At 44.3% G+C, this 507,913-nt stretch overlaps 3 protein-coding genes and 1 long non-coding RNA gene across 12 annotated transcripts in view; all 4 read left to right on the forward strand.

The window, feature by feature from the left end:
• Nucleotides 1-3,155, forward strand: part of VDAC1 (voltage dependent anion channel 1) — a 14,726-nt gene extending 11,571 nt beyond the window's left edge. For both annotated transcript variants that reach the window (XM_062638098.1, XM_062638099.1), the window contains exons 7-9: nucleotides 603-753; nucleotides 1,351-1,408; nucleotides 2,177-3,155. In XM_062638098.1, coding sequence (XP_062494082.1) covers nucleotides 603-753; nucleotides 1,351-1,408; nucleotides 2,177-2,268 — 301 coding nt within the window. In that variant the 3' untranslated portion in view covers nucleotides 2,269-3,155. The remainder of the gene's footprint in view (nucleotides 1-602; nucleotides 754-1,350; nucleotides 1,409-2,176) is intronic.
• Nucleotides 3,156-4,853: 1,698 nt separating this feature from the next.
• On the forward strand, nucleotides 4,854-11,292 carry CUNH5orf15 (chromosome unknown C5orf15 homolog). Its single transcript, XM_062638101.1, has 3 exons — nucleotides 4,854-4,993; nucleotides 7,933-8,552; nucleotides 9,727-11,292. The coding sequence occupies exons 1-3, from the start codon at nucleotides 4,882-4,884 to the stop codon at nucleotides 9,856-9,858; spliced, it is 864 nt and encodes a 287-aa protein (XP_062494085.1). The 5' UTR covers nucleotides 4,854-4,881; the 3' UTR covers nucleotides 9,859-11,292.
• A 26,954-nt stretch (nucleotides 11,293-38,246) lies between these two features.
• Nucleotides 38,247-38,920, forward strand: LOC134173801 (uncharacterized). Its single transcript, XR_009968404.1, has 3 exons — nucleotides 38,247-38,372; nucleotides 38,485-38,527; nucleotides 38,626-38,920. It is a non-coding gene; the product is annotated as an uncharacterized LOC134173801 (long non-coding RNA).
• A 4,918-nt stretch (nucleotides 38,921-43,838) lies between these two features.
• On the forward strand, nucleotides 43,839-435,279 carry FSTL4 (follistatin like 4). Of its 8 annotated transcripts, none has more exons than XM_062638106.1 (17): nucleotides 43,839-44,006; nucleotides 92,740-92,904; nucleotides 237,445-237,580; nucleotides 249,345-249,378; nucleotides 298,525-298,773; nucleotides 338,827-339,017; nucleotides 342,319-342,439; nucleotides 399,525-399,691; nucleotides 410,925-411,045; nucleotides 417,467-417,628; nucleotides 418,607-418,741; nucleotides 420,150-420,176; nucleotides 425,309-425,427; nucleotides 428,178-428,327; nucleotides 428,918-429,025; nucleotides 431,306-431,415; nucleotides 434,449-435,279. In XM_062638106.1, the coding sequence occupies exons 3-17, from the start codon at nucleotides 237,452-237,454 to the stop codon at nucleotides 435,149-435,151; spliced, it is 2,526 nt and encodes an 841-aa protein (XP_062494090.1). In that variant the 5' UTR covers nucleotides 43,839-44,006; nucleotides 92,740-92,904; nucleotides 237,445-237,451; the 3' UTR covers nucleotides 435,152-435,279. The 8 variants fall into 8 exon arrangements, with proteins under 8 accessions (XP_062494090.1, XP_062494087.1, XP_062494093.1 ...); XM_062638103.1 differs by lacking the exon at nucleotides 43,839-44,006 and adding an exon at nucleotides 51,955-52,040; XM_062638109.1 differs by lacking the exons at nucleotides 43,839-44,006; nucleotides 420,150-420,176 and adding an exon at nucleotides 51,955-52,040.
• Nucleotides 435,280-507,913: the final 72,634 nt, after the last annotated feature.

Raw genomic sequence — 507,913 nt, forward strand, 5'->3', positions numbered from 1 at the left:
TCCAACGATTTGCATTTTATTTACCACACTTTATTCCCTGGGTGCCGTTGGTGGCAGTAGTAACTGGTAGTTGTGCTACTCCACAGCAGTGCTGAAAGCTATTGTGTTCCCTGCAAAGTAATAATAGTTTCATTTCTAGGGATATCTATAGTACAGATGTACCATAAGGACTATTGCAAGTGGTATTAATTTGCCTTGGACATTAAATGGGCATCTTCTGCTACAGTCCCTCTGTGTCTGGTGGCAGAGGCAGTTGTAGGATGATTGCTCAGGCTCTGGGACTGGGGCATGGCCTCTCTTTACTACAGAGACTTCCACTTAGAGAAGGGAAAACTGGAAGCTGGCATCACTTGTCTGTTTTTGATAGTTTGTCATGGCTTTTCTTCAGTGCTATAAGTTGTTTGTTGAAGGGGAGTAGCCATCAATGAATTTAAGCCTCTAAAAAAAACTTCAGAACCAATCTGGCCTAATGTCTGTATCTTAGTTGTTCCAGGGATATTAAATGAGATGTGAGTGTTCTGCAAATATAGATCTTACTGGGAAAAGAAAAAGAGGATTGTTTTGGGATGCAGTTTAAAACTGGGCTAATGCATTCCTTCCAGGAATGATGGAACGGAATTTGGTGGCTCCATTTACCAGAAGGTGAATGATAAACTGGAAACTGCTGTGAATCTTGCTTGGACAGCCGGGAATAGCAACACTCGCTTTGGAATTGCAGCCAAGTACCAGATCGACCCAGATGCCTCTTTTTCTGTGAGTGCTGTGCATGTACATTTATAAGCATTTGAAAATAGGCTCTCAAAATGGAAACACAAACAGCCTTTACGTCGGGGAATCCCAGAATCCCAGACTGGTTTGGATTGGAAGGGACCTTAAAGCTCATCCAGTTCCAACCCTCTTCCTTCTACCTTCCATTAGAGCAGGTTGCTCCAAGCCTGGTCCAGCCTGGTCCTTGAACACTGCCAGGGATGGAAGTAGGAGTTTGATGGAAGTCTGTGATGTACAGTTGGCACATAAATGTATTTGCCTTGCTTTTGGGAGCATGAGAGCACAAGTACAGGATTTGCCTTGAAAGTGACACAGAATGTTTAATCGTATTTGAGGGGGTTTTGTGTCACTCTTGAAAAAAGTCAAAACCTATGTTAGTAAAAATTGTTTTCCCATAGTGACTGTAGACTTGTTGAAATTTTGGCTTTAAGTTATGCCAGAAATAACTGTAGATATATTTACTTTTGTGATTTAACACATGAAATCCTGCGCCTGCCTTAAAGGTGTTTCTTAATCTTCGAGCAGGAAGGACTCTGAAGCAAGACACCAAATCATTTACATATGGTATTTTTTCCTTTTAAGGCTAAAGTGAACAACTCCAGCCTGATCGGATTAGGATACACTCAGACTTTAAAGCCAGGTGAGTCTATGCAGGAGAAATGGAGAATATTCAAGTGATATTTTAATCTTGAAATATCTGAGGGGTTTTGTCACAAAATGTTACCGACTCCTCTGTTAATGTTGAATGTCTGTTGCCAGCAGAATTATTAGAGACCACTTACCAGTCACACGCTCCTTGATGTTGATGCAAAACGTATTTACAATTAGGTATTTCACAGATAAGTAAATGCATTTTTAATACTTTCAGAGGCTTCCTATTACAGAGTTTATTTTGCTTGAAAATGTGACTTTCTCAAGGTCCCCTGGTGCAGGAAGAGGACAATCTTACTGCTGTGAAATTGGTTTAATGTAGTCTAATAAATCTGCTGCCACAATACCGAGCAGATGGACATGAGATATTACAGTAGACAGAGCTTGGGCCTTTTCCTCCCTAGATTTTAAAGTGGTTCAGAAAGGTGGGTATGTATCAAGGTCTCAATTTTTCATAGTCCTGGACTCTAAAATTAGATTAATCAGACCAGCAGCAAACTGCCTTCGAGCTTTAATTACCTGGAGTGATAAAAAGCAGAATCTATCACCGTGGTTTATTATAACTTTCATAATTCATAAAGATTTCTTATCTGCAAATTGCTTCAAAATGCTGGTCCTTACAAGGCTAGCTGCCAAATTACCTTAACCCAGCTGCCCAGTAAGTTAAAGCAGTAATGCAGACCCTGCACTTATGGAATATAAAGCTCATTCTAAGTTGTAAAACTTGTCTTTTTCACTCTTTTTCTCTATTTTGCAGGTATCAAACTGACATTGTCAGCTTTGTTGGATGGCAAGAACGTCAGCGCTGGTGGACACAAACTTGGTCTAGGATTGGAATTTGAAGCGTAAGGAGTGATTCTACAATCAAAACTACAGCATAGCTACCTTCAGAATATAGTGTACCTTTCAATGTTTGTCTGGGATGCAAGTATTGCTCAGTATCAGTCCTGCTAGTCCTGGTTAAAGACAGCTAAGCTTTAAAAATGATGTTGTTAAAGACATGGAGACAAAAGCATAAAAAAACAATCCTAATTCCAGGCTTTTTCTTTCGAATATTCCTGCCCATCATGTCTGTCAGCTGCCACACGATAGGAAGTAGGAACGGATTGATTACCTTTACTAACGTATTGACTGCACAAAGGATATGTTAATAGTATAAAAGGATATAAAACCTGAGATGTGAAGAATCTCAGACCACTATATTGTACTGTTCATTCTGTAAGCAAAATGTCCCATCACTTGAGGTTTCAATTCACGATGGAATGTGCAAACGTGTCTGAAAAAGGGATTTTTTTTGGTTGTAATTATTACTTTTTTAGCTGGGTGTTTCAGGAATTGTTTGTCTTATTTGGCCATCTCACACCTGCAGCTGTCTCCAGAGTGCTTTAGGTTGTCCACCTTGTGTAAGTCCGTCACGGAGGAGGTTTGATGTGACTCAGCCAGTACTCCCTGTCCTGTGTTGTGGTTCCTTTCCCTTGCACAGACTAGCAAGCTTGTAAGACAGGGACGTAATCAGGGAAGAGTCTTTGTAACTGCAATCACGTAGCTGTTGCATCACGGAATTTCAAATGGAGCTTTGTTTTATTACCACTTTTTTTTAGCAACTAAATGGGTACATTTTTAGAGAGTCTTCCATTTTGTGTGGAACTAGACCCCAAAATGCTGTACTTGACACTACTAAAAATGGATATCAAACCCAAACCCAACTTGAATAAATATTGAAATGTCACCTTTTACTTTGTCTTTGTATTAATGGTGAAAACACTTTTAATTCTTGGCTCCAGAAGCAGACTGGCACCATCTTAGTGTGTATTTTGCACCACACACACACAAAATAGTTAGTAGGTTTAAGTTCTAGATAGAGCCACGTTCTTAGTGCTTGTTGAGTGCTGGCAACTGCATACATGCGTTTAGCTAATGAGGAAAACAAGATAACGTGACTTATCTTTCACTGCAGAATGCACCAAGTTGCATTACTCATCTATGTAGAAATAGGTGTGAGCAACGAACAGCTGTCAGTTGGGGTAAAGTTCAGTGGCTTTTCATTAAGGCTTTATTTCATGTGCTTTATTTCATGGGCTGCATCAAAAGGAGCGTGACCAGCAGGTCGAAGGAGGTGATCCTGCCCCTCTACTCTGCTTTCGTGAGACCTCACCTGGAGCATTGTGTGCAGTTCTGGTGTCCTCAACATAAAAAGGACATGGAACTGTTGGAACAAGTCCAGAGGAGGCCACGAGGATGATCAGGGGCTGGAGCACCTCCTGTATGAAGACAGGCTGAGAAAGTTGGGGTTGTTCAAGCTGGAGAAGAGAAGGCTGCGTGGAGACTTCATAGCAGCCTTCCAGTATCTGAAGGGGGCCTATAGGGATGCTGGGGAGGGACTCTTCATTAGGGACTGTAGTGACAGGACAAGGGGTAACGGGTTAAAACTGAAACAGGGGAAGTTTAGATTGGATCTAAGGAAGAAATTCTTTCCTGTGAGGGTGCTGAGGCACTGGAATGGGTTGCCCAGGGAGGTTGTGAATGCTCCATCCCTGGCAGTGCTCAAGGCCAGGTTGGACAGAGCCTTGGGTGCCATGGTTTAGTGTGAGGTGTCCCTGCCCATGGCAGGGGGGTTGGAACTGGATGATCTTAAGGTCCTTTCCAATCCTATTCTACATGTAAGCAGTCTTAGATGGCGAGGGGCTGTGGTACAGGAGGATGTGCCTCGTGAGGCAATGGCGTTAGGGCACCGTGAGGCTGGATCTGCCAGTAACAGCCACGCATTGCACAACGCTGTTTCCCCCCTTACCGCAAGTACTGCCGAGCACATCCTATGGGCCTCACCTCAGATACGGAACCTAATGCTGCAGGGGGAAGTCTTCCTCTTCAGACTTCACCCATTTAAACAACCCCCTTGCAACCAGCTCACAGAATGTGGCAACTGCTCAAGATCAGCTTATGTCCCTGCACGCTCTGTGTCTGGTGTGCTCTTGGGGGTCCCTGTAAGCCCTTGGGATCCTTGCTCTTGGCTCTCTCACCTCTGAATCGGCTGTTGTGGACTTCTCCCTGCTGTGATCAGCCCCAAGGCTCCCCTCAGGGCTTGGGCCGCCTCACCTGGGGTGAAATCAGGAAAACTTGGACAGAAACCTACATAACTCCGCCAAAAGCCTTGCACGGGCACTACAGCGTGAAGCCCAGCCGTGCGTGTGGGGCAGTGGCTTTGTGGGGACGGCCCAACCCCGAACATCAACCTCCGCCTGAAGGAGGCAGGAGACAACAGAGGCAAGAGGAGGAAACAACGGGAAACACAAGCAAAATGCACCGCTTTCTGTCACGGCTTCCCGTCCCCTCAGCCCCCTCACGCCGCCTTCCCGCTCAGCCCTCGGCGCATGCGCGGCCGTTCCTGCTCAGGGCTCCGCCCCTCCCGCTCCGGGGGGGGGGGCGGTGCCATCGCCACGTCGGTGCAGGCTCCCCGGCAAGATGGCGGCGGCCGCCGGCGGTCGGCGCGTCCCGGCGGGCTGCGCCCTCTGCCTCCTCCTCCTGCTGCCGCTGTGCGGATGGACCCTGGCGGTGCAAGGCCAGGCCTCCACCGGTGAGCGCGGGCCGGGGCCCGGGGGGTGGCTGGGGCCGGGGGTGTGCGCGGCCGGTCTTTCACCGGAGACCTTTTCAGCGCTCTTAGGCCCGTGCGGCCGCCGATGGGCCTGCCCCGCCGGTGCGCCGCCCTCCTCAGCCACGGGGCGCCGGTGCGGCCGGCTCCGGCTGGGTTGGTTCTCGGTTGTCGCGGGTAGGGAGCCGTTTAGGGCTCGTTCGCTCGGCCGAAGCGTGGTTAGGGTCCGGGTGGGCGAGAGGCGGCTGGGCTGGTGGTCACCGTGTGGTGGTGCTGTGAAGGTCGGCGTAGTTAATATCTCGTTCCGGTTATTCTAGTGGGATGCCTGTGTTTAGGCCCCTTCACCCTATATAAGCTTGTTACTGTGCAAGATGACTCCGAGTTAAGCCGTAGAATCACAGAGTGGTTTGGGTTGGAAGAGACCTTAAAACTTGACCCAGTTCCAACCCGCTGTTGTGGGGCAGGGACACTTTCCATTGGAGCAGGTTGCTCCAAGCCCCGTCCAGCTTGGCCGTTTTCTTTCTCCCACTTCCCTTCAACCATGCTAATAAGAAATGTGTATTTCAGATGCAGTGATTTTGTTGTTTTTAGTTGGGGCATCATTTGGGCAGTGAAGAGGAAGGGAATGACTGAAGGAAAGAAGGGTGGCAGTTCTGAGCTGTTCCTTTCTTCCCTGGCAGTCAGTATATCCAAACCCATTCTCTTTGTTGCCCCTCAACTGGTGTGATGGGTAGGCAGTAAGGACGGAAGAGATTCAGATGTGGGACACAAACCTATAGGAAACCAAGGCTTTTTAATGTAAAAAAACCCATGGAACAACTTGATTTCTAATAACCAAGTTCTGGAAGTGAAATTTGACCCTGTCCGGTGTTGTTCTGCTCATTGTTTGCTAAGAGGGCTGTGGTGTTAGTTTTGTCATTGTGATTGAACATTAGTATCTCATTTGTGAAGCTGAAGCATCTCTGGAGCCCGGGCACTACATGTAACATCATCTGACCCTGTTGTGTAACTGCACACAGTGCAGCCCCCCTTTCAAACGCCAAACAGCTTTGGGTAGATAGCATAAGTCAATTGTGGTGTGGTTGCTAAACTTGCTATTCTTAGTAAAACAAAAAATAACCTCTTTTAGGAATAACAGGAAGCTGCAGCATTACCTGGTGGGAGTCCAGTGCATTTAGGTGTATATCCTCCTAAAGCCTTCACACTAAAATGAGTTTAAGAATAATGTGAAGTGTAAGGATACACACAGTGTAGTTCTGTAGGCAGAACATGCGCGTTGGTATTTCAGACAATTTAGCTATTACGTTCTAATACTTTTGGTGAGGGTAGCAGTAAGCCTTACCCATCTTACCCACATGCCAACTAGCTATAAATATGAAACTCTCTTGCATAAATTGCCCTCCTGTTTATTTCCGTGTATGCAATTAGCCAGCTTGGTTGCTGAGGGAGGGGGAGAATTCCCTAAACTGTGCAAGAACTGAACAAGTTAATGTTGGTGTGATAATTCAAGCTAGTAGTTCCTTCAACAGCAATCATGTTAAATGTCAGGTAGTTGACTTAAACTTCAGTAGAGAGGCTCCATAATGCCTCGTTCATATGGGATTAGTTGAGTCTCCCGTTTTCTTTGGTTGCAGAGTAGTTCCCAGTGGAAGAGTGTACCATGTGAACAAGAAGTCTGTTGTAACTGACCCTGTGTAAATACCCCATTCATGAATAACACGATTCAGTGTCCCCGGTGTAATATTTTACTTATGGGTTATTCGACACAAGCAGTTGGTTGAATGCTGCTTTTCTAGAACCTGTAACCTTCCAGAGAACTCCTTGGGAATGCTTAATGGAAGTGGTGTTACTTTCTTAAATAAAAGAGTAAGAATGAGTTTGGTTTGCCAAAACGCAAGGCAAAGATGGCTCTGCTATTTAAATGATGATGTATGTCTCAAATGATGCTGATGTCTCAAATGTGCTCTTCATTTTTAAGGGGCCTCCTGATTTGAGTCTGGAAGTGATATGCTACAAATGGGAATAGTTTGCTCTTTTGTCTTAGGGTTAAAGCCCATTGGCTATTTAGAAACTCCGTCTGCATCTGTTTTTACCTTCCTTTGGGTGCAGAAGCAGGATGAAGGGTCCTGCATGGGGTTTTAATGCTCACCTTGGTTTTTATGTGGTTATGCAAAGGTGTCCTGGCTTTGCAGTGATTATGAATGTGCCTGAGGGTGCATTGCTGTGTAGCACTGTCACTGACTTACTTGGTTATAATAATTTGCTGCTGACGAAAGGCTTTCCTACAGGAGCCTATGCAGTCACATTGTCCTTTCTTCAGCTTGTTTTATAAGCTGTGCTTCAGTACTTCCATCTGAGTTAACATAAGGTTGGAAATCGTTCTGTGTTTTACCAATTCAATACAAATAAGTGCCTGCGAAGAGCTGCCAGGATCTTGTGTCCTGCCTGAAGGAGACATCACAATGGGGTCTCTCTTTTTGTTGGTAAAATAGGCAGTGGTGAAAGAGTAAAAACTGTGGAAGAGCTTTACTGAGAGCTTCTTCTGCAGACCTCAGCAAATTCTGTGGGAGAAAGAGTTTGATGATGGAGAAAATGCAATTCTGCAGGACACCCTAAATCCACAGAGGGAGGGGAGGACACGTCTCTGAAGTTCTGAGGGTGGAAAATGTGCATGCTCAGGGACGCTTTGGCATACTGGTGCTTCCAAGCTTTAATTCCTGCCCCACTCAAGACTTCTCTTTTGAAGCTGCCAACGTACAGGCGTGTGTATTTCTGCATGGGATTCCTCCAAGGTTTGCAGTGTGAAATATGCCCTGTTCATAATATGATTTATTGTCTATAAAGTGAATGCCTTGCAATAAGTTTTGAGTGTCACAGGTTAGTGCCTTATGCTTAATACTGACTGTTTCTCATCCTTTTCTCAGAGTCTCTGGGAGCAGAGGTGCTCCAGGAGAACATTTCCTCTAGAAGTGAGAATGAAACAGTGAGTAGATCCCAGAATGTGACAGACAGCTTGCAGGGTATAACCCCAACCGAAAAAGAAGCAAGCCCAACAAAGAACGAGGAGCTCCCAACAACAGCTAGAATCAATTCGGTGACTGCAGTAAAACCATCTACAGTGAAAGGGGGTTCTCCACCCCTGTCTCGTGCGGTGACTGCTAGCTCAGTATCTCAGATTGACGTTGATGCTTCTGAAGATACTAAAATTGAGGAAGAAGATCTTCTAACAGATTTGAAAGACACACTAAATAGTTCACCACCCATCATAAAAGAAACTATGGAGTCAGATGGAGATGATTATGATCCTTATGAAGTGACCTCGAATTCTAGGTACAACCCAGACCTTCTAGAGATGCCAGAAGATGATGACTCTGACACCATTAGTAACTACAATGAGGAAATCAAGAGCCTTGATGAGAAGATAAAAGATGTTTCTGTCACGGGGTTGGAAGAAGAAGAAGAAGATGGGCATTTCTTTTTTCATCTGGTTGTAGTTGCCTTCCTAGTAGCTGTTGTTTATGTCACCTATCACAATAAGAGGAAGGTAGGTATGCTGTGAAAGGCTGAGAGAAACAGCTATAGTGATTGAAATAGAGTTGCATTGCCTTGTACACTCTTAGTAAAAGGAGCTTGGCTGTTGGGAGAATGATATCTTTGACTGCTTATTCTTGGGATACTAATATGCAGATCATTACTGACAGTTTATCTGCACAATGAAAATGAACTTGAGTAAAACATTCTAGATTAGAAAATCAGTTGATTGATACCATCAGTAATCAGTCAGTTCAGTAATGGACTCTGGCAGTGTACAACATGACTTCTATAAATGAGACCAGAGCCAAGTTAAGTGAGCATGATTGATTAATTCTGTTTCTGCACAGGATTATAAACAGCAAATTAAGGGAGGTTTAATCCCAAATAGCGTGGGAATGTTCCTGTTACAACTGTGATAATCCTTATAATAAGTATTCACTTCAAGGTGGTCTTTCTATCGTACATACTCCGGGGGCTTAACTACAGACTTTAAGGAAATGTTTAACACTCCAGTTTCACACAGAGAAGCTCAAAGTTAAGTGTTTTCAGGTAGCCATTTCTTTAGAGCAAAGCAGTTCTCTGTTGCATGCACAGATTTGCAATTAAATCATAAATTGATCTTTAGAAATGAGGCAAACTGAGGTTTTATTTGCATAGAGAACACTGATTTGGTCAAGGACTTGGGGGAGTCTGAAAAGAACGCAGCTGTAACAAACCCCAGACTTCTGCTTTACAGTGCAGTGGTGTATCTGGAATGTGCATTGCCAAGTCTTTACGGGGGAAAATGTTAAACAAGGTGTTACATCTGGAAATGTAACTTTGAGGGAAGGTTACATAAGTGATAAAAACGCCTTGTCTTTGCTGTGTAATAAGCTAACAAGTGTCACCATGTGGGGATAGTTTAATAGTCTGAAGATGCAGTACTTGTGAAGCTGCACACGTTACTGGAAGAGTTCTGGGTTGAATGACATGTTTTTGCCAAGCTCCAGCTGAGGTTGCTGGGAGGTGAATTGATGGCAAGGACAGTGTGGAAGTGACTATCAGCGCCGTGTTCTATAGCAACAGTAACACCATTGCCAGGATCGAGGAGTTAGAACTGTGATGTCAATGGAACCATTAATGTGTTTCTCAAACCCAGAATGTTTCTCCATAGCATTCTGTAAGTTGTCTGCTTTTTCTTGCAGATCTTCCTACTGGTCCAGAGCCGAAGATGGAGGGATGGGCTGTGCTCTAGGACAGTGGAATACCATCGGCTAGATCAGAATGTTAATGAAGCAATGCCTTCCCTCAAGATAACTAATGACTATGTCTTTTGAAAGCACTGTGATTTGAGTTTGCTGAACTTACCACTCTTTGCCTGCCTAGTCATGTAATGATATTCAGGTATTCTAAATATGCTGCTTGTACTGAAATGAGATGCACCCTTTTTGACCTGGATGTTTTTGAGATTAAATCTCATGGAAGATCAAGGGCATGATACACTTGTTTGCTACTTTGGTCAGGTTTTATATCAACTATAAAGATACAGACTTTAGTACTTAGTGCTCTTTCCATTCACTAAGCATCATCCCTTCTGTCTGGAGCAGTCTTAATAGTGGTAATACAAGAAAATAAGCATAAAATATCTTAGGTCTAATAAATTAATGACTTTGGCATCACTAAATCAAACTAATGGTCTCTCTGCTAATCACTTACATGGCTCATAAATCCCCCTATATTGCAAACTTAAAATATAATTACATTTTTCTATGCTTAAATCCTGATGCTGCAAATCGTCTTGGTTTTTTTTTTTTCTGGTTTCTGTTTTCTTGTTGCATAATTTGAGCCTGTTTTAGGCAGAATTGCTGGCATGGCAATTTCATAACTTCTGTATGTGGTCATGCAGTAAATAATTTCATGGTACATAACCCATTTTAGTTCAGAAGTTACATATTTCCTGAAAACATTCAAGACCTTTGTGAAGGTATGCAGCTTCTTGACTGTCCAGTTCTTTCCTCTCATGGTATTTATGGCTATTTCATTGTCTTTGTAATTAATGAATGGAAAAGAAGCCTTGTGGAATAATCTAACTAAAATATAGTCAACGGGCTTTTGATACATCAGAGCTTCCTGTTGAATTTTAAGACAGTTGGGGAACAGTTCCATGGTTTACTGTATTATAAAAGGGAGAGGCCTGAAAAATGGAAGAGTGATTGATGTTGTTATTCTGACCCAGGTAACAGGCAGATGAAAGTGCTGGTGTGTGGGGCTGCGACAGCACACTGATTTTGGACAGACATTTATGCATTAGTGTCAGTTGCATTAGTGGTACAGTAGTTTTGGGTTTGGCTTTTTTTTTTTTTTACTTTGTCTTTTGTACTTCCATTATTTATGTTTTCCTGAGTTGTAAAATATAAAATCTTGTTTTTTCTGTACATTCTGTTTGTGATTGAGTTTTCAAACGGAGAAATGTGTAAATAGTGGTGGAGCGGGAGCCCATAATTAAGAACTTGGTATTCAAGTCACTCTGTAACATTATGAGGAAATCACCTTTCCAGCGGTTGGTATGAGGATGCTGAAGGCATGATACTATACAAATGAAGTGCTAAAAGTTCTAAATCCTACTGTTAAATGCGTTCTTTCCGTAACCACAAGAAGTAAAGCACAACCAAAATAGCCCTCAACTCTTTTCTTGCAGTAATTTTTATCCTATTTGGACTTGTATCACTTAATATTTTGAATAAGGTTTTTAAAATAAAGGACAACAGTAAGTTTGTGGTGTTTTATCTGAACTGCTTCACTGCTTCTGTACAGCACCTGGTGAGAAAGAGCTTGTATAAAAGATGGTTCTAAACCATCTTTTCCATTACTGATTAAATTCACTCTGGGTAGGGGTGCATGGAGTTTTGTGTCTCTCAGGTGGTATATAGGGCAGATAGCAAGGCTGAAATGAAATCTTTTAAGCTGTAGGAATCAGTAAGTTCTGTCACTTCTAAGTAACTTTTAACCTGATTTCTGTAGTTACTAATGCTTATGGAAGACATTTGAAACTCTTGCCTGAACATACCTGCATTAAAGCTGAACACTGCTATGGTTGGGATCCAAAGGGAAAGGTTACTTTGCAGAGCTCCTTTAGCATGTTTAAGTATTGGAATTGGAGGAAGTGGCTCATGTTTTCACACCCAGGAAATTCAGTGGCTTTCTCCTTAAATAACATTCATAAAGTGTGGTCATTTTGACAGTAGAGACTGGTATGGTCACACTTGGCACGTTTCCTTTCAGCTTGGTATCACAGGCCTTACAGAAAGCCCTGAATCGAGGCACTGGGGTGCTCCAGTGAACACAACTACAGTGATACCCATGTTAAAGGTTTCATCTCAGATGTCATTTTCTCTTCTCCCCCATCCAGTGAATTAGACCATCAAGGCACGGGTTGCGTTTTCAGCCTGAAAATGCTGATCTGACTGTAACACCTAAAAAAAGTAGAGACAATTGGCATGGACCTGAATTAGTAGAAAATCACAGAATAGTTAGGGTTGGAAAGGACCTTAAGATCATCTAGTTCCAACCCCCCTGCCATGGGCAGGGACGCCAGTATAGGCATAGTTGGTTGGTTTCTGGAGTTCATAGCCATGTTACCTTATTCCATCTTGGAGGCCTTCCAGAGCTCTTGAGGCACAGTTCAACTGGCTGAATGAAACCAACATAAATGTTTTTTCTTCCAGGCTTTCTGAATGAGTAACAATGCCCTCTTTAAGACTCTGTGTTAATATGGTGATGGAAGAATCTTGCGTTTCCTTGCCCTCCCTCCGTCCAATTGTTTCTCCTTGTGGAAAGACTGTGTGTAAGGAAAGAAATCTATTGGCTTCCCAGTTTTTGAGCTGTTCCTTCCAACAATCCCACTCTTTTAAAGCCCCATAACTGTTGCTGGAGGAGGACAGCACACAGCTAATGGCAAGATAGGTTTTTGTGAGCTTTTTAGGGAAAACTGTCCAAGGCCTGATGTAAACTCAGTTACTAAACAGTTTGGTTTGCAGTCATCACGTTTTAAAATGCTCTTATGCTCTGGCAGTACTTGTCCCACAGATTTAATACTCATTAGGTGCACCTAACAGGGTTTAGGCCTAATGGACTGCAGCTCACTTTGGTTCTAATGCAAAAGTTAATACATTCTCTTCTGCTATGTCCTTTTAGCTGTCTGCTCGGAGGGTGTATGAGGTTACCTTAGAGGAGAAAACCAAATCTTGAGTGTTAAATAGCTGATATTTGAGGTCATGAAACCATGGCTTGCATGTGTGTTGTCTTTAGCAGGGTGCAGCTTTTGTCTCACTCCAGGTACTTCAAGCACTTAAGGTGAGCAGGTATCTGTTGTGCACAGCATCTTTCGCTCACAAATAACACAAATCTGTTAAATATTCATACAAACAGGTTTTTAATGAGGCTCTTTACTAATGGTGCTAAGGGCGGCTTATCCAGATGGTTTTGAGTTCCCAGGGAATTCATGTGAATTTGAAATCCTTGGAGTTCCTTGAATTTCATTTGGGGAATTGCCTGAACAGATTCACTCCTAAGATGCTGATGTGTTTAAGAACTTCAAGCAAGATTCACCCCATCAGGTTGATAGTTGCCCCAGGAGGTAGGTTTGGTTGTGCCAAAGCAGGAAGTCTGTGGATACATCTATGCTGTAATGCCAGCACAACCTAGAGGCTGCAGTGCTGGTTAACGCTGGTCGTTTGTGTCCTCAAAAGATGAAGGCTAAATAATTAGCCTGTTGTCAATGACATCCCACCATCCAGTCTCTGCATTTATACTTTATACTTGCTCACCTTCACTTGTAGCAAGGTAATACTGGAAACAAAGGTAAGAAATGGTGAACTATCACTCCACTCTGGCTAATGGTTGTGCTGGGTTGTATCATCCCAATCATCTTGGTACTGCAGAGGAGGGACTGCACCCTTGTAAACCAGGAGGTGTTAAATGCACACAGTGACTTCAGCAGTTTAATTCAAGGGTACCTTTTCATTCCCAATAGCCCTTGGGTTGGTGCCTGGGCAGGGGAAGCGCCCTGCTGAATGGACACATGGTTTCCTAATGGTACCAATAGAGAGGGAAAGGTTTCTCATGCTCCAGTTCTCCGCAGGCTCCAGGAGAGCGGGGCGCGTGTCGTTCCGTGTGCAATGGAAGAGCCATTTGCTGCTGAGGTAATGGGGATTGAGCTACTGGGTTCTCATTTCTTTAACTGAATTTGCTCGTGGAGAATTAAAAGCAGGCAATCAGAAATTCATCAAGCGCTGGGATCAAATAGAGGCAAAAGCAAGCCGCTCGATACCGCGTCTTACCAACGGGGAACGTCTGCACACCTTTCGTTACTGAAGAAAGGCAACTTTCTCCCATGAAGGTGAGTTACGACTTCCATCAATATTCTGATAAAAGGAATAAACCATTCCTGAAGAGCTTTCCGATTAAACTTCCCAGGATGAAAGCTGAAGCTTTATTTAGGGAGGTCCTCGCAGGTGCTTGGGCTCTGCAATGTGCGCAGGCAGAACGAAGAGGATGGTTTAACCAAATGAAACGTTTCACTTTACTAGCCAGGACATCAGGTGATTTACACTATTTATAGTTTCACTCTCATTTAGCACCAGTGCATAGTACTCAGTGGAGCAGAGGAAGGTTTATCTGAGCGGGCTGGGATGAGGAACGGGAAATTAACCTGCAATGAGGAGAGGAAGGATGCGACCTCTCTTAAACACATTTAAATGCTACAAAGATCACACAAAGGGATGGTTCTGTGGCTCTAACACAGATGACTTAATATTAGCAGGAGGGGGATGTTTGTACAGCTTTAACTCAACGTTTGGGCAGTCTTTGCTGAGCTTCCAAGCAGGGAGCAGCTGCAGGCCAAGATGGACCCAACATTGGTGTGGGTATTCGGGGGTGTGGGCGGTTTAGGAGCGTGGTGATGATCCAGGTGGGTGAGATGCTGTTTGCTTTTGTTGGCTATGGAAAGCTGCTCTGCTGGGCAATGAGATCTGCCCCAGCTGGTGCTTGTTTGGGCCTCAAGTTTCTGCCTTAATTGGACACAGCTGAGAGGGAAGGAGCCACTGCCTCAGTGAGGAAGGAAGGAGAGGGGTGGTTGGAAGCCCTGTGGGTGTCACCAGCCATGGGGTTGCGTTGCTGGGAGTCCCTAAGGTGCGGAGAGCAGGCTCTGGACTTCTCCTTGTTGCACCACGCTCCTCTCCTCTCCCAGGTGAGTTCTGAACCAGTAAAACAATTCCTCTTTCTTTTCAATGTTCCTTGCTTGATTTTTCAGTCATTCTGGGGCACTGAGCTCATCTACTGTGCTGCCAAGCCAGTGCCTTAAGAGGTGGCTTAAGGCAAACACTTGGATTGTATAGGACAGAGATGGGGATGTCCCCATTCAGTAGCAGTAAGCCGTTAAATCTGGGTCTTTGTAAAGCCCTTCTAAGCTCGCTCATAAACCCAAGCCCAAACAAGAGTGGTTTACACTGCAGAGCCCAGGTGAGCGGTCGCTGCAGTATCAACGTGCTGGTTGTTGTTGCTGAGTGGCTGGGCCACCTCAGGATTTGAGGTTTCTTTGGTTTGCATTGGTTTTTCGTGGTACATGGAGGATAAATCTCTGGGTGGGTTCACTGGGGAGGCGAAGGTGATGGTGTCTGCATGGTCCCCTAACCCCACGGCACCTGCTCGGCCATGCAGCTTCCCTCTCCTGCCCTAAATCCAACCCGAAGCTGCATTTTGTGCTCTTGCGAGGCTGAGTAGCTTTTTGGGAGTGCTAAATCCTCATGTAGGGCTGATAGAGCAGTGATCTTCAAGGCCATATATCCCAGCCACCACAAAGCAGCAGAGCTAATAACATCCTTCTCACACCTTTTCTTTTACAATCAAGTGGCATTTAATGAAGAGTTCCTATAATGGTTTCTGTTAAAGTTTTCTGATATGGGGCATATGAGTGTAATGAATGGTTAATATCGGAGCTCTCAGCTTCACTGTTTCCAGTATATCTAACTAGAAAGAGATGAATGCCGTATTTTCTGTAATTGGTCCTTAAATCACCATCAGAATCATTCAGCAGCCTCCTTAAGCTTATTTTTAATTACAAGGTCTCCTGCCTTGTTATTAACACTGAAAAGCACCAATCCTGGCAATTTCCTCTCTTTGTTAAAACGCACACCCGAAGGTCAGGCTCTCCTTATGGAGGTGCATTCACTGTATTAAAGGTGAAGTGAAACCGGATTTCATCGCTCTGTAAGCACTGTTGAAAGGGATGTGATCAAGCTTTAAGGAAGCTGCTGGGGTTAAGGACTGAAGTTCAGGTTCGCAGATGTACCAAGGATGCTGAAGTAGCTCAGGATCGGATTGGATGGGCTGGGATACTGTTGCATTGTTGATTGCAGCGCTGGTGCTCCCTGTCAAGGTACCTCTGCAAGGCAAACGTTGTGTTAGCACCTTCCTGCCTTTCATCCGCCACTGGCTTATGAGTGATGGTGACTTGTGATGATTGATGGAAGTCCTTGTCCCTGTCTTTATTTAGTGTCTGTCAGAGAGGGAGAGCATTGTGCTCGATGTGTAACTGCTCCCCCCATGCCAGTTGGGGGCAGTGAATAACCCTTTCAGAAGCACCTATACGCATAGGTTTTGCATTACAACAAGCGAGGACGACTCGCTTTAGGATACATCTTTTAAGGTGAACTCGTGCTTATTGTTAATAGTTCCGTTAAGCTTCCAAAGGAAACTGTAGCTGGTGGCTGGTGCTGAGCTGCAGTCACTGGGGTGAGGAGCTGCCGATCGTCCTTTCTAAAGGTGCAAAGGGTTTTCATGGTCTAAACCTTGTTCCTTCAGTATCATCTACCAAGGGGACGTGCTGTGCTGCTGGGAGAACAAGAGGGTCCTGTTGCCATCCATGGCACTTGCCTGGAGCGCTGCCTGCTCCCAGGAGAGCAGATAAAGCCCTAAAGGAAAGCTGTGTTGGAGAAGGGATTGAGTGGGGAGGCACAGGAAGGTGTTTGAACAAGCAGGCAAGTTTACCTTGCTGGTGCTGCAACCACCATTGCTGAGGAACGGGGCTCTCCCAGCTTCCCTAAGTAATATCCAAGGGAAAAGCGACCAGTTTAGGTATGGAGCCCATTTCTTGTCCCTGCTTTTCCTTTCGGAGAAGCAGCCAGCAGGTGGGAGTGTGGCTGCACCGTGGAACGCGGCATTCCAGCCAGCAAAGAGCTGCGAGTGCAAAGCGAGTCCTCTGGGATCCCTCCGGACCAGTGGGGACGGTCACATTGATCCCGCTTCCAGCTGCTCGTGTGGGGAATGAGGAGGGATGGGGCTGCGCTGCGGCGTGTGCTGGATGTGCCCCGATGCCACGGTGATGGGATGAGGATGGAAGGGCTCCAAAGCCCCTCTCTCTCTCTCTGCTCAGGGAGGTGAGCGCTGGTATTGAGGACAAGCTGAACTGGGGCGCTGACCCAGAGCGTGTCTTCCACTGGGGCAATAGAGATTTGAACTCTTTTAACCAAAACCCCTCAAAACATGGAGTTTTTCTTCCTTTGAGTGTGTTTACTCAATGATCTTCTGGGTCTTTTCCAACCTAAATGTTCCTGTGTTCTAACACTGCATCCCCAGGCCTTTATTTCTTCTTGTCCTGTAAAATGCGGGTCTCTTACATCAGGAGCTCTTGCATCTCAATCCATCTGAGCTGCAAGAATATGTTTATATGCTTAAAAACAACCTTCACCCTTGTAGGGCTCAGCAAAGCCACCTCCAACTTTAAAGTCACATTGATCTCCAGCCCTGGGGAAAACAAATCTGTTTCCTCCACCCAGCATCCATTCCTGTTATTGTACAATAGGAAAACACTGGTAAACAAGGACACCCATCTCCTAAATGTTACTGCATGGCAACAGAAATAAATACAAAGAAACAAATGTTGCTAATTATGGGACTATAATATGATGAATTTTGCCTGACAGCATCTAACCTTTTCCAGAGCAATATACAAATGAGCACTACGTGCTCGAGTAAATGCAGATAGAGAAATACATCACCAGAGCACCAGTTAACAGGTTAATGGCACACAGGCTGCTAATACCTGTCTCTCTGTTGAACCTGGTGGCTGGAAAGTGGTTATTTTATACCTGTAAATAGTTTCTTTGCCTAATTACTTGGTTTAGCCACTTCTCCTTCCAATTACACATGTATGCAGCCAGTATATGGGGATTGCTAACGCCTGCAGAGCTGTAATGATGGGTAAGAAAGGGTCTTGGAAGAGGTGGGAGAAAGGGAAGAAGATTGCTCATGCTTCTTTTCCCAACAGGAGGGTGATGGATTTCCTAACAGAGGTTGGTCAGAACTACTAAAGGAAAAGGAAAATCACCACCATAGCACCCAGCACTCCCCCCGGTTGAATTCCCACTTGATTTCTCTGTAGCATGGCAGTCCTAGGACATAAAGCAGGATCCAGAGGTAGGAACAGCAGCAGCGGATAGGGGTTCTCATTAAAAACATGCTGGTGGCACTTTGGGATGGTTGGAGATGGTGGTGTTTAAGTGGTGCTTCAGCAGCATCACAAGGGTGGCACCGGATGGCGACTTGTGATTATCCTGGTGCTCGTCTTAAACATTTGAATCTGTGTAAGCTGAGAAGTTTTGGGCTGAACTTAATGAATTTAATTACTTTCTATCACTCATTTAATGGAAGTGCTGTAGCTCTGTCCAGCTTCCCTGGTTTCCACCCAGCGGTGGATGCAGGAGTGATGGGGTGCTCCTTCCTTGCGGTAAGGTTGGTAGTGGTTTAGGTAGTCCTGTGAGGAGCAGGGAGTTGGACTTTGATCCTTGTGGGTCCCTTCCTGCTTGAGACACTCCGTGATTCTAAGGTTGTGTAAAGCTTCCCAGGCCCTGATATTAACAGTGGTAATGAGGAAGAGTCCTTCTAAAGGTGATGGTCTGGATGTGGGGCTAACCACTGACCTGAGACAGACTAATGCAGGGCAAGAGTGTGAGGGGTTCACTCAGTGTGAGTGTGCAGGAAGGGTTCAGCTCTGTGAACACAGCAAGACTGAATGAGTCTACCCATTCCTGTCCAGTTCCTTGTTGCTTTGAGGGTTGTTAAGTTCTCTCTCTACACTGAATTGCAGACAGATGCTTGGGTAATTGAGAGCTGAGGCTTTAGAGATGATGGTGCAGGCTCCGCTGCTGTTACTCAAGCTGGATTATACCTTACTTTGTAAGCAATCTCACCAGCTTTGGTACAATAAACCAAATGATATTGAAGGAAGGGGGGGGGGAGCCTCAATTAAACTGAGCACTGTAAATGCAACCTGTTCTGATTGAGATGCCTCTGACAGCTTGTGCTGGAGTTGCAGGAAGGACAAAGTGAGCTTTGAACAGGCTTTGGTGCTTCTCACCAGATGGACTCATTCTTGTCTGGGTTTACAGAGCTCTTCCCCCCCCCCCCCCATTGCTTTTGGATTAATGGCAGTGGGTTCTGCAGGAGGCTCCACTGAGAGCGAGGAGCAAAGGGGAGATGTGGTCTGTGTGAGAAAGGACAAGAAAATGCAATAACAGGGGGTGTTTGGGTGCTTGGCCCTGCTTTGAGAGCAGGGGGACGTGGTTTCCTCCTGTCTCTCCAGGGCTCATGGCTGCATCACCTCGCCAAGAGCTGGGGTGCTCTGATAGGGGTAGGGGTGGGAGATGCTCGCTGTGAAAGGGGGAAGATTCCATTACTCTGAAAGGAAACAACCCTTGTGCCCATGGCTCAAAGTGGCCTTTTGGCTTAGGGAAGGGGTTGCCTCCCTTCCCCTTCCCATTAGGGAAGGTGGAGCCAGCTCAGTGTTGAGGGCAGGAGCTGGGCACGTAGCTCATGCGTAAGCATTCAACAGGCACCTGGGTTTGGGAGTGCTTATGTAGTACCAGCAAACCTCCCAGGCTGACATCACCCTCCTAAGCCTGGCCCCACTCTCCCCCAGCCCCAGGGTTACACAGCTCAACCCACTTTATCATGCTCACCCTTAGTTTGCTGTTAGGAACCCAGCAGCGATGGAGGCATCAAAACAAAGCAGTTTTCCTACCCCAGGATAAGATTATCTTGAACTATTTCCTATGGAGGTGATGCTGGAACCAGCACGTTCAGGACAAACCGCCTGGCTGAATGGTGGCTTTCAAACCACCCTTTGCTCTTGAGGTTCTTAAAAGCTTTTCCAAACACATGCTCCCATTCCTAGGGCTGTAATTTGCTTGTTTCATTTCTGGGCTGCTAAAGGCTGCCTTCTTCCTTTGGGATGAGAGTATTGGAATGTCACAGTTTCTTCCATTTGGCCAGTAGGACGTTTACAGGTCTTCATACAAGCATTTACCATTTATTGTAAGAGAGGTCCTCGGTACAAAACTGATGTATGGAATATCCACCTATTGCCATCAAACCTCTTAAACAAAGCAAAAGGCAAACCCTCAGCTATTTTCCTTTCTTGAGGATACATAAAAGCCTGTTGCTTCCAGCAGAGTTTTAACCCTAAAAGTGCAGGAGCCAGCAGTTTTCCAAGTTACTGTAGTTGCTATAATCACTCTGTTGCATGTGGAATAGCAGGAAATGAGAACCTTTGCCCCACTGAATTGAGGTTTTGGGGGCTTTTAATGCTGCAAAGTGACCCAAAGAGTGGGGATCGTAGCGCTTGGCTTTAGGCAATCCCAGCTGAAGTGTGTTTAAGTTGCAGTCTAAAGCCAGGTCCTCCTCTTCTGCAGTGCTGCAGCTCAGAGATGATTTTAGGCTCCATGTGGTGGGTGCTATTGCCACAGAACTCAGGATTTCGGGAGCATGTGGCATTTAAAAGTCACTGCATCATTGAGTTGATTCCCTTTTCCTCTCCAGTTACAGCTTCCTTCATTTTGCCACATTTTAGGGTTTACATTTGCCCTTTTGTCTTTCCCTTTTCCAGGCAGATTAAAACTTAATACATGAAGATAGGAGAATTGTGGGAATCCTAGAGAAAGATGGGATTTGTGGTGATACGTTGTGCAGCTGCACTAGTGGTGATGTGTGTGCTCATTAACAGCCTGGTGCCACACGGGTTTCACTTGACGGCAATCCTTGTCTGTGCAGCTCCTCACGGAGCAGGGGGATGTTAACCCTGCGCATCGCATAGCGCAGAGTGGTTTGGGATCACAGCTTGATCCCGGCAGCGCCGTTGCCTTCAGGGGTTATTCCCGACTTCTGTGCCTGATTTCTGGCCATCTGGGCCGGGGTGTGCCGTCATGTACTTAGATCTGCTTACAGCAACACCGCGAGGAGGTTGCAAGATGCCTGCAGTCTGTCTGTAACCTTCTCCAGTATATCCCCACCTGCATCCTGCGACTAAAACATGTCAATACTTCTATGTGGAACAGCTAAAACACCCCCAAGGCTCAACAATGGGTTTAGTTTTGCAGATGTAAAGCCTTTTTTTCTTTCATTTCTTCCAAAAATGCAGCTTTTTTTACCCTTTTTTCCACCTTTTCCCATGATTCTCTTTCCAAGGAGCCTGTTGTTCAAAGCTCAGCCCAAGGACTCACAAAGCCTTGGGAGATGCTGGAGGCTCCAGAGCAGGTGAAATGCTCTGCAGCAGAATTGGGCCCAACACCTGACTTATTCTGTATCACAGTCTGTTAGGTGAGGCCTGTGTGTTCCAGTCCACGCAGGGGTCTGCTTTGGCTGTAACACTGCCTGAATTGGAGGTAGGGAACCGGCACAAGCGATGAATACATTTACAGCAATGGGATGTATAGAATGTGCAGGCAATAAAAACATGGAGAGCTTCCAACTGCTGTTGGCAAAACGGTTGGTTTGGTTGAGATTTATCAGAACAAATCATCTCTGCTAGAGGTGGGCTCTCAAATACAAACACCAAGGTGTTCTTGGGGGTATAGAGGCATTCGCTCCTCAAGAGCAGCACTCACAGCAGTGGGGCTGAACTTGTGACAAAGTGCAGAAGAGCTTGTCCTCTATGACAACTGCAACATGCCAATGTGCCTTCCCTTGCGGTAATGTGATTTCCTGCCATCCAAAAGCCTAACCCCAGAGCTTTCACACCATAACCCCCCCTGAAATTTATGCTGATGCATCGCAGTGCACCGATGTGATGTATCTCAAGGGGTTACAAGTGCATGCAGAGCAGTGCAGCACTTCACCCTCCCTGCCTTCGGTTATGATCTTTGCGTGGCAGTTTGTATTTTGAGGTGGGTTGCAGCATCTGATTCATACCCAGGCAGCTTGATCTTAACACTCCTGTGGCAGTGGTGTTTACAAGGAATAGCACATCCCTCCTCTAGCAGATCAGCCTTGCTGTAGCTAATTAACACAGCATGCTTAATTGCCTTGTGCAGTCGAGGGTGGAGTTCCATTTACCCCCAGTTAGAGGCAGGGGGGAGGCTGTGAGCCCCCTCTGTGCAGAGGGAGAGCAGCTCCATGGCTCGGCAGCATCACCCTGGGGCTGCGCTGGACCCTTTGGTGGAGGCAGATGTGCAGCAGGGAGTCTGGCACCTGTAATTATCTCCATTAAGAGCACTCCCAGGGCTCAGCTTAATTAGCTGAAAGCCTGATACCTGTCAATCACGTGTTGCATGGGATGTGGGGTCGAAAGGGCAGAGTTACTCCTGAAGCCTTATTATTAAAGGAAATTACTGGTATGGTCGGCTGGGATCTCGGAAGAAACAAGATTATAGATGGGTGATGTTACCATGGAAAGCCAAACGCTTTAATCACACCCCAGCACGTCGTAATAGAGCTTCAAAAGCAATGCTACCAGCAAACTTAACAAAACCCAGGGGTTAGATGGATACTTGGATATTGGTGAGAACTAAAGGGAATGTTTGATGGCTGAATTCATCACAGGGCTTCGCAACAGCAGCATCACAGCCTCACGTCTGGTTTGCATGTGTTTGACATGTATGCAAACGGTTGCACAGGTTCACAGGGCAATAAAGAATTAAATCCTACAGGGAAAAACCCAACCAAGTGATCAGATTTCCAGAAGTTAGGAAGCCTGGGGCCGTGCAGAAGCTGCTGTGTTGGCTGCTGGTTCCAGTATTTTACTGGCTTGGTGCTGTTCCTTGAAGAGCAGAACTCCAGTGTGTTCTCACACTGACCTAAATCCAGGCTAGACAAGACTTGCAGTGTGATGGAAACCCTGGGCACATCTTCTACTCACTTACTCATGGTTGGGGATTAGGAGATGCAGGTGCCAGTGCTCAGCCATGGACATGTCAGAAGTTCTGGCTCCGCTTTGCAGCAAGAAGCCAGCCCAGTGAGGTACCAGCCAAAAGGATGGGCTCGAAATCTCTCTTATGCTAGTGAAAAACGTCCAATACCCATGATCTGAACAGCCACAAAGGAACAATAACCTGCAGTCCCCAATCTGTTTAGAACAAACCAGTCTCAAGTGCCCAAGTATCTGATGTAGCCAGAAGTTGGCTTTTACTTGTCCTCTGTAGCTCAAGGCTGAGTGAAGAAGAAATCACATCATTTGGGGCTTCCTCATGTTGTGGCGAGACAATGGGAATGACTCACTTGGATGTTTTCCTGTAGCCACTGGGAACCAAAAGTAAATGCTAGCCTTAAAAAGTGAAGCCAATGGAAAGCAGGGAGCTTTAAATGAGGAAATGGCCATGGCAGTCGGGTTGAAAGCCAGTGGAATGGCAGTGAGATTAGGAAAGCCAAAGTGAAAGCCCTGGGACATAACAGAGCTGATCTGTTTGGGGTACGTAGATGAAATAATAATGATGATGATGATGATGATGATAAATTCTATTATGCTATGCTCTTCCCTTCATCTCATAACATTAATAAGATCATAATGAAATGCTGGCAAGTTTTGGTCTCAATCATAAAACTTGAAGGGCATGCTGTGGTCTTCTCCTCCTGAATGTCATAGGACAATGCCTCTCAACGCTGCAGGCTGATAATAGTTTCTTCTCATGCAGTCAAGTTATGAATATTTTGATGCATGTTCTCTTAGGCAGGATTTAGTGCCTGAACTGTGATCAGTGTCAGTAATGAGATAATACCTTTCTTTCCCCTTCTCCTGCCTGTGCATAAAGAACAGGTATTATCAAACACAGCAAAGGACTGAGTTTGATGTGAGCCAGGAGGGCTTTCTGATTGTATTCCTCTGAGGAAGCCCTGATGCTCAGACCTGTCTGTGGATGCATGCTGATAACTTATGGATATGTGCTGGTAATTTCCATAATGGAAAAAGATAATCTGTTACCTGGGAAAGCCTTTCTTGGTCCACGTGCATTGGGTTTGCGTGTTTCCTGAGCTCCAGTTTCTGATCCTCAGGACCACAGACTGGTTTGCTTTGGAAAGCTGTGCTGCTGCAGGCAGGGGTGATGGTTGCTGGTTACCTCCACCTGCTTCAGGAGAGGCTTTGTTAGGCACCAGGATCTAATAGGAGTTCCTGCCTTGCTGGTACCAACAATGTTTTCATCAGATGCTCTTGCAGCCTCGCACTGTCACACTGCCCATATTGAGTGGTGCTGTAGAAACTCCAGCTGTGGAAGCTGATGCTCTTACACCTGCTAAAGGTTCCTATGTTCATAACATGTTGGCTTCAGAAGCAGCTCAAACACTTCTCCTGCTGCTTTTCCCTTGATTTTCTTTGCAACTTTCTGCACCTTTTTTATCCCTTTTCCCCTCCTTTTCCCCACTTCTCAGCCCTCTCTGTCTCAGTTACTGAAGTGTGGATTTACTGTTAGGCAAAGCATGGGGTCTTCCCAGGCAAAGGCCTCCGTCCCCTCTCCTCCTTTCTTTTACAGCCAGCTAGCACACAGTGAGTTTGTTGGTTTAACCAAAAGGTCCAGAAATTGCATCTTAGTGTGCTGTGTGAGCACTTAGCAGCTAATCAGTGTTACTGATTCCTTAGTAGGTAAATGAAGGGGGTAAGTTTTCCTTTTGACCCCTGAAGATAAGAGTAAATATTATCTTGTTACTCAATTAGACACATGTACAGTTCTAATGATGTGTTGTGCCTGGGGCATGGCAAAGAAAACCTGTGGCTGGGGAATAACGAAGCCAAAAGCTGGAGCTTGGCTAACGCAGAGCTTGTCCTTCTTGGACCCAGCTTTTTGGTTTTAATTATCTCTGCAGCGCTATCTCCAGAAGATCTTATTCTTGGCTAATTAGTTAATCCCTGTCTGGTGCTAATGGAACGCTGTGTTTCAGGGAGGTTTGTTGTTGCGCAGCTGAGGAGGAAGGCAATTAGTAGTAACACAGCTAAAGCTGAGCCTCCAAACTTACACAAAACGTTTAACGAGACAACTGGGATACATCCGGTTGGGAGCCAAATGTGTTGCAAGCTGCTGACTGTTATCAAAGTGCAAGCATGTGGTTTGGAAACTCTCCCCCTGATCTGCCCACTTCCTCCCCGTGCCTGCTGGCTGGGCAGCGGATGCTGGAAGTGGGGTGCTGTGAGCAGCGCTCCCCATCCAGATGTTCCATAGAGCCACTGAGCGTGTTCTCTCGCTGCCAGGTCTCCAGCAAGGGGCACAGCTTTGTTGTAAGCACCGGATTGCAACATCAATAATTGATTCTTTCCAATTCCTGCCGAGATCTTGGCAATCAGATCCCTGCAGCCTGGGGAACCCCAGCAGTGCGGCAGAACTTTAGTCTTGGCAGCTTGTGTTTTCTGAAGATGTATGTTTAGCTGACATGGCTGCTACTGCAGTTGGAAGAAGCGTTAGCAAATAAGCCCCCTATCTGCTGCTTTAGTCAGGAGCCTCACGAACCCCTGTAATTCCAGTCTTGCATGAATCAACAGAAACACGACCCATGTGGGTGTTTCTACAGCCATTTAGGTGAGCCCCAACCACGCATTTGGAGGGGTGTTTCTCTGCGGACCAGCTACCTACATGCATGCAGGCTTTGGGCTGGGAAGAGCCAGGTTAGGCAGTGCTGTTGGACACCACTAGCTTTGGGTACAGCTTCTTCAAACAGGAGCTTCTTCTGGTGCTGGAGGGAAGCTATTGCCCAAAGAGTGTGTGGTGGAGGGGAGAGCTGCATTTCCTTCTGCTCATGGTGGTGATGTCCATTAACTCCTGTCCGTCAGTATCATAGCGGATAGGAACCTGGACTGTTATGGGCTATCAGATGGTGTCTTGGAGGGAGCCCACCTCTTCTTCCCCTTGATGGTAGGAGGAGGCTCAGGTGGCTGCTTGAGTGGAGGCTTATGGGGTTTTTACTTCACTTTGGGGAAGCTGAGCAGGACTTGGAGGCACAGCAGGCTCCACGTGCGTGTCCAGTTCAGCTCATGAGTGTTACAGGTTCTCAGCAGAAAGAAAACACCCTTATTTTGGATGTCTCCATCACACACATCTGTGAGGTCAGAATTAGCCCCTCATTTCTGACTGCTTGTGTGTAACGGTCTCAAACAACTTAAAACTATTGATTTCTTTCTCATATGCAACTTCCACAGTGGAATAGTTGGTGATAGAGCTGGGGTTAAGAAAGAGGCCAGTCCTTACAGTCACTATGATCCTTCTGCTGCAGTTCCCCCAGCAGCATCATTGGGAAACTCAAATAACTCATTTCCTTGAAAGAAATGACATGCCAGAATGAGCTCCCAGTGTGTCTGGAAGAGGAACTGGCTCCCAAGCAGGAAATCACACCGGTGAACTCACGAGCAGTTCATAACTTCAAAATTGATCCTTTTTTGAACACGTTAACCTATCCAAAGGGAATTCCGTGATCCAAGTGTGCCCATGCAAGCGCTGAGGCAAAGAGTCAGTCAAGACATGGTTTTGTAATCATGTCATTCAGAAAGGCTGGGTGTTCTTTCAGACGCACTGATTTCTTATTGCTGCTGCTCTATGATGGATAGATGTAGAACGCTGTCCATGCCCATTCATTGGGTCTCTTGATCCTTATTGAAGATACAGGGTTTTTGCAATACATTTGAAGCTGACAATGTGTCACACTCTGTAGGCAGTAACAGTGTTCATAGGAGAACCCCGGAGCTGCAGGTGCTCTCGGCGCATTCCGCATCAGCTGCTAATAGAACTTGGAGAAATTGCTGTAATATCTTATGGACGTTGGGTCTGATCCACCACAGCGTTCCTCTGGATCTGTGTCAGTGCTATCACTTGCCCGACATCTGGTCCCTTTCCCATCCCTTAAGCCCAGAATAGCCTCCATAGAGCTGGGATTTGCAGAGCCTGCAATTAAAAACTGGCCAAAAGTTGACAGCAGTGATACAGGTCACAGTGTGGACCAAGTTAATCTTCCAGCTTGTCAATGACACTTGTGTTATCAGGCTTGCATGAGGGGGTAGCCTTTCTTCTCACAATTTCTGGATGTGTTAACACACTTTAACCCTGTTTTCCAATGGTACAGGCTTTGAAGCATTGATATTCCTACAAATTCAATGCAACCAGACAGTGGAGAAAAGCCTTTTCAGAGCTTTAGAGAATGGGAGAGGCTGAAATGCTGCCTCAAGTCCTTGCTAAGCACTGGAGCATCAGCAGAGGAAAGGGATCCCCTCGCAGGGATGCTCGCCTAAGGCTTGGGCTTCTGAAGGTGAGCAGGAGCTGCACTGGCTCATGCAGAGCTGCCTGTTTGGATGAAAAGCAGGAGAAGAACTGGATGTTTTGACCAAGTCACAAGCCCTGTTGTTTTACTTGATTGCTCTAAGACATCTTTCACACTGTATTGCATCTTTGGATCCTTTGCCTTGGAGTAAAACCAGAGATAAAGCAGTCTGAAAGCTGTGTGTGTGCATGTTTGTAATATCACTGGTCTGATGTGCAAGGTTCTATTCCCAGCTGCAATAATGTATTTGATGTGTATATATGTATATATACATATACATATGTGTTTTTCAACAATCCATCTCTGCAGCACCCTTGCAAGGGCAGTGCCTGGCAGTAGCTTGTGGTCCTGCTCATCTGTTGGGTTCATTGTTACTGATAACGCCCTCAGAAGGCTTCTGGTTGCTTTCATCTTGCCTTTTTACTGCCTTGCTTGTTTTTATCTCCATCCTGTTGCGTCTAAAGAGGTCTTTATAAAGCGTTGTCTCTCTGCTGTGCTCGTCTCTCGTTTATTAATAATTCATTAATCAATTTAGAGGAAAAAAAAGGCACCAAACCCAACAGCGAGAAGTGATCACAGCTCCGGAGCTGCGCTGCGCATACTCTGCACCTCAGGCTGCATCAGTCGTGAGCGCTCCCTGCAATACCCCTGCCAGAGATATGAGACATCTGGAGCTCTTTCTTTTGTAGATCTGCTTTAAAAAGAGAGAAAATGTTCTTTTTTTCTGTTACATGGAAAAAAGGTCCCTGGGAAATCGCTTGATATTGAGGAAAACGGTGGTTTCTGAAGCTGAGGTTTGATTTTTGCAGGAAGCAGACGTCTGCGTGTGCTTGTACCAGAGCCCAGTGGGCAAAGCCATTACAGGTTCATCAAGAATTAAAATTCACCAGTGACTGCACAGTCATTGCACTGAAGTTCCTGGTAATAAAGCCAAAATTGTCCCAGTGATGTGGAGGAATTGATGCCTGGTTCTGAGCAGGCAGCTTGGTTTTACAGCCAGTATCATTTGCAGGTTACTTGTAATACATCATAGAAAGGGAGATCTTTGTCTGTGTGTGGGTCTGAGGACTTCCTTGGTCTGGCTCACTCTGAAGAAGCCCTATCCTGTGGCAGGGCAGGACCTGGGCACAAATCCCTGTTGCTGCCTTCTAGGTTCCATGGCTGGTGGTGGGAGCAGCCGATGGATGGCAGCTGGAGAAGAGAGCGTGAACGCTGCTCTGTGCTAACTGCTCCCATATAAGTGCTGGCTAAGGCCTGATGCTGCCTCTGGTGCTCCTTGAGCAGCTCATATGGGGCAATTGGATGATGCTGCTTCCTTCAGCTGTGCACAGAATCCTCCTCCCTGGTGTTGGCCACTGAATTGTTTCCAACCCTGGTATTTACAGTAACCAGGCTTGCTTTACCTGCATCAAAGCATCATGTTAAATTCACCTTTACTTCTGCCCTCCAGGCGATGAGTATAAAGATTTTCTCATTTTGCCTATAATCTTCAGTGGGTTCAGTGCTAATCCTGCAGCATTAAGGCAGTTTAATGCTCCATTTGTTATTTTGGAGGTGGTCTGGGCACTGTGCATGGTTAACAACCACACTGCTTGTTCAACGGGAAGTAACTTCTCAGCACAATGCTAACCTCTGTTAATAAACGCTATCGGTCACCAAGGAGAGACTTTTCCCCCTAAGGAAAGTTAAACCCTTTTGTTAGCCTGCTTCTGACCCACAGTTTACCTCCTATAATCCTCCTTTCAGTAGGCACAAAGCAGCACGCTGTGAATTAACGGAGCTTGAGCCACCCTCCAGAGGCAGATGAATCCCCACGCGTGTAAGATGTTAAACAAGTTCTCATACTTCATGCGAGCGCCTGTCACCGTGACACAGGAAGGGATAACATTAGGAGTTTGTAATTTATTTCCATATTCTTTAATCATATTTCAGTGGCTGTTTGGTTTACGACCTTTAAAACCACCTGAGACTTAGATTGATAAATGGGTAGCAAATAAATTTAGCAAAATAAGCAATTTCAGCCTATGGAAGGTCAGCAGAGGGCTGTGCAGTCACGGCTCCCATTAATACGTTACATTTCAGTCAAAAACTTTTAAATGCTGAAGGTTTTCGGAGGGAAAACCTATAGCTTTGATGAATGGGTTTCTTCTAATAGCTGAATGGGAAATGGGAATCAAAGTAAGGGAAAATCCACCTGTTTCTGAAGCAGTGATGAAATTTTCCTTGGCTATAAGGGCAGGACAGTTGGATAGGCTTGGGAATGAGCAAATTACATTACAGCACAGAATGCCATTTGAATAGTCTTGTAAATCAGTTAATTGGCAGAGATTACTCATAATAACTATTATTATTACTGACATGGGGCTCGAGCAGAGGAGAGCCACACAGGACAGGTAAAGTAAATGGGCATCTTTATTAGCAGATCTTAACAGGGAGAGAGGAGAGACCTCAATGATGTTATCTCTCCATGTGCCATTGGCAGCTCTTCTGGCAGCATCAGCCAGGGTCTGAGCTGGCCAGGCAAGGATCAGGCCTCTTTGAAGTTAATTACTTGCTGCATGTAAGTTCAGCTACGTTCAGAATCATGTGCAGGGCTCCGTTTTGTGCTGGGGTAGAAGTCAAATTAATGGAGAGAGCGATGCAAAAGCTTTGGGTTGGTTTGGAAGGGACTTTAAAGCTTCTCCAGCTCCAACCCCTGCCACAGGCAGGGACCCCTTCCACTAGAGCAGCTTGCTCCAAGCCCCTGTGTCCAACCTGGCCTTGAACACTGCCAGGGATGGGGCAGCCACAGCTTCTCTGGGCACCCTGTGCCAGCGCCTCAGCACCCTCCCAGGGAAGAGTTTCTGCCCAAGAGCTCATCTCAGTCTCCCCTCGAGCAGGTTAAACCCTTTAACATGAAATGCATGTGACAACTGAAGCAAAGACTTGTCTGTGGGACTGATGCAGCAGTGATGTGGGACAAGGTGGCAGGAGCTGGGCTGGGGCTGGCTTCACGGGAAGCTGTGAGGTTTATGCTGGCAGAGGACCTATTGTCTCCTGGAGCAGGGAACTGGTTATTAATGCTTACATTGCCAGTGGTGTTTGCGCCTGATTTAGTATCACTTAAGTAAGTGATGTATGTTTTCAATTAGGAAGCAAAGATGCTTACTGCATCTCCGGGATATGTTTGGATAGAGAAAAGTGCTTTGCACAGTCTTTCTGTTTCGGGGGAGGTAACTGGAGCACGGGCTCTCTGTGTGTTTGCTTGCTGCAAAGTTATTTCAATGTCAGCTGGGGAAGGAAACTGCATCAAGTTCATCCTGCATGTGCCAGAGTCGATGCGAAGTCACTAAGGTGGACTCGAGGTCTCTGTCTGGCTCTGGAGCAGGCTGGTGAGTGCCATAGGGGGATGCTTTCCTCGGGGCTGGTGCTCTCTGCCAGCTGGAAGAGCAGCTCCTCCATGTGCTGTTGGCCCTGTGCTGCTGACATGCAGTAGATGTGCTTTTAGGGTCATAAGAACTTGTGGTCTTGGAGGAAAAGGAGAGTTTCCCTCGTTGCTAATGTCAAGTTTCATCCCTGTTGCTAACGTGAAGTTCACGGACGCCTGTACGTCACAGATTGCAGTTGGGCCAAGCAGCCCCTGGATTTCTTAAAATGCTAAAGCTTTGCCCTGCAATGTGGAGCTGGAATTAGTGCCCAAACAAACCCAAGGCTGAGCTGGAGCAGGCAGAGAACTGAGGGAGGGCAACATCAAAAGTCTTTTAACCAAGACCAGCCCTGTGATGCTCGAGTCGCAAACACCTGAAAGGGCTTTGTGATACACACCTATTTCTGGCTGGCAGTGCAACAGTCACAAAGAGAGATGGATTGAATGCTGGTGAGGAGGGAACACCTCCTCCTCCACCTGCACTCTCTGCTCAGCTCCCCTCTGAGCCCAAACCGAGATGCCAGTGCCACAAACCCACCCCAGGCTCTCAGCCTCTGCTGCTGGTGTTTGCCTTCATCTCCTGCTCTGTGCTTTAGTAGGAAGCAGCAGGAGATGAACTGTGGTTTGGGCAGCCCTGCAGCTGCAGGGGCATGGGTTTGGGAGCGGCAGGTATGTGGTACATAGGAGATCCCTGGACCCACTTCCATTTATTAGGCCTCCACTAACTCTTCTTCCAGGTCTTGCACTTTGCCGCTCTTCAGGCAAGTTAAGCCATTGCTTTTATTGCCTTCTTTGTGGTTGGAGTCACATTGGACATTGGAGTCCCTGGCACTGTCTGAGCCTCGGGGACCATCAGCCTGACACTGCAGACAGTTTTGCTTCCACAGTAGCACTCTAGAGCCACGGCATGAGCTAGTTAGGTTAAGTGCATCAAGGGGCTGAGATAAGGGATGCCCAAGAATTACAGGCTCCATCCCTGGAACCTGCTGGCATTTTCATGATGGTTTCTAAGGTCTTGCCTGTCTTCACAGATCACTGACTGAGAACAGAAGGGGGCAGGAATCAGGCTGTATTTAGGTATAGGTAGCAAAGCATCTCTAACACAATGAAATACACAATTACAGGTGAGAAAATGCCCAGTGCCAAGAGCAGCCAAAGCAAAAACCTGTGACTGGGTTCTTTCCACACACTGCCCAGCATCCCAGCATCCTTGCTTGGGTCACCTGCATTCTCCAGCTAGTTGGGCTTTAGATGTAAAAGACACCAGGTACTGAGTGTGGGTAGGTGTGAGTTTGGGTCCTAGAGCTATGCTGGAGCTGGTGGAAAGTGAGGTTAAATGACTGACCTATGGGTCTCCTCACCCTCTCCATGCAAACGTTGCAATAACAAAGTGTTTCCTAGCAAATTAGCTGATATCAGTACTATTATCCTTATAAATTAAATACCAATGGTGATTCACATTTATAAATCTCTATTGTATAAATATCTCTCTATATTGCTACTATCTCTCCTGGTGAGAGATGTTCCCATGTTTCAGCTGTATGAACTTTCACGCTGCTGAGCTAAACAAAGAGATATGGTTTTCCTTTAGAATACCATAATGAAGTGCTTACAACCAAGTGAGTTACCTTGCACTGATTAGAGGAGCGGTTGGAAAGCCCTGTAAAGCAGTAACCCTTCATTGCTCAGTGATGCACCACCAATTGCAGCAGCAGTTGCCATCAGATCCCATTCTATCCTTGTTTCCTAGGAGAGGAAAACCCCAACCTCGGTGCTTTCCTCTGGTACCTGAGAGCCTTTCTTTCTTACTTGGAAGATAAATGACATCCTTTATGGGTGCTGGGTGACTGGAGATGTTGGATGCGGCTGCCTTGCTATTTACCGAAGTACCCTCTAGAAAGCAGCATCCTTTCTCTCCCACCACCTTGTGTGTGACCATCCCTGCTTTACCTGCACAGTCCATCTTCTGCACTACATTACGTTGACCTTAACTTCAGGAAGGGTTTCCCTCTTAGTTAAATGCGATTTATCTGCATTGCCCTAAACTCCAGAGGGATGTGAGGGCCCAGCTCCCTCCCAGTGGATGGGGTCCATTCCCAGGCGTGTGGTCCATCCTCAGCCAAGGGATCTTGCAGGTCTGCGTTCCTATGAGCCATGTTTTCAAGCTGAAGGTGAGGATGACAGCAAGCTCTTCAGATTCATGCACTATTCATGCAGTCCAGTGAAGCCCTTATAAGATAATAAGAAGTCAGTGAGACGTGGCAGAATCCAGCTCCACTGCAGTTTTCATCCAGGGATCTCTGCCTTTCACTAATATTTATTAACTGAGTCTTGCAATAGTCTGGCAGGGTCTGAGGTTCAGTTTAGATCCGAGAGGCTCTCTCTGTGCAGGGAGTGAAAGGAAAGATTTGGATCCAGTACCAAAGCTGAATGAAGACAAGAGGGCTCAGCAATATTAAACACAGCTGCGAGTAGGGATGGGTATGGTGGAAGAGTAAACTGGGTGCTGAAATGGAGGACAAGGTCACAAAACGATGTCCCACTTCTCAGCTCTCCTGGGGCAGATGAAGGGAACTAAAGTATCTTGAGACAGAAGTTTATGGATGAGAAAGGGGTGGGAGAACAAGCAGGAGAATTTAGGGAAGGACAGACCTGAGTGAGAAGAGAATGACAAAGGCAGGAGCTGGAAGGTAGCGAGGAACAGGGGCAGGAAAATGGCATTCAAAGGACAAAAATGATGGGCTGGGGAAATGAGAGTTACCAGGGAGGACTGGAAAGTGTCCATGTGCCCCTCTGTCTGCAGGATGCCTGCGGCTGAGTCAATCCCTTGCACATCTCCTGTTATTACAGAGGTATATGTGTTTTTCCCAGCTAGGTTAGGTGTGCTGTTGGCTTTTATTTCCATTGATGGGGATCTCCCAGCACCGGGGGGGGGGCCCACACTGCCCTGATTCAGCACTTGGAGCTGCAGCACACTGACCCCAGCAATGCCCCTCGCTGGGAAAGCAGACCTTGTACTGCCCACTTGGGAAGAGCTGCTGAAGAAAATCACTGCTGTGACTGATGCCAGTGCCCCGGTGCCACGTGCTGTGTGCAGCAATGGACCTGAAGGGAAAAGCCCATCATTTTCCAGGTTATCGAATCTGTCTGTGTAGCCAACGGATACGAGGCAGTTGACATCCGGTGTTTGCTTCAGAAATCAGAATAATCCCAGCCCACGGGCTGTCTCCCTTTCACAGGGGTTTCGTATCCTTTGTTGCTTTAAAAGAACAAGAAATTGGACAACTAGACTGAAAAATGCCTTTTTATTCCCTATGCTTCCTAAGCAGTATTTGAAAGTCAGCTCCTTCTGTACTTGCACCAGTCTAATTTAAAGCTGCTTCTTTAGATCTGTGATATTGAGGAGCTCCACATCTTTCACCCACAGGTAGTGGCATCCATGCAGCGGCAAGGCTGTTAAGAATTGCCTGCATGACTCCACTCCAGCCCTTGCTGAGTCTCATGCCTGTGTTTCACATGGTGGTGGACACCAGATGCTGTAAGAGCCCCAGCACAGGCAGATGTGAGATAATCTGATTCTGCCTCTCACTGTCTGATCCTAATCCCTCACAGTGTTTCAGTCCCAGAAACTCCAAGGTTTCATATTCCTCACAATGTTACTGGTAAACCCTCAGTCTATTTGTTAATATTCAGTTAAATATTTGCACCTCCAGTTACAATCCTTGGGGAAAAAAGACCTCTTACCAGCAATTTAAACCAGAACTATTATTGCCATTTCTCTGCCTTCTAAAATTAGATTCCCTATATATTATTTACCGCTGTTTACTGCCATCCTGCTGTGGTGAAGACAGCAGCCTCGTGGCTTGTCAGCAAAGCTCTGTGTGTCAGCACATGGGTGGGTCTGTCACAGTGGGTTGAGAGCCAGACGTGATTTGCATGCGTGGACTGCTGCACTGGGGTTACCTTTATGAGAACCAGTGCTTACAACAGCTCCTTCACATGGGCTGTTTGTGCTCTGGGGTGGGTTTTTGCAGTATTGCATCCTCTTCTGTTGGTTGTCTGATGAGAGGAGGCTGAGCCTCATAGGAATGTGGGGTTACACCGAGCTGCTCATCTTGCCTAGAGCAAGGCGAGTCCCTGTGGTCAAAGCAAGTGGTGACAGTGGTAAAAGACTGCCTGGCCCTACCTCTCCTTTCGCAGCCCCAGGGCGCTGGCAGCACACCTCACTGCTGAGCAAGGATGCAGAAGGGAGAATCTTGAAGCATCGAATGGGATCTTGCAGTGAGGAGCCTCAGGGCTCCATACACCTGAGTTACTGTAGAATTGCTCTTTCAAAGGAGTGAAGCAAGTGAGAGAAGAAGGTGTTTGGCTTCTGTAAAGGAAATCAGGTGTCTGGGCAAGAACCGATGGCTCCTGAGGGACAGGACCAAGCCAAGCCTCTCCGTCTTTGGGGTCTCAAACTCAAATCTGCTCATCATTCACCTTGGGACATTTGTGACACTGAAATCTCATGGCTGCACATGTCTGAGATGCACCCTGGCATGGCAGCAGGGCTGGTGGCTGGGGCTGGCTTCCCTTTTCCCTGCTGCAGATCAGAGAAGGGCTCTTTAGGGCACGCTTCCATGCAGGTTTGAGTCGCTAGGTACCATTTGTGTTACCTAAGATGCAGGGATGTGTATCTCACCTGACAGAGTGCTCTGCCTTTGCACCTCCATGGGTGAGAAAAGGGTAATTTATTTAAATTTATGATGGCTAACAGGCTTATCTAACCACAGTTAAAATAACTTGCTAAATTATTCGTGTGATATTTGGAATCATGATTGTGGGAACAAATTAGCCGCCTGAAAACGGGAGACTGATTTAGCTCATTAATAATGGATTAAGGGAGGCCGGGTGCTGGGCGAGCGGCCAGGCTGGCTCTGAGCATACAAATGGGGTGTTTCCACGTGAGAAATGTGCTTTCTGAGCAGTGCTTGTGTGGAAAAGCATCACAGGATGTGGCCACAGAAGCAGGAGTCTGCATTATAGAATCCCAGCCTGGTTTGTGTTGGAAGGGACCTTAAAGCTCATCCAGCTCCAACCCCTGCCACGGGCAGGGACACCTTCCACTAGAGCAGCTTGCTCCAAGGCCCGTCCAACCTGGCTTTGAGCACTGCCAGGGATGTATTCTTTGCCTGGTGCTCAGGGTACTTCTGAGCTGCAGGACCATGTCCCAGGCAAATGCATGGCCACCCAATGGAGGGTTTATACTTGCTTTAAAATGTCTCCAACATCAGTCCAAATGTTGCCAGCTTCACTTGTGTAAGTGATCCCAGCAAAGACCTGACTCTAGAGAGTTTTCTTTTAGAGGTGAAGTGGTACCCAAGGTCACCCAGTATTTAGCAGAGTGATGCTTTCCTTCTGTTCTCACTTCCAAAGTCAGATAATGTGGTGGACATGTAAAGAAAGCCACCTCATCGCCTGGAGATCCCTTAATGGGCATTGCTCTGCATAGAAATCCATTCTTGCAGTGCCAAAGGACTGGAAGACATTTAAGGAACTTTGAGGATTTGACAGATGATTTGGTGCGCCATCAGATAAGGATGATATAATACAAACAGGGCACGACTTGGGTAATGAGGGACTATACGTGAAGTGACGCGATTGCTTGATTAAGATAATAGTTGAAGCATGTGGAGAAGGAAATTATAATTTATATATTGCTGATTGTGAGGTTTATTTTAAGGACATAATTTAAGGATTGTCAAAAGCAGAAAGATCTTGAGCAAAAGTCAGTCACCTCGGGGAAAAAAAGAGAAATTGCTACTGAACAATTAATGTCTGAGGCAAAGCAGGAGGCAGGCAGCAAAGGGTGGAGGTGCTGGAGAAGACAAAGGCAAGAGCTCATGTTCCTAGCAAAGAACTGAACCAGGAGCCAAACACCCACCAGGGCCAGGAAGGGCAATGGGTCCATCTATCTGTACCTTATCCTTCCAGGATAGATGCTGCTTGAGTTGAGCAGGATGCATGGAAGCGCCTCCCACCGGCTTTCTGCATCCCTGCTGCTGGGGATGCTGGTGTGTGAGTTTGAGCTAACCAGTCCTGCTGCATGTCTTAAACCACCTGCACCATGCCACCCGTCTTTAGCTGTTGACAGATACCTGGAAATATCAATTGCTGCATGATCTAGGGGAAATAATGGTGTTTTAAATCAGGCGTGTGGGAGGAACTGTGAGCAGCCTCTAGCAACTGAGCGCTGCTTTGGTGATGATGAGTTATTGGTGATGGTGGGTGTGAGACTGGGGAAAGGGGATGGGGATGGTGGGCGAGGTGCTAGCATGGCCAGAGCCATCTGCAGCAGCAGATAGACATCTCTGCATCTCCAGTGTTAGAGCATGTGAGGACTTTCCCCAGGGCAGCCAGCTTTCTGCCTGCCTTGCTGAGTTGTTCATCTGCAGTGTCTTTTATTTGATTAACGTGGAGGGTTTTGCAAACTGATCAAGACAGAGCCGGCCTGCCTGTAATTTCAGCTAAATTACAGTGATGCTCAATTTCAAACATACCTTTGATATGGTAATAGAAAAAAGCTAATTTAGCATATTGCACAGACCCCAGGTACAGTGGAGGCGATACTGAATATTGATGGAACACATACACGGGTACCAGCAGTGGGAGGTAGTGATAAATACTCCTGTAGACGCTGAGTAGATTTATATTGTTATCCCTCTGCAAGCTTGTACCTGAACTCCTAATACCTTTAATTAGAGCTGTTCAGAGCAGGTTTTCAGCTTGCTTCCATTGTGTTCCTATTATGAATCAAAAGTTTATTTGCTTCTCTGATGGGTGGGAAATAATGGCATGGCATGGAAGCTCCCAACTGGCACAGCCTCCATCGAGATGCCACGGTGAATGAAGCTGCCCGTGTGTGTTATGACCTTGATGCATGATTTAAATGGGTGATTTTTCAAGCCAGATAAAACCTTTCACATTAGCCACTGGTTTGTGCTACGGATGCAGCTCCCCCCTTCTCCTAATTAATAATAAACAGTAGTGCTGGAATAGATTTATGGTTGTCAGCAGAGCAGTTAACTGTCATGCCACTGATGAGTCAATGGCTTGTTGTATCCTAAGTGCTGATAACACCCAGCTCTGGGCTGGGCACTAAGCTGTGAGATGGCAATTTAGTTTTCACACACCATTTAGTTGTGCTTTTATTTCAGATTAGTCTCTGGGTTTTTTTTCCCCTCTTTTTATTTCAGTTCTAATGCATGAGGCTCAACAGTGACCCAGGTCACAGTGGGAGAACTCACTGTCACAGCCTGAACTCCAGCTGCGACTGTCACTGTGGGTTTCAGAGAGGAGCATGCCTGGCAGAGACAGGGGAGCAAGCAGCTCATTGGCACACCAGTGCCTGGTGATAACTATGGACCAAAGTCCATGCTCACAGGGATCCGACAAGCAATAGGGAAACACCACTACAGTTAACAGACTGCATATGCCTTTCCATAGCAGAGTCAAATTCAAAGCTTATTATGAATTCCAAAAGGAGGAGATATCCTGTTCCCAATAATGTGTTTTTTAGAGGAAAGTTAATGCAAGGACTCTTGGGCTGATACTGCATCAGCAGACGGTGATGTGATTCAAGGTGCGATTTAAGATGAGTTTAGGTAGCACAGAAAAGGCATGGGTCAAAGCGTGGTGGGGATGATGCTGTATTTGATTGCAAAGGGCTGCAAGTCTCTTTGTTAACCCACAGGCTGTCTCCAAAACAGGGCCTTGCAACAGGAGCTTGGTGACCTGTGTTGTTTTGAGGCTCCTCAGCAGATACACTCCTTTAGCACAATATATGACCGTAAATGATCCAAGATCATCTTTGGGCACCCCCAGCTGTAGTTGGGATTCCAGGTACTTGGTTCTGGGCTTTGTGGTTCCTCTGTGGTACTTTGCCTTCCCTTGAGGGTTGGCACGCTGGGAATTCCCTCTTGGTTGATAACATCATCACCTCTGTGCTTCTCAGCAAGGTTCACCTGGATTCCCAATGAACCCAGGTTGTTTTACAGGTGAGCACAGTGTTGGGGTTTAGAGAGCAAGATGGGTTTAGGCGATGATGGGGTCTGCTTCTTCACAAAGCTCTTACCCCACCTTCCTGCACCTGCAGACACCCCTTGGTGAAATGGTCCTTGCAAAGTGAATTTCAAAGCCTTTTGTGGAGCAAAAGACTTTTCCCTGCAGACATGGAGATGCTCAGTACTATGGAGGCCAGGTCTGAACCTGTTTAGAGCAAAGCTGTATTGAATGAATTCATCTGGGGAAGGAAGCCTTGTAACCCTGCATGCATCCTCACATACGGGCTTCTCAGTATTAACAGGAAAATGCCATTTGTGTGTATGTAGCTAAGAAAGTAAAATGTTATTTTATTCAGGAAGTGAAACGGCCAGCAGAAAAAAAGGAAAATCAGCCTATAAATAATAATGCATCTTTTATATTCAACTTTTTCCCAGTGAAACGACATCTGCTATATTCAATTCCTGTGTATTTTCTCACATCGACTGAACAGCTCTCTTGGTGCTAGCTTGAAGCTCTGTCAGACTGCCTCCAAAAGGTAGAGGAAGACCCCATGTGAGATGGAGATGCCTGCAGCAGAACAGTGGAGGGCTCTCTGTCCAACAGCTCTTCTCTGTGTTTTAGCAGTCATTGTGATATTATACAGAATTCACAGGGGGGCTTTATTTCTGCTGCCCCAAATCTCAAAGCCATTTTCCATCTGGCTGCTCTTTGTGAACAAACTTCCCTATGGAAAGGTTTGAGTCCATCTGGAGCAGGGCCTGGAAGTTCATTAAAACATAAGACTTAGTAAAATTAAAATGCATAAGGATCATCACTCCAGCTTGGTGATGGGAAATCAAAGGTAGTGCCTGCTTTCTGAAAAGAGAAGGATGTATCTGACACCCGGTGTTTGATGGGGGTCCCACACTGTTCCTTTCATTTCCTAGTTGGTCACTGTGATGCTCGCAGTGTTTTCGAAGCAGCATTTCCACACATTTGACTTTTAAATTGCAGTGGGATTATAGCGACAGCACAGGCTTACATGCTTCAATGTGTGAAATACATTGTATTTGATATTCTTTAACCCGATAATAATGGGCTGTGGGTGAAAACTGCCATCAGCAATCACAGCTCCTGATTTTGCACTTGGATTTGCACTGCTCATCCTACCCACCCGGCTGCTGCCGGTGGCTTCAACATGACTTGATGTGGCTGTAGGGATGCATCACTGGCAGCAGAGCCTGTGTGTCCGGGGTTAGTGGCCTCTATGATCAGCTCAGTGAATATCTCCCCATAAACACTTGGTTTTTGTCAAACATCTCAATTCTGAGTCCCTGTTTTCAGTGCAGTGTAAATCAGGCTGCATGTTCCCCAGTGCTGGGAAGTCTGTGCTTCTGAAAGCAGGCTTTAACACCACCATGATTACAGCCTAATGCAAGTTTCTCTTAGGGCATGGCCTCAATATAAGGATTTAATTTTGAGGAGGAAACTAAGTGGGTGGAACTGAAAGCGATCCAAGTGCTCAAATGTCGATGTGCTGCGGCATTTTAATCGCAAGGAGCCAGTCAGTAGCTTTTGAGCTACGTTACTTGGGCAGAGGAAGTCAAAGGCTCCTCATAGTTGTTTCGGTGCTTTTCCATGTTGAAAGTTTTGGACATCTGTCTGCATGATTCCTGTTGAATTTCATGAGTTATGGCCCTGATGAATTTGGGAGCATGCCACCAAATGGACAGACAACCCCAAATACATAGAATCATAGAATAGTTAAGGTTGGAAAGGACCTGAAGATCATCCAGTTCCAACCCCCCTGCCATGGGCAGGGACACCTCACACTAAACCATGGCACCCAAGGCTCTGTCCAACCTGGCCTTGAACACTGTCAGGGATGGAGCATTCATGACCTCCCTGGGCAACCCATTCCAGTGCCTCACCACCCTAACAGGAAAGAATTTCCTCCTTATATCCAATCTAAACTTCCCCTGTTTCAGTTTTAACCTGTTACCCCTTGTCCTGTCACTACAGTCCTTAATGAAGAGTCCCTCCCCAGCATCCCTATAGGCCCCTTTCAGATACTGGAAGGCTGCTCTGAGGTCTCCACGCAGCCTTCTCTTCTCCAGGCTGAACAGCTCCAACTTTCTCAGCCTGTCTTCATACAGGAGGTGCTCCAATCCCTGATCATCCTCGTGGCCTCCTCTGGACTTGTTCCAACAGTTCCATGTCCTTTCACTGGCTGTCCTGCTGAATTTGGAATATTTAAAAGTTTCTGTTCATGTGTCTAAAAGCAACAGAAATGACATATAAATTCTGAAATTGAAGGGGCAGCAAAGCATCTAGAGCTAACTGCAGAGTGGATGGACGGAGGTGATGCAGGAAAAGCAAATACTGGAAGAGGGAATCGTGTGTATGCGCAGGTGACTGCACTGCGAGACTTTGCTCCTCTGAAATATTGATGATTTATTCTATGTACAGAGCTGGCAGGTGTCACTGGTGATGGTTCTGACCATTTCTTTACCTGGTGCTGGAGCAGACAGCCTGTTCAGGGCAGACATCCTGCACCCTGCTGTTTCCTCTGCTGTGAACAGCTCTCGGCAGAGGGCCCTGCAATCTCTGCAGCAATAAGGAACTGGGTGCGTTCTCACCTCCCAGTCCTGTTGGGCAGCATCAGCTCTGGAGTATGGAGCCCCCAGGAAAGGGGAGAGGTGCAGTGTTTGTGTTCAGGTGTGCTCCAGAACCAGGATGTGAAAACATGGATGCTTTGCCTCAATGACATCAGTAATGTCCACTTGAGCAAGAAAAGCAGCTCCCAGAGGCCCTGAGCTTGGTCTCGGCAGCACAGCACCAATATTGTCCTTGTTTCATGGCTGGAGAGCTGAGGTGCTGGAAACAGCATGTAGGTATCTGAAGGAGCCAGCACAGAGGTCCTGCTTTGTTTTAAGCATCAGGTTGTCCTTCCCTTGGGCACTGCACTAAAACCGTGCCATATCCTCAATACGCCTCATGCGGAGCCTGCTCCATTTGAGCTGAGCTTGCCTTGTCTGTGGCCAGTTAGGGCTGGTTTATATTTCCACTACCTGTCACCCTTTTATATTCTTTGTTCATATACAGAAGATAATAAGTCTGAAAGCCGAAAATGGGTATGGTGATAGAGAATATCTAAAGAGAGCACATGATGTTAAGTAATGACCGTTAAGCTCCATAATAAATCCTTGGTGATGGTACAAAACCTTTGCATCTGCTCGCAAGGTAGAATTATTTCATGGCTTCCAGGCCCCGTACGTGGATATATGTCAGTGCATCAGCATCTTCAGGGACACATCCATAATAAAGATAATACTAATTTTCATAGCAATGTGTTTTCCTGTCAGCCAAAGGTAATCAAGTGGTTAAAGGAGAACTCAGTTTGCTACCTAATGTGAAAAATAACTCATGCGTTTTATGTCTCGTCTTCTTCTAACTTCCACCAGTGTCAGGCCACATTGGTTTTGCATTTACTGTAACAACCTTCCCATAGATACGAGGCAGAGTGTGCTAAGTGTGGGGTTTCTAATCGCTTTCCTTGTGTGTCCAACGTCCCAGCTACCCACGGACCTTGGGCAGGATCAGATCATGGCTCCCAGCTAAACAGATTTAATGTGGAAATAAAAGAATGGATCCAAAATGAGGTGGAACTAACAGATGAAAATAATAAGGAGATTAAATGACAGTAATTGAAAGGGTTTCTAATGTCTTAGATGCAGTACAATAACACTCCTTTAGTATTTATCCAGCCTTGAAACCAGCTATTTCCTTGAGGAAGGCATAGACATTGATATAAGTGCTGTATTTTCTGTATCTGTTCTACCCAGGCTAATTGAAAAGCTATCATGGAGAGGAAATCGGGTTGGTGCTGGGAGCTTGTGCTTGCGCTCTCATCTTCAGGAAGGTATAGGAAATCTCCAGAAAATTAATTGTTTGGACTTGAAAGTGCTCCATTAGCTGAGGTGATGGGTGAATTCGGCGTTCCTCAGCAGCGATCCCGGGATCCAGATCTCACTACTCATCAGTTCTGCACCATTCAGTCCCGTATTTTCTAAGCCTGCATAAAATACAGTGGTGAATTACCACTGTAGCCCATGAGGCATCATGGCAGAGGCAAGCACGCTCACAGCACCTGGTTTAAGAGATAAGATCATCCCAGGGCAGCAGAATTACCACTCCCAAGCACTAATAAGGTTGTTAAACGTCCCTATAAAGACAAACACTCCTGTTGAACACACACACATTGTCTATCTGTGTGTATAAAAGCGAAATATAAACCCTGTTTTCTGGCCAGGTCCCCATCAAGTCCATTGCTCTGAGGACCACAACCCTTCCATGCTGCAGGAGCGGCCCCATTGCCATCAGGGACTCGCAGCTCCTCATCACTGGGGACATGTCCCATGGTTTCATATCCCTTCCAACCTGCAGTGCCTTCCGAGTGCAGGAAATGCTTTATTTTCTTCTCTTCGTTTGCTTTTCATGTTCCTCCTTTTAATGGTGTGTTAGTGGCAGGGAAACCTGTAGAAATAAAAGCACACTGCAAAAAGGCTACAAGAAAACACTTGATACCAGGGAGGGATGAATGAGACCTTGAAATTACAGCCTGCGATATATGAGCCAGTGCTGCTCGCAGGTACTCGAGGCATTAATTCCTGAATACTGTCTGCTTTAGTAGGTAATTTTTGTGACATGCCTGGAGAGGCTGGTGCCTTTCCCCATCTACTGTAATGAAGTATGGCAGGTTTGAGAGAGATGAAGGACTTTGCAAAGGTGCAGCAGCCTGACGCCGGGATTCATTTTGAGCATGAGCTGGTTCCTATTTTATCTAAGCCTGATTCCGTCATCCTTGGAAAGGATGGTGCTTGCTTTTGATGGTGAATCTTGTTATAAGTACTTCTTTGGCATGCCAGTGAAGAAGAAAAGCTATCACGATTTGACACGTGAAACGTGAAGTCTCAATTACTTTTATGTTGTTTTTCCTTCTGTGCATCGGGAGTGAAAAATACATTTTAATTAAAAAGAGAAAGATGATATCCAGATCTCGGCATGCCTCGTGCAGAACAGCCTGGATCTGGGAGTGCTTCCCAAGGCTCGGAGCACAGCTTGTGCTGCGCTTCGCAGGCATGGGCAGCAGCCGTGGCTGATAATGCCGACTGATTGATTTGGCCATTATCTGACACTTTCTTTACTTAAGGGAAAAGGAGGCTGTGGATGATGTCCTGCACATTCAGATAGCTGCTACTGTGATGTTCTTGATGCATTTTATGTTCTAATCCTTCTTTTTCTTTGCAGGCCTGTTCTTTTTAAGGAAATGAGGGTTATGAGAGTGTGCTTTTGCCTTCCATCATCACCTCCTGCCCCAGCCACTTCTGAATCCCTTGACCAGCCTGAATTTGCTCATGAGAAGAAGGCTCAGAGATAATGAATCTCTGCAAGTGTTGCTCCAGTCAGCGGTGAAGCAAAGATACTACTCAGGTAATAATTACAAGTAAAAATACATACAAAATACGCTCCCAGGTAAAAAACAGGTAGATTATTATGCTCTTTTGTTGATACTGTATGGATTATTAGCCAGCATCTAAGCTGGACTGGCTGCAGCACGTGCTCCTGACCATGCAGCAAGCCAGAACAAAGCCAAAAGCCACTGAAAATGCAAGGGCATTTCCGAACATGCTGTGGAGCTAAGGTGTTGGGAGAATGGTGGCCTCCGCGTTAAGGAGCTGAGCCTCTGATCCCCATGTTACTACAATCTCACACTGCATTTTCCACTGACCAGAAAGAAGGTCAAATTAGCTCTTTTGCTCAAATTAATGCCTACTTTGAAATAAAAAGGGTAATTGTTGGTGTGTTGGGTCAAATTGTCTCCTAATGCATTTTGGAGAGCCACGTCTGAAAATGGAGAGGGTGTTTTCCTTGCCTGTGTTGCCTGATGGTCCTTAAAGGCATCTCAATAGTAATAAGTAACAGTATATGCCTTCAATCAGTCTATTTAGGATAAAGGCCTTGGTTCTTCCTCCATTACAGTAAGTGGACTAAGAAGAAAGCTTTCTCTGGAGCATCCTCTAATTCCCAGCTGCACTGCACCACTTCACTAATAAAGCACTATTTTTTTCATCACAGACAATTCTGTTTACCCATCACTGTGCTTAGCAAAGTGCGTTGAAAGCCAACCAACTTCAACATCTAGCCCATAATGATGCTTTGCACTTCCCTTTGAATGCTCCAGCTGCTGGGAGCTGAGATCACTGATCCCGATGGGTACTTCAGCTGGTCTTTCCTCAAGGCAACCTCACTAAACAAGCTTAAATTTAGTCCATGCCTTCCTGAATGACACTGGAATCGTAACATGCTGTGCTATGAGACTGGCAATCCCTCTGCTTGGTGGTGCGTGGCTGCAGCAGTGCTCTGTGTATCTGAGATCGTCAACAACTTAAAAGGGATCAAACGCAGCCATGACAAGCATGTAGCTGGGTAATTATGCAGTATTTGAATGGAATCATCAAAAATTCATTACATTGTCTGCATGTCTTGTGCTCATAAAGAAAAAAAAGGCATAAAATGGAAAAAAAATTGAAATCCCACTTTTGTTAAATGAGGAAGTGCTGCTGAATTGGTCGTGCTTTGCTCCAGAAATGACCCAATGGAAGTTCATGGCATAATGACCTCAAATCCCAGTGGCTTTAGGACTGTGGCAGGTGGGAAGCTGAGGAGGGGGGCAATGGGATCTCCTTACAGCCCCTCTGGTATGCCCCAGCAGAAGCTCACATTGGGGTATCAGCACCCTTCCCATGGAGGTGGATGGGTTTGTCCCACCCCTGTCAATGCTGGAACTGGTGGAAGATGTGGTGGAAGACTCGTGCTTCCACCCCATGTCCCACTGTGATAGGTACGGCCACCCCATCCTCTTCTCCAGGCACATGGGAATGGGCAGGGCTCGCAGAGATCAGGGGTTGCTGCTTGCAAGCTCTCTGCTGAACGTAGTTACATGGATTTGGTGCATGTAGCACACGCCTTTAATTGGGTTAAAGGGTCCATGAATAAACAGGGTCTTTCTACATGAGCCCTTTTGGCACCCTAAGTCAGGCTAGAGCTCATAATAACTGTTTGTTTAATACTTGGTGTATGTCACTAATCATCTTTACTTCAAAGGAACTGATTACATTTAAACCCCAGGAAGTCAATGAGTATTTTATTACCAATTTCATTAAGGTCAGCATTTTAATTCTTGCCACCTAAATCTCTACGTTTGAGTAAAAATTTCTCTACAGCTCGTTACTTTAAATGTGAAAGCAGTGGGTGAACCTTACCAATCACATCATCTATTACTATATTTACTACCGGGGTAGCTGCAACGCTAGAAGGACTCTTCAAATAAACAGTCATTAAGGATGACAGTGATAATGGAATGTGTGCTGTGAAATCATCTAATTACTGACACTTCGAGTCTGGATCAACAGTTTGCTTGGAAATAGAATACAATTAAATCCTTTTGCTCCGAGTACAACCCAAAGAGCAATAAACTCTCAGAATTCATACAGTAAAACGTGAATAAAAGGTGCCTTGTAAAGAAGATTTGGCACATTTGGAGGATAATATTCTTGTAGAAAATACAAGTCATGACTACCATTCTTGGACCCGTTTGCTGGGGTCTATTAAAACTTGTTATGGAAGCAAAAAGGAGGTTCCCAAAGGAAAGCGAGAAGATAAGAATAGTAACAGATGCTACAGCACCCCAGAATGCTTTCCGGTTGGCTGTAGAGGATATCTAGAACCTGATAGGAACAGTAATTGCTTTAGTGGGTCAAGGCTTTGAAAAGGAATGTAGCAAAACGAACAGATGCATCTAATCTGTTATTCAGAATTAGAATGATCAGAGATGCTTCTGAGTGTGGAAGGTCACCATCGCAGTTTGTTGATGCGGGCTGTGAAACAGAAATGCGAGTCAGTGTGCTAAGTAGTTATTAGAGTTAACTGGACACCTGGAAAGGTGTCTGCAAACATGTTTGATCTGAATGCGTTCATTTTCCGTAAGTCGGAGTGCGTGAGGATTGCAGGGAGCAGCTTGTCTTTCGCAGCTGTGGAAGTGTGATAGGAGCGTGCCTGAGCTGCTGGCAATGAATAGCAATGCAGGGACAGAAAATCTGTCCTACAGGAAACCTGGAGAGGGGCTTCGGACAAGGGCCTGTAGGGACAGGCCAAGGGGAATGGCTTTAACCTGCCAGAGGGGAGACTGAGATGAGCTCTTAGGCAGAAGCTCTTCCCTGTGAGGGTGCTGAGGCGCTGGCACAGGGTGCCCAGAGAAGCTGTGGCTGCCCCATCCCTGGCAGTGTTCAAGGCCAGGCTGGACACAGGGGCTTGGAGCAAGCTGCTCTAGTGGAAGGTGTTCCTGCCTGTGGCAGGGGTTGGAGCTGGAGGAGCTTTGAGGTCCCTTCCAACCCAAACCACTCTGTGATTCCATGATATGCCAGAAGGGGACCCAAGAGGAGCTCTGGAGCTGTGAACCCATCCCTTGCTTGGTGTCCCTCATGGATGCTGCACTTACTGGGACTCTGTGCCAGGCAAGAGGCATCTCGCTGTCTGCACAGGCTGTGGCAGGTACAAGGTGCTGTGATCTCTTCTGTCTCTTGATGCATGGGAAAGCATTACAGCACCTTTGCCAGACATCTCCAGTGGTGTAGGAGACTCCAGAAACATTCTGAGTGGCCCTTTCTAGCACTAACCCATGTACCCCTTGTCAAGAGCAAACTTCAGGCATGAAAAGATGGCAAAGGAAAGATGAATGTTTTCCAGGTTACATTGCTCGTAGCTGGCCAGAGCTCCTTCCTCTTTGTGTCTCTAACAAGAAATCTGGGTTGCATGTATTTAAAAAGAAAGGTTTTTCAGCTATTAGTGAGAAAACACAGGAGCAGCTTTCTCATCAGTTTTTGCTATTAATTAAAACCTGTATAACCCAGCAGCATGAAAGAGCCAAGAATGTCATTGCTCAAGGATCACAGCCTTTAATAGAAGTCAGGGTGGCACCATTTGTGACCATCTGATGTTTACAACTGCCGCCTTTAAAGCACATCCACCTTGGCTCGTCTCCATTCTTGCTTTAACCTCAATGACTTTGGCATAAGTGATTTCAGTGCTCAACTTTGCCCGTTTTGTCTTCCATGGAATATGAAATCTGCTGCTTGCTTATCAAATATGAAACTGTGTACAACTGGGCAGCCTCGTGCTAATGGAATCGATACAGCAAAAGAGATCTCACAACCTCCCTGTACTTTTTACCATTTACTTTGTTCGTCACCCATTAATTCTTATATTGATTTAGCTATAAAACACAAACTGCATTCCTATCACAGCCCGAGGAAAAAAAGCACATTGATTATATTGGAACCAGGTATGTTGTAAAAATGAAATGCCTGAAACATTTAAATGTTGTAAGCTCCGCTAAAGTACATAAATCACATTTTTTAATGTTGTAAATGAGTGGTGCTGCCTTAAGCAAGGGAAAAATATGGTGCCATAAACCAACTCTGACACAACAGAACGGTCTCTGTTTCTCTGTACCTGCCGTTTCAGAAATGCTATCAATAATGGTTACGGTTGTTTGCAAGAGGGAGGGGGGAAACGTTCTCAGTATCCCCTTTAAAAAGTTCCCTCAAAGTCACTTTGCAAAATTGACACCAGCCCTGGTTTACCTGGCTATAAATAAAGCCTGATTATTTCTCTGTCCTGTTTACTTATATCACCTACTCATCAAAAGCTTTTTGATGCATCATTACTAATGATTGGTTCAGGAGCCAAAGTTGAACCTTGCTCTTTGACTGTTATTGATGGGGAGGAAGCTGCAGCTGCTTCCTACCACCTCGGTGACCACATTGTCCGCTGGACACTGGTCTACCAGCTCAAAGGGAAGGGAATTCATCTTTCTGCACCACTTAAGAGTTTAACCCTGAGGAGAGAAGACAACGGATGGGGTACAGTTCTACGCTGGGAGAGTGCCATGGCAAGGAAAAAGAGTAAAAAAGAATTCCATCATGAGTATAAACTAGTTGATTTTGTCAGCCAAGTTATGATTGCAGAAATCACTTCTGGCTGAGATTCCCAAAGTGCTTTGGAGTCCTGGTCATGATCCAGGACTCTGCTAAGCCCAGTACAAGCCAGGCAAGTGATTTTGGAGAGCCTGCAGTGAGCAAAACGACAAGTGGCAACAGCCAGGCAGGGATGGATTTTGGTCCAGCAGGAAAGAAAGGGAGGATGAGGGTAAGAAGGATTGGGTGGGAGTGGTCTCAAGAACTTAAAACCCTAAAATGTTTGCAAGGCTTTCAGGGTCCAGGGAAAGTGATTTGATGGGGAGTTAAAACGGGAGGATGGCAGGAAGAAAGGAAAAATGAGGGTGATTAAGGTGGGTATTGTGCATTTGCCGAAGATTTAAGCCGGTCAGAATGGGGTCTTAGCTTCCTGCTCAGCGCTGTGTCTGTGCATGATGCTACCCAATCATCCCTTGTGCCAGATTTTCTTGAATGAGCCTGGGAAAAGGAATTAACTCATCTTGGATTAAAGATCATAAAGCAGGATGGGGGAGCTGTCTGCAGCCTAAGCCTTGGGTGGTGTTTCTGGTGTTTTAGTTCTTGCTCCATCTTTTCCAATTCAAGGTTTCTTTGTGTGTTTTTCTCACCCATGAGTCAGAGCAGATGCTGCAGAATCTGGGACTGCTCTGCCAAACTTTGCTTATCTGACAGCTAAAGCCTCCCTGCTTCAATCTAAACCCCAGCAAAACTCCAGTGACTGTAAAGACGTTGCTATGGACCTTACCTACTGAAAGCAGAATTTGGCTTGTTCCTCTGTAAAGGAGAGAAGCAAAGGATTTACTAGAGGGGATGTGAAAATTCACTAATGCTGCTGGGGCTCTTTCCACATGTGGTATCCCATAGGATAAGGCTGGTGGAAATGAAGCTGTGTGCAGTCTGTAGCACTAAACAACAAGCATTGCACCTAAAATGTGATGTGTATAGGTCCTTTTACCGGGGAAGGGAATATTATCCATAGGGAGGTGGCAGATGTGAGACTGACTTTTCCCAGCAGGAAATCTGCAGCTGCAAAATTCCAGTTGATTCCTGGGTGCTTTGTTGTTGGAGTTCATCAACACCAGTTTTCCCTGTGGGGCTGGCAATCATTCCCTCTTTAAAGTTAAAACGGGAGGTTGCTCTTGCCCCAGTTGGGTCAGCACTGTTGCAGGTCTGTTCTCCATGGGTTTGCATGGCAGCAGCGCTTCCTCCTTGCCTATCTCCACCTTCTGTCTTCCTCCCAGGTATGGGGGGAGAAACCCCATGGAACAACTTCAATATTGAAAACCCTGTTGTTATCAACACTGTAGCCAATTTTGGTTTAAAATATAAAGTTTATTAAACTGAGTAAGCGATAGCAGATAAAACAGCGCTGGGTGCACAGGGACCCCTCCACTCCGCCCAAGACGCGCACACGTGGTCCCTGGGAGGCGGTCCTTTATCTTTTTCGGTTCAAGGCCCCAGCCAATCCTGCCGCCCCTCCTCACTCGGACGTTGACGTGGCTCTTCCCCATTGGTTCCCTTTGTTGCAGGGGTCTCATTACCGAGAACTTTCGAGAAGCGCCCACTGCCAGCCTCCAGCCTCCTCACCGCCGCAGCCCCCTCCCCTCAAGCGTTGCAACAAGACACCACTTCGAGCCACCCAGCCCCCCTTTTCTCTCTCACAATCCCGCGCAACAATACAACTGATCTCCCCTCCATTACCTACAGAGTACAACAGTTACAGTCAAAAGGAGAATTGTTTCACATAAGGACAGCCCCAGAGAGCTTCCCTCCCCCCAAACTTCTCGATGAACAAACCCCACACATTACACTGTGAAATGATTCCTGTTCCTGCAAGAGAGAGCTCGGTGAGTGTTATCACCAATTTTGGTGTAGCCAATTTTGGTTTAAAGTATGAAGTTTATTAAACTGAGTAAGTGATAGCAGATAAAACAGCGCTGGGTGCACTGAGGAGTCCTCTGCTCCGCCCAAGACGCGCACACGTGGTCCGTGCGAGGCGGTCCTTTATCTTCTCCGGTTCAAGGCCCCGGCCAATCCTGTCGCCCCTCCTCACTCGGATGTTGACATGGCTCTTCCCCATTGGTTCCCTTTGTTGCAGGGGGTCTCATTACCGAGAAGTTTCGGGAAGTTTCCAGAAGCTCCCAGAAGCGCCCACTGCCAGCCTCCTCACGCCGCAGCCCCCTCCCCTCAAGCGTTGCAACAAGGCACCACTTCTCTCACAATCCCGCACAACAATACAACTGACCTCCCCCCATTACCTACAGAGTACAAGAGTTACAGAGTCAAAAGGAGAATTGTTTCACATAAGGACAGCCCCAGAGAGCCTCCCTCCCCCCAGACTTCTTGATGAACAAACCCCACACATTACAGTGAGGACTGATCTAAAGGTGAGCTCCAAGGCTTTTCCAAGTTGATGATTCAAGTAAATTGTTTCAAATAAAGACTCTTGTTTTCCCAGCTCTCAATTTTTAATGGCAAGGATCAAACCTGCACGATCATCACACGTTTGCTCAGGGTATTTTTGTCTTAATCACAGCTCCTTTGGTCACCTGTGGCAAATGAAAGCAGCTGTGGAGAGTGCCCCCAGGCCTGGGTGGGTGATGGAGGGCTGCTCCCTATCAGATCCGTTGTGAAAACATAGGGAAGCTGAGGAACTGGAGAACAATAAAGCAAAGAACCTGATTTATTTTTATGGGTGTTGAGCCCATAGAGCTGTCATGCAGCACATCTTGGAAGGACAGGTTGCTGTGATAGATGAACAGGAGCTGTGGCTGCTCCGAGAAGAAGCTTTAGATGGGCGATTTGGTTCAAGTTGTTGGAGCTTTCACAAATGCACAAGAGCGAGGAATCAGAGGCAGTCCTTGCAAACTCTGTGAAGCTGAATGGCTGCTCTTACAGGCTCTGCTTAAAACCCAGCTATCACCAGTGCATGCAACTCTTTTCGATACCATAGCCATGTGTTGGGGACATGTAATAACAACCAAGCCAGGAAATACGGTTGATGGAGTTAAAGTGAGATAAAACAGGGACTTTTTCTGAGGCCGACGAGTTACAAAGGGGCCAGTTCAAACTCCGATCCCCAAGGTTCCCTTCTCTCTTTCGTGGAGGCTTTCTAAAGAGCAGCTCCTGCAGCCCCTTCTCTTACAGCTCCCCCCAGCACATCGTGCCCTGCAGGAGGTTAATGAGGGAGCCAGCAAAGCTGGGGCTCTTCACCACGTGTTTTAAGTTGCTAAGTGCTCTCTTCTGTTAAAACTAAGGTGCATTTGCAAACCTGCCTTAACGAGGGTCATTATCCACCTCCAAGCAACGGGATCCAGTTAAACTAAGGCAGCTGGGGAAGACGGTTTACTGCTGGTTCCTTTTTACCCGCCCTTGCAGAGCAGCCTGGGGGTGAGTCGTCGTGGGTCAGCACAAGCAAAGTTCGCAACTTGCAGTCATGGTCCAGCTCTAGGTAAGGTGAAAGGTTTTTCTTTGTTTAAACAGGGCTCCCTAAGTCTTTTCCGAGCGCTAAACTTGCTGTGGTGCAGCGCTAGGAGCCAGGGAGCTGATGGTAACGGTGGTGTGTGTGGAGGGGAAAACCTGATTTATTGTTTTTTGTGGTGCAGGATGTTGGATTTAGTTTGGTTTATTGTTTTCCAGTTGCGGTCATGGTATTAGTTAAGCATTTGCTTGCACTTAAAAGATGCTGTGGTGAGGATAAAGTAACCAAACTCCTGATGGGCTTTAGGCATCTAGTTACCAAACAGGTCTTGCTCTTTCTCCAGGCAGTTTCTCTTTAAAGCAAGTTGTTATGATAAGCGCTGTTTGTGATGTCCCACTCTGCGCTTCTAAGAACGTTCTGTGTCCTCAGCTTGAGGTGTTTTGTCTCTAACTACTTGAATTGCTCTTTTCTGCCTCAGACACAGGTAATTGTTATTGCTGCAAAACGCTCTCTTGGATGATTATCGGTTGACTTGCATTAATATTTACAATAACTTTTTTTGTTAGCAAGTTTCGCTACAACAGGAAATGAAATGCAAATTAACAACTGTAAAGATTAAAACATAATGAAATAGGACACGAACTCCGGAGAGCTAATGAATAAAGTGGCTCGAAGGCACAAAAAGGTGTCCTTCAAAAAACAAACAGAGAGATAAATAATAAGATAAATAATTTTGAGGCATTAAACTGTCAAAGAGAAAGAAATCCCATGTACGGGAGAAATTGTTTCATGGCCAAGTTATAATTGCATTCCTTTTTCTTACTGGAAAGCTGAAGGTTCTCTGTGAATTTAACCAAGTGTGTAATTGCTGCACGGTGGGTCCTTTCCTAACTTACAAATCAGCGCATCCACATGCCTCTCTGTTTAACTTTACTCTTCTTATCTGGCTGTTTAACAAATACATTGGTCTAATGGGCACATACATTAGTTTTTAAGGAGTATTTGTCTCTGCTTTCTGTTCCCTAAAGCAGAGATGCTGGGTTGCTTTTATAAGGGGTTTGGAGTTTGTCTGCTTCAGCAAAGCTCCCAAGCCCTGATGCCTTTTATCGTTCATGAGACTCTCTTTTGTCCCTAAGATTCCCTAAGATAGCCCATTGCTTTTTTGTTTAATGAATGGCTGCGGACAAAACCTGTGCATAGGTGCTGCTGGCTGCTTTCTGGGGCAAACCCCTCCCTGACTACATCTGACCCTGCCGAGTTCATTTGTATTGTTGTTTAGGCTTTGTTGTTTTAAGTCGCTTGGATGTTGTGAAATCACGAGGTGTATCTGATTCAGTCTAATATTCTCTCATATTCTATTTAGTATTTTATAGCAGTAGCAAGGTGCAAACTTTTTTTTTTTTTTTTTAGGTATGAGTCTAAAATATCTCCCCTTAAAATCAAGGGAGAGGTTCCCAGGGCATTGCTCAGAGTGGGATTAAACCCTTAAACGTTAGGGCTGGGATTCTTCCTTCTGCTCATGGTTAATCCATGTACAGCTCTGGCATTGCAGAGGAGATGGAAAGGAGCCTTCAGGGAGTTGCTGCTCCCTTGCTGCTAAGAGGCAGCACTAGCTGCCCAGGAGGATACAAACCTCTGTAATCCCAGGTCATTTGGATTACCCAGTTGTAGCCTGAAACGCTTCTCTTCTTGGCCTGCCTTCCATCACTACTGGTTTAATTAAGGATGAAGGCTTGGACTTCTGAACTATTGGCATGCTCCTGGGTGATGAGATTTGCCTGGCTGGATTTTCAGGTGGGTTTGAGCCTCCCCGGAAACAAATTGAAATGAACTGCTGAAGTTCTAGGTGTGTTTGTTAAATAAACACCGATCTTTTTCTCTAATTTCACCCATTTCTGGTGAATTTTCATGGCACTCTTTGAAGACCCAGGTGGGACCTCGCAGTAGTTACTTGCCCTAATGAAGCTCGTTTGCATATGTGAGTCGAGGCAGTCAGGCGCTCCAGTGGGTCACTGATCATAAAACACAAAGAAAACCCCAGGCACCCAGGAATTTTGGAAGTCATCATAGACTGGCCAGAAGGGAAAGACTTCGAGTATCAGAGGAGGAGGTGACGTACGCTGGAAACGGGAATGGTGGCAGTGATCAGGATGTGTGGGACCTGGGAATTATGTAAATGGTACAGAATTAGGGGGTGGATTGTCCTCGTTTTGGCTGGCATGGTGTTAGTTTTCTTCCTGGTAGCTGCTGTAGGTCTGTGTTTGGGTTTTAGGATGAGAAGAATGTTGAAAATGCATTGATGTTTTACTTGTTGCTCAGTCAAGGCCTTTCCAGCTTCTCAGCCCACCCCATCAGTGAGGAGGCTGTGGTGGGGGACAAGAAGCTGGGATGGGACACAGCCAGGACAGCTGGCCCCAACTGACTAAAGGGGTATTCCATAGCATAGGATGTCATGATCAGTATATAAACTAGGGGGAAATCTGGCTTGGTGCCACTGCTCAGGACCTGGCTGGGTATCAGTTGATGGGTGGTGAGCAACTGCGTTGTACATCACTTGTATGTTATAATTTTATTATTATTATTTCCCTTTCTGTTTCTTAGTAGATGGTTTTTACCTCAACCCACAAATTCTGCTTTTGTTTTCAAGGCCACTGGGGAGGAATTGGGGGGAGTGAGGGGCTGCGTGGTGTTTGACTGCCAGTTGGGTTAAACCATAACAGACTCTGATTTTTTTTTTATAAGAGAATTCATGCAAACACCACTTCTGTTTATTCTCAGCCTGATGTCAGACTAATTCTGTGTATGATATCGCATTCATTATCATACATCAAGCTGTGATGGCAAACAGAGGGCTTCACCCAAAGAGCAAAGAGGAGGAATGAACTCTCAGAAACACATCAAACCTCACAAGTTAATTTTAAACTAGAACCAGCTGTACAAACCAATGTCTTTTCTCTTTGTCATTTGCACTTCACATTCACAAGGATGGCCAAGCCCTGGCACAGTTGATGCAGTAAAAAAAAAATCCCCTCTCCTGATGGAAATGCTTGCAGCTTTTTATCATGGAGTCTTCTTGTCTCTTAAACCTCATCTTTACTCTCTAGTACCAGCTCTGTATTGTCTCTTGGTGGCCTCAAGGTTGCAGCTTGATTGGCCAGAGTTAGTGCTTTCCAACTTGGTAGCACCTCGTGATGCCTGAGCAATTAGACCAAGCATAAAAATAATGTCTTCTACTCTATTACCTGTAGATGAGGATCTGCCCTAGTAAATACATAAGGGGAAAGAAATTCTATCGCCACTGATGTACATTCTCCTCCACCTTTCCATAACCTTGTTGTCAAGTTATACAAGTATTTCACTGGCTGCATGCAGACCTGGCTTTAGCAAGGGTGTATTTCAGCTCTCCATAAATAAAAATAATGGGCCTAATTTTCATCTTTGCTAAGGACCACTTGTATCTGTTCAGGGATAGATCCTCAGCTGCCTCAGCATCACTGCAGCCGGTGGAGTCTGGATGCTTTGTGCCTACCAGTGGTTTGTTCCTGGGTGTTTCATGGCCCCATCGAGTAAGTGCAAATTTACACCAGAGCCTTGCACAGGGCCTGAGCTGGAATGAGGAACAGGTCTAATTAAATGTTGTAACTGAAATCATTATCAAGGTCTCGCTCATTTTCATTGTACAGATATTCCAGCTGAAAGGATTGTATTTACAAGTGCTATTTATAATTAAGCATTTCACTCGATTTGCCTGCAAACGGAATGTAAATCATATTTTGCTCTGCTAAAAGGCAAGGAAAAGGGGAAAGTATCTCTGAGTAATTTATGTTGTGTTTTGTGGTTAGCAGAACCACAGGTTTATGCAAATAGGGGTTGGTTGAAGTCTCTGTGTGTTTTACTTGTAGGGACACTTTATTTTAGTCAGGCTCTGCTGGGCAAAGGAGAAGGGAAACAAGATTGTCCTGCTCCCCCTCTGCACTGCAGCTCAGCAACTCCTGGGGATGCCTGGGCTCTGCACGCCAGGATGGAGGGGGAATGTGTCCCGCCCATCAGTGGCTGTTACATCCAGCCTGTGCCTCACTACAGTTTGCGGTGGTCCTGGGAGTTTAATGGGTACCTGAAGCTCTCATGGGGTGGGAAAGGTGCTGGTGCATCAGTAAGGAGGCTTCCTGGCACGCAGGGGATTACCTGTTCAATGCAGTCTGAGATGTAAGGGAAGATTAAACCCCTGCTTTGGGCTGCTCAGGTAGAGGAAAGCTGTCTGGAGCAGGATACCTGGATATGCAGGGAATCCTTTTGTGCAGGGGTGATACAAAGCTTGTCAGAGCACTGAAAGATGAGGGTAACTAACTCCTTTGGTGCCTCATGGCTCAGGTATGGATCGGATTTTCTTGCAGCAAGTGAGCTCCTAATGTTGCTTGAAGGCTTCTGGGGTTTAATCCTCAAGATGGAAGGAGACTTAAAACCTTAATGCACAGAGGAACTTCTTTACCACCTTGGGAAGCCCTCTGACCCCTTGGCTATGACAGCAGGATGCTGTGCAAGAGCCACTGGGTGATTTCATGTTGTTAATGGTGCAGCCTTGTTTCCCTGCCATAGTGCAGCTTCACTCCTTGGTCACGTCAGGGTGGATCTTGCATTTCTATAGACACCAACTCATGTGCTTTGTGAAAGTGTGGCTTCATTTGGTACTTTAATTTTACACATAAGCTCTACAAGCGTATTGTGTCGAGTTTAAGTTCTAGGCCTTTTTAACCCTGGTTTTGCCATACTTTAGGTGTTTATCCTTTGGCTATCCCCTTTAATTGAGAAGTGACTCTTCAATTCACCACTGAAAATGAAGCATTTTCATTACCATGGTGATCAGGAGCTCCAGCCAAGGGTTAGACTCTGGTTGTGCTAGACACTGTGCATCATAGCCCAGAAAGGTGATACCTGCCTTAAACACCTTGTAATCCAATAGGAAGACAAAGAAAATCTATGTATCTAATAACAAGGGAAGGGGCTGATGAGTGGGGGCCAGGGAAGGCAATAACCAGTGATGGCTCACTGGGCTCTCATCAAACCCTTCCCTGCGGGGGGATGCAAGTTGTGCTGCCAGTTCTGCCTGAGCAGACCTCCAAAATTAGGCAAATTTAAAGGCCATCTGCTGGTAGATCAGCTAAATAAAAATATAATGTAATTGGATTGGGTGCTCATTGCAGCCTCCTGGGTTATAAATGAGAGGGAAAGGTCCCATTTCTTCAGGCTATCTGAAGCCGAGTGGATTTATTGCCTCGGCTTTTCATAACCTGTGCTTTAAGATGTAATATCAATTTCTCTGATGTCTTTTTAGCTGTGGAGAATCTCTTGCAATGCTCTGTGTGTGACACAGCATCACCGATACTTGGCTGGACCTGTGCCAAAGGCTTCCGTGTTTATATCGCTCCTGACTGTGTTGGGAAACAAGTAGATTGTGAAATGACAGGACAAATCAGTTGGGTTGGAAGCTTCCAGCTCCAGTAATTACAGCTCTGTAATCTCCTGCTTCACAATTCAGTGCTGCAGATACCAGTCTCCAGGGGTTATGGGAATAGCAAGAGCTAAGTTAGCACAGCTGGATCGTAACTGACATAATCCTATGGTAGCTCTGCAGTGGGGTGAGCAGGACAGGAGGGGAGGGAACATGGGGAGAATATCCCAGGCAGGAGGTACATGAGGATGAGATGCAAGCATAACACCATGGAGACTAGAGGGGTTTATGACTTCACTTCAGCTAACTGGGAAGCCCTGGAGATGTGTGATGTGACTGATGCGTAGATGAGGGATGCCATGAGTTATTGTTACATATAAGACCTCCAACCTGGAATATTTATTAGTACTTATCAGTGACACCAGCAGGATATCTGGATGAAGGAAACACAACTGATGGTTAAATCAGTCCCATTCAGCTTAAAGAAAGTGTCAGGCCTGGCAAATGAAAGAACTGCTCATGAGCTGGTGTCTGTAGTTTAAGACAGAGCAGTTCAGCAGCCAAGAGAGCATTCCAAGCAGGAGAGAGAGGTTGCATTATCCTATCAACAGATGCTCAGTCAAACGAGAACATGTCTGTGTGGAAAACAAAGAACACTGAGGATGCACCTTTAGTTCTTTAAGTAATTTCTTTGGAGCTTTTTCTCTAGAAGCACTTTTTTTGTTTGAAATAGCACTTAGAAAATATATGTGATTGTGATTACAGGAACCAAGTTCATATTTCAGTGTGAAACAACCTTGCTATTAAAACTTTCACGTTGATTTCTCATGGGTAGATGTTTCCTCAATACAGGCTTCCTTCCCTCTAAACAGCTCTCTTTCATATACATGCTTGCATTTCTTCTCCATCCCACCTCCTGCTCACTGCGTGGGTTCCCACAGGCTAGAAGTGAACTGTTTGCACTCTGACAGGGCTGGTTTCATTCCAGCACTGTTAAACAGTGGGACTCACTGTTCAGTTTCAATTTCTGATGCTTTAAAAGGTGTCCAAACCGTTAATTTTAGGCCAGCTTTCTATAGATGTAGCCTCCACAACACGCACCCAAGTTACCCTGCTTGGACCAGCACAAACACGCTTAAAGGGGAAGCAAAGCTGAGGCTCTTCCTCTATGCTCTGAAACAAATCAATGTGAATTGAGTCTGTGTGCAAGGAAACAAAGCCCATGAAGCTAAATAGGGCTAATCCCCCCGCAGCCTGCAAACACACGCCACTGCTCAAACCTGAGCCAGATAACACAAACCACCCTGGGAAAAGCAGTTTGGAGAGTGTCAAACCCCATGGCAAAGCCAATCCATTGCTCTGTGACTTCCAATTAGGGACTTGCTGTTGTATAATTAAGTTTCTGACGACACTGTGTTTAAAGTCATGTCAGGCGCTTTCATTTATAAATACAGCTCTGCAGGTGCCTTAGCTCCCAGCTGCAGTCTGGTTTTCAGCATCTAATCCTGGAAGTGATTTTTATTGTGTTTTAATTTCAGTTTTGAGTGGGGGAAAAAACATCCCTCTGAGCAGGTGAGGTGCACAGGAGGGAGAAGAATTAAGTCTTTTCAGTATGGTTTAGTCCTGCTTTAGGGCCCAGCTGTGGTGTATGTGTGTTCCTATTGGCACTGGTGTGTGTGTACCCATGTTTGCACATTGCTGCGAATTAGCAGTAATCAGACCTGGAACCTGTGCTCTTTGGCGTATTTTATATTTTACATAAGTTGCAAATGACATCAGTTCAAGTGGGTTTTTTCCTTCTTTATTTATACTTCTTCCTTACAAATTGTCCTTGCTTTTCCTGCATTGTTTGTAGGATCCCAGAGTCCTGTAAGAGAGAGCTCAGGCAGTGTTTGGTGTGGAGATGGCCCCTTTCTGCTGTGTGCCTCTTGGATGTATTTAAGCAGGGTCACAGGATGGGATGGGCTGAGAGTCAGGGCTGGTGTGTGCCTGGCTGCCTCATGGCAGACAGAGGTAGTTTGTGTATTGCAGTGTGTGATAATAAATCTCTTATGTCTCAGGACTAAGTTGAGGGGACTGGGAAGCAGTAATACCCCTGGGCACCAGTTCATAGCCTCATCTTCTAATGTGCCCAGAGGTGAGAATATCCTGACTGGCAGTCACTCCCGGACAGAAAGACCATGGCTGTGCCCTCATTTTAACTTTTGAGTTTGAAAGAAGAAATAACACTTGTGGGGTAAGTCTATTGTAATAGAAAGATGAGCATCACCTTTGGGCTCCTTAGCTCAGCAGTGGCTCTGCAGGCATGGGAGGTGGTGGCATGGCATGGACACTGTCCCTCCACCTCCTCCTGGGCAGCTACTGTCCATGGCAGGGGAAAGCAGTCTAATGGGTTGGTTTTCTTCTGTATATCTTAAAGCCATTCAAGCTTGGTCATTACAGTGCATTTAGAGCCAGATGTGGCTGCCTGCTGGTTCTTTTGGTTATGAGTGTTTCTGTGCTGATTAAAATGATGTGGAGCCCTGAAGAATGGGTGTCTGCAGAGTTCCTTGAGTGACGACAGCTGTCAGTACCTTTCTGCCAAAGGGGATGGTGGATGCAGGTTCTCCTCTGCTCCAAAAGACATTTGCTCCATCAAATTCAGCAGACATAAATAATGATACCCACAGAGCTGTGAAACCATTTGTGTGCTTCCCGAGGACTAAACCATTTGATTTGGTCTCACTTAAAGGTCTGGAATTTCTGAATGGATAACTGAATTCCGGAGTCCATTAAACAAGGCAATTCACACTGTTCTTGAGCTTTGCCCATGGAAACTCATTAACACCGCTCCCCATTTGGCTTGTTGAAAAGCTATTATTCTAAATATAAGAAGGGGAAGAAAAACCATTTTGCTTTTTCAGAGCTTATTTGTTGTGTTTGTACCAGCACAGCAGTGTCGAGTGATGCCTTTGGCCATAAAGGAGGGAAGCGGGAAGGAACGCTGTGTTCCTGCATTAGGAGTGCTCTCACCAGTCTGGGTGTATCCAGGTAGCACCTGCTGCTGCCATGGAAATGTGCGTTTTTCTCTCTTAGACATGATGTAGCAAATGAAGAATGAAGGCAATCCTTGGAGCGGACCAGAGAGATGTCCTTTGGCATACCTCACCGCTCCTGAAATTGCCCGAATGTGCATAAGGAGAGCTGGTAAATTGTCCCTGGTGCTAGCTCTGAAATGTTTGTACCTCCAAAGAGGTCCTTAAGATGATGGATTGCTTGTGAGCAGATCAGTTGTGTTTCAGGGTGTTGATTTTGTTAGGTTTGGGGTTTTTGACTTGATATTCTGTTTCCTTCCTCCCCCCCCCCCCCTTTTTTTTTTACACTGAGAGTGTATTTCTCTTATAGGTGTGAGAAAAGGAATGGATCTGAGGGAAATGGGTGAGGTTCTTTTTGGCTGGATTGGGAGTGCTTTGTCTCCCCAAGTCCCTGCTTCCCCTTTGTAAGTCAAAAAGCTGCTCATGACATCTAGTTTCTTGCTCGTGGCTTTGGCTCTCAATGGCATCTGTGGACAAAGCACAGGTCCTGGGTAGCTCTAAGGATGTGATTTGTCTTCTGCAGGTATTGGCTAGTGAGTTCTTAATTCTAATTTTGAAGAGAGGTGGAATTCATCAGTAGTTAATGCACTTTGCCTCAGAGAGGCAGCCCCTGTGATCTTGATGTTCAATTTAATGCATTAACACTATTTTCCTATCTGTCAGTGTGATGCTGCCAAAGGCAGGGGCAGTTGTGGAAGAGGATACCAAAGTAAACAGTGCACATTATTCAAGTAGATGGGTAACTTTAGCCTTACCCTTTTCCTTTGTATTTCAAGCAGAAAACACTTTCAGCACATCAATATTGGGAATTATCAGCAAATCTTGCTTATTTGTCTTATGCTAGCTAGGTAAACACCATGCATTATCTCAGGCCACCTATGGAAAATGCACTTGAGGATAACAAAGCGAGTAGGAGCTTCCTTTTAGCAGTGACAGTATCTCAAGGCTGATCCATCTGAAGTCAGTGTTGTATAAAAACAGCTAAGTAAAGGGTCTCCTTTAGATGGAGTTAATTGCTGCTAATCTTGGAATTCCTTATGCTGGTCTTTCTTGTGCACTTTAAATCATTAGACTAATAAACCTTTATATCAGTAAGGGGAAAATACAGTTTTAGCTGAATAAATCTGTTCTGTTGTTGACTGAGGAAGATGTTAAATGCCCAGACCAGGTGTTTGATCATGACTAGTAAAGGGTCAGTGTGTGGGCATGTGGGCACTCATGTTCATCTTCATGTGCTTCTCATGCTGATAGGGACGTTATAAGCAGAAGTACCTGGGTGCATGTTTTTAGCTTGCTTTTCATTCTTTCTTTCCTGCTTTTTCAACTTAAATATAACTTTCAGGAAGGTGGCAATTGGAGGTTTCTCATGTTCTTTTCCTTGCTGTTATGTGGTCTCTCAGAATAGTCAATGTGGTGCTTCAGGCTTAATCTGGATCTTGGTAGACTTGCAAACCTGGTAGGATTGTCCATTTTTACCCGTCAGTGAAAGGGTAGAAATGACGAAAAGCTCTTGCTCCCAGGGTACCTCACTATGCAGAGACCTCATCGGAGTCCTTCTTTGGAGCTGTCTGAACTTCTCCCTGCTTCCTGGTGAGATTTAGGGTACATGTGCCCCTCTCAAGGCTTGCAATCCGTCACGAGCTTAATGGTGCTTTCAGGCTTGCAGTGCAAGGTGAAGCTTGCAAGATCACCCTCTCTGGAGGTCACAGTTTGAAGGTCTGGCAAGCTCCTTGCTTTACCATGCTTTAAATGAAGCAGGATGCTATTTCCTACGTTATCTTGTGAGGCTCAAACTGGGCTGTGGAGTTTGTTCATCGCTGCAGCATGCTGGAACTCGTGTGATATGAAGGCTCTACAATTCCAGCTGATGATTCACAGCAGATCATTTGATATTTAGGGCTCTGTTCATTAATAAATTATGCTCCATTTACCTTGTTTTCTGTGGAATTTATGAGTCAAAAGTGCAGAGTGCACCAAAAACGATCCATTCATCAAGTTCCTCTTCTCTCTGTGTAATTGGCTAACCCATCATTGCGGCCCCCAGGGGCACGTTGCACAAAAAGGTGTATCCCGCATGAGCGAGCACAGCAGCCTCAGGAGGGGAAACGGGGATTTAGCTTTTGAGTCTGCAGATCGCCCCAGTTGGTGCCTTTGAGCTTTGTAAGCAAGAAACTTCCCAAGCCGATTTGTTTTCTTGCTTGCTGTCTGCATACCCCAGGCGTTGCGATAGCAAAGGAGATGTCCCGCTTGTCCGTGGTCCCAACAAGGGCTTGTATGCCAACATTGTAACTGCAGGTGCTGAGAGATGGAGGGAGGAAAAGGCTGCTGTGATAATCTAGATCCTTATGCAGTTTGCTTTATCCACATTAGCGTAACCAAGCCTGTGACACAGAATAAAAGTGAATTTATTGAGTGATGGAAAAGCCCTAAGGTGCCAGAACCCATGGCACTGAAGGCTGTGGGTGTGCAGGGGATTGGTGAGGGGTGCAGGCTGCCTAAAAAGCAGAAGAAATTAGATGCCTCTTTGCTTATAAATCACAGGAGAATGCCTGCAGACCACAGTGTCTCTAGTTTAAACAAGCAATGTTGTTCCTTTGTGCTTAAATAAAAAGAACATTAAAACACAAATACTTACATGTTGGCACAATTACTTATGCATTGACATAAACTAGAGAAGCAATTTAATAGCAATGAAGAGGAAAGAGTAACTATTGCATATATCCTTTTGATTTTCCACCACTTTAATGGGTAAAGCCCTAAACAGAAGACAAAGCAAATAATAATTAGGAAGTGCTTCTTTACAGGATGAATTGTGAATGTGTCTCTGCTGCTGTCTGCAATGTAGTGTAAAGATACTTGCAACAGCTTTAAGCGACCTGTCTAGCTGGTAAAACGGGGAGACTAACGTAGATTAATTCCCCCTTTTTAGCACTTGGTATCTTTGTTTAAACCTGCTTTGGATAACTACAGCATCCTAAAATATGGATACATTGCTTGACTGCTTTCTTTCCCTGCGTTACTTGGTGAATAACCATTCAGCGTTGGGGCGTGTGGAACACGGTCTTGGGTGATTTGGGGAGAATGGAGGTTGGGGAAGGTGAGATTTAGAAATCAAAAAATATAACTTCAATTCATATGCCTAGAACTGAATTCTGCATTGCTGGGGAGCTGACTTTCATTCTTTTGTAGATCTCATTTTCTTAGAATGAGTTGAATATAAACTCAGTAACAGAATAAAGGGTTTGTTTCATGGTAAAAGGAGATAGAGGAGCTCGGCAGGGGGCTAGGAGTCACCTACTAGTAATAATCCATGAGGAAAACTCATATACTTCACCAAAAACTGCTGGCTCCCTACTGTGAGCTGGATGGGTTGGTACTTCCCCAGGCAGCATCAGAGAGACAGAGACAGTTCTGGCAGATCCCGTTCATGGTTCCTGGCTTCCTTTGTTGGATAGACCTCAATTAAAAACATTTTAAATTCTTTCAGCTTCGAACCTCAGTCAGGAGAGGTTACACATGCTCCTTGGGATCCCAAAGGCTATGCATGATTGGTTTCAACAGTCTGAGAGGTTTCTTATGCTGAAGCAGAGGTGGCTTAGACTGAAGTTAGTGTAGATCACCATTGCCTTGGGCAAGTCCTAGCTGCTGAGTGAAACATGGGTGAACTTGTGTGGTCGGTATGATACAGAAGTTTGCATTGATTTATAGGATACAATCAATGTTTGATAGAGCTCTGGTGTTGGGCACTGGGTCAGGAAAGGGAAATCCAGTTTTCCTGGCACGCAGGCAAAAACTGCAGTATGATGTATTATGCGCTTCAGTTCTATGCACAAAGCATGCTTCTTAGTGCTTTCCTTGAAGCAGGAGCTAACTGCACTTGATATCATGCCAGTTGATGATGTGCTCAGCTGCTTTCAAGAAGGGAGGCTCCAGGCTGAACCTGACCTCTCCAGAGTGGTTATGGGACTGCTGGGCTCACATGTCCATGCACCAAGGCTTGTGCCTGTATGTGCCAAGTTTGGAAAGATTAAGGCTTTGCTTTTAAAATAGACCTTGAAGAAGAAAAATTGATCTTGGTAATTTGTCTTAATTGCTATGAACCTTAAAGAGGAAAAAAAACCCCTATGCATGGGAAGGGAAGCAAGGAGCAAATACTTGGAAGTGCTTTGGAGGTCATGAGTATTGGATTGGAGCTTGTATGGATGTGATTTCTGTTGGGAGTCAAGTCTAATAGCAATGTAATTTATATGAAATATATAGCCGGAGACTATGTCTCAGTTCCAGGGAAGTTAATGGTAAAACTCCAGTGTCCTCAGTGGGGAATTTGATGCCTGGAGAAATGTTTTATTATTAAAACTTTATTAACACTTCATATGGAAGGGCCGTCTCCCCATGCTGCGTTGTTCTGCCTGTGTAGGCACAGGAGCTGAGGAAATGAACAACAGATGTAATGCACCAAGTCTTCCTTTCAGTCCGAAATCCTCCACACAGTGTTGTTTTAAAGGACTGCATTGAAAACATCTGGCAAATAGATTAAAATAAGGTACTTTTAGGCACTGAATCCTTGGCAAAGGGTAGATGGAAGTGCTGTAAGAGATTTTTATCCTCAAATTTTGCAGTAAATAACTCAGACTGAATTGCAACCTGCAACCCATGCAAGCAGTGCGCAATTTAACTTGTTAATTTCGCATCCCTCTGTTGCTGCTCCTGTAGGATTAGCTCTTAACTCACTTGATGAGTCCTTGCCTTCCCTTGGCGCTGCCTGTTTGGGATTAATCTCACTCTGCTTCTTTTGTGCATGTTTTGAAATCTCTCTTACATTTCAGAAGGTAAAAGGCACTTTTGGGGCTATCCAAACGTACCCTGTGCCCGTTCCAGGAGTGTCACAAGTCATTTTCTTTTCAGTCACATGTACTTCAATAGCACTGTCTTTATGATCTTACAGTCCTGTCAGACCTGTGCTGCAGTTATGGGTATTGCTCTGTCATATCACAGCAAGAGATTGTTCATCTTATAATTAATTCCCCCCATAATCTCAATTAAATGTGCAGACACCTCAGCTTTGCACTCATGTCTATGGAAAATGGATGGTCTCTATTATTGTATGCTGATGACTGAAGGTGCGTCGCCTGCATATGGAGCTTTCAACTGCTTTTTTAACCTTGAGGAAAGGTGCCCTGCAGTAAAAGGGAGCACTCTGCACAAGCAGAAATGTTCTGGTTTTCTTGGGTTTGAATCGGTTCTGGTGCCCGATGAACAGGAATCGTGTGGGGCTGATGCATGCAGAAGAGAGAGTAATTTGGAGTTACTTGAAGGATTGCAGCAGCTCTCCCTGGATGCTTTTCTGCATCTTTAGGCAGCTAACTACATTTATCAACCTGGCTGCTTGTCTCTTTGAGAAGTGGCTGACTGCTTAAACACAAAGCTAGGCTATCCTTGGAGACTGGGATGGTGAATGTCTGAGTAGTGATGGCTGAAGGACTGTCCTGGTGCTCCTATTGCCTGCGGTGGGTCAGTGCCCTTGTGCTGCTGGCTTGTGGGATGCTGTTACCAACCAACATCCCAGTGTCCTGCCAAGGCTGAAAAGAGAGCTTCAGTTTTGCTGTACAGCTCTTCATCTGTGTTAGAGCCTGCAAAGAGACAAATTTATTAGTACTTCAGAGCATTTTCCCTGTTAATATTTCATACAAGTAAGTTCCTGCAAGGCTTGAAAGGAGTTCTGAGAAATTACCAATTATTAGTTGTTAGCACTATTGATAGCACTGGAAAACCCAAACTAACGAGCGCTTGGCTGGGACCTGTCAAGATAAAAAGGCTGTGATTATGGGGGTGGATTTCTTGATGTATCTCTGGAGCTAGCCAAAGGGTTATGAGGCTGCATGGCTTGTGAGGAAGCTTTTCTTGTTCGAAGCATTTGCAGAAACAAAGCCTGTTCCTGATGGGTTTTGAAGTCTGCCTAATTCAAAAGCAGACATTAGGAAATGGGATCCAAAATGACAGCTGTGTCCACAGCTGCCACGCAGCAGGTTGGAACCTTTGCTGATGTCTTGCACAAAACCAGAGCAAGGGTTGATTCTTTGCTGTCAGTTCTGCTTTCCTCCTTTTGACTGCACTTTGAGGTTTCCATTGACTTCACCCTTTCCTTTCAAAACAGCTTCTTACTCTGCTGTTCATTGAGTTTCTACTATTGTGTTATCAGGCCGAGCAATGTAGCTCTGTGGAAGTAATTGGAAACCATATTTGTTAATATGATATATGGTACAGAGTGCAGGAACAGGCTGCGGAAGGGGATTTACCTTCTTGGGCTGTGTGGACTACCACAAGAGTGAAGATGAGGAGCAAATGGGGCTGGTTCTCAGTGATGCTCCCAGCCTGAGCATCATTTATCCTTAAGAAGAGCAAGCTGGAGCTGCTAAATCAGCTGCCACCTGAAAGGCACAAGCATTTAGGAAATGGGATTTGAGGAGAGAAGGTTTGAAGCAACAGAAAGTACTTGAGGTCTGCTTCATGCATAGTTACACGCCTTTGATATTTGCATGAGAAAAAGCAGCCACCCCAGGTAAGGCCTTTACCCAGAGCTGGTTTTGAGCAGCTTTGAAGTCCAGTTCGTATTTTCTTTTGCAGTTTTTCTTTGTTTTTCTTTTTCCTTCCTAAAGGCTCCATTGTGAGGGCCTGGAAGCAAACAAATAGGATCCACAGTGTTGCATTTGAATTCAAATGAATCCAAGAGCATTCATGCTTCAAGAGCTACAGACTTAGTGGCATGTTTAATAAGTAAACAGTGCAAGGGAAACCCAGTGGTTGGGTTTTGAAAGGCAAACCCCAAACACCCTCAAATCCAAACCCAAAGCCCAACAACAACCCTGTGAACCTTGTAGCTTCACCCAGCATTTCATGAGCTTGGCTGCAACAATAAATTGTGGCTTAGGAGATGCGATGAATTCAAGCTGTTTTCCTTATTTTGATCCTTTTCTTCCTCTGTGACTGCTTAAGAAGGAGCATTACTCAATGGCAAGAGAATTGCATAGAAATGGCGAGGCTTAAAGTGGCAGCAGTAGATAGCTATTTATTAATCAAGCATTAGTTATGGCAGTTAAGCATTTAGGGGTAATAAAATGTAAATGTGCTTTCAGCACAAGTTGTGGTTCTTGAGAAAAGAAGTTATTTAAGAGAAATTGTTGCAGGAAGGCTATGGCTTATATTAATTGCAGAATTTACTTGCTGTACCAGACGCTCCTTACACTAAACAGCAACTTAAGGAATTGCTTTGGTTAACATATGCAATGTGACTTACACTGTCTGCAAGGTAAAATGTGAAGTCTTTCCTGGAAGAGTCCAATTTCAGCCTCCTTGCTTTGTGCATCTGCTTTAAAAGGGGATCCACAAGTTGACCCTGTTCTTCATCTAGAGAACATAGGAGCACGGAATCTGGTTTGCTGGGCTCTAAGGATTGCCCTGCTGTGACATAGGAAGTCAGACTACAAATGTGGCCCTTCCCGTGGGGATTTGGTGTCTGTCTTTCAGCAGGATCTATATGCCTTCTGTTAATACTAGCAGGTTTTGTGGATGTAGATGATGATTTGCAGAATGGGTGAGCTGTTCTCTCACCTATCTTGCATGTATAATGTGATGTTGGCATCGTAAACACACCTAGTTAAGGCAAAACTGTGATTATGTTTTTGTAGGTAAACTTGAGTAAATAACATTTAATCAGGAAATATTGTAAGTAGGAATATCAGACATGGCACTTAATCAGGAAGTACTTCTATAAAAAGCAGAAAAATAGCATATGGAATTTCTATTGGTTAAGTAGGCACAGCCATTTAGGAACAGAGTTGCTTCTGTATCCAAGTGATGGAGACACTGGAGGGAGCTGTGTATCCGTAACTGTTGCCTGCCCCATACACACCTCAGGAAGGGCTCCCTATGGTGGTGCCAGGCTGTGCTGGTGGGTCCCAAAACAGGACCGAGGTGCTGAGACTGGGATTGGCAGGGCGGCTGTGCTGGATTTGGCCTTTCTGGGAGCCTGTGGCTGGAATATAGCTGTGATTGACAGCTACACTCCTCCTTGTGGAGGACCACAATGTGAAACATTGCAGTGATAACATAATGGTGGAAGAAGACCTCTAAAGTGGAGATGCTGAAAGCCCAGCGTTGCTCCCAAGTGCATGCGTTTGCTGACTGGTGTTGCTCTTCCTACGTACCAGAATAGAAGAGATTTTATAAGCTAATCTATACTTTTGATTGGCTTTAATGAGCTTTGCAGTCTGTTATTTATACATACCATTATTACGCAGCGAGCTTTGCAATGCATTAGGTCAGTAATGCGTTTGCTTTGCAGCCTGTTGGTTTTGCTGCTGAGCTAACCTGTTGTGAGTGTTCCTGGATATGTGCCTTGCTTCTGGATGGGTCTGCTTTATTGAGAAAGGCCAAGAAAAGAGAAGTAATTAAATTTAAGATGGACCTGCTGGGATCCCATCTTGTTTGTCCAAGTCCTGGTGAAGCTGGACCTTTATTGAGTTGTTCCTGGAGAAGATCGATTCGCTTACGAGGACCAGACAAAAGGCATTTCTCAGTTTTCCTTCTAATTCCTAGCTAATGTAATGTAAAATCCCTCAGGTGATTTGGTTTGTATAAAGCCTTCAGCCTCTTTCCATGTCCCCTTCTGGACTTTCACTATAATTCTGAGGATGGGAGGAAAGCATGTGAGCACGTGATGCTGCTTTCCACAGCCAGGCTTTGCACCACTCATCAAATCTTGCTGGAGGTGGTGTCTGCGCCAGGGACCCCTTAGCTGTGAGGTACCAGGTGTGCTTCAGAAGGATGCAGAGCACAGAAGGAATGCTGACCTCCCCTTTGCACCACCTTTCTCCTCTGCTCTCTTCTTTGTGACTGTTCCCATGCATTTTTCCTTTGCTACCTTGTGCTTTGGTACTTTTGGACTGGGACTTGTCCTATTAATGCATATAGCAAAAAATGGTCTGAATTATGGTCTATCATTAATTCTTACTTTTTTTCCTATAAGAAAGGTACAGTTCAGAGGCTCCTGCTCTGATTTGTGCTGCAGAACTTGGTCCCGCACTGCCAAGTGTGGGTTTCTATCACCGAAATAAAACCACTTGGTGTGTGAGAAGGTCCTGGTTAATGACTCATGCACAAGCTGGAGTAAAAGGCATTTCAGCTGCAAAACATTTTAGCAGGGCAGACAAGGCTGAGTGACTGAGAAGTGGAGATTTTTATGGCAGAGGAAGGTGTGTAAGTGCAAAGATGTAGCGTTTCTGCGAGCTGACTCATAAAACACATGCTTCAGGCATTGAGGCAAATCAGTCTCGGACAAGAGCCCTCAGTGATGTTCAGATGTTTGGCACCAGGATTTGGTTCTGTGGATGCTGGAGTGCTGGGAAGTGTTCAGGAAAGCCAGAAGCAGGGTCCTGCCTGTTTGAGAATCTGGTTTTAAATGGGGAGTGCATCTTCCCACCCAAGGTGCTGATGCTGAGCTTGCTGCCAGTGGGTGCAAAGCAATGCTGGGGTTCTGCTTGTGCCATTGGGGTAGTTTTCATGCACTCCAGCTAACTTCTGATGAAAGGACTGGAACCAGTCACAAGCTGAAAGCTGTTTGTGGGGAATCCTGTCATTTCAAGGCTTTGCATCTAGAATTTGAATTAAAAGATAAAATTATGTGAAAGAAAATTATTAAAGTGTGTGAATTATTCACCACTTTTTTATTATTTCAGTAAGACCAAATTATTGCTTTCCTATGATTCTGAAGTTTTAATATGATAAAATACTTTATTTCAATTACTTGAACACATAGGATATTGAACATATATAAGTGGAGCAAAGTTTATATTTCGGCATGATATAAAATTTGAAATCAAATTGATTGAAATAACAGGTAAAATACAAGTTTTTTCATTTCAGAACATGAGAGATGTCCACATTTTTCTTTGGCCAGATGGATGTATGGGTACAGACATGGCTATTTTCGAGGAAAACAGCTCCACCAAAGTGCGTTCAGCACCTTACTTGTCCTATACAACATGGAGTTGGAAACCAGTGTCTAAAGAGATGCCCATTCCTACACCCAGTTGCTCTAGCTGGTGTGTTACAACCCTGAATATACCAGGTATAAGCAACTCGCAGTCCAGAAATAGCTGGGAATCCTGTAGGAGGGTTCTGGGTTATTAGCTGTGTGTCGTTGTGTCCACAGGATCGCAGGGAGGTTTTTGCACCATTTAATAGTAATTCACAGTATTCACAGAACCTATGGCTGTGTTCTGAGTTGCAGTGATTTATGTGGTACCCAAGCTTTGTCTGAGGGTGCACATAGTGGAAAAGTGTTTCTTCATCATGGTCTATAGTGAAAGGACAAAGGGGAATGTGTTTAAATGTAAGTAGGGAAGATCCATATTGGATCTTAGGCAGAAGCTCTTCCCTGTGAGGGTGCTGAGGCGCTGGCACAGGGTGCCCAGAGAAGCTGTGGCTGCCCCATCCCTGGCAGTGCTCAAGGCCAGGTTGGACACAGGGGCTTGGAGCAAGCTGCTCTAGTGGAAGGGGTCCCTGCCCATGGCAGGGGTTGGAGCTGGAGGAGCTTTAAGGTCTCTTCTAACCCAAACCATTCTGTGATTCATTTTATGATGCTATGACCCCAGTCGAGACAGGATGCCCACCACTGCAGCATTTTCCTGGACAAAATGGACTTTATTCTGCTGAAGTAGTAGGCCAGAACAGGCAATAATTTGGGAGGTGGGGTAAAGAAGGGTATTTACTGCTTTTTGCATCGATTCTCATTTGATTAAACCATAAACAGAAGATACAGACATAGGGGAAAGTTTTCCTGTTCTGAAACAAAATGATAACAGCATCCAGGGATTGATTTCATGACCTCTGCTTAGAGAGGTGCTCTACCTTCTTTGTGTGAAGCTGAAAGCAGATGTAACAGCTCTCTGCCATCTCTGGCAGTTGTGCATTGCTCAGCAGCTGCTGGGGGTCCCTGAGGCTGGACCCTCCCCACCAGTACTGAGAGCTGAGCGCCAGTGCTCACAGATACGACGGAGACACTGGGAGAGGCAGGCACAGCTTCGCTGCTTGGGTGTGAAGTGAGGAGGGGAGATAGCTGGCTTTTGACCGGCAGGTAAAGCCTCAGAAAAGCCAGGTGATTTACAGAACCTTGTGGCAGGCATTTGGCTTAGCTGGTGCTGGGTTTGTTGTCCTGTCAATAAGCCTCTTGCCTGGGCTCCCTAATTCTTGCTGAGACAGGCAAATCCAGAACACCGCGTCTATTGATTGTAATGCTGTTGAGCATCTTTCTGCAGAAAGTTATTTACAAGCCCCTTGTGAACAGATAATGAAATGTTAATAAGGTGCACATGGAGTTGTGCACATTTCTTTGTTCAGGTCTTTGGTAACAGAGACTGCATCCTCACATTTGCTGTGCTGGTGTTAGTCAAGGAGATCCCGTGGTGGGATTATTGCTGGGGTCTTCAGTTGTTCTGCAAAGAGATCATTAAACTGTATGCTGTCTGTGTTTGGGATAATGCTGGCCCTGCAGGGATGAAGGATATGTGAAGCTGGTACAGGTGAGAGGTTGGCCTGACTTCTGTGGGGTGATGCTACATCCATCTCTGCAGGGCTGTGGACCTCTGTGCCTTGCTTCTCAGTGAGGGATGGCAACGATGCACCATCTGTGGAACGAGAGATTTGTAAGGTTTACATTTATTAAGGTTTGTAAAGCACTCTGCGCTGCCTCAGATGGATGCTGGTACTGTACATGCCATCATTTTACTTCTGCACCGCTTGGGAGAGCTGCTGTGATTTGCTGTTCTCTTGGCTCCTGGGGAATCTGCGAGGACTCTTGGCTGCTTTGCAGTCCCAAATGAGATTTTTCTGCATCCTTAATGTATTAAATTTACTGTAATATAAAGAACATCATGACACCCAGGAGGTTTCATATCAGATTTCATATGAATAGCATTATGGCCAAGCTCAACTTTTGATAAGGAAATGCAGCCCTCTACTCTTGGCTCTGTCACTGTTTGCTTTTTATTGTTTTTGTAATGAAGGGAAATAGGTTGATATAAATGCACATTGAGCAGGAAAAATACTGCCCTGTGTTTTCAAGTTCCAAGACAGAGTTTTCTCATCTGAAGAGGGATTAATTCAGCTTTTGGTTCCTAAATAGGAAGGAAGAGAAGCCTGAAGCTTGACTGACTGTAGGTCCAGGACCAAGCATTTACAGCAGGCCTGGGGTGTGTTTGAAGCTGCAGCAAGCACAGGATGGGCATTGCTGCTGTTTGTGGATGTTGCTAATGCTTTGAGTATAGAGAGTGGAGTCAGATCAGGAAATTCAGCATCCCTAATGATGGATTTCCACTCACTGGTTGTTTCTAGGAAACCTCCCTCGTCTTTGTTTCCTCAAGAACTATCCCATGGAGCTTGTGGAACACTTGTCTTTTCTGTTTTAGATACAGGGAGTTAACATGAAATGTTGAACAGGATTGCGCTGAGTGTAGGGGGGAGTGATTTAAAACAAACCGCAGTGGTTTAAAACAAGAAGAAACAAAGACTAAACAGGACTGAGCCAGTATCTATCGAGCCGGAGGAGAAGTCCCGCTTAGCACACTGTTAATGACTTGTGGCAATTCAGAGTGATTTGGCCGTGTGTGACTGAGAGCAGAATAAAGCCCAGATGTAATGCGCTCAGTTCGGGCCGGAAGGGTTGCAGGATGTTCTCTTCAGAGCAAAGCTTTCATCTCCGCTTTCCTTTGGATGCGTGTGCACGGCAGCTTTGATGTTGCATGGAGAGCCCAGGCTGTTTAGCAGAGACTGCTCGTGCTGGGCAGCAGACGGGGTGGTCCCGAGCCCCCCTCCTCTGGGCTGGCAAGGGGAACTCGTGTTATTTATTTATGGGTTTTGCAGAATCTGCATCTTCTATGGAAATGAGCTGAAATCTGCTGAGATAATTCTGTGCTTGGCTATTGATTAAGCCCATCCTGTTCCTCAGCAGGCATTTGTTGTCCGAATGCTCTTTTTCTTTTCTCCTTGCTGATTATAATAGTGGGAATGTAATCTGTGCCCTTAACAGAAAAGAAAGCGCACTGCTTTATCCAGCCATTGATTCGAGACACCACGCTCTTGTCCAGCTGTGCCCTTCCTCTAACAGCTGTTGGTGGGTGCCCAAGATGGGCACTGCAGGCAGACACAGGGCCTCTAGCAGCTGAGCAACGATTTGGGGTTGTCTGTGGCTAATGAGCATTTCTGGGTCGATGGAAATGGGTGTTAATAATGAAAGAGGTGCTGTAATGCTGAGCTGTGTGCGCAGACAGGTTGGATAGATCTCTGCCATGCTGTTCCAGAGTGAAGCTGGTCTGGGATGAAATGACGAATGAATGCCAAAGTGAGGAGTGTTAAAATATTTAACACATCATTTATAATATATGTGTCATTATAATAATATACATCTCATTTTGACGTTTCCAAAGCAAAGTGTTTCTCTTTTTGCCTCCAGAAGTACGATTTGAGAGTCAAGTTTGTCACTATATAGGCTTTTCTTTTAAATCAGATGAACTTTGCAGACATTCTGATTGCAAATCACTTTTTTGTTTGTTCTTTAACAGAAAATAAACCCGGTTATATTATCATGATGAAAATAAACATTACTTTTTCAAGCTATTTTGGGTTTTCTTGCCTCAAAGCCGACATTTCTCACTGCTCCACTTGGTCCCTGTTTCCTGAGTGTCCATGGAAAGGCTCTGCAGCCAAAGAGGGGGTGGGAAAGGATGGAAAGGGAAGGGCTTATCATTTTCTGGGATGCAGCAGCAGAATCAAGAGGTCCCTGTGACTTAACCAGGCTGCTTTTAACGCTGTCAAATTCATTTTCTCCCTGTTGTTAAACTGACAACCTCTGGCGATGGGTTTGAATTGAAAGGCAATAAACAAGAAATTGCATATTCTATTGCCAGGGTATTAATTTCATCGTTTGAAACAAGAACTCATTTGCTGCTCTTGCCCTGAGTAGTGTCTCTGTGTGCACGTGTGCAGGCACCAGGAGCTCGGGAAGATCCATTCCTCTCCCCTGCAGAGGGGAGGACCCAACCAAGAGATGTGTTCAATGGCATTTTGGCTGGAGACCATCCTGGACCACCTTAGGCAGCCCAGGAGATGCTCAGCTCATGCAGCAGGGTCCCACATTGGACCCTGCAGTCACATTACTTATCTAAACCATTTATCCAAAGTTGCTGACCTTAAATTACAGCCTACTTTCCCATTTACAACTCGGAATTGTATTGCAAGTAGTTGGTTGAAAATGTCCTTTTCAGAATGATAATCACACCCAGGTGCAGGATTGTTTTTGCCCTGTTATCTCACTGAATTATCATTCAGGGAAGAGATTAGAGATGGTTTTCAGGCTGAAATTTCAAAGTGCCTGAATCCGAATGGAGGTTAAAAAAGTATTTCTTTTAATAGATGTTTAGTTTTACTGGACAGCAGATTTCCTTTGGGGTTTTATCAAGGTCATTAGAGCTACACTGGGGCTGAATTTATTCCTACTTTTGTGTCTCTGGAAGCAAAAATTGCTGCAAGGTTCTTCATTCAGATATGCAGCATAGGCTGAATATCTGGGCTGGCAGGTTGACTGACTTAATACAGTATAAGAAGGAAGTAACTTTCAGTAAGGGCCTGGAAAACTGGGGCTTTGAGCTGTAGCTGTGTTGTGGTCAAGGTGACTATTTTGGTGCAAATGGATCTATTAGTGAATGTACTTCTTTTTCTTCCTCTTTTATTTTTTATGTTATTTTTTTCCTGTTTTTTTTTTTTTAATTTTCTAGACTCACTTATCATTTTTACCTTGTTTCCTGGCTGTGGCTCATTGATGCGCAACTATTTCTGTGCTGGGGAAGGAATGCTACTTAGATCCTGATCTAATGCATGCTTTAGAATTATCTAGAAACTAGATTCTTGGTTGTGTGTAGGAGTGTGTCTCCACTGAGGTTCACGGAGAATGGAGAGATGCTGCTCATGAAAGAGTGATGAAGAAATGGTCATTTCACAAGCAGCTGAATCAGTCCTATTTGTTTAAATGCTATTTACCAACTCAGCAGTTGGGCTGCAGTGATACTGAAATGGGGGGTAGGCAAAATGCTCCCCATTTTGATGTCCAAGAAGCCAGAAGACAATTTCAAGTGCTCCAGAAACTGAAGCTCTTCCAGGTTACATTTAGAACTGATGATTAAGCTGCCTTTAACTTTTTAATCTTGAACTGATATTGAGAAGTCTTTAAAAAAATGTTAGAGTAAAACAACGGACTTTCTAATCAATCACACAAAATTATAATATATTGGAAACTTATCATTAAATAATGAACTATTATTCTTTATGCATCATGTCTTACTATCTAATCCATCTATATTAGTTACTTTTAAAAGGAATCTGGTGATAAATTACTCCATTAAACCAGGACAAAGTGAGTTAAGCTCTTCATGAGGAGTATTACAAAGGGGATTTTTACAGTGACTCGTGGTTTTGCCAAGCACATTACATGCTGTTGACTTCAGTGATGAGTGCTGCAGAGGATATGAACCCAAGGTGTGGGCATTCATTTAAACCCCGTGTCACAGTGGAGGGGTGGGCAATGTGAAGGCCACCTCAGCTTGGTGCAGCGTGTCCATACAGACTGTGAGTTACGGAAACTTCTATGTAGGAGCTGATAAAAGGAGCAGAAAGCAACAGCCCTTTCCTCCAGCTCTTCTGAGGCTGTAGAGAAAATACATAGAATCATAGAATAGTTAGGGTTGGAAAGGACCTTAAGATCATCCAGTTCCAACTCCCCTGCCATGGGCAGGGACACCTTGCACTAAGGCACCCAAGGCTTTGTCCAACCTGGCCTTGAACACTGCCAGGGATGGAGCATTCACAGCCTCCCTGGGCAACCCATTCCAGTGCCTCACCACCCTCACAGGAAAGAATTTCCTCCTTATATCCAATCTAAACTTCCTCTGTTTCAGTTTGACCCCATTGCCCCTTGTCCTGTCACTACAGTCCCTAATGAAGAGTCCCTCCCCAGTATCCCTTTAGCCCCCCTTCAAACACTGGAAGGCTGCTCTGAGGTCTCCATGCAGCCTTCTCTTCTCCAGGAGGGTTTGGTCATCAGAACATTTACGTTCCAGCTTTTACTTTGTAATTTGCCCATTTCTGCCTCATTTTCTGTCGTTTTGGAGCGAATTCCACACAACTGACAGAAGCAGCCAATTCGTGTGCAATTCTTTTCTGTGGGCATCATTCTGTGACAGGTGTGGATTTATTACACTGTTTACTTAATACACTTCTTTTTCCCCTCCAGTGTGCCATGAGAGTCTCTCTCCTCATGGTCCCTTGGGTACATGCGAGCCCTGGGGAGATGGAAGTAGAGAGATGAGCATGTATGTGTTTGCATTTGCAATGGGTGGGGAAAAAGCCTGCAGAACAGCACCTTGTTATTTTCCTGCAGGCCAATAAAGAGCAGGTTCTGTGGGCTTTAGGGAGAAAACCTTTCAGCTTTTGGGGCAGGTTCAAACCAAGATGGGGTGAACCGGTCTGGGGACATTGGCTGCATGGAGCTGTTTGAATGCTTTGGGCACCCCAGGGCTGATGGAGTTGTAATATTGGCACTGTTGTGTGCAGACTTCAGTTCATCCACCTTCTGTATTGCTACAACTTACTGCTATTGGAATGGCACCTAACAGATTGGGTTGGCATTGCATGGCACTGGGCAAACCGGTGCATTGGGAAGTGCTGCAGAAGAGCTGGGTGCAAGGAGGGGATTTGGAAACTCATCCGAATGGGGAGAGAAAATCAAATGAATGAGCAGGCTGGGATTTGTCTATTTGAACGTTTGGGCTGTGCAGTGGACATAGAAGGGAAAAATCAATTTACTGAAATCCTAAATAAATAACTGATAAAAGAACCAATTCCTCTCGAACTGAAAACAAAATGGAAATGGTAAATGAATGATTGTCTGACTGGGTAAAAGTGTTAAAAGCAACAGTAGCAGAGTTGGCTCAAGGCACTACATTTCCATATAAAACAAAGTATAAAAGCAGCATAAATTGAGGATAAAGGCCTACTGATAAAAGGCCTTTGTTTGCTGATGCTTTAAACAGCTCATTTTTCTCCTTATTTTGATTCAAAATAATCTCGAGCGGTGGGGAGGGATTTGCTGGGAAGAGGCACAGTGTGCAGTCTAATCTTCCGTCCTGCAGACTCACCAGCATTATCATAAGAATGCTGGAGGTTTGCTTGGGTTTTGAGCTCATTTTCAGGGAATTCTTGACAAATGGCCCCAAGTGCGTTAATAATGGAAGTGGAATGGTTTTCACGTGCATAGGGAAACGGGCAGTCTGTTTGGGTTTTGTATTTTCATTGTCTTTGACAGCCTTTGTACTGCCCCACCAGCAATAACAAACCCTTCAGCTGCGATGGGATTTCCCAGTGCACAGCATCATTCCGGTTCCAGCTGGTCCTCTTTTGAACTTCAGTATTGATGGCTGGACACCTTCCCATTGACCATTGCGAGGAGTAAGCTGGGAAGAAATGGCAGCACAGCTGCTATTTGTATGACCATATACAAATATGATATCCCATCTGATTCCTAAATACAGTGTATCTGATTCAGCTGTGTTAGGCATAACTGGCAGTAGTAAATCCATTGATTTGGAGTGTGCTGATGGATTTACCTACTGCCACTGCTGAATAACAATGTGAGCATGTGATTGCCTTGAGTTAAGCTGGGTCTCCAGAGCCACATCCCAAATGCCAAGGATGCTGCAGCTGTAAGAGGCAGGAGTTTGGTACTGTGAGTGCTCCCATGCCAATGTTTGTGCAGCCCCAACATCACTGTAATCAGTACCAGGCTAGGTAGGTTAAAGGAAGACCTATTGTGCCTACCCCTGCTGTCCTCCTCCAGTGGTCACATAGGTGTGTAGATGGGCTGGGGTTGTACTTGGATGTTGTACCAATAAAGCTACAGTTGGTAGATGAAACCCTTGATATGGCTAAAGTTAACCTGCCACAGAGGTGGTTTATTCCATTACTGTTATTGCTCATATTGCAGTGTCTGAGTGCAAACACATTTGGAGGTGTGGCAGGAAGTAAATTCATGTCTTTTGTTGCCTATTAAATGTGTTCTTGTGTGTCTTGTGGCTAAGTTAGTTGTGGTTTTCACTGCAATGCTTTTCATAGGGGAAAAAAATAAAGAAAAGAAAATAGCGGCGGACAAAATGCTGTTTGAGCAGTGGTTTTGAATGTCATCCTAATCTTAAATATCAAAGCAGTGCTAGTAGTAGCTGTAGAGATGATTAGATGCTGCAGTTGTTGTGGGTTGTGGCTGTGCAGAGGGTACAGAGCAGCCCAGCTTTCACCCCTCCTCTGTAGTGGAGGTGCCCAAATCTATCTTCCTGGGGTGATGCCACCATCAGCAGTGCCGTTTTCAGTGCTGCAGGTGGTATTTTGGTATTTGACTGTATGTAGCTGTGGCTTAGGTAGCTTTTTGCTAGTGCTAGGTGCACTCAGTCCATTTCCCTTATTTTTGTCCGATGCAGCTGCATCAAGAGATTGTATGCACCATGTCTGGTTTTTAAGGGTTGCTGAGCTGTCAGAAGTGGTAGTCGCCCAAAGGCTGTTCCTAAACAGGACAAGGAGGCTTTTTATTACTGCCTTTTATCACAAACACCTTTTACCAGCAACTTTGCTCCATCCAGTGCCCCCTGCTGTATATCTGCTGAGGTGTTATGGTGCTTTTGGGGTGCTGCAGAGCAGGAAAATGATGACGTTCACAACCTCTCTTTGCCTGTGTGCCAGTGCCTTTGGTGCTGTGCTGCGTGCTCCCATTTGTGCTGCTGGATCCCTTTGAGGCAGAGTGCAAACATGCGAGTACCCCAGTGAAAAGGCATGAATTTGGAGCATCAGCACCTGCCTGATCTCTTCCCATCTCCAGCAAATGCTTGATGTCGTGGGGTTTTATGTAGACTACCTAAAAAGCAAATTAGTGCTGGTGTGGAAATTAATGGGTTTTACAGCTCACAGTAACAGGCTCATTCTTTCTGAAACAGTGCCTAAAAGCTAATACATTCTGAGGTCTAAATAACATATTTAAGAGTTAGTGCACTATGACCTAGCCTGCTTTTGAACCATGTTTCCCAGCCCAGTATTAAGAGCACAGTACTTAATTACTTGCACAGTACAGACGTTAGAAGCCTGAAACCTTTATATTGTGTTTTGCCCTGCAAATGGATGGGAGGCTATGGCTGTGGGTCTGGTGATTCCAAGTTGTCAATGGTATTGTCTGTTATTAGGACAAAATCTGTTGTATTCAGTCTTCCTGCTGCCCTAGTTTCCAGTTAAATAGGGCATTTAAGAGCCATAGACAAGTTAATCCTACATCTTTTTAACTGGGTAGTTTGGCATCATTAGGGGAGCTCCAGGTGGAATCCATGCCTGGTCAAGGACACTGGGAAAGAAGCTGTTCTGTCCAGAGGCAATGATAGAAAATGTAATCTAAAGAAAATGTGATTTTTAGGTCAGGTGAGTTCATTTCAACACTGTGTAATACTCACCCTCTCTAAATCCCACATTCAGTTCTACAGGAAGCCACCACTTCTACCTCTTTTGCTAGTTAAAGCAGAGTCTCTTTCTCATTGTGGCTTTTAACAATAACTGTGTGTTGCAATGGATTTCACCCTCTAGAACCATAAATATCTTGCAGGGCAGGTGGAATTTTAAGACCTTATTTTGCTGCTGCTGCATGTTTGAAACGTCCATTGAAATTAATGGCAACTGCACTCTTGTAACCGTGTTAGGAGAGAACCCTGCGACCTTATAAATGCAGGCAATATTGTGAAGTGGCTAGCTGCCTTCAGGTGGTGAAGAGCAAACAAAACTGCACTTTATATTAGCCATCACTCATTTGTCCTTTCTCTTCTATTGCACTCCAGGCCCTGATCCTATTAGCCACTGTGTCCTTTTGTAATTTACAAAAGTAATGCTTCATGCTGGGATCCGGGAGGTGATTTCCTGCATTACCTCCATCAGCATCACTCTTTTAACAGAGCCAGTGTCTGCAAATAGTCAAGCTAGGGCAAGTTCTTGCAGTTCCAGTGGATGCCAGAGAGTGTGGTTTATTTGCTGGCTCAGATATAAATCTGTTTTCACGGGTCAATCTCTCTTTTTCCAGCCCTGCAAAGGCAAACTGATGATGTTTGAGGAAGACTGAAATGCTGGGGGTGGGCAGGGGCTGGGGAGCGGGGTAAATGGTCAGGTAATTTATCTCTGGTTCTTACCAGCTATTCTCCTCTTACCTGTTGCTGCGGTTAATGGAGTTCTTGCACAAATACGATCTTTCCTTCTAATTCCTGCATCTGTAATCTCCAGAATGACCATGTAACTTCATTCTCTGTAGTCATAGAATCATAGAATAGTTAGGGTTGGAAAGGACCTGAAGATCATCCAGTTCCAACCCCCTGCCATGGGCAGGCACACCTCACACTAAACCATCTCACCCAAGGCTCTGTCCAACCTGGTCTTGAACACTGCCAGGGATGGAGCATTCACAACCTCCCTGGGCAACCCATTCCAGTGCCTCACCACCCTCACAGGAAAGAATTTCCTCCTTATATCCAATCTAAACTTCCCCTGTTTCAGTTTTAACCTGTTACCCCTTGTCCTGTCACTGCAGTCCCTAATGAAGAGTCCCTCCCCAGCATCCCTATAGGCCCCCTTCAGATACTGGAAGGCTGCTCTGAGGTCTCCACGCAGCCTTCTCTTCTCCAGGCTGAACAGCCCCAACTTTCTCAGCCACGTGTCAGCCTAGTTGCTGCTACGTGGCTAAGCTCAAAGGTGTTAGGGCAGGATGGTGAGCGTTCAGTGTTGCCTGAAGGCATCCCATCAGCAGCCACTCATTTTGGCAGGTTTGTCACAAACCCAGATTTTCTTTGTTACTTTTGCTGAAGGATCTGCTTTGATTTTTCTCAAGTTCAAGTGAGTCCGTGCTCATCAGAGCGCTCTGACTCAGGACCTGCTCTTGAGCACATCTCCGTGACTGTGTTACAATGCAGCTTTGTAGCATGCTCAGATTTCTGTAAGACTTAAAGCCCCGGTGCTCTGTATTCCTGTTAGCAGAGGAAAACTTTGCATCTCTGTAAATGGATTTGGAGACTGTCTCTTTTCCTAAGGCAGATCAAGGAGCCTGCATTTCCTTCCAGTAAGTTCTTTAAAATGCGTTTGATTCTTAGTTATTTTTCCCCTTAAATGCATTCGAATCCAAACGTTAGAGCACAGTACGTGCCTCCTAAAAATCATAGGAATTTTGGGTTGCTTTAGAAAGATTTGAGCATCAAAAGTGCTCAAGATCTGCTTTGTTTTAGTGGAGAAATCAGAGGATGTATGTGGTTTGTTGACCTTCCCCATTCAATCAGAGGCTTCCAGGCCCTGCCTTCATCCCAGGCAGTATTTCTGGCAACCGAAGCAGTCAATGTGTTTATAGCTTGGGTTCAAAACACTTGGGAAAAGGAGAACTCGGATTCTGCTTTGTTTCCCCTCCCCATGCCCCTCCAGTCACCACGTGTCAAAGATGGTGATGCTGGAGTAGCTCTTCTCTTCCCGGCTACTGAGAAGGGAATTTCGCTCTAGCGCTAATTACTTGAAAATGTCCTGGTGTCGTTTATCTGACTCCTCAAAGGGTGAAACTATTATTACAGAGAAATATCATATCACATGAAATATCGCAACTGAGTGTGCCGGGCCATGGATCAGAAAGATTGCCTGAATTAACTTGACTCGGTGATGAATAGGCAGGGTAATAACTTCTCAGAGGAGCCATAGGAGGCAGGCAGCAGCTTGATTAGCAGTGATACATCATGGGTGAGGATGGAGGGAAACACAGATCCAGAAGGGAACATCAAAATGGGACTCCTTCATGAGGCTGTGCTCTGGGGAAGGAACTGGCAGTGAAGGTGGGGGAGTTGGAGCATCATGGAAAGCAAACGAAGGTTTGCTGGATGCCAGGGTCAGCAGAATGTGGTTGCGGGGACAGCGTGCCCCTGGAAAAGGGGAATGATTTCCTGTTCTCTGCAGATCACACCAAAATCTCCATCCTGGGGGTACTTTATTACAGATTACAAGGCAGCGATAATCCCTCTGGTAGAGAATTCCTGGCTTTCCTCTAGCTTACCCAAAGGTGGGTCAGCGACCCCACAGAAATCAGTGCAGTTCATTTTGATTTACTCAGTTTGAATGAAGGGATTATGCCAAAGAGTCCAGAGGCTTTAAGCTGCTGTACTTCATTGAAATCAATGAGACCGCATCCCATTTTACCAGCTGAGGACAGGGCCTGATAGATGTTGTTCCTGGAATGTAAACACAAAATCTCTTTCTGAGGACAGATATTCTGAGGTCCTTCTCCATTTGCTCTAAGCCGTATCTCTTTCCTAATGACCTAGTTTTAAATAATAAAGAAGAAGTTCAGCTCTTGATTGCTGTGTTTGGATTTATTGATATTAATTTCTATTTATTATCTAGTTTCAAACACTTGGGATTCTGAAGATACTGGGATAGATTAACATTTCATAATCTGATAACAATATTTAATAGACCAGTTATTAATTCATTGCTTCCTTTTCCTGTTCTTCCTTAAAATACAGCTTTATCTTTTCTTTTTAAATCTAGTGAAGCCTCAAGGCCCTCAGGGCCGTTTGTATTTTCTTATAGGACCACATAAGTTTGATTAAAGCCCACTGAAGTCAACAGGAAGCTTTTGATAGCTGTTGGGTGTCTCAGTGGCACATCTGCTGTTCCCTGCCTACAGAGGCTGCTGAGCAGGGGTGCCCAGGCGGAAGGATCACATTTATCCATATGCTTGGGAATGTCAAACTTCAATTGCAGTGAAAAATAAGTAGTTCTCCCTTCCTTCCCCAGTGTGTGTTAATGGTCTTTTCACTTTACATTGGGATGCTTCATCTCTAGGGCAGGAATAACCATGGGGCTGCAGGGGACATGGTGTGAAAACCTAAGTGTCCCTATCCCCTGGAGCAGAGGGGTTTGCAGGGTGGTCCCCCCAAGATCCCTTTGAGTTAGGAGGGAGTTGCAGCCTCCAAGGGTCTCTGATCTGTGCCTGTGGCTTTCCTGGTGCTCCTGCCTCATCTCAGTGCTGCTTTTTCCCCATTACCTGACTGGACTCAGAAAAACCACATGGCTCTTCAATAACTGAGAAGCGAGGGGGGGAATAAAGCAAGTCTCTGGATAAAGTGCTTATAAATACAGGCAACCCACAGAGGGAAGTCAATGGGTCCCTTCAGTGCTGGAAGCACTTGTATTTCCTGCAGTGGGGTGAGAGTTCCTTCTCTTAAATGTTGAGCAGGTTCAGTGCTTCCCCTATTGTGCATTTCCAGCTGATGCATCTCTAACAGCCAGCTTCTGATCAGGCAGGAGGTTACAAACTCTTACTTGGTGATTTCTTCTTAACGCATTAACCACTTCACTGACACAAGATTATCACTGACAAAAGGACAATTTGGCTCTGTTCTGTGACCATAAAACTGCCAGATTAATACAAATCCTGCTGCTTCCTTATGCAAAATCTTTGTACTCTGGAAAGCCACTGTACGATGGTGGTTTTTACAAACGCAGCCCTGCTGATTGCACATAATATGTGTGGGGTTTGGGTTATCTTTGGTTTTAACCATGAAGCATTCAGAAGACCACTTGGTGTATATAAGCACTGCTCTTCAAGATCACTTTAGGTGCTTTGGAATTCAGCTGCTGGAGAAGAGTGGGAATAGTCTGGTATAAAGGGACTTAGTCTTGAAGAGCTGTATGAGCTTGTAGGGTGGGTGGCTGTATGAAGCCTTCCCAAGAGGCAGATGTAGGGAGAAGCCGGGCATGATGCACTGTGTCTGAGAGCACACATCCAGTGATTCCAGCCCAGTAAAGAGCAGAAGGGGAATAACCTGTGTCCTCTGCTGCAAAGGGAGGCTGAAGATCTGCTCCAAAGGGGTTATTTTATTGTGAAATAGATCAGTGACTAATTCCATGTTAAAGTTCTTTCTAGAAATGGACCTTGAATGAATGCCCAAAGTTAACTACCAATGTTGTTCTGTTCTCTCACTGTCCCTCCCAGATAAACTCTGCTAGTACAGCCCTAACCTGCTATAAATCCTTGAGTATATGTGGGCTGGATGTGCTGAATGCCAGCTTTTCACAGTATCACAGTATGCTAGAGATTGGAAGGGACCTCGAAAGATCATCTAGTTCAATCCCCCTGCCGGAGCAGGAACACCTAGATAATGTTACACAGGAATGTGTCCAGGCGGGTTTTGAATGTCTCCAGGGAAGGAGACTCCACAACCTCCCTGGGCAGCCTGTTCCAGTGTTCTGTCACCCTCACTGAGAAGAAGTTCCTTCTCAAGTTTAAGTGGAACCTCTTGTGTTCCAGTTTGCACCCATTACCCCTTGTCCTATCATTGTTTGCCACTGAGTAGAGCCTGGCTCCATCCTCGTGACACTCCCCCTTTATATATTTATAGACACTTATAAGGTCACCCCTCAGTCTCCTCTTCTCTAAACTATAGAGACACAGCTCCCTCAGTCTTTCCTCAAAAGGGAGATGCTCCACTCCCTTAATCATCTTTGTTGCCCTGCGCTGGACTCTCTCCAGCAGGTCCCTGTCCTTGAACTGGACACAATATTCCAGATGGGGTCTCACCAGGGCAGAGTAGAGGGGAAGGAGGACCTCTCTCGACCTACTAACCACCCCCCTTCTAATACACCCCAGGATGCCATTGGCCTTCTTGGCCACAAGGGCACAGTGTTGGCTTATGGTCATCCTGTTGTCCACTAGGACCCCCAGGTCCCTCTCCCCTACACTGCTCTCTAACAGGTCCTTTTCCTGTCCTGTCTGTTTGCAACACTAGAAGTGTATACAGCTCTGATAATGTGCTCCTTGTGCTGCTGGGTATCGGGTCTACATGTGATGGAGTTACTGGAAACAATTGCTGTAGTAGGAATTGCTCCGAGATGCTGCTTTGCTTTATCTCATTTGAGATCTGTAAGTACTCTGCAATTAAAAGACAGAAGATGGATCAGGTGTCAGCAGCTCAGGGCACCAGCCTTTTGTAAGGTGCTTTGGGCTTAAGAAACTAAAGAAACCTCTATCCAGAGTTTAACTTCCAAAATGAGAGGGGCTTTGGGAAGGTTATGCATGAAGAAGCAGGTACCTAGCTGAGCGTGCGTAGATTCAAGAAGAAAAAAGTAACACCATTGTAACTATTGCTTTGAGGATTTCAGGCATACCTAGCAAAAAATGGACAAATATTAAGGAATGGTTTACATTTAGCAGAACAACACTTTTTCCACCACACAGAAGGCTTTTAGGTCCAAAAGATTCCTTATGGTAGAGTCCTGAACCTTAGCCTTGCCACGATTAAGTTCTTATTTCTTGAGTTCTTATAAAATGCTGTGAAGTTAAAAAATCACCATTTTTAGATCCTTTTCCAGTTTATAGATAAAATGCCATCCTAAATGTAAGTAGTATTATGTTTCATTATGCAGTTCTGGGTAGCTCTCAACTTGAAGATGAATCAAAGTAGGCTAAAGAGGAGTACTTTTTTGTGATGTAGATTTATAGCAGTGCACAATAAAGCTCTGCTGCTCAGTTGCAGGTATTTTTGGCATTCCAGTTAAAAGTGTCAAAATAAATGATTAAATTTAAATTACCCAGTAGCAGCTCTGCTCCCCCCATACCGATGTAATAAAGCAAATACTAAAACCGTAAGAGACAAATCCAGCAGCATCCTCCTGCTGTGTCATTAACTTTCTCCCAATTGCTGAGATATTTGCAAGTCTTTCTCCGTGTCCACAATACAGAGTAGGAAAAGCAAGGATGCTTTTAGGCTGAGGGCAGCAGCAGAAGATGACAGGGGAATTGCAAGGTAAGGATTTAACTGTGTCTGTGTTGCTCCCAAACCCCAGACCCTGATGGGTGAGAGGCAGAGCCCCGTGTCCCGTGTGCTGCTCTTGAATGCAATTCTTAGCAATTACAAAGGAAAGAGGACCTGGAACAGCTCAGTGAGTTGTGTCTGTGTTGAATTTGGGTCTCTGTTTTGAATTATATGCTTGGCTATGCTTCTGTGCCCGAGTTGGGAGCTTTGAGCAGTGAGAAGAGGGGTAGAATGGCAGTGCCCATCTCAGGAAGCCATCACTGGGATGTGCTTAGAATCGGTGGTCTTTGTGGGCAGAGTCTGGCCCTATGGCTTTGGTTTGATACGTAGATCCTGGGTTTGAGGGTAGGAGCTTGTGGTTTATTTGTATTTATAGTCTTTTGAACAGAGGAGGAAGAGAACCAGATACATTTCGGAACAAGCAAGAGGACAATAAGTTGAATTTTAGTCCTGTAACATCATTTGAAGGCCCTGACTTGTAATTATATTTCTTTGTTTTATATATTTCCTCCTTCCTATTAATCCAAAACCATTGGCAATAGTTTCTACTTGGTCCAGGTGAGGCACAGGTGATCTTCTCCCCATTACACGCTTGACACCAGAGGAAAAACCCGTTCGTCTGGGGTTTCAGTTCCACACGTGGAATGTACAAGTTGATGGTATTCTATGAAAATTCAGTAAACGTTGAGAAGAGCAGCAAGGCTGAGATCTGTAATTTAAAATAATGGATATCAAGAAATTGTTTCTCATTTGTCTTTACTGCCGAGTTTCAGAGGCACCAAAGAGACTTCATTAGGCTTTTTTCCTCTAAATAGCTTCATTTATCTCAATCAGTGATGGGTTCTAGAGGTGCCTGTCTATTATGTTTAATAATACACAGGGTAAAAAAACCCTCATCCTTTCACCATTTGTGACATACATGGAAAGGATGTAGGAAATCTTTTCTCAGTGGGAGATAGGAAAAAAGCCTTCATCATGCCAGATAAATGCATTTTTTGTTGCACAATGTGATCTGCAGGCAGGATATTTAAATCTTTGATTTATATGGATTGAAGTTGCAGTTAAAGAAATGACTTTGGAAACTCGGGTTTAAGTAAATACTATCACCTAAACATGATGTGATTTAATCCTGTGAATGTTACACCCCCTAAGGAAACAGTCTGGTCCTTTGAATAGAAATTTTATGGGAAAACTGAAAATTGGGAAAAGCTGGGTTTAATCCCTCCCACTCGGAATCACAGAATGATTGGGGTTGGAAGGGACCACTGCAGATCATCTAGTCCCACCCTCCTGCTAAAGCAGGTGCATCACCATCAGGTTGCACAGGATCACATCCTGCTGGTGGGTTTTCAATGTCTCCAGAGAGGGAGAGTCCACAACCTCCTGGGCAGCCTGTGCCAGTGCTCTGCTACCTTCATAGTAAAGAATTGTTTCCTGCTATTCAGATGGACTTTCTGTGTTTCAGTCTGTGCCTGTTGCCCCTTATCCTGTGCCTGGGCACCACTGAAAAGAGCCTGGCTCCATCTTCTTGACAGCCGGCCTTAAAATACTTGTACGCATAGATTTGTCTGTTCTGGACTTAGCAATCAGCCTGTGTGCTAGGTTGGACACAAACCAGTAGCAGCAACAAGAGCATCTGAATTTATGCCTGACGCAGCACTACTCGAACCACAGGCCTAATTCTGAGCAATGTTCTGCTCCATCCCTCTCTGAGCGCAGCTTCTGGTTTTCCTCCTCTCCCACATAACGTGGGTATGGGTTTGGCACAGCTGAAGAAGCGCTTCCGAGGAACTAAACTTACTTTTGATCATTGGTGCCCTTCAAAAGAGTGTGCAAATGGTTGAGAAGTGATTTTTCTCCATAGGTTACCCAAGGCAGGTTGCTTGCAGTGTCTGCCCAAAGGAGTGTTGCGTTTGGGAGTGAGGTGAGGTGCAAACAGAGGGTTCATCTAATAGAAAGGAGTAAAGAAAGATTAGGTCCAGGAAATTAAAACCCCAATAGATCTTCTTGTTATGGGCTCCAGGCCAATGCTCCCATCCAAAGTGCTGCTCCCTGGGCTTGGAGGGAATAAAGGAGATGAGATTAATATATAAATAGATAAATAAAAGGTGAATTCTAAAGCAAAAGTAGCAAACCTGATGGCAAACATGGGTGGGAAGCTCGCAAATCGCATGTCACCATGTGGTGATTCAGATTGAGCAGGTACCCTGCCTAAACAGGGTTTTCTCTCCCTAAATAAAATGCTAGCCTGCTCTTGCATATGGTTTGCTTTGAATCCCAAAGGCCAGTGTATGAGCAGGCTAAAAACCAAGAGTTTCTGTAAAAGGGGTTTCTAAAAGGAGTTGTTTTTCATGGTTGTTAGAAAGGAAGCTTTACCTGGCACATCTGAATACTGAAGTCTACCAAATGAAACACCAAATGAAATGTTCATGAGTACAAGAAACTTGGGAAGCTCCATTTGTGCCCTAAACTTATTTTGTCATTATTTGGCAGGAAGAAAGGCTTGTTCTGGATATATGGTGCCTCTAGAGAATGGCTTAGTGGTATAAGAGCTGCTTTGAAGTAACTCGGATGGCACGACATTGATGTGTAACTAGTTCTGTACATCAGCACCAGGTGCAAAGTATGCCTTTGTTTAACTTTGACAAGTTGCAGGTGAAATATAGAGGAGCTGTGTAATTGCCAAGAGAGAAAAATGGATTTCTGAAGAGAACTTTTGGAATCACTTATCCTAGGAAGGGTTGGATTGGCAGTTTCCATGCTCCAGAAGGGTTTTTTTTCCCATTGCTGCAAAATCTGCATGTCCGAGAGCCCACATTTGAACCCAGGAACATCAGTTTGTTAATTCAAGCCTTGTGGGTGATTTCTATGCAATTTGCTGGTTGAGTAGTCCTGTTTCCAATGGGTAAAGGCCGGGGGGGATGAATTCGAAAACATAAATGGAAATAAGGCCTTTGAATTCCATTGACATACGGGGGAATGAGGACATTTGGTCTATAGCTGTATGGCTGCAGTGATCCCATCCTTTGTATCAACAGAGGATGCATTTGGGAAATACGAACCTATACCCATAGCCCTGCGTCATCTGGGTATGCCAAGGAGGTTGCAGAAGTAGGTAAGCGGATGGAGTGGGTGGGTGGCAGTGAGTTTGTGGCATGTAACACATTGGTTAGGATAAATACAAGTGTGATGATTATTCAGACACTCAGGGTAAAAATATCCAGATCAAAAATAGGTCTGTACTTTCAGAGATAGCTATGTGTCTTGAGGCTTCCTGCGTGGCATCCTTAAGGATCAGCAAAATCAATTCAATGAGGGCAAGAGGTTTAAGCTAGTGCGTAAAAAAGATTTAATGAGACAGGAAATGTGTTAAAATGGGGGTCCTTGGAGGTTTTGCTGTATCATGTGGTGCAAATATTAAGGCTGGCGATGTATCTATGCATTAAGAGACCACTGACTAATTTACACATCCTGGCAAGCTTTCTGTGAAGCTGCAGAAGTGGGGAGAGAGTGGTTAATGTGACGGCAATTACTGAGTTAACCGGAGTGCGGAATCGAGGCAGATGTGCTCTGGTTTGCTGGTCCTGTTGAGCATTAGCACAGTTAGCATCTGATGATTAAGTTCTCCAGATAAGTGCAAAGGATTAGACCTTTTCTCTCCAACAGTTTACCTGAAATGGGATAATCAGACATGATCTTTCTTTGCAAGCCACAGCTTATGGAAATCAAGCGTGATATATCTAAGTTGTGTCATTCTTAACACAAATACATAATAAATCCCCAGGGATCTGTTTTGAAGGGATCTAAGATCCAGCATTTTCTATCAGAGCTTATTTCCTCCAGTTCACTCCTAAAAAAAGCATCCCATCACTTTGGGTTATGTAGTTTTATTTCATCATCTTATTGCAGCTTGCACATGGATCTGCCTCGACAAGTATGTTTTCAGCACACCGTGTGGAGTGTCATGCACAGCTAGAGGCTCTCCCAGCATGTACTGTGGAACTGTCTTAATTTAACATCCCAGGTTTAAAATACATCATCCATTCTTGTGGCTTGTTAAAGATGGAAGAGGTCTTCAGGTGGGTGGTTCAAGAGCCCTCGAAGCATTAGAAAGTCAGTGCCAAGCTCTGTTTCCAGAAGCAAAGCTTCCATTGATGCATTGAGAGGGCTGTCTAGGGCAAAAGGAGGTCATTAGTTTTGAAGGCAATGCATGTAAAACCAGACTCTACATGCATGCTGGATTTTCAGGCTTCTGGTCCTTTAATATCCTATTCACTCTCTTTGTTGAGTGCTGTGGAGAAATATGGTTTCCAAAGGTTACAGCCACTCCTGGGATCAATAATTCAGGCACAGCTGCGTACAAGGAATAAGTCAATATCAGTTTTCCAACACATTGGAATGTAGGTTTCTCTGCATGAGCAGGATGTCTGTGGTCTCTGGATTGGTGGGAGAAGGTGGTGGGCTTGTTCCAAGGTTACTTCCAGGCCACTGCCACTGGTGTTTGATTTCATTATGAGCAACAAGTAGGTGGGAGGTTAATTTTGTTGCCTGGGGGAAATACGGGCTCTCAGCTCCATGTAGTGTGTGATTGAGCCCATATGGCTGCTGGTCAGAGGGACTTGGGTTGAGGGTAGCAAATGTAGGCAAAATGATGATAGAGACCTGGTAGAGCAAAGCTTTCCCTTGGGCTGCTGGTCCCAAGTGGGTCCTAGAAGGCTGTAGAGATGCCCTGCAAGTGGAGTGCTTTCAAGGGCATGAAGCTGGGCAGCATGCAGTTATGTTTCCTTATGTTTGCAGTGAAATGACAATGTTTGGAGTAGTGGGTGAGCTTAGAGACACTATGTTAGCTGCTGTCACATCTGATAAACTGATCATTAATCACCAGTCATTGTCTTTCTTCAGAAACATGTTCACTGTGTATTTGTACATATTTCTAAGCTAATGGTTCTTGATACAGTTGTATCAGAGATCTAAGCTTGTCACTTAAACTTGTAAAATGCCCCTTATGAAATTCAGCTTTCCATGTTAGGGTTTTCAAGGACTGTTCTGGAATTTTCTATGAAAATATTGATCAAAACGTTATTTTTCTAAACCCCAAACCTGCTGAACTGAATCAACCACCTGACGGTTCAGCAGAGCATCTCACCAGGCTCCTGCACGGATGTGGTCTTTCAAATGCTCTTCCATCCTTCCTAGGGAGGAAACCCATCCCACATTGCCTTGTAGCCTTACCAGAACTGGTGCGGTGGCTTCATACCAAGGTTTGCCCCATTCTGGAGGACTGTCTCCAGAATAATTCTCAAGCATTTCTTTCATTTGAAAGAAGTGGCCTGTTACAGATTACCTTTTCCCTGTCAAGGACGTTTAGGACACAGTGACTTGTGACCATGTGTGGGTTTTCAGCAAGGTATTATGCCTGGTACCCACTGTGCTTGAACTTGCTTAATAAAGTGTTCTGATGAAAAACTTAGTTTTACGTGATTCTTTCTACCTAATTCATGTTAAAATATTATGCATTTATGCGATATTCATGATTCTGAAAATGAAATTCAGAGAGGAGCAGTCAGGGCTCTCCTGTTCCCCACCCCAGTGCCGTCACTCAGTGTTTTGGGTCCAGGAACAGACTATTACAAGGAAACAGGACATCAAAAGTCCTGGTTCAAGAACATCTGGGTGATCCTGGTTTTCAAGGGGTCATGGTTTGCAGTTGGATGGAGTCATATTTAGTGAGGCTCATTGAACTCTTCCAGAATTGAAAGGAAAGGATAACAGAAGAGGGAGGAAAAAGCAACATTAAAACCTAAAAATGGTAACTTTAACAGGGTAGGAGTTCTTAAACTACTGCTTCAGTGTGGGGTGGCATAAAGAGAAGGTAAAAAGCCAGAAGAGCTTGCAGGCTTGTTATCAGTCTTTGGAATGGGGTAAGAACAGTTGCTGTCCTCCATGTGTACTCCTGTAGACACTTGCTCAAGCTTTACTTGGCTGTCTAATTGTTTTATTCTCCTATTTCACTTCAGGCTCCCTAGGAAACCTCAGTTCTCTATCCCCTAAAGGTCACAAAGGCTGGTTTTGTTACGTGGACTCCTGCTCCATTACTGCAGTCCATAGGTTCTTTCTAATCCCCAGAATTGATTTATGTAATCCTTGCAGATGCCATTTGTTACACGTTATTCTCAGCATTCATTCACAGCACAAGCAGATGGTCAACGAAACCAATTAACCTTTCGTGGTCTCCCTTGCAGGCTTTCCACGTGGTTTTGAGTCTATGGGCAAATGAACAAAAACTATCAGGAGACCTCATGCCAGAGCGTGATGAATAGGAGAGCTGACTGGCATGTGTGCTGTGCTCAAATAAACCTCACCCCCCGGGCTGGAGCACTGGAGGAGGACTATTGCTGACAAAACAGGTAGGAGAAAAGAGCTGCCAAGAGATGAAGTGACCTAGGTCTGCCTTGTCTGCTTGTTTAATGGTGTGGAGGTTAGGGAGAGATGACAGTTTAACTTCATTCCTTGGTTGGGTTTTGTTGGTTTTAATGGGGTTTTCAAGGCATGAGGAATGTGTGTTTTGAGGTTAAATGACAGGTTTTGTTATAAATGGTTTTCAGTCATCAAAGCTCTCGCTAAGTGCAAGTGAAATAAAACCCCCTGTTTTAAGAGCAATAAATGTAATATATGTGTAATTAAAAATCGCATCCCTGCTCTTCACTGATAAACTGGAAGACAGACCATGTAAATTTAAAGCAGTATTCATTGTTAACTTTTATGATAGAACTATAAATAAGTATTGAGGTGGATCCTATCTCAATCCCTCTGTGTAATAAAAACACAGCCGTGTTTGTGCTGCGCTATGCATCCTTTGATTGCTTTGTGGTCCATTATCTTATTATTGGAGCATGTGGCCTGTTGGATGGATGCATCTATGGTGGCCTTTTGTGCAACCCTGAAGAAAGCAGACTGAAAGACCTTGGCAGGGTGTGGTAGGGCTGTGTTGGGGTTCATAGTGGGGTTTTTGGGAGTGTCTTTAGTCTCCACAGGGATCCTGGTCCTACCCAGCAGATACTGCCTTGTGTGCGGAGCTGTAGTTATTCTACCTGTAGGATCTATGTCTGTCTGTGGTGTTTCTAGCATGCCTAATGCTACCTGTGTATCAGACTGTATGCGTTAAGCAGAGCTAGGAGTTGACAAACCTACCAAGAAACCTCCCTCTGCCTATAACTCTACTGCTTTTAGTGAAGACAGCGTAGTCTGTCCCAGCTGGAGAAACATCCCACACCTGTCCCTTGCCACTGAATAGCCTTGGCTTGCTGGAAAGGTTTACTCAGGGTCTGAGGTGATGATTTACTGCCAGTAATAGCCATGTGCTTGTCTATATAGAGATACTTGCCATTTATCTTTCCTTTTGTTTGGGCTGTCAGGGCTGTTTGAGCTAGGAAGTAGAGAGCCGAAGGTGTTTCTCTTTCATTACTCCGAGAGTGCCCAAATGACTCTAGGAAACTTCTCCAAAGAGCACAGACTTTGATCCCATCCACGGGTTGTTCAGATTGTGCTCTGGTATCAGGTGAGGGCCTATGGGCTGTAATTACTCATTCGGGTTAATCCTTGTCTCAGCTTTGTACTGAGACAAGAGCCAGGCCTGGGGCTGTACCTGCTCTGCACCATGATGGGCACCAAAGATCAACCCAGGCTGCCTCTTCCTGGGGGAATCTCTAGGTTCTTTTCCCTTTGTTTCCTCCCTGTGTTACCAAAGCTGGGGCTGCACAGGGACAGCTGATATTTCCTTCTCCCTCCAGCCCTGTACTTTGATGCCTGGGAGCGCATGGTGCTCTGTGGCTTGGGCTCCATCTGAACAGGTCTGAGCCAGGAGGCTGAAGCTCACTCTGCTTCAACCATCCAGGTGAAACCTCTGCATCCCTCTCTACTTATAGCAGGAAAGAGGTTCAGATAAAAGTAGAAGTGACTGTGCTCTGAAAGCCTGAGTCTGATCTCTTCTGTTTTGCATATTCCACTCTTAATATAAGCCAAATAAAATCCTAGATTTTCAGGTGGAATTGGGGCTCTTTTACGTCAGGCTGGGTTTTAACATTGCAACATGGAAAGAATCTGTATAATAGAAGTAAATGATTGAGGACTTCTTGCAATGAACTTTGGAACCCCTTAATGCTGTGCACCTCTTATGGGTGGGCAGCCTCGCCAAGCAGAGCTGAATTCAGTGTGGGGAAGCTTGTGCCGCTCCAGGGAAGACACTTTCAGAAGTGAAGGTTATTCCAATTTTAATACCTGTGCTCTGCTTTAATGTTCAATCACAGCCAGGTCTGCGCTTCTTCACAAGTGTGAAAATTATTGTTGGAGAAGGAATTCTTAAAATGCCATTATCATACGCAGTAAAACAGATGAAGAAATCTTACCTGGGGCAGCAGTGGCTAATGGTACTTATAAACCAGGCTATAAACCTATGCAGCTCTTGTGACCAGGGAAGCATAGCAGGTTTGAAGCCTCCATCCTCATCTTCTCATAAGCATGGGAGTGCCATGTGAGGACGTCAGGAGAAGTGTTGGTCTCATCAGCATCTGCCCATTGCTGTAACTGCAGCACCCAAAATCACTGCATCCTCAGGACACACTGGGATTGGCTTGGGATCTGCTCTTATCCCAGCCTGTAATTGTGTTGCAGTGGTTGGAGGGTCAAGACTGGCATGAAATGGGAGAGGCACTGGGGCTCTGGTGGTCTCATGGGGTGAGGGTCTGAGTAGGGTGCCTCTCTGGTCTTGCATTATTGAGAGCTCTTCAGCATTTATGGCACAGTCTTGTCAGCAGCAGAAAGGCTGTTTTGAGTGATGCTTACAATTAAGGTTTTGCATATAAAAACCTTAGGTATGGCAGTTATTTAGTGTTAATTGTATTTGATTTCTTAAAATCATCAAGTTGGTCTGGTTCTGCGATACCCTGCTTGAAGTCTTCCACATGAGAACCCTCTGTTTTGTGAGGGATAGAAGGGAAATGACTTGCCCATACACCTGCTTTCAAAAGCAGGAACGACACTCCCTCTCCTTCCTCAAAATTGGAGTCTAATTTTGAACTTGATATTCTCTGATTAAAATATAAGGGCTCTGCATGTGTCCAGTTATAGAAAGTAGCATCTAACTTCCAGCTGGCTGCTCCATCTGTTAAAACATCCCTGTGTAACTGCTGCGGCTGTTTGTAAGCTAACACTGAAAATGATGGCACTGGGGTTTCTTTGCGGAAGGGGGTACCAAGACGTTCCCTGCTGGGACGGTTTCCCTTTGGCCATTGCACGTAGTGGAAACCCAAGCTGCTGCTCTTTGCCTGGAACTTGTCGTGGGCATCATCCTGTCCGTGCTCAACCCCATCTGGGCAAAAGAGAGCCATAAAAGCTTTCAGAGAGCTGCTGCTTTGACAGAAACACTTGAAGGCAAAGGTATTTTTTCCTGCCTCTGGTTCAGAGGTAGCCAAAAGGCAGTGATGTTTATCTGCCATCCCTCTGCTGACGCTCTCCCTTTTGTTACTTGTGTGGTAAATGCCACAGTTCAGGCAGCTGCAGAGCAAGCCCTGTTTAAAGTGTAAGTCAAGGGTATTTTTAAGACTTCCTTAATAACATCAAGTAACTGGTGACTATCTTTTAACTCCCTATTAAGTCGTATGTCAGGGCTTAATGGAAGCTGATGAGGATGCTGGCTTGTTGTAACTTCTTGTTATGGTTTAGGTACCTGATTTGTCGTGGCTTTTATTTTCCTGAATAAATAGATCAGTAAAGACTGAACTGGGCCTCCACACTGGGTTTAGGAATCTTTGTATTTTGAATTTGATGAAGAATTAAGGTTGTAGTCCATCTGTAGGTGGATAGATGATACTTATTGCAACTAGCTCAGCTGGCTTGGTATTTTATCCCCACGGACGGCAAATGACTCCCAGTTCTTCAATTGGGAGCTGTAGGTGACACAGGCAGAGGCCGTGTCTGTCAGGGCTTGGTGGGCAGCATGTGTAAGTACTGAGCCTCAAACCATGCTCCTGTATTAAGCAGGAATCTGCCTCTTCATGAGCAGCTTCATTACCAAGTTAAATTTAATCCCTTCTTTTCCTTTTAGAGGGTCTTTGCAGAATATATACCGTGAACAGCATTAAAAGCTGCAGAGAATGCAATCTGCCTTCATCCTTCTCTCTACCACCCAGCCCTCAACCTCCCCCAAAATGTCCTTCCTTCTGCCCCATGTCTTCTGTTAAGGGGTCCAGTTCTCCCCATCCCTAACGGATACACAACCTGAGCAGCACTCGTGGAGCTAGAAGATGACGTGCCAGCACCAGGCTCTATAACCCCAAACTTGGCTTCAGACAATAAATTTCTTAATTCCCTTCATGAACAGTTTCTTGCAGGAGTTAATTACATTTTAAAGTGATGATTGATTCTCCTGATGTGGTTGAAACCACTGCAATTAAACGTAAGAGCAGCAAGAACAGTAAAAGAAGTATTAATATGCAAAATGCTCAAATAACCCTTTTTTTTTCCCCCAGCTCCCTCTTGAAACGTTTCCACACCTACGTGTGCTTTGCTCCTCTTATTTTTTTATAGCGGGTAATTAGGAAGCAAGTTAACTTGACAAATGCAGTCGCTGTTGTATATGATGGGAGTTGTGAGGTATTTCAGGATCGACATATTTCTGCTTGCATTTAATGTTTTTGGATTAAATCTAAGCTGCACAACTCCAGTATTTTAGTGGCTCAAAAGCAAACTGCTTCTCCCTCTATGGTTTTACCCGTTTGGATTTGTAGCTATTGATTTGTTGGGAAAAGAAATGTTTCAGGAAGCGACTCCTTAAATCGAGAGTGAGGCAGCTTGGTTCTCCCTGTTTTCAGTCAGGCTTTGGTAGCTCTGTGGGAATTTCTCCCACTCATTCCTCCTGATGCACAACTGAAGGAGACTTCAACTCTTCCAAGTGTGAAACCAGCTCATCTTTAAGCACAAGGGATCTGTAGATAAATATTGTTTGTAGCATTAAAGATGATGAGCTGGGAAAAATCATCCCTGTTCCACTGAGCTCCATCAGCATATTCCAGCTGGGAATGTAGCTGACATGTTCAGCCAAATCCTACATAAGACTCAATTCAGAGACACGCGTGCGAGGTAAAATCCAGCAGTGTGACCACAAGCTCCTCTATGTTTATCTGCTGAAGGATTTGCTAATTGTTCTGCCTAATGGGGTCTTGTAGAGCCTGGAGAAGTTGTCTCATTTTCTGCTTCACACAGGTTTTCTGGTTGTTTTTTTTTTTCTTTGCTGTCAAAAACTCCCCAAACATCCATTAGTTTCATTTGCTACACAGACAATGAATTAATTTCCTATTTTTCCTGTCATTGTGCTCACTGCAGATTTAATTAACAATAGCTAATCTCAGTTTCTCACTGCCTGTTACTTCTGCCTTTGATTTTCTTTATTATTATTATTACTGTTATTTTTCTCCTAGAGGATTCAACCCCTCAATCCTTTCCTGGGTCCTAAAATGACCTTTGGGAAGGACAGACCTTGCCATCTGTTTCCTTGTCCCTTTGGGAAAAGGCCGTAAACACAGGATTGAGACACTGCAGTCAAATCCATCGCCGCTGCTCCTACTGACTGGAGACTAAAGAGCACCAATGCCAAACGTGCGCTTCCATTAGTTAACAGCTACTCCCATAAGCACTACCTCACAAGAAAACTATATAACTGCCAGGATGATTTATGGGTTTCTATTGCTAAGCTCCGACTCAGATAATTTTTCAGTGTCCACTTTACTGCAGCACTGCGTAAAATAGAATTAAAACTTGGACTTTGGGTTGAGCCTTCACGTCAGGAAATGACTTATTTTGGGCAATGTTTTCTTTTGGGGAAGTGGACAGCAAGGATGTGGAGGGCACGAGGAGACCTGTGAGGCTTAGGTGTGAGGGGAGCAGCTTATTTTTGCAGGAAGGCTTTTATGGGAAGTGTGCTGCTATGGCCCTGGGCTGGCAGGATTATCCCATTGGTGACTGGAATACAATAGGCAGACACTTGGGGATGTGGCAGGGAGGAAAGCCCACCTTTAAAATGTGAGCAATTCAAAGGAGCTTCTTGGGTCTTCCTGCCCTGCGTCTGCTAAACGTGAGCTTGTAATTTCTCTGTCCTTATGTCCTGATTGTGCTCTGCCACCAAACTGCAAACACAAAAAGGCACAAATCAAGTAGTGTGGGCATGTTTAACCAGTACCCCATTGTTAACGCAGGGCAGATGTTGGCGCAATGGGGCTCCTCCAGGCTGGCAACTGGGGAGATGCTCCAGGTCTTCTCCTGATGAGGCTCAGTGCTTTTGGAGGCCTGGAAGCATTTGTAGCTACTTCATATCCTCTTAATTGTCCCTAGGTGGGGTTAAATCATTTTTGCAAAAACAAAAGCATCACTTGCAGTGCCTTTTCTGCAGGGGCTGATTGCAAGAGATCAGTGATTTGGAGCTGCACTGTGTACTGCTATGTGCACTGCAACACCTCCTATGCTGTATTTTAGGGGTCCTGCTGTGAGCAGGTAAGGATGTGAGGATGCATTTTACTAGAGAGGGACAGACATTCATTGCTACTGTACTTTATTCGTGATAAAGGTGCAGAGCATCCACCAGTAGCAGGAGCTGGTTGACGGCTGTTCTGAAGTGAAGCGCTGAGATTTTCCCGGTGGAAACCTTTTCAGCATGACCTGTAGTGAAACTCCACCTTGTGCGTTTTTCCTCACACTCTGGTTTCTAAGCTTTTATTGGAATAGGGCACTGACTCTTCTGAATATTTGATTAATGAAAATATGCCTTTTTCATGGGTGCACAGTGCAATATTTTATCTTTTGTATTAGGTGCTGTAGTGAGCCCAGCAATTCTGCAGAGATAGAGATTATGCAGCACAATGATGAAGTATGAAAGGTGATGCGAAGTTCACAAGAGGGGAAGGAAGAGTAGAAACCCTAGGCAAATGAGTCTGGGCTTTTCAGCTTCTTCATATAGCAGCTGCATTGCAATTCTGATATGCAAGTGTGGCAGAAGTGCTGAAACACCAGATTTAATGAGGTAAATTTGCCCTCTAGGATAAACCTCCAATTTACTTATATTTGTATAAGCATGTGGTGATTTACAGGTAACATCATGAAGTTATTGCAGTGGGCAAGCAGAAAGTTCCCAATACAGGCAGCAGCAGCTGGGACAAATAGGCATCCTCTCTTTATCCTTCTCCCTCCTTAGAAAGCAAGAAATGCCTGGCTTAGATAAAATAAGTGTTTAAATCACCCCGTATGTGTGTAATATTTATGGTGCTAATTTGTACTGTTGGATTTATCCCCTGCCTGGTGAGAGAGAGTTTTTTTTTCTGATGCCCTCAATGGCTTCTGCTTCCCAGTTTATATCAGTTGCTGTCATTTTTTATATCACTTGAAAGCCGATGTGTGGAAGTGGAACTTGTACCAACGTGTTACAGCACAGTTAAAAATAACTTTGGTGGTTGTCCAGGTTTCTTCCTGTTTGCTGGAGGAACCAGAGGGCTTTCTCTCGGAGGGCTGGTTAATTGGGGCTCTGTCTAAAGGTGTAAGGTTATTCCAAGATTTAAGGTGGATGTTGTGTAGGACTCAGTGTGGTTTTGAAACGGCGCCCAGCTTCTAAACTGGTTTCTCCCCGGTAAAATGAATAACCTTCCTTTGGGAAATGCGTTTTCCTGTGTGATTTGGAGAGCTGTGGTCAAAGCTCTTCTCATTTAGTTTACCTTTGGCAATTTGCAGCCCAGGTTTTCTCTGCAACGTGATGCCGAGAAGTTGGGCTGGTGCAAGCGTTGCTGGGCAAGGTTGGAGGGCTGGGGTTGAAGGAAACTCATCCGACCGACAGTGCTTGCGCTGCAGGTTTTAGACAACTGGGAGTGAGCTTTGATTTTTAAATACCTCTGGATAAATTAACATCTAGAACCTGGGTTATGTTCACGTCTTGTTCTCTGAGATAATATTCCTGAGGCTAGCAAGGCAGCGCAGCTACTAAGGTATCAGGTTAAACCGTTTTACCTTGAACCCCCAGTATGAATTATTCAACGCTTCCTCATTAGTAGTCATCCATATAACCTCACTTGTCACTCATCAAAGGTTACATTTTCCATCTATGCCCAGTTCTTCTTGTCCCTGTCTAGACCTCCCAAAGCCTTACAGGATTAATAAGCACTGAATTACAGGGATGCAACTGATGGTGCCTCTTCCCCTCTAACTTCTGCCTCCTAAATGCCAAGCCAGCCGCAGCATGAGCATCTGCAGCTAAGCAAACCCATGAAGAACATGGGCAAAGCAGTCTGCTGGAGAGTGCTTGTTTCCTCCCAAGGTTACACTCTGCGTCAGATTCCATCAGAAATCAAAAGGTGCAGGCTGGAAGCGCTTTGGTCCCATCAGGTCTGGAGAGACAAATAACCTGGGGGAAGCAGTGAGGGACAGGCTGGTGGCAAGTGATTGAAGCAGGATGTGATCTGAAAGGTAGGCACAGATGGAGCGTGCAGGTGTTCAGCTGCCAAGGGCTTGGCAGGGAGCTGGAAGACTTGAGGCTGTTTTACTAAGAAGTTGCAAGTGTTCAGACAGCAGATTTGACTAGGTTGGGTTTTTTTTTTCCTCATTATTTGGAAGCTGTGTGTGCCCCATCTGATGCGCAAGAGCCCCTTCTTGCAATGCCATCAAGGGATAAAAAGGATGCTGCTGGGGTCAGTGGGTGCTTCCCTCAGCTCCAGCTTGACTTTTGCTGGTGTTGACAGCGATGGATGATGCCTGTCTGGCTTCTCTGCTCTTGGTTTGGGTGTTAAACAAATGTACAGCCTTCAGGAAGGAGGGACTCCTGCTCAACTGCTCCCCAGAGACTTACTGGGGTCCTTGATGCAGTGGAGGAGGCAGCAGGGATTAGAGTTTCAGGGAGGAGTGGGGAGCTTCAGCAGGGAGCTGGCCAAGGGGAGCAGAGAGGAGTCTGTTCATGGGGGAGCATCCCATATGCTTGACTGTAGCTCAGGCACCCACCCTAGGAACACTTCTGGGCACAGGAGCAGGTTATGAAGGGGAATGGTGCCCCGGGCAGCGGAACTGGGACTTTCAGCTGCCTCTCCTAGGAACCCCAATGGCCTTTAGACCTACAAAAAGCCCTTAGGGAAAGGAGAGACCTAAGAAAAGCGTGCTCAGACTCCTGGCTGCCAGTCTGCCTGCACTTCCCCAGTAACTTCTGAACCTGTTTCATGTGCATCCTGACAGGGAAGTAACTGCAGGGCTTAAAATTGCCAGGAAAACCCATGGGCAGGGAGGGTTGTCTGGAAAAGCGAGATGAGCACCAGGAAATCCGCGCAGGAAAGCATCCCAGGCAGGAGGCAGAAACTTGGATTTTTCCTGGAACAGATTTTCTCTGCCGGCACGAGGAAGTGACAGCCTCGTGCAGATGTTGTGCCCAGCGGTTGTGCCCTTAGCACAGCTGGAAGCGTGTTGTGAGGGAGGGAAGCATTGTTAAGCCAGGTCAGGCCGTGCTCTGGCATTGCAGAAGCAGGAGGACTGCAGGAAGTGAGGAGCTTTTGGCAGCTGCAGGCATCAGGGGAAACCCCTCCTGTCTCCTACAGAAATAACAGGAGAAACTGGCCTTTTCCATCCTTGCTATTTCCTTTCGCACTGCTCATTCTGAATCTGGACTGGATGCATTGAAGTTAATTACAAAATGAAAACATTCCAGGAAATAATGAATTTGCACATGATAACTGCAACTTGTTTAAAGGTCACTGGGTAAGGACCGTTTAAGAAGCTAATAAAGATCTTGCATCCACAAGATTGTCATCGAATTGTTTGCTCATTTAGTAGCAGGCTTCTCTGAGTTACTCAGATTTATTCTTCAGCAAAAGGAGGTGGGAAGTGGCCTTTTCAGTGGCTCTTATTGTAACATTTCATTTCACCTTTAAGGAAAGCTGATGATTCAACCTTGATTGCTATTGCAGGGGTGACAGCGATGATTATGTACCCAGAACATCCAGTGAAATAACTCAATCTGCTCTGCTGCTGGTGATGCTGTGTGTAATGTGGTGTTCAGTATGGTGTGATTCAATACACTGGTGTGTTTGTGCCCTTGGTTGAACCGCAGCAGACCTGTGCAGGGACTTCTCATGTGTTCTGCTGTCAGATCTGCCTCTTCTCTACCTGGGGTCTCTCCTCCCAGCAGAGGGATTCCAGGTGTGATATGGGAGTCCTGTATCTGGTTGTATCCTTCATGTGGAATCTGGACCCGTTCTTGTGGTCATTGAAAGTGACAGTGAAGCTTTCACTGGTGGAATGGAGAGCTGGGGCTGGAGCAGAGAGGGGGAGTTTGTGCCATTTATCTTTAGGACCGGTACCTCTATAGCAGCGAGAGTGGAGAAGGCAGCAGTTGGACACTGTGTGCCAGAACTGGTGATTGCTGGGGTTGATGCCAAGATCATAGAATCACAGAATATTTAGGGTTGGAAAGGACCTTAAGATCATCCAGTTCCAACCCCCCTGCCATGGGCAGGGACACCTCACACTAAACCATGGCATCCAAGGCTTCGTCCAGCCTGGTCTTGAACACTGCCAGGGATGGAGCATTCACAACCTCCCTGGGCAACCCATTCCAGTGCCTCAGCACCCTCACAGGAAAGAATTTCCTCCTTACATCCAATCTAAACTTCCCCTGTTCAAGTTTTAACCCGTTACCCCTTGTCCTGTCACTACACTCCCTAATGAAGAGTCCCTCCACAGCATCCCTGTAGACCCCAAGATGTTGATGCTATATTAAGAGCATCAATACCTAACACCATTACGTATTAGGATGGGGAATTCCTGATAATAAGAACTTGTGAAGAGTTTAATATCCCTGTTGCAATCTACTGTTTAGCTGCATTGCCTCCCTGGGCCGTGTCACTGTGGTTTTCCTCTCTGTCCACCATGGAGCATTGAGTGGAAAGCAGAAAGCAGGGACCAGCTGAAGCCCAGGCACTGCCCTCCCATTACGAGAAGTCTGAACCCATGACATGTGAGTGACTTCCAGTTTTTCCCAGAATTGGCTGCTGTTATCCGTGCTTTTCCGGCTGAATGAAGGGACACAGTTTTATTGAATTAGCCATTTGTTACATGTCTTGTACACCATGGAAAGCAATTTTGGGGACTAATGACTGCAAGGCCCCTCACAATAGCAGGTGTGAACTCTCTGCTGCAGCCAGTCTTGCTGAGGACAGTGTCACCAGCACTGGCATTGAGTGGGCAGAGATGACAGAACCCTGGTGACCATGCAGTGTCTGCTCTCTTCACACAGAAAGCACTTGAACCCAGGTCACACATCAGTGGGAAGATGTCCTTTTGCTCAGATCACATCCTGAAAGAGGTCATGTTATTTCTTCTGTCTCACACCCCAGTGTGGTGTCAATGGGCCAGTTGCCATTTGGAAAAGGCAGCTGCTCCAGATAATGTGTCTGTTCCAGTAGATGGATGCATTAACTTCTGCTAATGTCCCCAGACTGCATCTGATAGAAGGGCAGAACATCTTGGCTTTGAGGAAAGCATTCCCTGCCTCCTCCCATTATGATAAAGATGCCCTTGAAGAAGGTGAGAAGTTAGAGACTGAAAATAGAAAAATACCATTTTATAAAAGCATCCCATGGGAGGAAGGATGGCAAACCTGTGGGAAAGTCGGGAAACATTGTCTTTCTTTGAGGAGGAGGGAGGGAAGTGCCTGCAGGTCTGGAGGAGATGGCAGCAGACAGGCAGCGTTTGTGCTACTGGATCTTACTTGCTTTAACAGGGAGCTTTGCTCCTCCCTGCTGCAGCAGCTGCCTCTGTGCTGCCCAGGTCTCAAAGCGAGAGGTGAAGTGGTGCAAGGCACACTGCTCTGTGCCATCATCTTTTTCCCAACAAGCCACGCGTTGTTGTCCTTCTTCTGCAGCACCTGTGAATCAGCTTTTCTATTCCCAGAAGGTGGTAGCTCTAAAAATGATGTCTTATCCTGGGTCATAGAATCATCTTTGCAAGGAGGTGGGGTTAGGAATTGCACCCCTTCCAGGAGGTCACTGGGTTCCCCATCTATAGAGGCACTGGGATATTTATGGGGCACCTCACAGCGCTCCTGTCCGGATCCTTTCTCCTCATGCATGTGTTAGAGAGTTTGAGCTTGGTGTGCAAGAAAGATGCTGAAGCCTGCACAATAAATCTGCTTGTATTAATTCAACAGCTCTCTTATGCAAAGCCTTTTTACTGCTGGAGGTCCTGAATAAACTCAAAGCACAGCCAGAGCACAGTGATATTTTGGAACAAGCAGTGGGTGATGCAGGAAGCTGAGGAAGCTCATGCAGACAACATCAGCCAAATCATCACACGAGATGTGAAGCCCTAACAAGTGACTGGGCTTTTTTCCTGTGTGTTAGAGGATGTCTAGCAGTGCTTTGGGTGGTCTGGTGAGCTGTTTCCAATAGAGGACAGTGTTGCACAGTCACACTGGCTGCTTGTTAATTAGGATTCAGAATCTAGAGTCGTAATATTATCCAGCGTAAAAATCCTGGCCCAATTCCTTAATGGGCTTAGGTCTCCTGTTCTGTAAATTCTTGCTGTTGTAGTGTTTGTCCCCAAACCTTTCCCGCAGCAGGAAGCACAGTGTGTTGGGCTTTCTGGACTCTGCCCATTACAAGACCGTGTGCGATAGCTAAGGATGGTCTTTGTAAGGGGAAAGGGTCTTCTCCAGTTCTTCCTCTCATAGAATGGACTAAGAAGTTCATAAATTAGCACTGAATTGCTAATTTATGAGCTGAAGTAGGTGTTTGTAACTCTGGGGCGTGAACAGCAGCCTCTGTCCCTGTTTTGCACCTTTTAGGAGCACAGGTTTGTGTCCCTTGGAACATGAGGTGCTCTGAGTTTTAACCTGAAAGTAGTTGGTTTTCCTTCTGGGAATTGGTTCATGCAGCATCCACTCTCTCTTAACCCAGAGAGATGGACACTTGTCTGTGCCATCAGTTGCTGACAGATACCTGTGGGGAAGCTGGTGATGTCATGGGATCAAGTACTGCTTTCTTATCATATCTTAGGTGTTCTTATCATATCAGGTGTCCCTGCCCATGGCAGGAGGGTTGGAACTAGATGATCTTAAGGTCCTTCCCAACCCTAACTATTCTATGGTTCTATGATCTCCATACCGGAGTGGTTTTGGCTATAGTATCAGTAAACTGGGGAAATCCTCTTGACACATTGAGCAAATAGATGCTGCCTATAAACCCCATAAGCAACAAAGCCTTTTTTATTGCATTGTGAGGCCACATTTTATTGGTGAATTAATAGGAATAACCAAACTATTTTAGTGGCTAACTGGGAGTAATATATTAGTAGCAGTGTTAATAAGTGTGGAGTGACAAGAGGCTTGTAAGAGTGGGAAAATGAGATGCAGTATCCCTGGTGCAAAATCTCTTATGTTATTAAAGACATTGGGTTAACTGGGGATAGATTTAATACCTCAGCTCTATTTTTATTGGATAATTAGTAGTGAGCAATCCCAACCCTGGGACAAGGACAAGTCTGAAAATCAAGGAAGTCATGAAAGAAGGGGAAAGAAAGAGAAAATAGGTGGCAGATTTGTTTTTTGTTTGTTTTTTTTGCTGTGTATCTTTTTACACAGCCAACCGCATTGTAAAGCTCCACTGGAGCAGGGCAGCTCTCAACGGGCACGTGAAGAGGAAGGATGTGCGTGCCCCTCTCAGCCCTGCTCTCTGCCTGTCCATGAGATAAAGCCTTGCAGGAAGGTTTGCTGAGCTTCCGCTTAACCTCTCCACCAGTTTGTGTACAGCCAGGTCTGTTACAAGGAAGAATAACACATTGGATGTGTAATGGCAAAGGCTTCCCTTAATTTTAGCTTCCCAGATGGAAGCACGTAGCGAGAACGACACGTGTAAGACATGATTCTCAAAGAATTAGAATGAGGTGTAAAAGCTGGGAGCCCAAAGGCTCTGGAGATGGTGGTTTGATGAAGAGCATGTGGGCTGCCAGTGTTTTTGGGGGGGGGGTTGAAATGTAAACCCCTCTTTCTTTGGCTAATTGCGCAGGAAAAGAGCCTAGTGCTGCAGTTCTCTCCGCAAAGCACTGCGATCGTGCAGCGGTGCTAACATTTACTGACTATGGAGTCTGCTTATTTCCCCCATTTTTTATTATCAGGAAAACTTTAATTACAGCTTACCTACTACCTTCTGCCTACGTTTACAACGCAATAAATTTCCAGTCTCCCTGTGCAATCCGCATCTCAAACTGTGAGGTGCTCTGGCAATGGACGGTATTGATTCCTTGGAGGAATTATAACGGCATTTGTTCCAAGGCAAACAGGGACACAGAGGCGCACGTGAGTGCATGCCAGGTATTAAAATGTCCCTGACCCTCACTAGCACCCACCAGTCTGCTTTATTGAGCAACACAACTCCAGGTTAGGAACCCAGTACAGTTATTTCAAGGTGACTGGTGGGATGGAAAAGCAGAAGCAGGAATTTATACTGAATTTGATTCCTTACTTTCCAAAACCAGAAGTAGCTTTTGCTTCTTTCCTCCTCACCCTGCCTTATAGGACTATTTACACTGGTATACAGGAAAAGATGGTTGCTTAATGATTTAAAAAGTAAATGAAAGGTTACTTTGCAGTGTTTAACTGATTTTTTTTTTTTTTGTTTTTTTTTTTTTCCCCCTGCTTAAATATCAGGAACAGATGTGGCTGTGAACAGTAATTAAAGGTGGAATCAATGGGCTTTTAGCTGTTGGGAAGGAAAAAAATAGCTAGAAATAGAGTAAATTGATATGTTATAAAAGCACTGTCTGTAAGATTACTGCTGGCTTGAAACATATACAACAGAGTTCATTAAAAGTATCTGAAGGTGAAAATTGGCTTCTCCTTTACAGTCTGTGTTAATCTGTCATTAGTATTCAGTGACTTAATGCAGCATCTGGCTGACCTCAGAGGAAGCTCTCTGTGCTCCAGTGCATTTTATGGTGAAGCCTTCCCAAATACTTCCATTTAATAAACGTGATGGCCCCATTCTCATCTGATGTGAATTAAAGTGAAATCAGAGCCGCAGTGATTAACACCCAGTTGTGGTCATTGTGTGTTAGAAGATGCTTAGACCTAAGGTGTAACCCAGTAGGTGCAGTACTGGTGCATGGGAGCTTTCTGTTACTGTGTGTGGGGTGAAGTAGTTGAATTACTACCAACAAGAGAAGTGAACCATAAGGTGGTGGGGGCTCATCCTAAGCAAGAAGAACGTCCCTGTTCTTTCACAGTGCTGTTGAATGCTGGTGTTGATGGTTCATCTCTAGAGTCAAGCTGGAGGATTATGAAAAGGTTGTAATTGTTGAACAAGCTGATTTTACACTTGCTGCATCTTCTCTGTAATGAGGAGAAGATGAGACCTTCCTTCTTTCTGGATCTCCTGTATTTGTGTCAAGCTATAATTTGTCCCATTGCACCATCCTGCAATGTTATCAGGCAAAACAGCAGTTACTGAGAAGAAATAACACCCCTGGGATTTTTCCTTTAACTGAGCTCACAAAGGTGTCTCTGAAGCTGAGGGTAGCATTGGTGCAGGTCAAGGTGCCTCTGCAACTAGAGCATCGCTATGGGTATGGGATCTGTGGGAGGGCTGGCATGATGCTGACACTGGGTATTTCTGCCCTGCCTATGGATGTGCATCGCCTGTGGGCTGTGCCTGCTCCTCCCTGTCAAATGCTGCTTACATGGATGAGAATATTACTGTATATTCACAAATACTCCTGCCTGAAGGAGAAGGCTGAAGGTGATTAAAGTAGGAGCTGGAGGATGGTTTTGGCTGAAGGCAAGCCTCAGTTTGCAAAGACATTAATTCAGTTTCCTTCTTTTTATTCTGTGATTGTTTGGTTTTTTTTATTGTTGGGCTATTTTTTATTTCCTTTTTTCTGTGTTTTGGTTTTGTTTTGTTTGATTTTGGTTCCCCCCCCAATTCATGCAGTATCTTGTTTCACCTCTCAACCTGACACTGCGAGGTTTAAACATAGGGATTTTACAGAATTCTCAGGCATTGCTTGTGTAAGAAAGGGGCTTTGGTTTTGTGGTGCGGTTTCTTCTTTGCTTGGATGTTCTTTTTCTTTGGGGTTTTTTGCCCCTTTGGGTTTTTTGTGTTTAAGATGTGCTTCTTGGCTGTGGCACTAGATGGTGTTTAACCAAGCAGGAGCACGGAGATAAATCCCAAACGGAGCCGGTGGGGTTGAATGAACAAGAACGATGGCTCAGGTGTTCCCGGGGTGAATCGCTGCATTCCACACTGCAGAATTTGTTTGAAAAAGTCAGGTTTCAGCACCCCTTTTGTTTCGAAAATCAATAGCACTGACGTGGAACCTGCGCTTAAAGAATGCAAGAAAAAGGGAAGTTTGGATTCCAGCTCATCCCTGTCTTCAGCCCGTATCTAATCAATAATAATAAAGGAATACATCTAACAGTAAACCTTATGGATTCTGAGAAAATGAAAAATATCCTGCCTGGTTCCCTTGAGGAATTTCAATTTACACTAACTCTTAAGCAGGAGGAAGATGTTTCTCAAAATGAATTACACTGTTCTTGTCCAAAAGGTTCCCCTCAATGGGCATGGTATATATGTGCGCATAAAGCCTGCCATAAACAAGGGCCAGGTGGAGTGCAATTCCACCCTCACTTCCCAGGCTTCCTGCAGCAGGCTCTTCTCGGTGAGGTAGAAATAGGATGCTGTGTCTTTGCAGCAATGATGTGATGCCACCAGGTGAGCAGACTTGGGGAAAACCATACCAAAATTAGCACACAAAACACCCATAAAGCCTTATCTAGGAAAACCATTGACAAAAATAATACAGGAAGTGTTTAGTTTGGCAAGCCAAGTGTTTTCCCATGTGCTGATTACATTTAATACCTTGTGTAACAGTGTAAACCCCAGAAACTCTGGATTTGGTCAATCTCAAATCAAGTTCTGAAGCTTTAATAAGCAAAATAGGCACAACATTAATAAAAGGTTAGAAACAGCTGGATCTTGGTCCTAAAAGACATTTATAGTGATAGAATTAGCAGCTCTTTTATCAAAGCAAACAGGGAAGTGCAAGGATTACCATGTAGGATCATGATCCTTTCTACTGATGTGTGGGTTTTTCCAATAGCTGAACTCTTCTATACTGATGCAAACCGAGTCCCAGCTTCAAAAGGCCCTTTGTTTAATCATCCAACTCCTCTTTTGACATTTCATTATTGGTTTGCCCATTTATGCCTGTTGTTTTGCATTGCTTCTATCAAGCCAGCGTTTCTTCCCCTACAGCGAGGCCAATCAAGTGATGTGTGAGATGTATCATGCTCTTTGATTAATATTAAACGTGGAGAACAAATACATTTGGAAGATCTTTGTTTTGTGATAGGCTTTGTTGTTTGTGATGCTAAGACTGGGGCTTGTGACAACTCCGCGGGAACACGTGAATTGTCCTCTTTGTTTCCCAAGCTGCATTATGCTTGAGAAGAACTTAGACCTTTTCTCAGTATTGCTTTTTTTTGTTGTGTTTCTAATATATTGGATGTTTCTTGGTGTTTTTTTAATATCTCACACTTAGAATACATTTTGTGATTGCTGCTTGTAATTTACTTTCAAGGAAGGCAACAGTTTGCAGGTTATTAACAGAATATTAAGGCTCCATCCACCATTGCTCTCTTCATCCTGATGTAGCAGAAAAAAGGCTCCTTTATGCTTTGGAAGTCAAGGTTTGCTTTCTGTGCAGGATCATATTAAGTGAAATTTTACCCCAAATAGTAAACAGGCATCTATAACAGCTCTGCTTTATTGCATTTTAAATTAATGTAATTTTCTTTGGGGATGACAAATGTTAGGTAGGAAAAAGGTGGTGTTTTTTTTTTTTTTGTGAATAAAAGATGTATTAAGTACCTGTGAAAAGAAATGCAATGCTTGCACAAGGTTCTGCAGATCTGTTATTGCCTGGCCAGAAACAGCTTTCTCCTGCTTACAAATTGCTTTGAACACAATCAGGGGTATTACCATCGGGCCTTCGGTATTTCTGTTCAGTCTCTTCTCTTTCACAGCTTTCCTTGGCATTTTGTGTCCGTTTGCTCAGCGAGATGAGGACAGTGCCAAAGCTCTGAGTAAATATTCCAGACTTCCAGGAAACCCCGAAGAACTGCTGGAAAATGACACTGTGGGGGCTTTGGGATTAGAGCACGCTTCTGCCTGGGTCGGAGGTTATCAGGGAGGAAAGAGGGGACACTTGACAGTGATAAGTACTAATGCTTCCAATATGTTTTGACCTTGGAGACAGTAATGTTGGCTGTGGTGAATTGATAGGATCTCTCTGAGGTGGGACTGACTGTGGACACGTTTGTGTGACATTTGGTGCGTTCCCTCATCCCTAGGCAGGCGGGTGGGTCTGTGCATTGCTGGTTTATGCTCTCATTAAGGTGTGTTAGCAGTTAAAACCAAAGGAAACTAAAGATTGAGGCAAAACCTGGATGTATTGGAGGGACTGGGGCAAAGAAGACACCCCAGTCTGTGCTATAGGGAAGAGCTTAAGGTAAAGACTGAAAGCTGGTGATGCTCCCACTCATCATTTCATCTGCATCCGATGCTGGGCACCAAATTGGTGGAGCTTTCACTCGGGCTCCCTGAGGCGAGTGGTGTTATCTGTTTACAGCAAATCTCTCCTTGTTGCTCACCTTTACAAGTTATTCGTGAATAAAAGAGCTTGCTTTTTGCCTTTATTAGAGTCACATATAAATCAGTGCTTAGCTCTTTCCTTTTGCTGTAGCCTCCTGCAATTTTCTCTGTGAAGTCTTCACACTGGATGGCTTCTCCAGAGGCTTAAAATGAATCAGAGAACAAAATGAAACCTGACCTTATGCCATATGTATTTTTTATGACTGGAGCTTATCTTATCAGACACAGTTGCCTACCTGGCACTGGAAAAAAAAATTCCGGGTGATGTTTCCTAGCAGAAGGAGATGTTGTTTCTTCAGGGCTTGATGATACCATCAACCTTGTCTGTGTGTTTCACCCAAGCATGACCTTGCTTAAGAATAAAGCCATCTCTGAGCTCTGTTTTAAGCATGGCCTAGCAGAAACCCAGTTGCTCGGCAGCAATTGAGTGTGGAGGGATGGGGAGTTGTGATGGGGCTGACGGTGCCGCTGCTGCACTTGGCTTTGATGGTAATCGGCTCGGGCAGATGTCTCCAACAGCTGTGGTTAATGGGCTGCTGTGCTGGGCAGGGACCAGGCCTCAGAACTCTTTTCTGCTCCACAGCAAATGTACAGGCCTGAGTGCATGGAAAAATCAAACTTGTTCTGCATTTGACATCATGGTTACATTCTGCCCTTGCTACTACATCAACACATTGTTGGTGCTTTTTGCTGGGAAGTCGGCTTTTTATGTACAAAGTTAGTTCTCTTTTTGGTCTTCCCCCCCCCCCCCCCCCCCCCCCATTTTATTTGCTTGAAATGGCAATTTAAATTATTGATAAGATCTTAAACCTGCACTAATTCACTTCAATTTATCCGATAGACAAAACTATTTATAATTAACCGAGAAGCAGAGGTCACTTCAGTGTATAATAGCTGCCAAGCCAAATGAATAGCAATTAGGCAGTTTCTTATGCTAAGCTAAAAATTATGCAAGGACTACCTTCCGAACAGCCTTGAAAATGATTAACAAGAGATTCGGGTGTCAGGCTATGGGGAAGGAGGAAGGAGATCCAGGGAGGGGGTCTCGAAAGCTGTGCCCTTGTTTATGTGGTTGGACTAGCTACGTTGGCACTGGAAACAAATGATCTTTTAAAATAAACCTTATCTTTAAATCACAGTGACAGCAGAAGCTATTGTAAGAGCATGACCATACATAATTGAAAAGGACAAAGGGTGAGGGTTTTGCATAAAAAGAATAGGATTTGAGCCGGTGGCTTGCTTCATCTGTCAGCATTTGCCTTGGCAGTTCCTAAGGCTGTTGGTACGTTTAGTTCAGGTGGAGACTACTTCTTGACATTAAGATGGGGAGAAAATGCCCCTAAAATATCCCTGCCACCTTGCTATAGGTTCCTCTGGGGCTTACGTGCTGTTTGAGGAAGCAGGACACAGAGGAATGGCCTTGCTCGTACCCCGCCTGGGTAACGTGTTTTTGTTTGCACAGTGTGTTTTATTACTGGGAAACGATGAATGGTGAAAAGAAGAAGAAAAATGAATGTAGGCTACACCACAGAGTTATTGCACCAGAGCTGAAACAAGTGTAAAAAGTAGCAACAGTTGCATAATAGAACACTAAAAAAAGGGCTTCTTACCTTTGCTTGCAGGACCTAATACTAGATGACAACACAATATAATTAGATTGCCACATGGCTCCTTGTAAAGCTAGAAACAAAAAGAAATGTATGGGTGCATTAAAACTCCTTTCATTTTCTAATGCCTTTAGAGAGCTATTGGACATAAGGGACTTGCTCTGGCAAAATGCTCTAGTGAGCTATTAGGTTTTTAACTGGTTTATAGGGTTTTTTATTGTTGCCAGGCCTAGTTTTTCAGCATAATGACTTTGTCCTCTCTCCCCCTTCCAGCCTGTCGCCCATTTGTCAATCTCACAGATAACATTCACTATAAAGATAAGCCCAGGCTCTTATGAAGCACTGTGTCCTGCTGGCATATCCTTCCCTCAGCTTTTTTTAGCGCGTCTCACATGACTTCTTTGATCTGATGATCTTCTGATACAAATTCCTTGTGTCAGCTCCAGATCTCACAGACAACAGGAACAAAACCCTGTCATGCAAGAAGCGGACACTGTCACCTCTGGGCCAGGTTTAAGTGGAGCACAGAAGAGGAGAGCAGAGATTCATTTGGGTCAGAAGATGACCTTTCCTAAGCAGTTAATTGTGAGCAAAGCCCTCACTCTTATTTCCTGTCAATTTATATATAATCTTTTTCTCCCCATTATAAACGGGGGAAGTTCAGGTTAGATATAACGAAGTTCTTTATTGTGAGGGTGGTGAGGCATTGGCACAGGTTGCCCAAAGAAGTGGTAAATGCTCCATCCCTGGCATTGTTCAAGGTCAGGTTGGACGGAGCCTTGGGCAACATGGTTTAGTGTGCAGTGTCCCTGCCCATGGCAGGGGGTTGGAACTGGATGAACTTAAGGTCCTTTCCAACCCTATGATCCCATCATGAAGACTGTAAGGCTAAAACGCAAGTGGTCAGAAAGGAAGGGCTGAATATTGAGAAGCAACTTCGTTCTCTGATGAAATTTCCTTCTAGAAAAAGACAGCTTTTGCTAAGGACAAATGGATGCAAAAATCACTGTGTCGCCGTGGGTTGATTGGAATTGGGCCTTTTCAAAGGAAACCAATATTGTTTATTAGTGGACCTGCCAGATTTTGTCCTGACTCAAATCTTTTAAAGTCCATGGAAATGTCAGAGCTGCTGCAAGCGTGTGCAGCTGACAGTGATAAGTTGTGTGTATCTCTAACCGGGAGTTTTCCAGTGATGCATAGGGAGAGCGCTTGAGAGAAAACTTGCAAACTGATATGAGCAAGAAAAATGTTCCTGATTAATGCAGAGGGGAAAAAAACAAAGTTGCAACTTCCTGGTGTTGATTGTTTTTATGGCAGTGGGAAATGTAGGCTTAGCTGGGAATTAAGGATTGATCACAATGTCACCGTCACAATGAGCCCTTCAGGGCTTCCCAGGCAGCTTGGGAGTGCGCTGCCGAAACCACACTGAGAACTAGATAGGATGCTGACCTGGTAAGCAAATGTGTCTTAGTTCATCTCTTTCACCTATTTCACTTTTAACCGGCTGTGACTGGTCTCCAGAGCAGCGTTCTTGGATCCATGATAAACAAATTCATGTTGCCGTAGAGAGAGCAGGACAAGCCTGACTGGTTTCCTCCCTGTCCATCCATCCATTCATCCTGAAAGCTGGCCTTTGGGAGAGCAGAAAGGGGTTTGCTTCCAAGCTGCTATGGCAGTTTCTGGGGCTGAGGCTGGCCTGCCATGTCTGCTGGCTTCCAGAAATGCTTCCGTGACGTTTTCCTGGTCATAGTAACACGGTTCACAACATTGTTTTGGCACTAATGGAGACCTCAGCTGAGCATTTCCCTTTAGATCTGTGTTTTGAATTGGAGGTGAAGAGCAATCTGCTCTTTGCTCCCTCTGCTGAATTTCAAACCTGAGTTACTGGACTTTTAGCAGGTTAAGTGTGCTGAGCTGACAGAATAAGGCTGGACCACACAGTTCCAGAGACAAGACATTTCCAGCTGGTGTGATCTGTATATTAAGTTCAATACCACAAATACCTGCCAAGACGGTGTGAGGCACCTCTATCAGACAAGCTTACGCTTGTATAAGTGTATTTGCATGTATGTGGCGTAGGTTTTATATATCCATATGTGTAATATCTATGTTGTTCAAGTATCTCTGCTATTGTTGCATTTTATTCATCCTAGTGTGTTGGCTGTGGCTGCTTGCAGTGCAGCAACTGAACAGCGTGTTTGTAAGCACGTAGAAGATAGCAAGAAGAAAACTAATTAACAAGAAGGCATGTCAAAGCTATTCAGTTTTCATTTATAACAGCAACAAACCCTGTGGGTAGTGAGCCAGTTTCACATCACATTACCATAAGCAAACATTTACAGGGTAAGTACAAAACCAGCTGGAAAATGGTACTCCAACATTAGAATATAGCCTGCAAGTGTAGCCTGCTCCACGCACAGCAGAGTGGATGAGGGGAGGGCCAAGGGGACAGGTTTTGGGCACAAAAAAAAGCCTGTTACAGACAAAACCTGAACAACATGGTCTTAAAGTGGAATATTTTATAGTAATAATAGAATATTTTATATATAATAATAGAATAAAGTCGAAAGTCTTAGAGTAGAATATTTCAGTTGGAAGGGAGCTTCTGACTCAAAAGTCTTCATGTGGTTACAAATAGAAAGAATAAGCTTAAATTGAAATAAGGACAAATCAGGCTGGACAGGTAAGGAAAAAAAAACCCAACCAACAGCAAAGAGAACACCAGAAGAGCAAAAGCTGTGCTGGACATCAGAAGGGTTTGCCCAGGAAGGTGGGAACTGGTGCTGGGGTCAGGTGAAGAAACACGTTCTCTTCATAGAGAAAAATAATGCTATCGCCCAAGGAGGGGCTGGGTCTTACTCCTTTTCTTTCTCTTTACCTCTCCCTTTAGCTAGACAAGGTCACCAAGGTCCCAGAGTAACTGAGCAGTGTGACCTGTGAGTGGCAGTGAGGTGCAGTAGGCAGGAGGCATGGGAATTGCCCTGGCTACCTGCTGCTTTGGTCCAGGCAGCGAGGTGATGCTTTGAGGTGCCAGCCTAATGACCACGTGCACGCCTGGGAATGGAGCCAGTATTTCTACAGCAGCACTTGACACACGAGGAAATACCAGAGACAACCCAATGAAACTTTACAAGGGAAATGTCTCTTAATTGTTCAGGGGTCACAACCTCTCTCCATCAAAGCCCTGGGTAATGAGTTTCCCTTCGCCCTGTTTGGCCTTGTCTTTCTGAGGCACAAACTTGAGCTTTCAAGCATGAGTAACAAAATCACCAGTGTTGTCTAGATCTATGCAAAAGGACATGCTTTTGCTGCATAGAGCAGCTCCTAAGTAGAGGAACTTGCCCCAGTTTGGGGCAATTTCTGTCTATGATGGCAATTTAGCAGAACAGAAAAAGGTGTCGGAACAGGCATGAACATGTTAATTCTTACAGTGTCTCTGCACTAAATCACAGGAGTTTACCCACAACAGCAAGCTTGGTGCTCAAATGCTGCCGGGTGATCAGCTTCCAGCAACAACCAAAGATGACTTTTTAATTTATGTCTGATGGTTCTTGCTAATTTAAATGTCACTGCTCATATCTATGTCTCTGTTACCTCAAGGGTAGGCTACTCAAGTGTGAACTCTAATAGTGCTGTATCTCAAACCCACTTGAAAAGGTGCTTCAATGCAGAATGCCTCTGTTTACATTTAAAATGATATATTATTATTTATTATTTATATTGCAGTAATATCCAGCAGCTCCAGACATCTATCAGGAAGCCTTTACGGTCAGTGCAAACCAGACCATAAAGTAATGTCCCTACCCCTGGTAGCTTTTGTTTGTAAGTAAATCCAGCCATGAATATATCAGCACATCTTCACAGAAACCAGATAGGTCTGTGTTGCGGTGTTGAGGTTTTAGTTTTTAATCGTACAGCTGCCAATGGACTGCGATTTCACTGCACAAAAGGCTTCATCTTCCTTTTTCCACAGCTAAAATCACCTCAGGCATTCAGGCTTGAGGCCACTCAGGTAAATGAGACAAAGTAGTTGAAAGAGTATTTATAGTTTGGCTTTGAAATTGTCCTTGTTTGGTGCAAATAATAACAATTTGATAATGGGTAACTCATGTTGCAGATGTACTACGAGGCTTTTGGGACATGACTGATGGAGGAGCGTTACTCGGGTATTCTCTTTGGCTCCCTCTTTGTTTCCTGGAGCTGAAAGCTTAGAAGCCCACACCACATGGAAACCTTTTAGATCTATTTACTCAGAGATGTTTTTTCCCCTTCAGATGGGTACAGACTGATTGGCTTTGACAGTGCAGCCTCCGCCTCGTCTGATAAGACAGGCCCTTTGCTAATAAGCTAATATTCTCAGTTGCACTCATAAATGATGCAGTGATCCTAACAGGCTTTTCAGCTGCTACCAAAAGTCCCTGATCCATATGTTTAAGTGCACTCATGAATGCTGCAGGAACAGGGAAAGCTTGCTGCTCGTGTCAGGGAGCAGGTAGGGTTGTTCATGTGTTGTTGCCCTTTTCCTTGTTTAGAATCATAGAATAGTTAGGATTGGAAAGGACCAATTGGATCATCCAGTTCCAACCCCCCTGCCATGGGCAGGGACACCTCACACTAAACCATCTCACCCAGGGCTTCGTCCAACCTGGCCTTGAACACTGCCAGGGATGGAGCATTCACAGCCTCCCTGGGCAACCCATTCCAGTGCCTCACCACCCTAACAGGAAAGAATTTCCTCCTTATATCCAATCTGTTCTTCTATACATCTTTTAGATGAGCTGTGCTTAACTTCTGTCCTATGTCATGAAGAAAAAGGCAATAGTACTGAGTGTGGAAAGACATTACACCTGTTTTGTTTCAAATGAGATGGCAATCTGATGTCGTGCTGGTACTTCTTGGTATCTGGTGGCTAGCAGGCAGGTTCTTTAATATCAGGACTCACATGTGAAAGAATGTGACACCCCAATTCAGGCTGTGATGTGTGAGATGTGAGCTGGGGTTGAGGTCTTGGAGACTTTGGGATGGAGCTCAAGACTGAATCATGGTTTTGGAGACCTGTACATGTCTCTGTCATAAGAGATGTTTGACAGGATTCTTTGTATGGAGAAGCCAAAACTGCCACCCCTCCTTGTTAAACTTGCTAAGTGCTTGCTTGCATGGTTAGGCTGTCTGCTGGACCAGATGACCTGCCCAGATGTTCATCTTACACCAAGTCAAGTCTTGTGTGTTCACCTTCCCAGTTGTCAGGAGATAGCTATGCAGAAGATAAAGGAAAGAAAGAGATTCTTTTAATCCACTAACTGTACTGGAAGTATGGGGAGAATGGCATCCTCACATGTATGTTTGACTTGCATACCCAGTGATTCACACCAACACCCACGCTACCATCACAGTCAGACAAAGATAAGCATTTTCCTCACTTTTGCTTCCAAAATTAACTCACCCCTGAGTCTTCCCTTTCTACCTTGAACCCCCCCCCCCCCCCGAACCTCGTGTGCTAACCTGGTGCATTTATTTTTGTGCCTTCTATTTGATAAAAAGTCCTATTTTGCAGGCTAAATTGTTGCTTTGCTGCGCTACTCCAAGAGCAGATCAAGGCACGGTTTGTTCCTCTGTTCCCTTTCTGCTGCTAGAGCGAATTCCCATGTTTAAAAGCATTTGCCTGAATTGAACCCAGTAAATTCACTTGCAATATTCAAGAAGATCTGTCAGCGGTGCTGTGTTCTTGTATTTAATCCAAAAGTGCAGAATGCAACGCGAGATGTCTTTGTGTGCCTGTGGGTGTGCGTCTGCCTATTCATCTTCTGGTTTTCTGACTGCTCTTCAATAACCTGGACATGAACGTGACCCTGCCTGCCACCAAAATCCTGTTGTCACACTGTGCTCATCAGAGTTGGGTTTGATGCAGGGGCTCTGAGTGCCTGCATTGTGCTTGGCACTGGGCTGCGATCAGGGCAGAGAGATGAATTGCTGGAATATAGACCCAGCCATGGCCAATGGTGATAGAGCCTCGAGGTTCCTCCACAGGCTACAATGCTATCTGCAGTGGCCCTGCTTCCAGCACACCATCCTATAAAGGAGGTGTGCAGGGAAGGAGCAGTGGGAACTTACAATGTGATGGATTTGGCTGATTTTTGTGGGGTTTGGAAGGCTGCAGTTGAGGATTTAGTGAAATAAAAGCCCTGCAGCCAGTGCTCCTTCATCAGCAGCAGTACCGAGTCCTTCCCAAGGGTGACAAAATGCTCTTTTGGGAGGACAGGAGTGAAGGCTATGAGTAGTAAATCCATGCTAACATGGGGCTGTATCAATGAGAGTCACACTGAAAAGACTTTAAAATGTCTCTTCTCCCTTTCCTCCCACCCTTCCACTCTTGGAAATGGGAATATGGCTTTGCTCATGATTGTTATTAGGAATGATGGGATGGGGAGGCAGCTTTGTGGATAATGTCAGAACCTTTAGACATAATACATTGTGGAGCCTAATTATTCCTGATGTAATAGCTTCTGGATTTCTTACCCAGCAGTCCTTGAGCCCACAAGAAGTGCTTTCCTACATCTGCATTTCCACGTTTCTCAGAGAAAACAACCTTTAACCAAATGACATCAGTAACTCCATTTAAATTAAAAGGAATAATAAGAAAGATGAAATCTCTAGCTGATATTTTACTTCAGAAAGGCACACCTGAGGAGGTAAGCTGTTGGAGCGAGTAGCTTATGAGAGGGGCCTGGAGCATCTCTGTGCCAGAGGCATAAAACCTGCCTGCCACTGGCATCCTTCCCCTGCATGAAAGACAGTTGTACAGAAGGCTGCAGATGTGCTTATCTTTTCTGTGGATATGCAGGAAACTTGGAAGGAAAAGTGAGACTGATTATGGGCTTGGAGACCTGCAGTGAGGACTGGATGAAACTCACCTGCTAGAAATGTGCAATGAGGAGAAAGATTCTGGCATGGTGTTTGATCACAGGGCGATTATGAACCACTAAACAAGTATATCCATATAAAACCCAAATGTACTGTTAAGATTCAACAGCTGAAGTATTTCCTCCATTTACACAGAGGCATGAATGTCTTTGTGGAAGTTGTCGGCAAGGGTACTGGATACAGCACTGATCCCTCAGTCAAAATAGATGGATTCAAACCGAAAAAGGTGTAGAACAAAGTGTAGAGAGTTTGATAATCATGTGGGAGAAAATATTGTACAGGATGCATCTGAAACAGCCAAACCCATAGCTTATATGGCCCAGTAAAAACGAAACCTTTGAAGGGTGCTCTATATAGAAAGAGTAAGGGAAGAACTTCTTAACCTAAAAGATGATACTGCTGTGACAGCAATTCAGTCTAGATGAGACATAAATTAATGGGAGCTGGGAGCAACGTGGGTCCATGAAGCCCTGGCATGGTAAAAGAGAAAAGTCATTTAAGCTGATGTTTGACCCCAGTGAAGTGGTTATCTGCCTCTTGGGAGGCAAAGTGACCAGAGAGTCCTTCCAGTCTCATGTTTCTGACCTTTCTTTTTCTCACACTTGATCAAATAATGGGTACTTTTCATTCGAATGACTTTGTCACTGTTTGCAAAGTAATTCAATTCAGGTAGCTGTTCAATAGCCACAGAAACATTCAGGGACCCTGATTGTTTCGTGGATTTCAGTGCCATAATCAGTCAAATCAGATGTGTTACACCTTGGTGGCTAGACAGTAAAACACTGGTTCTTTGCTCCATATAAAGTGACAGAGATTTTAATTGCATGCTTGAAAGGTCTGGGGTTGTTTCTGAATGAATGAATGAATCTATTAATGCTATTGTCTTGGACTATAAATGCTCTCCCATAAAGATGAGGCAAAGCTGGTACGTTCACTTTGCATGAAGCCCTCCCACTCCCATGTTGCTCAAATTGGTTTAAGTCAATGGTCAATGCTGTTGAAATCCTGATCTCAAAAAATGAACTGGAAAACTAATATAAAGTACCACTGACCTTTTCCAAATTTAAATGGATTTCATATTATTAGAGACATATTCACCTTCCTCACTCCTTGTTACCTGGCTACAGAGAGTGTCTTGTATGCTTTCAGTGTGAAGCCTTATTTATGTTGGTAGTTTTATTACACTTGTGGGGTTGGTCAGCTTAAGGGATCAAAGCCACTTTTTTCTCCTAAAAACTGAGTATGTTTATTTGGCTATATCTAGCATGATATCTTTGTAAAAACCAATCCCTAACGCCCCAAATACTAGTGGAGAAGACCACTGGGAAGAGTTTTGTATCAAAAGCAGTATTGTATGCTTTATTACTGACAAAATATTATGATGCCTGCTGGCTGCATTGTTCTGAACCTTGCTTTAGCATCTGGAATCTTTTAAGAGATTCCTCTGCAGGTACGAAACATTGTGATACACGGAAATCCTAAGCACTGGCTGTAGGATATTCTGGGTGTGCTGGAAAGCTTTACCAAAATAGGTGGAATAAACAAGAATTTATTTTGGCTGCTAAAAATGGTAAATTTTTCATCTTATGAATGTTTAATAGAAAATAATATGTACGAATGACGCCAACACAAAACTCACCCTGAGGGCTGGACGCATTAATTGCAGTGCCTTGACTAACGCGAGTTTATTTGTGGTAGAACTGAAGTGTTTTGCTGGAGTCTGCAGTGGGTATTTTTAGGCTAAAAAGACATCCTTTTTGCTCAGACATGACAAGTTCCTGCTGTAGCCACAGCTAATGCCAACCAAAGAGTGCTTTGGGCACCGTTGTTATTTATATCGGTTCTCTTCCAGGGTAACTGGATCTTCAGTGGGGTTTTTATTGCTGCAAAATATGGTGCTTGTAATGTTGTGCTTGACCAGAACAATTACCTAGCCAGGAGTTAAGTGTCTCAGATGAAGGATCTACAGACTGGGTGAAACCACCTGGAGTCATGGGTTTACGGAAAGGGTGGTCCTGGATAGTAAAGAAATGGGCAAAATAACTTCAGCAAAGGTGGGTCCCCACTGTCCTGCATCAGAGCTGGATTCTTGCTGCTGAACCCAAATGTTTTCCTCTTCTTTGTACCAGACTCCGTAACACACATAAAACCATCTCTATATGTTACCAGAAAACCCAGCAAGTGACTATTGTAGACCCTAGGTAGAGTGGAGAAAAATGGGAAAAAGGAGGCATTTAAGGACATCTAATTATTTGCATGGCAAATCCTACAGTTGAGAACAAGGGATGGGAGACAGGAGGAGGGAGAGATTTCTATTTAATAATGTTCTGTCTGGGTCAAAGGAACAGACAAAAACTTGGAATCCGTCCTGGACCTCTCTGAGTACTTGTCTGCATATTTAAGAGCCTTAAATATATAGATCCTAAGTTCTGCTCCCATTACCGCAGATTTGTGGGTTTTCTGCTCTCATTTCATCCTTACTGAGTATATATCCTGAGCAATAGCAAGCCTACATCTTTCTTTCCTAACTGCACAAAACCTGTAAGACTAAATGACTGAAATACAGCATTACGGAACAAAAGCTTCCTTCTCCCTCATTTTCTTCCTACATGACACAAGGTAATGACATCTCCTCAGAGTTATTATATAGAAAGATATAATCTATGAAAGAAATCCTGAGCATCACTTCTTTCCTCTGTGACACGGCGAAGTGATAACTCCATGGCACAAAACTGGTGCAACCGGGCACGGAGTCGGATCCCAGATGTGTGATGATGTCTTGGTGTAATAGGAGAAACTAATTCTTGCAAAAGAAAGCAGCACGCTGTTTGTCAAGGGTGTCCATAAATTTCTGCCTGTGTCTCCTTTTGTGAGCAGAGAGCAGACAACAACAGAACAAATGATTCCTCCCCTTCGATGCCTCCAACATCACTATAATGATGGGTAAACAGTGGCAACTCCTATAACCATCACAAAATGAAGAATTTACTGTCATGTTTCTCATGGGCTCTCATTTAAAACTGTGTTCTTGGAGAAACTCAGGTCAAGAGTGAAGACGAGCAAGTTGACAGAGATGTGGTTTGACAGCTGGAATATCACAGAGCGTACCAGGTTAAACTCTAACAGGCTTTATGGAAAAGGACTTCTTAAGGGGAACGCGCTTGAGTCTGTTAGCGTCCATCCTTCACAAGGATTTCTTGCCTCTTGCTAGTTCATAGATCTTGTAGCTAACACGATGTAAGAAGTAATCTGTCTGACCGGTCAAGACGTGCCTTTGGTCACTCAGCAATGTGTATTTATTTAATCCATCTTCTGCACTTCAGCAATTCTCCACTGAAGTCTAAGAAAATGGGGTAAATGAAGCAAAATTTGACATCTTTGTGTTAGGTTTCTGTGGACATTCCTTCCACACTTACTGGAGGACTCAATCTGGCACAAGCATTGGTCAGAGCACCACAGCTAAGTATTTCTTTTCCCTTAACTTCTCTAGAAGGATGGGAAGAGACCAAACCCTTTAGTTTTAGTTTTCCAGACTTCAGAGGAGCAAAGAGATATCCTCAAGCTCTCAGTTCCTTGTAATTTGTTTTAAACTCCTGAATAAGGTCGTGTAAGTGAAGGGTGGGGGGTGCCTGCAGGGAAACGTCTCCTTTTTACAGCCAAAGCAGGAAGCCACAGTTAAGGATATTTCTGTGGGGTTTGTGAACAGAATGGGGTTTTAAACTGCTTTTATATTCTGCATTTTCTTTTCCTTATTGTTAAAGGTAACAGACCACGTTAGCAATGTTAAAGAAAAACCCCATAGTGCCTTTGAATTAAGTGTTCCTCTGGCTTTAAAAGGTTCAAGGCTTTGAAATAATGAATGGTAAGGTTCCTCTCTTTGAGGGCTTTCCTTTTTGCAGCATTGCTTTTGTTTTAGCATCCAAAATGTCCTCTGGGATCCTGAAAACACTTTTACAAAGCATGAGTCCAAAAGTCACTTGTTTATGGCAAAACTGCTCTCCAGAGGAGGGGATTAAGTGAAACAGAAGTAATTCACCTCAAATAAAGATAAAAATAGATGTAAATATTATTGAGCTTGAATAAAAGATTAGATATTGCCTGGCTGGAGAAGGTGAGGAAGAGGATGGGGATTGTTAAAGAGCAAGATCTCATCCTCAGGGAGTGATCCTCCTTTTAGTGATATTCCTCATGTTAAGGGCAAGCAGTGAGAGCTGTACAGGGTGAGCTCTCCCTTCCTCCCATCAGCAGAGGTCCTGCCCAAGGTGACATTAAAGATCACGAGCATTAGAGACGGGAACTTGCTGGTTGTCATTGACCCAGATCCAGGACAAAACCTCAGACAAAGGTGACAGGGATCACCTGGTCATTACAGCATAAACCTCTGCCAAGCATTTAAACAGTAATGTAAAAAAAACAATCCATGTCATGGGGGGGGGGAAAGGGTCAGGACAGAAGTATAAACTAATTGGGAACTGAGAGAGCTTCTTTAGAAAGTTCACAGTTTGCATTCTTTAAAGAGAAGCTGTATAAATGTGGTGCCAGACCTCATCTTTCCCAAGAATAAGGTGTCATTGAGAAATATTTTTGCTTTCCCTTCTGTAGCATATTTGCTTAGAAATATCAGAAGTTTTCATGGGTTATAATCAACACATTCAGGAACTCGTGTATGCTACTGAATTTCCCCACACTCTGGCCATATTGTGTTTTCTCTAAACAAACCTGTGCACAAGAGCTGTCATAAGCTGGTAAAGCTAAAGCAATGTGTCCACAGGAAAGCACGAGTTTGCTGTCTTTATTCTTGCAATTTAAATGGAGTAGCAAAGGCTGCTCTGCCTGACCCAAATTTTCCCTTGCCAAAGTGGGATGACAGGAGATGGTTCTTCTCTATGAAGAAAATAGCTCAAGGCGGGCCAGGAAGAGATGCTCTCAGCCATTAATGAAGCTTCATTGCAGCTTGTCAGGTCTTTGCTTTCAGTTCAGGCTTTGGCATGCACAGCTTAAAAGTAGTCCATTTGGTCTGCACTGGTGGAAGAACATCCAAACCCAGGGATGGAGATAGCCTTGACCACATCGTGTCCTGGAGCGAGACCCTTCTCAGCTCACCAGGTGTCCTTTGGTTTAACTTCCACTGTATGGTTGGGTCTTAGGTCTCACTGCGTATAAAGTGTATTTTTCGCACAAAGAAACCCATGTTGTAAAATAAAAGTATATATTTCCAAAAAGACATTTTTGGTGAGCTGACAAAGGCCATCTGCATGTCAGCTATTCTTTTAAAACCCCAAATTCTCCAGTACAATGATGGTGCTGCTGATATATGTTTTCATGCTTTAGAAACTTGTTAATTGGGTCTTTCAGTTTGGCTGATACAGAATGAAAAAGATTATCTTGAGATTGGTCTAAAGTCTTAGATAAAGTCTCCTTGGATATACAGGTTTCTCAATGTAAGAAGTTTGGAAATCAGATTGCCCAGCAAAGCTGTGGCTGCCCCATCCCTGGCAGCGCCTCACTGTCCTCACAGGGAAGAACATCTTCCTAATCTAAATCCATCCTCTGTCAGTTTAGAGCCATTCTCCTTTGTGCTGTCGCTACCTGCCTTTGTCAAAGTCACTCTTCAGGTATCTTGTCACCTCCTTTAGGTATTTGAAGGCTGGAAATCAGTAGGGTGTTTAACAGCTCTTCCCCCCAAAAGTTCTTTATAAATTAACTTAATTAGCAAATGACCCACCATTAAATCACAATGCTATTTTCCATCCAAAGAATGTCACTGACAGATCTCAAGGTACCAGAACATTTTTATCTACAAATCGATAGCAGAGCTCCCCAACACTTGTACTATCAGACGATCAAAGGTGCGATAGCACGGCAATCAGTCACAGCCATCAAAAGCACAATACGGCCTTCTAATGACACGAGGGTTATCTGAGATTTGCAGGACCTGATCAATTGAATGAGACACCAGTTGACAATCAATAATTTTCTATCATTATAGCAACCCCATTCATAGTGCTGGAGGAAGAGGTTTGTCAGCATTTTCATTTCATGCCTTTTTTTCTGGGGTTTTATCCGCTCAGGTGTCTGAACTTCAACTCGATTTACCAGATGCGTGCTTGGTTTTGCTCATGTCCCAGAGAGCTCAGTGCTTTTTTAACCTTTTATTACTTTATTACCTTTTATTTAAAGCTGTTTTTCTGCATATCTGAAACGGGAAGGCTAAGGAGTAATTGCCTTAGGACAACGCTCTTTTGATGGAGAGCTGCAGAGGGGATAATGCTGCCTGATGGCCACAACTACTGTTGTCATTATGAGCAGCCAGGGCAAGGTGGCCCGTATCCCACAAAACCTCAGTTGCTACTCCATCTGTCTCTCGTGTCCATAGGTGTGCTTAGGTCAGTACTGGAGTACAGAGTTTAAAACCTTGGATTTTGGCATTTGTTTTCTGAATAGGCCTGTGCAAGTAGAGCGTGACGTGAAAGCCTTCTCAGCCAATGCTTCTTGAAAATCAAAGCCAAAATCAGGCTCCTGAATCTGTAGCCAGGCTCTTAAATAGAAGACCTCAGTTCCTCAATGCTAAGCCCCAGCTGGCTCTTACTAATTGGTACTTGTCAGTCTTGAAATCAACTTACTGATGAGCTGAATACTGACTTAGGAGTTTAAGGTCAGGTTTCTCTTTCCAACACCCCATTATTTGTCATACCTGTTTATTAAATCTGTTGTTCCAGTCATGCTGAGCAGTTGAGAGACTCATCCCATCTGCAGCAAACTTTGCAGCTTTACCTTTGAGTTAGCAGCTCTGAGGTTGCTTCTGCCATTCCTCATGGATGCTGGTCTGAGCAAGGGGCTGTTATTTCACCTCCCTGCCCGATAAAGCCTTGAAGTAGAGGCTGGAGAGAGCCTTTGGTGATGACGACAGCTCTGCCAGGAATAGTTTCTCCATCAAATTTAGGGTAAAGTGATTGGATTCAGTGAAGAGGACATAAAACACTCTTGTACCCTGGAACTACTTTTGTGCTTGGTGTTGGCTTGTTACTTGAGGTCTTTTAACATAACCGCTGGCCCAGAGTAACAAAACACTTCAATCTGGAAGAGGAGGAGTGCTTGGGGCTTGCTGTCTGGCAGAAATAATACCTTCAAGCAGAGAAGGAGGCTCAGGAGGGTGATCCTGGGGCCAGCCGGCACCCACAGGGCAGGATGGGCCCCATACGTTACCTTCAGCTCCAAAGTGGCTTTCTGTGCTCAGCACACAAACCATCACCTCTGTTTGATAGGAGCTAAAGTTCACGGTCTGCTTATAAGCCCAATGGAAAAAATGGATCTTATTACATAGGGTCATATACTTGTCCTTGCCCGTTCAGAAAAGTAATGGAGGTTTCGGATCCGATTCCCACCTTTGGCTGGAAGTTAAAGTGCTGGCTGCGTGGAGAGCTCCGTGCCCTGCTTTCATTCATTACTTTGTTGTGTAAATAATTCAGTTTAATATTTCCTCTTGATCCCTTGCCTTTGCTGCACTCTGCTTATCCCCACAGCCATCAGTTAAATCACATATTACAGCTGGATTTGGGTTGCTGGCTGGGTATTATTTTGGGGCTCCCAGACAGGAGCCTATCTCTTCATAAATTCTTTATCATATTTGTAAAGAAAAATATGATCTCATTTGAATGTAATTAACTCAGTCGCTGCACAATTAGTTTATAGGATTTATTAATGCAACTATTAAAGCCAGCTAACAAGCCCTGGCAATCCCTGTGTGGATTTTAAACCACGATACAGACAGGCGTAATAATAAAAGGGGAACTTTTTAATATTCTCCTGTGGGTGGAATCCTGGCTCCCCTCCATGTTTTATGCTGTCTTCATATTAAAGTGCCTGCCAGTGGATCAGACCCTGAGGTCCTCGCTCAGTTTTCGGTTTGGCTGCTTTAGGCAAATTCTTATTGCCTTTCATTGTGTTTTTTGGGGGGGATATTTTCTGTATTTATAAGTAAGGGTGGAATTGGAGACAAGTATTTCTCATGGGACTTTGCCCTTGTTTAAGCTGACACGATTATGGGAATTATGTTGCACAGAAAGATGCTTATTTGCGGAGCTGGGTTTGGCCTTGGCTGCTTGCTTTAGCAGAAATCAGTATACCTCGAAAGGCATATTAGGACTGCACTAATTTAATGAGAATAGACTTGGAGCGTGGAAATGTTTATGGATTTCAGTGCTGTGTTTGAAAGATTTGTTCTTGTTCCCCGTTTAAGTATTCATATCCATTTCTATATAGGATAGATTAAAACCAGAAGAAAAGCCTAAAGCCAAAGTTTCTACTTAGCCCATTTTTTATTTACAGGGAAATTAGAGAATGCGAGCCTTTTGATCTTCAAGATTCCTACTGGAGGTAAAATGGCAAAGATCAGGTTTTCATTGCAAGGTTATTAGATTTGGCTTTATGTGGATTCAGTTTAGAAGAATTAAAGGAACTCTTAAGCCGTGCACCTTGCCTTGCCCCTGTGGCTCTCAGGGCAGGGAAAGACATGCAGTCTCTTCCCCAGGACAAACAGTTCTGCCCTTAAATAAAACACAGAAAGATGTAGTCACAGGGAAGTGCCGTAAAGACTGCAGGGGCACAGTGACCCTGGCCCCATGGCATTATCCCCCTGGCTGCATGGGGGTGTCTCAGTTCAGCAAAACACCACCATGCAGAGCTCCAATCCATTGACTGGAGGAGAGGAAACCTGATTACTGCAATGAAATCATGGAGTGTGTAACGCCTTTGGAAACCATCATGCCTTGGCAAAGTCATAATTCTATGCCTTGGTTTGTCTGTACATTGAAAATAACATGGTTTTATGTTAAAAAGTCTAGGTGATGCTGTGAAATCACTAGATGAGGAATGGGGTTTGGTGTGCAAGTGTGGATGTTGTTTGTTACCAAATGTGGAAAGAATTGGTGGATAAATCTGATTATCCACTAAAAAAATGCCAAGTTTCCTGCTGGCCAAGCACAGACCATGCTCTTCTCATCAGCCTGGTTACTTCTAGCCCTCTGTTTCACACTGGTTAGGCTGCTTTTCTTGCATAGGACCTGCTCTTCTGTTGAACTCGAGGGAGAAGTTGTCCCTGAAGCCCATGGATGTCTCCAATGGGCCCAGGTTTTTCCCCGAGAACAAAGGATAGCTGTAGGGTTACTGAGTTTATGGAGCTTTGTGCCTTGTTTGAGGTCAGGAGCTGTGATTTCCCTGCTTTAGACACACATTTGCTCTCTTTCAAAGCCTGTTATGCAGATTTGTCATGTGAGAACGGGTGCTCCCAGCTGCGTTGGAGGTGCTTTGCCATATGTCACAAAATGGGATTTCTGACTTCACTCCAGGTGAAGCATCAAATTGACTCACATTTTCTGTTGAGAGATGGAAGCTATTTTCACAATAATATTTTTCTTCTGTTTTCTCTTTACGGAATTGTTATTTTCACTAAAAAGATATAGGAGAAACTGACTGGAAATGTAAGTGTGGTCTTTGAATGGAAAAGCAGAGGACTCATTTACATAAATGAACACACATTGAAGAAATGTCTGATTTTATAAGCATGAAAAATAAAAATCAGTAATTGAAGTTTCATAAGCCCAGGTCATTCCCATGTAGTTCAGAGCTTCAGCTTTGGGTATGAAGACTGAAATTCTGGCTGTGCTGAAGTTAAAGTTTAGTGTAGTGACAGGACAAGGGGTAACGGGTTCAAACTTAAACAGGGGAAATTTAGATTGGATATAAGGAGGAAATTCTTTCCTGTTAGGGTGGTGAGGCACTGGAATGGGTTGCCCAGGGAGGTTGTGAATGCTCCATCCCTGGCAGTGTTCAAGCCCAGGTTGGATGAAGCCTTGGGTGAGATGGTTTAGTGTGAGGTGTCCCTGCCCATGGCAGGAGGGTTAGAACTGGATGATCTTCAGGTCCTTTCCAACCTTAACTATTCTATGATTCTATGATTCTAAAGGCAGCTTTGCCATTACCTTCAGTGTGGCCAGGATTTCACCCTGAGGGAAGCTGTTGCGAAAGCACAGGGTGGTTTTCCATGGCAAACTCCAGGTCTTCCTCTCATTAGAGGGTTCAGTTTGGAGCAGAGAAATAGATGGGAATTTCAGCTATTTGTATACCTGAGAAGTGGTGAGAATGATTTCCCTTCTCCCTCTCTGGCCACTTGGAAGGGAAGGCTCAGCTGTATGAGGGGCAGACAGAAAAATCAAGCAGTAAATGCTTACTTGGAAATACTTGTATAAAGCATCAATCATATAGATGTGACAAAACGTCTGATATAAGCACAGTACTTCAGAGTCTGGTTCTTAATAGATAATACAATTAAAATATGTATAATTGTATTTTAGTTTTCCAAAGTTTGTCAAACTTTGATTCAGTAGCAGTGATAGGACAAGGGGCGATGGGTTTAAACTTGAACAAGGGAAGCTCAGATTAGATATAAGGAGGAAATTCTTTCCTGTTAGGGTGGTGAGGCACTGGAATGGGTTGTCCAGGGAGGTTGTGAATGCTCCATCCTTGGCAGTGTTCAAGGCCAGGTTGGATGAGGCCTTGGGTGCCATGGTTTAGTGTGAGGTGCCCCTGCCCATGGCAGGAGGGTTGGAACTGGATGATCTTAAGGTCCTTTCCAACCCTAACTATTCTATGATTCTATGAACAGTGACATCAAAAGCTGATGGTATTGCTTCTTTCTTTTCTTCTTCTACAGAATATTAATATTTGCTCTTTGAGGGAGACTTGTATTTTATATCAGTCATTGCTCCCTGAAAAAGTATTTTTTTTGGAAGTGAGTTAAACTTAATTAAATAGACTGACTTAATTCCAAAGGAAACTGTCCTACTGTTCTAATGCTGTTTAATTTATTCTTTCTTAATGTTGTCCTTTAGTGTCCTGGGTTCAGCAGTAGCAGTCATGTTTCTCCTTCTTGGTAGCTGGTGCAGTGCAGTGTTTTGACTTTTGGCTCGGGAACAGAGTTGATAGCGATGTTTTGGTCTGGCCAAGGACTTTGTGAGCCTCATGCTCTGCCAGGGAGGAGGGGAAGCCAGGAGGAAGCAGAGAGAGGACACCTGACCCGAACTGACCAAAGAGGTATTCCATAGCACAGCACGTCATGCCCAGGATGTAACTGGGGTTAGCTGGAAGGGCTGGGGGACTGCAGGGTTGGAGGAGGTATGGGTCGGTGCTTGGTCGGGCCTGGGGGTGAGCTATCAGTTGGCTGGTGGTGAGGTGTTGTATTCTCTTCCCTTGTTATTTCCTTTATCATTATTATAATTGGTGGTAGCAGTAGTGATTTGTGTTACACCTTAGTTACTAAACTGTTTTTATCTCAACCCATGGGAGTTGCATACTTTTTGACTCTCCTCTCCGTCCCTCCAGGAGCAGGGGGAGGGCAAGAAGAGGGGGGAAGTGAGTGAATGAGTTGCCTGACTGGGTTTAAACCACAACATTTAGTTAACTCAGAGGCTCTTCCTTGAGAATCTCATTCCAGACAAATTGTCATCAGTCATGTTCATGGGAGGTGCTTTTTGACTATCCATCATTTAGAAAGGGAATAAAAGGGTGTATGGAGAATATACCTGGCTTTGCCCCAATGTGCGATACCCAGGACAAGGCAGTCATGTTCCTTGCTGTCTCTTGAACCGTGGCCTCCCAGTTTATGATGTCTGTGACCCCCAAGACATGTTCATGTGGCTCAGTGAAGTGCATAAAGCAGGAGATGAGCCTCAGCAGGGTTGGGAATGACTTGCTCTTAGCCAAGCTGCTTAGGTGTGAAATTAATTTCTTGAGTAATTTGGATGGAGACAAACCCGATGAGGACCTGCCCATCTGCGAGGCGTGGGACTCTTCCACAAGTGAAGAGGTGTAAAAAGAAAGGTAATATCGACGAGGTGGCAAATACCTGGAGAGTTTCCCAACTTCTGGAGCAAGGGCTGTTTTCAGAGTGCTCTCCAGGCTTTGCTCCATAGACCTGGCTTACTGGGGAGGGCCTGGGGCTGGGCTGATCTTCCTTTTAACTCTGTGATCAGTAAGAAATGACTTGCCCAAAATGGAAGTCAAGAAACAAATTCACCAAACAGCACTTCTGTTATGTAGTGTACACAGGGACAGGTTTAAAGAGCAGGGTTGGCACTTCAGCTCACTGGAAACCCAGCGCTTTGGTGTGGTTTATTATTCCAGGAATGTCTCCTGAAGGATCTGATGATCATTGCAGTCTTCCTTCTCGTTTTGTGGGTGATCGTGAGAGGATCTGTAATTTGGGAAAGACGATGTCTCTCGGAAGGCAGGAGCACCTTAATGTTGTCAGCGTGATCTTCCTGATGGCGTCTGGGAGACCTTCCAGCACATCATCAGCCAGGGTGCCTCTGCAAGCTCATCCTGAACCTCCCACTTGTAGCTGCTTCATTCCCCTTTCCATGGCTGTTGGCTTTTACCTGCTCCTTGCATTCCTAAAGCTGCCCATAACAGAAACAGACCTCTAGAGAAAACAGTTGCTTCTCTGAACAGAGCTGTCATCACATCCCTCAATCTGCATTTCCACCCGGGTTACGCTGACAAGCCCAATCTATCACTGTTTTGTCTGGCAAACACTGAGCTCTCTTTTGCAAGCATTGTCTTTGGTCTTAAGTGAGCCTATCAAATTTAAAATGATCTGCATCTATTATGGTTTTGGCAGCATCTGTCTGCATTACGTACGGTGAGTCTATTAACTCGCTCTAAATGCAGCTCTCTTCTCTCTTAATTTCCTGAGCCAAGCATCAGCACAAAATCCAAGACCTGTATGAAGTTAAAAGCCAGAAAAATCAGTATTTGTTTCCACATCAAATGATATTAGGAGAGGTTTGTATTGTGTTTGCACTGACATTTACCTCTACACTTCTGCATCAATGAGCTGTGCTAGTTTGCTTTTTTTTTGTATTGAAACAGAAACTGCTGCAGGCACTAATGCATTGAAAAAACTCTGTTCCTTTCCTTCTTTCCTGCTTATCTGACTTCTTTTTCAAATGGAAATCATCTTATGTAAACTCAAAATCCTGTCCTGCAAATAGCATTTATTATACCCAAATCCAATTTAATGTACACAAGTCAACAGTTCTGTACATGCACATGAAGGAGCTGAGTTGAAGCCCCTTTGGAAAACATCGTGCTACAAGGTAGAGAGGTTTAAAGGTTGGATTTCCATGTTGGTTTCCCCTGCTACATCTTCAGGAATTGAGATTCCATTTCCTCAAACATAGAAGCAATCACGTTTTTCATCCGTGTGATCAGATGAAGATTTTCCAGGCACAAATAAATGGCATTTCCAGCCACTCCCAGCTGGGGATCTTGCGGAAAGCTGGGTGCTGTCAGTGGAACAAAATCTCCCAATTTCAGTATTTGAGGTTATATTTCTTTACCCAGCATTTTATTTCACGTGCCTGTTGCTCAGAAAGGAGATTTTCCACTGTATAATACGGCACAAGTTGCAGTTACATCCAGGTAAGACTCACCTGGGAGAAAAAGATGTTATTGACTCCATCTAACAGAGGAAGAACCAAAGCATAGAGTGAACTGATGCCTTATCTGCAAATAGAGTGGGAGACTACAGTAGAGCTCATCTAAAAGCAAGACATAAGTCTTGACTGCACATCTGTGCTTTCTCCTGCCACTCTTGTGGTGTCAGGGTTGGTTTCTAATAGTTTCCCCATTGATATTTGCAAAGTCATCCTGAAGCACTCAGCTTGGTGCAGCGCAGTTTAACTTTTCTCTCTGGTTTTACACTGAGCATCTCACACTGAGGTCCCTTAACATCTGGGCTTCCAGCTGTAAGGCTTTCACCTCGCTCCCCCTCTCCCATGCTTGCTGTAATGGCTTATATGAGGAGATGACGACAGCCATGCCTGTTTGCAGGTAATGTGTTCTGACTACCAAGATACACACCGAAGATTTAGGTTACCAACACTGGAAATGCCTCTTGGTACCTTTTAAAAGATGCAGTAATGTCTGGTTTCCTTCTAGCTGGCTTTTAGAAGTAGAATTTCTTTCCTAAGTAGCTGGAGCACAAGTGTAGGATTTCTTTTCAACAAGATATTCAGCATGTAACTTCCTTTTGTGTGTCCTTGTATTGCAAACGACCTTGATTAATCACTAGATTAAGTGATATACACTCGTTTTCCTTCCAATCGTCCTCTTTTGCTTTGCCCATATAATTTCCCAGTCTTCTAAGAACAGATTCCTGGATATTCCTTATTTGTCTTTGATTAAACCAGGACTGCATTGAATAAAGAATCATATTTTACATTCTGAACATAAGGGAAATCTGACAGTTCTTGAAAATTAAAACATGAAATTGAAATTAAAATCCAATTTGAGTCTTTAATTAATCAGATACACTGGAAACAACTGAGTTGATGGAGAGGATCCAGATTGCTGTGTGACATCAAGCTGCATGAATGCTGTGCACTACAGTTCTGTGCCTTTGAACTGACCAAAGGAACACTGTCCCCAACATCATGAACTGAAGCATGAGTGTGCTAATGCAGGTGTGATTGGCTGCTCATTAGAACTTGCGTTTTAAAATCTGCTTAATCCCCTTTGAATCTTCTTCTGTACAAGTGCAGCCGCTTTGCAGGTTCTCCCCTCTGAAGGCAGCTAAAAATGTCATGGAGCCTTGCAGGATCAGACGGGGAGATTTGTGAAGTAGTGAGATTTGTTTGGAGCATTGTGTGCAGTTCTGGTGTCCTCAACATAAAAAGGACATGGAACTGCTGGAACAAGTCCAGAGGAGGCCACGAGGATGATCAGGGACTGGAGCACCTCCTGTATGAAGACAGGCTGAGGAAGTTGGGGCTGTTCAGCCTGGAGAAGAGAAGGCTGCGTGGAGACCTCAGAGCAGCTTCCAGTATCTGAAGGGGGCCTATAGGGATGCTGGGGAGGGACTCTTCATTAGGGACTGGAGTGACAGGACAAGGGGTAACGGGTTCAAACTGAAACAGGGGAAGTTTAGATTGGATCTAAGGAGGAAATTCTTTCCTGTGAGGGTGCTGAGGCACTGGAATGGGTTGCCCAGGGAGGTTGTGAATGCTCCATCCCTGGCAGTGTTCAAGGCCAGGTTGGATGAGGCCTTGGGTGCCATGGTTTAGTGTGAGGTGTCCCTGCCCATGGCAGGGGGTTGGAACTGGATGATCTTAAGGTCCTTTCCAACCTTAACTGTTCTAAGATTCTATGATTCTACGAAGCTGTCCAAGCCAGTGCACAGTGGCACTGAGCACATCTAAATCCTTGAAACAGAAGTTCCTTTAGAAGTTCCCTGTAACAAAACCCTGTAGTTTCTTGGGGTAACTCATGCAGCCGAGGACATTCATACTAGCATGGATGCGTTAGCAAGGTGCTGAGCACCTCTGTATGTTGACCTAGAGCGCTTTATACAGTGTCTGTCAATGCTGAGTGGCTCTTGCATTCCTCCCAGAGTCATGGTGAGGATTATTCTAGTTCACACGCTCACAGAAGGATGTGATTTCCAGGTGGACAACCTGTGGAAGCATTTGCCAGCCCATCAGTGGGGCACTCCAAAGCAGGGAGCTGGAGCAGTAACAGAGACTTCACTCTTATCCGCAGTCCAGTGAGGATGGATTAATTCCTTACTTGGGAAGGAATTAGCCTTGGGCCAAAAAGGATTACCAGTGAGAAAGCCAAAGCCACTGTGATGTAGGACTGCATCATTCTCTGCATTTTGACATTCGCTCACACAGATACTATTGACAAAAACTGAAGCCATGGCACAAGTGTTTTTTCCTCTGTGGTTGGATTTGGCTATCTCGGATCTCAGGGAAGAAGGGATTTATTGGTGCTTCCATAACGAAAAGGTTCTCTGCCCAGATTTTCACACCTGCTTTCAAAATAGTTGTTCTTTCTAATGTGTAAAGTGCAGGTTTCCCTTTGCATGCTGGGTTGCTGGCCTGGTTCTTGACCTGACTCTCTGTGCACAGGTAGAAATGCACACTCATGCCTTGTGCACAGTCATCACTGTTGTATTTTACACTCTCTGTGTCTGGGGACACTGCTTACTAACCCCTCGCTGTTCCACACACTGAGAGGTGTTTTGGCCAAGCTTCTGCTACATTAATGTGTTCACTACCTCCCCACCAAGATTCATCCTTAAGGATTGAAATTACTTTATCCATCAACTCTAGGAAGAAATAAGGCAGAATAAGATGGCATTTTGTTGGATTATTTTTCAGTATCTTAAGCAATTTGAGTACTTTTCTCGGTGGAATTAAGGTAAATGAAAGTGGAAAGGAATTGGATGACTATTTCTGTGGGAAAACACCCAGTCCATTTTCTTTACATTATCTCCTCTGAGGTCATGAAAGGATAATGAAATAAGTCCCATGGGATGTGTTTGAAGCAATTATGTTCCCAGGTTATTTAGTGAGTGGGGTCTCCTTTTGCTTACAGCTCTGCTCTTTAGAATGGAATAAATATTTTGCTTTCGTAGTTAGTCTCCAATCATTGTATGAATCATGTTTGCAGCCCCTAATGAGAAAATAGCAGTGTGCAATTTTAATGTGTATGTTAGCATATTTATTGTTGGGCTGGGTTTATGCTCAAAGGGATGAGTAATCCTCGAAAAAAGTGCTAAAATGATATTTGATTAGCTTTTTCATGGCTTAGTGACTAAAACAAGACTCCAACCCCCTTCTCCCTCTGGTAAGTAGAGATGATCTATAGTGGTTTGAGGGGGATGAGGAAGGTGCTGGTATTGACTATTTTTTATCTGCTTATATTAGCCCTGCATGTTTCCGTATGGTTCAGTGCATGACGATGACCTAGAGGGATAGGGAAGGATCTAGAAACACAGGCTTTAGTGATCATGCCCAATGTGGAGAGTAATTAACGTAGCAACAGGGCACTGAGTACTCTGAGCTGGGAACTGGGAATTAGTGTCACTTTAGCACAGCTGCATTCATTTCCTTGCGCTGGGGATAATTCTGTGTATGTGACATGTGATGGTGATAGGGCAAGTGTCTTTGGGAGCTCTGGCTGTGATGCTGCAGCCAGATGCAGCAGGGTATAAGGCATTTCCCTGGGCTGCCAGGTGAGCTTTAAGGAATTCATGGTTCTCTTTATCAAACCAGTTCTTAGTCTGGACCACTCTGACATGGGATGAAATGGGCTGCTTTTTCCCTAAGCCTGTGGCTCCCAGGCTTCAGGTAGAGGAGTTCAGGTCTCCTGTCCTCCTGCTCTAACAGGCAGATGTGCTGCAGTCTGACATCCTGGGTGGTAAGTTTTATTTCCAATAGGGAAGAAAGCATTAAGGTTTAATTTCCATGGGAATGAAATCAGAAGATGCAAATCTAATACAGAACGATCCTCACTTTAAAAATCTCTCCTCTCTGGTGCGTTTGGATAAATGCAGACCTTGCAGGCACATTAAGAAGGGCTTTATTAGCCTAATGGAAATGGCTTATGATGGCTGAAGAGGTCTGAATCAGTGGCAGTCCAATAGAGCGTCACAGAAATGTCTTTTAAGTCCTCAGCAAGCTCTGTAGAGAAGCTGATCTGTTTGCTGGAGTGGGGGCTCTGCCCATCCCATCTGATTCTGGCACAAGGATATAATTCCCTGTTCAGCTCTGCATTACAGGCCAAAAGCTGCTATTTCCTATCAGCTGAACAGCTCTTTAACAGTTGTCACAGAAGTTAATAATTGTACCTCTGGGGATCTAAGGTTGGGGCTGTGATTTTTCTGTCGGTATAATAGAGTCTGCTGAAATTCATGGATTTAGCTCTGCATTGGGATCAGCAGAGAGTATTCCCAAGTGCATAATGAACAATTGTCAGTAGAGATCATATCATTTTCAGCTTATGAAAGACAACTATTTCACTTGGATATGCTTTGCACGACTGTCACTGCTTTCTATGCACACTAAATTTAGATCTGTTTTCATTTTATTACTTTATTTCTATATAAACAAAGTATAAACCTGGTTATTTAAACCATGGGCAGTCCAGCAAGAGCATGTCCCACCCTGAGATAGCGAACAATACGTTAAACCAGTGTGTGTAAGCAGGTGTAATTCTGTGTGCTTGCCATGGCAAATTGAATGAAGAGAAAGGGGTTGTTGTTTTCCAGGATACACTTCCCGTTTTCCTCCTTTAAATGTTGTTAAATGACCCTAGCAGGGATTTTTCCTCATCTAAGCTGATTTAAGGTCACCTGCTGCAAGCTGGGATCTGATGCATCACAGTGCCCATCACATTGATCTCATCCCAGGGCTTAGCAGAGAGGGAAGGTCAGGGGGGTGCAGAGGTTTCCCATCACTCAGGACTCCTCTTGTGCTTGCAAAGCCTCTGCTTACCCACACTCATGTTGCGTGTACCTGGAGCTGTATGTTTGCCTGTACAGGAAGACAAAAATACATGTTAATTTAGTTTTCTCATCCTTGGAACATTGCTTATTTATTGCATTTATGAAATGTCTTCACGCTGGCTATCTGTGCTGACAGATTGATGGGACAAGTTCTGGGCTACCCGGTGGCATGGCTGGGAATTCAGAAGGGCTGAGAAAAGAGATCGAACATGGACAGGGAGGTCAAAGGCACTCTTGGCAAGCCTAGGATAAACTCTTAAGACTGCAACTAATTGCCAGGAGTAAGAGCAGGGTATTAAGGGGGCCTTGGCAATCTCTGCCTGTGAACGTATATTGTGATCAGGCTTCAGAAATGGGCTCGTGGTATTCATGGGCTTATAGAAACTGAGGGGTGATGGAGCAGGCTTTCTTTGGGTGTGCTGTGAACATGGAAAAGTGCCACTGTCCTACTTCATGTGCCTCTGAGCTGTCCAGTAGCCTGGAACAGGAGGAAAATTACTCCTGTGCCTGCCAAAACAGGGAAGGAGCGAAAGCAAAGGGTCATGTACACTAATGTCATGATCTGGCTCATTGAACGTTTCTATTCGTGTGTCCTGTAAGGGACTGAGGAGACGAACTAAGTACATTCTACTGATAAAAGAGGTTTCAGGTTGTGTCTGGAAAAGTGACCTTTTGGACCCAGGGGCTTGGCTATGAAGAATTGTTTGTTGGTCCAGCGTTATCTGTATTTTCAGTGCTGCAGAGATGCAGGATGCTCTGAATATAAATCTTCACAGAAATAAGGAAAAGAAGAGGAGCAGAACAGCAAACCTTCTAGTAAAAGACAGCTGTTGGTCTTAACGTTAGCATGGGGATGTAGAGTGTGTTCTTATTTATTAAAACTGTCTGAGATTGAGCATTTCTGTTCTGTGGAGCACTGACATTTCAAAATTCAATCAGAAATTAGAAATCACAAATATATTTGAAAAGAGAAAGCCCAAGCCAGCACTTTCCCATGCAACCGGAAGCATCTTAGTGCTCTGAGGACAGAAAGTGTGCTTAATGAGGTACTTTATTCTGTGCCTGTTTTCAAGCCTGTGTAATAAAATGAGGCAGGACGTGGCTATGAAGGGAACCTTAATTCAAGCAGACGGATTTCCCTCTTGAAGGGGACATGCTTTCCTGATCGGTATGTGTGTTGATTCAGCCTTTAATTCTGGGTATTTGCTTCAGTGGTAGACATCCTGGTGGAGATTGTCTGCCAAAGATGGGCTGTGGTGCACAGCCCTAGGGTCATAAAATCATAGGATGGTTTGGGATCAAAGGGACCTTAAAGCTCATCCAGCTCCCTTCCACTAGAGCAGCTTGCTCCAAGCCCCTGTGTCCAACCTGGCCTTGAACACTGCCAGGGCTGGGGCAGCCACAGCTTCTCTGGGCACCCTGTGCCAGCGCCTCAGCACCCTCCCAGGGAAGAGCTTCTGCCTAAGAGCTCATCTCAGTCTCCCCTTGGGCAGCCCCTGACTTGTCTCATTCAGGTTAAAAATGCCTTTGAGGAGACCTCTGAGATAGTCCATGGGAATGGCAGATCTCATTGGAGCTGGAGAAAGGTCCTGTGGTGGTGAGGTGCCTAAAATCCTTATCGAAGGCAACCTGCAGCACTTTGTTTTGATTAATGTAATGAACTTTAAAACACAAGTTGAGGCAGAGAAAATTCATATAAATTAAATTTTCTTACCTGCTTCTGCAGCAGATATTGATGAATTCCCACTGAGCAGATAGAGATGGCAGACAAATTCCTTGCTTTGCAATTGCAAGGGCAGGTTTTGGTCACAATTATACCAGTGTAACCTCATTAGTGCCCTGCTGATGTTAGGGAGGGTGGGAGTTCACCTGCAGTATCCCTCTCACTGGGACTGAGCTGAATGCCAAGAGTAACTGAGCTGTGGTTTTGAGTTCCAGGTTGAAGTTGCAGGTTTTAGAATCATAGAATAGTTAGGGTTGTAAAGGACCTTAAGATCATCCAGTTCCAACCCCCTGCCATGGGCAGGGACACCTCACACTAAACCATGGCACCCAAGGCCTCATCCAACCTGGCCTTGAACACTGCCAGGGATGGAGCATTCACAACCTCCCTGGACAACCCATTCCAGTGCCTCACCACCCTAACAGGAAAGAATTTCCTCCTTATATCCAATCTAAACTTCCCCTGTTTAAGTTTGAACCCGTTACCCCTTGTCCTATCACTACGTCGTGAGGACTTGCCATGAAATTCCTGAAAGACAGGAAATATGCAATAGCGGAAGCGTTATCCATAGAGCAATGCTTCAGATGTGCACTACCCTTTTAGAAATGGTGTTTTGCATCTTCCTTTCTCTCGCACTGGAGTCAAAGATTTGTGAACTTCCCTAACTGCTTGAAATCCATCACATAAAAATGTGTTTTTTATGGTTTTTTATGGATATGTAAAAAGAGGTGAAAACTGTATTTATTCTTGTGCAAAGCAGCTCTGTGTGATGGAGCAGGAGATCCTGTGACCATTAGCAGTGCTGGCTTGTCCACGCTGCAAACATGGAGAGTTGCTAAGCAACATCTAGAGATGCATTCATACCTTGGCACATGGGCACTGATCCTGCCAAGTATTTCATGTGTACCTAAGCAGCTCAATTAGAGTCCGCCAGGCTGTCCATGTAGTGCCAGGCATCAGCCTGCGTGTAGAAACAGGGTCTGTCTTCAGGACTCAAGCGGTGCTTTAAGGAGAGGTTGTAGCCGTGTCCCCCGAGATGGTGTCCAGCTGTCCCCATGGCACAGTTGCCCTCATCCCCCCTAAAATCCTGTCATCACTGGATGCTGTTAAGTGGCTCGTTGGTTTATGGTGTCCTCAGCTTGAGGGTAAAACAAGGGGTGCAACAAGTAGAGGAAACCCAATTACACTTCAGTGGTAGGTTCAGAGCATCCCAGCATTATCTGTTTGTGCTCTGTGATCTCTGCCTGAAAATTACTGACTAAATGTCAGTCTTTATCATCCTCTGCAGATCTTTGCAAATGCATAAATGGTACTGTTTTAATATGCTGCTTATTCTGAACTCATTATAAGTTTCTATTTTTAAGGCTATTGAAATCAAACTAGATTAGCTAAAATTTAGATTACTGAGAAGCAGAAGAACGTTTTATTATCGGTTATTACCGTGACGCTGAGCTTTTAAGATTCAATTATTGTTTTACTTTGCTGCCGACAGCTCCTACACCCTTCACCCATTCTGATTTAACTTCTCACCGGTCCCTTTTGGTTTTCCTTGTCTGCCATGTATTTTTCCATCCACACTGAGAAGAGGAGCTTGCTTTCAGCAGATAGGCGATAAGTGGAAGGAAACCCTTGGGAATCTATCGAGTTAAACCCACAGAAATCTAAGTGAATTAGGATCATTTTGAGAGCATTTGGAAAGGTAGACATTGACACCTTAACGCTTTGGTAATTAATGCAAAGAATATAGGTTGGAAGGGAGTTCTGTGAAAACTGTAGGCTTGATTTGCTACATTCTCTACCTAACTCTTGGACAAATCTCATCTACCACCTATGAACCCAAAACTATTGGTAGAGCTAATAACATGTCTATGTCTGCATCAAGCCCAGGGTCGTGCCTTTAGCACAGTAACTCCATACTTGAATGTTGTCATTGACTTGCATAGGGGCCCTTGACCTCCCTGAAGCTCTGCACTGTGAAGGAAAAACAGCTAGGTATATTTAAAACAACTGAAAGATGGTATATTCATAATATAATATGGAATAGAATCTGTTCCATGTTCTGCTTACTTTGTTTGGCAATAATCAGGGTTACAAAAAGTTTTATACCAGCTATTCTGGTAACCACACTTTTTACGTAAGTAAGGAACAAAGAGGTCAAGGACCAGAGGGTGTTCAAATCTACTTGACCTCATCCCTAACCGTGCCAGGATTCACGCTGGGATGCAGCAAGTACAAGCAAGGGATGTGCAGCCAATGATAACCATCACAGAACATTCTGCAGGAGCTCTTGGTAGCCAATTTATCATAATGAGTGGATTTCACCCCGGTACTGAGTGTCACTACAAGCCCTATTCATCATTTATGTCTCAAAACACTGTATTTGGAAGCGGTAAGTGGTGCGTAGGCATTTTGCTGGCTTGCTGCTCAGGATGAGTTTTGACCTACATGCTCACAGTTACTTTGAGTAAGCAGAGTAGAAAGTGAATGTCTCTAGCACTGAGAAAGCAGCTCTTCTTCTCATGAGAAGAGTTTCAGAGGTGGCAGTTAAAAATGATACACAGTGCGTGCTGCAAACAACTGAAGATTAATTAAAAAGAGAGAGCAAACATCCTGCACTATTTCATAATGCTGATGTTCTCCTCGAAGTATGCACAGTATCTGTGTGCTGAAATTGAGCCAGGCACAAGGCATCAATAAATACTCTGCTTTGAAAAATATAGCTTCTCAATGAATGCTGCATTACAGAAGAGGATGCTGGTGTCTGCTCCGTGCCTGTTGGGTAGCCTGAAATCATGTGCTGCACTCTCTGCATGTGTTGCATCATTTAGGGCTTAATCCAACTCCTGCTGAAGTCACTGCTTCATTAAGGGGAGTACCCTTTGCTTTTTATACCATCTTCTTCTGTGTGGTTCTCATCTAGAGCCCAGAATGGCCTTCTAGAAAAGAACACTTTTTTGCCAATTCTGCAAGCACTATTTTCATCAATATCAAACTAATTAAAGCCTTGGTGATCAATATTCTTTGTCTTAGTTTCTCTTATCTATTTAAACACATGTTCTTGCTCTTTCTCTTCCTTTTGCCCGAGGGGGTCTTAATCAAAGATTAACAAATCGGCTGGAATCAAATAAGAGCAACTGAGACAAAGTGAAAATAGGAACTTGTAGACTCATGGAATAGCTAATGCAAGCTTGGAAAAATAATTTGAAGTTGGTGGGGGTTCTTTTACCCCTTTCAGAATAGCTTTTCTTCATCTCTTCATAGCTCCCTGTAGTGTGGGAAGCTCACCAGGGTTGCTCCTTGTGTGCTCCTTCTGATGCAAATAACAGCACCGAGAGTGCTGTGGCTCCAGCATTCATAGCAGGAAAATCCTTCGCTGTTTATTTCGGTGAGCGGGTCTCTGAATGTAAGAAGTGATTTGTTTTGATTGAGCAAGGTTGTCTAAAATGCAGCAAATTTGAGTGTATCCCCGGTGCCTGTCAGCAATGGGGAAAAGAGCCAAAACCCACCAAGTCGAGTGTGGGAAGGGAGCAAAGACAGGGAGATGGGGAGAGGAGAGCTGTGGGTGTAGACTGCAGATCAGGAGAGCAGTGTGTTGTGCTGAGGGACTGCTAAATGAGTGTTAATTAGTGAATAGGAAACATGAATGTTTGTGTTTGCTGGTTTCTTAGCCTGGCTTGGAACACTTCCAAAGGTTTTTGTAAACCAGACAACCTGAAGGCAAAGGCCAGTGCTTCAGAAGTGCCACCAATAAAAGCTATTTGGGGTTGGAACCTAATTCCGAGTTTTTCCTGTAGTCTCAGCAATATCTCATGCTACAGGTACAAGAAGTTTAAGCCGTAATGAGCGGGAAGATGAGTCTTCCCGAGGCTGGAAGCTGTTTCCTCCGAGCCATTCAAGATCTTGGTGGTTTCCCAAACCCTAACCTAGACCTTGAACCTGTGGAGACCTCCACAATGCAGAAGAGCCACTACCTTTATGAAGGGGTGTGAGGACATCCCCTCCTGGAGCCAGGGCAGGTGTCAGGCAGGCCAAATCTGCACCTTGTCTCTCCTTGTCCCATCATGAACGGCTGATCCACCCAGATGCTCCAGATCACTTGGCAGTTGATAATGTTTCTCTCTTCAGCTACGCAGATACAGCGCCAAAAGTAAAGATTCTTCTCTTCCTGCTCCTTTTTTAGCTTGCCTTTTTTTTTCCCCCTTAAACTTCTTTGGCTGAAAGCAGCAAACAGACAAATGTGTTGACAAGCAGTAGCTCAGCAGAGAACAAAAGTGGGAAAGAGCAGCTTGAAAGAGGTAATCTCCTGCGTGAGTACCAAATGTACATGGGAGTGAGAGATGAGCAGGTAATAAAGGTACTTTTGTCTTTAATGCATCCAGCTCCTGGTATGCAACAGAAGTGGAATGAGAGAAGCTATTACGCAGACAGAACAAATGTCTGGCAGCACAGGCCACGTAAATGCGGTGCTGCTGGGTCTGCTGTGGCCTGACTGTTTTCTTGGTATCGAGCACATTCGGAGTTATCAACAACAGGAGACAGATGGAATCTTGAGTTTTCTCCTCCTTTAGTAGGTGTATAAAGCTGTGAGAAATCTGCAGTAAAACCTGCAGCAATAAAGCAGAGAGAAGATGTAGACTCAATGGAGCAGCTCAATAAGGAAATAACGGGAGGGATCACAACACCAAGTGGGATTTTCCACTTGCACTGTTTTTGTTGTTCTGCTCATAACTGGTAGTTTTTATTCTCCAAGACAGAGCCTTGGGATATTCAGGTTGAATCCATCCTACACCATCATCCATAACTTCCCTCGTATCTGCTCCTTATGTTTCACACTCCCTCCCTTTCCACTTTTCCTTGACCTTCAGGAAAAAGGAGATAGGAATTCCTTCATGGATTTCCATCTCACTTTGTTCTGAGGTTGTGTCCTGCTTCAACTAGATCATGGTTCCAGTTCTGGTTGTGGGTGCAAGCAGAAATGAATACTATTAGCAAAGTAAACCCAGTGTCTCTGGGAGAAATACCTGCTGGAGTATCAGCTTTAAGATGAAAATTCATATTAGATGTGTCTGCTCACTGCGGGTTGTGCCAAATCACAAGGCAAACATCTATGGAAGTGGCAAGATATAGGTGTAGGGCTTTGTGCTCCCAAGGGGTCTCTAAATCCAGGTGCTTTTCAAGCCATACCTGTGTTACTGTGATCAGACCCATTTCTCTTATTCAGAATAGATAAGCAGTAGGATTTACTCTTCTTCTGTTGAATCATGTCTATGAAAACTCATACTTGCTTTCTAGCTGGCAGGACCACAGTTAATAGTGCTTGTTTGGATTTATCATGGAAGAATATTCAGCCTGAACCTTTCTCAGCTTGCAAAAGGAAAGCCCACCTGACCAGTGTTTCCTAAACCCAGGGGTTATGGAGATGGTCTGTTCCCTGCACTGATTGACCTTGTCCCTCACAGTACCTCCATGCCATTTAAATATACTGCAGCCTTCAGGGCTGGCAGGTAGCTAAAAACCCATTCTCACACATTACTTTTTACTCCTCTATTTCATTTGGTTTCTAAAGAGATTCATTTTCCTGCTCTAATATTTCCATTGGAAATGTCTCCCTCAACCAACCTCTAAACATAAATAACAACGCACAGAGACTGCAAGAGTGTATAGAACCTCTGTGATGTACATGCAGGAAATGTAACAAAGGATTTAAAAAAAAACAGAAAACATCATGTAATCTCACTATTGATTTAGAATTATGCCAACCCCTTCTCCAGAGCCCACCAGGCAAAGTTTGCATTTATAAAGCTAATAAATTTCCATGCAAATAAGGAGTTGTAGGCTTACTGAAGGGTGGCCAGGGGATAAGCAAGCTGCGTCTCAGCCATAGTAGGGCTCTGCTGTAGAACAGGGCACCAGCAGCAGCTCTGAGGAGGTCAGTGGTGTCTATGCAAAATAACAGTGCTGCTCTCTGCTCATTTCAAGGGGGCTGAGGATATGATGTAGTCATCTGGGTGCACATCCCTAACCCCAGCAGACATGGACACCGTGGTGTTTCCATCTGCGCTTTGTTCAGGTCATCATCATCTCTTGAAGGGTTCTGCTGCATGGGAGGGCCCTATCTACAGCCTGGGTGTACATGAGGTCTGCAAAGTGAATCATAGAATAGTTAGGGTTGAAAAGGAACTTAAGATTATCTAGTTCCATCCCCTCTGCCATGGGCAGGGAACCAGGGACCTCTAGATTAACTCCCCATGATTTTGAGGGCTATTCAGACATCTAAAAGCTTTCTAAAGGTTTAGGTATCTCCTACCCTTGTACCAAATGGAAGCGTGACTCGTGAGGTCAGACTGGAGGAAGGCAGTCATGCAGCTTGTCCCACTATGATTTTCTCCTGCTCACCCTAGTTTGGAAAAAGCCTGTGCAGTTTCTTGGTCAGAAGGCCCTGGCAAAGCTTATGTGCTCTTTAATCCTTCAAAATAGCACATAAGTAGAGCTTAAATAGTTCATGGATGTTGGCACGATGGGGAATGTCACACCAATAGCATTGAAATCTCCCTGTGTTCTTGGCTGGGCCTTTAGCTTTCATTCTGCTTAATAGCATTGGTGAAAAGACAAAGAGATGATAGAAATATCTAACTGGGTACAGAATCAGCAAAACCTCACAGTAATGGATACAAGACTTCTTTCTTCCCCTTTAGACCTAGCATGTGAAAGAAACATCAGCAGTTTGCCTATGCTGAGGACCAGAATCCAGCAGTGTGATCCAGGAGGTAGATCAGTTATCCCTCCTGCACTGTCACAATGCTGATACAGGTTGTCACCATGAGCATTATTTATTTAAGGAGATTGAAATGACAAAATGCAAACCCAAAGTGTATAGCAATCTGATTTCATATGTTTAGGCGGATGGTGGATTTAAGGCCTTAGTAATTTTCGGTGGCTTAAATCTTTTCCCCATTGCACAGCAAAGCAAAGCTCTTGGCTATATATAAGATTTGACAGCTGCTCTCGAAATACATTGGCAGCAGATCTGTCTGTTACAGGTAGCTTCTCTCAGGAACTGATACAGATCTTAAACTGATAGAGAGAGGTTAAACCAGCGAAGGATTTAACAAAATTCATGAATGAAATCTGGAAATAATAGAAAAGTATTTATAAGCTTAACCAGGATCCTTGTGAGGTTTCTGCTAGATTGAGGGGTGTTTTTGTGCTGGCTTAGGAAGAGAGACTATTCATCTTTAGTTGTGCTATGGCTTCGATAAAATGGGCTTAAAAGGTGAGATATATATGAGCTGTGCTCAGTCTCCAGTAGCAATGACAGTTTGATTTTGTCACTGCCGAATGTAATATGTTCCATAACCCTCCAGAAATCGAGATGCATTTTACATGCAGGTGTAAAGCATCTTTTAATTTTGTAGGGTGTTTTTTTTTCATATGAAGTAGCAAAGAGCCTGGCAAATGCTGCACCTCTTACAGAACTTGAACATTATTTGGTGGAGCAGCTGCAGGATTTATGTTTCTCTGTGTATATGACTTTGGGAGATACAGAAATGTGGCTTCTAGTCAGCGGGCTACGGCTGCTAAAATCTAACTTAGCAAAGCATGTATCCTTGGATTACTGCTGCACAGCCTTTTGGTTATATCAAAGCAGCTGGCATACAGATAATAGTTACTGTCATGAGTTTGAATAGGGTTATTGAATTGGTGCAAGCTACTGTAAATTGAAGTGAGCATGGCTTTTAAGAGGCAAGGGAATAGCTAGGCTGAATCTTCTTGATGTAAGAACATGTGCACATACTTCTGGGGAGGAAATAAATAAGTTCCTATCCAGTTCTCTTAAAACTAAATTCTTCCTTTGCCAGCTTTGAAATAGGTAAAGGGTCTGCATGCTCCTGAGACAGAGACGTTAGGAATTGCCAAGAGAACTGCTCCGAGATAAAACATGGTTGGTGTTGAAACCTAACATTGGAAATGAAGCAATTTGGATTCTATTCTTGACTCTGGCCCAAACATTCAATTACAGAAAAGTTATTGGAAACCCAGTAAAACTTCCTTTATTTCAGTTTCATGATACATAAAGTGGGAATAAGCGTGCAGGTTCTTTGATGCTATGATAAATATTAAGTGACAACATTATCATAGATTGTCATTGGTATTTGTGAAGCCTGTGGGTAGTTTGAATATGGAGCTGTGTTTTTGCAAGGTAAAGTCGATGTTGTAAAGCATAAGTAAATGAAGACATAAATAAGGGAAATAACATTGTAAGATGTTGCTGATATTTGCTTCCCATAGATGCTTTAGTTAATACAGCTGAGAGTTTGAATTCCTGGCAGTAAATATAGCCTAGTTCTGCAGCTCCAGATCTGTGGGGGTATTCTGGGGGAAGCAAACAGGATGTTGAATATACCCTGATAAAAAAGAAAAGGACTTTATCACAAACATCCCCAGCAAGGCAACCGCCCGCCCTCTGTAAGTGCATATATACCCAGCCTTGCAAGAGGAAATCCTGATTAAACCCCCGTTGTTTTAATGAAGTATGACGTGGCAGGCGGTGTAATATTTGACATACTGGAGTAATGTGAGAAAATTGCTTCACAGCTTTTCCTACCGGGAAAGCGTGTTACATGCTTGAGTGAATGAGAGGTTTTCTTTAGGGATGGCCAGATATGGGGTAGATAATACGTACTGGAGTGTCTCTTGACCTGTCGTTACATGAATTAGAGTGTGGTTTAGGCAGAGAAGCTTATATAGTGTCAAGGTCAAGAAAATCCTTTTAAAGTTGGATATGGTTAAATGCCATTGAAATGGCTGGAAAGTACTTCAGTTGGAGGAGCCCATAGAGATCACTCGCTGCCAGCTTTAGGTAGAAAAGCTTTCTGATGGTTTAGTTAAACAAAAATGGGTTTTGTTAGTATGACTGCTTTTGGTGAAGCTTCCTTCAAAACAACTGTAACCTTTTCCCACAACCTTTTTGGCCTTCTCATTCCCTCACATCTTGGGGCAATGTTAATGGTGAATCCATGCAGTTTGCCTTTTCCCCCCCCTCTTCCTTCTGGATGGTTCTGTATGATGAACGTGTGATCACAGTCCTTGTAGCAGACTGCGCATCCTGCTTCCTCTGCCTTCCTTCGCCTCCCCTCTAGGTTTTAGTCTTTTGAGGGAATCTCATTTGCAAAAACAGGCTTTTCTTATGAAACATTATTTGCAGGCCTGCTATTAAACTCACATGGCATTTATATTTTTGACAGTGTGAACCAAATTGCTCATAATTCCATTATGCTCCTTATATCACGGAGTTGGGAGAGTAATTCTGGCATATGCTAATGCCCTTTGGTTTACATACATAAAATGCTACTCTGGTAACAAAGTGGTGAATATGTTTTATAATGGGGTATCTATCATTATAAATGGAACACTGGTTTTACAAAATATTTTAAGAGGAAGGTAAATTAGATCATGAAAAGTGCATAAGGGCCATAAATTATGCAGTAGCCTAAAGAATTATTATAAAGAGATTTGGTTGTGGCCTGATCCCATGAAACCTTTAACTGTGGCCATTAAAATAAACCATATCAACTGCTCACAGCCACGGAAGATTTATTGCATCTCATGGAATGGTCACCTGAAACTTCAGAGTCGTGTGTACAGCTTGAAAATAATGGTCTCCCTTAATTCTTGATGCGGCTGCTTTTAGTGACTGATATTAAATGGGAAATGGGGGCAGTTTTCACTGGGGTTTTATAGTTCTGTCTCTTGACATTCAAAACATTTTCTCCCTCGAGAGGTGACTGGAATTTTTAGGTAGGAAAAGCTTTAATGTCTGATTTGGCTTGTGAAAGGTGCCTGGGGATGACACGCTGAAGTACCATGTAGGATCAATCAGAGATGATATGAAACCATCTCTGTCTTTGAAGTCCTTCCTTGGGTACTGCAAAACCCCTTCCTTCAGTTTCCCTCCTGTCTAAACTAGGCACCTCTTCCTCTTTATTCTTTTTCTTCCTAATTTGCCTATTCTTTCTTTATAGCCTATTGTTTGTCTTTGGGCCTTCTTCAAGCTTATGCAGCCAAGTCCTTCTTTCAGGAGAGTTTCCTTTGGAGTTTGTTCATGGACCTCCCTAAAAACTTCTTGGCTGGATGTCACATCACAGCAACGAGACAGGAACAGTCTTTAAATTCTTGGAGAATTAGCAGCACTTTCATGCTCTGTTCCCTTTTGGAATGAGGTAGCAGGTCCCAAGCCCCACCAAGAGGTCTACACCCCCAGTAACTGAGCTGGGGCCATGAATGAGATGGGAGACTCAAGGAGAGACTCATCACTGTGGTTCTGTGGTGTTACAAACTCACTTAACTTTGATGCAGATGGAGAGCTGAAATCACAGATTACAGTTAACTGTCCTGGTTTCAGCTGGGATAGAGTTAATTTCCTTCCCTCAGACGGGATACAGTTAATTTTCTTAGGTCAATTATTAGCTCTGCTGTGGAAAATACCCATCAGGAAATCTGAAGAAGAAACTGTTTAATTTATGAGCTGTGGCAGTTTTAAATCATGGCTGGTTTTAAGATCTGAAAAACCCTTCTCTGCTTCAGATAAGTGATCAAGTTGACGTTAGTGCTCTCAGATTTGGTGTCACTTCTCTAGATGGCATGGCGAGGAAGCGCAGCCCATGAAGAAGCAGAGGGAGGGATGACTCGAGCTCTCTTTGAGAGAAATTAAATCAGATAATGATTGGCATTAACCAGGTCATTAATTTCTGGGCTATTTTAGGAAAGGAGAAACCCTGCAGAAATGCATGGAGGAGTTGTGCCTCTCCCCACAGACCAGATTGCTCTGAGTTTCCCAAGGTTGTCCCTATTCCCCCTCCTGGGATCAACCATCCCTCTGGGTTGCTCAGGCTTCCTGTGTGTCTAGGAAGTGGAATCCCTGAGTCCCTGTGAGTTTCCATTAGTCACTAAAATTGGCCACTTTTGTAACTCCACTATGTGGCTTTTTGTCAACGCAGAGCAGCTTTAATGCTGCTTCTTGATCATCATCACAGTGGTAGATAACATGTTTTAAAGATGTGTGTAATTTCAGTATAGCTGAATTAGTGTAAAAATGGATCACAAATGAGCAAGTTTTGCAAGGCAGAGATCCAGCAGCCGGCTGGGCTCATCAGGGGCATGCTCTCACCAGCACCCAGAGAGCATCGATGTGGACATCCCACTGAGTGTGCCCAAGGTCTGTGAGCACCTCAAATGGTCCTTAGTGTCTCCAGTACATGTTTGCAGACCCTGTCTCCAAGCAGGCTAATGCTCATGTCACAGTGGGATGGGCTGGGTACCACTGAATGAGCTGCAGAGGGCTATAAATGTTACCTTTGGAAGCAGCTTCTCACCGGTGTGCCTGTATTTAAGTGCAGGACTGTGTTGTTTTATACACAACAGCCTTGATGCTCCATCATCTCAATGAGGGAGCCACTTTTGTGTATTTCTGGTATTATATTTCTTTTTTGGTGTTTTGTACCTGTAGTAAAAACCCCATTAATTTCAACAATGCTTATACTGCTATAAAATAGGAATGAGGAGCAGCCTGGCTTTATAGATGCCCACTGTACATGCTCTCCTTCCTTGGACCCTCAGAAGTCTAAGAGAGAATGATGAAAAATTAATCCTACAACCCATCTGCTGCTGTTCTCGGTTCATTAGTGACAAGAAAACAGTCCTGTGCCCTTATAACCCCCCCCGTTTTCTGCATATTATATACCCTGTGACAGCCTGCACAACCTTTCCTATGAATGCATTTAGGTGTTTGTGCTATGTGACGGCACTGCCAGCTCTAGGGGTTTCAGCATTAGTCTCCTGACAGGTTTTGTGGGTTTGTTGTTGTTGTTCTTTCCTTTTGGTTTCTTCTGAACACAGTGGCTTTTGCCAGTTTAGCCTGGTTTGATGCTAGTTGATGATAATTTTACTAGTAATCGACCATACTTTTATAGGGTGGCTGTAATTATGGCAGGAATGATAGAAATACATCTCAGTTTCGAAAGGACAGTAAAATTCTAACCTGCATTGTGGTGGGCAAAAGAGCTTGACAATGTTATTGTCCAAAGATTAAAGGCCTGAGGGCTAAAATTAACCCTTCAATTAGATTAAAACCTAATCTTACGATATTAAATCCTTTTTTATGTTTTGAAGATCTGACCTGTGATCTGGGACTGACAGTATCAATTACATTGCAGCATCCTGTTAAGCCTGTGGGCATTGGCCTTTTAATCTCTAATGTTAAAGCAATATATGCAGGCAGAGTTTAAGGCAAGTATATTTGCTCTCATGTTTCACAAGTTGACACCAGCATACACTGTAAATTCTGGGTATTTTGCTATGTGCTGGTGCCACACCATGCCTTCTACAAGACCTCTAATGTTCGTTTGCTGCTTTGCAATGGCACCGTACAGCACACAGTAACTGTGGAGCCTATATTTCATGTTAGAAACAAACTTAGTACCTATCAAATGACCATCAGGGAGTTGGAAAGAGCTGGAAAACATTTCTGTACTGGTAAAGCAGATGTGTCAATGCCAGCCCTGCAACTCAGTCCCACCATCTCAGATGATCCGGTGCTGCAGAACAGAGTTTTTTGCCATACATCATCGCTAAACAAAGCTATATAAGAGGAAAGAGGCTGGAAAATCACTTTGTAAAGGTTATAGTCAGTTTTTTTTCAGAATTAGGCTGTTTTGTCCTTGTAATCTTGTTCCCAGCTTGTGCCCGGATGTCTCAGCTCTGGCAATGCACAGCATGATTTGGTGGATGGGGTGGAGGGAGAGGCTCTGCATCAGCTCTAGCAACGGCTTAGCTTTGCTTTGTAAGCCTGTAAAGTGTCCTGAAGTCTGTGGAAGAGGCTGGATAATCATAAATGATGGTAATATGAGGCAACAAAAGAGATTAAGGCTTTCAGTGATTCTTTTCTTGTGAACTGTATGAAAATGTCTGAACAAAACAAGGAGAAAATCCTTTGTTTTGTGTGTGTGTGCGTGCCTGTCACCCTGAACTCTTGTAATCCAGAATTAATTCCTGGAAGTTTTTAAGCTTTCCACTTGGGTAGTTTTAACTCTTTGCTTCAACCAGTGAGTCCTCCTGAGTCTTCAGATTGCTTCTTTGATATTTCTCCAATTTGAGGCACAAAACATGTTCCTTTTGTGGGCAATTTGTTTTAGACAATCCACATGGCTGGAAAATGAGCTCAAATGCCTCTGAGGAGCCAATTCTTCCTAATGTATATATTGGATGTCATGTATTTCTTCTTTACTCTTTGGATATTTGCCATCCAGTTTTATAGAGGGCAATGCTGCAAGTAGAAAAATGCTTCTAAATGTAGCATTAAGCAGAAGAAAAGCCTTCAGCTAGTTTTAGTGGTGATTTAATTAACTATGAACAGAACAAATACTCTGCATTTAGTCATTCTTACACTGTGATTATGTGTATTATGAGTCTTCATCCCTGCTTTCTGCATATGGACCAATACCTGTGTAATTTAACATCAACTATATGTATGAGCCCTTAGTATATTCATAAGCATACATTAGCTAAATAGAGATGTAGATTGAGACCAGATGCTCGTTGCTTCTTTTCTATCCTAAGTGCCCTTTCGCTCACATCTTCCTCCCAACAGCAATGTAGAACAGGATTCTGCCTCTTATACTTTCCCCTGTTTATAGTTGTTTCCAAACCCTTTAAGACTACACCAAAAAACAAAGTGTTGAGGAAAGGGATAATTAAAAGTTCCCAGAGGGAATGCTTTAGGGTGTCAATGACTCAATGGTTGGCCAACATGGCTATGAGGCATCCCATCCCATTGTCAAAGCTGGTTAACTAAAAGGCTTTCTCCCGTCTCGGGCTGTCAGGATGAATTTGTCACATAGCATGAGGGTGAATCGATGAACTGATCAGGAGCTGTTGAGGGAGGTATTTGTGGAATTAGCATTGGTCCGATTTCCATGGCTTGCTTTGCATTTTTTGAATGCAAAGGAGCATGATCAGGCCAAGTATAAATAGCGATAACTTGTAATTTCAATGCCTGGATTTATCCCAGGGGTAGGTTTTGGCCTGCCCTGCAGCAGAAGAGCAGACATTGGAGCAGAAGGCTTTGAAATAAAGTAAATCCATTGCCCTTCCTTCCTGTTTTCCTTTCTCTTTTCAGTTTTAATATTATTGATGAAAGGACCAAAATGGTATCTGGGCATATCTGAAAAGTCAATGAAAAAGTAAATCTTACAGAAAAAAAAATCAATTGTCTTGCAGTGTGAATTTAAATGTCCCTGTTTGTGCCGTGCTTTGTGTATACTGCATAAAGTACCTGGCTGTCAGGAGACAGATTTCTTTCAATCAGATTTTTGTGGGAGCTAAAGAGGAAGAGGCTGCCAGTTTGGGGAGCAAAAGGGCCCAAATCCAAGCTCTGTACATCAGAACTCTTCTGAACTTGTGAGCCCTGTGAGGACTTCAAAGAGCTTCCTGATTGCCTTCAGTTAAGCAACAGTTTAACCAGCTTTATTTAGATTTCCTTCCTGTCTGTTCTTCCCTAGCTTCGGTCTCCTTTGTGGCTCCATCTCTCAGGCACTGTGCAGTACCTTACACCTGATGAGATCATTTTGGCTTGGCTTAGTATTTCATATCATTTATGAGCAGGTTCACCCCTGCTACATGCAGTCTCCCTCTGATTGCTCCCCAGGCTTGTTTCTGCTGCTGGCTGTGCCCCCTGCCCATGCGTGGCTGCCAGCATTGCCCATCTCCTCCTGTCCTGCACCACGTCTGCTGTTGCCTCTGAGCTCAGGTCATGAAGATTTACACAAACCATCAATTGGTCTTTCATATGATGTAGAACAAAATTAAAAAGAGATGGGATCTGCTGATGGTGCTGATGGAATTGCACTGGGGAGATCCCCGAGCCCACGTGGAGGTATGTGTTTTCCAGATTTGTTATTGGTGATACAGATGTCCACAGAAGCACACTTGTAAATCCCTGCTTGGGCAGCACTTTACAAAGAGCACGTTCTTCACATGAAGGTCTTTAATGAACACGTATTGCTTTGACCAAACCTTCCTGTTTTAGGAGGGACCAGACACGGATGGCTGGAAGGGTGCAGTTTTAAATGTATAGGGAATGCGGTCTCTGCTTGTGCAAAACAGGCCCTGTGCATGCAGAGAGGAGCTGCCTATGCCTGGTGACTCCATTAAAAGGGCTATATATATTGAATTTTATAGAATGCCAAGTACACATCATGAGAGATTCTGCTGCTGGCCGTGGGCAAGGGTAGGGTACACACTGAGCATCACTATTCCTTTGCCCACTCTTCCTGACAAGCAAAGCACAGAAGGAACTCGTCCAGAGTTACCTTGTGCAAGAAGCCCAAAGTCAGGTCTCCTGAGCGCAAGGGCAGTGTTCAGTTCAACTTTCTATAGAGATGTGACAGCATAATTTACCTGTACTGTAATTTATTATGCCCTGCTACGTGTTCTACATTGCAGCAAGGCTGACCAAGTTTGTAATTTTAGTGTATGCGATCAACATGCTGCTCACTTTCCCATTATCAGGGAAGTCTGTAATTCATCTCCCTCACTCGTGTCTCATAGTGGAATATTTCATTACCATGACTGTGAATTATCAGCATCCAATCCTTGAAGGTATGATTGGAGATAATAGCCTAAATTTTCCCAGGTGAATAATTGCTTCAGCTGTCCAACTTGTGAAACCTTTGAGAGCCTTTTTCTCCCCTTCAGAGGAAAGTGCTCAGCATTTGCTGAAGACCATGACCTTCTGCAGTGACTAAACCTTGTTTCTTTTGAACTCTTATTTGCACAAAGGCTGTTATTACCTGTCCTCACTTTAGTTCTCCCGCTCAGGTTCCGAAATGTTAATAAGTATATGGCAGAGAAATGAACCGTGTTTGTGCTATGACCTGCCATTGGTTTCCAGGTTGCTGGCTGTAATCTGTGTTTCGAAATAAGACTTTGCAAAACTACCCAAATTACTCAGGAACATAAACTCCAGTGGAAGTTCTCAGGATCTGAGCTGCTTCATTTGGGCTTGCTTAAAAGTCCTGTCCCTGTGGCCTGGCAATCACTATTTACAGCAGTCAGAGCAAAACTATCAGTTTGATGTTTTGAAGGCATTAAGGGCAATCAGCTTCTTGTTTTGCACTCACAAGGACTCAGGTGCTGGTAATGAATTCCCCTTTCTCTCTTTGAAACTCTCTTCTAGCATATAAATGTGGTATTTGGTGCAAATATATGTCCCGGTTCTACTGTACATATAGTGCAATAAGTACCTGGGGCAATCTGGATATGAATCCAGCCTCTCCAGGGCTTTTGACACAGCGGCATCCCCTAAATCTGTGGTTGGTCTTAACAGCCTTGTCGCAGATAAGGTATATCCCAAGTGCAGAGCCCCAGATGCTTGCAGGACATTTGGTGATGTGTGTTGAAGTACATTGCTTTGTATCACTCGCTGAATCAGCCTTGACTCAGCTATTCTTGGTCTGTCTTATGCAAAAGCTTCATTTTTTAACAGAAGCAATGTTTGGGAATCTGGTCCAGTGGAGCAGATATTGCCAAGGGATTGCTTTATCTTCTCAGCCTGTAAGAGTTCCAAAAGAACAACTTGTGAGATTTCAGGATCCTATAAAAGTCCTCTGCGAGGCGTTAATGAAGATGCATTGAGATGCTGAACACACGAAGAGTGCCTGTTGTTCTGATACACTTTGTGTGTGGCTATTGTGTTTTCAGAGACTTCGTTCCTTATGCGTGCAAGTTGTGAGCTGTTTGAGTGGCCACTAGGGCGCATAATTGCTGGGTACCTGTTGTTTTGTATACACAGCTCCATGGCTACAGCTAAAAGAACAGGCAGAGCTTTAGCCCATTCATATGATGAACTGTACTGAGCCACCCACGAGCTCTTCCTCCTGTTGCTGCAGATAGCAGCAAGCACGCTATGTCCCTGGGAGGACAATTTGCGTGGTCTCTCATCTGTGGAAGTGAGAAGGTTTAAAATGCTCCATTGTAAATTATAGGGGAGCACAAGCATGGATGCTGTGGGACTGTGAGAGCTGGTGCGGGGTGTAGTTGATCTCTCCACTGTTTCACTTATCTTCCTGGGTGCATCTGTTCAAAATCCATTTCTTCTGACTGTGCATCTTTGTCACGTTCACTAATGTTGATCACTTCCATTAATGTCAGGGCAACATCCGCTGACATGTTGGGACAGACACGTCACTGTGATCGGTCAAACCACCTCAAAAATGTAGGTGTATTTCTGGAAGCGGCTGTTACTTGTTCTAATGATAAAATATGACCCACGTTTGTCTAAGAAAAGCTGTTGACTGCAAAAATTCACCCATATAATTGATTAAAAGAGGTTAAGTGTTTTATTTTTATGAACTTCTAACTACTTGAGCTCTTTACTGGCCTCATGTAAAGTTAATTCTTTGTGAGAGGCATCCATTTCCTGGATATATTAAAATCTGAAAAAATGCATTTGCTATGCCATGGCTAAGGGATTTTATTGCTACTTAAAGCAACAGAGATGTTTTATTCCTCACAGGTCAGGCTTTAGGAACCATGGAGCAATCCTGAACCCACAAGAGTGTCGTGGTTTGGGTGAAAGGGTGCTGCTGGGCTGAAGTGCAGCTGAAGGTGCATTGACAGTCCTGTTCTGTTGCAGGGGCATGACCACAGGGAGCTGGATAGAGCCCATAAACTTCTCTTAATAGTCATCAAATCGTCATTGCTTGTAATGGCTTTTTATTGCTGATCTATGGGCTAAAATTTTCCAGCACGAGTCAGGCTCTTGAGATGGACTTGGATGCACCCTCCATAATTCTCAAGGGTCATTGTTTTAGAGGTGTGAAGTCAGTGCAAATCTGGCACGTAAATGCATGTGAATGTCTGCCCTAGCACTGGTTTCGAAAGCACTTGAGTGCTGGAGTGAATCATACTGATGCAGTGGCAAACGGCACAGCCAATCCCTCCCTTCCCCGCCCACATAATAAAGAGAGCCATCAATTTTCATATGCCAATTTGCGAGCTGTGCTCTCCTGGGAGCTGCTACACACTCATTTCGTGGTAACAGAAAGCCGTGGGGCGGGTAGGGTGGAGGGTGAGTAGAGGAGGTGGCTCAGCCCTTGCAGTAAAATCAGCCACCGTACGTGAACCTCCACCAGGACTTTGTGCTGGGGACATGCTTAGCATATAGACACCATGGATGTGAATGAGTGTGGGAGCTGTCCTAGCGCATCCAGAAGCAGTCCTTCCCTTGGCTAATTTTAAATCTTGATTACTTTTTTGATTATTATACCCTGGCAGTTTCCTTCTGTCCCAAACAGCCACACCATCATGACTGCAATAAATGACAACAAGCATCCCAAAAGCTGTACACTTTAAAATCAATATCTGGAGTCACGTCTACTTAGACTTATAAGCAGAGTCACAAAAAGGTATTAAAAACCATATTGTTTTCAAGAGCTGAGCCAGGAACACATGATTATAATGGAATGACTAACGATTGTAATTGGGCATTGTATCACATTGTATGGCTTTAATTTAGGGAAAAAAGCAGCAATTCAATAACATAGATGCTGGTATTGTTTTTGAAGCACTTTCATGCCTGAAGGATAAGTAAATGTCTTCAAAAGAATTGTGGGTTGTTTCTCTTACAATGCCTACAACGAAAGAAGGAGCAGAGATGAGTGGTTTTAAAGAAGCCTGGTACACGGAAAGGGAAGGCATCCTGCATCCCGCATCACCTGGGGAGAGGTGTGTGGTGAGGCAAAATGCTTATTCATGAAAATCACCAAGCAGAGCTCATGTAGTCACACATATTATATCCTCCTGCATCCAGCCTTTGGATAAATAAGCCTTTTTAAAAGTTGCTTTGGAAAAGTAAATCATTGTGAGCTATCCTATGCCATTACTTTCCCAGCAAAGCTGAATCCTTGTGTTGCTATTCAGCACAGGAATTTGTATTTAAGCCGATTTGAGCTCAGGTTTTATGTTGTAGGTTGCCTTTGCACTGTGTTCATCACCTCTGTGAAAGAACAGATGGGTAGCATGAAATTTAAGGCAGCTTTTTCATCTCGGAGAGATGAATGTTGAGGCCTGTGGTGGAGCCATTATGGCTCAGCAAAGGGAAAACCTCTACTGGCACACTCTCTTCTGGTATGATAAACCCCATAATATTTGGTGAAGGGGTAAGGTAAAAATCTAGCATGTTTTCTAATGGTTGCTGCATGCGTAAGAACAGAATGGGAGAGAAAAGGAAGTTTGGTGGTGTTTGGTTATTTAAGGGAATTTGTATCATGATGGTTACCAGCAGCTGAAAATGGAGAGAAAAGTCTAAGCAGGCACAGTTTAGCCAGCAGATTAGCACAAATCTCTCTAACAGATGGGCCTCAGTCCCATTTGTGACATATACTCACATCACTGTCACTGCCTGTTGCTGCTGCACTGCATCACTGCCTTCACCCCATGTCCATCATCTCCTGCATGCCCAGCAGTGATGTGCTCCTTCCTCTACTGCATCCTCCAACGGGCTGACAATGGGCTGTGAAGCTATAAGCCTGATAGAACTAAATTAGCCTCTGTGTTGCTTAAATGAATGGTGATGTTGATGATGAGGAGCCATGGTAAACCGGGAAGGTTCCTTTTCCTGAACAGGAGCTCACTGTGTTTTTAGGTCTGTGAATTGGAAAATTTATATGAGGTTTTACAGCCACCTGTAGTGGTTGGAAATGGAGGGCTGTTTTAAAAGTATACTTTTCAAATAGTGATTTCTTGAAAAGAACTTTTTATATCCTGTTAATTATTTTTGCCATACACTAAGTGCATAAATAATGCTTACAGAATGGTATGATACTTTCTATTGTCACAGTTAGGGCAGTACTCCCCAAAACCATCTTCGGAGCAGTGTGAAAGCTGTTATTCCTATGTGAGCTATTCACTTGCACATCTAAAAATCTACCTTCCGGGTTGGTTTTTGGCACCCTGATGGGCTGCTGCAGCACTTAATTTCTTTCTCAGTCTCAATGTACCTTAATTTTAATTTGGAATAGTAAATGATCATGGTAATTTGTGATACTCTCCAGTAGAGATGTACAAATAGCAGGATGTGATCAACATTGTTACTGCTGGGAAGGAGGCCTGGGAAGACGAGGGCATGAGGAAAACCGAAGGAAAGTAAATTATGTGCTGCATGTGAATTAGAAACATGAAAGCTATGAAAATAACTATAAAAGCATCTGCCTTTTCCAAGCAAGGTGAATGCAACAGAGGCACACAAAGCAGAGAGGAAAATAACAAGCACAAGCTTGTCCTCATCCTCCAATGATTACCAGCGCTTCCTCTAATGGCTGCCTACATGATTTCATTTCTTCTATCAGTGATTATTTCACCAACTCTCATGCCGAAATCAAAAGGCATTCTTCTGTCTTAAGTGAGAAACAGCTGTGACTCTTGGTCCCAATTGTTTCTGCTGTGTGCTTCACTCCGGATTTCTAACACTATTAATCTTTTTTACCCTGCAAAAATATCCACAGTTTATGGGTATGGTATGAAAAAGAAGGGCCCGACAGCCTACTGTTAATGACACGTAGTCTGTTATCCCACTGCCTACCAAACGGGTTCGTATCTCCACCTGCTCCTACTATTCTTCATTTCTGCTGCTACTAGAGTAGAAGGGGCATTAAACCTTTCAGCGTTCTCCACTGGCTTTTGAATAACAGTGAGGTTGGGTTTGTTGCTCTTAGAGTTGTACATATTTTACTGTTTTCATGGAATTTTTTTATTGCATCCCTTCTATCGCCCAACATTCGGCATCCACCAGCTTCTGGTATGCAGAAAATTATCGGTCTGCCTTGGCTGTCTGCACAATCTGGGTTGTTGATTTCCTTCTAATGAGCAAATTCACAGGTGCTGGAAAAGCTTTGCTTGACTCCTGTTGCTATTGGGAGTCTCTTACAGCAGCCAGGATTTCCATAAAGGAAATCTCTTCTCACTATCTCCTGTGATAATCCACATTTAGCCTTTATCTTCAGGAAGCATTTTTGTGGAGACTATCAAAGGCCTTTTCAAAGTCGATATCAAGTTAATGATGATGGGTGCACAATTCTCCTCCCAAACCTTGGGGTTTTTCTTTTAGCTATTTGTGTGTCTCTGATTTCATCTGCAATAAAATTAATCCTCTTGCGAAGTTCTGTCTGATGCTGACAGTAAGTCTATGCTGCTCCGGATGGCGCAGTCTGTCACATCACGGTAATTTGGCACTTTGGCAATTAAAGCTTTTTTTCAGTTGCTTGTTATTTTCTTGCCTCTCCAGGTTCACTTGCACTTGCTCCAGTCACACAGTTGTTGTCATACGTCTTTGTACATTTAGATGAGCTCTCAGGCAGAAGCTCTTCCCTGTGAGGGTGCTGAGGCGCTGGCACAGGGTGCCCAGAGAAGCTGTGGCTGCCCCATCCCTGGCAGTGCTCAAGGCCAGGTTGGACACAGGGGCTTGGAGCAAGCTGCTCCAGTGGAAGGTGTCCCTGCCCGTGGCAGGGGTTGGAGCTGGAGGAGCTTTAAGGTCCCTTCTAATCCAAACCATTCTGTGATTCGTTTTATGATGCTGTGACCCCAGTTGAGACAGGATGCCCACCACTGCAGCATCTTCCTGTGCAAAATGGACTTTATTCTGCTGAACTAATCCAGAACAGGCAATAAATGTGGGAGGTGGGGTAAAGAAAGAAATTTACTGCTTTTTGCATTGATTCTCATTCGATTAAACCATAAAAGGAAGATGCACAAATAGGGGAAAGTTTTCCTGAGTGCAGGGAGAAATACTGTCAGTGCAGGCTTTTTCTCCCACATCAAAAGGAAATGTTTCTTCTCTTTTGTCACTGGGTGTTTTGCTTTATTAACATGATCTTCACCACTGGAGTCTATGCAAGGATGAGTTTTATTCCTGACTAAACTTTCTCCATCCCATGGTGCCCAGGAGGCTGCGGAGGACCTTGGCTTTCTCCTGCTCCCTCGCAGCAAGCAGCAGTTGTGGAGTCTCTCCTCTGGGTGGCTATGCTGCAGCACCATTCCTTTTCCCATTAATGTGTGATTTAGGCAAGTCGTTACAGGCTTTCCCTGCGGGGTCAATGGTATAGATTCTTTTTGTGTGATTTTTTTATTGATGTAAATAAACACTTGTAAGTAGGACCCACGTTTATCTACCCACTGACCAGAAAGCGGAGGCCAGGCTCTCACGTTGTTTTGGGAACTCAGCTCATGCCTGCCGCTTCAAATGGTCAAAAGCCACTGGTAAAAATCAAGCTGGAATTTGCTTCCTGTTTTAAGCTTGCACTGGGTACCTGTGAATGCAAATGGACAGGTAGAATTTCATGCAAATTGTTAAAGATTAGACAAAAGATAGCACATGCATTATTATGTCCTGGAATCCTAGAATGGTTTGGGTTGGAAAGGACCTTAAAGCTCATCCAGTTCCAACCCCCTGCCACGGGCAGGGACCCCTTCCACTAGAGCATCTTGCTCCAAGCCCCGTCCAAGCTTGCCCTATAAGCTGTGTACTTGATTTTTGAGAAGTAAATATCCCTAGTGTGAGAACTGCAATATTTGAAGCTCCTTTTTCATCCTTATTTGAATGCTTGGGAAGTAAAGTTTTGGTACATCACTCACAGTCACTATTTCAGGGATGGCCTAGGATCATTGTTAGGCAGAAATACAGGCTGGTTTGAATGCAGAAACTGTATAGGATCCTGTTCAAAAACATCCATAAGACGTACTTATTCTAGGATGAAAAGTGAGAAAAGAAGAAACGTGTCTGAAAACTGCTTGGCATGGTAAAGTGAGACATTTTGGAAGCAGTAATGATGAGAACAACATAGAAATCTGTGCAGAAGGGTTTAAATAAGAGAAGGGGGTGAAGGAAGGACTGTGCACGGTATCCTGGTCAATCTTTTGCCCTTATCACTTATTCCTTTGTTATTTTTTAAATCAACTGAGTTTTCCTGTCATGTTTTGTTCTTGTGCTAGTAAGATGTCCTGAGGAGCGCCAAAATTAATGGTAAACTTCAGTTTCAAATCTCTAGCCACAAAACCACACAAACATCGCTTTTCTTACAGCTGAAGCACATCCTCAGAGTGAATTTCAATGGGTCCATAAAAACACTGGTAAGAAATTGTTCAAAGCAAGCAAACCCATCATTTCTCTTCTGAAAAACATGAAACGTGCTGGTATCTGGCCAGAAACCTCTTTTGGTTAAAATCAAGCAACCAACCAAAAAGACAGAAGGGAAATCATTTTTATTGTGGAAGCTCTGGCTTGCAACAGCTGATCAGCAAGCAGGAGGGGAGCAGTTTGTCCTTTGACAAGGGCTTTCTGCTGGAAGTGATGAGGGCTTAAAAGTGACTGAGTACAAACTACTGTCCAAAGTAGGTCAAGGGAAGAAAACCTTTACTGTCTGCCTGCAGCCCTTCTCACCTCTGGAACAGGAGAGACCAATGAGAAACTCCAGCTTGTGGCCCAACAAACACAATTATTGTGTACTGCATCTTCATTTGGATGCCACGCTCAGTTAATAACCAGATCCCCACCATACTTCTTTATTGCTTAGGCTGAAGGAGAAGGTAATTAAACTTAATAGGTATTGCCCTTGCTTTAAGGCCACTACACATTTAAAGTTGCCAGCAAAAGTAATTAATACTAATCGAAGTCATGAGCCTTACACAAAGACATTTGTATGCCAAGTAGTCTACAACATGTACTTATCTGGAATAAATTATTTATATTCTTATCCATCCTTATGAACATAAACTTCCTGCTTCATGGAGTTCATCCTTTCTTTCTCAGATTTGTATCGAGTTTTCTCTTTGGTGTGTCTCTGAATGCTGCTTCTCCCCTGGGGTTTCTTAAGCAAAGCCAGAAGTTCACCATAGGTTTGATTTCTGTTAAACGTTAACAACTTTGAATTTGAATGCAAGCAAGAATTTCAAATATGGATTTCTGTGTTGCAAGTTCTGATAACGCTGGGCCAGCACTGGGCAGAGCTAGTTGACCATATGGCTCTTTGATATTCACAGAGGGGGGAGACTTGTATTATCATTACAAATATGATGATGCCAACATCTTAACGCAGCATCAATATTAGCTCAGCAAAGGCATGAGTACACCAGCTGAACTCCTCAAGAAAGCTGTGAGTACCATGTTCAGTTGTAGCTATATGATCTTTGACTTATGATAGACAAGGTTTTGCTTAGATTTAGTGTCATGTTTTCCCATCCTAAATCATTTTCTACCTACCTGCCAGTCAGGCTTGGCTTGGTTGGTTGCTGCATGGGAACAGATCAATTTCTGCATAGAAGTAAGACAGAAATTACTTCCAATTGTTTTCTGGGGGAGCCACTAGATCATCCACATGAAACTAAGCCTCTACAACCTCAGTGTATTTCCATGAATAACCCATTTCAATACTTTAATGACCCAATTATTTTAGTTCTTGCAAAACTGAATGAGTAACTCTCTCTGACTTCCCAAGGACAAGAAGCCAAATACCTACATGTATTCTCTCTGCTGTCACAATGTCAAAATACCAGTCTGTCAGATGCAGAACTACTTCCTCAGCTTGGCTTGCTAACTCTGAGCAGAAGAGAAATAGCACTGCATGAAGCCACGCAGGGAGAAGAGGGGAAAACTCTTCTCTCCAGCTCTGAAGCATAACTCAAAAGCTCTAAGTGGCAAAAAGTGAAACATCTGCCTTAGGTTACAAACTTTAATCAGTGCTAGGAAGCTGTATGTTTTCTTTGAGGTTGACTTTGTCCAGCTTCCAACACTGAATTGTCATTATACTTTTCCCTTGATGTCAAATGTTCCCTGGAACCCAACATCCCCGTGTGCGTGTTTGCTACTACTGTGTATTGCCTTTAGGCCAACTCAACAAGCTCAGCTCCATGCGCTTTACACATAAATAAGGTGTGTTTTATTTTTCAGCCACTGGGTACATTCTGGGTCCTTCTTGTCACTTCTTCCCAATACTTCCATGTCCTTCTTGAAGTGTGAGCCCGGACAACAAGCACAGGATATTAACAGTGGTTTTGCTGGTGTTGCTTTAGGAGGCAATATTACCAGTATGCTGTCCATCCTGCCTGTTGAGGTTTATGGGGAACTGGGTAAGGAGAGTCCAGCCCTCAGTGGAGAAAACCTAGTGACAAATGTCCTTAAGGTTATTTTGGGTAATATGTTCTCTCTATACAGATATTGACAAAAAAGCCTTTAAAAATTACTAGGCGTCAAGAAGGTTACTGAAGGGAAACAAAGATCTATTGATTTCTTGCTTTACAAATATGCTATTTATCCTATTTAGCAGCTGCGGTTTTCCTGCAATGTCTCTTGTAAGGGCAATTGTCAAACTGGTGGAATTAATTACCAATCCTATGGGCATTTGTATGAGGAGAGGGAAAGAAGGAAACGAGCAATCTTATGGCTGCTGAGGAATGCCTCTCTTCCTTTCAGCTGCATGGAAGCGATTCATGAGCAGAGGGATGCTGCTGGGCTCCATTATCTCTCTTTCGTGCCCAAGTGCCTGATTCAGACTTATTACTGTGAAAGCCCCTACATGGAGGCACACAACAGAGTCTCCTCATTTACACATGCACTTGCAAGCAGTTACAGGTACATACATACATGTGCCTTCACTGTTTATGAGAAAAAAGCGCAAGACTGTCAAGAAAAGCCCTGCCGTGCAGGACAAGGTATCATCTTTGTTCTTTGCTTTTCATTTGACAGTGCCACAGCGGAATCTGTGCTTATTTTTCTCTTGCATCTCTTTTTCTTCCACAGCTTGACACTGAAGCTCGCTTTAGGATTGTCTTTGCAGTATATTTTGTGTTCTTTCTTTCTCTCACCTTGAATTTTGAAATTAATGATCTCCTCTGCCCCTACTTTTGTCTTTTGAACACTGAAATGATAAAGATTTAATATGAGTTCTTGTTTCTCTTTTCTGTTTGTATGGAGCAAGCAGGTAGAATCAAAGCAGCATCTCTAATGTCACAATTCAATGAAATAAGTAAAGGAAACTTCCAAAGGCTGCTCAAAGCATAGTCCTATGGAAAAGTCTCCAGATCTGTTCCCAAAGATTACAGAGCAATGGATCTTGAACTACTTGCTACCAGGCTGATGGGATATTTACCAGCCTAAAACCAATGGAAAGACTTGGATGTGATCTTGGTTTATTCCAGAGGGAAAAGGTCTCAAGAGAAAGTAAATGAGACATGAACCTCATTCTGCTGGCAGAGATCCGGCAGCTCTGCCCCATGGCTGCCTCTCTAACCCCATCTCCAGCTCTGTGGCAATCCGCCTTGCCATTCCCCTCATACGATTTGTTTTCTCCTTAGGTGACCAATCCCTCTTCAGTTCCGTCATAATGCAGTCTAATCCTTTCATTTTTAAAGACTTGTCTCTTTATTAAGTTGCTAATTGGCTTTAATAATTCAGACCTTTGTTCTGTCTCTGTTCCTCATGTCTGCCAGGTTGTTTCATTGCCTCTTCTCCACTTCCATCCTCTTCTGGGGTCTTCCTCTCTCTGCCCTCCCACCTTGACTTTTCCTCATAGCCTGAAAAATTTGACCCTGCTTTTAATATGTGTGCTGGCATTTCATTTAATGATGCTATTACACGTTCTTGAAGCCCTTTTCGCTCAGATTCTCAGGGCTCCATCAGTATCAATTAATTCCCAAACTCCTCCATTTTATCATGCAGATTTTACACATGAGTAAGCCGGGGCACGGAGAAGTCAGGCAGTGCTCAGCATCACAGACAGAAGTAGCACAGCTTAGAAAGTGATGTGTTCTTCAGCGCTGCGGAGCATCTCCAGCTCCTCTAGGCTTTGTTTGTAGCTCTAAGTGGTAAAAATCAATCCAGAGTAGATTTAATACCCCTTCACTCATCCATTTCCTATGTGTTGATGGGAATGAAGCACCTCTGATGGTGTGTGCATTTACAGAGTGCATAGCTGAAGTTAGTATGCTATTAAACTGAGTACTTCAAAAATGAGCTAAGGAGTGCAGAGTAATATTTAAGCTCCTGAGATAAAGATCAGTGTCCCAAGCATCCAGTGACATAAACATTTAAACATCAGGAAAACTACTCTTATAATCTCATTTTGGGCTCTTCTGCTTTATCTTGTTCAAAGTAACTTGAACACATTTATCACGACTGAGCTGAAATTTGCCACTTCACCACCGAATCCTTTAATGGCTTTTTCATGTGACCAGCACTGCAGGGGTCTTGTTTTGATGTTCAACAAGAAGGACACATAAATGTAAATGCCTTGCTCCTGACTCTTCCTTATTCTTTTAAATTGAATTCATGAGTTTTCACGTCAATACAAATCAGATAAATAGCTGGAAAAAAACTTGTTAGCCCCTTTGTGGTGCTTTGGATTTTCCTAGTTTACTTGGCTTGATTATGCATTTGTTGATGAAGGGAAAGGGGAGAAAAAAAATCCATCACAATTATGCCCATTTTGCTTCAAGGCTTGAAGGGGCAATTTGGAAATCAGATTATAAAGTGGTTAAGTGGATATATTAAAAAACGGCATGAAAACAAAGTTCCTGCTTTTAAAGTGTCAGGCGAGTGCCTGTGCACTTACTTTATGTATGTCATCAAACTGAACAGTAAAAGAACCTGCTAATGTCTAAAAAGAATCTAAGCTAATGATGACCATGAGGGATTTTTCTCCAGTCGGTGTCAGACCAGACACGATGGAATATGGTGGGTTGGTAACTCCAAGAGGCTTGAGCAGACTATTCCCTCTTCCCTCCCTGCTTGAAGGCAATGACGGAGCACATGGTGGTTAATTGTGGCAGGTCAGGGGCGCTAAGAAGATTCACACTGAAGTGATGGCATAGAGCAAGGGGTAAGCAGGGAAGGGGCACGCAGATTGTGATTCTGGATGCTGCAGAGAGGCAAGAACAGACATGTTATCCTCGATCTCTCAAAGTAGAGACGTGGCCAAGCAGCGTTATTCTCCCCCTTTCAGGTAGCTCCTTATTTGCAAATAGTCAGCACTCGCCCATTAAAAAGTAATATGTGGCAAATCTCGTCCCAGTGTGGCACTCGGATAATGAGCTCATTCACCAGTGGTTTCATGTTGTGGCTCCTCAATTAGGACTTTTCTCCAGGAGGAGAAGGAAGTTCATGAGCATGAATTTGTCTCTCTCATCATTACCCCTTCTGACCATCTGCAGTGCAGGACACTCTCCTGCTGACAGCAGATTTTTCTCCGGAGCTTTCTCTATCTCCTTCCCCCCTTGGTTCAAAGCTTGTTTTCAAGGTCTAACAAGGAGGGTGGCAGTAGCCAAGCCAACCTCTAGGCTTGGAATCGCTCAATGGAAAAGACGTGCCCATTCACGTATATTTGATACATCACTTCTAAAAATAAAAGGACCTTCTTGTCTAAGAACAATGCATTTTCCAGTTTAGGTTGGAAATAAATCAGATGACACCGCTATTCCGAGCTGTCTTCATGCATCTTTGACTGCAGGGTACCTCTCTTCAAGCAATACCTATGAAAAAGGAGTGCAAGAGTTGATTTTTATCTTGTTGCAGGGCTTTTTTCAGGGGCACCATAAGATGCTGGGGGTAGCCTGAAGGAAATTATGAGCGTTGCAAGTCCTGTAGTTGTCCAGAGAAGCTGTGGCTGCCCCATCCTTGGCAGTGTTCAAGACCAGGTTGGACACAGGGGCTTGGAGCAAGCTGCTCTAGTGGAAGGTGTCCCTGCCCATGGCAGGGGGTTGGAACTGGGTGAGCTTTAAAGTCCCTTCCAACCTAACCCATTCCATGATTCTGTGACACAGCAGAGCCTTGGAGGACCTGCTTTCTCAGTTTTCAGGAAGGGAGCAGTGCCTTTCCCTATGAGATCAGGTTTTCCTTCCCCAGCTGCTCTGAGCCTTTGTCTCTCAGAGCTGAAGGAAACAATAGGGGCACCTCTGCCCCATTGCCAGGCAGATGCCTTCATGCATGCAGGCTGCAGTGCTGCCCCACCACAGCTTGCTGCTGAGCTACAATATGCAATAATTGAAAGTATTTATCTCTTCTTCCCAGGATCCTGCCTACCACGGCAGGAAAACGTCCCCAGTAAAGTGATCTAAATGAAATGGGAAGGGAAGGGCAAGCTTTTTGTGCTCAGTGATACTGCACAGAGTCAGAGATTGCCATTTATCTGGGTGAAAGTGAGCTTCGCTCGCCTGAACATCAGAAACTCAGGCTGAAACTCTGGATTAAAACGAATTCATAAAGCAGTGCGAATTAAGGGGCAGATCCAGCACTTCCACCCTGTGGGACTCTCTGTGTCACTGTGGTGTTCTCTCCCTCTGTGCCCTTGTGTTTTCCTTGTAATTGTTGGGAGAGGCTTTCTCTCTTCATATTTCCCTCAGCTCTTAGAGTTGTTGTAATCCATCTCAGACCACTTGAAGGCACTCTTTCATGCTTGCCATCCCCATAATGATGGCTTCTGTTATGCAGGAGCTACTTTCTGTCTGCTGCTGTATTCAACCCTTCGTGGAAGAATGGATATCGTTCATTTGTCTGTCGCACATTGCTATTAGGAGATGCAATGGAAGGGTTTCCTTTCTGAGGCACAGCTCTTGCTGTCTTAATAAGAGAGCAAGAGATGCAAGGTCTCCCATGCATTAAGAGGAAGGGAGGAGAAAGCAGGAACAGCATCCTTTTCCTCCGTACCATCTGTCAGCGTGTCTTCTAGTCCTGAATTCCCTTCACCTGCACAAAGGCAAAGGGCTGAGCTGTGCCTTTGTGTGCACATTGAATGCAGATGTTTGTGGTTACTGTAGCTTTATTTTCTTCTTCTTTTTCTTAGCCATTTGGCATGTTATGTCTGAAGTCTCACTTAAGCCTCTTTTCTTGGTTATTCCCCTGCAGTTTTGTATAGACCAAAGGGAAAATAAAATGCATTAGCTTACAGGGGCTCTCCAGAGCAGCAGAGTTAAGAGAGTGCGCTGCTGGAATGACTGGTGTGCAGTTTAGAAGGTTGCTAGAAAGGGCTGTAAATTATGTCATGTGTGGTTCATCAATTATATAGATAAAACTGTGAAGGAGAGTGGTTTGTCAGAAAAGATAAGGAAAGAGGGGACTGAACCTAGATATATATTCTGTGCTGATGAGCTGGTCGTTTTTAGAAGGGAGAGGAGTCACTTGCAGAAGCCACTTAATAAATTTAATGACTATTGGAAAGGACGGGATAGAAAAGAGCAAGGATAAAGCGTTAAGTACGCACGCAACTGCAAAATCAGTGTCACTTTTCTTAGAGCTTGCTAATGACCGAAGGTGCTGTCTGGAAGTCAAGCACAGCTTGGATTTCCTGGCATCTCTCCTCTTCCCTTACGCAGATGTTCATTTTGCCCTGTGCCCCTTTGCAGCGGGGAGGTGTGGGGCAGAGCCTCAGCTCCTCACAGGCAGCAGCAAAGAAAGTGGAAAACAAATCCCCCCTCATAACTGCTGTCCCACTGGCATTATTCTGGAGCAGAAGACAAAATGACTTCCTGTATGTCAATGACAGAAAGTCCTCTGAGCTGTATTAGAGAAGGACCCTGTGCAGGGGACAGTGACAGGGGTAGTTTTTCTTCACTGAGTTGCTGTATGGCTTTTGGTGAGGTCCTTTAAGAAAAGAATAAAGGAAACCTTACCAAAATAAAAGGGGGGGAAAGGGAAGGCTGAAACGTGCAGTTGTCTTTCTGTTTTAATAAGCTACCCATCAGTCATTTAATGGTCTCATTCCTGACCATTGGTCTGTAATGGATAGCCCATGGATGGGATTGGAGGGGTGTTTCATCAAAAGCACTGAAATTAAGCAGCATCCTTCCAAAACCAGGCTTAATAACAGCTGTTGTCTTTGCACACTCTTTGTGGCTTTATTCGCTAAAAGATGGCACTATTCAAATACATAAGGTTTTCCAAAGGGTGGAAAAATAGAGGTTGTCACTGTACTGTGACCACTGCCACCTCTGCTCTGCCCTGGCCGGAGGACACTGTCATCATCCAGGGCTGAATTACATTTGCTGCCGCCTCTTGATGATTATTTATAGAGCTCTTGAGGCCCAACACTTCACTGCTCCTGGTGGGTCACTGCTTTCTAGACCCGATGTCAGTGTGTTGTGCCACCTCTCAAACACCTGGGGTGACTTTAGGGCAGAGACCCCGTGGTGCTCCCTGAGGCCATCCAGCCAGCACAGCCTCACAGAAGGATTCCATGGGCAGTTTTCCATTAACAGCAAATGTGTTGGAGAAAATGCACTTTAGCTACAAATCTGCATGACTCTGCTGAAATTATATCAAGTTAAATCCTCAGCCAATTTGGGCCATTATTTGACTTTATGAATTGTATCAAGACAGTATTTTTTTACTATTAAACCGGAGTATTTCCCTTTTCTGTACCTTGCTGCTGACAGAAGGCTCTCACACAGCAAAGTTTACCTTTCATTTGTTCCTGTGTAATATCCCATTAGGTCTGCTGAGAAATACCATGGCTCTTACGCAATGTCAACACCTACTTCCATTTACTCTTTCCCTTCAGAAAGCACAGCATGAATCCCAGATGCTGCGGCATGCTGGTGTCCTTGACCCATTGGAGTGCTGAGAGAAAGTAATTAAAGGGAACAAATTGATGAGGATTTAAGGCTGGTAAAATGGGCAGCTGTTGGTTTTCTTTTTCCCTGTGGTAGTGCTGAAGTTCACCAGGCAAAGTGAGGCTGAAGGGTTTCCAGCTGGGTCATAGGCTCTGTATTGGAACGTCCTGAAGGCCGAAAGTCTGGATAATTTCAGGACTGCTTAGTTTGGTTTTCCAAATTTACTCTTTATAGTTTGCATCAAACAGACCTCGGAGATTTCTTCTGTTGCTAAATAATGAAGAGATAGGAAAGGTTAAATAGGAAGATCTCATCTAATGCTTTTATCTAGGATAAAACACTAGAATCTACCAGCAATTTGTTCTCATCTCTACCTGCTGTCTCCAGATAAAAATCTACTGTATTTTTTGTGGAATATATCCAAGCCATGAGATGCATCTCAGGTACTTGAATAATTCAAGTACTGATGCACACCGCAGCTTGTAGTTCCCTGATACAGTAATGCAGACGTTATGCTGTTAGTTCTAAATGATGTATTCCCATGTGTTAATGCAACAATGATTCTGAAAGACTCACCCAGTCTCCTGGAAAACTGGAATACTCCACCAAGTTTTCACAGTACCATCTGCAAGTAAATCCAATGCAAATGCATGCTTTGGGGGTTTCTTTACAGAAAGATGGTGTAAGATAACTTCCAAAAGCTGCAAGACACACAGGTTCAGCTAGAATCAATATTTCTGCAAGGTATTTTGGGCTTCATCTTCCTTTATGTTGGCTTTGGCTAAACAAATAAATAGGGCAGGAGCTCAACATCAACCAGCTCTACTGGACTTTGAAATTACTGGGCACACATTTACTGTATGAGACCTGGGGAGTTTTATTAGGCAGAAAATGCATTCATTTCCCTGAAGCCCTTCCCATCACAAGGGTTACTTGAGATATCTGGAAAAGTTCTAAGTTTTCCTTATTTTACACACTTGATTGGATTTATGCTTTTCAGATTTCTTTCTAACTAATGAGGGGGTCCTTTTGACTGCTGTTGATCTGGCTTGATGGGCACTCATGGGTAGAGGGGCTTGGGGCAGCTGCTGATGGGGAGTTCATCAGGGGTAAGAGCAGTGGTAAAAGGTAAGCCTGCTTGATGAAAGGGCAGCTGCAAGGTATGAGGGTACCAGAGGCTTATTCTGCGAGGTATGAAGGTACCAGAGACTTATTCTGGAACTAAAATCCTTTGTAGGAGTTGTTCAGTGAGGGAAAAGAAGGATAGCTGTGATTTTGTCTTCAGCTGGAGCAGTTGGTTAGAGAACTATGGTATGCCATGCTAGGATGCTTGGGAAGCAAAACAGGGGGAGTGATTCCTGGAGACAGAGGAATTAAGGTGAGTCCTGGGGGGGTTTATACAGTGAGAGGCTGCATGAATCAAATGATCCCTGAGAGCTGCCAGACACACTGAGCAAAAGAAATAGGTGTGAGGTCAGAGATGCTGGAAGCCAAGGGCTGGGGTTGCGGCTGCAAAGCAGCTGTGGGTTATCAGAGGAGCAGATGATGCTGTGCTTATTCATCTCTGCCTTGCCGTGGTGGTGACAGGAGCAGCGTGGCGAGTCTCACTGTGAGGAGTGGAGGAGCTGCCTATTATAGCTGAGTGACAGGTGTTCAGACTGATATAGCACTAATCAAAGGGGGCTTTTAAGTTTTGGAGCATGAAGTAGTTAGCATGTAGGCACTTGAATAAGCCACATTATGTACCTTCCCTATGTTAACTTTCGATGTTGGTATTTAAGGAGAGTGGCCTGTGTAACTTGCTTCAAAGTCAATCTGTAAGTCGGTGAGGCAATCCAGAGCAGATCCCAGGAGTCTTTTCCACTTGGCCTAAGCAATGTCATCTCTAAGCCATTTGGGACTTGCTCTAAATGAAGTGTGAGAAATGTTATATTTATGTCGTATAATTTATGTTTTTAATATGATTTCAAAACTGAAACGTTTCTTCCACTCAGGTCTGGTGTTGAGAAGTCCCTTGGGCACGTAAGCAGTTAACTCTGAACTAAATGTATGCCGTGAAGAATTACTAACTTGCGTCAATTCAATCCCCAGGTCACTGGATCTCTCCTGGTTCAACCAAAGTAGCACAGCGTGTGTTTGTAGGGTTTTCTCCAGTTCATCTGTTCGCTAGTTTATTTTGGATTTGAGCCCACAGAAATCCCAGTAGAATGAGAACTTGGATTGTACACCTCCTTATATTGAATTTCTGCTCTTTTCAGGGCAGGTAAAATGAAGCCATTAGTCACACACCTTAAGACACATCAGTAAATGTAGTATTTAATACGCCCATCTTCCTATGCACTTGGATTGAATACTGTGTGCACTTAAAGACCCTCATAAAACTAGGGGAGGCAGGAGTTGCTTTATGCCAGTAAGGCAGAGTAAACCACAAGTACTTTGGGGTGAAAGCCCGAACAGGCTGCAGATGTAGCACAATGTGCTTATTTCACTGGAGGAGCTGTGGCCATTAACCCAAATTGCAGAGTTTGTTCTGTGTTCCCCAGAGGTGCTGTATTAAGTGGCTATTTCCCATTTCATAAGAATCACTTATTTTCCAGCTTTTGGGTTACCCCCTCGTGTGCTCATGGTGTTGGCTGGGAGGTGCAGGACTTGTCCTTCAGCTGGTTAACACTGTTTAAAATGTTGCTTCCGACATATATATACACTCCTTTATATATATTTATATATATAGAGATACATATAAAGAAGTATATATACATATGTACTTCTTTAAATACAGCCTATTTAAAGACGTGCTCATCTATAAAACACCATCACACACACAGACATGCATTTATCTACTTCTTTCTTTTCGTCTGGCTCTATATTTCCAAGTCACCATCAGAGTGGTCCAAGGACAGCGCAGGATGTCTGTTTTAGAGATGCGTATAAATGGACATTTGAAAGCCAGATGGGGTTTTCATCTCCTCCTTGCACTTGATGCTACTTTCTTTTTAATCTCTCCCCTCAAACAGTAACAGGAATATTAGAAAGAGAAGATACCCACTCATACTTGACCCCATGTAACCTGCCTGGATGTATCCCCCGCTGCTGTAGGGAATATAAGCATGTGAGGAACCAAAACCCTGCACAGACTATGGTTATTTCCAGAGAGCAGTGATGCATTTCAGCCAGCCCTAATAAGGGTCTGGACTCCAGTGTGTGGGATGTCATTGCTGCTTCTGCTGTCACTAGAAAACCCAGCAGAGCTCTAATTTAACCTAAGTTATCTTTGTTGTCCTCACAAAGAATGAGAAATAACTGCAGGTTTTTGAAAGGAAAGCTTCTCAGGTTAGATGTTACAGGAGGAAGCCTTTACATCTGATTCTCTTGCATCGTATTGGAAAAGTCTGAAGTCAAGGCTTTATTTTCCCAGCAGTGGAAGCTTGTGAAGGCTGTGCCTCTTTTCTCTAACTTCTTGCTTTCCTACTTGCATCCCTAACGCTGAAACGTTAAGTAAAGGAATCATTAAATTTGCATGCTGGGGCCCTGTCTGGGGTTTGTGGCATTTTGGTAGTAACTGAGTAAAGTGCCCTGGGGGTTCACAGGTTGCTGATGGAACAAGCGATCAAAGGCTCTGACAGACAAATCTCCATGAATTTTACAGGATGTTCTTGTGGCCAAGGACAGACCTGATAAAAATAGGAAGGATGTTGTAATCGAGGCCTGGGAGATGAACAGAGAATCACAGCTCCGCTAAGCACCAAGATTCCTTCTGTCTGTCTTCTATACAGGGCTTTGGGTGTGTTGAGGTCAAAGCTTTCACACATGTGAACCTCAGAATAATGATTTACGTACATGCAAGTTGTTGAATTGAAAATGCTTCCAAAGAGCAGATGTTTGAAAGTACAGTTTTTGACCACTGTGGTTGTTGGGGATAGCTCTGAATCGAGTAAATATTTATTGAAGACTGAATCACAAAAATAAACAGCCCAGAACTGAATATTTTAAGGTAGTCTTACGGGTTTTGATGCAGTGTTGTGATTTCTGGAAGGAGATGTGGGGACCGGAGCTGATGCTGAATGTGTTCACTTCTGATGCTCTCAGTACTGGCAGAGACGGTATTTTCTCCTGGGCAGTAACACTTGTCATGGGTGAGAGTTCACATCCAGGCTCTCTGCTTGTGTTTGGCTGAGCTGCTCACAGGCAGGTACAAGAAGACCCTTTCCCAGTGCTGAGATAGGTTTCCATGCAGTGAGATCTGGGACACTCACAAGCTGGGACCCAAAAGTGAAGAAATTCTTCATTTAGCTGCCAACATACTGGATGCTCACTGAGATCTCCACAACTACACCCATGTGGATCCCCATAGTATAGGAAATAACCAACCTGACCTATGAAATACCTGCTCCTCTATTGGGAAAGGAAAACTTGTTTGGCAAGTGTGTGTAAATATTAATTCTTTCAAAGGCATTAAAACTGCTTTCTCTGCCTAGGTTGGGTTGATGCTTCACGCCCACCTGAACTGTGCTTAGGTGGCAGTGTTGAGGCAAGGAGGAAGCTGTATTTCCTTTTCTACTAGTGAGAAAACTGATACCAAGAAAGGGAAACCCGCTTTCCTGGGTGGATCTGTATTAGTATTAAGTATTTGAGGGGTTTATTTTATCTTGAGGCTCTTATTTTTCAGCATTGCTCTTACTCCTTCAGTAACTCTTCTTGCATGTTCAACGCTGCTGCCGTGTTTTCCATATGCTAATGAAATTTGTGCTGTTTGTTACAGTTCCCTAATCAAACTTTAAAACATCTGGGTATTTAATGAGTGGTGCTGGCAGTCTTCACTATTCAATGTGGCTGGATGATGAAAACATTTAATTTTCTCAGTAAGATATATACAAGTCAAAGCATCGCTTCAGAATGGTGCAATTAAATCTAAGCGGTCTATGGTTTAACCAGACAATAAAAAACTTGGTTTACTTCTTGAACGTACATCTTCAATGGAGACGGTTGAAGCGACCAAAAATCTAATCACAGCTGAGGAACTGGCTTTAAGATTCATGACCAGCCTCATGCACAGAGCTTTTCACTATAGCAGATGATGAGCAGATGCAGGTTTAACGCAAGCACAGGGTCTGGTACCTGTGACCATTTACCTGTTACTTTTGTGCCATTTCAGACTCAGTCCAGTTATCCCCTAATTTCACCTGTTTCTGTGGTAATGTTTTAACATCAACGTGGAGCAGCCAGTCATGTTTGTCTTACCTGAGCAGTAATGTGTTCCATGTAAGCTGATCAGTTTAGCTGAAATATCAGCTTTCTGTAGTTGTTTCTTTTTTTTTGCTTTTCCTGTATCAGGACACAATTATGTATCTTAATTATTATTTTTTCCTGCTTAATGTAGCCTGTACGCTTTCAGCAGGCACCATTTACAACCTGACATACAGTTTTTGAACTTGAGATGCTCCGGCATCCCAGATGCCAGAGATGACCTGGCATCCCAGCTGTGGGGGACTGGGGTCCGGTACCTCCTATGGCCTGCTATCCTATTCTGGCCAGGAGATCCAGAACTGTAAAAGATGGGATTCTCAGTGTAATTCCTGAGGAATCCCAGGGAGATAGAAGGGATTAAAAATGAAAATAGAGGCGAGGGGCAGTTTGGGAAAGAGTTAAGGAAAAGAGCAGGATGAACACTTTTTGCTTGGATTTTCTATCTCCTGAAGCACACTGCAGGCTTCACAAGTTCATGAAACAGTGGTTTAAAATATAATCTCTTCAGGCAAGAGAAGTAGATGGAGGGGGCTTTCCCTGTGACTGTAAATCAGGCTGGTGGCAGGAGCAGTGATGGGAGCCAGCAGGTCCTCAAGAGACCAGATCGGTTGGGTAGGAGATGAATTTCCTTTTGGAGCCTGAGTTCAAACACCAAGGGATGTATTCAAAGATACAGATTGCATCTACGCTTTTAACTGAGATTTGTGCCTTTGAAAATGTCCTTCCTAGGTTTCAGTGCAACCTCCCTGCTCTTGGTCGATCATGAGATGCTTTATAGTCTCGTTTTATGCTTACCCCCAGGTAAACATGGGGGGGAAACACCTTTCATTTCTGGAGATTACTGTGAAATGAGGGAACAAGATCCTCAGGGCTTGTAACCTGGATCACCTACAGGTAGAGTTTAAAGGATTTCATTATAAATAACAGGCCTTCATCATCGGCTGCTGAGGGACTGAACAGGTCAATGAGGCACCCAGGTCTCACCCACCTGCAGCGTCTCTGACCCACCAGCACCTGGAAGGATGGATGGCTCTGGGAAATTTATGGCAGATGACTCTTATTGGGAAGAACAAATACTAGCTGGCAAAATTTGGGATATATGAGCTTATTCAATCTAAATATGAGTTTGTCTATTACTTAGATGAAAGAAACTCCTATTTAGATGGTGTAAGTCATTAAACATGCATTTAAACACTATTGAAATATAATTGCTATATTTAGGGATATTTTTTCCTTTTCTTTCCAAGATGAAACACCAGAGAAAATGTAAAGAATATATTTAGCAGCTTTATGAAAAATAGCAAAGAGGTTTCAGTCCCCAGACAGGCAAAGTTCCAATTCAAAGATGCTAAACCAGACCCAAACTGATTATTATCAGCCAGCAAACATGGAGGTTTCCCTCTCAGACAGTGAATATAGATGGTGGTATTTGACATGGATTTATCTGTAAGTTGCAATAATTCTGTCATATGGTTGGACCTAATGATGTTAAGAGTCTTTTCCAACCTGAAAGTTGCTATATAAAACCCAGAATATAAAAGAAAAGGCAGATTAATTTCTGAACAAAAATTTCTCTTTATTATAAGTTGGAGACCTCCAGATTGAAAAAAAAAAAGGGGGTGGGAGAAAAACCCCAAACTCACAGCCCCAAACCCACACTTCAGTTTCCAGAATGATGCTGTTCCCTCCACAGTGGATACAGGTCAGCGCTCCTTCCAACAGGAGTTAATTCCAGATTGGAAGGGCTGTCCTAAGTCTAAAAGATGGGCGATTACTGTAGAACATCAATGGGTTTTAAATCAAGGAAGCTGTATTTGCAAGAAAATCTGTCTTAACAGCTAGCATCAAGTAACATATGGGCTTGGAGCTGTCGATGAGAAGCATCCGTGTTCCCTTTTGGGAATACTCTGCGAAGCTACTAATTGTTAATGAGGAGAAGTGGTTGGTCTTTTGATTAAAGTGATTAAAGTAATCTTAAAGTAATAGAAAAATCGCCCATTTGATATGGGTCCTTCAGACTTGTCCCACTTCTGTGATTATTGTAAGAGCAACTGAGAGGGGGTTTGGTGCTTTATGGATTGCAGCACTTGCTGTGATACAGGAGGTCTTGGTTTGAGCACTATAACCACTGGGCAACAGTGTGGATATTCCCCCCTTTTCTGTTTCTATCCCTCCTTCTCCTGCTTTGTTGTCATTATAATGTAAATTAAGAAACATTTCCAAGACCTTGAAATAACTTTATGAAACAAATCTTTGTTTTCCAGCCAGTCTTAACCAAAGGCCCAGGTCAGGCTGTGTTTCTGTAGTTTCCTTTAGGGCTGATTTCAGTTGTCTCTAAGGCAACTTGCTGCTATTGCAAAGACCCCTCGAAGTTCTGGATGGTTCAAACACCATTTGCTCTTGTTGGAAGACCAGAGAGTTTGAAGGGGTTTAGCAATTTTATCCGATCCTTAAGGATGTTGAATTATTGCCCTTGGTTTAACCATAGACCCTCACTAAAAATAGGAGATGCTTCTTGGATTTTCTCCAGAGACTTCACTCACTAGAAGTACTTGAGGTTTCATGTGAATAGCTCTGCATTTGCTTTTCTATCTTCCTTTAAGTTTCCTCCTTATGTGCAGTTTTGCCGTTATCCAAGTTAGTGTCAGCGGCTGACACTGATTTTCCCAGGTTTAAGAAGACAAAAAGTAGCTTCCATCTCCTTTCCCCGTCCTACCCTTTTGCTGCACAATATAGCAGACCTAAAACTGGAAGTCATTTCTCAGAAGCATGATAGAAGGGAGCTGCTGAACCATTTGGCTCCCTCCAGCTGGGGAGTGACAGTTTCAACAGTGAATTTAATCCATGTTTAATCCAGTCTTCCTAAGCTAAATATTTCTGTTGCTGTTTAAAGAGGAAAATACGTCATTTTCTCTCACTCTTTGTCAGGGAATATATCATCAGGAGATGAAGTCCTTTGTGTTTCAGAAGGCCTCCATCATCTATTATTGTAGCATTTTACTACTTTCTTCTGTGGCCACCTCTTCTCTCCCTGTTCCCTGTGTCAATGTCCAATTGGAAAAAGCTGCTTCAACAGGCCTGTGATAAGCTTGCACCTGGCTGACACATGTGAAACTCTATAAATTGTTATATTTCTATAATTCTGGTGTTTATCCACATCTTGAGGAAGTTAATTGTCTCTCATAACATTATAAACTATTAATTTCCCTAGGGAAGTTAGCTCATGTCTGGAGAATCACTTCTGCTTCCATTGAACTCTCTTGGAATCTTGGATCTGGTGCTACCTATAGCCAGGAGCAATGATGATGCATACCTTCCAGTATCTGAAGGGGGCCTATAGGGATGCTGGGGAGGGACTCTTCATTAGGGACTGTAGTGATAGGACAAGGGGTAACGGGTTCAAACTTAAACAGGGGAAGTTTAGATTGGATCTAAGGAGGAAATTCTTTCCTGTGAGGGTGGTGAGGCACTGGAATGGGTTGCCCAGGGAGGTTGTGAATGCTCCATCCCTGGCAGTGTTCAAGGCCAGGTTGGACAGAGCCTTGTGTTTAGTGTGAGGTGTCCCTGCCTATGGCAGGGGGGTTGGAACTTGATGATCTTAAGGTCCTTTCCAACCCTAACTATTCTATAATTCTGTACTTTCTTAATCGTCATGTTTTCCTTTTGCAAAGACCATTAAACTATTTTTGGTTCATTGTTTCCTTTTGGAGGTTTTTTTCCTCTTTCATTTTGTTTTGTGGTTTTGTTTTTTTTTTTTGTTGTTGTTGTGTGTTTCTGTTGTTTGTTTTATTCTCTCTTTTCTTCTTTCCCTTTTCTTTCCCATCTCTTTTGGACAGGAAAAGAAGATGAAATCTTTGTTCAGAGTTCCCCAGCACATTGCAGTTGCTGGTCTGTTTTCAGCTTGGGTATTCACTAGGTTTCCTAGCTTTCCTGTTCAGATCCAATACATCAAGAAATGGCTGACCCTACAATATGGGAATCCTGACAGTTAACAGTAGTGCTGATGGTGTTCCGTGCCATATAGGCCAGCAGTTGGGTGGTATTCAGAGTGCTCCCAGGTAGCCACACAAAGGGAGCTGTGGGAATGATGCTGGGTTATTCAGCAATGGATTCTTTAGTCACATTTGTCTCTTTCTTCCTGGCCCTTGCTGCTGTGGTTGTGCAAACTATACTGAAGGACCAGTAATGCTACCTTCTGGTCATAATAGGGTAGGTTTTCTACTAAAAGGTAAAGGAAAAAAGCCTCTGTAGCAGTTGCTAGATGTATTACAGGTTTTGAATTAGAAATAAACAGGAGCCAGAATAATGTACTGGTTTATGTGCAGTCAAGCCTTTTTTTTCATTAGAAAGAAAATCAATCCATAATACGATGCTTAGGATTTTGGTAGGATTTGCTCATACGTAATCTGCTCTCCTCTCCACCCACAGATAGCTGCATCTCACATTGAACTTTTCCTCATACAACGCACAAGCGAAAACGACCCCCATATTTACCACAGCTAGCTGAACGATCCGTGTGTTCATGGCATTAATACGTTCTGACCTCAACCTGCAGCCTGGCTTTTGTTATTTAGAGGCATGTCAGTACAGTGACATTTAGATTTGCCTTGCTTTGGTCACTGTTTGCTCTTTATTGATCAAACCTGCTGTACTGTGGATAGGTTAGTCTCCTAAGCTACATATTGTATTATTACGAGTGATAAGAGAGCATCTGTTGGTGCTATTACTGATATACATCTTTAGCTCATTAAAATGCAAATGTTAAGGTGTGCAGCAGATAGAAATCTCTGCACTTTAAAGCACGGCAAAGGCTGGCTAATTATGACTCCAACTATTTGTCAGATAACTGGGCAGTAAGTCATTATAAAATTCGTAATGTGAATCCTTTTATTTCCCTTGTCCCCTGACTATTGAGCTGCAGATAATCTCATAAGGCAGACTCTTGTCTCCAGAACTAGTGTCCGAGAGTTTATTCATTACTGTAAATTTGAAAGCAAATAGAGCTACGAAGATCAACCCCCAGTGCCTATTACTTGTCTGTATGAATATATGCAGCCCAAAGATGTGTAATTTATGACAACAAGACATAAGGGTTTTTTTGTTGTGTAGATATTAGATGCCTCTTCTGTTTGCAGGAATGATTTTTGGGGTAGCCCTGTTTCTGGTGTATTCTGTCTCAAGGCTCAGCAAGAACCTGCAGATACACAACACTAAATATGACTTTGAGATAGACGTAATTTGCTGTCCTATGAGGACAGACTCTGGATGTTGCCTCAAACCCTTCTGTACAACAGCATCCCACGGTCTCTCATACCTCAAAACTCTTTAGGATATTGCTACTCTGAGCACCGAGATGAGCTATTACACCAGTGTCTGCAAACAGATCAGTCAGAAATTGCCAGGATCGTTTGTGCAATAAGGTTTATGTATGGTCGAGCCCGAACATCAATTTCTGTACCTTTGAATACTTGCTGGTCAAAGCATATTATAGATTTCAATCCATCTGAATTTACTTTCCCACTGAAGTGTCTCTTGATCTGGTTGGTCTGGTGTTTTTATAGTCATTCCTGTTTGAACACGGAAGGCCCTATTGTGTTGCAGTCTACAGGATGAATGCAGTTGCTGTGATTAAAGATAGAGGAAAAATCCGGTCTTCCTACTTTGCAACTTGTGATCTTCTGATTTAATATGACATCTACGACGATCGTTTTTCTCTTTTTTCCCAGGTTTCAGCTTTTTGGCCAAGAGATTAACTGTGTATGCATTAAGCCCAAAAGAAGTTCCCCACAATATGGCAGAGTGGCTTTGTAACAAAGCAGGTCCCAGTATTTGTTCCAAACTGAAGAGGAAACTTTTTTTCTTTGAGCTAAAGTTTAGTTACCTCTCCCCACGTCGATTTTCCTTTGACTCTGTTTGAAGAGTCTGCCTCCAGCTGGCATTTGAGACGCAACCAAGATCTTTGAGAGATCAGCAGCTACATGAAAGGCAGAACAGAGCAGTTCCAATGCAGCAGGTTAAATAGGAAAGTCTGTGTCGGGAGCTTTAATTACAGAAATGACGCTGTATGGGTACATTGGTGTACTTTGTGTTCCTTGTATGCAGAGCTAGAGAAAGGGAAATCAGATAACCTCTGAGTAGCGTGCTGTCAGGGATAGACTGATAAATGGCGCTTCTTGTTCTAGCTCCTACTGAATCTGGGGTGCAGAAAGATGCAGTTCTGAGCCCCTCTTCAGTGGGGATTGGGTACCACCCATCATCAGTGCGAGTTTGGGATCCCCTCCACCAGCATTAGCCTCCACCGCTGGGATGTGGTGGGAGCTGGAAGGCAGCAGGCGGGTGTTCCTCAGTCAAAAAATATCTGAACTCCTCTAATAAAGGCAAATTCAGTTCCCCAGTCCTGGAAAGGGGCTGTTGAGCTCATTGGAGGGAGAAAGGAGAGTTTCTCTGTTTAAAAAAATATATGTTCTGGTTTTGAGGCATTTTCTAAATGCAATTGGACAAGTACAGGTCCCTCAGTGGCTGCTGCTGGAGAATATACAAGCAGAGAACTAAACACTTCTATGCAAGATCCCCTCTATGTGCATAGCTGCTGGCTCGCCTGCAGGGCTGTGTGTCCCAGCCTTCCAGGGTGCCTTATGTAAGTTGTAAGTTCTCTATCAAATAATGGAAGGGATGTCTGGATGGCGAGGGGAAATAAATGCCTTTGCAGGTTGAAAAATGGAGGCAGGAGAAGAAGAAACATCCAGACCTCAGCTGTGTTTATACACGGCTGAGTTGTTCCCCACTTTGCACTTGGCCATTGCCTACAGCCGCTGCCTGCAGAAGCGCAAGGGTTGGTACCAGTTCAAGATCTCTCCCTCAACTTGTTCTGGGAGAATCTGACTTTCAGGTTTGAAGTGCCTGGTTTGAAGCCTGTTTTCCGAGGCAAGCCTTTGGCACGGGTTCAGTCTGGGGTACGGGTGGCATTTCTCTTTGTGTTAAGTTATAGTGGAAGAGAGAGAGGATAATGCAGCCAAAATTGGCTTTTTCTGCCCCTGGCCACTTCAGATCAATGAGAAGATCTATGGGAACCCTCAGCCTGCAGAAAATAAAGAGAAACAAAGGGGAAAAAAAGAAAGAGTGATTGTTTAAAGCCCTCTGACAGCCCTGGAAATGGGATTTCACTTTCTCCTCCCCACTCCAGCCTGGATTGTTTACTCTTATCTGTGGACTTGTCTTCACTAGTTTTTCACCTTGAGTTAATTGATTGATCGCTACAAGGTAGTTAGTTAACACAATTGCAAACTGTCTGAGTGCTCCCCAAACGTTTGTTGCAGTGCTGTTACCCTGAGCCATGTCCCTGCATTAACACTGGGGACATATTTGAAGAGAAAAACCTGTAGCATCTTCCTATGCCTCTGTCAGTATGATGTCCACAAATGGTTTTTTGGATATCGCAAATGTTAGGGCCTAATCTGTGGCAGGGGAAGTAAAGGTGACCTTTCCTGTTAGATAAAGCCTTTGTAATTTAAGTAGCTAAGGTGAACCTTAGCAGGATGCAAGTGATGTTAAAATGCTTATTCCCACAGTGAAGATTGCAAGTATACAGCAACTGTGTACAGCACAGGCAGCAGACTGTAGAAGAGCATCTTTAAATTAAAACTGTAAGTTTACGTATGTCTTAGCAGAAAGCAATTACCCAGGCTGAAATTTGACCCAGCCATCAGGATTAATATGCCATCATTCTTGAAGAAGAAGCCTTTGGATATTTAGATTTCATAAGCAGATAGAGGACGGGGTTTATATCTCAAAAGCAAGAGACATGTAGCAAATAGCAGTAGCTCCAGCAGTTGGCTTATTACAGAAAACTATTAAGATGTCATCCTTTGTATGGCTAGCGCCCCAATTCCCATCACCTCTCCGGCAGTTTAGAGCTCGACTGTAGATGTGGTTAACACCTTTGCCCATACAGCTATGATGTTTGCATGCATAATATAAAGCATCTTGCCCACAGACTGTTTTATTTCTCTTACATAATTTGTTGTGCCTGCATAAGAGCATATATTTCTATTCAATCTTTTACATATAAATGAGTTTTATTGAATATATGTTGCCATTGTCCATTCTCCACACCATATTTTAGCTGTGCAACTTGAGTGAGTTTATGATTCCTCTTTGGTTCTATTGCGGTAACAAGTTTGTTTATTGCTTTTTAAATCTCCTGCACTGACACTGTGTAAAATTAAGGCTGTGGTTAAATTCTTTATAGTTTCAGAGTGTTTGTAAAATTTCACATTTCCATAACCTTGGGTGATCAGAGTCACAAATCAAAGCCGAGATGCTGCGGCTAGCTGTGTCTGAGCTCATGGCAAGGCACTGCAATCTGCTGGCAAAGTCACTGCAGAGCTTCTAATGTTGCCTGAGCAAAAGGAATGCACTGCTCAGCATTAGTGAGAAGGATTGAAATACTCCATAAGCATTTGCATCTGGTTTTGTTGTGTCTTCTTCTGTTTTACAAGTCTGTGTAAATTCAAGCTGGGAATGAGTGGAGGTGTGTGCCTGGCTCTTTCTTCCTCTTGGACAGCAGAGGATGTTTGTGTATATACGAAACGTTAAGACCAATGCAGTCTGGGTTTGGACAGGCTCATCAGCTACTGTTATTGACAGAAACTAATTACACAGCCATTCTCAGGGCTAATACATGCACAAATAGAGTAACTACAACAAGAGGCATCTGCAAACATTCAAAATAAAATGAGAAGCCACAGGTCCTAATCCTCCTCTTCCTTAAGTCAACAGGAATTGTGCCTTTCAGAGCAATAGGCTGTGTATGTTGTGGTACATCAGAACCCAGCACTGGCTCTCAAAGCTCTCTGAAGGGAGGGAGCTGACCTGGAAATGCAATGGGGTTACTCTGTTCTCTAGCTGGTAGAACTCATGCTGGGACTGGTGTAAACTGGGGTAGAATGGGGCTGGGCAGAGCCCTCGCTTGCTGTTGGGATCAATCCAATATCACACTGGGAGCAAGGACAGGTCTTCTTTGGAGAAGGGAAGCATTGCCCTAGTTTCAGGTGTCCTATGCTTAACAGGCTTCGTAGACCACTTCCAGGATCTTTGTATCATCAGGTTTGAATAGAAAGTTAGTTAAAATGTGATTTATCACTGATTTTCTAATGCAGAAAGGGTTTTCTCTTAAATAATGCCATAGCGACTAAAATTGCACTTGTCTGTGCAAGCACATGAAACTGGGGCTACTTTGCAGCTTACGAAAAGATCTTTGTGGCTATCTAGCTCTTTCGTTTGTGCACTGTTCCAAGTGTAGAAAAGCTCTTCCCTGTTACAGGTGGCTATTGAACTCCTCTTGCATCGTATAACCTTTGCTGCAAAGTATCGCGTTATGGGGTCAAGAGAGAGCACATCAGTTAAAAATGAATTGCAGCCCCTGCGTTCCCAGGTTATTCAGTGTATTAAGGAAATAATTTCCATGGGAGTGAAATGGCAACTGAATACCTGTTGGAACTAATGGCAGCACTCCCACAGCCTCGATCGGTGCGAGAGTCTGGCCATAATTCAGTCACCGCTAAATAAGCACTGCTGTTTCCGAGGAGGTTACTGGGGTTAGGTTATTACAAGCACGGTAACAGGGAGGAATTCAGGGGAAGAGGACAAGTTTCAGGGTGAGATGAAATAGCAGAACGAGTCAGTCCTCCTCCCTCAGATGGGAATGAATGAGCAACACAGGGGCTAGGACCCAATTCCCAACTGCTGTGATCTGCCCAAGAGGGCAAAAGAAATTAACTCCAGCAACGAGGTGGAGGCAGATTTCTTCCTCAGCCTCCCCAGAGCAGAGGGGAAGCAGGAGCTGTGCTGCAGCGTGCCAGCAAGGCAGGCTTGCATCTGCTCCCTGGGTTGAATGCTAATTTTACCGAAGCAGTCTAGGGAGTTCTTGTGGATGCTGAGCTTGGTTTTGGTTTTTATGTGCCTCAGCTTCAAAAATGAGGGCACTGCATTATACAGCTAAAGGTTGGATTCAGGTCTTTTTAAATGAACTTTGCTTTGTTTTAAGCTTTTTATCTATTTTTAACTGGAAAATACAGATGCTGGTCTGCTCTTCTATCCCTCTCTTTGCTCTGCTATCTGCATTTCTTCCAGTAGCGCTTTGCGTCGTGGCTAACATCTGACACATGTTTCATTCTTCCTATCATGCGGTATTTCAAAAACCCAACAGTAAATTCTTTGCATAATGTATGGGATGCTTTCCTCGGAGTAAAATTGTGCTGTGCTTCAGGGAACAGCCTCTGCCTGCTTCTCAGTGATACAGCCCTGCTCGCAAACCCAATCTGTGGCTCCCTGATGAAGTGTTTCATGTCTATAAATGTGGGGATGTTTTATGTGGTCCACACTCAGCCTATGATCTCGACTGCTCCCCAGCTGCTCTTTTTGGTGCCTTTACTAGAGATAAAGGTGTGACTGAAGCCCTTGCAGACAGATCCCAGCGAGCTGTGAGTTTGCTCAGCTTGGCTCGTAGTGACTGCAGGGAGCTCAGTGCCAACCGGGAAATCTCCCCAAGGAAGTCTGCTGGGAATATAATCAGGTGTGGAGTCCAGGATGAGCTGCTACAGTCAGCCTGGTTTAACTAAGTAAGATATCTTAAGTGAGTGTAGCCACAGCTTTGGCCTTGATGTAGGGATGCAGCGAGGGTGCAGCTGTGTGTAGGGGGGGAGTCAGTTGTGGGGCTGCAGCAGCATCCCAGGGATTTCTGCACTGTGGCTGCATTAGACAAGGTGAATGACATTGAAATTAGTCATACAGAGGCTACAGTTGCTAGGAGGATACTTACTTGCAGTGTGGATGTAACCATATTTCGGAGCTGGCAAATGATGTTAAGTCAAATACCCCAGGGGTCAGGCCTAATTAAGATGTTGGTATCGGATTCTGAACTAATTATGTGGGGAAGGTGAGCTCTGCATCATTACGTGCAAGTTGTTGCACACAAAGGTAATGCACGCTGATTCGTGTGGTGGAAGGAGACAGGATCCATAATGCACACGTTGCACTGAAACCAAAGCAACCACCCAGCCTGAGTGCAGCAGCAGGGAGCAAAGGGGCCGAGGCAGCCCCAGTCACTTAGAGTTGCAAAAGCTAATTGAATAGTGACTTATTTTTGAGGAAGAAGTGTTCTGCTGGAGGATGTTCCACAAGGGAAGAATGAGGTCAAATCCAGCGGATGCCTCATGTAAATAATTCACTCTGCCGTGGCTGTGCAGCCTCGGAGCGCCGCCGGCTTCTGCATTGCGCTGGCACCGCTCCCAGCGCTGGAAAGATGGCAGAGTGTTGACATGCTCTGTAAGGTACCCATCCAACAGTCCTTCCTCCGGCTTACAGCAGCTGTTTATGCTTTGGGAATGTTGCTCCTGTTCTATAAATGCACCCAATATCCGATAAACTGCAGCGTAAGACTTCTGAGAATCACAGAATGGTTTGGGTTGGAAGGGACCTTCAAAGCCCATCCGGTCCAGACCCCTGCAATGAGCAGGGACATCCTCAACTAGATCAGGTTGCTCAAAACCACATCCAGCCTGGCCTGGAGTGTCCCCAGGGATAGTGCATCCACCACCTCTCTGGGCAACCTGTGCCAATGTTTTGCTACCCTCATTGTAAGAAATCCCTTCCTCACCTCCAGCCTGAATCCCCCTCTTTAGTTTAAAACCATCACCCTCCATCCTGTCACAAAGGTCGTGCTAAAATGCCTCTCCCAGTCTTACAGGTTCCTTTTAATAACTGAAAGGCTGCGATAAGGTCTCCCTGAAGTCTTCTCCAGGCTGAACAGCCCCAGTTCTCTCAGCCTTTAATTTCTGTTCTTGCTCCTACAGATGCCAGCAGCCACTTCCACTGAACTGATGAGTAGGTCTCAACTGGCACTGCTGAAGCCAGAGCACCGAAAAACAGGATAAAAGGTATAAGTGTCTTAAAGGATGTAAAAGGCTGCTACAGAAATGATGGGTATAACCCTCATGTCAAAAGGCAGCTGGCTTAAACCTTAAACCAGGTTGGACATTGGGGAACAGCTTTTCTACTGCTGAAGATAGGAAAAGGTGGGAATGGTGTTTAAAAGAAGACATCACCGTCTCCATGCAATACATCTTACAAAGCTTCGAAACTAGGTTAGGCAAACATCTGGGACTATAACTCTGTGACAGCCATGGAAACAGTCCTGCTACTGCAGCTCCTTTTCCTGTTCCGTGGATTTACTTGTTCCACCCTTAGAAGCCCCATGTCCTTAAACAGATTCCTCATAGGTCATCTTTGTAGGTAAATAGCAATGATTTGAGAAGGGCAGGTTTGTATGGGTCTTGCCTGCAGGCTGTGGTATGGAATGATAACTTCTGAAGCTGCCACTTTAAGAGGGACATCCCAAATCCTAATGGCATTTCATTTAAGCCAACAGATTTGTCCTTAAACCAGTCAAACTTTGGAATTACTGAATAACTTCTTTGAACTCTTTGTGCTTCAGCAATTCCTGATAGAGAAGACAGCTGGGTACAAATGGAGCGCAGGACACTGTGTCCTGATTTCACAAAGGCAGTCCGTGCCACTTAGTGCGCTGTCCCTGTTGGTTTGCATCAGGGCATTAAAATGACCCAGTTCTCTCCCACTTTGCTGTTATCCTCCCTTACTTATAGGTATTGGTGATGTTTAAAGTCATCCTTCTTTGCAGAATGTCAACCGCTAAGGTGTCACGACTGATAGTGGAAATTGCTGATAGAGAAAAGGACTAAGTGATGCAGATTTCTGCAGGTAGCCTGCTTTACTCGCATCCATGCAGGGATGCACTGGACTCACTGTTTTCCAGGCAGAAATGGTGGATGGGACAGGCAGATGGTTTAAGGAGGTGTCACCTGAAATAAAGCTGTGGGTAACAGCAGAGGTTGTCATCACTGTATCTCTGGCCCCCATCCAAGACAGGAAAAAAACCCCTGATACTAGCACTGTGTAATAAATGCAATATAATCAGAACCTATTATAATCTAGTTCTGCTTGAAATTCAAGTGGTTTGGGCTGGAGTTCATTTTGTATGTGCCTGTAAGTAAAGTTAATGTGTTCCCTTGTTCCCCTTCCCCCTTAGTCTATACTGTAACTTAATGAATAACGGGTTTAATCACTCCGGTATCAAGATAGCCTTTTTACAGCCATGCAAATGTTCTTCGGTATATAATTTGTACATGCTCCACTCATCTATTATCATTGTTCTTTCTAAATGAGGAAATGCAAATGTTACACCAAGGGCTCCGTCTTCATAGCTTACCGAGTATAATTCCTGACAGCAACATGAAGCTGTTTAGCATAATTTCCCTGTTAATAAACTGCCAATTACAGTAATTTAGTTCTTAGCTTCCAAAGACCAAAAGGTACGTGATGATTTCCAGTGCCCTCCCCGCTAATGTCTCCGTTTATTATTTTGCTGTGTCTGAGAAAACAGGAGAATGGGCAGGACTCCGTTGTTTAAAGAATGCAGTAATGCAGTTTCCTTATCCACGTGCAGAAGCTTTCCTCATCTGAGAAGCAAAACGCAGTTGTATGGGTACACACTCCCCCTTGCACAGGCACATTCTTAGGTGTAAACCACCGAGAGCAGCGTCAGAGGCATCTGTAACACACACAAATGTGAGCCAGCTTGAAAAACTGCCAAATTAAAGGTGGTAAAAGCTCATAGAAACACCTGCTAACAATGAAAATCTTCCTCCTTCTCCCAATAACTTCTGTATGTTGCTCAAATGCGTCCCAAACTCAGATGGTTCCGCAGCACTTTAACAAAGTCAGTGGGAAATACTGCAGGAGAGGCGGGGAAAGGGAAATGTGCATACTGCTGGAAGAGATTCAGGAGTATTATGTTTAGAAGCAATTACGTTTCGAGCAGCTCTTCGTGTACAGTGGTTCCTGCTCAGATCTCGTCTCAACCTCGCTCATTAAAGGGGATTTGCATGAGAGCAGAATCCTTGTTCCTTAAAGAGTTTTTCTGATCTTCCTGCGTATTTCCCTCTCCCTCTTCCATCTGCTCCCCAAATCATCATTCTCTGTGAGATAACCGAGCAATTTCTGAGGCGAGTCAGGCTGACTTTGTAAGTTGAGGAGTAAGCAGTAGCAGGGGTGTCAAGAATTAAAGGTCCTGCTTCCCATGCAATTATCTCAGTGAGTAAATGTAGGAAACAAATGATTTTTGGGCTGGGGAGAAGCTGAAGAGGATAAATTAGCTCGATGGAGCCTTTCAGGTGGTTTGGATGCTCCCTTTTTCTCCTCCAACCTGGAGGCAGCTCAAGAACTTGTCCTGTGTTTTCTTATCTATTGTTTCTCTCAAGAATATACCCACAGCTTCTGTGAATGAACGCAGCAGATTTTGTCCTGGGTAATTACAGCTCAGCCTTTAAAAACAAACAGAAAAAGGCAAGTGAGGTTCCACCCTTCGCCAAGCTCTGCGCAACCCTTTGCAAGCATCAGAAACGCAGCTGAGCCTCCCGTTGCCTGCCGGAGGACAGAGACAGGCAGCAAGTGATTAGACCCCCACTGTAATATTTATTGCACATTCCAGAGCTAGGTTTGGTAGAGAAACTTCCATTAGATGCAGTAATATTTGAGCTAAAGCTGCTCTGGCTTCTCGAAACACCTTCAGTAGGCCGTTTCAAAGGACTCGGAGCTGGTGCCACTGGTCTTGCTAATGAAAATGAATTGACTCCTGCAGAAGCACAGTTAGGTCAGTATAAAGCAGTTGCTTTAATCTCACCTCCTTGCAGGCTGTGCTTAGAGCACAAAAGCACATGCGGTGCCATCACCACGTCTTATTCACCCAATTGCCTCTCAGTGCTAGTGAATGCATTACACAGACCTCCAGCACATGAATCCAAGCATCCCCTCACCTAAGTAGCTTGCTTTTGGTAGCCAGCAGAGCAGCTTGCTTGCCTGGCTGGCTTGGTACAGCAGAGGCAAAGGGTCCCTTTCATCCAGAGGCTGTGACCAGACCTGAGATCCTGCAGCACTGTGAGCACCATGATTAACATTGAGGACAATCTCAGGTGAGGCAGTCGCTACAGCAAGGCTTTTTGCTGGGAAATTGTACAGCTTTGAGGGAAAAAAAAACCCACTTTTTTGGCTTTAACCTGCCCAAGGGGAGACTGAGATGAGCTCTCAGGCAGAAGCTCTTCCCTGTGAGGGTGCTGAGGCGCTGGCACAGGGTGCCCAGAGAAGCTGTGGCTGCCCCATCCCTGGCAGTGTTCAAGGCCAGGTTGGACACAGGGGCTTGGAGCAAGCTGCTCTAGTGGAAGGGGTTCCTGCCCATGGCAGGGGTTGGAGCTGGATGAGCTTTAAGGTCCCTTCCAACTCAGTCATTCTATGACATAACTCCATGACATGGTATTAAAATAAAGATCCATGTAAGCTTGTTTGAGGAAGGACTTGATTCCAAAAGGGAGCTCCCTGTTAAGCCCTTTTCATGTCTGTGATGTTGTTGATGGCCTTTCTGTGCTCAGCCACCTCCTCCCCAGTGCAACGCCTCAGGCAGGGGCTCAAAGGAGAGAGGTTCCCCCATCTGAAAGCTAAGTTGAAACAGAAGTTATTGAAGTTACTGAACTTTGAGAAGGTGCAAGTGTATGTGCCAGCTAGTTACTTTCTTAATAGCGCTGTAAAAAACCCAAGCCAAGTTCTGCAGTATAGGTATTCTTCAAGACTATTATAATACGAATGGATATGGGGCGGTTTGGAACAGATACATTAATTTTAATCACTTAGCTCAGTTCGTATTAATGAGAAAGAAGTGGGCACATCCTATAGAAAGACATGAGAATATATACACCTTAAAGGTATATGTGGCAATTATGCCTTTTGTGTTAGAAAATTACCACTAAGCAGTGAAAAGTAACTGTCAAGTGAATTTATCAGCTGAACACATCCAATACACAGGGCAGTGCAGCAATGTGTGTATATATATATCAGCAGCAATGCCACTTCTCTATTAGGCTAAGCAAATTCTGAAATAAATCTGGGGAGGGAAATAATTGTATTTCTTCCTGCTGAAGACCTTTATATGTGCGCATTGGGAGCGTGCTGGGGTATATTTGCCTGTCCTTTTACCGTGAACATGGGCTTATGACCATGTTATAGGGGTTTTTAATACACTTGAGTGTTTGGATGGAGCTGAATGACTCAGATTAATCATATCCCTTTTCAAGTGCCTTTGGTATCAGGGTTTTTTTTATTTATGGACTAGAGACTTAGGGCTCTGTAGTGTTTCCTTGCTGGCCTCAAAGCCAGTAAGTGCTCTTCTTTCTAGCCTGACCTCTCTCCCTTGCTCTCACTGTAAGCTCATCCCTGTAGCCTGAGGCTGGAAAAGCCTGGCAAGGGGCTGCCCTGGAACTAGTGTCAGGTTATTAAATGGAACGAGGAGAGAGCTTTACATGGGAGTGACACCGTTGTGAACCTGCCCAGGGGCACCACCTTGCTGCCTGTGCACCTTACCTCTATAGAGCTGGGAGCCCCATGTTAGACACTGCTAACGCTGGACCTTCCACAGGGCAGGCGGAGTGCTGGGTTTCTGCTTCGCCCCTCAGACAGCCCAGAGGTGATTTAACGTGATGGGATGGGCTGAGCTTTCCTCACGAGGAAGCCTACAAATGTTTGGAGCTATAATTAGGAAACGTGCTAACATTAACCTGATTGATGTGAAGTCTTGGTTAGGCAGAAAACGGATTCTTTTCCTCCAGGTGACTGCAACAGACAGTCCGTTTAGTTTGAAATGGGGGTTACAAGGAGTGCAAATTTCTGATGATCCCTTGAACCAGTGAACAAATGGTTGGATGCATCTTCAAAGGATATAGTGATGGACGAAACCTCAAAAGGATGTGCAACATTTTTCTTTCCTATAGGTAAGGACCACTGCACAGAGTGTGGATGAACAGCCCCTATGCAACCGCTATGCTCTAGCCCAAAGCAAAGCTTGCTGACACCGTGTCATGCTTACCAGCTATCAGATTTAGGACATGTCTGTCCTTCCTAAAGGACAAGAGCATTTTAAAACTGGGAGCAGAAGAACCCCATAAAAAGCCAGGCTGATTATACCAGTGCACCAATAGAGGTATATAATTCAGGACCCAGGCTGATATTTGCACAGTGTTGAGCTGTCCTTGCCACCTTGGGTCAGTGTCATTTCCGACGTCTCTATACCATCTTCCATAGCCCTGTGAAGATGTGCCCTCGCTGCCCTAACAAAGTACTAAAGAAATCTGCTTTCTTTCTAATGCAGTTCTGGGAGAAAATGGCTGATTTTCAGGAATAAAATGGTTTCTGTTAAAGGTTTACCCAGTACAAATGCACCAGTGATGCAGCAGTAGCTATGCCGTGCGGCTCTTCACAATGCGAAGCTTCTGACCTAAAGAAAAGCCTGTGTGCCCAAAAGCTTTTTTGTTCTCCAGCTACATTCACTGGTTTAATAAAAGATCGTAGCTCTCCATGCAAACCTTGCTGTCTATACCATGAATTAAAGTCCTACGTCCAAAAGGACTCGATATTGACCTTAGAAACCTTGACAAGCGGTTAATATTAGCCAGATTGAAGAAGATACTTAGAACCAGGGTGGATTGTGCTCTACTCGTACACAGGCAAAGAAAGTTTTATAGAGTAATCAAAGGCCAGAAATGAGCTCTAAGTAGATGGAATAGAGCCACAATGACAATGGCAGCGTTTTGTCCCATTATTATTTATGGATTAGTTGAAGCCACAATAATATTGAAGTCACCCTCACTAAACATACAACACTTTGTATTTTGACAGCACTTCATAAACGTTAATGAATTGAGCTGAAGTAAACACTTCTCTAATATCACCCTTTCCTGAACTGATCTGCAAAGGCAGATTAAAGGCAATGAAGAGCACATTGCAGTTCAAGTGCATAAAAACTCCTCATTGCCAGTTCAGGGCTTGAAGGGGAGGGAGAAACATTTGGGCCTTTTATCTGCTGCAGATCCATTAACAAATATCACATCCAGCTTTTATGTGCCCTGTCATTTGGACATTATACTAATGTGGGGCAAGGAGAAGGGTCAGGATAAAAATACAGTTCAAAAAGGACCTTTCAAAACTCAATGAATTCGGATTTGCAGTGATAGAGACGTGTGCTTATGTGCTGAAAGGAAACCTGTACCCTGAGCTGATCTCATGTCTCACTGGTTAGTGTTCAAAATTCAGGTAATGTCACCTGCAGGGGTTGCATCTGTGTAAGAGCAGCCCAAGCTGCGAACTGATGCACAACAGCAGCATGGTAATGTGATGATCAGCACAGACCAGTGTGTGCTGAAACATGTTGGGGTTTGATATGTGATATCTGTAAGGAAAATATGTAGAGCTGCTTGCTGGCTGGCTGTGTGGGTTTTGACAGCAGCTGGCTTTGGGGTGAGCTGTGCCCTTCATGGCAGCTGGTCATTCTAGACCTATGCTTCCTGCATTGCTCCCGATGTAGACTGAGCCAGGCAGCACCAGGCTGGCTTTATGATATAGAGAAATGTACTTACAGGCATAAGAGTTCTTCACACCGAAGTGTTAACTTGTCTGAGTTTTGGACAGGCAAATCTCGAGTATCTGAGGGTTTTTTTTGCTGAACTCGCAAGAACTCCTGAATGCTGACTTAATTCCCCAAAAATACAGACAAAAGAAACTTCTTTAGCATCTTAATGGTCCCTTTGGGCAAGCTGGCCAAGTCAGACAGTACCGCTCAGTAAATCCTTGTTATCTATGCTTGCTTTACTAATGAGCCTGAGTAACATATTTAAATCCCTGTAGCTGCATCTCATATATTGGCTGGTGTGGAAGTGAAATACTTCCATTGGGCATTTGGTGTATATCACAGGCAGCTCCGCCTGCTCCCGAAATGCCGCTCCTGTTATTAGTGTGTCACAGGGCTTTGAAGGGTCACCGTGATGAATAGGATGGTGAAGGCCATCAGAGGGCAACATTTCAAACCCAAAATGTTAGAGCTATTGGAGGGTAATTGAGATACTGTATATTTACACAGGTCTGTGTTGGAAATACTCCTCTAGGAAAGGCTAAGTTTGATAAAGGGCTTTCCTGCTTGGACCAGGGGTAAAGGCAAATTCAAAGAGCAGTAGGAAAGAAAAAGAAAGGGAGAATGGAAAAATAAAATGGGATGTTTCCACTATACCCTAGATAACGGCTGTAGATGTTGGTTGGGAGCAGATGGATGTGACTCCATTTGGGATGGGGGATTTTTTATGGTGATAGAACGCATTTTCTTTTGATCAAATCTGGACTGTGTTACGCAGAATATTTTAAACAAAATGTTCCTGAAATGGTATTTATAGTAGGATCAAAGTTCAGGAATGAACATTTGTTAGGCTCTCCTTCCTCTGTGGGTTTTGTTGCTTTTCCAAGCTGAATTACAGGAGCAGATTATTAGTTGTAGGTTTATGGAAGTCTGTGTCCCTTTGGGTCATCAGTAAAACCAACAGGCTCAAACCTCTGCTGAGGCTGGTTTGGGGGAGCTGTGTTTGGAATCCCCACCCCATCCTGAGCAGGGGCTGGGATTGCCATGGGGAAGGCAATAGGATTGTAGAGGAAAAACACCCAGGCAGCTTAGAGGATAATGGTATTTTTCACTTCCAACCTCTGGGAATACTCCTAAATGAGATGGAGGAAACGGTACGAGGAGTTATGAAGAGGTGCTGCCCAGCGCTTGCAGGGAGTATGTGCTTCGAAGGAAATTGTTGGTTCTGGAAGCACAGGCTCTCTTTGTATGCAGGAGTTTTTATGTCCTGCTGCCTCATTATCTCAGTAACTTATTATAGTTTGATGTCTGTGTTGTGCTGCAAATGGACTGCCCATAATCCCCTTTTTATAGACTTAATCTGTCTGGTGATAAATGCCGACAGAGTCAGCACAGCATCTTCCTCTTGGCACAGTGTGAGCAACTCCTGGGCAGGCTGAAAGCACCCCTCTGTCTGTATTTTAAAGCCCCCTCTATTCCAATCTGACTTTAAAGAGGTGCTGGTGTTGACATTTCTGCATGAGATACAGCTGTGTGTTTGCTTCTGGAAAAATCACTGCCAGCTGTCATCACTGCAGCCTTCTGTATGCGCACAGCGACGATGGAATTAACATCCCCTTTGGTACCCCTTTGGAAGGTAACGTCAGACAAGTCTCTAAAGCTGGGGTGTGGAGATTTTGGTAGCTTAGGTACTCATGGCGACAGGCTGGCTGGGTTTTAGGAATTGCCTTCTCAAGCATTCTGTGAAATAACTATTACCATTCCACATCACCTGTACACACGAGCCAGTTAATTTGTTTTCGGTGAACATTTGTACAAGTGAATTATTCACCCATCTGCAGTATTTATCTTTCAAACGATTAGACAATTCAGCTCTGTGGAGATGTGCCTCCATATGAATTCATAAATCCACAATCACTGGCAGGGCATTTTCTGCAGGGGCTCATGATCTATTTATTCTCCCTTTTCTTCTCTCCAAGGGTTAGCCCAGGCTCTCTTGCTTTGAGATGAACTGCAAGCAAACAACTAGTAGGAGATTTTACTACTTTCTAGTTTGAATAGAAAGCTCCACCAATGCTCCCCCCCACTGCAGTCTGTCAGGTTAGCAGCTCTCTCAGATGGTTTTAAGGCAGCAATTCTGTGCTAATATTTTTCCTTGCAAGCAGCAGACGTAATGAGCAGAAGGGATTAAGTGATGAGCTGAAATTACTGAGCTAAACAAGGATCTGCAAATGCAAATTTGGAGCCTTTGCAACTATCAGTGGTCAGCTCTGAGCCTGTTAGTAAAGGGCTAACTTTTGGGAGGGGGTATCCCTTTTTCTCTTCAGAGATGCTTTGAGCTCACACATTCTGTGGCAGCACAAAGTGGGCACAGAAAGATCTAAAATCACTGCTCTAGGTACTGAAAATCGTCCTACCAAAACTGGCTTCACTTGTCCGGTGACTGGGATCACCCCAGGACCGGGATTGCTCCAGTTCCTGGTACTCCCCCTGACAGGGGAGCCACTGGAATTGCTCTGTATTTCTATGGCCAATGCTTTTTCTGGAGGAGAATGGGAAGAGTGTGACTGGCAATTGATAGCTGCCTTAACTAATGGTTCATAAAACTGTTCCAACTGCTTCAGCTTAAGAGAGCCTGGGTTTTAAAGAACAGCAAGGGTCTTATTTAAATAGCATTCCTGTGCAGTCATTAATAAAGCCATTCTTTGTCAGGGAAGATCCAATATGATGAGCATGAGGGACTCCCTCTTACTAGTCTGGAGATCTGGGGCTTGATCTCAGCTTGTATGAACTAGAGCAGTTCCAGTCAACTGAGCAGTAATTTCCATAACCTTCAGGAAGTAATCCTGAATATCCATGCTTTTGAAGAGCAAATTTGCTGAAGCATTTACATAATAAAATGCATTCTTTGGATAGACCAACATTTACTGAAGAGCTAAGGACCAAGTAGTGCATTGAAATACGCTGTGTGAAGGATAGCTTTTACTAGCAGTTACTGAATGTTACAGTCAAACTTTACTCTTACAGATATGAGGCATGTAAAGAACTACACTTGAATTTCTCTCCTAAAAGTCTCTGTCTTCACATATTTCCTTCAACCCTTTCCTGTAAAAGAAAAGCATGCTTCTCTGTGACAAGTGTTCTTCATCTGCAAAGGTAAGGTTGTGTTTGCCCCAGCTTTATATTGCTCTGAAGTGACTCACTGAAAGTGAAGTGGCTCACTACATGAAAGAGTCTTGGGAAGAAAGCAGCTAAAATGCTGCGACCTCTTTCCACTGATTTTAGGATCCAAGTTCTGCTAATGCATGTGTCCCCTTTGTTAATGTCTGCATGGAGAACAGAGTGGTTTACGCTTGAACTTTAGTACCTGAAAGTGAGAACAATGCAGTTGCAGTCACCTAGCAGAAATAACCATACCCACCCTGTCTCTGATTGCTGAGGGCTCCAAAGCCAACATGATACAGAGTAGGTTTTCTCCTGGTACATGAAAGATTTGCCTAGTAAAGGAATAGTCCAAATCAAAGTTGTTCGGGATCAACCCAACACGAGCTCTCTAACCTGTGTAATTCTGTTATCTGAGCTATTATCTGTGCTGTGCCCATGTCTGTGCTGTTCTAATTAGAAGGATAACTAATGGAGCAGTGTGACACCGCTAACCGGGAGACTCAAGTTTTAGTTGAATGCACAAATCAGCTTTGAAGTTTCCTGCAGTCCTGAAGGTTTGATGGCAATTTTCCATTTCTGCATAGGCATATTTGCATTGTGCAGGTCAGTTTAGCTCCAGTCATTTGTCAGATATTGCCAATCTGTTGGGTAGAGCCACCAATTTGGAGAGCTTTTAATATTACTGTGCCCGTTGTCTTTAATGGGCATCTGGGAGCTGGCCCCTGGGGACTGAGAATTGATATTCCAGAGCAGAAGAGGCATTAAAGCATCAGTCTGAGTCACATAACCACCCCAGGTCAAGTCTGCAAAAGGCTGTAGGCAACCAAGCAGGTGTTCAGCATCTGACCATCAATGCATTGTGGAGCATTTCTTACCCCGGTCTTGTTTGTCCATTTCCCTTTGCTGCACAGAACATGCCGGTCTGTTCAAGCATGAGGGATTGTGTAACTCCTCGTTTTGGCAACAGTTAGAGATACCCGTACGTGTTTACCAGAAATATCAGTTGTATGAACAGCTTTTCCTTTGGTTACTGCTATTGGAAAATATAGGAGCAAATGGAGAATAGCTTTGGAGCATAAATTCTCTGGATGTCTCCTCTCCACAGCCAGGTCCCGTTTTCATTACAGAAGCTGGCAGAAAGCTCTTGCTCCTTGGTGGTTCTGCTGTGTTGAAACGCAGGCTCTGTCACCAAGCAATTAAAAATACGGTGCCTCTGTGACCTACCTTTCATTTCTTTGTGACACTGAGGTTTTTCAGGTGCTGGCCAGTGTCCCTCCTCCCTTGATAATGAGGCCATAGCTCATCATGTCACATTTTCCTTTGCTGTTCCATACTATCCCAGCTGACTCAGTCCCAGCTCTTGGTCAGTTTGTGCATCACCTCGCCCAGCCCACCTCTTGCTGCCCAAGCCCTGTCTGGCCTCACAACAAAGGAAGTCTCTTTCTAGATCTCTAGTCACAGCCTGCATCTCTCCAGAGCACACACAGATAGGCTGTTTCCTTGCATTCCCTTTTCTTGTCCCTGCCTCAGTGTCCAGATCATTGAATCCCAACCTGGTTTAGGTTGGAAGGGACCTTAAAGCTCATCCAGCTCCAACCCCTGCCATAGGCAGGGACCCCTTCCACTAGAGCAGCTTGCTCCAAGCCCCTGTGTCCAACCTGTGCCAAGGATGGGGCAGCCACAGCTTCTCTGGGCACCCTCATAGGGAAGATGGTGGAAAATATCCCACAAACTCACAGTTCCTCCTTCCACAGCCCTAACTGAAGTTAACCAGCTGCTGTCACAGCCCAGGTCTCTTTTGTTAGCCAAGTCCCTTGTCCAATTGATTACCTCACTAGCCTTGCTGTTTTAACGGCCTTATTGAAGTTCATGTAAATCATATCTCCAATCTCCCTCCTGTTCTCTCTTGCTGGCCCTTTCACAGAGATATGAATCAAACATTCATATTGATCAGCATTTAATGCCAGACACAAAGGAAAATCTGCTTTCATGTCATATGAAATATTACTAAAACATTAATGAGGGCAAAGGAGAAGGTTGCAGACAGGATGGCCAGCTCATCTCTTCCCTCCTGCTCCTTTAACGTTATTAAGACATGCCTTATGCAGTGGTCTGGGCTTTCAGCTGCATTGAAATTTCGGTTTGAGTTCTAAGTTCAGCTTTGGAAAAGTCAAGGGACTTATCACCCGAAAGGATGACTGAGAGACCTTAGGTCTCTGTGCACGCAGGATGGTTCCTCAAACACTGAGCTTTAACATCAATCATATTATCCAAGTCAGGTGTGTGAAACTCTTATCAGAGGCCATGCCTCATTTAGCTGGACATTTACTCATGTTCTGCTATGTGTTTCCCATAAAGCACTATCATATTTCTAATGGCGTAGACTGGTGCTCAGAAAGCAGCAACTGAGCTCAACTAGTCAAAGGGACCTTGACAGCTAAGCCCCCATTTTGATTTTGGATAGGCATCAGCTTGCTTGAGGTTGCTCATCAGGAAACTCTGAGGTATAACTCAAATGCTGAAAGCACCTTCTCATTATTCTCCTATTAGCTTGTAACACAGCGAGGGAGTAAAGGATGAAATCAGGTCTAAAGAAAGGAATCAGAAAGTTAAATGCTCTTAAATCTGTTTGGGGATTTGGAAATAAGGAAGGCAAAGTGATCTGTAAAACTATGCTTTGATCTGATTTATAGCTACAGCAGAGAGATCACATCCGAGCTGCAGCAAGACAAGCAGTCTCACTCTCTGCTGTGTAAAGGTAATCTGGGATAAAGCTGGGAGAAAATAGAAAGGCAGGAAAAATGAGGAATAGAAGAGGAATACAGGATGAGAAGAGCAGAGGACCCAAAGAGAGGATGAAGAACACAAACATAATGAAAATTGCACCTATAAAAGGAAAAGACCTATGAGTACTATGTCTGTTGTGCAATTAGTTTGCTCTGTAGATTAGTGGACCAACTGCACCAGATGGATCCAATTACTTTGGATATACAAAGGCATTGCTGAATGCACTTTTGGTGTGTTGGGTTTGATGCCCTCCTGGGTTACACCTGACTTGGATGCGGTTGATGCAGGTGTGTGTGAGGGAAGAAGCATTTCCCTAAGAGCAATTGTCAGCTAATAACAGGATACAAGAAAAATAGGGCTAAAAAGATTATGGGAGGGAGCCACCTAACCTGGAGATCTATGGTTATACTTCAGACATCAGGTCTTGCTAGGAAAAAAAGCTACTCTTGGCCCAGGTTGCTATTCTGTGATGAACTTTGAAGGTGCTTCAGTGTTTATCAGTATCTGCTGATTGTTTGATCTTCAAGTTAAGCGTAGCCCCTGCTAGATTTATGAGCTGCTGCAGGAAAGGGGAGCAGAGTTATATATCTACCATGTTACAGAGTAACTAGAGATGCTGCAGTCTTCTAAATCATTATTGCTTATTAGGAGAACTTGTGTTTTCACTGCTGCTGGATGACAGTTTGTTTCAATTTTGCTTTCTGAGGATCTCCTCCGTCAGTGACCTGCAGTCTCTGTAAGTGGGAATATAAAGCAATTGGCATGAAATCAATATTAATTCAGGAGTGTGTCGGGGGTTTTATTCCTCCTTTGGTAGCAGATACTTATCAGGGTGTTACGACCTGGCAGTCTGAAGCTGTTGAGCTTCCAAGATGCAGGACTCTCAGGTTCTTGGGGGAATGCTCCTCAGCGAGCACAGGCAGTGCCCTTTGGGCCATGGTTGCGTTGTGTGCTCAAGCACATACCAAGATTAAACGTCAGTTTTGTGTCCTAAACTTCACAGCTGTTTTGCTCGAAGACTTGTTGAGCAACTGCTTGGTTTGGTGAGTGTTGAGTAGCATGGGTCTGCTGTGGTGTGATTGTATTTCACTTTAGGTGGGAGTGAATGTAGAGAAAAACAGAAGGTGGTTTTGGTCTTTTTGGTGGTGTTCTTTAAATAGATCCAAAGCAGACTTTGTCACCTGTAAACCTCGGGTCAGGACTGGACTTTCTGACCATCATAACAGAGGGATTAGAGCAAATTTTAAGGAAGATGAAGTAGATGTTGCTCGGATTTTATTGGGGTTTCTCCCCACATATAAGAGGTTAAGTAGAAGGAACCATAGGGATGCGGGAGAGAAAAGCTGATGGCTGTGGATCGGTTTGGCACTGGAGTCACTGCAGGATGCACTGTATGTTGGCTATGCTGTGAACTATTATGAACAGTTTCCTATGTAAAGACAAGAATATGGTATTTAATATAGATTTAAGCAGATAACACTGGAAGGACTCCAAGAGGAACTTGCTGTGCAAAAAGCAATGAGCCAAGATGATTTTAGGGCCAACTTCTTAGGAGATTGAAGGGAAAAAAGGCTGCAGTGCAGATGACAGGGGAAAACCTCCCAGTCTTTTATCAAGCACTAATCTAAAAAGGCAGCCTTGTCAACAGAGGTTTGAGCTCAGGAGATCTGGGGTTTATTTCTGGCTTTGCAACTCCTTTTTTGACCTTGAGCAAGTCATTTTATTGCTCTCAGACTCAGTTTCCCATGCTGAAAAAGACATTTGTGGTACTATCTTGCTTTAGAATGTACTTTTCATAAAAGGATGTCATAAAAATTTAGCACTCGTTGTTGCATCCAGAAAGAGCTTTTCCAGTAGCTATAACCAATGGGGAAAAAACATCCATCATCCAGGAATGCAGGCACCTCTCTCATCAGTGCAAGGAAAGCGGTGAGCTGCAAGGCTGCCGTGCATGCCATGCCTCTGAGATGGGGGATTTTAGTTGCCAGGGCTGTTAATGTAACACCTTTAGCCAGGTATCTATAAGAAAGCCATGAAAATGATGTATTATCAATCTCAGGTGCTTGTTGAGTGTTCTTGTTAGAGACTGTTTCCAATGGTCCGTAGCTTTAGTCTGCTAAGAGTAATTCCGTTCATCCTCCTGGCTGCCCAGCAGATGAGCAAAATGACTGACAGCAGGAATATTCCAAAACAGGGGATATTAAGCAAGAGCACTGATGACTGATGCGTGCTGCGCTCGCAGGGGAGTTATCACTCATGTGATTTAAGTTGACTTCAGTGACACTCTTGCCCTTGAGGATTTCTCTCTTCTGCAGAACTGCGCGCACTTTACTTGAAGCTCTGTACAGAGCCATGCAGGCAAGATCTTCCCACTGTGGTGCTGCATTTACATCAGTGTCACAGGCATCAGTCAAGCAGGGCTTTTTCAGTGACAGCAAATGTCATGAGTGCCCCAAGGCTTGCACTAGCTCTCTGCTGGCCACTTGATCACAGCTAAGATCCTGCTGTCAAGCTATAGAGTCTTCAGCTAGCCTGGGGTTGCCCTGTCCAAGAGTCCGAGACACTGTCTTACCCTGAAAGAGCAGGTTTTGATGAAGGGGAGTCAGACTGACTACCCAGATGAAGGCAATGGTGAAGACTGGGAAGGAGCTTTACCTCTCAAATATGTTTCCCACAGAAACCTTGCTGGCTTTCAGGACATGCTGCCCATTGGTTACCCATGGTGCTGCTGACTGGAACAGCTATTCCTGCTATAATGGCCAAGGCAAGGAAGAAATGCATCTTCCTCCAATGACATATGCATCAAAGCTTATAAATAGAAGAGTGAAATAAGCTCATACAAGATCAGACTAGGCAGATGTGATGTAACAACTTCATTATCATATTTATGTCTTCCTAATTGCACTTCAGTGAGATCACTTGCAAGCCTATGATGGATTTCCGTATAATAGGATCAAGTTCTATTTGATCTTAAGCCTTTTTCAACAGGAAGATGGAATTAAAGGTGAGAATTGGAAAAGATCATGCAAATTGTTGGCTAAATTTAATACCAGAAGTATTTTCTCTTAATGGAACTTTCTTCCTGTAAATGTGTGCCTTATTTTCTAGAACTCCTCTGTGCATTTATAACATGCTATGGGAGCGGAAAGGTAACACCAAGGACTTCACAGGTTGGGTTGGCCATGTGCTAAGCAAAGCAGCAGTTATACACAGGGAAGTGATTTATGGCAGGGTACAGGGGGAAGAAATATGTCTCCTGCATAGATTACAGTATTGACTTCAATCATATTAATATCTGATCTCAGAGGTCATCTCCAGCCTTGAAGTACTTTTGGTTTCTGTACTCAGCGTTGGGTTCAGTCACTGGTTATTTTGAGTGACAGTTGTCAGGAAAAACATGTAGGATTCATTACTTGGGGATGACCACCTATTGCAGCAAACAGCCAAGGAAAAGGAGCTGGTCTTTAGCATAACATGAGAAAGCATGACACAGAGTTCTGGAAAGGATTGTTTTAAACTCCTCGCCCTGCTGTGCTTGTCAGGGGCTGACAGGCAAGTCTTGCTGGCTTCAAGTGCTGCTGACAAGATTGAAGGTGTATTAGGAAAACTGCTTTCTCTTGGGCATGAAATTATTCCGACAGTCGCTAAGGAAATGTATTCCAGTAATCTACTGCCACTTCATGTGTACTGCAGAGAGCTGGAGATTGCTTCAGCAAAAAATAACATCTGCATTAATACTGTGTAAAATCATCAAAAATCAACCACTTGCTTTATTCAGCAGTCAGAAAAGCAAATTGCTGTAATTAATGGCTGTGCTATTTTTTGTATGGGTGCACGTTATTATTCTACCCTTCTACAGATGCAGACATGGAGTTAGCAAAAAAAACAAAGGCATCTTAAGAAACCGTCATTTAGACTGTATGCTCGTGCTTTGGTTTGTGTTGTGGCTTCCACACCAGCAGAATGGGTTTCAGCTGAGTCTCGGGCTCTGGACCATGAGCCATAGGTGATGCTCCCTCCTTGTGAAGCTGGTTTTGACAAAGTTGCTGTTGTAGAGGACTGTGGCCCTATGGCATGGTATAGTTCTTTATTAGAAGTGCTCCATCTAGATATGCAGGATAGCTGCTCTGAGATGTCCTTGCCAAAGAGGCTTGTTTCTGGGGCAGTGAGTGATGGCTGAAGAAAATGAATAGGTAGAGGACCCATACTGAAAAGCCTTACACAAGGCTTTTTTTTATCTAGTATTTGTCTTATTCATAGCTATGGTAAGTATGATAATTGCTATAAAGTTATGCAGCATTCTTGCTTTGAGCACCCTCTCTCGAAGTTAGTAAATAGCCCATCTCTGGACCAATTGCTGCCATTCCAGCTCCCTGCAGGCTGTGTCTGCAAGGTCTACCCGAGGAGCTGAAGAGCTGAACCCTGCAGTCTGCACTCAGAGTGCTTGCAGGGTGGCTAGCAAAGTTAAAACCACCTTGGCATAAACCCACCAAGCTTTATCTTCCCCATAAATTTATCCAAGGACTAGGAATGTTTTAAGGCACATCAACCTAAAGAAGTTTTAGAGTGCGCTGGAAAAGAGCTATAGTGCTGCAATTTACAGCCAGGAACATTCACCTGGACAATAAGAATCCTGGTGCATTGAGCTGAAAAATATGCTGCAGTGTATGGTATTGGCTTGTTTGTAATAAAACACTGGCCTAGTACGTTTTATTGGGTTTACAGCATTTATTGTTTTGTTTTCAGAAATACAGTATGTAAGCAAAACCAATAAAATAGTTTATTGCCTAGTAATTGTTCAGGAAGAGAAAGACCTATCAGAAGAGGTGTCTCTTAAAAAGTTTTCTGTGGGTTCCATGTTTTAGGAGACAAAAGGGAGGAGATGGTTGAAGACCATCCTGAGTTCTCAATTGGCTTTACTGGGGCTGGATGGAGAGTTTTTCAGGCGGCCTTGGACAGCTGCCCATGAGCTTGATCAGTGGGAGCCCAAACAAGCCAAGAATGCAAAGCAGATGCACAGTATTTACTACTGGTTATTTCTCAAGCCCTTATTAAAAGGTTTCAGTAACCCAGTGAGAGAGTAGAGCAAATCAGAGGACACATTTGAGACTAGGCAAGGAGAGAGCAGCCATTTGACTAATAGGAGTTGCAATTGGTGGCCAGCTGTGGTTCTCACACCCCTTCTTTTGGATTTTTCTCTCATAATATTAGGTATAGAATAATAATATTCGGTATATGTTCTTAAAGTCGAGTCTAGGCTCTGCAAAACCTTATATGCGTGCTCATCTCTTCTTACCTGGGCAGTGAACATAGCACAAGTGCATGTGATGAAGTAACAACCAACCAAACAAAACAACCCACTCCATTTCGTGAGCTTCCAAAGGTACAGCTGATTTCATTTTCAGAGGTACAGAACAGTCCTGGACCGTGATCCCTAACTTTGGACATGAGAGTTTGGACTATCAGCCACAGAAGGACTACTTCTCCCTAAAGGATGCCTTCGAGAAGACAAATCCCTTTAAGTACCCTAACTTTCACCCTGACCCAAATCTGTAAGGGGGAGTGTTTGGTGCATACTCTGTTCCACCTGCAGCCTTTCAGCAGCTTGAAATGTTTGCTGTATCCCGTGTCCTATTTAGCCTTTCTATTCAGCTGCCTGTAATTGAGCAGCTCTTTCCAGCACACCCACTACAGCTTCATCCTTATACTGCAGGAACCAATTCCAAGCTATTATTGCACTGCTTAATGATCCCGTTCAGGCTGTTTTGGAAGAGTACTCCTTAGTGTCTCACCCCAGGGATTTAAATAGGCTCGTACATCAAGGCCAAGCCTTGATAATTCCTTTATTTCTGGTGGCATTTTAAATCACACAGAAACCAGGAGCTTCTTCAGAGCAGGGAAATGACTTCCTGCCATTAGGCAGCACCTATCACCAACCAAGAACACTCTTGAAATTTATATTCTTAACTCCGTCACTCGCTCAGGTCTAGTGCATTAGGCTGGGACAAACAAATCACAGTTTCAAACGTTAGATTTCTCATCAAAGGGTTTGCTTTCGGTAATGTGTTTTAGTAGTAAAGTTGGTTTTGTGTTTGGGGGGGGTGGGGTGGTCTGGTTTTTACTTAGTTTACAAGCCCATATTCAATTCCATATTGTTATTTCAGACTGCATCCCTGAGAGCTATCCCACTGAATCCAAGTGTTAACGTACTCTTCCCTATGTGCCCATATGCTCCGCTTTCTTTCTTCTCGCTTTCAACTTCTTTAGCCTGTGAGTTAAGGACTCAGGATAGTGTGGAGGGAGCAAACCACTTTAAATCTTTCAAGTCAAAATGAGAACTTTCCTTTTGAAGAAATAATCTGCGTTATGGCAATAATGAGCAATTATAAGAAGTTGGTAGGATGTCAATAATCATGTTCCTATTGCTTTGTTCAATAGACATTAGTTCACATTGTTGAGAACTCCTTTCTGTACTACCAAGATCATCCTTGTAAAAGGAAAGATTTCCTGACCTTTTTCCTTTTCAAAGGGTTTTCACAGAGCACGCTCGTTCGACAGAGTAATTGTTGGGAGCGCTCTTGAACTCCAGGTACTTTCAGTTGAACCTCCAGCAGTGTGAAGTTCTTTATTTCCAGAACATGAAATTCTCTTGACCCTTGTCAAGTGCTGTCAGAAATGATTATAGATGGATTTCTTTGTATATATTGTTGTATAAATAGAAGTTTATCAGAAAGGCAGGAGAGGCTGATACAGCTCTTTCCTTGGAGACATCTTTATGGGATTTGGAGCTTCTGTTGCATAAAGGCATGAATATTGTGCCTGAAGGATAAAATTGTCTTCTAGGAAAACACAGAGGTTGAAAGCAGTAAAAAGAAGAATTAATGCCCGATAGATCTTATTCAATGAAAAAAATCAGATCTAGATCTTACTTAAGATGCAACCAAAAGCTGACAACAGTCTGAGCATGGAATTTCAACCTGAGATTTGTTACACAATGCAAATATCCTAACATATTCATTACTCAATTATTGATGTAAGTGGAAATTAACTCACTGATACAACTTATTTATGAAGGTCTGATTAAAATACTCTGCATCAGTACTACAAGGAGTTGTGCTGTGTTGGTTAATGATGAAACAATTTTTATCAATCTTATGAACACTGATGCAAGCAAAGCAGCAAGTTGCAGAGCCCAGTCCTGCGCTGCTGAGGGTATCAACCACATGTGACTACAGCACCCTGTGGTGCCATCCTGCCTCTCCCTGCAAATCTTTCTCCATCATTTCCACGTGAGGTTCTCAGAGTACATTCTGCTTCTGCATAATATCCCTCGGCAGCCTTGTTTGGTGACCCACTTTCCCCATTGCAGCTCTTCCCTCCTGGCCAGCCAGGAGTTGGTCAGGATTGCCGAGTGTCCCTGCGGGCATTTGTCACATGGACATGCAATGATGAATAATGCACTGAACCCATTTAACTGTGCTTTCATTGCCAACGCTAGGTCTTGAATTCAAGTATGTCTCTCGTCTTCTTTGTATTCAAGTTGATTGAGAGGGTTTAACCATATACAATATTCAAATTGCTTTTATGCATGAAGAGATTTTCAAGAAATCAATGCATTCTTCAAGTAACATAATTAATACATGAACTGCCTGCCCTTTAAAGACACTAGTAATGCTTCTTACTAAGACCAGTGCACTCATATTACATTCAGTAATGGACTTTTTAAAAGTTAAATTCTTCATTGCTGGTATTCGAGTAAGACACAGAATTAGGCATGCCGGCCTGTATTTATTAGCAGAAAACTGATTATTATTACTGACCAATCTGCTTTTTAATGATTCAGCGAGCATGTTGGTTTTTATAGTAATGAATACGGGGCTCTTAATCAAGTGATCTGACAAGTGTGCAATTTGCCTGGAAAATTATGCTGGACTGAAAGTGGTTTTGTGAAGAATAAAAAAGGGAAAAGAACCTACAAAGTGTTGGCATTTAGAGGAGAAATAGACAAGCAAAACTGAAAAAACAACACTGCAATTCTGTCTATCATCTATATGCAGATATTTGGCCAAAATTCCCAGTTAGTGGCAGGGCTATATTATGCCCAACTCAAGGCATATTTCAGGTCTGATTTTGCTGTTTTCCACTGGAGGTCAACGGAGCAAGAGTGTAATGTCGGTGCTATGAAAGGCCACTGTGAAATCAGGTGGTTGCAGTTCTGTTGTGCTTTGGTGACATGTTGACCTTCCTTTAGTTAAAAAGGAAACACTTGTTTTCACTTTGAATGCATACTTGTCACATTTTTTAGCTGCTCATGTGCCTCTAAGGCATCTGAATCTTTCTACCAACTTGACGTATCTTCCAATACATACTTGTCTTCTCTTCCTTCACACTCCTGAAGGATGCTTTCTCCTACAACCAAGATCCTAGGATGAAGGAATAACAATGGAAATTGTGGGCTGCTGCTCAAACTCATCATGGTCTAAGCAGTTTCTTATTCTAAGGAAATGGCTGGCATACATCTGACACGAGGGATCGAATGAGGCTCCTTGGAGACTTTTGTTGACTTCAGGGACCTTTGATCCGTCAATAAAGAGTCACTGTCACCAGTGACTTTTATCAATGTACATCCTGAAAAATGAATATACTGCTAAAAAATACACCAAACCTTTCTCATTTTTTGATTTGCCTTTGTTTTGCAGTCTCTCTCCCTAGTCTGCTGTCTACGACTGAGTAGGTGGCACTATTGTATTTCATTCTGTTGATCCACTTTTAAGTGGGTGCCCAGTTCTGGGTTCAGCTTAAGAGCTCCTGGACACTTTCCCGTCCAACTCACTCCTTTATAAAGATAGTAAATAAAATCTGTTTTTAAAAGAATGATCCCTATAATTTATTCATGGAGGACTCAATTGTAGCAAACAGGTAAATAGGAAACTCCCTAGGGAGCTGCTACGGGAATTATATTCAAATCCTGAATTAATATGCCACCTTCTGTCATGTGTTCTACATCCTCTATAGCATTTGAATAATGAGTATCAGTCTGTGGCTGTTGTTTCCCAGGTCAGTCCCATGCTAAAGGGGGATCAAAGGCTCACTGAGGTCAATGTAAAGAGCCCCATTGATGTGCCAGCTCTAACAGCACTGGGGTCGTACTGCACACAACTTAATAGGAGGCTGTGTGTTGCCTGGAGGAGCCACCTTTGTTGGTGCAAACTTTCTGGGACCTAGGTATCAGAATTAATGAGAACTTCCACTGAAGCCATTGGAAATGGTTTATAAATGCAAATGTTGGAGGCTATAGTTGCCTATTACAGCGGAATACCAGGTTTACCTATGTTTTTTAATCCTTCCCTTGTTTCTCCTCTTCTCCAGCCAATATGCAGAATACTTGATTAGAATTTCAAGGTAACATTTGCTCTGGAAAAAAATGTCATCAAATATGGCAGGCAATTGAAACAAAGCATGAAAGGATTCTGCTTTCTTCTTCTTAAAGAACCAAATGGAGCAAGGAGGCAATTTCAGCTGCAGTCTCATAAACACCCTTACTTATTTTTCCTCCTAAATTTAGTATTATTTTTCTGTTGGGCACTGACCTCATACAAAAAAGGGTGTGTGAAGCTGATAGAGAATGAGTTTTAGCAGTGAATCAATGTAGGTGAACTAACTCCAGAAGTAAAAGTGCATTGGAGGGAAGCAATACTGCATTATTTTTGTATTGTCTGCAACACCTGAGCCTTGAGTATCATTTGGAAATACAAAAATGTCCTTTTATCTACATTGTTAAACTGAAAGGATTCCCGCTCTATTTGCTCTTCATCATAAAAAGCTGTTGTGTGTGATTGCACGGTATTTTGTATTGTCTTCTGTAAAACCCTAAAATGATTGTTTAGGTTGAATGCCTGAAGCCAGCACTAGGTAAGTCAAAGCACATTGTATTTCCTTTCAGGACCTGGGAGACAGACTTGTCACTCAATAGGGTCTTTTCTCTATATTACAATCACAAGGTGCTTTAGTGCATTTGCTCCACAGTGATGAAAACTGCGCTTTTCTTAACACGTCTTTTGGTGGTGTGGAATTTGGTGTAGAAAAAGTTTAAGCCTATAATTACATACAAATTGGTCACTGTTGCTCTACGTAGTTGACCTTCCCAACTAGTAAATAGCTCAGAAATACTGTAACCTCCACCCTCACAGACAGAACTCCCACTGATGCTAGTTATTATTGTCATTATTGTAAAACCTGAGTAACTACCAAAATCTGTTTCTGTTGTACCAGGAACAGCATCAATTCAGAATACTTGGTGCTCTGTGCTCTGAAGATCTCAGTCTAAAATGACAAGGCAGCCTTGGGTTGGGGTTAGAAGTATAACTCCAATAATCCCATATGAACGTATGGTTTTTTTTTTCTTAAAGAATGATGGAACACAGTCTTCAAATGTTATGATTCCCTGTACATCTTGATAACTTCTTGGTCTTCAAGCTCTGTTTTCTTGACGATAATAAATCAGTGGCACAGTGAGCATTTCTACACAGATAGCCTCACCAGCAAAAAACAGCTTGGCTCCTCCAAGCTTCCAAGGCTGGGCAGCACAGCCATTGGTCCTCAGATAGCTGTTGCCCCGATGGTGAGAAACTATGGCTTTCTAACACAGGTTTAAATCACATCACAAAGTACTACTGTAACTGACTGGCCCTTTCATGGGGCATTACCAATATTGACAGTTGCAGACCTCTGTTTTTATTGCAGGTGTTATCTGACTTAGCCAAGATTTCAGCAAGGAATTAGCTTGGGACTGGTTATGGAGAGATTTCAGACAAACTTACACCTGACTTTGATGCTGGTGCAGTCTTCTGCAATCCGAGTCATTTCTTATTTCTCACCGTAATAGCTGCAGACTGTAATTCTGGCAGTTCAGTTCACTACAAGCAACAAGAAGAATGGGACCAGCAAAACCAAGCATAGAATCATAGAACAGTTAGGGTTGGAAAGGACCTTAAGATCATCCAGTTCCAACCCCCCTGCCATGGGCAGGGACACCTCACACTAAACCATCTCACCCAAGGCTCTGTCCAACCTGGCCTTGAACACTGCCAGGGATGGAGCATTCACAACCTCCCTGGGCAACCCATTCCAGTGCCTCACCACCCTCACAGGAAAGAATTTCCTCCTTATGTCCAATCTAAACTTCCCCTGTTTAAGTTTGTCTCAAGATGTTTTGCTCAGGTAACAAATTTGAACACCTGAAAGTACCTTCAGTACTATAAAACATTTAAAAAAAGGCCTCTTACGTAAAGCTAGAACACTTAGCTTTTGGGTGGGGGAGATTCTAAATTCATCATTGTCTAGGGTAGGCTAAATGAGCTCATGCTTTGCATTATGTATTATGAAGGTCAGCTATCATTCTTTCCACTGTCACAGTTTTTAGATGCTCAATGTTTTGACACATCCTCAATGGGATGGCTTTCCAGTCATGACAGACTGGAACCCGGTAGAGAGTCTCACCAGCAAATCCGGCTGGATTTTCTGTAACATTGTGTTGATTGTCTGCAAGTTTTGTAGTAAAGTAGTAGAAATCGATAGGAACCTCAAGAAGAGGAGTTGAAGATCTGATAATTCTATTTATGCAGGGTTGGTAACCAGGAAGATTATGGGAATTAATGGATTTTTAACAAGGTATTTGTGCTGTTTTCACTGCAGAGGCCATGAATGAATAAGAACATTACAGGTACCATTCTCGGAGACGCTAAGCAGCTCCATTTTGTTCCACTTTTCGGTTGTACTTTGAAAACTTCTCTGTAGTTAATGGTTTTGTCACAAAGTATATATTCACTGTACTTTGCAAACCTAACAACTTCTCCCTGAATAAGAACCTATTATGGCAATTAATATTTGCTGGTAGCCATGGAAATAATGACTTTTCTTGACCTAGCAAAGGTGTTCGGCTCTCCTGCACGAATTGGATGCCTCAGCTTTTGGGGTAATTTCCATGTTTCTGATTTAAATGATACAATGAAGTAATTGCACATACAGACACAGAGAAGTGAGAGTGGTTGTTCCATGCAGAACAAAACACAGTCCTTAGATGTACACATGCATCACTCGCTGATTGAAATCAATGCTGTTTTGATCACCTAAGGACAGAATCTGGCCCATGCACTAACTGGAGAAAACTGAGCTGGTAAAGAAACAATGGGACTTGTACAGAGAGAAAAAGGTTGATATCCTCTGCCATAAAAATCAAATGTGAAAAGTTTACAATTTAAAGCTGCCCCAGGTCATAATAAATAATTAAATCCTCAATTATATGTGGTTTCTCCTTAGCATAGAGCTATCTCCCCAGTGTTTTGTAAAAATCAGTCCACAGACCCTTATCATAAATGCATGTGAATATGCGTAGATAAATACATGTATATAAAATCTGATTTTATGGTGATAATTTACTTTGATTTATCAATATCTGCTTTTTGTCCATGTTATCATGTTGGGTTCTTTGTACTATATGATCTGCAGTAACCCAAGCAGTAAAATAAGGTTTTCAGGTGTGGCTTCATTGGATTTACTCCCATATCCTGTATATACAGTACAGATGCATGAAGCAGTGCCAACATGAGTTTTAACTAAGACAGTATAGCTGAATGCATCCTTTGCCAGGAGCTTTAATTCACCCTCACTTTCTCTTCCTAGGATTGTCACTAATAGGCAATAACTACTTAATTATTATTTAAGTGTAATAGCTGATTATTATTGCTTAATGATACGAATACTTTAAGCTGAGGTTGGCCAGAGCAGTCAATTTGCATTTCAGGTTCCTGAATGGATAGGTTTGCAAACATTTAGCCTGGCACATTTATTTAGGAAGAGTTGAAATCCACATTTCATGAACACGCTGAGTCCTTTAAATTTCTTTTCTACAAACACATCAATTATTCCCGGAAAGGCAGTTGAACTTTCTTCTGATATGAGTAAAAAAAACCTTAGAATTTGGATGAATATAGACTTATTTCTCTGCTTCATTGCTTCTTCAGTTTTATTTGAAATAGGAAAATGTATATTGAATTAGGTAATAGGAGCTGTATTGGAAAGTCTTTGTCGTGCAGCAGACGCAGAGGAGCAAGCTGAGTCAATGTGGCTCGGCTCATCCCACCTAATTTTGGGATATAACTAAGGCACACAACTGAACCTCATTTTTGTCATTTGCCACAATTGCCCTGTGATGATTTCTCCCTCCTAGGCCAGAAAAGGGCATATTATTGTCTGAAGAAAATCACCTCTTTCCCAAGCGGTCATGACCTAAAATGCTCATTTGCCTTCTCCACAAACCGGAAAACTCAGCTCTATGGAATCATACATCAGCCACCCTGCAGCCTTGCCTGAAGAAGTAGGCAAATTCTGCTCCTACAGAGGCTCAAGCAATTCAATTTGTGAGCTCTTCCATGGAAGAGTTATAATGCTCCTAGATTCGTTTCTGTTTTTTTTTCCCCACCCCACCTCAGCTTCTCTCGGAGCCAGCCAGGCAGGATTGGGTTCCACTGGTCCGTGGTGCCTCTGGGAGTGCCAAGGGACTTGTTAGATTGTGACAATAAACTCGAGGCTGTTGGCCGCACGTTTGGTATGAAATGAAGCGGCTCTCCTCACATGAGCTGTCAGACAGAAAGGACTTGGAGTCAAAATCAATCTAAATTTCAACTGGAGACTTCAAGGTGAAGGCTGTGAACTTTGGTACCTATTAAAGGCCCGTGAAGCCATCCAAGCTTTCTCATTTTGAGCTAGAACAGTACTTCGACACTCCTGTGCTGCAAGAAGCATTGTTTCTGTGCCAAAACTCCACAGCACCAAATGCTATAAATCCTGTATTTCAATAAACTACCTCCATCAAATTTGAGATTTAATTTCTTCAGACCAAATTCTGCTCTCCCCTCCTTCCCTTGTTCAAAGCAATAAATGCTTTAAATGAACTCTGGGGCGAGTTTCTGACCCCATGGCAGTAAAACCCCGCAAAAGTGATCCAAAAATGATGTATTTATAACATTTCATTAGGCTTAAAATTACCTCTGTTCTTCTCATGCCATCTTTTAGGATTTTCTAAGGAAATGGCATCTCTTTACACTCATTAAAACATACTCACCCTTAAGCTGTTGTGCTATTGAGCCCATGAGCTGCGGCTTTGTGATCTTGAAAGACTCGTGAAAGGTGCTTGAGTAAGAGCCAGTGAGCGCCCATAAGCTCTGTATAGCTACACACACAAGAGTCTACACTGTACTTTGCATTTGAATATTTCCCTTGAATGCCTTTTGCTTACACTTCAGTTTTAATCCAATTGAACGCAACCCAAAACAAGACCTTTACCCAATGCTCAGTTTAATGACCCTTTTAATACCACTTCTGTTGGCTGCCTCCTCTCTCTCTGCGGTTCCCTGGTAGCTTTGGAGTGTTAAACGTGTTATAAAGATGCCTTTTTGGTACGGTCCACAAACTAAGCGAGCAGCACACAGAAGCCGTGGACTCACCCAGCATGAAATCAAAATCCAATCAACGCAGATTATGCTAGATTAGCTAAGCAAGTCAACAATTAGCCGAGTTAATGTTACCTTCCATGTCCTTCAGCAGCGAACAGTTAAGGAATTTGTCTTCCCAGGCATGTTTAGTTCCAGTTGGTGGCATCGCAGGTTGCTGGATGAATTTCTCAAACTAGCAGCTCCCGTTGGCCTGTTGCTTTCATTCTGTTGGCAGTCTTGAACAGAAATGAAGGAAGTGTGGGTAGGAAGAGGGGTCAGTTGCTTGGCAATGAATTTGGGGGTTTGATGTGAACCCGAAGGGATTACCCTCAACCTCTCACCAAACTGGATTACATGGGATTATGCAGGGTTAGGATGCTGCTCACTCCTAGCAGGGTTGAGGAGCTGGGTCCCCATGAACTGCCTGCTCACTGTCTCAGAGGCTCTGATAGAGTCAGGAAAGCAAAACTGCCCTAAACTAATGTTAGAGGCTTTTTGGCAAGAATGAAGTAAGTAGTTGGTGCTGGTTTTAATTCAGTTGTTGAGGGGAGTTACTATTATTTTATCTGATGAATGCATGCAGGTCTCCAATTCCTCCCTCTGAATTCCCCATACTGTTCAGATTGACTTTCTTGCTCATTAAGGTCACAGTGAAAATGAAATTAGCAGCTGGAATTCTGGGACAGAAAATCCTGCTCTGTCACATTACCCTTTGCTTCAGGTGTCACAAAACACACCGCTCAGCTTGTGTGGACTGATGTCTTTGCAATGTATGTTGTGGATGCTGAGGTCTTTCTACAATATTGCATTTCACTTTTGATTCACTCTGCATTGCTTTCTTTGCTCGTTGGATTAAGACAAGCACACCAACAAAAAGAATTCATTTAGCAATCTTAAACCAGTTTCAGAGCACCTGTTTGCTAATGTCACAGCTACCAAGCTACAGAAAAACTCTGAGTCTGACTTTAAACTTCACCCAGTAACGCAGGAACTAAGTTATTTGCACAGTTAATTCCTTAAAAACAAACATAATCCATTTTTAGCTGTTGTTTCTACAGAATTGTAGATGCAGGGGAATTAATCCAGTGGCCTTATCTAAGATATTACATCTTTCCCCCATCATTAACACAAGCTTTTTCAATGGTTTTAATTCTAAGTAAGTTTGATGAACATGATATACCCACCTTGTCTCCATTACCCTAAACATTTCAGATCACCTCAACTTTCTCCTGTTATTACAGGCATCGTAAAGGATTACATCTCATGTTAAACAGTGTTATAGGGTAGAGAAACTGGGAGTGAATTCGGGCCTGAGAAGAAGGGAGGAAGGTGTTTTAAGATTTGGTTTTATTTCTCATTATCCTGCTCTGATTTGATTGGTAATAAATTAAACTAATTTCCTGATTTTTGTCCATGATGGTAATTGCTGAGTGATCTCTCCCTGCCCTTATCCCAACCCATGAGCCTTGTCCAGCTGATGAGGGCAGTGGCAGAGCGGGTGGGTGGGCACTGGGCATCCAACCAGGGTCAACCCAACACAGGTTCTCACTTCTCCCATGGAGGATGCTACTGGCATAAAGTAAAAACTTGTCTCCTCAGCAGAAAGATGCACAAGGTCAAATACAATTTTATTAACAGGTATTTGGGGTATTTTTACCACTTTAGCAAATTAATTCTTTTTGATCTTCAAAGGCTTTGCTGGATCACTGTTTGGCAGGGAAACTTATTAGCGGTTCTGAGAAATAAATTGCCAACACTTGCTAACCTGAGGCCAAATCCTGCTGGCATTTAGATGTTTCCAGGTGGCAAATATGTGAGGGACTGGAAAAAGTGAATTAGTACCAATGTCTACAGAATATTTTTGTTTAGCAAACAGAATATTTTTGGGGTTTTATCAAAAACAGTATGGAGAAATGTGAACAGAAATTCCCAGTCCATCAGACACTGGCTGTAAATCATGAAGATAGTTTCTTAACACTGACATTAAGGCTTTGTGGCTAGCTGTGTAAAAAAGGGAGGAATGCAAGCAGTGATTTCCACTGTGAAGTTTGCCAGATATTTCTGACTTCTTATCAGGGGGCAGATTATCACCATGTGTCAGTTTGTGGGCAGGGGGAGAAGGGGTCTTCATGGTGCCCTGAGGCCTTCTCTTCCCAAGCCAGGGGAATGACCATGGATTCATTCAAGATTGCACAAGGATGCTGGCTTTTCCCTTCACATTGCAACTCACATACATAATGAGCTGTTTCAAAAAACTATGGAAACTTTCCAGTCTACTGGCTCTTTTCCCATATTTCCATATTCCGTATTCCCATATTTCTCATATTTCCAAATTTCCAGATTTTTTTTTTCTGAGGAATATTTTGTTGAAAATAACATTTGCAAAGCAGTCTAACCTCTCTGCATCTGAGGAAAAGCTATCCTGGAGCACCCAGCCCCATCCCACATGGCCCCTGCAGCTCCTGGGATGCTTCTGGTCCCCTCCTCATCCTATCTCATGCCTGGGTGCCTTTGGTCCCGATTCTGCTCTCATTACTCACACTGTGAGGTCTTACTCGGTGAACAGTCTGTTTGAAATATGAGTCTCACCCTGGGGTAATGTACTCTTCCTCTTAGGTTTAACTTTAGCTGATCCCTACAGCATGAATTTTTTAGCAGGACAGTGTAATCTCTCTGTGAGATCTGGGCAACAAGGTCCATAAGGAAAAGGGAAACTTTTCAAACTTGTGGTTTAAATGCAAACCCATGAGGGTGTGTTGTGGTCATGGGCACTGTGCAGGGAGGGCCAAATCCTGCCATGCACCACTGACTTTTGCACCTGAGGAAGGAAAATGCTTAGCATCATCTGGACACTTACCATCCCCATTCAGCTCCTTGTAGACCCTCTGCAGGTGCTGTGTCCAGCTCTTGACCCTGCTGCCATGGGCACAACATGAATGCAGTGACCAAGAAAAAGGGGTAAATGTGATTTTTCTTTGTTGCTGTTGCCAAGTTGCGGAGCAGATCCTTGTGGTAACATGGATTTCCATTTATCCAACTGCTTGACACCATCTGGGTATCATTGTAACTGACTGTTGTGTTAGTGATACTGGGAGTGTTTATTCTGAAGGCCACAAGGGTATAAATAACCTAAGGAAGAGCATAGCAGGATGTTTCATGCTTTAGCCCAATGCAAGAATCATTCTAAGGCAAAAGAGCCTAAATATGAGAGCAATCTTTGATTGATACAAGTTTTACTTGATCCATAAATAAGACTGATTCATATAAAAGGATTAAACTTTATCAAGTACTAGTCACAGGCTGATTCGAGTTACCGGGAAGTCTGAATTGATTCAAGTATAAATAGTGCTGCCTTTTAATCTAGAATTTAAAAAGAAAGCATCTTTGAACAACTGAACTTGTAAGGAAATTGTACTGTGGTTTGCTAAAGAGAAAAAAGAAGCAATCAAAACTCATGCCATGAGGTTTCATTTTAAAGCCGAGAGTTATTTAAGTGCTTTGATAATGTGAAGAAGTCTCCATTAGGAAAAGGGAGCAAATTAATTTCTTGGTCATGTTCCAAATTTTCCTCAAACAGACTTGTTATTTAATCTGTTCAAGAAATCCAGATGATGAGATAAGGTCCAATTTAACAAAGGTTGAAGCCATAGAAGTGTGACTGAAAGCATGCGAATGAGGAGGATTCCTTGGCCCAAGGGTGAATTGCATGCTATTTTGGAAAGAACTCACAATGTTTTTGACACTTTCAGTGAAATTCTATTAACTCGTAATGTTTTTTTTTAGCTTCTGCACTTGAACAGCTTGATCCTGGTCTTACTGCCTCAGTTGTGCCTGTTTATTTTTGTGGGCACTTGGTAGCTCCATTTTGATCTGTGGAGTTACCACAGTGGAATGCTGAACTACTCCAAATCAGCTGCCTTTGTGTTTACTGGTGGTTTAATGGGCAAAAGAGTAACCACCATCTGAGATTCCCACATGCTTCCTTTCTCCATAACATTCTTGCAGTGTTTTCTGACAAATAATATGGAACCCAAAGGATCAGATTAGCTTCTGACCTAGATGCTTCTTTACATCCTGAAAGTCAGAGGAACATTGCCGATTGCTTGCCATGACCCATCCGAACTCCAGTGAGTAATTGGGAAAGTTTGTGCGCTCTGATTCACTTCAGACAATGTGTTGTGCAATGACAGGGAAGAACAAAAGCCTATCAATAATCGGGGGGTTGCAGTTAAGAAGAAATTAATGGCTCTCAGTATAAAATTGGATCTCCAGGTCTTCACTCATCCACTTCAGGACTAGTTCAAAGCTATCCGAGGTAATAAAAGACCTTGCTAAAATAAAAGACCTATCCAAGCTAATAAAAAACTTGACAGAGTTACTGTGTGTCATTTTCCAGGGAGCTGTAACTACTGCGTTATGGCCAGTTCATTGAGAGCTAAGTGCAGAGCCCAAACACTGATGAAGCTTTGAAAGAAAAATGAATCGTGGCTGGATCAGATACAGACACAAAAGTGCTGTGTTCGAGGTTAAAACCATTCCAGGAGCTGAATGCCTTTGCTGCATAGAAAAGGATGTGACAATGAGTTTCTTTTAAGGACTGAATTCATTTGCCACGGGAACAATGAGGTTTTGCTTTTTTAATCAAAATGCAGACAAGTAATTCCGTAGGCAAGCAGAGCTCTGAATTATGCTGGGGAAGATACAACATGAGTAAACAGTCTTTTCTGTAATACAGCTATAAAATACTATAAAACACATATACATGAAAGGAAGAAGTGATTGAACTTGTCATTTAATTGTATTCTAAGATTTGTAGCTTGTGAAAATGTCAGGGAAAATAACACAGTGCGCAGGATGGGTCAATTTATTAATTGCGGATAATTTTTAAGCCAGCTCCAGCCAGTGCTATTGTATTTCTTATTTATAAGTCTTCACCAAGTTGTTTGGATAAATGATTTTCAGCCAGTAGGTTATTTCTTTATAGTCTTCCCATTTTGATTACATCCTGGTTGATTGCCAGGATCAGTGCCTGGTCTCTGAGGTCACACAGCATCACTTCTATTTGGAAGCCTCTAACTTTTCCAGTGGGAGAGTAGCGTTTAGCACCTGGCCAGTTTGAGCTTGTTGATGATCTAAGGTTTGTGGCACTCTAAATATTTGTAATCTTCCAAATAACAGGAGAAAAGCGGTAATTTATCCATGCATCTCTTTGAAATTCTTGCCCACTTTCTCCCAGCTCTATTACAGCTGATTCCAGTTGCCTCTTAAAATTGACTTGCATAAAAGCTCAGGTTAGACCAGTCTAACTGGGGGCAAATCTTGGTCTAGTCATTCATTTCACACTAACAAAACCTGGGGGTTTTATCTGAATACAAACCAGGGACCCAAATCTATTAACTGCGAAAGCAAAAATGCCACTTAGAGATCAAAATGACCCGTCAGTATGTGGTTGAAGAGTAAGTTGTTGTTCTTATTGCTGCCAGAAAAGGTTTCTGCTTCTGTGAGGAGCATCACTCACATCCCTCCTCTCAGCAATGGTTTGGAGGAACTGCCCCTGTAGCGACACCAATAAAATCAGCTGCCCCATACAAAGCCTCGGCCATGCAAGCTGTGCTGGTCAGACTCTGGGCTTTCTTGGCAATGAAGGATTAATATAGATGTCTAAAAACAGTCTGGAGAGGATTTGGTTCAAAATCTTTCAAGGCCAGCTGTACTTTTGGTAATCTTGTCACTTCTTTAAGTGAATGACAGCAAAACAGGGGAGCTAATGTAAAGCTCTTCCTTCCTCCCCTGGAGAGCAGCTCTTGACACAGAGCTAACACAGCTCCCATAAAGCTCACATCTATCCTGTATGGAGCAAATAATCTCTTCTGTGAGGTGTAAAGATACTTGAGGGTATGGAGGGTGGGGCAGGAGGAAAAATGGGATGTTTTATCCACTTCACCTGGAATGATGCTGTAAAAATAGGTTTTGCCCTGGTTGTTGAAGTCTTTTATTTCAAGTTGCATCAGATTCATGCCTTGACTCCAGCATCTCCTAGAAGGGTAAAGCCCTCGAAGCCTGGCCGTATTTTCTCTTTATGCTGTGGCTCTTTTTAGGTTTAAAGCTCTAGTTCTTTGCAGAGACTTGTTTGTATGTTGGTCAGGAAGCCTGGAACAGACTGTTTCTTGGTTTGCAGGTTTCAGTCTGGGGTTTGAGGCAAGGCGAGAGTATTGAAATGCAGATACTAGATGGTACCCACATGGCCTGGGGAGACAGGATTGCAAAATCTGCATGAAGGCCACGTGAGAGGAAAAAACATGAAGACAAAAGGATTCAGCTCTTCATATCGTTCATCGACGGGAATGCATTGCCTTGAATATTAGCTGTGGGTCTTGTCCCTTGAGAAATGAACACGCTGACAATGAGTTTTGAGCAGGCTCCCAGACATTAGGGAATTACACAATACAGGAAGAAGGTGGGATGAGATGTCCCCATTCTCTGTTTAAAATGCATCATAGAATGTGTAATAGAAAAAGGAAAGAGAAAAAAATAGAATAGCACCAGATTTTATAACTCTGTCAAAGAAAAAGCAGGAGAAACAAGACACACACAGCCAGCAGCTGACACTAACTTTCTCCTTTCTTTTCCACCTGCATCTGAGCTAATAGGAATAATAACTGCTCTGCTTGCCCACTGACCCAAAAGGTGTGTGTTATTGCACTAATCCACTTCTACTCGTATCGACTGCTGGTCTCTGTGGGTTTGCCTTGCAGAGTCAGAAATAAATTACCCATCAGAATCAATGCAACTGCACAGATGTAGCTCTGTCACCCACACTTGCAAGGGGTTAAGTGCTTGCAGAGTACTTCCGTACTTCATCTTCTGAGTGTGTAAGGGCACGGAAACCACCCTTGGGGAGAAACCCACTCATCAGTGCAGGGTGCTTTTGGATCATTGCTATTGTTTTGCAATGGGTCAGACAAATGAAATCAGCATTGATTTTGCTCCTTGCTATGGAAACAATAAGTTAATTGAGGGTTGCGATGCTGATGTCTCCGACACTGAGGTTGTTGCACACCCGCAAAGCTCAAATTAAAGTGAGAAAGTACAGCTAATTCACACCATGTTGTGCCTGCTACACCTCGACTTTTAGTTAGTTTAGTTCATTAGTTATAAGCTGTAGAGAAAGTTCACTGACTGCACGATCAGTGTTGTGAGTGACAGAAGAACTAAGTCACCTAATGGGCAGCTGCCTCGTGACTTTGAGAGGTCCTCTGCTATCATTAAAATCCACAGAGGAGGGATGTATGTACTGAGGAAGTGCCATTAAGCTGTGGAAGTGATTCCAGAATTTAACAGCAGCACTTGCAGTGTTTAAAGCCAAGTCCAGTAACCTCAGACTGAAGAGAGCTCCATGATCAAGAGAGAAACCTCCTGATGATGCGGGGTTCATACCTTGGACATCTCTGCTGGAGCAGCAGCAGCCACATGAAACAGCATCACCCAGAACATACATGACCACAACAGAGCAGGCACCAGTGCACCAGTGTAGGTGAAAGACCTCAGTTCAGAGCTCATCAGGACTTCACATGGGTGAAAATGAAACAATAGATTTTTCACACATGTTAATCTTATTTAACATCACAGCAGCAACTGCTCATCAGAATATCTATAAGCAATTTTCAACAGAACTTCTGCTTCTAGACAGAAAATAAGACTTCCTATATCAGTTTGCACTATTGATTTGGAGTGTTAACCTCTGCTTTGCTCCTTTAGTTACAAGCCAGCTGGACACTTGTTGCTTTCTGTGGCATTAAAATATACATACTATAGCCTGATGCCCTGAAACTGACTGTGGCTTTAGCTGTCCATGTTCACTAAGTGATGCTCCTTTTTCTAGAGGCTGATATCAAAAGCTCTTTATAAAATCAGAGGATTGTAGACTTAAATGCGGTGGATGGGACCTCTGGAGGTCATTGAGCCCAACCTCCTGCTGCAGGCAGGGTCTGCTAGAGCGGGTTGCTCAGGGACTCATCCAGTCACATTTTAAATGTCTCAAAGGAAATACCCCACAGCCTTCCCCAGTCTCTGTTCCAGTCTTTAGCTGCCCTCAGGGTGATATTTTTCCTCCCTTCTATCTAAACAGAACAACCCTTGTTGCACCCTTGGCCATGCTGTGTGCCCATGAGGAGCATCTGGGTCCATCTTGCTGCCCTCCCTCTCTGTAGCTGCAAGTGCAGTGAGGTCCCCTCCTGTGCCTTTTCCTCTTAAGGCAGAACAAACTAATTTAGATAAGCCTTTATGCTTTCATTTATGGAGTTACAGCGTAGCAAGTGTCATTAGCACAGCATAACTACAGGGAAATCTGGGGCTTTTTTCATTCATTGTAATATTTTCTCCATCTGTGTTTGTAAATAGCTATGATGGGAAGCTGTAATTGGGCTGTTTCCTTTCAAACAAAACTTCTGTTGGCTTCTGTGCAAGCTGTACACTTCCAATTAAGGTGGCCTGGCACAACTTGGCTCCATCTGTGACCCATTTTGCTTCCTTCCACCCCAGAGTAACCCTCAGCTGTGTGACTCTGGCCCTCCTTAAGGCAGAAGAAGCTGAAACTGAAGTTCACCCTGAGGACCTGACCAAGAGGCAGGTGAAAGCTGCTTTCAGTTGAAAGGATGCTGGAGGAAGTGGTCTTTGTCTATTTTCCTTCTGGCTATGAAGCACCCACTGCTTTGGGTGGTGCAAGAGGCATGTGGGACTCTGCAGCATCCTCAGCTTGCACAGGCATCCCCCACTGCTGAGCCAGCACCATGGGTGCCAGTGGCGCTGCAGCTGTGACAGCACCCAGCCATGCACGACTCCATGGTGCAAGTAAATGCTCAGTGCTGGGATGGGTTTTGCAGCACTCAGCTCTGTTCTGCAGTGCTGCAACTGCCAGCACCTCCTTTAAACCAGCTTAAGCACCACCCTGTGAGCTGTAGTGGCATATTTGCATTGTGGCACAGATGTGCCCAGTGTAACACCACATACAGCTTAGCAAAGCCAACATCTGGTCCCGTTAATTGCAGTAGAAATAGTGTCACTGCTCACGGTAGGGCTGGTGGCTCATTTCTTTGTTTTGCGTTTTTTTTGTCTATGGAAGATGCCAGTCCCTGTATGATTGAGTAACCTGTCTGGAGCAGTCGGAGCTCTGACCCACAGGCTGGGTCCAAATGAGCAACGACACGGTCGCTCGTGTGACTTTCACAAGTTTTACTCTTTATTCCAGCTCACTATCTGTTATGTTCAGACTGGAAGATTCAAAGGTCTGAAAGCACCTAATGGGTAGAGAGAGACGGTGCCTTATAAAAATGTTATTGCTATTGACTCTGTGGAAGATTTGATTACAATGAGTTGGCAGGGAAATGATTTAATACTAAACACTGACGACTGTAATAGCCAAGAGGAATTCTGGACAGTAAGAGACAAGAGAAAAAATGCATTTCCTTTTACTGCAGGAGAGGCTGTTGCTAAAGGGATAACATAGACTCAGTATAGCAGCTACTAAGAGCGGTATGCTTCTAACAAAATCCGAAAAGCAACCAAACCTGTTTGTGTTGGAAGAGTTACAGTAGAAATCTGGCCAAAGAAGAAAAATAGATGGGGAAAAACAACCCCATAAGCAGCCAGAACAAATCTAAGTTAATTTTTTATTCCTTGAAACATTTTATCAACAGCTGTTAGAAGTGAATGGCTGTAAATAAGGCAAACCAACCCAAAATTGAGGGCTACACAAGATCCCAAGACAGATTTGTTAAAGCCATTCAACACTTTGCTTTCTCGTTGGTGCGTGTTTGAGCCTTAAGCATGAGGAATTTTGACTGCTGACTCAAACTGTGGTCCCAAAATTCTCTGTCAAGCTCAGTTATTTCCCTGCTTTCTCTGTTGTGCCATTTGCCTCTCCCTGTGTATCACCCAGCCTGAGTTTTACAGCTTCTTGTTTCAGTTCAGCTCACAATTATGGTACAGAGCAGCCAAATAGCTGTCCACAAGAAAGTAAAGATCTTAGCATGATTCCAACCAGAGGCTCTTTATCTTTAAAATACAGCGTTGCGAAGCCTAATGTCCTCTGGTTTTATTAGCTATTCTTGAGGGGTGCTTAGCTGGCAAGTGCAGCATCTGCCACTGGCTTGTTGCAGCTTTAACAGCCTGAGCACAAACTTCCCAGCCTGAGCACAAATAACATCTGACAGGCCCCAGTGGCTGGTGGTAGTGGTGGGAGCTGCTGTTTGGGTACCACTGCGGTGTGCAGGATGTGATGTTTTTCTGGGCAAAGGGGAAGATGGGATGTCAGTCCCTGAGGAGAGCAGTGGGTGCTGTCCCTCTCTGGTAGTCCATCCTTTCACCCCTTTCTAGCTCACTATGGTCAAGGGAAAAGGAGGGGTTGATGCTGTGGTCCAGAGCCCATTCTTCACATGTGTCATAGAATCCCAGACTGCTTTGGATTGAAGGGGCTTTAAGGCTCACCCAGCTCCAACCCCTGCCACGGGCAGGGACCCCTTCCACTGGAGCAGCTTGCTCCAAGCCCCTGTGTCCAACCTGGCCTTGAACACTGCCAGGGATGGGGCAGCCACAGCTTCTCTGGGCACCCTGTGCCAGTGTCTCACTGTCAGGTACAGATCCTGCATTGGACCCTGCTCGTGCCAAGGGGACTGGGCAGAGCCAGTGACATTAATTTACCATGAGGGGAAAATTCCAGTGTAAGTGGTCTCTACTGTGTATAAAACACTCCATACCAGTGACACTTGCCTCTTCTCTTAGTGATAAAGTGTATTTATTTGTGAAGCAGATCTTAATCTATCTCAGAAGAGTGTTTTTTGTTTCCCACAGTAGCATTTATAATGATTGAAAGGGGAGGCGAGAGAGGACATCTTTCTGTGGCAACGAACAAAAATAAGAATAACTTTTTAGCATTACCATATATCAATAGCCAATTATTTTTGTATGGATGGGTTCTGGCTGGCTGCTAATGGACTGACAATGAGATAAGTCTTCCAGGAGAGAAACCATCGTTTTAGAGATGGAGTGGATGGCCTTTTAATTTTAAGGTATTACCAAAATCACACCTTTCACCTTTAAAAATGGTAAACGATCAGAGTCTTGTTCTAAATCATTTAATTGCTGTTAGAACCGAGCCCGGCTCGTGCTTTGCAGGGGTTTGTCTTTCTTAGCGCTGATGGTGCCATTTCCATTGCTTAATTTTGCTTGACGAACGACGTCCTCCTTGCTCCTGCTCCCTCCCAGCCTGCGTGCTGCCCATCTGTCTGCAGAGGCAATTTAAGGAATCTGTAGCAAATTCACCCTTGCTCATGTGTGTTTCTTGATATACAGTGTAGATACACACAGGCACAGTGTAAAATGTATTTAACTGATGGTGCGAAGTCGCTTTAGAAACCTTTCACATGTTTCACATGAGCCAGGCTCACATTTCTTGCTGGTTTTACTTCGGCTTTGGTGTGTATTCTCTCATCTTCACCTGTTTCATCCATCTGCATCTCTCTGGCACAGGGATTAGATGTCCTGTCCCTCTGACCAAGCACCTGCTTGGCTGCTCTGTCATAACAGCTCTGAGAAAGGTCCTCGCTTTCAGCTTCCTCTTGAAACAAGCTTGAAAGATCACCACATGCTCCAGAATGTGCACCAAGACTTTCTTATGACTTAGCTGTCCATATAAATAGCCAAGGACCTTAGGAAAAAATATAAATACATTATTGTTATCCGTGCCTATGGAGCACAGTGCTTTCTCGTCTTCAGACAAACACTGTCATAGAATGGTTTGGGTTGGAAGGGACCTTCAAAGCTCATCTAGTCCAACCGCCCTGTAATGAGCAGGGACATAGAATCATAGAATAGTTAAGGTTGGAAAGGACCTGAAGATCATCCAGTTCCAACCCCCCTGCCATGGGCAGGGACACCTCACACTAAACCATGGCACCCAAGGCTCTGTCCAACCTGGCCTTGAACACTGCCAGGGATGGAGCATTCACAGCCTCCCTGGGCAACCCATTCCAGTGCCTCACCACCCTCACAGGAAAGAATTTCCTCCTTATATCCAATCTAAACTTCCCCTGTTTAAGTTTTAACCTGTTACCCCTTGTCCTGTCACTGCAGTCCTTAATGAATAGTTCATCCCCAGCATCCCTATAGCCCCCCTTCAGATACTGGAAGGCTGCTCTGAGGTCTCCACGCAGCCTTCTCTTCTGCAGGCTGAACTAGATCAGATTGCTCAGAACCACATCCAGCCTGTCCGTCATTTCTGATGGGCTCTCGTGCATGTGGGAGAACAGACCAAAAAAAATTCAGGGATGGGTAAACTGAGGAAAATGGGTGCTTTTCCCCAAGCCACAAGCTCAGTCAGTGGCCATGGGACCTGTTCATGCTGGTGCCTCCATTAGCCCACAGTTAAGCTTGAGCATTTGGGTTCTCAGAGTGATGAAGGAACCCACTGAAAGTCACCACATCCATTTTAATTCAGGTTTCTGGGGCTACTTATTTAAACCCACTGAAAGTTGCCACATCCATTTTAATTCAGGTTTCTGGGGCTACTTATTTAAACCCACTGAAAGTTGCCACATCCATTTTAATTCAGGTTTCTGGGGCTACTTATTTAAACCCTCCACATGTCCCATACACAGCCACAAGCCAGCTGCTCTGACAACTAAGAAATAAGAAACGTGCCTTGAGTTCCTGTGGCATTTTCTATTCCAAACTTTGCCCAGTGGCTGATGGTTCCTTCCTCAAAGTGACATATTGATTGTGGGTACACGTAGGGCGAGTATGATTGTGTTCAGTATTTTGAGCTCATCATCTGTTATCCCATTCTCATTGTCATCTGAGGCCCAGACACTATCAAATTGGAAGCAGCAGCGTAGAAAATTAGGAACAAATCAAAACAGACTACAGCTGTGAAATGAATCAAACTCCTGTTTCTACCTTTAGCATTTCCTTTGGTAGAAAACACCTTTTACAGTGTATTTTTTGATTATTTGGAGCTCACAGCTGCAAAGGCAGGGATGAAGCGCTGCGATCCAGCATCTGGGGCCGTTTGCCAAACAGAGCAATCACGTACTAAAACGTGATGAAGACAGAGAAGGACAGGTCCCCAAGGGCAGCACCTACTTAGGGCTGGTCCTTGACCCATTTTGACCACCCGAAGGAGGTGCCACTGCTGCAGTGGCTCATCCATAGACATCCCATCTCCCACAGGAGAACGGCACCCACCAAAAACTCTTGTGTGTTTGCAGCTCTTGACCTTGGCCCTGTGCATTTGCTGCGTCTGAAGTGGAGTGATGGGGTTAGAAAAGCTCAAGGCTGAGCTCCATGTCAGCTTTTCAGAGCAGCCCCTCGGCGCACTAACGCTGTTCCCTGAGAGCAGGCTTTAAATACGTTGTGTGTTTGTATGAAGATGACCACATTAAATTGAAGCAGAAATAAATGGTAATTTAGCTGGCACAGATACACAAAGCTGACACAATCTCCAAACGTTTGAGGCTGCTATTAAATTTGTTCCTCCTTATTAATTTGTGACCAAAAGGATAATGAAAAACTGGCAGTTCTGAAGCTGACATAAAAAGTAAGAGATATACAGTTGGTATGGATAATTTTATGCGCTGTCAAAGCGAAAAGGCTTTGCTAAATGTATGTAGGCAAAGATACACACAGTCATCTTAATGAGCAATTAAAAGATGGACTCCTAATAATTGCATCATGACTCTTGTCACATTTGTATTTGTTTAATATCTCTGGTTGTGGTTGAATCTGGTTTTGAGTCCCTATTTTAATCAGGTCTGATTTAGGCTCTTGGTTCAAATAACTGGAAGTGATGAGCGTGAATCTTGTTGTCCTATTACTCCCTGCGCTTCTCGTTTCCAGTGAATACAATGTTCCTTTAAAAACTCATGTTTAATGACTGTGTTTAGCTATCAAAGGGGGCAAGTGGGTGATTTGCTGTCATTCAAAGTTGGAGTTTTCAAAGAGAAAACCTTGTCTTCCTCTTCTGAACATCGCTCTTACCAGGTTTTGGAAGTGCTTTGGATAGCTCGGGTGGTTTCCAGTTACTTCCTTTGCTGGTTGAAATCAGGGAGGCTCGGCTATGTGCATTGCTCTGTCGTGGTGGTGCTGTTCTTTATTTACAACAAGAGGGGACCATCTGTTCTTCAAAGCTCTTTCCCTTACCCTAACTGCTGTGGTCACCCTTGAATGCCGCTGTGTCTTCAGTGACATGGAGCTGCCTTCCCGAGCTGTTTGAAATTCCCCATCAATCCAACTGAAATTTCCCATCAATTCAGTTCCCATTCAAACAGACTGAGGTCGCATCAGTCAAAGCTGACAGCAGGTTGCATGTTTCCAGCTCCTCTCTCCGATGTACATGAGTATGGGACAGGCCCACGTCTCTCTTCACAGCCCTCTGATCTTCCCGTGTCATATTGAACACATTGTCACTTGCAGCTTCCATTCCTCCAAACTTCCAGGGTTTTCTTGCTTTCACATATCTTTTTAACTGAGGGAAGGGGGAGCTGCTTCAGTCTTATTTCAGTGAACAGGTTATCCTGTGTTTTCATGAAAAAACAATACAGCTGCAGGCTTGTTTTCCCCCTTTCTCTGTATGAGAATCTTCTGCTCCTCAAGTCTGTCTTTAAAATCATCCGTTTTTCTTTTCCTTCTCACTCCAGTCACTGTTTTTTTTTGGCTTCTCCAATTCCCAGCTCAAAAGAAAGCAACAATTATTTTGCTTCAAACTCATCCAGCCCTGAAGATGAGGAATTTACCAGTTTTTCATTGCCAGCCTGCTCAGTTTATTGCTCCTGCTGTTTGCTTTGCCCAGCCTATGCAGGTGGGTGAAGCAGTGTAGGGGGGAACAGCAAAGTTCCCATAGCATCCTTTCGAAAACACCCCTTGGGATGCACTAGGATACCACTGGGATTTGGAAGGGCCTTAGGACAGATTGAAAGCGTTTGAGCTGGCTGGAGGGTGCAAGGAGGGTGCCTGCCATTTGCTTTTAATCACACACTGGTTTGGGTGTGAAGAGACCTTAAAGCTCATCCAGTCCCAACCCTCTGCTGTGGTCAGGGACACCTTCCACTGGAGCAGGTTGCTCCAAGCCCCTGTATCCAACCTGGCCTTGAGCACTGCCAGGGATGGAAGAGCTTTACGCTCCTTATTGAGGTGTCAAGATGCATGGCATGAAGGCGGCAGGTCAAGCCCTTCTGGGGTCACACAGAAGCACGGCAGCTCCAGGCTGAGCAGTCAGAACTGTGTCAGTGATGTAAAATGAGCAAAATGCGCCTGTTGCTACCAATGTATTATGGCAGGTATCACCCAGCAAGCTGGTGGTGATGGAGGAACATGATTGCCTCCTGGCTCCCGATCCTTATCCTCCAGCATGCCTGGATAGGAACAAACGGGCAGTGCAAATACTTCAGATGCCTACCAATGCATCTCATGTTTATGCCTGTCTTTAAGACATACAGAGAGATTCCTAAATACGTCGAATTGACAGCACAGACCTATTTCCACAGAATGAATGATGCTGGTAAGTGGCAAGGTTTTTCTTCCTTCCCTTTGGGAAATGGGGAAGAGTTGTCTCCACTGAAATGATTCCCGATTTCTTCCCTCAGGGAAAAGATCTCATTGAAGATAATGTGTTTGTCTTCGATTAGGTTTCAGCTTGATTCCTTTAAAACCTCAGACCTCTCAAACCGATGGGCCAGCTGTGAAATACACACTCATTTCTTCTCTTAGGACGCAGTGAATACTCCCTGCTTTATTCCATTTGTGACTTCATTTTTGAATCCAAACCTTAAATCAGCCAATTCAGATCATTTCCTGCCCAAAGAAGGAAAACCAGAGAAAAAAAACACTCCAAGGGTCCCCACAAGCCTTTGTTTGGCTATAATAAGCTCTGTATTTCAGAGGTGCTGCGTTGAACGGGGCAGAACGAGGCAGCATTCCAGTATCTGAAGGGGGCTATAGTGATGCTGGGGAGGGACTCTTCATTAGGGACTGCAGTGACAGGACAAGGGGTAACGGGTTAAAACTGAAACAGGGGAAGTTTAGATTGGATATAAGGAGGAAATTCTTTCCTGTGAGGGTGCTGAGGCACTGGAATGGGTTGCCCAGGGAGGTTGTGAATGCTCCATCCCTGGCAGTGTTCAAGGCCAGGTTGGACAGAGCCTTGGGTGCCATGGTTTAGTGTGAAGTGTCCCTGCCCATGGCAGGGGGATTGGAACTGGATGATCTTAAGGTCCTTTCCAACCCTAACTATTCTATGATTCTACGAACTAAAGGTGTGACAGATTCTGTCGAGCCAACCTGTGTGACCGCTGGTGTTTCCTGCAAAGAAAATAAGGAATACAAAAGAATTGATTTCTTTTATATATAATTTTTTAAAAAAAGAAAGCTTATTGTCATGGGGGAGCCTCTTCTGCAACTTCCTGCTTAATTCTGTGCAATGATTTTTCAATAAGAACATTTCCTTCTGGGCTAGACCCTGTTTCTTGGGGTAGCCTCTGCCTTTTTAAACACCCAGACTAGGGGTTCCTGTCCTTTCCATGCTAAAGCCAATGACAAATTCCATTCAAATCAGGAGGATTCAGCTGAATTATAGTTTCCTTATTGAAGAAACACCAACAATTTGTGTGTTTTCTCGGGTCGTTTAGATCACTCATCCCCTGGGTCAAATGCTGGGGTTACATCCATTGCCTGTGGGTATGTCCAGTTTGTGCCTCACCCTTCTCGCAGCCTTTGAAGCCAAACACCCCAAGTCCCCTTTGTCCTTCTCCCGTAAACACCCAGCCCTTTTTTAAAGGATAAATGAGAAATTGTTATATTGACTTTTATCATCCTTCCTTTTTGAAACCAGACGCGATGGTGAAGGGTAGGGAGGATGAAAGAAAGCACGAATGAACGAAAGGCAGCGTTTGCCTCTCTGTCGGACCAGGGGGCTGTGAAAACGAGACATCTTCGATGTGGGGAGCCCTCAGAGGTGGGCTGTGGGGAAAACTCGGTTCCCCGTGGGGTCACCCCGCACCGTGCACGGCAGCGGCCTCGTCTCGCCCAGTCCGGAGCAGCTCCGTCGCAGCGGCTCTCACGGGCATAGGGGTGTGTGTGTGTGTGAGATCGAGGGGTGCCCACCCCCTCGGGGGTGTTTGCGCTGCGCTCCCAGCCGCGCACCTCTGGCACACACATACAGGGATGCTCCAACGGGGACCCCGAGCCCCACCGTGTCCCTGCCGCGCTGCCCGCACCCCCAGCGCTGCCTCGACGACGCCCCCCCCACTTGCCCCGAGGGGGCGGTCCCGCCGTCCCCGCACAGGTGTTGGCGATTGGGTGGAATATGCAAATGCGGCGCTGACGTCAGGCGGCTCCGGCCCAGAGAGCACAAATAGGGCCGGCCCCGGCCCGCGCCGCGGACTCAGCCTCTTCCGTGCCCGTCCGGGCCCCTCCGAGCCGCCCCGCTCCCGGCCCCAGGTGAGTGCCGCGGGGCAGCGCTCCCCGCCCCGGGCTCTGCTGCACCGAGGGGCTCCGCTGCCGCTCCGCGCCCTGCGGACCGGAGCGCTGCCGTCCCCGCCCGGGCTGCGGGGAGCGCGCCCGTGGGAACCGCGCTGCTTTCCGCTCCGCGAGTGAGCGCAGCGCTCGGGGCTCCGGATGCCGCCGCTGCCGCCGCCTCCCGCGGACTCCCCCATCCGGGCGCGGTAACAGGTGGGCGCCCGCCGTGGGGCGGGGAGGGACGGACGGGCTTAGGGGGATGCCGCCTCCCCCCCCCCCCCAATCCCGACTGGGGGGGCAATAGGTGGAAATGCCGCCCGTGGGGCGGACGCGGCTCCAGCCCCTTGGATGCGGAGGGCAGCGCGGGGGTCGCCCCTTTTACCCCCGCCTTTGCCGGGGCCGTGGCGCTGCCGCCGTCGGTGGGGCACGGAGCCGGGCAGCGCGTCCCGCCGCGGTCGCGAGAGGCGCCGGCTTTTCCCTCCGCTACCGCTGGGGGGCGCCGTGGTGCAGGCGGCCGTGCCCGCGGGGCGCCCGTCGGGCCCCGCTGCGCGCCCCGGTCCGTGGGCAGCGGCAGCAGAAAGGGTTAGGGTTTGATCAGATACGTTAGTTTATCGGGTGCTTTAGTTTATGGGGTGCTTTAGTTTATCGGAGGTACCGCGCTCCTTCCCGGCTGGCCTCACATGCTGCTGCGGCGTGGAAATAAACGGCTTTCCCGTGGTGCCAACGGGAGGGATGGTTGGGACTTCTGTAAGCATAACCTGAGAGCAGAGCTGTGATTGAAACACACAAGAGTCACGGAGGCAGCCTTGAGAGCAAAGATTAATACCTGTGAGGTTTAGGGGCTTCTTGGCAGTCCTTCATCCCTGCTGGATTGGTGTTCCCTGCGTTTCTTGTAGGAGCATTGAAGTGGCTTGGAGAATTGAAAGATCAAGTGAAATGTGCTTAAATATGCTTTTGCTCAAATGGAATGTTGGGTTTGTACTTAAACATCACAGCTGGTTCCAATGAGTTCTTAATGCATCAAAACTTTGAGTAATTTGTCTAGGATACTGGGGAGAGCTGGTGGAATTGTTTGACTTCCTTATGTCTTGCTGAAAGGTTAGCTTCAAAAGGATTTTTCTCCTTAATTTTGTAGCACTTGTAGCACTCAATAAGAAATTATCATCATCAGAATTATTTTACAGGTCATAAAAGTGCTGTTTAGACAAGGCTGAAGCAGTTGAAACAGTTGATGGCAGAGGAACTGAGGACCAGATTCTTACCTGATGCTACAAGAGCTGGTTTGACAGAGTGAAGGGTTTGGTCTGAAAGCTTTCCTCTTGCTGTAGCAGCAGCCATAACTTCAGGTAATTGAGTTCAACCTTTTTCATTCTAATGCGAGGCTTGTTGGAGATCACTAAAGGCTGTTGTGAGCTAGTAATTTCCCTAAGCTAAAAATAAGCTGCAATTTAAGTAGCCCCCAAACCAACCCAAATAAAAGCTTTTGGCAAATTCTTTCCTTTTATTAGCCACCATAACCGAATTCTTAATGCTTCTGTATCATGGAGGAAAAAGTTATGGGATCTTTACAGTAATCTGCCTGCTTGGCAGCTCCTATTGCATGTCATGGAAGTGCTTTAAACAGTTTTCTCCACTCAAATGGGCAAGGTCCTGTTTCTGTTCCAAGGTGACCCTTTTAGCTTAAAACATTTGCTCTAAACCTTGTGCTTGTGTCTTTGGCAGTGGGATGCTGCCAGTCTGTATGTTTGGGTGCTGTGTGCAGGAGCCAGTCTGGGTGCTGTATGCAGGAGCCTTTGTGCTTGAGCTTCCTCAGATAAAAAACTGCTTTTGGGAGGTAAAGCGGCGCTGGCTGCGAGGAGGGCTGTAACAGTGCTCTAGCTCAGAGGAAGAAACCCCAGCCTGTAGGTGAACTCTTAGTCTTTGCATAGTATCATCTTTGACCTAAGAGCCAAAACTGCTTTGGCAATCACTCCCCTGAAGCTGAAGGAAACGTGTCACAAATGGATGTGATGCTCAGCTTTGCTTCCCAGCATCTGCATTGCAATCCCCAGTTTCTGCATTACAGGGCAGATTAAACTCTGCTTCCCTGCTCGTGCAGTAAGGTCAGGAGGTGTGTGATAGGTCCCCCCTCCACCCCAGCTCTTGGGAGACCTCTAGTCTTCAGCCACCAATATTGCTCATTTGTTTCTTGAGTGGAATTACTTGTTTTATGCAGACGTTGCCATGTGTGTGATTTACCTGGGCAGTGCTGTCTGTGCAGGCTCCAAATCTGTCCCTTCTTCAGGTGAAGAGAGGAAATGGGGTAGTAAAACTCGTCTGAGTTTACAGCGGTGGTCCAGATCTGTTCCATCAGTTAGACTCTTTCTCTTGACTCTGGTAGCTGTATGGTGTGATGCAGCTGCAGACCAGGTTCTGCAATGAGCCTTCCTCCTAGCTCAGGTTAAGGCGATGCTGAGCTGTGGTTTAGGATGCCGAGTAGCATGAAAATGCTGTATGATTTCAGGCTTAACCCTCACTTGGTATTTACAGTGTACATTTGTTGCTTGGTTTAGGCTATTCAGATATATAACGTGTTTTAGTGAGTCCCGTTTTACTGTGAGTGAGAGCAATTAGTGTATTGTCAGTCAGCATGCAATAAAAGTAAGCGATTTCTAAACTGACTAGAGAAAGATGTTCTACAAATCCCATTTATAAACCAGCCAGAGTTTTCTAGTGGTAGAGGCTGCCCTTTCAGCTTCATTGGTGTTATAATCATCCTAATCCAAACACCATCATGTTTTCAAGCAGTTGGTTATTTACTAAATACACATGAAAGTAGCTGGTCCCTTGTTGTGCGGTAGGATTGCCATTTCAAGCAGGGTACGAGTCAGAGGTCTCTGGAACTGCAAAGTGAAAGAGTTGTTTGCTGTGAGGGTATCAACGGAGCATACAAAATACCTCCATAAAAACCACGAGGAGCAGCCTTGCTGTGCGGGAGCGATTCGTAACGTAACAATGTACTTGTCACTTATTGATAGAGTGACTCTGGGTTATTAAACATTTATTTGTAGCCCCAGCAACACTGAGCTTTCTAATTGGAATTTAGAAAGCCTAATAAATGTTGATTTCATCCTGAGTGCTCTCAATTCAGGGTGTTTATATGCGCGCTGGGGAAAAGCAGTGCCTGGGCTGCATGGGCATGTGGTGATGCTGTGTTAGGCAGACAAAGTACCTGAGACCGAGTTGGAGCTGGTGTAAATGGTCATGGCTCCAAAATGAATAGTGATGCAGCTGCACACATACCTGGCGTGAAAACACTGTAAAATGTGTCCTGTCAAGATATAAGGTATGTCATGGGGACTTAATTAATCTAGGTTTAATTTTGATGTTAGCAGGTAACTTGCCTTGCTAATGTATATAGCTCAAACCAAGCAGCAGCCTGTCACTTGCATGCTGTAGAAATCATAGAATCCCAGACTGGTTTGGGTTGAAGGGACCTTCAAGCTCATCCAGTCCCAAGTCCCTGCCATGGGCAGGGACATCTTCCACTGGAGCAGGTTGCTCCAAGCCCCATCCAACCTGGCCTTGAGGATTTCCAGGGATGGGCCATGCAAGTCTTCATGGGTTCTGTGGCCATCTAAGGGAGGAAATGGCTATTCTTGTGTCTTGGGGCTCAGCTCGGACCCTGGCTGGTCTTGCAGACTCAAGTGTAGCCTAATGAGGGGGCATCTGCTTGAGACAGTGGCATCTTCCAAGTGAGGGGAATAAGGGTATTTCTATGGTTTCTCCAGTGGTCAAAGAAGCGAATGGAGGTGCCTGGGGCTTTCCTGAAGGTCTGCTGAGAATGAGTCCTCAGTAGGAGCGACCCTGTGCTGCTGGGGGTTCTGGAGATGGGATAAAGTCATCCTTTAGCCTTCTCGGTGCCACAGTACCGCGTTTTGCTGTGGTTTGCTTTTGGATACTGTAGTTAGATTCAGAAATCCCAGGGCTCTGTTTCTGCGGGTGCTTTGTGGTAGAAGACTGGGAACAATGCATCCTGCAGGGGTTAGTTTTGGGGTAAGTGTTTCACAAAGATGCTGTAATGTGGGAATTCATTGCCAGAGCACTGATGAGTGCAAGGCAGGAAGATGAGCGTTTTGCTGCGTGTTCTTTGGGAGTCTGCAGAGCTCCATTGACACTGCCCTAGCGTGGATGGGCTCCATCACCTGGAGCTTCGGCCTTGTTACTGAATCTGAGCTGGGTTTTGTTGTGCAATGACTGCTTTCTGACTGTTCTCTTGTTTTCAACAGACGTGAAATGATGAGATCAAGAAGCTTTTGGTTGTCTCTTGTATTGCTTGGGGTTTCCCTGCTGCTCACGAGGGGATGGATGGCTGAAGACAGGAGCAGAAGGCTGTATTTGGATGCGGGGAGATCGCATCAAGAGGTACTGTACACCCACTGCTGCTGCAGTTACAACTCCTGTGCTTCTAGTTTTGTGCTCTCTGTACTGTGAAAACAGAAAATAAGTGAGGGCTTATCCATGTATTAAACTGAGGAGGTCAGTGAAGAAACAGTGAAACAGCAGCTCCTACACTTACTGAGTATACTTGATATCATTCTGGGAGGGAAGCTGTGCCACGGTGGAGATGCTGGGTTTGTCCCAAAGACGTTATGGTACGCTCTGTCGTGGGCTGGGGACCTCTGTTCCCTGCTCTGTCCCCTGTTGGGACCAGTGACACTAAATGAAACTGGCAAACTTGTCCTGGCTCTTCATTTGGGTCACTGGCCCTTCAAGTGAGACCTGGAAAAAGCCTAAAAAAAGGGCTTTTTTTTTGCTGCTTAGAAAAAGGAAAATGGAGCCATAGGTGGTTCTGAGAGAACCAGTGAAGTTACTGCTGGATTGTTCCCCTCCTGACCCTCTGATATTGAACCTCTGCAAAGTGCAAAGTAATTGGAAAGGGACCAAGAGCCATATCGAGGGATGGGGATCTTTGTCCCGCTGAAGAGGACCCTGATGGGATGGTAGGACTCCTCACGCAGGACAGTAATGCACTCCTCAGCGTTCCATCCCTGGGCTTATGAGAGTGGAGAAGCAGCTGTTTTGAGTGCCGAAGGTGACAGTGTTGGCTTTTGTTACAGTGGTGTGGATTAAACAGGTCCCCATTCTGATCGGTGTCCAGTGTGGGCTGTCCCAATGGGGATGGTGGCTTTCTGGACCAGAGCTCACCGTGTGCCTTGCTGCACAGATGTGGGTAGGCTCAGATTTCGAAGTCTGAGGCATGCAAATCAGGCTATAAAAATCTGGGAATGTGACTTTCATGGAAAGAAAACAATGAATGCTGGAACGATTTTAGCTATTTAATTAGTTCCTGATTATCATAGGTTTGTTAAATGATTGCTCAAATGCCTGGAAGTGGGAGGTGATGGGGGAGGCAAGGGATAGGAGACACTGCTGTTTTTTAGCTGCCATTGCCTACAACACTTAGGTACTGGCAGACACATTAGTCAGTGCCAGGCTAATGATAAACTCTTGATGGATTCATGCTGCAATTGGATCTATTTAAGCCTCAGGATTTTGTTCTAGTTGGAGAATCTCATTTCTCCCAGTCACATCCCATCTACAAATACCCGCAGTTGTGTGCGTTAGTTCAATAAGGCAGTTTAAGCCAATTAAGAAGATGCTTTTTGCTGCTTACCAGGACTCGGCTATCATTTCAGTGGAGCTGGAGGTCTGCAGCTCCAAGTTCTGGCTCAAGTGTACTTCTTCCTTGAAATATCCGTCCTCTGCTCTGTAGAAGTGAGGAATAGCAGCTCCCCTCCACACCTCCGCTGTTATTTCGTTGCTGTGTAGACTCAGGTAGTACACTGGAACTCTTGTATTCTCTTAGATCACTTTTGCTTTATGAAAAGCAACCAAATATTTTGCATGCTTTTGCATTCAGAAGGATCTCGTTCTGCACTAATCATAGAATCATAGAGTAGTTAGGGTTGGAAAGGACCTTAAGATCATCCAGTTCCAACCCCCCTGCCATGGGCAGGGACACCTCACACTAAACCATGGCACCCAAGGCCTCGTCCAACCTGGCCTTGAACACTGCCAGGGATGGAGCATTCCCAACCTCCCTGGGCAACCCATTCCAGTGCCTCACCACCCTAACAGGAAAGAATTTCCTCCTTAGATCCAACCTAAACTTCCCCTGTTTCAGTTTGAACCCGTTACCCCTTGTCCTGTCACTTCAGTCCCTAATGAAGAGTCCCTCCCCAGCATCCCTATAGGCCCCCTTCAGATACTGTGTATTGGTTTTGATTTTTTTGAAGGCATTACTCTGTGGAATTAATTCCATTACCCCAATGATCTTCTCAAACAAGAACTTTAGAACTATTATATTTGAAAGACACTAATTCATTCTGTCTTCCTCTGAAAAAGCATGGAGTGGTTGTACCAATTACTTGATCTTGCTGGAGGTGAAAAGGTCGAAGGTAGAAATGCATTTGTTCAGGTTTGCACAGAATTTAGCATTAAGGTTTCTAATGTTCAGAGAATGCAGTTGAAATGGCTTCAAGGGATGTAAGTTATAATGTAGATTTGAAAGGGAACTGTACAGAAAGCTTGTTCCACAAGTTTGGTTACGGAAGGGTACGAAACGCCAGGATGAATCTGGAAGCCCTGAACAGAGCTTTCGGGTATGTCAGTGGAATTGAGATCCCCTTTTGAGAGGAAAGCAGCAGTTCTTACGTTATCATTCAGGAAATAGCTTAGCCATGATACCTTTTTAATAATACAGCATCACCTGAGATCATCTTCTAGTGACATTGGCCTTTGTTCAGGTGGCAGCTCCTTATTCCTGAGGAGCTGGTTACCAGCGTTGTGGTTTGATTAATACACAGTTCCATTAACGTGTGTTTGAACCACTGAATCACAAATAGAACAGCTCCTGGCAAGGCACTGAAATTGCTTTAAAAATGTGTAAAGGGTTAATTTCCACGTCAAATAATTTGACGGGTGCTCTGATCTTGAATTCCTCAGAACTTCATCAAAGCAAGCACTTGGGCATGGGTCACTGACCTTCACTGATACTTGTTGTGATCTACATAGGAACAAGTTTATGGCATCAAAACCACTGCTTAATTTATGTTGTGATTGCTAAATCGATTTCATCATGGTCTGCGATGGAATTATTGCACTTGTGCTTTGCATTCATAATGGGAAAATGAGTCTTGAGGCCATAGACTGCAATGTACAGCCCTTCTGGCTGAGAAAATGACTCTCTAACACACAAATGGCATGTAAATAGGATGATTTCTTGATGCTCAGCCTTCCATCTCTCAAATTTATGGGGTGTTCCAGAGAAAATCAGGACTATTTTTAGTCCTGATTAGAATAGTAAACACGTGCCTGCAGTCTGGAGTGCCATGGGTGTAGAATGAAGTGCAATGGAAAACCTAATTAAAACAGGGACAACGTTAGGATTTAACCTGCAGCTTGCTTGGTTTGTATTAATGTTTTAGAACGCTGCTGTCACTTTTATGTTGTGAGACTTCCCGTGAGCTGCTTCCAGAGGGAGCTGGAAAGCTCTGGAAGCTCCTGAGTGCTGTGCATGGGTTTGTGTGGAGCTGGGTTTGAACCATCATGGGAGTAAATCCTGCTGGGAGGAACGGATGCCAAAGACCAAGGCTTGTTTTTGTGCTAATGGATGTTAAACCCCTCAGTTTTAAAAGTACCATAACTTTCTAACTGGCATTTGGAAGGTATTGGCTGTGTAGGTTATCCATCATCTGACCTCTTCGTTAGGTGGGGCTTGGAGGTTTTAAGCAGCTGAAAACCACAGCTGGTTATTTCAAGGAGCAGAGGAGTCATGGGGATGATTTTGTGCTCCTTCTCCCAGCAAGTGTTATTTCCTAATGTGACAGGCTAGGAAAGGAGGGCTTTGGGAGGCAAGGTGGGAAATTGCAAATGCTTCTGATGAAAGCTTTTGCTTCTAATGCGACTAGAAGCATGATTTCAGAGCATGAGCTTGCAGTGAGACAGGCACAGTGCATCACTTTTATATGCAGGAGAAGATCTAATATCCTGGTATTTATTTAAAGAATTATTATTAGAAATGTATTCTCTGCCATGTGTGTGCTCTTCCTGCTTGTACGTCAGTTTGGAGAAAGGAAGGAAAGGACAGGACCAGATTTGAATTCAAATCTATGCTGGGCTATAGCCTGCTCCTGTCGTACACATTAGTGAAGGTAAAAGGAGGCAAGACTTAAATTTATGCTTTCATCACTTCGGTATGTAATGATAATCCCCTCCTTGTTACCTGCATTGATGTGGTATCTCTAGCAAGCTGTAATTGCTGTTTGTAGACCATTCTAAATCTTAACTAGTGTGCTATCCCTGAAGCCTTTGCTCTGAGTGCTGGTTGTCAGAGTATCTGCAGTTCAAGGGGCTGGGGAATGTTTTCATAGTATTGGGATAAAACCCCGCTTACCCCCTCCCAAATACCCCAGAGGGTTTAATGAATGCTATATCTTAAGGGATGGTACCCAGAAGGTTTAATAAATGCTATAGCTGTGGGATGCTGTTATGCTTGAAGTACTAGAAAAGTTGCATATTGGGTTCCTTGGAACAAAGCAGGTACTGTGTACTTGACTAACAGCATCAAGTTAGAAGGCTTTTAGGTTATGTTCATGGATGTGGCTCACTAATAAGTATTGGAGATTGTCAGGACACACCTATAGCACAACTTAAAAGGTGAAAACCTCTTGTATGCAGCCCCTTACAGAACCAGAATCCTGGTTCCTGTCATTGTTTTTAAGCTTGTGGCAAGATGCAGTGTGTGACACCACTCTGCGGTCCTGTATTGCTTTCTAGGATCTATCACCTTCCACCTAACAGCAGCCAGGACCACCAGGTGCTGTCCCTGCAGTTTAGGTGGTGCCCTGGGTACTAATGACCTTGAATTCAGGTGCTGTGGCTGGCACTTGGATGCTGTTCCTTGGGGAGAGCAGGGACCATGTGGCATAAACTGACCCCAGGAACCACATCTCAGTAAGTTTTTCCTCCTGTCACAGTTGAGTAGCTGTGGAAAAAATCATACTTAAATGGGGGAATGCTGGTGTATTCCTGAAGCAGGGAATAAGACCAGGGTAAAACATCTTGTACATAAATCTAAGGCAGTTCTGACTTGGCTATGATGTGGTTCTGATGCTCTCTTCAGTAGCTACTTAACCTTAAAAGACTAAATATTGACTAATTGTTTTCCAAATGTAGCATGCTCTCCCTTAAAAGCTGTCGGGGTAGTTTTAGAAGGGAGGTAGTTCTACTTCAAGTACTTTCTGCCATAAAGCAGGGGAGTTTTTGCTTAATTCAATTAGGAAGGGTACATCTGCAAACCTGTGATTTCCAAAACGGGCATCCCAGGAGCTTCCCTGTGACAGTGTGGAAACTGATGGAGCTGTACCTGGGTTTCTCATCTGAAGTCTGGAAATAGTGAGTGAAATCAGAGATGTAGCACTCATCTCAATTAGCGGCCGTATGGACGAGCAGATGATCCTGTGCGATGCGAGACATCGGAGCTTCTCTCGGTGTCTCTACCAGACAGAACAAATCTAAATTGCCAGCCTCTGTACTGGTAGCAAGCTTTCTCTGAACAGCAGTATACGATTTATCTTCTTTTCCTTATGCCTGCTCAAAAAAAGAGATGAAGTGGATGTCCTGTGCCTCATTAGCATCTTGAAAATAGTCTTTGTGCATAGCTGCATAAACAGAAAATCCTGATTGTCTGTCTGTTACTCATAACCGCTGCACCTACTACAATCTGTACACAGAGTGCCTCCCCTCGCCCTGCACTGATGGCAGAGTAATGATCTTGACCCCCCAACTTGAGGTAAGGAAGAGCATGCTCTGAAAGGAAAGCAAATATCCCCAGGATGATGGTCTGTTAATAGGATCAGGCACTTCTTTGTTAATTGGCTAAATGAGTCAGGGCTGTGTATTTAGGAACCGTACAGCGGGTGGTCTGATCCTGAGAGCAGGTCCCTGGAGGCTTGGTGTGTGCAGAAGTAACATCTAATTTAGTGATGGACACAGCACGAGCCCTCTGCATGCGCTGAATTTGATTTATCCCCTTGCACAAGCACTGCAGTCTCTGCCACAAAGTAAGAGGGTTGCTACAGTCCAGTGATACAGGCAGCGTGTGGATGTGAAACGTTGCCTGGTCTGCATCTCTTCTATCTGCTGCATTAATAGGGCTTTTTTTTTGGCAGTGTCCCCTATGTTAACCTTTGCTTATGGTCTTAAGGGACTCCTGACTAAATCTGCATTTAAAAGAGCAGGAGACTGAAAACACTGCAAGGTTTGCTGTTCTTGAGGGCAGTCGGTACCTGTTTGGTACCAAACTTGGTGCATATTAGGCATCATGCTGTGGGATCAGAGACTGACATAAAGGATGGCAAATGCACAGCTGGATGCAAATCTGTGTGTACTGGTTTGCACATGGAGGAAGCTGGGAAAGAAAGAGAACTATAGAGAGACACTGTACTGCAAAGATGTGAACCTTAAAATACTACATTGAGCTATTGCTCAGGGATTTCTGCTTGTGTGCCTCTGCATGCTGGTTTATGAGCATTCATCCTCTGGTGTTAGTCAAGGGAAAACTAGGTAGAAATAGCAGACAGGAACTTGTCTTTCCCAATTTCAAGCCTAATTGTGACTGTTTAATTATGAACCTTGCAAAGTGTGCTCACTCTCTTCTCTTCAAATTAGAATGCAGGAAATTGCATGTGGCCAATTGTGGATGTGCAGGGACAAAAGGAAGAACAACTGTTACGGAAAAATAAGGGAACAGTCCTTTCTCCATCCCTGTTGGTAGCTTGTCTGTGTGCATTGCTTGTCATTTACAAACCAAGTACACAGTACTGTGTAGCTGCTGTAATTTGTGATGGTGCTAGCCTCTGCGTGTGTTTCAGAGCGGCCTTTTAGGAGCCTTGTCCCATGTCGCATCTCATTGCAGTGGGTTGGCATGTTTTTATTTAAGGCTGCTGAGGGGATGTATTATACACACACCTTAGTGTCTAGTCCGTGGCTGTAGGATCCGGGTTAATAGATTGCTTTTAATCATGCACAGCAGCTTCTAGTGATGTGACTATACATGCATTAAATGGTTAGAAATTCTAGATACCTAATGACATGTTTTTAACCTGCTGTAGATAACATTACTTGTCTACAGGCTAGACTTGTTTTTCAAGAGCTGAGGAGGGCTTTGAGCAGCTTGTTTGTGTGTCTGCATCCTGTCCCCACTCCCATGGGTATCCTAAAGCTTTGGGGAAGCTCTGCTTCATACTGTGCTTCCTGCAGGCAGGCCTGGACCAGCTTTGTCTAGAGGCAGTCCTGGTTCAGCTTTGATTCTGGAAGACCTCCCCTTTGGTCATGCTGTGATAATAACTTCACGTAGTTGGAGCATCCACATGACTGTTTTGCTCTGCCTGCTCAGTCCTTGGCTGGAGAGAATAGGTGGATGTTAGTAATAGATGGGGGACTTAGGTTTCTATGTGATGAACGGCTCTTGCTGCTCGGTACAGCAATTTCTTGGTTGTCATAGATCACTTTTATAATCAGAAATTAGCCCTTCAGTGAGTTGGTCTTGCCTGTAGTTCTAAAGCTGAGAGGAATCAGCATCACACATTGGTTTATGTTGGAAGGGACCTTAAAGCTCATTCAGTTCCAGCCCTCTGCCACGGGCAGGGACACCTTCCACTAGAGCAGCTTGCTCCAAGTCCCTGTGTTCAACCTGGCCTTGAACTTCCAGGGACAGGGAACATGCACATGGTCTTACCTTGCCCCCCCCCGTTTGCTTGAATGAAGCTCTAAAAAGTAACAATGATTAACTGCCCATGAGCACTGGTGTAATGAAGCTAGGCTGAAGTGATTGTAACAGCAGTTGGTGTCAATAGTGTGGCGGTGGTTCCACGTTTTCTGGGCTTCACTTGGTAGGGACATTCAAAAGCAGCACCCGAAGACAAGACAACAAATAGGCTGTCCAGCAAACTTGGGTTTGCTTGACTGTAGGAGAGTTGAAGCCAAGTCTTTCATTACCCTAATGCAGGGGAAAAAAAAACAACAATCAGAGGAGACAGAAGTAAAATACAGTACTAACTGTGATGCCCCTTTCTGCAGTGGGGTCAGGAGGTGGGGGCCTCCTGCTTCAGCAGCAGAAGCTCACGTAGCCTTCCCCCACCCCACAGCAGGGATTTATAGGGAGAAGAGACTGTTGCCTTGTATAGTGCGCAATACGTTATTTGTGGGGGTACAGGACAGATGTAGATGTGTTTTTATAGAGATGTTTAAACATTCTATTTACACTGACACCAAACAACCTGAAAGCGGTTTGGCTGCTCGCATCCCTCACTAATGACTGTCAGTAAATCTGTTTGCAGTACTCTGGTTACCAAGCACTGTACTACATTGCGTATTCCCTCTGTGTAGATGTATTTTAACTCTGCACAATGAAGCGTGTCCCCCCCCCGCCCTGTGTTTGCTCTGAATGGAATCTGATTTTTCATTCCAGAAGTGTTCTGCTCATCCGTGGGCCCATGATTCAGCATTAATCAGCAGCCTGTAACACAAACCAGCTATTACAGCTGTGCAGGACGTTGAGATGCTGTCTTCTGAAAGACTGGCGTTCCCCTCCTGTGAGAACAGAAAAGGGCTTTGTTGTTCAGTGGCAGGAGGTTCACACAGGTGCCTGTGCAACGCATGACAGCTACAGGGAGTGAGCTGTAGTTCTGATTCATATTGTTCTTCAGTCCTCCAGGTCCAGGTTGGGTTAGTAATTGCACTAGATGACACTACATCGCCTCTCAGCCATTGGCGCTGGGTTGGTTCATCTTCTGGAGATGCACTTTTTCAATAGCTACACGTCTGGTGAAACCAAATACTAGAGCAAAACCACACTGCATCAATTTGCACATAATGATTAGGCATTTCAGGTACAGAACAGAAGGACCTTTTCTTCTGCATTCAATTAACTGACATTAAAAAGCAGGCAAATAGGTGCTAAACATGAACCTTGACAAATAAAACCCTTGTATTGCATTAATGAAATGCTGCTTATAATGGTACTTGTGAAGAAGCTTTCTAGAAGGAATGAGGAATCTGAAGCCAATTTTTCCCTTCAAAGCCTATGAGTTATGCTCTGATAAAATTAGATTTTTAGTTAAAGGAATTTGTAGTTGTTAAATGCTGCCCATGAAATAAGCCTCATTTATAACCATCTGCTTTATGGCTTCTGCAGGAGAGTATTCTTCAGGCAATGCATCCAAGAACTTTAGTGTCATTTTTATCCAAATAGTTTGATTCTCTACCACTAACACTATTAAAACCTCAGTGTGATTTTTTTTCCTTTTCAACTTGAGAGCAGTATCTTGCACTTCAAAGAAAGGGTGACTCCTCTCTCCTGTGAAGAGATTGCCCAAGCCATACACGGCGCTGTGCCTGTGGCCAGACTTGCTGGTAATGTCTCTTAGTGGTATATTAGATCACTAATAGAAAGGTCTTATGTTCAACATGCCCTCAAGGAGTGAAATTAGCATCGTTTCTTTTCTGTGCTACAGAAGAGAGAAATGATTTTGGCTGAAGCAAACTAAGAAAAATGAGCCCTTCCTGCAGTTTTACTTTACTGGAGGGATAGAAACCACAGTTGTGTGTCTACCTGGAGGTGATGGATTTTTGTGGCTGCTCTTTAAGCCAGGTGTATTTCCCACTTCACTGTGTACTCCTGAAATGTTGAGTGTTCTCAGTGCCTTTTCTCCATTGAAAGGGAGGTTTTGGGGGGATGTACCAAGTGCTCCCAGGTAATGAGAAGTGGTGATGCGCAGGCTGACCCCCTCTCCTCCCATTGCATTTCTAACAAGCTTTTCCTCTGAATCCTGCATCTGTTCTTTTGGGTAATTTATATTCATTAGGGTGTACAATTATAAGGGGAACAGAGTAAAAGAAGGGAACCTTTGAAGACCATCCTTTGTTTTTGACGATGTCTGTGCAGACATGGAAGTACCAAAAGGGTATTTAGTACAAGTGAGCTGACACTTGAATTTTATAAAGTGAGTGTCTTTTTCCCCCCTTTTGATCAATGTAATAGTTGTAATTAGTTTTAGTGTTTCTAAGCTTTTGAACTGCAGAGAATTCAAACAGCTTGTTAAAGAGAGGGACTCGGGGGAGCTTTAAAAGTACTCTTCCCTTTTGCATGCATTACATGTACATGGGTTTAATGATAGCAGGCTCTATGTGAATTTTTATCCTGTGCCCCACCTCTGAAACTAATATTTTGAAAAGCTCTGAGAGGTCCCTGGAGTGCAGCTGTCTGTGCAGCTCAGCTCTGCTGCATCAAGGGGATAAATCCTTTGAAGTCTGTACTTAGCCTGAATGCCGTTTTATGTCTTTCTGAAGATCACTAAGGTAGCATCGTACAGTGGGTAAAGACTTAGTATTTCTATAAGCAAATACCCACATTTTGTTTATTCCCCTAAGTTCATAGAATCATGGAATACTTTGCGTTGGAGGGACCTGAAAGCTCATCCAGTTGCAGCCCCCTGCTATGGGCAGGGACACCTCCCACTAGAGCAGCTTGCTCCAAGCCCCATCCAATCTGGCCTTGAACAGGGATGGGGCAGTTGACTTAGGGAGTGCCAAAACCATGTCTGCTGTTCTGATCCTTCTTGAGTTTGGTGACAGCTTTGAGAAAGACAGCTTGCTGGTCACTTGGAGGAAAGAAAGCAGTATCTGTTACATAGAAATAGCTACGACACCTTAGCATCCAGTCTGTGTTGTATTGCATCCTGGAATAAACCCCCTCATTCTGAATTACCCTATGCTGTCTGATGTACTCGGTTGAGAGAGGTAATTATGGCCTTCAGGAGTTAGGTGAGCAGATACTGTTGTTTCCATAGGCTGATTTCCCCCCCCCATTGTTTATTTCTCTCTTTCACTTGGATAAAGTCTGTATTTTTTACCCTGTGCTCCAGTGGCAGATTGCTTTATTTCCAATTACCCTGTGGCAGGGTGCTGTGTACCACGGAAAGGATTGTGGATGTGTTTCAGGAGATGTGCAACACTTCTCTTTGTCTAAATGTGGTCTGCAGGGAGGTACTTTATTATAGAGAAAAAAAGTACAAATAAACCCATAATAAGCATCAGGTAGGGCAGAAAGCTTAGATGTCTGGGGAGGCTGTGTGTTATTTTCCTATCAAAAGCAAGAGAGAAACAAGCCTTTTTTGTTTTCCTTTTCTGACAAACAAACATCTGAGAACAGTGAGCACTAAGGGAACGGAATGAGGTTAAGGCACATCCACAGGAGTAAGAAGCCCCTTATAAGCTTTTGGCAGGGGTCTGGAGAGCTTGCACTCAGTGGGCTTAATCCTGCATCACCCATCAGTAGGCACTGTCCAGGTCAACGGGACTCCAGGCAAGATGGTCTTTGAGTCCTCTGTGCTTCTGTTGTTTTTGATACAGCAAATGTCTTGACTGATGGCTAAATGTTAGTATTTGTAATTAACCCATAAATAATGCTATTGCTGGGAATGAAATACGTATTCCTCTGGAGTCTTGCCACTAGTGTAAGTAGTTTGTGTTGCTTGGGATCGCAACAACCCCTTGAGACTTCATGCAGTGTCTCTTTAAAAGAAGTTTATCATAGATAGTAGTGATGCTTTGCAAGAAATAGGGCAAATCATGTAGGTGTGTAAAGGTTGAAGGCTCTAAGCATGAGTAGTCGGGTTGCTTTGAAATTATTCAAGTATTTGAACATGCCTCTGCTAAAAATAGCTGTATTGCCTCCTCCCTCCCCAGCCCTAAATCCTTGATACAGTAATAATAACCCTCCTAGCTGCTCCCTTTTAACATCAATAAGAGAAGAAAAATCCATTTGAAAGAAAGATGCTGTGCTCTACCATGTAACTTATCACAGAATGAAGAATGAGGAATCGTTTTAGGTGATCTGTTGATCCATTAAATACCTGTGGGCAAACTGAAATACATGCTTATAATTACTCCTCAGTTATTGTGTAAAGCTTCGTAGATGCTGCTCTGGGACAATGACTGATGTTTTTAGGGGGGTTTGTTCATGCTGCCTTTGAGCAATTATTGTATTAAAACCAAACCAACAACAAAAAAAAAAACCTAAATCACAACAAAACCCACAAAAAATGTCTCTTTTTCTTTATAGGACTCCAGAAGGTTTGAAGTTACAAGAAGAAAAGGTAGGAAAAAATAGACTTTTCTTCCACTGTGTGCTGGTGTTGAGTGTTCTTACAGTAACTTTTAAAACCAAGCATTTCCACACTTGAAAGAGCATGCTGCTATGGGATTTCAGAAGGGCTGCCTCCTAATCCTCACTTGGCAGTCCTTAGTGTCACAAATTGTCGATTATTGGGTTCTTGTTTCAATGGAAACATCTTCTTTCAGTACAGAACTGCATCATGGCATTGGGGATGCAAGTCAAGGTTTGTTGGGTTGCGCTGGTACCCTGAGCCCACATCCTGCTCCTGTCAACTCTTTTGCATTAGTAACTGATTGGCTGCTACTATGAGTAGCTGTATGATGGTTCCCAGCATCTGGGTGAGAATGAGCCATCAAGGAGCTCGTTGCTATCATTAATTTTGGGTTTGTTGAGCAGATGTTTTCTGGGTCAGGGAGTTGCTTCCCTCATCTGTGTCTGTAGAACATGAGGCATTCCCCTGTTCAACAGATTGATGTGTTCCCTTGTCCTGTTCCAGCAGCAGCTTTAATTGCTTTGGGAATCCCATGTATTGGGAAGAAGTAACTACCGCTGTTTACTGCATAAATGAAAGAGGTCGGGTCCAAGGGTAACATCACCTGGGCAAATAATCTCATTTTGGGTTATTTGTGTGGTTGTGTTCTATGGTTTTTGTTTGTTTCTTTTTTGCTGTGAGGCTGAGGCAGCAGAGAGGCTTGAAGACATCAAATATATGCCTGTTGCTGAAGGTGAAATCTGTTTAGCTCAGGTTTCCAGCATACGTGTGTGTCTGGTCAGACTTCTGCCACTCCTCAGGAGCAAATCCAGTTTTACTGGCCTTGCCTTGGTCTCAGCCTGAGGAGGGCTCTTGGGTGGATCATGGCTGCTTTGAGATGCAGGAGAGCATCTTGGCACCTTTGATGTGGAAACATTTCAGTCATGCTCTGGCTGTAGAGTTGGTGGTGCAATTGATTATAGGCAGGAGACTGAATCCTGAATGCAAGGAGAGTTGTGGAAGTGGCCTTACTGACTAAAACTTTGTGGAAGTACTTCTAGTCCTGTTTCTGATACAGTTTGGGTCTTCAAGATTTACTCCCCACTGAAAGGAACCAACACCTACAAGAACTTAAATACAGCAATGCTTGAAAGTGGGGCTGAGCTTATAAGATCATGTGGGTGCTTGGAAAACGTTACTTCAGAGCTATAGCTGGATTTAGAGAGCAGTGCCTCTAGATGGGAACTTTCCAGGCTCAATTAGACTGGTTTCTTACTGCCTTCACAGGATGAGTAAGGCTTGACTTCCATTCAGAGCGATGAAACCATACCTTTGTTCAGAAATGCATTCAATATAATGAACTTCTCTGTCAGAAGGCTGCTTAGATCCACGGATGGAGCGAAGGGGGTGGTAGTTGGGGTGTTAAGGTCTGTAGATATATTGGGTTTATGCTCACTGCCACAGTGGGAATAATCATCTCTGAAGAACTGCAGACTCCTCAGAAGTCAAGCAAATGCTGACACAGTAAATACACCCTGGTCACAAAAGCCTGTGGATTTGCAGAGCAACCTGGGGATTTTCAGCAATGATTAAGTATCTTCCTCTTTGGAGTTAGCCCTCAATAGTGCCTAAGAAATAATTCAACAAAAGCCTCCTTCAGCAGCTTCTCCAGTATTAAAATGTGTGCCGAGCAGATACCACTCAGTGCGAGGAAAAAGAAGAGGGTTGAAATGTTTGTTATGCACATGAAAGGATTTATTATGAATCTGGGGCTATGGTAGGATCTAATTTTAAGATTCAGGCCTTTTTTTTTTTTCCCTAAAATGGTGATTTTGTGGATAATAGTTTGTACCTGAGGAAATGAAATGACTGGGAAATGGTTGAGGGTGAGGGGGTTGTGCTTGTTCCCTTCCCTTGGTGGAGGATGTGGCTTTGTTGGGAAGCTGAAAAACTCTTAAATATCTGCACCACAAAGGTGAGAGCTGCAGCAAACTTTCTCTGTGCCTGCTTTCATTATCTCGTGTCCAGGGATGAGCCAGGACAATTAAAAAGAGCTGCTGGTGAAAGGAGGGGCAACACTGATTTATGCTTTTCCGGCTCTTTCTGGGTTTGGACAAAAGGTTTGAGTCCTTTCCGTTGAAAGCCGATGCTTTTCTTTCAAAGGAAACAAAACCTTGATTGTTGTAAGTGTGGAAATACTTTCTTCCCTGTTTCAGCCCTGGATGAGTGCAGTTAAACTGGGAGGCTTTTGGTTTCCAAAATGTCAGGACTACATATGCTGGAGAACTTTTGAAGCTGCTCCAAAGCTCATTAGAATCAATGAATGGCTTTCCTTTGACTTCTGTGGGTGCTAGATCAACTGTAATGACATGATCTTTTAATTGCTGTGGTACAGAAGGGAGATGCTTCCCTGACTCTAGCTGGCAGCCAACTTCCACCATGATGTATGAAGACTGATTTCCTCCTGAATTTAAATGGGAATGAGTGGCTGCAGATCCGTTCAGTTCCTGGGATGCCCAACTGGTGCTCAGAAATTACCCTTTTTGACTAATAATGATCTTTTAACAAAAAGCTCCTTCTGGTCGTTGATTAGAAGCTGCAGGACTATTTCCCTAAATTCAGTTTAAGCTCATTAAGTGAAAATTTTGCTCTCAGTGGGTCATGCATGCAACCCACTGCAATTTCCATCTGCATTATGCTCATGTAATAGCGTGTGGTGTGAGGTGCCAAAGCCAAACAAACCCACAAAACACAACCCGTCCACTCAAGAAGACCCAGCATGGAGTGAACAAGCACAGGGTTTGAATACCATCTTTGTATTGCTCTTTTAGACTGAAATTGGTAGCAGGTTAGAGCAGGCATACCTTTCTTTTTCTGTCATTCAGTCTTCTTTCCCATTTCTATCTAAACATTCTTCCATTATTCACTCCATGAGTTTATACATGGTTTCAGGTGTTAGCATTGTTGCTGTTCCTGTGCCCTACCTGCCCTTAGTGCACAGAAAAGGGAAACTGAGCAAAAAAGTTAATAACCTGCATCTTTGCATCAGCTGCCCCAGACAGTGAAATAGAGCACAAGAGCAGGTGGGGAAGAGCAAAACTGGAGTAGAGAGCTGGTAAAAGCAGCAGATTGGGTGGAAACAGCAGGGATTTAGTGGAAAGGATGGAGAGTAGCATGCAGCAGAAAATAGGGAGACTAAAGGGTTTATGGTAAATTGGAAGAAGCTCTTAAGGGCGCACCTATAAGGAATTGCCTTGACAGTGGCCAGGCTTGATTTTAAAGGTAGGTGAGTTTTCACTGTGTAATGAGTGTAGATGAATGTGCAATACTTACCTGTTGCTGTAAATTAGACTGTATCATTTATGTATGTAAAACCATATGCATTCACGTCCATCACATTCTCCATGTTGAGCAGAACAGGGCCTCTAGTGGCTTCCCCAGCTGCTTTAGTTGCAAGAACATAGGCACTAATTCTGCGACTTCTGGAGCTGACAAATACTCCGATTCCTGTTGGCAGTGTGGGGCTGAAGGATGCTGACTACCAGAATGAATTGTCTGCTGGGTATAACTCTGTGCTCAAGTAGATGTATAGTTGCATTAAGCATGAAGAACCAGATCTTCAGTAGCTACAAATGAGCAAAGCCATGCAGAATTTAATGGCCCACCTTTGCTTTTCAGTAGTTGAGGATCTAGCCCAAGCACTTAAAACTTTTAATTTGTTTTTATGTTGCTCGCAATCATCCATTCAACAAATTAGTGTCAAAAGATGCTTTTGAAACCATTCAGCCAAGAAATGTTAGAGCAGATTGCTTCCACTCTGTTTGACCATATAATCTTGTTAAAGGAGATGCATCTCCAGATTTATTCCGACAGGTGACATCCCACTGCCATAAAGATAGGAACTTTATCTGCTTTGAATTAAAAGGCTAAAACCTCTTTGAAGTATTCACAAACTCTGGATTGTGGATGTCCTGTTTATGTGTGTGTATATATTAAGATAACACCATCCTCATTGTTACAGTGTGTTCCCTAACCGCAGTGAGGAGCAGTAGAATGTAGCACACCCTGAGCTTTTCCAAGGTGCCATAGTTTTACTGAAACGTCTCTAGGGCTACATTAGTAGTGGTGCAAGATCCAGCCAACAGCTTAATAAGTACTTCATTACTTGCCACTTGACTTCAGTTCTTATGTCCTCGATGAAAAACTGAGTCGTGGTTATAAAGCGGTGAAGTCCTTTAGAAATTCTGTTCATTTCCTTCTTTCTTTTTGCACATTTGAAATTTTTACCTATCCGTGGGAGATGGCAGGCTCTCAAAACCTGGCAGGATGGCAAGGTTCTCTCCTCAATCCTTTCAGAAGCCAAATGAAGTGATCAGTGGTAATTACTTTGGTAGTAAATCACCTATTCACTTCTCATCCCGTTGTTTTCCCATTGGCAGAGTCCAAGAAACTTGGTTTTGTTCCTTATGACCTGGGTAAAACCCACCAAAGGCCAGTAGCTGTGTTGGTCTTTGGAAGCAGTGCTACCTCCAGGATCTTGACTGATTGCCTAGCCAAGTGACATCCAGATTATATGATATGATAAATATACATACGTGTATGCATATCTCTGGCTTGTCAGGGCATCTGTTGTCAGTGAATGGCAGTCTGTTACCTGGGGAAGGGCATTTGGCTGCTCAGAATATTAACTTGGTGTTTAGCTCCTGTTTTTTCTAGGTCTGAGAAACTGCAGCTGCTCAGCACTTTCTGTACCTCATCCCACTTGAATGTTACTCTTCAAACACATGATGCAGCGGGGATGCCCAGTTCTGCAGTGTTGGCAGGGAATTGGCTAGGAATAATGAAGGTAAAAATGGTTTCAAGGAGCTGCCCAAGGCATTTTTTAGCTTGGATTTTATTTAACCCAATTTGGAAGGGAGGGAGAGGCAAAATTATCCTCTCCCATATATCTGTCAGCCATGGTGTTATTACTTGGCATATTTTGTGGTTCTAAGTGACAAGAGTTAACAGAGGAGTAAAACCATGTGGCGGGGGAAGAACCCCAAATAATCAACTCATTAGCCAGTGTTAGGTACAGTAGTAAATTCAACAATAATACAGATACTCCTAGGCAGTCTTACTATAGCTGTTGGTATTGCACACACGTGTACGGGACTCTGGACAAGGATGAGTAGCTGCAAGCACTGAGCAGTGAATTTCAGCTTAGCCAGGGAGCTGTTTTCTAGGATGAACACTGTTTGGATTAGGGGTCATGTTTGCCTTCCAAATGACTGTTGGTTCATTTGGGTGGGTTACTTCTGCAAAGGTCAATGCAGCCATGGTTTAGCCCAGCTTTGCCAGTAGATGCAGGAAGCCCATTGCATGCCCAGTTCTGACATGCTGGAAGCAGAATGATTTTGCAGGCTTAAGTCTCTTGTAAATTGGTAAGTCACTTTCTGCAGTGAAGTACTTGTGGGCAGGAGGAGGAATGAATTCCGTTCATGGCAGAATGGGCAGGAATGTTTAGCCAGTAAATGTAATAGTACCTGGCTTTGCTGGAGCAGCAAACTGATGGACCCGGAGGAGCTGGAAGTGAAACTTGAGCAGCAGGAAACCAGGCAGCAGTTACCAGCAGCGAGTCAGAGGAAGGAGCTTGTAGGCAAGCTTAGGAGGTGGCCACACTTCAGCTCCCTGGTGAGGAGGGGAAGAGGATGGAGATAAGCCAACAAGCTAGGAGACTTTGTGAGGATTTACAGGAAGAGGTGAAGTGCTACATGTGTGTGTTCCATGCTGCCATACTTCATAAACTGGCATCTTCCCTGCAGAGTGCTGAGGCTGGATGTGCCCGAAGGCATCGCTCTTTTTCCATCTGACAGCAGAATGAACTGTGCTCATTTGGCAGCCACATAAGCCGCCTGTGCTGCTGTTGCTGACCGATGTGCCATGCTGCAGCCCTGCTTGGTCATGCCCCATGTTTTAAGAAGTCCCAGTTTCTCATTTGAGCACGTGGGGGACACTCTGGACATCAGTCACATTTATGACTTCTTGCTGCACAAAAGGAGGTTATTAAGAAAAAAGGAGCAGGGTGCTGCCATTGCTTGCATTCTTCACGTTGCATGCCCATACCCATGGGTAGATATTGCACAGCAGTATTAGATCCTAAACCTAGACATCTCAGACTGCAGTTAGCTCCACTGCTTAGTGGAAGATGCTGGATTTGTCCATCAGTGACGCTCATTTACAGCAGAGCACAAAACCTTGCAGTGACCTGCAGCAAAGCTATGGCCTTACCTGCTGGCATGGTCCAGAAGGCTCCTTGAACTACATCTTATCGAGGCATCTAGAATCTCTTGAGATGTTTAGGGTTTTTCACATCATTACATCATGTGTGAATTGCTGACTTAAAGCTTGTGACTGGAGTATACACCATGAAGCCAGCTCTGTCTGCCCAGCTCCATGGGACAGTGAACAGCAGGGTTTACTGAACAGACTTTGGCTTCAGGCTGTGCAAGAATTTTAAGTCAAAAGCATGCAAAAAAAAGGTTAACAGCCATGTTGAGGGAGGCGGCAGAAAACACAGAGTGACCAAACTGGAAGGTAGCTCAATCCTGCTCATCAGTATTTGGAAACTTTGGGAGACAGATGAGCCTATTTCCTGGAGTTAAATGGAGAGGGTGTTTTTTCTGGTCCATGCCAAGCAAGGTACCTTTCAGGGCACTTCTGGCAGTGTGTGCTCCGTGCCTGTGTCTCCCAGTGTGGCACGTCAAGGGCATCCTCCGTGCTGTCAGGGAGGAGATGAGTCCCAGCAGGTCATGGTGCTGCCTGCTGCCAGCTCCTGCCTAAGATGATCTCCTTGCCAGCTCGAATGCCAAATTTTGATGCAGACTTACTAGAGAGGTTAGTTTTCTTCCACAGGGCAATCTCTCACTCTCTTTCACATCTATCCGTAATCTCTCTGTGCTCCACAGCCTGTAAATTACCTGTCTTTCCCCAAGAGATAACCGCTTTAATGTTTTTCCCTTCCCTGACATCCCTTGGCTCTGAGCTTCTCTACTTTTTCCACCTAAACTGGGCAGTGTTTTGGAAGAGACCCCTTCATCCTATAAACCCCATCTTGGGGGCACCATCACCCCCTTCAAAGCGCTTAGATCCTGTTGACCCAGACCAGTAAAGCAGGGTTGGTTTGCACTGGTTTTTAAGACAACCTGTCTTGAACAAGAGGAGAGGCTTTCAAATGGGCTTTTATTGACTTTAGCATCCTCAGCAGCAGCCGCGTTATAAGTGAAATTTGAAGTTGTGTTGGCCCAAGTTTTAGGTGGAGCATTGCTATTTGTATGAAATACTACTTTTCTATTCAGCTGCCTGATTATGCTGAAATACTGCTATGCAGAGCCCCTCTCGTATGGAAAGGGCACGCACTGCTTGCATGTAATATTGGAAGTCTAAAACATGTTGGAAACCCTGAGTCTTCAGAGCATTTACAGAATAAACTTCTTTGTGAGGGTTGAATAAGAAAGTGGCAGCAGATGTTTCTGATAGTAGTGGTACAATGTAATATGCAAATACTCTTTAAGTCTGTTTATGCAGCATGTCTCAGGCATTAGCAGAATAACTAACTCAGACTTTGAGCCAGAAAGCCCAGAGTCCAGGATCACATCTGGGCTCAGTCAGGGTTTAGAGTCATGGTGTGTGAATGTGCTGCTGGTCTGCTTAATGTATAAAAGCATGCTATGTATTCAATTACAGACTCACTAGGTTCCAGCCTGCCGTTTCTTCCTGAGCTGAGCTTTAGCCATAAGGGAGCACAATTACGTTAATGTTTTCAGAGCTTCAACTCGCTGCCCAAATATGAGATAAAACAGACAAAAATTACCCTCTTTGTGCTCTTGTAGCTCAGGCACTTAGACCAAAGTGCCTGTGGCCTCTACCTGTGGCAGATGCAGCATGTTGAGCTGTCAGCCTGGATTAGCAGTGGCTGACGCGAGCATCCTTGTGGGTCCATTATCTTCTACCGTGTCCAGTTCCTGCAGAATCATAGAATGGTTTAGGTTGGAAGGGACCTTCAAAGCTCATCTAGTCCAACCCCTTGCAATGGGCAGGGACATCTTCAACTAGATCAGGTTGCTCAGATCCACATCCTGGCCTTGAATGTCTTCAGAGATGGTGCATCCACCACCTCTCTGGGCAACCTGTGCCAGGATTTTACCACCCTCATTGTGGTGAATGAACCTTTGAGGTGGTTGGTACCGCAACCGCATCCCTGGCTGCCGCTGTAGCAAATACTCTGCTGAAATTAGTGTGTTTCTTCCAGTGGGCTCTGCTTTGTTTGTAAATGTTTCCTTTGGACTTTGCATTTGTAAGCAAGGTTTCAGCTCAGTAATTAGTGTGTGTTAAATATATTATTTATTAAGAACGTAGGAGCCTGTGAAATGGTCCAGTTGGTGTCTGGGAAAGAAAAATCACCTGTGTCTAAGGTAATGCAATTACTTTTCTAAAGGAGTTCTTATTATGCACCTAACTGCACATTTAGTGTATTTGATAGACCAAAATAAAACCAGAACAGAATGAATAAGCCATTTTGGTCCATTGGGTAAATAAAACAGCTAAAGCATTTATAAATATGTATTTAGTCAGCAGAGCTGATTGGCGACTCTGCAACTGCTCCAATGTCTAAGTAATCCAAGTTTAATACCCTTCCATAAATATTTCTGTTTGTCATGAGGCAGTTGATACTTATCCATGCCATGCTGCTTGCTTGTGTTTGATGAGATCTTTTGAAGTGCATTGGTTTGTTTTGCCTACAACAAGATGGGCACTATGTGTGTGTATGAAGCAGCATGAGAGTGCTCCTCATCTTGTCGCCTTCTCCTCCTTTCCATCCTCGCCTCTCCCATGCAGGGAGTCCATCTTTTGATGGCTCTTTTTACTCTTTCAGTTTTGGTGAGCTTAAAATGTTCCTCCTCTCTGCTGAATGTCTAAATCCTTCTCCAGTGGCCCCAAAGATGTGACAATCAATAGGGCTCAATCTCAGCCCAGCTGCTCCTTCTGATTGAGTATAAAACTATTTCACATGTATTATGAGACTCATCTAATAACGTGTTTTACCAGAATTAGTATGTATGAAAAGTGCTTCTGGACCTGTAGCACCTGTAGATTTCAAAGCCCGTTCTTTCCAAAGATGTAGGTTGGGTTTTGGCTTTTGGATTTGTTCAGCGCATTGGTCTGGCTCTGTTGAGGTTATCAATAAACGTCTGTTCTGTGGCTTGTGTGCAAGAGCTGGTGGAAAGGCCACAGCTGAAACCCACCTGTAATAGCATGAAGTTACCCGCAGGTAATAGCATGAAGTTCTGCTTTTACCTGGGAAATAAAAAGCATAAGAAAAAGTCCTGTTTTTTCCATGTGCAGGAGTTCTTCAAAATGTCATTTCTTACAAGATTTCAGTTTAGTTTCTCACTGCAGCTGCATGAGGTTGGCAGTGGCCTGCGATGCCCCTTCTTCTGTTCGTTTTGCTTCTCCCGTTGGAATTCTGTGTTGTGAATTGACTGTAATAAGAGTAACTTTTCTTGTAGTTACTTTGATTTATTACTTTTTGAGTTTCCTCTTTCGTTTGCCATAGTTGTGCTTTCTTCTTTACCCATCTTTATTTCCCCTGCATTATTAGTTTTCCTTAAATTATAGGATAGTCATAGTTAGGTTTTAGCTCTTACTGGCCATTACATACAGAAGTTGATCAGCTGCTTTTAGCAGAGTCAACATTGTGGCAAACCTTATTCCCTGGGAATAGAGTCAGTGAAGCCAGAAATTGGAAGCAGCCCTATGCAGCCTCTCAGCTGTTATCAACACGTCCAACTCTGCTGGCACCCGTGTCAATGAGGGCTGATCCATTGCCAGAGACATTTGTATAGGAAAACAAACAGTTTGTGCAAACAGAGGGTTGCTGGATTAGAGCAGATGTACCACTGAGTGTGGGAGGTGACCATGTCTGCACCCTGAGATGCTGATGGAACTCGCCCCAGTGTGCAGGACTCTGGGTCCAGGCTATGTCTAATGCTGTTCAACAATGAAATTACTTATGTGATCCGTAGAACACCCTCATAAATGAAGAACTTTATTCCTCAAACTATATAATAATGCTTTAAACAGTGAACCTCAGCAGCAGCCAATAACTGAGCTAAATGGATGAGCCCCTTGAGTGGGTCTGTCAGGCAGGAGAGCTCATGGACTATTTGGTGTGCTGGGTCCTGATGCTAGGAGCTGGAGTGAGCAGCCAGAGTCATGGGAAAGATGGAGAGAAGGCTCTTAGGAAAGCGGAGGTGGTTTTGCCGTAGTGATGATGAGCTGCCTGGCCTAGGCTGCAGACTGTAGGATATAGGACTGACTATCTCAGCTTACAGTCTTAAAACCAGTAAGGAGCAACTCCTTACTGTAAGGCACAACATGGAGAATAACTCAAAGCCCTTAGACGTACATTGAATTATCCTGGAAGCCCAGACTGCTGCTCAATGCTATGAGACATCTTATTTAGAGGGAAATCTCACATGGGGATAGCAGTAAAGAAGCAGAGACAGCAGAAATCCTTTTTTCCTTTGGGAAATCTAATAACTGCTTCCTGCACTTGGAGGTCCACATTTGGATGACACCTCTAGATATATATATTCAAAGCAGGTCAGGTGGATTAAGGCATTGCTAAGTGAGCATTTTTGGGAAGTGACAGTTTGCAGTTTCCACTGCAGCATCCGAATGCATCTATAGGAAGTGTGGGGACTCGGGTGAAGTGATCGGGCTTTGAGTGAACTTCAAACAGATTTCTGTTTGAATGTGAGACAATGCTGAAAATGGCTTTACCACCTTTTGATGTTCACCCAGTATAAATAACATCACCAGAACTAATCCTTGCTGATCTGTGTATCAGGCATCGCAGTTTTCTCTTCAAAGGAAGCGTGTTCATCAGGGCATGTTTATTATAGCTGAGCTGTGTTCCCTCTGATGCTGTGACCCCATCATCTTTCAGGCAACTTTAAGCGAGCACCTTCTAGTATTTGAGAACAGATATAATAGAGTAATAGAATAGAATCATAATTACAGGCCTTTGTCTTGCCTTTCACCCCCTGCCTTTCCAGCAGGCAGAAGCTTTAATGTGATTATTTCACAAGATGTGTGTTCACTGGAGGGTGAGAGACTGGTCCCATCATGAGAACAGTGCTGCTGGCCTTGCACAAACATGGACCTTTTCCATGGATTTTCTCTGGAAAACCTGAGGGATTATTTTCAGTTTCAGGTATCCCAGCAGTTAATAGTGGGAATGAGATAACTGAAATGGCTTTAACCTGACAGGGGGGAGATTGAGATGAGGTCTTAGGAAGGAGTTCTTCACTATGAAGGTGCTGAGGCGCTGGCACAGGGTGCCCAGAGAAGCTGTGGCTGCCCCATCCCTGGCAGTGCTCAAGGCCAGGTTGGACACAGGGGCCTGGAGCAAGCTGCTCCAGTGGAAGGTTTCCTTTATCCATTCCTGCTTTTGTAGCGGTAATTTTCAGCTCCTCCTTAAACCAAACCTGGTGTTCGTTCTGTCAGTGTATCCCCATGGGACAGGAGGATTTCTGTCAAAACAGCAATGCGATTCCTTTTGAGCAGCTAACTGGAGGCGGGCAGGGGAGCGTGGCTTCATGCGTGCGTGTCCCCTTTGCTGATGGGCTGATCAGCAAGCGCCTGATGTTCGTGGTGCTCTCCGGAGAGAGGCAGCTCTAGCGGGAGAGCCATTAATATCCAGCCACTCTGTCAGTGGGAGCTAAGCACAGTGCACTTACTTAATTTAGATATTACATCTTTCTCTTAGCTCAAACAAACACTCCTTTGTGAGCATAAAATTCTCCTCTGCAGCTTTGGAGATGGAGCTGTTTGTCTTTAGATGTGCTCTATTGGGGAGGGCTCCGAGGAGGATGAGGGGATGGGTTCCTGATTGCTCTCTTGAAGCTCTGCTGACCTGTGCAGGCTGGTCACTCCTGGGGCAGGGGACTGTGTATCCTTAGTGGCTCCAAGGGCTTTCAGTCACAAAGTAGTTAAAGGTGGTTGGTCAGAACTGCTTTGGTTGACTTTGCAGTTGAAAACACAAGCAAAAAAACCAACCCCAAACTAGACGGTTTTAGTTCACCGTTGCAAAAGCTCATCTGCGGTGTGTTAAAGAGGCACCTTGTAGCTCTCCTTATAGCTTAAGATCTTATAAGCAAGAATAAGATAAACTAATAGTTGTTAAAATTGGGACTTGTGCTGACTTAAATACAGTAAAGGCCTTTATTTGATTTCTGGTGAGAAGGGATGAGCTCAAATTCAGCTTCATGACTAGCAATGAAGCTAAGCGTTCTCTAGATCACAGGGAAACAAATTCCTCTCAGTTTGATGCTACAGATGCTGCTGCTGTAAAAATAAATGTTTGTTTTGTAAAAATACCACCTATGCTAGTAATTCTTTTTAATTAGTGGGGAGGTTGCTGATGCCACCGGTGTTTCCCTTCAGGCATGCTCTGTGGCCAAAAGAAGATCTGAGATTGCCAGGAATATACCCACGAGCTACTGGGAAAGTTCTCTAAAGCTAAAGGGTTGGGGTTTGTTTAAGAAGGTTCAGTTAGACCTGTGAGAGAGCACACAGACTTCTTCTCTTTCCTTAATTCAGATGAAAATCTGCTTTTCTGTGCTGGGTATTTATGAGGCACTAGAATAAGAAAGTTAAGATTTGAAGGGAAAAGCAGGATCTTCTATTAGGCCAACTGAGGTAGAAGGAAGGTTGAGAAGCTGTTGAGCACAGGAGCTGTTTGTCAGGTCTAGAGCAGTAATGGTGATTGCCAGATACTCTCTTAGCTCCCTTTATTCTCAAACTGAATTTGCTGATTTTAAAGTTCCTGTAAACAGAGTCCTTGCTATCAAACTCTAAGTATGTGTGTTTGCCAGCTGCTATGATAAGGATGGGAGACCCAAAGCCATTTTTTATCTCCCTTGTCTGTCTCTTTTTAATCTTTCATTTTTGGTTGCAAAAATACAGATAACTTTAGAGAGTGTTTAATGTGATGCCAGTTGACTGTAGGACTTCAGATAAGACACTGATCTGGCAGCAGAGGCTTTGGGGGTACATTTATGGTGGGGCATCAGTGAAGTCTGAGCCTTATTTCTGCTTTCTGCTTTAGTTTTTTAGGATTTAAAATTGATATTTTTGATTTTCTTTTTGCTGGTGGCCTGGGCCATGCTCTTGGGTGTTCTTTGCCCTAAAACTTCCTTCTCCTGCATCCTGAGATAAGGAAAAAACGCACGAAAACGTGATTCACTGGAGTGCAAACATCACCGAAGCTGGTATGATTGCTGAGATAAAATCAAATTAATTGTCATACTGTGTGCTTCATAATACTGTCACAAATATCCATCTCGTGTAATCTGATAGTTAGGATGTGCCTTTTTCCTTAAAGTGGTAGTGAATCCTTTAGGTCTTGGGGTTTAGCGTGTCACTGTCTGCCAATGGCAGACTGTTACTGATCCAACCACATGGACTCTCATGAGTTACAGATAATTACAGTTGTGTGCATATAACAAGAGAAAAAGGCAGGAAACTCAAGTAGCAGAATATCCTCTGGAAACGAGGTGTAGCTTCTAGTATGTTCCTCTGGAATTGGGGAACTCAGCCTGCAGGAAAGATGTGAGGCTCCGAGGTAGTCAGGCTGGTATTAGAGTCGCAGTCCCACAATCACGTGTGTAATTGTGTAGTTACTTGTCTACAAATGGAAGTGTTGTTTTTCCATGGAGTGAAGAAAGCTCTTCTCCCTAGGTGGGATTAATCTGTAGCGTGTTTTAGGGTATCCCCTGGAGGAGGGAAATGCATAGGAAGGTGCTTGGGCTACCCTTCTCTCGCTGTTTGTACTTTGGTTTTAAGATGAGGAGCACAGCACAGTGGCTGTGACACTGGCATGCTGTCTCCCCAAAGCTTTCATGGAAGCAAACCAAAACTGTGAGGGTGCTGAGGCACTGGAATGGGTTGCCCAGGGAAGTTGTGAATGCTCCATCCCTGGCAGTGTTCAAGGCCAGGTTGGACAGAGCCTTGGGTGCCATGGTTTAGTGTGAGGTGTCCCTGCCCATGGCAGGGGGTTGGAACTGGATGATCTTAAGGTCCTTTCCAACCCAAACTATTCTATGATTCTGCACTGAATTAGGCTCTGCTGTTGCCTGAGAGGCTCCATCTATTCTGGTACTTTCAGTAGCAGAAGCAAAGAAGAAATTTATGAGCTCAGTTAAAAATACTCCTATTGATTCCGAAGCTATATTAGTCTGAGTGATTTGGAATAATTTACTTCCTCTGTGTGCAAACCTCATTCGGTTGCTGTTTTGTGCCTTTGTCATGATTTCGGTGAAGCAAGCTTAAAAGGGAAGTAGTATCAATTGATCTAATACATGTTGTAAGTGGAAAAACAGGCACTGCTTTGGAATCAGCTGCAAGGAGATGCTGAGTCCTCTGGGGTGCTTGTGCCCCAGTGCTTTCATAGAATCCCAGCCTGGTTTGTGTTGGAAGGGACCTTAAAGCTCCTCCAGTTCCAACCCCTGCCACGGGCAGGGACCCCTTCCACTAGAGCAGCTTGCTCCAAGCCCCTGTGTCCAACCTGGCCTTGAACACTGCCAGGGATGGGGCATCCATTTGAGCACTGACATCAAACATTGAAATATCTGAGATGCGAAGCTGAACATGGTCCTGCCACATCAGAGTCCTGGAGAGTGATCTCTGTGCTTGTGGGACCAGTGGAGGGCAGTCATCTGCTGTGCCCCTCTGGTCCCTCACCCAAGAGAGCTTTTCCTTGGCATAGTCCCAGACCGAAGGATGCCTGATACTGTCAGACATTAAATGTAAAATTACATGAAGGCACGAGGCCTCTGAGAACCTAATTACATTTGAAAAATGAGGCTATTTATTTCTGGCCTTGTGCTGTACCCATCAATGATGCTGGAGGGGGTTGGGGTTGGGGCAGAGGTTGGGTCTGACCCAGGCTGGAGCAGAGAGGTCTCTGCTGCGGGGTCTGCCCTTGGCTGCGCTTCATCTGCAGAGCATGACCTTTCAGAAGCACTGGTTGCTGCAGTGCTGCATCGCATGCCGATGGGCAGAGAAAGTGATTCTTCAGGGCTTGTGAGAAAGAGCTTTAAGGCTCTCTTCTCTGGAAGTAAATTTATTGGCTAAAGGGAAGTTGAATGGGATCACTTGTGAAAGAGGAGCAGCAGCAGAATGAAAAGGCTGCTGCTGCTGGAGAGAGGTGCAGGAGGGTCAGGGAGAGACAGTTTCTGTCCTGTGGCAATTACGAAGGGTGAGAGGGAGGATTGAGTGGAACAAAAGAGAACCAAATGCTTTGAAGGAAAAAAAGCCCTGGGTTTAGTCTGGCTTACTGATCTAAATCTTGATTTAGTCATTTACGGAGATGGGGCAGTGACTGCAGGAGGCCAGGTGCCTAGGAGATGGATTTGTTCTCTGCAAAAGATACTTCTGCTGCTGGGCAGCTGCTGGTGCTTGTTGGTGTTTTCCACTGTTTTTCTTATGTGTAGGCTGGAGCAGGTGAGTTTCCTGTCGAATCCTTTGGTGCATTCGTCAGAGCAAATCCAAAGGGAAGCCCAGGGCATTTTCACTTCAGTGTACCATGGCCAGATTTTGGTGTCCCATCAGTGCTGAAAGGTTGCTGTGTGCTCTAGTCTGCAGGGTATTACCAGCCTCAAGTCTGCATGAGAAACATGTCTTTCTGCCCCATCTGCCCCCGGCATCCTTCCCATCTGCCCCCGGCATCCTTCCCATCTGCCCCCGGCATCCTTCCCATCTGCCCCCGGCATCCTTCCCATCTGCCCCCGGCATCCTTCCCATCTGCCCCCGGCATCCTTCCCATCTGCCCCCGGCATCCTTCCCATCTGCCCCCGGCATCCTTCCCATCTGCCCCCGGCATCCTTCCCATCACCCTGCAGCACCAGACCTGCTTTTGCTCCCCGAGCCATGTCTCACCCCTCTGGAGGCAGCGGTGGGAGTTGTGTGCCTGGCTGTGTTTGCAGATTTGGCCTTTAGCTGCTTGGTCTCCTGCTGACGGCTGGAGAGATCATGCAGAACATACAGAAGGATGCGGTTGTGTGCAATGAATAATTATGAAGTTTGTGTTCCTGCTTGCGCCGGGTTTGAGAGACAACCTTTGTGGTGTTTGTGTTACAGAGCGGCTGCTGGAGCAAGGGCGAGCTTAAAGTGACAACATTCAGCATCTCAGCCAGTGCCTCCAGGACCAGCACCCTCCTGTCTCTTAGACATCATTGCGTGCCCTTCCAGCAGCCCTCCTTTTATTTAAGGAACAGCTTCAAGTATGCTGGAGGTGGAGCTTTTTCAGAGACCTCCACTGTCAAAGTCAGTGTGACTTCTCTGTTTAGCTGCGCTGAATTGTTTTTGATGTTCCTCTGGTATGGACCAGCCTCAGCTGCCTTCCCTCTGTACCTCATTGTGATACAGAGCCCTGTGAAACAGCTTCTTACAGCTCTCTCTGGGGAAGGCAGCGCTTTACGCTGAGTGAGAGATGAGGTTGCAGGGTCTGCAGTTCCCTTCCTTCAAAACCAATAAAACCCCATTTCAACAGCCTGAGGTAACTGAGTGTTACCCTGGTATTTTGAAGCAACTTCTTTCAATAGAGGGAGGCTTTGTTAATACCATAGTACTGGAGCGATACTCCACAGCTGATGCCTGCAAAATCGCTTTGGTTTTGTACTTCATTGTTTCAACAGATCTTACTCATCCTTAAAGGTTTGGTTTAGTCTGAGGGAGAAGCAGGTATTTGTATGTGTGATCCAGTCATGAAAGGAGATGCTGGGTATGCATGCTTGGGTTTTTCCTATGAATAGGAGATCCAGGCAGAAAAAAGAGCTATAATCACACAACTGTCTGTGCTCTCCCATTCAATTAAACCAAGGATCCCCCATATCCTGTGGGTGCAGGAGCCAGTGCATGGCATGCCAGCGATTGGGAGCTTGCACGTGTGCCTGCACCTCATGTACATGCAGTAATGCTTGAGCCAGGGAGACATGGCAGAAACCCACTTGCTCCTGACCCTTCCAGTAGTGACTGCACAGATTTGTTCCTTGCTGTTTACCTGGAGGAGGTGAGAGAAAACTGAAGCCTAAGTCCAGAGAAGGGCCACGAGGATGATCAGGGACTGGAGCACCTCCTGCATGAAGACAGGCTGAGAAAGTTGGGGCTGTTCAGCCTGGAGAAGAGAAGGCTGCGTGGAGACCTCAGAGCAGCTTCCAGTGTCTGAAAGGGGCCTATAGGGATGCTGGGGAGGGACTCTTCATTAGGGACTGCAGTGACAGGACAAGGGGTAACGGGTTCAAACTGAAACAGGGGAAGTTTAGATTGGATGTAAGGAGGAAATTCTTTCCTGTGAGGGTGCTGAGGCACTGGAATGGGTTGCCCAGGGAAGCTGTGAATGCTTCATCCCTGGCGGTGTTCAAGGCCAGGTTGGATGAAGCCTTGGGTGAGATGGTTTAGTGTGAGGTGTCCCTGCCCATGTTAGGGGGGTTGGAACTGGATGATCTTAACCCTAACTATTCTATGATTTTATGGATTTGTCTATGGCCATGAGGAACACGGCAAAAGGCATGTGATGGCATCGCACGGGATAGACCATGAGCGCAGCTCTTCATCTACAGCTTGTGAAGGTTTTACCTCCAATAACTCGTCCTGCTCTGTCCTTCCCATCTCTCCCTCAGCTCTGCAAAATGTATTCCACGTACACAGTGTCTCCCTGCTCGAGCCAGTTATCTGCCTCTCAACAGCTACATATTCTTTCAAAGTACTCTATTACTGCTAGGATTTGATTTTTATATATATCCAATCATTTTGCTATTGTGCTGCTTGTGTGTGGCTGTGGATGCAAAAGCGTCTTAGCTCTCTGCTTTCCCCTCCACTCCATCTCTCACTGCGGTATTGATATTTCTATATGTAGTAGTAAAATTAATTCAATTATGTTCTCTGTTTATGAACTGGTTTATTGCTTTAATTATTTATAGCTACTGCAGCTAATTTGATTTAGGCAATATTCAGTTCTGTTTCAGTAACTTTTCATTTTAAAAACAAACTGCTGGCTTGAATTCATTGGCATTAACAACCTGCTATTGATTAGTTTGGCCTCAAACTGTGTGATGAGGAAAGAGTGGCTGTATGCCACGCTAAGCCTTCAGACCAGAGTGTTAACAGCAAGTTGTTTTTCTTGGAGTCGGTCTTTAGGTAGTGTATGAAGGAGTGTAAGGAAGGTTGAATCCTCTTGGATTTCTGTGGTTTGAGCTTATCTTTGTAGGAAGGAAGGAAGTAAAGGATGCAGAACTGAAAACCCGCAACACCCCCTCCCACTTCTGTACCTCAGTTACAGCATTCAGGGGTGTTTTGTTGTGAATTGGTAATAGAATCATAGAATAGTTAGGGTTGGAAAGGACCTTAAGATCATCTAGTTCCAACTCCCCCTGCCATGGGTAGAGACACCTCACATAACGTGTAGTGGTGACACTGGGTCTGCCGCTCTGTGTATCTCTTAAGGTCTGCTCTCCAATTTGAGGAGCTTAATTCAAAACCTATTAAAACCAATCAGAAGGCTTCCTCTTTTGCTTCTATTTTATTTTGTACCCTGTCTCCAGTAATGACTTGCTAGCTTTTCCCTCTGTCTTTATGTTCTGCTGACTGCTCACGGCTCAAAGGACCAAGAGGTTAAATAGCTTCTCTTCCACCATCCTGGTTACCTGTGAGAACCTCAAGGGCTCCACTTGAGAGCAGGAAATGAAGGTCTTGTTTGTACATTGTAGTTCAAGGGTGAGCTTTAAGGCTCCTTCCAACCCAAACGACTCTGCGATAGGCTTATCTGTTGTGGTGGTCAGGGCTCTGCTGCCCACCCAGCGCAGGCTGAGGGCTCTTATCTACTCTGTGGTCTTTGTGTTGGGTCCGGCCAGCTGCAATTTCATGTCCTTGCCTCAAATGAAGCATAAAAGGCTATAAAGTGCTGTAGGTCCCCGTGGTTCTGCTGCCTTCTAAAGGTGCAGATCATCCTTTTTTGTGTGTCCTTGAGCTCTTCTGTGGAAAAGTGAAAGGTTGAGGGAGGCTTTTCTGTAGCCTCCTCCTTCCTCTGACAAATACCCTTTATTCTCTGACAAATACACTTGATTTATTCTGTACCACAGCGTGTTGTTTACAGCATATGCAGTGATATTAAACAGCTGCCACGTCTGAAGCCAGACGTAGCAGCAGCAATCCTGGAGTGCCTGTGTCAGCTCACGTCAAATCCCTAGGGATGAAGGGCTCCATTAAAAACGTAAGCTCGTTATCACTAATCTTGAAAGTGGGCCGCTGCATTTAACATATATAATTATAACCTTTCCAACAAGATGATTTCATCTGCTGGAACATCTGGGAATTGTGTTTGCGTTATCGTGTTTCAGGGGGGTGAAAAATCTCCCCGTTCTCTCGGAGGATTCTGAGGGATTAGTTGCTGCCGATTGCTGTTGCGTATTCCTGCAAGTGTTTGTGTAGTTATGTGTAGCTCCAATTCATTCTGCATCCCTTTGAGGTGTTTGTGTTGCCTTCACCAGTGATGTACTGGGGTGGTCTCCTTCAAATACAGACAGGCTTTTCCCAGGGTTCATTTGAGGAATGGTCTGGCAATGTGTGCAGGAGTTTACCGAGGATGGCTTGTGCAGTCAATTTGGGAGTAACTATCCTGTCTTGGAAAATTTGCATTAATATTTCCAGCATGAAATGTAGTAATAGACACACACTGATACTCATTGAAGGATCAAAGGCTCAAGGGAGCCTTCTAACATACTTCCAGTACCTAAAGGGGGCTGACAAGAAAGCTGGAGGGAGAGGGGCTTTTGACAAAGGCAAGTAGGGACAGGATAAGCGGGAATGGCTTTATACTGCCAGAGGGGACAGTTTTAAGTCTGTCTTGTAGGAGTCCCCTCTTACCCTCTGAAAAGACCATGCCAGTGCGGGGGCTCATTGTGATTTAGTCTCCTTTCTGGGTAGAAACAGTACAGCACCAAGCAAAAGTAGTGATGGAGACAGAGAAATTCACACATAGTTTAAGCAATATGAGCATGTGACACCTTACAGATTTTTGCCCACATTGGAAAGATGCTGTAAGCCTTGCTGGCTTTACAACAGGATCTCAACCAGCCTCTGATCTTGGTGTCTTGAGTCTTAATGATCTCTTCATAACGGAGATATGAGCAAAATGGGGTCTTTTCGTACACTCATAAAACTTAATTAAGGATAAGCTGAATTAATAGAATTCATTTACACCTGCAGTTGAACTGAGTAACACATTCTCTTTCCTCAGATGTTTAACCACAAGTAATTAATACTATTTTACAGTCTGTTAAAGCATCCCTAACTTTGTTCAGCCTTGGAGAAACTGGGTGTTTCTTTTGTAAGAACTTAACTAACTCTGATTCCAAACACCAAATCCCCACCTTTATTTGGAGGTGCTCAAGTTCCAGAGAAGGAAGGGTGTAAGATGTATTATTTCTCTAACAGGCTGGCATCCTTGCTAAGCCTGATTGCAAAGAGCCCCTCTCTGTGGCTCCACATGGAACCCATTCACCCCTCTAGAAACCCTGTCAAACCATTTCAAAGTTAGAAATTGAGGAGTGCATACAATAGGTGAAGTGATTCAATGATTGAACTTTATTTAAAACAGAAGAACTCCTGTTACGTGTTTCTCTCCCCTTTTAAGTGTTTCCATCATGAGGATTGATTTTGGTGTCACGTGGGAGGAGTAAGGATGTTGCTGAACATTTAAATAGCGACTTTGGAAACCAATAGCGATGTGAAGTGAGTATATCTGCCAGTCACTGCAGCCCCTGTGAGGGGCAGCAAAGGAAAAGACAGCTTTAAAAGGCATCTAGCCAAGAGAGTGCCCATTGTGCCATTGCAAACCTGGCTGGACTCTTGATAAAGATAAGTTAGAGGGTGTTTTCTTCCATATGCACAAAACAGGGGATTAAAGTCAAGTTTTGTATGTGTACAGTGGCTTGATTAGAACTTTAAAAATTGATGGTTAATTAAAAGGACCAGAAGTAAAAGGGATGTTAGTTTTACTTGGTCTGGAATATCGTGGCCGTTATGTTCAATCATTTGTAAGACAGAAGGCTGTAAAACGCATCCTGTGCTGAGGTTATAGTGAAGCCAAACATCGTCATAAATAACAGAATTCAGCTATCTGTTTACTGATCTCTAAATAAGGTGTGATTGGAGTAAATATGATGGGAGACATTTAATTAAGCTGAATGAAGGAGTGTGGTAAACATCACAACACTGCCAACGAAAACAAAATTAATGTGTTGGCAGACCACATAGTTACAACTCGCAAGTGCATCTATAACAGTGTCCTTGTGATAAACGTTTCAGTACCCCTGTGAATGCCTTCAGATTGATTCAAGGGCATCCAGGTGCCATCCTGTCTTGCCCAGCCTCTGTCAGGGCTGTTGTGCTGCTTATTTTCAGTGAAAACATTGCAAGAAAAGAGTGTGTTCCATAAGGAGAAAACTGGCTAATACTCACAGCTCTACTAGAGGAAAACACAGCTTACATTGGAAGGGTTGATGAGTGCATTGTCATAGATGGCAAAATACTCTGGTCTTGGTAGTAGTAAGTCTTTTTCTGTGGGTTGTTTCTGTTCTCTTTTTGATATTTTCATTAAAGACAGCAAAATGTGTGTAATAAATCCCAGCTTTGCGGATATGTTTCTGCTCCATTCTCCTGTTTTGTATAGAAATTGCTGCATCCAGAAATGAGGGAGGATTCCTCCTGTGTCACAAGGAGGAAGCCTTGTCTAGGACGTAGCTCCGGCTTGGAGTTATTATTTGGAGTAGCTAATAAACCTCAGCCCAAAAATCTTCCACTTCGCTGCAGCAGAGTTTTGTTTCTTGTACCCACCATGCAAAACTGCTGCTCTGTTGCCTCCATTTAGATTCCCTCTTCCCTTCTGTATCCTGTTTTCAGTTTTCGAGGGGAATCTAGTCAGTCATGCTCAGGTCCAAGTTTCCCCTTAGACAAGCTGTTGCTGTCTTGTTGCTTGTGGTATCACCATGGGGAAGTGCTCAGGGTACATGAGCGAGTCCGAGTCTGAATGCATCTGCCTTTCACAATGTGAACTAAAGCAGCATCTCTAAGTTTCTTTGCTGCTTTTCAAACGAGAGCAGTGCCTAATTCCTGGGTAGCCCATGTGGAGTCTACAGAGCTGTGTTCATCAAAAAAAGCCCCCAAATTTCTTATTGCATACAAAATAAATTGTAGGAGTTTGCATTCATAGGAGAGGCGTCAGAACCACAAACGTATCAAGTTGGTAAGTACTGACTTTGTGCTTTTGGAGGACTTTCTTCGTAAAATGAGGTGGAGAGGAGTTGAGGTTAGAACACCGAGTACACTGCACAGACAGATGAAACCTGAGGCTGTTAAGAGCCCTGTCTCTTGAAGTATGCTTTGTGATAGAAGTACATGAAAATCCATCTCTGCAGGGCCCCGTCTGTAACTGTGTTAATGGAGCTTTGAATGACACAGCGCAGCATTGCTGCAGTCGCATGGTTTTATCATGCTTTTTCCATTATTTCAACTTCTTCTGTGGGAACCAGACTCATCCTTTCTGTTCTTTCTACTTTTGTTGGACATAAAGTGTGTGGGATCCTGCCAGGGAAGTGGCAGCATCCCACTGTGCACGTGGAATAGTCCCATGTGGCCTTGCACGCTCCATAGTGCACATCTTGTGCCCAGCAATTAGTTTCTATTTCTACTCATCCTTTAACATCTCAGCTTCCAGACCCGGGCTGAGTGGGGTGCACCCCTGGGGAAGCTGAGAAGCATAACTAATTGTTTCTCCCTCCGTGTGTATTTAAATGAGCTGGGAGCAGAGCCCCTGCGCTTGACACTTTATCAATACTGCCTTCATTAGAAGTTCACTTCTGTTCATTAAAGTTCCCGTTTTAGATGTAATTTGTCACTTCCATTCAAGTGAGGAGAAGGGCATCTGGAGGAATTGGGGTGATTGCATTGTTTCTTGATGTTGTAGATTCCCAGAGAAGTTGGTGGTATTGGCATGTTGTCCTGCTGCTGGAGTTGATTCAGGTCGGACTAAAACTGCACGTGTTACAACCCATCAGCGGTTTGAGTGGGTTTCATGGAGCCAAAACACCCTTCTCTTCCCTAGCCATGTCTTCCATTTGACTTGCTAGAGGACAGCCACTGGTGTCACCTCACCAAGGGCAAATTTCAAATTCAGTACAGCTTGGTAATGGTGCCTCTGTTCAGAGTCATGTTCTTGGCTTAAATCCAGCCTGTGAACTTCACTTGATGATTCCTGTAGTGTCTTTTCCAATGTGGACATCAACGTGATGACCCATAGGCTACTGAATTACTAAGGAAACTCTTTGGAAGGCGTTCAGGCTTCATTAAAGGCTTCAGAAATATTAAAATATGCTTTATGGTTTTAGCCATGAAGACAACTTTTCCCTAAACCCTACAACAGTCAAGCTGAATGTGGACAATTGGAGGAAGGTCTCTTAGCAATGACAACTCTCATACTTCCAGTGCTCTGAGACTTCTCACACCATGCAAAACTGAAATACCAGGTCCCAGCTACAAATACCACACACAGCTACTGGTGTGGCTTCCTGAAAGGACCCAGGGTAGCTTTCCCTCATCTCTGAAGTGACTGTTCCTTGATTCATAATTATTAAGTTATGATAGAAAGGCTTAGTAGCTTCTTGAGAAACAAACACAACATTAATGTTGACAATTAACCCAGTTGTTCTACCATGCAGGAAGGTGCAGTTTTCCTCTTCATGAAAAATTAAGGTCTGCTTTGATCATTTGGAAAGCATAAAGTAAACTAACAAAGCAACTTGAGTACATGAATTCCAACGTTCTTCGTAAGTAAATACACAGCATCGCTCCTCGTAGGTCCAGAGGATCTAACTACAATCTCAAAATAGAAACCCACAGAAGAAATAACAATTAAATTAGCAATGAATTCAAAGAGCTGAAAGGGGAATGGTGTCATGCTTGAGAATGTATCATCTATTCTCTGTGTACAGACATTTTCCTGCTCTATTAATAAAGTCAAGAGTTTCAAGCACAGATTGAAGATACTGATAGAGCAACCTGCAGTGTGTGCAGGAGGATGGCTGGATGTGCATCTTGGGAAACGCAGCCATGGTGATGCTCTCCTGAAGAGTAGGACGTGCCCACTGTGTGGATTCATCTAGGGAGAAGTAGAGGGATGCCCTGGTGGAATCTGAGATAGGTGATGAGTTGGAGCTAAACCTACCGTTTGGTTTGGCACAAAAAGTAATGCCCTTGAAAGGGAAAGGAGGATTTTTGATGCAGGAAGTGTGGCAGAGCTGTTGCTGCCGGTGCTGGCACAGAGCAGTGCTTTGGGCAGCCTGTGGGCAGCTTCAGCAGGTGCTTCTTGGTAAGGGATTGCAGTTTGCCAAAATGCCCGAAGACAAAGCACATCTCTGCCTCGTGTGGCTTAAATGTCTCCTTCAGGAATACATCTTCTGCATCTGTTCAAGGTGAAAAAGGATGGTAAATCACAGTAGCGCCAGTCTGGTGCTGTGGAAGAAGTTTGTATTGTTTTCATTCCATAAGGTAATGGTTCAACAGCTGAAGTAGAGCCAGAGCCTGCCAGAAATGAGGAACGTTGATGTCCATTAGCATTTGAGGGCTATGTTTACTTAAAAACCTCTCAGGAGATACAAATATTATTGCTACTGTGAACCTTGCAATAGAGCTGTGAATGACTTCCTTTGGAGCTCTAACAGCTCACTAAATAGTGAGAATTAATAAGTAGATGTGGCGGCACGGCAGAAAGCCTTATGGGCAGCTCCGGGCACACACATCCTCCTGCCTCTGTGCAGACCAGCAGCATGGGATGAGCAGATGAAGCTGGGCTGGGAGGACCTGCAGCACCCAGCTGTGTTGGAAGTGGGATGCAGGGCACTATGAAACCAGTCTGGTGTGGAGGAAGTGCCCGTTCTCCAATAAGTACTGCTCTCAGTGAAGCCAGAGAGAAACCTCCCACTGATAGAAATGCAAGCTTAAAGTGGCAAGATAGGACAGAAGAACGGAGGAGGGAGAGTACAGTTCTGAAAAGGACAGCCCATCAATGACTTTATTTTTTATACCTCAGTGTATGCACAGATGTGTGTAATTGGAGGAGAAAAGTACGAATTGCGTTCAGAGTAAAGTGTCAAGATGTATTTTGAAAAGCAGTGAAATGTTTTGATAAGTTCTGGAGCACTTCAAGGGGTGGCTTGGGTTTCCTTCATCGCTTTAACTTGATGTCAAGAGCATCTCTGCAACGTGAAAGTAGATTGCATCTTGAAAAGGCATCTCAGCTTACATTGACTTGACTGTCATTTTCATGCTAATAGGTTATTAAAGGCTGAGTTTTATTAAAGGCTGAGTTAAATTGAAGGCAGGAAACCTTTAGGGTCTGTTTAAGGCATCATAAATATGAGTACTGCTGTCTTTTGTCTTCTATTTTTATCAAGAAAAAAGTAAAACCATTGTTTTTCCTCTAAAGACCTTATTAAAAGACTTGGCACGTTAGTTGTTTGTATGGTATTTTTTCTGTTCTGGGAGTTTCCACGCTTGGTGATGTGGTCTTACCCTCTGTGGACAGACAAGTGTGTTTTGCACCAAGGTTGCTGACATGGATGTGATTGATGGCACCTGTGCTACAGGAGGTCTGGCTGTGCTGAGCTCTGAACAGCAGGGAAGGAGGCTCTGCCTCTGCAGTCCCCACCAGAAAACCAGCAGGAAGCTGTGCCTGCCTTCTGCAGGAGCTTTAATCTGACCCATGTGCTTTCAGCGTCAGGACCCAGCAGTGTCACAAGGTGACATCTACCATCCCGGGCTGTCACTGGGCAGAGTGGAATTGCAAAGCAGGAAAACACATCTTTAGAGTCAGCTGAGTCTTACAGAATTAATAGCTGTGGTAATCTTCTCTTCCAGGTGGTGTGTGTTTCACTTTACTTATGGTCATTAATGTTTTCCTCCTGTTCCAACATGGAAAAGGCGTATGAAATCTGGGCGTTAGAATAGTTTGGGATGGGGAGAAGTAATCCACCTGCAGTGCTTCAGAGTGTGATTTTTAAACTCATCTCTGTGCCAAGAATCCAGTTCTGTTAAACACTGTGTTTTGATAAGATGTTTATGCACAAGACTGGGAGATAAATGCATTGTCTCAGGAAATCAGTGCTTCTTGCTGTTGCCTGTGTCTGGCTCCTTCACCTTTTCCTGGCATAGTCCCATGCAACAGTTTTGATGATGGGACAGGAAAATGTGAAGCATTTAGAAGGATTTGTTCATTTTGGATGCTTATGGAAATGTTTTTGCATCAAGGATAACATTTATTAACACCTACTGCAGCGATTAAGCTAAGTAAGGGTAGTTAATATTTATGTGGCATTTTGGAGGAGTATGGTGTTAAATGCCTATATGATTTTCTATAGATAAACTCGATATGAAATCCATGAATAAATAAAGAAACAAGCCACAAAAAAGGCAAAGTGGATGGGAGTATTTTGTGTCCTGCATCCGCCTGTCCTGCTCCTGCCATACTGCAGAGCAAAGGCAGTGGAAGTTGGGATTCTCCATCAAAGGAAAAGTTTCTTACTCCTTACTCTGGTTTCTTTATACTGATCACTCTGTCTTCTGTACTTTAAATCAGTGTTAATGGGTGTTTGTTTGTTCTTGTGTAAATAGAATAGGTAGATCATAAGTAGTTATTTCAGAGTGCAGGTCTGCACAGCCAGCAAGGCCACATGCAAGTGAGACTTGCCAGAAGCAAAATCATTTGGTTAAATGTTGGGTATTCCAGAGAAGTTCAGTGCTGCACACGAACAAAGGCTAGAGATGCTGTAATGTGTTTTGAGCCATTTTTTCCAGCTACAAAAACGTATCTGATGGGAAAATAGCATTGCTTGAGCAAACAATGCCACCTAAAAAGAAATTAATTACTGAAATGGCTGGTCTCAGTCCTCTAATAACACATCTCAGATGCTTTGATAGGCTGTAAATTGTTGTAATGCCACTGGGCTGCAAAGCTTTGACAAAGGCATTGATTAAAGCTTAACCCATCTGAAACACAGTCCCAGTTGTCCGAGTGAGTTGGGCTTTGGTAGGGTACAGGCGATGCTAATGCCAGCCGTGCTCCCGTGGGGACCTGCAGCCTGTCAGTGTGTTTCCAAGCCTGGATAACGTGTGTGTTCCTGATGTGTAGTCCAAGAGAAGCTGCTGCTGTGGTGTTCAGCTCCTGCAGGGTCTCTGCTGGGGGGGGATTCAGCAGGAGCAGGTCCATGAGCACTGTGGGGATGACCCACAGGGATGAGGCTCTGTGTTGTGGCCACAGGGATTCCCCTCAGTGCAGAGCCAAGGTGATGCTCTGTAAATGTGGGACTGCTCCTGTCAAAATCTCAAGGACTTGTTATTTTTTTTTAAGGGTTCTTTTACATACTTTATTGTTCCTCAAGGGTTATTAAATATCAGCAGCTTTAAGGCTCATAACGTGCAGGAGCTCTTCTGTCCTTGAGCAAATGTATTTCTGTTGTCTATAAAGATATGGCACTTTCTCCCTCCAAAGACTCTTGCAGTATACCCTGGTTAGTGTTTTAGGAGAGCTAACAGGAATAATACATTACCATGGGTTTATATTTTAAGTTAAGTATGACAGACAGCCTTGGTCTGCAAATGTCCATAGTCTTTTTATTGTTTTATGCAATGTTAAATGCTCCTTGTGAGCAGTCTTTTCAATGCTTGGTAGAAGTTCTTAGCTGTAAAAACCTTTAGTAGTAAAATAGATTAAATTCCCTCTTGGAAAAAGGGATTAATTTTATTCCTTCTGTTCTACCATAGTCCTTCCAGATTTTTATTGGAGAAGACATAAAATAATTGTGCAGGCTTTTCTGAGTTTCAGTGGGATAGTGTTTGCTGACCAAATGCGCTGGCTTTGGAGCCTTTCAATAGTCGACTCTCTTTGTGTACAGCTATATACATTTTCTCCTTTTCTATATCCATTTTGTTTTCAGCAGCAATGAATTAAATCTTTCCACTCACCTGCCTTCTGTGGTTGCTGTCTCTACATACTTGTCTGTGATGCTTTGTGTTGTTCCTTTGGCTTGTGGGGAGCCCAGCAGTGACCCGCACAGATAACTGCATAGCACCTGGAATTAAAAGCAGTTTAAAATGCAACTAAATAGAATTATAGAATAGAACCATAGAATAGTTAGGGTTGGAAAGGACCTTAAGATCATCCAGTTCCAGCCCCCCTGCCATGGGCAGGGACACCTCACACTAAACCATCTCACCCAAGGCCTCGTCCAACCTGCCCTTGAACACTGCCAAGGATGAAGCATTCACAACCTCCCTGGGCAACCCATTCCAGTGCCTCACCACCCTAACAGGAAAGAATTTCCTCCTTATATCCAATCTAAACTTCCCCTGTTTCAGTTTTAACCCATTACCCCTTGTCCTGTCACTACAGTCCCTAATGAAGAGTCCCTCCCCAGCATCCCTATAGGCCCCCTTTCAGATACTGGAAGGCTGCTATAAGGTCTCCACGCAGCCTTCTCTTCTCCAGGCTGAACAGCCCCAACTTTCTCAGTCTGTCTTCATGCAGGAGGTGCTCCAGTCCCTGATCATCCTCGTGGCCCTTATATAAAGGGATGTGTATAAAAAATCTGTTTTCCAAGTGTGCTGGTAAGTGTGGGTGTATTCTCCTGAAATGAGTTAACATCAACATGAATATGTTGCAGACAGTTCTCACCCCATCAAAGAGTGGCACACGGATACCACAGGCTATTGGGTTTTTGAGGACCATGGCAAGGTGGCTGCTGCACTTAATAAGAATGAGAGTTCTATCTGAGAGCATGATGTTGAGTACTGGCATGATATTATTGCTTAGAAACTTCCTGATCTGGTGCAAAAAGCAACGTCTCCCAGGTGGGCCTTCAGGATTATCATAACTGATGAGGAAGCCGATTCTCTGTCCATCAGTTGCGCTGTGAGGAAAACCCTATTCTCAACAGAGAACCAGTTCTTGTGTCCGGTGGCAGGAGCCCTGGTCAAATCACAGGGGAGCTTCAGCCCAGAAAATGTCCTGCGAAATTGATAATTTTTCTCATCCTTCCTTATCTCTTTTCCTGTTTTATCCAGAAAATGCCACAGTTTTGCCAAAGGGTGATGCCTCTTTTGACGCTGATGGTGTCTGACGCAGCATTAATGTGTAGTCAGACATGAAAAACAACGCAAGTAGCATTGATTTGTTGTTTTCCAGGTTGGTTAAGTTCCTTCCTACTGAGGAAAGGGATTTAAATATAGCTTGGCAGGCTGGAGGAAATAAATACAACCAGGAGTTCCTGTTCCTACTGATATTAATGGCAAAACTCCCACTGCTTTCAGGGGATTCCAGATGGAACTCTGATGATGCTTCCAGGGGGCTGGGAAAGGGGATTTTTAGTTTCTCTGCCATTGTGGTAGGTGTTAAATGCAGTATTTGCCATCCACACTCACGCTTTGACTCTGCTTTCGTTAACTTCAGCAATACTGTACTTAGGGCAAAGGTGCGCAGGGCTATTAAATGCATTCCTATATAAGTAATAAGAATTAGAGTTACAGGGTGTAAGGTTTCCCTTGCATGAGGCTGGACGATTCTCCTACACTTCTTGTCACAGTGGGAACTTTTGCTCACTTGAACTTCACTCCATTCCTTTCCTCCAGTGGTGTTCCCAAGCTGGAATGTGTCAGTGATGCTGCAGAGCCAGGGTAACACACATCCCTGGGGCATCAGTGGGATCTCTGTGACCCAGTTCCCTTTAGTTTGCTATTTCATGTATGTAGCAAACTGCTTTTGAAAACCTCATCTTTGCCCCAGGTGCGGAGGTGCTCGGCCGAGGATGTGGCAGTGGCTGCTCCTCACTGCTCTGCGCACACAGCCCTCTTGCTATCAACACTGTTGTGTTCTTGCAGCGTGAAGCCGTAAACAGGGATGAGCCATTGTGAAGGATCACATTCGCAAACAGGGAGGTTTGGCAAAGTGGGGTTTACAAAGCAGACGCCAGTGGGGGCAGCTGGCTCCAAATGCTCACGTTGCAGTCGCAGGTTCACCTGGCACTACTTTTCGTTAAAACTAGGAGCAGTTCGTCCATGCTGTATGAGGAATTCTCCTCCTTCTTGCCTTTTGTGATGTTCTAGAGTTCTCTGTTAGGTTTCTGTCTGGGAGGTCGCCAGGCCTTGCTATCCCTTAGGGATGTGTACCTCAGGGGATTGCTGATCCGTGTGGCTTCTCAGTGGATCCGAAGATGTATCTGAGTCTTCTACATGACACCAGGAAATCACAGCATTACATAAACTGTGTGCTTGCCATGCTCCATATAATCTAAAACATATTTCTGAATGGACTTTAGTTGCCTATGGAGGTGGGTGCTTTGTCAGACACTGCATCACGCACATGCATGAAAGGGGCCCTGGGTTTGCTGGCTTGGGATTGAAACCAGGGGTCATTTAAATTAGCAGAAGGGAGTTAACATCAGTGTTACCTGCAGAGCTGCAATGAGCTGAGCAATTAAAGCAGTCTCACCCTTTGTGTCTTGAAGTGTCAGCCTCGGAGGTCAATGGAGACTGCCTGGCTCCAAAGCAAACACCTTATATGTTAATCTTTCACAAGAATATTGTTACCATGCTGGAGGAGTGAATGGTCCAGACCTGTGCTGGATGGAATGGAGGGTTTGGAGCACGGTCCCTGTTAATGGCACAGCTGATGCCATTAACAGCCATGGACACCAAGGCTCCATGCTGATGGGTAGGGGCTGTGCTGGGGCAGTGTAACCACACCTGAGGAGCAGCACTGAAGGTCTGTGACCCCTAGATGTTTTAAATGTAAAAGTCATTGCAGTGGTCAAGAAGGGAAACCTTCACTGGGTGGTTCTGCAGGCAGCCTATGTTAGTGGGAAGGATCTCAAAGGTAGAATCACTTTGTTCCTAAAATGTTTCTCATTTAAAACCTGTAAATTTGATACTTTCAAAATTTCACTTTTTGTACTTCATTTGGAGGAAGAAATCCATTTCTTCTCTGTAACTTGTCTTATTGACCCCTGGGGGACATGGATCGTTGTGTGAATGCAATGGGGTTCAGGTGTGGTTGGAGCAGGAGCAAGGCTGAGTCTTGCTAACGCATTGCATCTGAGGGTGCTGACTGGGGAAGGGGTGGGGAGCACCTTCTGCCCTAATAAATACAGGCTCCCTGGAGTTGCTGCCTTGCTGTTCCTCTGTAGTCATACAGAGCTGGTGAAGTGGTTTAGGAGTAAGAAGCAGGAGGCAATGAACCAGGCAGAGGTGAGTGTTCTAATCGGATTCGCCAGGCAATTCATGTGGTTGGTGTCTGGCATGAGCCAGGGGCAGGGATTGCCTCCCACTATTGAGGACTCTACATGGTCTGCTGTTTGGAGAGACGTGAATAGTGAGATGGCTCTGCTGAGCTTTCAGGCTGGGTGAGGAGTTGAGTGAGTTTGGCCAATGCTTGCCAAGTAGTAATGCACTATCTGTGATGGGTTTAGTGTGTCTCAGGGACCTTGCTGGGTGTGTGGTGTGAGCAGGGGTTCTGGATCTCCTTCATGAAGTGTGCAGGGGACAGACCAAATGCTGGGTCTCTTTTGGCAGCAGAATGAATTAGAAGAGGGCTGTGTGTGCTGGAAGGCATCATTCTTGCTCCTGCTCTAACTGCAAAACAAAGTAAGCCTCAGGCAGGTTCATGTTGGGTGATGGGTCCATGGTGCTGCTGGAGGAGCAGTGGTGTGCCCAGAGCTGTGCTCCCCTGCTCTCACCAGCAAGGTGAGGTGAGGCAGAGCCCAGTGCTTGGAGCATCCCCATGGGATCCAAGTACCTCAAGGAGTAATTCTGATTTGTGGTGCAGGACTTCTTTCCCCCTAGGTCAGTAAAGTGCTGCTGCAGCAGGGATGCTTCGTTCTCTCCTGAATGTGATTTTGGGTAGCTCTTTACCATCCAGAGCTTTCTAATAGCTTACAAGGATTATTGGGGCAGTTTCAGCCCTGTGCAGCATGTACCCTTCTGACCCTATTGCTTACACTGACACTGATGTAAAACTCCCCTAATGCTTAGTTTTGCTTAGGTTTATTGTTTGTAGTGAGGCATTCATTGCTCTGCTCATACACATGGCTGTGGGATGACTTGGGAAAAACTGAACTTCTTCAGCAGAGAAAAGGTTAAGGAATACTTTAAATCTTCATACAGAGATGCCCTTTAGTGCAGAAAGGAGATGCAGAAGTCCTGCATGTAGTTGTTCAGGTTGGAGTATGGGATTTTGGTGTATTTTCCCCCCTCCTCCATGTTATCATTGCTCAGCTGCAGGATACCTAACTTGGGGAGAGAGATCTTATCAAGGCACTCATTAATTTGCTCTGAATGTTTGCTGGATCCAGATGTTCCACTAATTTTAACACTACATCAATGTAAGGTGGCAGCAGGGATGCCATCTATTGTGTTTTGTTAGTCAGGGGGTAACACAGTCCAGAGCTTTCCCTGAACTTCATGGGTGCGTGGAGGTTCATGTGCTGAGAGAAGCATCGAAATGCCTAATTCAAATTCTTCTCCAGCTACTGGAAGAAAGAAGATAAATCATAAATAAACCTAAATTATGTCCTGCTGCCGTTGCAGATTCCTCTCCCCACCTCGTGTAGTAGAAAAATGCATGCTGTAAATCCCATGTGAAGCGCTTTGCGCTGGCAGTTCCTGTGGCTGCGTTAAAAGGGATGCTCGCTGCTGTATTTCAAACCTGCACCCTTTATTTCCTACCTCCAAGCATGCTCCTGGGTACACGAGCAGTTTGTCTGGACCATGTGCTCTGCAAGCTCAGATAAGAGTATTAGATCATGACCTAGTGAAAAGGGAGAAAAGCCTCATAACTCAGGGGACCTTGTTCCCTCACATAATACAGAGCATCGCTCAGCACATCTGGGATGCAGCCCCATCTCCCTGGAAGTACTGAAATGAAGCAGTGCTGGTGCTGCTGGGGGAACAAAAAAAAGAGAGATTTAGGTCTCTTTGGGGTGTTTTTTCAGGTGACTGGTTTCTGAGGCTTCAGCTGTCTGCTTTAACCTCCATATTCTGCTCTGAAAGAGAGAAGGGAGCAGCTATGTCAGTGTTACCGCTTCCCATTGTACCTGCTCTACTTTGCTGCTGATGCTTGTTGGCTGAATCAGGGGGAGGGAACACCACCTTTTCGTGTTGTGATGTGCTCACCAAGTTTGGGGTTTCAAGAATAAATAGGGAAGTATCTCATCGTCTTTGTACTATGGATGTGCTGAATCTGCACATGGGGTGTAGAAAAGGACATTCTGACTAAAGATTGAGGCTCTGTGCTGATGCTGACTTCTTTTTTAACACAGCTTAGCTATACTTGCTAGCTGAGCACAACACGAAGCAAATAAACCCCCTGAAAATCTGGTATTAAGGTATTAACTGCAGAAAAATGATGCTTATACTGGTAACAAGTGTGATGGCATCTTAATACTTGTAACGTGATGTGAAACCGAGAGGATGATGGTGATTTTCATTAACCCTTTTTGCTTTGGGGATCTCTGTCTCCATGTTGTTGTGTGATTCCTGGAAGATTTGTGTATTGAAAAGAATTTGACTGAAGAGCAGGAGCCAGGCTGTAGGCTTGGCTTGGGCTTTCTAGGTTGTGCATTCACCACATTTAATTCTGCATTTGGGTATTAGTTATATATGGCCTCTGCAGTTATTCCTAGGATGTCTCTAAAGAGGGACACAGGAGATGGAGAATGAATCAGTTGAAAAATCTAATGTACAGGTAGGACTTTTGGCAGCCCCGTTCCCAGTGCCTCACCTTGATCTTGGGTTCATGAGATCCGTCATTACTGGGAAGTTTAGGTTTTCCATTGAAAATAAATGCTATGGATGAACCTGGGAGTGGTGGGAGGAAGCAGTCGCTGTTCTGGTTTCTCTTATTTCAGTAAGGAATATTGACTAAAAGCTGGTTTAGGTTGAACGATCAACTAACACCCCTCAGCGTGCACACACTGAATTAATTTGATAATCCCTTGTGTAAAGTCAGTGGGAAGAAGAGTATTTTTTGTTAGTTGACAACAGGAAGGAAGTATATGTAGGTTAATGCCTAAAAGGTAAATGGCACGATATCAATCGAGAATCACAACTGCATCTCCAAAACCTTGTGCCATTGCTGGAGGAAGACTGACTGTATTTTCAGAAGAGGTGCTAATACCTTTTTCTTTCCCTTTCTTTCCTCCTTTTATTTATAGGTAGCACTTTCTCAACCAGAATTCCATTAGAAAACTCTTCAAGGTGTGTTTTTTTTTGTTGGTTTTCTTTTTCTTCGTGCTGTTAGCATGCAGTGGTTTGTGTTGGACTGATGGTTCCAGGTGAAATCCAGTGTTAAGCAAGCTGCTGGTGTGGGGCAAGGTTGGGGTTACTGAGCTAAGGGAGGGTTTGCTCCGTGCCATAATGGAGCTAATGGTATTACACTCAGGACATCTGTGGGTACATCTGGTGTTAAACTACCGTTATTTAAAGTTTATGATGCGAGAGACTGCCAACTCTCCCACTTGCAGCATATAAATTATGTCAATGGCTCATGCACTTTTTTTAACCCTGATTTCTCTTGAATTATGGATGATGGACAGGGCCAGAATTTGCTTTTAGTGTTCCCTTGTGACTGTGTGTGTGCTGAGTTCACTGAGCAGTCATAATCTCAGTGTGTGCAGTCAGGGGATGCCTAATGCAGTTTGGGCTGGGACCATCTAGCTTGTATCCTAACCACTGAGGGAGTTATAACAACTGGAACTCGGAGCTATTTTAGGGCAGGGCGGGTGCTTTGATGCCAGGTTTGTGCAAAGAAAACCCAGCCACCACTGAGGCTGGAAGGGTTTGTACTTGTGAACTTCGTGTCCCAGATGGGTTTTTGAAAGCCAGCGTGATGTCCCCTTTCAAGAGAGCCCTCTGTTGTGGAGATGAGAGACTGTCGTCCGGGCTTTATTGTGGGAGGAATAATAGCTCGTGTCTTTAATGAAAATATTATGATGGGCTTGCTTTGAAGTTTTCAAGCCCAGATGTGTGGTGGTGGAGTGCATTCATCGAGCCATACACCGAGTTGAGCGAATGGTCTTGTGTGGGAAGGGAACAGGTTTGACTGGTGCAAATTAAAGGAGCCCAGAGCTGATGGGGACTGTGGCGAAGGGGCTGGTGTTGCTGTGATTGTACTGCTCCCCTGCAAGGGGAACCTTTTAAACGGCATTATAAAAGACATTCATGCAGTGTGTGCATTTCAAAGTGCTTTTGCAGAAGCAAGTTAAGGCCCTGCCATTTTAAGATAATTTCCTCAGCATTTATTGAATAATGTGTGTGTTGAAGTGTACTACCAGCCAGTATTTGTACATTTATATAATTTATATTATAAACAGCTGCAGACCCCGACAAACAGTGCCTCTGCATTCCCGTTGTTGCATTTGGAGTCTCCGTAAATTTTAAGACTCTTTTTTTCATGTTTAAATATGAAGAAGGCTTTGCTCACTAGTATATTGATTCTTACAAGCATCAGCTCTTTAATCAAAGAGCCCTGAAGTTTTGCACTTCATTAACTTGATCTTTAGGAATAAAGTGCAAACTGTTTGCACTGGATGGAGTCTTGTCCTTGCTGGTAGCACTTGAAATGCCCAATGGTGGGAGGTTTTAGACTTAAATTGTGCTTGGAATGAAGATAGCAGAGGTTAGAGCTGCGGAAATGACTGGATCATAGAATGGTTTGGATTGGAAGGGATCTTAAAAGACCACCTAGTTCCAACCACTGCAGTAGGCTGGATGAGTGCATTCAGGTGTTGTGACAAGGGGAAAACCACAGCATTTGGTACCAAAAGTTTTTCAGGGCTGTGAAGCTTATGGAAGTGAACTTCAGTTTGGCTCAGAGATGGGATGGAAACGTCTTTTATGTGGCCATATAAATCCTCCTGCAGGTCCCATTGCAGGAGATGCTGCTGTAGCAGCCTCAGGACTGGCCTGCAGAAGCCAGCAGGAATCACTGCATGCCTGGCCGTCAGCCTGGATGTGTTTGTAATACCAAGGGTAAATTGTTTGAACGTATAATTACGAGGGTTTATTAATACTAAGCATTGTATAACAAACACATTTGCAAATAATGACTTCATAATGCTGCCTAAATCATTGCTTTAGAAATGGCTGGACCATTACCTTATTAGAGTAATGCTTTTCTCAAGTCTGCCATCAAAGCTTTGCTTTGTTTTATGTTTTCTTCATTTTTTTCCTTATCATTTTTCTTTCTACACTGCTGTTCTGGCATTGAAGCATACCCAGTCAGTCACCAATAAGATATATGAGCTAAAAATACTCTGGAAGCCCTCCCAAAAATGCTGAAGCCTGTCACATACACACATGTAAGATGCATTTTATACATGAGAGATTCATTTAATACTTATGATATGCATTTCATGGGTGCAGCTCATTAAAGAAAGTAGAGTGGTGCCTGCTCTTCACCACAAAGAGCCACTTGGGTCCCCAAGACACTTTGCAAGCATAGACATCTCCAAAGGAAGCCACTTAATCCTTGCGTGAGTAAATATGATGATAATGTTCTGTGCTTTGTTGTGTACTGTGATCTAATTGAGGTTTAATGCATTCTGCCTTGTCCCTGCCGTGGACTCCCCTTTGGACCGTGCAGTACAAAGCTTGGTGTTAGCAGCCTGCTTTGGTGTATCCCAGTTTATGTCTTCAGAGACATTCAGGCATTTATTACTTAGTTTGGGTGCATGGAATAGTTGTGCTGGGGAAGATGCACAGGAAGGGAACAAACAAGATCCTCGCTTTTCCCCCTTCCAAATGCTACGTTTGCTTTAAGCAAGACTATTGAATTATGGGTTTTCTTTCATTCTCCCACCCCTCCTTTTAATAACTGTGTATTTGCTGCTAACTGTGTTAACTGCACCTGCACCTCACTCGATAGTGTCTCATCCCGCAGCAATATTTCAGTATAAAATCAATTGAAATTGCCAGCACAAATGTGCAGAACAAGTCCAGGAGGAGAAAGTCTCAAACAGCCTTTTCAGCCTCGTAGCTCTGGCCTGGGTGGCCCTGTGCTTGTGCTGGCTTGGGAATGCCGAGTCCCTGTTTGGGTGGTCACCCTTTCCTTGCTTACCAGCGATGCGCTTTGCGGTTTCCCATTTAAACCCAAGAAAAATAGTGTTTCTCCTTGCTTCTAGACCCTATTCCTTGGAATCTGAGCCTGGTTTCTAACGGAGAGGCATTTAGAGGGGAAGAGATGTTGTAATTTTGAATTTTTCATGTGTTTTATCCACTTCAGTGGGTGCTGTTGAATCAGTTACAACTTTAAATGAGAACTTCTGGGAAGCTGTGTTTTGGTTCGGGATCACACACTCAGACCAATTTGCCTTCTTCTCATTTTCCCTTTTTCTCCCCTCCTTTCCAGCTGGTCATTCACTCAGTTCATGGTGAGACCTGAGGGATTTCTCTTCATCGACAGCTTCAGACCTTTCCCCCCCCTCCTGAAACGGGCACTGTGTGTGTTCTTCCACCTGGGTAACCTGGAGGCAGCATTTAGTGCCTGCAAGTGGTGTTGGAGTCAGTAAATCACCCTCAGGGATCCCTGCGGAGACCTGCTCTGCAAGAGCAGCTCCTGTTGGCGTTGGTAAGGGTTAGAATGGCAGCTCTGGTTTGTACTTCAGCTGGAGATAGGTATTTCCATCGAGAAGTGCAGGGTTTTAAGTCAAATCTGTGCTACATTTAATGCAGCAAATCTTCAAATAAAAGAAAAACTTACAGTTTAAGGATTTGCTCTATCTGTTGGACAACCCCAGCTTGTTGCAGCCATGAGGTTGTTTGAATCTCCCCATGCTGGGTATTAACCGGAGCAGGAGCAGTTGAGCACATGCGCTTCAATAGGAGACTCGGAAGCATAAAAATTGAATTCTCTCCTGCCTTTCCCTTTCCTATAGAGAAAATAGGCCCCATTAGTACAGAAAGCTTTGGCAAGATGGTATTTGCAGTCCAAGGCTGGAAAGCAGCTGCCATCCCCAGTGTGTTGTTGAGCAGAGGACTTCACTTTTCACTGCCGCCAGTAATCCTATTTACTGTGAGCACAAAATACCAGCTGGATTTTGCCTGCTGGGCATGTTCTCCCATTATGAAGGGGTTGAAGCCGTTTCGTGCTGCAGTTGATCTGACACCAAGGGGGGGAAGAGGAAGGTGTGAAGAAGGCAGCGTTGTCTGCCCATGGCTGGGGGCTGTCAGCAGCAGCGGCTGTCTGAGCCATGGTGTGGTTTGAGGAGAGGGCTGGGGGTGAATGGATGCAATCTTTATGTCTAAAGCAAATGTTTTTGCCCAGGCTGTTCCGTCATCCCTTTCACAGCCTGTTTGTTTGCAAGCTATAGGCTCTGGTTTTGGAATAGTAGCAGTGTCCAAAGGGGCTACAAGAAACCTGGAGAGGGGCTTTGGACAAGGGCCTGCAGGGACAGGCCAAGGGGAATGGCTTTAACCTGCCAGAGGGGAGACTGAGATGAGCTCTTAGGCAGAAGCTCTTCCCTGTGAGGGTGCTGAGGCGCTGGCACAGGGTGCCCAGAGAAGCTGTGGCTGCCCCATCCCTGGCAGTGCTCAAGGCCAGGTTGGACACAGGGGCTTGGAGCATCCTCATGGGTGTCTCTGCACATCTTGTACTCCTCTTGTGTAGTTGTGCTGCATCCGTGTGGATCAGCCTGACATGAAACGTGTCCCACACAGAAACTGTGTATTCCGTTCCTTTTCTTAACAGAAAGCCCCATAATGCTGCTTTTGCCCGCTATGCTCTGATGTTGATGACGGATGATTGCGGCTTACTCCTGCTTTTGATCCCAAGCTTTTCCTCTTCTTCTGTTAAACATGACCCTCTTGTTTTCATTTGGTGTCTTTGTTTTTGAAAGGAAACAATGTTTTGTTGATTTTTATCAGTTGTTTGTTTTTACCCCTTGTACAGAGCACTTCAAAGGGGAGGCAGTGAATGCAGGTACTCTTATTTTACATCTGTCCTTTCAGATTCAGCTCTCCACATGCTTTCCTCGTGAGAATGAATGAGGAGAGCAGGCTGCTAAGTCCCCAGTGGGCTCTCTGCTGCATGGCTGTGGACCAGCACTGATGCTGTGAAGAAGGATGAAGCTTGTGGGTGGCTGCGGGGCTTTGTCTTGTACAGGGCTCTGCTCCCCAGTGCAATTCCTAAAGCAGATCCCCACTTGTGCAAATGAAGGAAATTCAGCTTAAGTGAATGCTTGAAACCAACACACCCACTGCAGAAACCCTTCATTTGTGGCTGGTTTTTATCTGTTTTCACCTCTTGGGTTTTTCTTTTGACATTGTGAGTCTCAACCTGAGATATTGCTGCTCCTCAGAATAAACCAAAAGCAGTTGACAGTGTCTCGGTGCTAATGCTGCATTTCTACTCTGATACCCTCCAAGCCAGTTTTAACAGTATGGGAAGTTTAAAGGCTTTTCCCTTTCAAAATGGCCTTTTAGTAGGTTTTTCATTTTACTGCATTACCCTTCCAATAGGCTGTAACCCTTCCCATCAGGTAAATGCATGTTAAACTGCTTCCTTCAGCACAGAGCGAATGCGGAGGGAGTCAGAAGGTTTGTAATGCAGCAGAAAATGGCATTAATTCTTCTGTCCTCCCTTGTGTAAGAAGCATGGGGAGAAGTAACTGCAGGAGGGTAAGTGGGAATAAGGGAGATGTCTTTTGTTTAATTTAGGAGCTTAACTTATTGGTTCATATACTTCTGCTTGGTGCAGGTTGGGTGATTTGGCAGGATGACAAAGGAGAGTGGATGTGTGCTGGGGTATTTATCTTGGGAACAGGAAGAGATCTCAAAATCAGGTGTTCAGGAGGGAGACTGCTGGTCGAACTGTCTTAAGAAAGAGAGAAATCGTCAGTCACAGTCAGGGTAGTTTCCTTTATTGATAAAATCCTCAGGAGGGCGATGAGAAATACACGTGCCATGAGGACAGAGCCTCAAAAGGCTTGGTAGTAACTTCAGGCTCTTAGGTCTGGGGTGCAATTGCTGGCAGAGACCAACATGTCAAGGTCTTCTCCTAAATGAGGTGAAGGTTTTTGTGTGCTGACACTGGCCCCAGATGAAGCAGGCAATGAAACCGAATGGTGTGTCCACAAAATATGGGAGTGCTGGGGTATAACAGTGTCCTTGAGATAGACAGTAAATAGAAACCTAAACCAGTGGAGAGCTGCAAAATTAGCATGAGGAGCAGAAGAACTGGATGCGATTGCTTAGAAAAGGGTGTTTCTCCTTATTTCTCAGTCTTATAAAAGAGCTTTGTTAAAAGATAACATAAAATGGGAAAGGGGAATGCAAATGGTTATTGATTGTGGCACTGTTTCAGGCTCGCTTGGAGCAACCTGGTCTAGTGGAAGGTGTCCCTGCCCATGGCAGGGGGTTGGAACTGAATGAGCTTTAAGGTCCCTTCACACCCAAACCAGTCATGAAAACTGATTTATAAAACCATCCTTTCTTCTGTATCCCAACTCAAATGTAATACATCCTCGTTCAGTAGTTGCATGACTGTAATTCTCCCTGTAATGGACCCTGTTTGGTTTCTGTCTCACACTTCTGTTATATGGTAACACTCCTATGCTTGTAATCTATGAGCCTTTAAGGCGTCTAGTCAGGACAGCATAAATGAAATATCTTAGGGGGAGAAGAAAGAAGTGAAAAGACACTGTGAAACCTCAACAGTTTCAAGCAGGAAGCTTATGCTGATTTAGATGTGATGCAGGAGTGCTGCTATTCCTGCTGCTGGGCCTGCCTCTTCAATCAGGTAAGGTAGCCATGAGTCAAACATGCATTACACTTCACCCAGAAGTAAAAACTACCCAACTACAAAGCACCTGCACTAACACAAACTCCATTACAACTAAATGGCTTTAATACCTTTATTTTTCCCAGGCCATTTATTTCTAGCAAATGGCAGCTTTTAAAGAAAAATATCAGTGCTCAAAAGTGGCCTCAGAAAATGAATCCAGTCCCTAATTCTCACACAGCTGTCTGCCTTCCTTTGTGTGTAGTAGTGAATGGCCGAGGTGTTGCAGGAAAGGGGCAGGAGAAGGGACAGTGAAATGATCTGTCAATTTATTGTCTTAAGGGACCAAACTGTCATCCCTGGAGGTGGATTTGCAGGCTCATGTTCGATTCCTTTGCAGGAAGGGACCTTAAAGCTCCTCCAGCTCCAACCCCTGCCGCGGGCAGGGACCCCTTCCACTAGAGCAGCTTGCTCCAAGCCCCTGTGTCCAACCTGGCCTTGAGCACTGCCAGGGATGGGGCAGCCACAGCTTCTCTGGGCACCCTGTGCCAGCGCCTCAGCACCCTCACAGGGAAGTTCTTATATCTAACCTAAATGTCCCCTGTTTCAGTTTGAAGCCATCACCCCTTGTCCCAGATGGATTCATGTTTTCAGTGTTCCTCCCTTATTGTTTGGGCAGTTAAATGTTTCTGATGGTGGAGCAGGATGAAGCCCGTTCCTCTAAGTCACAAAGTGTTTCTAAGTAACACTAATAACCTGGTAGGATACGGACGTTACTGGAAACCTGGTATTTAATTGTTGGTGTTTCTGCCTCTGTTGTGTGTGTGAGATGTGCTTTAGCATAGCTTTTGGAATGTTTTCCTTGAATGTGACTTCATTTGTAAGGGTCAAACATGTGGCGTGTGCCTCTTAAAGAGAAGGAGGCTCTAATACAGGCATCGCTGTGATGCCAAGAACTGAGGTCTCTGTAATCCATCACACTGAAACCTCATGCAGTGGCATTTGTACGACTTGATGCAAGTCAGATGATATTTTTACTAAAGGCAGAATTCAAGAATAATGTAAGAAGAACGCTGGATGGATGTTAGTTATAAAAGGTCATTATCTGTTCCTGTTCCAAGCAAGAATAATCAGAATAATGTTATTTTTTAAGACAAACACGACGCTTTTGATGTCTGTACTTCTTCCTCAGTGAGCCTTATGAATGGATGCACTGAATGAGAAAATAAATAGGAAGCAGAAAACATCTTTCTATCCAATCTGAAATAGCATTTGGGTTGTGCATATCTAAGAGGGAAACAGGCGTACATTAAATAAACACAATTATTTTCTGGTAAGTGGTCTTATTGCAAAGTAATGAGTTTAAAAAAAAAATCAACACAGAAAAAGACATTTCTGTGAGACTGTAGAATACTCCTAGAATAGAAACTTGGCATCTTTTATTCTTGAATCGTTGCTGATATTGCAAGACATCATGTGCGTTTAGGCACGATAACACCTAAAATAACACCTAGCAATGGCCGTGTGTGTTCCCATGCCACTGCAGCATGGCCCAATACACTTGGTTTATGGATTTCATCTTCCTCCAAGTAGAAATGGTCAAAGTGAGGGTAAGATTGTTAAAGTTTTGGCATCAGATGTTGGAAAATAGATGGAAGTGAGAGACTGCTGCCTCGTACCGAGGAGGTTTGGGGGTAGCATCATGTGTGGAGGTCTCTGGGTTCACAACAGGTTGTGGCTCTGGAGGGGTAAGAGGAGGTGTGAGAAACTTGATGGGAGGGGAAGGGGAGCGAGCAAAAGGCGATGCGCATGGGCAGATTTAAAGGTTAGCAGTGCAGACAGCAGGGAAGATCTAGACCGTTCGGCTTGCCTCCAGCAGCTCGCTGGTAATGTAATTGAAGAAATCACGGGGAAAACAGGCAAGTCATCTACTGTTATTTTATTATTGGCTTCTAACCTCCTCGTAGTCTTTGCCACAAGAACTTCATCGAAGGAATAGCAGGAAGATGCATGGCACCGTGCTATTGATTTCTCATATTTTTTATAGTAGCCTGTAGGATGCTAGGGCTTGCTGTGCTGGTCAAAGGATAAAGGACCTCTGAAAGCAAGGCAGAGGAGTAAGGCTGGTCCTGAGAGTAAGAGTGAAGGAATGGGGCATACAAAAGATTGATGAGAGAGATTAAAGGCAACCAGACAGATTTTGAGCAGTGACCTGTGGGAATTTCACTGCCTGCCTTCAGAAGATTATATTCTTCTGATACGTGATTTTTGCCAAAGAATTAATGTGATCTGTTCCTTCCAGATCCAATACTGGAAATTTTCTGCATTCTTTGGGCTGTGCAATACTGAGATAATTAAAGACATGATCAAGTAAAATATGTGTGCACACATGCATGCTCAGCATTCAAGGGTAGGTTGGACAAGGCTTAGAGCAAGCTGCTCTAGTGGAAGGTATCCCTGCCCATGGCAGGGGGTTGGAACTGGGTGAGCTTTAATCATCCTGTGATTCTATGATACACAAACCCAGCTTCACTGGGTTGCTCGCAGCACTAAATACAGGTGCCCAAGGAAGCATTAAGTCCTTCTGACCACTGCAGGCAGTATACTGGTCATCTGCTAATGTGGTGCCTTTTCTTGGCTGGATGTATATAGGGACCTGCTAGGCAGCTTGCAAATGCAGGGCGAAGTGTGGTACCCACAGGAGCTGCACAGCAGTCCGGCAGGTTTAGGTCCATGCTATATTTGCTGCACAGGAGTAATGCAATAAAATTGCCTTCAATATGCAGCACCTATCATAGATAACATTAGGTAAGCATTTAATAAAGTGCAGTTTTGTGAATTGCCCCTTTAGTAGCTCTTCCAACAAGAGAGCAATCAAGGAAATTGTGCATGGTAAAGTTTCATGGCAAGGATCTAAATATACATGGTCTCATATATTGGTATTTCTTTCACAGTAGTCTGTATGCTTTACATAGTTTGGATGGTTTGGTTTGTACTTTTCTGCCTCTTTTTTCATGTTAGTACCCCCACAAACCACAGTACTGTCCAAAAATAATACTTAAAGAAGCTTTTGCTCTCATGATGGTTAAAATGGATTTTAAACAGGGCAAAAATTTGGCTAATTACACCAGGACTAGCGTAGGTACTGGAAATGTTCAGATGTCTTTTCATGGTGTGGCCTCTAATGGGTTTCACAGTCCTGACACAGAGGAAGTCACATTAACCCCTGTTTTCAGACATAGAAATTGATACGGAAAATTTTCCTATAATATTGAGTGTTTCCTTGGTGTTATTTGCAGAGTCACTGCTCGCTCTTCCTGAACTTTGATTGAGCAATTCAATTTGTTTGTCTTTGATATTAAACTGCAGACCCTGATTCAGCAGTGCCCTTGGTGCCGGTGTCATCGATGTAGCTGTTCATCGCAATACTCCTTTCTGGAGTAGATTTTCCTTTCCTTTTGGTGACTGTTTTGTTTTCTGAACTCTGCAAGAGTCCTCCTGAAATAATGTGGCTGTCAGGGCAAGTTTTCCTCCTTTTTGTTTTGAGGAGGCTTTCCACCTCATCCTGTGTTTTGTTCCGTGGAGGGCATCTGAATGAGTGAAAGTAACTGATTTGCTGTCTCCCTCTTCTAAAACTGCTGCATCCCTCTCTGTCCTGCTCTAAGATGCTTAGTTAAACACATACAACTTCATGTGCATCATGTGGGTGTGTATATATATTTATATGTACTGTCAATATATGTTTTTCAGCAGTAAATAGCACGACATTTTAGACCATAGGAGATGATTTAATGTAGGAAAGGCAAAATGCTGGAGGACTGATGTCAAGATGCTGGATGAACAGCTCGTGACTTACCTCACTGATTTATCTCATGGACATAACAAGCTAAGATTAGAGACTGAATATTTTTATCATGTTATAGAGGGTTTGATTTTATTTTGGGACAACATCTGCAAGGTGCAACGTTGCCTTTGAAGAGCTTGGCATAGAACCTTCCAGTTTCAGTTCTACTAGTCTCCAGTGCCCTATAATTAAAGATTCCAGTTTGGGCTCTAGTTCTGATGTAATACCTAAACTTTTCCCTTCAGCAATGAAGCTGGATGTCCAGCTGCCTGCAGGAGCTCACTGTTAACTCGAAGGCAAAGTGGCTTTTTATATATATAAATGTAGTAATATAATTTTTCTGCAGTGCAGAAGCAAGTTTCTATGAGTAGCGATGCAATGGAGCTGTTTGGTTTTTGGCTTTGCTCATAGGCGTGATGGGTTTGGTTGCTTTTACTTGAAGCCCTTGAATGCTTTTGGAGTTTTCCTGGAGTAAGGAATAGGGTTGTGTTTGGGAGTAAAGGAAAAAGTCTGATCTCTGTTATTTAGTGGTGTGGAAAAGGTAGATGAGGTCTCTGTCTTTATGAATTAATGCATGGGTAGAGGACACTTCTCCAGTGTGTCAATAACATCTTACTTTTCCTTTTAATAAGCCTTATGAAATTCCTGGACTCAGTTATTTTACTGCCTGCACCAAGCTGTTGTCATTTTTCCACTGGAATTCCGAATTTCTCAGGGGCAGGCAGGCAGGTGTGAGAAGTGGAGTGTTTTCGTGGGTGTATGTGAATGGGTTTCCTCTCTCCATCCTTCTGGGCTTTAATACAGTAGAACAACTCTGACTCCAGCCATGTTGGATAAACTTAATTAGTGTTGAAAAGTGGCTTGTTTTGCAAGATGATCCATTTTTAACCTGAGTAAATGACTTTGTGACTAATAAATCAAACAAATCATGCCTTTTCCCATGCAGTGCATCAGGGCTCATAAATACTGTGAGCAGTTAGTTGGGAGTTTCACTTGGTTACCTTTCCTCTTTCTGTTTTTAATAACCCTTGTAGGAGTGGGGAATTCAGTCACTTCTAATGATGTGGCAAAGAATGGAGATGGCATGGTGCTGAGCTACACACACCCATTGTCCTTCCTGGCTCAGGTGATGCCCATGGGATCACCTCGAGAAGGCATCTTAATGCATTGAAAGAAGGTCCTTTTCCATGGTGCATGGTGCTGCTTTGGATGAATTATTAAAAACAGCAGTGCTTTTATAATCCAGTACCTCCCTTCCTCTCTGCTTCCATTGGCTTCATTCTGTTCCGCATCCCCTTACTGTTCTTCCTGGGCAGAGGGTCTCTGTACAAGTGAGTGTGCTTGTGGGGAGCTTTAGTTCTTCAAAGGATTATGCAAATAGTAATTGAATTAAAGAGCTGCTATCAACATTATCAGATTCTGGCAAAGACATCTCATGTTAACATTCTGGTTGCAAGCACATGGATTTCAGAAGGCTTGGACTAGTAGAAGCATATCAGGATTCCCAAATACACAAGTCTTTCCTTTCTAGCTGTTTGCAGGTTATCCTTCCTAACCCCTCACCCACCTTAGGTGTGTTTAAACAGGAATTATGCATCTGGGAACATAGAAGAGAGCAAACTGTGAACAAAATGAATGAGGCATAAACATAGACAGGCTTTCTGTGGTTTCTCCATAGTAACCAGGGTGGATGTAGGAAAGTATTTTGTCTTTTTTTTATAAGCTGGTGCTTAACCAAACCTTTGGTGTATGATGAAAGAAATGTAGGATTTGCATTGCACAGGATCAGCATTTGTCTTCAGTAACGCTAAGTTTACATTAAAAATCAAAACACCAAAAAGGACTTGAGGCTTCAAGAGGGTTTTTGCTGCTGCCGGTGCCTGCGGTAGCTGTTGGGTAGGGTACAGCTGTGGCCTGCCCAGATGTGACCTGATGCATTAAATCAAAGCAGCCCACTGTGAATGAGGAGGCAGAAGTAACCCTCGGCAAGATGTGTGGTGCAGTCCTCAATGGGTGCTAGATCTGAGAGATCAAGTTTTAGTCATCAAGACAGCAGAAGAAAAGGGTTTGCTGTACTTGTGACTGAATTACATCGATATAGACAATAATAGCTCCTGAATCAACATCTTTAGCATCAACAGCAGCATCCAAAACATGTAACTTGAGGCACGTTGCAACGGATATGCCTGTACAGGTGTAGGTCCTGCCATGAGAGGAGAAGGATGCTTCTTCAAGCCTAGACCTTCATGCTGCTTGGATCTAGAGCAGACCCCATGAATGTGGATGGCCTTGGCAATGAGATCTCCTTGAGGCCACAGGATTTGCATTCCTGAGGACATTATCCAGAAATTCTGAAGCAATTAGTGGGCTAAATAAAGAGCAGTCAGATCCTCCTTCCAGGGACTACTTTTTGCACAGCTCAGAGGTGCTTTGACCTTCTAGTTTATTACAAGTCAGGAAAAGTCAATATTTCTTAGCTTGCCAAGTGGGAGGAATTTTAATGAGTTATTGAGTCAAATAGTTAATCCTCCAATACCAGACTTTTTCCCCATTCAGATTTACAGTGATAAAAACAAAGGCTTAACAGGGATAGAGAAAAATGGGCTTTTGTAGAAACTTCTGCTTGTCTTTGTGTATAGGCTTTAACCTCTGGATCACTAGTAGGGGAAACGTAGCTTCAACACTGGGACATTTCATATTGACATAAAATGCTGGGCAGGCAGGGGCTGTGTCGATGTTAGCAAGGAATTTAGCATGATAAGAAAGGATCGACAGATTGCAGTCGCTGGTGCTCCTCACATCTCCACTGCATGCGACTGGGAGTCTTTAGGTGAGATCCAGCCTGCTCTGCTAAGCTGTTCTGTTCTGTTGCTTGAAGCATCTTTGAAGGGAAGAGTCCTGGGTGCATTTTGGAGGATGTTGTGGTGCTGCACTTGCTGCAGGAGTTGTCCCATTGGATGCTGGAGCACATCTGCAGGAGTGCATCCACTTGAGCTTCCTCTGGAAGCCAGCAAGCACTAAAACCTTGGCAAGAGCCAAACCTGCATGTGGTAGATGGAGACAACAGGGATTTGCTGGTCCAGCCTGCATCACTGGCATGGGAACAGCCAGAGGCTGTTGGAAGGCTCTGCAAGGCTGGCGGCAGGTTATGCGTGACAAAGTGTTTATTCCTGCTTTAATTATGCCTTTTGCAGCATCCCTTTGTAATTCCCAACTTTGTGTACTCCAATTAGCATAGAATAATCTAATTTCTGGCTACTCTTTTCATTGAGAACAGTGCTAATTATTGCTCTGAGTAGTGGCTTGTTTGGCAGTGCCCTGTCCTGTATGAATTATAATAATGTTCTGCTGCAAGCTGTTAAGCAAGGAAACTTCAGAAGCAGATGTTACAGCACAAGGGCAGCTTCCTTGGCCTTTTAATAGCATCGCACAGCAGATAGTACAGTAATGTTCAGAACATTATACCAAATGAATTCTTAAAAGCAGTAGAAAGTTGTTTTTTCATTATATGTCATTATTCAGAGTGTAAGGATACTGATAGCTGCTTTTACAGCGAGAAGCATCTTCCTGTAATAGTCCCTTGACTTCAGTGACAGTCTTTCCTGGGGGTTACTATAGCAAAAGCCCTCAGCAATTGTCTGAGCTTTCATTGAAACCTGTGTGAATTTTAGCTTTGGGAGTGCTCGGCTTCTGCCTTACAGGGTGGAAGTTAGACTGTGAATGCGGACATGGATACAAGAAGCTGAAGTGCTGGCACTTAAGGCACTTTGCTGCCAGAAATTGAAGCTCCTTGTGAGTTCTGTGGCTGGAGGAGCGTAGGTTTTGAGAATTGCTTTCTGAATGTAACTCATGGCCTAAGTTTGGGCACTGAAGTGCTCTCACTGGCCTTTATTCTAGGGTCTAGCTTCACAAAGGGCTAAAAGAACAAGCAGCCACGCATCCATCATGTCTCAGTGAAACATTTTCAGCTCATGGCTTAATGTTGTGATGAGTGAGGTCTGGGAGCACAGGTGAAGAGCATGCTCTTCAGACTGCTGCTACTGGAAGGGCTGAGCTTATTGCCTTGGAAACCTTGTATTGTAGCTCCTGCTCCTGTGCTGGTTGTGCTGCTACAATGGAGAAGTGTGGTCTGAAATTGGTTATTGAAAGGTACCAAATCAAGGGTTTATTTCCTAATAATAAATACATGATAAAGTGGCTGCCCCATCCCTGGCAGTGCTCAAGGCCAGGTTGGACACAGGGGCTTGGAGCAGCCTGCCCTAGTGGAAGGGGTCCATGCACATGGTAGAGGGTTGGAACTGGATGAGCTTTAAGGTCCCTTCCAGCACAAACTGTTTCAGGATTCTATTAGGCAAACGTTGCTCATGCTGATCTTTTCTGCTCTTCCCAGTGCTTTATGGGGATGATGGCCTGCACGCATCATGTGAGCAGAAGTACTGTGGCCGGGGCAGTAAGTGTGTGGTGAACAAGGACACCAACCAGCCCGAGTGCAGATGTGTGGAGGATTGCAAGTCCAGCTACATGCCCGTGTGTGGATCTGATGGCAAATTTTATGAGAATCATTGTCAACTGCATCGAGCCTCCTGCCTGCAGAGGAAGAAAATCTACATTATCCACAGCAAGGATTGTTTCTTCAAAGGTAAGGGCATCATTAAAAATAAATACTTCTGTAGGACTTTCATCACTCATCTCACCGTAATCCTGATAAATGGCTGAATGGTTGCTGTTGTTTCTAAAAGAGAAATTCTTCAAGGATGATTTACTCTAGGACGCTGTAGAACATAACACAATGTTTTATGGAGCTATTAAGCTCCTTAGTATCATCACCACCCAAAATGTAATCAAACTGGGAACTGGTAAATCATTAACATCGCTGTATGCGTTGTATGCTGCTCAGTGCTTTCAGCTGCCAGTGTAATAACTTCTGTACAATCCTGTCCATTGGTTGAGGCTTTGAACAAGCCAAAAGATGTTAAGAAAAAGTATATGGTATTACAAAAAGTTTGTTGCAACAGTGAGAAACAAAACCCTGCTTAGGTGAATGCCACGGGCAAAGGAAAGAAGCTGTGTAGATGAAATGAGAGTGTACCACCAGAACAGTTCTGGTTACCCATAGGCTGTATACATCTTCAGCTGTTTTACTGGTTCAGTAGCAAATTCCATTATCATTATTTCACCAAGCCACAAAAGGGATGGGGTCCTGTGTCTTTTCCATCAATATTTTGCATGCCACGTACCATCCTGTCACAAGTCAAGTGGGGCTGCAGTAGCCAGGAGTGTGTGATGAAACGCCAGGGAGTGGAGGAAGTCATCAATGATTTTATTTCTAATGAGAGGTCTTGTAAAGGCCTCACTAGAGCATACCTCAAACTCACTGTCAAATACGACACCATATACTTACAGTAAGATTGGAGTAGGTTGTTGCAAATATATCCAGTGACATTTATGTGATCAAATATGAAAATAATTCCTTTATCTCCAGCTCACCGGGCATTTGAGCCCCTGAGGAGCTTGGCTGTGTACAGAGCTGTTCATCACAGGTTCTTATTTACCAACATGATGCTAGAAGAGCCTGTTGAAGAAACAGGAGCCTACTCAAAGAGTCTTATTAATATATCCTTGTGAGGCTCTTTGGAGGTAGAAAAGCATTACTGTTGTCTCATTTATTCTGGAGGAGCTGGTCAGAGGATGGACTTGGTAAACGCTGGTTGAGCTGGGTTACTTTGTCACAGCACACTCTGAATTGAAGAGATTAATTAGATATAGGATCAGTAGGCCTTGTATGAAGCTAGTCATGGAAAGGGTCACCTAAAGGCATATTTGGAAGGACAGCACATGAGCAGGCCAAGAGGAAGAGGAGTTTTCTTCCCCCGACTCCCAAAAAGTGTCCTCAGTTTTTTCATTCCTGTACGCATCCCACCTTCTTACAATGATGCTTCTGGCCTGGGTTTTTATTCATTGCTTATCACATAGAGCGTTAAAGAAAATGAGTTCTCATTGCAGTAATCAGTGCCTCTGCAGTTGCTGTATTATACCTAATGATACAATGTCACGCTTGACTACTTTCCTGAACACGCCATGAAATGATATCAGAAAGTAGTAGTCTGGTGTCCCAGTTTAAAGCAACCCTTAAACTCTTGCCACGGAGCACTGCTTAAATCTGCTTTTCAGCAGAACAACAGCTCTGTGGAAGGGAAGAAACAAACTCACTTGTCTTCCTGCATGAATAAATAAAAAGTGCTTCGTACCGCTGTCTGCAGAGATAAAATATAGAAAAGCAAAGTTTGCCTTAAGGGGGGAATAATCCCACGGAGTGGGACTCCATAGGAGCATTTGGCTTCAACCCTTGTTTTTGCCATGTAGCTCCTGAGTAACCTGCTGTATATCTTTTCATGTCTTTGTACTTTAGTCTGCTAGTTGTAAATCACAGAATGATGGTGTTTTCTTTTGACTAGAAGGTTTGTAGTAAGCAATTAAGCAACAGGTTTATATCAGCTTTATGATAAGGGTAAAACTTTGGAGAGCAACCTTAAACACGCTGGATATGAGGTGTACGTCTCTCAGCAGGCACATGCTTTCTGTTTGTTTTCTATCCAGGAGATAGTTTAATTCTGTGAGTACAGGCAGGCTGATGAGTGGGCTGCTTTGTGGGTTTTGGTCCCGGCTGGCTTGTTCAATTAAAGCTTAAGTCCCTGAGTAGAGCTGAGGGATGCTGCAGATTGCATCTGTGTGCTCTGCCAGTTTACCCCGTTATCAGAGACAAACTGGATGGCCTTAAAATATGACAGAGATCAAATACTCCAGTTCCACTTTGAGTGAGCCAGGTCTGTCCTCCGTAAACTGGTAACAAAGCAAACAGCAAAGCTCTTTTTTATTTTGTGTGGTTTGGGAAAGGATTTTTTTTGGTCATTTAACGTATTCATCACATTTTTGTATGGATTTGGTACAGAATTTGGACAGAAATCCCTGTCTTTCTTCTCTTCATTATGCACACAGTCATGCTGCTGGGTTGGGGCCTTTCACTGTTGCTCAGAACAGTATTTCATGCCATGAACTTTGAACGTGCATGCAATGTGCTGGGTTGTATGTGTATGTACCACATACGAGTGCAAGTGTGTGTGAACATTGGAAGAGCGAGAATAACTTGTTCTTTTATGATATTTAGGCACATATAGCATAGAGTTGGAGCCTTGCTCTGTATGGGAGGAGGATGAGAAACAAAGGGGAGAGCTGAAATGAGAGGATCTGCTTGGATGTAGGAGAATGTTTTCCTAGGAGGATGTTCAAGTGGTGGGACAGGCTCCTCAAGTGGCACATCCATCCTGGGGGCTTTTAGGACCTGGCTGGGCACAGCCCTGAGCAACCTGGTCTGACCCTGCACTAAAGGTTTAAATTCCAAGACCTCATCCAACCCACATCATCCCATAATCTTAGGATTTCGGGGTCTTGAATGGCATCTTTCATTTTCAACTTCTCATTTGTCTTTCCTCCTGTTTCAGAAAGTTTCTTTCTAATTATGGGAAATGATAATCATCTGTATGTTGACAGAACATTTTTGATGCTTAAATGTACATAAATTACAAACTTGGGGGGGGGGACCCCAAGCAGGCTAATAACTCATACGATAAATCACTGCAGTGATGCTGAGCAAATACAAATTCAGCCTCAGGTGATGGTGCTTTATTTCCTCTACTTTATTTGTTGTCCACGTATTAGTTTGGTGCTGGTACTTCCAGAAATCATTTGTTCCAGTGAATAGCATTTCAAAACCATCTCTTAGGAAGGTGTTGGGTATTTTGCTCATTTTGGTGCTTGCAAAACAGGCAAACCCGCTCCGTCGGCTGGCTCCCAGACTGCAAAGAAATCTGCTCCATTTATCACACTCCGTCTTTCCAGCTGGAAAAAGGATCTTGAGTGTGAGCTAATGGCAGATTTCCCAGCTGGCAATTAATATTTGCTGATTTCACTTTGCAGTGCTGCTGACAGGCTGCTTTGGTGGCAGGGAGGCAGATCCGGAGCTCATGGGAGGCATGAAGTTAATGACCCCGGGGGGCAAGCTGGGGTCTTCACCTTGTAGGTCTGGCCTATAATGATCATTTTGGTGTCCAGTGTAAATATATGAGGAGGTTCAAGGCTCATAAAGAGAGAGAAACGCTTTATACAGCGGAGATAGGTGTTTGCTCTCTGTAGGGCTGGAACAGTTCTCACTACACTGAATACTTCAGCACTCTGAATGCCAAAGGGATTCCTTACTATTCCCATGCTTGCTTTTTCAGCTCCCTCCTCCGAGTCTTTAGGGGAGGAATCAATTTTACCTGGCTTTTCAGGCTGAATCCTCTTTAAATGTGATTGACAGCTTAACTCCTTATAAACAGGCTGCATCAATCTTTGGGATAAATTATGGAAATTCCATTGATTTATGTGAGGATGTGAACTTGAGGCAGTCTGCTCCTCGCTAGGGGGAAAAGGGATGCTTTCTAAAGTGATCCCTGTCCAGCGTTCCTTGTGGTTTTATAGCTCCAGTTTGAGGCAGTGGCCATCTGGGGAATGCAGGTGGAGCTGCAATGTGGCCTTTTGGTTTTAATATGAAATTGTGTGAAGTTTGGTTTTTACCATGGTCATGACTGGGGCCCCTGTGAATGGTTTTATTTGGTCTCTGTGATGTGTTTCCTCTCAAGGACCGGTCTCTAAAGCTTCCTCAGTTGCCAGCCCTGACGTGCATGGCCGTAATTATCTGCCATAAAACCAAACAGCCTCCTAGTACGTATCAACTAGTGAACAAAGGAATTAAAGGGTATTTCAGCAGCAGTATGAACATCTTAACACCACCAATGAAAAGTCAGCATTCTTCTTCCTAATTCCTTTCCCCCTTGTAACTTTGGGTGTTCTGGTTGAACTGCAGTCACCAAAGCCCATGGGTAATGCAGTGTGCAGCCTGTTCATCTTACTGGAGGACTATGCCATCATCAAGCACTGTTTGGTACCTGAATGTAAAGGGTGTGATAGGTGATTAAGAAAGGGGTTTAGGGAACTGTTCACACATTGAAAATAGAGAAGCATGGCCTAAAACTGTGTGGCATGGAAGAAGACAGTGGTAGCATGAGATAGTCTCAGTTTCAAGCATCCAGAGTCGCAGCTTGCTATGTTTGAGGGCAGAGAAATGGACTGCAGCTCTCACTGTTCTTTAGGGTGGATGGCATCTGCTGAGCCAGCTCAAAGCCTGGCACTGGTAAACCGTCACTGCAGCGATCTCAGGAAAGCTGAGAGGTGATAATGAAGCTTCCTTTGATGCTTTGCCTGAGCGGTTGTGATGGGGAATGAAAGCAGAGGAAATAGAGTAGGATGGGGAATAAAAGTAAAGGATGTGGGAAGAGACACGGGGATACAGGACACTCAGTACGCCAGGGGATGTTTGTCTTTCCTTTCTACCTATTTGTGTGTGCTGTTTGCATCTGATGAATGCTTGTCCTGATTTGATGGCAGTCTGGATTCAGTGTCCACCTCACTTCTCTGCAAACCAGGTTAATATTCATTGAATGGGAATTTGGGAGCTTAACCCATGCTTGAAGCGTGGGGCATCTCCATCTCTGTGCTAAGTCAGAGGGGAAGGGTTTTTTGATTAAAACAAAACCCAACAAACAAACCCTGAGAGAGACCAAGAAACTGCTTTAAAAAGAGAACTGAAAAGGCTGAAAGGTAAAGATGAGGATTAAAGATTAAAGTGATTAGATTGTGGTAAAGGGTGCTGGAAACTGAAAGTAGAAAAAGAAACATAGAATAAATTTTATGGCTAAGGCACACTCAGGCAAGGAGATTTAGAGGGGCTTAAAAGATAAAAAGGACTGACTCTTCAGAATCATAGAATCATAGAATAGTTAGAGTTGGAAAGGACCTTAAGATCATCTGGTTACAACCCCACTGCCATGGGCAGGGACACCTCACACTAAACCATCTCACCCAAGGCTCTGTCCAACCTGGCCTTGAACACTGCCAGGGATGGAGCATTCCCAACCTCCCTGGGCAACCCATTCCAGTGCCTCAGCACCCTCACAGGAAAGAATTTCCTCCTTATATCCAATCTAAACTTCCCCTGTTTAAGTTTTAACCCGTTACCCCTTGTCCTGTCACTCCAGTCCCTAATGAAGAGTCCCTCCCCAGCATCCCTATAGGCCCCCTTCAGCTACTGGAAGGCTGCTCTGAGGTCTCCACACAGCCTTCCCTTCTTCAGGCTGAACAGAACAGTTGATTAAAAGCTATTCAGCACAAATGCTAATTTTTCTGGGTGCTCACTATAAAAATCCATGGAGCAAATTGAAATTCTGAATGCTGGGGAATACCAACAGGCTGGGTGCTGCAGGTTCAGTTAAGTGGCAGCTTCCACCAGCATTTGCTTCCTTTCTGCTCAAGGATTTAACAGGCACTTCTTGTTAATAGTAGAGTCCCAGCCTGGTTTGGGTTGGAAGGGACCTTAAAGCTCCTCCAGCTCCAACCCCTGCCACGGGCAGGGACCCCTTCCACTAGAGCAGCTTGCTCCAAGCCCCTGTGTCCAACCTGGCCTTGAACACTGCCAGGGATGGGGCAGCCACAGCTTCTCTGGGCACCCTGTGCCAGCGCCTCAGCACCCTCACAGGGAAGAGCTTCTGCCTGAGAGCTCATCTCAGTCTCCCGTGTTTAATCTCCAAGGTACCCCTTGTCCTTCTTGCATCAGGGGTGCCAGAACTGTATGAATCCTACTGGAGGTGTCGTGAAGTCAGAGGAATGCTATTTAAAATGCTTATTTTGGGGATAAAAAGTTGGTTCATGGGGGGGAATTGGCATGGTGAAGCGCCACTATTGCAGTGTTTGTATAGGGGTGGATGCTGCAGTGATGGGCACATCAGTGTCCATCCCTTTGCCCAGTGCTGCTTTGGGTGGTCACTGCACAGCCCAGGGATGCAGCAGCCAAGTGTGGCTCATTCTGTTGCAGGTACCAGTCACTTGGCTGCTTCATGTGAATTAGCACTGATGCTCTTGCTGGCACTTCCCTGTGGGGTCTGCCGTGCTGCTGAAGTGTGCATGTAAATCCCATTACCTCTAATTGAGTGGGGATCAATCACAAATTAAGAAGCAAGAGGAAGGTTTCCAGGTGAGATTTAAATGGGAGGCTTTTACTGATAATATTTTGCTCTTCCCATCAAAGTGTCCTGGAATGCTTTGCAAAGATTAATGAATCAGATCTCACAACATCCTGGCCTGCCAGGAAAATAGCAATCCACCCCTTACAGAGGAGGAATTGCAGTCTAGAGGAGAGGCAGTGATTTTTCTGAAGGTCGTAGATACTCCTATTGGAACTCTTGTTAAATGATCCCAATTCTAGGGCCCCTGTCTCTATAAAATCCTCTGACACTTCCAGTTTTTTTCCTATAGGAAGTGCTGTATTTCCAATAGATTTTGCAGGGGTGAATAAGGGGCATGGATTGCTTGGGGCTTCTGAACACAGAATCCTTGTGCCCAAGCAGGGGTGCAGCAGGTAGTGCTCAGCGGAGGTGTGACTGTGGTGTGTGATGTCCAGAAGAGTGGAGCTGTGCTGTCTTGGACATGCAGGTTATGAACCCCCCCCGGTGCCATGCTCACATAAAGCGTTACCCTCAGTTCAGGTCTGGGGCTCTGGAAGGGAAATGCTGCAGTCTTGCAAATGCAGTTGCAGCCTCCATGTCATGTAGTGATCTTGCTGAACCCAGCAAGCCCCATGGTAATGAATGTGTGTGATGGAGAAAGCCCCAGCTCACTCCTCTCTCAGTTAAAAATTCAGAGGAGGAGAGGACCGCACAATGTGGAGGGAGGAACCTGCTCATGGCGATACTGAAAGGGAACTTCCATAGTAAAAACCCTATTGGCGTGTCAAGTCCAAAGGCAGACATTCATTTTCCTTTTGAGTGAGGGCTGTTTTCCCTGAAACAACAAACAAAGGCTCTCCTGTAAGAGGTTGGATGTGTAAAATGCATGGGGCTTGTCTCTCCCTGCAGTGACTGCAATCAGGGTCTGTCAAGAGTTCTCCTCTTCCCTCCTTGCTTGCTTTTTGGCTGCCGCCCTGGCAATTCGAGTTTAGCAAATGAATTATTTCAGAGTAATATCTGAAGCTCTAGGGGGGGGGGTATTTATTTATCCTGCTCAGAGGGTTGTGATCGAGATGCAGAGAAGCTCAAGGGAAAGAATTTGAGCGCTTCCAAAACATACACAGGGCTTTTGCTTTGCTATTAGGGCTTGGGCAAGGCTTTGCTGTCGCATGTGCAAGGACCCCGTGGGCTCAGGTCAGTCCTGGGGCCCTTCTCCAACACCAGTCCCCCTCCTCACCAGCGGTTTTCCATTGGAAACCATGGCACTGATTGCCAGGCGTTATCATAGGGCTTTTTTCCCTTCATTAAATCTAGAGCAATCCAAACCCTGTGTTAACCTTCACAGTGAATATTTAGCTGTATTTTCATACGTAAGCATTTTGGCTGTGGCCATGGCCCTTTCGCTTGCTATTCATGAATATTTTAGCAGATTGGTTTACTAACAGGAACGCTGCCGGGAAGTGAATGTTCCCGAATATTAGTGGAGATCTGGATTTAACTTTGTATTTGCAGTTACGTGCTGTGGAAGCCCCATCTTAGTGCTCCTCTGGGAGGAGCAGCAGAGCCAATTAAAGCAAATCTTGTTTGGAAATGTGATTCTCAGAGCCTGCCCATGAATAAACTCATCCAAAGGCTGATAGATGGCTGTGTGTGGCTAACCCTCAGCACAGCACCTGGATGCCTTGTAGGTAAACCGGTAGCAATGGCAAAACCACTTGTAGGCTTGAAGGAATCTCTGATATTGGGCCCTTTTTTATGGATCAGACCTGCACTTAAGGCTTTTCAGAGGGAAAGGTGTAGTAGAAATGAAGGTTTTTGTGTGGGGAGTCCCATGTAATGTGAAGGGTTTTGAAAGATAACCAGAGTCTGGGTTCTGCTGCGTTATATGCTCTGGCCCTTCTGGGCAGGGGCTTCAGGGATGCTCCCGCATGGGGAGGGGAGATTTCTGTTCACTCAGTGTGGAGGATCATCTCCCTCCCAAAGACTCCATGTTTAAGGTGTACAGAGGCATCAGTGGTGTGGGGAAAGGGAGCTCTTCTTTCCCAGTAGCTCAGTACCATTGGTGAGTTGGCACTTGGGATGCCTGCCTGGGAAAAAGGAGGTCGGAGTAAGGAATGTTTACTCTTTAGAGCATAAAATCCATGCTCTAAATAACAGCCAAGAGGTTTTCTTCAGGTCATGTACTCTGATAGACATAGCCCCTGTTTGAGGGGTAGCAGTTTCACGTCTGCTGCTGATCTGCTGGCTTGGCATCTGCCGCCTGCACTTTCCTTTCTGTCCCGAGAACAGAGCAGTCTGTGTTACCAAAGCATCAGCCTGCTGAAGCCATTGGTCATCTGCAGGTTTCTGATGCTGGATGGTTTTCATGTGGTTTGCTCAGTTGGCTGGGTCCTGGAGCGCAGTGGAGGAATCACACAGCGCTGCACTTCTCATCCACAGCTCCCATTGCTTTCCAATTTGTTCCATACAGTGGTTATCATCACACTGGATTCTTCACCCTGCTGGAGGCATGGGAGGGATGTGGCTTTTTCCCCGAAGCAGAAACTCAGGGGACTGCCTATCTAAACACAGCAGGCACAACTTGGGTAGTGTTCTGGAAGAGCTCCACATCTAACATGGATGCGAGACGCTCAGCACATCTGGAAAACATCTGTCTTGGACTCCTAATTTGGCATTGTCACCCTTGGAGTCACTGCACAACAGGGCCCTGTGGAGAACGCTTAATATTCCTGGACACATTGTAGTTTGCTTTCATGGTAAAAGAGCTTGTTAGGTCCAAACAAACTGGCAGCGCATCTTGCTGATGCTGTACAGTGCCGAGGAAGTAAAAGGCCATTAAGACAAAAACCTCCCCGAACCCAGGAGATTTTGGCTGCGTTTTTAACTGAAACAGAAGTGAAAGATAATGAAGGCATTTTGTGGCCTCAAACTGGCTTTCAGCTGGGTTTTATTTTGCATAATGGGTTGGTGAAAATCGCAGTGCAGTTACTTTGGGCTCACTTTAGAAACGTGAACAGGCTGCGGCTTTGGGCTCATCAGTTACAGCTAATTCCTTTGGCTCTACTAGAGCTGAAAGCCTTTGTTTTCCTTTCCAAGAGGTGGCTTGGGCATGGGCAGCCTTTCTGGCCTGATAGCATTTTTGACAGATATTCTTTCTGGAGTCAGATTTCGGCACTTGCTCAAATTGATGGCTATTTGCTAATGAATAGAAATGATCCGAAGAGTTTTTCTTTGTGGTTTCAGTAACACCATTGCCTTTTCCCCCCTCCCTCTCCTTTTAATTTTCTGCATTGGGCTGAATTATAGAATCATAGACTAGTTAGGATTGGAAAGGACCTTATGATCATCCAATACCAAGAGATCATAATGGGAGGAGTGTTTCAGAAATGCTTCATTATCCTGTTCAATATTGTTCTGGCCGTGAGAGTGGATCTAGTTTGTAAAGGCATCTGATCTGGACTGTCTCATCTACATAAGTGAATGTCTTTGGTAACCTAAGCTCTGGGAGTGTAGTAGTACAACTTAATCTTCCTGACATTAACGTACATAAAATGCTAACAGTTATCCCAAAAGAGCGCTTGACAAAGGGAACCTGATTTGAGAAAGGAGCAGCCTTGAATCCCCAAATCTTGTCTCCTTACTCCTCAGAAAGGCTCCAGAAAAAGCCATCATCCCCAAGCAGGAGCTGGAGAGCTCTGACATTTCCAAGTAATCAGGTAGAATTACTGCACATCCAGATATCTTTAACCTATTTAGTGACATTTTGCTCACATCATCTCATAATGTTCATTGGATCAGAAAACAGCCTGGAGCCACATCTGCAAAATGTTTCATGAAGCATATTGATCTGGGAATGCAAAACCTTTGTATGTATTTCCTATGGAATATTGTATTTCTTGTGCAGCTTTTTTTCTTTACTGTTATGGATTTTTCCTGCTTATATATTATTCTATCCCCCCCCCCCAAATGTAAGTCAGGATAAAAGAATGAGAGCAGCACAGAGAAGAGCATCATTAGTGCCAATGTCAGGACACTCGGGCTGTATCCCACAGTATGAAAACCCAGAGTGGCTTTACCCAAGTTCAGGGGCATGCCTGATGGCAAAACCTATCTGGAATCGATAAGTTAAAAGGAAATGAGAATAAGATCGCAAATGTTTGTGTTGTTTTAAAAAGCAATATCAATAGTTAGTTGAAATGCAGGAAGAGATTTTGGAGGGGCATTGAAAGTTACTTTCAGGCTCTATAGATGGCTGTAACTTGGGCCTTGGCAACAGAGCGAATAACGTTTGTATTCTGATTTTGAATGATGGAGTTGGAAAACCTGAAAACTCTTGTTCTAAGGAAGGTAAAAATCTGGCTTAGTGTGTTGAACAAAGCACTTTAAACTATTGTAGAAATGATGTTCTAACTTACTGTTGGTCTGAAAGGGCTTTTGTGGGAGGAAGTGTCTGAAGCTGTGCTGAGTGAGGTTTATCCCTATTGGGATATTTCAAATACTGAGTAAACTGGAGATTTATCTATGATTTAGTTTCTGTAAGCCCTGCCTTTATATCCTGCATGAAGTTGTGTCTAAGGTACACGTTAGCACCTGAATTAATCTGGTTTTAAAGGTTTAAGGAAACCCCCAAACCACTTAACATCGACATACATCATCTGCTCTGAGATCAGTGATAGGTAATGGGGCGTGAGGAAACTCCTGAGCACTCTGAAAGATGCTGCTCTGATTTTTCCCTTCTGTTATTGTATTTGGCTTGGTACTTGCTACAGGAGGGAAAAGCAAACCTTGGATGTTTCATAACGAAAAGCACAGAATACATAAAACATGAGCTATTGGTTTAGTGCTGTTCTGTTTCCACTGGCAGTTTAGTTATCTTCAAGGAAAGCAGGAACTCAATGATGGAAATCCCTTATTGTCAGTAAAGGCTGTTCCTAGGAATCCAGCACCTGTAGCAGGTACCAGCTGAAACCTTTTTATTCCTCTGTGCCATAGTACTTTGAGTTCTCCCCAGCTTTAGACAGCAGATGACAGGTTACCTGAGCAGGTATTTGCGAAGCCGGCGCCATGTGTCACAGCTCCCACTGACTGTGTTTGCCACAGTCTTTGCTCTGTGCTGCTGATGGATACAGCAGCAGGTAAATGGTAAAGTAGATTTTGTGAGCATAAACCAGAGAGAACTGGCATGCCCTTATTTTAGGCTGATTTGCACTTCTCTGTATATTGCTTGTGTGATAAGGGATCTTCTCAGCCATTTCAATCCAGGATCCAGACCAGGGGTCCAGCATGATGGACAGCCTGGCAGGCAGTCGGTATTGGGTGGAAAGCATGAAATAAACCCAAACTAGGCCATTTTCAGCTTGGGCGTTATTGCCCTTATTTTAAGCTGACTGCTTTGAAGAAGTTCTGATTGATTGGGTATTTTAATTAGTGCCTAAATAATTCCTACTTGATTAATTACTTTTGCTTGCTTCATCCAAGGAGAGCCTGTGTCAGTGCAGGTCTGCCTCTGCCACTGGAGAAAACCCACAGGAATGGGCTCTTCCTTCTGCTCCCTTGTTTTTATCTTCAATTCTTGGGGGGGGTGGAATATGCACTAAAATGTGTTTTCTTTGTAAATCTACTTCTGTGCATCAACTTGAATGAAAGAGTTTTCCAGCGCTGAGTGATGTGAGCCTTCACACACGTGTTTCAGCCTACCAGCAAGCTGAAAAAGCCTCTTTGGAGCAGATTTTTATCCGCATTGGGCACCCAGGGACTCTTGTACCATGATTGGTTTCCTGTGGATGCTCTTCCCAGGTGTGGTGGTGAAGCACTCTAAAGAGCATCAGGAGACAGGAGAGTCTCCCTGCTTCTGCTGAACCAAGGAAACACCAAGAAGATGCTGTGCTTGGGTGGAAAAGCAGTCAGAGGCTGGGGCAGGAGAAGGAGCTTGAGTAGCATTTGGGGATCATGGAATGGGTTGGGTTGGAAGGGACCTTAAACCTTGGGGTGCCAACAGCATCATGTTACACTGCCCTTTCCTGCAGCCCCCTGGAAACAGGCTGTGTCCTGTCTCCCAACCGAGGCATCCACCCTGGGACAAGCCTGGAGAGAAGGTGGCAGAAGGTGGCATCCTGACCAGCTGCAATCTCAGAGCAGTCGTGGCTCCCATAGTGTAAAACACTTCAGCTGCTCACCTCTAGCTCTTAATATTACCATGCAGGTGAGGAAGAAGCCTACAGAGAGCTCTCTGATGGGGAAGGCTGGGATTATAAAGCTTGCCTGGATATCCTCTGAGTATGAAAAATTAATTTAGATGCAGTCCTTCAGCTGAACTCTCTTCAGTACATTTTATGGTTTCATGTATTGCAAAGTTCAGCGGCGTGTGATGAAATCTGCAGTAATAACACAAAAGCTTCAGCCTCCCTCTAAGACTTAGTTTTTGCATTGCTGTTGTCCTACAGGGCACAAGGATAAGCTGGGCTAGTTCCCAGACCATGGGGTACCTTATAGCCAGTGTCCCTGTCTTACACAGCATGTACGCCTTCATCCCTATTCTGGCAGTGGCTACCATGGGGAATCCTGTCTCTTGCTGGAGCCTTCTGCCAGCCTTCCTCATCCTTGTGCTTTGCAGTCTCTTGCACGATTGTGTGATGAAATTCACTCTGAGAAGGTTGTGTTTTCTCCACTGATGTATCCAAGAGCATAATCTCTTATTTCTTCCTGTGTCTTCTTGCTGTGTATCCTGGGGCAATCTAGAAGATGCTCAGTCCCCCTCCATACCTCTCTGTTCCCATGTACTACTGGACATAGCATTCCCAGTTTTCCTTGGAGCTGTTCGGTCCATCTTTCCAGGTGATCTTCCACTGTTTGAATACTTTCTTAAACACAAATGCCAGGCTCTTACATTCTGTGCATTAGTATAAAGTTTATTAAAGTAGCCCAGCACTGATCAATAGTGACTGCTACGGGGTGGTCTTAGGCACTCTGTAGCTATCACTGTTAGACAAGAGTTTTCATCCCTAACTAAACAGGGAGCAGTCAGGAGAATTTACTGCTGGGAACTGTATTCAGGTGAGGTACTGATGTTCAGAATTTCAATGGAGTATTAAATCCCTTTTAAGCCATAAAAAATGAGAAGTGTTTATGAAGGAGAGTAACTTGTACCTTTTGAATTTTAGCTCCGTGATCGCCCTCAGAACAGCATTTGCAGGTGAACACCTCGGTAATCAAACCTGTCTTTTTAAAACAAAGAAAATTAAAATAGGCAAAGAGTGTAAAATAAGCTGGAAAATTTGTGGGGAAATAGAGTTTATAAAGAAGTGGCTTGGAAGATTTGAGTCTGGATTCTCTGCTTGACTAAACTGTAATAATTTCTGAGTAATCGCTGTTAACACTTTTGGTGACTACTGAAGTACATGATGGCATATGGCATGTCAGCGGGAAGCACTGATTTAGAGTTTGATATTGCACACCAGTTTTCAAGCTGTTAGCTCCAAACCAGAAGCAGACAGGTGGTGAGTGTTCAGCAGCTTGGCGGGCAGGTGGGATGCTCTGGATGCAAACCCCATCCTTTTCCTGCTACCTCATGGGCCTCTTTTCCCCCTCTCCATGGTTTTTCATCTCTAGTGTCACTGGTTATTCCCCAGCATCCTGTGCTTTGGTGGGAGGAGCTCAGTGTCCCCAACCCAGTGGCAGCTTCGAGGCATCCTTGGCGTTAGGGTTCTTTTGGGGCAGAAATTGAGATTTCCTTGTTTATTGGGAGAGGGGGAAGGAGGAGGAGGCACAGGCTCCTTTCATGCTAATGGAAAAACCTCTGAAAGCTGCAGGCGAGCATTGTCAACCAACCCTGTACATTTTGCTGCTCAAAATGCGTCCTAATTGTTCTGGTAAAAAGCAAGCACTTATCCTCTGCGAGTTAGAAATCTTGCACGCCTGAGTAACCACCTCTGTGTACCTTTTGTGTCAGTTCTTTATGCAACAGTTGCAAGCGAAGATGCTAATAGCTGTCTCCTGAAGCTTTAGGAGCCAGCTTTTGAACAGGGAACACTGGCAGTTTTCCCAAATTCCTGCCATCTGTTGTGGACAGCCTTAAGCAAACAACCTTGTACCTACTCTGAAAAATACCCAGGTAGGAAATCATGGTATTATAGGGAATGCGGGTGAAGCCTTGCCATAGGATGCAAGGTGTTGTGTGGCACAACTTCCAGTGGGTTCTAACCACACGTAGTTTGGGCAGAGCCACCGTGGACCATTTGGGTCCTTCAGGGATTACTTGATGGCTTTAAGAACCAGAGTCACTTTATCTACCAGAGTAGGTGTCTAAGATGCTTAGAGGAGAGAGGGCAGAGAAGCAAATGTGGAGCATCATTTCCACTTTGTCCTGGGATTTTGCTGATGAAGCTGCCATCCAAAAAGGAGTATTCCCACCCTGGTGTAATTAATGTGTCCTTGAGTTCTTTCTCATTAGTCTAAGAGGAAACTCCTTCTTGTGGTTAGGGCATGCGGAGATGGACAAAAGCGATGTGAGAACCTTGCTATTATGTGTGTATGGTAGGTCTGTGAGCAGGGAGGTGCTTGTGTAATCACAGTGAATCGGGTGAGTTTGTATCACAAAGCCATCACAAACTGCACTGAGGCTAAAGTGGGGCAGCTGCATTTTTCCTGGGTAAGCTGACCAGTAGAGCTGTGCTGAGTCCCGAGCAGCAGCACATCCAATCTGTGATGTGAGGAAGAGCCGAAGACTTCCCAGCTGGAAGCCCAGCTCCTTGCCAGGCTCCCCAGAGCAGCATTTGCTGGTGCTCAGCAGGCAACAGAAGAGGTTTGCTGTCGAGAGCAGCCAAGCAGGGCTCTGTGGAGCCTCGGAGCAGTGAGTGCAGGAAAGCCCAAAGCTCGTCTGCAGGGTGCTGGGGAACACGTGTGCTGGCTGTCAAGCGCAGACATCAAAGCCTGCCTGTGCATTGCAGGAGACACATGCCTGGGGAGGAAGGAAGCTGGTGCGTGCCCCGGCTCTGTTACAGGAGCTGCGGGAAGGGTGAGATCTGGTGTGTGGTTTTGCTTAGGCTTGGGACATCAAAATATCAAGGGGAGACTGGTGCTGCTTCACTGCTTGTTACCACTTTTGTCTTTTTCATCTTCTTCTTACGGGAGATCTGTCTGCTGGAGGGAAGCATCTTGGCTGAGTAAGCCTGAGGGTGCTTGCCAGATCTGCACCACGGGAGCAGAAGATGGGGATTTTCCTATAGACAGTTGCTGTTTGTGTGCTGAGGAGACATGCAGGGCGAGAGGAGGGTGTTGCAGAAGATGATGCTTTGATACTGTCTTGGGGGGGGATTTATTTTCTTGGATCTATCATCTATCGCACACACAAACTGATTGCACACAAAATCTTGTATTGTAGAATCACAGAACGGTGTGGGTTGAAAGGAACCTTCTTCCTAAGATCTCATCTCGGTCTCCCCTCTGTCAGTTTAAAGCCATTCCCCCTTGTCCTGCCACTACATGCCCCTCCAGATTTCATGTTGGCCCCGTTAGGAATCTCAAGTGCTGGTTTTGAGCATGTGTGTGAAAGACACCATAGAGTAAGATGGGTATGAGGCAATATGAATAAATACATTTTTATGTGCTGTAATGATGTAGGTTTTTCATTGGGTTTGGGCTTTGGGGCCTCGTGCAACTTTTGCTGATGTTGGGATTTAATTTCTTGCTTTTGTGTTTTATTATGTCTGCATTAAGCCCTAATTGTTGAGGCCTCCAACAACTGCGTTGCAATAAATACATGTAAAAGTGAATGTAAGTTAAAGAATGAAATGCAGATATGTGGTTTTGGGTAAAACATGTGCTTGTATCTTGTAGTCAAATGTACCTGGTTAAGTAGCTGCTCATAAACATTGTTTGCAGAAATTCATGAAGATTAAATAGATAAATCTTTATCTTCAGACCTGATTCACATCTAGAAATAGCCAAATATATTCTTAATACAAAATAACTTCACAGGGTTGTGCACTCCATCTAATGCTGTGTCATATTAATGGCTTCTGATTTAATTGCTCCTATCCCACAGCTGAAAGCAGATTTTTCTCATTCTTCTGAAGACTTGTGGCCCCATAAATGCTAACCAGAGGTCATAGCCTATGTTAAAGCACATTTGCCGAGCAGTTTGCCCTATGTTTGGAGTAGGACTGTAGGCCCTGAGGTTTGTGGCAGAGCCAGGGCTGATGCTCAGGATGGGTGCTTGCAAAGGAGCTCACGTGTTTTGAACCCCAAACAGCCTGAAAAGAAGCAGCTGATGCATCATTTTTTTCCTCTGCAGATCAATGGCATATGCACGGTGAGCTCAGACAGAGTGGTAATAGTTCCTAATATCTCTGTAAGCCTCGCTGTAACAATGAAGCTTCGCCAATTGATTCCAGAGGCTTATCTCAAATCAGCCTCTGTTAAAATGGAATTATTTGGCAGGAGTAAGTTGTCCCTGAGGGAGCTCAGTGGGAAGGAGATGGGCGCTCTGGGGAGCTGTAGGCTTTCAAACACATCAGTGCATCCTGGTAGCTATTCCCAAATCCTTGTGGACACTAACGCTTTCTCAGCTCGAGCCAGTGTATCTCTTACCTGTGCTTGGCCGAGGGAAAGGAGAGCCTAAGAGGCAGGCTGCCATGTGGAGCAATGGCAGGGTTTGGGTCTGGCTCATCCTCCGTGCAGTCCCATGGTATAGCATGAGCTGAGGCTCCTTCTGGCTTTGCCCATTGAATGGCATGAGTTGAACATTTCTCCTCATGAGTCTGGGTTTCTCTCGATGCCCAAGCAACAACACTGCAGTTGAGGTGATTTTGAAGCTGTAGCACTGGGAGCGTGAGTCAGTGGGTGCGAGGATGAAAGTGAATATAGATGGTGTCTGCTTCAGACTTTGATAGCTCATAGTAAAGTCTTACCAGCAACTTGGTTCACATCATGCCTTAAACTGCTTGTGAAATAAATACAAGTGACAGATCTGTGAGCAGCAAGGCACGGTTTGTGCACAGAATGGTTTTCATTTGAAGCAACCCAGAGGTAAAAACAGACAAAATGCTCCGAGTGCCAGACTGCACACTCCCGGTGTCACTGCGCGCGAGGGATGAGTGATGTATGTCTTGGTATGTGTTGGATGGCAGTCACTCAGACACTTCTCCGTGCTGATAATGAAAACGAAGTGACCAAATTTGATTTGAGATCTGAAAAGGGGGGCAGCAATCCAGCAGCTCAAGTGTATCAGTTAGCTCAGGAAGCCTCCTCGCTTGGCTTTCCAAGGGGAAGCTGGCAATGGGAAACAGCTCCTAGTCTTCAGACTACCCCCCTAGTATAAGAAACGAGAGTTTGCAGGTCAGTTAGCCTTCAATTTGCACTGGTGTGACATACCTTTGTCTCAGGGAATTCCTCTGGTAAAGCACACAGCTTTGTGTGACAAACCTGTTTTCAATCAGTTGTTTTTAACCCTACTCTTGTCCTTTTAAAAGAGGTAAAGGTGTGTGGCCCAGTCCCAGGTTGGGACCCTGCTTTGCTGAGTTGCAGTGTCCTGTTATTCCCATGGATGGGGGTTAATTCTAGGCTGCTGGGGGCTTGAGCTGAAACCCAGCTGTATTTTCTGCTGTAGGGCTGTTGATCATCTTCTTGGAGGCTGGGGTGAAGTGTGGTATCTGTTAATGAGAGCTTGTCGTTAGTGCTGATGTTATTCAGAAGGCCTCATTCCTATTTAGTAGGTGTTGGCTCAGTATAGAATAGAACAAGGGAAGCACAATGTGGCTAAGAGTACTCCGGAATGGTGTTATTTATGCCTCTTGTTACACTTTTATGGTTGTGGATTGCTTTTTTTTTGCTGGGGAAAACGTTCTTTCAGCTGTATTTTATGAAGAATCGATGACATCTGGTGATCACTCATAATGAGCCCTCTCAAGCCTGCCGACAAATATAAACCTTTTAGTGGCAAAGACCTGTCTTGTGGTGCATCTCAAAGAGTGACTGCAATTAGCACATAATCCCGTGCTCTGCCCGGGGAATAGTTTAGAACCCGTGTCAGAGCAAATGCTCCGTTTTCAGCATATTACAAAATGAAAAAGGTTGTTCCCTGGCTCTTAGGTCTAATTGAATCATGGCGTATCCAAATGAAAAGGGCAGCGGTGATGCTCTGGTCCCTGCGAGACGGGCGCACGGAGCTCCCGTTAATGTCAGAGGGGGAGTTGTTTGCAGAATCAATAGGGAACCTGTCTGCAGTTAAATGCATTTATATTTGTGGGCAGTGTGTGCAGGCTGGTTTACTTGAGTTTTGTCATTTGTCTTTGAAGTATAATAGCCAAAGTGAAGGAATTAGAAGGCTGATGTGGTGTGCTGCGCAAGCATCACAGAACAGTTTGTGTTAGGAAGCACCTTCAAGCTCATCCAGTTCCAGCCCCTCACACCTCACACTAAACCATGGCACCCAAGGTTCTGTCCAACCTGGCCTTGAACACTGCCAGGGATGGAGCATTCACAGCCTCCCTTGGCAGCCCATTCCAGTGTCTCACCACCGTCACAGGGAAGAGCTTCTCCCCAGTACCTAATTGAATTCATGTGTATGTAGGAAATCTGATAACATTTTATTCTTTAAATAATAACCTTGCTTATAAAAAGCTGTCTTTTGATTTCAACAAACATTGAAGAGAATTACCGTCCATGGGGTAATTAAACTGCTTCATTGAAAATTGAGACTCTGCTCTGAATGACTCCTTGTCTCTAGCTGTGCTCTGCCTCGGAGCTGTCCTGCGCTTTAAACAAACAGGAATTAGCATTCAGGAGACTTGAGGGAAAATACCCCTCAAGTCAATACCAGCTGTTTTGTGCAAAGCTGCTTTTATTGAAGAGATTTGGGCACTTTTACTCCTTCAACGTGAGTGCTCGAATTGGGTAAAAATAGGGGCATATGGTGGCTCTTTCAAGAAATGCAGCTTTAGCTCAACTTTGCCTGTGGTGTGTTTCTGGTTGTGGGGAATGGCAGCTTTATGGGTGCTTTGTATGGTGCCAGCCTGAGGCACCTGAAGGTGAAGCTCTGGAAAAAGCCTTTGTTTGGGTTTCTCTTCAGGTATGATCTCTCCAGATTATCTGAACTGTGCAAGCCTAAGGCCTGCCTATGTTACCCTGGAGAAGCCGTGGGCTCTTGTGAATAAAATAGATCTGAAACACGAGAACTAATGGCCGTGGTAGTATTTCTTTAATTTCTTTGATCAGGTAAGTTCTGCTCTTGCTGTTTGGTTGTGTCTTTGCATTTTGAAAATAGCATCTTTCTAAGCAAACTAAGAGCAATGATTTTTCTTCTCCCTCTGTGCGACTTCCTCTTTCCAATCCTATGAATAGCTAATCGATGGAAGAGGCTTGGTGTCAGCCCTGTCTGACCTTCTGTTGTTTTCTGGTGCCACAAATAGATGAAGCTATTGATGATATCTCTGAATTAAGTGAAAAACAAAGCAATAGCTGCTCCTTGCAGACGCAGGGCAATGCACACGCTGATACAGAAAGCAATCAGCATATCCTTGCGGGCTTTTTATCTCCCTGGTTTGCCAGGGGAGATACCAGTGCAAGCAACAGTTTGGAAGCAATAATCCCTTAAGAATTCCTGCTCTGTGCACTCAGTGATGTGACCTTGGAGTGGAGTTTCTTGATGGCCATAGGGTAGTCCTCAGTGTCTTGCTAATACTGTGGGCTGTTTAAAGCTGGTTTGCAGCAACTGGACACCAGTGTGTTGTGCTCTCTGCTAGCTACCTCTGGAATGTGTTTTGAGCTTTCTGGCCTCTGTCAAGCAAATTTAACAACAAAGGCCCAGACCTAGACCACAGGCTTGAGGACCTGTTGTAGTTGTCCATGGGAAGTCAAGGCTGAAGATGAACTTGGCAAACGATCCTGGAGGACTTAATGAAAGGGAGCGTTATGAGTGAAAATAGTTGGGAATTAGCTCAGTAAGTCCCAGTTCTCTGGGAACAGCATCTTACCTGTGCAGTTGCATAGGAGGAGCCACCCCACGTGGGTGCCAGGGCTTGGAAGGAGAGGGTCAGAGGGGCTCTGCTCCTTTTGGAAGTCTGCAGGGAAAGAAGGCATTTGGGACATGCTGTCCCCAGGTCCAGTTTCTGCTGTAGCTGCTTGGCTGGGTTAGGTTTGGTTTTCCAGCCCTGCAGACAGTAAGGAGTGATGAATGCTGGGGCAGGAGAAGTTTGAAGGATGGAGGGAGGCCAGGTCCAGGCTGTTCTGCTCCTGACCTGTGGCTGGTTTTGCTGCTTATTCCCTCTCAGCTCTGTGTAATATTAGTGTTGGATGTGATGGGCACATCTTGTTGAGGAGGTTTGGCACGTCAGCAGCAACAGCTGAAGAAATATGGATTCCTTTGTCCTTCTTTTAAGACATAGAAGGACTGTATCCTTTTTCATTATTTTATTTCATCTCTTTTTCCAAGAGATCTGTGCCTGAACCAGGTGCCTCCGTCCCCTGCAGCACCCCTAGCGTGGGTGCCTGCCTCCCATTTGATGGTAGAATTGAATTATTTCCTGCTTTATCATTGAAAGCACAACCCCGTTATCATCTTGGGAGTGTATTTGCAGACTATAACCATTTCCATTCTTCTGCAGAATATGATGCAGCAAAACTTAATCAGAGATCTGTGCAGCTTGGATTTATGGTGTCTCTCAGTCCTTAAGATCCTTCTATTAATGAAGGTTTTTAGAGGCTGTCTTTCAGTATCACACCTTTCTCCTGAACCACCAGGAGGTTTTTGCCACCCCAAAAAGTCACATCTAAATCACCTCAAACCAAAAACAGCTCTGAGAAGATTATGGTGATTTGAAGGCTGAACCTGGAGGAAGCAGTGGCTGCGTACACAGCCATGATTGTGGTGGTGGGTCCTAGTGCCATGGCATGGCATGATATGGATCGCATCCTCAGCATATGAGCCTGTTAAGAAGGTGGTGGAGGAGAGTTGTGTGTAGCAATGTGCACATGTTCCTGTTTCCTTGAGCATCAGAGATGGGAATGGCAATGCTGCCAGGCATCGTGCACTTGTCCATTGCCTTTGTGCTGCCCTCAGTATCAAAGAAACAGCTATTTTACGTGTGAAGCTTGAGGACTGCAGATAGAGCAGAGCCTGTGATAACAAGCACAGCTCACAAACTGCATGCACTGGGTGGATTCTATAGACTAGTGTATTTGCTGTGTCCGAATAATAGCACTAAAGAGCAATTGATAACCTATAGATTTTACAGAGATACAGTATGTTTCCTGTCTGGTCCAGGTGGCCATGACCTGGGTGGATGTTCAAGTATGGTACCTCTTACAGGCATTGCTGTCTGGCAGGCTGGGTAACTATTCAGTGATGTACTTGCCTCTAGTTTTAATTTAGTCCTGATTTTGTGACCTGTTAGCTCCATTAAGTTATTTAGGAGTTATGATCCCAGGTAAGAATATATAGACAGTAAGCATGGTATTAACAGGCCATTTCTCATTATTTCTATCTGATTTAACGTGCTTATATCATCATTTCAAGATACTGATTTGAATTTAATACTGCATAGAAAACAAAAACATGTCCAAATTGGCTCCAGATGTGATTCATTTCATTTTGTGCCTTTCAAGATGTTTTTAACAGCTGATGTATGAGCGTGGTGGGAGACTGCCAGAAGAGATGCTTTTTGATTCGAGTCAAGGACGCAAAAACTCTTCATCTAAGACAAGATAGGATTTTTTCTGCATGTTTATAAAGAACCCCTAATTACATAGTTTAATGAAAAGAAACTTCTTTCAGCTCTGCATTAAAATAATGAGTGTCAAATGTAAACAGTTTTTCTGCCAAGATACAGTCATTGCCAGGTATTGTGAGCACTTGGGTTGTGAGGGCTTTAGGGCTGGAAGTGGGACAATGTGACCAGCTTTCCATAGCATCAGTACAGCTGCATGCTTGGATGAGATGAATAGGGATGGATCCCTGATGAAATTACCATATATAGATTATGTAGGAAGGATGTAATATAAAGCATAATATATAAAGGAAGACAATTAAGTAAGTCCAAAACAAGTGCTGGGGATGCTTTGAAAGCTGTTGGCTCTGACTCCTTAGATGCCTTTTTTTGCTGTAGAAAATACCAGTATTGCTTTTGTGGCCTGACATACTGCATTAAGGGAAGAGAAATTCATAAGCTCACAATATAGTTCAATCCACAGGGTTTTTATTTTTTAATTTAGAAGGTTTTTCTCTGAGAGCGTCAACTTTCACATGCAGGGGCTGTTCACTGCACAAGCAGATGTATGGCCAAAGCTTTACACCTATTAGAGGCACAGCAGCCAGCTAATACAGTTTAGGGCACAATTTATGGCAATAAGGCAAGCAGCTCCTCTGTGTCCTGCTGTCTTAGACCCACTGGGAGTCTGGCCTGCTCAATTGCTGCACCGTATCCTTGTGTTTATAATCGTGGGCATGGATATACATAAAGGTATTAACGATACGCATGCCCTGCTGAACTGGCTGAATTTGGGGCAGTGTGCTGCCACCAAGTTCAGGAGAGTTTAGATTAAAGAATTCCTGAGATTGTAGGTTATGATACTGCCCAAACCCGCTTCTGGCATTGGCATGCAGGAGGAATTAAGTAATTTAAAGCCTTCTTAGTTGGAATCACAATATGTGTTTGAGTACCTTTTAATTAAGCTCCGTATTAATACTTGTAAGGAGTAAAAATTATCCTACCCATAGAGACCAGTGTGTTTTCCAGGTTCCATCCAACAGGTGCAGTAGATCATTTCGTTCTCATAAGTTTAGTAGTCACCAAAACCTTCAGCTGCAGTCTCATAAAGGCACTTCTCATGGTGTTTTCCAATCCATGTAGTTAGAGGTGAGTTGGGAGGATTGTGTGTGCAGAGGATGGGCTGGCAATGTCTGCTCTTGGGGGAAGAGCAACTTTCCTTTCCTACAGGCACAGGCAGTGGGGCTTGTGAGTAGTGGTACTTGTGGTTGGGAAGAGTTTTTTAGCAGCAGCTTGTGAAAAGTACCATTACAAAATGCAGTCTCTATAAGGTGTGCCACTGTCTTAGAGGAGCACTGTCATGGTGGAATGATGGAGGAGGATGCTGGTGGCATCCTTCCTTAGAAATGGTTGTGATCTGTCAACTTCTTATCTCCACAGCTTCTGAAACTGTAATTTGTCAGCATTTCACTGCTCAAAGGGAATACGGTAGACGCAGTCTTCCCTTTTATGACTTGGAGATACCTGCAGCTACTTCTGCCAGGTGTTGTTTTAAATGTGCCATTGTCACAGTCTTGAACTGTGTCTGTGTTCTATCTCAGGTTCTTTTCCGGTCTTGATTGCATCCCTCCCTCGCAGCCTAACAGCTGATTGAGCATGTGGGAGGTGAAGCACCAGGGAATATGGTATTAGCCAAATGTGTATTAACATTTTTCTTTATCACTTCCCTCACATCACAAATATGTACCTGTGGAAAGCTGCTTTTGGAGCATCCCCCTTTCTCACATAAAGCTTTTTCTGAATGTCTTATGAGGAGTTAAATTAAAACTGGGAAGAAAAATTGATTTTGGTGTCTCTCTGGCTCCTAATAATGTTTTTTATTTGTAAGTTCAGTCTTAGCTTTCTTAAAACTTCTTTTAACCTGAGAGACTGTGAAGATCTACCTGACATGAGAATCTAATTCTTTTCCTTTTGGTAAGACTGAATGAATAGAAGCAAAGGAACTGTTTTGACATTTGAACATCTCTAAGGAAGCAGTTACACCATAATATGCTGATAAAATATCCTGATAAAGCATAGCAGAGGAAGGCTGTCCAATAGCAGATGAGGCTGTGGTTTGGAAACCTCTTAAGGTTGGTTTCAAATGCTCAAGGTTTCACTCATGTTTTCCTATGATGGCTTCTCCCAGCCTGAATGTATGGAGGGAACAGGAAAAGGGTCTGTTGGAAGTGAATGAATGTCCTGGAAGGCCAAAGGCATTAAAGGTTTTAAAACACACGGACAGAAGGTGACCTAAGGAATGGCACAGCCAGAGGAAGTCTTGATTCTTGGTGTGTTGTAGGAAACTGTGATCAGAATTTAAGGAGCATCATGACGACATTGCTCTGCTGAAGTTTATTGCTTTGCTCAGGGCCTTGGCATGTGTTGTGTTTTCCATGCGGATACAGGAGGCAGGAAATGATGAGCACAGTGATTTGCAAAGAAACAACTGTGTGGCATTGCATTTCCATAGTTTCTCTATATGTTTGTTCAATATAGGCATCTCAAATGGCACCGGCTGAGTTCCTGCTCACCTTCTGCACCCTTAACATGTGCAGTCTTCGTAGATTACTTTCAAACGTGCCCAGGTTTACATTGCTGGTACAAATCTACTCGTGAATACCACCATCACACTTTGTGTGTGGGTTGCTCACACTACCTCTGGAATAGGAATTAGGTCAGCGGGCTGTTGGCTGGCATCTTTGGGATGACAGGATGATACCTTATGTTAGATAGCAATATGATTTTTTCACAGCTCAAAAATAAATGTATCTGACAGCCATAGAGATACTTTCTGCTTGACTGGCTGCGACTCAAAACTGTTTGTGGTGTTACAAATCCTAGCATGTGAAGCATAACATTTTAGGCTATTAGTTTTATAGGTTTTCAGCTGCTTGGCTGCTAAAAAAGCCCCAACCAAACACATACACCAAAAAAAAACCAAAACTGACCTCAAGAGGTTATTTCACTTGCTTGGATAAGCTTGAGCTGGGAGCTTAGTCCCATTAATGTGACTGGCCACTGCTTATCAGAATGCATCAGCCAACAGAGGGAATGGTTAATTTATTACTATTCTGTTGATGTGGATGCAGCCAAAGCTATCAAATGATGGTCGGAATCTTCTGCTGTTTTTCTTAGAGAGGTCATTCCAGCCTAGGCAGAAGAAATAGCCAAACTTTTCTCTTACATGGGTGGGAAATAAAACACAGAAAACACACTGATTTATTTATATGGCTGCAGGGAAAGATGCTGAAATAAATAATCCCAAATCTTGATCCCAGTCTGCTTTTCTGTGCTGCACATGAAGGCTATGTCGTGCAAACTCACTGATACTCCACCATCATAAAACTGGGCTGAGCAGAGTGGGAGCAATCCTATGCAGAAAGGGCCGTCTATGGGAGGAAAAATGCAATCATCCTGTAACTGCAGCATTAATATGTTACCATTGATACGCTTTAAGAGCAAAGTGATAAAGACATGGCAGGCTTTTGGTACTTTTCTAACATGCCTGGTTGTGGTTTTGAGACGTATAGAAGACAGGCAGGGCTGTGGGGAGGGTGAGGGGGCTGTGGTGCACCAGTTTTCATCACCCATCACGTGGTTTGGCTAAACTTTTAATTAAAGCTTGAACACTGAACCATGTTTTTTGTTTTTATCCTGTTTCAAATGGTTAAACAGGAGCCGAGAGTGCTACATCTTAGTTTGTACATCACAAAACCACATGGCGGATGAGAAAGACCTGACATGACTCAGGGCCTGACCTTGCTTCTAATAAATGCCATTAAATTCCTTGGCTTATCTTGCAGAACAGGAACCTTCAGTGACTTCTATCGCTGGTGTATTTTATGTGATGCGAAAGACAAGGAGAAAAGCATTTGTGCAAGACCATGTATAAACTGACCTGACTCATTAACATAACGTCTTTGTACGCTTGCAAGGGTCTTTAGCAAGACACAGAGGTGATTAGAAAAGGTTTTTACCAGGGAAACAGGCGTGTTATCAACAAGTCTTATTATCTACAGAACCTGCCATGTTGGAAGGGCAGGGCTTCTTACATAAAACTTACTTACACGGCTTCTTCACGGCACTCAGTACCCAGATTTTGGCTCTTGTAATGCCAACACAGGCACTGTGTGATGCCCAACTCGGTGAATTACCCATGTCTTGTGCTGCAGGTTAAGCTACATCTGTCTCCTGACAGAGAAAATCATTTTTTGTACCCAGTGGCTGGGAGTGAAAAGCAGGTGATGCGAAGAGTTAACTGATGTACGGGGGGGGTAGTTCAAGCTGCTTGCTTAAGTGTTACTGCTTGCTCACGCTTATTGTACTTACAGTGTACAAGAGGGTAGATCAAGCTGCTTGCTTAACAATATCACTGCTCGTTCACGCTTATCGTACTCGCTGTGTATGATAGAACAAGGTATAAGGACGTGGCTATTGTTAAGAGGTAGGGACCGTGACTTGATTCCCATCCTTTGGATGCCTAGGCCGGCTGAAATTGGCTCTGTGCTTTAGACAATGACCAAGCCTCCAGGGAGCATGCGTAACGACCGGAGGTGAAAAGTTCAGGCTTGAGGAAGACTCATTTACTTCATCTTGAGACCCTCGCCCATGATCACTAGGAGACACTGCGCAGGCGCAAAGGACTTCTTAGCTCATTACAATACAAAGCAGGGATAGGACATGAATATGTATAGGCGTGTTGTGCAACCTCATGCATATGTATAACTTTAAAGGATAAATGCAAAGGGAAGACAATGCTGAGGTGCACATGCCTTTGGAGGAGCTATCCCCCATGTGCTTCAGCGCTGAATAAAAGCATACCTACAACTTTAACGAGTTGTGGAGTCTATCCGTGCATCACAGGTACTTTCCTCTTCCTTCAGAGCCCTCAACAAATAGAATCTATGGCAATAAAACTATGTTAAACCAGACTTAGCATTATCAAACAGCCTCTCTGAGTGAAGACGAGCTAAACCTGCTCAGCGTTTTAAGATCCTTCTCTACTGCAATAGTGAATTTTAATCTCCAGCTATAATAAACGTCAGCGCTTGATCCTCTTCAGTGCTTTGAGTTTCATCTGTGTCCTGTGCTGTTTGGACGCAGCTAGGTGGGATTTTGATGATCTCTGTGGCAATGAAGGCTGCCTGTAAATCATAAGTAAGCCCAAGCCCTTGGGGCACTCAGTGGTTAATTGGAGCATAAGGGCATGGAGTCATGTCAGTTCACCAGGCAGCAGCGCCCTGGGAGCCAAGGGATACAGCACTCGTGTCTGTCACTTGTGTTATATTTAATGCACTTGAAATAAATACTGAGTGTTATGAATATGGAGCAGAGAATGAAATGAAATGATTTCCTGCTATATGAAACAAATTCACCAATATAGCTGGGAGGGCTTCGGTATAGAGCAGGAAGGTGTTAAGATGGTAGACGTGTAGAAAGCTATCCTGTAAATCATAGGATCAGAGAGTGGTTTGTGTTGAAGGGACCTTAAAGCTCATCCAGTTCCGACCCTCTCCATGGGCAGGGACACCTTCCACTAGAGCAGCCTGCTTAAAGCACTTAAACTCTTTTCTATTGGAAGAGTCAAGGGAAGTGCTTTCCTTTTCTTCCTTCTTTCTAACCCCAAAACACTCTGACTCTGGGGGTGGCTGTCACGGTGCAGCAGGGTGCTGAAGGCAATGCTCTGTGCTACCTCCATCCTCTTCAGCATGGCCATGGTTTGGGGTTTCTGTGGCTGAGGCAGAACCAGGCAGTGTGTGGGTTTGCCTTGGGAGAGTCAATCCTCATCCAAAGGAGAGATGGAAATTTGGGGAGCCCCTTTCTTGGAGCCTGTTAGGCAAAGCACAAGCTGGAGCTTTGCAGGATGGGGACACAAGTGCTGGCACAGCCGTACTGTGCCCCAGGGCCCTCGCTCCCTGTGTCCCAGCTTTTAAACTGTGCTAATTCCCTCTAGGCAGAGGCTCAGCGTAGAGCTCACAGATCAAAACACAGTGATTTGTCATTTGTGCTTTACCCTGGAATATGTCACTCTCGGTGCTGAAAATCTTCAGGAAAAACATGTTTTTACCCCTTTATTTCTGCAGTAAGGAGCTTCCCTCTGTACTTCAGTGACATCTATAATGAAAAATCCCACTGCCGACGCTTCGGTGTGGGGATATTGTTATCTTGACAGGCCTTCAGCAGATCTACTCCAGAATGGGTACCCTGAACTGCAGAAAGGTTATTTGTGTTGTCAGTAGCAAAGCACCTCCAGTGCTTAGATGACTGTCCCATTCATCATCTACCATTATAGCACTTAAGAAAAATCCCACGGAGAAACGGGAGGGGAATTCACCCCCAAAATACAGCCTGTTGCATTGGTGAGCTTTTGGTTGCTCGTTCTATTTCTTGCTCTATTTGCTCCTCATCATGTGGATTTAGAGTAGAAATACAAATGTGGTTGGTTGTGTTGTCTGGGCTCCAATGGGAGAGAGCAGGATGAGTGGCATGGGTTTGGATTATAAATGGGAGGTTACAGTTGATGTATTTGTGTTTTGCTGTCTGAGTTGGAGCCCTGAGAGGCGCAATGCTGCAGCTACCTCAGTACGGGCAGGGCAAGGTGTACTTGGAGGTGTAGCTGGGTTGAATGCTGTGGTCAGTTGGCTGAGTTGGTGCTGTAGGAACCAGAGTCCTTGTCTACACTGCTTGTTGTAGGGAAAGGATGAGATTTAGTCAGGACATCATTGTGGCAAATGTCTTTTCATGGGGGGGGGGGGGGGCTGTGATTTCTGGGGTGCATATATTGTGTAGGGTGATTAAAACAGCACAAAGCCAGCACTTGTTTTGTGAACCTTTATAATTACTAGGGCAGATAGTTTTGACCTTGTCTAATTCCAGTAGGAATAAGTGAACCCTCAGGCATACATGTGCATATTGTAAATGTTTCTCTTTTAATTTGTTGTTGCTGGACCAATATAAGGGTTTTCTGTGTGAAGTTTCTTAGCCCTTTATAATAAGTACTTTCTCCCTCCTTGTGCCTGTTCTCCACTTTAGAAGTTAACATTTTATAATTGCAGTAATGCCCTTTAGGGTGTATGTTAGGATCTGCTAATGAGATGCCTGAGAGGTCTCCTAATGACATCTGAGCAACAGTCACAGCACATCGTTATCAAACCATTACACACGTACTTAGCAATAATAAATACTCCTGCTTATTGTAATCCTGTTGTCCTTCAATGCTTAGCAAGAGGATTCTGGAGACTTGAGAGTTCAACTGCAAGAGGAGGAGATGCTTAAAATCAGCAGTTGTATTGCACTGGATTTCTCTGAATGCCTTTGGTTATGAGGATGTGGAAGGACACAGTCTGGAGGGATTTATGGTGTTTTCCTATTGCATTTGGATTGAAAATGTCATGAGAACTACTTGCCAGCATGTATGTGTACCCTCTGCTGTCCCTCTGCAGGGCAGTCAATAGACATCACACCCCTTCCGAGTGGGGATGTTACTGGGAGAAACAGGGCGACCATGGGCAGTGGTTGGCTCAGTGTTGCGCAAAATCTTACTGTGGTAGAGGATGAAGCCATCCTTGGGCAGATCCTGTGGTCTTGTGCTAAAGCACGGGTAACTCCAAGAAGACAGGAGGGAAGACCTGTATACACAAATATCCCGAAAAGAAATGTACTGTTCTTGACTGCATCCATCACCAAGGATGGCATGCAGTAGCCTTTATCATACACATTGCCAGCCGCTTTTCCCATGCATTCTTCGTGGTACAGATAAGAAACCAGACAGTAAGAAAGCAAAGTACCAGGGAGTCAGATTCATGGGGTCCCTAGCATGGAGAGATAGTGAATTGTTCCTCCTGACAGGAGAAGCCAGTGAATTGTTTGGAAAGGTAAGTGTTTCTGAGCAGAACAGGATCAGTAAAATTTACATTACTGCCAGAGGGCTTTAACGGTTATTAAAGCTTCCAAATAATATATTTGCTATCTAGAAGTATGTGATAGATGTGCCAGTCAGCCATAAAAAAGTGAGCACTGGTTACTTCCCAGAGGAATCCAGACAATTTTGCTTTCTCTAATAGGAATAAGGTAGAGGATTGTAAAATGTCAAACAGCAGATTGCACAGCATCATCAAGTGAAGCGGGTATAAGGAGCAAACGTACTGTTTATCTAACAAAAGCCTGTTTGGTTTGGTTGATTTAAATTACAGGTTGTGTGCGTTAACGTCATGATGAGATTTTTCCATATGGAAATGAGGACTGTGAGTTGGTTACAGTGGAAATGTGGCCTCTTTTCTCCATTGATGTGTTTGGTTTGTTCAAGGCCAGGTTGGACAGGGTTTGGAGCAACCTTTGGTCCCGTGGAAGGTGGGGTTGTAACTGGATGAGCTGTAAGGTCCCTTCAACCCAAACCATTCTGTGATTCTATAAGTAAATTAATCATTAGACATCACCAGTTTTCTGTTTATCAGTCATGCATAGTTCACTCATGATTTCAATCACTATGTTTGCATCCACTGAGTAGTTTGAAGGAGCAGTGCAGGGTTACTTAGGAGTTGTTTGCCTTGGCTGCGTGGTGTTACCTTCTTTGCCTGCTCTGATGTTCACAGCGTTGTTTCTTCTCTCTGATTTGACAAACATCTGGAGGTTTTTAGCACAAAAATAACAGCTGATACTCAGTAGGCAGCGAATAATAAGCCCAGCAGTAACAACAGCCTTGTTTGCTTACGGCATCATATAGGAAACCTTCCCAGCCCAAACACTGCTGTTAGTTACATCTTCTTTATGCCACATAGCATTTGGAGACACTGTCTGAGTGCTTCTTTGGAGAGATGTCCTGGTGGGATGAAAGCAATTGTCCACTATAATCTGCTAGAAATCCCTGGTTTGTGAATGGGCTTGTGGTCTCTGTGGGTAGTGGAGCATCACCTTGTAGTACCATGAAGCCAGCGCAGGTGGTGGACATTGAGTTGTGGTAGAGCCCCCTGTTGCTGACTAGAAGCTGGGCATGGTCATTTTGTTGTCCAAAGTGGGGTACAATTCCCAGGAAAGAGGGAAAAAGTCATTTAGAATGGGGGCCACTTTAGTGAGAGCCACTATATCCCACAGCTCATCAGAAAGGATGGGCAAAACACGAGCTGAGCCCAACATCAGCGCAAACCTAGAAGAAGATAACGTGTGAGATGTGAGACTTGCAGTTTGATGGACCAGATAAATACATAACAAAATTCAGGAGATGGGAATTGAAGTTGAGCAAATTGAAAAGAAAACAGTTTTACCCACTGAGACTAAGCAAGCCTTTGAAAAAAATGGCTCTTATGTGCTTAAATCAGGGCTGGAAACCTTCCTAGGAGGTATGTCATACAGCAAGCCAGTTACGGAGCTGCTGCAGGGAAAATCAGCTTGGATTTGGTGCTTGTGTAATGGAGGTGGTCAGAGTGTGCATGTGATCCCTTCTGGCTTTAAAAGAATCTGTAAATGTGTGACACACTGCCTAGGTGGTGATGGGCACTTGATAGATGACATTTATTGTGTGTTTCCCACATGCAAGCCTCCTGCTGCCTCCTTCCTTAACATCTCCTGCCATCCCCTCTTGGGAAGATGCAAACCTCTAGGTTTCTAACTTGCTTTTCAAACCTCTAGTTCTAACTTGCTTTTAGCCTTGGTAAACCAAGCTGTAAATCTTGGGCTTCCCAAGAAAGGCTTCCAATCCATCCATTTCTTTTCCTGTGCATTTGGGGCTATGGGTGTGATTCATTTAGGCTTATGCAGTTTGGACGGTAATTGTTTAAGGTGGGAATAAAGGCTTTGTTCATAGAATGGGCGATCTATATTCTGATGCTGTAAGTTGTTAATATATTTTAAAAGCTCTTAGAGTAATAGGTGGCTGCTTTTCCTTGTAATAAAATGAAATATTGGAACAAATACACACCAAGGCAAGTTTTAGCTTTTCCAGGTTGTAAATGTTTATTGTTTAATAGTATCTACTTCACAGTACATATTCCATTCCATTTCTGCAATGTATTTGGTGAGCTCCCCATTGCTGCTAAATTATATATAGCTATCTGATAAATGTACATCTTATTAACTGAAACATATCCCTAAGACAAGTTAGTTTGGGCTTTTATTGTTAATTGAATTTATTCAGCAGCAGCAGCTGAAGGATGGGAAATGTTCAGGGATTTGCATGATGTTAAACATCTGCTTCACTTAACAGGAACTTTGCCAGAGTTGCTCTTAACCTGTAAATTCAAATCAGGACTAAAACAGGTACTTTGAGGGGTTTAGCTGTGTGTAAAGGAGGTGGGGTGGTAGCGCTGCAGTGGGAACATGATGCGATTATCCAGCTTTGCCTAAATGCCACATCTATGGTGCGTGGCTTCCTCTGTGCACAGTGATAGTGAAGATCATTGTCTTTGGTGGTGGCTGGAGGCAGCAGGATGCTCCTTGGGTTATTATCAGACATTATAGAAACATTGCTGCGTGATTACCTGCGGTGTAATTGCTGCAAAGCGCTGCCTGGTGTTTTATAGGAAGCTTTGTCTGAGCGATCAAAAGTCAAATTGTTGATACAATGACTTCTAGAATCAGATTTGGATTAATTTTTCTTCAGCCTCAATCGGTTTGCTCAGTGCTTGCAGCCTCTAAAAGTCAGAGCAGGGGAAGGTTCAAAACTCGCAGGTGTCCCTGAATCACAAGAAACCTCTGAATTTCACAGAGCTTTGTCAGTGTTCTCACTGCAGCGAGCTGCTGTGCTTGCTCAGAGGAGTCTGTTTGGGAACTCATTGAGAAAAGCAGGGTTATAGCTTCTTTCCAACCACACAGGAAAAGGAACGTCCATCCAGTCTCTCCATACATGTGCAAAACAGAGCAATTAAAGGAAGAGGAAGACAGATAGAAAGAGACAGATAGGAAATTTGCATGGAGGAATGGGGATTTGCAATGAGACCCCTGAAGAGCTGAAGTCATCTTTAATTTTCCTGTCCCTGTCTAAACCTGCTCTGTTAAGTCAAACAGGCCACGAGGCCATGGATTATTGGTGTAAAGAGTTCACATAATCATCTCGCTGAGATTCAGCAGTCTGATGTTTTGGGACCACGTTTCTGCAGTTGAGGCATGCTGATGCTTTCATTTGGTATGCATGAAAAGGGGCTGTTGCTGATGAGCAATTTAGCCATAAATGGCACAAGAATTAAGGAGCCACACTCGTAAATAAATTTGTATCTTTTAACATTTTAGTTTAGTCGTTGTCTGATGCTTTGAACAATACCAGGTGAAGGCTGAGTGCACCATGTGAAAGGATGGGCTCTTTGAAACCAAAAACTTTCTCAAATCCTTTTAATTTTGTCTAGAAATGTTATTTTCAATAGCCACAGCCTTTTTGCCCCATGGATATAGGTGAGAAAACAAAGCTTAATGCTCCCACTGGGGTAGACTCCACAACTTGTTAAAGTTGTAAAGCAGGTATGCTTTATTCAGCGCTGAGGCACATCGGGGGATCGCTCCTCCAAAGGCACGCACACCTCAGTGTTGTTCTTCTTCATATTTAACCTCTATTACATATTCATGAGGTTACACAACACACCTATACATATTCATGACCTATCCCTGCTTCATATAACAATGAGGTTAAAAGGTCCTTGCTTGTGTAGTGTCTCCTGGTGGTCGTGGGCGAGGGTCTCAAGATGAAGTAAACGAGTCTTCCCTGAACTTCTCATCTCCAGTTGTTGTGCATGTTCCCCGGTGATTTAGTCACTGTCCAAACTGCAAAGCTGATTTCAGGTGGTTTAGGGGTCCAGAGAACAGGAGTTACTGTTCTTTCCTCTTATCAATAGCCGTGGTCCTCCCCCTCTGTTCTGGCAAGCACAGTCAGTGCTGAGCACGCATTTGTTGAATAAGCATAAGTAAGCAGTAACATTGTTAAGCAAGCAGCTTAACCCTAACCCCCCTGTACATCGGTTAACCCTTCGCATCACCACCTCCTGCACTGGATTTCTTCCTGAAGCTACAAAACTGCCTTAGGAACAGCCAAAAATAGCCAGCACCAGGTCTAACAGCAACTGTCATATAAAATGACACCCCCTGTGCCCCCTGCCTTAGAAATGACACTTTTTGAGCCTGCTCCAAACAGCTGTTTATTACCACATTTGGTGGTGGGGAATCGTTGCCTGGAAAATGAGTGCCACTGGAGTTCACCTTTGGTGGTGGTTTATTTGTAATGGGTTGTTGCTATGCTTCCCCGTGGTGGCAGCGAGCAGAAGCAGGGTCCTGCTCTCGTGGGAGGATTTCTGGTAGAGGATGCTGTGGGATGCTCAGTCATCATGTCCTAACTCCCCTGCAGTGCTATCGTATGGAGTCTAATCCTGGGTTGAGATGGTTGGGATTAGCAGCATCACTGCAGATTTTCCAGGACTGGAGCCCTGGGCTGCACCGAGGGGAACTTCCTCCAGTTTTTGGAGGGTCACAAGAAGCTTGTATCTCCATATAGACTTTCTTGTGCAGATAATCACGCTCTTATCCTTAGCCTGGATGCTCACGACTACCCAGCTTTTGTCACAGATCTTATGAAGAGCTGCAGAAGCCATATGCCCTTCGTGCAGTCGCTATAGTACTGAGAAATAGCTCAATAACCAGTGGGGCTTAAATCCTCTAAAGACATCTGTACACGTTTAGGTTCACACCTACTGTCAGGTTAGCTGAACACCAGGGACATCAGGATTGGTGCTCTATAGGTGTTATCGGATCACTGGTATTTAAAGTACTGACATCTCTAGTAATCATTGCATTGTAAGGCACCTTGCACACCAGTATTTTACAGGGAGATTAGTGTACCCATCAAAGCAAGCTCTGCACATCCTCACTTTATTTTTACTTTGCTAACTGCACTTCTCTGAAGGAGACTTTAATCCTCAGCCTTGCTGTTTCTCCATTGTCTGCTTTGATTCAGAAGTGGGTTGAAGATTGCTTTGGATCCCGCTGTAAAACCCTGCTACAATTCACAGAAACCAGGAGTAAAACTCTTAAAGAGGGCAATTATTGAGGGAGCTGGATTAATGATCTGTCATCACAATTTAGCCACATCCGCCACTGACCTTTCACAGAGGGGATGCTCTTGATAAATGTAGTTCATTACCGAGTTCTGACATGAAAACAGAATGGCACTCTGTGTTTCTTGGCAGGCTGATCAATATTTTATCTGCCAAAGCATGCAGAAGTGCTAAACAGGATGAATTACGTAGCTGCCGCAAAACGGAGCAAGAAACAGCATTGCTTGGAGTGAGCGGAGCGTGTAAATGTGACAGTTATTGGCCACACTTTAGTAATCGGACCTTAATGTGCTGGAGTTTTCTTTTACTTTCCTTCTCTCATTGTTTTTCTTTGCCTGTCTCTCTGGTTTTTGCATTCAAACAGTGCCAGGCTTCACTGCGTTTGCAAGTGCTTGTTTCTTTAGAGATCTCCCATGGTGTGGAGGGGGATATCATGGCCTTCCCTGGCTGCGGGGTGTTGCAGTTTGGTTCCTCATGTTCTGCTCCATCCGACATCACAGGGATGTGGCTGCTGCAGGAGCAGGCTTTGGGGATGGGGAGGATGGATTTAATGGTCCATTTCTACAATAAAAATCGCTAGAAATCCCTGTGTTGAGCATGAGAAGTGCATTGAAGTGTTATCCATAGAGCACGGGAGGGAGCTGCACCCTGTGTGAGGTTTGTTTGAAAGTCACCAGTGTTTTCATCCTAGGGCTGCAAAGTCAGGCACAGAGTTCGCAGGAGGGATGCAGGCTGACCTCCAGCAGTGGGATGGGAACAAAAGCAGCCCTGCCCAGAGCATCCTGTCACAGGACAAAACCCATGCAGCTTTTCCTAGGGAAAGCTTGTGTTTGTTGTACAAAGCGTTGCTGTCAAACTGGGTTTGTGTTCAAAAGAGTAGAAGTGACAGTCTCTTGAAATGGTGAAGGTGGACTTGTATTTATTTATTTACTGGTAGTTTCTAAGCTGGAATCCAGATATAGTGGTATTATGTTATTAAAGTTCCTGTGAAAAATCCTCACCCTGTGTTAGACGATCAGCATTTTAGTTTTGATGTCTGATGCCGCTGGTATGCCCTTAGGTCTTCTCTTCTCCTGGAGTCAGCAGAATAAATCAGACTGGGATGCTCGTTAAAGATAGAGAAGTAAAACATGTGCCTTTTTTCTAACCAGCCCTCCAATAAAGTTGAGAAGAAGGATAATCAAGCACAGTGTTATTTTAGGAACAGCAGATTCAGCTCACCCCAAATCTGCGTATTCGGCTCTGTGTGTGTGACGTCCCGCAGCTGTGTGCTGGGGATGGTGCCCGGAGCAGATCGGTTGGGAGTACAGACAGGGGATGAGCTGTCAGTAGTGCAGCACAGGCGCTGAAAGCACACACAGTGGCATTTGTGCTGTTCACTAACAGGCAGGGAAGAAGTCCTGTGAAACCCCTGTCTGAAGAGCGGTGCTGGTCACCTCCCTGCGTGCGGCTGGGAGGCTTCTGGTTGCAATTGCAAACAGAACCTAAGTCCCCAGGCAGCTCCTAACAAGGAAACCAAGCTGAGACACATCCATTAGCCAGCCATACCAGCGTGAGCAGTCTGAGGTGAGATAACCTGCTAATGATGAGCTTATGCTGCAGAGGAAGCTGCTGGGGGTACTTAGCAAAGCGGAGACGAGAGTGGGGATAAGCAAGAAGGCATGCAGAGGCTTTTCTGTGCTTCTTTTTGTTTAACAGCCATGGTTGTAATACCTGGAAGAACAGAACAAGGGGTGGCAATGCTGCCTAAAGGGATGGTATTTAGTAGATAAAGCTGGTAGATCCTATGCACAATGTAAGAAGATTACAAGTGTCACTGACAGCAGGAGAGGGGCTGGTGGGAAGGAGAGAAAGTACAGGGCTGCCCTTTGTGACACCTGTGCAATCAGCTCTGAGAAAGGACTGTTACCATTCTCTGTAGGGAAGATGGGTTAAAACATGAAATAATAATGCCTACTCGAGGAGGGGAAGGATCTTTACTATATAAGAGTTTAGCTGTCCTTTGCATTGGCTTGCCCAATGATTCAAGTTGTTTCTTTGCTTCCTTGCTGGAGCTGGAGGAGCAGTCAGTGGCTTTTGTGAAGTGCCTCCAGCATCTGTTTGGTGGCTGCAATGCCTTGAAGTTGTGTTTAAAACAGCATTAGGTCCGAGTTGCACAGCGAAACATCAGCTCAAACATCCCAAGCATGAACGATTTTGGCCAGACTTCCTATAAGGTTATACTTTCAGGTCAAACATAATCTGTCCTTTGATCCGGAGTGATTTTCTCCCACTGCAGTGAGATTAAATGTATAAATTAGATGTATATATTTATTGAAAGGTTGGACCAGGTGATGCTTGAGGCCCCTTCCAACCTGGTATTCTGTGATTTCTATGCAAATATATGTCACCACAACCCTCTGGGGTGTCAGTGGCAGGGGAAGAAGCTTGGAGGTGTGAGCCCCACAGAGCCTGTCACAGTCACACTGTGCAGTGATGCTAAGGGACCCACTTCCAGCAGAGCTGCAGTCATCGTTCTCCTGAGGGAAGCGAAGGTAATGAGGTGTTAGAGCAGTTTTGACAGGGGCTGAGGACACCTTCTGACCTTCCAACTGCACTGTGTGCTAACAACGTGTGGAGCTGGAGTTACTGTCTAAATAGGGACCTAATTGTCTTACTGCTGGTTTTCTTTGCACTGGAGTGGCATCACCCTGCCACGTAGGATGTAGCTCTGCTGTGTCAATGGTCCCTGACCCTAGATACAGCAGTACTGTGGTGGTGGGAGCAGAATGGTTAGTGAGCTTCTAGCAGGATGTGGGAACTGCAGCCAGAGGTTGTCACCACCTCTGCCCTTCCCGTTTTCTTTATCCCATTCTTCATGCCCATCACATTTGCCTGGAGGCTGCAGCATGGCTTTGACCCTCTGAAATTCCCCAAATGGGCTTCCTTGCAGCCTGGATCAGTGTGTGGTTTTTACAAGAAAAGCAGTTTTGTTTTCAGAGGATGGGAGAATCAAGGAGGGCTGTGATGCAGTGAAAGCAGATCAACATCTCCTGGCTCCCACCATGCGGCGTGGTTGAGAGCCTGGGTGCATCACTGGTCAGGGGGTTGGAACTGGCTGAGCTTTAAGGTTCCTTCCAATCCAAACCAGTCTGTGATTCTGTGACATCTGCTCTTTGCTTGTATTTTGCCATTGCATTAACATGCAATTCATTCTGGAAATTCTGTTTAATACATATAGTACACATGGACTAATAGTAGCTGAATAGCTTTTTCCTGTAAAATGAGACTGATCCCACGTGGGACCATGAGCTCTTTGGAGTTGTTTAGAGGAAAGGAAAAGCTGCTTAATATCCCAGTGAGAAACTCTCAAAACAAGAAGGGTCTGAGTTCAGGGTGGAAAATGAGCCTTGTCTTGCAGTTACTGCTCGTGGAGCAGTAGGGCACTGACCTGACTGGTGAGTGCATGTCCAGCCTCTGTGTCCTCTCACCTTCTCATGTCACAGTGGTTTTGAAGCTGTGAGCACAATATATGAAGGGTTGACAGTCGATGGGTTTGATATGAGAGGAGTGCCTCCCACCTGGAGTCTTAATTGGGTTTTGGTTGGAGTGCGACGAGGCGATGAGAAATGGTGCAGCTCAGCAAGAAAAGGACAGGAACATTGTTGTCAGTGTGCCAGAGCCTTCAGTTGCTGTTCAGAGGATAATGTTTGGAGCCTCTGGGGAGCTGATGTGCAAGGGTGTTGTCCTTTAAACCGAGGTGAGACCAGGCTCCCTTAGAGTTAATCCGCCAGTAGGATCAGTGATAGGATTTAAACAAAAAGTTGTTTTTGAAACCACCATTATAGAGAATAAGGACATCTGTGTTAGGGAAAATACATTACAGCTGGAGCACAAGGGTGCTCCAGGGTCTCCTCCAAGGCAGAGTCAGCCAGGTTACTGTTGTGGTCTACACTAAAGCAAACAGGTTTGCACAACAAAGGGCAGTCGCCATCCTTCATTCTGTCAAGCTCTGCTGGACAGCAGTTGAGCAGAAAAGGGCTGTAACATCTTGTATATATGCCACTTTGGGCATCAGGATGTGGTTTTTCTGTAGAAGGATGCCCTTAAATCAAAGCAAGGTGCACTCCAGGGAAGAGAGGTGGCTGCTGCGAGTGCAGCATGAGCTTTCAGGGTCATGAAGGTTCAATCTGATTCCTCCAACTGAGTCCGTGCTGCTTCAGATCAAGGGGCTCGAGGGTTTTTCTGTGATGATAACCTTTTTCCCTGGTCAGGGGCTGAGGAAAGCTCTTATGTCAGTCTGGAGCGGGGTGATGTGCTCAGGCACCAGTGACACCATAGCCGCAGGGGCTCCTCAGTGTGCTCCCTCCAGCCATCTGACTACCCCGGGCTGCCTTTAAGGATTCCTTCAGATCAGCCCTGTGTTTGGCACAGGGTGACTCTCGGGTGTACCGTTTATTTCTGTCCGTGGCACTTCCTAAGCATCAGCTCTTCCAAGGTTTATTTTTCACCTTGGAATCCCAGCATAGGTGAATTTAACTTTAGAAAAATGTAGAGCCAGTTTAATAGGGGTAGGGATTACAAAGCTGAGCATGGAAGTCTGTAACTGAAGCCCTGTAATCTGGAAAATAGCATGCTGGAGAGCATCCTTGACAGCAGGATTTAGCAAAACTGCGAGCTATTATAAAAGGTAACGACTTCAGGAGCTCCTCAAGTGCAGAGCTGAGTGATGCTGTACATGCAGACAGCCTGTCTTTGGCTGTGCCTTGTCTCTCCCTTTAGGAGCTCGGTCCTTTGAAAAGATGAAGGCTAATCTGATGTCCAGTAATGTGGTTTTATCTTGTAGGTGACACCTGTACCATGGCAGACTACAGCCGCCTCAAAAGCATCCTCCTAGACCTGCAGGCTCATCGGCAAAGCCTGCCGAGCAGCCCAGCCAAGGACAGAGCATCCCAGAAGCGCTTTTTAGTTGAAGATCTGTTTAAGCACTTGGATGTGAACAGCGATGGGCACCTCAGCAGCTCCGAACTGGCACAGGTGGGTTTGTTGTTCAGTGACAATGGGATTATGAAGTGGATTGCGTTTTTCATTCAGTGTGAATTGAATGTAACACAGCAGCGCTCTGCTGAGAGCAGTCGTTTGTAACTGTCCGGCCTGGCAGCAGGTAAAGGAGGGAAATCTACTGCAGCATGTGAGCCTCTCTCTGCCTCTCTGGGGAGATGGTGCTGTCTCAACCATTTGAAGCTCCTCTGCAAACAGCAAACATGGCACCATTCCAGCCCCATCCATGCCTCTGGAAACAGATACCCATCCTTGCTGCTAGCCATCATCTTCTGAAGTATTTCCAGCTAGCCAGCTTGGGGAGAATTAATGTGGATTTTTTAGGTGTGTGTAGGTAAGGCAGAAATCTCTTAATTCTTCCTCCCTGCCTTCTGGACCGTGCATTTGCATGTAGTAAGATGACAACAAAGCTGGAATACTTTTTAACAGCAGATGCCAGGGATTGAGGTGATGTGCAGAACCTTGTAACGATAGAAAGGGTGGGAGCTGGGAAGAAAACTGTTATCTCTAACGATGGGCATGCTGTGCTGTTGGAATTCATCTAATTGGTAAAGTGAACTGAGCACACAGCCCAGGTACTCAAGCTGATTACTCCGTGTCCTGAACTTGCTCCTTGCACATGCAGAGCTGGTAAAATGGTCCTGTAAATATGAGAAAATGCATTATGCCAGATGCGGGAAGATCTTGTCTTTTCCATGTTATTGGAAGCAAATGCCTTTTAACAGCCTTTTGGAAGCCAATACCTGCCTGGGACCTGTGAGCTGCCCATTCCCGCTGTGCTCTGCAGGAGCACCTCATCTGCGCTCATGCTTCCCAGTGAACACGAAGCACGTTGTAGTTGCAGTGTGTAAATGCAAGCTGTGAGCAAGCTGGAGCACAGACACAAGCTCTCTCCTCCCTCAGCTCACTCCTGTGCAGGACACTTTGCTCTGCACTTTAATCCTCAGGCTGTTGACATGATGCATGGTCCTTTGTGCACAACGCAAAGTGTCAGCAGAAATTCCTTTAGATCTCAGAGCTATGAATATATACAATAGTTCATCTAAATGCAATGATTTTTTTTTATAAAGACATGGTAGGTAGAAGAAAACACTTTTATCTGAATTCAAAGCCAGTTTTTGCATAAGTGCCTGTTCTACACTTCCATTTTTCCCCCCTTTTTACATGAAACTTATTCTGTCAGGATATTAAAACACACCTCTCATGGAAATAAGGGTTTGACACCCTGTAAGCCGTTACCTTTAGAAGAAACAGCGACCTGCATTTTAAAGGAGCAGGATTCAGTGCTCTAAGGTCTGCTGTAAGGTTACTTTGGGCCCATTTGCAGATGTGCTGGGAGCCCAGGTCTCTCTCACAAGCATAGACCTTGACTACTATTGTTTCAGTTCTTTTCACTGTTAGCAAGACCAGTAACTGTGCTGGTTGGATGGACCAGATTAAGTTCAGCCCTCAGCTAGGAGTCCCCTCACCCAAAGAAAAACCCCACAAAAGCTTGCCACCAGCACTACAGAGCATGATCACCTCTCTAAAGACCTCATGCTGCCCTTTAATGCAGAGTACAGATAAGCCATGGATACTTTTAATCCCTCCCTGAATGATGCTGATCTTGGACCCCTTGGTGGGAGCGTGGTGGATGTCCTGGCTGGGCTGAGGACACACCTGCAGAGCAGCTGCAGGGTCTCACAGCAGTAGTGGTCTCAGTTCATGTGTAGAGTGCTAATTCTTGATTTCTCCTGTTAGCTCAAGCAGCGAGATGATTTTCACGTGCTCCTATGTGACCAGTTTATTCTCCCAGTTTTCAGGCGGTTTCCCTTTTAGGCAATGAGGAATAGCTAATTTTCCACGTTACAGTCCTTCCAGGCCTTTTCTTGCTTTGTTAGGCAGCTTTGTTGTTGATTTGGGTTGGCTCTCTGCAACTCCAAAATTCCCCCAAAGATGGGGATTTCATTGCCCATGGGTAGAGGCAGCTGAAGCGAATGTGGTGCAATGGGATCTCCTCCTCTCTGGCTGCTGCATGAGCTGCTGCCGTGCCTTTTCTTTCTTATATTTAAAGGGAAAAGATTCTCTTGAGCACTATAACCTTGTGTGCAAGGAAAAACACGAGGCAGGTAACGTGCTCTGCTGCAGGAAAAAGGCAGTTTTAAGGCCTGCAGGGGGATCCTTAGGAGGCTCATTGCAGAAGGATTCACCCCAAAGGAGAAACTGGAAGCAGAGACCCTCCGGAGAGGACAGTCCTGCATTGGGGCAGCTCCTTGCACTGGGAGGTGATGGGGGTCTTTGCCCACTTGATTATTCTCCACAACAGAATTGCTTTAGGCAGCAGATGGTCCATCCCTCTCACTTTAGAGCTGCTTTGCCTCCTGGCTGCTGGCACACCCCATTGAATACTTTCCCTCTGAACCTGGCAGTGTGTTGCAGCCATGGGCATGCAGGGCTATTAAAACTGGTGGTAATAGGAATGTTATTTCCAGTTCAAACTTTAATGTATTTTAAAGTCAGATTCATAAATCTACCGAGTTTGTGGCAGCTGAAGTGTTTTGTGGTCATTTTGGGTTGGTTTTTTTTTCTTGACATTAAATCAAAAGGACTAGTAAAAACTTGTCGGGCTTATGAGAAGTTAATCAATTTCCAATACAAAGACAGACAAAGGGAAATTTCCATCTTTAGAAGATTGATCTTGGAAGTTATGGTTGATCTCACTCTTATTGAACACTTTTCCTTGCCAGGTGAAGGGTCATTTTTTTAGCATTATTACTTTAAATTGCTTCAATATAATGAGCCAGGACTAGAATAGTAAATAAAAGAGTCCCTGAGCTACAGCAAAAAGCTTTCCTGCCTGGAAGATGCAACACTTCAGCAGTTTTCTTTGCGTTCTACAATAAATCAGGAGAACCCAATATGTTTGTTATGCTTAGGTCTGATTTTGGCTCTTTGCTAACTTGGATGTATGACTTCGAAAGCTCTCACCATTTTTAACGTAGAGTGTGTGAAATATTTGCAATACATAAGAAACAAACTGTCAGGGGCTGGAAAAACACTTCTAGTGTTGAAAATACCATGCATTCTTGTAGTCCTAAAAGCAAGGAACACCATTTTGTCCTTACCTCCAGAGAAGAAAACCAGACTTCCCTTGTTTTCACAAAGCAAATACATAATGATGTATATGATAAATACATCTCGCCCCAAAGGTCATGTAATGGAAAACCTCTTGGATGAGCCAGAATGGGGGTCTGTAGCTGTACATTTCATGTAAGATTTCCTGTTCTCTTTGCTACAGCTAATGAAGGAGGAGGACCTGGAAGATGATTTGTTGGATTGTAGCCTAGAAGACCTTCTCCGGTTTGATGATTACAACAGTGATGGTCACTTAACGCTGCAGGAGCTCTACACAGCCTTCCGTGAGTCCTGAGGCTTTTGTCTCTCCTGGGTGTTGAAGACGTGAATATTTGTGATGGCAGCATTGCTTTCCTAGATACGGTCAGCAAAGCTAATTCCTCTTTGTGTTTCATGCAATGGAAACACTATGTAAGGCTTGTTCCCAAAGGTTATTGTGCTCCAAAGGATAAGCGTGAGCTCGGAGTTTGCTTGAGGTGTTTGAGGCTTACTGTTTTCTTGTGGATTTTGTTGTGCTCCTTGTTGATGGCAGTGGAGAGATGTTGGTGCTCTGGCCAGGTCTGTAGACCTGAGTATGTGGCTTCTGAGTAACCCTGAGGATATATGGTGGTAACCTCTCTAAATGTCTTCTGGTAATGTGAGTGGTTGTTGTGGGGAAGGTGTTTTACTGAATATTCTGCCTGGGAATGATGTTTTCCACGTTTTGTTTCCATGTTACTGCATTATGTGCAGTCTTGATACATATCTCAGTACCATTTGCAAGGATCCCTAGGTCACCAAGCTACTAAGTGTGCAAAAATAAGTACTTGTGTCATCCCATTTATCCTCGTTACTTTATGTTCATGCTTTAAGTTAAGCATTCATTGAAGTCCTTCCCTGGAAAAGGCCCATGCTGTCTCCTTCTCCTGGATGGCAGACAGTTTGATTGATGCCTGTCCCTTTGGGAGACTAAAAAAGAAAGGCAGAAAATGTGTTTTTTTTTTTCAATGATCAGAGCTACACAGTACTTGTATGTGGTTATTACTCTCTAAAGAAAATCAGGGTTCAATTGTTGGAAGTGTTGAGTACAGGCCAGTGACAAGTTGATTGCTTCTTAAACTGGACTCTCAAACTTTTGTATGTGGCATTTATAGAATCATAGAATAGTTAGGGTTGGAAAGGACCTGAAGATCATCCAGTTCCAAACCCCCTGCCACGGGCAGGGACACCTCACACTAAACCATCTCACCCAAGGCTTCGTCCAACCTGGCCTTGAGCACTGCCAGGGATGGGGCAGCCACAGCTTCTCTGGGCACCCTGTGCCAGCGCCTCAGCACCCTCACAGGGAAGAGCTTCTGCCTAAGAGCTCATCTCAGTCTCCCCTTGGCAGGTTAAAGCCATTCCCCTTGGCCTGTCCCTACCTGCCCTTGTTGAAAGCCCCTCTCCAGATGTCTTGTTGGCCTGCTTAGATACTGGAAGGCTGTTTAAAGTGCTTTAAAATTAGCCCCAGTTGTCACCTTGGACCTGTTTGAGCCATATATGCGTTTAATTCAACACAGCACACTCAAAACAGGAGATATACAGTAAAACATAAAACCTCATGCATTAAGAAGGCCATAAAGTGAATTAACCCTGCTATAAAGGCTTGACATGCAGTTACTCGGAGCATATTTGGATCAACGGACTCTCAAAGTCACAGCAACTTGAAGCTGAATTCCAGGAGTCATTTGTATGAGGTTTTGGTTCAGTGAATTTTAAGCAGGCAATGAAAATAAGACAAGTACAAAATATTAGCCAGAGAACAGAGATGGTAATCAATAAACTGCAAAAATACTGTAACAGAACCCAAGGCATAACAATGAGTGTCTATCAAGAGGATTTCAGGTACGAAGAGAATTGTTCTTCATCTGAAGCTGAAAATCAGGCTGACTAGTACAAATTTCCTCAGAATCTTTGCCTTTATGTTAATGGCTTATCAGCTTTCAATTTAAAAACGAAGTTGCTTGCTTGGAACTTCCGAAATTTTGGGGAACTTCAGTTGGGTGTAATTTTATCTTTTCCCTTTGTTACATGGTGTAGGGAAAAAACCCTTCAAAAATACTTCAAACACTTGTCTTTAGCACACACTTTGAGTGCTTATGAAGTTTGTGCTTTGCTATAAGCCAAAATCAGGCTTGTAACAACGTTCTGCACATCTTTCCCATTTTTGGCCTATTCAGGTGATGGTTTTGTTGCTTGAAATCCACCCAAGCTGCTCATTTCTGCATGCTGGCAGCAGGCTGCGGGGCTGGCTGCTTAGCAAGCTGAGGAACATAATGACCAGCATTCAGTGACATCAGAAAGTCTCAATCTAATTTATTCTCTCAAAGCCTCCGTCACATCTGTTTGGGTGCACCGTGTTCTGGTATAGTGCCGCAGTGTTGGAAAGGTTTGCGGATGACCTTGGCAACGTGAAGAGCTTCCAATTTGTCATTCTGTGCTGCTTTAGACATTGTATTTTGTTTTAAAGAGTCTCCTGGCCTCTCTGTAACTTAACAGAGCCACAAAATGTCTTTTTCTCACTCCGTCTCTTGCTTTCTCTTGACCTATTGTCTCTTTCCAAGACCCACGGAATTCAAAAGGCATTTTGATCCCTATTCGTGTTGATCAGCTGTAAATGAATGAAAAGTGCACGGATGAGATAAACCCAACCTCTTACCTTTCCTGAAACTTGGTTTCACCCTCGCAAGCAGTACGTGTAATAGGTGCTATTTTTAATACTCATTTCTACTCATGCTAACCATTTTCACACACATCTGAATGCACAGCTTTGGATTATGGACAGAAATAGCATCCCACCTACTAACCCTATCATCTTTCTTCTGATTTTCTGAAAGTTCTTTTGTTTCTGAACACCCAGAATAGAATTTCTAGGAGCTGCTTGTGTGTATGAGGATGCCTAGAAATATCTATTAACACAGACCTAAGTATCACTGTTCGAATTGCCTTCATCATACATAAGTAATGCATGAGATGGATGAAATGCTCTCCTGGCAGCTCTGGCAAGAACAACTTGTAGGTGTCTTTAATTTCTCATTAATAAATGTTATTAGATAAGCAGGCTCAGGGCCATCATTAAACAGTTTTAATTGTTTAATGGTGGTCTCAAGATTTTCACATTCTAAAAATCGAGCGCTAGCAAATATATTTGTCTGTTGTCATTATATTGTCACAAAGAGTCACTAAGTGAGTAATAAATGAAAGGCTTAGTTGTTCTAAGAGCTAAAGCAGAGCATGCGTCTAATTAATCAGCATGAAGATAGTCTGGTGAATTGGCAAGCACATACCCAGCTGAGTCATACTTTAAATATGCTCAGATGAGTGATTTTTGGATATGACTCCTGGAGCTGTATCTGACTGGAGGCTGTTAGAATTAGACATGTCACTTTTGGCATTGCTGTTGTCTTCCATAATGGTAAAGTAGCAGGTTGGCAGATGTGACAGCCTAGCTGAAGGAAGAAAAAAATCAGTGTATTCTTCTAGATCTATATTATCAGCAATGTGGACAGGTCAATTTGTAATACAAATATATCAAAGGGAGGGGAAACATGCGTTCCATCAAAATGGCTTTATCTTGTCAACATTGTTTAGCTAATAAGAAGTTACTAACCCTGCGATAAAATCCCCTTGAATTCTAGCTCATTGCCAATTAGAGCATTCTCCTAACCAACATCCCTGGCTCACCGCTTCACTTCGCATTTCATTACGGTTTTGAGCAACCCCGTCTAGTGGAAGATGTCCCTGCCCGTGGCAGGGGGGTGGAACTGGATGAGCTTTAAGGTCCCTTCCAACCGAAACCATTCCATGATTCTATTTCACTAGGTCAGGTTGAAGTTATACCCCAAGATAATGTCTCCATCTCCACACCGTCGTGGCTTTGAGATCGCTTTGCATGCCCTGTGCTTCCCAGTGTGGCCCGTCAAGTCTGCTCTATCACACAGATTCTCATAGCTCTGCAGCAACATTTTGAGATCCTTGATGTCCTATTTGGATCACAAAAAAAAAACCAAACCACAAAGGTAGTTTTAAAGCAAAACACTGAATTGTTATTTTTCAGTTCAGTTGTCATTTCCCAAGCATTTATGCATATATGTTGCATGTAGGCAGAAAATTGCTGTTTCTCTAAGATGAGAGACATGTCATCATCTATGGATACATTATTATTTAAAGAACACAAATATTGTTTGGAAGGAGCATATTTCAGCAGGTGGTGTTGGACTGGCTCCAGATTTATTGCATTCATCCTAAAATCTCCAGTGGCTGTATTCCCCACCAGGCAATGCACAGGAGCGAGCCATCCATTGCTGACCCCTCCAGGCATCCCCAGAGGCTCCTTAGGAGTGTGGATTATAAACCAGATTTATTTTTGAGGTGTGCATATTTCTGATTTGCTGGAAACTACTTTAGGGCAGAGCTTTGTAATTGTTCCAGAAGCGTGGAGATTGATGCTTGCTGGGGAAAAGCTGAGTTCTACCTTGAGGAAGAGGGAATGAAACCTAAAGAAGGGCTATTGGGTCAGGTGGGAGAGGGAGCTGTTGGGTTAGGAAGGAAGCTTTCAGCAGTATATCTATTCTTGGTAGACATCACAGCTTAAGGAAGGTGATAATGAAAATGAATATCTGTATTGGATAAAATATGTCCATAATATGGGTTCTCCATGTGCATCTAGCGAGCCAGCTGTTCCAGCAGAAATTGCATCTGTAAATTCCATGTTCAGATGAAGCATTTACTCACACCTTTTCAAATCTGTTCTCCTTGATGGCACATAGGGTTGGGTATTTGTTACTGCTCCCTTCCAGCTAGATTGGTCAAGCCCAGTTAATGATATTGGACAACTATATTGTGAAGTAGAATTTTTTGCTTGAGGTGTTCTCTTAAGCAATACTGCAGCAACACTTATCTGCAGGATCAAATCATAGTCCTAAAATATTGACGATTTGTGTACCGTGCTCTGCTTCTTCAGCTGTAATCTCCCTGCGATGTGATTTTTCTTTCGTGTTGCTGCAGATACTGGTACAAACTTGGAAATAATTCATTAGCTTGCAAACATTGATTTGCTTCGGTGAGCTGTGTGATATCTAAACTTCAAAAACGGGGAGCACCAGCCTCTGCTTTCGGTTTGAGGCAGTGTTAGAGGTGATGTGAACTACTTAGGGAACGAAATGAGTTTCCTTCAGTTGGCCAAAGCAGCCCATTCCTGCTTGCCTGGAGGAATGGCGTGGAGCTGTGTTACTGAGGAGGAAGTAAAGGATAAAATCATTTCCTGGAATGATTAATTTAATAGTGCAATCTTACGGCCAAAAAAAAAACCAACCTAAAAGTTAAAAATCAAGCTAAAAAAATACTGTAAATCTCTTTAGCTTGATTTCTGCGGCAGAGATGATGGGGAAAACCAACAAGCATCCAAGCCACTGCAAAAGCATTTAGTAACCAACATTTCCACAGCTAGGCTGTGATCATTACACTGGGTTTTTAGGCTTTCTTTGGACCGAGCCAGCAGTGGTGTGTTGTAGGTAGATGCAGCAGCTCAGCAAAGTGGAGGTACAGTGCCCAGGGGCTCTGCGTGCAGGGCTGGTGCCCATGCTGCAGCACAGGACCGAGCTCCAGGCACACACTAGAGGTTGGAAGTGCCTTTGGCCAGCTCTCAATACATTTTTTACTGTTTAGATCATCTGCAGAAGCACCTAACTCCTTACCTCATGCATAAATGGAGTGTAAGATGCCTGGCTTGAGCACTAGGAATCATCCTGTAACACATGTAGGATGCCTCGGCTGGGATAACCTTACTCGCAGGTTCATTTTAGCAGGCAGGTAATTTTTTGACGTGGAAAACTTTATTGCTTTGATTTTCCTTTATTTCTTTTTTCTTTTTCTTCCCTGCCTTGCTCTCAAAGAAACACATTCTGCAAAAAGGGTGATTTCTTTTTCTCTCTCTTTTAAAGTTCTTCTCATTGTGAAACTCTTCACTTCTGAGTTTGAAGCCTAAAATAATATCACTGGGCTCCAGCAGAGCCTTCTGTTGTTCATCGTTCCCCAAAACAGCTGTCAGAGTCAGGTTTTGGTTTGTATCCTCAGTTGTTTTGCTGCATTTTGAATGTAGTAAAAGGTATTTTCTCAGAGGGAAAAAAACCCAGAATTAATTTGTAGCAAGAAAGTCAAATTCAATCTGAGCAAAAATGCTTTGGAAGCTGAAATATGGTTCCAGGGGAGAAACTAAGAATGCTCTGATTGAGAAAGAAATATGTTGCATGTGGCTGTGTGCTTACCAGTGGAAAGAAGGACACGGTTTTGCCTTAGGCCAAAAAGGGGAATGTTTCCACATTGAGACCAGACACTAATTCATCTAACCAGGGTTTGCTGCTCAGTTTTGTACTCTGCTTAGTTTCTATACTTTGGCACTATGATTTGAATTAAGAATCTGCTACAATAAAGTTTTGGCAGAATTAATGGCAAATGTAGGCATGGTTAAGATTGTGATTTTGTGTTTTTTGCTCAAAAATTGGTGTCCAGCTTTATCTCATGAACAGGCAGGGAGAGCATCTGAAACTGGTGCTGTTTCTGTCTGATGTATTAGGTGCACACCAGAATCAGTGCGCTCAAGTGTGAATTGCTGAACTCTAGTATCTTTTTCATATCTCTCTCATTTCCAAAGATGCTATCTGCAAAATGTCAATGGGCTTAATGTGTGATGACTGAAAAAGAGAAAATGAACTAATTACAAGTTGTTATTGGAAATCTATTGTCTACAAATTGCAAAGGAAACTCACTAGAATTCAATATCCTGGTGGGTTTAGAATGCTTTTCGGGGTGCATTGAGCTGGTAAGCTTGGGTTTAAATGTGAGAATTTGTGATGTGGAATAGTGCTTTGGAGGTGATGTAGCACAGGCCCTAGCAAATGTCTCCACGTCTCCTTGCAGGGGTAGGATATCTAAATATTTATAAGTACTTATGAGTGACTCACTGGTGCATAAACCCAGGCAAATACCATTTCTCCAAAACTTACGTGATCCATACCAGCAGTGCTCACTGAAGCAATTTCACATACACAAATAATAGTGGTTTGGGTTGCTTGCAGACACAAAATTTCGTCAGTAAAAGAGCAAATGCAAGTATTGGTGAGATCATAAATTGGCTGGCAGCCCTACATACATAGAATCATAGAACGGTTTGGGCTGGAGAGGACCTTAAGGATCATCCAGTTCCAAACCCCTTCACACCTTCAGATCACGTAGGCAGGGATCTGAAAAGTGTAATTTGTGTTTTCAGTGACCTGGGATGAAGCACTGCAGGCTTTCCTATGGCTTTGTTCCACTAGTGCAAACCCAGAGGCCAGTTCTGGAAGTCAGACCCAAACTTCGTGTTGCCATTTCCTTTTATTTTGCAGTCAAAAGACTCCTTTTGCAGTCAAAGACTGCAAAAGACTTTTGTGAAGCAAATACAGGGCACTCAGCGCATCAGTCCTTCCTTCCACTCCATCCCTCTCTGGTGTCAGCTGAGATTTCTGTGTTCCTTCCAGGTCTCGATGGAGATGTTGAACAGCTTTGGGCTTTGGATGACTAACCCCGTTTGAGTGGTCCCCTCTGAGAAGTGCTTTGAGATCTGTCCATCAGCCAGTTCTTAGTTCATTTAGCACGTACTTTATAGATATTGTATAGCATTACAGAGCTGCAGTGCTAATTTCTTAATCAAAATGCCAGAGCAGCCATCAGAAAATTACCAAGTACAGTACATATCCCCAGTGCAATGATACGATTTATGTAGAGCCACAGCTGAGATGGTTTTATTTCATGTTCTTCACAGAAGAAAATCTCCTTGACAAATCCAGGATGCCCAGATAGAAACGGAGAAATACAGCAGTAGGAAATTGCGGAAGCTGAATGCAAGGGTTGGTTCTGCTTTAATACTTCCAGAAAGAATAAAAACCAGTGATAACCTATAGAGAAAAGGAAAAAGCTTCAGAGATGCTTCAGCGGCATCAGGGTTTGAAGAGAAACTCAGCTGTCGCCAATGTCAGTCTTTAGCACCATCATAAAAAGCTCATTCTCAAGACAGGCTGAGAAAGTTGGGGCTGTTCAGCCTGGAGAAGAGAAAGCTGCATGGAAACCTCAGAGCAGCCTTCCAGTATCTGAAGGGAGCCTATAGGGATGCTGGGGAGGGACTCTTCATTAGGGACTGCAGTGACAGGACAAGGGGTAACGGGTTCAAACTGAAACAGGGGAAGTTTAGATTGGATCTAAGGAGGAAATTCTTTCCTGTGAGGGTGGTGAGGCACTGGAATGGGTTGCCCAGGGAGGTTGTGAATGCTCCATCCCTGTCAGTGTTCAAGGCCAGGTTGGACAGAGCCTTGGGTGAGATGGTTTAGTGTGAGGTGTCCCTGCCCATGGCAGGGGATTGGAACTGAATGATCGTAAGGTCCATTCCAACCCTAACTATTCTGTGATTCTATAAGTTTGCTGATGATCAAAAGTTCAGAAAGAAAATCAAGAGCTCTCAAAAGAAATAAATCCCTGGGAGCTCAGGCCTGCCATGAGTCCAAAGCACCACTTCCACCATCACATTTCCCCTCTGCAGTATCTAAAACACAGCTGCAGAATTATTCTTTCTACAGACCAGTAAGTACAGGTCCCACAGAACTTATGTTTTTAGCCACACTTCGATCCTAGAACTTCCACCCCAGTCCAGGCACCAACACCCCAGTAGTAGTATTAGAAACTTGCTGCTTAGAGAAGTAATTTGTGACCATGATTTAACAAAACGAGTAAAAGAAATATGCTGAGTGCATGCATTATTTGTCGTTCTGTTCATCATGGGAACCTGAATAATGTGTTAAAAGAGGTCACGGGTGCCTTCCTGGTCACTGAAACACCTGGAGCAGTGTCCTGCTCTGGTGTCAGTTTGCAGCACTGTGCATCCCAGCCCTAAAAACTGCTGGAAAGGGGACAGAAAGGGAGTGGGAATGACTGTCATTTCAAAGCAAGGCAGCAAGAAAGGAGCAGGGTGAAAAGTGAGACGCACAAGCTTAGAGAGCTGGGCTGGGTCAGCCTGGAGAAGAGAAGGCTCCTTAAGGGGAGACCTTAGAGCAGCTCCAGTGCCTAAAGGGACTACAGGAACCCTGGAGAGGGGCTTGGGACAAGGGTTTGTAGGGACAGGACAAGAGGGAGTTGAGATGAAGAGACTGAGATGAAATCTCATTGGCAATAAAGTTAAAAATGAGCCATCCAGGAGATCCTGATTGGCAGGACAGGAATCTCAGTTATTATTCTTAGGAATGCTAATGTGGTTTTCCTTATTATGCTGGTCCTGCAACAAAAGGCTGTGGTTTCCCATGGTGGACACCTTGGCTGGGGTGAGAAGCATGGCCCTTCCTGTCCTGCTTCCTACAGCAGGGCAATGCAGATTCATGAACAGACCAAACCAGGTGGAACCAAAACTTCCTTTTCAGCCCCCCCCAAAAAACCCCAAAAGAACATGGCAGTCCTTACATCTATAGCTTATCTCCAAGCATCACTAGATAGGGTTTATATTCCTGTAGGACCTGGAGGCAAAGTGGTTTCAGAAGTGATTATAAGATCTGGTTGCATTTGGTCAATACTGATAGCAGAGGCTGTTATCTTCAGTCTTTTCACTTCAGGGGCCTGCGGTAGCAACTAAGAGCTGTGTGCCAGATTCTTCTGCAGTAAACAGCATAAAAGTGTGCACTGTCTGTCTTTAATTCATTTAACACTGTGGTAGCCACTGAAATCATCTCCAGCCCCTGAAACAAGCCCATATGGTAATTTTCAGCCTTAAGAAGGTATAAAACAGTCGTGTGTTCTGACTACTTTAGGGAGCACATCAAGACTTATTTTAACACTAATAATTATTGGGGGGTTTTTATCATTAGTATATATTCAGTGTAACATAAACCATGCAAAATGCACATCTCTCCTAAATAGACTGGTTTGGAGGCTGCCATGAGGTGTAATGCATCTTCTGGCAGAGATAATGGAGCTGGTTGGCTTTTAATACAATTTACTAACCCATCATCTGCTAAACTATGAGATGTATATGAGTCAAAATTTGCTACAGAATTGCTATTATCCTCCCTATTTTGTTTTAAGATGTATTTTTATGAACCCATTCACTCCAAGTCAGACAAGATACATTTGTGGAAAGACTCCAATATGTTAATGGGTATTTACTGAATACTTCAATGTTATGTGATGAACAGGCACAGTGGATTGTAATTAATACATTGACATCCAATGCCTATTGCTGAATGGAAGATGAAAGCAGTTTGTAATGGATATAGCATGCATTCATCTTGCAGTGTTACATGGACACCCACCAAGTCAAATAGCTTTCAAAGGGAATGGAAATGCATTTCTTTGCCAGACAGGAGTTTTGTGGCAGTGGAGAAACACACTGACACAGCAGAGATACAGACCTGTGTATGCCAGAGGGGCTGTAATGCATGGGCTCCTTTGGAGAGCAGCACATCCCTCTGATGTTATCATCAGGCTCCTGTGAAGGAGAAGGGATGTTTAGGACATAAAAGAACAAACTCGGTGGCTGCCATCCAAGTGAGCACCGTTGGTGTCTCTTCCTGCTCTCTTCTTCTGCATTTCCCTTACCCTGCACCCTCGCTGACTTGAATTTGATGAAAGCAAGCGCATTGATGGGAGAGATTTGGCTCAGAAAATAGTTTTCTCCTCTCTTAAATAGAGTGTGAGCAACCCACTTACTCCTCTGATGCATTAGCACATGTGGCCTCTTGAACGTAATGCATTAAACAAATTAGAAGAACGACAAATAATACGGGTGGTATTCTGGTGTGTAAACAGGGCTTCAGCAAGTAAATAAAGCGATGGCAAAAAGCTGCTTTTCAGATTCCACTTTTCACGCCCCGCAATGAGGCACGAAGGCAATTATGTCAAAAGTGTGTTGAGCAGGGAGAAATAATGAACTGTTGGATCCCATTTCTGTAAGAGCTCTTTAACAGAGGACGTTGGGGAATAAAAGATTTTTGCCTGCAACAGGCATCATGCGTCCAAGAGCTTTAAAAACAGCAACAATGAAGGAGTGGCAGGTTAGCTTCATTCTCCTGGCTCCTGGGAGAAGAGCAGCAGCTCGGAGCTATCATTGATCAGCTTTCCTTTTGTTAAACATTAGGCAAGGGAGAACTTGGCAGGTGCAATTGCCTTTAAGGAGAAAGCAAGAGGGAAGGGAAAAGGAAAGCTAGGGGTCTCGGTACCGCATTGTGCTGAGCCATCACCTTACTCCTCCCATGTGGTAGCTCTCCAAGTTGCAGGTCTTGCATCAGGCTTTGCAAGCGCTCTTCTGCCCACAAACAGAAAGTGCTCCAAGGAGCGTTAATTGATCCACTCATTTCCTATGATAAAAGGAACTTTGAAGAAATCAGCAGGGCCAGTGGCAATGCAGTTTCATTACGTGCCGGTTGTCAGTGCGCTGGGTAATTTACTCGGAGGATTAGATACAAGTTGCTCACGGAAGAGGTTGAAATATCTGATGAAGCTGTTATAATTCTTGTGGGGGTGTTTGCTTTCTCATAGTTATTATTGCTGCCGTTGTTGTTATTAGCTTTTGTGGACAATGCCCCACAGGAGCTGGAGGGGAAGACCCAGCTAATTTCAAATCCCAGCTCCCAAAGTTGTTGGATGAAAACCAGTTTAAGTTACTTGAAATAACAGATTTGGTCTGATGCTGTGCAGATGACTGATGTTGGGCTCTGCGAGTGGCTACGTGTTAGAGGTGTTGTAATAACTGAATTGAGGTAGCCCAAGTGGTTCCTTGTGAAGACTATAGTCAGTCAAACTAAGCAAGATGATTTTGCTGTGCTGGAATGGTTTTGATGTCAGGAGCCTGGGTGAGACCCAGATTATGTGGGGCTGCCCCCAGCTGATGTGCCCAGTGCTCCATCTCCAGCATACCCAGCAGGGGCTGGCTTTGCAGTGTGTTTTTGCTTGTGAATCTACTATCTGTTGTGTCAGGTTTGTACATGAGATGCAAATTCTGCGTACTCTGATGGTCTTTGCCTGTTGCAGGTTTAAGCTGACCTCTGGCTATCCAGTTCCCCTTGCACGTGCCTGTAACTTTAATCGTTTTTAAGAAGCTCATTTACTTTAAGTGGAATTCCTTGTGTGTCACAACACACTGTCTATCAATACTTTCAATGTCAGGTGCTGAGAAACCTCCTTCCCATCCACTTCTGCCCATAAAATTACCAGGGCATCTCTCATCTGGGCAGAGCCTGCCTTATAGGTAGAGAAAGAAAGAAAGCAGTAACAACCCTGGAGGGAAAACAGCATGAGAAGGAACAGAAACTGCTGGCGGGGGGGGGATTTATCCCTCCCTACCTTCAGCAGGCTAACAAAGTAGAATAAGAAGGAGCTGGCGTGCTGTTGTATTGCATATGCAGCTCTGGCGCTGGTTTGCAGCTCGATGGAAGGTGCCTGCTGCACAGGCAGCCCCAACCTCCCTCACCACTTCATTTGGCTGGTGTTCTGTTCTCAGTTAGCTCAGGTTTATTTCTTACCTGCCTCTTTCTACCTGGTAGAAATCAAGGGTAAGGCTTCCAAATGAAGGCACAAGAGGAACATGAGCAATTCCCATTTTGGCAAATTAAGGGATTTCTAAGCCTCTTCCTTGCATAACTCTTGACAAATTTGACTGTCAGTGTCTAAGGGATGTTTCAAAGACTTTTTGTGATGCTTAGAAATGATTCTGTGTCAGTAGCGGGTGGCTCTCAGCTGTCAGGGGCCGCAGCATCTCTTCAACTCAGACACTGAAAATGTGGAAAAATCAAGGGTTATTCGGATCACTTTCTAACCAGAGTAAGGAAGTATTTCTCCACCTTTTAAACCCTTATTAGCCATTTCTGTTGCAGGATTTCTCATGTCCTTCTCCTCCTTCAGCTGTGGGCATTCTCCAGTGTCCCTGTCCTCTCCAGAGCACAAACACACATTGGTACTAGACATGAAAAGCTGTAACTTTACTCATTCCTGTGCTACAAGTTTCTTAGGCTTGTCCACATCAGCATCAGTTCCTTATGCTTTAAAGCAGGTGGAGATGTGGAAATAACAGTGAACTAGGTGCGTCGAGCTCTGCTGGTTTCTAGAAGGGGATGCTGGTGGGAGGTGTCTGTACTCTGGTGGATGGACAGCATCTCCCTGCCATGATAATGCTTCAGTAAATACAGTAAATCAAGAACTACACCCAAATTTCACATGATGGGAGATTATTGTAAGTGTCCATCACTCTGGTAGTGTGTCCAGTGCTGGCTGGAGATGGGTGTTAGAAATGCCCCTGCCAAAGAACAGGGTCTTTCTAATCAGGGTATTAACTTGCATGAGCTGTAGCAGTGGAGTGATGTTTCCTGGCAGAGCCTGTGTCCTCTGCAAGGCGAAGGAGAGAGTCATCCATGTATTAGGAAAAGTACTCGTGATTTTGTATGCCTGAACAGTGTGACAGTGTCAACACCGCAATCTCATCAGATCACAGGGGTTTAGCTAAATCAAAATGATAGGAAATTCCCTTGGATTTTACCCATCGTCTAAAGAAATTGGTTAGAGTTTGAGTTTGTAGAGCAAACGCATCAAAATGAGTTTGAGGAATGGCTGGAAATAGCAAGACTTACGTGGGTAACCTTCTTGCAGTGCTTTTCTATTATTAAGCTGTGATTTCTAAAATTGCCTGCAAATTATGCCTGGGAATCTTTTATTACAGAACACAAGAAACGCGTTGGTCTTACCTTTTTGTGAGCACTTTTTCAGATTTCTCTTTTGCTACATGCAGCAAAGGGACCGATGACCTCTCTGCCATAGCTACTTAGGTAAGGTTTGTGTTGTGAGTTTTAACGCTCGCCTAAAACTGCAAGTAATCAATGTCTCCATTAAGTGGGATTCAGGCATCCCCCGTGCTTCCTTGTCTCACAGGACAGCAGAGCAGGCGTGCACCTTTCTATGCGCTTCAAGTCTTTCCCCTCCCATCAGGCTCAGAGCAATGCAAACAATGGGTCTTCTTCCATCCCATTTACCTGGCTAGAAACAGCAAATAGGAACATATGAAAAGAGTTTTTCTGAGCAAGCTCTCCTGCAGAGGGTGGGGAAGGAAGAACATTCATCTCAAACTTGCTGGGCTGTCTGGAAAGGTTCAGTCTGGGATTTGATGGCCATATCCCAGTATTGATCATTTTCATGCATTTGGCAGGGATGTATTTGCTTCATCTCCCCTTTCCACTTCCCCCCAAAATTGTTGGGTCTATCTACTAGTTTCAGTCACATTTTATAGTTTTAAATATGCCAAATCTTACTACAAAACAACTGGAAATGAAGCAAAACATCTTCTCCCAACTGATTGAAACGCTGGAGAGTAAGCTCACTGCTTGGAGAGACACAGGGGAGCACACTGAAGAGATGGTCCTGCTGACCTCCCGCAGGCAGAGAGCATCCTTGGGAGTTCAGGTCATCTTAGGTACCACAGTCGCCACACCTTGGGCTGGTGCTGGATAAAGCAAAGCTGCTTTGGTTTCAGTGCTGGTTAGAGGCTCCTTCATAAGCATAAGCATAATGCTCTGAGGTTTGTTGTTCAGTAAGTTACCTCTTTATTAATTTGTAATAACATTTACAGCAGGATGGCTTTGCTGATAACCATGTTTCACTTTCCCTGGTAGGACATGCTAGTTGATCATGGGATACTGACTGCTCATCTGTTCTTATTTCGTGAAAGCTTTTCAAACATTAAGGTTCAGGCAGTTCACGCAGCCCAGTCTGAACAGTTCTCACCACAACTGGGTTTCAGACCATTCATCTTTGCTTTGCTCGTCATTGAGCATTTGGATGCAAAGAGGCTACATCAGTGTATGGCAAGGTAGGAAGCAGCTTGATTGATCTGCCTTTAAGCTGTCTGTTCACTTGCAGAAGCTGATATCCCTAACAGCTTCCTTGCTGGCTGAAACCAAATAGTACTCCATTTCATTCTTTTGCTCTCCTTACTTCCAGACATTGTAATATGAAATAATGAATCCTGATGCAGCTCACGTGGCAGTTTGCAGCTCTTGTTGGTATTGCTCTGTTGCTCCAAGCAGAAGTAACTTGCATGGTTGCTTAACAAATTGACTGCTTAGAATAGTTTAGAGCACTCATTTTTCTTTTAGACTCTTCTTTTCTTGGAGGGATGAAAAGCTTTCAGTAGGCTGCTTCTTATTGCATCTATGGGTAAGCAGGAATGTGTTGAGAGAGGACATGGAGTTTATCTTTACTTCGTCTGCATAAAAATACAATTCAAACTATTTTCTTTTCCCAGTGCTGTTTTCCATCTTTTCTTCTCCTCAAAGGTAGGAGTAGAAATACCAAAAGAGATTCTGTTAAATGGGTGCCTGTCATAACATGGCAAGATCTTTCACATCCTAGGATCCTGGGGGCAAGAAACATGCCCCGATAAGTCCATATGGAATACAGAGTACTTGGACTTGGGGAAAAAAAGTTGTGTTAAGGTAAACCATACACTGCCATCACAGATGCTCTCCTCTGTTCTTAGAAGTCAACAGGAAGTTTTGAGTCACCTGTATGTGTTCGCTGCTTGTGCTGTGTAGCAACACACGGTTTCTGCATCATCTCATGCAGAAAAGGAGGAAAAGACTCAAAGGTGGAACTGTGGTTCCCTGAAGCTCTCGGATTTAGTCTGGCTGCCAGAGCTAGTTGAAAGGATTATGACACAGCTCTCATTCCTTTCTTTCATCATTGTTTTTGGTGGGGTATTCTGGCAGCTTGAAGTCAGACTATTCCCCCCCCCTAACCTCAGCCATTTTGAGTGGTTTCAGATAAAAACACCTCTCTGTGAGTTTCTGGTTTTAGGCATCTGTTTCACACACACCTTTTCTAAAAGTTGGGTCTCTGCCCATGTTCTGGTAAAGAACCCCACAGTGGGTGCATGCGGTGTCTGAAGCACTGTTTAACAGTGAAACAAGGGACTGTTTTCCCTGTTCCTTCTTAATTACATTACTTCTGAGACTTCCAGCAATGGTAGCCTTTCAGGAATTAGTATTTCCTCTGGCTTTTGTTTCCCTGTGCCCATTATCCCTTCAAAATCCATAGCAGCTTTCCCATCTAGTTTTTGTGGCCCTTAATCATTCCCTGAGGTATATATACTGGAACAGGTTGCCCAGGGAGGTTGTGAATGCTCCATCCCTGGCAGTGTTCAAGGCCAGGCTGACAGAGCCTTGGGTGTCATGGTTTAGTGTGAGGTGTCCCTGCCCATGGCAGGGGGGTTGGAACTGGATGATCTTAAGGTCCTTTCCAGCCCTGACTGTTCTGTGATTCTAAATACTTAGTGGTTCTGCTTGGACACTGTGCTAATGGGATGGTGAAAACCTGCAGGGTGTGCTGCAGACACTGCACGTACTGAGGCTGAGGTGGGATTTCTGTTGCCACATCTCCATCACCCACCCTAGATGAAGCATTCTGCTCTGATGGCAGATAACAAGTGGCCTGTGGGTCTGTGCAGCTTTGTTTGCAGATTGTTATGTTTTTAATGAATTGTTGCTGTTGCTTCAGTCAGAGGATTGCTTAGTCACTTAGGGATTGCTGTGTCTGCCTAGAAACCAGAGAGAATAAACACATGCAACTGGTTGGAGCAGGCATGCAGTGAAAATATAATAAGGCAATCATGCCATTGTTGCCATCTTATATTTACTTAGTTAGGGTCTATCATCTCTTTTTGAAAGCCTCAGTTCCTTACTGCTTCATTAAATGCCACCATCTCCTCCCAGCTCCCTCCCATCTTTATTTAGATAGATTGGACAGATCTTGTTAGCTTTCTGCTGGTGATGATGGGGACCAGAAAGTCATTTAAACATTGTTGGCAGGCCATATGTCTTAATGCCATCCAGTAATAATTCAACAGAAAAAGAAGTCTTGTGACTGCAGGCTAAATGAAATGAAATTAGGGCTCTGTGGGCCCGAATCCCCTTGTCTGGCTTGATGTAAATGAGGTGGGCACTTGAGCTGTGTAATCAAGATGGAGAAATGATGCTCAAGGTTCTTCACTGGCGGGCAGTGGTCTGAATGCCCTTAGGTGGGCAAAAATTGCATTGCAGAGGTCCCTTGTGAGCCAGCACTGGTAACTGATGTGCAAACCCTCTGGAAGATGCCAGCCGTACCTGGGAAACTTTGCATCTGCCTTTCCAGCAGTAAAGGAGCAAACTGGAGAGCAAACAGGGAGGACAGGCAAGGGTGTTTCCCTACTAGAAGAAGTCGAACGTGTTGTTCATCACTGCTGTTGCAGGAGGAGAAGCTGAGGTATAAGCAGGGCAGAGGCACTTTTATTCCTGTGCCATCAAACCCTGCCCACGGAGATTTAAGGCGTTCTTGCAGGAGGTAGCAGTCAGCGTAGTCAAAGCAGCATCTAACCTCACTGAAGAAATTATCCCAGCTTCTTGCTACGATCGGATTTATTTCTCCAGCATTAACTAAAAGGGGAGGCAGTGTGTCTAGGGTGGGAGACATCCCTCTCTGCGCACGCGCTGTGCTGGTACCTGCTGTCACAGCACCTTCGTTTCGGCTGTAAACTTCCCAGAGCACCACGTTACTGTGTGGGGCAGCTGCTTCTTCTGGGTTGCACTTACTGAGCCACACAAACCCTGAGGTTTTCTTACCCACCTTGTGACTCGTGCATAGTTCAGGCTGAATTCAAGGCCAGGTTGGACACAGGGGCTTGGAGCAAGTGGAAGGTGTCCCTGCCCATGGCAGGGCTTGGAGCTGGGTGAGCTTTAAGGTCCCGTCCAACACAAACCAGTCTGGGATTCTATAGTGATTCTAATGCCATGTGAAGTGCCCAGCAGGGAACCAAACTTCCCAAGAGCCCTGGGGGCCTCTTAACCAGGTACATTAAATTATAACAACCTTATGCACATCAGAATTTTTGCTTGGAGCCCCAGTGTTGTGTGTTAGATGTATTCTACACAGCACAGCAGCAGAATGGGTGTCAGGAGCTCGGCTCTTCCAGGGAGGCTCTGTCCCTGCAGTGAGGCTGGCATCATCCCCGTGGCTTCAAGCCCAAGGAGCATCACTGGCCACTGGTAGAAGTGACACTGGTTTGAGGCGCTTAAATGCAAAGGGACATGTAACATCAGTGGAGCTGGTAACACTGCTGGAGTTAGTGGAGATACGGTGAACCAATTCCCAGTGCTGTGTCTCCTCAGTCCTTTAAACTCTTTCACCCTCACCCTCTGTTCTCAGGCTCGATGGCTTCAGCAATGATTTGGTGGCTGTTTAAAGATTTGATTCACTTTAGAAATCTCGGTGACACAAAATTCCAGGCATCAGCTCTGCTGTCGCATCCTGCAGGTCCCTTCACAACTGTTTGTGTGGTTGTCAAAACCGCAACACGACCAACGTCGAAACACCCCACACAAGCAGAACCCTGAAATGAAAATGACAGTGTAAGAGAATAAAGGTGTTAGAGAAGGGATTGCAGCTCTGTTGTCATTCTGGAAACGTCATTATCCAGTTATGGACTTTGATATTGCTATTGATTTTGCATAGAAGATACTCAAGTACTACAGTGATGCGAATCATATAAAACCCTAAGACAGATCACTACAAAAATATAAGGTGGTGATTACAGCTTACATTTTCTGGTGAAAACTTCCATTAATAGATAGAAATCTGGAATGAAATTGCTCCTTAAATGAATGATTTTTCAGGAATTTTCTGATTAATATAAATCCCCTATTATGTCACACTTCAATTAGATTAGGGTATTATTTTATGTGAGACTGTAATTAACTAAGCTGGAACTTGGCCAAGTAGCCATAATTTATATCTGGACTGTGAAGAGATATATGAGTATTTTAATATTTATAGTTGATTGAGAGCTACCTGAGTTTTCCATTCATCCAGAAGACAGCATTTTGCCTTTCAGTCACTGCTAATACAGTACAACTGATTTAGGACATCTTTGTGACTCCTACCTTTGAAGTTTTCCTTCTTTCATGTATTTCTGTGGCTGCGAAACATCGCCTATGTCTTTGTTTAAGGGGGTAGCATTTCAGCCAAGTGAATCTTTTGGGGTGATAAAAAGGGAACAGCACCATTTTGCACATGCGAGATCACGCTGTGCACCTGCGTGTGCATCCGAGCCACGCAGGCAACCAACCCCACTAAGAGCAAGCTTGAAGTCAGAAAGCTATAAAAGATACCTGGAGTCGATACTCTTTGAATTAGGCTTCTATTTTATAGCATTAAAAATGTTTCCTGAGTGACCCAGAGGAAAAATGTAGCTGGAGGCGAAGTAGAAATCATTATTGTACATAATAACTTCCATGTGTCCAGCAATATATTTGAGTAAAAGGGTGAAGTGCCAGTTTTTAAGCATGCTACTATGACTTTCAGAGTGATGCTTTGGTGTCGGTTGGTTAATGGTGTCTACATTTTAAATAGGTGCAAAAGCAGCCTTTGCAGGAGAACTATTGAAATAACTGCTTTTTGTCTTGGCATTTAATGACTTTATAAACATGATTTTTTACTTGTTATGAAATGGGAAGAACATAGCATATTTTCTAACGTAGTTTAATCATTCTAGTTGCAGATCTAACACACAAACCAAATCTGTTATAGAGGAGTATAAATTAGTGCACAACGTAGTTGCGCTGTGGTCCACTCTTAGTCAAGCCATTTGGGCATCTTTAGGGGACCTAATTTGTCACAGACTTAACACTGATAGCAGACTAGTACAGTTCAAAGTTGCCCATCATCATGGTATTTAATGTCATTGCTGTGGGTTCCCCATAGCAGAGCTGGCGGGTCTGGCCCTGCAGGAATGTACTTGGCAGTTTTGGGTGCTCAGGAGTTGCAAGGAGGGAGGAAGAGGAAGGATGCTTCATCATGGAGATGGTTGTATAAAAGTAGTCCTTTGTATAGTCTTGGGATGGGATTCCCTATGTGGAAATACCTCGAGTTTCACTTTAAGAAAGTATTAAATATGACAGGTCCAAGTCCTATGCCTGGAGTCAAAGCCATGAGGTCTTTTGTGCGCGACAACTCATTCCTGTCAGCAGCAGAGTCATTTTATGACCTCACAGAAACACATTAACCAAGATAATACTCAAATACACACACACACCCCCCCCCCCACCTGAACCCAACTGTTAAGCTTGTCAGTGTATATTTGCTTTGATCCCAGTGAATAAAAACCTGTTGGTTCTTTCTCTGTCTTTAATGAAAACAGTTCCCCTTTCTCACCTGGCAGCTGTCAGCAACGGGGAACTTTACCCTTCAGATTATTGCTTATTGGATCGTCAAGAAATGGAATTGTTCTCTGTGTGTCAGCTGTAGTTTACTTGGACACTCCTGTCCCTCCAGGAAAGCTGATTGCTGTAAACATGTAACTGATTTAGTCTGAAATGTTAGAAATGATTAGATGCAGTCCTAGAGCGTGTGTCTTCCTCGTTTCCTTTTTGTAGCACGTCTGTCAGTGTGAGTGTATAGCATCGACTGCCCATCACCCATAATGCACATCTAATTTAAAAGATGAAAATACAATTTTAATTTAAAAGATGAAAATATGATTTTAATTGAAAGAACCCATTCTTTTTACAACAATGACTTGTATTAACCTTTCCCTTTTCCTCTCCTGGCATCCATACCTCCCAATCCAAACATATAGTTCATATCTCTCTATTTCTGTGTGCACCCTGGCCAAACTTCCTTTAAATTTAAAAAGACAATGATCTTTTCAGAGCCTGATTTAATTTGTACATGATTTAATAACCACGTAATGACTTGTCGACCTCTTCCTTCTGTGCAACAGAGCTGGGGGTCCCTTCAGCTCCACCTCCTGGGCGCTTTTCTGGGGGTTATTTCTGATTTACAGCATAAGCCACATTTAGCTGGCATCCCTGGATCTGCCTCATCCCTTCACACCCTTCCTGGAGACCGTCCCTTTCATTGCTTGAGGCTGTGTGTGTAAGGATATACTCATGGGCAGACCAAGGGGCAGATAATATAAGTGTGCACTGATTTATTCTTAGCACCAGTTACATGACGCCAGTATTCCCATTGAGCTCAGAGACACCTTTCCCCCATGGTCTGGCCTCCAGACCGTCAAAGAAAGCACAGTACTTAACTGAGCATCTTTGAAGATGAATTGCCTGATTTGCAGTGGGATTGTTAGTTCCTCCCGTGCATGACATCAATGGAAACTATTTCAGAGTTGGGTGATCACATTCGCTGTACAGCACACGCCACTGCCCTTGTTGTAATGACTCGATTCAGTGGAAGATAATATTTAGTAAGCACCGTGTGAGGTTCTTTTGCAAATATTTTACATGAAAGAATATGACTGTGAAAGCTACAGGAAAGGAAACTTAGAAGGTTTCATATATCAGACCTAAAAACCAGATAAAGATTCAAATGCGAGCTCATTCAACGTGACACGGTCCTTTTTTACTCTTTAATGATTGTGGAAGATAAATGCTGCGGCAGTAGCTTGCATAGTGTGAGAGATCTTGTAAGAATAAGAAAAGGTGGTTAGTGAAGGTCCCAGCAGGAACACATTCTTCACAAATTGCAGAGGGATTTATGAGGGGAAGGAGCAAAGCTGGATACTCTGTGCATTGATCAAAGGGCTCGGCAGTAGATCTGCGTGTGTGCTGGGACCTGCAAAGATAGCTGGGTGGTGCTTGGCAGGATGTTTCATGGAATCGTGGAGTCCCAGCCTGCTTTGTGTTGGAAGGGACCTTAAAGCTCCTCCAGCTCCAACCCCTGCCACGGGCAGGGACCCCTTCCATAGAGCAGCTTGCTCCAAGCCCCTGTGTCCAACCTGGCCTTGAACACTGCCAGGGATGGGGCAGCCACAGCTTCTCTGGGCACCCTGTGCCAGCGCCTCAGCACCCTCACAGGGAAGAGCTTCTGCCTGAGAGCTCATCTCAGTCTCCCCTCTGGCAGGTTAAAGCCATTCCCCTTGGCCTGTCCCTACAGGCCCTGGTCCAAAGCCCCTCTCCAGGTTCCTTGTAGGCAGAAGACTTCTTGGTTGGAATATGAGGATGTTTATACAGTGCTTTTGGAGAGCTTCACCCTGTGGCTGTCAGTAGGAGATTGAACATGGGACTGAGGTTTTAGGAAAGATGTTTTCTGACATCTCAGAATAGGTAATGTGCAGAGATCCTCTGTTTTGGAGAGAAGCATGATGAGATTTTGTACATGGTGCTGTAAACAGCCTGTAGGTGGTGAACAGCCATACAGAAATGTATTCAAGGTCTGTTAGGTACCTTTGCATAGATGCCAGTGTTGGGGTTTTGTGTGTGTTATGCAGTAATATCTAATACAGTGCTGAACAGGGGATGGAGGAAACATAATCCTAAAGAGATTAGGTTAAAAGGTGGTGGTAGGTGTTGAACAGAGTATTTTGAGACTAATACTTCCCTTGTTTTTTTTCAGATAGTGCCATTAGGTTTATTGGTGTGTGCTAAATTGTGTTGCACTGTATTCCCCACTGGCATAGAGCAGTGGCGGAAGCAAATCCCAGTCCCAGCATTGCCAGATCACTGCGTCTCTCAGTGAGTACAGGAAGCTGGTCCTTGCCCAGTGGTGAATAATGCACCAATAAATCTCTGACTCTCAGTGACATTTCAGCATCTTTGCATTGCATAGAAACTTCTGGCATCAAGCAGGATAAGCAGCTGGTCCAGAGGGAGAAGGCACCATGGAATGGGAAAGGACCATGGCCATCAGTGGGTGCCTCTGCAATGGTCTCGGTGTGGGCAATTGGAATTGTCATTACATTTATGAATGTAACATTTCTGTGATTACAAAGAAATGATCCATTCAGGACTGCAGAATTAGCTTATACATTAGCAAGGCTGACTCGGGAGTGGAGTTAGAATCCTTCATATCTGACCTTTCTGCTTGCATGAAGCAATAGGGATGCACTTCAGCAGAGAGTGTATGTGTGTGACAGCCCAGGGGCAGCTCTTGTGACACTGCAGTCGCATAAAAACCAGCAGCACCTGAGATATGAAGATATCCAAAACCTGCCAGGGCTGCAGACTCCTACTCGAGATGACCAGTAAGATCTCAGATCTTCTGAGATTTCTTTTGCTGTCTTCCTGCCTTGTTTCTCCTCCTGGCCTCTTCTGACCACTAAAAGTAGTTTCTGTGATTGGAAAGAAAAGCAGTTTGAGCCTTTTATCTGTTGAATCAGCAAACAGCCTGATTGCATTGTGTTAGCAATGGAAGTGGTAACTGCTAGGTTCCCCCATGTCTGAATTAACACTTAGGATGCTCTTTACCCAGCCACAGCAAAATAATCATCAAAGCCACGTAGATATTTGTGTGTGTGTATATATATTTAGTTCTTTAAGAGTCTGTAAGGTTAATATAGCAATCTTCCATATTCTTCCAAGATGTTCTGTTTAAACCTTCTACACAAGCATGGGTATGTTTATTTTGCAAGTGTCCATATAACATGTGCTCTGTTAACAATGTGTGGTGATGCTGTGCAAACAAAGCAGCTCCCCTGAAGCACTCCCTGCTGCTCCAGTGGCATTATCATTTCATACATTAAGTGCTGATAAACTTGTAGCAGAAATTGCTCATTTATTTGGTAAGAATTCTTTGCCAGGTGTGGATTGCAAGCTGTTTTCTCCTCCTCATCCAAGCCCTGATAGTGAGAACCAGCAATGTAACCCACAGCTACTTTCACACTACTCACTCATTCTAGGACAGTACAGCTGCCGTAGGACCCTGTGTATTTTTCTTATCTCATGAGAAACATTGCAATTTGGGGTAAATATTATGCTGTTGCTAATGGGCTTAAAATTCATTTCAAGTTTTCCAATTACATATTTCATTTATTTCATGAATGTGAAATGACACTGCAGAGAGGAGGGCTGTTGGCTGGCATGAAAGCTTTCGCTTCTGCAGTTTGCATTTGAACAGGCAAAATCAATTAATGAAATGAAAGTTGTTCTGGTTTACCGTGAGACGCCTCGCATCCTGATCCTGATGGATACCTACCCCTTCTGGTTTATAGAGCAGGAAAAAGCAGGATGGTCCCTAATGGCCTAATGGAAGATATGCTGTGCTGACCTTAGGTGGTGGCTGGTGATGTGTTTGGGAGTTGCTTTGAAGGCAGGAGGTCATTGCAGTGAACAACCTATGATGGAGCAAAGCACATTTTATTAGTTGTTTGTCTCATGCTAGGTATGGCCTTTGCTAATGGATATAACCACAAAGAGCACTTGGAAAACTCCAGAGAGCACACTGGCTGCACCTTCATCTGGCACAGTTGCACTGGTGTTGAACTACACTGTGTTTTAATCGCAAGCTCTATTGTGGCCCTATTTGAGGAACTGTGTAGTGACCACAGGTACCTGACTCGGTCAGAATGAAGCCTTGGAGTCTTTGCCCTCAGGGGCACATTGCTGATCTCTCAGTGCTTCGTTGACATCCTGGCCCTCGTTACTCTCTGCTGTTAAACATTAAGTGTCCATCTGGAGCATCTCTGGCAATCAGAGATGGGGGCTGCGCTACCTGCAGACTGTTTTGGGGCTGGAGACTTGAGGCAGGGTGTGGTGAAGAAGAAAACAGTGCGTTTCTAGTTATTGAGCACTTTGGCTTCCTTTACAATGCAATCTACATTATGGTTTTCAATTAACCAGATGAAAGTGAAAGTCTAATACGTTATGACCTTTCTTGGCACAATTTAGCTCGCCTCTCCTCTCGCTCCTGCATATTTAGTGCAGACCAAGGGTTGTCCACCTGCATTTGAGTGTGCTCTCACCTTTTCCAGGCTCTGGTTCAATAACCTCTTTGTAAATGGCACCTGTTGTGTGCTGCAGCTCAGCAGTTTACTGCTGCAGACTATCCAGATGCTCTTTGAGAGGGCAACAGCAAAGCCAAAGCGTTGGTCTCTTCCAGCTGCTGTGCACGGGTGGCTTTGGTGGTAACATCCACCATCACCAATAACCCCATGCAAAGTGAAGGAAGGTGCTAACCCATGCTTTCTGTGTTCAGCAAAAGAAGTGGTTTAGGACTGAAATAATTACTGATGGAACATGCAGAGCTCAACAAAGCCCAAGGCAGTTTATAGACTCCTGCGGTTTATACTGTAATACATATGTTAAACCTGACATTAAAAACAAGCTTTTCACCAATTAGCTGACATTGTTCCATTTCTACTTAACTTAGACACAGCGCTGCTGCTCCTGCCATGTCATTCAGTTAAAGAAAAAGGGGTTTGGAGTGTTACTGAGAGTTATTGCACCCTGGGTAGGTTTGTGCTCAGTGCGAAAATACCTGTCGTGTTGTTCTTGGTGTCTAACCTCACTTTCCAGGATGTTTGGGTTTAGCTTTGGGGTCTCTTTTCTCATGGGATTATGTCCATTTTTCCTTACAACGTGCCTGGCTCTGCCTGCCCAACCTGTTCTTTACTGTAGCATAATTGTTGAATTAATTGCATATATGGTTTTGAAAAGCACAGTGTCTTGCTGGTCCCCGCTCTTTGCACCAGGGAGTGTTGGAGGAGAATACCAGGTGATACGGGAGATGTTGTCAAATGCATTTAGACATCCAAGAAGGACATAAATACATAGTGGGAGTTCCAAAGGACAAGAGCAATTTCAGTGGGAGCTGGGGAGCTGCTTGGGCATCCTTGAAGTTCATAGAAGGTGTTTGTCCAGATCTTTAAAAAATGAAATTATGTTAAAAAAATGAAGAGTAAATTATAATAAATAACCAAATAAGAGCAAATAACCAAACCTACAACAAAAGAAAGATTAAGCCGTCCTGATTAGCAATTCTTTATCGAGTAAAGCCACAAAACCTTGCTCATTTTTTAGCTCTTGGTGAATTGTGGCAAGTTCATAAAACCCTATTTAGGGCGTTAATCTATGGCTTTTCTGCTGTGTTAATCTTGGAGACAGACCCAAAGGTGGAGGGGTGTGAATGCTGCTCACCGAGTAAATTTGCAAATCAAGTGTAGGTGCTGGGAGTACAGATCTGGGCACTGGCAGAGGTGATGCAGTTGCTCCCAGCCCATGCTAAAGAGCTCTGCTGTCTTTGAATGTGAAATGCTGGTGTTCAGGGGGTTTATTCTGAAAAGAGGAATTAGAGTTCTTTGTTCAGTGATCAGAAAAGAAAATATAAATGCATGTGTCAGACAAATGCATTCACATCCTTATTTTTCATTTGTGCATGAAAAGGATCAATGAGAAGAAATGCTTGGTGCAAACATTACAGATGATAAATTATTTCAGATTTCGTCTTCACAAAGCATAGGAAGCAGTCAAGTAAGACCCAGCATCTATCCCAATGTTTCAGGCACTAATAAAATCTTAACACATTTCTTAAACCCATGGTTCTTCCCCAGCCTAAGACACGTAGAAAGGTTGATAATTTAAGTCCTTTCATCTCAAGCTGAGAGTTTTACCTTTTAAAAACCAGCAAACTGATTTACAAGGTTTCTCCTGTAAGTCCCTTAAAGTAAATTACCTGTCACAAGGGTCGTGGATCCCTGTCTGCATGTTTGAATAAAATGGGTAACAGATTTATAGCATTAATAATGGAGCTGTCTTGGAAAGCTCTCAATTTGCAACAGGAAGAGTGGGAAGGTGGCAGTTTGGTTATTTAGCACCCTGCCTGCCTCGCCTCCTGAAGTTCTGAGAAGAACTTGGCTGCTGATTATTCAAGTTGTGCTCAAGAGCATTGACCTTTACTGGAAAGCCTAAAAATCCTGTTATCTAAATGGAGTCAGCAAGTGGCAAAAGCTTTGGGTGGAAGAGGAGAGAGGTTGGTGGTCCCCTAAAGTAGTGCCCCATCATGAGGTTTTACTGGTTTTTATCCTGACCAGAGAAAATGGTGCCATGAAAGCTCCATTACTTTGTGCCACTCGCACTGACTTTGCTGAACTGAATAATTTTATCAGGAAAAGTGTAGGAGGAAAAAACCTTTCTGCATCCCCAACTCTCCCCATCCGAGCAAGAAAAGTTCATCTGCTGGTGGTTGCTTCTTCCTGTGTGGCAGTCACCATACAGGAAAGCTAGCAGTAAAATGAACCAGATATCCTGGGAAGGTAGGAACAGCCTTATCTTCATCCCTGATGGATTTTATATGAATCCTGAGTGTCCTCTTTAGCCCAAACATGAAATACCCTCTGGCTGTCCTGGCATCTCTTTGGGCACCCTCCCAGCATCCTGATTTCTGATGGAGACCTCGCCGCCTGTCCTCCCATAGGACTTTTGAGTGCTACCTCCCCCAGACCAGGAGTGTTTGTAGCTGCCCATATCCCGGTCCATATGAGTGGTAGCAAGTGCTGAATATATGAGGCACAGTGCCCACAGATGAGGTGAGGATGCACATTTTCATTTTCCTCCCCAAATCTTCTGTCAGCAAAAATCTCCAGATCAACTCACTGATTCCGGCCACGTGGATAAGATTTGTTACCATTCCCACAGAATTGGAAATAATGAAATTGCTGTTTTAGAGCCTCCCTTTAATAAAATACACTATCATCAGACTAACATTGTATCTCTGCAGAAATTCATATACTCGTGTGTACATCTCTGAAATTAGACTGGAGCACTTGAAATAAAACCCTGCACTTTATGAACAATTCCAGCTGGGGCCTGCTGTAATGATACTTCTATATCAGACAGGGATGAGTGTCACCACAAAATAGAAGTAGCTGCTCCTCCATGCATACCCAGGCTATTGTTTCATATAAATGCATGTTGCAGAGCCCCAGTGACATGGCCTGTATATCTTACTCATCTGAAAGGAGTTTACATTTCATTCTCGTTTATCTGTAAACGATCCACACAGCTCCATGGCAAGTGAGAGATGGATGGAGGCACTGATGGGAAATTTAATGCATATCTGAAATGCATACAGAGACATTCACGTATAGCTCCTCTTTTTTTAACCAGATCAGCTTGGACCAAAGCATCATTCTCGTGATGAAGCCGTGGGCTGTAGGTGGGCGGACCTGCCAATGGGTTGGAAGGGACTTAAAGCTCATCCAGTTCAAACCCCCTGCCACGGGCAGGGACCCCTTCCACTGGAGCAGCTTGCTCCAAGCCCCTGTGTCCAACCTGGCCTGGAACACTGCCAGGGATGGGGCAGCCACAGCTTGTTGAAATTCCTCTTGAGGTACCTTCTTGAAACCATGAGCAGAGGGCACAGTGCATGGTTTGAGGAAGTCAGACTTTTCCATCCTGTGGGAATGAGCATCCTTTTGCACAGCTTTGCATTTCTCTTCTCATCTTCACGGAGTTCCTGGTGGCCCATTTCTCCAGTGGGTTGAAGTCCCTCTGTAAAGCTCATAAAATTCTCTTCTAACCCTCTCCTGTGGGCCATTGAGTAAAGCCTGGTTTGTAGTAATTGAACGTTTCCAAATCACATCATGTCACTTTGTTTCTCATGTAATTTATATCATCATGCCCTGATGCGTCTTTGGGCTGAAATTCATGCCTGTGGTTCACAGTTTGTGCTCTTGTGTTGTGCTTTCACACGGTGCATGAGATGAGCTTCTCTGGGAAGAGAACCAGGAGAAAAATCACCGGACACCCCATGGTTTCACTGGAAAGCTTTCCCTAGTATTTCACTGACATTGCTTCCAAGTGCCAGAGGTGTTCAGGGCATGAATGTGAAGTCTTTAATGGTAGTGTAATAGGACAGGAGAGATGTTTGCAGTTAACCCAGAATGTGCTGAAAGGGAAAGCTTCCTTGCTTTTTCAGTAGGTGGAATGGGAGACACTGGAAATACCTCCAACATCACAGGGTTATGAATTCTGCCCAGACAGAACTGATGTATTTTGCACTTCACTTGCTTTGCCAGAAGGTTTTGCTGCTTTATGTGTATGGGTGTGTTTGATGTAAAGGGTGTAGTTACACTGGGTTAGAAGGATCACATTGATGTGAGTTAGTAAAATTGGAGAAAAAGTAAGTTGGAATAGTATCAGTCATCTTTATACCACTATAGGTGGTATAGACTTGAGAGAGCTTTTACCAGTAAAGGTGATGGGATAAAAGATTACACTGTGAACTGAGACAGCTCAGACTGGTCTGGGGATGCTCCTGTGCCATCCTGCTTCTGCAGTGTAAGGCAAATTCAATCCTTAATGAACTTTGCAGTGACTTTGGCAGCACTGAGGTTGGAGAGCAGCACGTCTGTTGTCTACCTGATGGCAGAGCTGCAGTTAATCAGAAAAAGTAAGATAAACCCACAGCCAGCCTTGAAAGTGTTAATGCAGTCTCAAAACTTAATAGTGGAGTTATCAGAATGTGACTGTTTCAACACTATTAATAGTCCCAAAGTAGTTTTTCTATATCATACTATTTAATTAAATACCAGTGCTGGGTATTTTAGCTTATTTGCAAACCTCCTGCCACCTGGATTTGAATCAAAAAACCCTACTTCCAGTGGAATAAGAAATAAGGTATGCCTGGAATATTAAATTTGCACGACCATTTCTATTGCATTATTTTTAATTACATTAACTTCCCTGCCATGCAATTACCCTGCAGATGTATTCCTGAATAAAAGATGTGTAGATTTGTTTGCACTGTTGCCTTCCATTCCAAAAGTGCGACGGTTCTTTTTGGTTATGTTTTATATGTGCATAACTTAACTGGAAATCTGCTGGCTCTTTAAATGCAGGCCATAATTCTAATAATCGTGTGTGTTCTTTGGCAAGTCGAGGCTGCTCTCACTGTTGCAGGTTGCATTGCTCAGTTCCTGCTGTGCTGCAGAGTTCCCATGGAGTGCTGTCCTGGCCGGAAAACTTTGCTATTCCTAAGAAAATAAGCAAATAGATATCTTCAAATGAACGGCCTAGGAAGGTCACCTCCACTGCTGCTGTAAAAGGGGAAGTTGAGGGGGGTGGGATGATGCTACACCACAATTAAAAATACATAAAGATATACCTGGTATCAACGTGGCCTGGTGCCGAGTCAATCCATTGATTTATCTTCTAGGCTGCACCAACTTCTGCTTCATGTGCTTGCTACAACAGGGTTTTATCCAAATGCCATGTTATAGGTAGCATCTCGGTCACATCTCTGGATGTTACCTTGCAGTAATTTAGGATGAGGTGATACCTATGTAACAGGAAGCTTGGTTGATGTCTAGATTAAATTATGATAATTTAAAATTAAACTGTTCTAATCTATTAGAGCCACATGGAGCTGTTAATTTAATTTCATTATCTTATTACTTGTCCATTCGGGTAGTGTGTAGGGTCCTTTCTGGGGAGTGTGACACTGATAATGTAACTACAGTGAGAAAGGAAATTAGCATTAAGATTTGATGCGTTTTTTCTATTGATCCTTCATCAGACATGCTCAGGGGTTTCTGCTAACCCAGGTGGAAGTCTTGGGCAGAGGAAATGAGCTGCTTAGGGTTGGGAAATGAAAATTGCATTTAGCATCTGCAGAGTGTAAGGAGATCCTGAGCAAACTTTCCTCTCTGCTCCCAGCAGCTGGATACATGGCACTGTATTGTAAAGGTAAATTGGTCCCTCAATCAGTGCTCAGGTATGATACAATGATTTTTGATAGAAAAGGGGATATTTAGGACTGTTAAGTGTGAGGGAGCTGCGAACATCAAGCACTGAGAGGGATTGGACTCCTGCAAGAATGATCTTGCCCAAATTTAAAGGCAAACCTTAACTTTAATAATTGTGGAGTTTTAATGCTACGTAGTTAACAAAATATTACTGACCCCTGCCATATTAGTTTGGGTCTTGATATCCTGCTGCAAACACCATGTTTCTTACATGCTGGAGAGGATTTTGAGATGGTTTCCTTACTTGCCCATTGTGCGCAATTACCTTTCCCACCTCGCTCACTGCTCCTGGGTAGTGTTTTCCTGGTGTTAGCGTGGAGATTTGCTCCATTTTACCCCGTTTCCCAGTTTTTCCTGATCTGGCCTTTTTTTGTCCAGGGAGCTGGAGTGGGTTCATCTTTCTCTGATGCGGGTTGACTCTGTCTGTAGGAAACATCCACATCCTTCCCGTGGGATGCGAAACACCAGTGCAATGTAATGACAGCATCACTGTTGCTCTCAAACGCTGTGGGATCTTAAATCCCTTTTTGTTATAAATCTGTTTTAGTCAAGGCTGTGCAATTAGAAAAAGAAAAAAAAAAGTCCAAAATCTGTAATTTACCTGCAGAATAAATTACCAAGTAATGTGCAGCGTTCATTCCTGGATTTGGGGTTTCTCTGTACTCATGCAAACTAAATGAAAGTAAGGCTGTAATATCCAGCAGAGCATTAATGCTGAATTGCTGCTTTACAGATATTGCTGGAATTTAAACACTATGCAACAACCATAACCAGAAAGTTAGAGGCATGCTCTGCCTAAGCAGCAGTCTGCTAATGAGATCTCTGAGCCTCCAAGTAACCTTGTCTGGGTTTTGTATAGGTTTTTACAAGGAAGATCTTTAAAACCTTCCTTCTTAAGTGCGGAATTTGCTTCGAAGGGCTTTGACACAGCGGTGAAAACCATGCTGTAATATTTGGAAGATTAAATTTACTGCATTCAATAACGTTTATCACTGTCATAGTGATTATCTGCTGCTAATTGGGAAAGAGCAGAGAGATCTATCAACCCTCATTCACTACAGCAGCCAGGGGGGCTGGCTGACCTCATGCCTAAACCCAGCCAGCAGAAATAACACCTTTCTGCTCCATCCATGTGGCTCTTTCCTGACACCTGCAAGGCTCCAGCTAACAGAAACTCATTAAAATGCTTTATTTAGAACTTCTGATGCAAGTTACCATGAAGTGTGCTTCATCAGTTCAAAGTGGGAAGTGCATCTGTCTTGTTGCTCAAGCTGTGCAAACATCCTCACCCTCCAAAGCCAACGTGAGATGCAGCTGCGCCTCCCTTTGTGGGCTGTGGGATGGTCCCAGTTTCTCCCTGAGGGTGTGATGCTGGCAAGTTGCATGAGGTGGTCATTGGATGAGGTGGTTATACTGAGGATGAGGAGGCAGCGTGTGTTACTGCTGCATGAGTGGAAACTAGGGGTGATTGTAACTTGGTGTTCTCAGAGCCCTCCTGGGACTAAAGACATTGCTCTACCATCTATCCAACCTCCTCCTGTCAGTGGAGGTCACAGAATTATCATGGAATGGTGATGTAGGTGGGACCTTAAAGCTCATCCAGTTCCAACCCCCTGCCATGGAGAGGGACGCCTTCCACTAGACATGCTGTAATGCATCTGACTTGCCAAGTAGGATTAGAAACAGCACTTTGCTTATTTCTGCCTGTAATTTATGTACAGTTATTTAGGCACAGGGACTATTTCTGATAGTTGCGGTGAATGAGGATACTATAATGAGGGAAGGTGCCTCGCTGTGTGTGTGCCCTGTGGCATAATGCAGCATCTCATCACGAGAGCATCTCTTGGTGTCCTGCACTGCAGGCGTGCCCTCTCTTTCTGTGGCTCCACACATGCAGGCAGAGGTGGGTGTTTGGTTCACCACCAGATCCTTTTGTTTCATTGGGCAAAGCTGTGTCAGCAGTGGTGTCCCTATGCAGAGGGATACGTGAAGCTTCTGTTTAAAATAGAGTTATTCTGGAGACTACAGAGGGCAAAAGCTTTTTGTTTAATTCAGAATGGTGTTAAAATGTATGCCTTAAATCCCTCTATGTTCAACACCTGGGATCAAAAACCAGGCTCCTCGAATGGCACTCCTTTGTCCACCTGGATCTGGAGGGAGAGAGGGTAGGAGCAGGAGGAAGCAGAGCAGCCTGGAGTGATGCTCAGATAGGGAAGTGGCAGAGGAGCCTGTATGGTTTTAAGTATTCCCAGTGCTTTGCGGATCAGGATTTGATTTGTTTGTTGATTTATTTCAGTCTGCATAACCACAAGCAAAAAAATACCCAAGGCTGTGCTTCAACAACTTGGAACATCATCTGCACTGAAATGATCTGTGGGGTGGGAAGTGAGCCATGTTTGCACTTCAGTTTGGTGCTGCTCGAATTAGGAGAGGCAGGGGATTGCTCTGAGAGGCATCGCACCCTGCGAATGGTGTGGGATGAGGAAGATGTGGGACTTCTCTTATACTAAGCTGATGCTTGGCGTTGTCTCAATGTGTGATGAGGACAGAGAGTCTCACCCACACCAGCAGGGGCTTCTGATCTTGTCAACAGCACTTTAATCTCCCCTTTGAGAGCTACCTGCCATGCCATGGGGCTCTTTGGCTTGCTCCAGTCTGGCTCCAGGCTGTAGGGAGCTGCAGCAGTGCAAGTCCAGGTCCTGCTGGGAGAGGAGCCCTATGGATTGCATATTGCAGCATCTCTGCTGGGATGAGCGGTGAGGAGTGGGTCCACCACTGCAAAGGGGAATGAAGAAAAGAAACCCAAGCGATTTGCAGCTGCTAGAAGAGATTGTGCTCTGTTGTTTGCAAGTGCTGTGAGTTCAGACCTTCCCCTGCGAGGCAGGCGTTTGCTGGAGCAGAGCGTGGTCACTGCTGAGACCAGGGCTGCTCCAAGGAAGGTTGTCAGTGGAATGATGCTGTCCGGGGTGGAAGGTTTCCTGTAATATTTTTATAGCTGAAATAACCCCTTCACTGATGAGTTGGACTCAGCACTTTAGTGTTTTGCCAGGATAGGTGTTTCATTGAGGGCTGGTATAAGCTGCAGCAGCAAAGCTCATTTTATGCCCCTATAAATGGCATATGGACAAGGCAGATTTGCTGGTGTAGCTTATCGTTGCTGGGTCACTTTCAGCAGGCTTTTCCTATCAGGCATCTGTCTTCAATTTAGACTTTGTCCCTCAGCCCATTGGTATACCCAGAAGGCTTTTGAGAATCTTGGAATACCTTGCTGAAGGCCTTTTATCCGACACTGCATTTAAGCATGTACTATTTAAATACCTTTTAATCATCCTAATATTCTTATGATTGCCTACACAAGCTGCTGTTCCCTGGGGTTGTTACCGATGCAGGTCGACCAAAGAGATGTCAGACCACTCTGCTTCCAGCCCAGGGAAGTGAAGGCACCAGGGAGACCTTAGAGCAGCTCCAGTGCCTAAAGGGGCTGCAGGAAAGCTGGAGAGGGGCTTTGGACCAGGGCCTGTAGGGACAGGCCAAGGGGAATGGCTTTAACCTGCCAGAGGGGAGACTGAGATGAGCTCTTAGGCAGAAGCTCTTCCCTGTGAGGGTGCTGAGGCGCTGGCGCAGGGTGCCCAGAGAAGCTGTGGCTGCCCCATCCCTGGCAGTGTTCAAGGGCAGGTTGGACACAGGGGCTTGGAGCAAGCTGCTCTAGTGGAAGGGGTCCCTGCCCGTGGCAGGGGTTGGAGCTGGAGGAGCTTTAAGGTCTCTTCCAACCCAAACCATTCTATGATTGCACCCTGGTGCTGGTCCTGGGTGCATCACCCAGCACAGTGATGCCAATAGGGAATAATGGTTTCATAGTAACTGAGACAAAACCCTGTTTAAATGTGCCCCTGAAGGGGATGGGGAAGAGGCAAAGCAAGATATACCCATCTCTTCCAATGACTGTTAAGGAATGAATTATAATTTACATTTTCCTGGAGTAGTACAGTGCATTACATTGCTATTTAAGAATGCCAAAAAGGCTACATTATTCCATTAATAATGAGCATGGAATAAATTATCTGCAGATGACATTTTTTAATTGAATTGCAATCTAATATCCCAGTAATATATTACAATAATAAGAGTATTAGGATGATTAAAATATATTTAAAGCCTGAGCCAACTGAAACGCTGAGATCTGGTGCTGGGTGAAAGGCACATGATGTATATCTGTCTCACTGATTCTCAGAAATGGGCATGTAATTTGGTGGTGTTTGGCTCTGCAGTGTCATAAAGTTCCTCTCTGACGTGTGCTTGAAGTCTATTTATTGTCAGCTTTAAACATTTCTTCCCAACAACAGCAGTACTGGGGGCTGCCTTAAGTGCAAGCAGAAGTTATAATGCATTTTGCATATGTCTAGCAGAATATGTAGGTAATGATCGCATGGAAAAACCTTAGTTCCTTCCCTTTGTCCTCTGGGAGAGGACTGAGTAGTCAGCATCACAGTTGGAACCCTCTGGAGCAAGCGAGAGGGTTTCAGTTGCTGTGGTTAATTAGCTCAACTCATGTATATGCATTTAGGGTTGGCGACTTCTCTCAGTACCACAAAGACAGCATGGGATGCGGTTAGGGAGCAGGTTGACTCCAATGTGAGCCAAGCTCTGTTTGCCCTGGAGATTTGATGACTCCCTCTAATAGATCCCCCCTACACTTCTGCATAGTTCATACAGCTCCATCACCATCACGTTAATTACTGGCAGGTAAAGCATTTGCTGTGGACGCTGCAGGTAAGGAAAGCACCGCAGTGTCCCATAGAACCTGCTTTGTGTTAGTTACCTCATCAGCTTGCTGCTTGTTAGCAGGAATGTAACAGCCACTGAAGTTAAATACATACAAAATACGTATTTTTACATCTAAAATACACGATATTTTATATCAGTCCTGAGATGGATTTTCCTGCTTGTCTTCAATAGGAATGAAGGGCACAACTTTAACTGCATGCCTTAGGAAACTCAAGGACAATATGCCGTGCCCTGCTGGTAGCACAGCATAGGGCATCCCAGCCTCCTTCCTTCTTTCCTTTTTCCCCCCACTCTACCCAAACAGGCTATCCTCTATTGGGTAATCCAGGAAAACCATCCATCGTTCAGCTTTTCCAATGCTATGAGGTTCAGTCCTGAGGCTGACAAGCACAACAACCTTCTGTTGCCCCAATCCATTATAAAATTTATTATGCCTTAATTGATCTTTAATCGCCCCGGCTTGGTTAGTGCTTATTTATTACCGAGTACTCCAGAACCCACTGAAATAAAACCCATTCCAGCAATGAAACTGCTGACTGAAGACTCTTGCTACCAGTCACAGGGGAAAAGAGCATAGACAGAATCCCATTAGATGAATGCCTATAAAGAAACAGCCAGCCTTCTGCGAATGGGAAGATAAAACGCAGTCATAATTTAAACCATTTGATATAGTAAACCCTTAGAATATGTTTTGAAAATTCCTTCCCGTAGGGGTGAATCACTCCCAATTCACTTACAGCACAGATATCGGGCTTGTCAGAGAAAAAGTATTCCTTGTGCATTTCCGTGCTGGAATTAAATGGGGTTTGGGGAAAGCTTGTACACTGAAGTGTCCTTTGGGGGTGCAGAACAGTGTGTGCATCTATCTAGGCATGAATTTGCATGTTCATATAGTGTGGGCATCTGAAAGGCCTATGGTGGGTCCACTGCAAAGGCCTATGGTGGGTCCTGTGGTCCAGATGCCCCCGTGGTGATGGGTTTGTTTAAGAGAAGAGTTGGTCATGGAGAGGGGAGGGGATGCAGGGCTGGAGATGGGAGGAGAGGCCTCCATAGGAGGTGGGATTTAGGGCCAAGAAATAACAACAGCCTTTCAGAAGGAGCCAAGGAAAGGTAAACAAGGCAAGAGGAGAGTTTAGGAGAAAGATGGAGCTTTCTGCTTCTGCCCACTGACCGCAGGGCTATGGGTGCCCAATGCAGTGCAATGGCATCTGGGGCTGCAGCAGCGAGAGTTTGTTTCCACTTCCTATGCCTTTGCCAGACTGAATCCATTTGAGCTGAAATGCTCCATGACAGGAGCCTGCTGAATGTGAATTTGTCTCTTTGCTTTCTGGAACCCACAGTAAGAATTGCTCAGCAGCTTTCGGTAACAAGATTAGAGAAATGTCCAGTGTTTAGCCCTTGCTATAGAAAAAAGCATCTTATTATTACCACTGCAGTGTGAAGCTTTAGCACTGGGTGTTCTGCAGTAGGGGATTTAAACCTGGCAGTTGGGTTGTACTTGGAGTCAGGGACTTTTTCTCTGAATTCTCCATACATACAAAAAATAAGGCAAAGTTTGAGAAAATGAGTCTTTGACAACGTTGCTTTGTGAGTGCAGGGCAGTGTGCTCAGTAGAAAAGAGGGAACCTAGTGGGGGTGTATGCTGACTGACTGTTATCCCGTAATTCCTGCAATTCCAGGAGGCTTTGCATTTACCATGTTTTATAACTCGGTTTCCTTCTTCCCCTCCCAATTGTTAACGCTCAAGATTACATTGATAGTAAATCCCCACCTGGCAGAGCAGCAGCCATCAAGCATAATCACTTATGACCCATTAGGATGGTGCAGCTTCCATGCGCATGGAAGACAGTCATCTTGATATGGGGAAACACAATGCTCACAACCTTCAGTTGTGCAGAGATGCTGGGGTTTAAAACTGCAGCTTTGGAGTGCCCAAGATTATTTCGGCACCAGCTGCAAAGAACTCAAAAGATTTCGTTTATTACTTTCTTCAGGAGTTGAGAATCAAAATCTATTTGGGATCTTTGAAAATGGACATGGCACTGGAGGATACTGGAGTTGAATCCTGCTTTGGGGGACAGTGTGGGAACTTCTGTGGCTCTGCAAACCCAAGCAGGACAGGCTTGCTGCTGGGATTCTCTTTCTCCTTCTCTCCAGGGTATAATAAATAGATACTGTAGTTCTTAAGGTGCTCACATATTACGGTTGGATGGGGCTTGGAGCAAGCTGCTCTAGTGGAACGTGTCCCTGCTCGTGGCAGGGGGTTGGACCTGGATAGGCTTTAAGGTCCCTTCCAACACAAACCACTCTGTGGCTCTATGAATATTTTAGGTACCTCTGTGTGTAAATAGTCAGATTTACTGAGTTATTCCACTACTGAGTCAGTGGCTTTGGTCTCCAGGAATAAATACCCGCTGGTGGTGGCAGATTTCAGTGAGAGCCAGAATGAATCCTTCCATTGCCACGGACAGGGATGGCTGATGGCATCCTCCCATTGCAGTGCCAGCCTGCTCCCCTCCGGGAAGCCATTATGAATAATTACACTCTGTAATTACAGCTCCACTCAAAGCCTCGCATGCACCCTTAAACAGCACTAGAAGTCCTCGACATCCTGCGTGGGCTGTTTCTTTGCCTGGTGGTGGTTTAACCCGGTTTATAATCTCACTTCATTTTAAAGCTCAAGAGTTAGAAATAGGCTGAAGGGAACAACTTTGTGCTGTGTTCCATAATAAAACATCCTCAGCCTGCGTTGCCTAAACACTCGGAGGAGCCCTGCCAGCTAGAGAGCCTGACCTTTTAGGGTTCCAATTAACTCCCTTGCCACCCAGCCTTTGATTGCAGCTTTTCTGGTGGGCAGAAAGTTCCCAAGGCTTTAATTTTGACAAGCCTGGGAGCTAAGGAGCACAACAGGGGAGAAAAGAAGCAATCACGGCTTTGTCATCCGAGGGGGAGGCTGACCCTTGTGTCCTATCAAATTTGGTCCTAAATATATTTTGCCTTTATTGTACAATGCCCTTCAGCTGGCGCAAGAGCTCCTGAGCTAATGCATTTCACCAGCACCGGCTCTTCAAGGTGAGAATTGAATCTTGTTGCCCCTTGACAGGGATGGAATAATTGTGTAATGCAACGGAACAGTTTTTAAATGCTAATATTGCCACCTGCGACTTAATTTTATTTTTTCCTTATTGCCTTTTTTTGTATGACATTTCACAGCCCCATGGTCTCAATAGATGTATCTGCATCGTAAAAATGACACACTGATGATTTAAGGGGGATAGGCAGCCTGAGTGAAACGGATGGAGTGCTTTAAGAGTGTCAGTTTAGCACCTATTACATAGGGTCAATGTTCATTTCCAATACATCATTAAAGCATCCTGCTAAATCACTCAGAAAATGTTCGTGTTCTCCTTTTTGAGCCACCATGTTAGATTACCGGGATAATGAAGTGTAACTGCACATAAACGGCAGTATTGCACAAGCATATTTTATTGTTTTCAGGGCCACTGTTCTAGGTTATTCTGAATATGAAACATTAAAAAATCCACAGTGAAATACTGAGTACCTTCTTAGGCGATAGCTCCCTTACTTGCATTTGAAGGCAGCTACCAGCTCCATCAAATTTGATATCTAGTGAAGTCGTTTTCCCACTCTATCAGTTTTACAATATACAGTGTTCACTAAACTAATATCAATAAAATCAAAACTGCCCTCAGCCTGGTAGCTAGTTCTTAAATTACATTACAGAAGATGTATTGTATTCCCATTCTTTTGAGAAGAACCTGGCAAGCTTGGTTATTTCAATAGAAGCCACCTTGCCAAGGTCATTTCAAGTGCAAGGTGATTTCTGCTGGCTCCAGATGCTGTTATCACAGCAGAGTCTCAGTGATACCTCAGTCACAACTGGAATCTTGATTAACTGGTTAAGGCTGAAAATCAGGCTTTGGGAGGAATCAGGAGTTAAAACCATGAACCATTACACATTTACATCACTCATTGTAGTCTATCGCTAACACTGACCCTTGCCGCAATAATAAGTGCTGGTAACCACTTGAGATGAATGTGGGTCCTATGGAGAGCATGTACTGAAAATGCTAATTTCTGTTGTGCTGAAACAAGGAGCACAGTGCTGGCTTCACCCAGGCAGGGAGAGATAAAATGTCAGGTTCCCTCAAGCTTATAAAATATTTATTTCCTTTTACTGCATTTTGTAATGGAAAGCATGGCTTTTATTTACACATGGGTGGTGCAAGTACATCCCAAAGCGCTTGTTCTTCATCCCACCTAATCCAGGACCTGTAATTGAAAGGCTTAAATTAATACCTTGGTGACTCTGGGTTTTTGCTGCCTTCACTAATCAGAAACAGGTACCTCAGACTTTCCTGTGTTAATTGTGGAAGGGGTCTCCAGTTTCAAAGTCCTTACTTGTAGGCTGCATCTACCAGGAGTCATAAATGGTAACACACGTAGGCAGAGCAAACTGTGATGTGGGGATAGGGAGTCTGAGGATAAATCACTATGGGCAAGATGGGGAGCTGCTGGAGGAGAGGTGAGAAGTGGGGTGATGAGGGATAGACCTTAAAGCTCATCCAGTTCCAACCCCTGCCACGGGCAGGGACCCCTTCCACTAGAGCAGCTTGCTCCAAGCCCCTGTGTCCAACCTGGCCTTGAGCACTGCCAGGGATGGGGCAGCCACAGCTTCTCTGGGCATCCTGTGCCAGCGCCTCAGAAGAATTTCTGCCTAATGTATAATCTAAATATTAACTTTTCTCAATTCTGATGTTCTCCTCTAGTCCAAGTCAGTGCAGATGTCCTCTTTGTCTGCAATGCAGAAAGGGCCAGCACATGATAGACCTGTGAGAGGCTTTACAGAGAGTAGGAATCACGATGGGAAAGGCTTCAGGGTGGAAGTGGAGCAGACAGTGGCAGTGCCCATGGTGACATGGATTTAGGGAGAGCAGAGGAGCTTTCCGAGGCAGGTAATGATGCTGGCACTGCAGGTTTTTTAATGCTTCAGTTGGGAAATTCCTACCATTAACAAGACGTTTGTCTTAATGACAGGCTTATTTTAGAAAACGTTCAAAGCTAATAACTATACTCAGTAATGATAGTGAACATTATTGAGTTTTCCCCATTCACCTGTAAAGGATTGTAAAAGACTCCTACCCTGCTGCCTATAAAGTCTGCTGCTGGCTATATACTCTGCTCAGCCACCTCTAGACCCTTCTCACCAGGACTTGCAGGGAGACATTGCTTGAGAAGGTGCTGGTTCACAAAGCAAAGAGGAGTTAAAGAAAGGATACTGAAGTAAAGTGGTTTTCCCATCACAAGTGAAACATGGGATCTGCAATGGGAAAGTGTTACATGAAGAGCAGAGGGTCTTATTCCTTGTTTCTACTCCCAAGAGCAGTGGGTATTTCAGCACATGGTGTTCCCTCTCCACGACAGGTATGCATGGGTTTGAGCATCCTTTCAGGAAGGGGACCACGGCTTTGCTGATCTTTTCCTAGAATCAGGTCTCAGTCATAATTCAAGGTAGGTACAAGTCCTCTGCACCCTCTTCTGATCTCCCCTGATAAGGGGAATAAGCCCTTCAGCACGAACTGGGGGTTGGGACCTCCCTGCTATCCTTTACTTGGATTCATGGGAAGGACACTTAAATTTGTATTTCTAGAGCAAATCACTTTCTACAGTCAGTAGAAATGGTCCCATGAGCTATGGGATTTGGTCCTGATTCAGAGGCAATGTTCTTGTCCTTTCAATTTATTTTCTGGCCTTCCCTTTGGAAACAAGCCAGTGCTCCCTCCACGTTCCTGACTTCAGTTAATTGCCTGAATTTTTGAAGATCTGTTGGGTTTGTTTTATGAAGCCGCTCCAAGTTCTCCTGTCTGCCCATATTTCCTTATTACAGCGCTCTCTTACTCCTTGCGAGTGTGGCAATATATCAGTATTATCAGATCTTGCAATCCTTCCACGTTTTGAAAGCTTTGATAGTTTCCTCTTAAAGCAGTGATGCCCTACCCTCAACCTTTCTGGTCTTGGGCTGGTTCTAAGGCAGCAGTATCCGTTTCACAGCGCAGGGACACTTTGCTCCTTGCTATGGCCATGTGTGCATAGTGAGCAAGAAGAGAAGCCGCGATGTTGGGTTTGTTGTCTCACGGCATGACAGCTTTGCTTTGATTTTCTCGCACTAAACGGTGGTCTCAAAGGTTTCTGCTCAAAACACACAGATTAATAAGTGAGCACTCACGTCCTGTTGAGTGCTGCACACAACTGCAGCAATCGGCAGCTGCTCCCTCAGTAGGTTCTGTGCTCGTGAACTAATTGTTTCCCATTTATCTATGCTGATCAGCAGCTGATTTCTGCAGCTGCAGTCTCTGGTGTCATGCAGGACAGCTCTAGCCTTCCTCATGGTTTACTGTGCTTCCAGACTTCGGGAAGCCTCTTGACCTTGTTGCACAGAGAAGGGACCACACTTGCTCCAGCTCCAGTATGGAGTACGTAGCTCCAGATTGCTTCCCAGCGCTGGCCATGGCTCATTTAATGATCTGTGAAGCCAAAGAGCCCGGGGGAGCTGCAGCACCTCCATGGGAAGCAGTGTGAGTAAGAAGGTGTACATACTGATTGCCACGTCCTGCAAAACCGGTCATTAAAGCATAAACTATGCTATATATAATACCAAAACTATGCATTAAAGCATAAGAGCGCAGGAGCTCCTGCGATACATGCAGCCGAAGAATGTAAGTGTTACCTTGAGGATTACTGTGCTGTCTGATTTAATTCTTGTGGCGTTTTACTGACAGGTCAAAGACAAAAGTGATTCTGTTCAGCAGCACTGCACTTGCTCAGGAATGCCACAGCTGAAGCTTTTTAAAGGCTCGTTATTCAACGTGTTGTGTGAAGCGCTGCAAAGCCATCATATCCTCCAGCAGCTAGCCCTCAAACATCTCTAAACCTTTGATTTATATGATAGGTCTTGTCATTTCTGCGGGAAACGTTGTTCCACAAAGGGTTTTAACATGACTTAGTCAGAAGAAAACATTGTACCTCATTTAGTGCAAGCACCAGTTCCCGAGCGCTGTCACACTTTAGTTGTAAAGGCTCGGATGTGGTCCGATGGCATGGAAAAAAGTGGTGCTTGCATCTGTGGGTCAGCATTGAAACCCAACTCAGCTGAGCCATTTTGGCCTGATTGATGTACATCCCTGCATCTGAATGTTATGCCACTGTAAAACAGTATACTAGGGGATAAAACTTTAAAGGTTGGTAATAAAGAGGTAATAAATGGGGATATACAATAGGCTAATGGGAAACTTCATTTATTTCCCTGAGTTACAGCTGACCCCATAACTCATGAGTGGTGGAGTGAGGCTGAGTTGTGAAAGTCATGAAAGGTCATCAATAACAAGTGGAAGTACATGAGTTAGTCTGTTGTGTTTTCTGTTTGCGTGCATTGTCTGATGATAGCTGTAGCAGTGATGTTGGGATGATGAGGCTGCGAGGCAACCTGAAGGAGCACAGCATCCCTCATCAGTGTGGCTGGGACCCCAGCCCTGACCTGTGAGGGGGGGGACGACACCCTGCCATCTTCTCCATCATAAATGGGGATGAAGGAAAGCTTGCAGCTGAAGTACAAAAGAGACAAGGAAGGTGCCAGCACGACAGAGGTGATTTGTTGTCTTGGTCCCATAGGCACCATTGCCACGTGGTAGCACGCCCCATTTTGCTCTTGGTAGGGGTAGTTGGTACAGGTCTCCAGGGCACAAGAAAAATCAAACAAGGATCAAAAGACTCCAGCAATACCCGCTCAGATGGCTTGTAATGTAATGTAACAGCATGAAGGAGCAGAAAGTCTTTTGTTGACATTCCTTGTGGTGTTAGGATGTTAGTTCAGTGGCTGTGTATTATAATCCAGTCCCCAGTCTCCTCTCAGTCTGTCTTTTCAGGTTCAGTGGTAACAGTTCCCACTCTGTCCTTCTGCAAACCCTTGCGGAAGCCAAGGTCAAAACAGCCTATGATGGCCACTGAAAACTCAGGCCTTGCTCACTCACATTTTAAGACAAGTGCTCCAAGAAGGCAGCTGTGTATATGTAGCTATTCCACCCATAATGGGATTATAAAGTAATCTCAGGGAGGCTGGAAGAGTAACCTTGGGAAATAAGGCATGTGTCTGGTTCTGGTTCAGATACGCTGTGTAACTGCAGCTAAATAACGTCTGTCTCTGCTTCAGCTCACCATCTGTAAAGCAAGGATTTTTACGTTCTTTCCATAAAGCAATATTACTGGGGAGAGGAAAAAAAAACCAGCAATGAATTGTGCAGATATTCTTGTCCTGGGGAACCAGCCACAGAGCAGTGCTTGAATGGAAAGTCACCAGAGGCACCTAAAAGAACAGTGTTTTGATGACTCAGTTAAAGAGCCAACACTCTTCCTGCTGACAGCATATTGAACTTCAGAATTTGGTTAGAAGGCACTGTTCTGCTGACAGCACTGTCTTTCAAAGGACATGCAAAATCAACACCTGACCATCTGTAGTCATTTAAGATTCACCCATAACATTTGTGATGGAGGGGTTGTTGTTGACCTTGACATCTTGGACAGGCGCCAGCTTCTAGCACTCTGTAATAGTCATCAGAGATAAACTACTCACATCCTCTTCTGTCATGAAATACCCTTTGAGTTCTTGGACATTCGCTGCCTTTTGTGCCCTGAGCAAGCGCAGGTTTGCATCTCCCACTGCAAGCTGCAGTGAGCTGGAAGCTTCAGTGGTATGGTCCACATAGTCCTGGAGTGAGGCCATTCAGACCCGGAGTCTTCCCAGAACTATGGTCACAAGAGACCATCCCATGCAGGGTTTTCCTCTGGTGCTTTAGACGTGCTCTGCCAGGCTTCTCCTCCAGGTGGTCTTCAAGGATATACGTGTCTGGTGTGCAGACAGATCCCTTGTGCCTTGGGAGATGAGGGCTCTCCGGATCTCCCCACTTTACCTCCTCACCTCCGGCCCCCTACAGGAAATAAGCATCCTTTTCCTTAAACATGTAGCATAAATATCAATGAACAGTTCATACCCTCAGGTATTGCTAAGTGGAGAAGCTAGGAAAAAGTAATACTAGAGGAGATCAACATGAAATATTTGTCTCCTTGGTTGAAAATATCGGGGAGCACTGCTTTACCTGGTGCAGTGTCCTTGCCTTTTCTCCTTCCTTCAATCACTGTTATCTGCAATTTGGGAATAAAGGCTCCATTCAGTCTGAAAGGAGCAGTTCTGCGGTGGTTTATGAATGCTTTGTTTGCTCAAACATCTGAAATATATTACTCTGAATCATTAAGAGGGTTTTTTTCACAGTATGTCCCTGACTTCAGTGCTTCATCCTTGACGTTTCCTATATAAGCATTGCTCTTGATTTATACTGAGAGTTAATGATTTGCAGTGCATGAAGTTTAAGTCTTCAGAGGGAGGGGATTTGAAATTACAGGCATAGCTTTAACTTGGGGAGAAGAACGGAGATGTCTAATCAAGTCATCCTTGACGCACACCTTCAGGCTATTGATGCTCTTTGTTTTGAGGTTTAGTCAGTGGCTTGCTGCAAGGGAACAGCCAAAGCACTGATGAGCAGGGATCATTTCAGAGAGCATTTGAATAGTAACAGGACCTGATCCTCTACCTCTGCTCCAACCTATTTATTTATCCCTTGCTGTGCTGTGAGCCCGTGCAATGAGCCAGCAGAAGGTCTGAAGGATTTTTCCTGGGAAGTGCATATTGCCCATGGTTGGAGGTGAGGTTTGCCTTGCTCATGCCAGCGCTGAACGCTGCTGCCTTCTCTAATGAAACAAGGGTGGAAAATTACAGCCCTCCTTGGTCTGACCTGGACTGAAAGAGCAGCATCTCTCGGCCTTTGGCACTGGTTGGCAGCATGTTCATTTGTGGGATGCCCTTTTTATGGGAACGGGGGCAATCTTCTTGTTTCCACACGTTGGCATTTTCTGTCTTGCTCTGTGGAGCCTTAGTGAGGGGAAGGGAGAAAATAGCAGACAAGATGAATTAGAGCTCTGGCAAAAGATGAAGCGTAGCTGTAAGACAAAGAATATTCATGTCACCTGATCTAAATGGTGTAATTTAGCTAATGCTTATTAAATCCCTTCCCCCTAGGATTAACCACTGCCAGAAACACTCACTCAAGCACCTGTGGTCGTGCCAGACGCAGAGAAATCCCAAGTACTCATAGCGGAGTTGGTCACCACAGTGAAAACATGGGAAAGCAGAATTCTCCCCATAATAATGCATGGCATTTTGGGGGGGTTTGGCAGTAAAACTCAAGAGAAGGGAGACAGGCTTTGCTCTGCTTGACATAAGTCGTATTATCCAACCGTGCCTTGGTTTCCCATGCCATTTTCTGGCATTATTCCATGTTTCCATTGCTGCTTTCTAGGTCATAAACTGGGTTTCTTTTAGCATGTGTTTGAACAGAGCTTTGCCTCGTGAACCCTTGATCATGGTTGAGCCCTTTTGTGTCTCACTAGCCACATACAAATACAAACCAAACCTTGTCAGGCATCATGTCTGGTGCTGCAGCACTGTTGGGACTAACTAAATCTTAGCTCCATAAATTACCCTGAATTGTTTACCCAAATTAGCAATAATACAGTAGAGCCAATTAATAATGTAGGATTGGAGATTACTTGGAATGGATATAAGCCACAAAGGACTATACATCAATTAAAGTACTGCAGAAGGCTTTTCACTGCATGCCCTACAGGTATGCGTTGTATCTTAGTGAATGAATGTCATGTTCTGTTTGTGAAAACCATTTTGTTATCAAAGCCATGACTTAAGCAATGGATAATACATCCTGGTGTGGACAAGCCAGCCACTGATCTTATTAATACTTGTGTTTGCTGCAGGTTTTACATTGGCTATATTTAACTTTGACATTAGCATCATGAGCAGTAACTACAACTTAATACTGTTTTCTGTGGGTTTCCTGTCACAGAGGTATTATTTAGTAAGGTATTAGCAAAAGCAATTGAGCCCTCAGTGCTGATGTTCTGCACAAGATAGTGGCTTTTCATGATGTATTAATTTGTATCTGACCTTTGGTGAGTGAATTAATATATTTTCAATGTTATTTCTGTGTTGCTGCATAAAATAGAGGGGGAGGAAGGTCTGGGGCATGCGAGGAAGGCTGTTCTTCAGGGAGGAAGCAGCTATGAGGAGGGGCACTGCTTTAGCTGTTCTGTGTTTGGGTTGTTGTGATGTGCACAAGGACTTGCAGTCTGAGAGGATTGCTGGGTTTTAGTTCACATTACGAGTGAATTGGTTCTTGGAAAACCAGAGCATCTGGTTGGTAATAGTTGTGATGAGCACTGCGCTAAAGATCTTCAAAAGAAACTATCCCCAGGCTCTTGGTGTGATGGATATTGTTATTTGGGGCACTTGGCATATGGTGGCTATGCTGGCAAATAATTCAGCATTAAACAAGCTTTCATTTGGCCCACTCGATTTCTGGGCTGTTGTAAATTAAATATACTTTTAAAGAGTGTGCTTGTATTTAAGTTACAGACTTACTCAGAGATAATTCGTTATAGATAGTGCAGTGTGCGTTCCTCAAATGTTCCCTTTATTGAGCTGGTTTTAATTTGTGGTCATTAAACGTAAACAAGGCATGTACCTGCTGCAATCAGCCTACAAAGTCAATATTCAACAGCCATTAACAAAATGGTGGTATCTAAGATTGTATCCTCTTAGAAAAGAAATCTCTGTGATCTGGTCTGTAACCGCCTGTGTAGGAAGGAGGTGGTGGGTAGCACGGAGCCATTTAATATCACATAGGAAGAGATAATGAGATAGTTGGTGAAAATCAAGAAGGGAACAATGAAAAATAGGAAAATAAAAAGATCACATTTTCATGGGAAGAAAAAATGGAAATGAGCAGGAAATGAGGGCCTGTTATTTTAAATACTGTTTAAATACTTTATGGTCCATCCAACCCATTCCTTGACTCTAAGATTCTAAAGTCCTTTGGTGGGAATTGGCAGAGCCAGGAGCAGGACCATGCTATGTTTTATCCTTGTCAGCCTTTGCTGGACTCAGGAGGTGGTTAGAGGGAACGTGTCAAACCTGGAGGTGATGGGAAGAGCTGTGCTGTGGCAATGGGGAAGGGACACTGGGACCAGCCCTCCATTGGGTTACTGAAGCTCGGCAGGGACAGGTCTCGGCCAGGTTGGAGCTGGGAGCGGGCTGGAGCTGAGCAGAAATGAGGCAGAAGGTCTAAAAAGCACTTTGTGCCAAATAATCCCTCTCTAAGGCTGCACAACTCGCTTAAAGCAAACATGTCAAAGGTGCTCACGAGCGTTTCTGAAGCGGATTTAACAGTGAAGGGTGTTACAGAAACATCCAGGGAGAAATGAATCATTTCTGCCTTGAGAGCTGCATTTGAACAGCTGAAAATAAGGTTGAGGATATACGATAAGAAAAACAAAATGTTGAATAGCAGCTCTCTAAATAAGCCCTGTCTGCTCCGTGCAGGAATAGCATGTGCTGATGGAATTCAGGAAGAGAAGTGTGACCCAAGTGATGCAGGCTGTCTCCGCTCTCCTTTCCCACAGTTCCTTCCCTTTGCAGTTTGAATGTTCTCCTAATGCCAGGGGGTTTATGTGACATAAGACTTATAAGCCAGAATGATAAAGAACAGCTTCTATAAATCATTTTGCTCTGCAGATTTAGAAGTTTCAAGAAGCTCATGTCAGCTGGTACACAAAGTATGACTGGCCACATTTGATTTTGCCAGCATATCTTGCTTTTCAATGTGCTTTTTAATATTATAGTCCGGATGATTTGTTTTCCTGTTACTTTCAAGGATGCCGCATTTATCATTCTTGTATTACTGGAATTTAAGTTTCTCACAGCAGTAGCCACAAATCTCTGCTTCAGAGTATTTTTGTGTAATTAAATTTCAGTTTTCTATGTGGATTTTGTCTGTGAACCTCTGAGGGGCTTTAATGGGAAATCCACAGACACGACACGCCTGTGGGTATTTGTGTGGCCCCTGTTCCCATGGCTGCTGAGCAGTCTTTACAGACGTGTTATCCCTAGAATGGCCTGGAGAGGTCTTTCCCGTGGGGGAAACTGAGCAGGGGTCTTTTTGGGCAAGGACTTGTATCTGCTTCTCCTGCCATCACCACTGCTTTCGCCATCGCTGGAGCTCTCTGCAGAGGTTCCATCTCCACCAGGGAAGCTGTGTTGGTGGCCGCGTGAAGCCTGTGCTTACCCCATCCCTGCTGGTCCCTTCCGAACCTCTTGCTGTCCATCCTGCAATTCCCTGACTCCCAATTATGTTAAAAAGCCCCAGCTGCCTGCCAGGCACGGTGAGGGAGCACTGATGGATTACCCAGCCCTCTCTGTGCCTTGTTAAAAGGCTCTTAACTGCAGGGGATTGAGCTTGGAAAGGTTGAATGAGGAGAAAACCTGCCCACAACAATAGATGTGCTGATAGCAGGGACCAGGGGGTTTTAGTTAGGTACTGTTCTTAGCTCTCTGCTTTCCCTTCACCCTCCTCTCCGTAAAGAAATGTTATTTAATTACCTGTTTCTTGCAAATCACTGCTGTTCCCTTGCCCATTTCTTTCTCCTAAGCTTCAGTTTGGGTGGGTTTGAATATGGAAAGGATGTGGATGAGAGTGCCGATGCAGAAGTTTTTACAATACAGGATGCACTCTGGATAAACATTGCTGCAGAGCAACCTTACTGTAACCTCGCACAGTGTTTATGTGTGTGTCCACAGCCAAATTTGCATTATTTATGCCAATTCCATCTCTATATATCATTGCAGCATGCATTAAACTGATCCAAAGCCTCACCCTCCAAGGCAGGACTAGCAGCAGCACCGGGATGAGGAGAAATGCATCCTCAAGATGCGCATTCAGCTGAGCTATGGCATAACTGGAGTCTTTATGGCCATAATCCTGCTTTGCAGGCAGCATTCCTGCATGATGTTATGGAAGTCCCACATCCAGTCGGGGTGCATGGCATAAATATCTTGCTATGCCTTATAGGCACTCGCTTTGTACTGTGTTAGGTTTTCCCCTGTTCATCTATAATTTACAAATGAAACGTGTTCTGTTCTTATACTGCTGGCCTGGGACCTGGGAAGCTATTTGTAAGGAAAATCACCCCAAAGCCTTTGACTTTAATGGGGCAAAACCCAAGCGGGCAATGGCTGGACTGGAAGGTGAAGGATGAAGTAGCTCATGTTCTGGCTTAGGATGGTGTGAGCGCAGGGAAGCAGAGTCTGTGCATTTATTGAGTATCCTGAGCATGGCTGCGGTCAGAAAAGATGCAAGATCCATATAATCCCCACGGTTAAATTTGCAGTCGTCCATAGAAAGAGCAATGAAAGCTCCATGAAAGGTATTACTAATGCTTATTTACAACTCAAAAGGTATGCTACCGCTGCTTGGGTTGTTTATGAGCGCAGTAAATGCGCGGATATGAAAGAACTAAATATGCTTGATTTTAAATGCCTGGGGTTTTTTACAAACCCCGAATCTGATGTTTAGCAGCCGTGTGGGGCTTTTTTCTAGGCTCCTTGTTTCCTGGTTCATCCATTTTTCAGTGTATCACATTCATTGCATAATGCTGGCCAAGAACTCAGGTGAAATGAATGGAGAGTGAGAGATTGGAGCGGTTCAGTGGAGCCATTTTTGATGTCTCAGTGGTTTTAAACTATATATGAATGCTTCCTGAACCCCAAATACCCCATGGCCTGACTTGTCTCTATTTTCAAAGTAATTTACATACACATTACAGCAGTTCCCACAAGTCATGCTGAACTTAATGGTCTGACAGTATTTCCATGATAAACCCTAGGGGTTTATAGAGCATCCATAAAAATTCACTCCGGGGAGAAACTTGGCCTGTCACATCCTCCACCAGAAGCTGTCTTTTTCTGCCTTAAATCAGGTATAAATCAGTTCAGCTGCTGTAACTTAAAGAAGTTACAAAAAAAAAAAGTGTAGTGGCTTCAAATGGTTTTTGGTTCCCTGAAAAACTGTAGTTTAAATACAGGTGGTGGCTGTTCTTTAATGCTTTGGAAGAAGTGCTCATGCTAAGGAGCTCTCCATTTCAAAACTAGTGAATTTCTGAAGGACTAGGAAAAAACTTACAAACTCCTAGAAATGCTGAAATAAACCTTTTACAAGGGGTAAGTGTTGCTTTTGTGGCAGGGAAACAACGGATGCTACTTCTGGCTTTCAGTTCCAGTAGGATAGAGAGTGCAAAATGCAGACAGCACTCTCACATCTGTCCCAGAGACCATAATGTTCTTTTTTGTCCTGTGTTCAGTGGCAGATTTTAATACTCCCATCATTATTCAGAGAGAGGCAGAGGAGGACACCGTGTCTGACTTTCCTTAGGAAAAAGAGGCAAATCTTTGCAGGCCCATGTTTGACTTGCTGTGTCTACCAGGAGTAACCTGAGAGCCTGTTGCTCTTCTATGAAGTGACTGGGGAAATGCTGTGTCTGTTACAGTCTAGGCAGGACGCTGTTGACACAACATGGGAGTATTTGATCAAAAATTAATCACATCAACATTGCTCTCAATCTGTGGGAAATGGGAATCTGAAAGAAAAACAAATGCGTTTATGGAAATCATTCTCTAAAATAGACTTCTTCTGCCTATTTACATAATGACTCCATCACCACCCTCAGGAGATTGGATAATTAAACACTGAACAACTTATATTTATATTCATGTACTTTCAAGAATGAATGAATTATCTCTTTCTGCACAAACTAAATGTTCTCCTTCTGATTAGTAACAGGAGGGCAGTGGTGAGATTTTAGGATGGAAAGCGTGTTTCTTGTTTTCTTTAGGAAAGCGTTGTTCTTTAGGATACAGTACATCAAGAAGCTGTGTTTGGTTACAAGTCAGTGTAAATGATTTTTAGCAGATTTATTAGCTAGGTGAATGTGCTTGATACAAACCCATATGGGAAAGCTGGGCTGCTTTCTTGAATGTCTATGATTTTTTGATGGAATTTGGGTATAATTGAGATAAATATCTAAGCAGCTGTTTGAACAGATTTTGCCTCTCCACATGTAGATGTTTCCGGTGCAGGTGGCTCTATTGTAGTTACTCACCTAAAGTTTCTCTGTAGTCAGCGTGAGGAGTTTAAATTTTCAGTTCAGGTTAAGCTTTGTTTTACTCTGCATATTCTCATTGTCTAAATAACTGCTTTGTGCCACCTGGTTTTAACCTGGTGATAGATGCCCCTGTGCACGGCAGGGGGTTGAACTAGATGATCTTTGACTGTCTCTTCCAACCCAAACTGTTCTATGGTATGTGAATGACAGTGTATTATGGACACAGCTGCTGAAGAGAAGTAAAAGGCATTGTACTATTTAATCATCCCAATAGCTGTTTTTGTCTTGCATTTAATCTAAAAGTCATGGCCACAGCAGCCAGAAGAGCTGTTCAACTTGACAGGGATGAGAGACAGGGTCTTGTCCTTTAGCACCACGCCAGAGCTGAATATCACTGGTGATGTGCACACATTTATTCTGCATTCCATGACAGGACAGGTTTTAGCTTCAAGAGCAAGGTTGGGACCTCCCTCAGAGAGTCATAGCCTGTGGCCTTCAAGAGTAATGACAGAAGAGGGCTTGAGGTACTAAATCCTTTCATGCTGCTCGAAAGAGGACTGTGCCTTTTTAAGGCTTAGAAAACAACATTACTGATTTAGTAGAGAATTTACAATAAAATGCTTCCTGAAGTAGCACGCCCAAGGTCCTGAGGATTTATAAATTACATTAAGAGCTCGAATTATTTGCAGTTACAAAATAAAGCTACGAACATTTAAACCTAGCTTTAGAAAGCATTGGATTATTCCCATTAATTAAGCTTGCAAGCCTTAGAGGGATGCTCTCTTTTTGAGGGGAACAAACCTCCTGGAATATCCCACAGAGCACCCCTGGGCAGCAGCGGGTCACCCCAAGGGTGCCCAGAGCTCTTGATGGTGTTTGTCCCAGGTTATAAAGCCAGAAGCCGCATCCCGATCACCTGCTCTGCACTGAAGGAATTCTCTGGGTTAATTAATTGTGAACAACGTTAATCATGTTCATTAACAGTTCTAATGTCATTAATTAATAGCACAAACATTTCAGTGGCATGACTGCCTTTCCTGTAACACGAAGTTGCTGCTCAGAAAATGGAGTTTTCCTTTGGGCTGGGTGATAGATAGTCCTTTCTCCTGACTCTGGGAAGGTGAGAAAGCAAATACATCTAGGTAAGCCTGACTTGTTGGACCTTAATAACTAACCAAATGTGATGGCATAGCAACATTTCTTCTGGAGATGGTCCTAAAAGCAGCCAGCGTGACAGGTTTGCAAAGGCATGCAAGCCCAGTATGATTTGTGTGCTAAGGTTTTTATTAATTCATTTATTTGGTCTGTGGAGTAGGATAGAAACTAAATCACATGCTAATACAGGTAATTTATAAGCATATTATACAGTGCTTTACAGGTTCAGATCCACTGAGAATGATAAAATAGATGACCACCTCTAATCCCAGGGTCTCTCAAAAGGTATCACTGGAGTCTTTTGTTGCCTGGCCAGATTTCATGTTCAATTGCATGTTTATAAATACATCTCACATACAACATGGTCATTTTAAGAGGGTCTAAAATTGCTCTGCCCTCTCTATACAAAGCCAAGTACATCTCATCAAAATTATCGGGGAAAAAATAGTTGTGATAGGTATATCCCTCTGATCATGAATGGTTTTGATTTTCTTGACTGAGTTACAACCTCACCTAAGAGCATGATCACCTAGAGAATCTATTGAAAGGAATGCCAGTATTACATTGACTTCCATGGTGCAATACTGGGACACAAGGCAAAGAACAGATTTGACCAATGCACCACAGTGCATAAACACAGCTGTAGGACTTGGGGAATTGGGTGGAGGCTGAAGTTTTCACCCCATTAAATCAGTCCTGACTCAGACCATTGCTGGAGAAACACGATGAATTTAGGGCTGCATTACCCATGCTTTGGTTCACAAATAAAGGTCTCTTTACTCAGGAACATTTACTTACAGGCAAGAATCCATGCTTGAGGCTTTCTTTGAAAGTCATCCTCCCATTGCTTCAAACAAGGCTGCATTGTGTTCCATTGTCTCCCAAGTGAGAGTAAGTCACAGGATTAAGAAAACATTGCTTTGTCCCCTAAGCAGAATCTAAGCAATAGAGTTGGTTGCTCCATATTCTGTTTTAGCAAGGCAAGATATCTGTGAATAAATGTAACAATGATTAAAGGTGGCAAAAATGTATTAGAAAGTGTATTTTCTTCAGATTTAAGGGAAAAGATCTAATTAATGATACTAAGCACTTTTTAAAGTGTGAAATCTGTTTCTGTATGTAGTGTAGCATGAGCAAAGGCAGGCAGGCAACCAACATTTACTATGTAAATTACCGCCACGCAGTGCTGAATCAATGAGTTTTCCTCCATAGATGCTCATTCTGGGTTGCTCCCTATAATGACCTCAATTATACATGTCTTCATTGTGAAATTATGATTGCCTTTGGTGGGCTGCAACTGACAGCAGAGAAAAAGATTCCCAAGATAAAACAGCACAACGAGTGATACCTGCTCGCATTAATATGCAGAGCTTGCGAAGGTGCAAAGCAACTCCAGCTTAGCACCCTAGGAAATCAAACTGGGGCAGAGGAAGGGCCGAGGGAGATGTTTGACAATATCATGGCATTTTTAACAAGAAAAGGAATTAGTAAGGCTTCATGTTCTCATCTGGTACGGCAAGAAATCCAGTGTGAGAGTATCAGAGTGGCTACTCCTGGGTTGCCAAAGGTGCGCAGTGCTTCACGGTTTATCTCAGGCTGAATGTAAGAGCAGAGGGGAAAGGCGTGAGAGACAGGACAGAGAGATGCTTCCAGTGACCATTGGCAGATGGGGAGTGATCCCTCACCTCCTGAATGGGAGAGCTGGGTTTGAGGATGGTGGTGTGCAGTTCCTGAAGCCACAGAGTTTTCAGGCACTGAGTTGCACATGCTTGGCCACCTCTTACTGACCTTCATTTAGTGCAGTGCCTGGTGAAAGATAACTCCCGGACCTCTGATAGACAAGAGACATGGTTATAACCACTCCTTCTTAAAAGTGATTATTACTAAGGTTTTACTGCTGTCTTGAACTATTAAAAGCTGAGTCAAAATGACAGCATCCCATTATGTGATGATAGCATCTCTCCCTGAAGGAAGAGTAATTGGCAGGAACCTTTCTTTATTTCCAGCTGGAATAAACTGAGGAGCTGCTTGAAGTGAAATCCCAGAGAAGAGTCCCAGGTTTGACATGACTTCATATATATGATCAGCTGGAACTCTGGGACTGATGCTGGTTGAATCTACTGAATATGGAAGCTGTTGTGCATGCACCATCCTGCAGAATTTCCAAATGAACATAAAATTGCTTGATTTTTAGGACCAGATTCCATTCCAGCCTGTGTTCTGCAAGCGGGCACACTCTGAATAATACCCATTTATTCTGAACAGGGTTATATGCATGGTAAAAATCCTTTTATCTCATAAAGGTTTTTTAAAACTAAGAAGAACAGTGTTCAGTACTCAATCTTGAGGCTCTACACAAAATCATTATGGTGACTTGACTAATTTGTAGACATAATCCAACTAGCATGAGTGTGTCTATGCTCTATAACTTAACTACAAGATTCTGAGTTTTTAAAAGCCCTCTCATCCTCTTAGGGAATCTCTGCTTCCTCCACAGTGCACCTGGTTGTATAAGGAAATCTTTTTATTGGTAACAATAAAGCAGTGACTAAAGCCACACAATATAATCTTGTGTTAGTAGAAAAGCTTTTAGATGTTAATAAAATGCCCTCAAATGCCCTCCATAGAAATACTCAAGAAAAGGAGCGTGTTTGTATTGTTGAAGTGGTCTGTGTTAATTACATGCTTTAACAGAAAAAGTCGTCTCCTGGCCTCATACAGTTCCATCCAAGAATGGCAGCAATGCAAGGCGTCTTCTTAATTGGGAGTTAATGTATTTTTCATTACTGTGTTTCTAAAACGTAAAACCAAAGCCTCTTTAGCTTGTCATTTGGAAGATGGGCAGGGAGCCTTCAATTCTGCTGCAACAAAACACTCCACAAATGATGCTGAAGAGTGAGCCCAGCGTGAGCCAGGGAACTCAAGGCACTGTGAGAATCAGCAGAGGGAATTAAGGAAAACAGCAGTAAGGTGAAAAAACAATTCTCTTGGAAATAAATGACCCTCTATTTCATTTCTCCTCGCGAAAAGATGTCCTCATTAGTCCTACTCCATACTACAAATTATCGTAATTATCAGTTCTTTGTCCTGTCAAGTGCACTCCAAATATTTTATTCATAGAAAGGAGCCCTCTTTTATGCTGAAAATAATGACGTTATTGGCTCCTACGTGCTGTTCATGTGCTTCAGGCAGCTGGATGAGGGCGATGGGATAGGACATCTCTGCTCCTTTGGGCCATCAGGCTGAGTTGCCACATGTGGGATCTCCTCCAGTAGGTACCTGAGGGTGATGTGATTTAATGGTGTATTATCTATTCCTGGGTTTGCCTCTAGTCTGCTCAGTGACCTTGAGTGGGTGAGGGTCTCCTTCCCTTCCCAGTCTTTCTCTATATCTCCATTTGGATGTTAAGGTTTTTAGTGCAGGAACTGCTTAATGGTCTGACTGTGTCTGGCCCTCTTCTCATGGATGGGAGCCACTGCCACCCAAATCATAGCAGCAAGCTGGTCAGACATTCCTCTTTTTCATCAACCATAGATCAGAACTGAAGCTACCATCTCTTCAAAGCAGTTTGTACTCTTTCTGAAACAGCACTGGGAATATTAAGTTGGAGAATGGCTCTGCTGGCAGATGTGACATGCAATATTGTATTGATCTTAGCAGCCTTCAGTCAGCCTTGGATCTACAGTGGTGAATACAATTTGTGGCACATTCAATTAATGTCTTGCTTAGGTGGAAGAAGCAGGAAGAGGCAGGATGCCGAGCTGATCGGGTACTGTTGCACAAGCAAGTTTTGCACGGTGTGTTCACACTCAGTGGCTAGACCAGAGCAGAACCCTTCCAAGGCTTCCCAAGGCTACCAACACAGGCAATATTTTAGTGCCCAGATTTAATGGATTTGCTACTCTAGAGATGTTAAAGCAATTTTTCAGTTAGTTCTGGTATCAAATGCCTTCCCTATCTGCGTAGCCAGATGTGGCAAAATGTGCAGACACATCCTGTGAGCATTGGCCAGAAGGAAATGATGCAACGTGGTGTGGTTTGAGAGATGTGAGTGTGGTTTTTAGTGAAGCCTGCGTGTCTCAGGTGTTGTTTCTGTGTGTTACGAGTCAGTCAAAATAACATGGGGTTTTATTATTTAACTAAAATACAAGAAAGCTTCTCACTCCTTGTTAAACAACATCTGTATCTCAGATGCCACATGTGGCTGCATTTGGTAAAGGAGTTTTCATGCTTGGTGACTTCAAATATTTGGGCAATTTAAAACTGGGTTTGTTTGCCTTTCAGTAACAGCAGTATTACCTTAATGCTTCAAGGACAGAACCTGACTCATTCTTGTCCCTTTCAAAGGACATTGGCAGGAGTTGTCTGGGGAAACACAGGTGGTCTCAAGCAGGAGAGCATTTGCTTGTCCTGTTGCTGACTGCTTTGCAAATGTAACTTGTAGGGGAGGACCTTAGTGCCCTGATGCCACAGCTACCACTAGGTGACTCAGGAAGATGATGCAGCAGGTCTGATTGTTGCAGATTCAATTTCTGTGTCTCTTGCTTTGCTTTATTGTTTAGGGAGATTTCATAGCATAGATAATGCATGCCTTTGCCAAAGTCCTTCAAAGTTATTCCTGGAATGAGTGAGACGGAAGGCAGAGGGGGGAAGAAGGGGAGCAGCTTCCCTTTCTAGTGTTTGGTATTACTCTGCTTTGCTGTCTTTTGCAGAGGTGGTCCAGCTGAGCCTGCCAGAGGACCAGAAGGTCAGCGTTACCACCATCACCGTTGGGCTGAGCACCGTTCTGACGTGCAGCATCCGTGGGGCGCTGCGGCCTCCCATCATCTGGAAGCGCAACGGCGTCATCCTCAACTTCCTCGACTTGGAGGACATCAATGTAAGTCCTGGATTGCTCTTGCCATTTTCTTTTTAGGGCATTGACTACGACCTCGTTTAACAGATGATAGTTTTAAGGGCACAAGTTTTATCTTGTTATTATTATGGTAAACTGGAAGCTGGTGTGATATTTTGTTTTTACATGAAGATGTCTGAGGAATAAAACCAAAACAACACATATGCAGCTTGAGAGCAGGGGTACTTGGAATATGTTATTATGAAATTAAAACTTAGTACCGCAATAACCCAGCACTTAAATAGCATCTTGTTGCTTATTCAGTTTGGTGCAACCTGTGGTCCACAGGCAGCAGCCTTGGAAAGCCAGGGGAAAGCAGCTCCACAGACCATTAACTCCTGAGAGATCTCTTTCCTAGTGCAAAGAAACAGGTTCACCAAGAGCATGAACAACAATACATTTATCATTGGCAGTGAAAACTCTCTGTGCCTAAATCAATTGATGTTTTTATCTCTGTTCCTCCTGTTTCATTTGCCTTTCAGCCAATTCTCATCTCTTAACCCTTGGTTACTATTTCTGATGAGCAGTTTACAATATGGGTTACTCAGCAGGGTCTGGCATTGCCCTCACAGGAAGGAAGACGAATCTGGTTTAATTCACACTGCTGGTCTGATGTGCGAGTCATAGTTGGTAGTAAAGACAGGACCTGACTAATGGTATAAACTTGCTCATTTATTTAATAACGTTTAATTATGGAGAGAGTGGGAAGTAGTGTACAAATATACGGTCTGTATTTCATTTCTCTTTGCATTACAGGACACAGTAAATCAGGTTTTATTTTAATTGCAATACAGCAAGAGTTGATTTATATTTTTGTTCAGCTCGTGTTAATTTGATAACTACTCAGTTCAGAGTTGTTACGGTCAATACTGTAGCTCCCTAAATTGTTGTGTATCCAGGATTGCTGAAATGTGAAAAACCTTTGGTTTATTCTTCTGCATTAAGTTGGGGCTGTTCAGCCTGGAGAAGAGAAGCTGCGTGGAGATCTCATAGCAGCCTTCCAGTATCTGAAGGGGGCCTATAGGGATGCTGGGGAGGGACTCTTCATTAGGGACTGGAGTGACAGGACAAGGGGTAACGGGTTAAAACTTAAACAGGGGAAGTTTAGATTGGATCTAAGGAGGAAATTCTTTCCTGTGAGGGTGGTGAGGCACTGGAATGGGTTGCCCAGGGAGGTTGTGAATGCTCCATCCCTGGCAGTGTTCAAGACCAGGTTGGACGAGGCCTTGGGTGCCATGGTTTAGTGTGAGGTGTCCCTGCCCATGGCAGGGGGGTTGGAACTGAATGATCTTCAGGTCCTTTCCAACCCTAACTATTCTATGATTCGATTAATACAGGAAAATTACAGCGCACAGGACAGAAATATACACTGCAGCTTGGTGCTTTATTTGTTGACTCTAACGCGAGAATGATGTACACTATGTGTAGGTGATTATTGTGTCCCCAAACTCAGTAATTAGAACCATCTAAACACTCTTTTCTTCTCCTCAAAGCAAGTATTACCCTTTCACAATGCATTTCTTGTCTCCGTTTGGAGCATGACATTGAAATGCAAGATGGAACCAGTGCAGGATTGGCACAGAATTACACAGGAACCTCATGAGAATGTGCAGGATTGTACAGCCAGCCCAAAGCCGGTGTCCCTGACCACATTTCTTACAGATATCAGTCAATGCCAGGGTTAGAAAATGACCTTTGGGTAACTGGCACTAAAAATACATAGCAAACTGTCAAGTTGCCATGCACCAAGTCAGGCGCTCCCCGCTGTAGTCAGAGCGTGGCACAGGGAGCCATGCACGCATTGAACTGCCCATAAAACTGTTTGAATATTCCTCGGAACAGATCTATTCCTTGAGACAGATTTAGTTTAGTAAGATTACACATCCTGCCAATGTGCTTACTGTAATCTGCAGCGAGCAAATTCAGCAGCTTTGCGAGATCAGAGTCCAAAAAACGCCTTTTCTTTTGGCAGTGATATTCACTAGATAGAGCTGAGACATTGTGGCTTCAGGGTCAGTTTGTTGGGCTCATGACTGAGCTGGGGTTAGAAGGGAGGACTGTTGTTCTTATTTCCACACACTCTGGAGGCTCAAGAGTGGTCTCAGAATTCTTTGGCCAAGAATAATGAAAACTCTCTGATTTATGTTACCTTCATGAAATTTTGGTTATGATCACATTAACCTTACAAGATTTAAGTTCGTGTGTGAACTGAACACAAAAGGACAGTCCAGGAATTGAAGTAAAAACACATCCTTGATAGGTAGGTAGGTAGATAGATAGATAGCAAGCACATGGCTCTGAAGCTTAATTTGCAACTCCTCCTATCTGAAATAGAATTCTGAGTACGTTTTCATGCTGAAATGCCAGTTCCTCCCTAACTTAAGGCTGGCCCAAGTGGATTTCTGGATTACTTGCAAGTAGTTCTCTTTCTCGTTGGTTATTAAATGTTAAGAGGAAGGGTTATGTCTTTGCACATAAACTGACTGGTTCCTGAATGATTCAACACCCCCTAGGACAGTGCTAGGCAAGAGCAGGGTAAAAAAAACACTTTTTGATCTGTTTGATCTAGTGTATCACTGGGAAACTATATCAAAGGAGACCTGAGATTCTTACAGGGGGGAAAAACAGGATTTATGCCTCAGTTTTAATGTTTCACATGACAAGGTGACAGAGGTCATAAACTGACATGTAACACCTCTACAAGCAAGCATCACATCTTTTTAATCTAATAAACACCTCCACGTTTTTTTCAGCTTTAATGAAACTATAAGGGGTTTTGTATTCTGTACATGTAACTGCTGTCTGTGTTCTGGCCTGGCTACTTGAGGTGCCACAATTTGGGGATTAGCATCTTTTGTTTTCCCTCTTCCACTGTGGGCAAGCTGTAGGACTCTTGAGCTCAGGTCTGTCCCATGTTTGGCTATCGAGGGTGGGCACCTGCATACCTGAAGCACTTTGTAGCAGGGATGAAGAGATGCTCCTTCAACTGGTAAATCCCGTCTTTATAATCACAAGTTCTATGTCCTGTGCTCATGGAATATAGAATCATAGAATGGGTAGTGTTGGAAAGGACTTTAACATGAGCTATGTTCACCTGCAGCATGAACACACTTGTATTTGGGGGTTGATACTTGGTGTAGCCTGGAAGTGGCATCAATGTTCACTTTGAGGTTTGTAATGTGAAAACACATGCACCCGTGGATGCTCGACAGCTTGGGCCAAGGTAGGTGGCAGCAGGCAGTTCACAGCTTCAGCCTTCCATGGGTACACAAACTCACATGAAACAATAATCTATTTAAAGGCACTGACAGCAGGAAAGTGAAGGCACTGTGCTTCTTAATATACGTGAAGTCAGTTAATTAAATTACTTCAGTTTTCTTTTAGTCAAGCAGAAACTCAATTGCATTCCTGCTTTTCACAATCAGGTAAGCAATTTGGCTAATTGGAAGTGCAACAGGAGATTAATTGTACCTTTTTAACTTCAAGAAAGTCCCCCCTGCTCCTGGCGCAATGGTAATCATGAACAAACCCACAGGATATGCAACACTTGGAGAAATCCCGGTATTATATTTCAATTAAACTCTTTCTCTTCTAAATGCTAATTCAAGAAATGAGGTGAAAACAAAAGCTGGAAAAAAAACAGAATTCTTCCAGCAGCACAGGGGAGGCACCACTGACAAACCCTTTGTGGCTTTGTTTTCCCCGGATTCATGACCGGTGTGGCAGGAGAAGGTTGGTGTCTGTGTTCCACATTAACACTGGAAGTGGCAGTCAACAAAAACCTAGATACAGGACAAGGGGTTAAAACTGAAACAGGGGAAGTTTAGATTGGATATAAGGAGGAAATTCTTTCCTGTGAGGGTGGTGAGGCACTGGAATGGGTTGCCCAGGGAGGTTGTGAATGCTCCATCCCTGGCAGTGTTCAAGGCCAGGTTGGATGAAGCCTTGGGTGCCATGGTTTAGTGTGAGGTGTCCCTGCCCACGGCAGGGGGGTTGGAACTGGATGATCTTCAGGTCCGTTCCAATCCTAACTATTCTATGATTCTATGATCTTAGTTTTGGGCAGACCTGCAGGGTTGAAGACGATGATAAAGCCTGGTTGTTTAAGTGTGTTCCTTAAATCACTTTTATGTGGTGTCTTGATTGGCAACAAAATATTAATACTTTTTTATTGCTTTCTTAATCAGAGGCTTTCACAAGCAACACAGTCATAATTTGTCCTGTCCTGTCTCTGAAGAGCTCTGTTAATGAGTTGTCACATAGCTATCGCAGAGGAACCATCTTAATGGTACATGTAATTAAATAGTTTTTCTTGCAAATATTTAAGATTGCTTTTAGCATCAAAATATTATTTAGCCATAAATTATCCGTGCATATTATTTATCCATTAGAAGTCCCTTTGCAGCTGTAGCTGAAAAAAAATCACATCAACTTTTCTCATGCAGAAAATAACTATAATGTATCTGGAACCGGTAAGATTGTGCTAGCTACAAATTAATTTCTGACTCCAAATGGTGAAGTGGTTAAAATGTGTCAACTTTCCCAATAACACACATTCCACGTTTGCCCCCTAGGAATGAGAAACATGTTTTCCCAAATACATAGTTATGAAAGCATTCCTCAACTTGAGAATGTAGTAAAGCCCTTGTGGAGTTAAAGGTATTTATATGGTATTTGTAGGAGATTTTTTACATGATTTGATATTATCTCCAGAGAAATAAATGTAAATTTATTAAAAGCATAAACAAAAGTTACTCCTTCGGAAGCATGGTAAAAGCATTCACAAACCACAGAGGGAATACTGCTATAAGAAAACAAATCGCCTGGTCCTAAGTAGATGGTGGAGTAGAAAGCTTCTCCTTCCTCAAAAGCTCATATTTGTGGAGGAAGATGTTGCTCTAGGGTGGTTTGGTTTCCCTTGTGTTTTTGAGAGGTACACAGGGCTCATGCCTCGGGATTGCCTTGAGAAACCTGGGATGTCAGCTGCAACTCTCCCAGAGATGAACTGCAGTACCTGGTCTGAGTGTTAGAGCAGAAAAGCAGGACTATGGATGCGGTGTGAATCTTCTAAATATGATCAAGAAGAAAGGAGTCTGCCCATCTGCAGTTAAGTATTAAAGTAGCTAGATGGAGACACTTAAAAGAATGCAATTGGGAATGAGATGAATTAGGACTCTGAAATGACTTGTACTCTCCTGCACCTGCTCTGACTGTTGTAACTGATAATTGAATGAGAGACCAAAATCCATGAATCCCACTTCTCTCTCTCTCTATTGCAGGGAGAAAGCTGGAGTTTATGAACAGAATTTCCTCCCAAGATTGGTACTTCCATGTTCCGTGGTCTTTGCTTTCTCTGACATGTCTTGCAGATCCAGTTAACAGACACATGTCACTAAATCCCTGGTATACCAATTCCTCCCTTCCAGCGGCTCCAGGCGGAAAACCTACCATTGGTTTTCCTTGTTGTATCATCCCTCGAGTTTCTCGGGATAGAAAAGTCCTCCCTTTTTATCTATGTTATAGTTGCACACGTCTCTAAAAAGTACATTTCCGTGTGTTTTTCAGCCCAAAACTTTTTCATCTCACCAGCAGTCTTCTGGAGCGCTAAATTCTTTGAGCGGAAAAGCAAGGGAAGATAAATGAACAGCCCATCAGGCTGCGTTTGCAAGAGTTTCCTGGCACTTGCTTAAGGCAGAAATCTCCTCCATGTAAATTACTGAAGTGATAGCATGTGTAAACCCAAGAACAAATAACATTAATGAAGCGTAAGTTTCCAGCTTGTGTCTGGAAATGAATTATTAAAAGCAGCCAAGAAAGTGATTTAAGAGCCCATGACTAAATTATTTTATTTTTTATTATTTTTATATGACTCACTCATGAGTCTGTTGTGAAAAAAAAACAAAACAACATCAGAGGCATTTGATTAGTGAGGAGAAATCATTCGCAAAGCGATAGCCATTGTTGTAGATTTTGCATCATAATAATTCATTAAACGCTTGGGTACCTTTTGTTTTAAAACCCTGTAAACATTATCAGAGAGTGATTTCTGGGGCTCTGAGGATCAGGCTAGCTGCTTTAACATCAGCTGGTTAATACAGCTTCATTGCTGTGCTGGTTCCTATGAAATCGTTAGAGGGGTTTATTTTGTCTACAGGAAAACCAGTGACACCAGCCAGTCCCAGTGCTGGGACTGGTTTTGTCAGTGGGCACCAACAGGCTCCCAGCTCCCTTGGGCTTGTTGGAAAGGGCTGAAAGGGAGGGGTTTAGAAGTAAAGTGAATTATTTGTGTTGGAAGGGACCTCAAAGCTCCTCCAGCTCCAACCCCTGCCACGGGCAGGGACCCCTTCCACTAGAGCAGCTTGCTCCAAGCCCCTGTGTCCAACCTGGCCTTGAGCACTGCCAGGGATGGGGCAGCCACAGCTTCTCTGGGCACCCTGTGCCAGCGCCTCAGCACCCTCACAGGGAAGAGCTTCTGCCTAAGAGCTCATCTCAGTCTCCCCTCGGGCAGGTTAAAGCCATTCCCCTTGGCCTGTCCCTACAGGCCCTTGCCCACAGCCCCTCTCCAGGTTTCTTGTCAGCCCCTTTATATTGGAAGACTGCTCTGAGGTCTCCCCTGAGATCATGATGCTGATAATATTTATTTATAAGGAAGTCCCAACAACTGGTGAGTTTCTCCTAAGAAGCCACCCGGGAGCCCCATTCCCTCTGTCGTTATTTCTGTGATGAACACTTTTAAACCAGGATGGTGAGGGGGTTTCAACCATTTTCAGGACTCACCCCAACATTTGGTAGGAGCATTCAGTATCTAAATGAGGTGGTTTAAGTCAGGTTTAAAATCTCATGTGCGGGGCCGTGGCACATGCTCTTCTGCAGCGTGATTTGTGCCAGTGTTTGCTGACAGATGGGGAGATTGTCTGGTTTCGTGTCACTGGAGGTTGTTTTTCTGTTCCTTCTTCCTATTTATAGCTGTAGGACAAGTATTTTTTTTCCTCAAGTAACTGGAAGTTATCCTACAAAATAATCTGAAAGTGCCTTATGTTAATTCCTCCTCAGACTTCCTGGAAAACAAGAAACTTTGCCAAAAAATGTGAAGGATTCTAAATATGTTTCTGTTCTGTGTTGGAGCAACCTCAAGACATGTTAAAACGCTCCATGAAAAAGCATCTGAAAGAGGCAAAAAAAGGCAGTTGGTGCCTCGCACCCTCCATCAGCCCTGGGTTAATGCGGGCTCCCTCTGTGCCGGCTGCCTTCCTGGGTGTCAGGGCAGGAGATTTGTGCCGTTCCAATCACATCTTGGGTTTCACTCGAGACAGAACGTGAAGCGAGATGTACAAGCAATATGCAATGTTTTACACATTTGGAAGCGCGGGCTCTGCGAGCCGCGGCAGATTGCATGGCCAGGGAATGCATTAGGAGGGAGGGATGGGATAAATAAATATGAAAAACCTTCTGTTTGGAGAGATCGATGCTTTGGGTAATCAGTAGTGATGGAAAGGAAACACAATACCAGAAAACCCACCTATCCATTTGCTGGCATCTGCTTTTCTGTCTGAAAATGACTGTGTGCAGAAGCAGCGTTTTCTTGTTATTATTTTTCAGCTTCCTGGGTTGTTATCAACTTAAAATGCAGCGTGGGGCAAGGTTTTAATCTGGGAAAGTTTAAACACATTCTGAGGTCACTTAATCAGCGCTTCATTTGAAGGGGAACTGCAAGACATAAAGGCAGCTCAGGAAGGACAGGGAGCTTTTGATTCAAACAAGGGAGAGAAAACAAGAGACAAACTGCTGGAGAAGTCGATTTATCATCTGCCACCAGTCGACCTTATCAATCAGGAGAAATTATAGGCATAGCTTGCTGAGTCATTTTTTTCTTTACCCCAGAACATGTAATGTTATCTTATAATGAATTTCATAAAATAGAGGTGATGAACACTCTGTTCTTATCTGGCCCCTTTGAAGCAAAACTCATCAGTGGGGGGGGTTAGAATAGTTTCTGCCTGTGTTTTCATCACCTCTGCTGCTGCTTCTTCTTCACAAGGAAATTTCACCTTCGGTGGTAAATGAGGAAAGATGTGTCTCAGAAGTGTCTTATTTGCCTTTCTCCTGGTTGCCTATCCTTTGTCTGGGATGATACATAAAAATGTCTCTCCAGTTCACTGCTGGGGTAGGAGTAGGGCAGCCCCAGCCCCAGGAGTTCTGCAAGGCTAGCTGAGATGCCTGGTCAGCCCTCAGAGTACTCTGCTTTAAAGGTGGGAGAGTTTTAGGGAGAGAAAGAACCATGTTCCATCAGTTTTATAGATGTTTCTGGTTCCCTCTGACTGCTTTCAGGCTCATGGCGAGATGGAAACCTTGCTTTGCAAGCAAAAGCCATCCAGAAAAATCAAAGCACTTGAAATGCTCCCTCTGCCTTTTCCCAGAGTGAATTCTTCCCATTCCCTCTGCCCACCCCTGCGAGTTCTCCCAGCAGGTTTATGTATGCGTGTTTGGGGGGATGGAGGGATGGAGCTCAGAACCTGAGCCTCTAAAAATGTTTGTGCAAATAGCTTCCATTTGGCTGATAGCCATATTTGAGAGGCAAGAAGCCCTCATTGACCCGCAGTTCCTTCTCAGCTTGATCAAGCTGTGTGTGTGCAGCATGATGGTGTTAGACGCCGTCGAGGACCGCTCCCCAGCAAACCAAGCCAGCTGCTGAGCACGCTGTGTTAACTTACTACAGTGATGCACCCCAGGAGCTCCCCCAGGCAGTGCAGTGTTGGAGGGCTGTGGGAAGTGGCTTCTGTTGCGCTGCGGGACTCCTGCCTGGGGTGAGTGTGACACAGAGAGTTAGAGGCTATTAAAGAGTCAGACTCATCATTTGCTAACGCTCTAGGGCTTGGGTTTTTACAAATACACCCTTGTAAAATACACAGAAAGCACTTGTGCATAAGAATGCATGCATATATATATAAAATAGAACTGTGAAATCCTAATGTACTAATTATATCCACAGGGAAAGACAAGGAGAAGCCATGAGCTGCAATAAACACACAGAAAAAGTCACTAATTTGTTAGAGAATTCAGCATTCTTTTTGTAGCAACAGCAGTTTCAGTATTGAACCTGCATGTCATAATCCCTTTTTCCTTCCCACGTCTAGTACTGGTCATTCTTAATAACATTGTAGTCTCATCCGTGTGTGCACAAGTTATACAGGGCAGGTAAATTCCTTCTATGCCCGACATAAATGGCATGGTGTTAACCCAAACTGTCTTTGATAACCTTCTTTATGTGCTAGAAGTCAGAAAATAGTTTCTAAAAGTCATAAATGATGCTTTTACCAATATAAACTTCTCTTTACAATAAAAGTGTGTTTGGAGAGGGAGAGAATAATACCACAGGCTTGCATCAGTTTGTTTTTGCAAAGGTCTTATATTAATACATTTGTATGCATTGGGAAAAGCAGATCGTCCATAAAAAGACAATTACAGAGCACAGAGCAAGCATTCATATTATTTTTCCGAGATATCTTCAAGGAAGCAGCATACCTAAACCAGACGATTTTATTGTCCTGTTTTTCCACACCACCTTGTAAATCATTCCATAAAAGTAGCCATCCTGCTTTTATTGCTCTAAACTCCATTTGATTTGCTTTGGGGTTAACTTTTAAACTCTGTTATGCAGTCGCCTCCACTGCAGGCTTTTTCTGTCTCTCATGCAAATATCACTTGACCAGGGTTGATGTGTTTTCTGTTTGCAGTTATTCATGCATCTTTACTTTCCATCAGGAAAGATGTAGCAGACCAGCAAACAGGCAAATGCTTGAAATGGGAATTTTTGAGTAATACTTGAAATAATATATGGGGTAGCATAACCAGTTTATCCCATAGTGTAGATGCTAAATCTGCCCGACACCCAAGTGGCAGTAATATCTCAGATACTTTTGGGTATAGAGTTTGAATTCCAGGATCATCTGTGCATTTATTCTTCATAATTGTTCATACATTAATTCATCCTTTCATATACTGTACATAGATAATTGCTTATACATGTTCATACGCTGGGGCAGCACATGCTTCCAGGTAGCAGATAGCACCAGCAGGGAGGTGATGTCTGTGTCCTCTCAGGTTAAGGTCTGTGCTTTGGGAAGGGGTGCTGTCCTGCCTGTAAACTCTGTATTTCTCAGAGCTGCCTCTCAGTCTGCCTTGTATAAAATCCAGCCCAATGGAAATGGGATAATAAAGTCCTTGGTTTTTCACAGGCAAAACTACTCTTCAACACTCACACTGTTGCACTGGGTTCACGCCACCCTGATTCCAAGTTGAATTTTCCCGTACTTCTGCAGTGAAATACTGCAAAGTTTAGTTTAAAATGCTTCACACGGGGAGCTAATTAAAGAAAACCCATTCTTTAAGCACATGAACTGCTTCTAAAATGAATCCTTCTGGTTTCACATGGGAGTACAAGCATCCTGGAGCTGCAGAAGACTGAATGGTAACGGAGTTAACGAGAGAAGCCGCTTCATACACCCATCAGTGCTGTGGTTCTGTTAACTATAATCTGAAATGAATTCCAGAGCAGGGCACTTGTACAACATATTCAAGTGCTAAAAACCGCTTTAATAACTCATATTCTTCCCATCTGTAAGTAAAAATTGTAGTAATGCAAGAGCAGATCTAGGAAGATGAAGGGGATAAAGGAAGATACTTGTCAAGCAGTTGCAGATCAAACCAGGTTTCTCTGAGAAAATGCTCTTTGTCTGCTTCCTTGTCTCCTGCCTAGGATATTGTCTGAGATAAGTGACAGTTTCAGTTCTTTCTCATCACGTCTCAAGGTTACAATGCATTTTCTAAGAACAGGCATAGATAAAGGAAACTTCAACCCACCCAGAAGTTAGCATTTTATGCATCTAAGGCTAAAGGGTAGATACTAAATTCCTCCATAAATTAAACAGCTGGAGATTGCCACCTTTTTTATGTGCAAAGAACACCTTGTTAGCAGCCAGCACAGAAGTTCATGTTCTCAGATGGGTTGTTTTGCCTTACTCTTAAATTGCCGTTCTCTTTCTCCCTGCATGTTGATTTATGAACTTTATGACTTGCTGTTCAAAACTCAAGCTGTGCTCCCAAGCCATGGTGCTATCAAAACCACTGAAGAGGTTTGGTGTGTCGTGTCCCTTCACGTGGTGGTTATGATGTTTTTCCTAAGTACTGAGGCACCTTTCCTGTCTTTCTTTCCATACAGGACTTCGGAGAAGACGATTCCCTCTACATCACCAAGGTAACAACTATTCACATGGGCAATTACACCTGTCATGCCTACGGCTATGAGGAGCTGTATCAGACCCACATCCTTCAGGTGAATGGTTAGTAAATGGCATGTATGACAATCCATGAAATGTTCCCGTAAGCGAAGGTGCGCGTTAACCTCATGCACACAGAGGCGTGAAAAGCCGCGCTGTTGTGTGTGCACGAGCATGAACCTAGCTCGGGCTCTGCTCACTCCTGAAACCACACTGGCAATCAACAGGATAGGTACCAAGGGAGGAACGTGTATAATTACCTGGGCTTCAGTCCTAACAGTTAAACAAGCTGTCAATAGAGTCATAGAGCTAAGAGCAGCGTTTCAAAGCATCTCTTAGACTAATTACTACTTCTGCCAGCAGAAGGGTTGCTTCAGTAATTTCTTCTTCCAGAAAATCATTTCTGTTGCAGGAAGGAGCCCAGGATATTGAAATAAATACTGCACAGTGTTTCCAAAATGAGCTAACTCTCAGCTCTGTATCAGATTATTACCTGGTTGTAGTCTGCTTGGTTCACTAAGAGCTGTGTACACTGGCTAAGGATATATTCCACAGGGTTGCAAAATGAGGGCAGACCCTTTGCAGGTGAGAGAATCACACAGGCCATATTCCAGCTTTCTGGTTCACCTCCATTCCCTGGACCACATTTGTACTTGGTAGAACTTATATTCAGGCATTCCCTATCTTTCTTCTGGCCTCAAACTCAGACCATTGGATTTAGTTCAATATTACATTAGCTTCAGCCAGCATTTCATTGAGGGACCAGCCAGTGCAATATCCACCTCTCCAGCAGCAAAATCATGTCCAACTTTAACCTGGGTTTATATGTGCTAATATGACCAGCAGTATCTGCAGAATCGGAGACAGTGTAACCTGTTGTTCACCATGGGTAGATTTTGATGTACTCTGCTTTGAAAGTATTTAGTTTACAAGGAAATCCGGTAACTTTATCCCAGAGGATATATTCTAAAGGAAATTTAGTATTTAGTTCTTTCTCTAGATGTGCACAGTCATCTACAAAGGAGAGCTTACAGTTGGGAAGTGCAGATAGCTACACACAGGTTAATAGAGAGAAGCTGACAGTAAAAGGATGTTTATGCGCTGTAAGAAGTGCTATAGTGGACGTGGGGTTTAGGTTTGGCTGCAGCTCAGCTCTTCGGGATGTGTGTAAATGCTCCCCACTCCCAGGGAGTACCTGGAGGAGAGCATGAAGCATCCGGTTGATTTGAGTGAAAACTGACTTAATGTTTCTACAGAATAACTTGTCATCTTTCGAGACAGTAAAGTGTAAATTCTCAGCAATGTGGATAACTAGATTGTGCGTGCTGCAGCTGGGAAAATGGGTTTCCTTCCTCAGAGTGCTCTTTGTTTGATGAATGGCAGTTGAAAGAAAAGCAAGCTAACAAGTTAATCCTGTGTATATTATGTGATATGTTATGAGCTCTGAATGGAGTTTGGTTGGCATACAACAATATAGACTTTATCATCACTGAGAATATAAGGCCCAAAGGCTTTGGAACTAAAGCCAGAATGAGAGGAAAGCTAGATGGAGTGTGGGGAGGGGTTGCTTCCTTTCATCTTTATGCCTGCCACTTAGCTTTAACTTGTTGAAAGATCCTATTTTGTTTTTAAACAGAAGTTACACGCTGCAGCTGCATGTGGTTTTCTTACTAATAGAACAAAAAAAATCCCCACTTTCCATGTTGGCTTTTTTAATGTTTCTATGTAGTCAATAAATACTGCAACAAAATGCCATACATTCTGCTATCAACTCTAGGCAATGCTAGGGGACACTGCAGGATCTAGAAATCTTTGTCCTACAGCATCTGATATTCCCATGTGAGCCATTAGACGTTGCAAAGCTGTGTTCTGCATTTCTTGATGTGACTGGCTGCCCATATCCTTGTATTCTCTCCTTTTCTGCCTGTCGTGGCTTCCTCCAATAGCTGCTGCTGGGACAACAGGTCCAGTGGCAGGACAGTGTTGTGTACCTTCAGCAGCATTGTGGGGTTGGAGCTGGATGAGCTTTAAGGTCTCTTCCAACCCAAACCATTCCATGTTTCTATGAGATTCACTTCATCACAGTAAATTCTGTGGGAAGACAGGCATATCCTTGTGCTCTGCAGGGAAACAGTGTCCTTCTGGATGCTTGCTGCTGTACCTGTGCCACACAACCCTGGCAGTTCTTCCCTTTGTGGTAGCTGGTTCAGGATATCACAAGTAACCCAGGCAGATCCAGATGCTCAGGCAAAGATGAGAATCCTGTTAGGCAGAAAAGGTGAAGACCACCAGATGAATGTCCCGAACCCCTGGCTCACATCTGGGCAAGGAGCATAAAGCACACGTGTGAAATGCAGCCTGCATGGGACATTTGATGTGGCACGTTTGGGATGATCTCATCTATCTTAAGAGTCACAGCAGTGGTAAAATTCAGGTCAGTGTATTTGCACAGCTGGACCTCAATGTCTTTGAAAGGAAAGAATGCCCTGAAAGGCAGCACAAAGTTTAGGAATGAGAAATACATCTTTCATGCTGGTATCTTTGATCAGGAGAAGCCAAGAACAGTGGGAAGATTATGTTCTCTCCTACGCATGGATATTGCTGTATTGCTTGGGAAATGTGTTCAGCATACACTAAGTGTAGGGAGGAAAAGCAATTTATCACTTTCAAGAGAAAAAAAGAGTTGCTGAGGATAAATAATCTCATAAAATTGTAATCAACTATGAAAATTGATAGTTTGCAAATCAAGAGGCTGCTGAGTGTGGGGCATCATTTCCCTTTGTCCTTGCACTCTGGAAAACAGCCACATAAATCAGAATGTTGTATTCTTTGAAAAGGGGTTTAAAAAGCCATTGGATCCTCAGCACAATTGTAAGGGTCCAGTAGGACGCATTACTGCAGTAGCAGAGAGATGTTTTAAACAAGGATGTTTTGTTAATGTGGCTTTTCAAGAGAAAACATATAACGCTGCAAAGTCCTTTCGAATCATAAATGGAAAGATTAAAACATCTCAAGTAAATGATTAATCTGTCAATTATTACTAGGCCCTGGAGTATATAGGTCCTAGAGCAGCAATGTACATCTTTGGGCCTTGGTATTGCCATCTGTGCTCATCCTGTGCTTTATCACCTGAGCTGTTTTATTGTAATGAATTGGTCTGCTCACAAGGTACTACTCAGTATGCAGTAGTAGGCAATCTACCCAATCTCATGCTTGTTTGAATGCCTCTTTTTTTCCCCACTTTGCTTAAGATAATAGCATTTTTATACTGCCCTTGGCTGCAGGCACAGTAATGCTTAGCAATGATATATATTCACCAAGGGAAATAGCAAAGGATAATCCATATATTCCAAAGTCTGGAGCTGAAATTTTTGCAAGTTTAAAGCAAAATGTGCTTACTTGGAATGTATTAATTTGTTTCAAGGACAATAAAAATGCATGCTGCAGTTTGCTGTTATCACAAGGCAGGTTCCACGCAATAATTTGCCTGTGCAATGAATTATGTCAGACAAGGGAAAAGAAATAAAATGTTTAAAAATGGAAGGAGCAGGAAAATGGTAAGGGCAGGAATGGGGATGCAACACATACTTCTGTAGGTGAAAACAAACACTTCCCTCATTAATCACTGGGAAAAACACCTTGCTATAATTTCAAGTTAACCTAATTCTCATGCAGAACATTGATGCAGTCCCTAGGACCCCTGAGCTGCCTTCTGTGCTAGAAGTCTATTGTGTTTTCAGCTCTTCAGGTAAAAGATGAGGATTTCTCACATGCAGGCTAACGTGGTGTGAGGCAAAAAAAACCTTTAGGAAAGCCTAAAGCAAACTTACAAGAAAGTTATCAACCCACACTGGTTTTGAGAGCATTAAATGGGTGGTGTCTGAAATGGGATTTATCTCCTTCAAGAGCTGGTTGGTGAGGAAATTGCTTCGGTGCCTTTGGCCATTTGGGGTATATTAGGGAAGGGTGTGAAGTTGGCTGGGGGATCTCCTTCTTGCCTTGAGCTGGGCAGGCACAGGCAGGCAGCTGTATCTAGATGAGCATTAATGTTCCTCCCAACCCAAACCATTCTATCCTGTGCACATGGCACAGGACCCCATGGGCTTTGTTCCAAGCTGGTTTTCATGCAGGTAGCTGCAAGCTTGGGCACCCAAGTCTGTCTGCAAGAGGCTAGGGCAGGCAAACCTGCAGACAGAGAGGGCCAGGATTGCTTGGGGACTGGAAAAGGCAGGTTGTGCCATCTGGAGAATAGGGAAAGTCCCTGGGGACATTAAGTGCTGTCAGTTGACTTCAGGATTTGGGCATCTGGCCTCCTTGGGTGATTTGTTTTTTCTATGCATTTGCAGGAGACAAACTGCCTCTCATCCGTGAGTCGGAATAAATCACATAGCCTTTCAGAGCGCCTCAATTCCTAAATCATTTCGTTCTAAAAATGTTACTAGTAGCAAGCAAATCATAGGCGAGACAAGCACTGAGTGCAGGACCTTCATAAAACCCTGTCAAAGTGGCCAGAAATTACTATCTTTATCCTGTCTCGCCTGGAGACACTGACTCGGAGAGATTCCAATTAATTTTCCGAGGTGCAGATGGAATGAGAAGCTCCTGACTCATGGCATTATTGCCCTGAATTGCTTGGGCACTGTCTCTTCAATAAACCCAGGGGTGGCTCTGACAGCTGCCAGCCATTTCCAGCAGCACATCGCTTCCTTTGCTCACCTTCCACTTGATCCGGCACCTCCTGAAGTCAGGAGGAGCAGCAACCCTGACAGTAATGGGAGGAGGAGAAGATGAAAAGCCAGTAAATGCTCTTATTTGGAATTTGAAATCTCAGTTTAATAAAGCAAGCTTATATTTTTGGTAACCTCCTGATTAAAAAAGATCTTGGGTGGGTTTACTCGCTGCTCTGTGTCTCATAACACATTTTCTCTTCTTCTCCAGTGAAGGAAATATGAGTCAAGGAAGTAAACCCACACATCTAGTGCAGAGGTGAAGTTTAAAGCCATTCCTTTGCTAAAAGTCCCCTTTTTTCGCCCAGAGGCATTTCCTTTCAGATTACACCTGAGCAATCTCTCACTGTTAAAGCTATAAAACCCAAGTAGACTTGAGGGCTTTCTGTCGTGGCTGATTTCCTTCCAAGCTGACGACTCAGCTCTGGTTAGTACTTGGCAGCTGGCAGGTAAGACAGAAGTAAAATATCTCTCTCTGGTAAGGCCCATAAAAAATAGATGGAAAGTGTATGCTAGTGAATGTAATTATTTAAACTATGCCCATATGGGAATATAGACACATAGCAAGCTGCAAACACAGATTTCATTTTATTCTGAAGCAACTGTTAAGACAATTTAATTTTGCCAGGCCTGGAGCTCGATGATGGACTATATAAAAAGACAGCACCGTGTTAGGTACCTTGAGCCAGTGATCTCCAGTTGAAGTTTGTTATTAACTCATTCAGGTGATCTTAAAGAAACCCCACGATTTTTCCTTAATTCTCCATTAGTTCCTGCAGAGGTTGTTCATTTTCCTTGAGGAAGAAGTCAGGCTCCCACATACCACAGCCGCATTTGACTCTGACAGTGGTTTTACACAGCTGTACATCATTCAACAGTTACATCCAAGTCCCAAAATCTCTTAATATAAAGTTGACCGCTTGGTTATGAAACAGAGCAGTCCATGGCCACCCTTGAAATACCATCAGCCAAATACAGCACATCCTCATGTTTCCTTTTATTAAATCCCTCGAGGTGAAAGGAAGGAGGATTCCACTTGTATTTTTTACTGATATTGCAATATTGCAGTTTCTCCTCAAAAGTAGGCGAGTGAATTGTGAAGAAAGAGTCAATGGGCGATGTGAAGCCTTGTTGATTTGAGCAATGAAGGCAACATGATTGAAAATCAATGAACTTGTCTCAAATGGTAATACAATTAGTAGTTCTGCCAGCCGAGTATATTAAATAGTTCAGAGGGGCCTTCCTGAAACAAGATGAGTCACGCTTTGAAAGCCTCTCAGGAAAAAAGGGAAGTAGTTTATTTGTACAGAATAGCAGGTAGCGAATATACAGGCTATTTCCTGATGGATATTTGATTAAAATGGTGAATAATGCGCTACTTCTAATAGGCAAGAAGTCCGGTTTCTTCTTTACTGGATTCAGTGAAGGCTGGAAATTTATACTTTGATTTTTAAATACATGAGTACTCGCCCTAGGTTTTCATCCAACTTCACTTAATTTTGCTTAGTCCCTTAGTGAAAGAAAGGAAGACAAAGCAAGAACAGTCTAAATACAAAACTCGATATCAGGGTTGCTCCCTGGCATTGGTTTATTATTTCCTATTTTCTGCCCCCCAAGTTGAGCTATAGAAGAATCCTTTCTGTACCCGAATGTTGCTTGTCTCCTGGTGCTTGGATCAGACCTTTTCCTCTCTCGAGCCAGGCAGGGAACGGCACTGGAAGGTGAGTTTAAATTGTCCAATTCCTTGTTTCCCACAGTGCCACCAGTGATTCGCGTGTACCCGGAAACGCAGGCGCAGGAGCCCGGCGTGTCGGCGAGCCTCAGATGTCACGCCGAAGGCATCCCTAATCCCCGAATTACCTGGCTAAAGAACGGCATTGATATCATGCCAAAACTATCCAAACAACTAATGCTTCTAGGTAAGAACGGCGTTCTGATTAATTAAAGTATTGTAGACGGGGATTAAGGAGGGTTATTTTGCACTTTAAACCAGAAGTTCCTGCACCCTCCCTAAGCCGCAGTTGTTGGAAATTGTGTTACAAACCCCCTGTTCTTCCTTTTTATCTTCTTCTCCTGTGAATTTCTTGGGAAACACAGTATTGATTGGTCGGAGCGGTAACAGTGTTCTGTTAACCGGACACGTGCTTGGTTCTCCACTGCCTCGCCTCTTTTGCAGAGCTGTGCAAAGCAGAGGAGGAATGCATTAAATTCTTTATTTGGGTTTATTTGCATTGGAAGCAAGTTAGCTGCGAATCGGGCTGTGGTTCATGCCCACCTCTGCAGAGGGAATTGGCCTCTGGACTCCTATAGGTCCTTGTTCAAACGAGGCTGCAACAGATACAGCAAAAGGCAAAAATACTTACTCTGTATAAGCATATTGAAAGCCTCCTCACATCCCCCTCAGTCTGGCTGTGGTGTGTTGCAGCCCTCAGCCAGTGTTGCCAACACAGATCTCCCTGCATGGCTGGGTGCAATGTCTTAGAATAAGGTCTTAGGCAATGGTCCCACTCCAGAAAGCAAAATGATAGGAGTGGAGAAACCCCTCCCAGACCCAAGTGTTTGGTGATCTGATGAAAAGCAGTTTACAAAACTCTTTAATTTTTCTCCCCTAAAGCCAAAGCATTTCTTTCTTTTTTAACAAGAAGAAATAAATGAAATGCAATTTATCCTTTGCACTTGGGATTCTTCTTTGTTTGTTCCTGGCACAGAGCGTGTATGTGCTAATGGAGAGAAGCAAAACATCAACTGTGATGAGAATCCCCAAAATACCTCTAGTTATGTACAGGGAAACATGTGGTGAAGCCACCCTGTTGTTGCCAGGCGATGGAAGGCAATTAAGAGCAGGAAAAGCAATTAGCAGCAGTGAGGAACAGGGTTTATGGGTGTCTTTCTTACAGCAAACGGGAGTGAACTTCATATCAGTAGCGTGCGATATGAAGACACCGGTGCCTACACCTGCATTGCTAAAAACGAGGTGGGAGTGGATGAGGACATATCATCACTTTTCATAGAAGATTCGGCAAGAAAGACCCGTAAGCTTCACTTTCCATGGATTTATTTCTTTAAAGAGTAGTTAAATGTAATGGTATACATGCAATGTAATGCTTCAGTCTACTGCATGCGGTATGTTGGACTCGTAAGGTAGTGGCAAGTTTGTCTGTGCTTTGATGAGATGATTGTATACCGGTTTGGGAAGGAATCCGCAGGGAAGGTAAAATCTCCTCACCCGGGTTTATGGTGCCTTTTATGTGCCAAAAATGTATGGATATGGTACAGGTAACGTCTTTAATAAAGTAACAGATTTGCACTAGTTTTAGATATCAGAGAATCCCAAACCTAGTATTATGTCAAATTATATGTGGTTTCAGAAAATGAACTTCTTTGATTTCTGCTGTTAAAGCCAATTACGAGGTGAAGTTCTCAGATATTTAGATGCTTGGGAAATGTTCTGTTTGAATTATTGATTTTCCCTGCATTTACGTCACTAACCAACAAAACAGGCTTCCCTCGGTGTGAAATTATCTTCCACTTCCAAGACAAATATTCCCCCAGCCGCTCTGAGCCGCATGTGTCCCGTAGGAGTGTGGCAATGTTATCTTGACCGCACTGTCCCTGCAACACAATTAATGGAGGAGGTGATCAGTTGCCTCAGTGGAAAAGCTCCCAGTGGCCTGATTCTTCCTAATTCTGCTCTCTTAACTACTTGGGAGATTGCTTGGGTTTATGGGGATACTAAAAGGTTAGGTGCAAATGGGATTTTTGCTACTTTTCTGGCTGTTAATGTCGAGCAAGAATTGAAAACGAAGTTAGCCATAAATATGTGCTCTCATGATGAGTCTTTGGAAAATATATTCTATTCCTCATTAAATAGATTTATGTACTCTTGTTAATATTGCTCGTTTTCCCTTGAATACTTGAGCAAGGGAAATTGCAGTATGGTGAGAAATAATTGGATCTATCTAAAACAGAAATTCAAATGCAGGTGTGCTTTCAAAAAGTATTTGAATCCTAAAACAGAACGTAGTTGCATGAAATTCCACAAAGAAAGGCAGCACAGTGTGTAGCTGCCTTAACTGCCAGTCTCAGGCTTCTGAAAGGTGTGATGTTTCCTGATTGAACCTGTACAGAAAACATACATGTACATTACGTTTGAAGGTAACACCTTCTCTTTAGTAAGATCTATGTACAGGCTTCATTTGAGGTAGGATTTTGCCTATGTCAAAGGTTCAAAGTTGTCTCTGGAAGGAGCAAATGTATTTAGAACTCTCTCTCTTTCCTGGTATTATTTGAATGAATGTTACAAAGGGTTCACAAATGAAACAGTTCCTGTAAACATGAGTGTTAATTCAGTTTCTTGCTACAATGACAATTTTGACATTGTTTTGTTTTTTTTTCTGTTCCTGATTATTTTCTGGCTTCCCCAATTTTCTGATGCTGCAGTTGCAAACATACTGTGGCGAGAGGAAGGTACTGCAGTAAAGTTCTTTTGTCGTAGTGATAATGTGCTTGTCTGCTTTAATAATTCCATGATGGGCCATTCTCCACTGACTTGCTGCTAACTCTATCAGCTTTCACAGTTACCAGATTAAGTAGAGACCAGACATTTAAAAGCTAAACTATTCTGAGAAGAGATATCGCTCTCGTAATATAAATCGTGCCTTCTGATACTTTCCCACTAAGAAATAATAGATGACCATAAAATATGTAAAAATGGAAATTTTATATAAAGTGCCCCAAGTGTGAGTAGCCTGAAGATTCTCAAGCTGCATTAACAATTGCACGAGTGTCAGAAGTGCTCCCGAATTACCATAATTGAACAAGTAGGACATAAATCCAATAGACTGCATTTTAAGCAAGCAATTCAAGCTCTTCCTCCTCAGTAGCGTGTAGTGATGTTTACTAAGCAACAAAAATTGTGTTCTTGACTGTTAGGCAGACAAAAAAAAGCCACCCCACAACAGGTTTTGCTTCCTTCTGTCCTTTAAATCAATGCAGAGTAAAGGTTGCCCCACTTCTCCTTGTTTTAATTGGCAATTAAGATCTCTAGTTTGATCAGATGTACAGTGTGCCCTGTGCAAGGTCAACATCTGTGTGTCTTGGAAGCCAAATTAGAAAATCAAACACCCTCCTAACCAGCTAATTGACTCAGAGATACTATGGAGGCACTTGAAATGAAAATGTGTTTGATTTTGTGCATCATAATGTCCTAAATGCACAGTAAGGTGCATTGTGCAGAGGCCCAAGGAGCTCTGAAGCACCTCTGTAAGTGCCTCGATGGGGAGCGCAGCCTCTGGCTCCTCGAGGCTGTGTGTTCCTCACCAGAGGAAGGTTCTTGGGTTGAAGTCCAAGCATAAGCCAGTTCTTGCATGCGCCAGTTGCATATGAGGAAGTTGGGATCTTGGTGTCCTTCCAGCTTTGTGGGGAACCCCTGTGCACTTACAAACTGCTCTTGACCGTGTCCCCTTGCCTCCTGCAAACACCTCTCCCTCCTGGTGGTCCTCCAAGAAGGGCTCCCCACGCACTGTGCCTTTGGAAGGTGCAAAGACCCTTTCATATGTAGTGCCTCCAGGTACCCAAAATGACAGCTGCGCTTCATGCCTTTGGCTTGGAGCTTTCTGGATTGCTGTGGCTTGACCCAAAGGATTGTAGGGGCAGAAGAGAAGTGCCAGCCCTTAGTGACCGGTGCAACCTCGGCCAGGTATGCAAACACCCCATGCATACCTGTGTCCCACTGCCTGCTGCAGACACATTCCTGCAGTAGATGCAGCAGGCTGGAGGTCATGAGATGTGGCACAGCAGCCTAAGATAGCTCTCCAGCACTTATTCCCAAATATGCCACCTACAAGTGGCTGGTGCACGGCACTGAAGTGTATCTCTTCACTGCTGATGTTCCTGTAAATGGCATTATAGGCACTAAGAATTGCTATTTCCCTTCTGCTTGGAGTGAAATCTCTAGTGCATCTAATCAGTCCAGCCTCATCTGCAGGATGCTACATGGCTGTTTCTATGCTGCATCCCTTATGCTCCTTTATAAAGGAGTTGGATAACCCTACCAGATGTAGTAGTAATATTTAAAGAACCAACTAAGAAGTTGGTTGCAGAAATTTTTACTATAATTCTGCTAAACAATATGAACTTGCTGCTTATCAACATTGCAAATTCAAGTATGAGCAATGTACAAGGAAAACGTGAGCAGTAAAAGCAGATTTACTGTTGATGTTCCTAAGCAATTCAGTATCTTTAGAGTAGGTTTATTCCCGTGTTGTTCTATAGTAGTTGATCAGCACGTTCATTGTAGACAAAGAATCCATCAAATGTCCTTTAGCATGTGAAATCTTGGCACAGAAAAAGCTGGAAGAGAGGAATGGTATTTTTGGCTTTACATTTTAATGTATTCTTTTAATTCCATTAAAATAAAAACTTATCTGTGAGTAGCAGTATTAACAAATGGATTGGTAGACTTGAGCTCCCTTAAAATGATCACACCCTAGTGCCCACAAGGTCTGTAGTAACTAAAGCTATCGGGGAAATACCTAGGCAGAATATTGTGTAAGACAAGCTGTTGCTGCAAGTCAAAGTAACAAGTAAATTAACACAAGTGATTAACAAAATTCAGTCTATCAGTCTGTCCTCAAAAGCCTTCACAGGCCACGCACAGGTTAGACCTCAAAACATGAGTGCACATAGCGTGACCAGCCGGTTAAACATGGAACTGGAAGCACGTGCAATATTTACTCAATGTACAAACCAGACTTGAATTTTGCACAGATGAAGCTACAAGTAGCCCAAGTGTGAGGCAGAGATTTATTTCATGTCAGTGTTCATGTCTGCAGCGAGTGTTGCTTGCTTTATACCTGGGTAAAGGGAGCATACTGAGCCAGCAGGCAATCATCAGTATAGGAATGTATGTACTTTAAAAGCCGAAAGCCTTTTTGTAACTAAATTTAAGTTCTAAAATGCTTCCAAGCATTCAGGTTAAATTGAGGCAAATTATTCAAGGTTGAAGTCAGAGGAAATTACTCCACAGTGACAAATTTGCCCTTTGATCTCCAAGTAGGGAAATACAAAAGTACACTCAGTTGGAGACTGTGTTCAGCTCTGGTTGTCATCAGGTGTCCTCCTGAAGTGCTTGAAATAAAGATGTTAGAATCAACTTCATCTAGAATGGTTCAAATAAGAATTGTTATGGTTAGGAAACCGTCCCTGTTCTTAATGGGGGTTTCGTTACGTGATGGTTTTTGCTACACAGATGAAGTATGCTGCCTTTTATAAAGCCATTAGTTTTGGAGCTAGTTGTGTCATCCAAACTGATGTCTTCAATTAAAAAGGGAAAGAAAAACGTTTCTCATCACTCCCCCAGTTTCCAATCTGGTACCTGCCTCACTACTATAAATAACACAGCTCTGCAAAATTCCCCATTGCCCACTTCTGTACTGAAATAATTCCCCAGACCCAGGAGCTGCAGCAGTAGAACCAAGAGCACAGTCTGTTTTACCGATGTCCATGAGATTGGTTAGAGATGTACCCCAACCAGGACTCGGCGAATAATTCATAAGTCACAATAAAACACGCGGTTTGGCTGATGAGAAAACTGCCTTGTCTAAAAATCAGTGTGAGGATTACTCTCTAAAAAAAGCATTTGGTAAGCTCTTTTTAAAAGAGAGCACTGGATGCTGTTTGGATCATATTTTAAGCCAGTCAGTATTAAAACTTGCACTCATTTGACTGTAAAATAAAGTGTGGGACTTGCCAAGTCACTAACTCGAAACGTAATGGGGTAAAATAATTATCAAAGTACTTCTGTGACTAATTGTAGCCTTAGTTCTGAAACACACCCTCATTGTTACAGGCTCATCAGATGAAATCACGCTACTATCGTGCATGAAAATAATAATGAGCATCTTCACAACAGTCATAATTCGTTGCCTGCCTGTTTCCACTTTCTAGGATTAAAATCCTTTACTCATGGCAATATGTGCACTCATTCAGGCCAGGGTCAAACTCTGCCCTCTGATGTGTTCACTCAAGTCCCACTGAAGGAGGTGGGAGTTGTGTGCATGCTGTGAGCGCAGATTTTGGTCCAAAGTGCCCAAATGAAATGTTTTAACAACGTACTTGGGAGAAGTGAGCCCTTAGTCCATAAAGATAACTTGGTTTTGATGGAAGTTCAGTACCTCTTTTCCTACATGCATGATCCCTCACTGTGGCATCACATTTAAGGATCGTGGCTCCTGTACCCGCCTGATGCCCTAACTGGGGTATTTCTGTGGTATGGTTTAGGGAGACTCAGCTTGAACATTGTCAGTACAGCAAACACCACGTGCTGAGGCTTTGTGCTCTGAAGCCCCTTACTTGGCACAAAAAGAGGGGGTTTAAGCACCAAATAAAACTACTTCTGGCCTTTCTAAATACTATGGAATTGATTAAAATTTCCCCAAAATGCATTTGTCCAAATTATACATGTTGTTATAGTGGAGGTTTGGTGATGATTGAGACCTCGGTCCTGCAAACACTTAAGAGGTGGGGGAAACTGTAGATGTGAGCAGTGTCTGGAGCTGCCATCACTGGAGCAGCCAAGGGAATTGTAAGGCTGAATGCTATTCAGGCCTGTAGAACCAGGACCTTATTTCTCCATGGGTAAAATGTAATTAATTAGAAATTACAAATTCTCACATCACTATATCATTAGCAGATAAGTACACTATCAATGTTACAGGGTGACAGTGGTCATGGCAAACACTTAGTGGTGGTGGTGGAAAAGATGAAATGACTCCTGGATCTTTCTAACTAGACTGCTTGAAAAGATCCTGACCATTTCTTAAAGGTGCTCATTGCTGCAATTGCATGTAGCTGGAGAACAACCAAATTATTGGTGTTTTAAGGCATTTCTGCATGGCAGAAGTAATGAAATACAACCTCCTCACAGCAAAGCAATGACAGGCAGCCAGTTTTCCAAATCTCCTGGAATGCCCCAGTTGGATAAATGAATGCTGTTGCGATGCTGAACTACTCCACATTTGTGAATTACAGTTTGCAAGACTTCAAAAATGTGTTTGTTTTGGTGGCTATAGTTAGGCTCATGCAGGTAGCTCCAGAACATGGGGAAATAGAGATCTTTTTGGATACGGAGCACTTCCATTTTACATCACAGTCAAGTTACCTGTAACAGGATAACCTTCAGGTTAGTTTTAGCTGAAGCTTCTCCTGCAGTTCTCAAATTATTAGCAAGCTGGTTTTAGTGAAATCATAGAAAAACCATAGTCATAACCTGAGGGAGTGACCGATGCAATGCAGGGGCTTCTTGGTATCAAATCTGGCTTTGGTATATACGCACAAGACCTGGACAGAGTTATTTGTGTACAAGCACCGCCACCAAGGCAAGGCATTTTTGAACGTGTCTGTACCTCTTCACTTCTTGAAGCCCTTGTTGTGACATGAAGTTTGATTTTGTGAATGCACCGACTGCATCCAACCAACCAACCTTTATGTGAGGCAGATTCTGCTTGTTGGGGGAGGAGGAAGGCTTCTTAACTAAGTCCTAACAGCTATGGATACATACCAAAAACATTCCCGCTTCTTTTCCTTTATCCCCCTTCAAGGCCTGAGTGTTGGGAATATGTTCTATGTCTTTTCTGATGATGGGATCACAGTCCTTCAGCCAAACGAATGTGAAATCCGGAGACACATCAGGCCCGAAGAGAGGATTTTCACAAGTTATGTAAGTCCTAAACCCAGCAGCTGCAGCTGACAGCTCTTAATCTCTTCAAAGGTTGTTGTTGCTAAAGGACACAGTGATGTTAGAGCTTGGTGGGCTTCGTGTGGCATCCCTGAGGCGCATCATCTCCTCCTCTTGAAAATTAAGGGAACCACATAAGTTATAAGACTGACATGGAGGATTACTGACACACTGCAGAGAATTTGCCTGGTTATCATGTCAAAATGTAGGCAAAGGCTTCCACTTGGCCTGTTTGCGTATCCATGCCCAAAAGTGGTAACTGGGCTGTTAGAGAAAGTACCAAAGTCAGCAGCAGCAAGATGCACGCATCACTCACTGTCCCCTTTTACTGATAGGCAAAGGAGTTGGCCACTTTCTGCTCTTTAGAAGTAGTTTCCCAGATTAAACTGCAGCAGGGAGGTAGGTCAGGATGCACAGAAGATGTTTGTGTCGTGCTGGCCCTCTGCATCTACCGCCGCTGAGCTGCAGACCTGTGTCATCCTTGTTTGCTGCCCAGCATTTCCTGCCAGGACCGGGTTCACCCACCCCTGCTGTAGGAAATCACAAGAACGTGTTCAGGTGTCAGTGAATGTCAAGCACAGCCTTGTGCACGGTGGAGCTCAACATGACAAGGGGGATAACATGTGCCTGGGGTGCTGTGCGGGCAGTGTTCTTAGTGACCTCTGTTATGTACCCCTGTGTGGTAACATACACCATGTGTATGCTCATGGATCTGTGAATTCTTCTAAAACACAGGGGCAGAAATACATCCAGAAACGCTTTTTCAGTCACTCCTTTATTTAGTGGGTGTTTCTAAAAGGAGAAGCTGAGAATGTGGCTACCTCCTGAAGAAAAGGACTCGGCCTTGCTGTTTGTTTTGTGAGGGATGAAAGGGGACAGTCACTATCATGAGCCCCAAAGGCTGGGCTGGGCTCTGGTGCCATGGATCAGGATCTCCTCCTGAGTCTGCATTCAGTACTTTTTAGATACCCATAAAGTTGTGGTTGATACTGTTGGGGGTTTCCCCACTGGATTTTCATGTACCTTAGGAGAAATCCAGACTGATGCTTACCCCAGCACTGGGTTAGTATCATGGAGCCGCGCTTGAGCTGTTGCTACACAGAGACAGAAATCTTGTGTTTCTTTTTTCCCCAAGAGCTGTAAATATCGAAGAGGTGGTTCTGGAGAAACAGCCTGAAGAGAACAAAGGAGAAAGGGCACTTAAGGAAATAATGCCAGCACAGTGGTGGGCAGGAAAGGGATTTTTAATGTCATTACTTGGCTGCCTTTCAGAGAGACATCTAAGGGTTTCCTACCGGTATCATAGGGCCCTTTCCCTTGATATAGGGAGGACTGGCCTTTTCCCTTCTTTTTCCCTTTTAGTGTCTTGAGTGTTTGTCACATAGACACTGACACCAGCCTGCAGCCTCAGGAGGTTTCTTCATTTGCTGTTAGAGGCACAAAAGCAGATAGAGCAGCTGAGCACTGTAGCAGAAAGTGGTGCCATTTCCCTGCTCCCCTTGCTCTGGGTGGATGGCGTGTTGTGAGAGCCTAAGCCCCAGTGCAGAGCCGAGGATGAGGAGGGTGGTTTGGAGGCTGTTGGGTGCTTGGCTCTGTTTGTGGCTGCTGGAAGCTCAGGGCTGGGCTTTTGTAGCATCTTTTCACCTGCAGGAGCGTAGAAAAGGAAGATGCAGCCAAGCTGTTGAGTCTTGTATCTTCAACCAGTCTCCACCAAGGTAAACCAACAGAGCTGTGCTGCTTAGGGGTGAAATCCTCATCCATAACCATCACTCTGATATAGACGTGGTGTTGGCATTGTTTTCCCCTTTCCCTGAACAAGCTGTGCTGCTCTAACTGCCTCCCCTCTAGGGAGGTTGTGCCGTTATTCAAAGTGACCCAGCTGTTGTATTGACAGGTTTTAAACCCAGCACTTTTGCTCACTGAAGTATAGATGTGTTCATTTTGTTTTACCCTTGTTCCTACACCACAGCCCACTCCCACACAAAAGCTCTTTCCCATAAAGCAGCTCAACAGAAGGGAGAGCAACAAAGAGTAGCCAACACGCAGTTTGTTGGTGAGATTATGTGTGACTCTTCCAACTCAGGGTACCAGTGAGCTCCTGCTAAAGCTAATACCAGTTTTGTACAGGACTCAGTGAGGATCAGAGTCAAAATAATGGCATCAGGCAGCTGTGAACAGGATTTGGTCCGAAGCAGCAAGATTTGGTTCCTTTTGAACAGGGGAAGTGTCTGTGGTGGAGCAATAGACGGCAGAACTCTGCTTGTTTTGCCACTGTTTCCCTGAGCACCAGCATCTCAGAGCACACTGCCCTGGGCTGAAAATGACGACTTGATGAAAAATATGAAGCTGTGATTCAGTTAATGTAAATCACTGGTTTTTTCAAAGCACGGAGTGATATTTCTATTGCTAATAAATCCTGACAGCATTCCAAGTCTCGATGAGCCACGCTGTACTTCAAAGATAGATCCACATAGACACTGCGGTTATTTAAATTCAGGGTGAGTTTGCAGGAGGTCCAGCTATTTAATGTTACTGGGTAGAGCCAGGCTGCAGTGTGGTATGTGATAAACTAATTATTTCCTGTTTTTAAGGGAAAAGAAGGGGGTAAATATCATCCTAATGGAATCCCCAGGGATTTTTTTTCTTATGGTTTTCAAGCTAAGCTTCTTGCTGCTCCAGACCCTGAACTTGTACAAATTAAACCTTTTCTCCTCTTCTTTTTCCCCCCTCAGGAAGAGATCTGTCCTAAAGTGGAAGGTGAAGGCACTCAGTCCTGCCTCTGGGCTTCAGCAGTCAATGTCAGAGACAAGTACATTTATGCGACGCAGCCTAAGCTCAGTAGAGTAATGATAATTGATATCCAGACTCAGAAAGCCATACAGGTACTTATTAGGGGAAGTCTTTATTCACTGGTGGCAAAAGACTTGGTATGGGACAAGAAAAGTTGATCTTTGCTCAGTGGAGCTGCTGACACCGCTTGGGCCTGTGTTGCTTTCACCCATGGGGTCACACTGTGTCATTTCTGTTCTGTAAACTTGCTAGCAGGAAAGAAACTCCTTTATGTGTTGGATATCATAGTCCCAGGGGTGCATCTGCAGCCAGGCTTGCAGCTAGTGTGGTAATATAGCACTAGGATGAATTTCTGGCTCACGCTCATTGAGCCGCTGCCTGACCTCAGTCATAAGCAGGGTGGGAAGAATGAACTGGTGTGGGTATAACTCAAGCAGAAATTGGTCCCTGGTCTACTGGCTATAAGTAAGAGCATAAGATGGAATGATGCCTAGCTAGGAAACAGCACCGAGCAGCTAGATTTTTCTACTGCTGGTTCTGCTGCTGATTTCTCAATTGATCTGAAGGTGAAGCTGCGCAATGGGTGTAACAGTGATGCATGGGAATGTCTGCAGTAAACCCGTATAACATTTGTGATGTGCATTTGGGTCACTGTGTAAATACCTGTCTCTGTTTTTTTAAGTCCTTGGATGTTGACCCATTACCAACCAAATTACATTATGATAAGTCCCACGACCAAGTGTGGGTGCTTAGCTGGGGTGACATGCGGAAATCCTCACCAACGCTGCAGGTAAGTCCTTATGCACCTGAGCCTTTGCCCTTCCTTGGCTTGGCATCATTGGTAGCAAGCTGGTGCCTGGTTGGTTGCAGGTAATTAACAGCTTTTAATGGCCTGGCTATAAAGCTGCTCTTTCATTTGCATACCTAGTGTGTTTTATTCATCCCTCCTCCGTCCATCCTCCCATATTTTTCCTGCTGTTTAATTTGTTTTTCAGCAATGCCTGTGCCGTAGGCTGGCAGCAGGACCGCTTTGTTGCCAAGGTCTGTTCTGTTTTAAGGCTGATGACAGAGCCAAGTGCTGTAAGTTGTACAGCAAGGGCTGGCAGCTGACTGCGAGCAGTGTAAGCTTGCCATGCTCCAGGGCCCAAGGAGGATGCCATTGGGGTCCCCAGAGCTCCTCCATGCTCAGCACCATCAGACACACAGTGATACTGGGGCACAGTAATGCACATAGGTTTGGACAACTGAATGAACTTCTATATCTGGATTGCCCTGGGGGATCCATTCGTCTGTTGATGGTACAGAAACACGAAGTGTTGGCATCTAACTGGGCATTTTGCTGCTGCTATATGTCATATGACAGAGTTGACTCCAGAGCTGATGTGATCCAGCTAGGCACACCCTGCTCTAGCAGTTATTTTCTGGCACTTGATTCCTGGCAGCATAGGTGTCATGTGGATACTCCTTCTACCAGAAGCATTTGCTTGTAAGTCTGCATGCAAACATTCCCCATCAGCAGAGAAGGTTGGCTGTGCTTTCTGACCTAAAAACCTATAAATCTGGAGTCTGTGTTCTTCGTGGGGATGCTGCCCCGTGAAGGTGGGACAAACCCTCCCCACCAGCCACATGCTTCGTCTGTGATAATGGCTGCAGCCTGCTGGCTTTTCCTAGCAAAGAATAGACTAGCAGCAAAACGTGGGCATTTTCAGGGAAAGACACCAAAACCAGAACAGGGACAGATAAATGAAGGTTTCTGAGGCAGTGCTCCAGCTTGGCTCACCTGGGGATGAGCAGTTTCCTGTACAGGGTATAAGGAGATCAAATTGGCTCTCTTTACCCTCTCTGACTTAATTTCCTCCATCCAGCTGTGAGGGGTTTCTGTAATTAAAGGAGACATGGTGCAAGCATGTGATTATTAAGAAGAACAGGCCACCTGCACAGTTGGAAACTTGTTATAAGGCTCCAGCTCTAAGGTAGTCCTTTCTGTTATGTTTATGAAGTGCAGTTGCTTATGTAGGCAGTGAGATTAACAGCAGCAGCAGCAGCAGATCTCTCCTTTTTTCCAACCTTCTTTCCCAAAAGGTGGGCAGTGACTCATCTGGCGAAGTTCATTCTTAACCTGCAGTGGTTTAGATGCAGACATGCAATAAAACATCTTCTTTTAACAAAGATGCTTCTGCTGAGCTTGATCTAAATTCCCACTCGTTCTTTGGAAGTCAGGGATTTATCAAACAGCCCATGCAGCCGACTAATGGGATGCTGTTGTTTAGCCATTATTGGCTTGTGGGAAGCAAATGTCTGGCCTTGTGAAAGCCCTGTGCAAGAGAGGGCATCTTTCTTGAGCAGTCTAATTGGAAGAAATCTAAATGGCACGACCAGAACAGCTGTCTGAACTACACTTTGTAGGGGTTTAACACTTCCTTAATGAATTACGGAGCTATAAATTGAAAGCAACCCCTGTTGCACATTAGAGAAGCAGAAGTTCCTAATGAATGGACTAATGTCATCTTGAACTGGGCAAGCAATTTGAGTATTTGACATTTTAGCTACTGAGAACTTCCACCTCCTTTGGCTCTTTCACTACCTTGTCCTGAGTTATACATGGTACAATATAGGGATGAACAGTTCTCCTTCAAAGTGATAATTATCTGCTGTGAGTTGGTCTTTGATCCTTGAAGCTGGTAAATGGTATCTGCACATATAAGTGAGATTAATAAATTTGACCATGAAATAAGTGTTTATTTTAGACAGTGAGGAATAAATTATGGTCTTAGTGTTGCCATACTACTTCAGCTCCTGCACGACTGCTCTTTCTCGAGGTACAAACACCTTATGAAAGTCACGTTGTGTGCTGCTTACCTTACAAATGTCAAGCCTCAAATACTATTTAGTAGCCCACCTTCTTCAAGACAGCCACACCAAGGAGTATTTTGAAGTCATTAATCAATTTGAGTCTACTACATCCCTGGGAAAAGCCGCTCGGTGCCATGTGTGACTATGGAATCTGTATTTACCTTTCTACGTTACTCACTGCTTTTCCTGTCCTCAACCTTGTGTGTGTTTGTTGTAGGTAATACCAGAGGCAAGCACAGGGGAGGAGCAGCATGTTATCCGCACACCGTTTGAAGGAGTGGATGATTTTTTTATACCACCTACAAATCTTATTATTAATCACGTTAGGTAAGAATATCTGAATGAACGGCAACAGTGACCATGGTGCTCTCTTCTAGTGGGCATCCTTCTAGGAACCTTACAGCACTTTACAAACGTGAATGAATGAATTCATGATCAAGCTAACTACACTTATTGATGAGCAAATTACTAATAGTTATTCAGTGAATCAATGAAACAGCGAGAAACAAACCTGCGCTTCCTTAGCACGTGCGCAGGCATTCACACCTCAGCTTGGTCAGCCATGCAAAGTACCACACGCTGCCCTGCTTGGTTGTGCTGGGAATCTGATGGCCAAAAGAAGTTGTCTTTCCTGCCTCAAAACTGCTTTATGGATCTGGGCATGATAAACCTGTGTCAAAGGTTTCTTGCCTCAAATGGTAAAGGTTTATTCTGCCTGAAGCATAAAGCATGGTTCTTCCATGTATTTCCAACTTGTTCAAATACTGGATCTCTGTGTGAGGTGTATGGTTTGAGGAGAAAAATAATATGCACTGCATATTAAAAAGCCCACCTCTATGAACCATCAGTTTTGAATGTTGATGTGGTGTAGTGGTTAATGAGATTGTGTAACTAACATACTAATAACTTGGGCTAATACCGGCTGCTTCCCAGCAGGCACAAGAAGCCTCCCATTAACATTATCAAAACTGATGATAACTGCAAAGCAATTTATACTGTACTTACCATTACTTAACATAACAACTCTAACCATCTTCTGTCCCCAGTGTAGTTTAACTAAGCTAAACACACAAAAACTGATAATGTAACTCCTTGCATTCATCTTAGGTTCCCTGCAGTGAACACTGAGGACGGGGGGGTCACACTTGAATGATTGTGTGTTGAATCTGATCCAAAATAAATAACTTTGCTTCCTGAAACACAAACTAATGAGACATACTTCATGGCTGTCACTCTCAATTTCTCCCTACCTCATTTTTCCACTTTGCTTTCAAAATATCCTTATGACTAATAGTAGTGCCAGAAGGTAGATGACTCTCCAGAATGCTAAAGCCTGAGATGAGAAAGTATGGTCTGGGTTCAAAGACAGGAAGGTGGAATAATTACACTATTTACTCTGTTTCATTGTCTTTTTGCTTCGGTGTGATTCATCGGCTGTATACAGATGATCTTCTATGAGAAATACTACGTGTAGTTAATTGTTTGTAGTTTTCCATGTACAAAGCAGAGAATGCTCAGCCTAGTTTCCTATTGCGTTTGTTCAAGGCCAGATCTTTGTCCATTCTCTTACCCTCAGCACTGAGAAACAGTTGCTCCCAGTCTAATGAGACTTAACTGAGATTATGTTCTAAATTCTCCACTCAGAAACAATCAGTGGCAATCCCAGCATTTCCCAGGAAGGTGACTATTAAAACAATCTCTTCTGCAAGCCAGGAAATGTTTGTATGCAAATATTGCTGCATATGTATCGCAGCTGCCTGTTGTTCCAGATGGATATCTAGGAATGTATCTGGTTTTATTAGTTCCCAGGGTAGGTTGTTGTCTATTAAAACCTGTCCAAGTGCAAGGTTTTCAGGTCACAGCTTGCGGGCAAGCGCTGCACCTCTTCTGCAGCCGTGTGCTCGTAAGACACATTCTGACCCACTTCTTTCAAGTTTATGATAAGAACCATTTTCTAACTTCAGGCATTTGGCCAAGTATTAAGGAAGTCTTGAGGGGGGGAAAAATGCTGTTAAGGGAAAGCATTTTTTAAAGTGTACTTAAAATGCATTCATCCAGGAGAAATACAAGTGTCATATCCAATTTCCCCACACACAGCGCACTGCGAGTCTCCACTGCAGATATTTCCTGAAGTCTCTCTAATGGATGTGAATATAATGGGAAAATGAAAGGCTCAGCCCAGTGGTTTTCATGGGATCATACACTGGAGTGGCTCGTTCTTTAGAAGTGAAATCATTGCAGAGTGTCTCCTTGACAGATGGATTAAGAATAACGAAATAAACGCAGTGTTTTAAGCAAAATGTGTATTATCTGCACACAAGGACATTGCTGTGCATATTTCACAAAGCAAAACTGCATCTTTAGGGGAAGGGATACAAAACTGAGCACTCACTTCATTTCTTTCTGTCTGCATTGAACGGATGAAAAGATCCTGGATGTAAAATTAGTTTGGGTAAGTCAGTATCAGCGACCTGTGAATCCAGGTGAACACAAACAGGCTGTTTCTGTGGGCTCCCTCTCAAATTAAGCAGAAACCTTTCTTGGCTATTCTTGACCTTTTCTTATCTTCAGCAAAGGTCAGGTGTGCTGCAGCATGTATCTTTTACAGAACATTTATTCCGTGTCCACTGTTGTCTGCCCTCTCTTGAGACGGCAAACAAAGAGCCTTTTTCATCAGTGCACCCTGGTTATGTTCCTTGAGAAGTGTTTTACATTCTTCTTGTGCTGGCAGGATGGCGTTTCACATAGTCTGCCCTACACCTCAGCCTTGTCACTGGGTCCCAGGCACCATGGGGAGCAAACACATCACAGCTACTCACTGGTCCTGTAATTTAAGAGATGAGGTTGAACATGGTCTTCTCTCAGCGGTTATACCTAGAGCTCAGAGTTGTTCTCTGGCCCCAACTTGGCAGTGATATGCTTTGTTTAGAACAGGTTCCTGCTTTGGGATTGAAGAAGTCTTGAGTCTATATTGAATTACATCTTTCTAGACCTGAAACAGATTACACACGAAGCTGGTCAGCAGTAGCCTACAGAGCACACAGGCCTTGATTATTATTCCTGTTTATAGATTGATCTTCCCAATAAGATCTCGGCTCTTGAAGATGTTATGCAAATACCCAAGCAGATATTCAGGCTTCCAGGATCAGGTTGCTAATTTTAACTGCAGTGTATATACCTCCTTTTAGCATGTTTTAGAAGCACTAAACCAAGAGATTTATTACAGAAAAGAGTCACTATTATTGCACACGCTTCCAAAACCAGCAGCATAGAGTTTCCCGGTTCTGCTGACTTTTGTCTTTTCTCAAGCACCTCACCGTGTCTCCAGAGATGACTTCAGTGTCATGTTTTCTGTTTCAGGTTTGGTTTCATCTTTAGCAAATCGAAGTCAGCAGTTCACAAAATTGACCTGGAAACTGTGACCCACATCAAGACTATCAGCTTCAGAAACCATAGCTGCATACCACAGGCCATGGCTTATACCCACCTGGGCGGTTACTTCTTTGTCCAGTGTAGGAAGAATAGGTCGATGGCTGCGTCACCACAGCTCATCATTGACAGTGTCACTGATGCTGTCATCGGCCCCAACAGCGACGTCTCGGGCACGCCGTACATCTCACCGGATGGACGCTATTTGGTCAGTGCGGATGAAGACAGTGGCAGGATCAGAGTCCAGGCTCTAACTGTCCGCGGGGAAATCACATTGATTTATGACTTACAAACAGACATACACATATCTGATCTGACATTTCAACCCTCGTTCACTGAAGGCAACCAGTACTATATATATGCTACTTCACATTTGCAAACAGATGTGCTTTTTGTAGAGCTGTCAACGGGGAAAATGAATGTACTGAAGAATTTGAAGGACCCTATCACATCCAAAGACTGGCCCTGGAGCAGCTACAACAGAATTATGAAAGACAGTGGATTATTTGGACAGTATCTCATTACACCAGCTAAAGAGTCATTGTTTGTTATAAATGGGAGGCAAAATACGTTACGCTGTGAGGTTTCAGGTATAAGGAGGGGTAACACAGTGGTCTGGGTTGGGGAGGTATGAAGGGCAATAGCAGTAGAGCCTTCAGCAGGCAAGTACCGGTTGGACCTTTACACTGCAACAACTGAGCAGTAGCATTGTATATTTTTACACTGGGGGGAAAAAAATAAGAAAAAAACAAAAAAACCCTGTATAGGCTTCATGGTACAACACTGGTCTACTTGCAAGTTTTATAATATAAGGTATGCTCTGCTAATAGGAAGTGGTTTTGAAGGGATGTCTTTTATTTGGGGTATGATTTGTGGTTATGAGAACAAAGCTGAGAAGCGAATAATATCTCCACTGAGATACCGTATAAGCCACGAAACCTAATGATTCTGTAGAACAAATCCCATTTTGAGTTTCCATACTGAGGAGCTTTTATGTTATGCTCAAGCCATCTGTTTTCTTTCCCGTATACCTTGCCCATTCCCTACCCCAACACAGAGAGACTACAGAAGCAAGGACTGCGGTTAAAATTCACCTTTGGATGATGAGGGAAACTAAGCATCAGAGTGCAGTTTTCAACCCACAGAAACCTAGGAGAGTGATTTAATGAGAACTGATCAGTTTTCTCTGCAGGACAGCTTTGGGAGGATTCACAGATGTGATTTCAGAAGGAGGCATAACAGAAATAGCAACTGTCAGCTCGCTTTCTTCTGCGCTTGATTTTGCTCTCAGTACTGCTGAAGGCAATGTTAAGAGTCCGTCCCCCCCCCTCTTCTAATGCATATCTGTGTGATTGTATATGAGAAATTTGGCATGAAGTATCCAGGCCATTAGAGTGAGCCCAGAAACACTGAGGGAGTGTCAGTTTGTAAAAGGTACTGTGGCGAAGGAGCCATTAGTCTTTCAGCAGCTTGTGAGTGTGGTCAGCTTGGCACAATATGCAGAATCTGCTCTTTGGGGGCAGGGGATTGGTTATGGTTATTCCCACAGGAGGCAGCAACACTCCTAGGAATTGTTGGTTTCTCTCATTAAATGTTTAGTAGCACTGAAGTCGCTCGGTTCTTCATAAAACAGTAGCTTACAACAACAGTGTATTTTTAATAGGAAACTCACTCATTTTCTCGTCATAGCCTTAATTTGCCTCCTTCTTTTCTGACATCCTGGGAAACAATTTTAATGTGTGATTTTTTTTTCTCCTTCCCGTTTATACTGCACTTGTTTATAGTCAATTATCTGTTAGTTATGAGCAAAGAGCTTCATGTAAAGCCAGCTGAATTACCCTTGAGAGCAACAGCTGGCACTGAGAAATTTCCGTTGGGTTCCCATAAAAACATGGATCCATTTGCAGATTTGGAAGATGGGAAAAGTTTTCTAGTGCATTTTGGTAACTTTCTCTATCCATCACCGTGAAGTAATCAGGGCAGGAGCAGCCTTGGCTTGCAAGGCGGTGCAAATGATGAGCACCACTACCACCATGAGCGGATGCATCAGAGCAGTTGTAACCTGTGTACCGCTTTGAAGATGTGGTCTTGAGGTGGGTGAAACCTCTCTCTGAAGGTAAATGTCTGTTCCATGGGAGCCAGCCATCAGCCTTTGGAAAGACCCAGCTTGTTTTGTGAATGATCCCGTTGACCAGAGTTCCTGTGAAAGCAGCTACTGAACGCATCCCGTGATACGTAGTGGCACATCAGTTACTTTCCTCCACAGATGCTTAAAGTCACCCATTTCACAGTGCACACAGAGGGGTTGTAAATGAGAAGGGTGCAGACTAACACTGGTGATCTCTGTTTTAAATGTTAAACTTTATGGAAGAGTAGCATTTTAGCATGGCTGGAGACCTGAAGTAACTGAAACAATTTCAGTTCTATAGAGATTATGTAAAAATCTGTTCAGACAGACGAAAAAGGGGAGCTGAATCCTATGAATTCATGAAACATGGAGTCCTTGAGATTGCCCTTCAGCACCCATAGGCTGAAACCTCCATCTCTTTTCACTTATGAGCCATAGGAGTTAGAAGAGACTATTTCATCATTGCAGCACAGGCATATAAAACAGATGGGCATAGCCTTTAGCAATGCATGGTGTCCATGATTTTCTACTCATCCAGGTTAGGAAACATACCCATGTCAAGGAAAGGAGAAGACCAGCTTTGTAAGTACCTTGAAATATGCACAACTCCTTTCTTGAACAGAGCTGTATCCATACATTGCTGTCATCCTAAATGTGTTTTACCAAGGCCAGACACTGCTGTCGTGTTATCTTTTATGACTTCTTGACTATTTTATTATGCCTATGGTAAGTTTCCCTGTAGAGACGTTCATTGTGTCATAGATCAAGCAAATATTACTTTTTTAAGAATATTTAAAAGAAAACCCTGTATATATCTGTTCAGGTAAATATTCTTGGGGCTGGTTTATATATAGGCTGTGAAAGATGTGTAACAGACCTCACTTCTTCCTGTTTGTCGCAAAGTATTGGAATAGCGTTCACTTGACAAATCCCACATGGCCCTTCCAAAGATGTTCCCTTTCTTCCCTCTTCAGCCCAAGTTTCTGGTGATGTGTCTTCTAAATTATCCTAATGGTTATATATCATACTTAGAAAATGACGTACGACTTAGCTTGTCCACACGCCTTGTGAACAGTTCCAATGACGATCAAACCTGACATTAAAGTGCTGCACATTTGTTACTCTGATTTTATTTTTATTACGACACAGGAATTTTATATGTACTCAAAGACTGTTTCAACTCCTTTTTGCCTTTCAACTCTCATCAAAAAGAGACTACGTTTCCTTGTTTGCGGTTTCTTTCCCACTCCGCTGATTCACAATTCCTATCTAATAATCACAGTGATTAACTGAAATTAATTTAGGTTGAATTAATGACCATTTAATTATCCTACAACATTCCTGTATCAGTTGGGTATTCTGGCACTAGAATAATGGAAACAATAATCTCTGGTTGACCCTACTCCCAAGATCAGATGCATTTTCCATTCGCCATTGAGGTTAAATAGTAGTATAATGGAAATACTGGTTTGTCTTAGTATTTTCCTCAATATTTTCACTTTCTGAATGAAAGTTTTACTTGACATCTTTACTTACGCAGTTCAGTAACTATTTAGAAACCATCCACTTTTAAATTGGAGAGAAAAAAAACAAGTGCCTTAATTTGGAATCTGTGACAATTAACATGTTCTTATCATTTAATACTTTGGTTTCTTTTTTACCACTACCAAAAAACATAACAGAAATCCCCAAATATTTCTGTGGGTGGAAGGGGGGGTGCCCATGGGATGAGTGGGAAATGGGGAACAGGCAGGGTTGCTCCATCACCCCTGTGAAAGGGGATTGGAGGGAGGGGTTTCAATAGGCTTTCAACCTGTTGAAAAACACTTTTCCCTCCTTGAAGGACTTGGGCTGTTTGGCTGTGTTGACCTCCATAAACAGTCCTGATGACCTGTTGACAAGTACTTACTGCCTTGATTTATACCATGATTAGGTCTTAATTACTAGAGTGCCCAGTAGTGTGCAAGGTAGTGCATAAAGCAGAGGAAAAGGCCAAGATCTCAGTTCTGTAAGGAGATAACAGCTAATTCCCTGTCTGACCCGATAGCAGGTCAGCAAAATGACCAGAAAAGCAGGACCTGAGGCTGGGGGAGATACAAGCTTTGACATGAGCACAGTTACCTGATTATTCATCAAAGATCTGGGCATGCCATGATGCCTGTGTAATTCTTTCCTGAAGACCCCCTTTGTGCCTTCCCATTAGGGCTTTAAATGAACATCCAAAGGCTCACACACATGTACAGCTGTTGCTGTTCATGGAACCCCTGGACTTGGACACTGCACCCCATATCGTGTGACTCACCAACTCATGCTCAGATAATTTCTCTCTTAAGAAACCTGGGGGTAAATCCTGCTTGGTCTAAGGAAGCACATCCCACAAGGCAAGCAACCAGCACCTGCTTTCCGTACCAGATTACAACCAAAATCCTACAACACAGGTTATACCAAACAAAGCAGAGGTCAGTGGTCTATTTACCTCTCCTAGTGCTTCTGCTCGCTCCTAAGAGCTCCTCAGCCTGGCAAGCCTCCCCTCCCTGCTCATGTGCATCTTCACTGCCATCACTGTGCTTTAATGACAGGTACCACCCACTGCTGTCCCCAAATGCTTTTGATTCCTGCCTGGATTTCACCCCTCCTTCCCCTTAGTGCATCTTTACCCCGATGATGTGGCATGAGGAACCTCAGCCTCCCAGTCTCCTCCTTTACCCAATTCCTCTGGAGCAAGAGAGGTTTTACATGTTTTTTCCCTTTGTTACTTTTTGGAGCAGATTGAAATAAAACACAGGGAAATTTCTCCATCTGGAGACCAGGAAATCCTGTGTGATTCTTTTATATAAGATCCTGTGTATATAAGAGGTATTTGGTGCTGAGGATGGGACAAACTCCTAACCAAGCACAGCAAGGTCAGGAATGTGGTGCTCCTACCTGCTGGAGGAAGAGCAAGACACCTGAAACATCACCCTTCCTATAACCTCTGATGAGAGGGTTGGTTCTTTTTAACAGTGATCTCTAAGAATAAAGATTGAAATAGCAAAGCTCAGAGGATTAAGGAGTTGGGAATCTCACCTCTGCTCACAGCTGAGACAAATCAGGGTGACCCCAAGATGCAAAGGCACTGACTCCGCTTCTACCCAAGCAGCAGGACAGAGCTGCATCGGGCTGGGGCTGTGTGACAAGCAGTTAAAGGCCCTCAGTGCCTTGATGCATGATGCTGGGGTGACTTGTAGTCCTCACAGACATGAGTGGCTAGTGAAGAAGCGCTGTTTTCCTTTGGCTGTTCTTTTCCTTGTAATTTTATTGCTCCTTCATTGTAAGAAAAAGGAAAATGCCTGAAAAAAATCAGGAAAACGCCTGAAAAAAATCAGGAAAACACATCCCAGTGGATGTGTGCTCCCACACAAAGGTGACCAAGTCTCTTAGAATCATAGAATAGTTCGGGTTGGAAAGGACCTGAAGATCATCCAGTTCCAACCCCCCTGCCATGGGCAGGGACACCTCACACTAAACCATCTCACCCAAGGCTTCATCCAGCCTGGTCTTGAACACTGCCAGGGATGGAGCATTCACAACCTCCCTGGGCAACCCATTCCAGTGCCTCACCACCCTCACAGGAAAGAATTTCCTCCTTATATCCAATCTAAACTTCCCCTGTTTCAGTTTTAACCCGTTACCCCCTGTCCTGTCGCTACAGTCCCTAATGAAGAGTCCCTCCCCAGCATCCCTATAGGCCCCCTTCAGAACCTCTTGCATGTCTCATCTTAAGTCTGGGAAACACAGGGATCATGTGTTACCTTTTCCAGCTCATTGTAGCTGCAAGACAAAAAGCAAGACCAAAAAGCCGCTATTTTTTCTAACCCCTACTAACTTTAAGGAATAAAGGAGCCCTGCCGGGGTTCTTCTGCCATGCAAATTGCCATGGCCTAGAGGCTTCTTTAATGAAGCACTTCAGTACCTAACCCTTGGCAGTCTGTGCTGACACTTGTCCAAAGCCATCAGCTAAAGGCAGCGAGCACAGCAGAGAGCAGAGAGCCAGCTGCCACCAGTAAACAAGATAAGCACTAAACCACACGAGAAGCCCACCCCACTTCACAAAGGTCAGAGCACTGCCATTCCCAGACATAAAACTCAAAGGCCTGGATTAGCAAAGGTTTCTCCCCACAGTGGCATGCAAGTGGTGCCATTGGATGCCCAACCCAAGAGCCATACACTTTCTGGTCACTCTTTAACTTACAAGAGGGTGCAATGATGGCTGGGGATTCAACCACTGTAATCATGGCAGTGCTGAGAGTGGAGGGTTACCTGCAGAGATTCCTGGGTTTTTACTGTAAGGAGTATTGCAGAGGGAAAGGTTTTAATGTTGTATTTAAGGCCACAGTAAACCCGATATTAATTGACTTCCACAAAGCAGGGGGAAGTTTCTGCAGAGGAAAACGCATCATTTCTGCACTAAAAGCTTGCAATGCCTCACCTGATTGGGGTCCGGCAGGGAGACCAAGCCAGCATCTTGGACTCCCACCTCCCTTTTCTTTAAGCAGGTCCAATCAAGCTAGAAAAGACTCATAAGACATTGGTTAGTAATTTGGGTTGTTTCAAACCATGTTATTTCCTGCTTCCAACCCTCATCCAGTTCAGCACAGCTGTACCCAGCAGGTCTGTGCCTCCTGCAAACTGTCCCTGAGCCTTAAGGATGCAGAATTTCCCCAAGCTGACCATCAGCCCCAAACACCCTGTTGTGCGGCTCAATATCAACAGATGGATTATCTCAATCTGTATTTGGAGTGTGGTATTGGGCTCTAGTCTTAATTGTACATGGAATTCAAGCCAATTACTTTAAAATATAGTGTCAAAAATACTGGTGAACCAGAACAAGAGGCTAACTACTGGCTTATTAGTAACCCTCTCAGCTCACCTTTATTTCAAATGGCTAACTTGTAATGCTCTATATCCCACTTGATGGCTAAGCTTTCAGGTGTTCTCTTCATCCACATCATCAGCACATCTCATCCTAGTGCAAAGAGAAGTCCCTGCTGTGTCAAGCACAGCTGAACTCCTTCAGGAGGACACCACATATTGCCACAGGCAGCAAGCACCAGCCAGCCCTGCTCCCATTCTCAAGCTTGCTCAGCACAACGTCAGCTCCATATTCAACACATCAGCTTTGAAGCTGCCTGACTGGCATCCAAGCGCTGGCACGCAGGATGCCATCTTTATCCCATAGCCAAAAGTACTCAGTATTTTCTCTCTGTAAAATTATTTCAATCCAGTAGGTACATAGGCGTCTTTATAATTTCCAAAGCAGATTTTATTCTCTTAAATCAAGGCATTTTCTCAAGCCTCATAATTCTTTATGTGATTTGTTTATTTTATTATCATATCTTCAGTAGCCTTTATTTGTTAATGGGGGGAGAAGATGCAATCACATTTGTAGACAGCATCCTGGTGCAGAATTGCCCTTTCTCCCCTCACATGTGGACCGCATTGGCAAAAATCACAGTGGGTACTGGGTATTTCTCAAACTAACAGGGCAGGGGAAAGGCTGGATCAGGAAGCATGGAACTGCCCTGCATTGCCACCACCTCCAAAGAAACACAGACCTGTCCCACGTCCCAGCAGGACTGGAGAAGTGTGCCAGAGTCCTAACTACACTGAGTCCTCACTTCTAAAGGCTTTCCCAAGCACAAGATCTCCCAGACATCTTCACCAAGACCTGAGCAAACATATGGCCAAGAATAAGAACCCAACAAGTTATTATTCTCTCCAAATGAAAGATGCTGCAGCTTAAGAGCTTTTTTATTTCTTTCCCTAAACCTCACTGAGGACACTGAAAACCGATGAAAATAGGTGATTAAACTTGAAAGCTAGGGCTGAAGAAAACAAAATTCAAACAGTTTTGTCTATACCTCAGTCACAAAGAGCAGAGAGCAACATTTTAGCACCCATTTGCATTATAATAGATAAATACTTTCCTCTTGCTGCAGCTTTCATTTTAGACACACAAGCCTATGGTTTGCCTAAGTAGGCTCCTTATTCATCCTGGACTTCAATGAGTCCTTTAAGTCTGCCGTGAAGCACAGGTCTAGAAACAGAGGCAGGAATCCTGAACGAAACTCCCACCCTGCCATGGCAATGAGCCTTCTCCTGCCCTCCACGCTGGGCTGAAGCCAGTAGATGTAGCACAGCTCAAAATAAATAATACAAGCAAAGCCTTAAGATAAATGTATGACGTGGCCTCGTGCTGATGAATCAGGGGCTGTTTTCTCACCCTTTTTCTTTCTGCCTTTGTCTCTGAACAGCATTTCCAGCTGCGTGTCCCCCACCATTAAATTCATCAGTCTCTGAAATCTCTGTGTTCTCCCAGTGTTCCCAAAGCCACAATCCAGCTCTCCTCCTGCAGACAAAAGCTTATTCAGCAGATAAATCAAAACAACCCCACGAGACCTGCTGGAAAAGCCTCAGGAACCTCAATAAGTGGCCTAGAGGTGATGTTTTCCACTCGGTATAAGAGCCTCTACATAGATGGGTGAATTCACATGCTGCTGTTAGGGTACCCCATCCCCTCTGTCCACAGCTTCAGCAGGTCAACAGCACTCAACAACAAGTCAACACCACCTTTTAAAAGTCCAGCTCGTTCATCTTAAGACAGACTAATAGTATTCTTCAGCACTGAACACATACACTGCAAAACATGCAATGGGAAAAATCAAAGTCAACTTTACCTGGAAAAGCCTCCTTCCTGGAACGCTTCCACATGCGAATGCCTCCCCTTAGTTATAAAATATATGAAAGCATTTTTAATACATCAGCTTCAGCAGAGATTTGTACCAACACACTATCAGTGTGCCATACGTGAAATACATTTGTATTTAACACGTTACATAGTACCACTCGCACAGCGTACTTGCAGTAACCTGGTATAGAAGAGGAAGGGCAAAATAGAATCACACAAAGTGCTCTCTGTAGATACAGAAAACGCCTTTTTTCCTCTTTAATTTTTACAATAAAATGTGACAACAGCTCAGGCTAGCAGTGCCTGGTTTATCCTCGGGTGTTAGGCCTATCAATGACAAAATGCTGCCTCCCTTTTGCACTGGATACAAGTCTGCAGTCAATGGCTTTTTAAACTGTGGGTGCATTAATTCAAATGAATTACAGCTGAAGTGATGGGCAAGGCCCCTCTCCACCCTAAACAAGCAGCTGAGGCTAATTTATATAGCTACACATGTGTGGGTTTACATGCACCAGTTTATATCAGTGTGTTTGGAACTAGATGGTCTTTAAGGTCCCTTCCAATCCAAACCATTCTGTGGGTCTATGATTTGCAGCTGGGAATTTGCAGGTCCAGACTGGGCACAGTGCACTACAGCTCTATGGTGTTAGATTTAAGGTTAGCCTGCTATGGCTGTGCATTTAATCTATCATTATGATTTTGGCCTGGGGAAGACCACTCTGTCTTTGCATGGAACTATTGTAACACTGAGACACAGATGGCTAATTATCAGAATGTCTAATGGCATCTTTGTAATAGTCCTAAGGCAAAAAAAAGTGCCCCACTTTTGACAAGCATTATTTGCTGAAAGAAATTCCATTTAATTAAGACATGAAGTCTGGACTGAAAGACATCCTGGCTTGTCAACAATATTAACTGCAGCATATACTGCTAGAGGTTATGCTTTGCATAAAGCTAAATAGTAAAGGACAGGAGGGTTTGAAGAATTTCTTAGGTTTCCCTGTGCCTTGCTAGGCTAATCTGGTCATTTTTCTTTTACTGTTTTACTTTAGAAGCTCAAATCAATGCTGATGGAAACCCCCAACTTGACAGCTTTGGAAGCTAAAATCCTCTCTATACCCTAAAAACTCAATTCACCAGCAGGGGCTGCTCTGCATGCTCTGCCCCAGGTTACACAGAGCCCTGACATCCCTGGTGTGCTGCAGCCGGTGGCTGTGTCAGCAGGACCATCACCACTCGTGAGTGCTTCTCATAAGAGGATGTGGGTTAGCAAGGCAAATATTGCACCAGAGACTCAGCAGAAACATGGGCTTAGTCCCAGGGATGTGGAGGTTGCTGTGCACCACTCATTGAGCAAGACTCCTTAAGGGGTTACATGCAGAGCCAGCAGCTCAAGGTCTACAGTACCCCATATGGCAGTAAAATTATTCAAGGAGAAATTGTGCAGATAGTCAACATATTAAAGCTGCAATGAATTCTGCTGAAAACATCAGCAGTCAACTTGTGTTATGGTCAACTAATGCAGATTCACTTGTCCTAAAGACCCAGGGCCTGGGGCCTGAGATACTTGGGGATGCTCTAATAAACACCCTAAAGCTACTGCTCTTCCATTGGTATGTGACAACACTTGGAGTTCAGCAGAGAAAAACAGGAGTAAAAGCCATCATGCAAGTGGCACAGCACTTCATGCCCTAGCAGTTCATGCACTAGCTCTCCAGCCACACTAGAGCACGTTTTAATCCAGGCAGGATGGTTTTGGCAGGCGCGGAAGGAATAAGGGCAGCAGAGAAAGTGCTCTTTTCCATTACCGCATTTCAACTGCAGGCTGAGTCCCGGCTCCTGCTGCTCACTCACAGATCCCTTGGATGCAGCGGGAGCTGCTTTGCAGGACCGTTTGCAGGAAAATGCTCTGGTCCATGTTATTACATGGGTTAAAAAGGACAATTAGCAGATGCACTTACCTGGCACTACATCAAAAGTAAGAGTACAGCACTCTTCAAGGCAGAACTGGCCACGGTCCCTCCAGTAAGCCAAGAGCATGCTGACTGCTGCAAGGAAGGCTTTTATAACGAGACTTCTAATGCTGCCTTATGAGTGAGAGCACCAGGAAAAGGTCTTCTGGCACAGAGTCCAACGGCCATAGTATCAGATAAAATGGACTCTGGGTAAGGCACAGGTTTAGGGAGTTATAATCAGGTCTGTGTCAATCATCCCTTCAAAACATCACCAAAGCAGGGTGAAGGCTGATAGTCTTCACAAAGGACACGTAACATAGAGGATATGTTAAATTTGTGTTTATTTAAATCCTTCCAGCAATAAAATCACCCCCTTGACAGTTGTTTCAAAGTGTTTCTTTAAGTCAGCCAGACAAATCCCCGAATGATCATCTGCAGCAAACAAAATGCAGCCGCGCTATTAAGCCAGGATGTAAATATCATTGAAAAGCACACCCTGGCCAATAAATTAGGGGCTGTGGTGTTAATGCAAGCCTGCAAGGAGATGCTCACCAGGGGCAAATAATGTATTTGTGGTGTTGCAGGAGAAAGGCAACTAATGGACGCTGGCTGTGTAGCACACACTGTTCAGGAGCCATTCAGCTGCCAAGAGCCTCACGATTGATGAGCGAGTGATAGCTGGGAAGATTTATAGACGCTTTCACACCTCTTTGGGAAGGCTGCGGTGGTCCAGAGCATGCTGTGAGATTGCTGGAAACTCAGTGCCAGAAAAAAGCCTCACGTCACCCAGCCCCAGGTACAAGCTGCCTGTTGCCAGCCCTTCAATAAAGTGAATGTGGCATCCTCAAGGATTTGCTGTCCTTCCCCCTCAGAGGGAAAACTATTTGTTAGCTGAGCTTTATGAATGTCTGGAGCAAGCTGTCTGCTGTGGCCGGAGCTGGGAGCTATAGGAGAGCAGGAGCCTCAACTCCTAGGATTTTAGAGGCAGCTGAAGTGCCACCAGCCTAGCACATCCCATGCTTAGTGTCTGCAGCAAAATCACAGCCTTCTATTTACCGACATCGCTTGTGGAGTCGCTTTGGTGGGGTAGAATGAGGGGCAAGGACATGCCCCTGCTGCAAAGCGTGCTTTGGAACTGCCTGTGAGAAGTTAATCCCTGGTACAGGCATGTGAAAAAGCAAAGCAGGAAAGAAGCAGCAGTAACGGAGCTCATTGCAAGGCTGGCATCTGCCCCTCCGCCTGCTCTGTGCACAAAACACAGATGTCCTTCCACCTTCTGCCTCCCTGGGCAGTATTTCACGGCAGCAAACTGCTTCCCTTTCTCTGTGCAGTGCCCAGAACAGAAAGGATCAGAGCCCTGACAGGCTACTGGCATGAAAAATAATCAGAAGGAGCCATGGTCTTCTGACTGTGGAGCAATCAATAGGAGCGCTGGATCTGCCGATATTCCAGGTACTGGTGAAGACCTGCTGGGCAAAAAAAGGAAAGAAAAAAAGCAACATTTCTACCTGCAACCCTGCAGATGGCTGTCAGCGGTATTAGTAGTCTGATCACTGATGGCTTCCATCCAGCATATGGGGATTTATGCCCTTTGATGCTGCAGCACCGGTTTGTAATTAACTGCAAAAGCAGAAGTTTAAATCAACATGCTTTTTTGCTTCTTTTCAGATGGTTTATGGTCACTACACGGGGCACTGCAATTTCATCTTCCTGCAGTAACAGCTACTTCAGCTAAGTAGCATCACTTCAGTGAAGATGCTGTTTAAATCTTCATTAAGCTCATTATCCCCATAATAAATATTCACAAATTAATAATATTTTTAATGTCTTAGTGGGTGAATTCTAAGCCATTTAATTATTTTTCCCATTTTGTTTACTGCATTTTGGTTGTGCCATCACATGATTTAATTACTTAATGACAAGGCAAGGGAGCAGCCTTTACCATAAGTTACTAGCTCATATATGTCACTAGCATTAATTGTTCCTACTAGGACCATGTGAAAAACATCCTGTGATGACAAAACCAACAAGAAATGATTCTTCTTGTACCTTTACTGCAGAGACAAAGATTAACTGTGTTTGTATGGCGTAGCTCAGGGTTACATGCAGTCATAACCTTTGAAGGACAGTCCAGGATCACTAGTTAAACATAGCTATATATAAATGCAAATAATCCAGCAAATACCATGGCAACTGGAGTTCTGCAGTTTGGTCTGCACAATCCCAGTATGGACCAGTCAGGCATTACCCAAAGGCAGCCCCATGGAGTACCCCAGGTTTGGAAAGCTTGGCTTCTGGTTCCACTTCAATAGGGCAAGTCTCACCGCATTGACTTGATGTATGAGTGCAGGAGGAAGAAGTGGGAAAGAATGAAGGAATTCTAGTAGAGACAAATAGGATTTACAATGCTGTCATCAGGAGCAGCTTTGGCGTTTCAATTCATTAAAAGTCATCCAGACAAATTAGATGTTTGTATTCATTTAAAATCATTTCTCCTCTTTGACCTAGCTTAATTTATCATTTTATGCCTTTCTGCAGTGCTTAGGAGAGCTGCAGTTTAAATGAACCCAAAGGAACATATGAGTAAAATCTTAAGTAGTTATCATTAACACCACGCTACGTTAAAACCCAGCACTATGTAGCTTCCCTACGGCTCTTTTTGCCAAGCCAAACACAAAGGATTCTCCTACAGATGTGGGATTTGTATTTCTTGCAGTATTAAAGCTGAGGCAGCTCGCAACAGTGTCATCACACCTAACACAGGTATCTCAGGATTCAAATTGTGGTGACTGCAGAGAAAAGGAAACAGCAAAGGGGAAATCCTCACCTCAACAGAAACTAATCCTTATTCAGATAGTTGGTTTTTTTCCCCCTAATTAAACCTCCCATGATTTATTTCTGCCATTGCGTATACATTTGGTCATTCTGTGTTCTTTTATGAGCAGCTGCATTTTGGTGATGAAAAGTGCTGTTTACAATCCCGCACATTTGAACCCTTTCAGAAAGGAAAAACCAGACGACCAACAAGCATCTACCCAAACATCCCTCTCTTCCAGTTCAGAAATACATTCTGGTTTGCATCAGCCTGGGTCTACTCTGACAAATCCAACAGAGTAACATTTACACACCCATTCAAAGTTACAGGTAACCCAAGAGTAAGCTTCTCTCATAACTGTTATTCATTTCTCTCTAATCAACGATAGATAGTGGCAATGAAGGCTACATAAATTATATTTATCCATCAGGCTTAAGCAAAGACATGAGGAACCCTGCCACAGCTTTGGTAAGTTCTTTCTTAATGGCATGCATTAATGTGGTTGTCAGGTAGAGAGAGGGATAAGGGAAAGATACAGGACTTTCCCAGCACCTTGAGCAAATCAGGGACAGAATGGAATAAACTGGTGCAGACAATGCAAATATGAACTATGTGAGGGTGATGTTAGCACTTGATTACAGTGCCTCCTGCATAACACAAATACATAACAAACTCTAAGCTGCAACAAAACCTAACTATCACCAAACAATTTCTTCCATAAATAGCTAACCTGGGCTGCATTAACATCATCTTAAAAGATCCTTGCAGGGCTGGTCCTTGATTAGAGGCCAGCAAAAGCCTTTATTGTGGCCTAATAATAGCAGAGCACACATACACCTGGAAAACAATTGTCCAAAACACACAGAATAAGTGCAAGAAGCAAAATGGTTGCATATATGTGTGTATTTATAGAGATAGCCAAGTAGTTCTTTGAAGATGATGTGGATTTTTATTACCTTTAGCAATCAGGATGTGGGATGCAGCAAAAGATGTTCTTTCCCCTATTTCTCCTACAGCACCCAAGTCTGTGGCGTTGCATTAGTGCTGTTTCAGCCCTTCCTCACTAAAAGCTTTTCATAGAAGACTTACTTAATTTAAATGTACACTTCTGCTGCTCATGACCACGGGTTTCCCAGGTGAGAAGGTTGACTCTTAATGTCACGACTACCATCTGTTGACTGTCTGAGATGAGCAGGGGGATCTTTCCGAGCGGTCTGATTTGATTTCCGCCTGAAATCCATGTTCCTTTCTTTGGATGGCATCCAGAAAACACCTGTGATTTTTCATTTTGGAATGCCATTTGCAGCTTGCTACATGCTGACTTGGGAGTTAAGAGACCTGTGGGGAAACGAGTGACATCAGCACGAGCCATTTGTCATAATAACTGTGGAAATTAGGGGAGAAAATGTACATATCAGCGTTACAATAAAAGGAAGGCTCACTTGTTCTCCCCTTCAAGTGCATGGGACCTTCTGCTCCAAACCAAGACCCCTCTCATCTTGCGCTGGACATGAAGCAGAAAGCAGTGGGCATGGTTTGCAGAGCAATCCTGATGATGGAGCCAGACTCTTTAACCCCATCTCAAGAACCTGGGGGATGGAGGTCAAAGATGTTAGCAAAAAAGGCAGGAGCTGGGAGAGCAGGAGGGAGGTGGCACTTGGTTAGCATTGGAACCAGAGCTGTCTATTAGGTGTGGAGAGGAGAATAACTAACGATTAGTAAATCAACACTGTTTAGGCCATCAACTAAGTGTACGAACCGCTGTGCTCTGCTTGGAGCATCCCTGTGTGCTCTGTGCCGCAGTGTCTCTGCAGGGACGTGGCAGAATATGAACCTTGTGAGAAAGGACACATCAGAGACGTGGCAGCAGAGCTGGGCTCTCGACTGAAGGGCAAGCTCCCAAGAGCAGCAGGACTCTGCTCGGTGTCAGCTGAAGAGGCAGAGGGACAGGTCTGCACAGCAGAATAAGTCATAGTCCAGCAGGTTCTCCCTGGTAAGGCCATTGCAGCAGAGCTCTAGATGTGTCTGCAAGTTTATCTTCATATTCAGTAGCTGTTCAGATCTCACAGAATCATGGGATCATTTAGGTCAGGAAAGACTTTTAAGATCATGGAGTCCAACTGTTAGCCCAGCACTGCCAAGTCCACCATTAAACCATGTTCTTAAGCACCACATCTATGGGTCTTTTAAATACCCTCAGTGACAGTGATTCCATCACTCTTCTGGGCAGCCTGTTCAATGCATGACAGCCCTTTTGGTGAAGAATTCTTTCCTAATATCCAGTCTAAACCTCCCCTGCCAACCTGAGGCTGTTTCCTCTTGTTCCATTGCTTGTTACCTGGGAGAAGAGACATTCCCCCAGCTCACTCCGTCCTTCTTTCAGGTAGCTGTAGAGAGCAAGAAGGTCTCCCCCTGAGCCTCTTTTCTCCAGGCTTAACACCCCCATTCGATGAGCAGCTAGTTTTTCCAGGGAATGCTGTGGGAAACGGTGTCAAAGGCTTTACTAAAGACTAAACGCTCACAAAGGGACCTCTGCCATGCTGTCTTGTAATATAATAATATATGTGTGAGATCTGAAGATCCAGACCATCTCTCTATTAAATTAGATAACAAATAATTAGATAATTTTAATTTACCCTATGAATCTTCTAGAGAGTAAACTGCTTACAGGCAGTTAATGCAATAAACTTACTTTATAAGCAGAGAGCAACATCTGTTACAGTGAAGAGTCTGCAGCATGCATTAGGATTCTGCGCACGGCCCGCCGTAGTTAGAGTAAATGTATCATTAAGTTGGTATCTTTTCCCATTCAGAGCACACTTCTCAAGATTTATGTACTGCAGACAGTAAGATAGCAGGAGAATCAACTTGTGCTTGATTCTTCTTGCATTCGCCCTCTGTCCCATGGAAAGATAACGTTAATACAAAGGGTAAGGCAGACCGCAGGAGTCAGGTCATTAGTACACATGGCAAAGGAAATGCAGTTTCAGCCACACACACATCCAAAGACAGGGGCTGTGTTAAAAGAATATTGTTAAGGTCACGATATCAAGCCCTAAAAAACCAAGCAGCTCCATCACTGCCTTCCTTGCATGCACATTGCTGTCACAGATGCAATTGTAAGGAGTGTCCCAGGCCGCATCCTGCCCAGTGTGGCAAAACCTGGGTTAATATGGCTACTAAAATATCTTCAGCATCTTAGCTATGTGCAAACTGCCATTTATCCAGGGGCTTGTAAACTCCACAAACTGGGCAAATAGAAGTGATGGAAAAGGCTGTTCTTTATCAAGAAATCTACTTTTGCCATGGATATCACATGCCTATTCAAGACCTGAAGGGTACTATAAAAGATCAGCAACTACATACTCACTTGGAAGCATTGTATTTGAGGGCACACGCCAATCCCAACACCACCTTTTTCAAAGTTACAATGACACTACGTTTTCAGAGGCAAGCAGGGCTTTCTTGGTGCCCTCACTATTTGAATGGTACCTGGCTATTGGAGGATGAGTGCTTTATTGCCATTGTTGAAGCTTGTCTGTATTTGTAATTGAATTGGCAGCACAATATAAAACAAACCAAATCAGCCAAGCAATGCTATTGCACATCTTAGCAGTAATAGAAAACCACGTTGTCCCTTCAGGCAGATGAGCACAGCACTAAAGATATCTCCTGATGTCATTTACGTGGAAGCTGCATCTTTGTTGTAAATTAATCTACTGTGTCAGTCACACACACAAACCCTGTCAATGGTCATCACACACTGCAAGAAAATGAGCCTTGCTTGCTGCTGGATTTTGCAGTTGCTGGCTTCCTCTGTTTAAGGAGAAGTCAACAAGGCAGTATTAATGGGCAGGAGTTTGGTAATAAGAACAATTTGTCTGTCTCGATGGGAAAGAGAGCCAGCCCCCAGCACAAACACAGGGCTGCATCCTCCCTGTGCTCGCTGTGGGTGAAACTGCAGGGAGAGCCACGGCAGGTTAGCTGGGAAGAAAGACCGTTGTATCTGTGCTTTCATAGCAATCATGGGCTCGTATAATTCCCCCCTTTCTTCTTTTTAGAGTCTGGGGCAAGTCCCAGTGAGGGTCACTGAGTGTATGGATGGTTTGTGTCAACGCTTTCATCTTTGTGTCAACGCCTTCCCTCCAAGAAGATTAAAGGCTTTGGGAAGAATAAACTTGAACAGCATGAAATAAAGCAAAATAAATCAACACCGGAGCCACAGCACAGTGACCTACACAGCAAAGTCCCCTCCTAAGATATTGTACGTGGTGGAAAAAGCCAGCAAAGACAGCTGTTTTACCCTTCCAGACAGAGCTACTGGAGAGCTACCCCCCGCGCTGAGCTCTAGATAAGATGTAATCCAAGTTCTTTGGCTGCTAGAAGGTGTCACTTGCTCTACTTAAGGACACAGAGATACTGCCATGATGGATGGCTAAGAAATTATCATGACAATGCTAGTACAAGGTTACTGTACAAATTGCTATGCACCAACACTGGAGCTAGCTGCATCTTAAACATGAAGATGTCCAAGAGAGCAGGAAATGGAGCACTGAAACCTTGGAAGTTGTAGCTCAGAGGTACCAGAAATAACCATGAAGGAACACACTGAAGATTACACAAGTCTAGTGTGACAGAGAAGATGTATGCCCACAACCCTAAGTGCAAGCACATCTGTATGATATTGGACCTCGAACTTGTTCAGCTTGAGATGCTCTCACATTAAAACCTATGGTCCCTGTGATCACAGTGCTCTGACTGTGAAAATTGAATTGAATATGGGGCTTCATGCTCCAGATCTGGACTCATCGTCTGTGGATGGGTCAACTGGTGTAGAAACACAGGTGAAAGAGCTGCCTCAAAATAGCTTTCAGCCTCGTGAGCCATTCAGAAAACTGCATACCATGCCTGCATGTGCAGAGCATTCTGTACAAGCTGTGACATGCACTGTTCTCTGGGGGCAAGGAGGTATCAGCTTAAGATGCACTGAAAATTTGATAACCAGATTAGGCACAAGAAAGAATTTCCTCAGGGGGGCAAAATCCATGTCTTCTCTACTGAGAATGATTTCTAGACCCATCTCATTTATCATGCATTCATTTGTTAAGTAAATATTCATAATATATAAATGCGGGTGTCACTTTAATATTCTGATTAGCATGGTACATCTTTTCCTCTGTCTAGATAATGGTGGAAGTCATGCTAATTGAAGTCATGTTGTGTGTCAAACGCTATGGAGCTGATTTACTTAGGAGTTGAATGTCTGCTCCAATTAACTTCCAAAGCAAATTGCACTGAAGTCCCTTTTTCTGGCTTTTATGAAACAGAATCCATAAGAAGGTAGGAGCTGCAAAGCAAACCTGCTGAAGTTCTCTTGTGTTACCTCTGCACATATTCACTGTCCCTCTGCCAGTCATTCCCAAAGCAGACAGAAGCCTGCAAAACTTCAGTTATCCCCTGCTTCTGCAGTAAACTCCTCTCTATTTGTGAATACAAGGGCAGTGCTCTGTCTAGCTCAGATGTGGGGCTTTTCTGTAAGCCACACATCTGTTACAGCAAGCAGCCATTCAAGAGGGAAAAAACCTGTACGTGGAATAAAGGATGTGAGAGATATCGAGTCCATATGGTTGAGCGAAATAAGATCATTGTGTCTAAATTGCTTTTGTAACTGTTGCTGGATGTGTTTCTAATCCACCTTTACAAGTCACACAAAAAAAGCATCCCTCGGTGGTGGTGGCGAAAAAGACAACAAGAAAAAGCCATTGAAAGCCTGACCTTATTAACATCCACTGTGTCTTGTCATTTGGACTGATGTTACTGGAATATGTTGTACCAACCACTCCTATACTTTTACAGTTCAGAAGTGCCTTGGTAAAGCAGTTTACAGGACAATCGAGCATGAATTGCAACCCAAGTGAATGGAATAAATAATGAAATAAAAGGAAACATCAGCTGGGCACCAACAGTAAAAAACAGAATTATTTTGGTTGCCTCATTTTCCAATGAAATTGGATTGAATAAAATATTCAGTGGATGCACGGATGTTACTTAGGAATAAGGGGGGAAAGCATGAAAGGTAAGAAGTTCATTTGATTTTTAAATAGCAAGATTACTAGTTCAGTTGCCAGCACAGCATCTCACCTATTAACTGTAGAAGACCTTATACAGGCTCTAATTCAAAGCACTTCAACCCAAGGTATAACTCCATGATCAAACCTAAACCCACCCACACTCAACACCAAAGAATCTCCTAAACCCCAAGTGCTTGTTTACACTGCAATGATTTTTAAGGGGAATTTAGAATCAGCTCTTAGCAGATCTTCTGGACTTCCACAGCCCATAGTGTCAAATCCCAGGATAGGGTTTATGCCACATCCACAGCATCTAAATGCAAAGAGCACATGAGGGGATGCCCCAGTGGCTGTATGGCCATGGGTGCCTGCATCCCTTTAGGCTCAGCTGAGGACCACCACCACCACCAGGCCCACAGTCCAGCCCTGGGTGCTCTCCTGCTGCCACCCAGCTGCTCCTCAGCGTTTAGTTCCACTTTAAATTCTCCTGGTGAAGCAGAAGTACCTGAGAAGGAACAAGTAAATATTTAATCTACTGTCTGAGTTTTAACAGGTAGTACTGGGGAGAGCTATTGAATTTTTATCTGGAGAGATGTTTTGTGTGCTCAGAATATCAGAATCTGATGCTCACACAGGGATGCTCAGAACAGCGAACTTCAGGGATGCTCAGAACAGCGAACTCTCCCCAGAAGTACTTGAATTGCTAACATATAGGCTGGTCTTCTAATCACTCTAACCTAAGCTGAGGTACTTTATCAGTATTCACACAGTGGACTGGTCGGGGAAGCTGCAACCATACCATTGACTTTGCAAAGCCAGGAATGAAGTTGAATGTCACCAATCAGCCACCAATAGCAAGATCAAATACAGTTCAATCAATAGCAGATGGCAGCACCGGAATAGCTTTGGAGATGAAGACGTGCACCCAAACACATGCTCTGTTGGAGCGGTGGATGTCAGCATGGTCACAAAGGGGACCGCACTCCCACCAGCTCAGCTCCACCAGCGTAACCTTCGAAAGGATGGGAGTGAAGAGACTCAAGCCTGAACTTTCCTATTTTTAATTAAGTTAATTCCTCAGATTACTTTAATTTAGTAATTTGCATTTAATTCCCTATTCAAGGAGGTAAAGGGGGAAGTACTACAGGCGAGGTTAACCCTTCTTCTGCTGGTCTTACCTGTGACCATCCGAAAGTCTGGAAGCAAGTTTGCTCCACCTTTGTCTACCAGGTGACATGAGGATCCAGAGTGTACCATGGATGCTTTCTTATAGATGGGGGGCTTTACAAGAACTTATTGCCCGGTGTAAGGAGACCAGGGGGATGTATTGTAGTTCCAGATGAAGCAAAGCCTTTGTGTTAGGCAACTGATGCTGACAACAATTTATCAGACCTATCAATGCATCTTTGACTGAGGACAGATTCATTCAGAAAAAAGCAAGCTCAACTGCCAGCTTGTCTCCCCCCATTCTGCCCCTCTCCCTCTTGCTTTATTGACCTCCTAAGGCTGACTCCTTGTGCCAGACACTGGGAATTTCACCACATTGGATTAGCACCAGCAATGGGCGCTTGGAGGCTACAAGATCAGGTGCTGATGAGGCGAGAGCAGCCCTGGCAGAGTACCTCACCCTCCTGCAGTAACTCTTCATTGGAGTTCTTCTTTCTTCCAAAGAAGCCCAACTCACTTGCTCTCTATCTAGCAAGGCTTGTTTTCATCACAAATTTCTGCACACAGATGAATCCAGGCTATACACACGTGTACCCCAGGAGAACGCCTCTTTGAATCAACCAGCAAACATCAGTAAGACATGCCATGCATGTGAACGTGTTTGTATTGCTGTATTTAGCAGCACACACACACAAAGCCCTTCATCAGCAGTAGAAGCCTACGGCTAGGTTTATCTCAGATGCTCATCCCAGCACAGAAAGCAGCGCCATGAATTCCTCTGTTGCCAAGTGAGCAGGCGCCAGGACATGGTTTCTTATTCACACACTAATGTCATCAAAGTTAAAGAAGAACCAGCACGCACTTTCCAGTCAATACCTTCGGTCTGTATGTTCTGATAACTAATTCCCAAGTAAATTGCTGCAAATCAAACCCAAGCTGTACAGTGAGGGAATGGCTCTGCACAGACAGTCAGGGTACAGCCACCAGCAGTTTCTGGCCAGCCATTACTGCAGACCAGCCACCACCTCCTCATTGGGAGCTACCTGAACAGAGAACAACACAAGGATGTCACCAGCACAAACCTGACATCCAGGGGCATTAAAGTGATGGGAGCTGTAAAGATTTCAACAGAAAAGCCCTGCTGGACAGTGACATGTCCACGATTTGGTCTGTGGAGCAAAAAGAGCCAAGAGAACTCGTCCATCCATCTGATTGCTTTTTTATTAAGTAACACAGATGCTGGGAAGGTGCTGCGAACTGAGGTATGTCAAAACATGAGCTTCTGTTCGGGGTGGGTTTTCCACTCTGTTTGGAATTGCCCAGTAAAAACCAAGAGGAAAATAAGGTAATAAACCTGCTTTCTCTTCCAGCCATTAAACACACAGCAAACCTCTGCTTTTGTGGTTTTTCTGCTATATGAGAGAGGGCTGTGACTAGGGACTTTTTGCAATAAAGCATTGATTTTTCTGAAGGATGTTTAAGCAGAGGTTTACTGAAGGGCGTCATCTGTAAAGGGTTGGTGTTTCTAAGTCCACAGTCTGATTTATTGATCACTGTCATCAAATTTGGTAGAGCCCGCAAGATCTCTTGGCTGGACCATTTATACTAAGAAGTAGTTCGACTATTTTCTGCTGCACTTTTCCAACTGGAGGACAGCATCTTGTCTATGTAAAGATCTTTTTATCTACTTGGGTTTAACCTGTCACAGTCAGAGAGCACTGTGAGCTCTGCTTTCCCCCAGCTCCAGCGGATCAGGGATGCTCAGACCCAGAGGTTTGCAGAAGATTTGTTTCTGGTGGAGTGTACATATGGAAGAGGCAGCCTGCAGGCATTAACTGGAAGGAGAAGTCAATACTTTGCCCTGGGATAGTGTGCAAGCATCATGTTCTTAGGGAAGAGATCATTGTGCTGGAAGAAGATCACACTGCTTTCTTCAATGGAAGAAACGTATTTCAAACCACTGGAATATGTGAACCATTCCCTTCTCTTCCACTAGCTCCAGACTGTAAAAATTTACAGCTGAAGCCAGCTCTGTGGCAGGTGGAGATCTAGACCATGACTTGTTATGTAAATAAACCCATAAAGTCTTGAGATCTTACATGGAAATCAGCTCTGCAGCAAGCATTCTGCCTTAGCTCTGTGGCTTGTTCCATTTGTATGTGCATGATTATGCAGCGCTATTAGACAGAGAAGGCACTTTATAAACCTTTAAATGATCAATCAGTTAAATAAATAGAGCATGTCTGTGATGCCACAGTAACTCTTTAGGAAGCTCCCCATCCTTCTGTCATTAACATAATAAGCTTGAACAATGTTTTCACAGCAAGTACCACCAGTGGGTCAATGTCTGCTATTAGCAACCTCTCCTCCATGGCTCACGAACATAATAAGGCACGACAGCCCCAGAAGACAACGTGTGACAGAAGACTTTACCCAGGATCAGTGCCAGGCCGCTTTAGTGTGGCACATACAGTGACAATAGGTAGTTGTCGTGGTTTAAACCCAGTCAGGTAATTCGTTCGCTCACTTCCCCCCCCTTTCTTGCCCTCCCCCTGCTCTCGGAGGGACGGAGAGGAGAATCGAAAAGAATGCAACTCCCACGGGTTGAGATAAGAACAGTTTAGTAACTAAGGTATAACACAAATCACTACTGCTACCACCAATGATAATAATGATAAAGGAAATAACAAGGGAAGAGAATACATCATCTCACCACCAGCCAACCGATAACTCACCCCCCCCAGCCCGACCAAGCTCCGACCGATACCTCCTCCAACCCTGCAGTCTCCCAGCCCTTCCGGCTAACTCCCAGTTACCTCCTGGGCATGACGTGCTGTGGTATGGAATACCTCTTTGGTCAGTTTGGGTCAGGTGTCCTGTCTCTGCTTCCTCCCGGCTTCCCCTCCTCCCTGGCAGAGCATGAGGCTCACAAAGTCCTTGGCCAAACCAAAACATTGCTTGTTATCAACTCTGTTCTCGAGCTGAAAGTCAAAACACTGCACTACACCAGCTACCAAGAAGGAGAAAAAATGACTGCTACTGCTGAACCCAGGACATTATCCACCCCTTATTCCATACCATTCACGTCATGCTCAGATCCCACATTTTCAATATACCATCACTCTTATCTCGGTGCACTCTTAACTTAGTGCGTGGACTAGTCCCTATAAAGCTGCTGCATCCATCTGGTCCATGTCAGGCTCCATCTCTTGTAACAGTCATCCAGAGCAGGAGAGACTGTGTGCAGTGTTCACACTCGTGAATAACCTGGGCAATAGTGTCCATTGCTAAGTCCACCCCTCGATCATGAGTCCATCTCTGTGTTGCATCTCTGCTCTGATGGCCTGAAGTGCATTGGGCCCACCAGGCTCAAAATAATTCACTGTCCCCTTCAGCAGTTTCTGCAGCTTGTTGCTGGGGACTCCATACAGCTGCCTTCCATCTCCAATGCTTCCAAAGCACTGGAGGGGCCCAGTGGACTAGATACTTGCCCATACTGTCCCACACACCCTGCCACTCCTGGCTGTCCAGCCTTGGGGAAAACCTCTTGGTCCCCCCATATCCTCGTCTAACCCCAGACAAGACCCAAACCTGACTCTGCTTAACTTTTGAGATCAGACAAAATGGTTGTGGGTAGCACACACTCTGTGTGTGTGCCAACATGCTGATCCCCATCACAATCAGCAGGCAGGTCCCAAGGACACCCAAAGGCCATTCAAAACCTCCAGAACTCTCAAACGATGCTGCTGTACTTGTCGCTGGGGCTGGTGTAGCTGCTGTACTTGTCACTGGGGCTGGTGTAGCTGCTGTGCTTGCCGGCTCTCCCACCGCCAGCTTCTCTTTTCCCGAGTCCAGCTCTTCCTCCTCTGCCTTGCTGGGAAATGCTGCGTGGTCTCCTGCATCCTCCTGGGGCGCGGCGGGCGGCTGCCGGGAAACGCTCTCGGCCGTCGCGGGGCTCGGCTCGGCCGCGGGGCTCGGCTCTTCCGCGGGGCTCGGCTCCTCCGCGGGGCTCGGCTCCTCCGCGGGGCTGGGCTCCTCCGCCGCCTTCTCCCGCTGCTCGGCAGCCGCCTCCTTCTGCTCCTCGACCGCCCCGACCTCCTCCACCGGCAGCCGTCCCCTCGCGGCCTCCGGCCCCGCTCCCGCCGCCGCTTGGTGCCCGGGGCCGCTCTCCCGGGCCGGTTCGGCTGCCGCCGGCTCCCGGGGCCGCTCCCCCTCGGCTCCCCGCAGCCTCACGAAGATGGAGAGTAGGGTGAGGGCCAGGGCGGTGAAGAGCAGCCGGACGGCCAGGTACAAGTCCACGGCCACGTCCGTCCCGCCCTGCTGCTGGAGCCCGCCCGTATTACAAGCCATTGCCATAAAGCACAGTGAGACAAGAACCTTAGCCCAGGCCCCATACTTGATAAACACTATCACAGCAAATACCGGCTCTACGTAAGTTACAACATTCTGAAGCTGTGAGATCAACAAGAACAACTCTGAGAGCCAATAAATCAGCATTGTGACGAGTGACTATTAATCCAGTCAAATCTGTTGTTATCTCAACCCTTCGTGCCCCACGTTGGGCGTCAAAAAGAACTGTCGTTATCTAAACCCAGTCAGGTAATTCGTTCGCTCACTTCCCCCCCTTTCTTGCCCTCCCCCTGCTCTCGGAGGGACGGAGAGGAGAATCGAAAAGAATGCAACTCCCACGGGTTGAGATAAGAACAGTTTAGTAACTAAGGTATAACACAAATCACTACTGCTACCACCAATGATAATAATGATAAAGGAAATAACAAGGGAAGAGAATACATCATCTCACCACCAGCCAACCGATAACTCACCCCCCCCAGCCCGACCAAGCTCCGACCGATACCTCCTCCAACCCTGCAGTCTCCCAGCCCTTCCGGCTAACTCCCAGTTACCTCCTGGGCATGACGTGCTGTGGTATGGAATACCTCTTTGGTCAGTTTGGGTCAGGTGTCCTGTCTCTGCTTCCTCCCGGCTTCCCCTCCTCCCTGGCAGAGCATGAGGCTCACAAAGTCCTTGGCCAAACCAAAACATTGCTTGTTATCAACTCTGTTCTCGAGCTGAAAGTCAAAACACTGCACTACACCAGCTACCAAGAAGGAGAAAAAATGACTGCTACTGCTGAACCCAGGACAGTAGTCAAGGGTCATTCAATGCAACAACAACTTCTTGTCTCAGTGGGACTCTTCTTATTTTGAGAAGTTCAGCAAGTGTTGTAAATTACATCAGATGTGAGAGGAAAGGATGCATACTCCAAAGGGTTTTGTAACCTATGAAAGTTGTACCTGATCCAAAACTGCCTTTTCAACCTGCATTTCCATTCCCTACATTGTTCCCTTTTGGGCCATGAGGATGATCAGGGGCTGGAGCACCTCCTGTATGAACACAGGCTGAGAAAGTTGGGGCTGTTCAGCCTGGAGAAGAGAAGGCTGTGTGGAGACCTCATAGCAGCCTTCCAGTATCTGAAGGGGGTCTATAGGGATGCTGGGGAGGGACTCTTCATTAGGGACTGGAGTGACAGGACAAGGGGTAACGGGTTCAAACTGAAACAGGGGAAGTTTAGATTGGATCTAAGGAGGAAATTCTTTCCTGTGAGGGTGGTGAGGCACTGGAATGGGTTGCCCAGGGAGGTTGTGAATGCTCCATCCCTGGCAGTGTTCAAGGCCAGGTTGGACAGAGCCTTGGGTGAGATGGTTTAGTGTGAGGTGTCCCTGCCCATGGCAGGGGGGTTGGAACTGGATGATCTTAAGGTCCTTTCCAACTCAAACTATTCTATGATTCTATGATTAGTTCACATGGGGTCAAGCCAGCACAGCGTTCAAGCTTTAAAGCATTCTGTTGCAGAAGAAATGCCAGCAAAATGTTTTAGAGCAAGCAGTGCTTGGCCACTAAACTTAATTAAAAGCAATGTGATTTAAATCCAACACCCAAGGGTTACCTGGGGGCTGCGGAGGTTAATTGCAATTGTTACTGCATTACTTTCCTAGCTCTAATTTTCATTCCTTGTATGCAATAAATCCTGTGAAGTCAGGGTACCAAAAAAAGCTCTACATAGACAACATGGATCTTCTCTAATTCCAGTATAGGAAAGCGTTCAGCAGACACCTAACCTAGAGCTGGAAAATAACCCATTTTATGGAACCCTAGAATGGTTTGGCTTAGAAAAGACCTTAAAGATTATGCAGTTCCAACCCCCTGCCAGTAGGGAAGTAGGTTGGTGGAACTGATATTGCAGACTTCAGGCCAGACCTCCTGTGGCTTCAGGGCAAGAATGGGAGCAGAACTCACACCTTGCTCCCAAGGAGCATCCCAGAGATGACACCTGCCCAGCAGAGAGGTTCCAAAGCAATAGGGTCACTAGAAAACACTGCAAAATCTTCCCATATGATTAAAATAGACATTTTTACATTGATGGGTGAAATTAATATATTGATAGGGGTTTTTATTTTCTCATGAAAAATATGAGCACAAATTTGTCCACAGAAAGAATTCCTTACTTTAACAGTGGTTGGTTGCCCTTAACTCCAGCCTAAGAGGCAGACCCTTTGCTGTGCTTTGGAATAGTTTTCTCACTTCTTTTTACCACCAGCCCTTGCAAAGTGAGAGCATCACCTTCTCCATCTGGGAAAGTGAGCTGGGGCTTTCTCCAGGCACTGCGACTGCAAGAGGTCAGCTCAGCCTGCGTGATGGGCAGTGATGCCTTGGTAAGAAATAATGTCAGATTTCCTGGGAAATGTACTTATATTGATTAAAGAAAGGAAAACATCAAGGCCCTACAAGTGTGTGGATGACATCTGAGGTATTGCATTGCAAATAGATTTTACCTTAGTTTTTAAATGCTTTTCTCCTGCCATTTTGAAGTAACAGCCATGCAAGTCTCGCTTTTGGGATTCTAACATAGAGTAAATTACTGTATTTAGTCTGCAGAATTTAACATGATTTATGCAATCAGGAATTTGAGAAACAAACCCCACCTCTGTCTTCTCTTCTTGGAAACGTCTCATTTATTCCCCGTTTCATTTATTTTCAATCCCCCCAGTGTGATCAGCATATTTAGAATTCAATCAGCCTTCTCATTTAAAGCGTTTCATGTGTGTGTCACACCAACAATCAACAAGAGCCCTGAATTTAACATCTGTTCCTAATAGTAAATGGTTTTAATTTGAGAATTGAAAAAGTATATAAAGTAATTACTAGGCATTCAATCACAATGAATAATGTGTTTGCTACCAGCGCTTCTGTCCTGTCAGCAAAAACTCTGGAGAAGTGGCAGAAAAGTGAAATTGCTAGAAACAGGGGGAAAAAAAATCAAGATTCCCAAACTAGAAGCAGGATGCTGCTGTGTCTTTCCTCTGGATAAAGCTGGGGAGCAACAGGGGGTCATTGCAGAGGGGTGCTCATCAGCCAGCTTGGGGGTACCAGTGATGTGGTGTTGGCTTTTGCATTGCATTACAGCATCCCTCTGCCTTTATTCTTGCTTGTCACCTGAAAACAAGGTTTGTTTTTGTTGCCATACATGGTAGCATGCCTGGGCATGAAGACAAGCAGCCCATCGCTCCTCTGGCTTTGTACCACACACCCCTTCCCATCACCCCCTCAGCAAATATTACTCACTTAGCTAGGTGCTGCCCCTGTGGCAGGGGGCTGGAACTGGATGAGCTTTAAGGTCCCTTCCAACACAAACCAGCCTGGAGTCCTATTTTGCAAGCTAACCCAGTATATTTTCTGCAGGCAGTAAATCTGGTTCACTGAAGAATAAGGGGAAAATCTGGAATAGAACAACAGTAAGAATGTGTGTGTGTTAAGAGCAAGTCCTGCCAAGCGCTTTGCATGCAAACAGATATGGTGCCCTGCAGAAGAGATGTGCCTCTGTGGAAATACCTTCAGTGCTGAATCTCTGCATGCACCAAAGGAAGAAGCCACAGTGTGCACTGGAGCACAAGTGATGATACTCATGTCAACACACTCATGTTACAAGTGGTAGTTTTAATAATTGTCAATCCTTAGAGAAATTACCAAATTCTGCATAAAATTACCAGGTTTTAAGTAACCTTCTTCCTCTCAACATTCCCTTTATTCCAGTAGCAATGTTTTTACTTGCAAATCCCTAATTCTTCCACTGAAATTATTTTAACCATCACTGAACAGCAATTACATACTGAAACATCCTATGCCTTATACGTGCTCTGTGCTGCAAACATTGCTGAAACCAATTCCACTAAAGGCAATGCAGAAAAATATTCACTGCTTCCAGCTTACTGGATTTATCCCAGAAAAAACCCAGATCTATGTTTTATGGAAACACTTTCTGATGATTCACTGAGGAGAAAGGGGAAATTACAGAGGAAAATATGGGACGCATTCCAAATTATTGCCATTAGACTGATGTCAGGTTACAGCAGTGAGCCAACAGATTGGTTTGGAGTGTCTGGAAATAACTTCTTCTTTTACCAAAACGTTGTTTTGTTGAGTTTAACACAGGCATTCCTTGGAAATACAGAAATAAGATAATATAGCACTTTGTTCCTAACAATTAATGCTCATAGAGGTGACACAAGAGTGACTGGATGCTTGGCTGGATGCTCTGGGGTGCAACGCGTTACCTGCATGAGACTCACCACATCGGGAGGTTCCCACTCAACAGGTATCCAGCCTTGCTTTGATATTAATATCAAATTATATATATTGATATTAAGAAACTAAACCTCATGCACTGCTGGAGGCAGTCAGGTCTGTACCTGGCATGGTTGCTGCCTCTGAGCATACCTGGGGGTGCAGCTAGCCAACACCACAGAGATACCAGAATGTTCCCAGTATGGTTCGGACCTATAATTTAGCTGTTATATATATTATTAGCACATTTTCAGACACAGGAAAGCAAATGGAAACAAACCAGTAATTATTTTGAAATATGGGGATGTAGAAAATACAAATTCCCTCCTTTTTGCCTCAGAAATGAAACAACAATTTAACTCCTCATATTTGCTGGCAAGGCTCCATTCGGTTCGTAATTTAGATGTATGATGTTGTACTTGGGATCTGCTCAGTCAGATGCACAACACAATTCCTAATTATTCCAAAATGATTTAAATGGCATAATAAATCTAGCGTTTGATGTAACATGGCTGCCTGACCCCAGGAAATATGTGGGCAATTAACATGCTTCCCAAGTGGAGTTCTTTTGTCTCCCCAAATCAGGCACTAATTATCGGCCGCACCGGCATCACAATTGGAGTAATTGTGATGTTTTGCCACATCCTTTCGGACAAGAACAATACCATCCTCTTAATGAAAATAAATGTATAGATTTTATTCCTACGCCAAGATGCAAATGCAGTTGGCCTGATGGTTATGACCATAATAAACAGCAGTGAAGTAAAATAGCAAAGGTTAGGAACTTGCAATGTTAATTTGCTAAGAAAGAGAACTCAGCACCAGCCCTGGGCACAGGCAGCTTGTGCAGACTCTAGAGAGACCACTGCAAGTGTCTGCCTGATGAAAAACCAAAGCCACCCAGGCAGGACTGGGCTATTTGTTTGAGCAAGGAATTAATGCTGTCCTTAAAAGCATCTGCAAACCCATTATCATTGTAGAACCCTTAACAAGATCATGGCAAGTGGAGGTAAAGGCAGAGCAGTCTCATAATGAAAAGGCCTAGCCACACATATAGATTTGGGGTTTCAGTGTAGCTTAGATGAGTTTTTGAAGCATTTCCTTATAATAACTCATGTGTAATAAAACACCATTCAAAATCACACCTGCTCACTCTAGCACAACCTTCCGACTTCCAACTTCAGGTAGCCAAGCCCACTTTAAAGGCCAACAACCTAAACTAAAAATAAGCAGCAGTAACAACACTGATTCATCATCTCTAGAGGTGTATTTTTCACAGGTGTCTACTTCGACTCCAAGTAATCTCTTCAATTAAGACACTTCTACTCAGTGCAGTTACCCGAGTGCAGGTTTCAGCTGCGTTTAAAGTTGCTCTCAGGGCTCTTGTCATGTTTTGTCTTTGATTGCTCTGGGAACCCTAAATAAAAATATAGGTTGCTGAAGCATGAACAAGGCTAAAGAGAGCCAAGAAGAAGGCACGAAACAAAAGCTCTGCCCCAGTCCTGCTTCATTTCATAAATCCCTGATTAAATGTGGAGAGGGTGACATAACCTCAGAACCAACTCCTCAGCCTTCTGCAGTACCCGAGATGAAACAAAACGTTCCTTCTCACTTCCCTTTCAGTCTGAACAAAGCTTTTCTCCTACTGTATTTGCTTTAAACTAAATACAGCGTTGCCAACACGCTATGGTATTTTCATTCTTTAATTGTATCTTATAAATATGTATGTATAAAGAAAAGGGAAATACTGGGCTTCCTGCCTGTTTAACTTGAAAATGTTCTCATAGCCTCTGCCTTTGCAAGCACAACACCTGGTTTAGTAAAGCACGGAGTAACGCACAGTGTGAACCAGAGTGCAGAATGAAGTCCCTTAATGCAAGTAGTTGTGCTGTTAAAAAAGGCATAATAGAAAAGACGTGGATTACGTACTACTGTCAAAGTAACTGCCATGTATATGTACATGTATGTGTACACACACACCTATATGTATATGTGTAAGTTTACCTGCCTATCTATAAAGAATAATGTATCCTAACTTGATCTTTTCAGGGGAAAACTTTCCAAAACATAATAAGCAAATCAGTTAAATAAAGCCTAGTGACAGTAAGTTCTGTGGTAGCACAGAGCTGTGTGTGATGGCACATGGGTAATATTCTCTGGCAAACTGCACTACCAACATGAGCCCAAAAGCTGCCAGCCAAGTCATTTAACATAGGGAGGAATTAAGGGACCTGCAGAAAACACATTAAGCTGTGCGAAGATGCAAAGATTGACTTTGCTTTGCAGGCATTCCATAGGAAGTGCATGATTGTAAGGGCCTGCCAAAAATTCTCTTGGATTTGCTATTTGCTTTCAGCAGTCTAGAGAGTGAACTAATCCCAGCAGCAATTACCAGCCCTTTTAAAGACCGAATTCACCTGGTGGGTGCAAATAACAAAGGTTGGGTTTGTCACTATTGCCCAGAAGTTGGTTTGGTGAAGATTTTGCTAGTGAATCTCCTCCCCTGGCTGCCAATGGAGGCTGCATTCCCCCAAACCCCATCTCTGCTCCGCCTGGATCACGGTATAAAACCAAAGCACTGACCCCAGCACTGTGTTGCCGAGGATGACAATGACACCAGTCCTACAGCTCGCTGCTCTTCCTCATCTCTTTTGAATGCATTCACATAGGAGCCAGTGGTGCTAATCTTGCTCTTATCAGCAGTTGGCAGGGCTTGGGACAGTAACTGAATTAGCATGAAGTGAGTAATTCCCCAGGTCCTTTGGAAGAGATTTAAGCAATAGCTGCTGTAGGAAATTATTCATCTCCCATTGCTGTCAGCAGTTCTTTTATTTACCATGATTTTTCTCTCCTTTATCCCCAGCCCTAATTTTGACCTTTAACTCATTGGTTACGTTTCATGCTTGCAGGGCCTTCATCAATTTCTGTTACTCCGAGAGGCTGTGTGACAGCAAGTACTCCATGGCTTTATGTCAAGGGGGGTTTTTTGCATGTCTGCATCCATCAGAAGTGCTGATATATGGAAGCAACTGATCATCCCCGGCAGGACTGCAGGGAAATAAATGCCCCAGAGAGGGACTGGAAATATGGGCACACACAAAACTTCGCAGTTTGTCTTATAAACATGCGCATCACACAGACAAAATGAAAGCCTTTATGATGGCAAACACAAGCCAAAGAGCTCAGCAGCTTGGTCCAGCCCTGTCCCTCAGGGCATCCTCTCTGCAAGGAGCTCCTGGTCAAACAGACACATCTAGCATCAGCATCTGCTGCAAGTAAACCTACGTCTGCATTGCCATTTTGATGCTTTGGGGACCAGAAGCACCAGCACTCACCCCATCCTGCACTCACTCACCCAGGAGATGGAAATTGAGGGCAGAGACCACTACAACTTTGGCTCCTCTTTCACAGAGACATATTTCAATCAGAATGGCTGCTTCTTTAATTAGTTCCTCATTAAAAATGATACAGCACCATTTGTGAGCTGTTTTAACTAATGGGATTCTGCCATGGAGAATGGCAGAGAAAGCACTTTGTCAACTGGCTTGCCTGCAAACAGCAATCAACATGACGAGCCCACCCCACATGACCAGGAAAATGCAAACTGAATCATTCCCACAGCTTTCATTTATGCATTTTCCATCCAGGTGCAAGGAAAAACACATTTTATACTAAATCCAAACCACAGAGTGGACATAAATTTATACAGAAGTATTAAATTGTTTCTATTCACAAAATAATTCTGGATGAAATTATAGATTCCTGGCTTGGGTTGGCTGCATATTCTCCTTGATTAAAATGCATTATGGAAGAAAGATGGCAGGAAGGCAGCCTGCGTTTTGAAGGCAGGAATAAAGCACCCGCCTTGCCCTGCTGAATGTCCTATTGAACTGTAGGAACTGCTTTAGCAGACGGCTGCATCTTTCCTGCACGCTCAGATAAGCCCAGCTCCAGAATGCCACAGTTTCCATTCCCCATTTCCATTTAAAATTCCTGTTTCTCATGCTATTCTGAAGCCAGTTACTCGCAATCTGGATCTTAATGGAAATATTTAAAGCTTACATAGAAACAGGAATGGCTGGCTCGAGAAACTGATAAAGCATTAGAAAGCTTTTTGTCTTTCCAAGTTATCGTTTCACATCTGATTCAGCACAGTCAGTAACAGTGTATGGGCCTTTAGAAGGATTCTCATTAGTGAAAATAAGGACAATAGGAACAACCAACTGCAATGCATGTCACATGAAAATGCAGTTTCCAGCAAACGAGGCCATATCCCATTTTGAGGAGGGTGAGTGGCAAGAAGGGTTGTGCTGAACATGAGGGCTGCAGTGACCCCTAAGCTTGATCGTGGGACCTCGAGGTGTGGGACTGGCCAGAGAACAACAGCAGTAACACTGCCACCAAACCTTGTAGATATATATTTGTGTGTGTATGTATGTACTTTATAGAGATATCTACATATACTTTTAATATATGAAGTTTATACATATATAACTAACTATATATATACATATAGATTGCAACGGATTATGAGCTCATCAACTCTGTTTCATTCTGATTTGATCTGGCATGAAACTATCCTTGAAATAACAGATGCCATCAGCTTTGCTTCTGGAAGGGAAAGAGCCCGTTTCAAAACCTTCCACCACCTGACTTGGGCAAGGTCTGATCCTGCACCTCCTGCTCACATCACAGGCTCAATCCCTGCATAGGGACGCAGAGGGATCTGTTTGCTGGAGATGTGCAGTAAAGGGGGCACCAGGTTACAGTGGTAGGAGGAGGGAGCGCTCTTAAGACACTTTTGTTGGACCCAAGTGCTGCCAGAGTCAGAAAAGATGCTGAGAAACTGAGGTCTCACCCAGCCCAGGTAAAGGGAACCCTGCTCCTCACCTGCTGCAGCCACACCATTGTTACAGCCCCAGCACCAGCAGACAGACATCACCAGGAACACTTCACCGGCAGCCTCTCGATGCTCCTGGATTTGTTCTCCTCTTCAGCCTCTTTTTTCCCTCTTCCCAGAGCTCTTCCTCAGGCTGTAGCTGCTGTGTTTAGTCTTCCCCACACGATATCCCACTTCGAGGAATAAGTGATCTTCACTCATGTATTGGCAGCAGATACAGACATGATAAGAAATTCAATTAAGCTGGCAGGCCAAGCGAGCAGAGTCGACATGGACCTGCTCAGGCCAAAACAATAACCTGAAGGCAATGCTGCCAGAGAGGTGAGTGCTGCAGCACACCGCTGGCTGCAATCACTGAAACAGAAAGGTGTTTCAGGAGATGAAGATATTGTTATTGGGAAGCAAAAAACCACCCCAAACCTGTAGGAAACTGTAAGGCTCAGCACCGTCCTTTGCAGCATCTTTTCCCCTCCAAATGTGGTTCTGCCTCTGCAGAAATAAGTGAGAACTGACACCCACTGCAGGCAAAAGAACTGACCTCTTTCCCTTCTCTATTTGCTTCGCACCATGGTCAGGACCTGCAGCATCTCCCAGCAACCAACCCAAAGCCCTGACCCTGCCCAAGACCCAGCAGTGTGTCACTGCAGACCAGATTGCTTGTCCTGAGCTTGGGCAACCTGTGTCAAGAGGAGGGATCATGGAAAACAGGATTTGGCATCCTTTCTTAGGCGTTTCTCTGTCCTGTGGATCACTTTCAACACCTATATCACTACTGCTTCCAGTAGGACTTGCACACCCACTACCACCAGCCGTAGCACCGAGAGATGCTCAGATCGGGTCAGATCCCAGATTTCTCTTCTCCATACAGCACTGAAGAGTGTCCGGACCTACATGTCTCACGGGAGGACACACAGACCTGCATGTTGCCCTGTATTCTCCCCACTTGATCTCCTGATATTTAGCTTCAAACCAAAGCACATGGCTTGAAACCTTTCCCACGTGTTTGCCCCCATCATTTGTAATTGTGGGCATTCCTTGTCACCATATGAACATCTCATCTGCCTGGAACCTGGGAATGTGACTTTTCAGAATTATAAGAAATTTCCAAGAGGGTATTCCCTTCTTTTTTTTTCATTTCATCCTCCCTTACAGTGTTAACGGCAAAACGTCCCTAATGTCACTTTTTATAGGGATAATCGAAGGCATGTTCCATAGCAAATATACCTCTAATAAAATGAAATGTCTGAATTGAATTAAATGAGATTCTGTTGATATCTTTTGCTGGAAAATCAACTTGTTTCTTCTTAAATTATCCTGGCCTTCAGTCTTTTAACACCTAATTGTCTCTTTCTTTGTATCTGCTAATGGGTTTGAAATCAAACGAACCTGAATGGTCATTGGAGCTGTTTAAATTCCTCCTCATTGATTTGGTTCAGTAGTTTCCAGCTTCTTGACTCTGGCTCTGCCAATGCACTCTGGGTGTGAGAGTGCATGTGTGTGTGTTCACGTGTGTGTCAGTGCATGTGTGTGCTCACATGGGTGTGCCTGCATGTGTGTGCGCTCTGAAGGCACATGCACACACATGTACACTGCTGGCTTTGTGCTTTATGTAGCACGTGGAATCCAGCTTTGTAATGGGAAAGCCACAATAAGGTGCATTCAGTCAGTGCTAAATTGTATTCACAGCCTGGTTTGGGTTGGAAGGGACCTTCAATCTCATCCAGTTCCAACCCCTGCCACAGGCAGGGACACATTCCACCAGGCCAGATTGCTCCAAGACCCGTCCAGGTCTGTTAAACCAACATCTGAATACATCACTTTCTTAGGATTCAATACTTACAGGAATATATATATATATATATATAGAGAGAGAGAGAGAGAGAGAAATGCAGAGAAACTGTCAGATTCTCATCTAGTTTTCATAGGTCCATATAGGATCATCATCATAGGGTGAGGCTGTGCTAGAGGGCACTGGGAAGCTGTACACTTATCCTTGTTCTGAGGGCACAATTTAGGGTCTGTAGCAGCTATAACAAGTACCTGAAACTCTGCTTTATCTGCTCATATTTTAACCTCTAGCCCCAGAAGGTCTCCTGCTTCCGAGCTGTCACTAGCTCCAACAAGGAATGACATCTTTGACAGCATCACTTCCCCTCCCCTTTGGCCCATTCAGAACTTGCTAAATAAATCATAGACTTTAACATTCCAGTCATACCTGTCTCCTCATCTGGTTTCAGCGATGCCTGCGAGGGGGAATTTATGCTCAGTGTAATCAATCCAGATAGTTTCCTTCCTTGATTAATGTAGTGGCTGATATTTTGATCTGGTGTTAATTCTGCTGCCTTCTTTAATCCTGCCATTCTGTCACAGGGGGATGACCTCTGGGACAGCTTATAGCCAAGGTTGTGCACTGGTGGCAATGGCTCACTCATGTCCCCTGCCGCTATTGTCAACCCCAGCATCACTCCCACAAACCACAATGGGTCAGGATCCCACTGGTACATGTGTAATTTATCCTCCCTTCCCAAAATTTCAAGCATTGCCTCCAAACAGGAGCTTCCAGTGCATTCACTCCTCTGTTCATCACCTGCACAGTGTATGTTAAATTCAGGTTTTAAAATAAGCACCTCTTCAGAGAAAAACAGAGATTGCATTTTACAAGGGAAGACTTTAAGCAACACCAGCACCTCCAAGACCCACAGAAGCCTGAAAAACAGAGGTTTATCTCTGCATAACTGTGTATTGGAAGCATTTCTCTGCTCAAATGAAGAGATACAGCTGAAAGCCGAAAGATAGAACAGGGGTAGTGCTTTAAAACCCAGCGAGATAAAGGCAATGTCACTCACAGATGTGTCTGAGGGATTTGGGAAAATCCTGCAATTTGTCTCTTCTGACAAACAGAGGATGCTTGTGACCTGCTGCAACATGGGCCGTGCTGTGGTTATAACAGCGAGGACCCAGACCTCAGCACTGTGCTCAGAGGGTGGGTTTCCCTTGATGGGGTATTGTACCTTCCGAGTCAAAACACCACCTCTCCACCCCTTGCTATAGAGCACAATCAGCTGCAAAAGCCCCAACTTCTTCCTGTTGGGCTTCTTGCTCCTCATTTGAGAATGCCTCAAAAAAACAGCAGTTAAAGAGAGAAAAGAAAAGCATCCCTGTTCTTTCCAGGCATTACCCTCTACAGGCATAAAGATATATGATAGACATTTTCAGGCATGGCTCCAGCCCATGTCTCCAATATTGGCTTCATGTTCTGGTGCCTGAAATAAGGATGATACCCATCATATGTTTTCATTGCAGGAGATAATACAGGTATTACATGGTGCAGCACACTTTGAAGTGTAGTGTCTTGATCACACTTTGAAAATACAGATCCTCTGAAGTGTCCTGCATTAGTCCTCGGAGGTCTTTTGTCAAAGCCTTTCTCTAATCAGAAGGTACAAGGCAAGTTTAAAGTTACCAAATTGGTGTCTCCATCACTGGCAGGGTTTGCTGAACACAGGAACATTTTCATGCACTCAGTATTTTCTCACTCAAAGCAAGCTGGATGTCTCCTATCAGATTATCAGCAGGTGGTAATATTTTGATGCTTTAATGCTACCGAAATGAAGACATCACAAAAAGCACACTGTGCAGTTTTTATCTCGAGGGAATCTAATGCAATGCGCCACTTCAAACTCGAGTTATATGTTCCTACACCACGAAGAGCAGTCGATATCTTGGCCGCATAGCAGAACCAATCTTCCAGGTAGAGCCTTTCCCAGCTGACATTTCACACTTACCTTTTCTAACACAGTGTTATAACACAAATATTACCAGTGCAAAGAGCTTTAAAATGACACCACTTGGAAGTTTAGACCCTTGATGAATACGGAAGTCCCTAAAGACACCAGGCACCACCAGGATGAAAAGCAGAATAGACCTTTACTGTTGTATCAGTGGGTATTTTAAATCCTTATCATAAAAGCTCCACAATTACATTATGGGGGGAAATATCGGAGCAAGTAAATAGTCCCTGATGTCCCCAGATACAAGGGTGTCACTGAGACATTTCAAGATCACTTTGCAGTTCAGGCTGATGGGCAGATCAGGTAACAAGGAGAGAGTCCTCAATTAGAGAGCTGGGAAACCTTCTGACAGTTTTCCTGTTCCTCTTATAAATGATCCCTTGCAGTGAGAGGGTTAAGGGAGATGCTTGAGACACACGTGCACATTGAGACACACTTGAGACACACATTGCCCATAGCAATGCCCTACTGTTGCTGACACATGATCGATATAAAGTGCCAAACCTTAAAGCAACTGTTCTCTGGGTTCTCAAAGGGAAGTTTTCATTTCAGTTTGCATTTCACAGCTCAGTTATAAAGAGTGGTCAGATGCACACAGGGGAGAAGGTGGGCAGATCTGCTGAGGAATGCTTAGATGAGTAGTGGGGAAGAATGAGGAGAGCAGTGTCCACAGGATGAATTCGTGTTCTAGTACCAATGAGCCAGATGCTTTGGCACAGACCTTCCTGCCTGCTGAGAATGAGAGAGAATAAAGTCAGTGATCACCACTTAACACTGCTGGATTAGAGGAATAAAATCTGGCCCATCAAAAGATCTTATGGCCAACAATAACCTAATACCTCCTGCTATTGCTGACTAAAAAAACCTATTAAAGGTAGTAAGAAATGGAGATCTATGTTGGTGATGTCTTTGTTAAGTGCCCTTCCCTCCTCCGCAGTGGTGCAGTAATGCTGTCCCCTGCAAAAGTCACAGTGAAGCAGCAAACATCACCTGAGCCAGCCTTTTCTGTGTTCTAGCCATTTTTAATGTAAGAAAATCAAATTAAACGCGAATAAACCCAAACCATTAACACAGCAGGAGGAGGATCACTTCTGATTTAGAATGATGACTCGAACCTGGTGCCAAGCTCATAGAAGCAAAAGCATTACCAAGTTTTGCACTTCTCCTCCATAGCCCTCATTCCCTGAGAGGTCTCATGGCTCTGTGCAGAAACTCCCACCCCAGGCCATGGGGTGTCCGGGGTGCCAGGCTGTGCCATAGACCTGCTCAAGAAACTCAGGACCACTCATGCAAAGAAGTTTCTGAAGCCAAATGTATGCAGCAGAAGTTCGTTTCCAAAGGTTATGGTCAGTCAAGGAACAGGGGTCTACCAAGATCCCAACATACCCCTTCTGTACCCAAAGAAACACTTTGTAATGAAGCATCCATAAGAAAGCCTGTGCAGGTTTGAGGAGTTGTTTAAAGCTAACTGATGCTTAACCCAGCAGCTCTTTAGTGGATAATTCACACACAATAAGGAAGACTTGTCAAACAAATCATTCTAAAAAGCTTCCATAGGTTACGAAGCCATTTTAAGGTTCAGGATCCCTTATGAATATTTCACTAAGCTACCTGGTTTCTGACCAGCTGCGCTAGCACTTCATCCCACTAGATGGGAGTTGAATTTACACAGCCTGTTCAGATAAGCAGAGTTGTGATCATGTACATGAAAGGAACAAGGCAAACATTTAAACAAATGAAGAGGGCATGGGTTTATGAAAACATAATGAGTGCAGAATTCACTCTTGCGTGGCTTGAAGCAACGTTTTCAGAGTGTGGCACTTGGAAAAGAGGAGAAGAAGCACTGAGGCAAGGCTGAGAAGATTGCCTTGCCTGGGGCCACAGCCAGAAGGACGTGGTGGGCAGTTGGGTGGGTTCCTATCCCATCCCTTGACATTGTACAGACATCCACAGCCCACATGGCCCACCAGGTAGGAAAGGCTTCCCACACCTTGAAGAGCTCGGAGACCAAAGGTTGAAACTTATCCCAAGAGTGCGCTGCACTACAGCTGGAATAGCTCCTCTGCTGTCGTTCCTTTTCTCATCCTCCTGCAATGCCAAGATTAATGACTTTGCAAAGCCTGCCCAAGCACTCTCCTCTGGATGTTCCACTTGAAGAGTCCCCCTTTCCTCAGCCACTTCCCTATGACCCATGAGTCGCTGGGACGGTAAGTCCTGTTTTGATCTGAAATCCTTCACATTAATAATGTCATACATTACAGTTGACAGACTCTAACTGATTCTCTGACTTTTATATAGCAAAAACTTCTGGCAGTGTTATTGGCTTTCCCTTTTTTATTAACTGTGCTGACTGGCAGCGAAATCCCCAGCAGAAATGGATGCTCCCGGGGGAATTTTGCAAAGGTTAGATCCTCTCCTGCTGATGCAACGTTTTTGCCGTTATTCAAGAAGACAGATTAATCACTTAGGCCTCTATCCTAATCAAAGGAGGGGGGAAAAAAAGAGTCAGGTGCTTAAAAAAGGTTTAAGCATTTAAATATACTTCACAAATTTAGTCCCTGGCAATCAAGCACTGGAACAGGGAGAGCAGCAAAGGGGGAGAATGAGACAAAGGAATGGAAGTTTATTACAAGCCTGAGGAGAATGAAGTAATACAGCATCAGGGATGGAAAACATAGATGTTAGATGTAGGAAACTGGGTTTTTTCTTAACAAGAAAGTAGAGACTAGCACAAAGAGTATCAACTCTGCAAGCACAGTAAAAACTAAGAATTCACAACTTCTGAAGACACTGAACTACAAGCCAAAGTCCCTCACAGATGGATTCCATAGGTTATGCTCCAAAATAGCTCCGTAGTTTCTCCCCAAAACACAATAGGTTCCTACAACAACACTGTAGGATGGTGGACTGCATTCCTACAGTGCAAACACCCAAGTGAAAACAGGCCATGAAAAAACAACATACAATCTGGCCATGAAAATTCACCATGTATTACAATTCTATGTTCAGTCCATCAGTCCACTTTGCCCTTCTACATCCACTGTGTAAAAATAGAGTAACAGTTACTTTTTGGAGACACTTATTATAGAGAATCCACGTGACTTTAAATGGATTTGAGATGAACAGTCTGAATTAAGTCATTTAACTACCTTGATCACAGAGACTTTTGTGATGGGTGAGATATTATTCATTAAAGTCTAATAAAATTAGTTATGTTCAATATGTTTATGGCTGATGGAAGAGTAGAGCAAAAGCCTTGTTAGCCATCTAATGTGTGAACATGAGCAATTCTCTCCTAGAATGACAACAGCCACAGATGGAACCTTTTAAGTACGTACTAAATCCATCACCAGCTCCCATTTGAACCTCTCGTTTTGGATGCATCGATGGCTGTTGACACCCTGTCTTCCAGAACTTACACACTAAAACGTTTTGTCTTCTGTTTCCTTGCTGTGCACTGGGGAGGCAGATGGCTAGAACTTCTTTCTTAGATGAAAAGTCCTTATTGGCAATTCAAATATGTGCTTTAAATAGCAATTCCTCCTCAGGTGCACCTTTAGTATGGTGAGACACCAGTAAGAGAAAGGACCTTTTCTCTGATTTTCCTTCCTCTGTTGTCTCAACAAACAAGTGCCACCACTGACACGTTGACTTAACCCAAGTTTCTTGGGATCTGGATTACATCATTTCTACATCCCAATGCATGATTTCTTTCTCAGAAGTTTACAGTGCCCCTGAGATAGCTCTGAGGAGGTGGAATTGAACACTGAGAAGCCTGTTATGTCCGGAGTACACAGACAGCTACACAACATGAAGATCTGAGGGGTATTTTCTGTGTTATAAGCAGTTATTTTGGGAAAGGACAAAAAAGTGTGCTCTGGAAAAGCTAAACAAATTCAAAAGAGAGTGCTCAGAACACAGCCATTTCAGCTGGCTTAGGGATGGACTGGAAATGGAACCTCACAGAATGTTTCATTGATTCGAAACCTTAAGTGATATCCGTCAAATGGACAGGGAGTGAATGGGACTGACTGTCTTTGCCAAACATATCTCTGCTCCACAGGTTATAGTGCCCGAAGGGTGTTTGTCCTCCCTATCTCCTGCTGTTGAAGGGCAATGCCTCCATCCCTTTCCTCCCTGCCCCACAAGGCCAGTTGGATGAATCCATCTCCTTTCCCCCTTTCCCTTCTTACCCAGCTATGGATCATGCTCAAGGCCCACCTGCAGACCATCTCCAGCTCCTTTGGCTGATAGAGGACACATCACTGCTCCTGCAACAAGTTTATCTTCCGTCATACTGAACACTCTTCAGCTCACACGTTGTACAAAGGTGTATTTTGATGGGTGAAATGTATTTTCTTTCTGCTGAGCCATGGTGGACCTCAAACCAGCTCCCAGATCGTTTACATTCCGGGGCAGAGCCCTGCTCATCACCAAGTCGATATGAGGTCCAATGATTATGGTCAAGAGTATGGACTCTTAACTCTTCAGGCAAGCCAGCCGTTGAGCTCTGAAAAACCCTGATGCCACTTGACTTCAGGCCTCCATGTGAACTCCAGGTGAATGAACACAGCCTCTCCCACAGGACATGCAGCCTTGAAGGCCATGTACAGTCCCTTAAATACCACTGCTTTATCCATCCCTGTTCCGGGCTTGGTTTTCCTTAGTTTGAATGGAATTTGGCTGGAAAACACACTCCAGCTCACACACAAAACCGCTCAATGCAGCATCCTGCAATAATGTAAATAAAGTAATTCTCTTCAATGAGCTGGCTCAGAGAGGCAGAGCTGAGAAAGGAAAGCTTTTGCACTGTTTCCACCTACATATGCAGACAGATAATTGGGTGGCTTTCTTTGTAAACTATAGAAGAATCACAACAAAAGTGGTGGGATTTCACTCAAATTCCAGGCTTTAATTCCATCACATAACAAAGCTGACATGGTTTGTCTTCCTTCCAGACATTACAGCAGCAGCCAGCAATTTAAACCAGATCACTCAGTATTTGTCAGCTTAGTGCAAATCCTTTCCTAACATGCAGGACAGAACAAGCTTAAAATTAATAAAAAGAAATGGGAGATTGCCCAAAGTTATATAGACTATATTTAGTGTTTAAAAGCCCGATAGAGACCCTATTGAAATGTTCCTATTAACTTCATTAGATGCTGAATCATACTCTTGGACCACTGCAAGGATATGTGTCCAGAAATGAACAAAAGAGCAGCTCACCTTCTGAGTGCTCCTCAGAGTACAGCCTGGCATATTATGGCTGAGTCTGCATTTTAGAGGACTTTCTAAATCTTTAAAATTTGTAGATTATTTCTCACAAAGAGGAATTTATCGCATTCAATTGAAAATGAACATCTTCGAACCTTTTCATCCGAAATAATGAGGAAAGGCATTTATTCCTTACTCTGAAAATCTCCTTATTTCAGCAGGCAGCACTTTTTAAATGCTGCTGTACATTTGTCAAGGCAAAGACATTTCTTTTTCAGATTCCCAAGTATATGTTCTTCTGGAAAAAAGGTTCTCCTATTGTCCTAGGGTATTTTGTACAAGGTGCAGACAAGGGAAAATGCATTTTCACTGTTCCCTGAGGAACTGAAGACATTCTGCTCTGATAGTTAATTCTTTCCCTTCCTGAAGCGCACTTTGAGCCTGTACAGACCTTCGCTGGAATATGTGGTACGTTACAACAGCATTTAGAGGCAGGATCTGCCCATCACTGCGGTGATAACATTTCATGTGCACAGCCATACTTAAAGGTATAATTGTAAAACTCAGCCAAGTGTTCAGGCTAACCAACAATTTACTTGTTCCATTTATTTGTCTGTAAAATGTTTGAGAGAAGATGTTGAATTTATGCTTGACGTTTTCCCCTTGTAGATAATAGCTTGCAAAAACATGGCATGAATATTCAATGTTCAAGCCTTAAAATTTGAACTGTCGTTTTGTTACATAAATCATGTGGCATTATTCCTTTCCCTTCATGACATATGTAACTAAGCAACAAATCACGAATTTAAATATTAGATTTACTACATTCTGCCCTTTTCATGGTGATAAAGTGATACGGAGATCTCAGCTCAGCAGGAGGTGGGCCATGCTGTCTTAAAGGTGGAGAATCAGACGCATGTCAACTCGAAATCCAAATGATGCTGCCTAGTCTGGATTAGAATTTGCACAATGAGCATTAATGTCCTGGCAAGGCTCAATTTCCCAGTTATCCCCCAAAATTAACTCAAAATAGCAAGAATGGGATCAAGCCTAGACTTGTTCTTCAATTCAGGTGATGATGCAGAAAGACCTACATGTCCATGGCCACCGCTGTAAATTACCAGAGCACCCAGGGAGTTCCTAAGAACTACTGCAGGTCGTTGCAATCAGAAATGGGATGTGCTAAGACAAAGAGCTGGAAAAGCAGCACAAAGTGAGGAGCTCTCTTCAAAAGGGTTGGGAGAGATATTTGTCATTTAAAACAAAAATTGAAGACTTCTAAGGGAAAAATTGGCAGAATAACCTTCGAGTAAGAGGTATTAAGGTACTAAAGGGAGTAACCTTTAAAGCCTGCCTCCAAAAGGGATCCCTGAAGTCCTGAATCATCATAGCAGAGGGGAGGAAAAGAGCCTTGAAATAAATGAACATTAGACCTGAAATCTCCCAGAGACAATGGAGAGTGCAGAAGTTTCATGCTAAACTATTTATTTCTGAACTCCTAAGTAGTGTGGAGTGCAAGGGGAAAGGAGAGAGGAAGGGTAATAGGAGGGGAAATAAATCTCTTCTTTTAAATGTGTTTAGTGGTGTAGAGATAGGGATAGGGATAACACTCAATTTAATCTGAATGGATAACACAGTCCAGGATATTATCTGTGGTTTTCCTAAAATCTCCTCTGAATCATGGTTTTAGCATTTCTTTCTCCAACAGTAGCTCTGCTCCCCGGCTCTGCCACTTCCCACAGCACTCCACTGTCAGCTTGAGCCCTCTACAAAATGGGGCTTATGATATAGCCCAGCAAAAAAAGAGTTTGATTCAAGGGAGAAATTGAATCAGTGAAGAGGGTGGCAGGAAGCCTGAGCTGGTTGACTGGGGGAAAATTATATGAACCACCTGCGTAAAACAGCATGGGATCTACCAGTAACAAACGTAAGATGCTGTTGTTGTTAACCAGACAAGAAGAGATAGTAGGGGTTGCAGGAAGACCTATCTAAAAAGTTAGCTATTTGTGTTCACCGACTTTGTTCAGTCTTTGTGAAGCTGAGAACCCATTCACTGTTTTGCAAGAACAGGTTGCATTTGTAACCCTGCAAGTTAGCATACCTTGACTTGTGCAGTCCCGCTTGCCATTCTGATCAAGGATGTGCCGGACCCACAGTCACGGGGATGCAGGAATAGGTGACCCCAGTGAAATTCAAGAGTTGGTTGACCTGAATTCTCTTCACTCATTCAGTCCAGGGAATACCCTGTGGCAAGATTACACCTCCTGAATCTCTCACCTTGCGTCATGTTCACATCTTCTTCAGTTGTTACCCAGGTAGTGGATTCAGGTTGTTCTCTGTGATCTAATAGCACAGTGCCAAACATGCGATGATCAAAAGAGATGAAGAAGATTAGTTCCATTTTTATGGCAAACTTCCTACCAGTGCTTAATTAACAAAATTATAACAACTAATCACTTGGTGGCTCCTACCTCCACTCATTTTCTCTGTGACACAAGGGCACGCAGCAGGGGTACCACGTCTGCTTGCAATAATCTGTCACTTCACAAAGGGCTGTGGTGCCATTAACTGGGTTAATTGGGTTCATAATTGTTGCCAATCCAGACATCTGTGCTCAGCTGCTGCTGCTTAAGAAGGAAATAGAAGCTCAGCACAAGTTCCTTGCAATGCTGCTGCTGCTGAGAAGTTTGCCCTCAGGCAGCTTTTACATCCCAAAGGGGTCCTGGAGGGAAAGGGGGTGCACTGGGAGAACCCTTTTGCCTGGTGAGATGTCCCTCATTTCAAAAGATCTTTCCAGAACACGCTTCCCAGAATATGAACCCCTGATTTCCTACAATAGACAATTGCTATTTCCCTCTTTCCAACTGAGGAAGATTTAGTTACCATGGGTAACAGAAGAGTTACAGGTAAATGGTAGTTTAATTCAGCGACTGTATTAGATTAAACAGCATTTGGTGAAAACTCACAACTAAAGAGTCTTTTACGAACAAAATTGAGACGTTTTGGCTTTTTCTTTCCCCATAGCTAACAGTTAATGTGTAACTGTTCTCTGTGATTGACATTACATGTTAGACAAGAGTTTTGTTTTGGGTTTTTATCCGCTCTAGCAAGTGATACTTAAGTTATTTCATGGGATTAGCGATTTAAGTAATGTGAGTAGGTTGGTTGTCATGATTAGCAGCAGCTAAAGCAGAGCAGCATTGCTAACTGCAGGGAATTGAGATGATGTGGCTGGCCTCAGTGGCTTATTCGATGCATAATGAGCTCAGGCAACTTATAAAAGGAATCAAAGTTCCTGAGTAGCAGCATATTCCTGTAAGACTCAGAGGTGACATGAGATTATTAGCAAGTATTTAGTGAACAGACATCTAACTCAACACATAGCATAGGAAAAAGAATTTAGGACAGTGAATTCTTCTGAGAGGAACTTCCAAGTTTGGCTTAACCAAGCCAATCATCGCTGCACTGCAATGTTGCTGAGGTGGGAATCCGCCTTTTCTTTCATTGCAGGCCTATATTCCAGACACTAAAGTATCGCCATTTGAATCTGTATATTGCTTCTGGAGATCTTCTTTGGCTTTCTGGTATCTCCTATACTTAAATTCCCCTGGCATCATAATATTCCTTTTTTAATCAGACCCTGCTTTGATTTCAGACACTATCCTCCTGACTTTGCCTTGCAGACCTCTCTGTGAGAGTAGCTGCTGCCTCTCAAAGAGCTCTCAGCACGCTTGCCTCCAGCTTTCCCTTTTCACTTGATGCCGTTGCTACCAGTCAGCAAAGTAAAATAATCATGTTTTCAGCTATTCGTAAGCTCTTGATTCGTACAAAACACATAGAGCAGTTTACCTGCCTCATCTCCCTACAGATGCACCACTTCCAGTGATGTCAGACTGTTTGTACAGTGTTTACAGGGCATGTCCTTCAAGAGATACAGATCTTGATCCCCCGGGATTGTGTTTCCAGTGTTTAAATAGGGATATGTGGGCACGGGATGTAAATCTCATCAGACAGTGTAAGAAACTAGCAACAGCTTTAGGTGAGTGAAAGCACTGCCAAGAGCAGCTCTATCAAGGTTATCAGTTAGGGGGTTTTCTTGTAGGCAGGCAAGAGGCTCCCCATTTCCATCAGGTCACAACAGGCCCTCACTTCTCAAAGCCAGCAGTACTTCTGTTATCAAGTCCAGCCCAGAAACATCCCTGCTGCTTTCTGACTGTGCTTTACAATTATAAAACATGGGATATAGAACTACCCATGGCTGTTTGGGAGCACAGGACAAGACCCTACAGAGGATGGCAGCAGCACTTGGATTATGCCATCCTCTGAGTAGGTGAAGAAGCAAAAGATACTGTAAATGCTGGTGCAAACTGTGGGTTCCAAGAGCCCTGCTCCTTTTTTAGCAGTTACCTCCTATAGCGTTGTCCCCAAGGCATTTGGATCCTATTTGCAAGTTCTGCTGTTACCAACATTCTCCAAACCATCACACTGAGAGTCAGCTCCAGTGCAGGGGACAGAGGACACGCAACACATGCAACGTATGACCAAGGGGTTGGAGGAAGGCTTACGGGCATACAGCCCAACACATGAACCATCAGGGAATATTAAGCATGAACCTTGCACTGAGTATTGACAATATTTGGGGATCTGCCTCCTTTCCACACCTCAAATCCCTTTAAGAATCCCATCCCTAATGAAATTCAGGCACTGGAATTGATGAGGGTCTGCAAGCGGAAGGGCAATATTAATTTAGCCCAGACTCCATGGCACTGTGCTTATTGGGCAGCTCTGAGCGGGGGATGTATGTGTACCTCAGGGGATCTTTTTATCATCTTTCTCAAATAGCAAGGAACGTTTCTTTTCCCTTTTCCTTTTGTGGGGAACTATGTACAAGTGATGCAAGGGGAAGGCCTCAGTTCATGTAAAATGTAGGAAGAAATAATGGAACTTTCACAATAGCCTTTCAAAGTACCTTAACACACATTAGGCAGCCTACTTCAGCTGCAGAATTCATTCTACGTTTTCCTGCTTTCTGTTCGAACCTTGTGAAATACAGTGTTTTAGGGCACTGTCATTTATAGGATTTATTTTGGTCATTCATTTAGAGGAAAAAACCCTTGTCCAAAAAAGCCAAAAAGAATAATTTCATCTCAGTCCAGTTGCGGAATACCCAGTGATGTTGGACCATAGCTGAAACATGGGGCAGGACCCATCTTTTAGTTTCATCTTATACCTCTCATCCCCAAAAGCTAAACAACTTATTCTACCTAGCCTCAAGAGCTTATTCACTGGCAGCAGCTGGAAGAACATTTCCTGCTTGCACAGAATATGTTATTCCAGAAGTGGCAAAAGAGACATTTACTATTGAATTACAGACCCACTCACATGCCAGCAAAGGTGCTGCAAAATGCAGTCTTAGAATCCTGTGCAAAAGGGGAGTCTGAGTGCTTCGGAGTACTGCAAAATGTAATGCATGCTGCCTTGTTGGGGGCTTGAATTCAAGCCAGGTCAGATGTCACTGCAATGAAATAGCAGAGATTTCATCATGAAATACACACCACACCCTCTCCCCTTTCCAAAGCCCTTTCAAATCAGGGCATTTGAAAGAAATCTTACACATGCTGGTTTATAACAATGATAAACTTTCATTATCTTGCTTTAAATACCCAGGTCAGCTGGCAAGAGCATCCGCATGGGCTTGATTGCCAGAGGGTTTGTCTTTCCTGCACGCGTTAGTTGAATACACACATGATTTTAAAAGAAACCCTTTGGTTTAAGCTGAAAAGGGGGAAAAAAATATATTTGGGTTAATAATTTTGGGCTCCTTCTCACAGCAAACTCCCTGCTCAGAAGGAAAGAAGTACAAAGGGTAGTGAATTAGCTGTAAAGGGCAGATTTTGACCTGATAAAATTGGTGGGGCTATTTAGGGAGCAAGATTTCATTAGAGTTGCTATAGCAATTGGAACAGTTTGACAAAACCTAATGAAGGATTATGACAGAAATAGAAAAGGCTATAAGCCATCAAAAGCTACAGGAACAGAAGCATCATAGGTTTCTGAGTAAAATCCCTCTGGAAGTACACTGATCTCCCTGGAAGATATCACACTCATTTCAAACATTTCCCTGGGGTATTCACTGAGCAATGATTGCAATACAAAACCAAGTGCCCTCTCCACTGCAAGGAGTTATTCACGGTTTTCCTCTCTGAGAAGCACCCTTTAATATTAAGTGCTTTATAATAACAATAGTTGCCACTTGCATGGCACCTTTCATCACCGAGTGGTGCAGAACTTACTCCTGATGGTGCATGTTAACCTCCTCAAAGTGGTATTAGATGGGTCCTGTGGGTGAGTAAACAGAGCCTGAGACATTAAAGGACTTTACTCCAGCCTTTCCAGGGGTGAAGCAAGGAAGTGCATGATGGGGGGGATCCCAGAGGCCCAGATAAACCTCACAACACATGAGTGGGGGGTGCCTGCAGAGCTCTCCCCACATCAGGTGCCCTGTGGTGCTCCAAGAGCTGTGCTGCGATGCCTCTCCAAGGTGTAAAACCAAAGCTACTGTCTGCAGGGGATGTTAACTCAGACTCTGTGTGTTGCTCAGGAGCTGCATAACAATATGTATATTTATTCCTTTATATAATGCCCAGCACAACCTTTCCCACTAGAGGAGAGGCTTTTCCCTCAGATCTGAGATTGAGAAAAAGATTGCCTTCAGGTCAGCAGAGCACACTTAGAACAATTCCCAGCACTGAGCTCGTCCAGCCTGCAGCTACTCATCAATTGTAAGAGCAGGCAGGAAGGAGGCTTCTTGCCTTGCCTTCTGTTCTCAGTCCATCCAAATTCCTCTTGCTGTTTCTCAGCCTTTGTGGTTAGGACCCTGGTTTCCAAAGACACACAGACCCATAGCCTGTTCTCAGGAGGGTGAACAGCACAGAGTTTAGGTGTCCAGCTGATGCATGGATAGACTCCACAACTTGCTAAAGTTGTAAAGTAGGTATGCTTTATTCAGCGCTGAGGCACATGGGGGATAGCTCCTCCAAAGGCATGTGCACCTCAGCGCCGTTTCCTCTTATGTTTATCCTCTGAAGTTATACATATGCATGAGGTTGCACAACACGCCTATACATATTCATGTCCTATCTCTGCTTTGCATTATAATGAGTTAAGTCCTTTGCGCCTGCGCAGCGTCTCCTAGTGGTCGTGGGTGAGGGTCTCAAGATGAAGTAAATGAGTCTTCCTCAAGCCTGAACTTTTCACCTCCGGTCGTTACGCATGCTCCCTGGAGGCTTGGTCATTGTTCAAAGTGCAGAGCCAATTTCAGCCGGCCTAGGCATCCAAAGGATGGGAATCAAGTCACGGTCCCTACCTCTTAACAATAGCCACGGCCTTATATCTTGTTCTAGCATACACAGAGAGTACGATAAGCATAAACGAGCAGTGATATTGTTAAGCAAGCAGCTTGATCTACTCCCTTGTACATTGCAAGTATGATAAGCATGAGCAAGCAGTAACATTTAAGCAAGCAGCTTGACCTACCCCCCCTCGTACATCAGTTAACCCTTTGCATCACAGCAGTGACTCTTGGGTTCAGCAAGTGGGACCTGCTCTGCCACTGGGCAGAGCTTTAGCATGGGACACATCTTTACATGACAGATATGCACCTGCTAGCAGAGGCTGAAACAATCTCTTCTTTGCTAGAGACTTCTGAACGGTGTCTTTATAGCATAAAAACCTAAACAGACAATAAAACCTGTCCTTCACCTGGTTTGACTGGTGTTAATGGAGTTAATGGAAGATAATTTGATTCTGGGCTTTTTGAAGCCTCCAGAAGAGCCCCCACAGCCTCTGAGCACTGCCGAAGGGCATTAGAAATAATGATTTGATTTAAAAGTAGATTTCTTTTCAATTTTGCAAAATTGGGCAGTCAGGAGCTGGGCCAACCAGCCCTGGGGGGGTTTCCAAGACTGAGAAGTGCAGTGGAGGGCATGGAGAGCTTCTCTCTGCTACAGGAAACAACAGGTAAAACATGTTTCCCAAACATTTCTGCTAACAGCTCTATAAATGAATTGCCCGTGTTTGTTCAGATGTATCGGGCAGCTGCTGGTGCGTGTTTGGAACGTGCCTGAGCATCAAAAGATGCATTTTGACATTAACTTTGTTTCTGGCAGGAAAAAACAAAACGTTTAACACATGGGAGGCCTGGATGTGTCAAGTCCGTATGGTACTGAATCAATGCTGAAAAATTGCCTTCAGCCTGCCTTCGCCAGACAGACACGAAAACAAACAGAGTTTACTCAGAAGGGTCAGAGCAGAGGGCACAGGGAGCACAGAGCACTCAACCACTTACTGCTCACTGTATTAAACCCACAGGTGATGTCCCACTTAAACCAAAGCAATTACCTGGCTATTATGTCTTTAACTATGTTCCAGAAATAAAGATCTTGTAATGTGATTGGGAATATGCTTAATGCAGAAGTCTTATCTTATTTTTATCCTGCTTTAAATACTTTAGAGCTAGATAAGGTAATGACATTTTAATTTTTAAATGAAGGAGCTTTATCTCTATTCACAACCCATTACACTCGCTTGCTATGAACCTTTGGAACCTACCTGCAGATCCTATCTTTGCATAGGCAAATACGGATGGAAACACATCTGAAACTCACACTGAGCATCAAGCAGTCCCTTCTTTCCCACCTCGGAAAGCTGCCTGAGCTGACCCACAGCCACATAACATCTCACCCCACGCTCAGTGATACAGGTAGCCAGTGAAGAGGAGGCGAGCAGGGCTGACCTGTGATGGTAGTGGCAAGGATGGCCCTGCAGGGACACACATTTTCTTGCCCTGTACCTGGGGGAAATGCTGGTTTAAATGCAGAAGCAGGAGCTTTTAATCTCCTTCCAGAAAGTTTTGTTACTGTTAAATCTAATAACACTGGTCATTTCTCTTTACCGTATCGGATGGCAAATCCCCCTATCAGGTTTGAATCCCCCATCTAAATGCTACACCACGGCATTCCCATTTAGCATTTAGACTAAGGACTCAGTGCTGATAGGGGGATTAGGTGTTTTATATCACCGTGTTCCATATTCTAGTATATTTGAGGTCAGAAAATTATTTCCTTTGTACACTTTTGGATTGCTGCCTTTCGGTTTCAGTGGAAGTTGCTCAGTACTGGCACAAAGAGATCAGGAAAATGGCATTTCCCAGCTGATGTGTGCATATAATGTACAGAAAATGGAGAAGAAAGCCACATGCTTTCCATTATACATTATTCATTCAGCTTTAACTATTGCTCTTGATACCCACAGTGAACACATACAGGTGTTGGAGCTCCTACTGCCTATTTATCCAACTGTCTTACAGTTGGTCCAGCACAGCTCATCAGCAGATGCCACTTCGGAAGCAACCACTGATCATTCAGCAGTTTCACAGAAAGTCTCCCTTATTCAAAAGGAAGGGGATAACCTTAAAAGAGGCCCATAATCTAATTATTTCTACAGGAAGAGACTAAATACATGCAAGGGCATGAGCAGGCACTAAAGATATAAAACCATAGCCATGTGCATATGAAGAGGGTTGTATGCTGATGATCCACAACATTTTGTACAGAGATTACAGTTTGGTTATCAAATATAATATCCTTCTGGTAAGATATTTCTTTTCTGAATGAAAATTCTTGCACAAATATTACCGAGAAAAGAGAAAGGAAGGTCTTTGGTTGGATGGGCTGCAGCACTGCATTTCCATTTTCACTTCTTCAGTGATTTTATATGGGGTAAAAAGTCTTTCCAGGACATGTGCACTGTTATCCTGATAGCACAAGTGTGGAAAAGAACACCCACCTTTCTGTTTATTGAGTTGAGAGCAAATATGCATGAGGATTTGTTAAAGTCGTCAAAAAACAAAAGCTTGAAAAAGATGAATAAAGCAAATTAACCTGAACCCATACAGCTGGCTCTGCTATGGCTATGGGAACACTTTCTCTCTTCCACTAACCCAGACACCAAAGGGAAGTCAAAAGGCCTCTGCTCCACTGATGCTGAGCAGTGATTGATGACAAGTTAGCTGCCTGCAGAAACAGCAGTGCATCTCTGCACTGATAAACTGCACAGCAGATGAGCCAACATCCAAGCAAGAAGACCTTGAGGTGACAACAGCTTTGGGCATGACAAGGGCTGCCCAAGCAGCTATTTTAAAACACTGAGCATTTCCCATTGCCAAGAGCTGATGGCGCTGGGAGTTGGAGCTACACTGCTCAGCTTCTTCATCAGCTACATAAGGCTTCTTCATCAACTACATAAGGCTTGATATGGAGCTGTTACCATGAACGGACCAAAATCCCCTTTCATGGGCTCCCTGTATCATACCAAATCGCACTACAGGAAAAGAAGCAGGAAGCCTTGATTTGCTTAAAAGACAATAGTCACAGCATCTCCCAAATACTTGTCTTCGTTTTCCTCCTTGCAGTGACTTGCCAAGCTTGTCTTTACTCGTAATGTTCACTCCTACACTTTCCATGTGTTGCCCCAGAGTAACTGGCTACAATATGCTTGGTACAGTCTGGAGAAGCTGGGGTCACACCATTAGACTGTCATTTTCTTAGAATTCCAAAACAACCCCGAAATAAGAAAAAGGAGCATTTGGGGAAGTCTTCAACATATGGCTACACGAGCAAATTTTAAGCATATGGGCTATGAAATGCATTCAAGATGTGTTAAGGCCCATTCAGTGATCCCCAGTCAGTTATTACATGAGATTTCATACGAGAAGGAGCGAGGTGCCCTTTTCAGTCTTACAACTAGTCCAGAGGCACTTAATCCACTGAAGAAAGATTAGAATTCACCTCATTTAAAGGGTATTCTTTAATTTATTGTCGGAGAATTTGAACAGTAAGTAACTGGGATTTCTCATCTTTGATTCTAGTACTAAACAATATCTATTCGCTACTAAAGAAATCAGAACCATCAAAATCTGTATTTAATTTAACTTCATAGAGGAGAGTTAGTTCATCCAGCCTCGCTTAAAATGAAAGCTATAGCAGGTATTGCTGATTATATTATCCCACTGGGAGACAGAAATAAACCTGAATGCAGGAACTTAAATCACGACTTGCGATCCACTAAAACAAAACAAAAATGGAAAGACATGTCACCTCTTCTCTCTTTATAGCAATATCCAATGTAAAAATGACAGCAACGGCAATTCATAACTATGAATAAGTAACCGATGATAGTAGATCATTTGTGATGCCAAAACCTGGTTATATAAAGCTCTAACTTTTTTTTCCTCTGAGAACTAAAGTGCTTCCTATTGTCTTCAGTATTACAGTGAATTATGAAAGTTATTTGTTTGAACAGTGAAACTAATGGGTGGCTCGTAAGTGCATACCCTTACCTCCTTCCCATAGCACAACCCCAAATAAAGATGTCCATCTTAATTTAAGCAACAGATGTTCACCAAGACAGCTGCCAACAGTCGTGCTTGCGATGTGACTTTTAATGTCATTTGCAGGTATTTATAACTCAGAGAAGTTGCTCAGCCTCAGCATCTCAGTGATTGACTTCAAAAAAGAGAGATTTTTCCCTTTTAGTTTCAACCCCGTTCCTCTACCTTTGGTCTTGCCTTTTTCCTAGGACTTGCCATCTGCGCCTGGTAGCGGGTGAATGCATCTTCTACTGCAATAGATATTATCCTTGCCCTTCAGCACGGCCCCAAGTGCTCTCTGTGATCACTTCAGAAATGCCAGCCTTGGTGCTTATGTCAGCACTAGTAAATCAAGGGAGAGAAAAGACCTCTGAATTCCTCCACAAACACACCTGAGATTCTCTACTGGAAACCCCAGCAAAGACTCACGGACTGGTTCACTGCCTGTGGGGAGTACACCTCTGCAGTGGGTATTCTGCATAAAACTGTGTTTGCCTTCTGAAAAACACAAAGAATTCCAGAGGCGGATGAGGGGCAGTGAGCAGGTTGGGGATTTCAAGGAAAAAAGGAAGACAATACTTTAAAACCCAAGCAAACCACAGAATCTTGCAGCAGAGTGTGCAGTTTGTGCCTCGTTCTCTTCCCTGGGGGGAACAGCTGGGGCTTGATATACTTGGGTGAGCATTTGCTTCACAAGGCTCATTAACACGTACAGAGAGTGCATAAAAGTTTGGGTTTCACCTCTGACAACCTGTTCATAGGCACTGCTGGTCCCTGCTGGGCTGGGGGGAGAGCTCACGGTGCTGAGTCCAGCTGAAGGCTCTGCAGCACTCCCTGGAAAGGGGATGAGCAGCACAGACAGAGCGGGTTGCACGTGTGGGCTTTTGGACACCGTTTGCAAAGGACAAAGAAAACCCAGAGGCCGTATGGAAAGGAATAGTAATAGAGGAAAGCCAGCAGCACAATAAGATCATTAAGCAACATTCAAAACGAATAAGGAAGGAGAAAACATGGGAAGCAGCGGCACTGGTAAACAGTTGCTATGGCAGACGTAACCTGAAACTGGTCAGAGCTCCATGGCTGCTCCCTTTGGCAGTAATATTATTCAGCCTATTCGCAAGGTCCATAACCTTTGAATTCTCTCTATTTTTAAGCCATCTCTTGGGAATGGTGCTGTCTCGGCATCTCTGCTCAGTCCCTGTCTGTGGGCAATGCTGGACATCCTTGTTTTAACATGAGCAACATCAGCAGCATCCCCATGGGGCAGCCGGCACAGAGCAGCTCTCATGGGTGCTGGGAGCTGGTGCCTGTATCCTCAGTCCACCTAAGATGTCTTGCTTTGTTCTACCAAAGGGAACAGCTCTGGTGGCCCAGCCCTGCTCTCATGCTTGGAGGGGCTGCTCACTAATTTCCACATCCAGCGTGCTACGCTTGCAGAGAGAGACCTATTCTTTACCTTGCCCTTTATTCAATGCAATGCTTTGTGCTCTCAGATTGAAATCTGAGCCTTGGCTGAATTTAAACTTATTTTGTCTGCGTAGTTAGGCTGTCGTTTTCTTATCCATTTACCATCTTTTTTTCCCACCCAGCCTTGTGCAGGAGAGGGAGGTTTGCATGAAGGTCATTTGTACAGGAGCTGCTGGGCTTGGCCAAATCCAGCCCTGCAGCATGTCCCCCACTAGCAGCTTTCAACGTCCCCATCACAGCACTGCACAAAACCGGGTGCCAGATATTCCCCTGCATCCCAGGCAGTCAATCACCAGCTTATATCAGTGCACAAGGGGAAGATTAGTACACGGAGGAGGAATTTTGAGGGTAAAATAAGAACTATCACAGTCAGCATTGCAGCTCTTTCCCAGCAAAACTCTCCACTGATGAAGGCTGAGGAAGCAAAGTGTCGGACGTGACCCTTAGCAGAGGAGACTCTTTAAAAAGTCAAGATTTAATTGAGACCCTTGGAAGCCCTTCATTTTTGGGAAGTGGGCCACATTTTCCTGACACTGAAAACAAGAGCTGTGTAGTGGAAGCATGAAGTTTAACCCTCAAAAGAAGGGCTGTAATACACGGTAATTGCAAACAGCAATTGAATTCCTTGGAAAGCAGAACCAGAAGGATGGTTTCGTCTGGGAGCACCTCCTCCAGACCACCCAATTGATCAAATACTTGAGATTTAAACAACTACAGTTTCTGGGCTTTGCTACAACTCACACCAAGTGGTTCAAACATCTTTATGGCAGGACAAACCACGTCCCATATTCTTTGAATGTGCATCATATTATAAATCACCTGTTCAGGTGATAAATGTGTGCACTTAAAACAAAATACGTGCTCTGCTCCAAGGGGCTATTCAGCAACAAAGTTAAGTTAAAAGAAGTGTATTGCTCTTATTGGCATTTCTCATGGTCCAGATGAGTGCACAGCAGCAGTTTCCCAACCCACTGCCTTGTTTCTGCTTTACCCCACTGACCTGAATAGATGCAGACAGCAAATGGCCAGGCAGGTGCTCCTCACACGGTGATGGGTGGTGGGACAGGGCTCTGTTGCACTTGGCATGCAAGGCTCGCCACCCAAGCAGGCTTCTTCCAGGGGGTTAGAGACACTTGTCCTTCTGTCACACTGACTCCCTTCCTAACACCTTCATCTCATTACCTGGAAGGGTCTGTCTCACAGGAAAGGTAATTATCTGGGTCTGTCAGCTGCTGTTTGATTTCTGGATTTCATTCCAGCCAGATTTTAACTTATAACAATGACTTTGCTAATGGACAGTCCTCCGTGCTGCCCATTCATAACACCTTTCCTATTATACTTGCTAGACGAGGTCTGACACCGCACAACAAACATTACCGAATTAAACCTTAGCTGTAAAATAAGCAAGCCTTATTATACCCAATTTTACACTTGGGTGAACTTACATACTGGAGACATTTAAATGACTTTCCATAACATTAGAGAACGAGTTGGTGAAAGCAGAGAGCCTGGAAAAGTCCAGTTCTCAGTCACTTGCACCAGGCCCCACTTCAAGAAGGCAAATTTATTAAGCATGTGGCTACTGTTAAGCTTATGAGCAAGGGGGCATAAAGCCATTACAAAGCTCGCTTCTTTCAACATGCCAAAAACCTGCTGCAGCCAGCAATGATGGGATATTAATCCTGCCTTCCACCATCTCCATGGTCAGGAGGCTGCAGTGATTTATCACGTTGCAACAAAAGGATGCGACATTCACGGCTTCTGACACAGAAGTGGAGGAATGTATGCTGGGATGGGAGACATTTGGGGCCTCTTTGACCCCAAAACTTAAAGGAAAGCCACAGTAAAGCAAGCAAAGGGATAAAAAGTGATACGGTTTTCAGAATCAAGAGAGAGTGTTTTCAAAATGCATATGTCCCTTACAGGGATGTCAGCCATGCCAGGATTTAGCTTTCCTTTAAATAGCATCAGTCTCCAAAGATTAGGCAACTAATCTGGTACAGGCATCAATGGAGTCAACCACTCAGAGGTGGCAGTCATGTCCATGGTAGCCAGGGACCAGCTCAGTGGCAGAACCACCCAGAGAAGCTGTGGCTGCCCCATCCCTGGCAGTGTTCAAGGCCAGGTTGGACACAGGGGCTTGGAGCAAGCTGCTCCAGTGGAAGGGGTCCCTGCCCATGGCAGGGGCTGGAGCTGGAGGAGCTTTAAGGTCCCTTCAACCCAAACCAGGCTGGGATTCTATGAACCAAGCCTGAACCTGCAGCACAACTAATGAGCAGAGCAGAAAGACTTAATATTCCATATCCACCCCCACCAAGACTGTTCAAATCCCAGCTTTATCATTAACATCCCTTCTGATTACCTGGTTGTCTGTAAAACAGAAGCATTTTCCTGTCTGAGTGCCCAGTTCATCCTCTTAGCTCCATTCAGTCTTGCTGCCATCTCACCTCTCCTCACATCACAGGTCATGGAAGCTACAATTACTTTACAAACGCTGGGTTGCCATTAGGGGCAGAACAAAGCAGAAGGAGATGGTGGTGAAGAAAAGAGGGGTTTATGCAATAATAACCAAGGCAAATTAATGACTCAAGGGAGAATGGCACTAAATGCATGCCTTGCAATAGAGGGACTTGGGGGTGTAATGGGAGATTTCCAGGGTTTGGGGGGGAGGCTGGCTGGAAAATCAGCTGAGGAAAATAGTCTGCAGTGGGGAACTTTAAACTGAAATTATTCCAAATGAGAGAAACAGAGTCACTGCTGTATTTGGGAACTCCCTGACATGGGAAATGGCTCTTCACCTAACCAGGAATGTGCCATCAGACAACACGTGTGGAGCTGTGCTCTCACACCTCGTTTTAGCAAGAATTAATAACATGAGGAATTGGGAAAACAAGGACTTTTTAAATACTAAAAGAAGAGAGGTCGCTGTATGATGGGAGTAGGAATATCAGACTGATGCGAAGGGTTAACTGATGTACGGGGGGGTAGGTCAAGCTGCTTGCTTAAATGTTACTGCTTGCCCATGCTTATCATACTTGAAATGTACAAGGGGGTAGATCAAGCTGCTTGCTTAACAATGTTACTACTCATTCACACTTATCATACTCTCTGTGTATGATAGAACAAGGTATAAGGACGTGGCTATTGTTAAGAGGTAGGGACCATGACTTGGTTCCCATCCTTTGGATGCCTAGGCTGGCTGAAATTGGCTCTGCACCTTGAACAGTGACCAAGCCTCCAGGGAGCATGCGTAACGACCGGAGGTGAAAAGTTCAGGCTTGAGGAAGACTCATTTACTTCATCTTGAGACCCTCACCCACGACCACTAGGAGACACTGCGCAGGCGCAAAGGACTTCTTAACTCATTATAATGCAAAGCAGGGATAGGACATGAATATGTATAGGGGTGTTGTGCAACCTCATGCATATGTATAACTTCAGAGGATAAATGCAAAGGGAAAACAATGCTGAGGTGCACATGCCTTTGGAGGAGCTATCCCCCATGTGCCTCAGCGCTGAACAAAGCATACCTACTTTACAACTTTAACAAGTTGTGGAGTCTATCCTCATATCAAGGCCACACTAGAAAGGAGTTGGGACTTGATAACAAATCCATCCTTCAAGACACCCTCTTTACACCAGACCCCAAGCCCAACCTCTTGCCTGCAAAGCACTTGAAAACAGAAGCAGAGTTCCTTCCTCATGGCTCTAGCTCACTTTTGCTGTCCTAATTGAGTTTTTGTGCTGCAAATAGATTTCTTCCAGAGGAACAAGGAAAAGGCAGGACAAATCCTGGCTGCCTTCCAGGAAGCTCTAGTCATTTCAATATCATCTGAAGATTTAGACCCTAAAATGAGTTATAAACGGACCAATTTTGCACTGCTTATTGGAGACTTGTCCAAGGCAGAGTGGGGATTCCAGGTTTGCTGCCAGATGGGACAAAATCCTTGGAGGTATCATGCGTTTCGTAACTTGGGAAAAACTCATTTGGGATTTCTTATCAGCAAATTCAAGATGACAGATAGTCCTCTCACACCAGTATAAACCTGAAATACATTGACTAACCCATGGGAAGGGATGGAGGGAATGAACTGAGCTCTGGGGGTCTGCAGAGACGGGCGGTGGTGAACCTCATTTCAATTTTTAACCATATCCAAAGGTAGATGGGTGAGGGATGCTCGTGCGAACACCAGCTTGGAGCTGGAGCTCTCCCTCCTCTTTCCATGACACAAAACACAGTTTAACACCCCCAGAATTTTGTCACCCAACAGGACCGTTTTGGCTGGGTGCTGGCACTGGCAATGCATTAAACAGGGATAAACCTTTTGTCTGAAGCCCTCAGCACTCACCATTCCCCCAAACTTCTGGCAGATCTGTGAGGCCAGCACTCCAGAACTAACCATGCACAAGTTATTCAGCCAAGGACAGCTGCCCATCATGTGGGACTGGCTCCTTTCCTCCCCACTTAGGCAGCTGCTGAGGAAGGACAAGCACTAACATGCTCTTTGCTCACCGAAACGCCCCAGGGAAAGCTCTGCTCGCTGAGTCCCGATGACATTGCACCCCATGTAGGAGCTGTGACATTAAAACTTTCCCGATGCATATTACATAGAGACAAAGGAACGAGCTGAATTTCATCATGTGAACTTTACAAGCAGGAAAAGCAAGCACGTGTCAGGACTGCTGCAATTTCATCCGCACTCTGGTCTCCACAGCATATGGTCTGATGGTGCTATTCTATTTGCAGTCCCTGGGAGAGCAGTTTGAAACGGAGAGAAATAGCATGGTACATTTGAGTTTATGGGGTATTAAAAGGGCTACAGCGAATGGTAGCCAAGGCACCGAAGTGAATTATTTATAGTGCAATTGCACTTTCTTCTAGACTACCCTTCAGACAGGTCAGGCCTCGGACATTCACATTAAGGTCTTGTTAAATCCAAAGAAGCCAAGGCTGTATCCAGCAATGCAGATTTACATTGAATTGTGTTCTAGTAGCATTCCCACAAAGTAGCACTCAGAATGACATTACTCGGTTCTCAGGTAAAGGGCAGACATGGATTTTACATAAACCTCCCCTTATATAATTTTTCCCCCCTTTTTGGGTGGCATCTAGTGTTCCATGAGCTCTATATTTTCAAACTGCTAGGACAAGCCCAGACTCCCTTTCTTTCAGCAGTACTGAAGATGAGAGCCTGCCAAGGCACCTCTTTGAGCTCAGGTACCAGCTAGGTCCATGCAAATCTAATTTGCACAGGAAAATGGCACCAGTTCTGCACTGCAGAGTGCTGCAGTGATTTGCTGCATCACTTTTCTGCCGTTGCGAGGTAAACCTTGTGGTCTGCAGGAAAAGGTGTTAACCTTCCCCAGCTGGCAATGAAGATTTTGGCTAAAGGAGATCTTCCTGAGCCAGTGCATAGCCCAGACACTGCTCAGCACCCTGCAGAGCCCCCTTTTGGGTTTGCTTTAGCCAGTCTGGAACTAATACCAAGACCTAAAAGCCTATCAAATTAGGCAGGGCTCTCTAAGACAAAGATACGACAGAAAAGGGATCAGAATAAAGCCTTAAGCATAATCAGGCTGCAGTTCTCCAGGAAACACTGATATTAATGATTTACTTAGATTGCACTGTGGGATTCTGAGCAGGGCTGGAAATCACTGCTGCCTTCCTGTCCTTGGGCTCCCACACAAATCCCCCCTCAAGCTGATCAGCTCCCAGCTCAAAGAGTGTGAGAAGGATGTTGGTCATCCTGCATCCTGCGCTGTGAAAGCCTGGTACCCCCTGTTCCTAGTTCCAAGTAGCTGCCATGCTCCTCCTCTGCCTCAGCCATAAGCAAGCAGAGCAGAAACACTGTCTCAGCAGCAACCTAATGGGTACATATTTTTATGAGACTTGATAGCACTTTAATTGATTTTATTGCAATTTATGGCATTTGCATAACGATGTGAGTCAATATGAAGAGAGTGAAGCAGGAGGTTATAAAAAGCATTTCAGAATCTCTCTCTCAGGGAGCCGAGTCCAATCCCAGTATTTTAACTTTTCAGTTTCCTTGCTCTTGGTAACGTGGTTGTTTTACATAACATTCTGAAGAGGTAGCAGCATTCTGGCAATATGCTGAGTAGGAACAGCATCACAAATCAAATCTACATTGTTAAATCCCCCTACCAAGGACTTTTTCAATCACCCCACAGTCTTACTTAGCCAGTAACCACAGAAGAGGTACCCCTTGTGGCAGCAACAGCAGCAGTGCCACCGTCCTGCTCTAGCCAAGTGTGTGCCTCTACCAGTTCTGCCCTGCAGATTAAGCTGTGCTCTTGCTCCAGGGACACAGGTGAATTCACCATCCAAAGCACAAGACACACAGATGATTAATGGGACAATATTATGACCTGAATGCAACTAAAGATTTTGTTATCTGTGAGCAATTCTGTAGGTTAGACTGCGTGGAAAAGCTTATATATTGAGTCAACACAACGGGGTTTCATTTGAATGGAAGACTTGTAGGTAAGTATAAGATTATCATCATTATTAAGGTTTTTTTTTCTTCCAGCAGTGATGGCACAGCAGTTGTGATATAGAACTGCATTAAAGCAGCGCCCAGTAAACAAAGCTTGGCCAGCATCATGCCAAATGGCTGCTACAAATGGGAGCGTTGCCCACAGACACCTCATCTGACAGGACTTTCTACCTTGGCAAAAGCCCCCTGAAGGATCCATTTCCAGTGCACATTACAATCCACTGCCTTCAATCCCATTCACTGTCAACAGGACTAAACCAGGAGATTTTTCTTGTTCTAACAAATGAACTCCAACAAATATGAATTGTTGGTATGAGATTCTAATTATAACAAAAAGAGCTATAATTAATGCTTGTTAACAAACTTGTGGGAGTAATTAGACTACCTTTCAGCAGAAAACATCACATCAGTATCATAAATATTATTATTAGTAGTATGAAATATTATCTTTCCTAGATCCTCCTGTCTCTCTATGTAATAAACTCCCACAGTGCTTCCGAGGCCACATTACAGCCCAGGGACTGCTGTTTTAATCCCAGCAACTAAAGAGATTGAAGTAACAAAACATGAAGAAGACACAGGCATTAATCAAGTCTCAGTTCAAGCAATTGTTTACTCAAATGCATAAATACAGGTTTGGTGCCAATAGCAAACTGGTAGCAGCTAGAATATGGCATACTTCGAAAGCAAAAGAAGCAGAAATCAAACCTTTTACAGTGGAGTCAGTTTTAGTTCCTCTGTAGCTGGAATGACACCCAGGAAAACAATGCATGTGATCAGTAACCCATGGTTTGCTCTAATGGCACAAGCTCATGTTACCACATTGGTGGGTGCCGCAATGGCATCGGCTGGGCAGCAAAAACCTGTTAGGAAGCACAAAGCAAGGCTCAGGATACCCAGGGGTGAGAAGTAGGGGGCGATGGGAGAACTTCCCCCTGTTCTGGGAACAGGAGTAGGGACCAAAGGCTCTGGCCATACCCTGAGAGCCCCATCCAAAGCCCAAGCGGGGGCTCGACAGGGCTGTGTATCAGGAACACGTCTCACCCCACCATGCAGTCATGTGAGGCACAAAATGCAACACGTGTTCTGATGCGAAGGGTTAACCGATGTACAGGGGGGTTAGGGTTAAGCTGCTTGCTTAACAATGTTACTGCTTACTTATGCTTACTCAATAAATGCGTGCTCAACACCGATCGTGCTTGCTGGAACAGAGTGGGAGGACCAAGGCTATTGATAAGAGGAAAGAACAGTAACTCCTGTTCTCTGGACCCCTAAACCACCTGAAATCAGCTTTGCAGTTTGGACAGTGACTAAATCACCAGGGAACATGCACAACCACTGGAGATGAGAAGTTCAGGGAAGACTCATTTACTTCATCTTGAGACCCTCGCCCACAACCACCAGGAGACACTACGCAAGCAAGGACCTTTTACCTCATTGTAATATGAAGCGGGGATAGGTCATGAATATGTATAGGCATGTTGCGTAACCTCATGAATATGTAATAGTTTAGAGGATAAATATGAAGGAGAACAATGCTGAGGTGCACATGCCTTTGGAGGAGCAATCCCCCATGCGCCTCAGCGCCGAATAAAGCATACCTGCTTGTCCTGGGTTCAGCAGTAGCAGTCATGTTTTTCCTTTGTGGTAGCTGGTGCAGTGCTGTGTTTTGACTTCCAGCCTGGGAACAGTGTTGGTGAAGCCGATGTTTTCGGTTGTTGCTAAGTGATGTTTACCCTGACCAAGGACTTTGTGAGGCTCATGCTCTGCCAGGGAGGAGGGGAAGCCGGGATGAAGCAGAGATGGGGCGCCTGACCCAGGCTAGCCAGGGAGGTATTCCATAGCACAGCACGTCATGATCGGGGTGGGGGGTAACTGGGAGTCACCTGGAAGGACAGGGGCTTCCGGGTGGGACTCATTTTCTTGGCCGGTGGTATCTTCCCTTGTTATTTTCCCTTACCATTGTTGTAGTCAATAGTAGCGGTGGTGATTTGTGTTGTACATTGGTTGCTGGACTGTTCTTGTCTCAACCTGTAGGAGTTGCACTCTTTCGATCCTCCTCCCCCTTCCTCTGGGAGCGGGGAAGGGGAGAGCCCCGGTGGGGGGGGCGGCCCTCGATTGTTGTCAGCTCGGCACCACTCACTGGGAGTGAGTGAACAAGTTGCCTGACTGGGTTTAAACCACGACACTGCTTTACAACTTTAACGAGTTGTGGAGTCTACCTGCGTATCAGTTCCAGCCAGCTCACCCATCTCTGTTCTTGCCTCTGCATATGATCAAACATTGGCCTGAAGAAAGTTGCCATCATAATTAATTGTAGAATTTGAGCAAAGCCCAGAACTAATACTGGTCAATTCTTGGATTTTCTTTCAACTGAAAGTCCAAACCCCCTTTTAATTTAATAATCCTCACAGCAGCCGTGTGATCTAATTGTGTTTCATCACGTTACTTTTACAGATGAAAAGTGCAGGGACAATAAAATAAAGCCACAACCCCACATAAGCCTGACTGCGGGTTAGCAGGTAGGTAACGGGGGTAGAAAGCACAAACCCTGGTCAAAAGGGAGTGAAAATCCAATCCGCAGCTCTGAGACGGGAGCATTTCTCCTTCCTGCCCCTTTGGAGGGACTGAGAGGCTCAAGTCATTACACGCTGCGATTGAGTGTGCATGTACTCTGCAAAATAAAATTACATCTACAGATGGTCTAGACAAAAAAAACACGGCTAATTTTAGCTTAGACAGAACCTCGTGTATGTATCCGGGGAATAAAATTAGGTGCACTTCATGTTCTTTCCAAATTATCAGGAAGAGCTTACTCCATAGATAAGTATCAGCCAAAACCTGATCCCATGCTCCACACAAGGCAGTTCAGTATTTAGGTTTTTTCCATCACAAGTAGCAAGAAAAGCATATTTCTTTTTGTACATCTACACAGACACATTAAGAGCTGGGTATTTTTCCCTCTCTCTTGTAAAATCTCATTATCCCAATAGTAATGTGTCCCTAGTACCCTTTATAGATTATTTTTCCGCTTTTCCAATTCGGTTAAATAATTAGTGGTAATTGCCCTAAGCAAACGGTTACCAAGCAATCCAATACTGTCAGCAAGCAATTGTGCTTTTGAGATGCCCTTGTCTTCCCATGGCTTCCATTAGCCGTGGCACAAAGGGGACAGCCAGCATGAACGTCTATTGTACTGCTCTTGAGATGCAAGGAGGCAACTGGCAGGAGGACTAGCATCAAACCTGCCCACTTTGGCATTGGTATAACCGGAGAACATGGGGTCAGGAGGGTTGGGGTGAAGGATCGGGCAGCCCAGCTCTGCTGTGCTCTGTGCTGGGGCTAGGGAAGAGGCAGAGGCACCACCATTGGATGTCCCCCATCCCTGAACTCACTCTTGGTGAAGTTGGACAAGCAAAGAAGCACATGGCAAGAGCTATCAGGCTGGTAGGTAACAGGATAGGAAAGACCTTGGGAAGCAGGTCTAAACTGGACATCTGCAAGAGAGCATCTCCAGAGGGACAAGGAGGAGGAGAGTGGGAAGAGGCTGTATCTGCAGAGAGACGATTCACATCCCTAGCATGAGAAACAGCTGAATTCTACCAAACAACCAGAAAAGCTTCCAGCCTACATGCTTGTCTCTCAAACTATCAGATTCCCTGTTAAGAACTGGACAAGCAGTGCTGTGGTTCACCATGGCATGCCCATCTCTTGTTAGTCTGAAATTCATTTAGGTTAACATTTTATAGTGCTTGTTTTCTTATTGTGGGAGTCCAAATGTGCTGCGCTTGCCCCAGACACAATGAGCCACCAAAACACAGTCCATGAAAGGAAGAACAGAGGTTTCTTACGTGCATGGCACTGTCAATTTGCATGTAGTGCATCGAGTCCCAGTCGCACAGCCCAGGACCGACTGCGTTGGTTGCTTTAAGGAACCCAAACATGCAGAGTCAAACATCTCAGCTTTTCAAGCCTGCTTCTTGCAGTAACAAAAGAAAAACATCATGAAAGGCTGTCAAATCTTGATGCCACTGCATAAAATGCAAGAAATTCAGGCTAACTCTTCTCTGGGATTAATTATGTTTATTATGGCCAGTGATCTTCAGGTTGAGTCTCAGCAGTCAGCGAGTGTGAATGGTAGGTACAGCCCATTACACTCCAGACAAAAGGCAATTTGCAGCTTTTACACAGTGGTATGCAGGATAATGATACTTTTTACACTGTTCAGTACCTTTCATATGAAGAATTTTAAGTTCTTTGCAAACAGTAACTCTTACAAGTCCTTGTGTGGGACATTTTACCTTCCCATCATGGATAAACGGGGAAAAAGCTGTGCTTGCCTTAGGACAAGGCTGCAAAAAGTGATGATGCCTCTGTAGTGATGCCAAATGATGGCTCAGGCTCCCAATACGACATTTAAAACAATATTTACCCTTCATTTATCACTACCATTGTATTACTTAATTCCTCCACACTGTCACTTCTTTCCTGATCCCTTTTTTTCCAGGTGTACAAATTCTCCATTCCATACTACACCTTTTAACAGTTCCCTAAACCATATTAGCACTATTAGTACTGCCACAGCCTGGATTTTCAGCACTGCCTTGTGCTCCTCCAATTTATCTTTTGACCCTTCAGCTCTTCAGAGATTAAAAATCAAACCCATCTGAATCTACGGAATAAATTACCATCTTTATAATAAAGATATGACTGATATAATTCCAGTCAATTCAGAATATTCTGAAGTATTGCTCATGGCACCGCTGCTGGATAAAAATAAATGTTCAGACAATTTCATACTTCAGCACAGTGATATCTCCGTGATGCATCATCCTGGATCCACATAATTACGAAGTAAAACTAAAGTGTGTTTTAAAAGACCTTCTCATTTCTCATATATGTAAAAGTCTCATCGCTCATGCGTGCGTGAGCTCTGTAAGTGCAGAAGCAGCATTGTAGCATTGCTGTTTTGACAGCATATTCTGAGCAATTTTTCACTCTCGGGGAGTTTATTTCATTCTTTATCTCTCTTTTTAATTTTTCTTTCAACCAAGACAAACCTAATGACCCGTTTTGCATCGCTTCCAGCAGCATCCCCACCACCCAGTAACAGTTTAAGGCAAGAGCTCCCCCAGCATCACTGTGGCAGTCACCCAAGTGGAGGCACCGCAATGGGAACAACCCAGAGTGAGGACAACCAGCCCTGCAGCTCAGAGACTGCGCCAAGCTCTGATCCCACCTCAAGCGCAAAGCGATCGCAGCACGGATCAGGATAAGAAAGAAAGGCAGAAATAAGGAGGTGGCCAGGCCCTTGCACCCCAACGTCGTGGCTCTCCCTCCCAGCACTTTGTCTTCCCTCCTGCATGCAGGCATTCCCATCCATCATATCTGCCCATACCTCCTCTGGCTGAAAAGTGTCTGACACACACCTGCCTGCTCTGCTTCTGTTAACGGACACATTGTGCAGAGCCCCAAAAGCAGGGGTGTGGAGCAGAAGCAGCCTCCTCCCTAGTGAAAGTCAAGGCTCAAATCACTGCTCCTAATGAGGGTGCTGAGGCGCTGGCACAGGGTGCCCAGAGAAGCTGTGGCTGCCCCATCCCTGGCAGTGCTCAAGGCCAGGTTGGACACAGGGGCTTGGAGCAAGCTGCTCTAGTGGAAGGGGTCCCTGCCCGTGGCAGGGGTGGGAGCTTCATGAGCTTTAAGGTCCCTTATACACATCTGGGATTCCATGCTGGACCAAGGCTATAGCACTCAAGAGCTCACCTCCCCTTGAGCATCCTTCTTACCCAGGACTGAGGGGTTGCAGTATTTGACCTGATCAGAGCCACCCTGATATAAGTTATCTTTCTGCCCAAGCCACCCGGTCTAGATACGCGTTACCAACAATGCAGCACGTAAGGCACAGAAAGTGGGCAGGCAATATTTCATGATGATAAGTATTTTACAGCTGTATGTCCAATCTCTCTTCCAGATTTCAGTGAAATCTTATGAAAATAAATAAGTCATTTATATGCAGGATCGTGGAAACACTCTCCACTCTGTCTCCCTGAGAAACTGGCAGGCTCCAATTGCCTCTGTTACCTGGCTAAACAGATTGCTAATATAACCAAGGTGTGTGATAATACTCCTAAAACATCGTTTTACAGAAGGGCAGAATTATTTGACCCAAACAATTCCCAACGTGCTTAATGTGTTACTGTTGATAGAAACCTCTCCTGCCTCTCACTCCAGCGTAAATGACAAAACAACTACAACAAAAGCCCTTCCAAATAAGTTAAGAAACATATGTCTGCAAATCTCCACAAATTACTTTCTCCCTGACATGAGCAATTCTGACCTCATCACAGGTCTGAGAAATTCCTGTTCTCATTTGAGCAACTGCTCGGATCTAGAAACTTCTGTTTTATCTGCAGTTGGATGGGCCAGACCAGCCCGCAGCTCACAAAGGGCTAAAAGGGAGATTTGCAGAAGTATTTAGGTACCTAAAAATGAAGATGGGCTCCACGTGGGATTTGAAATGGATGGATGGGAGCCTCTGAAGAAGTAATCTGGGCTTTGTGAGAGCCGGGAGCACAGCTGACATCTCCATCACATTCCAGCACAGATAGTCCAAACCCATTCATGGCTGTGCTCCTGGGTGCTTGGCACAGTCCGTACATCCATACATTGGAGCTGGTCCTTCAGCTATGTGGCCTGGGGACAAAATGGAAAAACATGAGCATGGAGCCAGTAGAGCCCTTGAGCTTCAGCATCTCTATAGGAGATGCCCTCAGAGGCTACTACCATTGCCAAATGGAAACCCTTTAAGGTGCATGCTGCATATGTGGGCCATCAGCTGCAGTGGGTACTATAATGGGTTCTGTGGGCTGAGAGCATGTTGATCTCTTGACCAGACTGGGACTCACTCATTTCACTTCATCTGCAGACACGCAGGTAGCTTTTAACAAGTCTAAGATGGTCTTTAAAGTCCCTTCCAACCAGTCTGTGGTTCCATGAACTCTGAGAAAAGGCTGTCCAGGTCTTTGGCAGGGATTATTTACTTGTATGATAACCATAACAATACTCACTACTGATGCATGGTCCCATTGGGTTGGAGTCTGTGCTGCAACATCCTTAAACCCTCACCTGCCTTCAGCACCTGGGTGGGGGGCTGGCAATCAAAACCAGCTGAAAATAATGAAATACCCATGGAATATAAATGCAGCTTAGGAGAAGGTGAGGCTGGGCAACAAAACCAGGGGTCAGGGGTAGCACATGGGCATGGGTCAGCCTGTGCTACCCCAGCCAGGGGGGCACATTCCCTGTTAGCTCAGGGCACCCACTTTGCACTTAGGCTGCAGCACAGGCTTGTCCTAAGAAAAGTGTTTTTTTTTCCCTTAATCTAATTCAGATTTCATGCTTGAGGATGCCAGTTCTCAGCCCAGCCACTGAGAACAGACTAAGCAGCATCTCATCTATTTCCCACTGGGTTCGTTCCCTGCTCTTCCTGCCCACAAACAGCCTTGTGATCTCAGGTTTGCTCTTAGGAAACATCCACATCCCCAACCCCAACCCCATCTCCCTTTTCTGACTGTTGACAACCAGTCTGTGCCTAAGTCCAGGGCTGGTGCCAAATGGCTCCAAGTTTGCATCACAATCAGCTGGCCCAGAGATCTTCATTTCTGTTTTATCTCCCTCGCAATGTGTGCCACAGTCTAGAGACAGCAGGAGCCCTGCATCCCAATCAGGGGCCTGGCACTCCACAGCGATGTGAGGGGAATCCTGAGCATGGAAGCTGTAGAAATGCTAAAAGTGTGATTAACCTTCCCCTTGGCTGCCCAGCAGCCTCCACCGAGGCTAATCTGTACCTGCTTAATTTTCATTAATCGAATCAATATGTGTGCACTTGCACAAGCAGCACTGCAAACTGGCTTTCAAAACAACCAAGAGAAGTCCGTGTGTGAGGCTCTTCCCCACAAATAGACTCCTGGAAAACATTCTCGCTGGCTGTGTTTGCCTGAAGTTATTAAACCACTCGAGGTCTTTGGCTCGTGTGTTCAGACGTGGGTGCTAAAGGCAGACAGCTCTGTTCCAGATTTATGGCTAAATAAATAGCCTCAGCTTTAAAAATCAAGAGATCGCAGGGCACGTGAAAGGGCAGCATTTAAGTGGGAAAACAGTTCCTCTTTGCTTTCATGTTTTGTCATCATTGCGAGCATCCTGCAGGAAGCGTTTTTGTCCTTGGCGTAATGATATTTAATAAACCATAATGGCCCCCATTTGCCGAGTTCCTAACGAGGCTGGTCTGAAAAGCTCCATTCCTTTATTCCTGCATGTTCTTAACGAAATAAACTTTGTTCTCATCCCCTCGTCTTTGCTGGGGTCTTTCATCAGCAATTCTTGAGCTTTTCAACCCATTTCATAAGCTGCAATACAGACATTGCCACATCAAGAAAACGCGGCTTTATCACCTCCAGTTAAGCAATGGGGCTAAGTGAGCTCACTGAGGATGAGGAGTGCCTTTAGAGCACTCAGGCTGGTGTCTCTGCTCCCTTTGGCTTTAAACGTTCATTTCTTGGGTTGCCCCAGGCAGTTATAGAGACTTTACACTGGACAGAAATACCGCTGTTGGTTATCACAGGCAGCTGCTGGGGCAGGGGGGATGTCTCAGCCCCACAGCAAGGCCAGAACAGCCAGGCTGGGGGAAACCCACGGTGTGTCACAGCTTCTCCAAACCCCCACTCAAGCAGAGCATCCCAGTCCTCCACCAATGCATAAATAACTAAAGCTGCAGAGGTCTGTGTGCTCAGCACTGCGCTTGGTCTGAAGTATTGAGCCACATGGGAGCAGAATGATGGGATGAGCAGTGGTGGGGAACTGGGAAGCCTTTATAGAACCATTGCTGGTCTCCAAAGGACAGGGCAACCCTCCGGCAGCACGACAAGGCTTCTGGGTAGGGTTAGAGCTGGCAATAAGCTGCTATAAAATGCAATATTCCAGTTAATGGCAGTCTGGGGGATAGAAGAAACACATCAATATGTGCAAAAAGCATTGCTCATCTCATTTGTAAAATGACCTTCAAGAGGAAGCTCATTTCCAGGGGTTCACCCCGCACAAACACTCAAGGGGGACCTGCTCTGGACAGACACTGCACCTTGGCTGTTTCCATGGGAAGGCAAAAGGCAGACAAAATGTACTATCAAAGACAACCATAACCCACTGTGATCGAGTGTTTAAATCATATTCTGACCCTAAATAATTCATCAGGCTCAGAGATGCACAACCAGAGACAAGGTGCCATGGGACAGGTACCCAGCTCCAGGGAAGATATTTGCCCTTTCCAGAAAGGAAGAAACCTTTTACAGCCACCAGAGGGTCAGGAGCCTTCTCCCTGCAGCAAACCCTGAGATCTGTCTTGGCTTATATATGAATTTCTCTATGTTAAAGGCTCACAGGGCTACATGGGGATGCTCACACCCAGGAGCACCCTAAATGCACCCTGTGCTTTACTTTCCTCTTCCCAAGGATGGCAGCATCCATGTCTGATCCCATCCTCAAGGCATGCAGCTTCCCTTCCTTAGTATTAGCAAGGGGTTAAGCATTCCAGGGCTTTTCTTTGTAAGGTATATAAAAGCCAGCTGAAGTGCCATTCATATTGAGAAGCTGCCTCTCTCCATCAAGGCTTCTTGGACTAAACACAACAATATAACCAACATTGGCCATTAATAATTGAGAAAAACTCCTTCCCTGCGTGCTCTTTTTCATCAGAATGATGTGTTATTAGTTTATAGATATATATTTTTTAGCTGAAGGCTTTTTTGGCAGCAATTTGGCCTTCACAATAATGGACTTTACTGTATGTAAAGCCTTGGAAAAATTATGTTTTTTGAGAGAGAGGCTCAATAGTGAATGAGTCTGGGAGGAAAGGGAATTTGCTTTACAGTGAAATAGAATAATAGTGCCATCTTTTGGGCTACCGGGCTCTGCCAGCCTCCTGGCTGGGTGGCGAGATGTCCAAAGCCCATCTCCCGCCTCAGCAGCTGGATTTGGGTCTGGCTGTTGCTGTCTCTTAAGTCTTCATTTTCCTTAAAACCATTCCTAAAATAATTCTAAAACCATTCCTAAAATTCTAAACCCATAATCCTAAAACCAGCCCTAAAACATTCCTAAAATTATTCTGGGATTCAGCACATCTGCAAAGGAAAGAACATTTACCCTCGAGGTCAGGGCTCTGCTTTTCACTCTTGCCGCCCTGCCTAGCTGCATCCATACTTATACCTTATATATAAACTGAAATATATACATACTTATACCTTATATATATATAAATATATATACCTTATATATAAACTGAAAAACTGTGTCCCTGAAAAGCACTGCAATGATGGGATACCCAACGTTTTCCCTGGAATCTCACAGATTCCAGCTGTAAAGCAACAGGGGCAAATGCCACCAGCACCTGAGCAGCCTGGAAAGGCTAACCTCTGATTTACAAGTGTTTTCAGCCCAACCCACTTGTAATTAAATACAGCCCAACCTTTTTTCCTATCCCTCTCTCCCTGTATCCTATATACCTCCATTAATCCACCTGAGTGCTCTGTAATCTTTCTGGTATTA

This window comes from Pezoporus occidentalis, unplaced genomic scaffold (assembly GCF_034315485.1).
Source record: "Pezoporus occidentalis ecotype Australia unplaced genomic scaffold, CSIRO_AGI_Poc_V1 ctg55, whole genome shotgun sequence".
NCBI classification, from domain to species: domain Eukaryota; kingdom Metazoa; phylum Chordata; class Aves; order Psittaciformes; family Psittacidae; genus Pezoporus; species Pezoporus occidentalis.

What these genes read in the sequence shown, in the direction of transcription:
- CUNH5orf15 (XM_062638101.1), top strand. Translation starts at nt 4,882, where the DNA reads ATGGCGGCGGCCGCCGGCGGTCGGCGCGTCCCGGCGGGCTGCGCCCTC. An exon ending in GCAAGGCCAGGCCTCCACCG is followed by an intron (nt 4,994 to 7,932) that starts GTGAGCGCGGGC and finishes TCCTTTTCTCAG; the next exon opens with AGTCTCTGGGAGCAGAGGTG. An exon ending in CCTATCACAATAAGAGGAAG is followed by an intron (nt 8,553 to 9,726) that starts GTAGGTATGCTG and finishes TTTTTCTTGCAG; the next exon opens with ATCTTCCTACTGGTCCAGAG.
- FSTL4 (XM_062638106.1), top strand. Translation starts at nt 237,452, where the DNA reads ATGATGAGATCAAGAAGCTTTTGGTTGTCTCTTGTATTGCTTGGGGTT. An exon ending in TCGACTTGGAGGACATCAAT is followed by an intron (nt 399,692 to 410,924) that starts GTAAGTCCTGGA and finishes CTTTCCATACAG; the next exon opens with GACTTCGGAGAAGACGATTC. An exon ending in CTTATTATTAATCACGTTAG is followed by an intron (nt 431,416 to 434,448) that starts GTAAGAATATCT and finishes TTTCTGTTTCAG; the next exon opens with GTTTGGTTTCATCTTTAGCA.